This window comes from Podarcis filfolensis (assembly GCF_964270895.1).
Source record: "Podarcis filfolensis genome assembly, chromosome: 5".
Classification (NCBI taxonomy): domain Eukaryota; kingdom Metazoa; phylum Chordata; class Lepidosauria; order Squamata; family Lacertidae; genus Podarcis; species Podarcis filfolensis.
In genome coordinates this window covers 34,681,020-35,170,977 of record NC_139608.1, presented here as the reverse complement: position 1 = coordinate 35,170,977, position 489,958 = coordinate 34,681,020, and the positions used below count along the sequence as shown (strand labels likewise).

General features: G+C 42.7%; 7 protein-coding genes and 1 long non-coding RNA gene across 28 annotated transcripts; 4 read left to right on the top strand and 4 right to left on the bottom strand.

The window, feature by feature from the left end:
• The first annotated feature begins 2,979 nt into the window (after positions 1–2,979).
• Positions 2,980–25,520, top strand: PASK (PAS domain containing serine/threonine kinase). Its single transcript, XM_083613678.1, has 19 exons — positions 2,980–3,131; positions 4,036–4,230; positions 4,817–5,052; positions 6,856–7,023; positions 7,423–7,563; positions 8,958–9,092; positions 9,633–9,950; positions 10,326–10,500; positions 11,428–11,596; positions 11,731–12,114; positions 12,315–13,495; positions 14,302–14,483; positions 17,448–17,615; positions 18,971–19,096; positions 19,792–19,926; positions 20,506–20,705; positions 21,251–21,384; positions 22,487–22,633; positions 23,400–25,520. The coding sequence occupies exons 1-19, from the start codon at positions 3,065–3,067 to the stop codon at positions 23,603–23,605; spliced, it is 4,467 nt and encodes a 1,488-aa protein (XP_083469804.1). The 5' UTR covers positions 2,980–3,064; the 3' UTR covers positions 23,606–25,520.
• A 2,517-nt stretch (positions 25,521–28,037) lies between these two features.
• Positions 28,038–36,639, top strand: MTERF4 (mitochondrial transcription termination factor 4). 2 transcript variants are annotated; one of them, XM_083613889.1, is made up of 5 exons: positions 28,322–28,832; positions 30,019–30,529; positions 31,348–31,532; positions 32,559–32,912; positions 35,868–36,639. In XM_083613889.1, the coding sequence occupies exons 1-4, from the start codon at positions 28,728–28,730 to the stop codon at positions 32,910–32,912; spliced, it is 1,155 nt and encodes a 384-aa protein (XP_083470015.1). In that variant the 5' UTR covers positions 28,322–28,727; the 3' UTR covers positions 35,868–36,639. The 2 variants fall into 2 exon arrangements, with proteins under 2 accessions (XP_083470016.1, XP_083470015.1); XM_083613890.1 differs by lacking the exons at positions 28,322–28,832; positions 35,868–36,639 and adding an exon at positions 28,038–28,146 and having other exon boundaries at positions 32,559–33,750.
• SNED1 (sushi, nidogen and EGF like domains 1) lies at positions 33,677–107,608 on the bottom strand. Of its 3 annotated transcripts, XM_083613679.1 has the most exons (33): positions 107,103–107,608; positions 82,877–83,164; positions 82,097–82,237; positions 79,453–79,615; positions 76,688–76,813; positions 74,950–75,063; positions 73,285–73,398; positions 72,788–72,901; positions 72,464–72,580; positions 71,744–71,869; positions 70,110–70,214; positions 68,186–68,299; positions 67,063–67,182; positions 66,003–66,119; positions 65,769–65,885; positions 63,948–64,061; positions 63,200–63,373; positions 62,174–62,287; positions 57,401–57,514; positions 56,033–56,146; positions 55,730–55,843; positions 54,189–54,485; positions 50,769–50,952; positions 48,636–48,748; positions 47,621–47,899; positions 46,312–46,456; positions 46,091–46,173; positions 45,898–45,999; positions 43,116–43,232; positions 41,365–41,452; positions 40,675–40,758; positions 40,335–40,365; positions 33,677–36,038 (listed from the first exon to the last, which is right to left on the bottom strand). In XM_083613679.1, the coding sequence occupies exons 1-32, from the start codon at positions 107,310–107,312 to the stop codon at positions 40,344–40,346; spliced, it is 4,344 nt and encodes a 1,447-aa protein (XP_083469805.1). In that variant the 5' UTR covers positions 107,313–107,608; the 3' UTR covers positions 33,677–36,038; positions 40,335–40,343. The 3 variants fall into 3 exon arrangements, with proteins under 3 accessions (XP_083469805.1, XP_083469806.1, XP_083469807.1); XM_083613680.1 differs by lacking the exons at positions 82,877–83,164; positions 107,103–107,608 and having other exon boundaries at positions 79,453–79,611; positions 82,067–82,229; XM_083613681.1 differs by lacking the exons at positions 82,877–83,164; positions 107,103–107,608 and having other exon boundaries at positions 79,453–79,611; positions 82,071–82,229.
• Positions 107,609–118,853: 11,245 nt separating this feature from the next.
• Positions 118,854–208,246, bottom strand: CROCC2 (ciliary rootlet coiled-coil, rootletin family member 2). 9 transcript variants are annotated; one of them, XM_083613657.1, is made up of 35 exons: positions 207,997–208,246; positions 198,039–198,192; positions 196,105–196,250; positions 192,692–192,844; positions 191,646–191,729; positions 190,435–190,541; positions 189,143–189,302; positions 185,708–185,814; positions 184,233–184,430; positions 182,046–182,142; positions 181,755–181,844; positions 180,941–181,156; positions 179,987–180,186; positions 178,348–178,530; positions 177,806–177,950; positions 174,990–175,136; positions 171,380–171,610; positions 169,408–169,601; positions 168,735–168,862; positions 167,712–167,881; positions 165,094–165,273; positions 164,617–164,751; positions 155,092–155,235; positions 148,127–148,365; positions 147,855–148,014; positions 145,441–145,608; positions 144,683–145,034; positions 143,098–143,282; positions 140,212–140,332; positions 138,629–138,792; positions 136,573–137,013; positions 133,942–134,091; positions 121,866–121,997; positions 121,187–121,366; positions 118,854–120,015 (listed from the first exon to the last, which is right to left on the bottom strand). In XM_083613657.1, the coding sequence occupies exons 1-35, from the start codon at positions 208,048–208,050 to the stop codon at positions 119,932–119,934; spliced, it is 5,799 nt and encodes a 1,932-aa protein (XP_083469783.1). In that variant the 5' UTR covers positions 208,051–208,246; the 3' UTR covers positions 118,854–119,931. The 9 variants fall into 9 exon arrangements, with proteins under 9 accessions (XP_083469783.1, XP_083469784.1, XP_083469788.1 ...); XM_083613658.1 differs by having other exon boundaries at positions 121,246–121,366; positions 207,997–208,239; XM_083613662.1 differs by having other exon boundaries at positions 207,993–208,234.
• Positions 208,247–214,328: 6,082 nt separating this feature from the next.
• Positions 214,329–234,835, top strand: MAB21L4 (mab-21 like 4). Its single transcript, XM_083613850.1, has 5 exons — positions 214,329–214,933; positions 220,726–220,948; positions 225,238–225,391; positions 229,863–230,219; positions 232,354–234,835. The coding sequence occupies exons 1-5, from the start codon at positions 214,429–214,431 to the stop codon at positions 232,444–232,446; spliced, it is 1,332 nt and encodes a 443-aa protein (XP_083469976.1). The 5' UTR covers positions 214,329–214,428; the 3' UTR covers positions 232,447–234,835.
• A 767-nt stretch (positions 234,836–235,602) lies between these two features.
• On the top strand, positions 235,603–280,673 carry ANKMY1 (ankyrin repeat and MYND domain containing 1). Of its 10 annotated transcripts, none has more exons than XM_083613719.1 (19): positions 235,603–235,872; positions 241,849–241,975; positions 246,910–247,228; positions 248,879–249,025; positions 249,962–250,431; positions 251,671–251,887; positions 254,093–254,257; positions 256,223–256,602; positions 257,812–257,983; positions 259,814–259,966; positions 260,776–260,922; positions 264,348–264,455; positions 266,055–266,186; positions 266,885–266,998; positions 268,916–269,081; positions 270,421–270,466; positions 270,997–271,139; positions 274,180–274,233; positions 276,136–280,673. In XM_083613719.1, exons 2-19 carry the CDS (start codon positions 241,872–241,874, stop codon positions 276,372–276,374), a joined length of 3,276 nt encoding a protein of 1,091 aa, XP_083469845.1. In that variant the 5' UTR covers positions 235,603–235,872; positions 241,849–241,871; the 3' UTR covers positions 276,375–280,673. The 10 variants fall into 10 exon arrangements, with proteins under 10 accessions (XP_083469845.1, XP_083469847.1, XP_083469848.1 ...); XM_083613721.1 differs by having other exon boundaries at positions 235,604–235,872; positions 241,849–242,177; XM_083613722.1 differs by lacking the exon at positions 274,180–274,233 and having other exon boundaries at positions 235,606–235,872.
• Positions 242,188–247,044, bottom strand: LOC310762653. Its single transcript, XR_014548109.1, has 3 exons — positions 246,918–247,044; positions 244,015–244,643; positions 242,188–243,078 (listed from the first exon to the last, which is right to left on the bottom strand). It is a non-coding gene; the product is annotated as an uncharacterized lncRNA (long non-coding RNA).
• Positions 278,884–472,644, bottom strand: GPC1 (glypican 1). The gene is made up of 9 exons (XM_083613813.1): positions 471,616–472,644; positions 370,316–370,474; positions 306,982–307,373; positions 293,077–293,242; positions 288,344–288,474; positions 286,259–286,378; positions 284,416–284,549; positions 283,277–283,452; positions 278,884–282,157 (listed from the first exon to the last, which is right to left on the bottom strand). Exons 1-9 carry the CDS (start codon positions 471,779–471,781, stop codon positions 281,937–281,939), a joined length of 1,665 nt encoding a protein of 554 aa, XP_083469939.1. The 5' UTR covers positions 471,782–472,644; the 3' UTR covers positions 278,884–281,936.
• Positions 472,645–489,958: the final 17,314 nt, after the last annotated feature.

Genomic DNA, 489,958 nt, shown 5'->3' with positions numbered 1-489,958 from the left:
ACCATTATGCTCATTTGCCTTCAGTAGCAGTAAAGCTCTGTTGGATGAAATATTAATTGTCTCTGGTCTATTTTTTGGGAATCCTGCAATGTGTTTAAGTTTTTGCTCTGCTCACTATACACTGGAGTTCTGCTCTGGATCACTATGAGTAGAATTCCATGACAGGTCATGCACCCAGAATGTTTTTTTGCTGCTCTGATGGGTTCCTGAGGTTGAGCAGAGTGTTAAGGAGCTCTGGCTGTACGGTGCCGGAGTGTTTGCTGTGAATGAGCGAAGGAGTAGCTGTGCCAGAATGCTAGTGGACGAGGAGGACCTGGAGAGTCTCCGTGGCTGGGCAGTGTGGTGGAGTGGAATCCGGCCGTGGTGATTTACGAGCTGGGAGAGCTGTAGCTCACCAACAGGCACATATTCCCACTGTCCAGTTCCTGGCATAGATCACCCACCAAGGTGACTAAAGCAGTCTCTGTTCTATAGCCAGACTTAAAGCCAGATTGAAATGGATCTAGATAATCCATTTCATCCAGGAAGCCCTGACACCTTGCCAAATAATGGAAGATTGGAGACTGGTTGAAAATACCATGGGATTCAGGGAGGTTTTTTTTTAAAAAAATAATAATAATAAAAGAAATCTCACCACTGCTTCTTTTAGGAAGCTATTCTTGGGACTGAAGCTCAGTATATTGGCCTTCATCCAGCCCATCACTGCATCCAGGCACTGGTCCAGGACTCGCACAACCTCATCTGATTAAGGTATTGTCGGCCAGAGTGTGTTAAAAGAGGACAGAACATTCTTTTTGTACGCAACAACAGCAGCAAGAATATTAATTGCCAAGAATTGGAAAACTCAGGAGCTACCCACTGTGGAAGAATGGCAGATGCAACTGATGGACTATATGCAATTAGCCGAGATGACCGGCAGAATTCGAGACCAGGGAGAAGAAAGGATGGAAGAAGACTGGAGGAAATTTAAGATTTATTTACAAAAATATTGTAATTTGGCTGAGTGCTGAATTGGATGCCAGTGCAGACAATTGTCTACCATTAAATTAGATTTAAGGCTGAATTATATGTCAAACCAAATTAAGATTATTAATTAAGATGAGTTAAATGATAATTTGTTTGAAATTAATTTAATAATGATGTAAGTGTATGCGGGAGGTGTGGGGGAGTCCCATGTAACAATTGAGAGATGTTAAATGGACAATGATAAGTGCTTATCTAATATATGTTTTATTTGAAAACTTTAATAAATATATTATAAAAAAAAAAAAAAACCTCATCTGATTAAGATGTAATGGAGAAGAGCTGAGTGTAGTCAGCACCAGCATAATGATGACATCCTGCCCAAAGCTCCTAATAATTGTTCCCAGCAGCTTCATATAGATGTTAAAAAGCATTGATGATAAAATGGTGCCCTGATATGCACCATAGAGCCAATTAACACACCCACACCCACACCCACCCCATCTTACTGTCTGGACTCAACACTGCAAATAGGATCAGAAGCCCTGCAGTACAGTGCTTCCAGCGCCCATCTCACAGAGTTGGTCCAAGTGGGTACCATGGTTAAAAGTATCAAAAGCCACAGAAAGATCAAGAACAGTCCTACTCCCTCTGCCCTGCTCTCAACAAAGCTCATCCATGAGGCACCCAGGCTGATTCTGTCCCACTACCAGGCCTGCACCTAGACTGCAAAGGATCTAGATCGGGGATGGGAAACTGGATTGTTCAGTGGGCTGGATCTTTACCTCCTTCACCCCCATGGGCCACCTGAAAAGTAGGCAAGGTCGCCTACCTGTCAATCATCTGGTGTCATAGTCCTCTGCCCTCTGCTTTCCTTTGCCTGCACAGTTTGAAATCAAACTGCACAGGGCTTTGCCAGCTCTGATAATCAGCAGCAGTGGGTATGTTGAAGACCAGCTGGCTTGCCAGCAGTTTGACTACTGTGGTTGGCCTGCTGCCAGGATTTGAGAACTTAGATGCCCCAGGGGAAACTCCTTGCTTCTGCATCTCTATAGGCCTATTTTTCCCCCACAGAATGGTCCCCAAAACAGAAATGAGTTTCCTAGGGAAATGTTCAGAGCACAGCAGAATCCTGCGAACCGTAGTTTGCTAAGGCTGTTGGGAATTGTAGCATGAGGGGCAAATCACAGTCCCCGGGGTTCTTGGTGGGGAGGGAGGGAAATGTGTTTTAAAATTGCTTCAGGTGTATACGCAGCCCCAGTTTAATCGGTCTGAGTAAAGCAGAACCAAACAGGTGTCTCCTGAAGCTTTTTCAAGCCCAGAATTTGCTTGTTAGCTTTGGAGTTGAGGAGTTGAGCAGGAGGTAAATACTAAGGCGGGGGCAAGAAGGAGAACGCAGGATAAGTGAGCGTGGTGGCGGGTGGCTGGCTTTTGGCCTCAAGGATACAGAAAGGAAGACCAAAAGCGGGGAAATAACTTTCGGGCGGAAGATGAAACGGCAATAAAAACGGGCGCCGGGGCGGGAACAGGCGAGGCGTAGTCAAAGCTGCGTATAGCACGGAAAAAAGGGTCTCATTGGCCTGATCCGAAAACACATCCAATGCCTGTTTAACGACGAGGGAAGGCAGAGACCAGACTCAGAATTTGGAATATGCTGTGTTTAAAGCGACCACAAACTGCGTGAGGGCTATAAACATGCAGATATATTGAAACGTGTATAGGGCAGTGGAAGAAATTCATGTTGAGAAAGTTCTTTGCTGGGCAAGAGAAAGTCGTCATGTTTCCCTTTCCCTCCCCGCCTGACGTCTGGGAAGCGCCGGAGTTGGGCTTCTTTCTCTCCCGCCCCCATGGCTCTATAAAACGTTGCTGGCGCGTCCCTAGCAACCGTTTTGCGCGGGATTTTCTACTTCTTTGTCTCCGAGCGCGGGGGCTGGCTCCGCCCCCCGCCTCGAAATTGGTTGGATTGCCCAGCTGTCCGTCGCCAGTTCTGCCGCGTCTCATTGGCTCTCGACTCGGCCTACTCAGGTCGACCCTTGGAAACCCGCGGGCGGGCAGGAAGGCGGTTGCGTCTGAAGTCTGGCAGGAGTGAAGAGAAGTTGGGATGAGCGGGAAGGAAGGTGCTTCGGTTCAGCCCCGGAGCACGTCTTCAGCCCCAGGGACCAGCTCCGGTACATATAGGGTTAAATATAAAGGGTACCTCTGAACATGTGCAGAGGGCGCTTCCTTCTTGGTTGGGTAAACTTAGTTCTCCCCTGCTTCCATATAGTAGACTCTGGAAACATCCGATTGTTATCAATCAATGACTACATTCCCAAACAGTGTGGGTTGGTTTGGGTGCCCCTTCCCCATCATGTGATGGGGGTTATTTGCTGTCAGAATATAGCTGTGATTTCAACCACTTTTCTCCATTGCTAATAGCAGCCTCGACCATTGCCCATCAGCTCATTCTTGGTTGGCTCTCCACTAGGGAAATAAAATGCCAATTTGGGTGGCAAACCCAGCAGCTTTTATCCTGTGCTTGGCTGCTGTTTGCCTAAATGCAGGTTTTGTTTTCCAACTGCAATTGCTGTTAAACATTTTAACGGCATCTCTTTCTGCTGGCTTCTGTCTAGTTCTATCCCCTGTTTCAGTGCTTCAGGTCATCCTTGTCCTGCTGAGTTGTCTTATGTTCACTGGCCATCTCCTTGCTGTCCAACTTCCCCATTCCCCCCAATACAGTGGTACCTCGGGTTAAGTACTTAATTCGTTCCGCAGGTCCGTTCTTAACCTGAAACTGTTCTTAACCTGAAGTACCACTTTAGCTAATGGGGCCTCCCACTGCTGCTGTCACGCCGCCGGAGCACGATTTCTGTTCTCATCCTGAAGCAAAGTTCTTAACTTGAAGCACTATTTCTGGGTTAGTGGAGTCTGTAACCTGAAGCGTATGTAACCTGAAGCGTATGTAACCCGAGGTACCACTGTACCTGTTTTTGCTCTGCTGCCTCTTTACCAACATATCAGAATCTTGTTCAGCCAAACTGAATGGTGTGTACAGCCTGAGATATTAATGTGCAACTTCTGTTTCCCTCACAGAGGCTGGATTTTTTAGGCGGAAGTACTCTAGTCCGTGCATGACCATGTCACCATCCAAAGAGGTCCTTGTGGGTTCTACAATAGCCTTGTCCCATCCTGGTGTCTGTGAAGAACTAAGCAAGTCATTTCCCTGGATAAACAAGAAAAGGAAGAGTGGGCTTTCCAGGCTCTGCAAGAAGAAAACATCTTTGTCAGGTGATTACTTGGCAGGTGGAGATGTATGAAATGTATTTGTTAGTCAAAGACAGAGGGGTAATTTTCAACTCTTTAATCATGTGGACATGCTTGTGTTTCTCAAAAAGAGCTTTGAGAAAGGAACACTAAGGGAATGAAATAGGAACTAAAGAGGAAGTTTATTGGAAAATTGGACATAAATGGATCATAATTGTCTTTGAATTGTGAATGTTTTTGTGGGCATGCTATGATTTTTTGTAATATGCTTAGCCTTGCTGACTAGATGCTTGGCATTTTGCCATTATTGATCCTTTCCCTCCCACTGATGGGATCTCATCATATAATGGTTGATATCCGGTACAGGTGCCCTGTGCTTTCTGAGACAGTATTCAGGGAATGAGTCATTTGTCTCTTTAGGTTAATTAATTAAAACACAATTGCCTTTCTAATCTTTTTCTCATGCTTAGTTCTTCCCTGTAACTTTTTAAAAACAAATTATTGCCTGTAACTATGTTTCTTTTTAACAATTGATACATGGTTGTCTTGAAATCTTACATATATTTTAATGACAGATACTTTTGGAACTCGCCCCCCCCTTTCTTCTCAGAAAATGGATGGAGTTCCTTTTGCTTATCTTCGTTAGCTGCCCAGAACATCTGTGCTAGCAAGTTGCACAACACTTGGACTCATTTGGAAAACAATTCCCTTTCTTGCTCGATATGCAGTACCTCTTCATGTTCTCTCTTAAATGCTCTGACTTTGGAAGAATCCATCCAGGCTCTGGCAACTGCTGTGCGCAACCCAAACAAAGCTGTTTTCACTGTGGATGTCAGAACAACTGAGGTAATAATTAGTTTTTGTAAAATGTTACCTTACACACAATTGCGCACTGTGAATGTGTATGTAGAGGACCCCTGGGTAGGAAAGACTGTTGTAGTTGTACTATACATATATTGCAGTAATTCATTTGCATCATAACGAGTGGTTTTGGATTGGGTCAGGCAGTGTGTGTGAGGGGGGAAAAATCAATCAAACTAAAGATATTTGTAATTTTATAGTACAGCACTAATATAAGATAATCATACTTTTCAGATGCAGAAAATTCCCCTCCCCCCACTTCCTAAAGACTCATATGTACATGTACATTTGTTAGTATACAAATATTCTCTTTAGTGGTGTGTAGAAAACTATGGTAAAATAACTGTATAAAAATCATTAACAATGCTTGCAACCTTTGATATCAGTCTGATTCATGACGAGACCCCAAATATGTGAACACAGGAAGCTGCCTTACACAGAGTCAAAGCACTGGTTCACCTGGTTCAGTATTTTCTTCATTGACTTGTACAAGAGTGCTTATCTTCACTTTGTACCAGTGTAGTGAGGAGTCTTGGCCCAGTGTAATAAAGTTTGGTGACTAAGCTGCCACTGCACAACTAAGTGGTTAGAGGAATGGTGGTATGAGGATGCATGTAGAGATGTACATAACTTGAACTGGGGAATTGAACTGCCTACAGTTTTACAGGTGTATAGTATTTTTTCCTTCAGCACTGACTTTATGGTAAGGGTTTAATATTTTTCTTCCTGTTAAATCAGATGTCAGCCATTCCGAAGGCAGATTGTTTGATCCCTGTAATGTCACAAATTTCTTCCTGGAACAGTTTTTCTTCTTTTAAAAAGCTGATCATAGCTTTTTAAAGCTTTAAAAATATTAACGATACTGCACCAGACTAGCATCCAAATGAATGAACATCCATGTTGTGCTGTACAAATTAACTATAAAAAAAATATTGGACAGCTCAGCTGAAGCATAGGACAGAGGCAAGGCAGATTACTGAATCAATGTTGAATTTGCTAACTAGTTTGTTAAATGAGTAGCCAAGTCGGGGTGAAAGGAAGCTGGCTGATAGCTAAAGAATAGGGTCGGGCTGCTTTTGTTCTTTTTTAATATTGGAAAAGAGTGTCTACTCCATGTCTTAACTTGAAAATGCAATGGGATCTATATGGATAATTTTTCGCTTTGCTACTACATTGTTGTATATGGTTGGAGTTGCAAACAGCCCCTTTTACTGAGAGCAGCTGCAGCTGGCTATGTCTGTAAAACTGTAGACCAAAATGGGGCTGGATGTGGTTTGGTAATAACTGTTTTTGGTATGCCACTTTTATTGTTAAGGGCCAATTAAGTAATTGTTCTTTTAACTAGAGATTGCTGCCTATATCCGAGAACCCATAATATTGTACTTTGCTAGTTGTCTGACTTGTTGGTATTTTAGCTTGAATCACTTACTGAAGGCATGTTAGTAAACAAGGCTATGGTGCACTGTTAATGGGATATTTATACAGTAAATTTATTTGAGCAGTACACAGATAAAGCTGAAAAGAAAACAGTATCTCTTTTAGAGGGTAAATTGTGAAACAGTGATTAGCAGACATTTGTCCTGGTCATATATTTTGGGCATGATCTGGAGAAAGTTACTGTTGCTCCACTCTGCCTTTTGAGTAAGCATGTATAAGAATGCTTCTGTATAAAGTAACTTGGATTATCAATGTAAATTTAAGAGCTCATTCCCCATTGAAATAGCATCAAACTCTACTTTTAACGGAAGAAGAAAAGCTGAGTTTACTTTTCTTGTTCCTCTGTTTTAGATTCTAGTTGCAAATGACAAAGCTTGCAAGCTTCTTGGTTACAGTACTCGGGAGGTGATTGGCCAGAAATTATCTCAGATGATTTCAAAATCCAATTGGGATATTATGGAAGCACTGAAGGAAGAGCACGATGATGCTGAATATGAAGCAGTAGTTCCTGGAACTGTGGTATGTGAGAACAGAATATTTGTCATAGCAGCAATGTATATGCTACCATTTCTGAATTTTTACTACTACTCATATAGGTATTAATCGCCACAGAAGGGCCTGTAGGAAGCCAACATGTAACTATAAGGCTGCTCTTGCTTATATTTAATGAAGAGGTACTTTAAAATTTGTTCGGTTTTTAAACACGTAAAAGTTGTTACTTCAGAAGTAATGTACTGTATGCTTATTTGCTTACACACTTTCATATCCTATATAGTAAAGCTATTATATTTGCAAAATTCCACAAATAAAAACACAAAAGGTTTATATTGAAAGTAAGTCACTGAAAGTTAAAGTCACATGGCTGATCAAATTTTAAGCACTACAGATTAGAAATTTAACACTGTCTTTTATCAATAGGTAGATGTTATTTCCCATAGCAATGAAAAGATCCCAGTTTCTGTATGGATGAGAAGAATGAAAACCCATTGCAGTCAGTACTGTGTGGTGGTTTTGGAGCCTGTGGAAAGACTTTCTGCCTCTGTTTTCTTCACAAGCAGAGTGAGTATCCAGTTAGCTAGTTGAAAGACATTGCTGCAATTTAAGCTATCAAGTACAGTTATGGGGTACTAGGAGTTATTGAAACAATTTTGTTTTTCATCACACACAAAGCAATTTACCAGCCAATGTTTGTCATTATATATATATATATATATATATATATATATATATATATATATATAAAATATATATATATAATATATAATATATAATATAAAATATATATATATATATATATATATATATATATATATATATATATAAAATATTTTAAATGCTCATCAGTTGTTTTGTGCTAGTGATTTTATATGACCCATTTCCTTTGAACAACATTTTGCTTAAAATGGGTTGGTAAACTAGATCTGACTGGTGTACAAGATCCTTCCTTTCCCCACCTCCCTTGGGCTAACCTTTGACAGGTGGACAGTGTTGCCTGCCTTCTGATCATCTTAAGTCATTATGGCATCAGGTATCAACTTCAGAGAGGTCGCTTTGAAGTCCGTTTGCAGGTGGGCATTTCTTCTGCAGACTGGCAGAGGGGGGCGGAAAATGTCTCTTTGCAGTTATGGTTTGAAATCAAACCATGCCTGCAAACAGAAAACTTCAATGAGGCTCTCTGCCACCACTAATCAGGTGATTGGTGGTTATTGTGAGTCCCTTTTGGAGGTCCTCTATACTAGAGGATTTGTGATGAAGAACTCCCTAGTGAAGCTGTTTTCAGTGGGGTTTGCAGGCAGGCTGATCAGCTGATAGGGACTGCCATTGAATCTAGTTGCTCAAGGAACAATTTGGAATAGGCTTAAAGCTGAGTTTTCCATTGCTGTATAATGGAATATATAACAGATATATAATGGATGGGCATGGTTTGGGGAAAATGTCCTTGTGGGTCAAATTAGGACCATGTCTCATTAGGCCCACGAGACTGGAGGCTCCCTAAAAACAACATACTGGGGACTGGAATTGTTTAAAGAAATGATTTAACCTTGCTGCTGTAATTTGAGATAGGTAAGGAACTTTTGTTGATGTGAAGGGACTGCTTGGCTTTACAAGGCACTCAAAGTAAATGATTGTATTTTTAAAAAAGTAATTTAATAATTATTGTTTCTTATTGGAGGCTTTTTGTAGGACAGAAAGGCATCCTAAAAATATTGTAAATAAAATAAATGCCTCTAAATTAGCTAGATTTCAGGGGATAAAAAGAAACAACCACAAGGAAATTAATCATCCATCTTAAAGTGGCATTTCATTGAGACCAAGTCTGCTGAATTAGTGGTGCTGAATTGTTTTACCCTCTTTGCATATATTTTGGCCATTTTACCTTAATTACTGTCAAGAACTAATATTTTAGAATGCAGTGTCCTCATGAGCCTAATTCTTGTAACTCTCATTTTAAGGGAGAGATTACTTCCTGTGACCTCCTTTTTGCTCATCTCTATGGTTATGCCTCATCGGAAGAAGTGGTTGGTCAGTACATAACAGACATGATTCCATCTGTTCAAATTCCTATACCTGGCAAGAAAATACCAAAGGTACCATGATGTAAATTATACTTAGCTGTTCTTTTAAATGTTATTTAGGTAATTTGTTTCTTTTTTCTTCTTAATTGCAAATAGAAGGAAAAGGGGAAGGGGAGTCTGTTCTCATTAACAATAAGAGTGCATAAAAAAGAACAATTCATAAAACGTATTCTAAATGTATAAATATAAGCCATGTCCAAATAGTTATATGAGATTGTTGATTATAAGATACACATGCAAATATGGAGAGGGAGCAGTAAGATCTTCAAACTGCTGAGTAATAGATGGTGTGTGTTTAGAGTTCCAGCCTTGAAATATAGGTCTTTCTGTAATTATAAAGGTTCACAAGATCCACTTTCTTGTCCATCTGTTAGTCCCCACTTCACAAGATTTAAAGTTTTCTGCATGGACTGATTCTTGTGCATAACTCTGTGATAGTAATTTAAGGCCTTCAGTCAAAATTCATCTGACTGATTTCCTGGCCACTTGTCACTGAACTTTTAATTTGCTTAGATTTGCATTATGTTACAAGTCTTCTTTTCCTCCTCCCAGAATATCAAAATTCAGAGATCTGTTGGCCGAGCAAGAGAGGGGACAACATTTCCTCTCAGCCTGAAACTGGAAGTCAACTTGCCTGTTGAAGACATCATCCCTGTACCAGATAAGCCTGCACCAGTACCTGATGCTGAAATTTTAGAAGATGACACCAGCATCACCTCCCCTGTAGATTGTTCTTTCCGTGCTTCCATCTGGGTGTTCACCACCATCAGCGGACTAATCACTGTTCAAGCGGATGGTACAATTTATGGAATCAACAATACGTTTTCTCTAATGCTCTTTGGTTATGAGAAAAAGGAGCTGCTAGGGAAGGTATTGTTTTGTTGCTTTTGTTTTCCTCTAGAGAAAGGTCACGGTGAAGTCATGGGAATGCTACCACTTGGGAAGTATATCCACTGCTGATTGCTGAGGATTAGTTGGGTGGGGGGGACACCATTCGACAGCGGCATAATATAGAGTGGTGCATTGTAACTAAGTTGTCAGAAATTAGCTAAGATCTGCCAAAGCAAGGGGGAACTCGCTTTCAAAGTTTCAGAAACAAACTACATTGTACAATGGTTTTTAAAGTGCATATTGGACAAAGATTACTCATATGATATTTTTATTCAGTCACATGTTATTCTGGTATTTCTCAGTATGCAGTGAGGGGGAAAGGAGGGATTTCATCACATTTATTTTGTATTTCAGAACATCACATTCTTGATTCCTGGTTTTTATAAGTACATGGATAGAGTTGATGATTCCTCTTTGCAACTCCCACAATCTAGAGAAAGTTACGATGTGGACTCAGAAAATGTGAGCTCCTCTGGGGGCTTCAAAGGAACCGAGGTAGATGGCTGTGGTATGGTGGAAGGAAGTGAAGGTAAATTTACGGGGGTGGGAAATGCAACAAAAAGCTATGCCTTTTTATTTTTAATAGGCCGTGGGGTGGATCTGACATTATAATGAATGGAATGTCATATTCACACTTTTCCTCTTGATGGAATTTTCTTTGTTCTCACTCCTTTCAGACATATCCATCTGCAAAAATAAAAGGATAACAACTTGAAATGGTTGTACCACAGATTTACCTGAAACATGGTTTAATTTATATGTCTCATGGATCTTGATACTAGAAACTGTTCCTTACTGGAAAATGGCTACACAGCAATTCAAGGAAATAGGGTGTTAACCTTTGTTGTCTGGCTGGCTGATGCATGCCCCCTGGAAGGGCTGTCCACAGTAAAGAAGCAGCGTTCTTGTCCCTCCCTTAAACAACTGCTCTTTTAGCCTTAGAATGGCCTGCTCGAGACTTCAAGAACATAATTTTAGCTAACTGTGAGAGGTACTATTATTACATTATTATAATATATATATATATATATATATATATATATATATATCATAAAACAACAATATAAGCCAAATTCCAGATTGCAAAACAGTCCAACAGCCAATTCCTCTCAACCAGTATTGTAGGCCTGAGAAAACAAGTATGTCTTGAGTTGACACCTAAAAGTAACTAATTGTAAGGGACAGCTGACTCTCTAGGGAAATAATTCCACATTCTGGGTGCCATTACAGAAGGTGATAAAATGTCAGTATGTAAATGTTACAAGACATACTTGCTAAATTTATAACATTTTAAGCACTTACATCTCATTTAACCTTTCATATCCAGCAGAAAAGACATTGTGGGGAACCATTTAGCCATTAAAAATGTTTAACATGTGGAATGGCCCATAGAGTCTTCCAGTGCATGCCTTGCTGAAAACTTGCAACATACCACAGTTTTCTTTCTTTCTTCCAGGCACTCGCCCACTCCTTGCTGGAGATGTGGCTTTGCTGCAAGAGCAACAGGATTTAGCAAGGAGTGATGGAGCAGAACTCTGTACCAGGAAGGAAACCCGGCCAAAGAGTGGGAGCAGTTTGTGTTCTGTTCTGTTATCCTCCCCAGAGGCAGCTGCAGCACTGAATGGGTAGGTTTTGACAGTCACAAAAGTGCACTAGGAACGCAGCTGGCTCTGATGTTTTTATCAGGGAGTGGGAAACACTGGTGAAGATTCTGCTCTCGTTCAACATAACCTAACCAGCAGCTTGTTTTCTTTCACAGCAGGGGCTATACACCTTCCAGCGATGTGCTGGCCCATGAGGACGTGCTGACTTCTGGGAGTCGATGTGATGGAGGCTGCGCTGAGACTATAAAACCTGCTAACTGTCAGCGGTTAGAAGTATGCTCTGCCAAACGGTTTCATTCAGAACAGTGTGTGTTGAAAGATAGCACTAAAGTGCGAGGCAGAAACCTTGTCTGGTGCGCATCTGAGGAAGAAGATGGGCCATTGGATATGCGTGATTCTGGTTCACATGAAATAATGAAGTGCCAATCTGCCGCTACAATGAGCAGCGGTGGAGTAGAGGTCTATGCCCAGCTGGACAGAGGGGGTGGCCTGCCTTCTGTTGTATCATCTCTTCCAGAGTCAGTCACACCAGTGAATGGGTAGGTTTTACTTGCATGTGGCAAGTTTTGCCAGTTACCAAAGGATATTGGGTATCCAGCTGCCACTGATATTCGGAACTGGACAGCTCCAGTGGGATCTCCTGATCTTACACCACGGGATAGGGGAGGGCAAGTAATGTAATGGGGAAGATGCTCCCTCGTTCATTATAACCCAACTAGTAACTTGTTTTCTTACACAGCAGGGACTATGTGTTGGTCCATAATGAAGCGCTGCCTTCTGAGAGTTCACAGGATGGAGGCTGCCCTGAGACAGAGGCTGCAAAACTAAACGACTGCCAGCAGTACAAAATACATTCTCCGAAACGATTTTATTCTAAACCATGCATGTTGGAAGGTAGAACTAAACTGAGAGAGAAGAATCTTGCCAGGTGCGCATCTGATCTAGTTCATAGAGAAGAAGATGACCCTTTGGAGATACACAGTTCTGGTTCACCACATGAAATCATGAAGTGCCATTATGCCACTACGTCTTCAGAAAGAGAGAATTTTTTCATGGGTGATCAGACTTCTGTGACATGCTTCTTAGAAGAGGATCTAGGGCTTGGGGCAAGTGTGACTTGTGATGCTGTGCAGGTGTCCTGTGGGACTCCCACACTGGATGAGCCCATGTGTAGCAAGCAAGTGCCGTGTTCCAAACACACTCACGGGGTGATAGATGAGCTGCCAACAGTAAATCTGACAAGTAGTAGAAAGAGCTTGAGGTTTGAAAATACTGAACTAGAAAATTCAGCGAAGGATTCATCAGCCTTGTTACCTGATGAAAGGAGCAGCAGCCTTCCTGTTCCAGCAGGATCATCAATACCTTGTGATGTCTCTGCACTGGAAATCGTGGGTGGTAAGAAGCCAAGTGATGAGGTTGATTCTGTTTGCTGTGATTTGACGGACCTGACCTTGAGGATTAGTGGTGACGTGAATTCAGACTTCTCTGCTGCCTCTAGACCAATAAAGCTTCCATTGTTAAGTGAGGAAGATCTTGAGCGGCCCATGGACCGGGAAATTAATACTTCTGTAAGTGGTCCGATAGACTCCCTACTGTGCGACGGTTCTCCAATACGCCATCGGAAGGGCTTACTCTCTAGCAAGCATTCAGGGTATGTGGACCTCGACCTCTCTACATGCTGTGCTTCAGAGGACAAAAGTGTTGCAGAGAGAATGGGGGAACATTTAGAAGGATGTTCACTGCACAGTGATGTACAGTCCCAGGAAGATCTCATGCCGTTAATGCAGCAGAGCATGGCACAGTTAACATCAACTCCTGTGAAACAAGAAGCTGTACAGTCCTCAGCAATTACTTTAAACAACGAGATCCTAGAAGGCAACTATTCGGGTAACTGCTACCACAGAGATGGTTCTCGACTCGGTAAGTTCAAAGTAGACATTTTTGCTTCTTGCATTAGTATATTTAATTGGGCATAAGTGTGCATGGAAAGGTTACATGAAGCTGGTGTTCGGTGTGAGCGACGCAGGCAAGGAATGATAGAACAAACCTGTTGATGCAAGGATAAGAGACAAGCTGTGGTTTAATTCATTGGTCATCCACAATCGGAATGCAAAAACACAGTAGCAGAGGAAAACATTAATTTGATTTTACTAACATTTTGAATTCAATCTGTACTTTATTGGCAGTGAAATTAGGAGAGAGAACTTCTGGTGTGCCAAAACGTTTAGGCACAGCTTGTCAACCTTTGCCTTAATTTTCATCAAGCAGCTTTATGGTTAATTTTTTACACTGCAAATGGGCTGGTCAGCTGTCAGAGTGCTTGTCAGTCCTATAAAGTGAACAGCGGGCTGTCTGAAGGCCAAAGCCTTGGTGTTCCTACATGGGTTGCTTTAGAATGATCTTATGTGCTTATGATGTTGATAACCTGCTGCTTAAGAAGGACTGAGTATTCTTCTGTTGGAAAACATCCAGTGATGAAACTCCATCTTCTACTATTTATTTACTTAATTGGTTCTTAATTAAGCCCTTTTTGCTCATGTTTAAGAATTTACATGTTTTATGTTTTTAAAAGCCTATCCAGTGAAAAACATTTGTGAATTTCAGATTCTTACTATCACCATTTATTTAGGGTATTAGAGTGTATTTATTTAGGGTATTAGAGTATATGTATCACCATTTATTTAGGGTATTAGAGTGCCTTCTTGATGAGCTTTCTATTTTTGCAGCTATACTCTTTGAAGTGAAACGTGTGGAACTGCATGACCCTGCTGCCCTCTTCTGCATTTGGGTTATGAGAGACCACTTTCAGAGTCGGAAACAAGCAGCAGCAAAAACACAGTTCTTACTTTCCAGTTTGGCCAGTTCCTCCCCAAACCTAAGTGACGTCTCTGCACTTAGCTTGGCAGAAGTAAGTATACTGGATTTTCTGTCTGTTTTAAGCCCTGCCCCTGACTTTTGGGCATGAAATAAAACTAGTAGGCAAACCTGCTAACTTGGCTGGTTGGTATGTTTGTTTCTTTTTACACAAACAACCAGCTATATGAAGATAGGATGTGCAACACGCTATAGGTCACATTCAACTAAAGAATTGCACTAGTGGGAGCCAGCACAGCAAGACCCTTCCCCTGTCAGCTTGGGGGGTCAGGAATCATAGAATCATAGAGTTGGAAGAGACCACAAGGGCCATCGAGTCCAACCCCCTGCCAAGCAGGAAACACCATCAGAGCACTCCTGACATATGGTTGTCAAGCCTCTGCTTAAAGACCTCCAAAGAAGGAGACTCCACCACACTCCTTGGCAGCAAATTCCACTGTCGAACAGCTCTTACTGTCAGGAAGTTCTTCCTAATGTTTAGGTGGAATCTTCTTTCTTGTAGTTTGGATCCATTGCTCCGTGTCCGCTTCTCTGGAGCAGCAGAAAACAACCTTTCTCCCTCCTCTATGTGACATCCTTTTATATATTTGAACATGGCTATCATATCACCCCTTAACCTCCTCTTCTCCAGGCTAAACATGCCCAGCTCCCTTAGCCGTTCCTCATAAGGCATCGTTTCCAGGCCTTTGACCATTTTGGTTGCCCTCCTCTGGACACGTTCCAGTTTGTCAGTATCCTTCTTGAACTGTGGTGCCCAGAACTGGGCACAGTACTCCAGGTGAGGTCTGACCAGAGCAGAATACAGTGGCACTATTACTTCCCTTGATCTAGATGCTATACTCCTATTGATGCAGCCCAGAATTGCATTGGCTTTTTAGCTGCCGCGTCACACTGTTGGCTCATGTCAAGTTTGTGGTCAACCAAGACTCCTAGATCCTTTTCACATGTACTGCTCTCAAGCCAGGTGTCACCCATCTTGTATTTGTGCCTCTCATTTTTTTTTGCCCAAGTGCAATACTTTACATTTCTCCCTGTTAAAATTCATCTTGTTTGTTTTGGCCCAGTTCTCTAATCTGTCAAGGTCGTTTTGAAGTGTGATCCTGTCCTCTGGGGTGTTAGCCACCCCTCCCAGTTTGGTGTCATCTGCAAATTTGATCAGGATGCCCTTGAGTCCATCATCCAAGTCGTTGATAAAGATGTTGAATAAGACCGGGCCCAAGACAGAACCCTGTGGCACCCCACTAGTCACTCTTCTCCAGGATGAAGAGGAACCATTGATGAGCACCCTTTGGGTTCGGTCAGTCAGCCAGTTACAAATCCACTGAGTGGTAGCATAGTCAAGACCGCATTTTACCAGCTTCTTTACAAGAATATCATGGGGCACCTTGTCAAATGCCTTGCTGAAATCAAGGTAGGCTACATCCACTGCGTTCCCTTCATCTACCAGGCTTGTAATTCTGTCAAAAAACGAGATCAGGTTAGTCTGACATGACTTATTTTTCAGAAATCCATGCTGACTATTGGTGATCACAGCATTCCTTTCTAGGTGCTCACAGACTGTTTGCTTAATGATCTGCTCCAGAATCTTCCCTGGTATTGATGTCAGACTGACTGGGCGGTAATTATTTGGGTCCTCTCTTTTCCCCTTTTTGAAAATAGGGACAACATTTGCCCTCCTCCAGTCTGCCGGGACTTCGCCTGTTCTCCAGGAATTCTCGAGGATGACTGCCAGTGGTTCTGAGATCACATCTGCCAGTTCTTTTAATACTCTTGGATGCAGTTCAAGAGAACCCGGAGAACCCTAAGAACACTGTACAGGGGGAGGAGAGAAGAGATAGCTCAGTCTGGCAAGCAGAAATGCTTGCACTGGTGGAACAATTGCCTTGGTTTGATGTTGAATTTCATCTACCCTTAGTATCACAAGTCAGTTGCTTCTGGCAGAAACTAACTTGACCTAGTTCAAAATCCCCAGATGGTCAACTCCCAATACTGTGTAAACCTGCCTTCTCCCCACCATTGTCATGTTGGCCTTTTGCAAACTGCATTGTATTTTCAGAAGCATGCATAGGTGCCAGGTGTAATTTCACAAATTCAGTTTTATTTAGAAAAAGGAGTAGTCAGCTTCATTTTGCTTTCGTTTTGTTTGTTTTAAAAAAGAGAGTGCCAAGATTTATTGCTGGGTTAATGAAGGTTAAAAATGAAATGAAATATGATGAGAATACTAGTTTGGATGCATCCCAAGAAATGGGAGGCAATGCCAATTCCTAAATCTGCTGCCCAAAAACATTTCGGCAAGTAGATGGAACTTTTGACTAAAAAATACAGTGGCCTAGTGACTGCTTCTGGCTAAAAGCTTTTATTATTTTGTTTGTTTAATTTATCTTCCTATGAAGCATCTCAAAGTAATTTCACGATAAAGATTAAAGACAGAAAAAACATCCACAATCAAATACAAAAAACGATTATAATAGTTGCACAAGGGATTTTGATAGGATGGTAGGGTTGCCAACCTGCCAGTCATGTGATATCATAACTGCTTGTGGCTGACCATCGGGTACCCCCATCCACCTGCCAAATTTGACCCATGAGACTGATCCTAATAAGGATCTGACCTGTGGAGCAGAAAGCATTCTTGATCCCTGCTTTATAGATACACCACAACCTATATTATATTATCCTTAGCTAGGGGAGGAAAAGAAATGCCCCAAATCCATTAAGAACACTCAGCCACCTTCTAGCTATTTGCTGGCTATTCTGGAGCAGTCTTCTTAACAATAAAAAGGTATGGGAAGCCTGGCTGACAGGTTTGATCATGATTCATAGTGGTATTTATACTTTAGTGATGATTGCTGGAATTGCTAAGTTGCTGGGACTGGTCACTGGCATGTTTGTTAGGATTGTACAAAGAGTACTGGGTATTTCATTATTTTTTTAGATTAGACAAACATTAGCTAGTTCTCTCTGATTTTGTAGCATCTGTCTGTTGATCTGTCTGCAGTTGATCAAAGCGACCCCTGTGTTTGAGAATTCACGAAGAGCTGAAGAACTAGAAAGACTGAGGGCTTGCGAGGGAGACTATGGAAAGAAATATGACACACTTACACTCATTGGCAGAGGAGCGTTTGGATTTGTTTGGACAGCCAGGTGCAAAAAGGATTGCAAGGAGGTGAAAGAGCAAAACTACTTATCAAATGTTAACAGATAATCCTTCTGATTTTTGGAATGAAGTGCTTATTAGTAGTTTCCAAAATCCTTCACATATCTAGATTTCAGAGTTCAGATATGAGCATACATAGTACTGTTTTATTTTCCAATCAAAGTGAGTTGCTTGACACTGTTTTCTGCCAGTGATTCCTTCACCCCCAGTGATTTGAATATTGTGCTCATGCCCTGCTTGTGGCACCAACCTAAAGCATTTTGTTGGCTACCATGAGAAGAGAATGCTTGACTAGATGGGCTCTTCTTCAGGTCTTGTTCACTGTGTTAAAGAGTTTATGCGCTAGATAAATTGTTAATATTTGTTAAAGCTTTGTGTGGATGTGGTTTCTCACAGGTTCAATATAAATAGCATTTCAGAAGGGTCAGTGGAACTAGACTTTGCTGCAATTTTCAGTTGGTGTTTTTTCTCCTTGCTAGTAATGAATGTGTGTGAGCACATCTGTGCATTAGTTAAAACACCAGAAAGACCACCTTTTTACATGTACAAACCTCATATGCTAAGAACTGTGCCGGAGGGCTTGCTCACAGGCAAGATGAATTGTGTTGGTGGGCACAAGAGACAGCTTTCTTGTTGATGGCCCCAGTGGTTATGGAATTCACCTCCTCTGTTGGCTAGCAAGCCTGATTTTACACCTTACTGTTGATATTTACTATTGTACCGTGTATTGTGGGTCTATGGACCACAATAAAGCGTGTGTGGTTATGGAATTACTTCCAAAGTTACAGAAAGGTAGCCGTGTTGGTCTGCCATACTCAAAACAAACAAACAAACAAATTTCTTTCCAGTAGCACCTTAAAGACCAACTAAGTTAGTTCTTGGTATGAGCTTTCGTGTGCATGCACACTTCTTCAGATACCAAGTATCTGAAGAAGTGTGCATGCACACGAAAGCTCATACCAAGAACTAACTTAGTTGGTCTTTAAGGTGCTACTGGAAAGAAATTTGTTTGTTTGTTTACTTCCAAAGTGATATGCATGTGACCCTATCAGTACAGGCTATAAGTAGACACTTCAAAACTCACATTTTGGGGTCACTTTCTCTTAGAGAATTTATATAACGATATAAACTGAAAATTAGTCTTCGGTAATTTTGCATTGGTATGTTGCTGGCTACAGTGAACTGGCAAGGCTTTTCAAGAGATGACAGCTCCACTATGCCACCCCCCAATCCAATAAGAATTGTTCTGTAAATGTACAATCTTTTAAGATTCACTGATTAGATGTTAATAGCAATTAAAGGTTCTATTTATTTAAAGTAGTTTACTCCCCAACTTTACCTCATTTGCTTTGCTTTGTTCCCAGGCTGTAGTGAAGTTCATTTGGAAAGGGAAGGTATTGGACTACTGCTGGGTAGACGATCCTGAGCTGGGGAGAGTTACTCAAGAGATTACAATTCTGAGAAAGCTGCAGCACCCTAATATTATTAAGGTACTGTTCATCCAATATGCAAATGCGTATCTAAATTCATATACAGTGGTACCTCGGGTTGCAAACACCTCGGGTTACAAACACTTCGGGTTAGACTCCGCTAACCCAGAAGTAGTACCTCGGGTTAAGAACTTTGCCCCAGGATGAGAACAGAAATCATGTGGCGGCGGCGTGGCAGCAGCGGGAAGCCCCATTAGCTAAAGTGGTATCTCAGGTTAAGAATGGTTTCAGGTTAAGAACGGACCTCCGGAACAAATTAAGTTCTTAACCAGAGGTACCACTGTAGTGAATTCCTTGCATGTTTGGGTGTTGTGGCACAGATTCATTTTGTTTGGTGTTAGAAGATGAAAATGTAATTAGAAGACAGCTATTTGACAAATGTGGCTTTTAATAAATACTATGTGGGCAGGTGTCCATACAGTAAGGCCCATGTGGCTTAAGTAGTTATCCTGTACAAGGAATCTAGTTAATGTTTCCGTAGAAAACCTTGGAAGTTGAAATCCTCCTAAACTTCCATTGCTTATTCCTGATTTGCATTATCTTATTAGTCTTTGGATCAGTGGAATATACTTTAATTGTTCTATAATGTAAGCTTGACATAATCCTGAACTTAATAGATCATTTCCTATTCAAGGAGGGATGGGAGCAGGTGTAAATTTTGTGAAAGAACATGAAGCAGTACTCTTTATCACCAGGTGCTAGATGTATTTGAGAACCAGCAGTTCTTCCAGCTGGTGATGGAGAGACATGGGTCAGGCCTGGATCTCTTCACATTCATTGATAACCAACCTAATTTGGATGAGCCTTTGGCAAGTTACATATTCAGACAGGTAAGATTTGGTTGAAGTGAAATCTGTAGAAATCTGTAGAAAGAACATGAATGAACTGGATCTGCAACTTGTTAGTTGATCGTACGGAAAGCTGTCTAGAAGAACATAGTTATGGTGGTTGAGGGATCTGAACTGAGCTCATGGTAGGGGCAAAACATTAAGGACTTCCTGTGTCACAATCTCAGTTAGAACGGGGACTTCTGCAGCTGCTGTTTACTTAAAAAACAACAACCCCCCCCTCATGCTATTGGTAATTTTATTTCAGAGAGACTTAGAAATGCATCACATTCTCTGATATAGATCATCACATTATCAAAAGATTGTTGTAAGGATAAAATGGGGAAATGATGTAAGCCACTCTGACCTCCTTGGAGGAAGGATGGGATTAAAAAACTGATAAATATTATGCCCAGTTACTATAAAAAAAAAAGAGGAAAGCAAATCTATCAAATGATTATGTATATCCTCTTTTAAATAGCTAAATGTCCTTTCAGGGGGGAAAGCCAAAATAATATTTCTACATTTAGTAAATATTATTGGCAATGATACCTATTTTGGTCTTTTCTGTGTGTTCATTAGCTGGTGTCTGCAGTGAACTATTTGCACTGTAAGAACATCCTTCACAGAGATATCAAGGATGAGAACATTATAATTGCTGAAGATTTCACTATCAAGCTCATAGACTTTGGCTCAGCTGCTTACCTGGAACCTAACAAGTTGTTCTATACCTTTTGTGGGACAATTGAGTACTGCTCACCAGAAGTGCTCTCAGGAAATCCGTATGTATGAGTTTGAAAGAAAACCTATAGACCTTGCCCAACAGTAGCTTGATTTGGTTGGGGGTAGGACCTGTAAAACAAACAAGAATAAAGTAGAGAAAGACAGAGTGTTTTTATCTTCCTTGCTCTTTATTGCTGCAGTAGGAATCCCTGACATAGCTGTCAACTTTCAGATTTGAAAATAAGGGATCAGCAGCCTCACCTGTCCCATGGACACTCTACGGGATATCTAACAATCCGGGACAGCAGCGGGAAACGGCACTAGATTAAGGGAATTTCCCGCAAAAAAAGGGAAGGTTGACAGCTATGATCCCTGACCAATCACAGACCCACGCACAACCACCATTTCTTCAGCCATATCTGCTGTGGGTAGGAGGGAGGGAGGGGAAATATATTGGCTGTTGGTAAGGAATCATTTTCAGTTTATTTTGCTGCCTGGATATCACGATAGTTAATTGCATTTTCTTTTTAGTAAATTCCCCTTTTGCTTGATTTTTGTGTGTGTGCGTGAACTTTATTGACTTGAACTATGCATTCTTCTATAGGTACTTGGGACCAGAACTGGAGATGTGGTCACTTGGTATAACTCTTTATACCATAGTCTTTGGAGAAAATCCTTTTTGTGAGCTGGAAGAAACTATGGATGCTGTACTAAGACCTCCTTACAAAGTGTCGGATGGTGTGTATTTCGCTAATTATTAAAAGAGTTACTGTCTGAAAGGAAGGGGAATGGAATTTGGGCAAGTCAACTATATTTGGTTTCAGTGTGCATTTAATTTGACATGCCCCCAAAATGTTACATGGGGTTTTCAGTTAGTGGGAATGGGACTATGGATCAAACGAAATATTCCCTTGCTCTGTTTGGATGCTCTAGAGAGGGTAGGGAAGTAGATCACTCTCATGCCTCCCTCCATCTCCAGTCAAGCCTCCAGTGAGCTTGGAAATACAAGGCTGCAGGTTAGTTTGTGACTTTAGGCATCATCATGGGGCATTGTCAGAGGTGATTACTATTGGCCTATCGTGTCCATATGCTTCAATCTATGATGATTGGTGTGACATGAAAACCAGCCTAATTGTTCTTGGGCATTAATTTTTTTTTAAAAAAAAATATATAGTAAGAATAACCATTTCCTGGCTGTAGCGGCTATCCATGTGTTGTAAAAGTTAATCCAAACTTCTGTATTGCTAGTTTCTTGTGTAGAAGAGAAGGTGTTCATCCTTTCTCCTGCCTCTCATCCCTTCAGTTCCAGATTCCCATCCTGAGGCGGGAAAAGCAGCCATGTGGGTTTTTTATGCACATATGCATGTAATGTGCCATTCCACCCTCAGGCATGCCAGGAAGTTAGCGGCATTCAATAGTTATTGGGTTGTTCTCATGTGACTTGTCTATTAAATAATGAATGTCAGTGCTTAAAAACCACTTTTTTTTGGGGGGGGCGGTATTTCATGGAATTGTTCATAAGACCTAGCTTGTGAACTAGAAAGTCACCTGTCTACTTGTATTGGTCTGTTGTGCTGTCTAAGGTGTGTATTTGGCAAGCTTGGCTCTATTTCAGTCATTTTCATAGCCAAGCAAAGGTTATCCTGCAAGAAGGAAGGAAGGAGGAAGAAGCTGTGGGAAGAATATGTACAACACTTCTAAATTATGGGGATGTATGCTAAACATTATGTTCAGATTATCAAACTTGCATTGGCTGTGCTTAATCTCAGTTCAATTGACAGGCAAGCTGAAGACCAGCATAAAAGCTGCTGATGTTATTTCATCTCCTTGTTGTCCTCAGACCTGATGAATCTGCTGACTGGGCTCTTGCAGCCTTTTCCAGAGGATCGTACAACTCTAGAAGTGGTAGTGGAAGATCCTTGGGTGACGCAACCCCTGAACCTTGCTAACTACTCATGGGAGGGAGTATACGTCTCTGCCAAGCCAGGTAGGAGACAAGGTTCGAAAAGCTATCTTCAAAACTTTTATTGCATTTCCAAACAAGAAAGGTCTACAATGAATTCTGTAAAGGAATGACTAGACTTGATAATTTGAAAAAGATCTATATGACTATTGTGCAGTTCAAATCAGTGTATGCCTACTGGCAAGTACACTTTATTGTGTTAAGTTGGTTTACTCCTCCTAGACAACTATAGTCAGGATTAGAGTTTTATATTGCAGTCCTATATATTTCTACATAGCTCCTTTGAGTTCAGTGGGACTTACTCCCAGACATGTAAGGATTTCATTGTTCATGAAGTATTGCTACCAGGCCTGCCCATGTCCCTATTTGCTTGTGTATGTGAACTCACATACACTTGTACATATGGAGGTGCAGTACTGGTGATCTTTAATTTGGAGATTGTTGCATGCCACAATGGCAATTGCACTTGGAGGAATTAATGGAAATGAATGTCCCACTTTGGGTTTTAACAAAAGAATATGCCAAAAAGATGGTTAGGGAGGATAGCTTGCATAAACCAATGCCTGCTTCCACCTGTTGTGTTTGCAAGTCCCATACTTACTGCACATTCTCTTGTAAAGCTTAGTAGTCAAATAGTTCTAGGGCATGCCAGCCGACCTGAGCAATTCAGTAATAGTATGTAATGGCTGTAGAATAATATTTGTGGCTTAGTGTTTATTAATAGTCAATACATTTATATCTTTTATTTTAGTCAATACATTTATATCTTTTTTTTTTTTTTACTCCTCAGAAAACAACCATTTCAAAATGAATTCCTCTGGCTGCAGCCATGGTAGCATCTGGGCAGTCCCAAGTCTGGAGAGTGAGCAGAGCCTTAGTGATGACACCAGTAATTATGAGCTGATGGATCCCCAGCTGACAGGAGCCACTGCTGCCTCAGGGCAAGAGCCATCGACCTCTGCAGCTCAAGGGCCATCTACCTCTGTACTTGCTTGAAGAATATTTCCTCACTCACCTGCAAGTCCTTACAAAAATGCCCCGAGGACGTGGAATTCTGACAAACATACTGCCTACGTGAGATGGAATACCGGAGTCAGAGCAGTAGCTCACTTTGTTCACTGTGAAGTCCTCTGCCACACCCGTAGGCTTCTTAGAGATGTATATGTGGGTACCGGCTTCTCACAATGGCTATTCTCAAAAAGATCTAGTGCTCGTAGACTCAAATGGCGTGACAAATATTCTACATAGAATCTAGGAAACAACCATGTGATTCAAACCTATACACTGGATTTTGTGGGAGCAGACATATAAGCAACACCTATATTTGAACATCTGGCAGCCCTGGAGAAGAGACAGCAGGTGCTCATGGTGGAGGGAAATAGTCAGGCAACCACAATCCCACTTGCCCACCCTACATAGTGGGTATATTCATGTGAGCTGGCCCATTTGCCATTAAAATTGTTTATTGTAATTACTCATCACAACAGAACCTTTACTACAAAAGCTGCATTGCGTGATGAACTGATAGGAACGGATAGGACTGGTATTTGATTTTAGACACTTAGATGTAGATGTCCTATACTCCAGGTATGTTTGAAGTGTTTGAAAGGGAGGCCACAAGTGGTGTCATTCTGTTTGAGATTACTGATACTATGAATTTTAGCCGTGTATTGGCTAAACTGACAACTGAGTGAGGCTTGCCTAGGGAAGGGTTTCTGAAGAGCTTCTATTTTCCTCCTTACAATTTGGAGCAGATCTACGATTCAAAGCCAAAAAACTTATCAGTTGGCGCATACAACACTCCATGTCTTGGCTTCTTGGATGACCTTGTTTCTGAGGTTCACATATAAATGGTGACATTTTGTATCTGGTAGACATCAATGGGAGGTCAAATTTCTTGCTCACCTGAGAAAAGAAAGTTTTTCTACAGCTTTATTCAGTTATTGGATTTGAAACTGAAATCCTTTCCTTTGTCCAGAAAAAGCTCTAGTCAGATATTTCTGGCTGGTTGACATAGAAAAACACCGATTCTGCTCAAAGAATTAGGCATTAGGTAGTTCATATTCAGTAGTCTTTAAAAATATATATTTTATATGGATTCTGCAGGTAATTGGCAAAATTATAATTTTCATGGAAGCATTAGCTATTTTTATATATTCTAAGAACAAAATATCTACATTTTATAGATTCTGTTTTGAAATCTTTTGGGAACAGTTCATATTTTTCAAGTGAACTGTGTTCTAGATTACTTTTCTGTACCAGCTCCATTTCTGGATGACCTGACAGGTGAGCACTCTGAAAAGAGTTGGTAAAGTTGTATTTGGCTCTGATGCACCTAGAAGGTAGGCACTTCAATAATATAACTATCTTCAAATTATTATGTACAGAATAGGCCCTATTACTTCCACCTTTCTTGAACTGTAATTTAGAGGTAACTAAATGCTAGGCCAATGCTAGCCTTCATTTCCTTTATCTTGAAGGAAGCCATCAGTTTATACAGAAGAGAATAAAATACCTAGTCATGTTAGCGCTCATTGTGTGCCTGATTAACACAAACAGGCATGATGCTGGGTAGGTACCTCTAAGACAATAGTCTAATATAGTCTGCCCCTAAAAGTTACATAAGCATCTTGGTACTTGCTATTGGAGTGTTTACTGTACAAACTGCTTATGAATTGCCCTACATTACAGCATGGTTAAAGAGAGGAGGAATTGAAGCAAAACAATTCTAACCTGCTGTGATACCTTTAAGCTAAATGGTCTAGCAAGTCATGTGTCATGACTTTTAACTTAGGCTGTATTTTAAAACGTAACTTTTTAGAATGTATTTTGTTGAGTGCTATGATTTTCCATCTTAACTGTGCTGAATCGCTTTGTATGCATTTACTAAAGGCTCTTGTTATCAACAGCAGTGGCCCAGTCTTGTTCCCTTTTCTATTGCAACCCTTTTTGCTCTGCACACTTGCCATTACGAACTAACGTTCCTCTCCAACAGGAACAGAATAAACTTCTGTATTTTTATTCCCCCTTTCAAAGAACAAGAGATGGAATATGTAGCTCTTCTCTCCACCAATCCTTGCAGTAATGTTGAGTTGCATTAGACTGAGTGACTGGACCACGGACACCAAGTGAGGTTCATGACCATAATAAATGTCACTTTCAGGGGTACATGAACAAAAGCAGGGTCAGGAAGGCTGCATCAAGGAATGTTAGGAAAGTTTTCTCTACGAGAATGAACAAAAGAGGTGGTGTTAGAAAGGCAATACCTCTAGGAGAGTCAGGTAGGTAGCCATGTTGGTCTGACGCAGTTGAAATATATATATATATATAAAAATTTGTCCAGTAGCACCTTAGAGACCAACTAAGTTTGTTATTGGTATGAGCTTTTGTGTGCATGCACACTTCTTCAGATACATGAAACAGAAGTCACCAGACCCTTGTATATAGTGGGAGGGTGGGGTGGGGTTTTTCTCAGGCGGGTGGTAGGAGATGGGTGATTGACTCAATGGTTATGGTAAACTCTAGGAGTGGTAGGCAAAGGCTTTGTTTTATATGTAGTACGCAAGCAGTTTTAAATTAGGAGTGGACAGATTTCAGACTTATGTTTTTCATTAGAATTTAAATCTACCAACCTGAGCCAAATGTTAAAGGTATACATTAAGAATTCTGAACCCAGGAATTTGTTCTGAGTACTAGATTTGCCATACGTCCTTTCTGAACCACTTAATATAATCCAGAGAGCTACCGGATGATCTACCTTTTGCCCATCCCAATTTACTGAATGGCTTTGCCTGTTAGATTACCCTTTAAGAGTTATTATTCTCATCTTATTTTTGTACACAATTTCAATATGTTTGTGAGGGGACGCGGGTGGCGCTGTGGGTAAAACCTCAGTGCCTAGGGCTTGCCGATCGCATGGTCGGCGGTTCGAATCCCTGCGGCGGGGTGAGCTCCCGTCTTTTGGTCCTAGCTCCTGCCCACCTAGCAGTTCGAAAGCACCCTTAAGTGCAAGTAGATAAATAGGTACCGCTTTATAGCGGGAAGGTAAACGGCGTTTCCGTGTGCTGTGCTGGTGCTGGCTCGCCAGAGCAGCTTCGTCACGCTGGCCACGCGACCCGGAAGTGTCTGCGGACAGCGCTGGCCCCCGGCCTCTTAAGCGAGATGGGCGCGCAACCCCAGAGTCGGTCAGGACTGGCCCGTACGGGCAGGGGTACCTTTACCTTTACCTCAATATGTTTGTAACATCAATTGTTTCTCCAGCTTCCCTCCTTGAGTGGAGGAAGACAGCTAGCTGGAGGATATGCCCCTCCACTGGGGCCGGTAAGAAGTTCCATTCATTACATGGTGTATGATGGTGGCGGGCTCCATCAGGGTTTCCAATTATAAATCCCTATTTGGGACTTCACCAGTCCTGCTTAGACAATAGCGTTGTTCATGGTTTTCTTGTGAGAAGTATCATGTTTTCTACCTCAAAGTTGGTGTCGGTTTCACAGGTGGGTGGCGGCCCTCCAGCACATAAAACCCCCAGTAGTAATTTGGAAACCTTAATTCAAAACCCTGCTTCAGCTAATCATCTTTTGAGGTCTCCTCTACTGTCCTCAGGAGCTTTTATTTCTGTTCCTATATATACAGGGTCGGATTTAGGTTTGATGAGGCCTTAAGCTACTGAAGGTAATGGGGCCCTTTATATGTCCAGCTGTCCCTTGTCAACAACAAATTGTAGCTGTTTTTTGTCTTGAATATATGCCATATGGTAATTTATGGACCTAATAGGTATCTAAAGCCAATTGCACATGTTGCCATGCAACCAGTCCATGCAGAATGTTGGTGCCCTATATATAGAAATGAGCAGACCAGTGATATTTTAGGGAGCAGGCTAGCAGACGGGGCCCGTTACTTACATCATAGGAGCCTACACAACACAAAACACTGTTGCTGTATGTAAGTTTTATTTTATTTTTTATCTTATATTTTGGAAATGTACATCCAGTTGCTTTTTCCTTTTAATTTTTTGGGAACCCCCAAGAGTGTGGCCCTAAGCTATAGCTTGTTTAGCTTACAGGTAAATCCAGCAATGTATATATATCTTCATAGTGGGGTGTGAATAATCCCCCGTTTGCCTCCAAGCGAACACTGTTTTGGTAAACAAGGGCCGGGATCAAACCCATCTCCTGGACGTGTGTAGCTGCATTATTTTGAGTGGGACAGGTGTGTGCATTAGATTCCCCACCCCGAGCACTCAAATCTTAAGGGTATGACTTTAAAAATGTCATCTGAAGCGACTCTTTACGGGAGAATAGCAGAGATTACTTCCTAAGCTCAATTGCCCTCCGCATCGATCGGCCTAAACGCAACTAGCTTTCTCCTGCACGGGAAGAGGTTGCCCAGCCCTCAACCGCGCGGCGGAACTCTCCCTTCAGCTTCCGTTTCCGAGGGGGGAGGCGTTTGCCCGAACACCTTCCTCCTCTGAGAGTCTCGCGCCGGAGAGGAAACTTTGCAAGATGAGGGGCGCGCAGCTGGGGCGCTTCTGCGCGCAGGTAGGGAGGAGTCTTGGCGGCAGGGCTTGGCGGTGGAGCTCTGGCCCCGAGGCGACGCGCCCTCACGGGAAACCCAGGCCCACCAGCACAAGCTGCTTCGCCGCCCCGTGGCGGATGTGCGAGAGACTCCCAGCTTCACGGTGGGAGACAGCCTAGACGGAGTGGAGCCCAAGCGTTACCTCTGCGCGTTGAGCCTCGCGTTCGTGGGAGCAGGCCGACACGCGAGATACACGCGTGTTCTTGTGCCTGCAGCCTGGCTCGTTCGTGCCCTTGCAGAGGCTTTTCTGGCACGGCTCTCATTAGAGTCCGTGGCGCTTTGCCCACTTCTCTTTCCAAACGCCTCTTTAGAATTATTATTATTTTATTTATTATACATTTGCTTATTGTATACCGCCTTTCCTCAGACAGAGACTCAAGGTGGCTTACAGATAAAATAAGAACAGCTAAATGTTGATTGGCAAGTAAAGAGGGGGGGGGGAGAGTGCATAAAAGAATAATTTCTTGGATGCAAAGATCCAGGTTTGGGGCAAGTACTGTTTGGTGAGAGAACCCAAGCAGAGATCCCAAAATAGGCAGCAAATATGAAAGGAATTGTAGTTCAGCAAGGTCTGGGGGAACAATGGTTTCCCACCCCTGAAGTAAATAACAGCACTTTAATCACTGAATCATTGCAACAAGGGTGTATAGTAAGTTGGTATTGGTACCCCCATGTTACCTGTGGGGGTAGGATGGCAGCAAGAGAGAACAGTTTGCCTGAAAGGGCTTCTAGTCAATTAATGGCAACTTAGAGAGTCCGCCTTTCCTTTTCTGCTTGTGTGTTTTGGTTAGTTTGTGTTGTTTGAAATTTGATGTTTATGTTATTATAAGCTTAAGCTTCCAAGTAAACTTGGTGAAAAAAGATGGGATGTACAAGCTTTTAAATGGATAAGTAATAGATTAGTTTTCACTGTTATACCCTCCTAAGGTATGCTTAGTGTTTCGTATGTGAATGGCTATCCTAAACTTAATTGGTAGAAGTAAGTTCCACCAAGTAAAATAGGACTTACTCCCAGGTATATACATCCATAGTATTTTCTTAATTTGAAAAAAATGGCCATGCCTTTAACAATACAGTAGTTAATATAGTTTAGAATTGCCAGTCTGTAAGTATGAATTGGAGGTGTTGGAAACTACCTTTTTAAACCATCTTCAGCTAACATTGTTGTAAATGGATTAAAATACATTTAGTCCGCACTGTGATTTTGAGAGCATACTACTTTAGGGGATAGTGAGAGCTGCTTTGAAACTGGTGCTTTGCAAGTGTTGGCTAACAAATGATCTGAGATGGATCAGCAGTGTAAGATTCATTGTATTTGTTACTTATACCAGACCGGATTGAGTTTTGTATATAGTAATCCATGACCCCTTTTATGATTATAAATCAATATTATTATTTGTCTTCATGGTGCTTGTGGGCATCACTGTAATGCAAACACTGACAGAGTAAATGACCACCATGGACTCATACTACTAGTCTGATGGCTTGAAAAACTTGTTAGAATGACTGTGTGGTTTCAATTTTGCAAGGATGCTTTGGTCCCCTAGTTCTGATGCCTAAAGTTTTCTGAACAACACAATACAGTGGTACCTCTGGATGCGAACAGCATCCGTTCCGGAGCCCCGTTCGCATCCTGAAGTGAATGCAACCCACTTCTGCGCATGCGTGACATCATTTTGAGCATCTGTGCAGAAGCGAGTGGCGAAAACCGGAAGTGTTCCATTACTTCCGGTTTGCCACGGAGTGCAACCCAAAAATGCTCAACCTGAAGTAACTTTAACCCGAGGTATGACTGTAATTTATAATATATTAAAATTTGTTGTCTGTTCCTTTAGGTCTTGCAGAAGCACAAATTTGTCCCCTTTGCCTGTCACTCTATCCAATTGTCTTATCTGAAGGCATCACCACTTGCCCTTCTATGCTCTCTTCAACACCTGGGCTGCAGATTGACTGGCACCAGTTCTTCCGGACAAAGTGAAGCAAATGTGTCCCATGGAAGCTGTAAAACAGACACCAATGAAGCCTCTCAGAAGCTTCTAGAGACTCTTGCTACTTCCCAAGTAGAGCCAGAGAGACCAGCTGATTCAGATCTCCTGAAGCTGGGGAAGGTGGCAGATCCATTCTTGGACATGGGGCTAAGCCCTGCTCAGATAACACACTTGTTCAGCTTGCAGCCATATGCACCTCCTCAGCTCAGGTTGGCTGTAGTTTCAGAGCTCCTTCTTCTGGGTTTAAGCACAGACGCCACACTAAATGTCTTACAGAAGAGCCCTGAATTGCTGGGAATGTCATCAAAGCATATAAAGGACCGTGCAGATCTGCTGAGGAGGCTGGCGTTCAAGGAAGGTAATGCTTTCTCTGTGCTGTGCAATGAGTGGAACATCTGTACTGAATTGTGTGCTGTGGGCCATACTGGATTTTTGTAACCCTGTTTAGGGCCTGTAAGCATTATCTTTAACTCTTCTGGTGGGCATTATATGGAATAAATGACAGAAAATCTGATCTCTAGGAAAGGGTGCAAATTAAGTTGCGCATGCAGTGATAGGAACCATGGCTCCATTATGGTGATAGAAATATATGTTCATCGATCACTTTACACACCACAGATTTAGATAGTCTTTTAAAGAAGATTAGATCCAGCTGTGAAAGTTTGGCCCACAATTGTAGGTGGAATGTAAAGGTCAAATCTGCATCTCCAGGTGCTCCCAGATGCTACAAATACAGCAGAAAATGGAAAGTTTGAAACTGAATTGCAGATTTTAAAAGGGCTTGCATGATAAAACTTGGGTTAGAAAAGGATGTAAAAGTATAAGTTTTCCTTTCAAGCTTTCTTCTAGCCCTCCAAATTTGTTTTATATGAAAAAGTTGTATTTCTCCGTCTAAAGAATTCCTTCTGTATTGTTAATCATTGTTTCATTTCCTTTTTCATTTGCTCCTCAGTGTTTCCTTTATTCCTGCATTGTGCAGTTGCAGTACATACACATGCAAATGCACAAAGTTCTGCACAATAAATAATGAGCCAGACATATACTCAGGAAACATTTTTAGCCTGAAGGACTGGGTGGCTGTATGTATAGCAGGTACACAGGGAGTACTGAGGAGCAAACCAAAAAAGTAAGCCTAGGGTATGATTGTTTATGTCTTTTTCCTCTTTATTTTAACAGTGGGCCTTAACCATATGGCAGTTCATTTCCCAAGAATTTTTACCTTGCCACAAAAGAGAATTGAGGTCATAGAGAATCTCCTCAAAGAAAAATGCCTTTTCTCTGTGCAGCAGATATCAAAAATTCTGCAAACATGCCCAAATATTTTGCTGGAGGAGCTAGGTGATGTGGAATACAAATTCCAGGTAATGTATGCTGCATTATATTTTCAGAAATTCATAATAGACAGTTTCAATATATCAAATATATAGTGTTCGTGCACATTCCCAGAGTGGATTAGCTGGTAGGCCTCCAGTCGCAGTAGATCCCACTCACAGATCTTGCAAAGACCAAAGATATGTTTTAGCAGGGAGTTTCCATATACCTCATTTTTTAGAATGTGCTTTAAAAATAAGATATTTTCTTTCCCCTCTTCCAAATACTGATATAGATAATGGAAGCTAGAATAAACTTTGCTTTTGTGCCTCCCATTCCATTGATTTGTTTCTAGAATCTCTCATGTGGGCCCTGAGAAATGTAACATTTGACTTTTCTCTGCTATCTTATGGACATGCTTTTGAATTTATTGCATTAAAGGCTGTGACTTCATATCTTTGGGTCACATCAAGTGGTGGTCGTTTGCTTGCACAACATAAGCCTGCTTGTGCAATAACATTTCAGGTTTTCCCCTCCTCCTGCAGCTCCCATGCACCCTGGGATCTGTTCGACCCACTCAAGATCTGGGAGGGGTTGCTGGGCTGCAAGGGGAAGAAGAGAAGAAACCATTTTGCAGACGCACACCCATTCCTGCTATGTTGTATCTCACTCTTAGTTTTGTATGGAATTTCTATGGATGGCTACTCTTGTCTCAACCTTTGTTCCCACAACTGCTTCTTAAGGACTTCAGATGTTTTTCCAGTTTTAGGAGGGAAACATTATGGAATCCAATGGCACTGGTGTTAGTGAACTAGTAACCTCCTTGATTTGACTATAAAGGCAGGAAAAGAGGCACAGTAGAGAAGCAAAGGTAAAGATCCCGAAACACGTTTAGCCAAATAATAAACCCTTTCCAGCCCTTGGTTCACAGTAGAATCATAGAATCATAGAGTTGGAAGAGACCACAAGGGTCATCGAGTCCAACCCCCTGCCAAGCAGGAAACACCATATAGAAGTATAGCATCGAATGTTGGTATTAGCTTATTCAAGCTTTGATTCCTTCTTCTTTTTCTCAGTTTGCTTATTTCAGGATGGGGATTAAACACAGAGAAATCGTGAATTCTGGTTTGTTCCAAGCATCACTGGCTGAGATTAAAAACCGGGTTATTTTCTTGGAGCGGTTGGGACTCTTTCAAACTCCTGACAAGAAAGGACAGACCCAGGTTGTCAACCCCAAACTGAAAAGCATAATCAGAGCTTCTGAAAGTGACTTTATAGAGAAAATGGCCTGTTCCTCATTGGAAGAGTATAATATATTTAAGCAATTGCTGGCCCGTGAAGAAGAACGGAGGCGGAAAGAGGAGGAAGCGGCAGAGAAAAACGATCTCTCTGATTCAGAGAGTGATGGAGAAGAGTCTGATTCAGACTAAGTACATAAAATTCAAAAATCTCTGAAGTTTGGTACTGGTATAATCTGTTCAAGTCTAGAATTGGCTTGAACATTGGGGAATGAAAATGCATCAGTTGTGTAAAAATGAGAGGTGGTGGTCAGTAAGGGTAAAGTCTACTCAGCAGCTGTGTAAAAGCAATGGAACCCAAAATGTTTGTGATCTCCTGTCATTACTTTGGCTTGTTGCTTTAGAACCACTGCACATTTTGTGAATCATGGGGTAAGCCTGAGGTGGGAGTTCTCAAGATGGACTGAGGAATTCCTCTACATCAGGGTCTCTCCATCTGTTATTGACTCCCAACTCCCCAGCCAACAAGGTCATGGATTATGGAAGTCCAAGAACATGTGAAGAGCCACAGGTCACCCACCTCTACTCTAGATGATAAGAATGCACCTCATTTTTAGAATGACAACAATTCTGTTTTTCTCTGAGGGACTTGAAATAGGCAATGCTAGGGATGGATTGTCAAGGAAGATGAAATGCAGGCTGTGAAATAAAAAGTCAGATGTTCTCAGAACAGAGAAGTAGGTGTTGTGGGTTCTGTGAAGCAAAACATAGTCCCGCATTTCCTCTCCCATAAATCGTTATCTAAGTGCAGTTTGTAAGCAGAAATTTCATGCTCAGGATAGCAAACAGGTTTTGCTGGTTGTTGGTGGCTGACAACTGCTATAATTGTTGGTAAAGGAACAGGATTTTGGTAGCCAACTGGCATCCTCACGTATTCTTAAAGAAAACAGACTAGCTTTTAAATAAATTGTACTTTAATCTAAAATGCAAAACAAAATAACTTTGACAGAATAAAATCTTTTTTAGTTTATTGCTGCATTATATATGCCTCAATCTGGCTATAAAATACTGACTTGATACAGACTGTTCTACTTTAGACTGTGCCGGGGGGAAAACCAGTGTTGCTGTGCGGCAGACAAGAAACTGGCTTTGAAGACGTCTCACTATTTACTGGGCCTGGAAAGATGCGCTATTTAGCTGACGGGATTACTACCCCTTTCCTCCCCCACCCCCTTTTTTTGCACCTTGGAAGCTGTATTTTTAACAGTGAGATTGCCTCCATGTACCCTCAAGCCAATTAAACTGAAGCAGTTGGGATTTTAGTGCTCGTAAGTAAGACCGGAGACAAAACATTGTAGCACGTGGAGTGCTTCTGTTCAGTATTCCACCTCTTCATTCCAATTCTCCCCTCCCATCAGCATTGTGTGGCCTCATGGCTGTTTTGGGGTTCTGTCCATTTTTAGTCGTCGTCCCCCCATATGATTTTATTTTTGTACTTTTGCAGTCCCCCCCAAAGCCTGGTGCTGTTTTGGCTACATAAGCTGCTCACAACCTGAACATCAGAAACAGGGCATGATAAATTCTCTACTTGCTAATGAAACATGAAAATGCATATTTTCCCAATGCCTAGGTTCATTGTGGCTGTACATGATTGGCTGCTCAGACAAATCAGTGCTTAAAATGCTAGAAAAGCTTAAAATGTAGTTTTAACACTACTCCGACAATGCAATCTGTGGTCCTTTTGGTGTCATGTCTACTCTTGCCAATCTATACAAGCTAGGCCTTCTTAAAAGTTCTCCTTTTCTTCTACTGCTCTTGAAGAAGCCTTCCCTGAATGAGAAATCCAGATTTATTTTTTCCATAAAATGGCAAATTACAGAACATCCAATTAAAATGCTACAATTTGCAATGGAGAGAGTTTGGAGATCTTGTATTAGTCATATTAAGTATATGATTTTCTCTTATAGCCCATGCCTTTTGAGAAGGTTTGTAGTGAAAAATGCAATTTCTGTGGGGAGGGGGATCCTTTAGCTAATACTGCTGCAAAACTTATGTAAATAATTGGAATAAACCTAAATGTTTATTGGTTCCAGTGAGCCCTTCTCCTAGAGGCTATCCTTTTGTGATATCTGTGGGAAGGGCCTTTTCCTGCTGGGTATGGTTAGTGCTATCCTTTGCTGAAGAAACTATATTTACAACACTTAAAGGCTGCCAGGATTAGCTTTCTAGGGAACAAGGCTGCTTCCCCCCCTTTTTTTTCTTTTTTGCAATTGCCGAATGGGCTGCTAGAGAGCTACCAGCACTTATGGGAATAATAATAGGTAAACTGTAATTGAACCTCTGGCTGTATTAATTTATAAAATATACAGTGTATGTATATTAAACACAATTTTATATTTAGTCATACAAACTCGCAAATCTAGGAAATATTAAGGCTCCTTGAGTAGCTGGCCATTCTTGGGAGTTGTAGCAAGTGAACATCTGGGAAGAAGGAAGAAATGCTCTGCTATTTTTCCTCCACGGGCATCACAATCCTGACTTAAATAGGAAAGCAATCTATTTACCCTTCATAGAGTGGTTAGAAGGGTTTTCAACTTTTTTAATTATTAAGGCATTGCATTTTCTAATAACTTTATGGAACAAGCATGTCCACAGGCTGAATAACTAAAAGCCTGTTTGATCTGTTGTTGAAAATGGATATAGACTTCTAGCTTCTGCAGCCCTTTTCCCCCTCCTCTAGAATAACTTTTGAAATGCTAGTAATTTGTTAGCAATAAAAAGGCACAGCAGTAGCTGGCTGTCAGATTTGTTGCTTTTCATTAACTAATCTTGCAAAGGGAAAAACAAAGGAAAAGAACCTAGTGTTTTTTAAAAGACACACTGTTTGCAAATGGGAGTATTTTAGACTTGTGATTAGCTTTGACCATCCAATTTTATGCCAGGGTGGTTTTCCTTTTGGTTATAATCCAGAACATTTGTTTCAGGGCTTGCTTTTCTTTTAAGGTAGTCCAGTGGCCACAGATTATATAACCAGCATCTCCATCACTGGTGAAACTTTAGGCTCTGCCCTTGCGGCAAGTGGCCCATAATAGACTTCAATCCTGAGAGAGACTTTTCTAACATGTCACTCATCTTGTATAAATTCAGGTGCTATGAAGAAAGGTAAGCGGACCCTTATAATCCTGCCAAAGAGAGAGGTATATGGCTATTTGGTGAACACCTCCTGAACAAGGCAAAGGAAGAAAAGTTCATAGATCTTGCTGGAGGGTCTCTCCTTTTTTCCAATCCAGTTAGAAGAAATGTTGAGTGTTCTGGAACCTACAAAGGAAAAATAAAACACGACAGCTAGCATTTAGATTATGTGTGCATGCATAAAACACAGGTACAAAGATTCTTTTCTTCCTCCATTTCACTGCTAAAAAGTTTATTTCACTTGTGTTAAAAAGTTAACAAGCAGATTTACTCCTTATTCATATTTACTCTGAACTCTTTAGTAAAATGTCAAAGTTCCACTGGTGAGCAGATCCTTGATATTCCCACAGTAAGGAGAATCCTGGTGAGGAATTCTGTTGGTATAGCTTTGGGATCCATTACTGAAATTTTTTATGGAGGGTAGAGAGACACAGTCTCACTGAAAGAGCTTTGAAAGAAATGCTGCTTTCAATGAGCAGAATCAAAGAATGCTAAAGGCTGCTTCTGACATTTCATTCCTCAGCATGTGTAGGGAAGTAGACAGAAAACTGGTTGACAATTATCTTTGTAATGTAGAAAGGTCAGGCTTAAGTGTCAGATACATATAAACACTCTCTGAAATTTCAGGTGTTCTCTGAAATTTTCTGAGATTGTCATGTCTGAGCCTTCTGGTACTAAAGACGCCCAGCATCTGCTTAGAATAAAAGATCAGGGTGCTGTTTTCTTTGTCTCACCTATACCTTTCATGAAATCTTCTGAGGTAGTCCATAATCACTGCCACTTTTCCTTTAGTAGCAAGCTACCTACCCATCAGTATTTTGAAATTTTCTGCCAGCAAAGAGACTGCTCCACCATAGATGGAGCAAGATCCAGTTGCTCAGCCCTCCTCACCTCAGTAGGCCTGTGGCCTGGTGACACCAAGGAAAAATAAAGAATGATAGGGGCGGGGGGGGGGGGGAAGAATGTTGCCTGAAGATACCTGTCACCAAGTTATATTTTTATTATATGTGCAAATCTTTCGTAAGCTACTTTGAGAGCCTCTTGGGATACTTTAAATAAACAAATCAATCTAAATAAATAAAGCATTTGTTCACCATTATGATGCAGTTAGGGACGCGGGTGGCGCTGTGGGTTAAACCACAGAGCCTAGGACTTGCCGATCAGAAGGTCGGCGGTTCGAATCCCCACGACGGGGTGAGCTCCCGTTGCTTGGTCCCTGCTCTTGCCAACCTAGCAGTTCGAAAGCACCTCAAAGTGCAAGTAGATAAATAGGTACCGTTCTGGCAGGAAGGTAAACGGCGTTTCCGTGCGCTGCTCCGGTTTGCCAGAAGTGGCTTAGTCATGCTGGCCACATGACCCGGAAGCTGTACGCCGGCTCCCTCGGCCAATAAAGTGAGATGAGCGCCCCAACCCCAGAGTCTGCCACGACTGGACCTAATGGACCTTTACCTTTTTATGATGCAGTTAGAGAACACCCACAATATCCTCAGCTGTGGGAACTTTTCAAAAGGAATTTGCTACAAGTAGCAGGATAAAGGATATGCCCCACCCAGCGAGCTTCTAGATAACTTGTTCCTTACAAGACCCCTAACTCTAGCAGGGCTGGTGAAGCTATGGTCCTCAGCTATTGTTAAGACTTCAGCTCCCATCAGCTCCAGGAAGCAAGGTTAATGTTCAGGGATGGGAGTTGCAGCCAACTACTGAAGACCCACAGATTCCTCAACCCTGTTCTGTGGTTTATCCAGCACAGAGGTTTATGGAGCTCTCATTCCAAGGATTCCCTGCCCGAGCTGCTTCAGGTCGTGGCGGATGTTCTCCTGGAGACACCTAGCTTGGTCGTCCTAGGGGATTTTAACATCCATGCCGACACGACCTTACAAGGGGCCGCTTGGGACTTCGTGGAAAGCATGGCCTCCATGGGGCTGTCCCTGAATAAGTCTGGCCCAACCCATAGCCGTGGACATGCCTTGGACCTGGTGTTTACCTCTATGGATGTTGGTGATCCGACACTAAGTAAAAGCGAAACGAAAGAAGTGCCATGGTCAGATCACTTCCTGGTGCAACTGGACTTCTCTGCGACCCATCCCCTCTGCAGGGAGGTGGGACCAATTCGGATGGTCCGCCCCCGCCACTTTATGGATCCAAATGGTTTCCAGAGAGTGGTAGGGGATGCTTTATCCCATGTTGATGGCCTTTCAGCTGATTCCCTGGTGGCCCGCTGGAATGTGGAGTTAACCAGGGCTATTGACTGTTTGGCTCCGAAGTGCCCTCTCCGATTGCATGGAGCCCGGACAGCCCCGTGGTTTTCCACGGATCTGAGGGCAATGAAACAATCGTTGAGACTGCTAGAGCGCTGGTGGTGGATAACTCATTCCGAATCTGACCGGACACAGGTTAGAGCTCAACGTCGAGCCTATCAAGTGGCGATAGCGACGGTGAAGAAGAATTTCTTCACCGCCTCTATTGCATCTGCAGAAAACAGCAGCAGGAGATTTTTTCAGGTGGTTCACAATTTAGCCGAACCACCTGCAACATCGGGGCCCAGTATGGGCCACATGTTCTCCTGCAATGATTTTGCAAAGTTTTTTGCAGATAAAATCGCTCAGATTCGGGAAGAAATAGACTCCACCGTGGGAGCAGGGCCGGGGCGGGAGAGTGCTAGAGTTCTGTCTAGTCAAGTTGAGTGGGATCAATTCCAATCTGTTACCTCCGAGGATGTGGACAGGCTGCTTGGACGAGTGAAACCAACCACCTGTCTCCTGGATCCTTGCCCACCCTGGCTTATAAAAGCTAGCCGGGAAGGACTGGGCGATGGGCTTCGTGGGGTGGTGAATGCTTCCCTCCGTGAGGGAGCCTTCCCAGACCCACTGAAAGAGGCGGTTATTAAACCGCTTCTTAAAAAACCATCTTTAGATGCGGCCACGATGGCCAACTATCGCCCAGTCTCAAATCTTCCATTCTTGGGCAAGGTGATTGAGTGAGCGGTTGCCGAACAACTCCAGGCACGCCTGGAAGAAGCGGACCATTTGGATCCCTTCCAGTCGGGATTCAGGCCTCATCATGGGACTGAAACTGCCTTGGTCGCACTGGTTGATGATCTCCGGCGGGCTAGGGACAAAGGTGAGAGCTGTTTCCTAGTTCTGCTGGATCTCTCAGCGGCGTTTGATACCATCGACCATAACATCCTTCTGGACCGTCTTGAGGGGCTGGGAGCTGGGGGCACTGTCATACAGTGGTTCCGCTCCTTCCTCCTGGGCCGTGTTCAGAAAGTGGAGGTGGGGGATGAGTGTTCAGACCCCTGGGCTCTCACTTGTGGGATGCCTCAGGGTTCTGTCCTCTCCCCCATGCTTTTCAACATTTACATGCAGCCGCTGGGAGAGATCTTCAGGAGGTTTGGGCTGGGTGTTCATCAGTATGCGGATGATATCCAGCTCTACCTCTCTTTTAAATCAGAACCAGTGAAGGCGGTGAAAGTCCTGTGTGAGTGTCTGGAGGCGGTTGGAGGATGGATGGCGGCTAACAGATTGAGGTTGAATCCTGACAAGACAGAAGTACTGTTTTTGGGGGACGGGAGGCAAGCAGGTGTGGAGGATTCCCTGGTCATGAATGGGGTAACTGTGCCCCTGAAGGACCAGGTGCGCAGCCTGGGAGTCATTTTGGACTCACAGCTGTCCATGGAGGCACAGGTCAAGTCTGTGTCCAGGGCAGCTGTTTACCAGCTCCATCTGGTACGTAGGCTGAGACCCTATCTGCCTGCGGACTGTCTTGCCAGAGTGGTGCATGCTCTGGTTATTTCCCGCTTGGACTACTGCAATGCACTCTACGTGGGGCTACCTTTGAAGGTGACTCGGAAACTACAACTAATCCAGAATGCGGCAGCTAGACTGGTGACTGGGGGCGGCCGCCGAGACCATATAACACTGGTCTTGAAAGACCTACATTGGCTCCCAGTACATTTCCGAGCACAATTCAAAGTGTTGGTGCTGACCTTTAAAGCCCTAAACGGCCTCGGTCCAGTATACCTGAAGGAGCGTCTCCACCCCCATCATTCTGCCCGGACGCTGAGGTCCAGCGCCGAGGGCCTTCTGGCGGTTCCCTCATTGCGAGAAGCAAAGCTACAGGGAACCAGGCAGAGGGCCTTCTCGGTAGTGGCGCCCGCCCTGTGGAACGCCCTTCCAGCAGATGTCAAAGCGATAAACAACTACCTGACATTCAGAAGACATCTTAAGGCAGCCCTGTTCAGGGAAGTTTTTAACGTGTGATATTTTACTGTATTTTTGGTTTCTATGGAAGCCGCCTAGAGTGGCTGGGGAGGCCCAGCCAGATGGGCGGGGTATAAATAAATTATTATTATTATTATTATTATTATTATTATTATTATTATTATTATTATTCCCTATATTTTCCTGCAAAGATACTTACTATATGGCTTCAGTGTCTGTTACTTTGTTTTCTGAAACAAACAAGAGAACGTTAAATCTATAAAACATTCAAACATACTCTGCTTGTTCTGAATGCTACTTTGCTCCAGCAGCATGTTGGGCAATGGCAGCAGAATTAAAGTAGCAATAATATTGACTGAGTAAATGATCACAGATTTAAACACTCCAGCGGTCAAAACAACCCATAAGTTAACATCAAGATTAGATGGTTGCTGCTAACCTAAACCATCAGTAATGTCAGAAATCAGGAGCTGGATATTGCATTCCAAGGGTTTCCCCCACAGCTATGACTTCCCACAAAGCCACCAACATTCCTTTACCTGCTGTGTGCCTTATTTGAAACAGTGCTCTCACAGCTCTCCTTGTAGCAGACATCCTGGTGCACTTTGTAGATCCTCTTGTATCTACCACAACAGCAAATGCAAGTTAAGAGTAGGAATGATGAAAAGTCTGCTTGGCTATAGTTGAACAGTATGTTGGTTGTGAACCTCTCACATAGCTTGGACCTCCCTAACTTCCACCAACATTCCTACTTTGACAGAGAAACCTCCAGCACTAAAATGGACATTTGTATATCCTCAAGTTCCTATCTTCCCCCAAGTGCCTGCCCCTCCAAAACCACCGGCAGCCAAATTATGAGATCCTCACCATTCCCTGAGTTGCTCAGCATTTGCATCATTCATGATCTATCACATGTTAGAAGCTGCACAGCAATCACATTCTGCAACCATTTGTGTATGTCTACACTACAAACTTCAGTTGGCTTACTGTCTGCATTTATTCCTGCCTCCTCTCTAGGATCCTAGGAACCATTTTTTTGATAGAACAGGGAATATTTAATTCACAAAATTCTTTGTATTTTCAGATGTTCATGTACTTTTAAATTATATTCCTGTGTATGGGGATTAATAGCAGGACAACAAAAATGGAATGTACAAGGCCCTATCTATCAAAATGGGACTGAGAGCTAATTTGATCTCTGAATTAATGTTCTGTGAGACAGTACTTACAGATAATGACAGACACCTCCTTCCCAGACTGGAAAGGATTTGGTTTCTGAGTAAAGCCGAGTACAAGACTGAGGCACCTTCTTGCAGGCTGAAGGGAGAAATTGGCATGGTTAGGGAAGGAGGGAGGACTATAATAAGCAAAGAGATATATTTCAAGTCCATTTTCTAAGCATTGTTAAATGTTCCTATTATTCAAAGGTGGGTTGACTCAGAACCAATGCCTTCTAAATATATTCCTGCCCCAAGTGCTGGTGAGTGAAGGGAGATAAGCAGACTCATTAAACCAACAGTTTGGAAGGAGAGAGCACTGTATTCCCATAACCAAAAAAATCTTGACGTCTTCAGTAAGCGCCAGAAGTTCAACAGGGAAGAGGCCTCTCTCAGCTAAACTGGAAGGGAGCTCCATAAAACTGGGCCCTCCATCCTGAACACATGGCTCCTTATAGATACAAGTTATGCATCTGAGCCACAGGGGACCACTAACAGCGACCCCTTCAAAGACCTCAGTGATCAAGCAGGAATCTAAGGGATCAGGCAGTCCCTGAGTTACCCTACACTCAAGTTGCTAAGGGCCTTGTAAATTAATAACGAACCTCGAACCTGTTCCCAGTATCCTATGGACAGCCAGCCCAACCTTTTGAGCACTGAAGTTATCTGCTTGCAGTGGTCTCTCCTTATTAACATAAAGAGTATAAGAATAGCCAACTAGAAACCAGGGAGCATAAGAGTACTCTCCCATCCTTTGGTTTCCAGCAACTGGTTCCATTGCTGCCTCTAGCTGTGGAGGTACAGCATAGCCATCATACCTAGTAGCATAGGTGCCAACTCCCTGGGTGCCTGAGCACCCACAAAATTCCCCATGAAGGGGCTGGGCACCCACAGATTTTGGTGCCAGGGTCATTCATGCTGCATGGCACCCACGGCCCTGGGCACCCACGGCAGGGGGGCCAAGCTGACACTCCTGCCTAGTAGCCACTGATAGCCCTCTCCTCCATGAATTTGTCTAGTTCTCTTTTACAGCCATCCAAGTTGGTGGCCATCACTGCCTCCTGGGGGAGCAAGCTCTGTAGTTTGACTATGCACTGCACGAAGTGTTTTATCAACAGCCTGGGTGCAGCGTTTTGCACTAGCTAGAGCCTCCAGAACAGGCCCAAGGTAGTGCATTGTGATAATTGAGCCTTGATGTTACCATTGCATGAATTACTGTGGCCAGACTAACCCTGTCCACAAACAGCTGTAGCTGTCATGCCGGCTGTAGCTGGTAAAAGGCACTCCTAGCCACTGAGGCAACCAGAGTGTCCAGACAAAGATGGACCCAGAAGCACCCCAAAACTCTTCTTTCTGAGAGAACTCCATCCAGAATAGGCAACTGGCCGGTCTCCCAGATACAGGAACCACCAACCCACGGTGCCTTTGTATTGCATACAGACTGGGAAAAGGGATGGTTGCCCACTTGGCTGCAGAGTGTAAAGCCTGGAATCAGAGTGGCTCTTCTACTTGCAGTAGAGCAGGAACAACTGGGTGCTACTAATATTCACATGTTTTTAGTTGTTTTTAAAATTTTAACTTTTCTATTTTTAATTGTATTATTTTATCACTTGTTTTATCACTTCACCCTTTGATGCCCTGGGGGCTCCTTTAGGAGGAGGGTCAAGATTCACTAAACAATTAAAAATCATCCACATCTGGAAGCACCCATAGTATCATACCGTTAGGAGAGTCCAGAGAAGCCTGTGTTGTTCTTAACTCACCTAGTTCACATTGTCTGCCCTTGAATCCAGGATTGCAATCGCAGTGATAAGACTCTGGGCCAGCAACACAGGTCCCCCCGTTTTGGCAGAAGTTTATGGAACAGTTCTGCTTGCCACCTGGTGATGAAAGGGATAATAATAATAATAATGATAATAATAATAATAATAATAATAGTAGTAGTAGTAGTAGTAATATTTATACCCTGCCCTCCCCGGCCAGGGCCAGGCTCAGGGAAGCTAACACCAAATATAATATAAATTACAATAAATAAATAAATTACAAATACAAATTACAATAAAACATAATAGAGAACAACAACAACAAACAATTAAAATACGGCTTAAAATACAACTTAAAAATGCAGCCTCATTTTAGTAGTAGCCCATAAATCAAGACCATAAAGGGAGGAAACATCAGATATTCATCCAAGCCAGCTATCCATGCTGGTTCTACATGGGCCAGCAAAAAAACCAAGGGAAAATTTATATGGCTGCATAAAGGAAGATATCCTGGAATTTGCACTCAACAGTTAAAGCATGCATCAATAGTACTTCTAGGCAACAGGCAGAGTACTATGTCTTACTTATGTTAGAAAGGAAAATGGGAGCTAGCATTCAGATTTGAGAGTAGGTGAATCAAAGGCAAGTTGCTTAGCTTTCTTCACAGTTACTTGCAAGTATGTCTGTCCTGTGTACAGGAGTGAGCCATGGGATCCTGCAGGGGCTGGGAAACTCCTCGGATGGTTCATTATTATGTCAAATCTTTAGGTGAGGGTGGGAATTGTCAACTGCAATCATTTACTGTAGCCAACCATGCAAGTGCCCAAGCTGGGATCATGAGTTAGTCCACCAAGCCAGAGAACAACCTTGTATATGACTAGTTTGCCCACATGCTAGTTGGAAAAAAAGCAGGAGTAAAAAAAAAGTGTTTGAGAAAGTAAAAAGTCATTTGCGTGCTGTCAGGGGCTCAGGAGCAGGAGCTCTGGGGAGAGAGGAAATTCAGAGCGAAGGGGAAGAATCCGAGGGCAGCGTAGGGGAGTATGACAGTGACCCGAGGGATTCCATGAGCTTCTCCAGCGAATCAGAAGATTCCCAGAAGGGGGCGCCGATGGTCAGGGCAAGGGGGGTCCCAGGGGGGACGCACCAGAAACAAGGAGCCAGCGGGGACCCCCAAAGCAGCAGCGGGGGATCAGGACCAGTTTCCCCACCAGAGCGTAGTGGGGGGGAAGAGTCACATGTGTCAGGACCGGCGTCTCCTTCAGCGGGGAGAGAAGATGAGTCAGGGCTGACCACGCCTCCATCGGAGAGTGGGGGAACGGAGGGGAGGTCAGTTGCAGCTAGCCTCCCCGAAGGGGGAAGCAGTGACAGCAGCAGTGAAACGGTCAGGAGGAAAGTTGCCGGCTGGGCGCGCGCACCAAGTTCAAATGTACAGGCGCGAGGGACAGCAGGAGACCCGGATTGGGAACCAGCTCCTAAAGCCCGCCGGAGGGAGGGGGAAGACTCAGGGGAATCAGCGTCAGAAGAGTCTAGAAAGGGCGAGACCCCGACGGGCAGGCGGAACCAGAGGAGGAAAGAGCAGAGGAAGAGGTGGAGCAAGGCTAGAGTCTTAAACTGGTGTCTGGGGGGAGGAGATTCAGACAGAGCTTCAGCGGTCTAGAGTTTGAGACGTAGAGCTGCACGCTGCGGCTGTGGAAGTGAAACTGAACTTCAATAAAGACTTTCGTACTTAACAACGAAACGGCGTTGGTCCTTTGTGAGCTGGGATCTCGGGCAGCTCTGACACGTGCACACACACTTCTATTGTGTTTTTTTTTTAAACAATACAAAACGTGTTTGCTAGAGGTGAAAAGTGCAATGTAACATACACATCATAAGGAGCAATCCTAGTTCTTAGTTACTAGAAAGATTCTCTCCTTGCTCCAGCTAAAACTTAGGACTGTCTGTGAAGTGTCCCCGAGATAACTTGTCACCTAAGTGACAATTTTCTTGCAGAAAAAAACAGTATTCAAGAAGTGCACTTTATTGTTAATGACAAATACATGTGCACATCCTTACATGTGTCTCTATTAAAACAGAAACTTATTACAGTTTAACAGGCTATGCATAATTTTATCTTGCTGTTCCTTTCTATATCTCTGTGAACGTCACTACTGATCAGACATGGCCTGTTTTTTGTTCAATTTGTTAGTGTAGCTTATGGTCCACATGACATCCCAACAGGGTATATACAGAGACCAATACTCAATCCCTGTGCATATCGTTCAGGATTACACATACAGCAGCAAGATAGCCTATATTTGGATTGAGTAGTAGTAAGATCAGGGTCCACTGTTCAATTCACATCAGTGAGATCCTATCAAAGAACACTAGACTAGACTGACGGATGGTTTAAGTAGCAGTGAGAGTATATGACAAATAATAAAAAGGAGAGAAGTTCTATCTCTAGCTAGGCTCATCCAGCAATTACTATTTCTTTAGAAAAAGAGAGTAATCCTAATTATTATCACAACAAAGCTATTTCCCCCCCTAAAGCAATAAGTGCCTGTTCCTTGAGGAGTTTCTCCTATTTGATGGAAGGTGGATGGGCAACCCATCTGTGGAATTCCCCTGTTGCAAACATTGTTATTCTTTTGGTGCCAGGCAAAGATGCTATCCCAGGCTTTTAAGTGTATTTTCATTTTTAGCGGACTTATATTTTATTTGTGTGTTTTATTTGTGTGGCCTTGTACCATCTTTGACTTCTGGATTATTCCAGAGATGCTCGTTATCTCTTTAAACTTACTTTCCCTCTTGCTGTTCTCAGGTTCTGATAGGTGCAGTGCCTGGCTGACCTGTTTGGTTGATTCCTCCCCATTTTCTTCCACTTTCATGGGAGCCTCAGGTTCTAAAAAAGGAAGCCAACAATACCTTAGCCTGAGGATTAGTGCACCGCTAGGAGACAAAGAATACAAGGAGGGAGGATGAAGGGCACTTACGTGTTCTCACAGTGACAGATCTACTGGGCAAGTTGCTGAATTTAGTGGTGATCCTCCCTCTGCCATCCACTAGCTCTGTAAACCTTTAAAAAGAAAAAACACTTGGACATTCTCATTTGTGATACAGTGTCAGCTGAACTGACATACTCCGATTTCAGCACTCATGAGTCACAATGTGGAACCTGTTTCGTTTTGCATGGCAACTGAATCCCATTCTTTACCTAGGTGCTTGTGAGGGTTCCTCAGGGGCATTGTGATCAGCAAGCAGACGCAGTTCTGGCAGGAATGCCGGGGGGACCCGGTTTCTCAGCACACGGGGATGCCCTGTTTGGCTCCAGCGCCTTTCTGGGGTGCCATCCTTCTGCACTGCAGACCAGAGAAGGTTATGTTTTATTGGGACTGAGTGAATCATGCCAGCTTTACTACAACTACACCAACTCCTTCTTCAGGTACAATTTAGGGTATGTCTATTGACCTATAAGGGATGTGGGTGGCGCTGTGGGTTAAACCGCAGAGCCTAGGACTTGCTGATCAGAAGGTTGGCGGTTCGAATCCCCGCGACAGGGTGAGCTCCCGTTGCTCGGTCCCTGCTCCTGCCAACCTAGCAGTTCGAAAGCACGTCAGAGTGCAAGTAGATAAATAGGTACCGCTCCGGCGGAAAGGTAAACGGCGTTTCTGTGCGCTGCTCTGGTTCGCCAGAAGCGGCTTAGTCATGCTGGCCACATGACCTGGAAGCTGTATGCCGGCTCCCTCGGCCAATAAAGCGAGATGAGCACCACAACCCCAGAGTCGGCCACAACTGGACCTAATGGTCAGGGGTCCCTTTACCTTTACCTATTGACCTACAAAGCCCTAAACGGCTTAGGACCCAAGTACCTCAGGAACTGCCTCTTTCCACTTGAACTTGCCCACATAATAAGATCTGCCTTGGAGGCCCCTCTCCAGCTAGATCTCCTACTCCCTTAAAAATATATATACAGCAGTGGGTGTGTAGCTATGATTAGGCTTTGGTGCAGTGGTGGTGGTAGTTTTATTTCTCAATGACCCTGCTCCCACACCAACAAAATAGCAGACAGCACAGTACTGTGGGAATGGGTTAAGTCCTCTGAAAGTCACAATTCTAATTGGATTCAGCCCTCTTCCTTGGCTGATTTTGTTGTTGAAAAACCACAATTTACTTGCTCTCTTAATATCTGCAAGGATATTAAATTCAAAATGAGCAAAAGCAAGGGGGGTGTTAAAGAGGACCTTTCTAATTTTGTAATTAATTGTTTCTTGCTCACTCACATATCCCCAGGGCAGCAGCATGTAAAATGGATATTCTCTGCTCTCGCTTAGAAAATTCCTCATCACAGAGAACTTTATCTTTTGCTGTAGATGGATCTCTCTCTCTCCCTCTCATGATATGATGATATGTTGAATATACATGCTGACATCCTAAGAGGCTAGGGCCCACATAAAGTCATATTACAAAAGAAACAAAAGGCTTGCAGGAAGCTATGAACATAGGGAATGGGAGGCTGGACGTACAGGCCGTAATGTACAGGTGGGCAGGCTCGCTAGTTACTTGTCCTTGATCTGTGTTTTGAACAGCCATCACTGATAAGCGATATCTTTGACCTGGATTCAGGTCACGCACTGTGTAGGAAGATAGCTTCCCATTGGGCACGTAGCGGCTCTTCACACTTTGACTGGTGGTGACATTGATGATGTAACCTTCCACTGTGCCAACCAGGGGCTGTTCCCAGACCATCTGAACAGAGGTGGCTGTGACTCTGGATGCTGTGAGGTTTCTAGGAGGAAGAGGTCCTGTTCAGGGAGAAGGAGGAAGATCAATGTGGAATTCCTTTCAATTGCACTTTATTCTTCTCATCCACTGGGCAGTTGAAACAAGGGGCAGCGAGCCCTTGGAGGCATAACTGTTCTCTTTCCACCATGCTTTCTCAAATGGTTAAACAAAGGTGCCCTCTTAGGCTGCTGCAAGCCTCTGGGTGGCTCTGTTGTTATTTGGCCATTGGGATTCTACCAAGAAACAGGCATTGCATTCCCAGAGAAGAAAGAGAAACTGTTCAGAGACATGGGGACAAAGGAGGGACTGTCATAGGCACTATGCAAAGGATGCCTGTAACAGCTCTGCAGGGAACCTCTACCATAGAACTGCTAGTTGCACTTGCAAAAGGAAGTTTCCAAATTTAGCAGGTACCTCCTTAAAGTGCTTCAGAAATCTAGCAAAAAAAGTTTGATAGTTGCAGTTGTGCAACATTAAATATAAAATGGACATATACACACATGGAAAAGAGCTTTTCAGTTATTCTGAACATATATTAATGAAAAGTAGTATGGTACATAGCCTTATAGGAGTTTGTTGTTAAATAGGACTCTTGTACCTGACTCTCCCTTAAGCATTTTGCGCTCCAACTCTGAACCTAATGCTCAGGCCAAGTACGATTCACCACAGGGGAAAAAGTGCTTTTAAAAAGTTGGTTAGTGGGCAATAAAGGTGGGGTGGCAAGAAGCAAGTTGGGGAATTTTCTATCAAACTCACGTGTCCACACGTAGACGGGTGCAGTAGCAAAGCTCTCAGTGGGATGGTCTTCTGCACTGAGGCCACTCAAGGTCCACATGTGAATAAGATACTTCTGCCCTGGCTGAAGGTCCCTGTTGGAAGATTAGATACGCTGGGTAAGTCTCAGTCAGATGCTATGATTTGGGAACAAAGAACAAGCTTATTGACTGCTGCTGAGTCAGAGACTTGCATAAACTACCCACTCAGATAGAAATGTGAACAAATATCTACTGCACACAGAGAGCTGTTGAATGCATGAGGCAAATACCTGAAAGCAATGTCAATTCCAAATTCCTTTCCGTCCCATCTGAGCCTCAAATTCTTTCTAATTGAAGAGTCTCAAGTTATACCTCGGAGCTTAGGGCAATGAAACAAGCTGGGAGATGGCTTGAACGCAAGTGGAAGAAAACACTGGTTTTCTAGCCTAACAGCAGTAGTGAAGGCAGCAAAGAAGTCATCTACTGCTGCCTCCACTGCATCCTCACTATGCCATCTGGCAGAGCTTTTCCAGATAGTACAGTCTGGCCCAAAGGAAGTAGCAGAACTGACAGTAGCTCACTGTGACTTGTTTGCAAAGCATTTTGAGGATAAAATCAATTGACTCCGCTGTTAGAACAGATAAATCTCAAGAGGTGCCCAGAGTACAGTCTAGTCTTCTTGTGTTGAATGTGTTTCATGTGTTTCATTTGGTAAGGCTCAAGGATCTGGACAAGGTGTGTGGATCCATCAGGGTGACCACTTGCACTCTGGACCCTTGTCCCTCTTGGCTGATAAAAAAGTAGCAGCTGCCTGGGCCAGAGAGGTGATTAATGCCTCCTTGCAAAAGGGGGTGGTCCCTGCCTGCTTGAAGGCGGCCATGGTAAAATCTTAAGTCATTACTGACCAGTTGCCACTCTCCCTTTCTTGGTTAAGGTTATTGAGCAGGTGGTCACAGACCTGATCCAGGCACTTTGGGAGGAAACTGATTTTCTAGATCCAGTTCAATCAGGGTTTTGGCAAAGAAACTACTTGGTCACCCTTTTTGATTATTATCTCTGGCAAGAGAGAGACAATGTCCCTGTTAATTTCTCCTTGACCTCTCAGTTGCTTTCAATACCATCAACCATGGTAACCTTCTAGAGCAGCTGCCTGAGTTGGTGGCACTACTTTGCAGTGGTTCTGGTTCTACTTTGATTATCATTTCCAGAGGATGATATTTGAGGAGTGCTCTTCAGCCCCTTGGAGGGTTCCTCAGGGTTCAATTTTATCCCCCATGCTGCTTAACATCTACATGAAATTGTTGAGTGGGGTCACCTGATGCTTTGAAGTATATTGTCAAACAAAACTCTACTTCTTACACCTGTATATGTGGATGTGCTGGACTGTGGTCTTGCCTTGATTCAGATAAGACTGAGGCACTGTTAGTGGGCATTTCCCTAGACCAAATGGATGGGAAGTGGCATGATCTTGACGTAGCTACATACCCTCTGAAGGGGCAGGTATATAACTTGGGGGTACTTCTGGATTCATTGCTGTCGCTTGCGGATCAGGTAGCCTTGGTGGTGCGGAGTGCCCTCCACCAGCTTGGTAGCACAGCTGCACCCCTATCTGGACAGGGATAGCCTAAATTCTGTTGTCTATGCTCTGGTAACCTCTAGGTTAGATTACTACAACACATTATACATGGGGCAGCTTCTGAAGACGGTTTGGAAACTTCAGCTGGTACAACATTCAGCAGCCAGGTTGCTCAGCAGGGGAGACTGTTTGAGCATTATAACACCAATTCTGGCTTGATTGCATGGGCTGCCGATTAGTTTCCGGGCCCAATTCAAAGTGCTGGTTTTGACCTATAAAGCCTTAAATAGCTCAGGACCACAATGGAAACCAAGGGAAGGGAGAGTGCTCTTCTACTGAGTCCTGCTTGTGGGTTTCCCACAGGCATCTGGTTGGCCACTGTGAGAACAGGATGCTGGGCTAGATAGGCCAATGGCCGAATCCAGCAGGGTCTTTTTATGTTCTTCATTGCCTCCCAGCACCACTGACTGGCTAAGTAACAAGCCACCACCTGACCTACTTTCATTCACCATCACCTCCCTCCCTCCACCCCCAGGAAGTCTCTTGCTTCTTGCTCACCAGAATGTGTATTTTGTCACTGTATTGTTTAACTCCACAGCACGATCCTCCACATCATCCGGCTGCCGTATGGACACACGCACCTTGCTGACCGTAGCGTACTTGAGCCTGTGGAGAGCCCATTGCACAGTAATGGTTGTAGCAGTCACATTGGCAATTTCAAATCCCTCCACTGGGTGAGGTCCTGGCAGGATGAGAGAGGGGAAACGCAGGAGGCGGTTACGACTCACCCCACTTGACAGTGACACACTCACTTGATCCTCATGGGTGAGCCCTGCCCCGCTGGAGGCCTCCTTCTCATCTCAGTAGTTTCCTACAGAAGAAAAGGGTCAGTCTGGGCTTTCTGGCAAGACTTCTACAGCAGAGGGCTCCTTCCCTTACTGGGAGTATAGGACATGACATCTTGCAACCTCATGGGACCCTTCTTTGCATTTAAGGGTCACCCATAAGACACCATATGGCACAGTCACTTAGTAAAGTTGGTGTTGCGTAGTGGTTAGTGTTAAGGGTAGGGCCTGGGAGACCATGGTTCAAATCCCCACTCAGACATAAAGCTCACTAGGTGATAGAACCATAGAGTTGATGTTGGACCAGTCATAGTTTCTCCAGGTTGCTGTGAGTATAAAATGGAGGAGAACCAGGCATGCCACCTTGAGCTCCTTAGCCCACATGGATGGCAATACCTAGGAAGGGTGAGTTATGCTTCCCATGCAGCAGAGTCCAATACAGCTAACCCCTACCTAAAAGAGCTTTAATGCCAAATCACACAGAGGATTAGCATAGCCAGGATAAACCTACAATTTATAGAAACCACAGAATGCCCCAGACATCAAGGTAGGCTCTCTCAGCAGACACTGCCACCATACTTATTCAAAGCATGATTTCTTCTATTTACAGGCTCCATATAACCTCATAGTGGTGAGGGAGATGAAGGGCTTGCTATGTATGAACCATGTACAGCGTTTGGCTTGTTCTTGACTGGTAACAGCAAGATGTTCCTGTGAATACGCTAAGTGATTTGTCAAACTGAGATCTGCCGATGTGGTGTTACCAGCTGATTGCCCAAGAGCATTAAAAAAAAAGCTTGATGGTATAAATCTGTGAACTAAGGCTCCGTCCAGATGGGCAGCTTCCTGTGTGGCCAACTTAATGCTGTAGGACTAAAGCAGAAGTGAGTAGGAAAGTAGTTAAAAGCAAAGGGTGCTAACTAGTATGGGAGTAAGACACATCATATGCATGCAAATATCCCACAAGCTATAGAAGGAGTTAGAAGGCTACAGAGGAATGCATATGGCAAATCTGCAGCACTGTTTCCTATAAATTATCTGTGCACCAGGATTGTTCAGTCAGTATCACTCAACCAATCCTGCTAGTTCCGTCATGTGAAACAGTACAATCCCCATCCCATTAAGGTTGACAAAGTGGCATAACTGACATGGGGGAGAAACCACACTTGCATATGGAAATGCCTAAAGTAATGGATTGTTACAGGCTAAACTGACGATGGACAACTACCAGTGAAGCCTTTTCCATATAATTCTTAAAGGATTACAAAGCAGCAAAAGTCTCTGATGGTGAATGATGGGAGACTCTCAGCTCCCTCAACAGTTCATGGGATATACACATTAGTTATAGCAAGGAGGTTTTAAGCAGGCTTCCTCAACCTCGGCCCTCCTGATGTTTTGAGACTACAATTCCCAACATCCCTGACCACTGGTCCTGCTAGCTAGGGATCATGGGAGTTGTAGGCCAAAAACATCTGGTGGGCCGAGGTTGAGGAAGCCTGGTTTTAAGCATAATGTGTGCTCTGTATAAAAGGCCTCCAACTTCAGCTGGTTGACAAGAAATGTGTACAGCACAATAGAAGAAGAGATTGGCGCAATGGTCTATCTGGTTCTTTCGAAACAGTGAGCATCACTAAGAATTTCAGAGTAAAATAATAACAGTTATGCAATAAATCTACCCTCAGGGTGGTTTCTTTCTGGCTTTATCAGTTCATGCCCTTGAGGCAGAGATATTTTCCCTCCTCTAGGAAAAAAAGTCTATTGTTTGCGACATCTCTCAGGGCAGCCTCATTACCTAATATAAAATTTCTGCTTCACCTCTCCTTTTGCTTTTAATCATTATCTTGTTGCAGGTTATAAGAGCATAAAATCTTCTTCTTTCATCAGGTTTCAATATGCTGTCTTTCAATTTTACTGAATGCTCCTTGCATGTTTTGTTAAAGTCTAGAGAGGTGTTGGTGGGGGGGGGGGGAGCATTCAGTAAAAAGTCGGGGGGGGGGGGAGAGAGTGCAAGCAGATCTTCCCCAAGATCATTTGTCATTTTGTTGGCATCTGTTTTCCCTACCAAAAAGAGAAATTCAATCATACTCTCTGATTAGATGGAATTTCCCTTGCCCGCCAGGACTCTACTTTGAGCAAACATACATTCCAAACGAGCATCACTATACAGTGGAATTATCCACTGTTGTGATTCCACTATATTTTTTATTCCTTTTCTTAGAAATTCTATGCTTAAAAAAAGATAAATAAAAAAGCCAGCTATTACATATAGTTCAAAGACCACTACTGATGGCTTAGCGAAGAAAGCTAGGCATAGAATGCTATCAGGGAACAAGCACGTTAACACCTTGTTGGGGGCATTTCAAACACCACTAGAAAAACCCAAATACCCACCATCTATTAGTGGTCTGAAGATCTTACGTCCATTTTGTCATCTGAACATATCTTATAATCGACAATCTCATTTGGACACGAATTTCAATGGCTTATATAAACGCATATGTTTAAATAAGTCTGATGCATCTTTCTTAACTTTTTAATGGATTGTTGGATTCTTCATGTTAATGGGAATGGATATTGCATTTCCGCCTTCGTTTTTTTCTCCTTCTTCCTTTTACAATATTTGCTATGCACCTAAAGCAAAATCCAAGCAATTTAGCCTCTTCTGGACTCTATTACATCATTATACTTAAAGGATTAGTAGACACTGAGAAACAAGATGTTCTTCTACAAATGTTTCTCGAGTGACAATTGTGTGGGGTGTGGCAATTGTTTTGTTTCGGAGATGCAACTTCCACTACATATTTCTTTTTAACAGCAACTTTTACTTCTATAGATGACACTGCAGGAGAACAAGTACCGGGCGTGGAGGGGTGGAAATTCATGGGTGCAGGCCAATGTTTTTGTGTTTTGAATATATAAACTTAATTTGTTGTGTGACAGCAATGACACCGGATTGGTAGGGAAGAAACTCCTCTTATAAACAAAAGACATTGTGCTCTGTTGTTCCATATCGCTTGGGAAACGTGCTGTGTGCCTCTATGGGTCTGAAAGAGACCTGCAAACACAGTTGCCTCACTGCTGGAGCCAGGCATTTCTGCACCCACCACTCTATCCCGCTGAATGAGCTACTCACTAGTACGAGTGACGAGCATGACGGGCCTGCTGATATCATTCTTGTTGTTCGATTTGCGTTTGACTGAAAAGACAGAAATATTGTAGGCTTTGCCGGAGGCTAGTGCCCGCAAATGGTGGGCAGCACGGCTTCGGTCCACATAATCAGTCCAGCGGTAAGAGCCGTCGAAGGATACGTACGTCACGGCGTAGCCATCAATCATTTGCTTGGCAGCCGGGTCCATGGGAGGGCGCCAAGAGATTGTCAGCCCTGTCTCCTCCACCTTTTCCACCTTTAATGACGTTGGTGGCAGCAGCTCTTCAGGGTGTCAATGCAAATGAAAGAAAAGGAAGCATAATACATATTAAAAAACAGAATTATTGCCCTCCCTCATCTCATTATCGTATTTTTCATACAAGAGGAAGCAGGTAAGGCAGCCTTCCCCAATCTTGGGTCTCCAGTTGCTGTTGGATTCCAACCCCATCATTCCCACCCAGCGTGATCAAAAATGATGGGAACTGAAGTCCAATAATACCTGGGGACCCAAGGTTGGGGAATGCATAGTTTATGATTAATATAAACTTAATATATTAAGGCAAGACTGGCAGAATGCTAGCGTTAAACGTGCTGTGTTTCAAATATGGAATTCTGAACTGCATTAACTTTCATAACTTTTTTGAGGGGATACTGAGTATGCAGATCTGCAAAGAGAATCCACATCACATGGTGCATTATGAGCACAACAGATGGGAATGTGCTCATCTACTTTGCCCCAGTGGGAACAAGTTCTTGATGAGCATTCATACTGGGTAGTAATGCTACAGCAAGGTTCTGTGGGCCCTTGGCTCCCATTAGTTTACTCCTTTGACTCTTAAGATCTAGCACTGGATCCTTGAATGATATTCTCTTCTGGTTTCAGTTCAGTTCAACTGGACAAGAATCACCAAAGTAACCCAACTTTCAACAAACATATATGAAGCCCTTCACAGCTTGGGACCGGTTTACTTCTGGGATTGCCTTACACCATATATGCCCATTCAGCTGATTTGATCTGTGAAACTGGCAGTGTTAAGGTGCCATGTAATACTTGTTCTGCATTTGTAAGAAATTGGTCTTTTCATGTGGCATCACCTACTACACTTTAGAAATCCCTGACTATTGACATCTGGCAGGCACCTTCACTTTATTCTTTTCTTTTTGGTGCCTGATGAAAACATTTTTTGTTTAGAAAAAATAGAAGTTGCATGTTTAGACATGTAGAAGTTGCATGTGTTTTAGTTCTTTTAAGCTGATGCTGATTTTAATCACCTGAATAGGTTTGCTTTGCGTTTTGTAAAATACAATGTCGGTTTGAATGTTGTGTTTTTCTTCCTTTTCTTTTGTAGTTTACTACTGTTATTTGTAAAATATAAAAAGTGATGTTATTCATTTTGAAAAACTCAATTAAAAAACCCAACCTATTTTAAAAGGATTTTATTGCCTGCTATATGTCTACCATTTTCTGGGATCAGCATGGTTAGCAATGACTCTATTTCAGACAACTATGGAAATGGCTTTTTTACCTTTCTCACAGTTGTTGCCAGTATAGCCCACTTTGCAGGTACAGATGTGAGATCCATTACTGGGCAGGCAGTAGCCTCTGCTCCCACAGGGGTTGGAGAAACAGGGGTCACTAGCTGGGGAAGAAGTGCAAAACGAACAGTTCAGAACAGTGGTTCTTCAAGACAGTGCAGGCTCCCTTAGGAAAATACGTCAGGAGAGGATCAGACTAAATACTGTCCCCCCCCCCACACATCTACCTTTCCTAAAAGGCTACTAAGAACCGTTGCATGTACTACGTGTGCTCCCATTCTATATCAGCTTACCTATTTCACAATGGTAGCCAAAGAAGCCCTCTGGGCAGACACACAGGTAGGAGCCACTGTAATTTTCGCAATCTCCTCCGTTCCGACAAGGGTTTGATTCACAGGCATCCACTTCTGGAGGGCATAAATACACTCACTCAGATATCTGTAGGAGGTGTCACATGGAATTAAGAGGATGACTTTGCATCTGGTGGAGAATCCCTTGCAAAGATGCCTGCTGTAGTACAGTGCATTAGCTCCATGTGAAAACCCTCCCTGGGGCCATCCATCTGCACAGTATATTAATCTCCCCGGTAAATAAGAAATCAGCAGAAATTCAAGATAGATGGTGGCATGTTTCCTTAAGCCTGTCTAATTGCTGCTTACATGCAGCACCAAACCATTTACTTCTGAGTTACAGAATTTCCTGTTCAAGATTTTGCATACCTCTTATTAGACCATAGCCACTCACTACAGATGAGTTGCTTCCATGGGGAGACCTTGGCTGCGTACACCTATCTACAACATTAGCCACAATCTATATCTAAGTAAAGGTAAAGGGACCCCTGACCATTAGCTCCAGTCATGACCGACTCTGGGGTTGCGGTGCTCATCTCACTTTATTAGCCAAGGGAGCCAGCGTACAGCTTCTGGCTCATGTGGCCAGCATGACTAAGCCGCTTCTGGCGAACCAGAGCAGTGCATGGAAACAGCGTTTACCTTCCCGCTGGAGTGGTACCTATCTACTTGCACTTTGACGTGCTTTCGAACTGCTAGGTTGGTAGGAGCTGGGACCGAGCAACGGGAGCTCACCCTGTCACGGGGATTCGAACTGCCAACCTTCTGATCGGCAAGCCCTAGGCTCTGTGGTTTAACCCACAGCGCCACCCACGTCCCTATCTATCCTGTATCTATTCTATCATGAAATGCAGCATTTGGATGTTTTCCCCAGAAGCCAGCTTTGATCCAAATTGAGGAAAAGAACAACCTTGCTATTTTTTAAAGTTGATAATGTGTATTAGCCAGCTAGTGCATGACACCATGCCGTCTGAAACCTTCTGAGTTAGAAAGGTCTTTAAATAGCATTTTCTATGGGTTAGAATAATGCTAACTTTCGTATGACTACTGTGTGAGGCTCACACAGCCTATGGCAGCTGAATTGGTTAAAGAAAATAACTCAGTTTTTCCAAGAATAACCTCTTTCAAAGCTTTGCCTTTGAACCTGAACTGTTACCAATATTAAGAAATTTATGCTAAAAGAAAGTGGAATATGTTAGTACCAGCGGAACAGATGGAGCAGCTTAAGGATATTTGGGAGATTCCAGTGATCTTGAATTGCTAGTAGGAAGTAGTGATAGAAGTTCCAAGAAGGGTCAACAGACTATTTACCCGTTTCACACTGAGTTCCAATGAAACCCTCAGGACAATGACAGGCAAAGGATCCTGGTCGATCTGTGCAGGTCCCACCATTCTTGCATGGATCAGACAGGCATTCATCAATCTCTGTAGAGAATGCAGAAGGGAGAGGGGGAGCAGTACAGTGACTTCATCAGCACAACAACACTATCAAAGGTAGAAAACCAGCAGTAATGGGGTAGAAAGTGAAGAACTTTGTGTTTTTCTTCCTCATCTTAAACTCTGTTATGACAAAACAGTTTTAATTCTGCAAAAATAGTGGGGCAGGAAGAGGGGAGAAGCAAGATAATTTTAACTCTTGGCAGCTGTAGCTATATGATGGTGTAAATGTTGTTTACAGTACATTAATTAATATTTATTTTTGCAAAGAGCAATGGGGTTGCAGGGAGGTTTGATGTCAAACATTTATACAGCAATTACTGTATTTTTCTGTGTATAAGACTAGGTGTTTTTTTAAAAAAACCAAAAAAGTAGGTTTAAAATTGGGGCTCGTCTTATACACGGGTAGTGCTGAGGGGTGTTTTCTTAATTTGGAGTCCCCCAAAATAAGTGGCATCTTATACATGGGGGCGTCTTATACACGGAAAAATACGGTACTTCACCAAATTATGCTTTACAATTATCACTTCATTAACAGATATAGTCTTGCCCGGTAACAGCACACAGGATACACCAAAAGGTCCCCACACCAGGGTAAGAGGCTATTTTATTGTTGCCTGGAAGAAACCCTACAAAGGTAGCAGCTCTGCATAAAGCAGCTTTTAGGTGGGAATGGAAAAAGAGAAAGGGACACCCAGAACTGCTAACATTGCGTCCTAAGAAATGAACAGTCATATTTAAGAGCGCATTAGCACTAATAATTGGCCTTAGGAAGGGGATTTCCAAAGGCTATAGAGAATAATAAACCTCACATGTCACATCCTGCAAGCACAAATAAGAATTTGTAAATGAAGCATTATGCAAGTTTAAAAAGTACTTTAGCATTGATAGGAATGTATTATATGAATAAAGAAAATTAATAACTACTACATTATAAAAAATTGGTTAGTGAACCAACTGGCTGTTTTTATATTGCACCCCCTCCCCCTCATTAATAGACAATGGCATTTCTTCAAGCCTGCATTGCTCCATTCTTTAATAAGCAAGTAGGTGTGTTCCATGCCATTCCTTCCATTCCTGTCAGAAGGCAGGGCTTTCTATGTCAACTGTATTAAGGGCTTGGGCTTGGTTTTGTGTCTTCATTTCTCATACCTGAAAACAGAATTTTTCCTATCTGAAAATATGAATATAATGGGAAGTTATGCAGTCTTCCCCTGTTACTCAGTTCAGCAAGTTTAAAGAAAACACTCTCATGAAAGAGATCACTGATCATCCAAAGCTTGCTTTTGCCAATTTCCCCTCCCAGTCACAAAGTCGTTCCACAGAGAAACAAGGCGATGTTATTAAGCAACACAATTGAAATATTGTTACATAATGAAGTTTATCCACCCCCCCATATTTTAAGGCATGGTTTCTAGCAAGATGGGCCTTTCTATACTATATCCCAAGAAAATGACTTGGGTATTTCAATGACATTGTTATTTTCCCCACAATTGGTCAATGTGGCTTTTTAAAAAGCATCGTTTTGTTTTATGTTATCCCTTTCCAGATTATTGGAAGACTGGAGATTATTAACCAAATGGAAAACAACAAAGCCAGTGGACCTGGTGGGATACCTGCCGAAATCTTCAAAGTGGGCGGAATTGAACTTACACAACAACTTCACAAGCTCATCGAAAAAATCTGGGAAAGAGAAGAGATCCCAGCAGACTTTAGGGATGCCAAAATTATCAATCTCTTAAAAAAAATGTGACAGAACTATCGAGGCATCTCTCTATTAGCTGCAGCCGGCAAAATTCTTGCAAGGATCTTAGCAAACTGTCTCTTAACAATATCCGAGGTGACCCTTCCTAAATCTCAAAATGGTTTTTGGCCTTCTAGGGGGACAGTGGACATGATTTTCACCACTTGACAGCTTCAAGAAAAATGCAGAGAGCAAAACCAACCCCTGTGTATGGCATTTATTGACCTAACTATGCCCTGTGGACTGTCCTTCTGCAAATTGGCTGCCCAGATAAATTTGTAAACATCATTCAGCTCCTCCATGATAATATGACAGCAACAATCGCAGATAACAATGGCTCTCAAAGCGAACCATTCACAGTGGGATCTGGTGTTAAACAGGGTTGTGTTATTGCCCCAGCACTATTCATTCTTTTCATTGCCATGATCCTACACTTTGTCAAAGGGAAACTCCCCACCGGAGTAGAAATCATATGTTGAACAGATGGAAAGCTCTTCAATCTGAGCAGGCTGAAAGCAAAGAATAAGGTTACCGTAACTTCCGCCATAGAGCTTCAATATGCTGATGACAACATAGTGTGCGCACACTCAGAGGATGACCTCCAAACCATCCTAAATATCTTTGCAGAAGCTTATGAAAAGCTTGGCCTATTACTCGATATCCAAAAAACCAACGTGTTGCACCAACAAGTACAAAATAACCCCTCTGCAGTGCCACAAATCCAACTTGATGGTGTAACGGTGAAAAATGTCAATCACTTCTCCTACCTAGGCAGTTATCTTTCCACAAGGGCCAGCATTGATGACGAAATCCAGCATAGTCCAGCACACTATATAGTGTGTACACAGCTTTAAAAGCGCTCAGATTTATGTAGAGAGCACACAGAGTAGAAGCCTAATTGGCACAGTTTATCTGAACTGCAGTCCTGCTAAACTTTAAGTAGCCTTAGTTTCCTGGTGCTCACCATCATGACCAAGACCTCTATGCATTCAACTGGGCCACCACAACACTTATCACAGCTACCTCAACAAGCCAGCAACCTAAGTGGACTACCATCAACCCTTCATCAGCATCCCCTGCATCCACTCCCCTATGTACTATGATGTACACCCATTCATTCACATTACTCACACAACTGTAATTGGTTGGATGGCAGCCAATACCCACAATCTCAATCCAGGCAAGACAGAAGAAGTACTACTGGTGGGTTAACTTTGGAGGTGGTGCACAGCCTGTTCTGGCAAATTAATACTGAGAAATATAACTCTCCTTCTGCAGTGCAACAAAAACTGCATCTCACAAATGCATGGGGTTTTAAATTTTACTTCAAACCTGCCCCCCGGTTTACTGAATTGTTTTCGGTCACGTGTAAAAACCGTAAGAAACATCAAAACAAGTAGCAACGGGAAAATACATATATTATTAAATATTAAAAGGTAGATATTTAAAGCAGAGATAATAAAGCAGTATAAATCTGGTGGCAGCAGAAATAACTAGCACAGGCTGTGAAAAAGTTCAGAAAGCTATTAAGTCTCAGTGTTCTAGTTCAAATGGCCTTGGGGTTCCAGAAACCCTTTCTATTAATTTATAATGACAGATCTCTGCATAAAACTGACACTGACATATGGGCCGGATCAGACTTCATCCACTGGCCTTCACTAAATATTCATCCAGTAAAGGCTATTCATTTTCCTTTGGACTCTACCTATCAGTATCACTTCTGCTTTTGCCCTTTTCTCCCATCTCTGCATTCTCTCATCCCTAGCCCAAAGTGGGCCTCCCACCTGGAACTGCACATCTAAATCTCTTCACTGCTGTCAGGAGGAAGGGGAAGCTTGCTGTTGATGATGCCTCCTTATACTATAGCTGCTATACCAAGACCTTCTCAATAAAGGATTTGCCTCCACTGTCAGAGGCATTATACCTCTGCATGCCTGTTGCTAGGATTCAGAGGTGGGAATAGTGCCATTGCACTCAGGTTCTCCTTGCAGGATTCCCATAAACACCTGGATAGTCACTGTGGGAAGAGGATACTGGACTAGATGGACTTTTAGCCTGATGCAGCAAAACTCTTCTTGTCTTTTAGCATTCCCATTCTGCAGGTGGCTGAACCTTAATACAGAAAGGCAAGCCCCTTGCTAAAATCTTCCTGGTCCTTTCTGAATTCGAAATTTTCAGTCATAAATATTTCTTTGACTGCTTTTTCTATTTGTGCTGCTGGATGCCATTCTCTGTTGCAGATTTTATTCTGTCTCCTATTGTATTTTTGTTAACCGCCCAGAGGACTTTGTCATTAGGTAGTATATAAATATTGGAAATAATTAAATAATAAATAAATAGAACCAAAAGCTACATTACTCTGAAAACCACAGTGTATGTATACCCGGCCTCCCTAGCCAAAGTTCTTATTTAAAAATATTGAACACACAACAGTACAATGATGACAACGGTGCACGCACACACGCCCCAGTTCTCCAATGTTTCGACAAATGCCACTCTGCAGCTGGAGCTCCTGGCCTGGGATGGATTGTTGAAGCAACCAGATGTTAGTCCCTCGCTGGGTTTCTTAAGCTGCTGCTGCTGCTGCTGCTTATGACTCTTGCAGGATCTAGTGACAGTGGCAGATGCAGAAAGTGCTGGGAGAGCAAAAGCATTAGAAGCCTCCCCACCAGTCCTCAGATGTTCCAGCTGCAACTTTGCTGCTGAATCTCTGGGCCACAGCAAGTCTCCTAGGAAATAATCCTGGCTCAGAAATGGCTGGATGTTAAGCCCATCATGGACCAGGGCTTTCTCAATGGGGCTTATGGTAACACTGATGGTACGCCCTGACATAGCACCGATGTGGTGCTATGGGCAACAACGTCATGCAACTTTCTGGCACACATACTTGCACATTCTCTTACCCAACTCACAGTGGTGTCCTGTATAGCCAGTTTTGCACAAGCACAGGAAAGTGGCAATTCGATCTTTACACAAGCCTCCGTTCAGACACGGCTGAGATCTGCATTCATCAATTTCTGTAACAGAGAGGGGAGAAGAAGAAGAGTTTGGGTTTGATATCCTGCTTTATCACTACCCGAAGGAGTCTCAAAGTGGCTAACATTCTCCTTTCCCTTCCTCCCCCACAACAAACACTCTGTGAGGTGAGTGGAGCTGAGAGACTTCAAAGAAGTGTGACTAGCCCAAGGTCACCCAGCAACTGCATGTGGAGGAGCGGGGAATCAAACCTGGTTCACCAGATTACGAGTCTACCGCTCTTAACCACTACACCACACTGGCTCTCAGTGATGACCATCTAGCTGTAATGGAAAACCATAAAAGCCCTGAAAGAGACACAGACACCCACACCCCTCCCTTATGTGCCAGGGCATGTGGATTGGAGCAGCCTACACATTAGGAAAGGTGCATGTTAGAAACAACCCCTCCCACTGCAGCATGGGAACCGGGGATAACAGGAACCAGAGGTGCAAACACAAATCTAGTCACACAGTAAGCACCACTAGTCAGGGGCAACATGCTGCCCGTTAGCTGCTGGTCAAGAGGGGTTGCTTCCCTTTCACAGTATGGGCTATGTCAGCTTTGCCCAGCTTGCACCTATTGTTCTTTTATAATGGCTTATCTGCCTTATCGTTTCCTTAAGCTTGAGAAGTGCTATGGTTTCCCCAAGGGGATTTTCCTCTCTCCTTTTATCAACTCCAAGACTTCCAAGATACACAAGAACGTTAGAACTCCGGAATAATCACAGGAACCAAAACTGGCACTGGTCTGGTTCCACTTTGTCTTCTCACAAGAACAATAGGCAGGTATCAGACACTGAAGAGTACAGTACTATAGTTCTGATGAAATATTAAAGTCACCAGAAATTGTTGCTTGAAGTTAAGTTGAAAAGGACCTGATCACTCACTCACTCAAATACAAAATCAAGTTACCGTTACACTCTGGAGGGTCACTCCAGATGCCTTGTGTTCTGCACACCCTGGGGTTATTCTGGGGACTGAGAACATAACCCAGATCACACCGGTATTCTGCCAGAGAGCCCAGCTTAGTGGAGTTAAATGCCACCTGGGCATGCTTCACCTCCTTGGGGGTACCACAGTCTACCTCTATAAGGAAAAGAAAGAGTGGGGGAGGGGTGGAAGAAGAAAGGTTATAGAGCAATGCATTTGTTATATAGTCTATGAGCTGCACAATTAACACTGATGTAAATAAGGGCTCTGCCCTGATGAGAGCACTGGGGATAGTGAAGGCCTAGTTCTTCACACAGAACCTAAAAGGACATTCCCTTTTGTGTGAGCGACTTACTGAGTTACGTTAGAAAAGTTCTCATGCTGTGGCCTGCCTTCATCAGAGAAGCAAAAACTGCAATGCCAGCCTCTAAAATTAATGTCGCCAGGGCAAGCCTTCAGTGGTTAGCATCATTTGTTCCAAGAGACACTGCTCTTAGCTCCCAAATGCAGTTTGTGGTGCTGCAAATAATTAGCATGGATCCGAGCTGCAAGTTCCAACCTGCCTTACACAAATTTCACAGAAGCTGAAATTTTCAGACAGAACTTCCAAAAACCTTCGGAAGCAGTCCAGAACATTAGCTGAATGTTTTTGCTTTTTAAAAGAATTGAAAACGTTGGCATGATGACCTATCACAGCTGACTATGGGGCATTACCTTTCTATGTGTTTACCTGATTGGCAGTGCCTTCCTGTGTAGCCAGCTGGGCATGTGCACAAATAGCTGTTGCCAAGATCCTGACAAGTGGCTCCATTTTCACATGGATGCAGGAGGCAAGGAGAAGGAGCTGTGAAAGCAGAGCCCAGCCCACCAATACAAAATTGTTCCATTTAGTATTCCAAACAGAGCTTACAAAAGCACCTTTAAAAAATGAAACAACATGTGACAGTAACACAAATGATTTCTAACCCTAGTAATGCAGTCACACTGCAGGATATTTTATACCGCCAACACCAGAGACTTAACTCTGTGTTACGCTAACTGCTCAGCTTGCATCAATGTTGGAATTTTGGATTCTGGATTTCCTCCAGGACTGCAGCATATGAGGAGGGGAGATTTAATTCTTCCCTCACCAGCTGCTATTCCAGGGAAAATAACCCCCCATGCTCCAGTTAGTAATGGAGTGGGGAAACTTCTATTGGTACCAAAGGAGGGTGGAAGCCCTTTTGGTGCCAATGGAAGTTGCCGGCCCCCAATCACTAAAGGCAGCATAGGGAGAGGGGATTTCTATTGGGATCACAGAAGGGAAGGAGAAGATTAAACCTCCTCTCCTGAAGAACTGTAGAATCAACGGAAATCGCCCATTCCACTGTGCTTATGATTAATTTTTAGAAGTTCAATGACATAGCTGCAAGGCACACAATTATCACAACCTGTAGTTATGCCACCCAAGCAGCTATGTTCTAAGCTTCCAGCTATGGTTCAACCTAGACCACTGATCAGTACTTTTGATTGCTGTTCAGGATAAATCCAGCTCCTAATTTCATAGCATGCCTGGCATCTAGCTTACTTTTTACCTCTACAATGGAAAGCAATCAAATCTTCAACACTTTGCTCAAATCTGCGATATAAACAATTCATTCATTCATTTAGTTGAGTATTTCTAAATAGGGATTTCAGTAAATTATAACTCCTTGGAGATTCAACATCCTGATCCCAGCCTATTGAGATCAAGCAGGCTCCTTCAATGTACTCTTCCAGCACCTGCATAAAACATTCTTGTTCAGACAAGCCTACCCAGATGCTTAGAAAGTTGAGGTACTTTTAATCTGTTTTAATATTTTAACTTTTGTATGTTTTGAAGGTAGGGTTCTGAACTTTTATTGACTTTGCCATTGTATTTTTTGTATACCACTCTGAGGTTTCACAACCAAGCGGTGTGTAAGTTTTATGAAGTAAATAAAGGAAACAATAGTGTTGCAGTCTCCTGAAAGTGGACTGGATGGCTACTAGCCATTATGAGTTGTGCTCATGTTCGGCCTGTGTGCTTCCTATAGGCATCTGGTTGGCTACTGTGAGATGAAGAAGCTGATTGCCCTAATCCAGCAGGCTCTTATTATGTTCTTAACTCCCTTAGGTTGCCAAAAGGAGACCCCGTCTGATGGCTTTACCCTCTGGGGAGAGAAACCATACCTGCTGCCTAATGTCAATAGGCCTCTGGCTTAGTCATTGCCCGAAGGGCATGCCTTTTCTTTCACATGTGCTGCTCACATGTGGAAGACCCATCCAATCCCATAACTACATTTGGAACTCCCCCCTTCTCAATTGTTTTTTGGTGTTCCTCTTTCAACAAACCTCCAAAATGGAGACCTCGAACCCAGTTAACATCCGTGTGGGATGTGCTGCTACAGTTGCTTTAAAATGTGTGTGTGTTTATATATAGTTTTTTAAATATATATATATATATATGCAACTGTTTCACAAATATATATTTCAACATTGCAAATGCCTCATGGGAAGCGATTCATAAATGAAATAAATAATACACTAATACCTATCTCGCAGTGTCGCCCGGAATATCCTGGGAGGCAGTCACATTTGTACTTGCCAATATAGTGGAAACAGGTCCCCCCATTATGACAAGGCCCTGAGGCACAGGGGTCAGGTTTGCCTGTGAAAACAGAAGGTCCAGGTTACATAGCAAACAATTCCCTAACACCTCCCAAGAAGTCCCTTTTCGTCCCCATCCCCTCGGCTAAAATTGCGGCAGTGCATGCAGTAGAGATACCTATCTCACAGTGCTTCCCCGTGAAGCGGTAAGGACAGGTGCAGTGGTATTCTCCATCTGATTCTTTACACGTCCCTCCATTGCGGCAGGGCCCAGAACTGCACAGCTTTGGCTTTGCTGGGAAGGGAAAAAAGCATCCGTACTTGTTACAAGCCCCTTTAAAAGACAGGTGGAAGGAAGAGTTTCACTCACTGGCCCTCTAGCCCTTTCGCCAGGTTAAACTGTGTCCCTGACACCTTTCCTGACTAATCCAATGAAATAGGACTGGCAACAGATCCACGGCAGACAAAATAAAAGCACTTCCACATAAAGCGTCATTAATTTTTATTGAATTTGCTTCCAAAGCAGGAGTCTCGATGTCTGCATCAGCTTAAGTTTTGCACATCACCATTGCTCAGTCTCACAGTTATGTCAACTAAAAGTGTTGCTCAACTGGAACAGACTAACAGCAACTGAAAGTGGTGTTTATTTGCGATAGGTTGCTATGTCATTTTTTCTGCCTTACAAAGTATGCTGAATATAATTTTGGTGTTTAGAAGCTGTTTTTTTCTGAATATTTGGCAACTGGAAGTGCTAGTTTGTTGGCACCAGGCTATTAAGCTATATCCATTTCTATTTTTTAACTGCGTTCAGAATTGTTTTACTGCAAGGTTTCCCAAACTTGCGTCTCCAGGTGTTTTTGGACTACAACTCCCATCATCCTTAGCTAGCAGGAATGGGGGGCAGGGATGGTGGGAATTGTAGTCTAAAAACAGCTGGAGACCCAGGTTTGGGAAACCCTGTTTTACTGCATTGCTGTTATTGTGTAGAAGAATACATTTTAGTAAAACCTGAAGGTTTTTTGTTTTTTGTTTGTCTTGGCTTCTCACAATGTCTTTTTGACCTGAGAGAGAACCATGCACTGGACCAGCCACAGGAGAGAAAAGGAGGGGAAGAACATTACCTGCAGTCAATTCCATCACCCTGCACTAGGAAAAAAAATGATAGTGTGTCCTATATATAGCATCAAAGTAGATTTGGAAAGGCAGCTTCTGTTCTTCCATTCAGGGTTGGCAAATACCTTTCTCACAGTGCCTGCCGACGAAGCCTCGGGTACATTCACAGGTGTAGGAATCATCTTGAGCTTCACATGATCCGCCATTCAGACAAGGATCCGAGTCACAAGGAGAGGGTGGCTCAGCTGCAAAAGCAGACATGGCCTCACATGGGCTGATGCTAAATAAAAACCCCACCTGCCCCACGGAAAGGAGCTCAATTAAATGACATGGAAAAAAGGACACACATCTTTGAATTAATAAGCCCAGGGGTCCTCTAGCCCACAACTCCTTGTTTCTTAGGATATTTATTTATGGGGATCTTCCTAGTGCCTGCTACAGACAAACAAGCTACACAATCTCTATAATAAAAAAGCATGCTTACAGCACTTTTCAGGATACAAACTAAACTTGATGTTAAACGTGCTGCAGGCTTTTAAAAACACAACTAGCATGAGAAGGGTGGGGCTGATTATTATAAGAACTGCAGAAGGCATGGAAGGGGAACTTAGCCCCTGCTTGCAGTCCTGAAGATCATCTCTCCTCTGAAGCAAATACTTACTTTGGAAAGAAATCTCCTACTGACACCAATGGGGGGACTTCTTGCCAATGCAAATACCATTTTCAGAGGAGGGATTTTCCTTGGGACTGCCGTGGAACGGGTGGTGGTGGTGGTTAGTTTTTCATGCATACGTGCTGCGATTCCAATAATGATCAATCCCTGTATCCAGTGCAGACACAGTTACTTTTATGTGCAGTTTGGCCCAAAGAGATTGCCCAGTCTTATCTCATTTACCCAGGGAAGGAGCGATTTGCTCAGGGACTTCAACCTGGATCTGATTTGCATGTGAAGAGAAAGAGGTGACAGAAGAAGATATAAATTGCTCATGCATCCCCTTCTCACATGCAGCTTCACCACGGCATTCAGAACTAACATTCTATCAACTGCATTGCACCTTCCCAAGTCTTTATTGCATTCAAAGAAACTGCTTCATTTATGTTGCAGGGTATGGACCCTACCTAGTATTCACAACTCAGAGTGGGTTCTGGATTAGTTTCTCTGGTATGCAGTACTGGGCATTCTCCCACCACCTTGATCCTCAGATTCAAAGCCCATTTTGATGTGCCCAGACTCCCTATCCTACTTACTGTGGTTTGTGCCGTAATCCGTATGGCACACACAAAGGTAATTGCCACCGTACTCCATACAGTAGCCTCCATCTGGGCACTGGGTGTTCATATTGCAAGGTGTTGCGGTCACTTCTGCAGTGGCGGGGAGGAAACAAACACACAGCAGTTCCCTGTCATGTAGCTCAGTACCATGCAGGCGAGCTTTATTTAAAAATACCCCAACAGTTAAAAGAAACATTTGGGGTGACGCCTGCATTAAGAAACACACAAGTAAAACCAGCAGATACATGGATCTGAAGGCACTTTCCCTTAAAATAGATTTTATGTCATGTTTCTGAATTGCTTTTAACTCTGAGAGGATTCTACACTGGGGAGGCTAACTTTTTTACACTGCCCCATTGCAACCCCCCTGGGGGCCACATGCCTATAGTGACTGTGACCCAAAAGTGGGTATAGACACCCCACATTCTCACACAAACATGCAAAGAGCCCCGCCTCCACTCGTCAGCTGATCCTTGCAGTGTGCATGTATATTTTACTCACCATTGCAGTGCTGAGTGGGGCAAAGAGGTTTACTTTCTGTGCCCAACCCAGTACTCCAAGGAAGAAGAAAACTGAGTCCTCTATGCTTTTCAGGTGATGATCAGAAGAGCAGAGAGGGTCATGCAATGTTATCCACTGTCTCTGCCTTAGATTTTTTTTATGGGGGGGGGCACTGGGGTGTAACCTGTGGAAACATGGCTAGCTTGAAAAAGATTTCCTGTTTAGGGAAGTTTTTAATATTTAATGCTGTATTGTTTTTAACACTTGATTGGGAGCCGCCCAGAGTGGCTGGAGAAACTCAGCCAGATGGGCGGGGTATAAATAAATTATTATTATTATTATTATTATTATTATTATTATTATTTAGCTTTTATATCTCTAGATGGGAGATTGAAACTGAGCATGACTGATGTAACAGTGATACACTCAAAATCAAGACAGTTATCCTTGTCAGTGGGAATCTTCAGAGTCATCTTGATGACTTGGTAACTGAAAAAGAGCTGGATTTCCATAACAAAAGCACTACAGGAGTCTCCTTTTCCTGTCTTAGGCAGAAACAAAGGCTAGACACGGACAATATTATTTAAGAGTGTTGAAGTGGTTTGAGAGAAATATCATTTCCTGTGGTATACATGGTGGGTTGTATTTTTTTGTCCCACCGCTGTCTCTGATCCAACAGGCTTTGCAAAACTCACTTACCACAAGCCAGGAGTGGGAAAATCAGCCCCCCTCCAGATGTTGCTGGACTTAAAAAAAAAGGTAAAGGACCCCTGGACGGTTAAGTCCAGTCAAAGGTGACTATGGGGTTGCGGCGCTCGTCTCACTTTAAGGCCAATGGAGCTGGCGTTTGTCCACATACAGCTTTCCAGTCATGTGGCCAACATGACTAAACCACTACTGGTGCAACGGAACACTGTGACGGAAGCCAGAGCACATGGAAACGCCGTAGCGGTACCTATTTATCTACTTGCACTGGCATGCTTTTGAACTGCTAGGTTGGCAGAAGCTGGGACAGAGCAATGGGAGCTCACTCTGTCACAGTGTTTCGAACTGCCAACCTTCTGATCGGCAAGCCCAAGAGGCTCAGTGGTTTAGACCACAGTGCCACCATGTCCCACTGGACTACAACTCTCATCACCCCTGACCACTGGCCATAGTAGCTGGGCTAATCAAAGCTGGAGTCCAACAGCATATGGACTATGTCCCTGCCATAAGTAAAAGTGGGATGAGTGTATACACAAGCAACAACCTAATTTTCAACCTGCCTTAAGCTGTCTGAAAAATGCTCATCTTTCTCCAAAGCAAGAGCTCATTGGTGGAGAGCTTTACTGAGCTACAGAAACCAGTATTCAGAAGGTGGACAGAATAGCCTATCAGTAGCCATTAACAACATTCCTACCAAATTCACAGAGAAGACCAAAATATCCTGGAGGGCACTGGCATATGGTGACGTTTCCATCCAGACACTTCCCCCCATTCCGACACTCGCAGTCCTCTGAGAGCTCTGCAAAAAGCCAAGGGGGCGGGGGGGGGGGGACTAATGAGGCTCATCTGTGCCAGCAAAAGCTCAAGCTACTGAGGCCTTCACAACCCCCACCAGTAACCAACAGAGTGTTGTTCAGGCTGCTGTGGGGAGGGATCTGGATTAGGTTTGGCTACAAGTGTTGTGGTGACAGAACCTTTACTCCCTTTCTCATGACCTCAGATATTTACCTTAATTAACACCCAAGAGACTGCAAATTACAAACCAGCTGCTGCTGCTCCCCACTGGAGTCATCAAGCTCCACCTTTCAAAGGCTCCCTTGTGGTCCTATCTGTGCTCTGTTCAGTGACTCTAATGAGCCTCATTGCTTCTTGTAAGAGACGTACCTCACACTCAACCCATTTCCCCTCTCCTTCTGGAGAATGACATGAGCCAGTGTTTCCTTGCATGGGGTCACTGCCTCCAAATGGAAGATTGCAAAAAGGACTTATAGGGGCAAGTGGGGTGGGGAACAGGAAGACGTAGTGATAGGATGGAGAAAACTGCAGCTCCCACAATACTGCAGAGTGTGTAATAAATTTAGCACAGGAGACTCTCCATTAAATGAAGTACCACCTGGCCACGTTGCGATGCATTAGCAATTGCAACGGCGTGATGGAAGTCTATATAGACTGGGAAAGGGCTGTTATAGGACCTGAATCGTCAAAAGAAGAGCTTGCTCCACACAAGCATATAAAAAAGAAAGGTATGAGAACCTCTGACTTTGTTGAATGTGGTCCCACAGTTAGGGGCTGATGTAAACAACCCATTTTGACCTAATGGAAACCAAAGGACTGCCATCTTTTGGAGCACTTGTTGGCTCTGGGAACTTGCCAAGATCACAGGTTGCTCTTGAAAATTGTGTGTGTGTAGTTCAGGTTAAGTCATTATATTGGCATTACATTGAGAGTTTCTAGCACTGGTTAACATGTCCTTCCCCTACTGGCAACTTGTGCTGGGATGTCTGTGCCATCATCACTACATGCAAGTGGTCATATATATATTTTAGTGCCCAACCACACATAATTCTCCATATTTCCCCTAAGAGGTGTTTTCGTTTGTTTGTTTTTTGGTGGTGGGGTTTCATTTTACCCAAAGCAACAGTGAGAAGCCAGAGTCTGAATCAGACATGCTTATTATGGTGGGGAACACTTATCTCTTCCATGCATGCCTGTTTCTTAATAACTTGCCTCCATTGGGAAGCCTAAACTGAACTCCATCCCTGGCTGAATGTAAAGGCATTTTCTCACACCCCTGTAAACTGAAAGTGAGAAAAGCTATGAACACTGACCAGCACCACTTCCACCCTCCCACCCCTGTTTTGATATTATATTATTTTAATTTGCTTTTCTGCTACCGTTGTGTTTATAAACCAAAAACCCAATTCTCAATATAATGGCTCCCCTGTCCATATGACCTTTCATGCTAGACTGCAACATAGCTGCTTTGGGTAAAGCACCCCTCCCTGCAAAGAGAATGTGTAGTTTGTATACAGACTGGGGTACACTTACTGTCTTCGCAGTCGGTGCCTGTGTATCCTTCCGCACACTCACACACATATCCTTGGCTGCTTTCAAGGCAAGTGCCTTCGTTCTGACATGGATTGGACATGCAGGCACTGGGCATTCTGGGCCCACCTACAAAATATTTGTGAGAGATCAACAACATGAGGAAAGAGGGGACATGCCTGGTTAATATTGCACAAAGAAAAAGGGCTAGGTGTTCTTCAAACACATGAATTATTACTCTGAAGGAGGATGGGGTTCAGTTGTTCTCCATGTCTACAGTGGAGAAGATAACAGGGTGCAAACTGCAGCCCAAAGGACTTTGGTTGGATATCAGGAAAAGCATCCTAACTGCATAGTTGCTAGGGTGTTTTGGAATTTTCAGTAGTGGAAGCCTGCAAAAGAACCTTAGATAAATACATGACTTGATTAATTTGAGTAGATCTGATCCAAAGTAGCTGAATAATTTCATAAAACAAAACCCTAAATCAAAGGGTGCACATTTACGAAAATGAGGGTGAACAGATTTTTTCAATGAATCTACTCTAGCAGGGATAGCGAACCAGTTTCCCCTATATTATTAGATTCCATTTCCCATCAGCCTCGGCCTTATGGAAACAGTCAGGGATGATGAGAGTTGTGGCCCAATAATAACTGAAGAGCCACAGGTTTGCCATCCCTGGTTTAGACAATCTCTCTGAGGTGATGTGGGGTCATCCTGCTCACCATATTGACAGTTGTTCCCATAGTAGCCTGGAGAGCATGTGCAGATGTAGCGCCCTGGGCGGATATAGTTGCACGTCTGTCGGTTCCTGCAGTTTCTGCCCTCACAGGCTGAAGGATCTAGAGCGGAGAAGAGTAGGGAGCCTCAGTAGAGCCCAACGCAGCTGAATAACTATACACAACAATAAGTACAGGGCTGGGCCTAAGGAGAGAGTCTGACAGAGTAAAGAAAGAGAGGCTCAGAGCAAAGAGTCCGCCACTGAGAGGAATCTGGCTATGTGGGGAGGAGAAGGAGGGTGCCACCACGCAGTTATGAAATCAGGGCACCTGTTTCACAGCGCTGTCCTGTGAATGGCGCCACACACACACAGGTGTAATTGTCCACTAGGTCCATACATCGCCCACCGTTCAGGCATGGGTTGGAATCGCATTCGTTTATTTCTGCGAAGGAGGAGAAACAACAACAAAAAGATCAACACCTGACCACAACTGCAGGCCTAGCCATGTTTAAAACAAATATAGGGCTCTGCATATGGATGATTTAAGGGTTGTCATTCATGAGGATGGGGGTAGAAACAGAGCTGGGAATCACTGTTGTGAAGCTTCCCCATGGTATCATAAGCCCACTCAATGGAAGAGAGCAAAGAATCCCATGTGTGTGCAGAAAAAGACATGCTTGCTGCTGGACTGTGGACGTGTGTACATAGGCTCTTTGCGGTCCAGCCTCTGATAGTAGAATCCCCTTGACTTACCTTGGAACAGCTTCCAAATACCTCTTTTTGTCTGCTTGACTGGTGGCCTAAATGTATTCATTGTTAGCTCACCTGTCTCACAATCTTCTCCTGTAAAACCTGGCTGGCAAAGGCACACAGCTGTTCTGTTGGCCACTTGGCATTCCCCGCCATTCTGGCACTCTTTGGCTTCACATGGAGACTCCTCTGTAGTGTTTTAGAACAAGAAATGGAGCTTAAATTAGTTCACAAAAGATTTGCCCATTCCATTGATACAAACAAGCATGTGTGGTGTGGTTTCCTCCCAAGGCTGCTGCATGGGTGCTTCAGAAAAGGGACTTAGTTTGTCCCTTTCCCAGACATGCTTCTCCTGCTTTCAGAATTAGTAGCATTTCTTGGCTGTAACACCATAGGTAGTGAGAAGCTATGTGGGGTCTGGGAAATGGCAGAACATAGGAAGTTATGGTCTCTCAAAGCTCAAGTGCCTTCCTTAGGCATATGATTCAATTACAGCTCTCTTCAGACTCTGTGCAAGAAAAAATGATGCTGCAAAAAGCCAATTTGTGGTAACAACCGCCTTCTATGAATCTGTTGTACACCTTATAGTTTGCAGTCAATGGCTCTTACAAGGTTGGAAAAGTGCAGCTGAACTTCTGAAACCAGATAAATTTGGAGTGTTCTCATAATATTGGGGAGGATGGTGATGCCTGCAGCAGCCACAAAGACTCCTTTTAGTGGCCATTTACATGCCAAATTTATGTCCATCTTTCCCTACCTCCTTGCCAAGTGAATAGCACACCGTGAAGGGCATTGCATGGTTACTTTCTTAACAATCAACAGGCAAATGAATCAATCGCTTGACTTGATTTGCCTCCAAGGAATGCTCTGGTTTGGGAAAGGGCAAGCCAGACAGGAGCCCCTGAACAAGGCATTCTGTTTAGAGGTGTTGTCTGGGCAGTGGTTCAGGTATGCTGCATGGTTAATTCAGCCACAGGTAGAGCTGTGTGGGAGACACACACACACACACGAACTTGCATGTACAAAACCTGATCACATTTACCTCTTCGCTTTTCTCCAGCCATAGTATATTTCTATCCTATGCAGGCTGTGGGAACATATGTTCTGTTCTTCTGGGGAATGATTGTGTATATATGTGTTGCAGAAAGGCACCTGTACCTTTTGCACCAAGGTCTCCCATCCCCAGACCTGATTAAAAAACTATTGTGACTGCACACTAGCCACCCTCTAGTACTTGGAAGGATGCTGGCACTAGGATTAAAGGGAGGGGGCAACACCTAAACATACACCATTTTATGATTTGTACAGTCTAACATTTCCTGATTCAGAATGTTTCAGCAGAGAGTTAGAAAGACAACTTTCCTGCATACAGTTCCCACACTACAACTGCTAACTGCTTTCTATCCCAATTTGTTCCGCAAAGTACCGTAGTTTGAGCAGGCCATCCCTAACTTCTGCCCCACCCCCAGACTAGAACTGAAATAAAGAGGTACTGGCAGTGCTTTCTTCTTCTTCAGGGGGTTCTCAAGGGCACGCAGTACTGGCACCTCTTTTTGTTGTTTTTAAAAAGTGTGGCACTTACTGTAACAACTTCGTGGCGAGTACTGGCACCTATTTTTCTAGAAAAAAGTACTGGGTTCTGGTACTGGAATGCCTTTATAAACACTTTGTCCACCTAGACCTGCCTGTAAGCCGTTATCTGATTTCCCTGTCCTTTTGCAATTACACAATGTTTCTCACCAACTTCACACGTGGCTCCTTTAAATCCTGGTGGACACCAGCAACTGAAGCTGTTAATGCCATCGATGCAGGAGGCTTTGTTCTGACATGGGCTGGAAGCGCACTCATCCACATCTGGAAGGTAATGGGAAGGAAGCGAAAAAGTAGGGTGTGCTCTCATACATTCAGTCGAAACACTTCACATGCATTACCATCTGTAATTAACCAGGCATGTCTACTATGGATACATCATTCCCAGAAGTGTGGATTGCATGCAAATACAGAAAACAAACCCTTCCTTTATATGTTTCTGATTATGCTAAGATGCTTTGGGTTATATACCCTTTTCTCTGGCGACAGCCTGAATGCCTCTGTGGAGGATTATAGGAGTTGAGAGGCTAGAAACGACTTCCCTAAGGTCAACAGGTTTAACTTTCTAACACTGTGGTAGCTATTAGCATTAATTATGGCAGCAGTCACCAGGGGCACTTCCAGACTATTGCTATTTTTGGATGATATGAAATCTCATACCGGAAAATTCAGGTGGTGAAATTATATTTTATTTGGAGGTCTTGTGCAAAAAGCCCACTTTCCCAAAACTTAAACCTTTTGTCACATGGAAAGCGACAGAAAAAACGCACTGCAAAGTGTGGGATAATACTTTCTTTGACATGTCATCTAACCTCCCTGAAAACAAATCAGAACAAATGCGTATTAACTAGCCAACATCATCTAATCTTCTTGCAAACAAATCAAGCAGAAAACTCAACAAAGAGGTTTTCTAGAAGTGTCCCAGGACTTCATTAAATGAAAGCTTTAGTGTGTTCCTCGTTCACCCTGACACTTCAATAGAGAAGTAACTGGCTAATTTAATAATGACAACATGCCAAAGACAAACATAGGTCAGTTCTCATGGGCATTCAGTTCTTCATGAATGGGACAGCTACAGCAAGGAATGGAGCAGCTGCAGGTGGGCAGTAATAAGTCAATAAGAGAAACATGAATTAAGATATTAGCAAACGAAGAAGCCTTATACCAGTGGTGGGGAACCTCAGGCCCAGAGACCAAAGGAAGCTTTCCAGGCATCTATATCTGGCCTGCAGAATTCTACCCAGTCCACACTCACTGGAAAATCTCACTGAAAGGGATGGGGGGCAGCAGCAGGGTTGGGGGGGGGGCAGAACCTTCCCATTTCACCTCGTGGTGAAACAGGATGGGCAGCCCCTGAGGAAAGGGAAGCCAAAATGATTAAGGGGATTGGAGCAAAACTCATATGAAGCAAGATTACTACAATTGGGGCTTTTTAGTTTATAAAAAAGAAAAATAAGGAGGGCACATGACAGAGGTATATAAAAATATACATGCTGATTTTTTCTCCATCTTTCATAATGCTGGAACACAAGGTCAGCCAATGAAGCTGAAGAAATTCAGGATAGACAAATGCTGTGGAATTAGCTACCACAAGGTCTGGCGATGGCCAACTTGGATTGTTTCAAAAAGACAAGTTCATGTAAGGTGAGGCTATCAGTGGGTTATAGTCGTGATGGCTATTTATCCCCAATATCAGAGGCAGTACATCTCTGGATTCCACAGCTGAGGACCATGTCCTCCATATGGGTTTCTCATAAGCATCTACTTGGGCACTGTGAAAACAGAATACTGGATTAGATGGGCCTTTGGTCTGATCTGGCAAGGTTCTTCTTAAGCTCACTGAAGCCCCTCAATAGAAGACTGCGAGAAAAGTATGAGCAAGACTCACCAATATGGCATCGCTTTCCAGTGAAGCCAGCCAGACAAGAACAGGTGTAGGAGGGGTTCCCTGTGATGCAGTCCTCAATACACTTCCCTCCATTCAGACAAGGGCGGAGTGTCAGGCACACCGATGCTGCACAAAGAAGCAAACCCAGTGTTCAACAAATGATAGCATAGCTAGAGAACTACTAGAATGTGTTGCAGCAACAATAACATTGAACTGATCCAGCTTCCATTGTCCCTGCGGCCTTCGGCCCCTGTTTGCTCTGTAATTAACACACTGGGCTCATGGGTGGAAGTGCCATATTCCAATTCAAATTAGCACATCCACATTTAAACTGGATTGAAATTTTGTAGGAAGTTATAGTACGATCTCAAAATATTTTGAATACTGTATATTAAATTTGTTTCCATTTGTTTCTTTGTGTGTGTGTGTTGCTCTCTGCTGTTCATGTCAAGACTTTTGTTTGCTCTCTAAACGTCTTACATTATCATTTTGACCATCAAATGTCAAATTAATCCTCCTTCATAGGCAAACTATTAGTAGTTCACAAAGAGAAAATGTTAACGACTGTACCAGTATTCCTTTCTGCTTAGAAATTCTGAACAGTGTTCAAACATGCAACAGTTTAGGCCAGCTCTGTGTCCCACTGCGCACACCCTATAACATGCATTCTGCAAAAACATGCTCTTTGCCTTTAGGGAAGTTACAATATTTTGGTGACAAAACCAAGAATCAAGAGCTGGGTAAATGCCAGCAACATTCTATAACTCTTTGACCAAAAAATTAAAGTGTGTGTGTGTGTGTGTGTGTGTGTGTGCGCGCGTGTGTGCATGCATGCATGCATGCTTAAAAATAAGCTTAGATCTTCAAGAACCAATGGTAACCAAAGGCAAAATGGTTTGGGAAAGAGTCAGACAGCAAACCACTTGATTTCCCAAGATGGGGCAATCTCAGGGGGTGAAATATAGCCCCAGAGAGCTGTAGAGAGGCGCATAGCCTTAATATAGGCAGATTAGTCAAGTCTTGGTCTCAGAGTCAGAAGAGAACTCATGTGAGCCTAAGCAGCCATAGATCTGGTAAAGTCTGGGTATATGTTTTTGTTTGGAAATATGTGCCAATGTTGGGGAATTGTTGTGACAAGAAACTGGGCACTACTGTTACTTTCACATTGCATACACCAATAGCCAGTTTGAGGAAGACTATTACAGTATACATGTAATACATATTGTATTTAGGCTCCTCACCAATTTGTAGAGAGGTATTTTATGAGCCCTATGGAACAGATTTGCAAATGGCAACATTTCTAGTAGAACCTAGCAGCATCTTCCTCCTGCAGTCCAAAGAAGCAAATGGTGGCAGAGACATCCCTACTAGGATTACACTAACTGATCACAGAGCTGAAATGTGGTATTTTATGCATGTTGAAGCCTCTCCACATTTGAGCATTAAAGGTAAAGTAATCCACTTTTTCCTCATTCAAATTAAACCGGTCAAGCAATTGTAAATTTGCTTGTGCAGTTTTCTAACTTTGTGCACATCTGAAGGATCCTAATCATCATCATCATCCCCCATCCAGAGTTTGCCAGAAATACTGACAAATGATGCCAGAAAATACAGTAGTGGGAGTGGTAAGGGGACTGGCAATGATGACTGATTCACCCACCCAAACACACACATACACAAATTGCTGCAACCCCATGTGGAGCAGTTTGGAGCCTGATTTTCCCCAATTTAACAGATTATCCCAATATTGGGTAAATTTAGATTTGCAGGGGGAAAGCATCACGACTGGTATTGTTGGAGGGTAACATCATGTGGACTACACCAATTAAATGAGAACGCAAACAGATACAAACACACAGTAAACTCTGGTGTACACAAGCCCTTAGAGTCTTAAAAGTGTACTTTCTCTCACAATTTTTTAATTAAGAATTTTACCATTCTTACAATATTAAATAGCAGATATGCAAAACAGCAACACTACACACACATGCACAGGCAAAACAGCTATAAAGTACTCTGGCAATGAAGAAGTGTATGATACAAAGAAAGCTGAGAGATACATTTGACATTCCAGTTACTGTTAAAAGGCAAGGCCATCTTTCATATTTTGCTTTTCATCGCATATTATGGTAACACCAAAGTAGCTGAAAACCAAACATGCATGACCTTAACTCACAGTCTCATGATTTGAAATTGGCCCTCCCCAATTAAACTAGGGCTGCAATCCTACACACACTTAGCTGGGAGTACGCCCAACTGAATTTGGTGGGACTTACTTCTGAGTAGACATGTCTAGGATTGCACTTATTTACTCTATGACCAATCAACTCCCATGACTGACCAACCATTCAGAGAGCATCTACTATTTAAAGCTTGCAGTTCTAAGCCTGGAGGCCCATTTTACACATAATCCTACATTCATTTATCTCCAGGTTCTCCCCTTGCCTCATTCTAAAACTTGAGCCGGCAGTGGCAAAAGACATCATAGCTCTCCAGCAGCCAGAGATGCGCTCTTGGTTTCATGCAGCAATACAGTCATATCCTCCCAAATTGCAGCTTGAACATGGCTCCTCCACCAGTGCCTCCCATGTCCTGCTGGCCATATTTATGCACAGAAGAAAACAGGGCTTCCACTTGCCCCACCCAAACTACCCCAGCTGCACAGTGGCTGCCTTTCTCTCATAAGCGCTGGGATTTTCACAGGGACAAAGAGAAGGGATGGAAGAATTGGTTTGGTTAAATAAACCTAACTGCTGTCCTCTTACTTGTGTTGTTGCAGCCCCCCACTTGCACCTGGGCATCATCGATTCTGAACACCCAGCGCCCGGGGATACCCACATTTGTCGTCATCTCCACGTCGACAATGTCATCAGTGCGGGATCCGGGGATGTTAAAATACCGCTTTCCATCACCGGCATTGAAACCTGCCTAGGAAGACAAGGGCAGAGAGTGAAACCTCTCGCTGGGGAAAGCAGGGCAGCTGTGGGGATAGGCAAGGGACTTCTCTCTTCCCCCCCAGTGCCCTGCAGAAGAATGGACTGCAAGAACACAAGGAAGGGAAGCATTCCTCTGCATATTGGTTACTGCTACAACCACTTCCCACCTGAAATTTTCCTGCTTTGGATCAGAGGCAGTGCAGCTCCCAGCACAACAACTCTTCCAGTCCCTGATGGGGGGGGGGGGCAGCAGTTTGCTAAGATGGCCCCACTTTGCCTTCCTGGAAAATAATTCCTTCCAGGACTTGGATGTCTTTTCCCATTCATTCCCTATCATGCAAGATCTAGAACTATGGTCTGAAGGCCCATGATGCAGCAAACATGCAGGCTTGTGTCTGGTCAGTGCCTGAATGGGAGAACCCTATGTATGTAAATAAAATTTTTATTGGTTTTATAATTTCAACTTCGACAATTATTTTCCATCAAGCAGAATTAAAGATATAAAATATCCAACATAAAAAATAAAAAGTGAAATAAAAGTAAAGGGAGGCAAGGAAAGAGAAAGAAGTGAAGAAAAACAAAGAGAAAGAAAAAGAAAAATATCTTTTCGGAGGTTCTCTTTAACCTCCTGACTTCATTTCCTTTCCCCTAGGTAAAGGTAAAGGTACCCCTGCCCGTATGGACCAGTTGTGTCCGACTCTAGGCTTGTGCGCCCATCTCACTTAAGAGGCCGGGGGCCAGCGCTGTCCGGAGACACTTCCGGGTCACGTGGCCAGCATGACGAAGCTGCTCTGGCGAGCCGGCACCAGCGCAGCACACGGAAACGCCGTTAACCTTCCCGCTATAAAGCGGTACCTATTTATCTACTAGCACTTAGGGGTGCTTTCGAACTGCTAGGTGGGCAGGAGCTGGGACCGAAAGATGGGAGCTCACCCCGCTGCGGGGATTCGAACCACCGACCATGCAATCGGGAAGCCCTAGGCGCTGAGGTTTTACCCGCAGCGCCACCCGCGTCCCCACCACCCGCGTTCCCCTAGGTATACCACCTTTATTTCCACAGGAAATAAAAAGAAGTTGGGACACAAATGTAATAAATATATTTATTACATAAATGTAATAAATACATTCAGAATGCAATTTATTTGAGCAGCCATATAGACAATCATTTGCTCGGTCACCTGTGATGAAGATAATTTATCTGTGGCCACCATGCGAGGAAAGTTTACAGAAGCTGGCTCACTCTTTCTTCTCAGGCCATAAATGACTAATGTTCGCTGGCAGTTAGTGCACATTTTTGTGGGCGACCAACTTATTTGCAAGGCTGCTTTAAGACAAGCATTCTTTCTCCAGGGCACCCATCACAATGGAGCCTCAATTTCAGTTGCTTTCAGAACATCTGAGCAGTCAAGGATCCTCGAAGGCATCCTGTAACTGTTTTGCATGTCAGCTATGATTAAAGATCTTGGCTATGACACATGAGGAACTGTCAGCATTAAAAGGGGGGGGGGAGGTGACAGGGAGAGGGATTGGATGATCTACTTATTGCAACCCTTCTCCCAAATGGCTCTTGGCACCATAAAGCCTCAGCAATCCCCACACATCCATGACTCACTTGCTGGAACGCACACAGAACGCTGAGCCTATTTTCATCCTCATTCATCTGCACAGGGTGAATCCAAGAGAATCTTGGACACTCTCGCTCCTTTCCGTGAAACGAGAACAGATTTGCTAGCTCTAGCCAAGCAGAAGCCTTTGCCATGCTGAGCCGTGAGGTGCTCGTGCCGAGGCGCACTATCGCCTTGCGAGTTACAGCAGCACGTTTTTGCAAACTTGGTCACAAGCCTGGTGAAAAACTTTTCAACTTCCTCTCTCTCTCTCTCTCTCTCTCTCTCTCTCTCTCTCTCTCTCTCTCCTGCTTTGGCTGGACTGGGGCAGGGTGTTCCTGAAGCACTGTACAGTATTCCAAAGCATGTGGTTACTGCTCTGTTTACAGTCATAAAAAGCCTGCACTTCTGAATTTCTGGGATTGAAAATGGGTCCATTTCCTTTACACCTGCAATTTCCTGCCTACCGGAGACGCTCAGATGAGAGCCGGCAGCCAGCCAAGCATAGATCAATTAGTGGTAAATTCACACATCTGAACAGCCACTGGTTAAAAGAAAGAAAACAGCACACCAGAATTGGGGGGGGGGGGCAGGAATACCAAAGGGAGGCTGTACTTGCTGCAGCCTCTGCTGGGTGGCTCTTTAAAGAGTCTGAGGTTGTGATGGGAAGGAACCATGAGGCACTGGCCAATGTAAAGAGCTGTGGTTGGTCTATCACAAAGCCCCCTATATGGCTTTGAAAAGAGAGTAAGAGAGAGAAACTGGGGCTGAGGAAATATTGCCTTGCTATTTCAAAACTACTGTCTGGAAAAATGCACGCCATGTATTAGAAAGAAGACTTGCTTGCAAGGTGTGACCATGGAGTCTACCTGGGCCGCAATGCCTCCCAGGCCTGCTGAGTCTCCTCCACTACTGGCATGCATTCCGGTGGTCCAGGTGATGGACTCGTAGTTGAAGATAGTGAAGGACAACATGCCGTCGGTGATGAGGACTATTTGGAAGGTGTTAACCTGAAAGAAAAAAGAACAGCACCGCAAAAGCCACAATGAAAATGCCACAATAAACTGCAGATTTAGTAATCTGAGCCAGACTGTTTATCTGGAAAGTCAGCCACAATGGTTCTTAATCCCTTCTCAGACCATAGGACCTGCCTTCTACAGAATTCAACCTCAGGAAGAGGTAGAAGGTCTGAGCCTGAATAGTTAACCCGTTTTGCCACTTTCCAACATGCTTTCTGTTTGGGCTCTTGTGCCTGCTATTATGATTTTTTAATTTTAGTTTTTAAAACTCATTCTTTTTGTTGCTGGATTGTGTAACAAATCCCCGCCCCACAATGTTTTTTTATCTGCCATGAAGGCTTACATAGTGGAAAGGTGGAATGTAAATGTTTGAAATAAACAAAAGTTTAACTGCTTCAGCTGCTCATTACACATTGTAGTCTGCAACTGTAAAACATGAAATAGAATATACATCAAGGATAGCTGACATAGTACCCTCCGGAAGTTGTTGGGTTACAGCTCCCGTAAGTCCCAGACAGCATGGTCAAGGATTATGTGAGCTGTAATTCAACCACATTGGTTATCCCAATATCCACTATGGAAAATAACCCCCTTATCCAGTACCCAGCACCAACATCCTTCGCCACTTACGGGAGAAAGCGAGTTTCCTCCAAAAAAGGTGACCTGGTACCAAGTGGCCACGAATACCCATTGGGCAGAGAACTGTGGGAATTCTGGGAAATATTGCCGGATGTCCTTAGTGGCCCTCATCAAAATGGCTTGGTCCTTAGTTTCCCGGTAATGCACTTGCCCTGCACGCCTGTTATCTACGTCCGCCCAGAAAGCAGCAACCACACGCCGGTCATTGGAGATGGGGAAAGCCACTGGTGTAAACTGAGACACTTCTTTCAAAAAGGAAATGATTCCATTGTTGTTGACCTAGACAGGAGAAAAAGTGAGGCATGGTGAAAAAGGGAAAAGGGTAAACAATCAGGGGATTTGAATTAAATTGAACTCGTGGGCCCCGACTTTGTGCAGAGGGTAGAAACATTGCTGTGCCTGAAGGTAGGTTGTTTTCTTGCATGCCTTCCACTGGTGATTTAAAAAAAGGATGCAGAGACAGCAGAAAAATTCAGGAAGGATCTGCCCCACAAGACAAAATTTTTTTCTTTTTCTAAGTACGTGTTCCCCTTCCTAGCCTTTAAAATGCAGGCACACCACCCTTCTAGCTTGTAGATGAAAAACTGTGCCAAAAAAATAATCCAGGGAACTGCCTCTCCTTTCAAACACCCCCCCTTCCCACTCTCTCCACCCCTGCCACTTGCTTGCTGCACATGAGGGCTTGAGAGCCATGGCCAAGGGGTCTGAGAAAGGAGGCAGAACAAGTCATGCCCTGTTCTCCTGCCGGAGATGGGCCAAAGGAAGGAGGAACAGCTGAGAAAACTGCGGCAGCCACAGTGATTTGAACAAACAGGGTGCAGTTCGTTTGGGTCACTCACCTCACAAGGCAGCAGGACTTACTATTCACTTCCTCATGTTAAAGAGGCAAAATGGTTTATTCTGAAGGGACTAGGAGATGGAGGAGGTTATTTATTGCCTCTTTGGTCAAGGTAAAGACATTGGGGTATATATACACGAGCAGCTCTGCTGGAGCAGGAGAGACACCACTCACTCCCTCTCTTAAAATCAAAACCCTTGCAGGCAGGATGTCATCCCTCCTTCCTTACTAAGCTGGACTGTTTCACCCCATTTATACACCTTTGTTGATTAATATCATATCCTGAGCCTGCAACATTTGTGACTGACGCAACAGAGACAGGAGGCAGGGTAGCAATAGATAGAATTTTCCACATGGAAAAGGAAGAACCGGGATCAATCTACACATTCAGAGAAGTAATCCAGCAGAGCCCTCATTTGACTTTACAGTATGCTAGTGTTGACTGCATATTTGAATGCTTAAAAAACTACCTGGAATGGAATCATATTCCTCAGCCTGCTAAGATTTCAATGGGGCAGGGAGCATTTGATCATGCAATCTCTTGCCTTCATTCTGAACTGCTGCAGTTCAAGAAGGGTGATTATCACATCCATTTTTCTGGGCCCACAGCCAGATCACAGTTGATCGATTTGGGTTATGTCCCAATTGGGTTGAAGGGGCATTTTTTTGAAGAACCAGATTGAAAAAGGTCTCCTGCTCTTTTTTGCTCCTTCCCTCACTACTGAATGACTCTGATTGTATCATGTGAAGCTGCATCCCTACGGATGCTGGGCTCCAACTTCCATCAGCTCAAGCTGGCATGGTCAGTGGCCAGGGATGATAGGAGCTGCAGTCCAGCAATATCTGGAAGGCCACAGCTTCCCCACCCCTGCTCTAGGGGCGATTTGCTTTGCAGATGCCTTCATGCAAGGTATTAAGCTTTAACCGCAGCCACTGCAGTCTTAATGCGGGCTCCTCTGTGCAAAACTGGTCCCACAGCAGCTTTGGAGACGATATCCTTATCGTCCCTTTCAAATTGTGTCACCTAAGGCATCCATCTTGCTGCTGATTCAGATTTGCTTTTATTAGTATACTGCACATTGTTGGTTTGGTTTGGTTAATCAAGTAGTAAATTAAGCATATTATGGTTTCTGGTCAAGCAGCAGAGTTTTGACTCCAAAGTTGGCAAGGACAACTCTAAGACTAGAAACTAGAGGGTTCCTAAGTTAAACCACAAGTTCCATTGAGTTTGGCGAGGCTATGCTGCAAAGCATTTGTCGACAGCTTTCTCTTTACCGTAGCATTTTCCAAAGCAGGCAGGGAATTAGTAATAATGAGCCCCCATGTGCGGCATGCCAACATTTTTTGTTTTTTTGCAAGCGGTGCCTTGCTTACCACCGAAAGGAGCATTTCACAAGAGAAACCCAAGCCCAAGTTAGTCCCTTGCCCCCCACCCCCAGGAAGCCCCCTCTGGCTTGGTGACTCCTTCGTGTTCCATGTGCACACAAGGATCACTCACTTCTCTGGAATGAGAAGAAACCACAAACCTTCTGAACTCTGGCCTGTACAGAAAGGAGCAGGAAAATTCTGCTGGGGAAAGAAGCTAAAGCCTTGTTTGTGGATGGAATGTGGTCTGAGATGCAGGTGTGACATTGGGAGGCGGGGAGGTGAGGAGAGGAGGCTGTTTCACTCTGGTGAGCAAACTCTGAATTCAAATAATGCTTTGTGTATATGCGTGAGTGGCCAGTCATGGGCTTGGAATCTAAGCAGAGCCTGCGAATCACAGCATCATTGTACAGCAGAGCACAGCAAAGTGAAGGTAGAGTCCAGTCCCTCTGCAGATGTAAAACAGATTAAAGGCAGATTAACACACGCAACATGAAACCTGCATGTGCTCTGCTTTGGAAGAGGAGCACCTTGAAGAGCATTGGTTGGCTACCAGAAGCAGTCTCAGTAAGGGCCAGCTCCAACCAACCAACATTACTTTCCTCTTGGGGCTACCATCCAATTATAAAATCCTAGCACTAGATGCAAACTTAGCCATCATTAGAGTTGACCCATTGAAATCAATTTGTCATGTTTTAAGCACGGCTAAGCCTGGATCTGACACTTGGTCAATTAATAATAGGAGTTTTAGTCAATTCATCAATTAAATATGCATATGAGTGAAAAATAATCATTCTGAAGCAAGAATCATTAGTTTTGTTAGGGGAACACATGTGACATTACTAATACGTTTCAAAAAATAAAAGTTGTTGACTTATAGTGTGTGTGTGTGTATGTGTATATATATATATATATATATATATATATATATATATATATATATATCAGAGTAAAAATAGTTCAGAAGCAGGAGCTAACTCACCACCCATCGTCTGTCTCATTCACACATCACTAGCATTGCTTAATAGGATAAAAAAAATGCACAGAGTCCCACAGGTAAAGGGGGGGAAAAAGGTTCTTTACTTAACAGTTACTTCATATACACATGGATGGCTTTGGATTCTAAGCCTACAATTGTGAGAGATAGTTTCATGGCTGCTTTGTGCAGGAGGAGAGAGAAAATGCAGGAGGCAGGTGCTGAGCTTAGGTGTTAGGTTGGAAACCATAAACTGCATCTTCCCTATCTGTTAGTATAAACCCTGCCCTCTGTGGACTGGAGGAATGCATGACTGCTTAAGCTCAGCAATAGCAGTCATCTTCTTAGAAGAGGCATTCCCTCCTATGCGAGAGAAAAGAGAGGATGCCTCTCTCAAAGACAATGCTCTGGACATCATAGGTAGACCCTGGATTTGATGGCCTTATGACAAGGTTGGGGCTTAAACAACCATGTGTATTATTTCAGTTGTGAAACACACAGTTAATATGTCATTTCCCTCCTAAACCACCATCTCCATTCGAGGCTCTACATTTATGATACATTACAGCAAAAAGTAATTGAAAATGCAGTTTGCCTACCATGATATATATAAAAAGATACAGTGGTACCTCGGGTTAAGTACTTAATTTGTTCCGGAGGTCCGTACTTAACCTGAAACTGTTCTTAACCTGAAGCACCACTTTAGCTAATGGGGCCTCCTGCTGCTGCCGTGCCACCAGAGCACAATTTCTGTTCTCATCCTGAAGCAAAGTTCTTAACCTGAAGCACTATTTCTGGGTTAGCGGAGTCTGTAACATGAAGCGTATGTAACCTGAAGCGTATGTTCTTTCAAAGTCTGCAAAGCCACCCTTTCAACATGCGGACTTGGTTCTTAACTTTGCTATACACCATGGATGGATAACCTCAGGTCTGAAGGCCAAATGCAGTCTTCCAGACTTTTCTATCTGGCCCTTGGAACCATGGATGTGGCCAGGGAGGTGCAGGGGGCAGCTGCCACCCCCAATCAAGTAAATAAATAAAAATACTTAACTGACCAATTGCATTGCAAATAACTCAGTTCTGCCCCCCAACATAAAGCCTCCCCCCCAAAAGAATAAATCCTGACTATGCCCATGCTTGGAACTCTCTCCAGGCAACACAACCCTTCGCAGACACACTTCCATTACAATGGCACATCCTACACTGGTCCTTCTTTGGATGTTGTGTCTGGTTAGAATGTGTCTTTGATAATGTTTCTTGCTTGCCAAGAAGGAGTCTCGAGAAGGATGTGTGAGTAAGTTAACATGTGCTGCGCCACCCATTTTTGGCCCTGTCCACTACTGGGATGTGGCCCCCAGAAGATTGTATGGATGGGAATGTGGCCCTTGAGCTGCAAAAGGTTCCCCACCCTTGCTGTACATGTACAAAGCCCAAACTGAATTTAGGTAAGGAAGCACAAAAGGAGCAGAAGGGATGCGTGCTGGTAAGCCTACAACCTCTGGTGCATCACCTTCATTGAGTTTACCATCCACAATGAATTTGAGGGTGAAGATCTGAAGGACAGAGTCACCTCTACTTGTAGAGACTCACCACATGATTCAGAACCCTGGAAATTCAGGGCTTCTAAATTGTTTGGAGAGCCCAGCATTAAGTACAATACAGTGTCCCCCTCAAGCTTATGGAAGGATCAAAACTGACTGAGAGGGAATGGGACTTGGCAGTGAATTTCCCCTTGCATGTTTCCTTACACACAAGTAGTCTGAGCACCCAAGTAGGGCTTACCTGCAGTCTGGTTGGCAGAGAAACAGAGAGGGAGCTCTGAAGTCATGAGAAAACATACAAGTGCATTCTTCTTAGAAGTCATTGAGGTCATGAGAGATTTTATCAAACGTTGTAAGGAAGGAACCATTTTGGCTCAAAGAAATGGAACTGTCATAGGCAAAAGATGGAAGCGCCAATATCACTTCTGGCACTATTTATGAGCATCAATTGGACAGATTTTAAGACTACAGTGGTACCTCTGGTTAAGAACTTAATTTGTTCTGGAGGTCCGTTCTTAACCTGAAACTGTTCTTAACCTGAGGTACCACTTTAGCTAATGGGGCCTCCCACTGCCGCTGCACAGCCGCCATGCAATTTCTGTTCTCATCCTGAAGTAAAGTTCTTAACCCAAGGTACTACTTCCAGGTTAGCGGAATCTGTAACCTGAAGCGTCTGTAACCTGAAGCATCTGTAACCCGAGGTACCACTGTACATCTTATGACTCAAAACAAAAATGGAATCCCATTGGGATTAGTTCATCAGACTGGCCCTGTCAAATTTATAATTGGAACAAAATCATGTAAGGCACTGAAAGACAACGAGCTTTTGTTGTTTTTCAGTTTTTATAGTAGAGGAATAGAATTCATGGTTGGTGGTGGAGGGTGAACAATGGGCAGGAATGTAGCTGAAAGGAGATTCATTTACAAGGAAAACAAGAGGTTTTTAGCCCTTATTATTTCATGTATCAATAGTCTGTTTAAATGACCCTACAACGCCCTAACACGGCCTGTTTCTCCACTCAAAAAGGATTACCACTCGTACCAGGTATGTATCTCCAATTCTTGCAAGGAAAATAAGGCAGTTTCAATTATGGATGCATCTGAGAGTATGGCAGCTTATCAAACATATTTTCATTCAAATAAGTCCCAATGAAGTTCTACATAAGATGAAGTTTAAGAGCTTTGAGAGCAATCTTATCACAAAAAGTTTCTGCTAAGAAAAGTTAAAGTTAATAAATCAAAGTTAATAAATTATAGTAAGTAAGTCAGATCATATAACCTAATGCTTAGACTGCTGATGGAGTTTAAAACATGTTTCCTAGTTTTCAAAACCTATCCCTTTTCTGCTACCAGCATTTTGGTATATCAATAAACTTGAAGGATTGAATTTATTTATTTATTTATTTGGAGTGAGGTGGGCATTGATAGGGAAGGGAGCAATGATACCAATGCACACTAGTGGAAGAGGACATGCCATCTGTGTGTACAGATGACAATGATTTAACAACTCCTCAAGTGGGCTGCATGGTATGGACACTTGCAGTGATGTCTACAAAACTGCTTTTAGGAATCCTGAAACAATAGCACTCCAAAGGCTGAACTTTGTACACAGCCTAAGTAATGTACAGAAAGCATGCACACCTAGGGCAGCCTACACACATGGCCCCTTGTGTCACATCCACATATTACATCTAAAGCACTCTTATATCACTTTAACTGCCATGGCTTCCTCCAAAGAATCGTGGGAACTGAAGTTTATCAAGAGTGCTGACCTCACAGACTTATACTACCCAGAATTCTACAGTTCCCAGAATTCTCTGGGATTCTTAAAGTGGTTTAAGAGTTCTTTAAATGTAGTGTGGATATGACTAGCCCAGAGAACCTCTAGATTTGCTAACTGAAAATCATAGCTGCCAAATATTAACGGGCCCTGCATCCAGATGGTTAAAATAAGTGTTGAATAATCTCACCAGCAAGCAACAGAGGTTTTGTTCTACATGGCTCAAAAACCTCTGTAAGAGAAGGATTGCAAAACCACCTCAAAAGTTAACAAATTCACACTGCTTGTGACCCTTTTTGACATTCCTACTCAAACTGATCAACATACACTTTTCCTGAAAAAAGGTTGTAAGCCCAAGAATTTTTTCACACATTGCAGTTCACTGTTGCTTTGTTTCCCAGCTGGGTTGCAGGGAGAATGAAAAACAAAAAAACCCCTCTAACCTCTACATGTTCTTGATGCTAGGGCTAGAGCTTACCGGAGCATATTGCTGAAGAATTTGGTATAGCAACCCCTCAGGTCAGCATTTTGTATGAGGCAAACCCTTCTGTGTAAACACATGTTGAGTTATTGCCATGACTAAGGGGAATAAGATTACTGTTTCATAAATTCTTAGTAACCTTTTAATGTCCACATGGGAACATTCTTCCTATTATTAAAGCAATATGGGATGAAGCAGAGGCCAAGATTTTCAGAAAGAGCTGCCTAAAGCTAGTTGGGATTTTTCAAAGCAATCCAGGTTATTTAGATGCCAGGAGCATGTCCACAGAAAACAAAACAAAACGAGGATGTCACAGCAAACAGCCACTGAGAGCCTCAGCACATTTACATGGAAGTAAGTGCTGCTGATTTCAGTGGCGTTTACTTTAAAAGGAGGCTTGAGTTTTTAGTTTGTCATTTGAAAATGCTTTGCACGTCTTGAGCTATTAGAATGTTCTACCAAGCCTTGTCCTCTGACTACAACAGATAATGCAGGGAGTAGTTTTATTTCCCACTGCTGCAAAGCTGGGGTTCAGGAAAGGCTCATGCATTCACAAGATGGCTCATTCATTTCTTGCCCGTAGTCATGGGCGGAAATCAGTTCTATATGCATATACAGGGGAACTTAAGTGATACCAAGTCAAAATATGGAAGGATATAAGTTCAAAGGGGAAAGGATGCAACTCTGTTGCAGAGCATCTGGTTTGATTGCAAAATATCCCTGACTGAATCCGCAGCGTCTCCAGATAGGCACCTTCTGATGTCTCTCTTCATCCTTCACAGTTTTAAATGACAAACTAAAACTTCAGTCCTAAGCGCACTTCACTGGAAATAAGCTCTAGCAGCATGTAAAGGTAAAGGTAAAGGGATCCCTGATCATTAGGTCCAGTCGTGACCAACTCTGGGGTTGCGGCGCTCATCTCGCTTTATTGGCTGAGGGAGCCGGGGTACAGCTTCCGGGTCATGTGGCCAGCATGACTAAGCCGCTTCTGGTGAACCAGAGCAGCGCATGGAAATGCCGTTTACCTTCCCGCCGGAGTGGTACCTATTTATCTACTTGCATTTTGACGTGCTTTCGAACTGCTAGGTTGGCAGGAGCAGGGACTGAGCAATGGGAGCTCACCCCATTGCGGGGATTCGAACTGCCAACCTTCTGATCAGCAAGTCCTAGGCTCTGTGGTTAACCCACAGCGCCAGCATGTACTTCCACACAAATGTGCTTAGGAATGTAGCTTAAGCACACTCAGCTGAAGTTGGAGATAGCCTAGGATCACCTAGGGGCATACACTGCATATTTACTCAATCCAACTATTATCCCATGTAGCCCAACAGCTTCCATTTCACATGGTGAGAGACTGTACATGCATCTATGGCATTATAAAGAACTCCCTCTTGTTTGTTCCAAACTAGCCTGGTGTATACCTTTCTTTAGGGGATAACATCTGCATTCCTCACTAGCCATGTGCACATTCAAGGCAAGCTCTAGAGTGGGACTCTTCTGAAGATGCTCTTGTCATTTATATTTTAGGAGAGTTGGCTGAACAAAGTCTTTAAGATGTGGCTTCCAAATTATAAATAACTATTTTTGGAAAGCCATTGCATCTAGATTCTGTTTGAAAATGCACATTCCTAAATTAAATGCAGATGCGCTCCATGTATGTACAGAGTAGAGGTATATGAATCACAAGATCCACACTTTGCAGATATTGCGGGAAGCCATACCAGGAAGGGGGTTCACAAGCTTTCCCAAAGAGTGCCCCATTTCTAATTGTTGCCATTTGTCAGAGCCACCTGCTGATGACATATGTCATGGATGATGCACTCATGCAGAAACTGTTTTCACAAACTAAAAAAGAAACTGAGCAGGAAAATGATAAACACAACACATGAAAGCAAAACAATTAGGAGAAAATCTAAATTAAACCCAGAAACATCACGAAGGGGGAAAAAAAGCTCCCAAGCCAAATAATACCTAACCCCCAAAGAAGAAATCCAAAAAGTAACGCACCCACAAACATATGTGCCAATCTGGACACCACCCATGTATCTCATGCGAGAAACATAATCCACTTTAGCAAAAAGGGCAGTTGGTGTTCTTACAGAGCAATGGGCCTCTCCCATTTACAGTTAGAAGTTTTCTCTTTATCTGGAAAAGTCACAGCCCCACAATTGGAAAAAAAAATCTTTACTTATTCCAGATGAGCTTTTGTCACATCCTGGCCAATGTCTTTAAAGATAAAAATAGAACATTCCCAAGCTTCATACAGTGGTGCAAAGAACAGCACAATCTTCTGGGTGAACCCTGCAGCTTATTAACACTCACGAGGGAGTTGTGGGGTGGGGGAGGACAGGGGAAACAAAAAGTAAACATCAGCTTAACATGCTCGGAAACATGTGGTGCCCTTCTCTAGTGGCTGACATTTAAGAAAGCTCAGAAACACAGTTCTTCAATAGCTCAAACAATTGGCAGCAGAGGATCCATTTGAAAACTCGAAAGACCTCCCCGCTCCCACCATAAGGTTGTACTGATTTTCCTTTAGTGGAAAACAACAAACAAAAAACAAGTGGTGCTTTGGAATGTTCGGACTATGGCACCTTAAAAACTAACAAATGTATTATAGCAATAAGCCTGTAATACTGTAAGACACTTTTGCCAGATGCATCAGCCACAATTTTGTTAAAGTGTCATAGGCCCTTTTATTTTTTGTTGCATGCCTTAACACAGCAACTTCTTTGCAATTTGTCTCGTAGAGCACAACCACATGCATGTCTACCCAGAAGTAAGTCCCACTGAATTCAATGAGTGCTGCACCTAGGTAAATGTGTACAGTGGTACCTGGGGTTACAAACACCTCGGGTTACAAACACTTCGGGTTAGACTCCGCTAACCTGGAAGTAGTACCTCGGATTAAGAACTTTACCTCAGGATGAGAACAGAAATCGCGCGCCAGCAGTACGGTGACAGCAGGAGACCCATTAGCTAAAGTGGTACCTCAGGTTAAGAACGGACCTCTGGAATGAATTAAGTTCATAACCAGAGGTACCACTGTATAGGACTGCAGTGTTACTGCAAATCCAACATGAAACCAAGGACTGACAACTTTGAGCTGTAGATATTCTTATGCTTCCAAGAACTCATACAGATCAGTGTGTTTGGTGGGTGCTAATCCCAAATAGGCCAGAAGTCTCACCCAAAGCCCCCAGAACCATAGCTGACCCAATACATTTTGTTGCCCAAGGCTGACAAAATGCTGCTCTCCAATGCCATTCACCATATAGAAGCTCATTGGACTGGCAGCTGAATCTTACTTCAACCCCAGCAATAGAAAAGTAACCTGGTTCACATGTACTGTTAAGCCAAGTTTATAAACTAGGCTTTAATTTCACCAGCTGAGCATCTTAAAAAGAGCGAGGGAAGTGAATCCACCAGGCAGGCCTTATTTCTCCTGCCCCCTGGAGGCTGACAGGTGGATGTATTTGGCGATGAAAACACATCTCCAAAGAAAGGTACTGGAAGTGCTGAGCAGCAGTTCAGGTAGCCTCCTTTGAAGATCTTTCAGTGCCAACCAGCTGATTGGTCCTTGGAGCATGTCTTCACATAGCCTCCCTGTAACCACTGATCAGATGGGTCATTTTCCTCTCTGCAGAGAAATAAGATGTATTCAAAGTGCTTTCTCCAGTGCACTGAATACAAACTGCTTCCTCTAGAAAGGGAAAGAAATATATGCTGTTTTAAAATGCTGTATTTTTTTTCTTTCTTTCCACAGAAAGTGGCTTGGATTTAAAGTGCTTTGAGTCCAAGTAGCCTCCTTCTGCCCCCTCAGCTGCACTATAGGGACTCCCATAGTGGAACTGATCCCAGCTGATTGTCAGGGCTTTTGATGTGCTGGGCTCTCTTGAAGCACTCTCCTTCCTTGTAAAACAGGTACGTTTATGTCAACAAAGCATTTTTTTTAGGGTGTGTGTGTGTGGACACACCCCAGGAAAGGTCCCTTTAAATCTTACACTTCAAATCACCTTATCATAGCATGGAATATAAGCAGCAAGCTTTTGAGGGAAGTGACTTGACCATATCTTCAGATAAAATCTCAGGACTCCCTCTTCAGCACAGAGCACTACTGCAGTGGTGTCAATTCGGCCCACTAGAAAAGCTGTGCAAGATTCCCCGCACATTCACCTCTGAAGTTTGTGAGGAAAGGGAGCCTTAGCCAAGACGTAGGCCGTTCACATAGTCTTTTCCACCACAGCCAGCAGCAGAAACCAGAGTTCAGTATGCTAATGAGGGAAAACCTCCTTTAAAGTTACACCCATCTCTTCCCAAAGGACCCATGCATCAAGCTATTTCGTTTTAGTGCATTCTGGTTCCCTCGAGTCCTCCCCATGTGGTCGCTGCCAAATAAAACATTGCTATGGAGAACATATGAAATGCAGGCTGTAGGGGTCAGCTCTGAAATCATGCACGAATGGAAACTGAAGCTTAAACCTTTTGCTGTTAATACCTGTGAAAACGGGAGAAGTACATTCATCTCCTGCCACGAAAGGAATTGCTGCACTAGTTGGCGCCTCATATTTCCACAATCTGCTGCTTTGCTGTTAATCCAATATTCAGGATAAAATTCTTAAAGATATAAGTAGCTAGAGGCTAGAGACATAAGAGTTATTATCCAAGCTTAGCTTCTCAAATACTCTAAGTTGTGTGCACCCTGCTCCACCTACCTGTGCAGATTTCTCTTTCTTTTGAGCTTTGTCCCACAGCACTAGAGATAGGCATGCCAAGAGAGAGTCCTCTCAGACACTATGGAAATCCACGGTCACTAATGCCTTTATTGTCCCAGTGGCAGCAAAAGAATAAAGAAATCCCAAATTTTGTGTGTTTTTTTCTAGTTTTCGTGGGAATTAATAAAATGTCACACTGTGCAAAATGATATGCAGTATTACTAGCTTCCCAGCAGCAGTTATCACACTGTTGGTTTTTCATTTTCTAAAAGACAAATGTGGCACATGGCACATGTGGGAGATGGAAACTGGGCCTGACAAGATCAATGAGCCAACGTAGGGTTGGAAGATTCCGAAACATAGGAAGCCAACTTATATTAAGCCAGACAATTTGCCCATCTAAGCTGGTGCAGTCTACTCTGGCCGGCAACAGTTCTGCAGGATCCCTGACAAAGATATTTCCTATCAGCCGGTAACAATCCTTTTTACCAGGTGATACCAAGAACTGCACCTGGGACCTTTCGCAGGCATTGCATAAATGCTATCGCTGTCAATGTCCCCTTCTCATAATGAAAGTTTCAGAGCAACAACCAAGAAAGGAGTTGATTTTTAAATATTTTGCCCATGGTGGTGATAAAATCGCTCAGAACTGGGGAGGATTTGGATTTAAAACATATGTTTATTCACTCCGCCACTTGCAAGCACCATGTTGAAAAGGAGCCCCCTTCCACATTCCATATTGGAAGAGGGCAGAAGAGAGGCAGACTGGAGTGCCAAGTGTGCATGTGTGATGTTGCTAAAGGATTTGTTCAATTACCTCCTTGTGTGAAAGAGGACAACTGCTAGCATTTCCAGTGCCAGGAACAAGTCCTTGTCAGTGACAGGGACCAGCTGTGTGACCTGGGAGGCAAGGCAGAGGATGGACACACACACTTTCAGATAGGATTTGAGGAGGAGGGGTGGTGGTGATTGAGATTCTAGCCTCCCTGTTAGCCCTTTTCATGTTCCATGAGGAAGAAAGCCTTCACTGCACCAAGAAAATCTATCTAGTGGAGACTTTCTCAGCCTGACTCATCTTTGCCTTGCACTTGGTGTTGCCTTTTACAGCACTGCCAAAGGCAACCCACTAAAAGTCTGGCTCTGTTACAAAGGATAGGAGCATTTTACAGCCATTCTGTAGAGATTGGAGCTCAGCCAGTGCGGTCTGGGTGGGGGCGACGTATGCAGGAGGGCCGTGTGATTTTACTGATTAAAAAAAAAACAAAACAGCCAACCCTCGCTAACAATAAGCAATGAAAAGGAAAATAGTACACAACTCTTCTCCAAAACCATATGCTGGGCAGGATCTCAGGTGGATTATAAAATTATTACATAATACTATTACAAGCTACAAAACTACACCCCAACACATTAGGGTAACAAAGGGAAGAATTAAACTGGTGAAGCAAAGATGAGGGGTGTGTGGATACGTTTGAGCACTTTTAGATTAAGGAATTTTCAAGTACAGATTCTGCCAAAACCAGGAATGTGGGGGGGGGGGAGTTCTCTTTTCACCTCGTACCATTATGAGCATGTAAAATTCTTCCTTAAGCAACCAAAAAAAAAGGAGAGCGTAGAGCAAAAACAGCTGCTCCCTGCAGGTCAAGGCTGAATTTTGAGATCTGCATGTCAAACAAATGTGATTTGAGTTTGGTTTCTAAAGCTGTACTGTATTTTAAGAAAAAGTTCATCAACCTACCTTAGTGTTATTAGTCCAACTATAACAAGGCAGAAAGGTTTTATTTGCTTGTAGGTTCCTGCTGGCATTATAAGGATGAATATACAAAACTGTAACTTTTACAAGTAAGAGAAGTCACAGGCACCACAGGGAACAGCTTAATATTGGGGGGGGGGAATGTATTTATTCATTTAATACTGTGTATCCCGCAACCTCTGATCTCCAACATCACATGAGGTTTGGGCTCAAGTATGTGACTTTTTGTCTTTCACCACTGAGAAGCTGCCTTGAATCCTTACACTATTAGTATTACAGCAGAGATGGGAAATCTGTAGTCCTCCAGATGATGTTGGACTCCAACTTTCATCAACCCCAGCCACCAGTCAATGGTCAAGGATGAAGGGAATTGGAGCCAACACCATCTGGAGGACCACAGGTTCCCCAGAGATGGATTAGAGGCTCAGCTTCCAGATGGGATTGGACATCAGCACCTTCTATTTTAGAAAATAAGACTGGGGGAAAACTCATTTCCAGCATGGATGTCCCCTGTCCCTGAACACACACCCCTCAAATCTTGCAGCATCTCAAAAATTTATGCAACATCATCACTGTACTGTATCTGTTTTAAAACTAGAGAGCATGTTAGAGCAGAGTTTTCATTTGCCTTGCCAAATCATTTTTAAACATAAACCCTGTTTCAAAATTTAAGAGAAACTGTTTGCCCACTTAGGGTTCCCAGATGCATGAACACAGATATTTAAAAACATATGCATGCAATCCACACTTATAAGTTTGCTGGTGTGAATATCAAAACTCGCAGCAATGGGCTTGCTACTCAGAACGGAGAACTGCTGTAAGGTTTTGGCTGCAAAAATACTCCCACTTCTTTGCTGCCAGATTAATACATGTGGCGAGCTTTTGGGAAGTGCCTCCCAAATCCACTATTTTGGGTCAACAATAATATTTACTGGAAGTTCAAATTTTGCAGAGCAGACTTTCTGTACATTCAGTACACAGTCGTCATGTTTGTGGTCTACACTTATTCACAAAGAGCTGCAAGTACATATCGCTTGGGAACCTTATGACAGAATATGAATGACAGCAAACATGGGAATAATCGATTGTCACTGGCAGGATATGAACCAAAACATTACAAAAGACTTTGATGCTCCCAGAAGCCAAATGTAAAAGAAGATGAAAGATTGCCAGTAAAATAATTACAAATGGAAGTTCAAAGCAGCTCCCAGACATATTGTATAGAGTGGCAACAGCCAGCTAGTACAACACAGATATTGTTGCATAAACAGACAGTGAACCTGGACGTGACAAAGGGGTGCTGGCTGAAGAAAAACATAAAGAGCAAGGATTTGGGTAGATCTTTAGAATGGGATGTACACAGGAAGAATAAATACCATGAGGTACAGCAACTATTGGCTCACAGTAGCACAAACTAAGTTGGTGATTGTGGTGATTGCCTAAGGTGGGGAAAGGGCAGTGACAGTCACAGCAGTGAGTATAAGCATGGAGCAGTTCTGCTTAGAACACAAGCATTATCTCAACATAATATGATTCTTGCGTGCAATATCTTAAAATTAGAATTATTGCTGACCCTCCTATTTTCCAGGGACAGTCCTGGATTTACAGAAGCCATCCCAGAATGTCCCACTTTTCCCCTTCCCCATTAATCAGAAGCATCAGATTGGTTTTAACATATATGATATTTTGCTGCTTCAAAGTAGCAAAGTTTCTTCTGAAGAACTGCCCATATACTAAAATAAAATAAAAAGACTGACTGGCTTCACTTCTTAGTAAAAGCAAATGCTTTCATGGATCAATAAACCCTTGGCTTCTCCTCTCGTTTAAATAGCTAGTAATGTTTTTAACATTTCTATCCAACTGCATCTTATAAACAAGTCAAACCAACTACAGTATGTTTTACTGACCTTTAAGATACACAGCAGGCTAAGAAAAAAACACACACATGCTAATCTCAGTAGAAACCAAAAAGTTAACAATGGCCATTGGAACATTTTCATGAGTGGAGTGGGGAGGGAACAGAATCTGCCTGTGGTTCCTGCTTGATTCCAGCACCCTCCACAGTAGCTCCTCATAGAAGGTAAAGGCAAAGTGGGAAAAACATATTTCCTAGAAAGCTAGATGTCAAGAGTGTATGGTTCTAGTCTGGCTTTCTCCTTCCAGCTCCACAATTCTATGACTCTATTATTCATTTTCTGTATGTAGCTCAGCTTTTTGTATTGTTTAAGCAGGGGTGTGTGGCTAACATTTTTTTGGCTAAAGGCTGCATTCACTCTTTGCTAAGCCTTCAGGGGTTGCATGTCAACAATGGATGTGGCCTAACCTTGCATGAACTGAAGGGAGTTAGAACCCCTCACTGCTCATTAAACAATCAAACTGATGACTGGGGAGGGGGTGATTTACATGCCAACAGGGTGCTGGAGTTTAAAACTTCTCTGTCCACCCCAGTGTGGAGTGTACTTTTATTATTATAGCTGCCACTGCCAAATTCAGTAGGGTCTTGGGGGTGGGGGGGGCAGAAAAAAACTGTGTGGAGGGCAGCATCAAGCCCTCAGCATTGGACTAGCCACCACTGCTTTAAATGGGGAAGCATTCATATCACATAAACCCTACAGTCTAAAGTGGTACAATCTAGAAACATGTTTACCACCACATCTGCTGCATATGAGAACTAACCCCAATTGTGAGCAAGAACAGAATAATACTGGTAGTTCTGTTAGCTCAGCCTCTGTCCCTGCAAGAACCAGTGTTGCATAAGAACTACAGGGCAGGGGTTCAATGTGCAGAACACAGGCTCAAATCCCACCCAGCCATGAAATTTACTGGGTGGTGTTGGTGAAGTCATAGTGTCCTAACCCAACCTATCTTAGAGAGCTGCTACAGCAATAAAAACAGGAACCTCATGTGCGACTCCTTGGGCTTTAAGAGGGAAAGTGTGGGACACAAACGTGACAAAGGGATAATATGAAGCATCCCTACCAGATGCCTGGCCTACTTCTTCCTGAGATCAACAAGAAAGGCCATTTCAAAACCTTCATAATGTTGAACCACAATCTGTCTTTGTATAAAATCTTGTGTCTCTTGTCCTTTCAAGAAACTATGCCTCTTATTGTGACACAGTGAAAATTTCAAAAACCAACAACCTCATACAACTCACCCATACATTCCATCCAACCTCCATTTGACAGAAACACACTCCCTTCATTGGTCTTTTCCTCATCAACATTGGTCTTCTCCAAATACTTCTGCAGTTGTCAATTCTTTTCAAGGCATTAGAGCCCAGGAACTGAACACCATATTCCGGATGAGGTCTTACCAATGCCGAGTTGCTCATTAATTATATTCAAATGTGCAAATTAAACACAGCCCTTGCTAATTATGTACTTCCAGTGTAGCCCTTTGTAACTTATAAATTGCCCACCCCTGATATAATGAACTATCCAATGTTCTATCCGCATACAGGCTTTTCATCATTGGATCTTTCTTGTGATGTTGTGGGAAGCCAAAGACATTTCTTTGGAAATCCTGCAACTAGCATCCGCTTACGCCTTCTACTTTCTTCTGCAAGTAGTTTGCACTGTCCTGGCTTGACCTTTTCTCTCCCACATTCATTGTTTAATGCAATCACCGTTGTTTGTAAGGCACTGTTTCCTAGATTAAGTGTACAAACTGGCAGAAGAGCAAAATGAGCTTTTGTTTGTTTAATCATTTGCCCATTCTTGACTTTGGTGAGATACGTTTCTGCTTCATGTGTAGAACCTTCAACAAACAATGAGGACTAATCCTTTGGAAGCAGAAAGAGTGTCCCCTCACTTACCACCCAAACAGCCAGAACTGTGCTTTGGTACTTGTACCTGTCTCCAGCAACTGAGAATGGGATACATGTTATTTAGTAATTGCATCTGTTGTCACATTTGTTGTCCAATCAGTTTAAAGAACAACACATGCCCCACCTCCAGTTTATCTTCACTACAACTGTGTATGTGAGGGGTCTATGGCTGTAGAGCATGCTCAGTCTGCACTAGGTCTGTTTTGTAGTTCTCCTCTGTTTTAGGGCTTTATTTCTAAATATTGTTTGTACGTCTGTAAAACTTTGGGTTCCCCTAGCTAATACCTTCCTTCTGTACATGGATGGCACTGTTTTTGATACAGAAAGGACTGGCACTTACCTATGTTTGATGGGAATAATAATATGTAGAGGTTTTAGATTGGAATGTGCCACCTCAGACTGTGGATATATGGGTGGTACAATTTTTGAATACTCTCCCACGGTAAAAGAAAGAAGCCAGATAAATCCAGGAACTAACAGAACAAGGAAACACATTTGATGAATGTGCTGGTTTTCCATTGGCATTTAAGTATTTTTTAAAAATAAAAATATAAAAGTGTATTTTAAAAATGTGACCATTCTATTCTGCTTATTCCACTGCATGGTTTTATCTGGACTGAGACACTGGGTGGGGTTAGGAGTGAATTGCTTTGCTTCCTGTTCTTCATCTACCCCCCCTCCTTGGAGCCCTTTCGGGACTCCTGCAAGTGGGTCAAGCAAAATAAACCATCACTGACAGGAAATTATGTCCTGCTCTCTCCCTGTAGACCCCCCCCCATAAAGTTATCATGGTTGCCCTGGATAACTCCTTACTAATTTGAACATATCAGTTCAAAGGGGTTAGCAGTGCTCTCTTTCCAAACTCTACAGAGCTCAACCAGAAGTACTGCTTTTCACAAACATATTCAGGAGTGTGAAAAGAGTGCAAGAGTGTTCAGGATCACAACTTCCAAAGGGGCAGGCATCTTAGTCTGCCTCAGCAAACACAGCAAAGCATCTCTTTGCACTTTAAGATTTATTGTAGTGCAAGCTTTCCTGGACTCACAGCACTCCTAATTAGGCACATGAACTGTTATCTTCAGCTGGCAGGTGTATACGTATCTGCCAATCAAAGACTTAACAGTTCATGCATTTGATTAAGTGGGATGAACGTCCACAAAAGCTTATGCTACAGTAAGTCTGTTATCCTTTAAAGATGCTGCAAAGCTCTTTGTCATTTTCACCTGTCCAGGAACCACTGCCCCTACTCTGAAAAGACTATGTTTGCCTTCAGTGACATTGGCACGCAGCCAGATTTAATCACACAGAGAGGCTGGCCTGGTTCACATGTCACAATAAGCCAAACGATAACTTACTGGGATCGTGCAGGCTCCTGGAGAGGGGCTCAGATATTTTGTGCCTTCCTGGTCTTTTTTTAAACTCCCACACCATGTTGAGCTAAGCCAAGGTTTCACTTACCATATTGTCCAAATGCAGGCTTCTGGCTAATCTCTCTCTCTCTCCCCTCCCCATCACTAACCACAAGTTATAAACTTTCCAGGGAGTGGGTGGGAATAGGAAGCTATCCTCTACACTACAGAGTGAAACCATTGGTCTAACTACCTTATTGTCTATACCAGGAGTCAGCAAGGTTTATCTTGCCTGGGCCGGATCAGTCCCGTGGAGATCCCTCCGTGGGCTAGATTGTGCGCACCCGCGATTTTCGGCTCCACAAAAGCGAGTCCCTGCACCGTGCCGGTTTAGTGCAGCGTGCGAGCAAGCAGCTCAGTTCGGGGTGGCTCATGGGCCGGTCAAACAACCTCTGTGGGCTGCTTCTGGCCCATGGGCCTTAGGTTGCTGACCCCTGGTCTATACTGATTGCCAGCACTTTTTCCAGCATTTTATACCATTATCTTTCCTAGACATAATGTGGATAACAAGGTTGCATCCCATGCAGCGAAACCAATCACGCTGCCCTAAATCTGCCTTGGCCCCAAATATAGGACTCAGCTTACCTTTTACCCCATGCTTTCCAGGCAGAGGTCCGAGCTTCAAAGTGCCGTGCCTGAATGGTTTTCTTTTCTTTTTTTGCCTCTGTGCTTTCTCTGCAAAAACCCACTCTTAAACACTGAATCAGAATAAACAGCAATTTGGGTTTTCTAGAGATTGTCATGTGCTCTGATTCAGTGGTAAAGAGCAGGTTTTCACAGGGAAAGTATCAGAGAGAAAAGGGGGGGGCAGGGGTTGGACATAGCACTTTAAAGTGCAGTCCTGTGCCTAGAAATACAGCACGAAAGGTAGTCTGGATGAGCCCATAGTTGGAAGTTTGCCTTAGCATCTACTGGGTGGTTTGAACACCAGCATGCCTCCACTGCCTCTGGCTAGCTCTGAGCTCCAGGGGGACAATGGATACACTGGCTTGCTCCTGCATCTGCAAGGCAGTTAGATTCCACCAGGAAAGTAGGCCCAGAAAGCCAGTTTGAAGGAGAGTGCTTTGGTGCGCCTCTGACCCTTTGTTGCATTTTTAAAATGTAGTGCAAAGTCAGGGACAAGAGCATGTGCTAGTGGTTAAGAGTCTTGCTTGGCCACTCAAAATTATTTGACCCCAGCCATGCACAAGTATACTAACCATCCATTTCCAAGAGCGTTATTGTATAGGGCATGTATTCCTCACAGCACCAAAGTGTTGCCATATTCTAACAAACAGTGCTTGGACACAAGGCACAGGAAAGGATGATCAGTGAAGAATGCATGCTAGTAAAAGATGTTTTCCAAAAAGTATCCTCATAAGCAGATAAAGTAAATGCCGGACAACGGACTAGCTAAACCCAAGCCAGTACAGCTTTCTCATTTTAGGACTCTGTTACCTTAAATACAGCTTCACACAGGATGAACGTAAGCAAATATGGACCTCCAAGTAAGTCAATGATTGCACCCTGCACACATACTGCATTGGTAACCATTTCCTGGTGTTTGTGCATGGAACAGAAGAGGGCCATTTGTTTGTCATATGTAATGACAGTGCATGAAATTGAAACAAACATTGAAGTAATTATCAATCATGGAAGCACCCTCTTTGCTTATAGCACCAAGACTAAATGAAAGCTCAACCACAAGACTCTCCTCCATGTGAATTATTCACAGGCAGAGAAAGAGACATCTTCTAAGGCTACTGGATTGTGTTGCTGCAGTAACAGACTCTCCTGAGGTAATGTCAACATCTATTAATGTGTCCAGGAAATTAGATTTTGCTTGGTCATCATTGTAAGCAATTTCCTGTCTCCTATCATGGCAGGCAAGGGAAAAAGTTTTACAGTCACCTAGTTTTTACACCTACTCTTCAGGAATGCCCTTGTGGTGAGTTTCATGCAGCCAAACTCATATTCGTGTACTGGCAGTGACAACCCAAAGGCGCAACACTGCATTACAAATCATATTCAGAGAGCTAACAGAGTCAAATCAGCCAATAGAATTAGGCAGTGGAAGAGGCCAAGCCATTCAAGGATTTTCCTTGAACCCAGAATCTTTCGGCCATTATAACCCCTTGGCGGCAGAGTGTAATTGCCAAATATAGCAAAGACATGCCGATTCGCAACATCCTGTTACAGCTTTGATGCCTTAAATTAAATTAAAACTGTTGACTGTCCCCAAGTAAATCCAGATGACTTTGGAATAATTTGAAGTGACCTAAAAAAGAAAGAAAAGGAACCAAGAAAAAGGCAGCTAGATTTAAAGATGCCAGTCATGTTGTATAAAACAAGGATCTATTTGCACAGCACAAACCATCAGTCTAAAGACTGTGAATCAATGGATGTTACAGTTATTGGCTTGAATCATAAGACAAGGAAATTTCATGTGCCATTCTTTCCCTTATGATCCTTGAAAAGCCTTTCCAGGGGGGGAGGGGGGCAGCTCCTGAACAATGAGCATGGGAGGGGAGATGGGGCAGGAAATTGTCCTCCTTTGACCTTCCGAAGTTAACTTTGTCTTTCCCAACCTGGCTGTGCTGGCTGGGAGATGTAGTGTAAAACTTCTGGAAGGCACCAGGTTAGATTAACAAACTTTTGATCAGATTGTCAAACTTTAGGGTCCAATCCACTGAGGCTTGGGTACATGTTTTTGCTGGAGCATATAGCTCGAGAGACAAAGATGAATCAGAGAGACCTTGGTTGAAGCCTCACTTTGCAATGAACTGATAATGTGGTGCATCAGTCTCTTTCACCCTCATCCCTCCACCTGCATTACGGAGATAATAATACTGTTGAACCTTACGAAGGTTGTTGTGAGGCTCATGTGAAGTGCTTTGAACATGTAAATGGTGCTGTTTTTTTTACTACCACCAGGCTAGATTAGATCACAAGCCATCTACCACAGCACGTTTTTTCTTCCAACCATCATCAGAACAGATTTTAGAGATTTTACTCACAGGCCTGTTTTGCACATAATGCTAAGCCATGGTTTGTTTAGCTTAGCCATGGTGTAGACCCAGCTCCAGAGACTAACCTTGGTTTGTTTCCTGGAAAACCACAGGATGAAGTCCATGGTTTGTTGCTGGCTTACAAACCTTGGCTTGGTGTTATATCCAACCCCAACAGCCTTGCCTAACCAATAGTCTGCTTGGCTATCCCACCTCCAACACTTGCCAAGTCATATAGGCACACGGAAAGAGCAGCTGGAAAACAAACCAAACTTTAAAGCCAACCTAAGTGCAAAGTTATATTATCTAACTATCTTGGCTAACGAAATTTGGTTTTGGTTGTACAAACATCTGGCTTGCGGACTATGCGGTTGCCAAGGCAGTTAGTGGTATATTTGCTGTCATTAGAATCTTGAAAATCTGCTTTTGGGGATGGGAAGAATTTTGTTGTTGTTGTAATGATCATGATTGCAGTGGGGGGAAGAGTTTAAAAACATGGTAACAGGACTGAAAGGCCCGGAAGACAGATGGCAAGCAATTGTCTTTTGAGATTTTGTTTCTAAATCCACCATGCAGTTTTCTGGAATCATGACAGTTATTTGTGGCTAGCAGTAGTTTAACTCTTTGGTTCCTCTTGCTTAAGGTTACCAGATTTTTTTTCAATGAATCCGGGGACACTTTTCAACTTCCTACTAAATAGATGGATTTTGTCAGGGGACTGATTTGTAAATACAGGGATTGCACCCAGGAAACAGGGACGTCTGGTAACCTTACTCTTGCTGGCTAGCACACTCAGCTGGCTGGACAACAGCCCTTTAGTGCAAAGGAGCAGGTCCAAAGTTGGTGCTTGCAAGTTGCAACCAATTATGTGCACATTGGTCAGAATGCCTTTGGTTCAGTGTTTTCCTCAAGGGCAGTGTCATTAGGTGCTTCCACCAGATGGGTGCTGAGTGTGGGCTGAAGGCACTTCATGCTTGCAATTTTCTTCAGCATCCACATGGCATCACAGGCATAAAAGTATCTGTCCATTCCCCCCCCCCTTATTTAATCTGGATTTACTCTAGGAGGAGTTAAAAAAACTATCATAAACTACTCCTTTACATTATCAAGCCATGTGTCTGGAAGTACCTATCATGTATTTTTCTGGTATTATCAGTCAATGCTCATTTATTTATTATTATTATTTATTATTACAAAATTTATCATTTATCCTTCACCATGGGCAGGTTACAACAATGCAATATACAATTATATAAACAAGAATACATTGTCAAGGCAGCACACCAAAATAAGACACATTAAAAACATGCATCTAAAACAGACCACTGGTCCATCCTGTCTTGAGGCTCCTATCCCACCTCTACCCTCCACTTTTGCTTCTTTGGTGGTTTTGAGGTGCCTCCTATCACTGGGATCTCATCCCCACCATGCTATCCTGTTATATGGCATTTACTATATAATCCCATAGCCAAGATTGTCATGTGAAAGTCAAAGTGCTGAAGAAAAATGGATGGACTTTGGGAAACCCACCAGTGCACTAATACTTAGCCTATTTATATATGTTTTGATGGGCTATTTCGAGAACATATCTGCAGAAAGGCAGCAAACACATTCAAACAGGTGTGCAGAAACCCCAGTTCTTTACGTGGCAGATGTTTCTTATCAATAGTTTGCAGAAATCAGATTTAAAGTAGCTACCATGCCACCTGTGGTTCGTCTGTACTGGTCCCCCAGGAGCTCCAGAAAGTAGATATGGGGAACATATAACCCTTCAAATGTTGTTGCGACTCAAGCTCCCACCAGCCCCAGACAGCTTGGGCAATGGTCAGGGGTGGCGAGATTTGTGGTCCCTCATCCCTGACATAGGCTACTGAATATGTGTATCGAACAGAATCCATGTGAACATAGTCTAAGAAACCAAGTTTTTCAAAATACCCCACCACCTTTACCTGGCTGCAGTACAAGGCAGGGCTTTTTGCACCACACTCATCCCTAGGAATGAGAAAGCCAGTGAAAGATCCCCGCTTGCCTTTGGCCCAGTTCAGATGCTATAAGCTTTAAAGCAGAGCTGGCTAACCTGAGGCACTCCTCCAGACATCATTGCGCTGCTGCTTCAACTCCTAGCCTACGGCCAGGAGTCCCAACAACACCCGAAGCGCCACGGATTAGCCAAGCTTGCTTTAGGGTCTCGGCTGCAGCCCGGAGCACTTATTCCCAGGGAGGGAGAGAGAGAGAGCTTCACCCAACTTCCGTGGGACCTGCTTCAGCGAAAGCACGCCTGGCATGGCATTGCAAAGCTCAACGCAGAGCATCCCGGTCGGTGGAAGCAAGCGCGCTCTGTAGAGAAAAGCCTCTCACGCCGTGAGCCCGGTAGAGTTTCCCTCCCCGCTCTAGTCTCCCTTTTATTACGAGGACCAAGTATGTTGGGTGAAGTATTTCTGAGGGGCCCTCAGGCACAGAGCATTCCAGGGTAACTACTCCGCGGTAGGCAACCTCGGGGCTGAGGGGGGAAAGGGGGTGTCTCTCTCAGGCAGACTACTCACGTAGAGCGCCATGTGAGCCGCGCCGAAGAAGGGGAACTTCACGGCGATGGGCCGGAGCCCCGAGCCGCCGTCGTCCTGCTGCGGGGTGGCCGTGTCCCCCTGCGCCGGCCCGAAGGGGTAGAAGTCAGCCAGGGGCACGGCGCCCTTCGCCCGCAGCCGGAGCCAGCTGCCGAGCGCCAGCAGCACCACCCAGCCGGACAGGCCCCGCATTTCCCCGGCGGGCGCCGAAGGACGGGCGGGCAGAGCCGAGCTGAGGCGACGGGGCTGGCACGGAGGCGCACACGGGGCGCTGAGGCGAGGGAGGGAGGGAGCGCGTAGACGGCGCGGGCCGGGAGGGAGGAAGGGAGACCGTGGCGCCAAAGGGACAAGGAGCTGCCTCTGGCTCGGCGGCGGCAGGGCAGCGCCGGCTCCCGGGACGCGAGAAAGGCTCTGCTCGGGACGGCGGCTGCTGCAGCTGCTGAGCGACCCGCGCGCACACTGAGCCTCTCTGTGCAGCGTCGAGGGAGGGGACAGCGGCTCATTCACACAGCTCGGAGGTATACATATTCATACCCTGGTCAGCCAATTAGGACGCGACCTGGAGGAGGCGGCCGCCGAGGTTAGGGGCGGGGTTAGAAGGATCGCGTCTTCTCTTAAAGCGCTAAGGACAGCTGGCCGGCGAAAGCGCGGCGCTACAGCTCGGGCTAGCGCGTGGCAGGCGAGCGGAGGAGCCGCGGGCGCGTCCAGGCTGCGGTGCTCAGCGCGCTCGGTAGGGAGTTAGGACCTCAGTGTGCGGGGAAGCACTGGGACCGCCAGGGGGTCAGAGGTCCGTCCGGGGCCCCTCGCTCCGCAGGATGAGCGGAAAGGCCCCAAGCGCAGCATCGCCAACTCTGAAGTGGGCAAATAACCCATTGCCATGTGAGCTCCGGCGAGACCATTAAGGCCAGCGTCTTAAAATTACCCAGCTGACTGCATGCATTGGGTGGCGGAGTTACTTCTGAGTAAGCACGCATAGGATCGGTTTGCAAGCCACGTCACACTTTTTTTTTTCCTTTTTCCGAGTTAAGGATGCAGTCCTAAGCCCACTTACTTGGGAGTAAGCCCCATTCAATGGTATTTACTTGTGAGTGGTTAGGATTGCCACCCACTCTGGGCCATCGCCTCAATCCCAGGCATGAGAGGATTCAGAGTGTTCTGTGTCTAGACAAAGATGCCTTCTTCCTAATTAGTATTCCTTTACGGGGCTGCGTCTGCATGCGAAGGAGTCCAGGCTTAGTTCCCCACCTGCAAATCTGCTGCCAGCCATTGTCACAACAATAAGCCATATGGACTAAGCCAGCTCCTTTTATTCCTAGCAGAGATTTGGGGTGTGAACACTGAAAAGAGATCTGAGTGATCGCAGAACAACATTGAATTCAGAGTATCATAAAATAATAGTGGTGTCCCTGCAAAACAAAAAACAAAAAACTTCCTTTCTTTCATCACTGACTTATTATCATTTCCTGCATCAAAAATGAATTGGACTAAAGGTACCTTATCGATTTTATAGGTGTTTGGATGGGAGTCTTGTATTGCAAATGGGTCAATCTCATTTTTCTGCGTGCAGGTTTAGTGCATGAGCTGCCCACATTCTCCCCCCTCCCCCTGTCACTAGAGGACTTTGGCAGAATGCCAAAAGAGAGTTATTGACTGGCCTGAGTCACCTAGGCTGAATGGGATTTGAGCTTGGATCAGTGGCGTAGCGTGGGGGGTGCAGGGGGTGCCGGCCGCACCGGGCGCAACATCTGGGGGTTAGGGTTAGGGGGCGCAAATCCACGGGTTAGGGAGCGCAAATTACTTGCCTTGCCCCGGGTGCTGACAACCCACGCTACGCCACTGGCTTGGATCTCACCAATCCTAGACCAGCGCTTCAGCTACTACTTCCCCTATCTTGTGCCCTCTAGATGTTTTAGACTACAACTCCCATCAGCCACAGCCTGCAAGACCAAGCTTGACTTTATTCTCAACTCCCTTGGTAGCGTAATCTGAATGCTGCAATGAGGAATTGATGTTAGTTAAAACAATGCTTGTCAAGTGAGCTCAGGCCTGCTTGGGAGTGAAAAGGTTACAGAGATACAATCTAATTTTGGGAGCAGAACTAGGACATATTCTTACAAATTTACACCAGCTGCTTGTTGGAAGTGCTACACGCTGAAACCTCTAAAGGCCTTTTTAGCAGAACAAATCTGGGAGAGCGCCAGAAAACAACAGCGATAGTATAACTTATGGCCAAATTCAGCAAATGTGCAAAGCAAAACTAGTAGCTGAACTGAGCTTTGTAACTTTTAAATCTTCTGCCTCAGCACCTTTTGATGTGCAGGCATGTATGTGCATATGTGCGCCTGCACATGAGCTCTGCCCCTCGTGTCACCATGCATGCATACAAATTTGCCAGAAGTCATCAAGTAAGAAAATGGTAGGCAAACTTCCCTAAGGAAAGCACATCTACAATTTGTGTGTGTCTGTGTGTATGTGCTTGATGTGGTTGTTGATGGCAGCAAACACTTCCTCAACTTTTCTTGAGGAACTCTGATTTGTTCTTGTTTGTTCCTCTTCCTACATCCCTCCTGATGCCCTTTGTATACACTGAACTCAGTATGAGGGCGAATTGCCCATCACTGAAAGTTAAGTCTTCAATCTTATAATAAGATAAGTTTTGTTAATTGTGAAGAGGTCTAGCTTCACTCTGTCTCTGCCTGCTGATTTACCAGATTCATGGAAAAAGCAAATCAAAAGAATGATGGGCAGCTGGGGCTGTAGTGGTTTGTGACACCGAATTAAAACTGAGCACCTTCAAAGTAACTGGATATTATTCAGCTAAGTTTTATTCAGAGTAGAACCACTGAAATAAATGAATATGACCAAGTTTAAGTCCATTAATTTCAGTGTGTCTGCTTTGAGTAAAACTCAATACCACCCTTTAGCAATTTCCTGATGGGAACCATTGATTAATTACAAATATAGTCTAGCTTCTCTGTCTCACCAGCAAATTCAACTTTCTGTCTTTATTCTGCATATTCTTATTGAAAATTACTGTAAAACATTCCCAGACTAATTAATACTGGTAGTAAAACCAATCAAAATCACAACTGAAGTCTTCTGAGTCCAAACAGGATTCACCCTCCTTTGGACAAAGGGATAGGACTAATGCTTAAGGCTATATTCTTATACCCACTTACCTAGGAGTAAGTCCCATTGAACTCAGTGGGGTTTACTCATGATTAAGTATGCATACAATTGCATTGTTACTCAGTACTCTCATTCCAAAGAGATGAAAATAATTTTTTTTTTGTAATAGTAATTATTGATTAAACTTATTAGTTGCCAGTTACCTCATACATCTCCAGCATTTAAAGCATAGATGTAAAATACATTATACAAGGAAGAGAAAGAAGAAAAATCATATAAAACCTAAGCACTCTTTAATACAATATGCAACCCTTGCCAATAGCCATAGGAAGCTTTGGCAGCACACCGGCAATAAAACAGAATCGGCTCAGCCCATTAAAGGCCTGGGAAAAAAGACAAGTCTTTACTTGGCCCCAAAGACACCAGGCAGACGTCACTGGGCAGTCACAGGAGAGAAAAAAAAGGCCCCCTCTGTTGCCACTCACCTCTTAGCCTACCTCAGAAGAAGAACCTGAAGAAGGGTCTCAGATAAAGATCTGAAGGCCCAGTAGGTTCATATTGGGAGAGGGGTACCAGAAGATATTCTGAATATGACATTTCTGACTCAGGGCTGCATTCCATCTGTTTTGAAGAATACTCCTATACTTCACTCTCCAGAGTGAATTTTGAACCTTTCCAGAGTTTGTATGATGAGGTAGGTAAAGCGTAGCTGTCTTCTACCCCTGACATTTCCGTCACCTGAAATGTCACTGAACTAAATACAGTTGCAAAGTCAGGGTATGCAATATTTTAACAGTAAATACCACATTGCAGTTTTGTGGTGCTAAAAATATCATTGAGAAATTATTTGTAGCAATGCAACATTTTCAGTTACATGTCATGCTCAAGTAGCCCTTTGTCTTGGTTTAGGAAGAATGCAACATTTATCTTAAGCAAATCATTTTATCTAGCAGGCTCAAGTTACTATTGCAAAGGCAGCACAAAACACCCTCACAGAGCTATGAAAGCCCCATGACACTCTCAGTTATAATACAAATAAATTTAAATACAAGTTCAGTTTAGATCTCAAACAGAGCAGTGATTTTCTGTTTAATGCTTCCCACTTAATGATTATGAAAATGTAGTCTGCGGAGTATAAGGTAAACAAATACTTTGAAATTGCTGCTGTGGATTTATGATGCTATGACAGAACTGGCACATCAGGATCTTATGAAAAAAACTAGAGTTCAGGACTCCACAATACTCACAAAAGTCTCATTTATTTATTTATACCCATTTCTACATATGTGTACAAACCTGAGAAAGCCCACCTAATTCAAATAAGAGATATAAAAGTATTCACAAGATTTGGGCCTTTCTTATAAATAACCACTCTCCCCCTAACAATTTTATTTATTACATTTATAAACAGTACTTTCTTTCTTCCATGGAACACAGAATTATCCAGAGAGGGTCACTCAGCAGTCTATTATCTAAGCCAAACCTGCTTAGGTTTGATAACATAAGGTTCCCTAAGCTATGTACAGAAATTCTGCATTTTTAAAAGTTCTCTGCAATTACGTCAAAAGCAGCAGGGAGTGAAGGTTGCACATGGATGTTGCCCTCATGTTGCCAGTGAATGTTGGCAGCAGAGACAGCTATTCAGTTATGAAAACTTCTTGCCCATCAGAGTTTGGAATTAAGCTGAAGGAAAGCAAACGGCTTGTTTGCTTGTTTCCACTTCAACTAGGGGCCTAAAACAATAGGAGTCTTGTGGGCCATTCAGAAAAGGCTTTGCACACTGTTTATGGCCCACAATCCAGTGGTCCTCCACCCTGTCTTAAAGCCTGCCATGAAATTAGCCTGAGAAGCCCTGGACAATTGCAAAGTGCAGCTTCCTCTTTATGGAAGGTATTTATGCTTAAAAAGCTTTTGGCGTCAAATAAGGGGACGTGGAAGTCCACTTGCAAGATTCCCAGTCAGGAATGGCTGAGGAGAATCAGCTGATGAGATTTGATGGGAGAATTGTAAGTAGTAGCTGAGGACCAAGAGGGTTTGTTTAACCCTACTAACCTACTAACAAAGTAAACATGAAAAGATAGAGAACTGGAAGTGCAGGAGGAAACGCAAGACTGGCAGCCCAAGTTTTGGGCAACCAAGCCAGAAAGAACCAACTGCAGCCTGGATGCCATGGGTGAAGAACATATAGCCTCTTTTGCCCATGCACACCCTATGAAGGGCTTAAGGGAAGAGTCTACATTCCTACAGTGGGAATGATCCCAAAGGCAAAACACACTTGGAGCCCTATTTGTCTTAGGCTGAGATCATTGCTGGTTGAATTGTAGTACAAATCTGTCTTGAAACAGGTGGGGGCAGGGAGGCAATATCAGGCCCAAGGCCTCCACCTCTTTGTCTGGCCCTCAGGACGCTTCCTCAGTCCACACACCCCTGCTGGTCCTGCTTGGCACTGCCTTAAGTAATTTTTGCCTGGCTGGAAGATGTCTTTAAACTCTGACAATTCTTCTTGCTCCCCTGGATGGTGGCTAGAGAGGAGCATGGGTGTATAAATAAGCCTACTGCATAAAGCTAAAAATTGAATTCATAATTCCCCCCACTTTGCAACAGGCCCATGAGAAAGTTGCCTAGAGCATGTGACCCTTGGAGTGAAAAAGGTCCCCTACCCTTGACACAGAAATAGTGTTTTGAATGCAGAGATGGCCTTCATCTTTGGACCGAGGAGCGTAAGCCAAAATCAGCTTCTCAAATATTCCCTGTTACTTGGGTTGCCCATCTTCCTGTGGAAGGTCTCAGGGGAAGTGTCCCAGCCAGCTGGAGGCGCTCTCCTTTTTCCTTGTTGACAGCAGTGTTGGAACCAGGCTTGCACCTACTTTTTGGCAATTTGCATGTAGGGAGGCAGTTCCATCTCACGGAAGTAGGAGCAAAGCACCTCCATATGCAGAGGGAAGAGCTTTGGCTGTGGACACGTTTTACATGCACAAATTCTTTTCCTTATTAGTAATTTGGAAACTAGTTAACTGAAGCCATGTACCCACTTTCAGACATATGGTGCCGTTAACATGAACATTAAAAGGCAAGTCCTGGTGTTCCCTTTTGTGGCTTCATTCCCCTGGGAAAATGGTCGTACAAGCAGTGAGTGAGGTCACCACATTCCCCATGAATATGTATCCCAGTACTTTGCTATGGCATCACATGGCTGTTCCATCTGTTTAAAAAGCACTGAATGGTTTAAACTGGATCCTCAAATAAGGGTGCCTGCTTCTCTCTGAACCACAGCTGAGTCCATAGATGTCATCCAAATATGTGAATATTCCTGTGAAAGCAGTCTCTTATTCAACCCCATTTTTACACAGAGAAATATTTGGGCATTTTTACCACCATCACAAAACCCCTGATTAGTATCCACTAATGCAGTTTTCTACTTGGGGGGCGAGGGTGGGAGTCTCGAAAATAATTGGAAAGGTTACATGAGAACTAGCCACAAGAACAGTGCACAGAGCCTTTAAATACATGCTTTGTTTCCACAAAGTGAACTAATCTCTAATACTAATCCCTTTAGTTATCTAGCATTCCTCCCCTTTCTTGTCTTATGTACTTCTGTTCTTTCCTCCATTCCTCATTATTGCAAACCGCATTCCAGTTGCCCAGGTCCATAGTTCTCACAATCTAGAGCCGGCCCTGCCATTAGGCAGAGTGAGGCAACTGCCTCAGGTGGCAGCTGCAGAGAGAAAGAACTGGCAGCCCCTTGGCTGTTGTGCCTATGCCCCCATCACCAGCAGCCTTTGCTTGCTTTGGAGGACACAGTCTGTCTTGAGACCATGATCTAGCCAGCTGACAGATAATATGAGGGATGCTACCCCATCACAAGTGTTGAAGTAAGAGTCAACTCTCAATCAGGTCAGCTTCTGTATGTGGAGTGGGGAGTCGGTGCCATCTTGTTCTTTGCCCCAGGAAGCAAAATCTCATGGGATGCCTTTGGTTACCCTACTAAGGAAGCAGAGAAAGATCCTTGGTGGCTCACCCTCAGTCATAACACAAACTTTTGCTGTGGGTTGGGCTTTCAGATGGAATGAGGGGGTCTGTGTGGATTGATAACAAATTAAATAAGCATTGAAGCAGTGTGCTTGCTGTGCTATGTTCTTAACTATGTCATGCATGATTCCAGTTTATAAGACAGTAGTGGGGATATCTATCTTGCAAAATAACTGAAAATTTGTGAAGTTATGCTGCAGTAAGTGTGGTCTTGGTCATCCTAGTCGCAACCCTCATTTTTCAGGCTGTCAATATGGTCATGATAAATAGCACTTAAAACAGAATCATAAAACCATAGAATTGTAGAGTTGGAAGGGACCTTGAGGATCATGTAGCCCAACCCCCTACAATGCAGGAAATTTCACCCAGAGCGGGACTCGAACCCAAGACCCTGAGATTAAGAGTCTCATGCTCTAATGATGGAGCTGAGTTCTTTCACTTATCACACCTAATACAACCCAACAAAAGTTACTACAATTACGTTCCATTTATGTAATTAATAACTAATGCTGCAATATTACGTCTACTTACCTAAAAACCAGCCTGAGATCAGCAGGACTTATTTCTGAATGAAAATGAATAGGATTGGGCTGGCATTTCCCACTCTGTTGCCTTGAATGGAACATCCAGGCTATTCCTATGTCCATTTACCAAAAGGCCATATGCATTTGGCCCTAATCCCAAGTACGGTAAGTATGTATAAGACAATGAGTTGGATCCAGACTGTTAGCTGAACTTCACTTCCACTAAAATCAATGCAATGAGTCCCTTTGCTATAAAAGCGAGTGAAGCTCAACTAACAGGCACTGCGATACAAACCCTCTTTGCACCAGGCTGGAAGGAGTTTGAATCCTACCAGCCTCTGCTGGCCACCATTTGTGGAACACCAAAGCCACTCCATTGCCTCAGGCAAGGGCAGAGACCTTTTGGTGCCTCAGGCAAGACACACTGTCAACACCCACCCCCAAACCAGGCCCCGGCATGGTGTGAAACTAGTGGCAACTCAGACGCTCTGAAGGAATGGGGGCATTCCACTGAGAGTCTTGGCAAATAGAGGGTTTTCTGTGAGGCATTGGTGCCAATCTCCCCACTGCTCTAGGAGTGGAAGACCAGCAACAACACAGCCGCTCTGTGCGAATGCCTTTTGGGTGAGTCTTGGTGAAATGGGGGTGTTCCGTGAGGCGCTGTTGCTGCTCTCCACAGCTTTGGCTTTCAGCTGTGTCTTCAGCTTACCCGAAGTACACTTGGAAGCTGCCACCGCAGAAGCTGGAGAGGGGTGGCTGCTGGAAGAAAAGAGGATAAGCGGTGGTGATAGTGGTGGGGGAATCAGGATTTCCCACCCCCTGCAGAGCATGCTGCCTGAGGCGGGCTACTTCAGGTTGCCTCACTGGTGTGCCGGCCATGGGCACAGGGCTTTCAAAGGGCAGCCCAAGCTCTGGGTCCTGCCCCACTGCTGTCACACAGTGACAATGGTCCCAATCTGAGCCCAGCTGCTGTGCCAGTTAAAGGGTCCCAAAGAGTAGTAGTAGAAGAAGAGTTTGGATCTGATATCCCACTTTATCACTACCCTAAGGAGTCTCAAAGCGGCTAACACTCTCCTTTCCCTTCCTCCCCCACAACAAGCACTCTGTGAGGTGAGTGAGGCTGAGAGACTTCACAGAAGTGTGACTAGCCCAAGGTCACCCAGCAGCTGCATGTGGAGGAGCAGGGACACGAACCCAGTTCACCAGATTACGAGTCCACCGCTCTTAACCACTACACCAAACTGGCATTTTGCCTCCTCCCAACATCCCCACCTTCCACCCCAGCTGGCATGAGCTACACAGGGTACACGTACAGCAGTGGCTCTGCTGCTCCAGTAAAAGCCCTGCTGTTCCCTGGGCAGAGTTTGGAATGGAACTGGATACAATTCAATCGTATTAGCCTTAGCTAGGTTTTGCAGGATTTGTGGCCAGTACATTTAAATTAGTCCCATTGGCTTTTGAGAGGACTTACTTTAATGCACTACATTCAAGGCTTCGGTTTCTCAGCTTCAGTGCTACTAGCCTGAGCTCTAAATTCTTCTGCAAAGCTTGTGATCCGGGGGGGGGGGGAGAGAGAGAAGTGGCAGAACAAAGCTGACATGTTTAATCCCTTTGCATTCTTTTTTTCTTAAGACCACACCATTGCAACTGCTATTATACTTTGAGTATCTGTAGCAAAAAGTGGTCCTACGCGTAGTGGTTTGTTGGTAGCTGCAACCGAGTGTTTAGCTTCCAACATTCTGAAGATAAAACTCTTTCCCACTGGGAACATGCTTTGAAACTGTGATTGTATTCAATAAAAAGGCAATAGAAATATCCGCCGTAGTAATTATTGCAAGGTCCGTTTCAATGCTGAACTGAGGCCAAGGAACAGATTCCTGTGTAAGAACTGAAACTGAGCAGAAAAGAACAGCAGGGCTCAGAAGGAACAGCAGCAGATTAGCTAAATTCCCCCATGGAAAGTTTCCCTCACTGAAGCCTGATTGTGCCAGCAATGGATAGACATTTTCTGGGATTCCCAGCTCTGTGCCTATGGATAGCTCAAAACCTGGTGGTGGAAACTGGGCAGTGTTCAACTTCTCCTAATACATATGGCAACAAAGGCTGGCATACCATCCCCTTTGCTATCTGGCACTTAATGGTCCAGGACAGCGTTCCCAAACTTCTTTTTTTCACAGACCACTTGCAAACTGCTGGGGATCTCAGTGGACTCCTTCATGAACTCCCAGCACCATTGTCAGAACCAGTGACATATTATGGAAGTCAAGGGCCCTAAGCCAGGTGACTGAGTGGTGTCCCTTTAACTGGCAAAGTTTTAGGGAAAGATCAATGGACTGCATAAGTAGCATATCATGACAAACATGGGGCCCAGGGTAATGCCTTGTTAGCTGCTCAATAAATTTGACCCTGATCAGAATGGCCTCAATCTCTGCTCAGAAAAAAAATTAAACAAATTCAGGACCACGTGCAGATATTCTGATTGTTCTGCAACCTCTCTGTGGATTCATGAAAGGGCTACCAGTGGCCTGTGGACCACAGTTTGATATATTATGCTCGAGGTATCAAAAGGTTGAAAAGTCATCTGCCATTGTTAGTCACTCAATATAAGGCTTGTGGCAGTTCAACTAAATTAATCCTAATTTACATGCATTTAAACAGCACTTTTTGGGTGCATGTGTGTGTTTCCCAGCAGAAGTGAACAGAATCGTGGTTTGACACCAGCTCAGGATCAGAACTAGTCCTAAGGAACGAGCATCTTACTTCAGAAGTTCAGCCCAAATAATTTACTGCAACTAGGGATGGAAGGATCTGTCAGTGTTGGTTCTTTCAGTTACTAATTTTTCCAATCTTAAATTCAGTTTCCCACATTTCTGCAGTGATTTGTGATTTTTGTTGTTTAAGGAAACCTCATAAAAATTCACCAGCATTTTAGTAGAATTTCTCCCAAAAATGATTAATAGGCACATTTTTGAAAACAATGTTATGCATTTTTGTACACTATTCTTTATGAAGCTATTCATTTTTTGTACACTTCCCCGCAAATATATGCATCTTTGTAAACACTGGTAGGTTGGAGAAAGAAGATTCTGACTAAACATTAGGAAGAACTTTCTGACAGTAAGAGGTGTTTGACAGTGGAATGGATTCCCTCGGGAGGTTGTAGACTCTCCTTCATTGGCGGCTTTTAAGCAGAGGTTGAATGGCTATCTATCTGTCTTGGATGCTTTAGTTGAGATTCCTGCATGGGGGGGGGGGTGGGTTGGACTAGATGACTTGGGGTCCTTTCCAACTCTATGATAAGAAGGAGGATAATTATTTTATACAGTGGTACCTCTGGTTACAGACGCTTCAGGTTACAGACTCTGCTAACCCAGAAATAGTACCTCGGGTTAAGAACTTTGCTTCAGGATGAGAACAGAAATTGTGCTCCAGCGGCACAGTGGCAGCGGGAGGCCCCATTAGCTAAAGTGGTGCTTCAAGTTAAGAACACTTTCAGGTTAAGAACGGACCTCCAGAACGAATTAAGTTCTTAACCCGAGGTACCACTGTACAGCTTTCAGAAGAGCAGCCATGTTAGTCTGTTGCAACAGAAAACAGCTAGTATTTTACCCAGTGGTATCTCTCTGATGAAGGAAAGCTCTTTAATGCAGAGGAGGCTTCTGTCAGTAGAAGGGGGGATGGGCGGTAAGAAGGCAATTTTCACATATAGACCTTCTGCCCTGCTGTGACTCACCAATCCTCTCCAGAGTTGAGGAACCCTTAAAAGGAGTGTGAGAGATGGTGTGTGGGGAGCTGTAGTGGATGGGGTTAATCTTATGGCCCCTGAAAGACTAACAGATTAATTGTAGCTTATGTTTTTGTGAATTACAGTCCACTGGAGTTGGCATGAAAGCTTACGCTGCAGTAAATCTGTTACTCTTAAAAGGTGCCACAAAACTCTTTTGTTGTTGTTTAAAACGGTAAGTTTCAGGGCTACATGACAAATATTAAATAAGCCAGTACAGAATGTGCAGTATTTATATATTAGCACAGTGGAAATTGCTCTCCTCGGTTTCTTTAGGAAGTGGTTCTTTATTTTTAATAATTCGCAGTACCACATTTGGAAAAACAAACATTCACGAGGAAAAAATGTGGAACAATGCTAACAGGTGACACTCGCAGCAGCTCCAAGATGGTTCCCTGTCATCACCAAGGAAACCAAAGCTTGATTCCTAAAGGGATTTCCTTGGAGCCTGTCAGCCGGCAGAGTGGGTGGAATGTTGAATGTTAACACTCTGACATGTCTTGGGGCCAGCAAGTCATAAGATGGCTTGGCTTTGAGCTAATCTCAGCCACCTGCCACCATGAAAATGGCTTGATGTTCATAGACACAGCAAAGGATTTGGTCAATCCCTGGGTGTGGTTCACACTCTGCTTCAAAACTTCTCTTTATAGCACAGTGTGATCTGCATGGCAGCAGAAATACCTGCCTCCTTCATTTGCAGAAGGGCATGTGATAGATGGATCTGTGACATCATTGGCAGACAGCCGCCACCACCATGGATACCACTGACTAAACAGGTATGGCTACAGTACAAGGCACCAGGAAGGACTTGACAGCAACTTTCAAACCCTGAGGGAGAATAAAATAACCTGGTCAGTGATGGAAATGCAGAGGTATTTCAATAATAAATGCTCCTATCTGGGCTGTGGAATTTTCCAATTTGTACAGCCTGAATATAAAACCTTATGGGGATCACACAGGGATAGTCTACCCAGAAAACCAAACAACAGAGAATGCCCTCGTCAAATGTCCTAAATTAATTAGTTAAGCATCAGTGCCCTGGGTTTCAAGCATCTTAGAGAGAACAGCTGCCCCCACAGCAGGGTTTCCTCTTGGCTGCAGGCTGCCTAGTCATTTGCTGTCTTTGACTGTGCCTTCCAAGTCTTCAGGGTATTTGCTCCTTGGGTGGGGGAGACATTACTTCCTAGCACTGTTAGTCCGGGAGCTCTGGTTTCTCAGACCATGAATCGGATGAGCACCCTTACGCAGGAGATTGATAAATCCAATCGTTGAGCTGCGAGGATTCTGCTGAAGGCTGGTTCTGTGTTTGGTTGTCTGGGATCAGGGCACAATGTTCATTTCTGAATCATTTCGCAGTGTGAAGTTTCTGGCTCATGTAGGCTTGTCGTCTTCTCACTTCTTGATCCAGCTGCTCTTTCAGAGCATTCACCTGGGGAAACACATGTCGACAAATAGGGCTACGTTCATATAAACCACTATTCTGTTCTGTTCCACTATTTAAACCACTATTCTTCTCTCTGGCTCACACTGTCTGGGCACCCTGGCAAACTGCTTATGGTGTCCAGAGCATATGGTGCTGCCTAGAGAGATAGCAGAAGCCTGTTCACCTCTGTCCACTTGCTGGCCTTCTCTTTCTGGGTGCTAGGAAGCTAGCATAAAGCTAGTATAAACATGTAGTTTTGACCTCAAGAGAGGAAAGTTCATACTCATATTCTTTTTCTTAGGGCTGCAGCATGACTGAGAAAAATATCCACAATTATTATTACCAAGGATTATTAAATTGAAGCAGGAGAAGAGTCTGGTGCTCTTATTGTCCTCATGATGAGAAGGCCTTGTGTTGAACAGTAGATTAAATCGGATCTCTCCCCACCTCCCCTACTTCTCTTGCAGTCCTACTTAACCTCCCTCCTCTAGCTGTTATGCTGTCAAATCTGAAGGGCTAGTTTACACACTGTATGGCAGCATTTGGTATCATTTATGCAGCCCATCAATCCCAACCTCTCTGGCACTTGCATGATGCAGGTAGCTGAACACACATTTGCCAAGTCGATTATTTCATAACTTAGAAAAGCAGTGTGTGAAATAGCTCCATAATTGTACCCCTTATCTGGTTTAGGGGTTAAGCAACCAGCTAGCTTCTCTTTCTCCAGGGCAGAGAAAGCAATACACCACCGCATCATATCCCAGATTCACAAGCAGTATAAGCTGTTGGTACAAGAACATCATGGAGCCGTTTAGTCCGCACAGGTTAGCTTGTGCTCTATGGATGTTTGCTGTTCAACACTAGAAATTACCTCTTGGACTCTAGTGCATTCTGCGCTAGAGAGCCAGGAAGCATTTGGGAGGAGGAATCCATAAACAGTGGTGCATTCTTCTCTTTCCTCAGTGTCCTCACCCTTTTGACTTCAAAAATGCCCATACTCCCAGTTCTTCCCTCTACTTCCAACCATCACCCCAGTTCTCACCTCAAAACTCCAAATATCATTACAAAATTTTGCAAAACCCTTTTGATTTGCACAATAAATTCTGGTCACAGAACCTGGGCATCACTGGGGAATTTGGATATGAACAGAAATATCCAGTCTAGTTCTCCACTCTACCTGCTCCTCCAAGCTCTTCACTCTCTGCCGGTGAGTTCTCTCTCGTGACTCCAGCTTACGTTCGGACTGGAGCTGTGCACTGTGAAGCCTCTCTGTTTCCAACTCCATGTCTAGCTGATGACGGGATGTTAGAGCCATGAGTTGTTGAGCGTGTGTTCGTTCCAGCTCTGCAATCTTGGCCTAGAATGAGCACACAAATTGGGTCCAGCTCATGAGGTTGTGATCCTGATACCCGCTGAATACTTTCGCTTTAGTCAAATGATCCCCTGGCGCTCTTAGGTCTGTTTCCTCTCATTGCAAGACTAGGAAGAAAGGGCCCATACAAGGAGACCAAAATAATTGGCCCTTTTAGGATCAGTCCAGTACAGAGGTAGATGCTGGAACATGCTCTCAGGCCTATGGTCCCAGTGCATTTTAAGCTCAGGTGGAAAACTGCTGTTAGGGTGAAGGGGCACAATTAAGAACCTGCTCAGCAGCCCTCCTCTCCCCATCCCTTTAGTCTCCACAATATGTGTAACATTTCACTAGGTAGCACCCACAGCACCCACTCTCTCTCATGTTTTCCATATCACCCTGCTCAGCCTCAGCATGTGCCTTCTACCGCCTCACGGCCCTTCAGACCAGATCCTTTCATGTCCTCCTGCCTTTCCCCTTCCAGGTTCAGTAAGTCCTTGCTGACCTGCAGGTGTTCATTTTGCCTCAGGGTATCCTCCAATTCCTGTTGCAGGCTGTTCAGGGACCGGTCCAGTTGTTCCCTCATGTGACTCAACCTAAATGTGTCATCTTCCTTCCTGAATTTCTCATGCTCTGCCTGCAGAGGAGACACCACAATCCCTTATCCAGTACCTGGCACAGCTCAGATACTGCCATTACATGCTTTTTTTCTCCCCACACCTGGGGAAAATCTGGGGGAAATCCTGACAAGTTTGAAGGTGCTAAAGTTTGTGAAGAAGAGGGCAACCACTGGGCTGAAACCATTAAAATTCCATGAAGAGACGGGGATGTAATTAAGTGCCACAATACTTATTCAGTTTGGCACTTGCAAAAAACAGCGTAGTTAGCTTCAGGTCAGACACAACTGCAGAATCATGTTTTGTTTTCTCTTTCTTTCTAAAATTAGTCCCCAATACACAACACCTTGAATTTGTCCTGTGAGCTTAAAAGTCGCACTTGACGCTGCAAATTTGGTGTTAATGTGGAGAGTGCTGGGCAGTCATCTCCAGATAAAACTAATTATAGTCAAGGAAGAATGACTTCCCAGGAAAATGCCAAAAGAACAGCCAGAAATGAGAAAGGATGAGGATGAGGGAGAACTTAACGGAAATCAAAAGTGATTCTTAGAAAGTGACTCCAAGAAACCATGCTGGAGGTCACACCGAGGCAAATAAGTGGAGAAGATGCCTTCACCAACTTGATTAGGAACTGGCGGGGGGGGGGGGAGCGCTGTGAAGTGGTTATTCTGGACTGTAGGGTTAAAAATGGGAGACAGAGAATAAGGCCGGCCTTATATATTTTGCTGCCTGGAGCAAAGGACAAGATGGCCATCCTGTTCTATGTACAGAAGCCAAGTGGGCTGACAGTTGAATCTTACTTTAGTATCAGTGATGGATCAGGGCAGAGCATTTTGTCCTCCACCACGTCACTTCTCCCAGCACCTGCTGCCTGAGGTGCTCACATCACTGTGAATAATGGCCAGGCCAGGCCAGGAAGAGTCATTGTCAAAAAGATTAATGGAGGGAACATTCAGTCTGTAGTCCTGTGAAAACCTTCCTGCCACACTGAATAAAGGAGACTTGCCTCTTGCATGAGTAAACATGCACAGGGTCAGCCTATCTGTGGGCATGAATGGGATGGATAACTGGATACAGGTATGATGGAAGAGATGATCTACTGAAGTGAACAGGGAAGATACCAAAATGATTAATAATTCAAGTTTGGTAAAGGAAAGCAGCACAAAAAAGAAACGTTCTATGCAAAGATAGAGATCCTGGCAGTACATGGATAAGAAAGGATACATTAGCCTTCTACAATCCACTGCCCCTTCCTGGATGTTTGAGACTACAGCTCCAACAATGCCTGACCATACTGGCTGGGGCTGAAGGGAACAGTGGTCCCTTCAGCCTATTAACCCCATGGAAGTAGCCCATATAAATCCCAAGGTTATTATATACAAAAGAAATGTAGTATGGGGGAGAAATCTGATTCAGTTCACACTTAAAGCTGTGTTTATCAGATTCACACCTTTTGAAACTGTATGAGAACCAAAACATAACCATTCTCCAAAATTTGCAGTTATCCAAATTTTGTGATGCAGGTATCTCTCTCACACACAAAAAAAGACTGTGAAAATGCACATACAGTGGAACCTCTGTTTTCAAGCATCTCGTAAGCCGAACAATTTGGAACCCGAACACCGAATACCCGGAAGTAATTGCTTCCATTTTCAAAATTGCCTTGGAAGTCGAATGGTCTTCTGGAACGGATTATGTTCAAAAACCGAGGTTCCACTGTATTAGGAGAAACTGCTTCCAAAAATCATCACAACAGTCAAAACTGCATATGAAAGAGTGCTTCTTAGAAGACAACCTCACTAAAATTTTCATGTGGATTTTACAAAGATAATTCATGATTCATTGCAGAAATGTGGAAAACGAAATTTAAGACTGGAAAAACGAGAAACCGAGGGAACCAGACTTGATGGATCCTTCCATCCCTTATCTGGGGACCTGTTTTCCTCTATGAAATGTTGGGAGGCTACAGCATTTTATGAAAGAAAACAGAAACATATGAACATCAGGTTTAAGCCCACATCCTTGTACTTCTTCAAGGATGGTGACACTGCCTAGCGTGAAACATTACAATTGCTGGGTCAGGCAAAGCATCCATATAGTCCAACATTCTGCCTCCAACAGAACACTGCAAAACTCACAAGCGGCAGCAAAACTCACAGAGTCCAATAGAGAGTCCTCCATTCTCTGTGGGCTTACTGCAGCACATGTTAATCAGAGATACTTTGCGGCGGAATCACGTGGTTGCATTTACAGCTGCCATGGTCCATAGACACTGCTGGACCCATCCTGCATGAATTTGCCTATTTGTTTTAAAAACCACTTAAGCTAGACACTTTGCTGAAGGCTTATGAAGCTCATAGATTTTAACTGTGGATGCTATCCAAGAGTTTAACACAAATGGAGGAAGGTAACACCAAATGTCAGTTATACTTCTTTGCCAGCTTCTGTGTTCTTCAGAAAGAACTATATGCATCTTCTTCTTTGGAGATCACTCATAGCTGAGTAAGATTGTCTTCCATAAACACGGTTTTAACAATGAGTCTGTAAGTGACTGTGGAGGCCAGTTCTGGATCCACACGTCCTTCCACAGTGGGGACATTGGTTTCCGGGTGGGAGTTGATCACGGTGTGGATTTGCCAAGCATGCCTTCCTCTTGGCACGTTTCTCCCTTGCGTCCTGAGTTCGAGTGTCTTTACATGCTAGCTGGCCTTAAGTAAACCACCACCGGATCTGAAGGTGTCACCTCTTCCTTTTAAAAAAATATGGGTTAAGGAAAAGCATGGCAAATCCAGCCTGTCCCACCTACCCTCCTACTCCACCACATTTCTTTAGCTGTCTAGCCATCTTGGATAGAATTGAGATCCAGATCCAAAAAGAGCAAACTATAATGCCGGAAGAAGCAAGGCTCCCCTATGAGGAGGGGAAAGAGAGGGGCAGAATTGAATTGAGGATGGGGAGAGGCATTGTGCTGTGTAGAGGGAGAAAGATTCCCAATAACTGTTGGGGTGATGGGATATTCTGTTCCTTTAAAACTCCATGCAAAACTTACCAGAAGAAAACATTAAATGGGGGGGGGGGGGAGGTTGGAGAGAGAGAGAGAGAGAGAGAGAGAGAGAGAGAGAGAGAGAGAGAGAGAGAGAGAGAAGCAAAATCCAGAATAAATAAACGGCCACATCCGGATTTCCCCTCTGGAGACATCAATAAAGAGTTTTATGAGCTTGATATGAATTACCCTCCCTGGCCATTTACAGCTGATCTTCTGGAACTCATTAACTAGCTTCTCCCCTTCCTCCAACCCAGGGAAAGGGGTTGTGCATGGGGGAATTCAGGGGCACGGCACACAAGGCTATTTTATGCTTGCAGAGATAAATGCTTGTAATGCTGTTTGCCATAACAGAAAAACATCATATTCGTCACCCTCTTCATTTCTACAGCTAGAAAAATCCATTAAAGATGAACAATAAATAACTTCTAGAAAATGCCAAGCCTAGCCTTTCCTAACACTTGGGCCTGGCAAGGACATACTTTAACCCTTCCTAGGGAAGATGACATCTGCTGGAGATGGCACATCCCCATTAGCTGAGGCATTGCAGTACAATTTTAGTACAGACCATACACATATCCAGGGGTTATATAATAAGCGACAGATATCTGGAATGGTCAACAATGTAGTATAGTATCTCACAGCTGGCGGATCAAAATATTAACTTGAATAAGCAATACAGTGGAACCACGGGTTGCGGACATAAACCGTGACGGAGGCACGCCTGCAACCCGCAGCGTTCGCATCCTGAAGTACCACATCTGCACAGGTGCCAGCGCTATTTGGCACTTCTGCGCATGCGCAAAGCAAGATTTAATGCTTCTGCACATGCACAAGTAGCAAAACCAGGTAGTAACCTGTTCCAGTACTTCCGGATTTCCTGCGGTCCGCAACCCAAAAACATGTAACCTGAAGCATCCGTAACATGGGGTATGACTGTACCTTGGATATCTTTTTTCTTTTTATCCTTACACTATTTTAAGAATAGCAATAAGGGATACCCATTGTATTTTATTATGGGCATATAAAGTACTAGAAAATTGGGTTTCCAAAAAAGAAAAGGAAAAAGAAAGAAAAGATAGGAAGGCAGTTCAGGATGAGGAATTGGGCAAATAAACAGGCGCAGATGCAAACATGAAACTTTATACCACACAGAAGGCACTTCTGGTGCTGAAAGATAAAAACTTGCCCAAAGTCACACAACATAGTTGCAGCTGACAGATTTTAAATCCAAGCACACAGGATCACAGCTCAACCTTCTATTCTATTAGACCACACTGGCTCCAACATTAAATAACAACAAGCCAAAGCTGCCCAGGACATCCCACAGGAGGAATTAGATGCTGTGCTATGGCAGGGATGATGTCCGGTCGATTCTGTGATCCTGATGGATCCCCCCCCCCCCAAAAAAGCTCAACAACTTTGGGTCTGACTCCCAAAAAAAAGCTCATCAACTTTGGTCAATCCAATGGGTAGATCACTGCCAGTGTTTTTATAGTGGGAGTAGATCGCAGTCTCTTGGGAGCTGAACATGCCTGTGCTATGGCAATTGTTCCATCAGAACAAGCACTTCACGGGAACAATCTTCCCTCTCCTTACCCTCTGTGCTGTTCTGGAGGTTCTTGTTATTTATATCTGGCCTATGAGTCACCGACGGATGGCAGCACCTGGTGCTCAGCACTTATGAATGGATAACGTAATGCAAGACTAACAGAGATGCGGACAACTTCATGTTACAGCAAAGTGGAAGGGTGTATTTCAGAGATAAGCTTTAAACAAAGGAAAACCTCATTGGTGGTATCCATTATTTGGAAATGTGGAAACCACTGGGTATTTTGGAGCCTGAGCAAAAGAAGTTGCCTCTCTTCCCTCTTGTGTGATAAAAATATACAATTAAAGAACCAACCATCTGTCATCCTTACATTTCCCTTTGTGCTGTGTAATCTCCTCTAAAAATCACCCCAAGCTCCTGTTTGCCCCAGGAGGTGAATAACAGTTTGGGGGAGAGCAATTTTCATCTTGATTACAGTGCAGGGAGGGTTAAACACCCATAGTCCTGATTCTCCCTACCCTTATAGCTGCTATTTAAATAGCAATAATCCAGGCACATTAAATATATTCACGCATGGAGCATACTGTCTACTTTAGTCCTTAGGGACTACAAAGATGCCCAGTTTCAGGGGTGAATTATCCACTGAGTAAGTTGGTCTGCAAATCAGAGGCTGATTAATAGAGTAGAGCTGCTGAAAAGAAACCAGATTTAGGTACCAAGGCAAAGTTTGTAGCCAAAAGTCTAATTGCATATTCAGGAGATGAGAAAGGATGTTTTTGAGTCCCCCCCCCCCCATCCTGCAATCTCTGGTTTGGATACTCACAGAGCTTGACCATGGTATGGTATTTCCCACCCAAACCCTCCTTTAATCTTTCATATGCAGTATAGACAACTGTGTCACAGAAATGTGGTATCTCACAGTACAACTCAGTATCAAAAGTGTAGCTAAAATGGAAGGATTTCTGGCACTATTGTGTTAGGCTAAGCTTTAATGACATGGCCTTTTAAAACAGGCAAATGCACCTCAAAATGGGGAGTTGCCTAGGAGGCAGCCCTGAATATTTCTTGCTGTTCCCACTCCCTTCAGATTACATCTGGAGGCAGCAATCTATACATTCCAGTTGTATCAAGCTGGTTGGGAACTGAAGCAAGCCCACTCCCTGCTAAAAATGCAGCAGAGAGTGCAAGTTTGTTAACAGAGTAGGGAGAAGGGACAAGGATTGACTAAAGATGTGGAAACTTCTACATATAGATTTGGGGGGGGGGGTAGAAGGGACAAAGGTTGACTGGAAGAGGCTTACATGAACTTTAAGAGAAGGATCTGCCACATGGTTTGGATTTTGTTTCTCCATCACTACAGCTAATTAGGCTGATCCAAGAGTGCCCCTGCTGATACCAAACACATGTGTGACAAATTATTTCTGTGAACTTGAACCAGCTCCTTGGAGCTGAGTGTTGTTGGTTGCTTCTCTGAAGAGGAGAGGAAAGCAGGTAGCCTGAGGATGTGAATGCGTAAATGTGCGCCTGTGAGAGCTGAGATTTCACTTTAATGAAGAGTTCTGAATGCATTGTTTGGACTGCATTCAAAACATCGGAGAGCAGTAATTTTGTGTGTACTGGGAAGTCATTGAACAGAGGCCACGAAACAAAAGTTATACCCAACAAACACTCTCTCCCCACTTGCAGAAAGTGACTGAAGTTCCATGCCTGAAGGGACAGAAAGGGACTGAGCAAGGTTCTCTTTTCATCTCTACATTTTTCAAAACAGCCACGTGAAAGGTCCATACCCTATAGTGTAAACCACTGAATAGCACATGTATTTACACATATAGCCTAAAGGCAAATTAATGGAAGTTTATTACTGATATCCATTCTTTGAAACCTAAAGATGCAGAGTGCCATAAGCTACAAACATGCATTCTTGTGAAGGGATATAACTAGGTCAGAATAAGCATTGTGTTTTTTAAATTTCTCATGTTTCTTCACTATTATTCTATACTAAAGTTAATATGAAATGCATATGACTTAGGAAAAGCATACATAATGCTATTTGTTTACATTACACTACACTACATTATATTACACAAGAGTAGACAAATGTAGGTGTCAGTCCTGCTCACAGCCATTCTACTAACACTTGGTACTGAAGTTTCATCTACTCAGCCATGAAAAATGTAAAATATAGTAAATAAAAGCCAGACTCAAGGATAAAAAAACAAGGGATAAGAAAAACAGGCAATCTCTCTCTCTCTCTCTCTCTCTCTCTCTCTCTCTCTCTCTCTCTCTAATAAGGGTATCATCATGACAATTTGTAGCTATCTCCAAAAGCATTTTTCCATTTATCCTTGTATCACCAAGTGCAAAAGGAGACACCATATACATTGGAGAAAGGTCAGTCTCTGACAACAAATAACGTACCTTTCCCGGGGTGGTTTCAGAGCGTAATCCCAATAAAATAGGAAACTTAAGTAGAAAGGACACAATAAGATTGAATGTGGAACATCTTCTAGCCCAGCAGCTTAAGAAAAGTCTAATATCTGTCAATAATCATAGCCAACAGCACAGATAGCTGTAAGGCAGGCAAAGGGAACATTTAGCCCACAGGTAAGATTAGGCTCACCAGGCTGTTTCCCCCCAGTCTTGTCCACGTGCCCCATACCTGAGATCACACCTTAGCATTATATAGCAGAATTGACAAATAATGATCACTTTCAACCCTGCTACTAAACTTATGAACCTCAGATTTTTTAAAAAAGAAAATGACAACATGAGGCCCTCACTAGGACCTCAACTGGAGTAAAAGGCATGGGTTCCTATCATATTTAATACCACAAAGACGATACAGTTAAAAGCTTGCCTTACTAGTAGTAGAGTGTTTTCTGCTCACCCACATAGGCCAGATCCAATTTGTGAGTTAAAAATCTTCACATAGTGCAAATTTAGCTTTAGGAAACTCAAATTCAAGATGCATCAATAATCATTCATACAAAGCAGAGTATCCGTCTGCTTACCCTGAAACAAAGGTACTTGAAAATTTTGGTGATAAATACTATTCAACGTTTGAATGTTAACATCTAGGTAAACTGAAACGGAAGTAACTAAGCGTCAAATAGCCTCCCTTTCAAATGTGTTTTAACCAAAGGAAAAGTATATGAATAATATCCCTGTAGTCAAAACAAAAAATTTTTTTTTCTTTCCAGTAGCACCTTAAAGACCAACTAAGTTAGTTCTTGGTATGAGCTTTCGTGTGCATGCACACTTCGTCAGGTATCTGACGAAGTGTGCATGCACACGAAAGCTCATACCAAGAACTAACTTAGTTGGTCTTTAAGGTGCTACTGGAAAGAAAAAAAATTTTTTTTGTTTTGACTATGGCAGACCAACACGGCTACCTATCTGTAATATCCCTGTAGTGAAGGAGGATTTGACTAGGGACTATGCTTTTGCCAACACAGAATATCAAATTCGGGGGGGGGGGAGGGAGTAATAAAAGCCAAATAATATAATTCGTTACTCTAGCCTACAAGGTTCCAGGAGAGAAACTTTAAATGTCAGTCCAAAGCAATTATTTTATCAAGGACCCCTTAAGCATTTTCAAATACACTTCTGTCACTAGATAGAAAAGGCTGAACAAGAATCGGGGAATTGTTAGAACATTTTAAAAAGGCTGTTCAACCTTCTTTGGGTGCCTCCCATCTTCTGATGATTAGAGGTTGCTAGTTAACTGCATAAAGTTATTTTTTTTTGCAGGGAGAAGGTTTTTGTCAGAATCTATCATTTTTGCAAAGATTTTGACCAAGCTGGCTGAGGTTCTATTGAGGGAGATACCAATACATCATCCATGAAACACTTCCTGGAGTTACCAAGGAAGGAAATTGTTCTCCTATTTTTAGAAATCTGTATCTTAACAAATCCAATTCTGTCACGACTGCTCTAGAATAGGAAGGGAATTATAATAAGTAATTAGATCTGCATCAAAAGTGTCTCCAATAGACTCCTTCAGCTCAAAATCTCTTAACTAAAGTTTCATCCTAGCTAAACAAGTCCTGGGTTCAGGCCCCATGGGAGGTGCATAATGCTCTTAGAATCTGCTTCAGCCTTAACCTATTGCTAGGGCTCAGATGATGTCAGAGGCTGGAGTGAGGCGGAATGGTGAGGACCTTTTCCTGAACCTTCCTCAGAACAGGACAGTATAGATTTAGAACAATGGGGCATGTAATGCCTTAAAAGAAAATATTATGAAAATGATTTATAGGTGGTACATGACGCCAGTCAAGCTCGCAAAAATTTACCACTTGCCTGATAATAAGTGTTGGAAATGTAAAGAGACTGAAGGTACATTCTTTCACCTTTGGTGGACATGCCCAAGAATTAAGGCTTTCTGGGAAATGATTTATAATGAAATGAAAAAGGTATTTAAACATACCTTTCTGAAGAACCAGAGGCCTTTCTCCTGGGTATGGTCAGCCAACTGGTGTCAAAGAAGGATAGAACATTCTTTTATGTATGCCACAACAGCAGCAAGAATACTCATCGCAAAGTATTGGAAGACACAAGATCTACCCACCGTGGAAGAATGGCAGATGAAAGTTATAGACTATATGGGACTGGCAGAAATGACCAGCAGAATCCGAGACCAGGGAAAAGAGATGGCGGAAGAAGATTGGAAGAAATTTAAGGACTATCTTAAGAAACATTGTAAAATTATTGAAGGCTAGAACGATGTTGATTCAGAAATTAAGTGGTTAAAAGCTGTAATGATTATGTGATTAAGAAAAGAAAGGTTAAAAATTATATAGAAATTAGGGGAAGGATTTGCTGAATTGACTTAATTAGAGAATAGAATACAGAAAGGGGAGGTATGAGGAGGTCGGGAAAGTAAGTTTTATGAATATAAGGGATGGAAATTATACTTGTTTTGTATGTGTTCTGTTTGGTTTGTATGTATTGTTATTGTTTTTTTTGTTCTGTTTTTTCTGTTTTATATAAATTCCTAAACCTTAATAAATATATTATTAAAAAAAAATAGATTTAGAACAATGGTTTGCAGAAGGGCACAGTTGAGAGGCTGCAGAGGGCAGGGAGAAGAAGCACCAGGGGAGAGACAGCTGACAGACTCAGTGTCCTTGGAAAGCATTCCTGACCACCCCCCTCCCAGGACTAGGTGTACATAGAACAGAGAGCTCAGAGGCAGAAAGCTCAGATTAGCTGGTGCAGGGGTGACATAGAATAGGGACGATGTAGGTGGGTGGGACTTTACTTGGAACAGCACCATTATTTAGGGAAGGCTGCATTCATTTGTCACTCTCTGTGAATTATTGAATCAATTGTTTGGTAATTTTTTTTATCATTTCTGTTTCTTGGCTGCCACAGAAGAAGGCAGAAGAAGGCAGTTGATAATATTCCTGAATGCTCAGGTGGGTATAATTCCCTTCTTCAACAAAACTGCACTTGAAAGATGAGATGGAACAAGAGGTTCTGCAAAGGTGAGTAACAATCTTTTAGCCTGAGATCAGCAGTGAGGAACCTTCAGTACACTGGCCAAATTAGGTTCCAATTTGGCCTGTGAGGCCATTTCCCCCAAACCAAAGCCACCTGTCTCACAACTGTTGTCAGATGCAACATCAGGTGTGAAGCAGTTGGAAATGCAGCTGCCAAGAAACAATTGTGAGCCTTAATGTCAGTGCTGATCTGCTGACAATAAGCCTGTAGAAGTCCCAGTGGGCTTCCTGGAGGAACCAAACAGTGGACCAGCATTTACAGAAAACTGGCATGGATTAGCTGTGCTATGGAATTCCTAAATTTGCGTGGGGTTGGAAATGGGGCCAGCAAGTTTGGAAAACTCAGCAGTGGCCAGAGGATTGGAGAAGATCAGTCTACATCCCAATCCCAAAGAAGGGCAGTGCCAAAGAATGCTCCAACTACCGCACAATTGCACTCATTTCACACACTAGCAAGGTTATGCTTAAAATTCTACAAGGCAGGCTCAAGCAGTATGCGGACCGAGAACGCCCAGAAGTGCAAGCTGGATTTAGAAGAGGCAGAGGAACCAGAGAGCAAATTGCAAACATGCGCTGGATGATGGAGAAAGCTAGAGAGTTCCAGAAAGACATCTACTTCATTGACTATGCAAAAGCCTTTGACTGTGTCGACCACAGCAAACCATGGCAAGTTCTTAAAGAAATGGGAGTGCCTGATCACCTCATCTGTCTCCTGAGAAATATCTATGTGGGACAAGAAGCTACAGTTAGAACTGGATATGGAACAACTGATTGGTTCAAAATTGGGAAAGGAGTACGACAAGGCTGTATATTGTCTCCCTGCTTATTTAACTTATATGCAGAATTCATCATGCGAAAGGCTGGGCTGGATGAATCCCTAGCCGGAATTAAGATTGCCGGAAGAAATATCAACAACCTCAGATATGCAGATGACACAACCTTGATGGCAGAAAGTGAGGAGGAATTAAAGAACCTTTAATTGAGGGTGAAAGAGGAGAGCGCAAAATATGGTCTGAAGGTCAACATCAAAAAAATGAAGATCATGGCCACTGGTCCCATCACCTCCTGGCAAATAGAAGGGGAAGAAATGGAGGCAGTGAGAGATTTTACTTTCTTGGGCTCCATGATCACTGCAGATGGTGACAGCAGCCACGAAATTAAAAGACGCCTACTTCTTGGGAGAAAAGCAATGACAAACCTAGACAGCATCTTAAAAAGCAGAGACATCACCTTGCCAACAAAGGTCCGTATAGTAAAAGCTATGGTTTTCCCAGTAGTGATGTACGGAAGTGAGAGCTGGACCATAAAGAAGGCTGATCGCCGAAGAATTGATGCTTTTGAATTATGGTGCTGGAGGAGACTCTTGAGAGTCCCATGGACTGCAAGAAGAACAAACCTATCCATTCTTAAGGAAATCAGGCCTGAGTGCCCACTGGAAGGACAGATCCTGAAGCTGAGGCTCCAATACTTTGGCCACCTCATGAGAAGACTCCCTGGAAAAGACTCTAATGTTGGGAAAGATGGATGGCACAAGGAGAAGGGGATGACAGAGGACAAGATGGTTGGATGGTGTTCCCAAAGCTACCAGCATGAGTTTGACCAAACTGCGGGAGGCAGTGGAAGACAGAAGTGCCTGGCGTTCTCTGGTCCATGGGGTCACGAAGAGTCGGACACGACTAAACGACTAAACAACAACAACAACAAGAAAAGGAAGCTTTGTCACTCATCACCAGTGAAAGCATGGGCACTCTCCAATAGATGCTTGTGAGATGTGGCCTGCTGCAATCCATATAATCACGAGTGGGAGATAGCTACATCCACAAGACCACTGTCTCTTGCTTTGTCCTTCTCTCCTCATCATTACTCACTTCTTGGAAATGTTCCAACTGCCCTTCCAGGTTTCTGCATCGCAGCTCCATCTCACCCAGCTGATCTTGCAGCAAATGTACTGTATCCGTCAAGCTATGGTTCTGCCTCTTGCTCTCTGACAATGCATGCCGCATCGAGTCCAAGCGATCCTGAAACAGGGGGAAAAGAAATCCAGAATGGGCCTACTAAAGATTGGAAACTCCTTATAGACTTTTCACGTGAAAAAGAAAATGAACTTATGATATCTGGGTTTGAGGACTGAAGAAAATAGTGGTTTATAGAAAATGGAATTATTGCATGTTATCTTGGAGTGGTTGTTTTAAACAATTTTCTATATGTAGCTGACAGACGAAGAACTGGAAGCTCTCTCTTTTTTCTTTTAGCTTCCTTTACTCTTTTCTTTTCATTTCCTTTGTGTTTTATTTAGATTATTGTTTTATCTTTCATTAAAAAGGTACTGGATATTTGATATTAATCTTTGAATATTTTCTTTCAAACTTTAATATAATCTACTGGGGGGAAAGAAAGAAACAGAATGGGCCAAAACCACTTGGTTGAATTGATATGTACTGTTTGTGGTGAGATTTATTGGTCAAATACCATTTTTTTGTGATTCGTACATACACAGCCAAATCATCATGCTGCCTCTAGTCTCTTGTCAGTTCAAGCCAGCAGAAAGGAACTAGTTGTCATGCTGGAAAGTGTTCTACTCTCTGTATGGACATCCCTCCAGAAAAGAATAAGGAACGCGAGACGCTGCCTTATATCAAGTCAGACCATTGGACCATATAGCTCAGTGCTGCCTGTACAAACTGGCAGCTGCTCTCCATTCTTTCAGGCAGGGCTTTCTCTCAGTCTCACACAGAAGTTCCAGGGACATTATGCATGAGAAGCATGTCATCTACCACTGAGCTATGGCCCATCCAGATTATTTACATCTAGGTGATTGCTAAGTGTTGGTTTAATCATGGAGGTATGGCAAAAAGGACCTGTGTTTTGGAATTTTGTTTTGAGTTGTTAGAAAGGCACAGATGTGATACAACCCAGCGTAAGGAATCTTTCCAACATACGTTAAGATTTCGTGCTGTCTGATCAGAATGTTGAGTATTTGCATTGCATTGAAGGGACTTAGTAAGCAAGTACAGTGGTACCTCGGGTTGCATATGCTTCAGGTTACATACGTTTCAGGTTACAGACTCCGCTAACCCAGAAATAATACCTCGGGTTAAGAACTTTGCTTTAGGATGAGAACAGAAATCGCGCAGCGGGGCAGCAGCAGGAGGCCCCATTAGCTAAAGTGGTGCTTCAGGTTAAGAAGAGTTTCAGGTTAAGAACTGACCTCAGAACGAATCAAGTACATAACCAGAGGTACCACTGTAGATATAGACACTTAGGCCAGCCTTCTCACTTCATTGACTCCACTAATTTTAATCACAGCCTCTGTCTCAGATACTCCTGGAGACAGCCTATGGCTATTCCCAACTTCCACAGGGCTTTTGAACCAGGCAAAAACTCAACTCTTTCAGTTAGTTTGCAATTTCATATGTTCCTTGGGAGGAATGGGTGGAGAGAGTATTTTGTACAAAACAATAGGGCCTGTAGAAACTACAGCGGATCCAAGCCAAAGCATGAACTTTCCTGGAGTCACCCAACACTAGACTCAGGGGAGAAATTTGACTCTGTTCACAGTAAAGGTGAATTTACCAAATGCACACTTTCCAGAACAATATGCAAACTGAAACACAGCCATCATTCAAAATTTGCACTTCTCTGAATTTTGCTGTGAAGTTCTCCAGCCGAGCAATGTGTTGGGTAAAGTGTGCATAAAAAAGCATATACAGTGGTACCTCAGGTTAAGAACTGAATTCGTTCTAGAGGTCCATTCTTAAGTTGAAATTGTTCTTAACCTGAGGTACCACTTTAGCTAATGGGGTCTCCTGCTGAGGCCGCCGCACAATTTCTGTTCTCATCCTGAGGTAAAGTTCTTAACTCAAGGTACTATTTCTGGGTTAGTGGAGTCTGTAACCTGAAGCATCTGTAACCTGAAGCGTTTGTAACCCGAGGTACCACTGTATTAGTAAAAATACCATACAAAAAGGCATCATATCAGGGAAATGTGCTTGCAAAAATGTGTACATTTGTCAAAACTGCATGCAAAAATGTATTTATTAGGAGCACTAAAATGCTGATGAATTGTCATAAGGGTTGTTTTATTAAATAAAACAAAAATTCCTGCAGAAATTTGGAGTACTGAAGGCTAGAAAAAAGAAATTGAGCAAACCAAAAATTGACAGATTCATCTATTCCTACCCAACACACACTATGTTACCCTAAGATATTGTACTTGTGCACACATGCACAACATAAAACAGTTAGGCCCTTCATTTTTGCTTACATATATTATTCTGAATGTGCCACCCCTTGCAATTTGCGGTATCTTAAGGAAATAGGGATAGGTCATTTGGGGAGTAGGTGGCCACTGGGTGTAGCAGGTGCTCAGCATTGGGGTGGGACTGGTCTTCACAACACGTTTTACAGGAGGGCACATACTATTTGGCTCAGGAGAGATGCTATCTCTTCGCACACAAACAGGCAGTGGCTGAACATTTGAAGCAGCTGATTCCTACTACCTGGAGTAGCCGACGGTCTTGCTCTGCAGCAGTCAGGGCCCTTTGCAGTTGGGAGACGTTCTCCTGGAGGGAGGAGGAGCCAGCAGTAGCATCAGACAGAGCTTGAGACAGGCTTTGCACACGGTCCTTTAGGTGGCTTTCCGTGCCCTCAGTCCTGGCCAGAGAATGGGTCAAGTGGTCTAGCTCCTGCTGCAGCTGGGTGGTTTTGCTCTCTTTGTCTCCCAACTGGCAGCGGAGCGCCTGGGTCTGCTCCTGCAGGGACTGGATCTCTGCATCCCTCTCAGTGAGGCTGAGCTGGGCCCGCTGCAGTTCTCCTTCAGCAGCCCTGCGGCTCAGATCCAACTTGGTGGCCCTACTCTCTGCCGCCTCCAGGACTTCCTTCAGCTTCCACTTCTCTGTCTCTAGCTTGGCTTCCTTGGTTTTCAGCTTGTTGACTTTCTCCTAGAATAATAAAAAAACCAACCCAGCATGAACACCACTGGTCACTTTTGTTTTGGCCCATACTTGCGGAGGAAAAGGAGAAAGTCCTTTGTGAACAAGAGTGGATGCCATTGCAGCCTTGCTGTGCAGGTGCAAGAACCAGCGCGGGGCCTGATGTGGAGCAAAAGCAAACTGTACTGTATGTGTGAATGTGTACCCATTTATAAAGCAATGAGAAATGAGTGCAGGTCTGATTCAATATATTCTGCTGCCTGGTGCAAAGGATAATATGGCACCCTCCCCCAATCCATGAACATCCATCTACCTGAGGGCCACATATTTTGGGAGGTGCAGGGCAGGCTAGCTTAGGGTGCTCAAGGGCTATGTAGGTGGGCCTCCACCCCCACCCTTGGTATGTGCTTCCTGAGACAGATGCTTCACCCTACCTAATGGTGCGCCCTGAGTCAGCCTACAGATAAAATATCTGAGCTTCAAAGAGAGGTGTAAAATGAAAGAAGGGGAGAGGGAAAAAAGGGGACTTTAGGCTGCACATTAGTGATGTATGCTGCCATTACTGGTTGGGAGTGTTGAAAGGATGAGCAACACTCCCAAGCTCATTTATTTACCAGCCCAGGACCCAGGACTAAGCCTCTAGCCACCATCTGGATAAAAGTGCCACCACTCAGCATATTGCCAAGATCACAATGTGAATTACAGACCCCGTTTACATGGAAACTTACCACATCACACAGCCTTATGGTAGCATTACAGAGAGAAATGGAAAGAATCAATATTTTTTATGGAGACAGGTGATAATGTACACAGGATGAAACTCCACCCAAACAGTCCATGTTAGCCCAAGCAGTCAACACAGCCAGACCCTTGCTTGAGGGTGCCAGTTGGAATAAAAAGTGCTCTTTAAACAGCTGGGTAAAGTCCCTTCAGAAGAAGAAAAAGCAGCAATTCTTCTGCTGGGGTTTCTCTAGCACTAATTTGCTCACACCTTTATTTTAAGAACCAGAGTAGGTAATTTGTGTGTGCATTAAAGCAAGTTATACCCTTATACCCCCCTACTCACTGCTTAACTCTTTACAAACCCTCTTTAGCTCTTGGTTTTTTAAAAAGGTATTTGTATTTATAGATCTTTGAGATATCTGTATTTAAAATATTTTTTGGACTGCTTTTTAATAAGCTTCACAAACCAGTTTGTTCATTCATGCAGTTAAAGTGCCTTGTGGCTCAACTCCATGCATATCTACCAAAAAGGAAGTCCCAGCATCTACATCTTACGATTGGCATCTTTGGTTGCAATAATATTAACTTCTCTTCCCCCACCCTGTAGGCCATTTTGCCATCAATTACTGTTAGGACTGCTTTGAGCATATGTGTCTACACACACAAGGTATTTTAAAGTGTACCCCTAAAACTGCAAAGTGTGGATGAGAAGAAAGCATTCAGAAATGTGTATCATACAGGTACGCTCATACAGGTACGCAAGGGCTGGCTGCAGCAGTGTACACTCCATGGCAAACCTAAGTTTATGGACACACAACATGTGAAATGGCCTCTAGGAGGGAGCAGCCCCATGACGTGTCACTGAATGCCTTTCCCCTCCAGGGAGAGGGGTTCTGCCCACCTGCAGTTCCCTGTTCTTTTCCTGACAAATGTGCAAGTTGCGCTCCAGGGCTGCCACCTGATCTGCAAGGGCCTGCTGCGCTCTTTCCGCTTTCCTAGCCGTCTCCTCTTGCAGCGTCAGTGCTGCCTGTGTGCTGCTTAGGCGCCCGTCTGCTCCCCGCTTGCCTGCAAGTGAAACGAAAGGCTGCTTTTTAAAGGAAAGGATGGCTGCAAAATGGGGTGTGTACTTAACAACCACCATTCATCCATGCACTCTTGCATTGCTTTGCCTGCCTGGCTAAGCTGAACCTGTGCTTTAGGGAGGACACTGAATGTTCTTCCAGATAAAAGCCACACTTACAAATGGCCATCCCTCCAGAAGGGAAGAAGCTGTCAACTGCCCTAAACCTAAAGAAGGATCTATTTGTACAAAGGGGGTATGTCAGGAGGTGGGGAACAAACCAATAGGGAAAGACAGCCTGCTGGCATCTTTCTTGTTTTCTCCCAACTCCTCTGATATCCAATTATATGAAGGAAATCAGATTAGTATTTTACATGGCTAAAGTTGTATGGTTGATTAAGGTTTCGCCCCGGGAAATGGCTTAGGAGCACCTGCCTGTCTGAGAGCACAGACCCACATGGCATTTGCTCTTTAGAACAAATTTTTACAAATGTTCAATTGATTGTTGTTCAAAGTATACATGATATGCAAATCCATCTAAGAAAGTCCCCCCACTTTTTACAAAAATGAAAGACAGCTTTGGGAGGTTGCCATTCTGAGCAAATAAACAGCAAGGGAGATGAATGCTTTATCCTTTTCCCCAGCCTTACCAAGCTGTTTTCTGCCCTCCAGTGTTCCAGATGCATTTGTGGAACCTTCCCAAGTGAGCTGCTTGGGGTAACGATTCTGAAAAGACCAATGCTCTGTAGCAAAAGGGTTAAGGTAGCCTCTAGACTAGGGTGCTCCAACATGCATGTGGTCCTTGAGGCCTTTTTTGGTAGCCCTTGGCCATGTTTGATGTCTTCCCAAAGCCAGGTAAGAGGTGCACTGCGCTTTGGCAAGGAGCTGGGAAGGCTCTGACAGGGTCCTAGATTCCTCCCACCTCCTTCCCAAAGCCTAGTTGGTGCTTTCCCAGCTTTGGGAAGGAGATGAAAGGGCTCTAGGACCCTGCTGGAGCCTCATCCCTCCTTCCCAAACCCCAGCACCTTGCTTACCCGGCTTTGGGAAGGCAGTGTGAGGGCTGAAGTGTGTGTGTCAAGTTTTGCACACACCCCACACGACAAGGCAGTCTGTGGCCTGCAGGTTCCATGGTGACGTATTCCTGGTAGGAAAGCTTGGGCCATCCTGCTCTAGGCTGCACTTTTCATTTTTTTTTAATGTTAAAGCTTCATTACACATGCCTACATAGGGACATAGGAAGCTGCCTTCTATTGAGACAGATCATCTGATGTGACTGGCAGAAGCTCTCCAGAGGAGCTGTGAGCTCTGCCACAGCAAGCCAGCAAAGAGTCGCATCAGCATGATAAAGAAAGGAGGCATCCACAGAGAGGTATAGAAAATTATACGCAGAAAGGGATAAAGGATGGGCAGAAAGGAGAACATGCCTTCCTCACAGTCTGCTAGGAGCTTCTGGAGTTGCAGGATGCGACTTTTTGTCCGGTCACGATCAGATTCCATTTCATTCAGCTGACGACTCATATTCATAACCTGAATCCTCAGGTCATCCTGGAAACAAGATATATAGACATTCTCTTGAAATCCTTAGCTTCTCACCAGAGAAGACCAAGAAGTAAACCTGGGATATGAAACTGCATTTTGTTATTTTAATGAATCCATTTTGCTATTTCTGTCCCATCATTTGGCTTCTCTGCAGTTTCTTTATCTTCCTTTACAACTCCTTTGACCTTGTCATCCAAGGGTCTAACTGCCTCCCCAGCTACTAATATAGTTTTTAAAAAAACCACCTTCTTGTTGGAATACTAAGGCCCCAAGCAGTTGGCAGCCTGCCATTTCGCACAGTTGCTGTGGCATGCTTTTGGTTGTTGGTAACATTTTTTTTTTACAATTAAGATTTCTAGTGTCAAAGAACAATTATCCTCTCGCCTTTTAAATCAGTAGATGATAGGTTCCTGCAGAATAAATGAATATAGCATGCAGAGTGCAGTCATCAGCAATATGTATCTGAGGTGGGGAGTGCTAAAGCAGCAATCTCTTAGTCTGAGAACAGGGGCATAAGAAGCATGTCCTGTTTTTCATCTATGAAATGTTGGAAAGCATGCTATTATTTTACCAGTTAAGCATTGCATTGAGTAGTCTTCCCTGAGACCGGGGCCTGAGGCAATAATAATTTGAAAACAACAGGCCTCACCAAAGTATTTCCAGGGCACACTACTTTCCTTTATGCACATCTATGTAGACTTACTCAGGGATAAGTCACACTGAACACTGAGTAAACACAAATAGTTAAGGTTGTATTCTGCATGACCCATTGAACTCAATGGGATTTAATTTTGAGCAAAGGAGAATAGGCCAGGGCTACAAAGCTGCTAACTGAAAGATGTTATTGATTGTAGACATTCTTTTTGGTTACTGCATGTTAACACTGAACTCTAGGATCCTGGTGGGACAAGACAAGAAAGCAAGGAATGCCTTACATTTTATGCAGCCCAAAAGAATTAAAAAATTTCTCTGTTTCTCTATTTGTCAGAAAGGCCACTGGATGATCTGATGCTATGATTATTGTGACTGACCATGTTTTTTTAATTATTCTAGTACAGTATAAATATTTATGCATTTTTATAAGAGGCATGGTTTTGAGCAATAAATAGCACATGACAGAGAAAGGGCTGAACTGCCCTTGAATGTTGCTAAACATATGTCTTCGAAGTCAACTTGGGGTCAAGCTGAGCTAGGTTGGCTCCTGCTAAAGAGAAGTGGGATAGCCTAATGGATTGGAAGGCAGGGAGAATGAAGTGCGTCCTTGCACAACCTAAGCAAACTAGTGGTCCTGAGCCTGCGCCCTGCCGGGAGTGGAATCTACTCTTCCTTTCTCTGGCCTGGGCTGAGAAAAGCATGGAACAACATGCATTCAAAAGGTCTAAAGTTCTGTGCTAAAAAATAATTACATTACGTGGCTGTAATAAATCACACATTTTTTACACATATTTACTTGATTTGCATGCTTTTGCTCTAGTTACAAAATGTTTTTTGCAGAAATACGGATTTTTTTAATGCCTTGTTTTTGGCAGGGGGTGGTCTGAGTGTCAGGACTGGGCATGGGGAAGAAAGGCTGAGACTTTTACAGCAAAATACTGGGAGGAAAGGAAAAGGCATGTAGGCAGAGGCTCAGGCCACAGGGAGAGGCTTGGAGAAGTGATCTCACATTGATCATTTCAGTTATATTTATTGGTCGTGCTTGTTTAATATTTTCTAAACCACTTTGTAATCTTTACATTGCTAATCTGTACCCATTATACATTTGGAGAACTGAGGCTGAGATGGTGATTTGTCCAAAGGTAGTCAGTGAGTTCACAGCTGCAGTGAAGGCCTCTCCATCGGGATTCAAAACACTCCCCAAGCCACACTCTCACTGGCCCTGCCTGTCTGGAAAATGTTCTGGCATTTTGTCTAATAGGGGGAAAAAAGGTAAAGGACCCCTGGTCATCTAAGTCCAGTTAAAGGTGACTATGGGGTTGTGGCACTCATCATCTTAGGCCGACGGAGGCAGTGTTTTTCAACAGACAGCTTTCCGGGCCATGTGGCCAGCATGACTACACTGCTTCTGGCGCATGGAGGAAACACTATTTACCTTCCCGCCACAGTAGTACCTATTTATCTACTTGCACTGATGTCCTTTCAAAACTGCTAGGTTGGCAGGAGCTGGGACAGAGCAACAGGAGCTTCATGAACCGTCAACCTTCTGATCAGCAAGCCCAAGAGGCTCAGTGCTTTAGACCACAGCACCACCCGCATCTGTTTTTTGTCTAAAAGTGCCTCTTGTTTGTCTGGATAAAGGATAGAGACGTGTGTGTGTATGTGTGTGCATAGAAACTAGCCTACTGTACTAAGGTAAAATTTACATCCATTTTCCTACTCACTTTTGCCTCTAGCCCTGCCCACCATTGGCATGTGGCCCCAAGAAGGTTGCCTAGAGGAGAATGTGGCCCTCAGACTGCAGAAGGCTCCCCTACCTATAGCATAGTGAGTCCTTAACATGGGTCTAATTATGTGCAGCCCCACAAACAGTACACATGTCTTTCAGTAATGTGAGGTAATGTGTCATATATTGCATTGCTGACACTATGATTGTGTGCGCACAAATTCTTACAGATGGAGGGATTATAGAAGTCAAGAGCTGGTGGGCATAAGGTCACAACTGGTCTCAACCTCATTACCCTAACCTCATGCTTTCCAGAGCTTCATGGGATACATACATACATACATACATACATACGAGAAAAACGGTAAATGAAAGAGATTACATTACTCACCCTCTCTCTCTGAGTGTCCCGCAGCTCCTGAAGGAAGTCCCTCAAAGCATCTCGAACTACATCCGGGTCAATTTCACTTGTGACTTGGTCACCTCTGAGAGGAGAACGTTGGTGAAATGGGGAACGTGAGCGGCTCCTCTCAGGAGACCCAGTGCGGGAGGCAGGTGTCTGCCGGCCACTGCTTCCTGTGGAAACATAAATTCTTAACGTCTCAGAAGTCAAAGAGGGAGATTCTGATCAGGATTTCAAGATGGGTAAAGGGAAATTCTGCACAACTCAGCAAAACGTTTTAAAGGGGTCTTTAAATATAGGAAGCACCTTAAACAAAGCTTATGTTCTCTAGATACTTAGCCCAGCATTGTCTACTCTGACTATCAACAACTCCCCAGGGTCTCAGGTAGAGATCTTTCCCATCGTCTGATACCTAATCCTTTTTAACTGGATGTGCCAATGACTGAACTATGTCAGGTGCTCTTCCACTGAACTATGACCTCTTCCCAGGACTGAGAGACCTGTTAGATACACAACCATCAGATACACGATGTGATGATGAAAAATGTCCTTTGGGCAGTAAGCAGTCAGGGCATGAGTCAACCACTGCCAGAGGCAGGACTTGGCTTTCAATAGCAGTCTTACAAACTGAAAACGGAATCCTAAGCACAGCAGTGAACACATGCAGCTTGCTTATACAGAGGGAGACCAATGGACCACCTAGCTCAGTCTTCCTCAGCCCTGTTATTTGGTATCTTTTGAACTGGAGAAGCCAGAAATTGAATCTGGAAAGCAAGTGCTTCTACACACAAATCACTTGCTTTACCACTGAGCTATGACAGCGCTCCCTGGTTGCTCACCAAGACCACTGCTTAAGTGGTGGCAAACAACCTTAATTTAAGAAAACAAGCACATTTCCTACTCCTCATAGCTGTACCAGGTGCATTGGTATAAATCAGGGGTGGGCAACCTGCAGCCCTCAATCTATTCCAGTGGGTGGTACGCAGGGGGTAGCATAAATATACAGTGGTACCTCGGGTTACAGATGCTTCAGGTTACAGACTCCACTAACCCAGAAATAATACCTCGGATTAAGAACTTTGCTTCAGGAGGAGAACAGAAATTGTGCAGCGGGGGCAGGAGGCCCCATTAGCTAAAGTGGTACCTCAGGTTAAGAACAGTTTCAGGTTAAGAACGGACCTCCAGAATCAATTAAGTTCTTAACCTGAGGTACCACTGTATATGGAGAGAGAGAGAGAGAGAGAGAGAGAGAGAGAGAGAGAGAGAAGGAAGGAAGGAAGGAGTTGGCAGAGACTAAAGGAAAAAGGGTGGTGGAAAGCAGAGAAAGAAAAAGAAAAAGAGAAATGTTTGGTGGCCCTATCAACTTTTGACCACAATGATGTGTGGCCTCCAACAGATTCCCTTAAGGGAATGTGGCGTTCAACAGAAGGTTGTCCAACCCCAATAGAGTAATTTCCTTAGCTATGAGCATATTTCATTACCACAATTAGAGGTTGATGTCTACTGCAGTTATTGCTTAGCTGAAATTTAATGCACAGCATATGAAGGATATCCTGGTTAGGAGCCTTCTGACCTTTGACTGGAGAGCAGGATCTTTGTGGCGATGGACTCCGGCTGCCAAGCCCCAGTGTGCGGCGCAGAGCCGAATGCAGTGCCACGAGCTTCAGCTCCACCTCCCTCTTGGCTGCCTCCGCTTTGGCTAGTTCTATCCCCAAGCCTTGGGAACGCCCCTCACAGGTGCTGAGGCGCATCTGGAGGCTCTCGCCTGCCCTGCTGGCTTCCTGCAGCTTCATCTCCAGGTGATGAAGATCGTCCTTCAGCTTCTTCTCCTTTGCACGGCTCTCGGCAAGGCTCTGCGCAAGGTCTTGCTCCTGAAGCCGGCTTTCTGCCTCCATGGCAGACAGCTTCTTCCGCAAGCTCAGCACCTGAAAGAACAAGGTTGGCAGGCCATGGCAATGTACGGGCACTACCACCGTCCACACCACCACCTTCTCAGGACACAGGGAAGCCAAGCACAGCTGTAAATGTAGCTTGCACTCATGGTTCTTCACCTACGTGTATAAAAGTGATTTATATCCAGCCAGCTACCACTATCCTGCTGCACACTCAGAGCTAAAGTAGATGAGGCTGCAGGAAACCCGGTCCACACAGATACCCTGTCTTCTCACCTCTGTATGCAACCTTCCATGCAACTTATCTCCACTACCACCTCTTGGAGGACAAGATGCAGGAGATGGAAGAAGAGTAAGCTGCCCTCCTCAACTCTCCCAGCTTACTTTTCACTACTTCTTCCATCTCCTGAACCTTGTCCTCCACCGCCCACCACGTTACCTCCTTGTGAGCAGATTCACGGCTGATCTCCAACCCGGCTATCTTCTGCTTCAGTTCCAGAGCCTCTTTGCTGTTCTGCTGCTCCTGCTGCTCCTCCTCGAGCAAACGATGCTGCAGTTCACTGATTTCTTGGGCTTTTTTGCTGTTCTCACTCTCTAAGGCCTTCACCTGCAAAAGGTATGCCAGAACTCTGGGTATTATCTATTATATGGGCTCTATGCTCAGAGGCCCAGCTCACACAAAAAAGCTTCTGTGGGGGTGGGAGGAGGAGAGGAAGAGGAAGAGGAAGAGGAAGCAGAAGAAGAAGAAGAGGAGGAAGAAGAGGAGGAGTAGGAGTTTGGATTTCATATCCCGCTTTATCACTACCCAAAGGAGTCTCAAAGCAGCTAACATTCTCCTTTCCCTTCCTCCCCCACAACAAACACTCTGTGAGCTGAGTGGGGCTGAGAGACTTCAGAGAAGTGTGACTAGCCCAGGGTCACCCAGCAGCTGCATGTGGAGGAGCAGGGACACGAACCTGGTTCACCAGATTACGAGACCACCACTCTTAACCACTACACCATGAAGCAAGTCTTCAATTACTGGTTATCATTGTGGCATAGATTACCAAACCATTACCTTGCCCAATGCTTATGGCGAGATGAATTCTCCAGCCTTTGGACTAGCAGAATTCATGCCAAACTCCTGAGTTATGGAATCTCTCCCTCAGATTCCCTAAAACTAGACCAAATCACTGCTCAGAGACTGATCCGCCAAAGACTGGATGACATCGATTTACAGCGAAATTATACGCTGGGGGGAGGTGTTTGTTCGCCCCAGAACATTGGTATCACTTTAACTTACTGCGTTCCATCATACCTCTCCTCCCTTTCGACTGTTGCACATAGACTGGCCTTCACCAAAGCGAGGTTTAACGTTTTTCCCTCCAATGTCCTGAGACATAGGTTCTCAAAGGGTCAAGCCCCCGCCGTGTGCGAATGTAATAAGGTGTCGCCGGAGTCGCTCCAGCACATTATGTTCACTTGCCCCTTGTTTAATGTGCTACGGGCAAATTTGTTGGGATCAATCATACAGAAACTAGAGGGTACCCCACCAAAATTCCACCTTGCCCAAATCTTGCAGGACAAGGATACCCACACGACCCTGAAGGTGGCTAGGTTCCTAGTTGCTGTCCTTTCCCAAAAGCGACGCCAAGGAGCTCTACAAGCTAATTAAGGCGTAGTATGCCTTTCCATTTTATAGTATTTTATTGTTATAGTAGTGTTTTAGCGATTGCTTTTTTTTTCTCCTTACGGCACAAGCTGTTATTTATGTGTTGTTTTTACCTGTATGGGCCTATGGCCGTAATAAATGATATTAAAAAACCACTACACCACACTGGGAGGGGATCCCTACTGTCACATTTGGCAATTGCTGTTAGAGTGAAATGATTGACCACATAGGGCTAGTAGGACAGAAGACAAAGAAGCCAAGCCCCCCCCCCCGACATCATTTTTATTGCACAATCATTGTTATTTGTGCTTGTGATATTACCGGGGTGTGTGTGTGTGTGTGTGTGTGTGTGTGTGTGTCACACATTACTCCACTTTCAATACTATTTGCACCTGCAAACACTTTGGGGTGGCCACACTGCTTCCTTTCCAAATCAGTGCGTATCCCGCAACTTCCTGTTTAAATCCTGAACTTTTTGTACCACAAATGTTCTGGTTTATTTTTGTCCCACTCGGGACTGCCCCTCTGGACAGCAACAGTGTGGTAGCATTGCAGAAGTATTGCAGAAGAACCTAAAGCAGAATAAATAAACCTACCACTAATGCACTATTATGATGTCAAGAACAACACTGCACAATACACCCACAACAAGACACCAGTCTGGAGGGACCCCAACAGCAGGCGAAGCCAGAGCCAATGACAAGCAGAGCAACTCCCCTGTAGAGAACAGGCAGGCAGGTGGGGTGGTAGTGGTGCTAGCTGAGGGCAGACCAAGGCTGGTGAGGCAGTGTCTCACTCACTCTAATGGACCAGCCTCAACTGGATGTAAGGAACCCCAAAGGGGGCGGGAGTAGCACCGACAGTCCTAGTGGGAGGGAGACACAGGTGGGAATATTAAAAAAGAGAGGCCTTATGGGTAGGAATTATGACAGAGGATCGAGGTCTCAAGGCTCTTTCATAGGAAATTTCAGGCGCAAATTAAACAAGCCAGAAAGACATTTTGGGTGGTGGTGATGATGCTTCTCTTGTCCTCTGCTTAGATACTGTATCTACAAACTTGTGTTTTGACAGTGTCTGCAGCAGCTACAAGTGGCTTTGAATAAAGAATCCAATACTGGGTGGACGTCAAGGATCTCTTGTTGCAATTATTATATCCTTAGGGTTGTGATGAGAAGGGTGTGGGGAGAGAGACACAGTTATACCTGCCTGCGCAGCTCCTGCAGCTCCCTTCGCGCTTCCATGCGAGACTTCTCCACTTCTCGCAGATTTGCTCGGACCTCCCCCACCTCTCCCTCAACGGCTGCTTTTGCTTCCTCCAGCACAGCAATCTTCTGCTCCTTCTCCTCTTCAGATCTCTGCAAGCTGCAGCAGATGCACAGGTTCATAATCTCTCCTTACTGGTAACCTCTAAAAGTGCTGTGAGCCGATAGCCACTAGGCCAGCAAGACGCCTGTCCAGTACCAAGGCTACCTACCTGAGCCTCTCGTTCTCTGCTCTCCTGACAGCTGCTCTGAGCTCACTGTTAGATTTCTGCAGTGCTTCTTTTTCTCTGCTCTCGTCTGCCACAGCCCTCCGAATTTCCAGCAGCTCCTTTTGCTGGTGGTCACGAGCCTCTTCAGTCTCCTGCAGCCTGTGGTGAAGCTCAACCAGCTCCTTGCGAATTTCTGCGTGGGTATCCTCTGCCAGCCGCAGCTGTGCTTTTAGCTGTTCTGCCTTGAAGAAAAAAGCATGCATGGCTGAGCCAGGAACCTGAAACCTGCAGCATGATCCCATGGATTACTCAGAAATAAGTCCATTGACTTGACTGGGACTTACTCCCTCGTAAGCACACTTAGGATTGCAGCAAATAGGGATGCATGTTTAAAACGATGCTTGCACTGTCCCTTGGAGGGTGATGCTGATGCCTAAGCAAAATGAGCATTTACAGTGGTATCTCGGGTTACAGACACTTCAGGTTACAGACTCCGCTAACCCAGAAATAGTACCTCAGGTTAAGAACTTTTCTTCAGGATGAGAACAGAAATTGTGCAGCAGCGGCATGGCGGCAGTGGGAGGCCCCATTAGCTAAAGTGGTACCTCAGGTTAAGAACAGTTTCAGGTTAAGAACGGAACTCCGGAACGAATTAAGTTCTTAACCCGAGGTACTACTATATTTGAAACATAGGCATTTGGAAAGTACAGTGGTACCTCAGTTTTTGAACAGAAGACTGTTCAGGTTCTGAAGCATTTGAAAACCAAAAACTCACCAGCCAACAGCTAGGCCTCAGGATCTTGCACGCGGTGGAAGCCACATGGCATATTCGACTTCCTAGGCGTGTTTGAAAACCGAAGCATTTACTTTTGGGTTTACAGTGTTCGAAAACCAAAATGTTAGTCAATGGAGACGTTCGAAAACTGAGGTACCGCTGTATAGTCCTAATCTAGAGCTCACTGTATGGCAGGGAATAAATCTTAATTACAAAGGCAAAGCAAAGCAATTACAAAGGCATGTCTACCCATAGATCAGTCCAACTGAACTCAACAGGGCATAATTCTCAGTAGATAGATAAAGAATTGCCCTTCACACCCCATTTGGGCAGAAATCAAAGCTAGCTGGAGTCAGGATTGATTGCAGTATGCTATTTCAAAATCCAGGTTGTTAGCAAAAAGCAAAGGTACTTTCAAAGAGACACCTACCTCTTCTTAGTGGATATATATTGTCTTGAATACTAGCCAATCTGTGCCAGCCATGAGCGATTACATCATTTGTTTAATGACTGGTTGGTTTTCCTTAATGGCCAATGGGCATCTCTTTATCAGAGCTGACTATATAAAATGGGTTACTGATAAAGAGTTGTCTCTGAAGGGACATGTCTTTGCCGCCGCCATCCCTTCCCCCCAACCCCAGCTAGGATGCTGAAAGCTAGAGCTGGCTGCAAAAAGAACAACAGAAACACTCTTTGGAACAGTGAGAGGAGAAATACCTGCAGTGTCAGAGTCCTTCCTCTGAAGGACCAATTTATTAAACATTCAGCCTGACCTGCTTGCACAAAACTTACAAGGAGCTTAGATTACATCCAGGCTTTTTCTGAGCTTTCCCTCTGATTTGTTTACGGGGCAGTTATACGAACATAAGCATTCCTCCTGCATTCATCCTGATTTGCTTGTGAGGTGCTTATATGTTGTTCGTTCACCCTACACTTTACCATGCATTTCCCCATTCATTTCCTAATGGCAAAAAGCCAAATTCTTTTCTAAAAGTGCAAATGTTGCGCTAGGGTAACAGAACCCTTTAATCCACTTGAATTGCACATATCTGAAGTATGTGATTGAATTCCTTCCCCAAAACGGTGGTGGTATGGAGGCACCCTAAGTGTGAAACAAACACAGAGAGCTCTAACTCTGAAAAGTTAAAACCAGCCTTTTTCAATATGGTGCTCTCCAGAAGTTTTGGACTCCATCTCCCTTAGGCACCAGCTAACATGGTCATATTTACCATGGTACCAATAAGGGATGCGGGTGGCACTGTGGTCTAAACCACTGAGCCTAGGGCTTGCTGATCGGAAGGTCGGAGGTTCAAATCTATGCGACGGGGTGAGATCCCGTTGCTCGGTCCCTACTCCTGCCAACCTAGCAGTTTGAAAGCACGTCAAAATGCAAGTAGATAAATAGGTACCGCTCCGACAGGAAGGTAAATGGCGTTTCCGTGCGCTGCTCTGGCTTCACCAGAAGCGGCTTAGTCATGCTGGCCACATGATCCGGAAAAACTGTCTGTGGGAAAACATCGGCTCCCTCGGCCAGTAAAGCAAGATGCGTGCCGCAACCCCAGAGTTGTCTGCGACTGGTCTTAACTGTCAGGGGTCCTTTACCTTTACCTTTTTTACCATGGTCAGTACATTGTCCAACATCAGCAGAAGGGCTCCAGGTTAGGGAAATATGGCTAAAACTCTCTTGTGGTGTTTTACTGCCTTCTGGGGTACCAATGGGGCAAAATGTTATAAGTAGGCCATACCTCTTCTTCCTAAGGGAAGCAATCCCCTGGGGAAGTGCTATTCATGGGTAAATGCTACCCATGGAACTTCTTGCCACTAGAGGAAGTGGGGAGAAGAATAAATAACTTGTATAACTTTGGGCCCATCATAACTCTTTTTCTCTTGGAGCCATGTGGCTTTAAAGCGGAATTTCTCACTTCAGCAAAGGAAAGCATGCAAGCATGTGTGAATGGAGGATATAGGAATGTTTCAGATTGCGGATGCATCTCAACAGGAGCAGGAGTGAGAGGTGTTGTGATTCATGTGTGAGATAGTGGGCATTTATCAGGTGGTGGGAATGCGTAATTGGAGCTATCAGCGTGCTCTTAGATTTGAGTGCCAAACTGAGTAGGAGCAGAGGAGGAAGATTATGTTTGGAATGCAAGGAAGGGGGGGGGAAGCAAGCTACAACTGGAAGAGCTCAGTTGCTAAAGATAAACGACAGCAACAACTCGTGGCCTTAGGTGATCTCAAGGCTGTTCCATTTCATGCACTCTACAGATACAGTGAGAAAAACTACCCTCCTGAGGACGCTTGTTTGCCCTAGGAGTGTTGCATTTAAGCATGCTGGCATCCTTACTAAAAATATGTGGAAACCTGTACAGGCACTAAAAATGGTGCTTTGCAGGCCAAGCTGTACTCATTTGAGAAGGATTAATATTTCTGCTAACAACTGGAAAAATGCATTGAAAAAGAAAAGAAAAAGAAAGAGATGGAAATCTGAATTAAATTTGTGCTTGGCCATTGTGCCAAGCTGATCTGTCCTTGGAACACTGCTCTCTTCTGATGCCTTTGCGCATTCCACTTGGTCCACAGTGTGGTGTGGAGGCAGAAAAGAAAAATCCTCAGCAGCAGCAGCAGGCTAAAAGTAACAGCATCTTAAAAAGCAGAGCCACCTTCATCCTTTCTGAATGAGGGTGCAGTGCAGAGGGCCAGAACTTGCCCAGACCCACAGAGTAGCACATGTGTGCTCATCAGTTCTTCAGCCACACAGGTACAAGCAAGCCTGCATTCTAGTACAATGCAATGTGTTCCAGAGGCTGCACAGTGAATTACTAGGTATGATAAGCTATTTCCTGGGATAGCAGCACAGGGTGCCTCAGATGCAGGAGAAAATAGGGTTCTCTGTGTTTTTATTCTGCCTCTCTGGACAACCTGAGGCTACACACAACTGCTCTTGCTCCCTTGGTCCTTTATATTACTGGAATCGGGGACGGGCAAACAATTCTGATATGAACCCCCTTTCTTTCCTTCCCAACTTTCTTTCCTAACGCTTTTACTCTGGAAAGCTCTTAACATTGTCCAGATCCTCCCTGTTGGCCTGTCTCATTCCGACCAGCTCTCTGTTATTGTTGTTCTGTTTTTGAGAAGGATTAGGGTGAGCCCCTTTCTCTCCCAACCCCCACCTACATATGGGATCCACAAACGCAGTCAGCGGTTTTCTGCTGAGCTCAGCAGAAATTCACGAAGAAAGGTCAGTGACCAGAGAGAGGGGCGATCCATCATAAAATAAACTGTTTTTATTCCCCAGGATAAAGGAAGGGGGGCTAGCAGGGGGTGAGATTGAAAAGAAAACATTGCACATGAACCACCCCCCCCCCAACTCAAACATGCACACACACACACATACACCCTCCTTCCTGGCTCGCTCACTCTCTGTGTAAGGGCAGAGCTTTCCTCATTTACAGGAACACTGCAGCAAAGCTCTTAATGTGATTATTATAATTATATCTTGACTAGAACTTTTTATAAACAGTCTCTTTTGAAATCATGCCTGGGCAGCCAAGTCTCCAGCTGAGCCCTGGACACATGGAACAGGGTATTTCATGGTGGGAGAGGAAATGTGCATGCGTGTGAGAGGCAGGGCGGGGGTGTGTGTGGAGGCGGGAGTGAGTGTGCATTTAAGTTCACAGAATGATGTGGGAATATATTTATATGCACATGTGTGTGAATTCATTTCCACACAGTAAGAACATCGTAGGAGCCAACTCCGAGGGGCTGAGGTCCCTTCAGCCCGCCCAATAAAATATCTGAGGGGTCTGCCCCCCAAAGTTGACGGGCATTGCCATTCAAATGGTGTGTGCGCACAGCATCATGTGATCAGTTACGCGGGATGAGGCCTACCTGGGCCCCCCAACATTTTATTCAAGTTGGCACCACTGAAGAACATTGTGTGTGTGTGTGTGTGTGTGTGTGTGTGCGTGCGCGTGCGCCTGGGTGATGGGCCACTAAGAAAAACAAAGGAAATAGACTCTGTGTGGCCAAAAGTCACAGTTGAGCATTTGCAGTGATGTGACCTAGAGGAAAAAGCAGCAAGCTTGAGAGAGAGAGAGTCAGGAGTGCAGTGCTTGATGTCTGTTAGAATCCAAGGCTGCGGCTATGGAAGAAACAGGACCCTTTTGGGGTGTTAATGCTGTGAAGCCCTCCAGGTTCTATATATGTGTGAATAAACCATATATCATAAAGACACTGCTGTCTCCACTGTGCCTCATTTCCAGAAAGGAACATGAAGCCTGGGGAAGCCCTGGAATCTCACACAGCTCAAAGACTGGGGTGGGGCGCAACACTACATTTGTGTGTGTGTGTGTGTGTGTGTGTGCGCGCGCGTGTGTACACACACACATACACACACACACACATGTATGTGCATACATGTACACTTGATGATGCATGTACTCATGAGAAAACGCGAATGTGGCAGATGTGCCTTGTATAGTTGTGGGCTTGTGTGTATGTATGTTGACTATGTGAGCGTGGCGTGCACTTAAGGGAAGGCAGGGCTGCTCAACGAGCCCGACTTCCTCAAGTTAAAAGGCTGTGAAAATGTTATGGTTCCCATGGTGATAAGTAGGTCAATGCTGGCGCCTGTGAGGATTTCACTCTGTGTTTCTTTGCCCTCAGCTTGTTATATTAGTCCCACAACTGTCCTCTCCCACTCCCCCCACCTCTCTTTCTCTCATCTGCTGCTGTCTCCCTTCCCATGCTGTGTTACTCTTTCTCTGCCCATCCTACATCCATCTAGGAACATATGCACCCCCTCTCGCCCCATCCCCATTCCTTCTGCCCTCCCTGCCCTCTGAAACAACCCTCTTCTGCTTGCTTGTGTGGTCCCTCCTGGGGCTGGACTTTGAAATCTGTTGAAAGGAGGCCATTTTTTTGCCAAAATAAACAGCCTGTCATGTTAAATTACTCTCTCTTCCTCTTTTATGTCCTTTAATTTTCTATTTCCCCCCCTTCACCCCACCCCAGTCTTTTCGGGCTGGGGGTCATTCTCTTGTTCTGATGTACTGTGTTTGTAGAGAACAAGAGCTCAGAAAGCATCTGGCAGTGGGTGAGGGTTTCCACCTGGGGATGTTTTCCAGAGCTGCAGATATTGTTCCACCCCCAAGAGTCACCACCCGGAGATGTGTGTTAGGAAAAAGGGGGTGCAATGGAGTGGGCAGGGATCCCTACTTGCAATTTAACCTATAGCACGCCATTATTAGAAAGGGTGAAAAGGGTGCTGACTGGCTGGGGTCACTGCCTGTTCTTCCTAATTCACACCTAAAGGCAAAGGTAAAGGTAAAGGTAACGGTAAAGGGACCCCTGACCATTAAGTCCAGTTGTGATTGACTCTGGGGTTGCGGCGCTCATCTCGCTTTATTGGCCGAGGGAGCCGGTGTACAGCTTCTGGGTCATGTGGCCAGCATAACTAAGCCGCTTCTGGCGAACCAGAGCAGCACACGGAAACACTGTTTACCTTCCCACTGGAGCGATACCTATTTATCTACTTGCACTTTGACGTGCTTTCAAACTGCTAGGTTGGCAGGAGCAGGGACCGAGCAACGGGAGCTCACCCCATCGCGGGGATTCGAACCGCTGACCTTCTGATTGGCAAGTCCTAGGCTCTGTGGTTTAAACCACAGCACGTCCTTCAATTCACACCTATCCAATCCAATTCTAGGTTACAAAAGGAGGATTGCTAAGTAGAGAATGGAAAGTGACAGAGTACAAGCACCAATGCTTCTCCTTCATTCTGTGCCATGGTCTTCACTGGCCAAATAGGTTTTGCAGGTTTCCAAAGCTAACAAAACTTGTCTTTCCAGGGATGGAAGTGCTATGAGTTTGTACCCTACAGGCAGCTTTGCTTCAGTCATACTGCCTTCAACACTGAAGCCCTGCTCAAGTGTTAAGTCTGGCCGATTCTGCCGTAATTTAGCACTCCTGATTTCCATAGGAGCAGAAGACCTCAGATTTCAAAGCTACTGCCTGCTCTTTCAGCAGAGAGGGGAAATGCTTCCATTGCAACCAACTTATTCACAGATGGCTTGAACTGGGGCAAACACCTATCTGTTGACAAAGAGATACATAGAGCACTTATAGGACCATACTGAACAGGGACAGAGAATCCTTCCACAGAAAGAAGACCCAGCCAAGAATCCAAACATACCTCCCTCCCAACAAGCTCCTTCTCTCTTGCCAGTTCCTTTATGTGTTCATTTAAGCGCTTTGCCTCCTTCTGGTGGGCAGCCATTGCGTCCTCAAACTGTGCCTGGAAGGTCCGTAGCTCACTGGTGATGCTGGCAACTGTGTTCTGTAATGAAGAAATCACAGAATCAAGCATGGTATGTGCCACTTTGTTCTATGTGTTCTGTAAAGTTCCAGAATATGGAGACACCGGCAGTCGAAGGACTGGCTCTCACAACCATTTCCTCATAAAGCTCAATTCTAGGGTAGCACTGCAGGTTATCTGAAATTTGCTAGCCGGGAACAAGTTTGATGCCTTTACAGGGCGACAAGGCACTTGCTTTTCGTATCTGAAGTACAGGACTGATTCAAAACCCCAGTGGAAAGTCATTTAGGAACATTGGAAGCTGCCTTATGTTGAGTCAAACCACTGATCCACCTAGTTTAGTATTGCGTACACTGACTGACAAGCAGTTTTTGAGGGTTTTAGGCAACAGTCTTTTCCAGCCCTACATGAAGATGGCAGGTGTTTAACCTGGGATCTTCTGCTTGCAAAGCCTGTTCTCTCTCATGGGGCTGAGACCATTCTAAGCTTTGCAGGGCAGTTTTTCTGCACAGGAGGAAATGTAATCCCAACCCCAATGTAAGTGAAGAGGAAATCCAGTTGATCACGCAAAACAAAGCATTCAAATTAAGCAAAGAGAAAGTTGGCCAAATGTAGAAAAGTCATGGATGCTTCAGCTGAGATTCCTGCATTACGGGGAGTTGGACTGGATCACCCTTGGGGTCCCTTCCAATTCTACAATTCTCTGATTCTATATCTAGAAATAGCTAGACAGAAATTGTACCAGAACTTTTGGGCTGACAACGACACTATTTGCAAAGTTTACCCGCCCATGCAACTATCTTTACAAAGACATTTTAAAAAAGCAGCTTTAGTTCAGCACCCATCACTGGTAGGTACAACTGGTTCTTCCCTAAGCAACAAGAACAGAGTTGATTTTGTTCCTCACTCTAAGCCAAAAACACTTGCCAGTATCTTCACCCATATAATGCTGCAAGACACTGTAAAGTGTCCTCCATAAGTTTAATATTCTTTTAGGGTTTTTCCTCCCCTGCCTGTGACAGTCAATGATTCTACAAGTTTTATAGACTCATAGCATGCCAAGATGGAAAGTGACCTATTAAATCATCCAGGCCACCCTGCCTTAATACTAGAAATTCCCTGGACAAAATTATGGATACTAGCAATTGCTTTGGGTCTCAACAGGACTATGGTAGGACATGAGTATGTTTTGATGCCAAACTGAAAACAAGCAGTATTTGAGCAGGTTCAGCTCCAGCAGAAGGATTTGTGAATAGGCAGAACAACCAAGGGTCTACAGCCCCAACTCTGTATCTGTAAAACTATATCCATTGAAATAATAATGAATAAATTATTTTGAAATAACAAAATTAAAAAGATAGGAGAAACATTCAAGACTTCAATAGGCAGAACTCGCTTCATGAATTTAAGGTGTAGTGAGTGGACTGGAGTAGGTAGGGGGTCAATAACAGGGAAACGCAAAAAGACCCTGCCTGCTATAACTCATGGTTTGTGTATTTCTTCCTTCCCAGTGCCACACACATAACCAACAGAACTGTGACATGAAAATTAGTCATCTAGTAAAAGGCTGTTAATTGGAACATTTGTCTCCTTTATGGGAAATGACCTCCTTGGCATGAGAGAGAGAGAGAAGATACAGGAAAGCACAGCCAAACCATTTCATGGAAGTTAGGAAATGGTCAGCAGCAGGAGACAAATCTTTTGCTGTTGCAACCTTACGGTAAGAAATAAGCTGAGCTTTAAGGAAATGGTGTACAATCTCAGATCAGTTTTAGTGGAAACGAGAGAGAGAGAGAGAGAGAGAGAGGAATGTAGTCTGACCTACAAGGCAGCTTCCCATTTGTTCATTCTGGCCTAGTATCTACTCCCAAGTGGCAGTGGCTCTTGGATCTCCAGCAGAGAACTTTCCCACCACTTGCAGCCTGATCCCTTTTAACTGAATATGTCAGGGTCTGAACCTAAAACCTTCTGCATTCAAAGCATCTACTTTATCAATGAGCTATGGCTCCTCTCTGGGCTGAAACCAGTCATGCTTTTTCTGGGAATCTTTGGAACTGAGCTGATAGGCTGTATCATTCAGCAGCCTGTGAAGGTGGAAGTTCAAAAAGATACAGCACGTCATGACATAATGAGCAGCAGAAATTAACTTACGGCATGGCTTGTGTAAACAATGACTTTGCCCAAGAGATGTGTTCAAAGGAAGATTCAATATCGCTACTCTCAAATATCAGGTAAGAAAGTATTTCTAGGATGATGAATGGGGTGATGAGGAATGGATAATGGATGGTATTCAACTAAGTTTTACTCAGGGTAGACCCACTGAAATATTGAACATGACTATGTCAGGTCCATTTATTTCAATAGGTTTACTCTGAGTAAGGGCTCAGTCACACACCTTTTGTCTTGCGCTTTCTAGGTGCAGGTCTTCAGTGCTTTAAAGTGTGGATCTGTGCCTAGAAACACAACACAAAAAAGAAGCCTGGACAAGTCTGTTATGTACTGAGTTGAATAGGATCCAAAATGCAGCAGTCTGATTGGTCCTAGAACAATAGGATTCAGAATGCAGCAATCTGATTGGTCCTAGAACAATAGGATCCAGAATGCAGCAGTCTGATTGGTCCGCAGGAGCCACCCAATCCAACTCCAGGTGGAAGTGAATGTGCAACCTGATTGGCCTACAGGAGACTCCCGGAATTAGCCAATCCTGTGGGGCCCATTGTGTAAATAATGTATATAAAGCAGACATTTCAGGGGAACTTCCATTCCTCACTACTATGAGCTGAATAAAGAGCATGAAATCCATACTCGACTCCGAGTATATTTCAAAGTCCTTCATTAAATACCACCCTATGCACTCTCCTGTGAGCCACAATTGATGTATATGAACAGTAAGGCCTGACTCCCATTTCTGCTAAAAGCGGCCTTGTTTCAAGTCCCTTGGATGGAGGCAGAGGTGGCACCTGCAACATACATGGAACCCTTCTGAGTTAAAGGCAATGCTATAGCTGTTGACCACATCTAAGTGGGACCAATACTGGACAATTTGGAACTTGGTTGCCAATTAAAATACTGTACCCACTTCTCTCCTTTGTCTCCCATTCAGGCTCCAGAAGAGTCATGCAAGTGTCAGCTCTCAGTTTAGAGCAGTAGCTGCACATCTAAGCATTAGTTATGAGCACTAGGAGAGATGCTTTCTTGCTTATTCCTGAGGAGCACCAGGGATACATTCCCCACAACGTGTTGCTGCCACAAACCAGCTAAGAGAAAGTGTGAACGAATCTCCACCCAAAAGGAAGTGTGTTATATGCAGAAACACAAGAAACTGGCTTATCCCAGGTCAGAAATTATTTATCAGTGCAGGAGCATAGTGGTTAATTCTGAAGTGCAGGTATTCTAAGATGAGAGAGAGAGTGTGTCAACAAAGACATTATGGCTTCAATATCAAGACAGCTTTTTCTCACCCCCTTCTGGTTTGTTTAACATTCACTCACTATTCTGTAGCATTAGGATTGCTCAAGGGACTTTGCCATTTTTTTCAAAATGAAACAGGCAGTTTAACCCTTAGCTATGCAGGCTGATGCCAACAATTGCTTCTTCTGCTTAACTGATTTGGTGGAGTCTCCTGCCCCACCCCTGCCTGAGAATAGCCTATTTATTTGACATGCAGCGGATTGACAAATAGCACCCCAGGAGATTAGTGCTGTGGAATAAGCAGCTGTGCTTTGTCCAGAGGTGTACCTAGGGGTTGGTGAAACTGGCCCATGCCAGGGGCGCAGGCCTGCCTCCCCCTACAAAAATCACCTATCAGACTATGGAATGTATGACATAAAGATGTGTGGCAATGCGCTGCTGCTGTCACAGAAAGATCAAACACAGAAGCTTCCCATCCTTCTCGCATCATGGCACAAAGGCAAGCAGGAAAGTTATTTTCTTCAGGAGGGGGGCACTGAAACAGCTGCTTGCCAGGGGCATGAGGGATCCTAGGGACACCTCTAGTTTCATCCCTGCCACTGTAGCCCAGTATTTCATACTCTGAGTTGTAGTAGGTTACTAGGATGTTTCTGGCTACAGCTTTCTGGAACTGAATCTGGGATCTTCTCCATGCAAAGTGTGTGCTGCAACACAGAGCTACAGACCTTCCTGTGAAGTGGTAGCAACAGCTAAAATGCCCAGTGACTGATGCTGGCCTTGAATCTAATGACTTGTTCTGTTCATTCAATGAATAGGAATCTTCTGTTACAACTATTGTTCAAAAATATTGACATTGCTTAATGCACGAGCCGCAGTGTTTTCCTTCTCTAAATGTTTACTAGACTTTACAAAGGCTATCTCCTTACTCTAACCCCAATTTCCTGCAAAATGCTTTTCATTATTCAAAAATACCTAGCAAAAAAATAATAAAATGCTCTTGCTCTGCAGATTAAAGAAAAAACCCTGACCAATCTGGACCTTCAGCCTGTCTATACCCCTGGTTAAATACTGTCCATGCTCTCTGCTTCCTTGATCACATGAATTGTCACAATGGTTTCCTGGATCATAGTGCAGTGGGCTTACACTTATACATTTTTCATATTTTTATATCTATTCTCATATTGGGTTTTTCTGAATAGGTAGGGGATTGACTTATGGATACTGAGTGCCCTCTAGTGCTACCAAAGCAGCAGTACTCCAAAACTTTGGCCCAATCCTGGCTGCAGGATATAGGCTACAAAGGTAAGACTCTACTCTGGACCCTTCCGTTAAGCCATTTTCAAGGCAAGCCAATCTGCCTAACATAAAAACTCCATAATATACAGTAGAGTTAAACCAAAAACAAACCCCCTTCATATAGGCCATGGGTATTTGGGGGTTCAAATTCCAGGTGAGCACCATGTCCTTACCTGACATTTTTAGGCAAGCCACACTTTCTCAAGCTCACTTATCCGATTTATAAAATGGGTGCAGCTTGCCAACTCTACCACAGTATTTGCTGTGAGAAGGCATAAGGAAATGCCACTGCTCATCCTGATTCTGATACTGTGCATATGGTAGGCGATGAAATGAACTGTTTCTAGACTTGGGACCTCTTCTAGTAACTAATTGGAAAGGACAAACTCTAGCTAGGAAGCCATGTTAGTTGTTAGAGGAAACACAGCAGAGTGCCTTGGGGCACCTTAAAGACTAGCAGGTTTATTTTATTGTGTGTCCTGGCATAAGCCACAATAAATGGGCTAGTCTCCATGGAGCTACAAAGGTCTTTGTTGATTAAATCATAAAAGGCATAGTATATCATGGGACAAGTGGAGCTGGAAAGAGACAAAAGGACATCAGTCTAGAAGTCATTGAGGATGATGCTCATAAGAATGCTTCTGATGTAATTATAAGGCATGAGGCACATAGGAGCATCAATGCTAATAATACCTTTATTGTCAATGTACAACCTGTGTACAATGAAATTAAACAAAAGGTTAGGTTTCTGTACTTCACTGACAAAGCTGTTAAACAAACAGAGGGGTGAGTTTGGTAGCCCAACACAGAGACTTCTGGACTCCAGATGGAACTGAATGACCAAGATTGGTTAGTCTCCTTTATTTTTATTTTCTTTTACTATTAGTATTCAGACTAGGTGAGGAGCATACAGTCCCAAATAAACATAATATCCATCTACAACAGGGAAGTTCTCTCTCTCTCTCTTTCTTTCCTTCCTTCCTTCCTCCTTCCTTCCTTCCTTCCTTCCTTCCTTCCTTCCATCCTTCCTTCCTTCCTTCCTTCCTTGACCTCCCTACCTTTTGGGCCCACCAAAATGTGATTGTCCACTCTTTTTTTAAAAAAATGGGATTCACGCAACAGGGAAGTAGAGGATTACTACAGAATTGGCAAAAGTAGAAATAATAAGACAAAATCCCTACACTCTTGTCTTGTGAGGCGGGAAAAAAGCCACTGGCAGGGACTGCCGTTCCCAGAGTGGAACAAGGATATTCCTGCTTCCCTTGCTGAGTTTGTGAGGCTCTGTTTTGCCATCTAGGCCGAAGGGAACTCCAATGGGGATTCAGGGAGGGGGAGCTCCAGGAAATGAGAAGCTCTTGGGCAAGATCTTTTCTTCTGGTGCCAGGAACTTGCTCACTGCGTTGCAAGCCACACACAAGCTTCTCCAAGGAGGAGAGAGATCGGACCATGCATGGAACACAGCCATGCAGCTTCCAGCTATGAATTGCAACATCCCCTGCCCCTAGGGAGGAGGGTCTGGCTTGGATTCACTGCCTCGCCCTACTCTGTCCCAGCTTGGAAGAATCTCCCTGTCATGCACGACCCTCCAGAAAACAGCTTACTGTATCAGTCATAATCTCACTGTCTTAGAGGGATCACAGTCATCGGTGCAGCTCAGAGCTGTTCCATTGAGTGAGCAGACGCGAGGGCGGGTTAGAGATGGTGGACCAGAACGGTAGAGATTGCCAATAAATCCCAGCGATAGGGCAGGTCACATCCATTCCTGTCATTCTGTGCTGCTCTACAAGTTTGGGGTGGGGCTATTGTTTACAGTCCTTCGGGGAAATTATTTGTTTTAAAGCTGGCTTCCCTTTGGTTCCCAGTCAATCTTTCCAGCTGAAATGCTTTTCAAATTTGTTCTGGTGGGGGTTTCTCACCCTTGTTGTGCTATTTGTTTGCTCGGTCTTAGGAGGCCGTGCCTTGTGAGCTTGTGAACTGATCTCTCCAGAGATACGATAGGGCCCCGGCTAATATTGCCAATGTGTTTTTTATTTAAAGGCAGAACCAAACAATCCCACGTTGAGCTATTAAAAAGAAAAGAAAAGGGGGAGGGGGAAATCTTGTGGTGCATTATGGAAACAAATTGTGGAGAGAGACAGGGCAAGCCAGAGTCAAGCAAATCGTGGGCAAGCAGTGTCCTTGTGCTCTATACAGCAACTCCAGTGGTCACCCCCTCCTTCCAGAGAAACTCATGTACAGAGTTTCAGTACGTGAAAGAAAGGGCTGCAGCTCAGGCACAGAGCACATGCCGTTCAGGCAGAACACTCCAGGTTCAAACCTCAGCATCTCCAGGTAGGACTGGGAAAGGCTCTTGTCTCAAACCCTGAAGAACTGCTGTTGGTCATCACAGACAATATACTGAGTTAGATGCAGCCGTAATCTGATGCTCCAAGGCTCGTATGTCCCTCAACAACAGGGGTAGTCTGCACCAGCTGTTTTATTTTGCAAATTTCTCAGAAACAACTGGGGTAGATAGCATCACATCTTCAAAACTATCTCCTCTTGTAGATTTCTTTTTTAAAAAAGGAAGGAAAATGAGGGCACAACTAGATGAGATGGTGGGATATCTATGATCAGATTTCCCACATTAAAAAAGCCCTAATGTTAAAGGCAGCTGTGGATGCCTCTGAATTGGATTAGGAAGGGGGTGAAAAAATATTTTTGCTCGTGCTGTTTTCCTGGCCGAAGTGGCCCCTTCTCAAGGCTTAGCCTCCCCCTTATTCTACAGTGTGCCCAAGAAGCTATTCTGCCCTTCATTAACACCCACAGAGCAATCCTGCTGTCCTGTTCTAGCCTGATATGGAGGGAGATCCACTTCCCCTAAAAGGCTTCTCATGAGATTTGGACAAAGAAGGTAGACACTACCTGTAGTGGCCAGCACAGCAGAACAGGCCAACCTGGCTTCTCAGCACTGCACAGAACATTTGCAGCTCTTTACTGGGAGATGCATAGTGGGAGTCTTCATTTCTAGTAACCCCACAGTTGGTTTGATGTGTGTGTGTATAGTTTCCTCTGCTCATCCTCACTGATGGTGCCAACTGATGGGGTGGCCAACTCCCGAGAGACTGTGATCTACTTTCAAAATTAAAATCTGGCAGTGATCTACCCCCGGTTTTTAGGGGTTCAGGTCAAAGTTGCTGAGCTTTTTTTAAGGAGGGGAGATGACATGTTTTTTAGGCAGTCAGGGACTTTTTGGCAGCTCTTCTGAGGGAGGGAGGAACAGAAGCAGCCACTAACCTTACAATTGCTGGCCATATAACAGCCTCCATTTCTAAACTCTGGCTTCCCTGTTGCAACAATAGAGGCCGGCGCAGGGAGAGGGAGCAGGGCTGGAAGGAGGCCGGTGATCAACCGCAATCTACCAAATCCTCGTAGGGATCAACCAGTAGATCGCAATCAACGTGTTGGACATCCCTGCTATACATAAATGGTAATAAACGGTGGACCCTCTGACCACAGAAGGACCATATACAGTGGAACCTTGGATCTTGAACTTAATCCGTTTCAGAAGTCCATTTGACTCCTGAAATGTTCAAAAACTAAGGTGTGGCTCTGATTGGTGCAGATGCCCCGGAAACAATAGCCAACAGCCGCATTGGATGTTTGGCTTCCGAAAAATGTTTGAAAACCGGAACACTTACTTTCGGGTTTTTGGCGTTCAGGAGCTGATTTGTTCATCAACTAAGCCATTCGAGAACCAGGGTTCCACTATATAATAAAGTGTTTATCCACTGCGGAAATGGGGTAGAGCATTCCTTTAGCAAACCAAAGCATAAACAGAGGGGTCTCACTGTGGCTAAGAATCTGGTAACGGTAATGACAATATATGCCATTTTACACAATGTCTGCGAATCTAAGTGTCATGTCTTGCATAAGCTAACGGGTGTTTCAGAGCTGAGACCTTGGAGGAATATGATAATTAAGGATGTAATAAGGCCTCGTCTTCTGTTCCACCCTGAACCCATCACATGTAGCACTTTTTCCACTCCACTACAGTTTGCCTTCTGCCAAAAACTATGTTACCCGTCTCACTGTTCACTGTGGCAAAATAATGTAACTTACATAATTTACAAAAAATAATTATGCCAATGATGTAAATTACATTGTGATTATGTTAGTTTACCACACTCCAATGCAAAGAAAACAGAATGAGAATGGGGTGGGGAAGGTTTGACATAATTAATTACATATCATTTGTAGATTGAAAGCAACAACAGTGAATACTGATCATATTTGTGGGGTTGATTTCTGTTCCAGGCATGGGGTAAATGAGCAAACATCAGTAATGTTAATCCTGCATCTGTTTTCATCAACATTCTCCAACATCCCTAATAACAACAGAGCTGCAGCTGAGGGAAAAGAGACGTGGTAATCTATTTCTGGGTTCCTTGCAGTGCTGCATGTTCAAGCACAAAGTGTTGCTTATGACCCCCATAAAGTCCCACTTCCCCTTTTCTGTTTATATTTCTGTTAGAATTAAACATATTTTTTGTTTTATTTTCCCGCAGGTATGTTTCATTCCTTCTCTTAATTGTCGGTTGATCATAGGCTGAGTTAGGAGATTCAGGAGATGGCAATACCCTACCATTATCTTGCTAGGCATTTCAATATTTGCATTCCCTGCCATGGAAAAAAATCACAAAGCCCAGAGTTCACCTTGTCTTGCTCCTGGCGGTTCAGAGCTTCCAGCTTCACCCGGTCAAACTCTGACCTGGCAACTGTGAGTTCGCGTTGTGACTCACTGAGCTTTTCTAAAAGGATATTCTTCTCTGCTTCCTTCTTGGACAAAGCCTGGAGGTAGAAAGGAAACGCTCACATATGTAAACAATATTCATAATGCCCTGGAAATTACATTTTTATTATTTATTATTAGCATTTGTTGGGCACCCTATAACATGAGTCCTAAGGATGGCTCATAGCAAGAAATAAAATACATGGGAAACAAATGTGATCCTTTAGGCTCCTGTTCCCAACTCCAACAACCCTAACCATTATCCATGCTGGCTGGGCACAATGGTTAGAGCTGTGGCAGTAGTGTTACACAGATAGTGGCCTGGTTCATACCTCACGCTAAGCCAAACCATGGCTTGAAAGCAGGTAGCTTCCTTCCAACTAATGTTACTCTCTTCTCACCTTCTGTTTTTCATTCTCTAGCAGGAGGAGGCTTTCATCCCGGTTCTGCTGCAAAGAGAGGATCTCCTCCATGAACTCCCTTTTTTCAGCTTCATGCTTGGATGCCAGTTCTTCCCTCTCTTGCTGAAGATGATGCACAGCCTCGTCTTTCTCCTCAATCAATGCCAGATGCAGGGCCTCCTGGTGTCAGCAGAGCAGGAAGTTATCAGGTAAACTAGTTGAAATATGCTCGGAGTCGAGAGTGGATTTCATGCTCTTTATTCAGCTCATAGTGGTGAGGAGGAATGAAAGTTCCCCCAAAGTATCTGCTTTATATACGTTATTTACACAATGGGCTGCTCGTGATTGGCTAATTCCGGAATTCTCCTATAGGCCAATCAGGTTGTGGATTCACTTCCATCTGGAGCTGGATTGGGTGGCTCCTGCAGACCAATCATACTGCTGCATTGTTCTAGGACCAATCAGACTGCTGCTTTCTGAATCCTATTGTTCTAGGACCAATCAGACTGCTGCATTCTGAATCCTATTGTTCTAGGACCAATCAGTCTGCTGCATTTTGGATCCTATTGTTCTAGGACCAATCAGACTGCTGCTAGGACCACCTCAGTACATAACACTAGTATCCAGGGGTGTTGCAAGAATGGGATCACGGGGCACAGACCCCCCCAAAAAACTTTTTTCTAAGTGTACTGAGTGTTTCTGGTAGATAGTGAATTTGGGAGAAATTGAACAGGAGTGATCTTGGTTAACTGAGCAGGATATTATTTAATTTTGTGGGAATAAATTATCTAGAGAAGAGGGGGAATTGAATGGGAATTGAATTAATTTGGAGCAGGATGTGCTGGGAAATTAATTGGGAGAAATGAAGAGGAACTGATTTGGGGTGATTGGGGCTAGGATGCAAATTAATGGAACAATTTATCTGGGCTTATTTTGATTGGAAATTTGTTGGCTTTCCTACTGTGACATTTAAATTCTACATTTGCATCTGTACATATATAATAACATATTCACATGTTATGCAGAGTTGTGTCTGTAGCCTTTTGTCCTGAGTCTTTTAAGTACCTAGCAATGCTCCTAACTAGTGTTGAACACAAGCAAGTTCCTTGCAACCAAATCCCTATCTCCAGTGCCTGCCTCAGATTTCCAGTCTCAAACATATTCAAAGCAGTTCAAAGAAACCATGACAGAGACTAACAGGACTCCAGTGAAAAGGAAACCACCCAAATGTGGTACATCCTGTAATTAGAATCCAGTTTGAATCATTTAATACACATGCATATTGACAGGTATAAAGACCATTCCTATGTAGAAATCACAGCTGCCTATATACAGGTACACAGAGTGCTGCATATAAATGTAAGATAAAGGTAAAGGACCCCTGGATGGTTAAGTCCAGTCAAAGGCAACAACAGGGTGCTGCGCTCATCTCACTTTCAGGCCGAGGGATCCAGCGTTTGTCTACAGACAGCTTTCCGTGTCATGCGGCTAGCATGACTAATCCACTTCTGGCACAATGGGACACCATGACAAGTGCCAGAGTGCACAGAAATGCCGTTTACCATCCCGCCACAGCGGTACCTATTTATCTACTTGCACTAGTGTGCTTTCAAACTGTAGGTTGGCAGAAGCTGGGAAAGAGCAACGAGAGCTCACTCCATTGTGCGGATTCAAACCACCGACCTTCCAATTGGCAAGTCCAAGAGGCTCAGTGGTTTAAACCACAGCGCCACCTACGCCTCCCTTATAAATGTTTAAGTATTATTATTAACACATTTCATCATTTCTTCAAGGACCTCAGGGTAGTGTACATGCAGTTTCCCTTCCCTTTATATTCTTACAAGAACCCTTTCAGGTAGTTTAGGCTGAGATACAATGACTAGCGCATTGTCATGGCTGAGGAGAGATTTGAAACCATGTTTCCCTATTCAAGTACCAGCCATTATACTACACCACTGCTCAACACTGTTATTACTAGGAAAAGAGCTACTCCTTATTAAGGTGTATTATGAAGGAAGCATTCACAATTTATACCACATGAGTGTTCTTCACAACTCATTCAATATATGTATACAACTTGTGATGTGCTTGGAAATCAGCTGCTATCATATCAAGTAGTCTTGATACCACAACAACTCACAGTATAGAGGAGAAAGAAAGAAAGAACAGTTATACAGTCTCTCTCAGCACCAATGGTTGCTAGCTTCACCACTACCACCATATTATATTATTATTATTATTATTATTATTATTATTATTATTATTATTATTATTATATTAACATTGGCATGTTGGGAGCTGCTACATAACTAGACTGGAGTGGGCAAACAGCAATCATCAGACAGGTTGACAGAGCACTTTAATCTACTTGAATTGTACATACCTAAATATCCAGTATGCACTCAAGTCCCTCCCACAAAATAATAACAGTCTGGAGTCACCCAGAACCCTCTCATTGCTCTAATGACAATGAAAGTGACTTACTATTGAACACTAGAACTAGATTTGGTTAGTGGACATGGCAATTTTCTAGTACCCAGCTTTCACTCATTTCAACCATCACTGACAGTGGACCGAAGGATTTGGCTGCATAAGGGTTAGGAGTCTTCAGCACTGACCTTCTCTTTTCTGAGGCGCTCGAGGTCCTCCTCAAAACCCAGCTTCTGGTTCTTTATGACCTGTTGGAACCCTTGTTGCTCCTCAGTTATCTGGAGCTTCAACATCTCTATTTCTCGCCTCAGTGTGGTTTCCCGAAGCTCAAGTTCATGCTGGGCTTTTCCCAATTCCACTACGAAAGAAAGCAAACACCATCCAGGACAGATCCTTGGGCAACTCTTCAGTATAGGCTGTGACAACAAATTGTTTCTTCAGCAGAAGGCACAATTAAGCAAGCAGTTCTTTCAGCTTCATTGCTGTTATTTTTTAAGAAAGCGGCTTTAAAAGTCTCTTGCACCCACACTGCTTTTTATAAAATATCATTTTTATAAATTGTATTTTTGCACTGATATGTTTTATTGCATCTGGCTTTATATATGTGGTTTTAACCAAGTTGTAAGCCATCACAAAAAGATAGGATAAAACAAGTAAGTCTGGAAACCTGTTCATTGGCTGATCTTGATGCAAAATTATGTTAAATGGAAATTTGAATGTGTGTCACCAATAACCAGTTATATAATAATAATGAGAATAATAATAAGAATAATAAAAATTATTTGTACCCCACCCATCTGGCTGGGTTTCCCCAGCCACTCTGGGAGGCTTCCAACAAAGATTAAGAATACATTAAAATGTCACATTAAAAACTTCCCTGAACAGGGCTGCCTGTAGAGTCAGGTATAGTCAGATAACAGGTGAGGTGGTTTTTTAAAAAAAATTATTGGGCACTTTCAGTGGTATCCCAACCACTTAACAATGGCTGTATACATACCATACGTTTAAAGCACATGTCTTCTTCAAAGACTCCTAGGAACTGTATTTTACCTTTTACAGAGCTATGCTTCCCAACATTCTTAACAAACTAGTTCCCAGAATTCTTTGGGGGAAGCCATGTGCTTTCAATGTATGGTTTGTGCACACCTTAATAATTTAAAGGGAAGATTCCATGGAGTTTTGAATCAGACGGAATAATGTGTGTACTATACCTTGAAGAGCCTTTCTGGCAAGCTTGATGCCTTGGTTCTCTCCTTCTAGTTGTTCCTTGCGAGCTTCCAGCTGTGCTGCCAGTTCTTGTGCCTCAAAAAGGCTGGTTTCCAGGGACTCCTTCTCCACTCTAAAGCACATCAGGAAATAATCAAGGCCAGTCAATTAAGCTGTCAATGCCTGGATTCTACAGGCATCTATTTATCCACTACCCCAGAAAGCTTGTTGGCACCAATGATCCCCATCCACCACAGGTACTCTGCCAGCCCTGCTCATCCACAGGAAGTCCAGAGACCAGGAAATGTGCAACAAATAAAAGGGCACCTGCCTGCAGGTTTACACTTAGCTAGCTTCCTGTGCTTCTCATTTAGCACAGAAGCACTGAACAGAGGGGCATAGGCAGCTGCTGCTTGGACAGGCCAGAAGGGAAAAGGAAAAAATATATATTTGACTGAAACAAAGAGCAAGGCTGAAACCAAGACACTGAGCCTGTTATGAAGTATGGTATGGTGTACAAGTGAAGCATATCCACAGGCTTATGCTTTAAAACAGGGGTGAAGCAAGACTTACTTGGTTTAGGTTGCATGACTTTGCCTCATGCCACCCCTCCCTTAAGTTAATTTGCAAGCCAGTCTTCAGGAGACCACCAGTTGTTTCATAGCCGGTGGGCATTACCTGAGAGCTTCTGCTTCCTCTGTTAACAACTTCCTGTGCCTCTCCAGTGCAGTGAGCTCCACAACCACCTGTGCCTTTTCCTTAGCCATGTCTTCCTTCTCCTGCAGCGTACGGAGCAAGGAGTCTGCTTGCATCTCCATCTCTCGGTGGCTCTGGGCCAGCTGCTCACCTAGAGTTTGCTTCTGGCTGTTCAGCTGGCAAAAAGCAGAGGGAAGTGTGTGAGAGAGTAAGAGCAGGAAATTAAGAGCCTAATTAGGATCCTGGCTCCACAACCCTGTAAACTGGGGTGGCGGGGAGGCTCCTCCAAGTGTTGTTAGACTTCAACTACCATCAGCCCTGGGCGGCATGGAACATAGGAAACATCCTTCTACTGAGTCAGAACACTGATCCATCAGGCTCAGGACTGCCTACACTGACTGGCAGAAGCTTTTCAGGATTTCAGAGAGTGTTCTCTCTCCCATACTGACCTGGAGATGCTGAGGCCTGAACCTGAGGTCTTCTGCATGCAACATAGTAGCTGGACCACTGAGCTACAGTCCTTCCGCTCAGTGGTCAAAGACGATGGCTGAGGAGTTGTCATCTAACAATGTATGGAGAACCACCAGCTTTCCATCCCTGATATAAACCACTCCTCTTAAGGGCAGTAGTTTGGCAGAGCTGTGCCTCTGTCAGGGACTGGCAGGGTGCTGAGGAGTGCGTGGCAGATGCCACAGGGTCAGAGGCTGCCCCAGGGGAAGGGGACAGCAATTTATGGGGTTTGGTGCCTCCTGTGAGGCAGCACTCAGGGCTGGAGGGAGGGAAGAGTCTGAGCAGAAGGACACTGTGTTTAAAAAACACAGGGGCCGTATTTGAATAGTAGAATGCCTGGCATCTGGTGGGCTGAGCTTTTGTGTTGTGCTCCGGAATTGGCCCCTCCTTTCAGGTGTCTGACAGGAGGATTGATTTTTTATTTTATTTTAATCACCCCACCCTCCACCACAGAGAGAGGGGAGGGGGTGAAGGACACAGGTCAGGAGTGTATGAGAAGTCGCAGGTTGCTTGTGCTCAGCCCATCAGATGCCGGTCCTTAAGGTCAGGTGGAGGTGTGGTTATGCTGTTGCTCGACCAGTCCAGCTCAGAACATCAGCCTGGGGAGGGGATGCCAGCTACTGAAGTGGGCAGAAGTGTGTGTGTGTGTGTGTGTGTGTGTGTGTTCTCTGTGCACCTTAGGAGCTACCATAAGTGTGTGCTTTGTCAATAAAGAATTAAACTACCAGCCGTCTGTCCTCCTTGTGCTGCGTGTGCTTAGGACAGCCTCTGAACTCAGTGGTTCTGCTGGACAGGGATCCCAAAATGGTTTGTTTGGATCAACTGTATTGCAGAAGCTTTGCCGAGTGTATCGCCAAGATGCGCTCTTGTGTCAGGGCCAACCTAGTTATTATGAACAACCATCTGAATCAACAAGTGGCGTTTCTCACTGGAACCTTTCTCATATTATATTCTTATATTTATTTATAAAAGTCTTTTTATATCGGAGTAACAGATCCAAGCACAATAATGCTCGAGCACAAGTTATATCTCTACTGTGATCAGAGCTAAATTGGCAACTGAAATGCAATACTGTATAATGCTTTCAACACATCAAACCTCCGCATTTCCAGCAGATCAGACCTGCCAAACCAATATGTTAGCAATCATTGGGGTTGCGGGGTGGGGGATGGGGAATGCCAAGTGATGCACTCCCACTTCCCACAACTTTTGCAACCAGGAAAGCGACCGAAGGGCCAAGTTTTTGTAATTCACATAAATTACTCCAAATCTCATGTTCGGCTGCAACAGAAAAGACTTAGTGATCTATCATGCCCCATTTGTCCCCTCCCCAGCAGAGTACTCAACCAGGAAGACAAAAATTATCCCAAGTCCTCTCTTATTCACATCCTTACTGTATCCTGAGGCAATGAAAAGGTACTGTGTTCTGCCCTCTGTTTCATACCTGCATTATTTGGTCCTGAAACTGGATTCTCTCCCTGTGGAGCGAGGCCACTTCCCCTTCCAGTCTCTCCTGCTTCTCTTCTGAGGCCTTGCAGCTCTGTTCCAGCCCCTGCTTCTCTGCCCTCGTGCGCATCAGTTCTTGCTCCAAGTGCGCCAGCTGCTCACGCCAACCGGCTTGCTCTTGTTCCAGCTCCCGCTTCCTATTTGAAAGCCTGCTCTTCTCCTCTTCAAGCTGCACAACAAGAGGAAAGACGGGGGTTTGCAGGCTCTAAAAGTGGCGGGGGGAGATGATCCAGCAGAAAAACAAAAGGTGGGCTAGCCTTGGCGGAAAGGGAACGAGGATACATCCTTATGACACTTTCACACACGACCCCTGGATTTATTGTTGAATTTGAATGTGCAATCATAAGCAAAGAAGAGAAAATGGGAGGGACGCCTTCTGTAATTCAAATGTATATTCTGGTAAATTGGGGGGGGGGGGTTATTTTGCTTTTGCATTTGTGGTAAAAACCAACTTGGGAAAAATCTAATTACGTTTCAAGTGTAAAAATAGAATAGCTCCTTTTTTGCCATTTCTCCCCTCCAACACAGAGATTCTAAGGACCAAATTATGGTCTAGCTTGCACAGCTCTGGGACATGGGTGGCACTGTGTTCTAAACCACTGAGCCTCTTGGGCTTGCTGATCCGAAGGTCGGCAGTTCGAATCCCCGCGACGGGGTGAGCTCCCGTTGCTCGGTCCCAGCTCCTGCCAACCTAGCAGTTTGAAAGCATGCCCAAAAGTGCAAGTAGATAAATAGGTACTGCTCTGGCGGGAAGGTAAACGGCGTTTCTGTGCACTGCTCTGGTTTCGGTGTTCTGTTGCGCCAGAAGCAGCTTAGTCATGCTGGCCACATGACCTGGAAAAACAGAGCGGACAAATGCGGCCTCTAAAGCGAGATGAGCGCCGCAACCCCAGAGTCATCTGTGACTGAACTTAACTGTCAGGGGTCCTTTACCTTTTTTGCACATCTCTTCAAACTAAGCATTGATTTAAAGGAGAACACACAGTGTAGTTGTACACACACCGCTGACATCATGACTCTTCTCTCCTCCTTCTCCTGCCGCGTTGACAGGAGCTAACCCATGGTCTGGCTTAGCATTATGTCCAAACCCCGGCTTGTGGCTTATTTCTCTCCAAACAAAGCATGAATTGTAAACGATGTTTGCTCTTGGCTTACAGCTCATGGGCAGAGCTATAAGAAAGCAGTGGTTGCCATTCCAACTTGTGCTTGTCAGAATCAGCGCCATTTCTTTTTCAGTGCAATTATTTGTTTCGCAGACCAGTATTTAACATAAGTTATATAAGTTTACATAAGTATTTATGGAACTTACATTCATTTCGATGTAAAGGAAATGTCAAAACAATGCTTTTTTTAAAAAAAAGTCATTCATTGCATGCCATTTGCAGAGTTAGAAAAGCAACACAATGCGAACCAATACTGATCAGACTCACTTGACAGAATTCCATCCCTGACCACAAACAAAATGTGTGGACTGCATCAATTTCTGCTTCTTTTTCAGTTTTCATCAGAATTTTCCAACACCCCTACTTGTAGTTTGTTTGGGGGAAATAACTCATGAGTTCAGATATACATTATAGCAGTGTGCCAACAGGAGGAGTGGAGTGGAGCAAAATGCCTGCAGTTTCAGCAGTGTGCACCAGCACTCACCTTTAAACCATAAGTTTAGTTTAATTATTGTTTGAGGTGACATGCAAACGAGGCCTAAATGTGACATAAATTGTGTGAGTGCAATTAACACATTTTAGAATACCTAAACAACAGTCGCGGGGCAGGGGAAGAGGGGCAAACAGCAGTGAGACCACAAGATACAGGAAGGGTTTATCCTTCTCCACTTGTAGTCTAAATGAAAATTGGCTTCCCAAGCTGCTGTTTGAAGAAGGAAGGATGCCTCCCCATTCTCTGCAGTGTCTTTGTGTGTGTGTGGCTTCGGTTGCTATTCACAATTTTAAAAATATGCACATTAATTGAATTCAGCCCATTAAAAGCACATCTAGATTGAACCAAACCTCCTACCATCAGTTCTCATTCTACTCCCTTTGTTTGGGCCTGGTTTTGCTCACATACTGTACTCCAGTGGACATATCAAAATGACCTTCTAGTAAAGTAAATCCACTTAAGTCAGCTCAGTTTCTGATTCACAGTTTCAACTGTGCAGAAACTTTGGAGGTAATTCTGGACTCCGGATTTTCCTTAGGTTTTCTTTTGCTTCCCTTCCTTACCCGCCCCGGCCCCCACTTGCACAAATCAATCGTGACAGGAAAGGGTTTACTTTACTTTCTCCCCAAACTGAGCAGGCGCTTCAATGAGGGCACAGACTTGAAGGCTACGATAGCCGTGCTTGGGTGAATTTTCCCATGTGCTTGTTGTAGGCAGCTTACAAGCTTCCATTAGGCAGCAATCGCATGCTTGAAGTCTTCCGGAAGTTATAAATGCTGTTGGCATAAGCTGTGGAGTGTGTGAGCACTCTTGAGTCCCCCCCATTTCAGGCCTCACTGCAAGTTACAAGCTCTTGGCGGTTACAAGCCCTGCAGGGATGATGGTGCTCATGAGGCCGAAAGCTTTCTGGCACACCATGGGTTTAAAGAGGCTGACAGGAAAGTGTGCATTTTGGCAGCCAGCGAAACCACTGAGGAGAGCTTTGTTTGCTCTGAGCAAGGGACACTCAGGGACTGACAGGGAAACTGGGATTCAGGGCATGTTCTTCCAGGATATGGCTACCACAGTTTTAGGATAAAAAAAAGCTTAGACTAGGACTCAGGGCAGTTGTATTTTGTTTTCGAATTTGCATCTGACAGGGCCAAAGAAGATGAGACAACAGAAGTCCATTATTGGATCTTCCATATTTTTCACTTTTGTAGAAAGTGATGGTGGTGTGTGTGTGTTGGACTGGGACCCTGGTACTAAGGGAGGAGAGAATTAGCTCTCTCCATCACATACGCTGTTTTCCTGATGATCACCCCCCTTCCCCAGTTGCTGTTTGCCCTATTAGGGAAAATGTACAGTATCATACAAAAATGCTATACTAACAGGATAAACAATAGCTTCAGGGAGTTTTCACAGGTATGTTGGCATTGTGAATGGGGGTGAGAGGGTAACAGTCCCTCTCCCAGCAACCAAGTCCCAATTCAAGTTCCCTACTCCTCCCCACACCCTGTAGACAGCTGTTTTTGACATTTTAAACTAATGAGAGATTCAGTTATATTCTCCTTTAGTTTAAGTCTCATTCTGTCATGAGGCAGAGACAGCACTACTCGAAGGTTCACAGCAGTTTCCTACCATCTTCCAAACACAACTAGAAGTGATAATTTCGAATCTTGGGCTCTGCTAAATCATTTGCAGCATACTGTTTGTAGCCCTTAAGGTGATTGTTATACCAGGGGTACAATCTGTTATCTCACCCTCCACCACAATTAAAGCTGGCTCAAATCCTCTGCCAGAGGTAGTTGACTCCACTTGCCCAATAGTAGGGCCATCTGTGCCTACATGCTCACATAAGCAGCGGCTACACTCAACTACACCCTCTGCTACATCCTGGCTGTCTTTGTTACCTGTAGAATTATGCGGTTGAGGCTGACTTTGTCATGAGCCAGCCCTTCGTTAAGAGCACCCATCTTGGCTAACGAGTCTCTCAGCACAGCTTCTTCCGATTTCATCTTGTGTATGGAGAGCTCAAGGTTAGCACTGGTGGCTTTAACCTGAGGAGGAAATTGAGATACTGAATTTCACCTCCAACTCCAGGCTGCTTCCCCTTCAAGGCATAGCAATGGTGCCTCAGATGAGAAGCTATGCTTTAGGGAACAGAGATCCATAAACTCATGCCTAATTAACTTTATGGGGTAATCCAGATTTGACGATAGATAGGCAGCCTTTTCCGTGGAAGAAATGGGTCGGTTGTGGAATTTATACATTAAATCAGCTGGACGGCATTTTGGTTGTAGTCTTTTATATTGCTGTTTAAATATCATTTACTGAGTGCTGAATGGCAGCATCTTCAATTGCATCTGTTGGTGTCTATTTGTGGACTGTGTGGCTTGGGTGCTTCAGAATCTCCTAAATGGTTAGATCAAATTATTGGATCTTCTCAGAAAGCTAAATCCACGAATGCTGCTTATAAATGCTTATTGGACCTTTATAAAGTAGATTTTAGGAACTTGGGAGAATTGTGGAATAGGTAATTAGAATGTGATATAAAATCCAAACAATGGAAAACTGCTTTAGAGTCTGTCCTGAAACTTTCTCTAGATTTGAAATTGAGACTGAGCCTGCCAAAAAAAAAAAAAAAATGTTGTTTCATGAATACTAGTCTCCACAACAGTTGTACAGGAAGACACGGTCCAATTCAGGTAGATGCTAGAAGCGTAATGCTAAAAGGGCCTTGTTGAGGCATATGATGTGGTCACATCCAGTGAGATATATTATTTTTTGGTCTGAAGTTGCTGTTCACATAAATTTTGCATGGGCAAAATATTTGATATTTGTAAATGTTCAGGTACTTTTAAACTATATTACTACAGCTTGGGGATTAATAGCAGGAAAACAAAAGTGAATGTTTTAAGCCTTTATGGCCAAGAGACTTATACTTCAAACCTGAAAGAATAAATACCCACTATCCATTATGTAGTGGTCTGAGGACCTCCTCTCTTTTGCCACGTTTGAAATTTTTTATTATTACTGTGTGCGTTTAAAAATCTATCCTTGAGGTTTTTTCTTTGTTAAATATATCTGTATCTGTATCTGTATCTGTATCTGTATCTGTATCTGTATCTGTATCTGTATCTGTATCTGTATCTGGTCTGTGCCAAACTTTTAAAAAAGGATCTATTTGTCCATTCCACGTTCAATTTAATACCAATCAGTGCCTTTAAAAAAACAACAGAAAACACCCTGAAACTAAAAAAGGGAAGAGGGAATCCTTAGCATTTGTGCATACAAAAGTTAACACTATTTTTCTCTTTAAGATCAAGTCCATTACATAACCAGGCAATATTATGTTAGGAAAATATAGTTTCCCCCCGAAAGTTCATTCTAGCCAAAGTGTGGGTGGCAAAGAGATCTGCTACTCACTTCAGCAGAGCCAATCTGAGCTGCTAGGGCAGTGTTCACAAGAGTGTTTTACCAAAATAGTTACTCATTCAGGGCCTGCCCTAACACTTTATTGGACCATGGCCTTGGCAGGCACATTATTTCCAAGAAAAGAGATTAAACTTAGCACACAGTTTACTGTTTTCAAATATCAAGTCCTGATGATGTGATGGCATGCAATGGCACCTCACCCACAGTTCTGCTTTGCCCTTAAAACATAAGGGACCGAAGCTGTCAGGAATGAAATTTGGTTCTTCTAGGGTGCTGGACTGTCTCAGACTCAGTAATGCTGCCCTCCTGGCTAAGTCTCTGGGATTCACAGTCAACTGTCAGACTGGCTATCAAGATACAACAGCTATGATTTTACAGTCATTCTGTTTCCCCTTCCTCCATATCAGGCACTAATAGAAGCCCACGCGGAAAGCAAACATTTGGTGACATTTTCCAGAGTAAAAGGGCACTGTGCCTTTCTGCCTGGCATGGCTTTGCAATAAACCAAGCTCCTGAGACTTTTGGCAAGGGGCTTTTCCATAAAACCTTGGAACCCAACCATTACAGATCTATGGCCTTAGCCTGGTGGGACAATACTAGCCTCTCCCTCCAGACTCCCTGGTACTAGAAGTGGACAGTGACAGGCTACCAGTTACACTAAGCTGCTGTTATTATTACTTTGCATGTTGCCCAGGTAACTCTTATTATGGGTGGCTAGTAAACTGAATTAACGATGATTAAAAACACATTTCCTGAAAAGTTCAAGGTGGCTAAACAAGAAACATACAAAAACAGTAAATGTTTTACAACTTGTGCTTTGTACCTTTGCCTCCCAAGTCTCTGTACTTGCTGCCAGTCGAGTCCTGCCTTTGCACAACCTCTGGACTTAGCCGCTGCCTGTTCCTATCCTTGACTTTGGACAATCCCATGCTTTGTTCTTAAGGCTGTCGCCTCTTTTCTTTAAATGGCTTCCTTTCCCATCTGACTACACAAGACTATGCGTGATAAAATCCTTTTATAGCTTTTACAATGCTATATGTAATTACTTCACATATAGAAAAGTCAAGATTTTGTTTTCCAAGAAAAGCAAATAGATGGTGGGGGAGGGGGATTGAGGGCCATGTCAGCAATAGTTAGAAACATAAAGGGGAGGACAATATCCTCAGTTAGGGCAATAACAATAACAATAACAATAACAATAACAATAACAATAACAATTTATTTGTACCCCACCCATCTGGCAGGAGGAGAGTTATTTGGCATGTGGAATGTGCCTACTGGCCACCCTTACTTTGGAAAGTGCTCCGCTCAAGCCTTCCTTCGCACTCTCGAGCATATCCTTCTCCAGCATGGCTTGGTTCAAAGTCTCCTTGACTGTCACCAGCTCTTTCTTCAGGGCAGACATCCTTTCCTCAAGCTGCTCCAGGGATCTTTGCCTGAAGAAGAAGAAGAAGAAAAGGTCTAACTATGCCTTGCACCAACCAAGCCAGATTACGCTTAACTCATTGTGTCGATACACCTTGGGATGCCAATTAATGTCGTTGGGGTTCAATTTTTTATTTCCATTATTACAGCTATCTTTCATGACCACATTTTTCTTGTTCCCTGACAACTGGCACACAGAGGCTCACTGCTTCTGAGGCAGAATACAGCTATCATGACTTGCAACGCTGATAATTCACACCAACTACGGCCAACATTATTAGCAAAGGCTATCTATCTGCCCAAGTGTGAGAATCTGGAAAAAAGACCTGCCATGTCTTTGAAGACCAGCACAGAGAGCAGGATTGCCTTGTGCATCAAAGCACTAGGGACACAACTGCAGCACCTCACCCCCGCTCCAGCTCCTTCTTCGTTCTCTCCCTTTCCTTAATGACATCCTCCTTCTGTTCTTCCAGGAGTTTTCGCTGTCTCTGCAGCTCTCCATTCATAGTCTTCAGCCGCTCCACCTCCAGATAGGAGGAATCGAGCTGCTGATTCAGGCTTTCCACTGCCATTTCTGCGGCCTCCTTCTCTCTGGGGAGTGAAAAAACAGACAAAATATGAGCAACCTGGGGGTCAAGATAATGCACCCTGAAAACAGGCCCCCGTTTGTCTTGAGGTAGAAATACATGCTCTGCTTCCTCCACCTGCTTTTAGTGACCAACCACCACTTCTCTTTTGCAAGTAGGTGGGCTTAATTTGTTGCAGAGAAGGGGCAGGCAGGAGGAAGGCAATTAATCCTGCCCCACCAAAGGCCTTGAACAGGAAAAAAAAAGTTTTCTAGCAGCAGGGGACAAAATCATAGAAACATAGTGCAAAGCAACTAAAAGCCATCTATTCAGACCCTCTGCCAAAAGCCAGGAGTATCAAATGCTGCAATCCAGACTCAAATATGCTGTAACATGAAATGTACCTGCAGCAAAAATGCCTCTATCAACCTATCTGCCTGCCTTTCCATCTGTCATCCATCCATCCATCCATTGTATTTGTACATTCCTCATACAGCTTAGTGCAGCTTTCCCCAAACAGTTGTAGCCCAAAAATATCTGGAGGGCACCAGGCAGGGGAAGGCTGATTTAGTGAATCCTTCAAATAATTTAAAAAAGGGCAAGGAGGGGGAACCTGTCAAAATGCAGCAAAAGTTCTTCTTTTAAATCCCCAACTAGGAACAATAGTGCAGGTGCCATTCTATGCTACCCAATGACCTTCCTAGGACAAATTAATTTCACAGATACCCTTTTATATGCGTTCAAGATAAATAACACCGCTTTAATACTGTTGGGGCTAGCGGGGAGAGGCATTTGATAACCTTTGGCAGCAACGAATGCTGATGCATGTTATTCCCAAAGACATTGTTTCATCATCACTTTAAGAATCACTTTACATCTCTTTGGCTGACGACCACAACAGAAATGGGTGCAGAGGTGTGAAATCGCATCATCAAAACAAGAGACCCCTTTTTGTTACTATGGAAAAGTGAGTTGTACAATATTCCTTATCCACCCACCAATCCAAGTCAAACTGTATCATGAATGTGCTGCCCTTAGGTAAGCACAGGAGGCCTCAACAGCTGGCCTATTTAGTTCAGTATAATCTACACACACCAGCTTTTGCCATTGTGGCACCTCCAGATGTGCTGGCTGGTGCTGATGGGAGTTGCTATTCAAAACATCTGGAGGGGACAAGGTTGGCAGAGGCTGGTCTACGCTGACTGGCAGTGGCTCTCTAGGAGTCTTTCCCAGCCATGCCTGGAGATGCCAAGGGCTAAATGCATCACATATGCTCTTATCTCTGAGCTGTGGACCGTCCTCAGATGTGAAGGGATGCATGGCATAGGGAGTTTCCAATCACTGACGCATCACTACAGAGGGCGATGGCTTCCTTTCTGAGACACTTATTTGAAGGTCACAATCTACTTAACCACTTGAAGGACTGAGTCAGAGCCATGTCACTCAAAAGCATTAACAGATCTGAAGGCTCCCTCTTTCACCTTCCGAGCACCTCCACTGAGGCTTTCCAGCGTTGCAGTTCCCTCCTACAATCCTCCAGTGACCGGGTCAGCTCTTCACATTCCTGCCTCTCTTCCTGCAGCCGCTGTTTTGCTGCCTGCGCTTCCTGCTGGCAGTCAGCGAGCTGCTTCTTGACAGTTCCCAGGGCATCCTGGCAAGACTCCAGCTGCACACGCAACTCCTGTTCGTTAAAAAAAAAAGAGGGAGCAAGCAGGAAACCCCTTCCACATCATACAACACGATATGCACGGGGGGGGGGGGATACCCCATTTAACAGGTGGGCAAGTGCTGTGATCAACACCTTCACTGACGCTGAGGAGCTGAGTCTCTATAGCCAGGGAAGCCGGATTTTGTAAATAAATACAGAAATCTGTGGTTTGGGTAAACCCAAAATGTGCAGAAGAAACATTGCATTCATATCTCTGAAAGCTGGCTTCCCGAGCTCCATCATTTGGCTATGCTGCCTGCATGCACGAGGGATATGGACACTAAGAGCCAGTGCAAAAGGGTGTTGCAGCTGTTGCCTGACAAAGGCCAGGATTGGGGGGTGGGGAGAGTTCCTGTGGCGTCAGGTGCACTAAGAGCTCCAGGGGATGGTGGAAAGAGCCGCCAATTTCTCTTGGTGAAATCCAGCAAGGTCAGGGCAGTGTGGGTGAAGCAGCAAAAGTGCTGGATTTGGTGCACCTGCACAGCACCAACCTCACTGTCTCGCCCCTCCCAGTAAACAGCAGCAGTGACGCTGCAGCTGGGAGGCTATTGTTGCAGCGTCTCCTGGTTTCAATACTCTGTGAAATTTACAGTTTTATACATATTTTGAAATAACTGTAAGGTAGAAGCATTAGATGACTGTATCACTGTTCTCTCTCTCTCTCTCTCTCTCTCTCTCTCTCTCTCTCTCTCTCAGATTTATAACTGTAAACTCAGGATATCCAAACCTGCTCATGCTGCTGTGATTTCTGGATAGCAGCACGAACTGCTTGCAGTGCTGCATTCTGAAGTGATGAAGGGTGTGCCCGGGATGGTGATACCCGCCGGCGGTGGGGAGAGCTGGAGCGCAGAGGGGAGGTCTGCCATAGGGTGTCTTCCTCTGACGAGGTTCTTGTACTTTCCAAGGAACCGAGTCCTGTGCTCTTGGATTCAGACAAAGCCAGCTAGGAGGAGGGTTGAGAAGAAGTGAATGCCAGTCAAATCCATCACAAGTTATTATACCGTAATGAGACTGGGGTTGAACTAAGTGGGTTCCCCACATCCCCCACCCTAACTCTGTGAGACTATGGTTGTAAGAAGAGACTGCTAAAGAGGCCTGGCAGATTCCATCACAGGTCTATGAGATTTAGTGGGTCTGGATCGGGCTAGAAGTTTGTGTCTATGCGTAGAGACTTTACATTTGGGGTAAGTTAACATTGCTGGCAGCCACCAATGATGGAAAACAAACTTAGCTCAAGTTCAAAATGGCTGCAGACTGCCTACCACTGATGCATGTCCAGAAGCCCAATGGAGGCTGGTGAGTACCACCAACAAATAGTGGTGGTGAGAGAGAAAGCAGATGGTGTTCTATAGGTTTCTCTCTCACTATAGCACCCTTTAATTTCAGCTGGGCTTGTGTAAGAACTTCCTAGTGAATCGAGCATCAATTTCGACTCAAGTTAGATGTCTACCATCAAATTACACAGAGTGAGTCAGAGTCATCTTGTGAATGTATATATAGCAATTTAACTGGATTACAGGGCAGGTAAAAGTTTCGCACACCTTTGTGATGCTGTTCAAGCTATGTTGCAAATATTCGATTTCTTCTTTCAGGTCCTTCACCTCTTCTAGATCTCCAGTCTTACTGGCCTCCTAGTGTTCAAAGATAAGCAGTTTCTCAGAAATGGACATGGGGAAAGGGCACAGAAAGTATGAGGAGGCAGGTGTGTGTGGAAGTGCAAGCCAGTGTGTATGTATTAGGCCATGCATTTTTGTGAGGATGTATATGCCGGTACGGCTATGTGTGTTTGCCTGAGAGAGTGACAGAAAGGGGGGGTTTGTGGGTACGTATACCAATTTCTGAATGTCCATTTTTAGGGCAGAGATGGTCTTCTCTTTCTTTGCATTCTGTTCTTTAAGTTTATCTCCTAACGTGGTCAACTCTGCAATCCTGTAAGACACAAACCAGACATAGGTGGCAGATTGAGCAGGAGTGAAAACATATGACCTCAAAAGACTCAATTCTTCATACTCTTGGGATCATTAAGCCACCAATTCACACATCACATTAAAAAGATACATGGTCAGAGGCTGACAACAATTTTTAAGAGCTGAAAGTAGCTTCAGAAAGGCTTCCCTTCCCACTATGTATTGTCCTGGACAAGTTCACACAAAGACTGGGAGAAAGCAGATTCAGCAAGAGGTCTTGGGTTGATGGAGAGAACAGTCAATAAGAATCCAGATGGTGTGGAGCCAATTCAAGATCAAGAACCAATGGAGAACAAGAGCTGTCAGATTTACAGCCCTATAGTACCCCCCAGATATCCCAGAGAGCAGACACCGTTTTCCAATAGTTCCTAGGTCCCAGTTTGCCTTTACATCCTCTCTGGACCAGGCTATTCCTTACAGGCTCTGCCCCACTCCCCGAGGAGCAGAGAGCCTCAAAGAGTAGTCCTCTGGGCTAGAACCAAGCACTCCATTGCCTCTCTATTACTTCTTGCCAGTGGTATTGGTGAAGGACCTGAAAGAAGAAATTGAATATTTGCAACATAGCTTGAACAACTGAGAACTGGGAAGTGTGAAGCCTTTGTTCCTGAGGGAGCTAGTCCCTTTGAGACTCCAGCTCGGGGGCTGCTATCTCCAAGGAGCCCACCTTGCAGGGGATGCTGGCTCAAGGTGCTCCTTGCTATTCAACTTGGGCACCACCATGCTGGCTTGCATCAATGGCTCTCCTGACCTGGCTGCCAGCTCTTCCTTTTGTTTCAGTGCCCTAGTCACTGCTCACAGTTGAGATTGTGACATGCAAATATGTTTCTTTGTTTTGTCCCAATGCCACCTCTGGGTTACCGGAAGCAAAAGCTGGGCATGCATAGACATCACAGAGAGTGTCCCCTCCATTAAAAGTGCCTTCCATTCTAAGAGAGCCACTGTGGTGTAGTGGTTAGAGTGTTGGATTAGGACCTGAGGGACCAAGAATATAAGAGCAGCCCTGCTGGATCAGGCCAATGCCCCAGCATCCTGTTCTCACAGTGGCCAAACCAGTTGCCCATGCGAAGCCCGTAAGTAGGACAGGAATGCAATAGCACTCTGCCCACCTGTGATTCCCATCAACTGTCAGTGGAGGTAGAACACAGCCATTGTGATTTAGTAGCTGTTAATAGCCTTGTCTTCCGTGAATTTGTCCAATCCTCTTTTAAAGTTGGTGGCCATCACAAGTTCCATAGTTTAACTACATGCCGTGTGAAGGAAGTGCAAATCCCCACTCAGCCATGAAGAGCACTGGACGACCTTGGGCTAGTCACTGTCTCTCAGCGTAACCTACTTCACAGGGTTGTTGTTGTCAGGATAAAATGGAGAGGGAGACAAGTGTGTACGCCACCTTGAGGTTTTCGGAGGAAAGGTGGAATATAAATGCACCTTTGATAACAGCAGTAACAACACATTATTGTGCCATGATTCACGGATCCAGAGAGATGGGCTGTGTCTAATAGGTCATACTCAAGGTGGACCCACTGAAATCCATTGACTTGACTTGACTAACAAGCCCATTGCAATCAGTGGGTTGATTCTACTGGATATAAAGGTAAAGGTAAAGCTAAAGGTAAAGGACCCCTGACAGTTAAGTCCAGTCGCGAACGACTCTGGGATTGCAGCACTCATCTCGCTTTACTGGCCGAGGGAGCCGACGTTTGTCTACAGACAGTTTTTCTGGGTCATGTGGCCAGCATGACTAAGCCGCTTCTGGCAAAACCAGAGCAGTGCACGGAAACGCCATTTACCTTCCCACTGGAGTGGTACCTATTTATCTACTTGCACTTTGACGTGCTTTCAAACTGCTAGGTTGGCAGGAGCTGGGACCGAGCAATGGGAGCTCACCCAATCGTGGGGATTCAAACCGCAGACCTTCTGATTGGCAAGCCCAAGGCTCAGTGGTTTACACCACAGCGCCACCCACGCTGGATATAGCAACGGGCAAACTTTTACCCCACTTTAAAAGCATGTGCCCCAAAGACCAGAGGCACCTGCGAATGCTCTTCTAACCTGGAGTTCAGTTCAGCTTTCTCTCCATCCCACTGGCTCTGCAGCTGGATCATCTCCCGGACTTTCTCCCGAAGCTGCTTCTCCAGCAAACAGGTGGAGCTGCTTTCCGAGAGGCGCAGGTTGGAATCCAAGTTGAGGCAGGCGGTCTGGAGGCGGCGGGCAGCTCTTGCCATGTCGGTCCCTGCCTCAGTGAGACCTCTGGTAATGAGGGAGTAAAAATCTTTTCTCATTCAGCATTCACACATTTTGTCTCTGGCAAGGCCAGCTGAGAGCCAGAAATTCCAGTTGAAAGCTGGGATGGGTTCTATTTAGGGTTAGGCCATAGGGTCATGGTTTTCAGATATAATAATGTAAGAAGAACCTGCTGGATCAGGTCAATGCTCCATCTAGTCCAGCATCCTGTTCTTGCAGTGGCCAATCAGGTGCCTGAAGGAAACCCACAAGCAGAACCCAGGCACAATGACCGCTCCCACATCAAATGGCCTTTTGCATGGTCACACACAGCCCCCCGGATCCCAGTGCGACTCCTGGTAGTTTGGGCTGACTTCATCCTCCCAGGCTGGATACCTGGAGGTCTCCGCCTACCTCAGCCAATCGCCCAATCCTGCCTGGGGAGGTGTTGCCAGGGGATTGGCCAGGTAAGGAGAGGGGCCATCTTGCCCACACAACAGAAGGTGAAGCTTACCTGCGAAGCAGCAGTTGGCTCCAGAGCTTCTCCCACCCTCTCCACCCAAGTCTTCTTTGCAGATTAACCTCTTCTCCACAGGTATACAGGCATTGTTACGTCAGGGTCAGAAAGGAATTTTCCTGCATTGGCAGGTTTTGCCTTTCCCGTAGCAGAACGTCACAACTTTGGCAGTTTCAGGGCTTGGGCGGAATCCTTTAGTCTATCTTCCTAAATGGAGGGGGGCGTGAAGTGGTGACCCAAGCCCCCCTTGTGGCAGTGATTAAAGGGGTCTTGAGGGGAGGCATTGGCCATACGCTGAGAGGTTGTCATTGCTCTCCCGTCCAATGGCAGCAAAATGGGGGGCGGGCTCTCTGCTTGAACATATGTTCTCCATAGCCAGTCCAAGCCCCACACATTCTGGATAACCCTGAAGTCTCCCAGATCCCCGGATGGGGACTGGGAAGGATAAACGCCCAATGCCTGAGCCTGAAACTTAATAAAGTTGTGGCCAATTTTAATCCCATGGCACGTTGTCTTGAGTCATTATTCCGCTCGGGGGTCGCCTAGGGTTGGGGGGACTCCGCCTGTCCACGCAATACTCTGCTGTGGTTTCCAGAAACTGGGATATATTTTGTCCCTCCCCAAATGCTTCGCATTGGCGTTTCTGGAGCTGATGACACTCAATATTTTTAAACAACGAGGTCCCGCTATGAAGGCATCAACAGCACAGGGAAATCTTTCAGGCATTTTCTAAAGAGCCCTCAGGGTCCCTCTTGTAGCAGTGCTGCTACACTGAGGGAGAACCCACCTCTCCATGGTTGTGCGGAGCTCTGCAAAGTTGCCACGGAGTGTGGCGGCTTGACGCCACAGCAGCAGGATCCCACTGTGCTCGCTGCTTAAATAGGAACTGTAACTCTGCAAAGGATGACGGAGAGAACAGGATACGGACATGTCACCAGTTCCAGCACTTCAACATTTTATTAACTGAGAGCTGCAGAAAGTTACCTCCCTCCGACCCCCATTTGTATTACTCGCTATACTAAACCATCTTCCAAAATCTGTTCAAGGTCCAATATGAATAAGGCATGGGAAACAATGTTTTTGCCCCTGCTGCAGGCAAGTAGAAGGGTTACAGAAGATACTATTTAAATTTACCTACAACTCACTAGTTTGCTTTCCTGGCACTTCTTGTTTTGCAAGCTGCGATGGACGTTTGGAAAAGTAAGGCAGAAAATGTTAAATAAATAACTTGCAACTAACCTTCAGTTTCCAATAAATAGTACTTTCAAGCCAGGCAGGGATACTGCTGCGTCATCCCCGAAACACACAACAAAACTGTTAAAATGCAAACCAGGAACTCGACGAAATGCTTCCTCTCCAAGGTTGTAGCGAGGCTGGCATCAACTCTGGCTGAGCAAATAAGAGCTCTGAGCTCAGAACTTGGCCAACGTATATATGAGCTAATATTTTGCTGTACACATGAGTATGTCCCAGTGCTTGTAAAAAAAAACCCTATACATACAGATTATTGTTCTGCAGTCCAAATAAATAAATAAATAACACCACCAAGGGCTTTGCTGTTTAGAACTGGAGTTTTCAAGGTTTCCTATTGGATCCAGACTCCTTCTCACAGAGAAGCTCTTTCATAATACTGGAAGAGCTCCAGCAATGCCTTGGTGGTCTCCGCTCCATAGAAGGGTAATCCAACAGCAATTTTAACTAGAGCACTACTACATCTGGTTAATAGGGTATGGAAATACTAAAGCAGTGGCAAATATGACATGATAGAAGTGTCACTGGGTTAAAAATGCCAACAGCCCATTATGGAATCAGAATGGCCAAGATCACTCTGTTTGTTCTGAGAGAGGGGTAGTCAAAGAAAGAAAGTCAGAGAGAGACAAATGGCTTCTCAATCAGGACAGATCATATTCAGGGAGAACCTAGAAGAACAAAAAGCTGCACCAGGCCAATGGAGGGGGAGACTCTCCAAAGAATCAGAGAATTGTAGCAAAATATTCAAGGTTAGTGGGCTGAAGCTGCTAAGATGAATGAAACAATGCCAACAGAGCAGAGAGCCAAGAAGTACAACTGACTCCAGTGTAACAATTCTCACTTCAACACTAATAGTCCATCTTGACCCAACAAGAAAAGTGATGGGCGAAGGCCAAGTATTACATATTTTGGTACACAGCTTGTTTACAGCCGGCATTTACAAGCAAGATAATTATGAAGATCGGGAATAATTTATCTTTGAAGCAGCAGAGTCAAGGACAACTTGGCCAAGAGGTTTTTACTGTGAGTGTTGGAACACTTCCCGTTTTTTCTGGTGGCCAGGAACATCAGTGTAGTGATGTGGCATTAACCTTCTAGCAGCATAGGAGATGTCATGAAATTTCAGGTGGAAGAAAGAATTCTGGATTTGTTCCTGTGCTGGAGGTTCAGCGCCATTAACCTAAGTAAGAGCCAAACAAGGGAGGATGACAAAGAAAAAGGAAACCACAAAGGTGCTAGCATAAGACAGAAGGACTAGGAAATGGTGCTATTTGTGTTTGCAGTGATGCTAAGGCATAAGGTTTTGTTTAGTCAGCTATACTGAGCATGAGCTGTGTGCTGCAGCGTATCTGGACAAGGATGCATAAGGACAGAGCAAGGTGGCATCAAGCCAGCATGGGCCTATTGGTGGGACCAGCAGACTGGCTTCACCGATGGACCCACGCATATCCCTGAAAGCAATGGTTGGGGCAGATTCCAGATAGTGAACAGTGCGGCAAGGTTACAATAAACTGTACTCTACGCATTTGGAAACAAACCCAAGGCAAAACTGTTGATATATGACAACAATTCTGAATTCACTAACCCTGTACAATGTTCGGTGCCCCTCAGTTTTGTAGATAAAACTCTTTAGCAGTTGGCCTGTGTCCTCTTCGAGAGGAGAGATGCTTATTCATTGAACCAAAACACACACTGCCTTTGCTAACTAGGAACTCTGCATTTTGCCAAATACAAATACTCTGCCAAACCCAAGCTGGATTTACAATGCATAATAAATTCAAAAATGCAGCGTCCACAACCAACATTTATTTTCTAGAGAGTTTATTTTGATCTGGGTTTTTTTATGATATAGAAAAGAGGGGACAGTAAGAGAAGAGGGAAAAGGCGCTCCCCCCAAAGAAGGAGTGGGGGCCAAACTATAAATGATTTTTATGCACGCAACTAGCAATAGCATTGCTTGTTTTTAAGGTAAACAGCGGGGGGGGGGGGGGGGCTTGAACAGGACAATGTGGGTGGTGGGTGGGAGAGTGGGATTGAACCCTTTGCCAACACTGTAGTCCTGAGCCAGATCAGTTGCTCCTTCAATACATAACATGTTATATAGGCATTCAAAGGAAAGCTCCCACTGCCAACAACAGGACTGCAAGGAAAGAGGGAATACGGGCTATGGCACTCCCCAAAGGACTGGAACTGGAGAAATACAGTTGTACCTCAGAAGTTGAACAGAATCCATTCCGGAAGTCTGTTCGACTTCCAAAATGTTTGGAAACCAAGGCGCAGCTTCCGATTGGCTGCCAGAAGCTCCTGCAGCCAATCAGAAGCCGCAGAAGCTGCATTGGACATTTGAGGTTCCAAAGAACATTCACAAACTGGAACACCAACTTCCAGGTTTGTGGCATTCGGGAGCCAAAACGTTTGAGTCGCAAGGCGTTCGTCAACCAAGGCATACGTATAGTAATTTTAGCGCCTGCTAAAAACATTCCTGTTTAGACAAGCCTACCTAGATGCTTAGAGAATGGAGGTAATTTTAATCACAAGCCTACCTAGATGCTTAGAAAATGGAGGTAATTTTAATCAGTTTTAGTATTTTAACTTTTGTCTGCTTTAAAATAGGGCTGTACATTTTTCTTGATTTTCTTATCTTTTTGTAAACCGCTTTGAGGGTTTTTAAAAAAATAAAATATCAAAATAATAAAACAGCAGCCTGGAGGGACCATGAGCTGAACCAGTGAAGGTACTGAAGATGAAACAGCGATAGTTGACTCTGAATTTTCTTGTCTTGGCAGGAGTGCTGATCCTATGAACAGCCAACCCAACAAGATGCTGAGTTGAGCAAAGAATTGGTACAAAAAAACTCCCAGTGCCAAATCTGCTACAGGTGTATAGTACAATGGTGCAACATGAAGAAAATGGATTTCTAATCATTATGTTGCCTGGCATTTCAAAAAGCAACCAATAGGATATGTTGTACCTCCCTGCCCTTGTGCCACTGGGACTCCTTCTGTTCACTCCTCAGCCTGTGCACTTCAGCGGTTGCCCTCTCCAACTCCCCTGCTAGTCTTTGTTTTGAGGAGTTCATCTGGTCCAGCTGTTCCCGGAGAAGAGTATTCATCTGAGAAAGACTGGTGCTCCTAAGACAAAAAATTAGAAAGCCAAGGACAGTGTTTTCCTCCACAATCACAATATGGCACACTAGTTCTTTTGAATCCAATAATTCCTATTTTTTTTTAAAAAATATAATTTTTATTGAATAATTTTATGTTACAAAAAACAATACAGCCATACTACCACTAAATATAATTAAGAAATAAAAATTACATACATCAATATTTTAGTTTGTTATTTGTTATTTACCGTCTTATTTCCTCCCAAACATTGCATACAACAACACACATATGTGCAGACACCCACACACCCGAACACAAAATGATAATAATGAAAGTAAATATTTTTTTGAATCCAAGAATTCCTCTATGTCTTTATGTCTATCCAACGACATTAGTCACAACAAAGGCTTTGTACTAAATAATAAAAAAGATGGTGGGTTTTGAGCAAGTCCCACCCTTTGGGACAAGACCTGCCCTTATTTGTATGACATCAGGCATAGGGCAGGGAGGTAAAGGTTGCCCATAATGGCCTCATGGGCGAATGGGGAAGCCCAGTGAGCTGGAGGTTCCCCACCCCAGCTTAGGATAAAAGGAATGGAATATGGATCTGACACACCTAAAATATTGTTCATGATTTGCAGTAATAGATTCAGGGATGCTGCTACCATCAAATGAAAGTTCAATGACATACAGTTGTACACTTCAAATGGAACATTAATTTATACCATTCCTATGGATAAAATACCATGACCACAATTTAAAGAAATAGTCACCAGTGGGGGACCTCTAGCGTACGAGTCTAATTATGCCCAGCATGGCTCCCAGGTGAGGCAAGGCCCTTTCCTACAAACCATGGCCACCTGCCTCACACCTGGCATCCTGTGGCATCAGATGTGGGGCAGGATACAGTTGTCTATCAGGAGCTTAAAGGAACTCTTGATGGTGCTTTCAAAAGCAGGGATCTCTGTCGGCGCTGAGCAGTTGCAGCAAACCTCTTTGAATGTGTTCTCTCTGCCTCAACCAGCTGACTGGTGATGAAAGTGTGTCTTCAAAGGAGGCTACCATAACCACTGATCAGCTGATCACTGAAGAGCAGTATTGCCAGTATACAAATGTACCATATAAACAAACCCCCTGAAGCAAATGGCAACCTCACCTCTGCTGCTCCTCTTCCAGGTGGATGAGAGTGCTCTCCAGCTCTGTGTTGTGGTCATGCTCAAAGCGGAGTAAATGCGACTCCGTTGAGTCTAACCTCATCTGCGCCTAGAAAGATGACGGATTGTGCATCAATATTAAAGCAGCGCACAGAATGATTGGCTGGCAGGAGCTATAGAAATATGCATGTCCTTACATATATGTTGTACAGAACAGAATCTGTTTAAGGCAATAGGAGACTTTCTCAGAATCCCGAAACTGCTTTTTTAAAATAAATATTTGGATTTGGGAGGTCTGTGATTGGGAGAAAAGGTAGGCAGCATTAAAGACAGCCATTTCCTAAACCCTCAGAAATAAAACAGGTTCTGGGCAGGGTTTTTTCATAGACGTGGGAGAGGTATTCATCCCACATAGCTCTGTATTTCTTCACATGACACTATCATGTCATAAGAATTCCTAGAGCCTAGTTCCTTCAGCTAAACTCTTCTCATGGGTAGTAAAAAAATGTGAAGCGAAAGAATATGATGGCAACAGGCTAGATGTGGATGGGAAGACTTTCTATCCTTTTTTCCACACCAGCATGTCATGTTCCCCTGCCCTGGTCACCTTTTTCCTGAACTACAAAAGCCCCAAATGTGGTAACCTTTCATTGCAGGGAAGTTGCTTCAACTACATGATCATTTTGGTTGCCCCTTTCTGCACCTTCTCCTGCTCAAATTGCACTGTGAGGCACTAGGGATCTCTAGTTAAAGCGCGGCGATAATTGCCTTTTAAGAACTGCTCCATGTTTGGGCTTCTCACATATAATTGTAGTCATGCATAGGTTCCCCTCTGTGAATTATAATCCCCTCTAAACCCCACAGGCTTTAGCCTTATATAATATTATTACCCTGTTGTGAAAAAGGCTTTGTACCCAGAACGTCCTTCATAAAATAAAAGTACTCCACTGGTTGCCTATATGGCCCGTACTTTACACACACAAAACACCACCAAACTGGACATTCAGAAAACCAGTGGGAGTCTTTAAATGATATGAACTACACAAAGACTACTTGTACCATGTATGTCATTAGGCTGTCTGCCAAGCGCTCGCTCCAATTAAAGGTGCATGGCGTGAGGGGACAGTGATCTACAAATTGCCCACAGTGCTAACAGTCAGGCTGCCACATGCTTCATCACGATCATTTATAGCATGAGAAAAGCCATGCGCACCATCTGTTTCTGATGCTCACACTCGGAGGTTTTCTCCAGCAGTTGTTGCTCCAGCTCCCCACATCTTTTCTTGTACTGCAGCATCTACGCCAGGGAATAGAAGCAGCAAGGCACTGCTATGAAACCATCACATCAGCGCAAGGATTTATGCTTGCCCCATGGAACTTCCCCCATGTGTCCCCTCCCCAAATTTGCACCAGAGGGTTACGGGGTAGGGGTGGGGGACTGTCAAAATAGATTTAGAGGGGTGTAGGTTGGAGAAAAGAAAAAGAGGAAAGTCCCATTGCATTGTAGGGGGTTGGAGCAGATGAACCTTGAGGTCCCTTCCGATTCTGCAATGCCATGATTCTAAGTGTCTATCCTTGTGCTGACAGGATGGTCACTTAAGACTGCACTTAAGACTGCCTTAGGTAAAGAGTGGTCTGCATTCTTGTCATACATATGCAGATGTTTCCTCCTCCTGCCCCCACCCTCTCTGACCTCAGTCCAGACAAGCAAGAGGCCACACGCCTGTTAAGTAAAAGCACTCCAGAAGGGCATGCAGCAGAGCCATTGAGGAGTATAGTCTGGATAGAGAGAGTGTGGCCTCGGAAGAGTCTTAAGGGCTGAATAGAGGGACCTGGAACTCTGCCTGCACCCCTGTTTAAAAAATACCCAAAGCTCCTCCCCAGAGCTTTGGACAAATCAAGGGAAGGACTTCTTAAGAACCTAAGATGCCGTCTAATGCTATGTTTGCCAATGGATCCACATGGAAACAACTGAAACTGCTGGTTGGTGGGGGCTTCTTTCTTCTTGTAGTCTCATAAAAAGGCCTGGTGTGCTGTTCTCATCACCTGTGAGAACTGGTCCCTACAGAACGCATGGAACAGAAAATGCTAGGCAGGTACAAGGAGCATGCTTTCTAAATCAACAAGACAGGACCAACAAACCTAATGGAGAACTTCTGCAGCAAGCCCCACTGCTGAGTCTTTATGGAATCCATCTGTGAGACCCCACCATCTTCCCATTCATGAAAGGTAGTGCCTGTGCAAGGTAATGCCACCCACCTTGTTCTGCATCTTCTGCACTAGCTGAGCCTGGCGCTGCTGCCCATCCTGGTAGGCTTGCAGCTTGCGCTTGTATGCCTTCTCATCCTCTTTGAACTGCTGTCTCATCTGCAGGAACATTGTGCTTCCTTCCTCCTCTCCTCGGAGCTCCAGCTACAAAAGCAAACACCCTCCCTGATCCAAATGGCAGAGCAAGGGTCAGGAGCAGAACAGCAAGGAACCAATGCCTGGCTCCTTAGATGTCATACAAGAGCAATGTGGCAGTATGCAACCAAATGAATGGAAAATAAATAAATCTGTGTTTGAAAATGAGCTCTAGCTTTGCAGAATTCAGGGTTTCCAGCATGGCTCCCAGCTGTTCCTGGACCTCTGGACAACAGAAACTCCCTTTCTCTGAAATATACATTCAACATCCCAAATACTCAAAATCTTCATGCCTACATTTCGCAAATGTAATGAGAATTCATGCAAATATGAATCACTGAATTTGCATGATCTTCTTTCTCTCTTCCTTTCAGACTGTAATGCGGCTGAAATCCTGCAGTTTCAAATTGGCTAAGGCTGGTTACAAATTTAGATCTTTGGCAGGGGGAGGTTGAACAGGAGGAAGAGACTTACAGAGAAGCTGAAAGGTCAGTGTACCTAACAAGAACATTACTAAAGGCCTTAAGGGAAGGAAATATAGTGGTGATGGGCACAGAATCTTTCTGTAGACACTGCTGGCTCATTTTGTAGAGTCTCTTGACATCTAAAGGGCGATAAAACAAGCTTTGAAAAAAATGAAACTTGAGACTATTACAGCACAATCCTATGCATATTTCCTGAAAAGTCAGTCTCACTGAGACTTATGCCCAGGTAAATGTGTACAGGATAGCAGCCTTAAGCTGCAACACTAAACAGACGTACAGGAGATTAAGTCCCACTAGACACACTGGAACTAAATTATAAACATGCATAGGATTATTCAGGTCAAATAGTGCCCTAGATACTAGGTCTCACACAATCCTGCACTTTGCACTACATGCAGAAATACACCTGCTCGAATATATTTATGAGTTGGTAGTTAGAACCTCAAAGCAAATGGTGGCAAAAGCTTCCTCATGCAACTCAAATGCAGCTCATTCTTCTGCCTAGCAAAATTTACAACGACTACAGCAGGGGTGGGGAACCTCAGGTCTGGGGGCGACATGTCACCCTCCAGGACTCTGTGCGACCCTCAGGACTCTTCCAGGCCACACACCCTTCGTAGACTCCCAATTTCCCATGGCACATCCTTCACTGGCCCTGCCCTGCACCCCCCTTGACTGTTTTTGCTTGGCTGGACTGTGTTCTTGAACTCCGACAACGCCTCTTACTTGCCTAGATGGAGGACAGAGAAGGGAGGGTGTGTGGGTTTGCGTAAGACTAGCCTACTATATACAGGTAAAATTTACATTTGTTTCTCTACCCACTTGTTCCTCTGGACCCACCTACCACTGACCCACAGCCCACAGAAGGCGACTCAGGAGGAAATGTGGCGCTTGGTCAGAAAAAGGTTCTCCATCCCTGCCCTACATGAATCAAGACCTCACCCATTCATTCCGCTTCTTTCGGCCTCCCAAATAGCATTCATTCCATTGCTCCCATTCAGCAAAAAGAAGCAGCTGGGGGCAGGGCAGCGGTCCCAGTCTGTTGGAACAGCTTTTTGGAGGGCTTGATGCTGAGTCAGGCCTGGATCTCCGTGCCTGTCATGTGGACTGGAGGCAGGGATTGTTTGGACTTATAATTATTTATGCTCCTCTGGATGGGAACCTTTGTCTAGCCAAGAATGTGCCCTATGTTCTCCAGGCAGCAAACCAAGCACCAGTTTCTCCCGGGGAAGGGGCCACAACAGCTAAGCACCATGACCACCTGCAACTGCGTACTCCAGAAAGCAGCAGTGTGTGAAAACAGGGCCAACATCCTGTCCGCTCTAGCACGCCTGAGGAGATACCAATGGACTGTGTCTGCGCACCATAATCCCCCAACATTTGCACACTAGAATGTGATTCCTGGCAATTTTCCTTCAAAGGGTCGCTGCTGCAGCAGAATGCTAGATGGTTGGTTGGGTTTAAAAGCAGCTGCTCTGCCATTCTGTTTCCGAGTCTACTTTCACACAAATAAACACTTTGAAAACATATTAGCTGCATCTGAGTAATGAAGACATACTGGCCAAACATTATGCTTATGTTAACCTTTCATTCTTAGGTATAGTGTGCTTACGCCACTGTACTGTACACTACTTTTCCCATACTGTAGTATGGGAAAGACACTACTTTTCCCATACTGTAGTATGGGAAAGACAACCTAGCAGTCTAGTTTATCTATTCAGGCCCTCTTCCTCATTATTTTGATTTATTTCATAGGTGCTCTTCAATTACTTACAAGATAACATATTATTACAGTACTGTATTCTACTTTCAGCTGGAGAATGACACTGAACCAGATGGCACTTGCGCGGACTTGAATTCAGGAGCCACTATCTTATAAAAGGGGAGTGCAACTTGATAGAAAATGGGTGGGGTGCTTCCAGCCATCAAAAAACATAGACTACTGCAAAGAAATAAGGTCCTTTTGCTAGAAGCTCATCTTTTCCTGATTGAATGTCTTTCTTACGAAACTCTGCCTGGGTGCTCCTAAGATTTACACGAGCCCAAAACACCACAAAGCCTAGATGCTCAATGATAGATATATTTTTCAATCTTTTCAGATCCAAGTCTCACCTTTCACCCCAAACTGTAATATTAGACCCACTTTATTTATTTTTTTAATCCTTCTCTCATGTGGTCATCGTGTATGACTATCTATGTGTGTTTTGATTTGGAAGGAGCGCCCAGTGACTTCAAAGTGGAGCCAAACTGATAACCATTTGCAAAGAATATGGCGAGGTGCTCCAATAGTCCTATATACAGCCTGACTTTTGCGATGTAGACCACAGATTCTGAATGCCCTTCCTTCTTTAAAACTGCTTTTGCTAGGTCTCAAGATATGTTTATGGCATTGAAGGGCAGCCAGGACTACAAGGAGTAAAGCAAACTGTAACCTACTATGTAAGTTCTTGTGGGAGAGCAGCCAAATGAAACAATGGAACCAATGTCCATAAGCTGTACATTGTCATGTCACAGGACCTGCCCAGCACATGGGGAAGTGTGCATGACCAAGAGTCATGGCAGTGTAAGGTTTATCTGAACTTATGAGTAAGCCCTCCATCTTAATTCTCTCTGTGTTGCCAGTCAATATGTCCTCAGCTGCCAATCTACACCAGCTGCAAGAGAGAATGATGGATAATTGTTTTGTGACGGAGCTCTCAGCTGGATTTGTGTTTTTGCAAGATTGTTCCATACAAAAAGTAGCTTGTTTTTTTTAAGATGGGTTTCTTCAAATGTTGATCTTACCCTCTCACTAACGGCATGGTATTTGCTAGCCAGCTCATCCTTCTCCGCACGAGTTTGTGCCAACAGGTCCTCAAGGCGTGAGAGCTCCTTCTGCAACAAGCGGTTTTCTTCTTGCATATTGACTGCAGAGGCTGTTTCTGACAAAGCTGGAAACAGCAATAAAAGGAATAGGTTGGCTGCAGGTAGCAAGAAGGGACATATTTAATTCAGTTCACAGTGAAAGGTGAATCTACCAAATCCACACTTTTTGAAACACTATGGGAACACAACCATTCTAAATTTGCACTTATCTGAATTTTGCAATAGAGTTCTCCAACCAAGTGATGTTTTTACAAAAATATATTCATGTATAAAAATTGCTTGCAAAAATGTGCACATTAGTCAAAACTACCTATAAAAATGTGCTTATTAAGAGAATGCACACGCAGATGCCTGAATGAATTTAAGATTAGAAAAATTAGAAACTGCGAGAACTTAAATTGACAGATAATTTCATTCCTAGTTCCAGGAAAGGCAACCTATGAACAGACTGAGGATGTTCACCCTACCAAGGTATATGGATTAACCCCTTAGTACAAAAACCTTGGGATTCAAAGCATAAGCACTTAAGTTATCCAAAAGGGATGTATTAATACTAAGAACTGATTGCAAGCAAGTACTTGATACAAGATATCTGCCTTATTTTGCTAAAGCATCTTCCAATAAAAGTTTAATGTTTTAACATGGCAAAGCACAGCATTCTTTCTCCCTTTTTAAGGGACAGGGCCCATTCTTTGAGCCAACCTATGAAAAGGAAGTACCAATGTTTCAAAAGAGTTCCAGGGACTAAAGACTGTTCTTTAGCAAGAGACACCTGCATTCATTATCTCCCTCTGTATGTTCCAGGGCTGCTTTCTAGTGTTGAAAACAGGTTCTGGGGCCAGATGATGTCTAGCCAAAAGTGTGGCCATGGGTTTACAAAGCTGTATGGAAAGCTGCCTTGAAAGGGCCTATTAATCACAGGCCGCAAGATAGCCATGCCCAATCGTTACAGGGATAATGATGATCTTCCATATGGGGACTGAGAAGCTTGGGCTAATTTTCCAGCTCGTGTCCAGGCACGTTGAGTGTTGCTTGGCAGGTTGCTTAATCCTTCTGATCCTCAAATGTAACATGACGGCAAACAACTTTATACTGTCTTCTGGAAGCCTGAGCTAAACTATCTCCCTCAGTCTTTGCTTGGTGGCTACGGCTGAGAATCTCTAAGGTTCAGGAACTCTTCCCAACTGTAATTTATTTATTTTTGCAATGAGAGAGAAATCCACAATGTCTTTTGGGGACATAAAAGAAAAGGGCAATCATCTCAAAGAAAGGATGTCCCTTGGACTTAGGACCATTGTTCTCCCCTTGCTATAGGCTAGGGTTGGCCAAGGACATTTTGCTGCTTGAGGCAGAACAGTAAATGCTCCCCAGCTGCAAAGTCAAGGTGCATGTACCCAAGAGAAAACCATTTGCTGCCCTTTCTATGTCTGCTGCCTCAGGCATTCCCCTCACTCTGCCCAATATTAGGACTGGCCCTGGTGATTGCTCTTTCCCCCTTCCATCTGGAAAGGCTACCTGCTCACAGTCAGAAACACAATATTGGATTCATTTACCATGAACAGAAGCTGCTAGTTTTACACAGTACTCTGAACGAGTCCAATGGACTGCTTTGCATGGAATGGAAGCGAGGAAAGGCTGTTACCACACGCACGGTGATAGTGGACTGAATTTTCTGTCAACTTCTTCCAAGGAGGAAGTCTTCAGAAACATCATCGAGCCAACACTGTGTGGTATGTGGGGATGTTAGGAGCTTCAAAGCCCCACCTCCTAATTTCCTGCATTTGTTCTTGCTTTGAAAACCCCACCCTCGGGATGTCTCTGCTCTATGTCTCTGCCAAAGTCCCAGACAGCACCTTGGGATGATGATGGCTCAGCCAGACTCTGTGTGATGATCTGTCGGATCCTAGCTGGGACAGTTGTGGGTTCAGCTCTCTCTCCTTCCCCTTGCACGGTCAATGCTTTGTCATCTTTGCTCGCTCTGGGATGCAGCACCGTATCCTCCAGTTTCTAAAATACACACAGAAGTTAAGCATTGGCTGGCAAGCTTGTAAGGTTTTATTTAGCCATTGCTGGGCCCTGGGAAGCGATTACCTCTTTATGATGGACTTTCTGAGATCAGCATAAAACTAAACTTAGGTATAAGAATGGCTGTCACATAGCTAGAAACCTTTGAAGGTGTGTGGGGGTGTGTAGAGAGAGACTGCTGTAAAAAAATGTGATCTCTTTATATCTCATTGACATTTAGCGCATTTCAACAAGTTATAAACTCAATAAAAATAGAAAGGCAAGGACATCTGCAAGGCTGGCCTATGTACTCAGCTTCAGCTAAAACCAAAAATACAATGATACCAATCTTTTAAACTTATGAAGGTCCAGGAATTCAAATATCAGCACAAATTATTTCCCCCTCCTCACTCACTCTTCATGTACAAAGTAAGCATTTTCAAAATTGCTTATGCAATATAATACAATTCCCTACTTTGTGTCCTCACCTAGGTGAGTGCAAGTTAAGATTCTGCAAGGGTACACAAGATTACAAGGCCCTGCACTGTGTTATTTTCAAAATATTTCTAAAAACTTTTTTGTGATAATAAATCCTGCTTCACTTTATCACATGCCTGCGGTATAATTCCATAAACCAATGTTGTTGGTTACATGGCCAGAATTCATGTTATGAAATACAGTGGTACCTCGGTTTAAGTACTTAATTTGTTCCGGAGGTGTGTTCTTAACCTGAAACTGTTCTTAACCTGAAGCACCACTTTAGCTAATGGGGCCTCCCACTGCTACCGCGCCGCCGGAGCCTGATTTCTGTTCTCATCCTGAAGCAAAATTCTTAACCTGAGGTACTATTTCTGGGTTAGCGGAGTCTGTAACCTGAAGCGTATGTAACCTGAAGCGTATGTAACCCGAGGTACCACTGTACATGTCAAAGTTTCAGAAAACCATTACGAAATCTTATGCAGGTGAAGCATGCAAGGACAAAAGAGCATCGAAATTATGAAAGAGAAAGAGCCACAATGCAAGATGAGCATAATAATTTTGTGGGAAATGAACTAAGTGAAATGACATCAGGAATTACAACCCTACTCTTGGACCTTATGTTTTGCTGCTGATGCTACTAGAACTGCTAGCACCATTTAAAACTAGTATTAAAGATACTGAGAATGGTGTTCTGACACCCTATTTCCATCTGCAAAATGTTGGAGGGTATTATTTTCTCATGGCTGATGCTATTCACAAATATACAGTGCATGTAAATAATAGGTAGATCTGAGATCTGAACTTAATTTGTGCCAGAAGCCACCAGGGCTTACGCCTATTAGGTGGTTGTAAAGTTTGATTCTGAGGTGATTTTGAATTGTGTCGGGTGGGAACATCTTTACTTTTTTGTCCTTCTCACCCTGTTGTCAAACCCACACAGGTGGCTAATTCGCTTGCCTGCTTATCTTCTCAATGTTTTATTGCTGGGCCCAGTCATTACTGGGGCTCCCTTGTGCTCACAGAACAAGAAAGACATATTGCATGAAGATGTGAAGCATAATAATAAACAAAAAAACAGTTGTTGCCATGCCAACAGAGCTAAAACTTCGTACAGAAAATACAGCAACAATGCCCTCTATCGTCTGTACCTCATCAATTACGAACAAATCTCATTGAAATAAGGAGGCTGCTGCAATCGGCACTTTGTTCCAAATCTTGTTTCCAATTGTATCTGAAAAGTATGGTACTCCGCTTCCCAGGATGCCCCCGCAAAACACATACACATGAAGTTATAAAGATAAAGACAGCAAAACCATCCAGTAAAATCTCTTGCTTATATTTTGACAAATGTCTCACAATGTTCTTCATAATTTCTCCTCCATCACTATTGGATCCTCCCCCCCTTTTTTAAATGCAAGCCACTCACATGCACATCCCCATAGTATTTTCAGCTGATCTCTCAGTGTGGGGTTTTTTTTGGATCATATACAACTTCATCTAGATCAAAATTAGTACTGTATCTCAAAAGTTAGATTCCTGTCTCCCATTGCAGAAAGTGTGTGTGTGTGTGTATGCGCCTGTATGCTTGAGACTGCATAAATTATATTTTTCCTAAACTACGCAATACTAGAAGATGAGGAAGTGTATACATGTGGGAAACACATGCACATTAATACCAAGACAAACTGAAGTGGAAAGAAATGTACCAAGGGATACTGGGGCAGATGTACCCTGAGTACTACTACTATGACAAAGTACAGTGGTACCTTGGTTCTCAAATGCCTTGGTATTCAAACAACTTGGACCCAAACACTGCAAACCTGGAAGTGTTCCGGTTTGCGAACCTTTTTTTGGAAGTCGAACATGCTGCATTTTGAGTGTTACGCTTCCATTTTGAGTGCCACGCTTCCGTTTTGAGTGTTATGCTGAGGTCTGTCTGTTTTTGCTATTTATTTTAAGTTTTTGTTTTTGTGCCTCTTTTTTTTTGTTTTTGCGACTGTGTGGAAGCCAGCCAGTTCAGCTATTGATTGATTGTGTGACTGAAGAACATTGCTTATTGCTTTCATTTTATGGATCAATGGTCTCATTACCTAGTAGAATTCATGTTAAATTGCTGTTTTAGGAGTTGCTTTTAAAAGTCTGGAACAGATTGATCCATTTTGCATTACTTTCTATGGGAAAGCGCGCCTTGGTTTTGGAACACTTTGGTTTCGGAACAGACTTCCAGAATGGATTAAGTTTGAGAACCAAAGCACTACTGTAGACTACTATTCTTAGGGCACTTTAAAGTTTTGGTGGATGCAGGAGAGATTAGGAGCTCTCATATTATTTCTGCAAGGTGGCCAAGGGTAGTATGTGATCTTTTCTTTCCTGTAAACCTTCCTCAGGGATCTCTGCAACCCCATTGGCTGGCTGCACTTCCTTATTTGAAAAAATCCCATAGGAGGAGTTACCTCATGATTTCTTCCCCTGGGCTTTGATTGAATAAGTGGCAGAGGGCAAAGGGCAGACCACTGAGGAGATGTTTTGTAGAATGGAGAAAAAAGGTCACCCACCAAGCATAAATTAGCCACTTCAAAAGTAAAGTAAGCATGGCAAAAAAAGACCTGCACCCCACCCACAAGAATTTTACCCAAAAAACCTCTCCTTTCCAATAATTTTGGTTGGGGGAAAAACATGAGAGAATATTTTGGCACAGCACTATAATTACCCAAGCATTTTGGTGGGCAGCCTAGTTTGTAGAGGGAAGAAAAGAAAATAGCAAGTATATTGCATAAGCATCTGAAGGACCAGTTGTGTGCAGTTAAAGCAATATGTCTATCCACGAAAATAGATGAGAACTGGCCCTCGCAGCTACAACTTAAGCAATTAACCTTGGGCATACAAAATCACAATGAAGTCCAAGAAGAGCCACAGAGCCTAGGACTTGCCAATCAGAAGGTTGGCGGTTCGAATCCCCGTGACAGGGTGAGCTGCTGTTGCTCGGACCCTGCTCCTGCCAACCTAGCAGTTTGAAAGCACATCAAAGTGCAAGTAGATAAATAGGTACCACTCCAGTGGGAAGGCAAACTGCATTTCTGTGCGCTGCTCTGGTTCGCCAGAAGTGGCTTCGTCATGCTGGCCACATGACCCGGAAGCTGTACGCTGGCTCTCTTGGCCAATAAAGCGAGATGAGCGCCGCAACCCCAGAGTCGGTCATGACTGGACCTAATGGTCAGGGGTCCCTTTACCTTTTACAACCATTTTTAGAGATTGAAAACATTCTACTTCTAAAACTCAAATACAAATGATACTATTTTGCAATAACAAATTCCTATTTTAAAAAAATCAGATCACTGCACAGACCACACATGGCATATCAGACAAATGCAAATGGAAATCACACAGAGAAACATACAAAGACACCGAGATTTGCTCAGACATAACATATGCTGCCTGGTGAAGACTAGGAGCAAAGAGCCAAATCCCTGATTGTTTCAGTTAGATTAGGCTCTGCTACAGTGGTGGGAAACCTTTGAGCTGTTGGACTCCAGTTCCCATCAGTCCCAGCCAGCATGGACAATGGTCAGAGGAGTTGGGGCTTGTAGTCTAACCACATTTGGAGGATCACAGATGTCTCACCAATGTTCTACTGGGTGCTATGTAGGTTTTATGCTATACCTAGGACTGCTAATAATGGGTTAAAAGAAAAACCTGAGGGGAATATGCTTTTGTAAAGTGATCTTGTCCCTTCAACAACTTATCCATTCTCCCCTAAACAATTTAAGCATCTTGGCCTTTTAAAACAACAGATGCCACATGTGAGTATGAAAACTGCAAGACTAGCAGAAATTCCAGTTCAGCAGAGTTGTAACATTCAGGCCACCAATCAGCAAAGGCATTGATTAAAACACTTTGCCTGGGTAATGAGTTGCAGCTGTAGCATGGAGTCTCTGAATAGGACCCATGGAGATAGCTACTCCCTCTGCAGCTGGTGATGTCAGCACAGCTGTGGCAGCTGTGGAAAGAGCAGCCATTGGTGAGGCATCTGCATGTTAGCTGACTTTGCCCATTCACAAAGAAGAGTAGTGAAACACAAACAACCAACATGCAATGCAAGTACAAAATGGTCTCCTGAAAGGTGTCAAGGCCTGTAGTAAGTTGACAATCCCCTTGTAGCTCATGCCGCAGGGCGAAGGACAAGTGTGATCATTTCAACAGCATCAATTCCATCTCATTTCAAGCAATGCTCAAAAATCCATGAAGCACAATGTGGAAAAGCCAATTGTAGGAAAGCTGTTCACGTTTTCCTATATGAAGGGTATTTGGGGGCATGAAGCTCTTGCTCTAACCAGGTTGGGCATTGTGAATGGAAAACCCACGATGAGCAGAATGCCCTTTCACATTACACAGACGTTAACACACACAGCACAAGAAAGGCTCAAAACAAAGCTACTTCAACTTAATGAATGAAAACACGAAATGCAGGAGAGCAGGAGAGAGGTTTCAGAAGGAGACAGGCCTAACAATAGTAAAGAAAGTTAAATATTTGGGGGTTAATATGACTGCTAAGAACTTAAATTTATTTAAAGATAACTATGAGAAATGTTGGTTGGAAGTGAAGAAAGATTTAGAGATATGGTCAAATCTGAAGCTTTCCTTGTTGGGTAGAATTGCGGCTATTAAGATGAATGTATTGCCAAAGATGTTATTTTTGTTTCAATCTCTGCAAATTTTGGACAAAATGGACTGTTTCAAGAAGTGGCAGAGAGACATTTCTAGATTTGTCTGGCAGGGCAAGAAGCCCAGAATAAAATTTAAAATACTAACTGATGCTAAAGAAAGAGGTGGATTTGCCCTGCCAGACCTGAAACTTTATTATGAATCGGCCGCATTTTGTTGGCTGAAAGAATGGCTACTTCTTGAGAACACAGACATTTTGGACTTAGAAGGTTTCAATAACGTTTTTGGATGGCATGCATATTTGTGGTACGACAAGGTTAAAGCTCATAAAGCATTCAAAAACCATATTGTCAGGAAAGCATTGTTTAATGTTTGGTTAAGATATAAAGACTTACTGGAGAATAAAACCCCAAGGTGGTTGTCACCAATGGAAGCAAAGGCACTGAAAAAGTCCAATATGGAGGCCAAATGGCCGAAATATTGGGAAATATTGGAACAAGAAGGAGATAAATTGAAATTGCAGAGCTTTGAGAAATTAAAAGACAAGGTGCGAGATTGGCTGCATTATTTTCAAATAAGAGAGGCCTATAATTTGGATAAAAAAATAGGTTTCCAGGTGGAAAAATCAAAATTGGAAACTGAATTGTTAGAACCCAAAACTAAGATACTTTCAAGAATGTATAACTTGCTGCTAAAATGGAACACGCAGGATGAAACAGTTAAATCTGCTATGATTAAATGGGCACAAGATGTTGGTCATAACATTATGTTTGCTGACTGGGAACAGTTGTGGACCACAGGTATGAAATTTACGGCATGTAATGCCCTAAGAGAGAATATTATGAAAATGATATACAGGTGGTACATGACACCAGTCAAGCTTGCAAAAATCTATCATTTGCCCGATAGTAAATGTTGGAAGTGTAAAGAAAATGAAGGAACATTCTTTCACCTTTGGTGGACGTGCCCAAAGATTAAGGCTTTCTGGGAGATGATTTATAACGAAATGAAAAAAGTACTTAAATATACATTCCTTAAGAAGCCAGAGGCCTTTCTCTTGGGCATGGTCGGCCAATTGGTGCCAAAGAAGGACAGAACTTTCTTTATGTATGCAACAACAGCAGCAAGAATTCTCATCGCAAAGTATTGGAAGACACAAGAGCTACCCACCCTGGAAGAGTGGCAGATGAAGCTGATGGACTATATGGAATTGGCGGAAATGACTGGCAGAATCCGAGACCTGGGAGAAGAGTTGGTGGAAGAAGACTGGAAGAAATTTAAAGACTATCTTTGGAAATACTGTAAAATTAATGAATGTTAAAATTATGCTTGGATTGGTAATAAGTGGTAACTAGTGACAAAAGCTAATAAGATTATGTAAAAAATGTATTGATAAATGGTTGAAAATATTGGGGTATAATATGTTATGACACAAAGTTAAGATATTTGAAAAAAGGGTAAGAATTTGCTGAATTAAGTATGTAAATGGGAACACAAAAGGGGGAGGTGTGAGGAGGTCAAGGTTACAAGCATATGACTCTGAGGATCTTGAGAAAAATGGATTTGTTTTATTTTTTTTAATTTTTTTTTCTTAATTAGCTGTTTTTAGTGTGTTTTTTTGTATTGTCTATTTTTATCTGTGGTTTTTCTTTTTTTATTCTGTAAATCTTTACTCTTTTCTCTTGTAAAACTCTAATAAAAATTTATTTAAAAAAAAAAAAGAAATGCAGGAGAGCAGGGACTAGACCTCTTCCACTTCATGCTAAATAAGAAAATGTGAAGAAGATTGGCTCCTTATTGGAAATCCTTGTACTATTCCAATTTACAGACATGAAGTGATAAGTGTAAGAGAATGAGATGATTGGCCTTACTCTGTAAGGCAGTGCAACCTCACATGAAGCCCTTGAACCAGTCACAATCTCCTTCCCTGGCTCCTACTTCATGGTAATTTACCATCCCTCTGCTGGAGTGGTTTGTGCCAGGCTACTTTCTACACTTATGATTTATATTTTTTTTTTAAATGAATATTTATTAAATTTTCCAATTTTATATAAACACAAAAAGAAAAAGAAAAAGAAAAATATTAAAAACAATTCAGTTTCAATAACAGTTTTTCAATCACATGATTCTTTGACTTCCTCATACCTCCCCTTCTTGTTCTCTAGTTCAATTTGTTAATTCAGCAAATCCTAATCTCTTAACATTCCTTTTAGAATATCACCTTATTTTCCACTCAACTTTTTTAAATTTAATAACAAAAACAATTATAATCCCCATTATCTTTATCATAACAGCTAGAGACCACCAAAGTTCAAACCAACATCTTTTCAAAGTTCATTAATTTTATAATATTTCTGTAGATATTCCTTAAATTTCTTCCAATCTTCTTCTGCTGACTTTTCTCCCTGGTCGCGGATTCTGCCGGTCATTTCTGCCAGTCCCATACAGTCAATCAACTTCATCTGCCATTCTTCCAGAGTGGGTAAATCTTGAGTCTTCCAGTGCTTTGCTATAAGTATTCTTGCTGCTGTTGTAGCATACATAAAAAAAGTTCTGTCCTTCTTTGGCACCAAATGGCCGACTATACCCAAGAGAAAAGCCTCTGGTTTTTTCTACACTTATGATTTATAGAAGGGGTGGCCATGTTAGTCTGTTTTAACAAAAACAAGAAAGTATCATGCTGCCATAAAGACACGACTAAGTAGACCCTGGGACGCGGGTGGTGCTATGGGTTAAACCACAGAGCCTAGGACTTGCCGATCAGAAGGTCGGCGGTTCGAATCCCCACGACGGGGTGAGCTCCCGTTGCTTGGTCCCTGCTCCTGCCAACCTAGCAGTTCGAAAGCACGTCAGAGTGCAAGTAGATAAATAGGTACCGCTCCGGCGGGAAGGTAAACGGCGTTTCTGTGCGCTGCTCTGGTTCGCCAGAAGTGGCTTAGTCATGCTGGCCACATGTCCTGGAAGCTGTACGCCGGCTCCCTCGGCCAATAAAGCGAGATGAGCGCCGCAACCCCAGAGTTGGTCACGACTGGACCTAATGGTCAGAGGTCTCTTTACCCTTATAAAGACACCCTTATAAAGACACGACTAAGTAGACCCTGGCCCATGAAATATTATGCCAGCCCTTCCTTTGCCTACCTGGTGACTTCCAGATGTTTAGGACTATAACTCCCATCTAGCTGGGACAGATAGGAGAGCATGGCTGGGGTGGATAAAAGCTGCATAGAAGCATCAAAGCATTACAATATTGACAGTTTTATGGTAGGCTAGTTCTGTGCTCCCCACTGGAATTCAATCCAATGAACAGCAGCTCTGAAATCAATAGATGTTTGCACAGTGTTAAGTCCAGTTTACCACTGCAGCCCTATGAGTACTTCCTTGGGAATAAGTCTCATTAAACTCAACAAGACTTCGGAGTGAATGCGTAGGATAGGGCTGTAAATCTATTTTCCTGTTGGGTTACGCTCACACATCCTCTAGCCTAGTTGTTTGTTCCTTACTCTCATTTCTGAAACCTTACTGCCCTCTACTGTCACTTAACATGGCAACAACTACATTTGTCACAAAACAGCTTCAGCCCAGGTAAGACAACAGTCCACTAGCCCTGGATACCACAGTCATCCACGGATGCCATGAAGAACAGAGCAGAAGCCAAACACAGAAAGACTTCAAACATGGGTTTTAATAGTCCATATTTTCAAAATCTTCAGAGAAATTCTACTTGCAGCAAAATGCAGATCCAAACAAACATATAACAGCTCTCCTTAGAATGCTAAGGGTTTGAGATGAGACAAAAAAAGCTACTCTGCTAAACTGGCTGCTTCTGGGTCGTGCTGCAAAACCAGTCTCTGTATGGTCCCACGGTTTATAGAAGCCCTGTCTGATTTAATGCTTGATAAACTTTGCTGGCACAAATACTTTATAGCCCAGTTGTAACACAGTACTCAACCTACTCCCATGAACACAGAATGCTGCCTCATACCAAGTCAATCCCAGTTGGTACCCTCTGCACTGACCAGCAGCAGGTCTCCAGGGTTTCATGACAGTGTTGCCCCCACCCCAGGTGGAGACATTGGAGAGCAAACATGGGACCATTTGCAAGCGAAGCCTGTGCTCTAATACACTGTAATAGCCCTTCCTCTAATACTATTCTCACAACCACACTGTGAGTTTGAGAAACAGTGACTGGCCCGAGGTCACTCAATGAGTATTGCTGGGGGTTGGACTAGATGATCCTCAGGGTCCCTTCCAACTCTGATTCTGGGATTTCTGTTCTGAGTTTCACCGGTTGGCAATATGACCCTGGGCCCCACTGTCCAAGACTGCTACACGTATTTGCACATCATATCAAGAGATCACAGAGGTTTTAATCCATATCATCTTCTCTGTAGACATCCAGAAACTAAATACTGTCCAGATCAGCGACATGAAAGGGAAGCAGACGCGAAATATTTTTTATTTCGCCATTTTACTTCCGAAGTTGGAAACCTGGCTTCTGCCCCCACCCCTCGAAGGGAATGCAATTCTATCCTTTTCTGGCTCGTCAGTTCCGCGCTGCAAAGCGGGAGCATCATGTGCGAGGGGGCGGAGGCAGTGCGTTTTAATTACTTGCTCTGAACTTAGCCGCAGGAGAAGTATGAGAAAGCGAGCCACTCACTCACCAACCTGGATTGCAGCCTCCAGCCTCAGACTTGGCTTCTCCTCGCTGCTCTCGCTCATCGCTCAAAGCAAGGCAAGGACCAGCCAGAGAGGCCGAGTGGCTCTTCTCGGGACTTGCAAAATAAGAGGGAACGGTGCACCCGCGGGTCGGAAGCCCGCTCCCTGGAGAAAGACTTTGCAGGCCTGCAGTGCCGGCGACTCCCTGCGGAACCTTCTCCGCCGCCTTCAGGAATGGAGGACGCACGCGGCGGGGCCCGGCCGCGGTTGCTAAGACAACGGGGACGCCGAGTACCTCTTGTCGCCATGGAAACAGAACGCGGCCCGGGGTTGCCGCGGAAACCAAAGGGACGCGGGAAGCCGAACTGTTTCACCGGGCCCGGCGAAGGAGAAAGCGGGAGAACTTCTCTCCCCACTGTTGGGCGGGAAGGTTGATCCCATGGTAATAATAATGTAATTAATTGCACACTGCAGCCTTAGGAAATAAGGACAGTACAAATAAACATATTCCATAGTTAGGGTTGGGAGATGCAACTTTACGGAATACTGTCTCTCTCGCTTAATACAGTTACAGATAGGTAGCCGTGTTGGTCTGCCATAGTCAAAACAAAAAATTTTTTTCTTTCCAGTAGCACCTTAAAGACCAACTAAGTTAGTTCTTGGTATGAGCTTTCGTGTGCATGCACACTTCGTCAGATACACAGCTTAATAGTATTTCTAAACTGACTCTCAACATAAGTATGCAGGACAGCGTAACTTCCCTCATGCCCATAGGCTACATCAATCCATTTTGCCTTCCACCCCCCACCCCCCATTCTACCACTTGGTCTTCTCTCTGCCTATGTTAAGCAAAGGAGTCTCTCCCATATGCCAGGTACTCATCATGGAAAACAAATAGAAAGGAGTGGCAGGAATGCCCATTTAGTGACTGGTAAGAGCCTTTTGCTTTTGCTCTCCACCTTCCCTAGATGGAAAGTGTTGGAATGCCATTGCTGCACAGCTGCAACTAATTTAACTAATTCAGCCCTCTCAGTGAAACCTTTTGCTCCTGAAGCTTCTCCAACCCCCTCCTCCCATTTTGGTTTTATTTAAATTTGCCCAAAAATATTCAACTCCCCATTCCAATCTCCTTCTTCTGTGCTGCAGGATAGGCTGGTATTGATTTTAAAAATAAGCTTGATAAGAGGGAATGAAAATTATTTAAAATTTTCTGCTTCAGTGAATGGCCCTTTCCAAACCCACACAGCTCTGCCACACCCACTAGTGTGGACAAAACACAGTGGTGTAGACACAGAAATAAAAGTTAACAACAACAACTTATTACTTATACCCATCCATGTGGCCGGGCCTCCTCAGCTACTCGGGGTGGCTTCCAAAACATCAAACATTAAAAACTTCCCTAAACAGAGCTGCCTTCAGATCTCTTCTAAAAGCCAGGTAGTTGTTTATTTCCTTGAAATCTGGTGGGAGGGTGTTCCACAGGGCAAGCACCACTACAGAGAAAGCCCTCTGCCTGGTTCCCTGTAACATAATTCCTGTTACTGTAGACTGTCAGTTGCTGCTCTGCTTACAGTGGAAGAGCTGTGACTTAGGAGAGCTAGGAGCCCTTTGTCTGGAAACAACTTAAATTTCAAGGCTGTATGGATTTTGTTTAAGAGTAAGATACACCAGTTAAATAATTCAACATAATTTAAGTTCTGATCTCCAGGACTATTATTACGTCTTGAAACACAACTGTGGGTAGAGAGAATTAATGCAGTCCTTGCTAATTAGCAATCCCAATAAATAATTCTGCGCTACATTAAGACTGAGTTTATTGCAGCATAAACATTTGTCATCTGGAGTCCACCTTGTTAGATGCATGCAGTGATCTAGAATGTTGTCATCACTATATATCAGCTTTTACATTCCCAGCAAACAACATGTTTGATTTCTCATCACATTAAGTGCTACTGCATTTGGATAAATTAAGGAACATTTAGTGTATTTCCATCCTGTCTTCCTATGCAAAACATATGACACATTATGAAGCCAGTGCAGCTGTAGCAAAGCGTATCATTTGCTTTTGGTGTTTTAGGATCTGACCAGCATATGAGACACACAAAAAAATGGACAGGAAGCAAGGTTGAATCCATAAATGCAGGAGAGTCATCCACAGGTCAGCAACTCAGTGCAAGTAAAGCTCAGTTTTATACGATTCCCTGTGTTTGATGAGCAGGACACAAAATATTGTCCAATAAATTTGCCACAAAACATTTGTCAGACTTTAAGGTACCATAGGATAGTTTTACAACAAGCTATCCTGTTTCCCCTGGAATTCAAAACTAAGGCTATGTGCACACTCTCGTTTACTCTACATCCAGCACACTCCCACCACTGGTTTGTGAAACCATGTGCACATTATGTTAGCCATGACCCACATCTATCCTGTACGTCATTGAGAAATGCTGCATTTTGACATGTTTTCTCCCAAATCAGCTTTAATATGATTTGGAAACCCAAGCTATATGAAGACATCCACACCCCCTTTCTTCCCACTGGTGTGGATAGACAAAGGGCGACTTAGAATCATAGAATCATAGAATTGTAGACTTGGGAGGATCCAAGAGGGCCATCTAGTCGAACACCCAATCTTTTGCCCAATGTGGGGCTCAGACCCATGAACCTGATATTAAGAGTATCATGCTCTACCGACTGAGCTATTTGGAAACACATCCAGCTGTCCTGGTATGTACAACCACAGGAGCCAACTCCTAGGGGCCGAGGTCCCTTCAGCCTCCCCATCCATAAAATTTGAGGGGCCAGTCCCCCCCAAAAAAGTTGATGGGCATTGCCATTAAAATGGTGTGTGTGTGCCATGCCTTGTAATCCATTGTGCAAGGAGGGGCTTACCTGCCCTCTCCAATATTGTATTCAAGTGGGCACCCCTGCGTACAACGATGGGCAAGTGCAATTTGAAACACAGCAGGGGCAGACATCCTTGCTGCATTTTAAACTGGTAATGTATACATAGCCTCAGGCTAGAGCTCCAGCTCAGCTATTAGTAATTAAGGCTGCAGTCCTAGACACATTCACTAAAGCTTCAATGGACTCAGTCAGGTTTTATGCATGAGCTGCATATTTCTTAACAGTTTTACTAATAAGCAATTAATCAAGTTCCTGATTGCACCCTTCTTACTTGTCAAATGTTCACATTCTTCCTCTGCTATGAGCTCATCTTGTCTAGCAACATTTTTCACTTTAATTATACTATATGTATATGTAGTAAAGAATACCTTTTCTGGCCAGGTCTCTATCTTCTATTTACATTTGTTTGGTGTAATCCATAAATATATTTTCGTTGGGTGGGTGGGTGGAATCTTAGATTACATACACAGACGTGTACATCATGATGAATCTTTAAGATATTTTACACCCTTCACTGGAATGCACATCAGTTTTACTGGAAAGGTTTATAAATCTTGTGTCTAATGGAAAAATGAGAGCAAAGCAAAATACCTTCAGCATTTTTGGAACATTCCCTTCCTAGTATCTGTAGATGATGCACCTTGCTACCCATACCTGCTCCAGTGATTTGTGTTTGTGCAACTTTCAAGGCAGGATAAGGAGAAACTGTTGCCAATGAGGGAGTTAAAAGAGAGTGGCTACTCTGGCTTGGTAGCTAGTGCTGGCTTACACAAACATAGCTTTTCCTACCACTAGATGAAAATAAAAAAATAAGCTAAACATTTGAAGTTAACAGTTGGCCCAAGCCATTCCTTCTCAGTCTGATCTAGCTACTTCCCAGGGTCTGCCCAAGTTGCTTGGAGGTAAGACAGAATTGTAGAAAATAATTGTAGCAGCGCCAACACTTCAGAACCCCCTGCCTAGTGATACCAGTCAGGCGCCTTCACTGTATTCTTTTTGGCACTTGCTGAAGACATTCCTATTTAGATATGCCCAGTGGTTTTTTTCTGGGAGTATGCAGGGGTACACATAAGGTAAAGGTAAAGGGACCCCTGACCATTAGGTCCAGTCGTGGCTGACTCTGGGGTTGCGGTGCTCATCTCACTCTATAGGCCAAGGGAGCCAGTGTACAGCTTCCAGGTCCTGTGGCCAGCATGACTAAGCTACTTCTGGCGAACCAGAGCAGCACACGTAAACGCCGTTTATGTACCTTCCCACCAGAGTGGTACCTATTTATCTACTTGCACTTTGACGTGCTTTCGAACTGCTAGGTTGGCAGGAGCTGGGACTGAGCAATGGGAGCTTACCCCATTGTGGGGATTCGAACCGCCGACCTTCTGATCAGCAAGTCCTAGGCTCTGTGGTTTAACCCACAGCGCCACCTGCGTCCCCTAGGGGTACACATACCCCTAAACATTTAGTGAATCTTTGTACTTTTGTCCATTTACAGTGGCACCTCTGGTTACGTACTTAATTCATTCTGGGGGTCCGTTCTTAACCTAAACTGTTCTTAACCTGAAGCACCACTTTAGCTAATGGGGCCTCCCGCTGGCACCGCACCACCAGAGCACGATTTCTGTTCTCATCCTGAAGCAAAGTTCTTAACCCGAGGTTCTATTTCTGGATTAGTGGAGTCTGTAGCCTGAAGCGTATTTAACCTGAAGCGTATGTAACCCAAGGTACCACTGTACTGTATTTATTTTCCCCTGATTTGAACTATAAAATGGTGGTTTTCTTGAGTCAAAATGAGAATACTCCTAAACATTTTTTTTCAGAAAAAAAGCACCGGATACGCTTACCCAGATGTTTAGACAGTTTTAATTTGCTTTAATATATTTTATTGTGGTTTTAACTTTCTGCATATTAGGAATTATGGTTGTAAAGTTTTTTAGTTATAATTTTGCTGTTTTATCTTTTGTAAACCGCTTTGAGGTTTTTCCTACAATCAAGCTGCATATAATTTTTATCCTGCTCCAGGTTTTACAGTATTTAATTGATTTTAGTAGTTTTGATTTGCCTTCGGGGCTCTACCATTAGGCAGAGGCAGGCACTCGCCTCAGGTGACAGATGCTGGTTAAGGTATTGGTATCTGGCATTTGGCTGTTCACTTTGAGACCCTCTTCATTCCCCTTTCAGATCTGTGTGTGCCCCTACCATGCACCCCCTAAACAAGTCTGCTCTTGTCCTCAGGTGCCGTGGAGGAGACTAGCTCATTGCCAGTGCAGTGATTCAGCTTGTCAGCTTCAGAATGTGAAGGCACCATCTTGTCCTTTGCCTGAGATGGGAAAATGACTTTGACTGGTCTTGTTGTTGTTTGGTTTACATTTGATGTGTTTTCATATGAATTTCTATGTTGTAAGCTGGTTTGAGTTTATTTTATAAAGAAAAGGAGGATTTAAAATTCTAAATAAAAAAGCAAATTAAAAAATGCTAGTAAGTGCATTCCCTTTAAATCTGAGGGAGATGCAGGAAACGAATTTATATAGGCCATCAGCATCATTAGCTATCAGAGTCCCTTTTTGCGTACGTCACCCTCTTCCAATTGGATTTAAGTGTATGGTTCATGGCAGGGATGTGGGAGAAATTTGATTCAGTTTGCATTTATGTGAACCAAGATTGAGCAATCCTTCAAAATTTGTGCTTCTCTTAATTTTGCGATGTAGTTCTCCAGCCAAGTAATGTGAACAAACATCCATATAAAGTATGCACAAATGCCACATACTTGTGAAAAGAATATACAGAAATGCATTACGTTAGGGAAAATATTAGGGAAACATTCTTTGAAAAAACCATATATTGGGCACAATTCCATACAAAAAGGTGTACTCTAATAGTTCGTTCAGAAATACGAATTTTCATAATCTATATTTTTAAAATTGCAATCTGATGTGGCGATGCGGAGAGCTGATCTTAAGACTGGAATAACGAGCAACTGAGATGGAAACTTACACCTTCTCCCATGCTTTTTAATCTACAGTATGAGAAGCGAATTTCATTTCACATTCCTTCGAAATGTTGGTGAGGGTTTGTTAATGGTTGCAAATCGTACTGAATTTAAATCACACGAATTCATAGAGTCACTTCTCCAGCTAGCGTAGGTTAGGTCTACTTTAATATCAATGAGCCATGTGGACTTATACCAGTTAGCCCAGTTTTTCAGGCTTGCTGGGTGGGATGATTCTGCGGTATTAGAATAGGTAGCCAGACAACCGGATGTCTCAGTTGGCTCACCTGAACGTACCAGTTTCACAATGACTATTTTAAAATACCTTGGCACTCTATCAACTATGTAACAGGAAAACATAAGGTTTATTCACGCTTCAGTGGAATTCCTCTTCATATGCTACTCCTCCCTGCTCCAGCCCACTTTGCCTTGCCTGTCTCCTCCCACCTGCAGGCATATCTTTGTGTGTGCAGCTGCATCAATGTTTTTGTCTGCTCCAGAAACAGCAGAGGAACTTTCGGGAGGGGTTTCTTCTGTGCCACGCTTCAGCCATGGCCGCAAAGGTTGTTCACTGGAATAGCTATCTCCAGGTGATTCTGTCCCGTGAAAGCCGGAGAGTTGAGTGTTTCCAGAAAGCAGAGAACATTCTCCTTATTGTACTGGAGAGAGTCAATGCAATGGACCCCAGGTTTATAGTGGATTATTCAAGAAACCTGGAAGCCTTGGAATTTGCCCTCTCTGCTGCTGAGGATGAAGTAAGCATGGAGGTTCCCTTGTGTATCGATGCGGATGCCCTCTTGATGCAGGAGTGTTCAGGTGAACAGAGCGACTCCGAGAAGGTTACTCGTGGGAACTACCAGATGCCAGGATCTTGCTATGTAGGAGTACCTAAGGAAGGTGCTCACCCTGAAAACTGGACCAAAGAAGATGTATTCAGTGCGGTGGGTGGTACTGAATCCAGTGGCCACATTGTGCCAGGCAAGGTCCTTCATCTCCTGAAAGAATTGATCATTGCTGCAATTGTGCATTGCAAGCACCAGTCCCTTATCAAACCAGGTATTTGTCTGAAACGGAAACAAACAAGGTGTGTCTGTGGTTGGGTGTGTAAGAGAGAGAAAAAGAGACAGACAGAAAGAAAAAGACAGACAAGTAGGGGCTGGGAATTAATTCTTTGGAACTTCTGAGTCAACATGCATAGTATAAGACTTAACGAGAGGGAAAGGAGAGATTGGAGGAATAATACAGCAGGAGACCAGATATAGGTGGTCACTCTCAGATAAGCATGTTCTTAAGCTAGAACACATACATAATATCACCCAAGTGTGACTGGGATCGAGTGCCAGGATATTTTTATACTTGAAGGGTATTTTCACACACCTTGAATTGTACAGTATATAAGGTGGCATATAAATGTTTAAATAAACTGCACACTCTCACACCCCTATGTGCAATGATGGTAATGGAAAGGAGGGAAAGCTGTAGGTATGATAATTTCTTTCTGTACAGAGTGCATGCTGAACCCCTGTTTCAGTTCCAGTTAAGTGCACTTCTGCCCTGATGGTTTTCCTCTTGCCTATGGCACAATGTGATGGCTTTATTTGTCACTAAACATGGTAGAAGCAAGCAGATACAATTGCAGTAAGCTAACTGTGCATCTGATTCCTGGGGAGAAACTTGTGTGCTTCTCCTCTTCCTGCTGACAGTCTGCACATTGGTTCCAGTTAGAAACTCTCCGCTCTCTCTTTCCAAAAATCAAACTGCAGACTGCACCTCTGCCCCTTTATCTAACTCCAAGGGTTGTCATGTGCTGAAGGTTGGTTCCCAGGCCATCAAGAAAGTCCCACTCTGTCATTATCAGGACCATTATGATTCTTTGATTAATATCCCTAGACACTCATTCACAGCCATAATGACAGTAAAGCTCACAATATATTATTCTGCAGTACCCTTTGCCCTGTCTTCACTGCATGGAAACAAACAACCAGCTAGCCCTGGCCTGTTTCATGTTCCAGGAAAGCCCTGCACTTGGTTTCTGTTTGCTTTTTGACAAGTGCATTTTTCTGTTGATCTGTTTGTTGATTTTTCAGTCTGTTTTGTGCATGCCGTTACACCCCATGACAGTTGTGCATCACCTCATCATTGCAGGTGCCTTATGTCAAACTAGGAAAGAATCCATTCCGAAAAAAGAATCAGGGTTTCATGGGGTTGCCGGGTCTCAGGGCCTGACTCAGAGCCTCAGGGATCTCTGAGCCTCCTACCTCTGGTTTCATGATCCTTTCAGTCAGGTTTGGCAAGGAGGGAAGACTTGCTGGCCTGGAGCAAGAGAACTTCTTGCAAGAGGAGAATTTTCACAGAACACCCAGTAGAGGTAGCTTGACATTGTAAAAGTTATTTAGGCTGCAATTCTGTCCATGCATTCTTGGGAATGAGAATAAGTACTATTGAACTCTGTGGAACTTCTGAGTAATCATGCGTAGAATTGCACAGTAAACTATGCTTATCGGGGAGCTGGCTAGAACAGTACTCGCAGCACGTATTTTTTTCTGTATAAAACTGGGTATTCATGAATGGAGCCTGAAATACACTAGACTGGGGCTAAGACCCCACAGGCTGCCTGGCAATTCCAACCCCAGAGCGTTAAATCTTATTTATTATTTTTCTGTACCAGACTTCAGTAAAAAAAAAATATATATATCCATTAAATTTTCAAAAAAATAAAATAATAGAAGTGTACTAAAAAAATCTACCATACAAAACAGCTACTGAATCAGCAAAATACAGGCATCAATAAAAGCAGGAACATAATAGGAAAAGGCTAAGAAAGCAATCTTCACTTGTAGCCAAAAAGATATGAAAACAGGTTCGAAGTAAACTTCCCTGGGAGGAGTTCCATACTATAGGGGGTCCAGACCATGTCCCCACACTTCAAGCTGTGAGACTACTGCTAACAGCACAGACTTTTAAAGAGATGTCTGCTTACCCAGATTAGCTTGCCCATGTACTGCAGTTATTTTCAGAGTCGTTTCTCTGGGTGCTACCCACCATCTGGGGTAAGGTGGGTGATGACCAGAATGAGCCTCCTCTCTCGTATCAGGGCTGTGGCTAACCCAATTCTGGCTTATGGGCCATATTCACTCTACCCCAATCCTCTGTACACCAACAATCAGGGTGCTAGCCAGAGGGTAGGTATGGTCATTCTACGCACTTGCACACACACACACACAAACAACCACCCATGAATATCAGCTGGGAGGGAGGTCATCACCCTTTCCTGCTCATTAAATTATTGATCTGGTAACTAGGAAGGTGTGATTCACATTCTCATCAGGATGCTGCAGTGCTTTGAATAAGTTTTGAAAAAATGTTTTGCTGTCACTGACAGATTTGGTGAGACCTTGAAGGACTAGAAAAATGTGCTTTTTAACCAAGCCTTTGGTTGATATGCCCTTTCAAAATGTGTTGTTGTTTTTTTGGAGGGGAGTTATTTAGTTGTTTTTATTTTGAAAATGCATTTTGTGGTTTATATTTTGTGTTTATTCTGTGAACCGCCCTGAGACCTGTGGGTATAGGGCAGTATATAAATTAAATTAAATAAATAAGCAAGCAAGCAAGCTGCACCAGGCTTCCATACATGGCGTTACAGTGGTACCTCGGGTTAAGTACTTAATTTGTTCCGGAGGTCTGTTCTTAACGGGAAACTGTTCTTAACCTGAAGCACCACTTTAGCTAATGGGGCCTCCTGCTGCCGCCACGCTGCTGGAGCACAATTTCTGTTTTCATCCTGAAGCAAAGTTCTTAACCTGAGGTACTATTTCTGGGTTAGCGGAGTCTGTAACCTGAAGCGTCTGTAACCTGAAGCGTATGTAACCCGAGGTACCACTGTATCTACCTCTGGCGTATATATGCCTATATGTTGCTTTCAAGTCATTTACTTGGTTCTTCTAATCTTATCTTTAAAGTGGCGTTTTGCTTCGCAGAAAGGAGCCTAGAGGTATTGTTTCTTTATTTATATTATTTGTTTAAGGCATTTATATACCATTTAATCATTAGCGTTTCTAAGCAGCATACATAAAAACAAACCATGCAGAAAATGAAACAATAACAAAATGATCACAAAACCGAACGTGACCTTAAAATGCCTGCTGGAATTTACCACAAGCTAGATGAGCAGAAATCCAAATTTAGGCCATATCCATTATCCCTGCTACAGAGAGACAGATGAAGGTCATTTCTTTTCTGCAGAACTAAGGCGAGGAAGAGCAGAACTGGCACAGAGGCCTGATGGCTTTGAATCCATCTTTCCACTTCCAGAATTCCTATACATAGAGAGGCTTTCTCAGCAGTTTAGATTCGGATGTGCCGGACTATTTCTGGAACCTGGTTCATTGGTATGAATGGTGGGAAGTTTTGGCATCCTAACGTTTTGGAAAATGTGACTCTTTTTATGCTTCTAACAGAAGTATCTGGAAATTCTGGCTCTTAGGGTTTCCACATGCCAGAGATTCAGAATGCTATGTTCTGTATGTAGCATACATTCAGCTTATGCCTACAATTTATTCCACAAATAGCTTGTAGGAGGACAGCTTTGCAGTTGTCACAATAATGCTAAATGAATAGGTCAATCAAACTTTCCTAGCAACCTGTCAGCAATAATGAGAGACAAGTGGTAGCAAGCACCAATCCTAAGCTCTTAATCTTACATCATACAAATTTATTTTCTCCCCTCTAATTGCATTTGTTTGGTTATGATATAAGGAACTCTTTGAGGTGCAGTTTTTGGAAAAAAATTAAAAGAAGGGAATTCAGAACACAACAAATATGCAGAAACAGTCTTTTGTGTCTAGGAATCTAAACTGGCTACAAAAAAACGAGGTAGGATGTAACTTCTTCAGAAGTGCGTGTGCAAAATGCAGTTTGGTAGATCACTGAATGAATGTTAAATGTGTAGAGAAGTTGGACAAGCATTATTTGTTAGATATAAACCATCATGATTTCAGTCACTGGGTTTGGCCCTAACCCATACTGAAAGCCAGTGTGGTATAGTGGTTCAGAGTGTTTGAGGACTGGGACATTCGCAGGGAAATGTTTGTTTACAAAGCTATTTTACTACCAACCTTACTGTATGGTTGTGAAACATGGACCACTTATAAATGCCATCTCCAACTCCTTGAAAGATTCCATCAATGGTGTCTCCAAAATTTTTTACACATCACTTGGGAAGAGAGGCAAACTAATGCCAGTGTACTGGAAGAAGCAAATATCACCAGTGTCGAAGCAATGATTCTTCAATATCAACTTTGCCTGATGATCGTCTTTCAAAGCAACTACTCTATTCCGAACTTGAAAATGGAAAGAGTAATGCTGGTGGTCAACAAAAGAGGTTTAAAGACTCTCTCAAGGCTAATCTTTAAAAATGTAGTACAAATACCGACATTTGGGAAACACTGGCCTGTGAGTGCTGCAATTGGAGAACAGCCTTTACCAAAGGTGTCATGAACTTTGGATGCTCAAACTCAGGACAAAAGGGAGAAACGTGCTAAGAGGAAGGCACATTTGGCAAACCCTCACTATGATCAACTTCTGCTTGGAAACCTATGTCCCCACTGTGGAAGGACGTGTGGATCCAGAATTGGCCTCCACAGTCACTTACTGTCAGGATGTTGTCAGCGGCCCCCAGCTGGTTGCCCAGGAAATTATAAAGACAAGGAAAACTGTCTTACAGTCCTTTTTTATTTCAATCTTTACAGAGAGAGGCTATAGAAACCAGCCTCTTGGATAATGACGTTATCCTGAGTGAATCTCCACCTCTCCATCTATCCCACTTCCTCATTTGTCATCCTCATCATCTCCTCTACAGGTGCTGTTATGTGCCCTCTGTCTTTGTGCTCTTTGCTCTCCTACTTTTAAGGCCCGCCGGGTTCTGGGAGATGGAGGGTATGGAATGCTTTCTAATGACAGTGTGTCAGCCAGCTACTGCTCTGGCTCTCCCATTTCACAACTTTCCCCCTCATCCGCCTGAGCTGCGACCTCCCTCAAACCCCTGTTGTAAATCTATACTGTATTCTTCCTCCATGGAAGGACCAGGATGGGGAGGCAGTCTCCACCATTCCTCCTCTGCCCAGTTCCTGACACTTACAGACTCACAGTTAAGACCGTGTTCATGAAAGAGAATCCTACTTGGCTACGAGTGATCGCCAAAGAAAAAGAAGGTGCAGTTGTTAGAGTGTTGAATTATGACCTTGGGCGAGTCACTGTCTCTCAGTCTAATTTTCCTTCACAAAGTTGTTGTGGAGACAGAATGGGGAGGGCAGAACCATGTATACCACCTTGAGCTCTTTGGAGGGAAAAGTGGTATATAAATGTAGTAAATTAATTTTTAAAAAGACTGAGTGAGAATATTGCCACTGATTTAATGAAGGGGGTGGGGAGTAACCTTGTAGCTAGGAACATATAGGGATTATATATGCATACTCCTTTGGCTATATATTTATATATGTATACAATGGGTCACAATCTAGTAATAGTTTAGTCCTAGGTTGTTCTGCTGATTCCAGTGTGGCTTAACTTAAATTTAATTTTGCTAAACCGTCTCCCAAGCAAATTATTCTTCTCCACAGTAGGCCTTAAAATGCTTTGCTGGTTTGTTTGTTTTTGGGGGGGTGGGTGGGTTAGATGAAGGTTGCTAATTGTGCCACTTCACAGTTATACAGAGGATCTACATTGGTTCCTTTTCTGTTATTTCTGATGGGAGTATTGTTTCCAAAATAAACAAGACCATGGTGGGAACCTGGAAAAGAGACACTGGCGTGCATATCTCTAATTGCATTTATTCCCTTGACCCTCTCCAGGTGAACTCAGTGCTGAGAGGCTGAAGGATGATGACATGCAGCTGCCTTTGCTAGTGTCCAGTGGATGGAAAATGATCTGCTTCAATGTTGTCCCTGTAATAAGGAGAAAGCAGGATGTTCTGAAACTCAGCAACAATTGGCGAGAAAAGGGTTTCCCACAAAGCAGCATGAGCAAAGTCACTCAGGAAGCTGACTACATCCCTGCCAGTTACTATCACTGGAGGTAAAGTGCAATCCTGTATTGTTGCTATGAATGCTACCTTAGGGGAAAGGAGCATCTTTTAGAGTGTCTCAGCTGTCATGTCTTCTCTAGAATATGCATGTTGTGTAACTAGATTTCTCTTGAGTTGCGTGGAGGAGAGTGAAGGGTCAAAATCCTACACGCTTCAGAAATCATATACAATGACCAGTGAACTCCATACACCTCCTTTGTCACAAAACTGTTGTGTGCCTCTCTCCAGTCATGAGGTCTACAAACATCATCATTATCATCATCACCATCATCATTATGGTAGGAATTAAATGAACGCCGCCAATAATTTTTCTCTCTTTTTATGAATCTGAAGAGTTCTAAGACAAGGTAGGGCAACAAACACAAAAGTTATTTTGTAAGTACTGCCATTAAGATTATAAACAGTTCTATCTAGAGTGAAACCATTTTTTCCAGTCCAGACTCCAGCTTAGCCTAACAAAATATTCAGGCATATTCATCCTAAAATGTGGATTTTGCTTTGGAATGGATTCATTCCTTATTTTATTATAAATATTTACATCCCATCTTTGTGTGTGAGTGTGGGTGGGTGTGTATTGCCCCTTTTTGTATCTAGCATTGTTTTTAGCTGCCTTGGGGATGATTCAAGCTAAAAGCAATGACAGATGCAACAAAAAAAAAGTAAAACAGCAAAAGGATGAAAACTACTAAACAAGTGACTTTAAACAGCCATTTAGGTAATATATTGGCCAATTCAGCATTAGGCCATTTTCACCAATGAAGCAAAATCCGTTTTTGCATTTCCGGTGTTTACAAAACTGAATTAAAAAGCTATATTGGTGTACATTTAATTGGAGAACTGTGTGTGCGCGCACCATGACATCCACAACCAATGCATTACAGACTAATGAACATTCTTAGCAACTTGTAATTTTTTAAAATACTGCAGCATGGAGTTTTGGCAAAATGCAAGATTTTTTCTATTTGTAGGGAAATGCTTCTCCCTTCTGGGTCTGCTTCATCATGAAATGCAAGCTACATCCTATCTCCTAATTATATACATTGGATACATATATGCCAGGATGCTTTCAGTGTAGCTTATCCTGTCTTAGAATAGAGTATGAGATCGATAATTAATTGGCTCCATATTTCTGCAAGAACATTTTATGTCAGATGATGACTCAAGGAATATTGGACCAAACAATGTCACAGAGTCAGTGCACTATGTTTGATAGCCTCTACTTTAAAGTTGTCAGAGATGATGGTTCTGCAGCTTTCCTAGGTAACTTGTTCAGGCATGAGATTCACCAGCATTATCACCTCCTAAAATCTTCGAAGGGTGGGAAGTGAGGAGGAGGCCAGCCTGGGTAGATCATGAGTATTTTAAGAAAGGAAGCAGATGTTATTTTAAATTCTTAATTGCTGTGCTTTTCACACGGGACTGTGAAGCTAATAATTTCTGCATGGAAAGGTATAAAATATAGTATGGGTATAAAATATAGATTTGTCTGTGGGCCGCAGGTTCCCCACCCCTGGACTACAAGAAAGTCCTGTATATTTCATTATAAATTACGGTATAAATGTATCCCTTTTGTGCATATTTATTTGCCTTCATCTATGCTCTAGGGCAGGGGTAGGCAACCTAAGGCCCGTGGGCTGGAGGCAGCCTAATCGCCTTCTCAATCCGGCCCGCAGACGGTCCGGGAATCAGCGTGTTTTTACATGAGTAGAATGTGCCCTTTTATTTAAAATGCATCTCTGGGTTATTTGTGGGGCATAGGAATTTGTTCATTCCCCCCCCCAAATATATTCCAGCCCACCACATGGTCTGAGGGACCGTGGACCGGCCCACGGCTGAAAAAGGTTGCTGACCCCTGCTCTAGGGACACAGCATTTGAAAAACGGTTCTAGTGCATTTATGCAGCTAAAATTGGATTTATGCTGCTGAGTACCATAAACCGGCAGTGAGATGAGCTAGTGAGTCTTCAGTGGATGCACAGGCAATGCTAGTTGTTTGGGTCCTAATCTATGTGGTCCAGAGGGCAGTTGGCCCTGACTAACTGCGGGTAATTGCCCTAGGTTTCTAGAATGTTTTCATATGCCTTCCCACGTGCCCTAAGTCATGAACTCATAAACAAGCTATTTCCACCCTGGGATGACCTGCAACCAGTTTTGTTCCTGTGAAGATAAGGGCTTATTCACAATTATGTTTTGCCCTACTCTTTCCAGACACAGGTCCACACTTAGAAACTCCATGTCCAAGCAGTTTATCTGGGGTTTTTTGCCCTGAGTTTTCACCATGAAAACCCGCTCTTTAACAGTCAGTTGGAGCAAACGTCAATTTGGATTTTCCACGGATTACTGTTTGCTCCGATTGAGCTTTAAAGAGTGAGTTTTGCAAGGAAAGCTCAGGTTTTGCAGGGAGAGCTTTTACACACTCAGACATGGAGCTTTTCAGCATGAACTATGCCAGAAAGAGTGGAGGAAAGATAAGTGTGAATAACCCCCAAGTCAGTTCAACTAATATGAGAATGAGACAGATCAGTTTAATCTGCCTTTGTCATGGTCATTCTCAAAATAGCTGTTCCTTAATGATAAGGTCCCCTATTGACCAGTATGGAAGGAGTAGATAGAGGAAGAAGAAGAGTTGTCTTGGTTGAAGTCGTCAACTGACCCAGGAGACGTGTTGAGAACAGTTAACTACAGTATAAAGATCTAGCCGGAAGCAATTCAATGGGAAGGTTACACAGTAGGAAGGGGTCAGTTTGAAAGCATCTTTCTCCATCTTTTAGATCTGTCATGGTGGTAAACCAAATCCCAAATTAATTTTGCATACATTCACTTAATCAATGTGTGCAAATATGAGAACTGAACATTTTGCCCCTCTTCAACACTTGAGCAGCAAGTTTTGAAGCCTTTGCTTTTTTTTGGCAGTTGAATTTAAGATGAATTATGCTGTCAGTGTTGGGCACCTTCAAACTTTACCTCACAAATCAGTAACTCTCCCCAGTTCATGAAAGAGATGCATCTCCTACAGAGGTTAGAGGCAAAGCGGAAGAGCTATTTTGCCTGAACAAACTTGAAAGACTGTGGGCGGGATAGCCATGCCCAAAATCCAGACCACACATCTGTGAGGAACATGATTGCAGTATGAAGGAGAGTTATGGGTTTGGCCATCACACTTGTGACTGATTTTCGGGTTACATCTTTGAAGGAATTTGCAGATAAAGGAGTGGCTCAAACATCTGCATACCTAAAACCAAAATAGCATACAGGGTTGTAACACTGTGAAAAGTCAACATGTGATGGGGAAATGTTATTGAATTGTTCTGACCCAACCCCTGCTTACTATGTCTATATAGCATATACATTCACAGAATCGTATGTATATTCCCCTAATAATGAACAAATGTTATCCCTCATAATTGAGGGATATTGTTCCTGCATTACTGTGCATATGCATATAGGACTCTGCGTATGTTGTGTGCCACAGAGACATTAGCAAATGCATGATAGCCCTGTCTATCATGACTTGACTGCCAAAGGTGATAGATAACCTTGCCTTTTGACAAATCTGTGTACTCAAGAATATGGGGATTTGGGGGGACTTGTATATGTCTGTGTAGCTGAGCTCTCTTCTGATGCTTTGCACGTTATGCTTATTTGCTGTGCTTGGAATCGATGCATCCTTCCTTAGGGGAAAAAATGAAAGTTGGCAGTGACCAGATCACCATCTCTATTGGCCCAATAGCTTCAATGTAGTCCTCTTCTCAGGGATGCGGGTGGCGCTGTGGGTTAACCTACAGAGCCTAGGACTTTCTGATCAAAAGGTCAGCGGTTTGAATCCCCGCTATGGGGTGAGCTCCCGTTGCTTGGTCCCTGCTCCTGCCAACCTAGCAGTTCGAAAGCATGTCAAAGTGCAAGTAGATAAATAGGTCCCACTCAGGCGGGAAGGTAAACGGCGTTTCCGTGTGCTGCTCCGGTTTGCCAGAAGTGTCTTAGTCATGCTGGCCACATGACCTGGAAGGTGTACGCCAACTCCCTTGGCCAATAAAGCGAGATGAGCGCCGCAACCCCAGAGTCGGCCACGACTGGACCTAATGGTCAGGGGTCCCTTAGTCCTCCCCTCAGAGGGGGCTCAGCTTGGGATATTAATCTGTTGACACAATCTACCGTACATCATGGATGACAATGTTTCATTGTCTGGCGTACACCTCTGGTGTATTGGTTCCCCTCTGTAGTCAATTCTACCCTGAAATCCTCAAATATTTCAACTTCTAACCATGTGTTTCTCTTGTTAGATATTCCACCAACCGTCCCATCCTGAAACTCATTCAGATTGTGAGCACCCTAAAGGGGTATCGTTTAGACAGCCTCCGCCTCCTTGATCAAGTCGCCCATGAGAACTGGAGAGAGGAAGGCAAGAAATGTGGGCTTGCATTTCACCACTTGAAGGTAGGTTTTTCTGGACTGTTAATCTCAGTCCTTTTGATGTGGCTTATTTGCCTTGGAGCAAGCTGTTGCTTGCGCAATGGTAGGCAGAACAGCAGCGTATGCTTCCTGGCAAGTATGCGGGGAAAACAAGCAGCTCTGCCTCATTTGTTATTTTAAAATCCCCACACCCAGTACTAAGAAGTACCAGGGCAGGGTTCTGCTGCTGTTTTTAACACCCGAATCTGTAAACAGCCTATAATATATTATGTAATGATTGCTAGCCCCTCTCTGACGCCATTTCCTGCAGAGGTGGAAGAGCCCATAGGGCAACATATGTGTGCCACCTAAGAAGGTGAAGGTGGGGAAGCACTGGTCCAGAGACACAGTGAGAAGGATGCTGTGACCTTTTATGTGCAAACCTGTTGGTTGCTCTCTCTGCACAGTGGCTCATATGAATGAGCTGAGCAAAGCAGAGATTTGTCAATTACCCACATGTATTAAAATACATGATTTTGGCCTCTCAGCCCTGCAAATTGGGAATAAGGGAGATCTACATCACTTTCAGAATATCTGCTATTGAGTATTCAGTTTGCAGGGAGGTTATGCAATATTGGCTATTTATTAAGCATTAATTCTGATTTGTTTGTGGGAGTGTTATATGATGTTGGGTCAAGTAATTGTTACCCTATACATTCCAGTGCGTTTTTCAATAATTCGATAAAAGTCACATTTAGGAGGGGAGCAGGTTTTGTTGCACAAGAGATCCAAATTCACTTTAGTTAATCGACCTGAATTTTCTGGGATGTGATTGAATCCCAATCTGCAGTTAGTGACCCTAATGTGAATGCAAACAGGTTAAATATTTAAAACTGGGAAAGTGTTATGAAACTTGATGTGGTAGTCATTCTCAGATGTTTTCCTAATAAATCTAGGATCTCTCTTCCCTTTTCCTTTGTTTTGCTTAATCCCAAATGCCATGGAAACATTTTGTTATTCTTGTTGTTACAGTGTAGGCCAAAGTAGACATGATGTGGGAGTTTCAACAAAGCAACCATGGTTGGGGTCAGGTGGTGTGGATTTTGTGTTTTTTTAAAGCTCCTCTGATGGTTCTTCAGTGCAGATCCCAACCCTCCCCACTCCAAGCTGCTGTTAGTCATGGAGCACAAAACATATGTCTATATTTTCCTTTCCATTGTGAATACCTGCTTTGGTGGAAAATGTGTATCAGGCATGGAGCTAAGGGTTAAATCTCCTCTCCCCATGTACCGTAGTTCTGCTCCAAATTGTGCCCCTTCTCCCCATAGCTCCTTTTTGAGAAAGAAAAAGATTGAGGTTGAATCCTGACAAGACAGAAGTACTGTTTTGGGGGGACGGGCTGGTGTGGAGGACTCCCAGCTCCCGAATGGGGTAACTGTGTCCTTGAAGGACCAGGTGCGCAGCCTGGGAGTCATTTTGGACTCACAGCTGTCCATGGAGGCGCAGGTTAATTCTGTGTCCAGGGTGGCTGTCTACCAGCTCCACCTGGTATGCAGGCTGAGATCCTACCTGCCTGCGGACTGTCTCGCCAGAGTGGTGCATGCTCTAGTTCTATCCCGCTTGGACTACTGCACTGTGCTCTACGTGGGGCTACCTTTGAAGGTGATACGGAAACTGCAATTAATCCAGATGCGGCAGCTAGACTGGTGACTGGGAGTGGCTGCTGGGACCACATAATACCACTCCTGAGAGATCTGCATTGGCTCCCAGTACGTTTCCGAGCACAATTCAAAGTGTTGGTGCTGACCTTTAAAGCCCTAAACGGCCTCAGTCCTGTTTACCTGAAGGAGCGTCTCCACCCCCATCGTTCAGCCCAGACACTGAGATCCAGCGCCGAGGACCTTCTGGCGGTTCCCTCAGTGTAAGAGGCAAAGTTACAGGGAACCAGGTAGAGGGCCTTCTCGGTAGTGGCGCCAGCCCTGTGGAACACCCTCCCATCAGATGTCAAGGAAATAAGCAGCTATCTTATTTTTAAAAGACATCTGAAGGCAGCCCTGTTCAGGGAAGTTTTTAATATTTAATGCTGTATTGTTTTTAACACTCGATTTGGCACCGCCCAGAGTAATTATTATTATTATTATTATAAATAATGGTGGGAGCAACATCTTTCTGCTTCACATGATGTGACTGGGAGATTGTATGAAGGGAGAACCGGGGTACTGCTTAAGTCATTATTAGCTGACTTCACACTTTGAGAACTTTAGTTTTATCATTCTGAAGCACCAGTGTTAGGTTCCACGTGCTGAGTTTAGGCTGTGCAGCACATTTTCTATATTGTTGCAAGCAACTTCAGACTTGATGCTTTTACAGCACTGCAACATGGCGATAGCTGGACACCTACGTTGCTGTTTAGTTTGCATTTCATTTTTTGGGACGTGCTTCATCTCTCACCACTTCAGGATAGAGAACACAAAGCGGCAGAACATGTTTTACAAAATCCTGGATACATGCCATGTGGCTTACGGGCATCTTCTCGGAGTTGTTGCACTTTTTATTGTAGCTAGATGCAAGATTGTTCTAGGAACCAGGCCAATTTCAGAACAAACACATTTTAGCTTGTTTTTGTTCAGCTTTGTTTGCAAATTGTGTATTTAATTGTCTTGAGTTTACAAAGCTTACCTGATTGGCCTTAACTTCATGAGTTGCTTTGGTTTGATAAAAAGCTGTTTGTGCGTCTCTTAATCATTAGAATAAGTGCCTAGGAAACATTAATGCAGCAACACACTTCCCAAGCAACAAGGATAAAGTTCCAGCTCAGCTAGGCCACCAATTTGAGTGTAATTTAGGGCTGACTAAACTGGGATAGATTTTGTACTGAATAAGCAAACCCTAACCCTGCCAGCTTATTCTAGGGGTGAAGAAAGGGCCAAGATGGCAGCTACTTAGAGCACATACACATGGTGCCTCCTGCATGATGCTCTTGCCATAGGTTGAGGGCAATAAGGAAGCAGAGGCAGAACAGTCACTCAGAGGACAATGACAAAAATGTTAAGGGCACCTGAACAGGGAATTCCTGAATTTACTTGATATATATGGGCTATCTATGTTCTGTACTTAAGGCAATATTTTATTCTCTTATGCTATTTTAAATGTGCATTTCACATTTGACTTCCTTTAGTAATGTTTTCTTCTGAAATGGCTAAGATAATGTTTTTAGTTAGCTTTGCTAAGTTAAATGTACATTCTGTGGTTGACCTCCTTTGTAATGTTTTATTTTGAAATCTTAAAGGTAATATTTTGATTTCCTGTTGCTTTCAATGTATATATTTGACTTTCTTCAATAATGCTTTGTTCTGGGTTGTTTTAGTTGATGTTTTAATGTGTTGTAAACTGCTTTGAGATTTTTTAAAATTAAAAATATAAAGCGGTATAGAAATGAAATGAGTAAATACAGTGGTACCTCTGGTTACGTACTTAATTCGTTCCAGTGGTCCGTTCTTAACCTTAAACTGTTCTTAACCTGAGGTACCACTTTAGCTAATGGAGCCTCCCACTGCCACCGCATGATTTCTGTTCTCATCCTGAGGTAACGTTCTTAACCCGAGGTACTACTTTCGGGTTAGCGGAGTCTGTAACCCGAAATGTTTGTAACCCGAGGTGTTTGTAACCCGAGGTACCACTGTATAATCATAACCCTTTGCATGAGAAACAAATTTGGGAGGCCAGAAATATAGTTTACTTGGTTCTTAGATATTATTCTATTTAATTTGGCACATCTTACCTGAGAATCTTCTGCTACTCTATTCTATTTAATGCAACAAATAATTTTAGTAGCCGTGACCGTGGTTTTATTGTAAGTGTGGTGCCCAATGATTTTTATGGTTATTGTTTCTTTGTTGTTGTTCTCCTTCTGAATGCCATGGCCTATGGCTAGTGCAATAAGAAGTTTAATTGGAATTGGAATAGATATTATTCAAGCCCTTATAGTTAGCAGCACTTTAAATGATGCACAGAAGTCAAAGGTTGTGGCTTAAACAATCCAGCCAGCCTCCCTTCATCTCTTACATGTGACAACACATATTTATTGAAGCACCAATAATCTGTATTTTTAATAAAAGTATATCTAGGCAGTACACAATTTATGGTTAAAAAGAAAAAGAAAGCACAGGTCCATCCTCTAGGACTGCCACCTTTCGTTCTGGTAAATGACTTTATATGTTGATATTATTTTTTTATACTATTCTAATGATTGTTGAATGTTACTTTTTTGTTGTAGGTTTCTTATTTTAAAGTTTTGCTTTATTATCACATTTTTGTATTGCATTAGATTGTTATAAGATGTACATTTTTTTGTTTCTTCAGCTTGTAAACCGCCTTGAGTATTGTAAGATAGAAAGACGGTATACAGATTAAAAATGATGAAATGATGATGATGACCCAAAAGCTGATTTTCATTCCACACCCCACACCCCACATTGCCTTTTACCTTTTGATAACTGTTAATACTTCCTCCTAGATGGTGTTGCTATGGGCCACTCACTTTTTCCCTTCCCCTGAAGACTGGATGGATCTGGAAGGGTCCGTGTATCGTCTTCTGGTGATCTTGCTTTGTTGCTTAGTGACCAAACACCTCCCCCATTTCCTGTATCCAGAGCAAAATATGTTCCAGGGTGATGATGTCCTGGAACTGAGCTCTTTGTATCCCAAAGTGGAGAGTTTTGCTATCGAGCCTGAGCATTTCCTGAAGTTCAATTTTGTAAGGGAAGGCAAAACACACCAGCAGATGGACAATGGTCTCAAAGCCTTACTTCATCTCCCAGCTGAGGATAAAGCCTATTGGAGCACTGCCTTCTTTGATATGCTGCTTAATAAGGTAATATGCTCACAAACACAGGCTCATAGTTGAGAACCAGAGAGGTTGTCTTCCGGTCTATGAGACCTTTGTGCTTACTCTTGCACTCCTAAGTACAACCACTAACAAAGGGATGGGGAACCTGTGGCCTCCAATATGTCGTTAAGACTACAATTCCCATGATCCCTGGCCAGTGGCTATGCTGGCTGCCAGGAACATTCCGGTGTTGCAGGGGGTTGGACTAGATGGCCCTTGGGGTTTCTTCCAGCTCTATAATTCTATGATTCTATGAGTATCTAGAGGGCCGCAGGCTCTTCATCCCACTGCACTGAAGGGTGATTCAGATTTTTTAGTTTATTTGTTTTAAAAGGTTTATATGGTTCTCATCAGTGTTTTACAAGATAAAACACACAAATAAAAAAAGAGTAAAAGCCTGGGAAAATCAAAAACATTTATGGCGCTAGTTCAAGTGGCTGGTTATAAGTCACACAAGTAAGGGCATGATTCATTTCAAATATGATGACATGCTCATGTTGAGATACTCTGCTCTAGTGCTTACTACCACCTGAAGTTACAACAAACTCTGTGATAGTGACTGAGCCTTGAATCGATACTGTTTGATTCTGATAATTTTCACAATCTCAATTTTGCAAGCTTTGACTAGCATTGTGATTAAAGTTTTTTTTTAATGCATTAAAAATATTATGAAAAACAAACCCATGTCAAAACTTGGAAGCCAAAGGCGCACAACGCCTTGATAACACTTTTTGATTTGAATTATTAAAATATCTCTCTGACTTATCAACATGGTTTAGCTTCGTCCTGGGTCCTGTAATTCAAGCTTGCTCTTGAAGCTTCAGGGAAGAGCTAAGAGGGTGTCTCTTATTGATATATGGGACTGAAGAGAAAACATACACAATTAAAAGTCAGATTTAAACTAATAGCCCTTTCATGCCTCAGCAGGCAGCCTTTCCCCAGGGCTATTGCATGAAGGCTGTTTCGCTCTCTTTAGTTTGTAAAAGCAGAAGGAAACCTTTTTTAAAAAATCTATCATGACTTAAATTTATACCATAATAAATTTGTTAGCCTTTAAGCCACCACAAGGTTCTTTGATATTTTTAATAGGTATCTGTTTTATACTCTCCACTCACAGGTCTGACATGGGTAAATTACATGTTACAGTGAGCTGACTATACACAATGAACACAACACCCCCTTTACATTGGCAAAGCACCTTCAGAAGGGAATAATTCTGTACTGGAGAACGGATGAGTGCGGAATGAATGTCACAAGCTGTTCTGTAGTCTTCTTGGCCCATGTCTAACTCACAAACACATATGGGGTAAAAGCATCTTTGTGAGTGCTCTGGGAACAAGTAGTGGAGACAAATATTTTCCTTAAAAATATAAAGCAGTACAGAAATGAAATGAATACCGTATTGGCCTGAATATAAGCTGCACCTGAATATAAGCTGCACATTTAAAATTTGGGGGGGGGGGGAGGAGAAAAAAAGACAATACCCCAATATAAGCTGCTTCTTTGAAAATCCACAGGCACTCACACCCGTTCCATTTTACCATTTGTCTGTTTCAGCAGCGATATCATAAAAGCCAGTCTTTGTAAGGTTACGAATTTAAGCCGCACTTTAACTTTTCAGTCGGAATTTTGGGGGGGAAAGTGAGGCTTATATTCAGGCCAATACGGTAATAACAACAGTAGTAGTAGTAGTAGTAGTAGTAGTAGTAGTAATCATTCAGTACAAAGTTACTTTCTTAAAGCAGCAAATCGATTTGTATCTATGGGTCGATTTCTGAATGATTTGCAGTAGATTGGCAATGATTTCTGACTCCCAATAGTACAAAGACAGGAAAACAAAATGACTTCCATTCCTCTTGCCCTAGAACCATGCTACTGAAATGAAGGTTTTTATGTGGAATGTCTGTGAACTCTGTTCAGTTCTTGTACTCAAAAATAAAAATAAAATCTTTCATACGAATGTATCTTCCAATATGCTCCATTTAGTTTTAGGTTCTCCAGGTTTTTAGCAAAATATGAATGCAAATCCTGTATGGCTGGAGTCTGCCTACCCTTATGCCAAAGTGTCTGCAGTTCAGAATGTTTATGTTGTTTCACTTAACACCTATATTTTATTCAGTTTCAGATGTACCATATCAAAGACACACAGCGGATTTCTGCTATGTCACAACTCTTGTCTAGCATCAAGAAAATGGTGAAGAACCAGAGTTGAAAACATTACTGTGGGATCACAAGCTTTCCTGCCTGAATGGACCTCACTTTAAGTTTCCTGTGATCAAAATTCCTATCTGTTGTTGTTAATGGCTTATTTTTATTTCTGGCTGTTGTGATAATTGCTTTAACAAGAAGAGCACACACAAAATGACAACTTGTAATTGTAACCTGGTGGAAATCACCAGACGGCACCATCATTAGGAATGAGGGTCCAATTTTCTATCCACTGTTTTTTATATAAGAAGTGAATGTCCACAGTAGTGTTATTTTATGTATATAGTGCTCTATAACAATTAAGGGAAAGGAATAATATATTCACATACTATAACAACTAGGTGAAAGATTTTGAGTCTCAGCAGAACAGGGAACCCTGTGCCTGAGGGAGATGCAAGGCTCCTCTGAAAGTAGTATTTTTTATTTTATTTATTTATTGAATTTATATACTGCCCTATGCATGAAGGTCTCAGGGCGGTTCACAGAATAAAATCAAAATATAAAACCACAAAATACATAATCAGAATAAAAACAAAAACCCAATACCCCCCAAACCCCACATTTTAAAAGGGCATAGGATGTCAATCGAATCAACCAAAGACCTGGTTAAAAAGGAACGTTTTTGCAATTTCAAATACTCATTTTACATCCTTAAATTATCAGTGATTTCCCTTCTTCTCTTTCCATGGTTCATTCTGCAAAACAGAAAATATATGTAAATGTTTTTGACTGGTGCCTAAAGGTGTATAATGAAGGCGCTAGGCGAACTTCCCTGAGGAGAGCATTCCACAGATGGGGGAGTCACTGCAGAGAAGGCCTGTTCTTGTGTTGCCACCCTCCGGACCTCTCGAGGAGGAGGCACATGAAGAAGGGGCTCAGAAGGTGATCTCGGGGTCTAGGTAGGTTCATATGGAGATGCGGTCCTTGAGGTATCGTGGTCTGGAGCCATTTAAAGCTTTATAGGTCAAAATCGGCACTTTGAATTGGGCCCAGAAACTTATTGGTAGCCAGTGCAGTTGGACCAGGTAATATGCTCAAACTGTCTTGCTCTGGTGAACAACCTGGCCACAGAATTCTGCACTAGCTGAAGTTTCCAAACCATCTTCAGAGGCAGGCCTACGTATAACACATTGCAGTAATCTAACCTTGGGGTTACCAGAGCGTGGACAATAGTAGTTAGGCTATCTCTGTCCAGACAGGGCATAGCTGGGCCACCAGCCAAAGCTGATGGAAAGCATTCCGGGCCACTGAGGCCACCTGTGACAGCAAAGCATCAGCTACAAACCTGCTCCTTCAGAGGGAGTGCAACTCCATCAAGAGCAGGCAAGCTCCCACCCATCTGGTCCAGGGAACCACCCACTAACAGTACCTCAGTCTTACCTGGATTGAGTTTCAGTTTGTTGGCTCTCATCCCGTCCATTACCGAGGCAAGACACTGGTCCAGTGGTGGGTCTCCTATCTCACCTTTGTAAGAGTCATGAAAACATGGACAACAATCTGCTGGCATCTCTGCAAACATCTTCCGGTCCTTCATCTGTGAGAGCTCAATATGTGAAGAGGAAATTCAAATCTAGAAGGTGGACTTGTACGAATCTACGGCTGCAGAAGGGTGTTCTGCAACTAGCCAGCTGCTCCCTGCTCTCCAGTTCTAAGCCTAGCCTGCAGCCAGTGTTGGCTCAATATAGTTTGTTGCCTGAGGCTGAGAAGCAAATAACACCTATTCCCCCACCAAGTCAAGGTGCATAGTACCCATTAAGGCCAGACAAGTTATTTTGGTACCTGAGGCAGAAAACCTAACAAGCACTTCCATCCCTCCCTTGTAGCAAAAGTACATTAATAATAAATTTTGCAATAATTTATTGCCTTTCCACATCTCACCAAAGCAGCTAGCACGCTTTGACTAATGGTAGGGCCACCCCTCTGTGCAGTGCAGCTGAGGGTACTGTACTGGCTGTAGGCTCTGCCTGTGCGTGTCTATACTTTAAAAACAGGTTTTGGATACTGAGAAGCTTTAATTCTGGAAGTTACAAAAGTGTGCAATTATTTTATTTTTCATTTAGTTGTAAAATGTGGTGCTTTGTTGCAAGCAAAGCCTTACAAAAGCCTTGCTGGACCAACCCATGTACTGTAGTCTTTGTTATTGCCACAGAATATATCTATCTTTCAGGCATATGAAGAATTCATGTAATAGGTTTAAAGTACTGTATATCTTTTTGCATATTTGTATCAAACGTTCCATGTATTTAAGAGTGCTTCCTTATAGTCCTAATTACTTTTAAGATCCATTTAACGTATGTAAATTCTTAATTGTGGGAAAACACACAGTGCTGATATACTTCTGTATGAATTATGAGACCTGATATCTGGTCATTAAATTAATCCCTGCCTTCCAATTCCTGCCTCAAAGTTTTACTGGAGACATGTTACTCTAGACTTTTACAAACACTGGTGAGATAAATTTTCACATCACCTGTGATAACTAGGATGCCGGGCCAGTATGCTGCATTCATGAAGTATGTGATGTGTTTGCCACCACACCGTAAATACACTTGTAAATATGAAATAGTTAAAAATCCAGAGATGCAGTATGTCCAGAACCACCTACCCAAATCAATTTTCTTTAGTCTTTAGCACACACCAAAATCCCATTTCTCTACAGCATTTCATACTGTCATCTAAGAAACTATTGAATAATCTACAACCACAACAACAATCTTTATTACGGTCCAGAGACCCAACAAATCGTTACAAAGCAATACACAATTCATACAGCCTACCTCCAGGTTAAACAAGCATTTTGTTAAGAATATAGGGATCATTGGTTCTTGCAACCACCGATAAAAACTTTGCCACTGCTAATGTTCTAGCATTTGTCTGGTCTTCCAATAGGAACCTGACATAGTGAGTCTCTGATTTTCCCAGGAAAGGTACCAGCAAGGGTAGTATCAGTTCAGCCCTGGCTTGCTCATATTTTGCACAGTGCAACAAAATATGTTTTATGGAATCGATGTCTTGAGCACACGAGCAAAGTCTGTCCTGGTAGGGAACTCCTCTCAACCTGCCATCCAACACTGCAGAAGGAAAGACGTTTAGTCTGGCTTTGCTGAAAAGCCTTCAATAGTTTGGTACTGTCAAGTTTTTAATGTAAGATGTTAATTTAAAGACATGCCCATATTGTACTCCTACTGCCAGTGGACTACAGACTGCGTGTGATCGAGATCGCAAGTCACTGTGTGCATTATGCCATAATCTTTGCTTTAATCTAGTACCATGGAATAATCTAGTACCATGGAAACATAACTCCTTGATTCTGTAAATAATAGCTCCAACTGCCATTGTGAAGTCATGTTCTGTAGATTCTTTCAAGTATCTCTCTCTTGCACATACACACACATTAAAACAAGACTGAGCCTCTACTCAAGAAACACAGGTTAGTGCACGAGTTCCTAAAGTTAATGTTGTTGAAGCTTGCCAGATCAGGAATCTATCTTGAATCGCTATTCATCCCACAGATGCTTGGCTTCAAATAGTGATTTTTTTTCCAAATGGCATATTTGGATCCTTCTTGATTTTAGGGCACATTTCATGGTATTATTTATCTGTGAGAACCACAGGGTATAAAACTTGTCTGAAAGGAAAGTGTGAACCTTCTCATACAAGCACAGAAAGGACTCCTAGACACCCAAGCATTGGTACATTTTATGGTAAAATAATTTGGGCCAGCATTGTCCTACAAACTTCTGTACCAAATGTAGATTTTTGGTATTTCTTGCCAGTATTCATGCAAGGGGAAAAGAAGTCATATTCAGACCCTTTGGTCCTTCAGCACGACATAGTACAAGGGATCAAGTGTGATTTGATTCATTTATTTGGTATCTTATATACTGCTTTTCAACCACTGGTCTCAAAGCAGGTTAGAAAAATAAAATCCTGATACAATTACGGCAATAATAATAAACATTATACAAAGACAGATTAATTCAAGAGGGTTGACAGTGGAACGGGATCTAATCATGAATGTTTCTGGCCGCTTACCTGGACATCAGATGGATGCTCAGATCTAGAAGTACTCTTAAGCTCTGAAGCTGATCTTTGGGGGAAGTCCATCCAACACTCCAAAGGAATTTATTTATTTGACCACTGATACTGATTGAGAGGACCAAAATTCATAACAATTCCAACTATATAATGACTCAGATGTGTGAGTTGACATTTACAGCTTTAAAGACACACATGCTTCTTTAAAGAGGATACATGCGGAACTCTCTTTCAAGTGAGATTAACAGGCCATAATATCCCCACAAGTCTGTAAGCTGGCCTTGTTAACTGTTGTTTTACACAATGACTAACTGGGCTGTGCAAATCTGTGGTGCTGATTTCTACTATTTTATTGTGATTTATGGTCATACTGGGCTTTTGTTTAAAGGTGCTTTACATATTGGTACTGCACATTCTTTAATTTATACATTTGTGTTTGTTCCCTTGTGTGGAACCTCCTCCCTAAAATGTGGCATATAAATGTATTCAATAAGTACATTAATTTAAAATAATCATATATGAATGAGACAATTCAGAATTCTCCATGTATTCCTATGGCTGTTTGGAAGGAACCAATGCATTACAATTACCATTGTCTGCTATTTTAGTAGATGCTGAGTGATTTACTGCTTTATATGACAGCATTTGTATATCACTTAATCATAAAACCCTTTATGTGTTTTAAATAAAATGCCATAGCCCTGGGGGGGGGGGGGTTTATTGGTTATTAGTTATTGGAGAGAGCATTCCACAAGCGGGAAGCCACTACAGAAAAGGCCATTCTTGTCTTGCTACCCTCTGGACCTCTCACAGAGAAGGCTCACAGAGAAGGGCCTCAGATGATAATTTTTTGCAGGGTCTGGATTGGTTAATATGGGGGAGGGGGAGAGGAGATCCTTGAGGTAGAAAGTGCTTGGCAAAAAGAGAGAGAGAGAGAAAGAAACAAGACTCTGGCAATCCCACCTGCCATTTCACACAATGAGTTTTGACTATATGTGATTTTGGCTTTAGGAGCGATCCCCAGAATGCAACCCCAGAGGGCTTGTCTTTTTTTTTTTAAATGATATTTATTCAAAGTTTCATGAATACATAAGTATGAAAAAAGAAAAAAAAACAGAAAAATACAGCAAAAAAATAAGATAAAAAGAAAAACAAAAAAAGAAGAAAAAATACAAATCTCAAATTACATCTTTTCATTTGCTTATTTCTTGAACCTCCTCACACCTCCCTTTTTGTATTCTAATTTAATTCATTATTCCAGCAAATTCTTCCCATATTTCTCAATTTTAATTTAAATAATTTATCTTAACAATCTATCTTATTTATTAATTCAACATATCTTTTCCATCTTTTAATATATTCTGTTATTCAATTTACCTTAATTTCTTTAACCTTATCTTGTCTTAAAAACCTAAAAATTTCAAAATTTAAACCATATTCATACATAACTCCTTAAATCTTTTTTACTAAAGCCAATTTAGTTCCTTTCCAGCATGTTCCCTGATATTTCATTAATGTTGCACTAATTCCAAAAATAAGAAGAAATTTTTCTTGATATCTCTAATTTTTATCCAACGTCCCTTCTTCCTGGTCTTGGGTTATGTCAGTCCTTTCTGACCATTACATCCAGTCCATCAATCTGGTGATCTTATGTCCGAGGCCCTTAAGTCTCTTCTAGGCCCCTTCTGCAGATTTTCTTGTTCTTGTTTGTGCTTGCGCACTTCTTTGTCTTTTTTTTTTATAAAATATTTATTGAAATTTTCAAAAAGTTTAAAGAAAAACAAAACACATACAAAAAAAAGAAGAAAAAAACCAAGAACAAACATATTCCTTTCAATAACATTTTTCCTTGACTTCCCCACATCTCCTCTTCTTGTATTCCAATTCAATTTTTAGTTCAACAAGTTCCTGTCCCCAAATTTTACCTTATTATATTTAAATCCTTTTTGCTTAACCAATTTTAACATAAATCTCAATCTTGATACATCAAGTCTTATTCTTAATACCTTTTTCTAAAGTCGACCCCAATTCCATTTCACGATTTCCCCATTTTAATCTAAAATAGCAAAACAGATTATTTACAAGAAAGAAAAAAAAGAATATATGTATACCGCCTTTGGATACCCAAAACCCCACTCCCCGCTTTTCCCGGTTTCAATCTCCAACCAATGTCCATCAGTCCATCTGGTATAAGCCTGGTGATCTCACATCCGAGGCCCTTAAGTCCCTCTCCTTTCCTCTCTGCCGGTTTTTTTGATAGTCCTTTATGTTAAACGCCAGATCTCGGAGAAGCTCTGTCCCCATAAGGTCCATACTTCTTCCTGCCAGGCCACCATATTTAAAATTGTAATCCAAATCTTGTTTTTTACTTCTTTTAAGTCCAAATGTCCCAGAAACTCCTGCTTCCACTTTAGTCAAATTTGTCTTTCCCTTTAAGTCCATCTTTACAGGCCTCTGGTCTGCCAGGTCTCCATATTTATGATTGTAATCCAAATCTTGTTTTTTGCTTCTTTCTTTAATCCTCTGCTGCATTATAGCTCCTCCTTCCTTTCCCTCTAAGTTGTCATATGTAGCTTCTTCAAATTTCTCACATTCCTTTTCTTGTTCAGCTGCAAGAGTTTTTAGCTCAAGGGCACAGTCCTTTTGTTCTGGTACAGAGACTTGAGTCAAGTCCCTTCCAATTTCCATAGGTTTGTTTGCTTTTTCATTCAATATTATGACATTTTTAGCCAAAACAATGCTTTGTTCATGAAGTTTTCCCAGGCTACGAAATATCTTCTCAAGTGCCGTCTGTATTTTTCCACTTACAGCCATTCTGTAATGTCCCAGAGCCCCCTCTAGGGGAGTACTGGTTACTTAGTATACCTTCCAGTTGTAAATCCAAAAGTCCTTTATTTTCCTTGATTTTCGACAATTTGTTACCTAAATGTAACAAATATGACCAGCCGAGGCAATAGAAACAAAGTTCTCTCTCTTTTTTTTCCCCCTCTCAGCTTTGACAGCTAATTTGACAGCTGTCAAAGTCTTTTAAATCTCTCCAACAGGCTCCCTCGCGGATCGCTCCCAGGTCCTGGGGGAGGGGTAACAATCCACTTTCAGAATTAATTCTTATCCTCCAGCACATTCACTTATACTGCCAAAACGTGAAATTAGTTACTTTTGACTTCCCACGAAGAAGATGTTCTTTTCAACCTTAGTTATCTAGTCCTTGCTTTAAAATGTTTACAAAAGGGGGAGATGGACTTCCTCTTTGCGCCTTCCCCGCTCGTGCCAAATCAAAAAAGGTGATTTTTTAATATCCAATTTCCGTAATACTCACGGGTTGTTACTTTTAGTCCGAATTTCAAAGGAAGAAGTCAGCACTCTCCAACCATGGCATGCGGCTTCGCTTCGCGGAGACGGGTAAACAGCTCTCAGCTCCGCGCCGCTCACCCCCGGTATGTTCCGGAGCCTTTAAAAAGGCTTCTTTGCAGTGGGGGGGGGACGCAAATGGAGCCCGCCGAGCCTTCAGTTCACAGGCTTCCCCGCCTGTGATTTTTTTCGGGTCCCCGCTTCGCCGTAGCGGTAGAACCCTGGCTCCACGAAGCAGATTTCCTCCGGAGATCGGAGGAAATCCGCCATTACAGTTGCTGGCGCTGACCGGAAGTCCCGCACTTCTTTGTCTTTCGCTGGTTTCTTTCGTAATTTCTCCCCTTTCTCCTTGGGGAGTGGGTCTCCGGAGGATTCCATCCGGTAGTAATTTCCATTTTCCTTCATCAGACTAGCCCATTCCCCACAGTCCCACTCCCCGTCATCCTCTTTGTAATCCAAAAAGTAGTTATCCAGAAGATAGTTGTCCACCTGTTTCATAGTCCCATTAGAGTTAAGAGCTTCCTTGACTCCAAGAACTTCCAGACACTCTCCAAGTTCAATCTTCCAGTGCAGTGGCTTTTGCTCCTGCAGGACTTTGGATCTCTCCATTTGTGTTGTTTGAGGTGTAATCGCAGCCTCTTCCTTCCTCATCTGCCCTTGGACTTGCCCTGTCAAACCAGATTCCTGAATTGGTCGCTGTATAGCTTCTTTATCCTTATTTCCTGTTAAATCATATTCACTGGCTACAGCATTCATCAGGTCCAACTTTTCATTCATCAAGTTCATTTTCTCATGCAGCTGCTCCAGCAAAACATTTGTCATGCCAAGGGCAGATACCAAACCTTCCTTCCAACACATTTCTGTTCAAGGTCAAACGGCTGGTCCCACGATCCCAATCTCACAGCTGTAAGGTCTCCAAGTAAGCTGCAACAACAAACTGAAAGGCTCCCTCTAGGGGACACAATTTCTATTTATATCCATTTTTAAAATGTATCCAACAAAGGAGATTACTTTCGGTTTTCAAATACTTTGTTTCTTTAAAATGCAGAAATGCAGAAAGTAGCGTTGAAGTTAATTTGTTTCTCTCTCTTTTTGTTTTAACTATCTGTCAAAATGCTCCACTTTCAATCAATAGACGTCTCAAACAATTTCTGTCCAGACACCCCGACCCCAGGTTTGGGACAATGGAAACTTAAATTCTTTTACTCTCCTCCTGCAGGATTAAACAGTCAAATTCCCCCCCCCCCTTTTCTCCTGCTTCCAAGGGGGTTTTATTGGTTGTGGATGCAGGAAATTTCCAACTTTAAAACAGTTTTCCAGGCTGTTAGATTGCAAGGTCTTTGCTTCAGTCTATATACAAAAAGCGGGAGGCGGACTTCCTGTTTAAACCTTCCCGCTTCGTTGCCTAATTCACAAATTTTACAGATTTCTTAATCCAATTTTCCGTTTTTACTCACGGGTACTTGGTTTAGAGTCCAATTGTCATCAGGAAAAAGTCAGCGCTCTCCGGCGATGGCTGTGCGGCTTCCCTCCGTGGAAATAGCAATCGGTTCGCAGCACCGCGCTGCTCACCCCACTTCACTCCGGAGCCCCGAAAAGGGGTTTCCTCGCGAGTAGGGGAGGCGCTCTTGGTGCTCTGCCGAACCCCACGTTCCCAGGCTTCTCCGCCTGGGATTTCTAGCGGGTCCCTGCCTTCGCCGCGACGGGAAGACCCAATTTCCACAGAGCCCGTTCCTCCAGTCGGAGGAACTCCGCCATTCGTCGTTGGCGCTAACCCGGAAGTCCCCCAGAGGGCTTATCCAGATGTTACTTTACTCTCTTGTCAAATGAGGGCTGGGAGAGCATTGCACAAAAGAAGTACAAAAGGATTTTTTGCAATGGTCAATAGGCACACTAAGCATACTTATTTCCAAGTAAGTCACTTTGAAATCAGTGGAACTCCCAAATGTGAGTTTAGGGTTAGATCACCTCAGTTTGGTAAATTAACATTAGTGACGCTTTCTGATCATGATTCCAGAGTGAACAAAGAGGAAGTAGGAGATGGCATCCCAAGAGAAGACGAAGGGGAAGATGAAACTGAAAATGAGGCAGAATCTGCACTTGGTTATGATGATGATGAAGAAGAAACTGAATACTGATACTGAGTAAGAGCAAGGACCAAGCAATTTTAAGGGAGAGGCTTTTCTCCGCTTTGAATAACAGCAGAACTCATAACCGTTCAAATTATATAATGACTCAGAGATGTGCGAGTTGACATTTACAGCTTTAAAGACAAACATCCTTCTTTAAAAAGGATATGTGTGGAATTCTCTTTCAAGTGAGATTGGACAGGCCGTATCCCTACAAGTCCGTAAGCAGCTCTTTTAAATGAAATTGTTAACTGTTGTTTTACATAATGACTAACCAGGCTGTAGAAATTTGTGGTTCTGATTTCTATTATTTTATTGTGATTTGTGGTCATGCTGGGCTTTTGTTTAAAGGTGCTGAATAATTTTCTGTTACTGATTGCTTTATAGAGTTTTAAATTATCTGTTTATATATTGCTACTGCATATTCTTTAACTGAGATACAGCTGAATGCATTAAAAAAGTCCTCAACCTGTTAGGGGCCAGGAGCAAATTTAGAAATTTTTCATGGGCACCACAAAATAGCCATTTAACAGAACAAATGCTGGTGAGGTTCGGACACACATCCAATCTCCAAAAATTAGGCAAAATATCCAAGACTCCTCAAAGTAAATAAAACGCTAACAAAAAAGCAGGAACATCTCCCTCCAAAATAAGCAATGTCTGCAACAAACAACCCCACCAAAACAAAATTTCATAGGGGCCTTGGCAGATTCTGAGGTCAAGGAAGAGGTGGGGCAACTCTGGGTAAACCAAGGGTTCTTTGGCAGTTTACATAGTGATTTGTAAGCTTGTTCACAAATGGCCATTGGAATGGGCTTTAATTTTGCATCCTGACTTGCAAACATCAGAATATAGCTATGCAAGTAGCTTGCCATCTGTGACCATTTGGAAACAACCAGTGCATTCTGATGCCTATTCTGTATCATTTGTTTCCGCATTTCCACAATCAACTGAAGCATTTCCCACCTTTGATTGGCACTTCCAAGTTGGTTACTGTGATATTCCATTTTCATATACTGGCTGGACTGAAAGTTGGGAAATAGTTATCTGTATTCCAGTGCAGAAGGTGTAAATACGTTCTGGAAAGGAAAAAAAGAACCAGCAGCTTCAGGAAATGGCTGCAGGAAGAACAGGACAGCCTTGCTGAACAAAAAACAAAAAGACAGGATGACTTGCCTATAGATGTATGTCACAGTACAGAAACCACCTGGCAAGGTAGCTCACACAGCCTATTAGAGAGTCACAATAACATGACAAGGCTCAAATGCAATATGATGATAGCCAGCATCACAGGCAATATATCTGAATACCAGTTGCTTGGAAATCACAAGTGGCGAGCTTGCCATTACATTACTCAGTCCTGCATGTGGACTTCTCAACGGCATCTGGCTGGCCGCTGTGACTAGGCTGGACTAGACTGGCCTTTGGCCTGATCTAGAGTATGGCTCTTCTTAGGTTATCAAGCAGTTACAAATGATGGCAAGCAGGAACGCATTACATGAAGGATCATCTATCTAAAGGGGCCATATCAATTTGACTTGGGCTTTTTATGCCAAGGATTCAGAGAATGAGTTCTCTATTAGTAGGCATCTTCAGTGCTTTTTTCTGGGGGGGACACAGGGGTACGCATACCCCTAAACATTTTGTGAACCTAATGGGAGAAGAAACTACAAATTTAAAACTTTTTAGTTTCTTCTCTAGCGTGCTGAATCGACAGTTCCATTGCTACCCCTGATGACAGCCTTTTGTCCATTTACTGTATTTATTTTCCCTGATTTGAACTATAAAATGGTGATTTTCTTGAGTCAAAATGAGAGTACCCCTAAACATTTATTTATTGTAGAAAAGCACTGGGTATCTGAAGAAGTGTGCATGCACACGAAAGCTCATACCAAGGACAAACTTAGTTGGTCTCTAAGATGCTACTGGAAGGATTTTTTTTATTTTGTTTCGACTGGGCATCTTTGTTACCGCTGCTGCAGGGAAAAAAAAGATGCACCCAATATTTTCAAATTTCAGTCTAGATCCGATTATAATTACATACCATTGTGAACCAACAAGGCGTGACTGAATGTAGATTAATTTTCTGCTGAAGGTGACACCTGATCACCAAAGAGCGGTGAAAGCAACGAAGAAGGACACATGTGCCTGCCATCCTTCATTGCATAGAATAAATATTTTTATTCTTAGTTTGTTCACTGTTGTGAGAAACACGGGATATAGGAATACAGTACCAAAGAAGTCTTTCCTCCAGGGAAAGGAATCAGGGAGAATTGGCGTGGGGTGGTGGTGGTGGGAGGGCAGGGACGTCACGTGACAATTCAACACCTGGGCAGGAAAGTCACCTCAGGGATCAAAGGGCCCGCGGCAGTTGGGCCCAAGGAGGCCGCGCCTGCGCCTGCGCCAACCCCCCCTCGGTTTCTATGGGAACAGGGAGGCGGCGCTGCCCAAACGGGAGAGAGGGGTTGGCGGGAGTCGGTCGGCACCTGCGTAGCGGACCAGACGCGCGTCGCCTTTTCCGTTGAGGGGCAGCCACTCTCCGGCCACCTGGGGTCTATTACGTTGCGCCCTCGGCCCTTCTGCGGATCCGGCGGGTTCAGCCAGAGCTAGAGCCTCCTCTCTCTGGGCGTCCAGGCCGAATGGAGGCTGCCGGGGGCGCCGCTGCGGCTCCTGGGTGGGTGCCCTGGCCGCCTTCGGGGGCTTCTCATAGCCGGGGCTTCTGCTTACTTGGAGGGTGGGTGAGTTGGGGGGAAAGAGGTTTCTTGTCCTCGGGAGACCTCTGGCGGAAGCCCAGGCGCGTCACAATCCCCCTGCGTGGCTGCAGGTGTGCACGCGTGGGGAAAGTTACGTGTGAACGGTGGAGCTGGGCTGCGTGTGCGAAGGCATAAACGGACACGCGGCCATTCTGGCACGTGGTGGGTGGGTGCATATAGATGGGTGAAAACTGGTGGAATTTGTGAGGGTTTCTTCTTCTCTCCTACCTTGGTGTGTTTTTATTGTTTTACTTTTAAGTGTAAGCATTTAAAAATGACGCAAGTTATTGATTTTAGATTTCGTTAACCACTTTAGGAAAACTGCTTACTGTTGGGAGTGAATACCACATAAAAACGTAATGTGGTTGGACAGGTGCAAAGGGTATATATGTCCCCAATGCTTTTTTTCCTAAAAAAAATATTTAGGGGTACTTTCATTTTGACTCAAGAAAATCACCATTTTATAGTCCAAATCTGGAAAAATAAATACAGTAAATTGACAAAAGTACAAAGATTCACAAAATGTTTAGGGGTGTGCGTACCCCTGCATACCCCCAGAAAAAAACACTGTGTGTACCATTTGGCCATATCTGCGTCTACAGAATTCTAGAGTTGGAAGTAACCACAAGGATCATCTAGATTCTAGTCTAATCCCCTGCAATGCCGGAAGCAAGAGTGCCTGGGGAAACCCAGACTGATGGGCGAGGTATAAATAGTAATAGTAATAATAATAATAATGAATAATTAACGTGGGGCTCAAACCCACAACCCTGAGATTAAGAGTCTCATGCTCTACCAACTGATGGAGGATTTAAAGCTAGCAGCTTGGTGGGTGCCATAAAGTACATTGATTTATGATGGTTGCTTCCCACAGTGCATAAAATGTGTCCTCAGTGTTTGTTTAGAGTCAGAATCAGGAGCATACTAATGTTGCCTATGGCAGATGAAGAATGCACCTGTGCAAGGGGTACTGAAAAGTTTTATGCAGAACTAGCTCTGAGGCTTGAAGTGTGATGCTTAATGTACTGTAAACTTTTAAAAAATCTTGTGACAGGTAAAACCAAAATCACTGGAGTGTGGTGTGCCATATACAAGCACATTGATTTATCTGTCTATCGTAATTAACAGGTTTCTCTGGCAGCCCCGGCCAATCTCTTTAGGGGAACATATTGTAGATAGATGGGGTGGGGGTGGAGAATGTTTGTGTTTGTTTCTCTGTATGGGAAATACTTGACATATTTTACGTGATTTAAGTGCCATGAAATAGTGAAGGTGGTATCGGTATGGGGAATTTTCTTCTGTGGGGTGAACTCTCTTATGTACCACTTGAGTTTGATGGGTGGCAAAGGGCAGACATGATCTTTCTATAGAGTCAGGCATCTAGATATAGTCACTAGATTCTGCATTAAGATTCTGCTGGCTCTTTTCATTTGGTTGCTGTGGTATGGCTGTTTGTATTAAACATTCCTGTAGATAGGTAAAGGTAAAGGGACCCCTGACCATTAGGTCCAGTCGTGACTGACTCTGGGGTTGCGGTGCTCATCTCGCTTTATTGGTCGGGGGAGCCAGCGTACAGCATGACGTAGAAGCATGACGAAGCTGCTTCTAGAGAACCAGAGCAGTGCACAGAAACACTGTTTACCTTCCTGCCGGAGCGGTACCTATTTATCTATTTGCACTTTGACGTGCTTTCGAGCTGCTAGGTTGGCAGGAGCAGGGCAATGGGAGCTCACCCCATCGTGGGGATTTGAACCGCTGACCTTCTGATCGGCAAGTCCTAGGCTCTGTGGTTTAACCCACAGTGCCACCCGCGTATTTCGTTAAATTACTAGGATGCACACTTTCTTAAAATTATCTTAACATCATTTCTTTTTAAAATTGTTGTAAGCCTCAGACAGACTAAAAACCTTTCAGAGGTGCAATATTGACCCTGCGTTCATCATCTGAGGCCCTCCTTTGTGTGCCTCCTTCATCATCAAGAGGTGTGGAGGATGGCAACATGAGAGCGGGCCTTTTTTGCGGTGGCTCCCTGTTTGTGGAATGCTCTCTGCAGGGAGGCTCAACTGGTACCACCTTCACATATCCTTAGGCTCTGGGCGAAAACGTATCTCTTTCACCAGGTCTTTGGTTGATTAATGTTCTGTGTCCTCAGTTTGGTAATTTAACATTAGCGACTCTTTCTAATAATGATTTCAGAGTGAAACCAAAAAAAAAGAGAAGACGTGGCATGTCAAGGGATGTTGAACTGGAAGATGAAACTGAGCATGAGCCAGAATCTGCACTTGATTATGATGGTGATGAAGAAGAGGAAGAAGAGGAAGAAGAAGAAGAGGCTGAAGATTATGAGGAAGAAAGTGAACAGCAATATTTATTATATTGTGAAGAAGACATGAACAACAACAAGCTTGAAACTAAAGTTGGTGTACAAGAGTGGCCTGATGGTTCTCGCTATAGAGGAGAATTTGCATTGGATCTAAAACTTGGGTATGGAGAATTTGCGTGGGACAATGGTGAGGTAAACCGGCTTAATATTAAAATGTTGCAATGTATGTTCTTGCATCTAAAACGTTGCTATTCTTATATATAATGATGATGATAAACAAAACTAGCCAAGGTAAGTTTTTATATCGGAATCCTATCTGTTTAATGTTTGTTTAATAGCATGATCTAGGCATGTTTACGTAGATGTAAATCCCATTAGTTTATGCAAACCTTATTCTGTTTATCTGGATGTAAGCCTCATTGGAATCAATAGGATTTATTTCTAAATAGACAAGGTTAGGATTGCAGCCTAAAAAATGCATGCACCTTGAAAGGCAGTGTGACTTCTTTTCCATAGGAAATAACAACTTTAATAAAATATTAATTTCTTGTTTATTACTAAAACTTGATATTAGGTGCAACTGCAGCCTATAGTCTAACATTTTAACTGCGGTTCACAAAACGTACTATTGGAAGCAGGTTTAGTCATGTTAGTTTCAAGTCTAAACGGTAAATGTTCAATAAATAAGATACATAGTTCAACCAGCATCTAATGCCAAGCTATGCACAGTTTGAAGATGGTTATAATTTCTTCTCAGTCTCCTCTTTTCCAGGCTAAACATACCCAGTTCCCTCTACTGTTCCTCATAAGGCTTGGTTTCCAGACCCTTTCTAATGTATTTAGATGCAGTTATCATTTTTGTGAGTAATTCATGTTTGTTTAATTAAAATACTGTATGTACTATCGCAAGGCAGCACAGAAAGCACAAGGGGAAGATAGTTATTTTTTAAAATACAAGTCATTCTCCTGGCTTCCAGATGACCTAGCTGCTACAGTGGTTTGTTCTTGCTGCTACTTGCAACTACAAGGGTATAGATATGGAATACAGTAGGTCCACAGGTTACACGGGGGTTACGTTCCAGGGATTATGCCTACAGCCAAAATTGTGTATAGTCAAAACCCACTGGGATCAGTGGCAGATGCAACTTCCAAAGTCATGTTTCCTGGAACCCTACCTCCTTTCTGCCCCCTTCCTATTTATTTATTTATTTTGCCGTACGCGTAAAGCTGAATACGCACAAGTTAAATGTGTGCAAGTTGCGGTCTTCCTATAGTCACAAATGTGTAGATTACTAAATAGTTCAGGTCTGCTGCTTTCAAATAAAATGTCATGTGTTCTGTTTATTCCTTTTGTCAAGTAGATCACTCTGACTTCCTTGTTTACACTCAGTAATGCTTGCTAAGGCAAAATTTAATAAGTATATCTCTGTCATAGTTGAGTGTATACTCTTACCCAGTTTTTCTGATTTGAAATGAAAGTAATTCACCCTAATAAATCTGATATTAATGAAATTTTCCAAGACTGTAAATCCTGGATTGAGCAGGGATACTAACTTTGTTTGAACTTTTATCCTCCATATATTCCATTTTTATTAAATGTTGTAATTCTCAATATGTTTCTGTGCAGTCATTTCCTCAGGATGAAGCCAAGTGGAATAAGCCTCCCTGACTTGGAAATGAATGCTACCATGCTTAAACTGTATTGAAAATACTAGTTAAATCCTTCTTTTTTTCTTTCCATAATATTCTTCATGAGAGTTGTGTGATACATACTTGCAGTCGGTTGTAACTGCCACTGTACTTCACCTGCTCTCCCCTAACTTTCTTTCTGTTTTATTGCAGAGATATGTGGGGCAGTTTTATAAAGATCACCGTCATGGCAAAGGGGTTTACTTCTGGCCTGATGGCTCCAAATTTATAGGGTCATTTTATCTTAGCCGTAAAGAAGGCTATGGTATCATGGAGTTTAATGATGGAAGAAAATTTCAGGTAATAAAAAGTATTTCTAATTATCATAGTGCTGTTTGATAGGTATGATGTGAAGTTCAAGTAATTGCAGAAAACTTCTGTGTTTGAATGTTTCAGAGTTAGTACAAATTTGCTCATTTTAAAATTAGAAAATGAATGCACTTCAAAGCTAGTTAGTGTCCTGTGCGCAACAAAAAAAGCAACATAGGACATATTGCTTCTATCTGTTTGCACAGAATTTAGAAAATGTGTAAGGAAGTGATAGATACCAGGTAATAGCAGCTGGATAAGGTGTGGATTTTGCAAACTTTTGTGTATAAAAGCAAACTAAAATGGAAAAGTATATTTCAAAAAGCGCTCTGAAGCAGTTTACTAAGGAGATTCCCCCCCCCCCCCGTGCATACTTAAGGGGTCTATGCCAGATGTACCTAGTAAGAGGAGCGGATGTAGAATTTCAGCTCTTGGAATTCACTAAAAAATCTGGTGCTTGAATTCTGATTAAAGTGTGTGTTTATAACCGTTTCTATACTCTTATTGAGCATTGTTAAATATAATATATATAATCCCTTGAAGTTTTTTTAGTATAAAGCAATATATGTCTAATAAATCAAATTACACAAGATTGCATGAAACCTGTTGGCAAAGGGCAGTATACAAATTTAATAAGCAACAATAATGATGATGTAAAATCAGATACAGTCTTAATTTCTGCATCTTTTTCATGGATCCTACCTTTTTTGTTTCAAGCATTGCTTTTCAGAAAAATTCAGTGCTAATAATAAAATTAATCCAAATCCTGCTGGTAAAGAATGGGTGAGAATGTTTTTAGGCACTTGACAGGATCATGCCGCTAATTGTTTTTGGTGAGATGAGATTATTGCAAGTTGAATTAAACTGTGTGAATTCTGTTTGTGGTTCTCTCTTGCATCTTCTGTTCTCGTTTTTTCCTGCCGAAAGGGGCTTTACAAGGGGGATGAGCGGTTTGGACCAGGAATTGAAACCCATCCAGATGATAGTCAAGACATTGGATTGTGGCATCGAAATCATATAATTAAACTATGTACGGAAATACCTGGATATTTCACTCTTGCGGATTTCCCAGAACTTAGTGTCTATTTTGATGCTGAGACCAGCAGAGAGTATATTTCAGAGGATACGCATAAGTTTTGGGATCTGAATGAGGAGAAGGACCCATTTTTCTACCACTACAAGCGTCTTCTTTTAGATGATGATAGCTACACATTGCCTGAAAACCTGTACATATACTCAATTGATGCGGATAATCTTCCTCATACTAAGACCTTCCTGAAAGACTTTGATTGCCAGTATTTTAAGGAAAAGAAACGGTTGGCTTATGAAAAACTATGGCCTATAACCAATATAACACCTTTCTTGGTCAAGATGCAGAAACACATCTATAGATATAGGTAAGTGGTAATGTGAGAAAAAGACGAGATGATAGCTATACATTTGATAGTGCTGCTGAAGTCCCATTTCTTACTGCTGTTTCTTCTTTTCAACCGGATGCAGTTCAGCTTGTGTGACTTTTAAAAATTTATACCACTTTTGCTGTAGTCATGTCAATCGTTGCTGAATTGCAATGAAGCCCCAACACATGCCAAAAGGTCCATGAACATTCATTGTTGCATTCATTTCCTTTCCCTTGTTATTACTGGTGGCACTGCTTGTTGGGCACTACTAGTTTTCTTAGTAGTGTGGGAGTTGGTTGGGGTGGCCTTGAGCCAATCTTGTCTCCCCTTTATCAAACCTTTCTCTTCCATCCCCCAATAGCCCTTTCACCATTTCCTTGGGGGTGGGATTGAAAGGAGGGACATGGAAAGAGACATATGCAAGTTGGAAATCGTTGGAATAATAAGAATAACAACAATAAATTTTATTATTTATACCCTGCCCATCTGGCTGGCTTTCCCCAGCCACTCTGGGTGGCTTACAGTACATATAAAAAATTGTAAAACATCAGACATTAAACATTTCCTGATACAGGGCTGCCTTCAGATGTCTTCTAAAAGTCAGATAGTTGTTTATTTCCTTGACATCTGATGGGAGGGTCTTCCACTGGGCAGGTGCCACTACCGAGAAGGCCCTCTGCATGTTATTCATGGTCTTTGTGTGGTGTGACCCTGTCTCTGTTTATCAAACTGCCCAAGGAGCTGTTGCAAGAAGGGAGGAGCAGAAGCCTAGCTACTGCAGGGAGGGTTAGCCTGTGCCGGGGACATGCCACTTCAGACTAAACATGGATGCTTACATGACTGATTGCTTTTCATATAAGACAAAAAAAAAACCCCTCCACATAGTTTTCTATCATATTGGGGAGAAGGCTAAATTGAAAACCCTCCCACTTGTCTAATAATAGTCACAACAACAACCTAGTTTTGTATACAGAGGGAATATTTTTGTATGGGAGAGCATTCGGTCCTACAATAACTCACCACACATGCACATATATGGGCAGTCTGAGGTAGTACAGCCAAGATACAGGTTTATCACCTCAATGAGAAGCTAGGCCAGTGATATGTACACACAGGTGAGGAAAGGGAAAACTCCATCCCATCACTCCAAATAGTTTTTTGGAAGGTCAGAACTGATGAGAATAGAAATACTTAAATGGTCTATCTAGCTTTTTCATTTTTTTTGTTCATTTTTAGGCATTACCAGAAGGACGTGGACTGGGATGTTAATTTCATTTTGGAAGGCTACCGGAATGGCTTTGGAGAGAAAGGTCCCAAAGAGCTTGCTGGTGAAGAGCTGATTAAGAAGGCAGCCGAAGGAAACTATAATAGAGTTGATGAGATTCTGATGGACAACCTGGCCCCCCCAGATATAGCAGATGTACATGGATATACTGCCCTTGCTGCTGCTGCTGTGAGACTGCATACTGTATCTTACTATGTTATGCTCTGTTAAGGCAAAATAGGCTTGGTTTTGTTTTGTATTCCGTGCTGTGACATAATTCCTCTTTTTTAATGTACCGTAATAGCTATGAGTAGCAGTTGTGAACATGAACAGAAAGTTAAGGGAAAATCCCCAATTGAGGAATATGAAACCTTACCTGTAGTACCGTATTTTTCGCTCTATAACACGCACCTGACCATAACACGCACGTAGTTTTTAGAGGAGGAAAACAAGGAAAAAATATTCTAAACGAAACAGTGGATGTATGATTTTTGTGGTTCATGCTGTGGCCAGACATGTGATCTGACGGTGAGTTTGGGGTAGCCCAATGCAAAAATCCTGAGGATCCATGTGGATCCATGCTTTGTAACCACGTTTTTGCGCCATTGCAGCCCCATGAAACAGTGGGTGCGTGTGTTTTTTGGTGCAGGCTGTAGCCATGGATATGCTATGTGATCTGATGGTGAATTTGGGGTGACCTAGTGCAAAAATCCTGAGGATCCATGTGGATCCGTGCTTTGTAACCACGTTTTAAGTGGGGAGGGAAGGAAAAGAACTCAAGGGACAAGGAGCACGCGTGGGGTGTGTGGAGAAGGATGCTGCTAATAATGCAGGAGAGGCTCCTCTCTGGCTTTGCTCCTTTAGAACAAGCAGGCTCTGCGTCTCTCCCTCCTCCCCGGCAAGGAAACCATGATAGTAACCACTCTGAGACAAATCAAGAAAAATTGCGACCAACACTCTCCCCCAACAAGCGCAGTGAGGTCAAAACACACACACACGCAGAGAGAGAACTGGCCCTAAAGTCACAGGGGTGCTGGGGGAGTGAACGGGAAGCAAGAAAAGGAGAAGGAGCCCTCACACACACAGAGACACACAGAGTGTCGATTCTAAAGTCGCAGGGGCGCAGGGAGAGTGAACGGAAGCAAGAGAAGGAGAAGGAGCCCTCACACAGACACAGACACACAGAGTGTCAATTCTAAAGTCGCAGGGGCGCAGGGAGAGCGCAGGGGCGCAGGGAGAGTGAACGGGAAGCAAGAGAAGGAGAAGGAGCCCTCTCTCTCACACACAGAGTGTCAATTCTAAAGACGGAGGGAGAGCGCAGGGGCGCAGGGAGAGTGAACGGGAAGCAAGAGAAGGAGAAGGAGCCCTCTCTCACACACAGACACACACAGTGTCAATTCTAAAGTCGCAGGGGCGCAGGGAGAGTGAACGGAAGCAAGAGAAGGAGAAGGAGCCCTCACACAGACACAGACACACAGAGTGTCAATTCTAAAGTCGCAGGGGCGCAGGGAGAGCGCAGGGGCGCAGGGAGAGTGAACGGGAAGCAAGAGAAGGAGAAGGAGCCCTCTCTCACACACACAGAGTGTCAATTCTAAAGACGGAGGGAGAGCGCAGGGGCGCAGGGAGAGTGAACGGGAAGCAAGAGAAGGAGAAGGAGCCCTCTCTCACACACAGACACACACAGTGTCAATTCTAAAGTCGCAGGGGCGCAGGGAGAGTGAACGGAAGCAAGAGAAGGAGAAGGAGCCCTCTCTCACACACACAGACACACAGAGTGTCAATCCTAAAGTCGGAGGGAGAGCGCAGGGGCGCAGGGAGAGTGAACGGGAAGCAGGAGGAGGAGAACGATAGCTCAAGCACACACACACACAGCCCCTACAGTGGCTAATCCAAAATCGGACAGCAAAAAACTGCAGGCAGGGACAGAGAGCATGGGGTTGTTTTAAAGCAGCCAACCCCGCTCTGCTTCTCTCCCTCCTCCCGGCTAGGCTGGCTGAAAAGCTTTGCTGCTACTTAGCAGCTCAGTGGGGAGGAGAGAGGAACATAGAGGACGGGGTTGTTTTAAAGCAGCCAACCCCGCTCTGCTTCTCTCCCTCCTCCCCGGCTCCGCTAGCTGACAGGAGCCGCTTACTGTTTCAAAGCGAGCCACGGACTGCTCACAACTGCAGCAGATTCCCCCGCCATCTGTAGGCATTCGCTCCATAACACGCACAGACATTTCCCCCTACTTTCTAGGAGGAAAAATCTGCGTGTCATGGAGCGAAAAATACGGTATATATCTACCTCCAACAAATCCACAATGTCAAACTCCATTTTTTCAAAGTAAAAATAAGTAGGCTTCTGAAAATTGTATTAATTCTGTATGAAAATAACCTAAATAGTTTTCTTGTGCAGATGAATTACCATGATGACATCATCAACCTTCTTCTTGATAATGGGGCTGATGTGAATAAATGTAGTGATGAAGGATTATCAGCTCTTTCTATGTGTGTTATTCATTATTTCCCAGAAGAATCATTTCAGCCCAACATTGCTGAAAGGAACTTCTCTCGAAGAGAGGTCAGTCCATCATAAATCTGTAAGTCTGAAATACGGTTCAGTGAAATGCCTAATAGTTTCTTCTTCTTTTACTGTTGATCCAAATTACCATATTTTTCGCTCTATAACACGCACCCGACCATAACATGCACGTAGTTTTTAGAGGAGGAAAACAAGGAAAAAAAAATTCTAAATGAAACAGTGGATGTATGATTCTTGTGGTTCATGCTGTGGCCACAGACATGTGATCTGACAGTGAGTTTGGAGTAGCCCAATGCAAAAATCCTGAGGATCCATGTGGATCCGTGCTTTGTAACCACGTTTTAAGTGGGGAGGGAAGGAAAAGCACTCAAGGGACAAGGAGCACGCGTGGGGTGTGTGGAGAAGGATGCTGCTAATAATGCAGGAGAGGGGTACAAGAGGAGAAGGCTCCTCTCCTCTCCCACTTTGCTCCTTTAAAGCAAGCAGGCTCTGCTTTTCTCCCTCCTCCCCGCTCATCCCCGGCTTAGCGAGCTGAAAAACTTTGCTGCTATGTAGCGAGCTGAGTGGGGAGGAGAGAGGGACAGAGAGCCTGCTTGCTTTAAAGGAGCCAACCGGACAGAGAGCCGCTTACACGAGCCGCTCCTCTCCTCTCCCACTTTGCTCCTTTAAAGAAGCAGGCTCTCTGTCCCTCTCTCCTCCCCACTCAGTGGCTCTTCTCCCGCTTTGCTGTTTCAAAGCGATCCACGGAGGAGGGAAGGAAGGGGAACCATGGATCCTCTGCTCACAACTGCAGCAGATCCCCCCCCGCCACCCATAGGCATTCGCTCCATAACACGCACAGACATTTCCCCTTACTTTCTAGGAGGAAAAAAGTGAGTGTTATGGTGCAAAAAATACGGTAATTTCATTTACTAGAAATAACCTAACTACTCTCTCAAAGCTACAAGGCAGAGCGGCCTGAAGCCTTCTTTGCATTGCAGTCCAGAGATGATGAGGTGGAGTGAAATGAATTGCTCCAGAGTTGTGATCTTAAAGAAGATGTTGGGTCATGATGTGATAACTATGCCTTGTATGGCATTGTGCTTCTAGAGTAGTCTATTGTAATGTGTACTATGTAGGGTTGCTCATGAAGAGGATTCAAGTACAACCAATACACATTTTGAAGTCCTGACATTTATTAACAATGATAAAAATAAGGTTTGAAATCTCTCTTATTGGACATTTTGCCCCTCCTGTATGTTGTGTGTATAGGAGCAAGCTCATTTGTATCTGTTAAAGAGTTGAATAGCAGTCCTTGCCACTTACGACAACTGGATATATTTGTCCCTTACAAGTTGCCATTCATAATGAAGTGAGTCTAAACTCTAAAACATAGTCCAAAGGCATGTAATGCAGCAGACTTGCTGAAGTTAGACAGTTCTGAGTAGAGCTGGAGCATTTGTACACTACTTTGAGTTTCATGGAAGAAAGTTGGTGTTATGTACTGAAGTTCTCACCCTGGGCCAGCAGGGGGATGCTGTAGATAGTTGTGCAAATGAAGGATCGAAAGTGACGTTCAGTGATTGGATAGTTTGTATGCAAATGAAGGATCGAAAGTGACGTTCAGTGATTGGATAGTTTTAGAAAATGGCAACAGTTACATTGTTCTGGAGCTCTATATAAGCAGGCTGACTGAGCTCCTCAGTTCTGTTCCAGCGTACAAATAAAGAGCTGCTTTGGAAGAATCGCTGTGTTGTCTGATATGTTCACCCACAACTTAACAGTTGGTGTATAAATGAAACAAATAAGAGATATGTTGTGTATTTGACAAATTCTTTCTGTAAAATTCTTTAGAAGAGTAACATACGTCAACTTTCTCGCTATTTTCTTTGACAACCTAATGGTATGAATTTGTCTGTCTGTGTATGTTAACAATGCAGTTTTTTATGTTGGGGTGCAGCAATCTGGTTTTGGAAAGAATATCCCCCATCCCCCCGCTTTTTTTTTTTTTTTTGCTTGATATAGGTGATGGAAGAAATGCCAGAAGAAATATCTCCAGGATCTATGCCATTTTCGCAGTCGGAGTCATCTCCGCCGAGTACAGAATTGAAAGGATCCTCTTCTGCCAGCCATGCATCACCAGAAGCACCGTCGAGCTCTGCTGAAAAGTCAGAACGTGGTACATATGTTAAGTCATCTGAGGAATCGGAGAGCAGCGCTGTGGAAAAGAGCTCTGAGACAAATTGTGGCATTTACAATTTCAAGATTCAGGTTTCAGTAGAAGCCATGCAGCGCGGTGCAGCTGCTCTTAGTGAACACATGTTAAAAGTGCCATACTTCGCTGACTGCGAAGGGCTCGTTCAGCAGGAAGGCACTCTGGGAAGAATGGCAGCATCAATAACAGAGTAAGTGACTATAGAAGAACACAGGGCAGCCTGCTGAAGCCAATGACCATACTAATATTGCTGCTAGGGTGGTCCCAGTTGGGCTCTGCTCAGTATGGATAGCTTCTGTGTATAACTTCCCTGATTTTGCAGTGAAGAGTTTATCAGAAGGAAGGTTAGAGGGCATCATATGGTACCTCTGAAAAATGATCTGAAATGGTGCAGTTTGCTTGCTGCATTGGTATTGAGTGATGGTATACAGTGGTACCATGGTTTATGAACTTAATCCATTCCGGAAGTCCGTTCTTAAACCAAAGCGTTCTTAAACCAAGGCACGATTTTCCATAGAAAGTAATGCAAATTGGATTAATCCGTTCTAGACATTTAAAAACAACCCCTAAAGCAGCAATTTAACATGAATTTTACTATCTAATGAGACCATTGATCCATAAAATGAAAGCAATAAACCAGGCTGCAATCTGTTACCCAGTATAAAGTGGGCCACAGGAAAGCAGAAAACACAAAGCAAAGCACAACAAAGGCCAGGCTGGGATTCCAAAAGGTTCTCTCCTCATGCTCCTTGCAGTTTCTTGGCTGGGAGGGGAAACGGGTGAAGGTGGCGGTGGCGAGATAATAAAATCTGGAGGGTTTTTGCAGGCAAGGCACGCATCTCCCGGCGGCTTCAGCATGCCTTATGCAAACACCCTCCCTCCAAAAAACCACCACCACCAAACCCCCAACACCTTAAAACTCTACCCGGGAAAGTGATGGCCAAGCAGTGGGCGAAAGTAGAAACTGGGACTTCTGCATGCATAAAGCCCACCCTGGGGGAGGCAGCCCTGATTCGGAGCGGCTCCGGATTGCATTCCTATAAATCAGGACTGGGGTGGGTGGGTGAGGAGGAAAGCAGGGAGAGGGGATTCCGGCAGAAAGGACAGACCCCGGCAGAAAGGACAGACCCACCGACTGCAATTCGCTTGCTACCTGCGCCACGAGTGGCACCAGCGTCTGCTCCATGGAGCGCGAGCGGATCTGCAGCGGATTTGCATGGTAAGAGAAGGCCAGAGATGATGCAAGGCTGGGATTGATTACAGCAATGATATATTTGTAGCTGTTTGCATCACTTGCAGAACAGCTACAGTTCTACCACCCTCACCTTCAGGTTTAGCAACACTGCACTTATCAAAGTTTTCAACAATTAATGGGGTTCTGTTTTCTGCTGGTTTTTAGACACGCAAAGAGACTGGCTACTATCAAGCTGTTGCTCAGGAGAGGTGCAGATCCCAATATGTGCAGAATCCCTATGTATGTCCTCTTCTTTGCTGTTAAAGCTGCAGATCCAGATGCAGTGAGATTTCTTTTAGAAGCTGGAGCAAGGACTGATATACGACTTCCGACCAGAGTAGGGAAACCTTATTTGTGTGTGATAATTCTCATTAAAGAAGAGAGACTAGAATTTAAGTTAGTGATTGGACTGATGGCATAAATGCTCTTGTATGAGTTTTGGTGTCTTATGCAAGTGTACGGCTGGGGACGTGGGTGGCACTGTGGGTAAAACCTCAGTGCCTAGGACTTGCCGATCGTATGGTCAGTGGTTCGAATCCCCGCGGTAGGGTGAGCTCCCGTCTTTCGGTCCCAGCTCCTGCCCACCTAGCAGTTCGAAAGCACCCCTAAGTGCAAGTAGATAAATAGGTACCACTTTATAGCGGGAAGGTAAATGGCGTTTCCGTGAGCTGCGCTGGTGCTGGCTCGCCAGATGCAGCTTCGTCACGCTGGCCACGTGACCCGGAAGTGTCCCTGGACAGCGCTGGCCCCTGGCCTCTTAAGTGAGATGGGCGCACAACCCTAGAGTCGGACACGACTGGCCCATACGGGCAGGGGTACCTTTACGTTTACCTTTATGCAAGTGTACAGAACTCGGGACCCACCGCATCAAAAATAGCTCATAGTCAGCTGCAGCACACTATCCTGTTACTCTGATTCATGTGATAAATCTATTGAGCTGAACAGTGGCGTAGCGTGGGTTGTCAGCACCCGGGGCAAGGCAAGTAATTTGCGCCCCCTAACCCATGGATTTGTGCCCCCCTAACCCGTGGATTTGCACCCCCTAACCCTAACCCCCAGATGTTGCGCCCGGTGCGGCCGGCCCCCCCTGCACCCCCACGCTACGCCACTGGAGCTGAAATCCTACAAGTACAGTGGGGATTACTTCAGAGTAAACCTGTATAGTAGGCCTGTGTTGTGAGTCTGTTATTCTTAATGAGTGAAAGCTAATGCTAATCTTAACATTGCAGAGTGGGTTTTTTAAATCCTTTTGAGTTATCTGCTAACAGAAGAGGTGGGGAGGCGTTCACACACACCACGATTAATCCTGTAGCCCCCTGCATCATCTTCCAGGCTGTTCTGTATTGATCCACAACCCTCTGGAACAAATTTTCAGGGGGTTCATAGGATTGCAGCAGGAAGCGGGGAAATTGGAGAAGATTACCTCCTCTCATCTTACTTAGCAAATGCCTCCACTGGATCAGAAGATGTTCTTCAGCTTTTCTGCGAGTGGGAGGGCAGCATTGGGTTCCACCCTCTAGTTTTATCAGTGTAGAAGAAAAGTATTTTTTGCTGATTGTAACTAGTTTGCAACAATTCTCTCCTATCTCTAGACATTAGAATAGAGAGATTTTAGAGGAATTTAATGAATGTCGGTAATAATGAAAACTTAATTGGAATTTGGGGGTGTCTTGTATATGAGTTGAGTTGGACCAAGTCATCTGTATCCTCAGTTGATCTTGGTGCTAGGATGATGCACCATGTGCTGGGCATGTGCTAAATCTCTGTTTTTTCAGAACTTCAGCAAGGAACTTCCCTCCAAAAAGGGCCCAGCTAGAGGAGTGGATTTGCTGCTTTGACATAGGCTCTAAGGGACAGAGATATTTCCTTATGAACCCATCTTGCCTGGACTGGTTTTAAATTTCATACAGCCTAACCATTCCATCCAGTGGAAGGTGATTGTATTTCTGATTGCAGTTAGCAGTTATTTCTGACTGCATTTTGCTTCTTGATATGCACTCCTCAGATATTTATGCTACCTGGGAATTAGGTGTCTTCAATTTGAGCTGAAATTTTAACGGTGACATTGAATGCTAGAATGGCTCACTGTCATATTATGCTAGGAATGCACAGTAGTGAGATGTTCTGTAACTTATGATTTAATATTAAATATAGCATATTTTTTTAGCTTGGAGGCACAGCTCCTCTTCATATTGCTGCTGCTCTTCCTGGTGAAGAAGGGGTTGAAATAACAAGTTCACTACTTCATTCAGCTACAGATCCTAATGTAAGGGCAGAGGATGAGAATGATATATATGGGCCTGGTAGGACTTCATATAAGGTATGTCCGTTTAATTCCAACCTTCTTACTTATGCCAGAGAGGAGCAAGGAATTGACTTGTATCCTAAGAACTGTTCTATTTATCCTGAAACAGTACTTTTAGAAAGAAACGTTGTAGCAAATGCGGTCACAGCAACATATTCAGGAAGTGGGGGCAGTTCCAAATGTACTGTATACAGAATGCCTTGAGTCTGACTGGCTCTACTTTTCTTTTCCTGAACTTCTTAGGCAACCTACTAACATCTGCATCTAAAAGGACCCCAGGCAGCTGGGCTGGGAAAAATCTCAGCCCAAGACCTTCTAGGTCCACTGGTGGCATTGGGTTAGATCAGTGGTTCCCAAACTTTTTTTTTGGCCATGCCCCACCTAAGCATCTAAACTCCTGATTGCCCCCCACATGACATATAATTCTTATTACTCAAAAAGTGAACTCCTATTCATGTGGAGGGAAGCCTAAAAGGCCTATTAATAACTCATTCTTGAATTGCCCCCCTTAAAAATCAAAATTTCCCCCATGTGGGGCTATATGAACCAGTGGTCTGACTCAGTAAAAGGCCTATGTTAATAAGCACTGTACAGCTCATAACTGGAGAGTATGTAGAAATGCCTTTTAACTGTGTTTTCAGAATGATTAAGAAGTGCAGATTTCTGAGAGAAGCAGTGAACTTTTCATAACAGGTTATGAACTCCCACTGGGCATAGTTTAGGGAGGATAGTTCCTGTTTCACTCCGGGGAGCAGACTGTGTGTCTCTTTAAGGTGCCTGCAGCCTTCTACGCTGGTGATTTTCTTTCCCATTTCTACTTGCAGAACGAGCTTACTGAAAATATATCTATGATTAAGATGAATAATGAAATGGGACCACCCAAAAACTACTACAAAGAATGTGCCATTATCCCAGAGGAAGGTGGGAGGACTCCTCTTCATATTGCATGTGAGAGGGAAGATGATTATGAGGTAAGTGATAGCTGTGGGAATCTTTCTTCTTCAACCTGAAAGCTCTTCTTCACTAACTTGTGTAGTCTTCAGGTGTTACATTAGTAAGGAATTTATGTTTTAAAAGAAGGAATCACATATTTCCAGCTTCTTCAAACATATGGAAATGAAGGGTCTGATAATAAAACCTGAAGTCCAGTAGCTCATGCACCCCTCCTGCTGTATTAAAACTAATCCTTAGTATGTATATATGGGCAAAGATCTGCAATCGCTGTTGGCTGACCAGGAGTCTGAATTGGTTGCCCCAAAGTGAGCACATAAACCGTTTACTGTCTTTTCGTTAGACTTTAAAATTGTTTTAAATAACAGAAATGTATCATTAAACACATTCTGAAAATACAACTCAGTATACCACTTTTTCTTTTCAAATGATAAAATACTGGTTTCTTTTGTAGCATGAAACAAAACCTCACAGATCAAATAGGCTTGCTTGCATCTGCATGTTTTGAATGGTAATTACTCAGTTACAACTGTAGTGTAGTGTTGGACAAGGACCTCGGAGATCAGGGTTCAAATCCCCACTAAGCCATGAAGCTCACTGGTTGAACTTTGTCCAGCCACTGTCTCTCAGCCTAATCTACCTCACAGGGTTGTTGTGAGGATAAAATGGGGAGAAGGAGAACCATGTACCTTGAGCTCCTTGGTGGAACGGTAGGATATAAATATGATGATGATGATATGTGTTTGTGTATGTGCCTAAACACACACAGGCTGACTTGACTGAACAGCCTTAACCATTCCCTTAACCATTTTGTAACCCTTTGAAAAGTTGTTGTTGTTGTTGTTGTTTTAGATAGTTTTTAATCCGGATGGTCCCTTGCTGGAACACTTAATATTGAAGAGCTCAGATAGTTATTTACAAATCAAAATATGTGCTATAGACATCCCTTAGGCATTCTCATTGTTTCAAGGATCTTTTTGCTTTTTAAAAATATTTGATTTGGTTGTTTGAATGCTGCTTACTCTGTCTCCATTGCATGTCTCCCCAATTTACCCCCCCCCCCGCCGCAAAGATAAACATCAGATTGCTATTCATTCTGCTGCAATGATAGTTCTCCTACTCATTACATCGGGACAGGATATTATGCTTTGGGCAGTGTATCAGAACTATGGTGAGGGCAACAATGGAGCAGTCACAAGCGTTGACCGCTAGAGGCCCTTAGCAGTTCATTAAATTAAAATGCAGCATCCCCTTTCTAGTTTGGGAAAAGTCCTGAGTACTGCTTTAAGTAAAAGTTCAACATTAAGAACCAAATAGCATTTATTTTGTAGTTTGGAGGGACCAGCACAGCTAATATGAAAGATTACTGGTTAAATTCTTATCCAGCCAGCTACAAATGGGCTGTCGTATATAACTAGAGCCAATCTGGCAGTTTCTTTAGCTGGCTGCCTGCAGTCTAAGAACTGCTTACATAAGTGGTTTTCTTAGGAAGAAGGAGAAATAGAATTTGCTCTGTTTTCACATTACACAAGAAGTTTGCATAGCAAATTTGTGAGACAATTCTGCATCTGCTGTTCCTATGTAACATGAGAGGCAATCCTAGGATTGGGCTGAAAGCATGCAACAGCTTTAGAGGTCCTTCTTGCCCTTACTGTCCTTCAAATGGTGGTCTCATTGCCCATTCTGCTGCATCGCCATACAATGACAGGACCTATGGCAGGGTTAAGCCATCTAAGCCAGTCTTGGAACAGAGAGTAAGTGCAAATATGATGTTGTTATAATGGAGGCATCATCTAGCTTTGGTTACAACACTTGTCTAGACTTCTGACCGCAAATGAGACAGGGCCAAGCTAGATTTAATGTAGAAGTTACATAATGGTGGCTCTCCTGTGGATTTTTAAAAAAGTTAATAGCACTTGTGTATGTGTTTGTGGCAAATAGGTTTGACAGACGGAGAGCAGTTAATCCGTTCCACCCAAGTTATTTTCCTAATTTAAATCAATATCTAAAACTGCTATTTGAGCTAGAAGGGAAAACATACTGAGAGATCTATATGTCTCCCCCATGGGGTGAACAGTTTGGGTGCAGGATGCAATTTGAACTTTTATTCAAACTTTATTTTATTTCTGCATTGCAAGGGGTTGGACTAGATGACCCTTGGAGTCTCTTTCAACTACAATTCTATGATTTTATGAACTAGAAAGCAGCCTGGGGGAAAGAGTTGTTTCTGTTTTCCTTCAGCACTGAAGTCCTGTTCTGGATCCCTTCTCTGTCACCTGGTGGTCACTGTTATGTTTGTTTGTTTGTTTTAGGAAGATCTTTGTTTTTATCCAAACCTATTGTATAGGATCTGTTGTATAACAAAAACTCTGGGTCTTATGGCCTGCTTTAATAGAATTTTCAACTTTAAAGGGCAAAATACTCCCTTTGAGATGAAAGCAAATCGAAGATCTCTCAGTTCCAGAACTGTACAGAAAGCAATTATACATTTGGGGAGAAAGCTTTTGGAAAATCTAGTTTCCAATTTTAGACCTGAATGAATGTGAATAGTTTTGACACTTCTTAAGTCTCCCTCTTTTCCTCTCAATTTCCATTCCTATTTTCTATCTACTTTTGGAGAGTTTGAATAGAGTGGTGGTTGAAAAGAGATATGATGGGAAATCATTATCTCATTGAAATTACAATAGATAGTAAACTCTATAGGTCCAAGAGGACAAGTCCTTGTGAGTTCAGCTGGACTTATTTTCAGGTAAATGGGCATGGATTGTGACCTCAGGCCAGCTGGAGGGATAGCAGGTGATAATTGTTATGTGGTAGAAAATGGGAAATGTTAAATACATTTGAGCACCATATTTGAAGCATTTAGAGATTTCTCATTGAACAATTAAGGTTTTTATTTGTTAATTACAGTTAATGATTGAGTCTTCTGTAGATTAACAGAACTGGAAGGTCCTATTTAATCAGCTGTATTTGTGTTGTGCCCAATATGCTGTCTCATTTCGGAGCTGATTGCTTCATTGACATAGATTTCTTACTTGGCAGTTTTGTATTACTGCCATCGGTTACGTAAATAAAAAGTCAATAACCCAACTTTACCTCTAATTAACTATCTGTAATTGTGGGCATTCTTTGTTTATAGCAGTTTGGTCCATTTTTTCTTATGTCTATATGAGTAGGTTTAATTCTATACTGTTGGGATTCGTTGCATCAAATCCATAACTTCTGTTATGTAATTCTGAACTGAAACTTATCAGTATGCATGTTGGTAAATACCCAGTCAAATTAGCTTAGTTTTTAACTTCACAATTAGAGATGCAGGCATGTCTTTGTCTTAACATATTTTATTTTAAATACGTAATTTACGTTTTAAAAAGTCGATCCATTATTTAAGTTAAAAAAAGTTTCTTTTTTATTGATCATATTTAATTGTATTTTCCTCTTCCAGAATGCAAGCAGAGTTGTTCGTCTTCTTTTAGAACACAATGCAAATCCAAATGTCTTGTGGAGTGGCCACTCCCCTCTTTCTCTGGCTATAGCTAGTGGAAATGATCAGGTATGCTATCTTCCCTCCCCTCCCCTCCCTCCATATTTATACTTTGAAAAAATCTGCGGACATTGTTGCCACATCAGATGGATGATTCCAGTTCTTATTTAAACAGTAATCAGTTGCAAGTGGACAGTTTTAATCAATCTTATTTGAAGCTTGTAAAAGGGAAAATGTGCATGTTATATAACTGAGTTATATATAGTTCTAACCTTTGTCAGAATCTTACAGGGCTCTAGGAGGTTACAAATCCCTATAGCACAAACAATAAATCACTTTTATAACCTGCCCAGTTTCATAGTTTTGCTAGTATATTGATGCAGACTTCAATATTACCATTAAAAACATTATCGGATTTGGGTTGGAGGAATGAGGACAATGGTAAAGGGCTGTGACTTAAGGCCAAAGTACATTTCATTTTATTCACACGGTTTGGCCTTGTGTGGCTGATTTATTTATTTATTTAACACATGGCTGGTACAAGCGCCCCTCCCCATAGGCACATCAGGATGTGCTTTGCAGGGTGGTGAGACTTTTGTTCCCACTGGGGTCCCACTCAGAATCCACCCCCCACCCCCCAAACAACATGCCTGCTATTTACAATGGGAAGAAATTCTTCAATTAGCAGAGCACCCTACTCTGACCACACTGCGGGCAGCTGCCTCATAGAATCATATACAGTTGTACCTTGGATCCTGAACGCCTCGGTACTCAGACGTTTTGCCTCCCAAACGCCGCAAACCTGGAAGTGAGTGTTCCGGTTTGCAAATGTTCTTTGGAACTCAAATGTCCGACGGGACTTCCGCAGCTTCTGATTGGCTGCAGGAGCTTCCTGCAGCCAATCAGAAGCGGCGTTTTGGTTTCCGAATGTTTTGGAAGTCAAATGGACTTCCGGAACGGATTCCGTTCGACTTCCAAGGGTATGACTGTAATTGGAAGAGGCTTAAGAAGGTATCCAGTCCAACCTCATGCTCAGTACAGCAATCCTGTATCTACAGCATCTTAGCAGATCGCCATTCAGTCTCTACTTAGAACCCCTAGAAACACCTAGTGAAGAACGCACAACCTTCTGAGGCTCCCAGTCTCTCCTACCAAGAGGTTTCTCCTAATATTGACCTGAATTCTGCTTCCCTGAAATTTCCACCCTACAGTATAGTCCTGCCCACTGGAGCAAAAGAGATCAAGTCTCCATCTCTTGCATGAGAGCTCTTCAAATTTTTGTAGACCACTATGATGTCTCCCTTTAACCTTTGCTTCTGTTTAGACTAAGCGTTCCCTTTTATTTCAACCTCTCACCAGATTCCTCACCATCAGCAGACATGCTCAGACCTCGACTGCTACTTTTGTTCCAGAAGGTGGTGTGGTGATGGCAATGGAGGTCTTGTTCTCAAGGGGAGGGAGGAATCTGGGCAGCCGGTCCTGCTTCATCCATCGAATTAGCCTTGCCCTGTTTCTTAGCCATGCTTGCACCAGCAGCGAGATTAAGACAGAACGACCGTAAATTCTGTTAAATGCTGTTCTGATTTAGCGGATCCTTGAGGTCACATTAAGTGGTAACGTGTATATTGAGATGTTTTCCAAGATTTTTCTTTGTGCTGCATTATTCAGGCAGTGGCTGAGCTTCTGGCTGGTGGAGCTGAACCAAATCTCCCACTAGGCCAAGCAGTTGGAAGTGCCCTGTGTGCTGTCGCTAACACAACCTATGAATTTAAGAGGACGCTAGCAAGTAAGATTGCATTGGTAAGAAAAGCGTTGATACCTGCGGGTGGGGAAAGAGCGAGAAAAATGAGGTAGCAGAGATGTAGGTGCAAGTGGACCTGTGGAAGTGCTGAGTGGTGCAGAGAGAGGAGAGGAGGTGACTGAGAAAAGGAGTTGTAGAGAGACGTATGAGGAGGGGGAAACAGAAAAAGAGGGGCTAAAAAGTGGGGTGCAGACTTTTGATGGTGAAGAAGTGAGATGACGTGTTATGGGGTGTGCTGATATACATAGTGTGCTGTTGAGTGAAGTGAGGAAGGAGGGAGGGTTCGAAGACAGAGGTTCAGAGATCTGTAGTGTTACAGAAAGAGAAGTGTGCATACAATGTGGCTCAAAAGGAAAGAAGATTCCTGATGATTGGTGAAAATGAAAATGTTTAGGTTGAAATTATTATTTTAAAAAATGCTTTCATGTGGTTAATGTAGTGAAGCGTGCTTTTAAGTTAGTGATAAACAAATCAAAAATAAAAGTGGCCCTCTGAATGATTTGAGTTCTGCCTTGCCACCCAAATAACTGGGCAACTACTGAGTCTAGTCACTGTATATCCACTGTTTGTAAAGAAAGTGTTGTGACCATAACTCTGAAGTCTGTTTTGGGCTGTATGTGGTACTTAAGGGAGTGGTCGCATGAGCTTCTTGATGGCCTGCATTTATTTATTTATTTTATTTCCCACGTTTCCCCAGATTAATTCTCTAATAGCAGGAGGTGCAGACATGTTGATGCCAATTACCATTGGGGATGAGACAAGAACTGCAGTGGGAACAGTGGTGGACTATGCACATTTCAGAATCTATCAGGTATCTTTTCAGTGCCTCGAACTACAAAAACATGTTAAAAATATGTGAACTTTGCTTCTATAATTGACAAAAGAAATCAATTCCAAGTGCCACAGATTGCTCTAGCATCTGTTCTCATTTTCCTTAGAACTCAAATTCATCTTTCCATTGACCTTTTACTTCCACAAAGATTTACAGAGATTTTGATCAGACATTGCCTTTGGAAAGAAAATGAATTCACACTTGATTGCAAGGTTCCCTTTAAATTATTATTAGTAGCAATCACCTTACAAGATCAGAGGTTGTGGGTGGTGAAAAGTGGTTTTCAGGACCAACCTAATGTGACATGAAGAACATACTTGCATTTACTGTACATGTTCTTTAAAATGCAGATAACGGCTGATGGCTTGGGGGATGATAGCAGGCATGGAGGGCGAGTTTAACTGTTTTAGAGTTCCTATTTGCATTAGGAGTACCACTTATTTAGCAGAGCAGTGCTGATGGAAATGGCTACGAGGAAAACAAGTGCAACTCAAGCTGCATGTACATTTCTTTCCTATGTGTGAACATGTCTTTTGTTCTCTGTCAACATGTATATATATATATATAATCTCTCACTCCCACTCTCTGTATATGTGTGTGTATTTATTTCTCAATATTTATAATTATATAAAAAGTTATATACATTTGTCTATCTTTATAATTTGCTGTTTCTGAAACTTGCTTCCAAGTTGCATGCATGACTTGTGCAGTGTATTTCACTGGTTATTACTGAGTTATGAGAGTAAGCATATTCTTGTGAAAAGAAGAGCCCCCATAAGTCCTTGCTCCTTTCAAATGACATAGTAAAGTAAGGGTAAGAGGAAGTGTTGGATTATTACTTTTTTTTTTGAGTTGGCTGTTGTGTTTCCTGACCTAGGGAATAGGGCAGGGTTGGCCAGTGTCTGTATTCTTGGGGACCGCTCCATCCACCAGAAAGTGGTCGAAAGGCTGGAAGCCTCTTTTCTTCAACGGACCTGCCTACTCTGCAAGTAATCTAGACATCACCACTGAGCAATAAGGACACATGGGTTCCAGAGCCCCATGCACTTGGTGATGTCTGGCTGGGGGCTTTTAAGTTCTGTTAAGTGTGTTCCGCTTCCCAAGTGGTATGGAAGTTCTAGGAGCAGAAAATACTCCGAGCTTCAGTTTCTTTGGAAGGAGGGATCACAGGAGACTCCAGGATGCTTTTGTAACACTTGAGATCATTTACAAATAATAAAGACATAGAGTTGGAAGGTACCTTGGAGATCGTCCGTAGCAGTGCTCTGTTCAATGTATGATGCAAATTTAGCATCCCTGACAAATGGCCATCTGGTCTCTCTCCAGTGAAGGAGAGCCCCCCACCCTCCCAAGGCAGCCTCTTTCACAGTCAATCTTAAAGATAAAGGGACCCCTGACCATTAGGTCCAGTCGTGGCCGACTCTGAGGTTGCGGCACTCATCTCGCTTTATTGGCCGAGGGAGCCGGTATACAGCTGCTGGGTCATGTGGCCAGCATGACTAAGCCGCTTCTGGCAAACCAGAGCAGCACACGGAAACGCCGTTTACCTTCCCGCCGGAGCGGTACCTATTTCTCTACTTGCACTTAGAGCTGCTTTCGAACTGCTAGGTTGGCAGGAGCAGGGACCGAGCAATGGGAGCTCACCTCGTCGCGAGGATTCAAACCGCCGACCTTCTGATCAGCAGGTCCTGGACTCTGTGGTTTAACCCACAGCGCCACCCGCGTCCCACACTGTCAATCTTACAGGGTGTTCTAATGCTAATCTTACTGGCGTCATAGTGGTTTTCCTGTACAACGCTCTCGCACATTCCCTGCAAATATAACAAGGAAGTATATTTTTGGGAAGGTACAGATCTGCTTCCTCGCCGGCATCTTGTGGGTGTTTGTGTTTTGCAGGATAAGAGAATGCTCCATACACCGTACCATGCCCTATCGCCAACGGAGCGGGAAACCTTCACCAGCCGTAAAAAGTTGTTGGAGTACCTCAGTGAACGGCTTCGAGAGTGCGTCACGTCGAGAGAAAAGCAGTGGGATAGAGAGGAAATTCGAAGACTCAAATACGGTGAGGCCAAGCGAAACCTTTGGAAGTATAACGATATTTTTAGGAATCTACAGTTTGCTTGTAAGCTTTGAGTTTTCACATTCAATCCTCACCCCCCCTTTTTTATCTTTTGACACTGAGACTTGAATGCATTCCAGAATTTGGCACCCCAAGGGTGAACAAGGACATTTAAGCTAAATCAAGAGTAATTTTATTGTACTAAAAAGGAATTGGCATATTTGCTAATGATGTTAAGACAGAATCGATGAATGGCACAATAAGAATAGGTTGAATAATAGAGTTTGAAATAAATAGAATGGTTAAAACTAACTATATATGTCATTTTAAAAGCATGCCTGAAAACATGTAGAAAAACAAGGATGCAGTAAATTTGGGCAGGGAAAGTGGAGGTGGTAGGATCACAGAACTGTAGAGTTGGAAGGGACCCAGTGGGTCATCTAGTCTGACCCCTGAAATGCAAGAATCACAACCAGACTCCCAAATCTCTGCCAAAATGGCTTCAAAAATGCATCTTTATTCTGTGCAGGTGGGTTGGAGAAAAGGGGTTAACATATTTTTTGCTTCTTTCTGGTAGGAGACCATGGCTTAGTTATATGGGCATGGGGGAGAAGGGAAGGGTGACAGGTGATCATGTCTTGGTTTAACATTTCCAGGAGTCTGATTCTCTTTTGTTTAACTTTAAATTAAATTTACAAGTGATAAGAGAGGACAGCCAATATTTATAGTGAAGAAGATAGCAATCAGTGCCTTTAGTAGGAAGAGTGTTGCAACTCAGCTTGTCTGAGCGTGCCCTGTCTGAGTTACTGTAATGGATGTTCTCTCCTTGCCACTCCAGGCCAAAGCAGAACTTCCCTTCTCTGGTGCAGGCTGCTATTCTTAGACCCAAAGCTTGATTTCAGGGGTACTTCCTAACATTTCCTGCTATTGTTGGTGTACTCTCAACACTATAGGAGCTGCACAGTGGTCACGATCCTTATCCTTTATGCATTTTCTGTTTGGTGGTTTTTCATGTACTCTTTTTGGCATCTCCTTAAAATATTTTTCTTTACACAAGCCTGTCCAGATAATGCACAAGTTACATGCATTTTCTTTTTAGCTACTGTTTACTGTTGGATATTTTAAAATACCTATTTAAATGTTTTTTAACATATATATTTTAACAAACAAGTGATATATAATTTTGGTAAGGAAATAAATAAGGAAGGAAACAATCGATGAAATGAACTCATTAAATTCCAAGATATTTGAAACATTAGTAATTGTTTTCAAGTGTATACACGCTCTGGCTTTAGGTAAAAAAATATTTAATATCTCCTTTTGCATGTCTGTCGTTGTGCAGGAAGAAGGAAATCTGGAGCGGGAGCAATGGACGCTGATGCACCCAAGTAAGATCAGCATATAAAAGTGTAAATTCACACTGTCCATATTAGCTTACAGATGTCTATATGGCACGCTGTCTTGCAATGTTTCTCTCTCCCCATTGGACCCACTTGAATAAGCCTAACCACATTGGCCTGTTCTGCGGCCCTGTACATGTAGTGCTCACTTAATTTACTATGATTACCTGTTAACAGAGTTTTTCGGGCAACTCCCAAAGTGGTGTGAAACTACCAGTTGGGAGAAAAAACATTTAGTAAACCGGAACCATCGGCATTTGGGTCAGTTGCCTATAGACAGCATGTGTTGAAGAAACAGACAATTCTTCAAGACTTGCAGGTGCTTAATTGAGAGTGTGAGTTTGCAGCAGTGAGTCTAAGATGTTTTTGATAAGAGTAGTACTAGAAATCAAAATGTAAGTAAATAAATTCTCAACGACGCCTTTCTTAGCCACATAATCACTTACTATGTCCATCCCAACAAGGTAACTTATATAAATATCACGGACGTTGACTTCCACATAATTTCTCTTTTGCAGAGTCTTTAAATATTGCTACCAATGTGGACGATCAGTTGGTGTGAACCTCTCAGTATGCACGCGCTGTTTCGAGATCTACACCTGCAGCAAGACTTGTAAAGTGAAGGCTTGGAATGAGCGTCATAAGAGAGAATGTGTCCTAGGTAGGTTGATTTGTCTGGTTGTGTTCAAAGCAAGGTGTATTCACAACAGTGAAAACAAGAAAGTAGTAAGTATAGGAGCATCATAAGATCTGCTATTACCACAAAGGGCCTTACACTTATTCCCAACCTGTGCATGTGGAATTTTGATAAGTGAACTTTGGCATTACATTTTTGTGGGGGTTTTTTCTAGCTTACTGATTCGGAAACACAATGCATCTCTTTACAAGTTTTGTAACCGATACAATTTGTCAATAACTGTAAAGGGTAATCAGACTGTACTGTTCCCTTGAGGATCTTCATTATGCACCTGCAACATGGTGCTCTTTCACAGTGTACTTCTAGGGTGTCATAGAACAGTAGATGTTGACTTTGCCAGATAAGTTACTGCAGAATATAGGCTCTGCAGCTCATTCTGAATTGTGTCTTGCATAGGAACATAGAAAGCTATCTGATGTTGAAGCAGATTGGTTGATCCATCGCCCTCAGGGCGGTCTCTACAGACTGGCAATGGCTCTCCAGGGTCTGTGGCAGAGGTCATTCCCATCCCTACCTGGAGATGCCAGGTATCAAACCTGGGGTCTTCTTCATACAAAGCAGATGCTGTACTACTGAGCTACAGCCCTTCCCAAAATTGATAGATTGGTTCTGGAATGGAAGGATATCTAATTCTCTTTGAACAGGAGTGAGTTGAAATGCTGCAGAAAATAATCTGGTTTTATTCAAGTAATTTCTTTTCTTCAAAAATCAGCTCATGTACACATCCTTGCAAGAAACAACTCTATATTTGGGAAGGCAAGTGAACAATTGCCTGGAATTGTGAACCTATTATTTGAGACACAATGGGCAAAATACAAAGATCAGCAAGTATGAGTTTTATCTCTGCTATGAAAGAAATACCTGTGTGTGTATGTACAGGTGTGCTGATACTGGATCAAGATCAGAATCCACATTTATAAAAAAAACCCAGTTTTTTGTACAGGAAAATGTAGGGACCTTCAAGAGAATGTTACGGTGTGTGTTGGAACTGTTGAGCTCCCGTTTTGCTGTCCTACTGGAAATAACATGAAGTATTGCCAACTTTGCTGTTAAGAGGGAATTCTTTTATTTCCTGTGTTTGATTCAAATGTGACTGAATTGTACTGGATTTTGGAAATTATGGTGTGCAAGAGTCTAGACTAGGACTGAAGAGAGAGACTGATAGTATGCAGAGTGACATGCCATTTTGGCTGAGGCACTGCACAAAAAGTCATGGTGGTGAAGACAGATGGCTTTATCATAGCTCAACTCCTGGAACACTTGGACTTGAAAATCAAGTAGAAGACTGGTAAGTGAATGGCCACAAATGGTGGTGAAGACTCATTCATTTGAACTGGAGCAAGAAGAGGATTTCTGCTGCTGCAAAGTGGACCATATATATCTTGTGCAGTGAAGAATGCTAGAAGCAAAGAATTCTATAGATGAATATGATGTGAGTCTAACCATTGTCCCCCGACCCCCCGCCCACAAAGGATACCATTCAGGTCTTTTGGAGTTCCTTTTTTTGTTTACATTTTGCTGATGTGATGAAAAATCAAATCAAATCCTTATTTAGGATTGAAGAGAGGCAATGCAAAGAAGAGATCTGGCCTTTAAGAACTTGTCACAGAAACTTCACATTTGAAAGGAGCAAGCATGGTTGAGATTTTCCCAAACTACTAGAGACTGAACTCGGGATATGTTAATTTTAAACACCAGAAATTCCATGTCTATAGTTAGTAGCAAAGAAAGTCTGAGAAGATACTGACTTCCTCTTGCTCTCTACAGAAAAAATATATGCCATAGACAATATCAATAAAGGCTTCCACATGCTGGACAACACTGTGCATTCTAATACTGCTTTGCTTATGCTAAACTTGCCAGATGGTTGCGGATCTTTTGCCCACAAAGAATTGGATCAAACTTTCATCAGACAGTTTGAAAATCAGGGATGTGATTCATATCAGATTTAGTTACATTTGAAACCATGAGCCTCAGACAAATGCAGTATCAGGCCACTTAACAAAGGAAGCTGGAAAATAAATACTATTTATAAAGTGTTCCATGGGAACATTCACTACAAACACCACCTAGTGTTACTTTTCAGTATAGGGATACAGAATGGGGCTTCCATGGCTGAGCAATTTTTGAACAGAGTTTTTCAGTGAACAGCATTTCTTCCATTGAACCAACTGGATGATACAGTGAGATCTGTCACACAGAACAGATCACTGATTGGATAGGACGTAAAGTTCCACTTCAGTTCTTCTAGCCAATAGGATGTGGTTTAAGTGAAGATGAATAGATCATTGGTAGTGATTTTTTAAATTGTAGCTGCTGATTTTCATTTGTAGAATTTCCAGTGATCATTGATGTTGATTGCAGAAAACCTGAGGGTACATTCACATGAAAACCATTGAACAGTATTAATTATTAGCAGCATGGGATAGCTATGCTGCTTCCACATTATCTACATGGGTACATTCCCATGTTAAATCAGTCAAGAGGTAACACCCCAGAGTTCTCAATTGGCTTTGGTTTCTAGAGAGGGATGAGTCAGAAACAAACATTTCCACAAACAATTCTGGGGTGGAATTCTGTATTTTTCTTTTGAAGAATATTCTTGCTCCTGCTTCACTTTAACTTCCTTGCAGAGAACACAGCTGGAGTTTAGCTACGTTAAGGTGCATTGAACTGAACTGACTGTTCATGTGAATGTAGTCTTAAGAAAACCATTTATGTAAAGAGAAAACTCTGTCATTTCTGTTTGGCATGCAATGTATCTTGAAGTTATTGCTAAAGTGGAAGCATGTACACTTTAAGAATCTATGTAAATGGAACACAATCCTTTGTTAATTCTATCATTGCAATAAATTAAATCTCACCGTTTATTTTTAACATTGTATAGAAGCTACTTGTAGCTAGCACTTCCACGGAAGGCACAATTCTTTTGAGGCGTTCATAATGTTGTCTTAATGTTGAACATTCTGAAATGTCTTTGCACCTTGTTTTATTGCTGCAAAAGATGCTAACTCTACAGCTGATTTTTGTGAGGAAGAAGAAGAGAGTGCTTTGGAGGGTAAGTAAGCAGTCACTATTAATCTGTTATTTTGTTATTTTGGTTCTGCTTTTCTTTTCCATGGTCAGTAATTGTAACAATCAGCTGCTGATTTTCTTTTTTGCTAAGATTCTGGGGCTGATTACAGTATTATTGTTGTTTATTGGTTTAATTGCTGCAGCCTAGTTCCTGTTTTTCACTATTTTTTAAAATGGTTGGTACTTTTATTAATTTTTTTATAGTGTAAGCTGCCATGAACATTGCTTGAATAGGTTGGGGCATACATGTATATTGTAAATATGATTTATAATATAAAATATATTATTTCCTTCTTTAGTTGCTTTTTATTGTATATTTTAATATTTTAATTTAAATTAAGGATGTTTATTGCCCCAATGGAATTGTTTTTGTGTATTTTAACTATGTATTGATTTTATAGTTGTAAACTGCTTAGAAGCCATTTTGGCATATAAGCAGTATCTAAATATATAAATAAAATGCCATTATAGCTAAAGTACATTAGAATCCTACAGTCCTTCCAGTGTATTTTCTCTCTGTTGCTGCTGTTATTCATGATCTTGCATGGTCTTCTTTACATGGAATTGGTGGGAATGTGAGTGCGGTCGGGTGAGGGAACTCAGCTTTCTAAATCCATACAACTCTTTATGTTAGAATGGACAATGCAAATGTCTTTTAAAACTGGATGGGAGGGAAGCTAGATTTTGCTCGATAGCATAAGACAGACAAATGCTGTTACGCTTGAGGGGGAAAAATGAACTAGGGTGTATGCTTTGTCACGATATACATTTCTAGTAGGGTGATGCCAAACGTTTGCTCGTTTCTGTGGGGGGAGGTATGTGTACAAACAGTGCTTTCAGAGGCAGTAGGAAAATTGCATGCGAAAGAACCCTGCCAGTGAGACCCTTCTCCACTTTTCATGTCCGTTTTGTAGTCGTGGAACTTCTAATCAACTGCTGCTTCAGGTTCATTGTTTTATTTACCCAAGACTTCATTCTTGTCCACTAGAGGATTTCAGCCAATCAAGAATCACATAATGAACTTGTAAACACAATGTGCTGTGTGACCAGTCAGATTTTGCTATGTGTACTTATTTCTGAGGGCAAACAAAACTGAGAGTGAACATACTGCTTCCAGGAATTGTCTCCTGGGTGATCCCAGCCAATAGGGAAGATGAGGACAATCAAACCTATTCAGGGTTTCCTGAACACTTTTGTTCCTTTACCAGCATTCTCTGAAAGATGGAGGGACACCTTTCAGTAGTGATACAAATGCTTGCAAAAACTCTTTCTTGCTGTTCAGCTCGTGTATCTGTTGCTCCTGCTTTGTCGGTATTGAAAACAGAGAAAACAGTCAAACAAAGATCAGTCAATATGTCGGTGTAGTTGTTAGCAACTGTCAGTTGTTAGGCAAGAACTCATTTTCTGTCCATTGTTAGCACCTCCCTTCCCCACGCCTTTCCTTCCCATTTTCTGAAATTGTTTCTAGAAATGAATCCAAGGCAGGAGAAGATGTATGTGTGATGCTGTTTTGCCTTGTGCCCTCTTGTATCCCCCCCCAATCCTGTTATTCTAAGCTGCTCAATTTCTGCGAAAGGGGAAGAAGGTTAGAAAAAGATGCAGATGACTAAATAGATTAACACCTTTATGGATCCTGTCTGCCCTCTTTCTCTGAAACATTTTGCCACCATGGGCAGGAGAGATAGTGACTGAAAGTGGAGAGGAACTCAATACACAATTGTAGCAGGAATTTCACAGAGTAACCTATCTAAAAGCCCACTAGTGGGCAGTGACTAAAAACACATTGAATAATTATTTTAGTTCCACCTTTGGCAATTCACTGCATTCTTGCATGGGTTTGTTATAAAATTAATGTAACATATATATATCTATACTTTTCTGCCAGTGCGGATAACCAAGTCTGGTCGTATTCAGAAGAGCAAAGTGGCTCCAACCAGAAAGAAGAAGGAAGGCAAAGAGGGAGAGAGTGAAAGAGCCAGATGTAGAAAAGAGGAGGAGGAGAAAAGGAAGAAGAAGCAATTGAAAGATGTGACAAAACAACTGAAAGAGGCAGTGTCAAAACACCCTGAGAAGAGCAGCAGCCATGCAGATCTCCCTTATACTGGGAACTATAGTTACATTTAAATGCTTCTACCTTTTACTGGTACAGCTCAGCTGTAATTTGATGTGAAAAATACTACATAAGGGAGAACGGGGGGGGGGGGGGGGGAAGGACGCTAGAAGATATAATCAAAGGAACTTTGCATTCTTGTGTCAGTACTGAAACCCATTTACATTATTTAAAGTGAGGTTGGGTAATGTGGACGTAGTAGTGAAATATCTGTATCTTTCCAAGGTCAGCGCTTCTATACAAACATAAAACCAAAGTTTTTCACATTTAAAGAATACAAAAATATATAAACAGTTCAAAACACTTTGATTTGGGATGAACTGGCAGGCAAGAGGGCAAAAAATCTGCTTGTTTTTCAGCTAGTGCCTTGTCGTTCCAGACATCAAGGGCTTTAGTTTGTTCCTACCTGGTGGCAATAGGACTTTTGCCTGCTAATTGTGTGTACTCTGTGGAAAGTAGTCTTTTCAAAGCAATTTAGGCTTCACAGACCAGGGCCTTTGCCTATGGTAGTCTTTTTGTTCTAAGAACTGGCAGCAGTAGGAAATGTGTGGGATGAAATCTTTTGCACGTATACAGTTAGTAGGGAGATAAATACAGCTGGTCCAATAAATGGGGAAGCAAACTCAGGTTCCAGTCCTTAATCCAGTGAACATTTACTGACTCAAGCTTTGGGATCTGAGGAAACAAAGTAGAAGAATCTGGCCCAGATTATCTGTTGATGTTAATAGGAGAGTATAGAATTGATCTCAATTCCATTCAGTAGTATTAGCTGAAGTGATTGTTTTGAAATTGTGGACTCTGTTTGAGAGGTACCTCAGCAACTGCATTAGTGATCTGCACTGTTACAGATCCTATTGCAGTCAGTGGAATTTTTTTTTAGAGGTGGGCTGGAAGGCTCAGCAGGGGTTAGTGATTGCAACCAGACATGAAAAGGTTAGCCACAGTAGAGGACAGAGTTATTATGCTTACCACTGATTTCACTGATTTGTGGTCCCTATACTACATTGTTAAATGGAAGAATCTGTTGACCTGATTTTTTTGTGTCTGACATAACTGGTTTTAAATATTGCACAATAAAAATAATTCTGAAATACCATTTCCCCCCTTATTTTTGTAGTGAATTTAAATAAAGGACTACAAGGCATGTTTATATCAAATGTTCTATATGCGTGCTGTTTCATGTGAAATAATTGTGTTCTAGCCCATGCTCAACCCAGCGAACACAGCGGATTGCTATGATTCAGGCTGCTTCATTTGCTTGATAGCATTCAGACAATTTAAACCCATATATATGTTTATTTAATGGTATTATGGATTGGCAATTCATCCTCATTTAGGATGACAGTTTGCTGGTTGGTTGTTTATTTGTGTATATATTAGTGATGGATATGCAATTTATATAACATGTTGCTGAGGCCTTTGTGGCATGGATTGGCTGGATATAGAGCAGTGTTGGGAGGCCCCAGCTGGGGAACCTTCCAAAGGAAGAAGGCTCAGAGCCAGGGGATTGGTGGTGGGATGGTGATGAGTGGCCAGAGGGAGAAGATGGGGGGGGGAGGTGTCAGAAGCTGAAGAGGCAACAGGACTTAGTGAGCAGGAAGAGGCTGGGGCAGAGGGAAGTTCAGACTCAGAGGCAGGAGAGGAGGGGGCCAGGAGACAGAGGGTCTGGCTGCTGAGAAATCAGGGAGTACCCCTTGGTAGCTGTGCTGGGAGCCAGCAGGTTTTGGATGCAGGCATTTTTTCTCTGCAGGAGGCTGTTATGCCCCTGTCTACACCAGATTTATGTGCATAAACCTCTTTCCACGCTTGCATCTCTGCTGCTAGATCTGGTCAACTAAATCCAACACAGACCATCCACATAATGGACTGGGACAGGTGTACAATTTTTCCTCCAGTAGGCACTGTTTATCTAGAAGTGCCTCTCCTCTGGTTCTCTGGACCATTAAGCATGCTTTAACATTTGAACACCAGTCCTAAATACTGTACACTGACTTGGAAAGGAGGGCTGATCAAAACAACAGCTGCTCTGAGAGGGACTACTGAAAAACCATGTGGGAGCTCCATGTGTTGGATGTAACGCATAAAAGGCTCTTAACTGTACTCCGGCCCATACATAGGTGGCTGCTGTCCTGGTCACACCATTCTGGATAAAAATACATTTTGGTGTCTGTCGATTACAACATTCAGTTATAGGGAGTTAGAAGGGCATCACATATTGGTGCACCACAGTAGCTAGGTGGCTCATTGCCTTCAAGTGTTAGCATTAATGGCGCTATCCTAAATACACTTACTAAGGACTAAGGCCCATCAAACTTAGACTTGCTTCTGAGTAAATGCATAGCAATACTAATCAAGATGTAGCTATTTTAACAGTATACAGGTATGGCAGACCATTCTTCATGCTATTATTATCATCAGCAAGTTGACAAATACTTTTTCATGATGCTAGTCTGGCACCTGCTGAAAATCAGTAAAAACAGAACAAATAAAGCAGCATGTTGTTGCAAGGGACATTCATATAGATTTAAGTCTCCAGCCTTTTTTTTTATTTTATTTATACAAGGATTCAAAGAACATAGTTCAACAGTGCAAGATAGTTACAGGAACTTGGTAACCAAAAGAAATATATAAATGGCCAAGAATGCCAGTAAGTGAAATAAATCTTAATTTTGCAGATAGAACTGCATTTTTTTTTTTAAAAAGCCAAGGTGTACTCTGGATATATTTGTACCATAACTCTCTAACAAGCCCACCAGAAAATTATAGGTTGTTTGTCATTTGTAAATGATAAATATCAGTGCTCTTAAAGCCTCTATTGACCCTCAGCCCTCCACTGAAAAAGAAATTATGGCACAAAAAGAAAAAAAACCGTGACAGGTTTCTGGCTGACAGCTTTGCAAAGGGCTTGGGTTTTATAAGGTGTTTTTAAACATCAAAACAGAGCAATGTCATTCTCATTCATATATATATATATATATGAAACTTTTTAAATCACAAAACTTCAGATCCTAAGAGCATTAGATTTAGCATTTATCAAGAGACCGAGGCTCAAATGACAAATGAGGCTCAAAGGAGTGGCAGACTCATTTATTTAAATACGGGATGGCCCAACTGCGTATAAAAATCAGGATTGAGCAAATGGGCCCTAAAAACTTCCACCCCCTCACGGCCTGCTTCCTTGTAGCATAGCCTCTCTCCCCAATGTCATGTTTTCCTCAATTGGGCTCTCATACGGGAAGTAAAGTTGGCTGGGAGGGAGAAGCTTTGGGGAGGGGGGAAGTGGAGGGCGAGGGCCATCAGTCCCTATTTGCACATTCCTCTTAGAAAAAAATATGTTCACACAGCCAGTTTCTGTTTCAGATGTGATGTGGCAGGCCGAGTTAAAAGCAACAGAGTAAAAGCACCAAGGCCCTAGTTCTCTCATAGTTTGAGCCCAGGACTGTGTTGAGTTTACAGCTCTCCAGCAGTTTGGCAGAAGATTTTCATTCAGGGGGGAGGAAATGGCAGCTGTTTCATTTTTACCTCAATGTGTATAGCATTTCATTTCTATTTTTTACCAACAGAAGGCTACATATATAATGCTATTTGAATGTGGCACTCCATTTTTTCCCAGGCATTTGAACTTAACGTTCAAAGGAGGCAGGATATTTGCTTTTCATGCCTCATTTGTATTCAGAATTATTAAGAATGGTCTAAACTGAGAACAAAAATAAATATATTAGATGGACGAGATCAATAATGAAAGTGGGGTGGTGTATTGCTCTACTTAACAAGGGACTGAAAGTAATGTGTGCAAAAGCAGGTGTTCTTTGGAGCAACAAATTCGTTCTAGCGTCAAGACTTCAGTAGCGTATTTTCAACATTCTGGTGATGTTTTTGGCAGCCTCCAATACCGATTGAAGTGATTAGGAAATTAATTTCTCCCAGTGTTATAGAAAAACAAATAGGGCCGGGAATGGGAAAGATAATTCATTTGAATTAATTTGCTTGTATTAATTCATGTGCCACAATACTAGAATGGCTTCCCTGCTAACTCTGCATGTTTTATAACTGATTCTGTAATTCTGCCTTTTTGAATGCTGTCGTTAAGAAATGCATTTGTCTTTGATGCAGAAGAGAAATGTTTTTGACATTTATGCAAAGCCCATATATCTATATATTAAATGTAAAAAATATGCTTTCATAATCCCTGTGTCCTAAAAGGAAAGTCATGATATAAGTGAATTAACAGCAAAGATTGTGTCGAAGGCTTCCTATCATTCAACAACATGAATAGGACTGGCCTTTCTATGCTAGATATTTTTGAAAGAGGGGGTGAAAAAAGTTTACGGCTGTACCAAAAGAACCCAAAGCAGAGAACTGTGTCTCAACGGCGAAATACATAGGAGAATCTATTGCTGTAGATATGTGGTTGGACAGCCCCTCTTTCCTCCAACCCCTTCCACCTTGATATCAGACAATACTCCTGGCAAATATGTAGCAACAATCAGGAAATTAGCTGAAGTGAAGCAGTTTTACTAAACAAGGACTAGAGAACATAAGGTTAACTATGCCGATGTGAGATGAAATAAGGTAGCAGCTGGTTGACTTGATGACTCAAACTATGGCTTTGGTCTGCTTTCCATCGGCATAATTGGTGGTACTTTGGACAGGTTGTAGCCATGGAAATTCCCTGGGGTGTTTGATAGTATATAATTGTTCCCTGGGCCAAACAATTAGTCGCCTCCAGGCTTTGCTAACAGGATCAGTAATAACACACATCTTTGCATCATCCCTTTGGTAAAAGTCAACTGTTGTCACTATTAATAACGGGAAATTTTTCAGCCTCAAACTGAAAACAATGCTTCCCAGACAGGAATCTCCCCATGCATATTTCTAGCATAATGTTGCATATTACAATTCTGTATTGCATTTTATCAATTTTGAATGCTACTTTCAAAGGATCATGCAAAACTTGAATCTCACGCTAATTCATTTAGTTGTAGGAGAGAAATATTAAGTGGCTTCAACCACTCATTTTAACAGAGGTATTTGCCAATTAAAGTAATTTCGTTCCAAATTCCACCATAATCCCTTTGCTAATCTGGTATACAGGAAGGACCATTTGCCACTTGCTTAATGGAAAATAATGAACTGTTACAGCACCTGGAAGATTTTTAAATTAAAAAAGGTGTATTGTTTTAAACAATTGTAGCACATCTTTGGCTACAGCTAAATAAGAATATGAGATACTTGTGTGTTTTACTGGAGTCAATAAAAATGATGTGGCCTTGAAGGTCATTTGTCCTTTTTACCCATTACCCATATCTGCCAAGATCTGTTGTAGGCTCCTAAGTGTCTCGTTGTGGCAAATTAATGATAAAAAGAGGTAAAGAAAGAAGGCCCCAGCATTCAAAGAAGACCAAAAAAAGAAAGGGGAGGGGGAAAAGACCAGTTCTAGCACTGCCAGGTCATCACAAACAATCAAGAACGTTTTATCTCCCTCATTTTGCCAAGATGAATTAAATATAGTCCACATTTTTGGCAAAGTTAAGACCACAACCACCCACAGTCTCTTTCACGGCCGCACAAATGAGTTACCGCCGCAGGTACTGTGCTGCAACAGCAGCCAGAGAAAGTAATAAAAGAAAGGAAGAAGGCAAAAGTATGTTGCTGCTATTTCCACCAACACCTTGTCCAGACTGCTTAGGCATTGGATGCGTCTCTGGCGGCCTGGTGCTAGCACTCTTGGACAGTTTTTTGCCACAGATGTCGTCAATGCAACTATCGCCGCTTCCAGAACCACTAATGTCATCACCTAGGCAAGACAAAAGTTCAAGTAAGCATGGCAGTTCCAAAAGAGCTTGCAAATTAAACCACACCATGTGCATTGCTGTTGCCATAAAGCCAGGGAAAGCAAATGAAGAATTTGGAATGCAGTGAAGCAGGGGTATATATCTCACCTCACCCTTGTTAAACGTTGCCCACATTTAACAAACCACCCAAAAGCTGGTGGGGAAAATGGGATGAGTGGACCAAATTCTGTGCGGAGCCTTTCAATGCACATTTTTAGCAAACCAAAGTTGGACATGTTCTCATTGTTACTGTAGTTACCAGGGGACTTGAGCCCACAGGCTCCTAAGGACTAATTACAGAAAGGAGCAATATTTTGAACTACAGTGGTACCTCGGGTTAAGAACTTAATTCGTTCTGGAGGTCCGTTCTTAACCTGAAACTGTTCTTAACCTGAGGTACCATTTTAGCTAATGGGGCCTCCCACTGCTGCCCCACTGCTGCCATGCGATTTCTGTTCTCATCCTGAAGCAAAGTTCTTAACCCGAGGTACTATTTCTGGGTTAGATAGTCTTTAACCTGAAGCGTCTGTAACCTGAAGCGTCTGTAACCCAAGGTACCACTGTACCATCCTGAGCTACAGCATCCTCCCAAGCTTGAAACCCCTGCTGCTGCTGAACAGTCAGAGGAAAGCTGGAGTTTGTCCATTGAAATGAGGCATTAGGGACTGATAGGGAGAAGAAACCCTGGGAAGACAGTGGGTAATCTCAGGTGCACAAGTCTTGGCAATGCCTGTATAAAGATATGGATGTAGCAGCCAGCACTCTAGAGAGGGAGGAGTAAAATCACCAAGCGTTACTAACTAGATCTCTTGCACTCCAGTTCTTGGGTGTCAGCAAATAAGGGCAATACTTGCAGCAGCCAACTTGCCACTGCTTCCGTGCACTGGCTCTACATTAAGTATGGCGTAACAGAATTGTGAACTGAACCTCTTTGATGTTCTGTTGCTTTCTGAACATGGAATCCTGCAGAACTCTTTATTTCAACTGCTAATCATATAAATCATATCATATAAGTATGCATGATATAGATTGTGCCACCTCCACAGCACAACACTGTTGCCTTTTCTCAGCTCCATACTTACTTGTATCCTGAAAATCCACGTCATTCCCATTATATGCATTGCGCAGTCGATTTGTCATAATCTTCAACTGCATGATTTGCTGGCGAATAGTCATGTCTGGTTTAGTAATGTCTACCTCAACTTCTGGGTTATTGATTTGATTGGCTAGTCCGTCTCCCATCACATCTGGAAGATACCTGCAAAGAGCCACGTGTGTTCATGCAAGAAGCCAACTTTAGGGTATCAAACATTATTGCAATTGATTTAAGACGTTGACTTGGTTTGTGCATTCTTACATCGTCACAAGGAGGACCATCTGCTTCCAAAAGTTTGTTATTATGTCAGAACTAGGTAGACTTTGGTTAGTTTAAATTATGGTTTGTTTCAATGAAAGCAAGTTCTTCCAAACTTGTCTAGAAGAGGAAGCAGATGTTTCAAATCTCCATGGTGTCACATCAGAGGAGCAGGGAAGATGCAAACCCAGGGCCTGCTGCCGCTCATGCGCATAATATTATTACTGTTTAGTGTGACATTGGAACTAGGTCACTATCTTTAACTTGCATCTAAGCCTTTGCAACTCACCAACATTACTGCGGCCTTCAACACGCTTCTGATCATAACATCAAACCTAGAATTCTGACAACATGGTTTAGGAACTGATCTTCTAGGCACAAATTCCACTTGCCCTCTGCCTCCACCTGCTACATCTTGGCCTTGTGTCTGCCCCTAACCCTGGTTAAAGGCATCGTAACACTGCTAAAGAACCCTTCTAAAATGAAATACTGGTTCTAAATTGGTGTTTAGGGAGGCCCTTAACCAGAGATTGGGGGTGGGTGGGATGAAAGATCTCTCAGTCCTGTGACTGGCTTCTTAAACTATGGCTCAGCATTACGTTTGAACCAGGTGCAGGGAATAACAGCACCAGCAGCCATCTTTTTGCCCAAGCATGTGTGTGTTTATGTGGGGCTCAGTCTAAGCAAGGAAAAGGACAGGATCCCAATGACTACTAATGTTGACTCTCTCGACTAGGCAAACTCTGCCTTTTCTCTCTTACCTACCCCATAATGGGGCTCATATTTACAGATTACAAAGCTTCATGAAACTTGTGTGTGAGTGTACTTCACCCTGCTGAACTTCTGTCACATTTTGACCAGCCTTACCCGCTTTTGGCCATTCCATTCCAGCACCTGTCCTCATTCACAGAACCAGAGGAAACTTTCTCATTGCAAAGTGTGCTTGGGAGGGCAACCCAGAAGTCCCTTATTTCTCTCAGCTTCCCTTTGGCATCTGAAACCTGCCAGATGGAGAAGAATCAAAGCTGAAGGAGGAAGGTGTTTGAAAGCGACATTTTGAATTCCAAGCTCAGTCATGATAAACTGATCCAGAACTTATGGGTTCAAACGCTGGGCAGTTGTTAATCCACTTACAACAATGCAAGACTGCTACAATTTCCATAGTTGTTTTTTAGTACACAATTCAAGACAGGCTACTTTACCGAAGCTGCTATTTTATACAGCAGAAAGCTATCAACACAACATTTATTTAAGTTCTCCCAAGAAAAATCAAGAGAAAAGCTCTCAAACCCCTATCCTGCTTGTGGGCTTTCCACAGGCATCTAGTTGGCCACTGAGAGAACAGGATGATGGTCTAGATGGGCCTTTGGCTTAATCCAACAGGCCTCTTCCTATGTACTTATGAAGGATAAATGGACCCAGAGCATCCAGAATGCCTGGCCTGGGAGCAGAAGCACTAAAATGGTAGAAGAGCTTGGCAAAGGAGGAGAGTGGGTGAGTAACTGTCAGGATGTATTAGTAAGTTGAAGACCAACTTTCTTCAAGAAGGTGGCTAGTGGTGACTAATAACATTGACGTATGCCAGTAAAAAAAGGGACAGGGGTGGCGCTGTGGGTTAAACCACGGAGTCTAGGACTTGCCAATCAGAAGGTCAGCGGTTCAAATCCCCGTGACGGGGTGAACTCCTGTTGCTCAGTCCCTGCTCCTGCCAACCTAGCAGTTCGAAAGCACATCAAAGTGCAAGTAGATAAATAGGTACTGCTCCGGTGGGAAGGTAAACAGCGTTTCCGTGTGCTGCTCTGGTTCGCCAGAAGCAGCTTGGTCATGCTGGCCACATGACCCGGAAGCTGTCTACGGACAAACGCCGGCTCCCTCGGCCAATAAAGCGAGATGAGCGCTGCAACCCCAGAGTCAGTCACGACTGGACCTAATGGTCAGGGGTCCCCTTACCTTTATGCACTGGGTAAGGCTGAGTAATGACTGGATAAACCTGCATTGCTGGAACAAGAGTTAGAACTTCATTGACATTACTGAGAGAGGTCCCAAAATCAAAGGGAGGGAAAGGCCACTACCGTCGTACATCAGAAGTCGAATGGAATCCATTCCGGAAGTCTGTTTGACTTCCAAAACGTTTGGAAACCAAGGAGCGACTTCCTGCAGCCAATCGGAAGCTGTGCCAGACGTTCGGGTTCCAAAGAACATTTGTAAACCAGAACACTCACTTCCAGGATTGTGGTGTTTGGAACCCAAAATGTTCGACTTGCATTCGGGATCCAAGGTACGACTGTACTCGGAACTATCCCATTTATTTTTCATGTTAGTTTCTTAAATATTAAGTTGCAACAGCATTGCAGCGAGGCTGTATTTTCACTCAGGAGACAGACTGGGCTATACTAACGGTGCCTGTGAGTGCTTGAGTGGAAGGAACAAAGCAGTGGCAGCCCACATTTCCTGAAATTGTTATGAGCGGAGTATCTCAAAAATGCCAATGGCGTCATCAAAAGAATAATTAAACCAGGAAGACGACCCCCACTGGTGACTTGGTGTTAGGGTGTCAGACTGTGACTGGGAAGATTGGCTTTCCAACCAGCAGCCAACCTGGAAGCAATCTGTGTGACCTTGAACCAGTGCTATTCTAAGCAACGGGCCACACAGATTGTTTCCATACAGAAGCATTTCTAAAAAAGTCAGAACTAAATTCCATACTCACAAGTTTCTCTGAACTAAGCCCTGAAGGTTTATCTTCACTGACATACTTTCCTCGCCTCTTCTTTTCCTCAGCGCTGGAAGCTTTTGAGTTGAGTTTGGGATTTCCACAACCTTGAAAGGTCTGGAGAAAATAAATGAAACTTAATAGCAAAGCATTTATCTAATAAGTCACAGCTGTAAAATATGCCCTTGTTAATCATATTTCTTCCTAACTTCACATTTGCTCACACATACCAATTTTTACAGAATAGTAATCCAATTTTCAGATATCGCATTGCTTTGGGGACATAGGAAGCTGCTTTGTACTAGTTCAGACCATGGATCTGTCTAGTTTAGTAACTGGCAGCAGATCTCCACAATTTCAGGTGCATATTTCTTCCAGTCTTACCTGAAAATGCAAAGGTTTGGTACATTTGCATTCAAGTCATATGCCCTGCCATTGGACTAGGGCCCTTCACCCAAATCAAATCTCAGTTCAGCTGCAATTGAACCAGTGAATTAAGGATTCCTCTCCAACCGATCACTATGTTCTGCAGTGCATCCCGCAGATACTGTTCTAAAGGGAGACCCATTCTGCATGATGTTGGAATTGGGCCTTTAGTGTTATTACCCTTTGGAACTTCCTCCCATTATATACCTGGCAGGCACCTTCTCTACTGCCCTTCCAGCGCTTGCTAAATATGTTTCTCTTTCAAAAAGCTTTCTCAACAGAAATCTTTATCCCAGGTTTTATGTATGTGCTGTTGTTTTAAACTGCTGAGATATATATAATTGGTTGTTGTTTTTAAGGGAACAATAGCCCCTCCACTGCTGTAACTTCCTCTTAAGAACAGAAAAAAGGGATTGTAGAAGAACAATCCTTTTAAAATCTGGGATTCTGATGCTGCCACCAATGTGGAATCTCATTTCTGTGTGATAATTCTGTGTGACAGCTACCAACACTCTATCTGGCTGAATGGTCAACTGGGTTTTGGGTGCTCACACTGCAGAAGACAACAACCTGACTAACTTGCCCTGGAGCAGAGTTTCAGATTAATTGCATCATAATGATAGACAATGTGGATGTCATTTATGGTGCACTTTGGCCCATATCTGTGATTTACAAGGTGAGCCTACTGCCTTGCTAGCCATTTCTTTTTAATGTTTGTATATAAAATATTCTCAAATTTGTTTTATGAAAGAGAGAAATGAATCCAGCTTCATCACTGTAGTTCACCCATTTATAGTTTATTACTGTGGTTATTACAAAGCAATTCTTTTAGGGGCATAAAAACATGCAAGAGCAATGAAAAATACCTTCTGGGAGGTATAGATTCATTTGTCCCCCCTGTGCGCGCTCTCTCTCTCTCTCTCCCCCTGAATTGATGGCTCTATTTCTGTGTTGAATTAACACTGTATTTTGTGCAGCACTGCTGTTTCCTCCATCCCTGCTGGCCTATCAGTGACTTATCTACTTGCCAGTCAGTTCCCGATTCATTCTCCATCAGCACCTGTTAGTTACAGTTCTTAGGAATCATGGGGAAAGCAGCTGGGCTTCAGGAGCACAAATTATTCCGCTGTTAACATCTGACTCAGTTGGATGGGGAGCTGCACAGTTTTAGGACTGATGAAGGAGCGAATGTATCACATTCTGCTCAGAAATGCAGCTGCGAAAATCTTCTGAAATCAAGGAGGATGAAGGAGAGACAGGTGGGATTCTCAGGGGAAGCCGGCCAGCTCTTATGGCGGAAGGGAGATAGGCTCTGGCAAAGATGTGCAAGTAAAGAAGACAGGCAAGATAATCAGGCTATCTCTGCCTGTCCAGTACTCATGAAAGGAGCAACCCAGGGCCTAGCACTTCTAATGTCATTCAGCAGAAACTGTTGGAATTCTCTTGGCGTTACTTTGCCTGAGATGGCAGATATGAAAATGGCGGAGGCCAAAAGCTCCCAGGGCATGACCTGAAGGCTGAAGCTAAGCAGGGCTGATACATGTCTTAATGGCAAACTTTGTAACATGGAGGTAAGGCATGATATAAATACATACAATAAATGAAATATCGCTGTTAAGTAAACTGCATTTTCAGCTTTTGCAGTCTGGATTTTACCTTGGATTTTATAGATTCTCTGTTCTCCTGCATATTTGAAATGGCTTCTGCAATCCTGGTATGAATTGTACCAATGACTATGTCTACATTGGATGGTCCATCAAAGCGGTCAGCCACCAACAGCAGTGAATCTATCAGGGTAAATAACAGACACAATTTAAGAATGCGTCATGCAAATAATGTTTCAAAAACCTAGGTAATCATTATATACCAGCGCTGGACATGTAGGGTATCTCAATGGGTTCTTCTATATATTCATTTATTCCCAGGGAGACTGTGAGTCATGTGGAATTTAAGCCTATAAGGAGCTAAATGGCCACATTCTTATGATGATTGTTGTTGTTTAGTCGTGTCCGACTCTTTGTGACCCCATGGACCAGAGCACGCCAGGCACTACTGTCTTCCACTGCCTCCCGCAGTTTGGTCAGACTCATGTTTGTAGCTTCGAGAACACTATCCAACCGTCTCATCCTCTGTCGTCCCCTTCTCCTTGTGTCTTCCATCTTTCCCAACATCAGGGTCTTTTCCAGGGAGTCTTCTCTTCTCATGAGGTAGCCAAAGTATTGGAGCCTCAGCTTCACGATCTGTCCTTCCAGTGAGCACTCAGGGCTGATTTCGTTAAGAATGGATAGGTTTGATCTTCTTGCAGTCCATGGGACTCTCAAGAGTCTCCTCCAGCACCATAATTCAAAAGCATCAATTCTTTGGCGATCAGCCTTCTTTATGGTCCAGCTCTCACTTCCATACATCACTACTGGGAAAACCATGGCTTTAACTATATGGACCTTTGTTGGCAAGGTGCTGTCTCTGCTTTTTTCTTATAATTCTTTTTTTCTGTAATTCTTATGATTACAGTATCATATATGCACTAGGAATTTTTATTTTTATTTTTAAAAACTATTCCTAGCCTTGTTGTTGTTATTATCATTATTATTTTACATCTACATCACCACCTTTCCTCCAAAGAGTTCAGGGTGGCAGGATTGATTCTCACCTCCAACTTTATCCTCACAACAACCCTGTGATGCAGGGTCAGGCTACGAAAGCGTGTGCCTGGCCCAAAGTCACTCAGTGACCTGGATGGCCAAGCAGGGATTTGAACCTGGATCTCCCCAGACTTAGCCGCTATAGCATGCTGGCTCTCAATACCATGTCAGCACTACATGCAGTAAAAGCTGTACTCTGTCTATTTCTCACACAAACAACTTCATTCAGTGGGTCTCCAGAACAAGCTTAAACCAACAAAAGTTGTCAAGCCCATAGGTTCAAGTGCCAGGAATTAGACTCCATTTCATCCTCCTACTTGTACTAAAATTAACCGGTAATAACAATGGGGCAAACGAGGAACAGCAACTTTTAAAAGCCTTCTAAGGTCTTACAGAAAGGGCGGTGATGACTTCTGTCAATTTATTTATTTATTAAATTTGTATACCACCCTACACCCGCAGCTCTCCTCCCCCTACACCCGCTCCTCCCCGGCTCGGGTGGCGAACCTATTTGGGCTCGTCCGCAAAAACTGATGGATCCTGATAGATTCTGACAAGCCTTGCGGAACCCTGCTCCTCCTGTCGACTCATTAGATGACCTTGTTGAGGACTGGAATAACCGGCTCTTGGCAGCCATTGATGAGATCGCGCCTAAGCGCCCTCTGCGACCCCGTCGAAACCGGGCACCTTGGTTTACTGAGGAGCTCCGGAAAATGAAGCGGGATCTCAGACGGCTAGAGCGAGTATAGCGACGGACTTGTGACAGAGCCTCAAGAACATCTTATAGGATGCTTATGAAAGCCTATGAGATGGCTATGAAAGCTGCTAAGAAATCTTACTTTGCAGCTTCCATTGCATCCGCTAGCTCTCGCCCGGCACAACTTTTTAGAATAATTAGGTCAACAACGTCCTTAGGAGGACAACCAAATTTAAGCACAAATTCGACCCACAGCTGTGAGGCATTTGCGAGCTTTTTTGCGGAGAAAGTCCTGTTGCTCCGCCGTGACCTCCGTGCCAATTTAGATACAGTGACTGAACTGGAGGCCCCTCGACTGACTTCAGGTCCAGTGTTGGACCATTTCGATCGGATACTCCCTACTGATGTGGATAGATTCCTCCAAGTTGGTAGGCCCACCACCTGCCTCCTTGATCCGTGCCCGTCTTGGCTGATTAAGGAGTGTCCAGATGTTGCGCGGACCCCCCTGGTTGAAATTATCAATTTGTCCCTTGACACGGGGACATTCCCAGGGGAACTGAAGGAAGCAGTGGTGTGTCCACTCTTAAAGAAAACTTCATTAGATCCCTTAGACCTATCCAATTACCGCCCAGTTTCAAATCTTCCATACCTGGGTAAGGTAATTGAGAGAGCGGTTGCTGAACAGCTTGGTAGGTTTCTGGAGGAAACATCGGCATTAGATCCATTTCAGTCCGGTTTCCGTCCTGGTTTTGGGACGGAGAAGGCTCTGGTTGCCCTAACAGATGATCTCCGTAGACAACTGGATCGAGGCGGGTCAGGACTGCTGATCCTTTTAGATTTGTCAGCAGCCTTTGACATGGTCGATCATGATATTCTGGACCACCGCCTCGCAGATGTGGGGATACAGGGCATAGCCCGTAACTGGTTGTGCTCTTTTATCTCTGGTCGGGGACAGAGGGTGGCACTAGGGAGGGAAATGTCGTCGCGCCACTCCTTGGTGTGTGGAGTGCTGCAGGGCGCAATTCTCTCCCCGATGCTTTTTAACATCTTTATGCGCCCCCTTGCCCAGATTATCCGGAGCTTTGGGCTGGGCTGTCACCAATATGCTGATGACACTCAGCTCTATCTGCTGATGGATGGCCACACCGACTCGGCCCCGAACACACTGACCAGATGCTTGGAAGCTGTGGCTGGATGGTTTCGTGGGAGCCGATTGAAACTAAATCCTTCAAAGACAGAGGTCCTATGGCTAGGTCGGGATGGCATGGGGATGAGGGACCAACTCCCTTCTCTTGCGGGGGCCCAATTAGTGCCATTGCCTTCCGTTAAGAGTTTGGGTGTAATCCTTGACGCCTCCCTTTCCATGGAGGCGCAAGTTACAGCAACAGCCAAGGCGACATTTTTCCACCTTCGCCGCATCAAGCAGTTGGTCCCTTACCTTTCCCGCCCCGACCTGGCCACAGTGATCCATGCGACGGTCATCTCCAGGCTTGACTACTGTAATTCGCTCTACGCGGGGCTGCCCTTGAAGCTGTCCCAGAAACTCCAGCGGGTACAGAATGCTGCAGCGAGGCTCCTCACGGAGTCTCTGCCATGGGAGCATATTCACCCAGTGCTTTTCAAGCTGCACTGGCTCCCGGTGGAGTACAGGGTCAGATTTAAGGTGCTGCTTTTGACCTTTAAAGCCCTTCACGGCCTAGGACCCTTGTACCTACGGGACCGCCTCTCCTGGTATGCCCCACGGAGAGCCTCAAGGTCCATAAATAACAACACCCTTGTGGTCCCAGGCCCTAAGGAAGTTAGATTGGCTTCAACCAGAGCCAGGGCCTTTTCAACTCTGGCTCTGGCCTGGTGGAACGCTCTGCCTCATGAGACCAGGGCCCTGCAGGATCTGATTTCTTTCTGCAGGGCCTGTAAGACAGAGTTGTTCCACCTGGCCTTTGGCTTGGAGCCAATTTGATTCCCTCCCTCCCTCTCTTTCTTTTTTCTTTTCCTTCTCCTCCTGCAATGAGGCTACATTTTAATATTTTAATGTTCCATTATTTTAATGTTGTATTTTATTTTTGTTTTTAAGTTGTAATCATTCAACTTGTTTTTATTATTGCTTGTAAGCCGCTCTGAGCCCAGTCTTGGCTGGGGAGGGCGGGGTATAAATAAAAAAATATTATTATTATTATTATTATTATTATTATTATTATCATCATCATCATCTCAGGGTGGTTCACAACAAAAACAAACCCACAATATAAAAAACACAAAATACATAATAAAAACAAAAACAAAGACAACCCACTAATCCCCCCCCCCCCCGTGTGTTAAAGCACATACTTATTGGCACAGGACTGCAAAGCTAGCCTAGTCTTTTCTCCCTTGGTGATTCTAGCAATTGTCCTGTTCATTCTGCTGATGAATGCCACCCTTCCTAAATGTTTGTATAATTGCAGATACGCACAGAGCTTTCGGGAGAAAAAAGATGTTGCTGCTCCCGATCTGTGATTCATTTTATTCAAATTTCTCACAAGGAAATTTGTTATTTGATCAAAACATTGGTGGGTTTCGAATGGCCAAATGATCACCCAATGGTCATCCAAATTTCTTTCCTACCACCATGTGTACGTATTCCAGGCTCTTTATCCCATGCTTCTGTTTGTTCTCCTCACACTACAGAGAGAGGCAAGTTCAGATCTGCCAAGAGCGACACTGTTTGAGTAACCCAGTGGTAAATGCTGAATCTGGGATCTTCTAGAATGAAATAGCTTTTTACAAGGCCACTTTGCAAATCCTTAGCAGTTAAAAGCATCCAGGCCCAGAGCATGGGAAGCTGAGATGCAGGTATGCACTTAGTCTACAGGATGAAGTGGTGCTTCAGAAACATCTACACATATCGATAGTGTTTAGAATTTAGTGCAAAGGGATTGTGAATGCTTCTATCAATTGATCTGTTTGTTCTCCAAAACTGCACTCTATTGATTGGGGAAAAAAGGGGGGCGGGAATTACATGCAAAAGACCAGCCAAAGTGAAATAATGTGCAGTTGCCTGCTCTTCTTACCAATCAGGTTCTTCCATTCAGGGTCCAGGTCTGCTTGATTGGCCAGGCAGCCTTTCAAGACATTGCGGCAATAGCCGTTGCAGGGCTTTACGTTGGACATGCCCCGGCAGTGTGCACAGTACATCAGCTTCATAATAGCCCGAGTGCAATATTGGCTCAGTGGGACCTTTAAAAGAACACAGCCATTATTTCCTAAGTGCCACCAGAAAAAGAAAATGAAAGACAGAAGCAGCAGCTGTACAATATAAAATGCAGGATAAAAGAGAACAGAGTCCTGCCTGCAGATTTACAATCTAAATAAACAAACAGACACACAAAGAAAACAGAAGGGATTTGGGGAAGGGGGGGGTAGTAGAAACACACACACAGCAATCTGTACAATTTGAAAACAAATCCTTGTGCTCATTAAGCAGAGCAGTAAATAGTTTACTATCTGAAATTTATGGATATGGCTAAATTTCTCTCAAATTTAAGTCTATCATTAGAGCTGAGCAGAACGAAAAACCTCTCAATGTTTCAAATTCTTAAATGCAGAATCTGACTAAAATGTGACCTTGAAAATCAACGTTTTGAGTCCCTTAGGCCTGCAGGCCACTCTAGAATTCTCTCCTGAGGGTTTTGCCAGGTATGAAAAAGCAAGTGTCAAAAGCTGCCGGCTACTAAATACTGTTAAGAATTACAACAACGATAAAATGTTAAATATCATTCCGGGTAATGGCTCAAACTGTCACAAAACTGTTGAACCTAAATATCAAACACTGTCAAAAGCCAAACAGTGACATAAAATATCAATGTTAAGATGCCTGCAACAAAAACAACTGAGAGCCTTGTGGGACGTTAAGAACTAACAAGAACGAGTGTAAAGTCTGAGCTGCACAAATCAAGAAGTGCACAGTGCTTCACACAGACAGTTGTCCACTGTGCTCAGTGCAACATGTGAATAATGGCTTTAAAAGGGGCCTGGATAAATTAGTGGAGGAGAGGCCCGTTATGGCAGCTAGATAGGGAATCTCCATGTCTAGAATCTGCAAGCTAAGGAACGCCAATGCTGGGGCAGGACCTTCATGCCCTGTTGCAGGCTCCCAGAGGCATCTGTTTGCTTACTGGGGCACAGTCAGGCATCCACCCAGACCACATAGGTTTCCAAATTCAGCTAGGGACACACACATGCAGTGCTCCTAGCTGGATTGGCAATGGATTGAGGCATATGAGTCTTAATGCCTGGGATTAAATTTGTCGGAATCATTTCAGTCCCCTCTGGTGATCACTGGGTGGCGCTTCAGTCCTTCTGTAAATAGCAAGGCAATCAAAGGATAATAGTTTCAAAGAACAGAAATTAATCAACCAGAGAAAAACAACACACACACACACACACACACACACACACACAATAATCCCACCGATTAAAAAAAATCTAAAAGACCAAGACTTATTAGAAGTGTTGACATGCAAGATTTTCATTATTTTCATTTGGCATTATTGTGATGTCAAGTTAAGGGCGCGAAACAAAAATAGTAATGATTTAAAAGTGGGGACTGCTCAGAGGAAAAGTTTACAGAGCAGGAGCTCCTTCTCTTTCCCAGCTAAACCAGTCTTCTAGAAACAGGCCTGCACCAAGCTTGCCCTAATGGAGAAAAACACAAACAAGACCCCGTTTCCAGAAGGGTAGGAACATTAATCTCTTGCAGCAAAAACAGTTAAGAATCTCTTGGCATCCTAAAGTCTAACAAATTTATTATGGCATATGCTTTCATCGGCTATGATCCACCTCATTAGGAAGAGAACATGACCACAGGCACATGAGAAACACACAGCCCTACAGAATCACTGTGTATAAGTAGTGAAAATCATTCTGTGTGTATGACAAAAAGCAGTAGCAAGAAACTACTTGCCTTTTAGTTTGTTCCTCTTCCTTGTGCCTTTCCAAAGCTTATTTATGGTTTCTTAACACTGCCATGTTAACAGTTTTCAGTTACAAATTTGCTCCCAAGAATGATTATTATGGAGATATTTTAAAAGAAAAGGCTTGGTCTTTGTGGGAACTTTAAGTCAAACTTATTTTATTTTGCCAGCATGAGCTTTCATAGACAGTTCACTCTGTCATACACTTTCATTTTGTCCCTAGATCTCCATTTCAGAATCCGATGAAGCAGACTGGAGTCTACAAAAGTTCACAGAGTTAAAATAAAACAAGTTAATCTTGAAGGTGCTGCAAAGATAAAAGGCTTTTCTTTTTTAATAAACAACCAAATGCTCAAAACCTGAATTTCCTATGGAAAGAATGTCTGAAAGTATTCTAGGCATGGTTTTTGATCAGCTTGACCATCACCAGGTGTGCAGACCAGCAGGCTACCCTCTGGCGGGGAAGCAACCCACACGTATTTATTGTTTATTTATTTGGGACTTTTTTATTCCTGATCTTCAGCCAAAGGGTTTTCAGAGAGGGTAAGCAAGATTTAGAAGTAAAAACAACCAGCACAAGAGCAATAAAAAGTTTATTAGTACCAGAGCAGGTTAAAACAACAATCTAAATAAACTTTAAAATTGAAAAAGGCCTACAAAACTCAAGTTTTTCACCTAGCACTAAAAATACATCGAAGTCAACACAGGACAGGTCTCCTTGCGGAGATCATTCTATAGTCACAAGAGTCACACTTGAGAAGGCCCTATGTCAGGCAACCATGTGTTTTACCTCCTTTCTTGTAAGCTGGGGCAATGTTGGCATGGGGTGGAGTGTGGGTATTCCATGTTGCTTCAGTGGCATGGGAATGAAATATGCTTCAGTAGCTCCCATACCACCAGCATAATGTAAAAGCGGAGACCTGAGAGTCTAAACAGAATCATGACATGCACCGGCAGACTACAAAACAGAACAGGGAAATGGGATTTACGTGAGTTCCCAGAATGGATTTTGGGTATATTGCATCTGAATTCCAAGAAGATTTATAATATTCTTAAAGACTGAAAGGAGAGGGGAGGGAAAGATTGACAAATACCCCCAGTGTGCAGCTGTACAAACAGCCCAAAGACCAGTTCCACCTGAAATGGATTTCTGTGTGCATGGATCATGCAGAATCATCTTCAGATCTATCCCAGATACGGAAAGGCAAGTGCTGGAATTGTTCCATGGCAGTTCTGGTTTCTAATGTAATCCAGCACTAGTGTACAGAACAGATTCCTGGAGAATAAGCTATTTTTTCAGTTGTACATCAAAGCCCAGAACACAATGTCCAGGTCAGAGCATTCCACAGAATTATCCAGGCACTCTGAGCTGGCGCCAAAGTTTGGAGCAAGTGCATGGGAAAAGCAGTACAACTGCGAGATCAGGCTCTCAAACAAACAAAGCCACCATGGAGGTATCATGAGTGAAACTCCTGGTTCAAACTGAAGTTCCTTGAGAAGACAGATATGAAACACAGTCTTTGGAAATGTGCATTAATGCTTAGTGTTAGGGTACTTATAAACTGAATAGTTATAGTAAGGCAAACCCATCAATCTGTGAAGCCTTCAGTATTCTTTAAGAATTCCTGGCTCTACGATTAGACAGGGCGAGGTAACCACCTCAGGTGGCAGCAACATCAACCCCCTACAATTCCTCCTGAGCCCCCCAGTCATTTTCCTCTGTTGCCGCATGGTCTGTCTTGGACCCCCTAAAATGACCTCATGCCTCATGTGCAGTGATGAAGGAAGGTCCAATTACCAGTCAGGATGGCATCTGTTTGTGGAATGTTGGCGATTCCATCTTGTCCTTTATCTTAGGCAGCAAAATGTATTGGGCTAGCCCTGGTAAAGATCCTAATACTTTCTTGATTTAGGTCAAATGGAGACTGTCGAGTGGAGAGCTACTATATCAACTTGCATTTGCAACTTGCAACATAAAGGGATCTCAGGCAAACAGTAATTTCATCTACTTGAATAAAGAGTCCTAATCAAGTTCCTACAATGGATGCAACCACAAAGCAAAGATTGAAATCAGGGTTTCAGGACCTTAGGGAAATATTCTGATCCTAAACCAACCACACCCCCTATCTAAGCTTTGTGGCTTCATTGTTTAAGAAGTTAAGATTCATATCAGTCCATGCTTCACATGCAATGTTCCTCTGCGTAAGTCATTATTTGCTACTGGTACTGAGAAATCTTTCCAACTGCAGCCATTAGTATTCCTCAGGTAGTATTTGATAAATGCAATATAGCTCCCTCTTGGTTCATTATACAACTCTTAGTTGACTGTGCTTTCTCATACTGGACCGTTCAGTATTTCACAAGCTGTCCAGGCTGTTGTTCACTTTCCTCTATGTGCATATGTGGATAAACAAGGAAGAGGATTCCAGCAGCCTGTAGCAGCACTGTGTGAGTGGGGAAAAACAGCACATGGTGGAGTACCACTGGTCCCATTTTCAGGCACACAGTGCTTGGAAGATGACATGCTGGTCCTTGCATCCTATTGCTAGGAGGCAGAGGGAGAGTCCCCAAATGGTTGTAAGAACTGGGTCAAGCAAGTCACAACACTCTTTGACTCTCCCAACAAGCAGCCACTGGGCATGGTCCCTCCATGGGGAAATATTGGGGCTGGAACAAAATATGTTGGGAATCTCATTATAATTAAGGAGAGGTGATCAGAAGCATTAAGAAGTCAGCTGGTCTTGCTCAGTCTCTACCTACTTTTACATAGCAAGTAACCTCTTCCATCACCAAATTATGCCAGAGAATGTCAGCCTACCGACTCCTCATTTATTTGATGACTATCTGTCACTAGTTTGGCTACCAATAAAAGATGACATGGTAAAGACCTTTTATAATTATTGGATTCTTCTCCATGCATTCAATGTGGATGGGTGGAAAAGATGGCAACACATTTGCTGTCTCTGTGTGGAAATGGCTTAAGTCTTTATGGATGGCTGTATCTCCACTGATTTCTCTTTTTAATTCACAAAACACATTTCCTGTGCACACCAGCTGTTGCAGCAACCCCCAGCATGCAACCACACAAGAAAGGTCATAAATGGAGGACAGGGGTTATTGGGTTGATATTTTTATTTTGATTATGTATTTTGTGGTCTTATATTTTGATTTTATTCTGTGAACTGCCCTGAGCCTCTGGGTATAGGGCGATATATAAATTCAATCAACCAATCAATAAAAACATGAGAAACATGTCGATATGGGGTACAATGAAGTCAAAGTTGAACAGATACATCTCATTGCTTCTAATATGAGAGTTCAGCATATGCATAAGCCTTTCCTACTTCAATCAGTGGAACTGAAAAGGGCTGATTAGCTGGATCATCCTCATGACATGCAGAAAGTGCTGCTTTGATCCAATAAATTGTTTTTAAAACATACCCTACTCCCATTCTGAATAGCTGAAATATTTCTGAAAATGCTGCTTTTCACTCAAACACTGCCAAGTAAAATTTTTCTTGCTAATTCAAAACTGATGAAAAGTTACGTAGGCGGGAATGTAGAGGACTATCTTAAACCAAAACACTCAATGATCAACATAACAATTATCAGATTAAAGCCTGTCATTTCTGGGTGCATGGAAATCAGAACACAAGGACTGTAGCCAAAGCAAAGGATAACAAGATTTGTTCCATTTTTAAACAGTCTGGTGTAGTGTGAATGCAGTACATGACAGCGAATGGTTTTGCCAAGCACCATCAATCCTGTTCTTGTAACCGCATCTGCTGAAATACCTGGGTGTACTCCTGTCAATGCTACTTTCATTAAGACAAGAATTTCATGAAGATCAGTTCATACCAGGTCAAATCTTCAGGACTGTGAAGGCCTTTCTAATATCACTTGACAACTCAGTGAAGAGAAACAACAATGCAATCTTGATGCAAACACAGTTCTCCTAAAGTTTCTTCCTTATGGTCTCACTCAGCAGCAGTCGCGGCAGATAAAATCTGGCAAGTGGGCATCTCTCTCACTGAGATGTGTTCCTACATGCTTTCGTTGAGCAGGTGTGGAGGAAAGCTCTGCCAGACGCTTGCAATCTGTCTTTACCTTTTAATTGAGGGGAATTAAAGAGGCATTTTCCAAGGGTCATATTAGGGAGGGATCGGTGTTAAAAAAAAAACTTGTTCAGACCTGTCTAAATTTCCTAGTGAAGAATTTCTTTGTTCATACGCACATTAATCCTTTGGGAATGAATAAATAATTTAGATAAGTAACAGATCAAGGCAAAGGTAATCTGATATGTTCTTAATATACACATTTCATTATTTTCATGCCAAGGTATTCTAACTAAGGAGTCAACCAGAGGTTTGCTGTTCACTTCAAATGCACAACCATATATTGCTTTCCTGTCCTTTTGAACAATTGACTCGGAGGGAGAAGGGCAGTTACAGGCAGTCTAACTTTGACAAAGACTCAACATGCGCCCAAGGAGCACCTACCTTTTGTCACTCGCCTGTCAAACTTGATGTGCAAGCTCAGCGCTATGCTGACCTAGCCAGGAGTGTAAAACTGGCATTGTGCAAGCTGCAGTTATCTATTGCCAAGAATAAATTACCATCTGGGTTAAAAATATAAACCAAAAGTATTTACTAACAGACATATATACAGTGGTACCCTGGTTTTCAAACGGCTTAGTTGTCGAACAAATCAGCTCCTGAACGAAGCAAACCCGGAAGTAAGTGTTCCAGTTTGTGAACATTTTTTTGAACGTCCGACGTGGCTTCTGCTTGAGTGCAAGAAGCTCCTGCAACCAATCCTTGGTTTTCGAACAGTTTCGGGAGTCGAACAGGCTCCCAGAATAGAAGAAGTTCAAGAACCAAGGTACCACTGTACTCTGTCTGGCAAAGACAGCTGTCCGTTTCCAACTTTCTTTTATCTTTTTCTTTCCCTATGACCCACTCTGTCCTGCCTCCAATTTTGAACTGCCTCTTGTTGGGCCTTTACAAATAATACTTTCCTCAATGGATAGTACTCAAGAGGAATGATGGGGAAAGACCACAGGCTCGTGTGCTTCTCTCTACACTGGAACCCCCCCCCCTTCCGATACATAGGGGTCTCTGTCTGCAATGTCTACATATACCCTATCCATCACAAGGATGGGCCATTTCACTAGTTCCTGCATTAAACAATAAATATATTATGATGGAACTCATTAAAGGATTGTTTATACCATCAAGAACACTTGTGGGTTGCCAGTTCATGGTCTGTAATGATGAAAACAGCCTCCACCGAAACAGATGAGTCAGAAATTCTTAATGACTCAAGGGTCATTTTCCTCACTTTCAAATCACTTCAGCCTTTGTTAAAACTTCACAAAAGCAAATTAGAGAACTAACTAGTACTCTACATCACTTTATACTGCTTGAAGTGACACCAAGTTGGGATGGGATTTAGACTGAGGCTACAGCACATGGAGAGGGAATATTTACCTGCTGTCATCCGGGGGGGGGGGGGAATCCCTCTGCATAGAAACAGTGAAACTAGTGAGAGTTGGCACCAGTGAGATATTCCCCCCATTCCTCTATGGGGGTAGAAGGATAATTTCTTTCGAATTGTGGCAGGAGAGGGAAGGGTTAAAACTCCCCTCCTAATGGTCCTAATCTGTGGTCCTAATCTTGATGAGACTCCCCCCTCTTGATTTTAGTTAAACACCCTGATGACAAGTCAGGTAACACATTTAAGGTGATGTGTAGTTAAGTCCCTTAAAGCTGCAATCTTATGCACACTTATGCTCAAGTATACATGCATAGGATTGCCCTGTTAGTGAATTAATGGTCTGTCAATACAAGGGGACATACACACAAGAGTACACAAAACAGAATGAGTCAGGATGTTATACTGATGTTTGATACAACATGAAGTTGATTTCAGAGGCTAATGCGACAGAAGCACACCCCTTGATATAGCACCTTGTTCCTGATAAACACTGACATTTCAAGAAGGCTGTCACCAGCCATTATTGTACAGTTACAATCAGTACTGAGAGATGCACTCAGCATCTCTCTGAGACGTGCCTAAAAAGGTGTGTGTGTGTGTGTGTGTGTGTGTGTGTGTGTGTGTGTGAAAAAGAGGGAGGGAGAGATGTGGGTTTTCCCCGTTAAATACTACAAAAACTTGATTGGCTGTGTGTTTTCTTGTTGAGTGGTCAGTTGCAATTCAGAGCATTTAGAAAAACGCATGTCCCATCTAGCATGGCGGCAGAATCTTAAACTTCAGAGAACTCATGATACATCACTTAAAGGGACTAATGCTCCAAGGTTTTCTGTCTGACAGATATTATCAACGTGCAAAAAAAGGAAAAAGCCAGCAGATATTCTATGGAAGAGAGGTGCACCTGGAGATAGCAATAACAGCAAAGCATCATAATCCTTTGCATTTGAAGAGTGATTTATTTACCCCCCACCCTACCCTGCTTTATCCAAATCAAAGATATAAAATGAACGTGCATGTGTGTGCATAGCAGAAATACATTTAGATCTTCTTTATCATCATCTTAAGTTTCCTGCTTTAGATGCAGTTATTTAGCTTTTTGAAAGAGCTTCTAAATATAGCCTTAAGAAGCGGCTGTTATGAGACAGGCTTGAAGAGGACATACCAAAATACACCAGCAGCACAATCCTAACCATAGTAAGTCATAATGAATTCAATGGGGGCTTACTCCCAGGTGTTAAGAAGTTTTGTGACCTGCTCTCACTGTGTACTGCTGGAAGAGAGCAGCACCACCCAGCTCCTTAAGCAAATGGGCAGTGCTCCCCCTCTGGCAGCACAGCAATGTGAAATCTATAAAATTGTGTGATATCATCTTGTTCACTACGTGATCTCCAATCGACCAGGATTACATAGTGAGCAAAAAACAGAAAATGATTCCAGAGGAGGTACAGTAAAAGAGAATACTGTGGCTGTGAACAGCCATCCAGAAATGAAGATAATAAGGTATAGGGGGATGTTCCTAACCCAACTCCCATTATTGCTTTGGAAAAGTTACATTGGCTCAGCCCATTTACATCCTTCATTTTCTGCAAAACTGTCCTTAACAGGACCAAGAGGCAAGACAAATGATAAATGAAAAGATTATCACGAAGGAGAAAATGTGCAGGGGTCTCCAAGTATCACAATAGGGCTGTAGTCAAATTAGATGTGATGAGTGGAGAGGAATCTACAAAACGGTTTAGTATATAAAGTCTGCAACAGACTGTAATATTTTTCTGTTAATCCGGAACATCATTTTTTAAATAGCATATATCTTCCAACAGAAGCCTGGTGCTTGACCAACTCATTTCCATCCTAGACAGTTTATCACTGGGACACACACATTTTGTCTGAGCTAAAAATATACTAGAAATGGGGGTGAATACACAGTTCATTTCATTTGCCTATTCAGACCTCTGAAAAGGTGGCAAACTGATCTCCAGAGATCAATACACATAGAAGGCTACAGGGAAATTATCACGCTAACCCTAAAAAAATTCCAGTGTACATATAAAGGTGTGTAAATGGCTGAGGGCACCACTGCATGCTGGGTTTTTCACTTGAAATGACTGACAAAAAATCATCTTGCCTCTTCTGTGGTATTGGCCTGTTTTACTTAAATCTGCCAAACTGCAATGGCCGTTTTTGGTAGGAATAGCCTAGCCATGGTTAACCCAGCTTTGGTAATCTCCAAGTTGTACAACTGTAATGTGGGTTGCCCCTGAAGATGACCTGGAAATAACAACTAGTGCAAAATGCTGTAGCTTGAATGCTGGAAGGGAAGCAGACCATGAGCACACTGCCTCTATCTTAAAAGAGCTATACTGGTTACCAACTGTTTTCCAGGCCCTATTCAAGGTGCTTACTCTGATGTTTACAGCCCTAAATGGTTTGGGACCCAGATATTGGCAAAAACACTTCCTAGGGTAGTTGATCAATCGATTCCCATCAAAGGGAACTCTGGGAATTGTAACTGTGGGAGGGGAATAGGGATCTCCAATCAACTCTCAGCATCTTTAACGAACTACAGCTTTCATTATTATTGGGGGGAAGTCATGACTAGTGACGTTAAATTTGAGAGAATAATCTTTTGGAGAATATTCTCGATTAATGACCATATTAGAGAATTTTCATTTAAAATAGGAGAATATTCATTTTAATGCATTGAAAATGATATAATTTTAATGCATTGAAAATGATATTATTAGTTAATATACATGTTTATTCATGGGTAAACGTGTTCAGATGGCAACCAAAAACTGTACAGATACTTTTATTCAATGGGGAAATGCAGTGAATTCACATTCTTTGATTTTTTGCACCAAACTTTAAATTGAAAATTCAACGTGAATGATTCACGTTAATCACGAAGCCTGCCACTACCTGTATATTTACCATCAACTTTGAATTCTAATTATGTTGTGTATGTAGGAAATGTAGCTTTTAAAGTAAAAGGAATATTAAAAAATCTCAGGTCCGCTACCTGAGTACGTTCTTTAATAAGCATATCTACATGGTACAGTATTTTGAGTGCGACACTAATAAAATCAATATAAAGTTTAAAATAAATGCTATTATTTCCAGAAAATAAAACACAATGATCATTATTCCTTACTTACACTGGCAATATCACAGCTTGACTTATTATTTACTAAATTTTTAAAATGTGGGTTGTAAAACTGGTTCTTAACATTAGAATTTACAGTTTGTAGAGAATATTCTCCGGAGAATTTTCTTGAGAATATTCTCATTCTGGAGAATATTCTCACCTCACACCACTAGTCATGACTGTTTAAACTGGTATCTTAGCACTTTAAATGTATGATGAGAAACTCTGCCTCGCTTGCATTGTCTTTTTCAATCTGTCACTTACACTGTCACAGGCCACCAATCCAATATATTCCCCTCCTGTCAATCATTTCCCCACCCACTCTTCTGTTACAACAAATAATCAGGAAGAGTTTCAGACCCAATTATGAATGCTCCAAATCTAACATGATGCTTTTCCTTCATCAAGGATGCCTTTTTCCTCCACTGACTATTAGGAGAACTAACTCTGAATGCCATTTCTGGAAAAGAGAAATTGTGGCTCTGGGCACTTTTGCGTTGCTGGGTCTCCTCCAATGTGTGATTCCTTGAGCAGCTTCTATTCACTTCTCTCTCTGCACACATGCCTTTCAATCACTGCAAGAGCTTCTGCAATATATAGAGCCTATTGAAGTGCAAAGTGAAAAGGGTGATGGCTGAAATGTTAGAATGATACGAGGTCCAGCAGCTGGTGGCAAGGAAAGAACTTCAACTTAGGCAAAATGTGGAGGCAGAAGTCATTAAAAACAAATACAGTGGTACCTCGGTTTAGAACAGTCCGGTTTAAGAATGATTCAGTTTACAAACTCCACAAAACCGGAAATACAGTCCCGGTTTGAGAAATTTACCTCGGTCTAAGAACGGAATCCGACTGGTGGAAGGGCACTGGAAGCGGCAGGCCTAATTAGGGAAAGTGTGCCTTGGTTTAAGAACAGTTTTGGTTTAAGAACGGACTTCTGGAACGGATTAAGTTCGTAAACCAAGGTACCACTGTAAATCACAAGAGTCCTGCTTGTCATGTGGTCACTGACATACTCCTGCTCTCCAATTATTTACTGGCTCTCTCACATACCCTTTTACATTCAGGTAGGTAGCTGTGTTGGTCTGATGCAGTCGAAATAAAAATAAAAAAATAAAAAATTGTCCAGTAGCACCTTATAGACCAACTAAGTTTGTTCTGGTATAAGCTTTTGTGTGCATCCACACTTCTTCAGATTCTTCGTGTGCATGCGCACGAAAGCTTATACCAGAACAAACTTAGTTGGTCTATAAGGTGCTACTGGACAATTATTTTATTTTATTTTATTTTATTTTATTTTATTTTATTTTATTTTATTTTTATTTTATTTTTATTTATTTATTTATTCATTCCCTTTTACGGATAGCCCATTTCCCTTCATTTTATTTGCACTAAATTTACAGGGGAATCATCATGGCTGTAACGAGGAGGAGTCGTACAGGATGATATCCTTGTTTGCTGGTGAAGATGCATATATGGGTCAAATTGATTTCCTGGGCTTAGACATCAAATATATTTTAGGATAAGAAACTAATAGCCAATGGCCTTTGCTAACAAGACACACAGAGTGATTCTTCAACCTCCTGTATGTTATGTTTTGCCTCTTGTTTGATGACACTTCACCTCATCTGCTGGAAGCAGACTTCTTACTTGGTGACTGGAGGTCAATCTTTGGAAGAAGGAGAATCTATGGAGGTAATAAAGTCTATAACTTCTGTACCACAAGAGCAGAGAGCAAATGAGGCATGAATGCAATCCACAGTCAAGAGCCCTGCATGCTCTTTGATACATACATGGGAGTTCTTGAAAGTGCAAGCTGCTCTGATAAATGTCAGTGGAAACAGCTGTTCCATATGAGGAATGCTCCTGCAACCACTGAAATGAAAGGTGGTTGAATACAGTGGTACCTCGGGTTAAGTACTTAATTCATTCCGGAGGTCTGTTCTTAACCTGAAACTGTTCTTAACCTGAAGCACCACTTTAGCTAATGGGGCCTCCTGCTGCCACCACACCGCCAGAGCACGATTTCTGTTCTCATCCTGAAGCAAAGTTCTTAACCTGAAGCACTATTTCTGGGTTAGTGGAGTCTGTATCCTGAAGCGTATGTAACCCGAAGCGTATGTAACCTGAGGTACCGCTGTACCTTCAACTTTTAAGAAATCAATAGAAAGACGGGGTGTCTGTAGAAGTCAAGCCATGATGCCCCCACTCCTGCTTGGGGTGCCCAAACAGTGGTTCCTGGAACCTCACACCCATAATTCTCCAACAGTGGGCCTTTTAATTCATTTTATCTTCAGACATCTGACTCTAGAGGCACAGGAGAATGGAGGGAAGGAGGGAAATATAGTTAAAAGTGGCCAGATCATTTATTCAGGCCTAGAACAAGACTATTGATATCAATTAAAAAAAACAAATAAGCTTTTTCTTACTTTCACTTGAATTATGTCATTCTCCTGCTTTTTTAAATCTTAAAAAAAACTACTTGAAGGGTCATGAGAACAGGATGTACAACAGATTTTGAACGATTTTATACCACATTTATAAATTAAAAACTTAGCCACTGTCAACTTCCCAATGTTTCTCTTGAATTTGAACTTAGAGCACCGAAGAATGCTCCCCTTCTACTAACAATTCTGTCTGATGAGATCAATAGATAATATAAGAATAACCAACAAATGACACAGCGCAGTGCATTTCTGTTCGGAAAGTGAACAACTTTTCATAAGGAAAAGTTTTTCATTATAAAACGCCTAGTTTTATAAACTGCAGTATGTGAGTATGTGTTTCAGCATCAAAAAGGGAAAAAAGAGCATGGTGCTCTTTGTAGCAAATGTGTCGCCTTACGGCCTTTACCAATGTTTTTAGCAGTCATTTACAGTTAAAAGGGACGCAGGTGGTGCTGCAGTCTAAACCACAGAGCCTCTTGGGCTTGCTGATCGGAAGGTCGGTGGTTCGAATCCCCACGATGGGGTGAGCTCCCGTTGCTCAGTCCCTGCTCCTGCCAACCTAGTCGTTCCGAAAGCACGTCAAAGGGACCCCTGACAGTTAAGTCCAGTCGCAGACGACTCTAGGATTGCAGCGCTCATCTCACTTTACAGGCCGAGGGAGCCGATGTTTGTCCGCAGACAGTTTTTCCGGGTCATGTGGCCAGCATGACTAAGCTGCTTCTGGCAAAGCCAGAGCAGCGCATGGAAACACCGTTTACCTTCCCGCCGGAGCGGTACCTATTTATCAACTTGCACTGTGTGTTTTCGAACTGCTAGGTTAAAACGAGCTGTTAAAATAATTATCACCTGCGCTAATTAAGACAGAGTCCTGAAAATGCCTCAGGCAAGGTGACCACCCAGGAATTCTCGCCAATGACTTACCTGAGAGACCCTTCTGACAACGTCATTGCCCACACCAAGTCCCTGCACAAAGGAGCGGACTGCAATGAAGGCCCTGGTTGCCTTCAGTTTCAGGTCTCTTGGAACCTCTCCAAAGGGCTTGTGCTGCTCAGAGTGCTTCACCATGCAGTCCACATACTCATCCGGAAGGTAGTACTGAGGATTCATCAACTTGAAGAGCCGTTCTAGCAGGCGAATCCAAAACTCATTGAGAGCCTCTTCTAGGTTGATGTTGGAACCCCGGTAATAGCGCCGCAGCTCACTATACAAGTCTTTGAAAACCTTTGAGTTCTGGGTGTATAGATCTCCGTACATACTGGGAAATGTGTCATAAAGGGCCTTCTCGGACTTATTCAACAAGTCCTGGAAATAACCTGCAAACAGAAAAAGTACGGGGAACAAATCAGTGTGAAAATCGGAAATTTCCAGAAAGATTGAAAGAGGGACCATTCAAATAGAATGCTTCAAATTATATTTGGATTAGCCTATTACACCATTAGCATATGGTAGATATTCTCCAATGTATTTGTATTTTCTTCAGGCACTGAAAAGGAAACATTAATTGTAATCTGCTCACTTATTTCCAACCCTATGTATATGCAAATGCTCCTATCTGCAAAAGAGTATTTTCCAAAAGGCCAGTGTCCAAAATGCATTTCTACAACATTCCCGTGCGTCTGCAAATCAAAGCACCATATTTTCTCTGGGTTAAAGTACAGCTGGAAACCAGCCACAGATCCTGGTTTGGCAAAAACTGATGGACAAATTCATCAATGTGAAATGTGATGAAACATATTTCATGGACATTTTAGGGTGGTGGCAAAAGGCACCAGTGAAATTTAAATGCAATCACACTTCTTCTGACTGTTTAATCCCTAAGGATAATATATGCAAATCACTGTGTAAATCAGTATGACAAAAGGCTGACAGGATTAAAAGATGCTAAAAGCTTCTTTTCCATGCCATTGCTCCTGAGAGGAACTCATGTGCAAAAGCTAACAATCCTATTTAAGAGAATATACAAAAAAATTAACACGTGCAGGGAAATAGTCCAAACAGTTCTTAAAATCTTAATACTTGCTCTCAATTTTAAGAAGACATGAAAAAGCGCTTGACACCTTACAAAACATTCACTTTCAAGTAAAATGGCACAGCAGACATTTAACTGCTGCATTATTGCCAATCTCATAATTAACAAAAGAGAGCAAATGTTACGTCTTTTCAGAGTATTTTGCTACGGTGCTGTTGACATTTAGGCTGAGGCAGTATTTCCTTTCAAAACACACTGGAATTGTGAACATTGTGGCCCGGAATAGTAAGCCATTAAAAGTCCAATGAAATGCTCTTGTTAGAACATCACGGTGCAGTACTTCAAACATAAGAGGGAAACAACCATGCAAGAATTTGTCCAAATTCCAGGTACTTCACCAGTGAAAAGAGGGTCTTCGCCAGTTTTGGTGCCCTGATTGCAAGGTGATATAAAGCCATGTCTACATTAGGGCTGGGGAATATATCAATACATTGTCCAAAACCAGTTTGAAGTCCACATTGTGATATCAGTTTCATAGTTTTTGACCTGGCAATATATTGCAAATCATGATATATGTGTTCGTGTGCTTTGCAAAAATCACATTGTGGGAAAAACTGTGAAGCCAGCAAATGCCTCTACATAGCTCCACCCTTATTTCAGACATTGTAATATATCACCAAGTTGAAAACCAGATATCACTCAGTCCTACTGTTTGCCTCTACATAGTTCCATCCTTATTTCAGATATCGTGATATACTGACATCAGTATAAACATCAGTATATCACGACGTTGATACAACTTGATGTCGAAAACTCAGATATTGTCCAGCCCTCGTCTACATGTTCATTAGTACGGAAACGTGAAGCCCTTATCCTGTTACATGGATAAACATGAAGGTGGAAGAGGAGGCAATATTTTGGTATATTACTGGCCTCCTACTATTTTTCTTTCCCTATTCCTTTCCTTCTCCTGCTTACAAGCAATTCAATAGTGTTGCAAGCCAGCTGTTTCAGAGCTTCTATAATTTTGTGCAAATATACAACCCGAGACCTGTGTAAATAACATATTTCCTAAAAGTAATGCATCAAAAGCCATTTGTGCAGAGGTGCCTGTATTATCTAGACAGGTTACAATAAAATATTCTAAACTCATTTGTGTAACTCAATCCTAGGGGCACAAGGCTAGTAGCTATCCTATATTCACTAATGGAATACACATGGTAGTTTCTGACTGGGGAAAAATGTCCGAGTCCAGAGCACTCGCAGAACCTTTTAATTAGGTCCCCAAAGTGCACCTGACTAATAGCCAAGTTAGCACAGGAAGGAAATAAAACTACCTGTAATAAAAACATGAGGAGCAAACAAAACAGGAGAAATGTGTGATGATAATAAGCAAGAAGTAAGCAATTTGGGTTTATTCCATACTGAAAAAACCAAGAAGCACAAGCTGGTTTATTGACTAAAGGACAGAAAGATTTAAAGGGCTATTTCAAGCATGCATATCTAGCATTCAGTGCCTTGCAGCTGAACACATAGATTATTTTTACAGGAAAGTGTTGTTTTCAGGTACATCAAGTGGTTAAGAAAGTATTATGATGTTTGATTTATGGTAGTTGTTTTACATGCAGCCATTCACAAGTCATCACTTGGTATTGCAGTCATCAAGCCTGAAGACACTCACAATATGCATGATGATATCAGCTTAAAACACAAGGGCACAGATGGCATGTGCTGTAAATAAGGATGGGTGGACCCACACAAATTCGCTTTGGCATTAATCCAAAGTAACCACATTGACTTCAGAGACATCCGCTCAAATCCAGAAAACTGAATGAAATTGTGCTTGGATCAGCCTCTACTCTGGCATACAATGACATCATCAGCATCTGGACGGGTCTAGAGGCATCAGTCCTTGCCACAGTACTCATGGGGCAGCCTCTGAAACCCCTACCTCATAGCCATACTTACTGGAGGCAAGGGGAGAATGGCAGAGTGTGGGGAGATTCATTACAAGTAATGAAATTTCTAGAAGAGAATGAACCCTGCGTGGTTCAGAAATGCTTGGAGCAATGGGAATGCAAACTGTTGTAAGAAAATCATTGGTGTTTTAAGAAAATCATTGGTGAGGACCCTCTTTCTGACTGTGAACGTGGCAACAGGTACAAATATCTCCAGATCCTAGCAATGTCACTACCATGTGCAAGGGAATCATTACAATTCGGACCACGACCACATCTATATATCCTAAAGTCTGGTCCAGTAGATGGTAGACTTCTCAAATACAGTATGAATATCCTGTCTTGGTGAAGCTTGCCTCCATCTTTAACAAACAAATGAAGATTAGTAACACAGGTGTGTGTGAGTAAGTAAAATTTACAAATTGAACTCACATTAAAAAACGTAATGTGCTTGAAGCATTTTTTACATAAATTATTTTTCTAATTCTGAAATAGCTTTGTTAGATATTTATCAAAATGCCAGTATTTTAAAAATGAACTTTTGTGAATGCTGACAATTTGTAATTGCTACAAAAGGGGGTGAAACCTGGGAGAGGCAAGTTCTATCTGATGATGCTGTGTACAAGGAAAATGCTTATTTTTGAAAAGGATAATCTTACTGAGAATCCTGGTGCTCCTTAAAACTACTTACATGTTCTATTTACATTGGAAGAAGCCGGAAAATAAGCAGTCTTACAGATGCAAACAGGAAAACTAATTTCCAGTTGTCACCAAAGAACAGGCTGTAAATTCAGATCTCCAAGAGCACTCTAATCTAATGTACTTCTCCTAAGCAAATTCTTCTATTAACCCAAGGGACCAATTTTAAATATGCAGATACTAATTCCTAGAGTCAGATCCTCCCTCAAGCAACCTTCACAAGACCATGAACATTTTAGAGTTTACAGCGCCACTCTGAGTTAGCCTTCTTCTCCTGCTGTTAGATGATAGACTGTTTCTCTGCTTAAAGGCACTTTTGCTTTGCATCAGCTCAAGCAGAGTTGTTCAAAAAAGGTGTGCTGTGAAGCCCTTTGAGCAAAACCTTGGGATCTTTTCAACAGCACAACAAACTGACTGCTGCTTTTGATTAATTTTATTGTTCTCCTGGGCTTTACTGCTTTATAAAATACTGTGATACTGAATTCTTCCAGAGGTTTTTTACAAGGAAAGGTGTCTTATAGGTATTTTAACTGAAACATTAAAAATGGTATCATATACTCCTGTATGGCAGGATAAATATGCAGCACTGTTTATCTTTCATTCTGTCCAACAGTAAGCTACTGAATTAAAGCACCTTTTCTTAAAGTTATTTGCTAACTATTTGAATTCAGTTTGGTTTAGGTTTAGCTTTGGTGACTCTTATTCCTATTTTCCATGTGCGATAACAGGAGAAAAATGGTTGCATATAGGTTCCATGCCCGGTTTGCAAGACATATTTCTGTCTACTGTTGACAGAGTCAATATTGAGCTCTTTGGACTGTTGCTGTAAACTAGTATAACAATTCTCATGTTGTTATTGGGGTCTAACTACATACAATGTTAACTGTGTTATTGCAATCATATCAGTGTTTTATGTTTATTTAATAGTAAGTTCTAATTTTCCTCCAGTTTTTATTGGGATTGTAGTATATGGGGAGGAGAGACCATACCCTTGCCTCCCCAACTATAATTTCCATGAAAATTACCCCCCAACTACCATTAGTGACAGGGGGGAAAACCTACCATTTGTGCCAATATACTGTACTCCCAAATGCTGTGTTCTTGCACTTTCCATCCCTGTCAACTGCAGTCCTGATCCCCCTACATGATTACTATAAAAAGTGATTGGTAGAAACATATTTAGCATCACATTTAGTGTGGCCCTGACAGTCCAATAACTTTAATGAACTATATAAATTAAGGTTACCAGGCGTCCCCTTTCCCTGGAGACAGTCCCCGGATTTACAAATCAGTCCCCATACAAAATCCATTGAAAAGTGTCTCCAGATTAATTGATAAAAATTTGGTACCCTTAATATAAATATTTATGCCAAAAAACAAAACCCAAACCCAAACCCACCAGAAACTGCAGCTGGTGGGTTGCAGGGCTGGTGGCATGCAATAGGGAAAACAGAATCTGAAACTGAAGCTCAAGTTAAACATGCTTTGAGCAAATTAGAATTGAACATGAAAATAAAATAGAAGCAAATTAGATGCCACCCACAAATATGTAGATTGCAGTGAAAAGCACTTTAGGTGAAGGTGCTTTTCAGCAGGAAAAAGAAAGCTTGTTCTACCCATTTCCTACCAATTCAGGGAAGAAAGGATATAAAAGTACAGCAAACATAAAGAGCTAGGGGCCTTGGGAACTTGGGAATGGATAGCTAGTTCAGCTCCATCACCCATCTAGATGGATGTGTGGCTTTCCTTCTTGTTTCCCTTTGAAGTGTAAGTTTCTTAAGACCTCTATATATTAACACAAAGAAGCTATGGTAAATGCAGATACACTGCATGTGTCATCTGCCACCTGAAGTGAAGGGTCACCTGTGGAATCACTGGTTTCTAACTTAAGTAGAGAGGTCCAGGAGGCTGGGAAGCAGCATCCAAATGGAACTTGCAAAGGAACTGACAAGGATGGATGTACAAACCGCACCCCTGCTTTTATTTCGGTCTCTAGCTCCAATGATGTTTAGAGTAGTTGTAGTACTGGGAGACTGAATGTGAGTTCTGGAATCTCTATTTAGAAATGTGTTTTTGTTAAATAATGTGGTTTGTTTTCTCCTGATACTTATTTGCTTCTCTCTTGAAAGCCCTGTTGAAAGTGTGTGTGCACAGCCGTCTTCATAATGTCAAGAAGTCCTTGGGAATATTTGAGCCTCCTAGAAAAATACGATAGAGGGTTCTCGACAGTGAGAAAAATCAGATGCTTAAGCATTAGTGGATGCTTTAGCTGAATCTGTTGGCTTAATGAGCAATGAATGCACACGAGCCACTAGTTGGTAGTTTATCCAAAGACGGTTTTTCAGGCATGCCTGCTGCTATTAAATAACTCATCAACTCTTTCTCCATTGTATTCTCGGCTAAAGAGTTTGCTATGAGTGAATCTGATTGGCACCCAATCCCCATACTAAACAAAATTACTTTATTTCAAAGAACTTACTTTCTTACAAAGAAATAGCTTACACATCTGTTACTTCGGTGTTGGTGCCCTAATGTAGGCAAGGTTAACACAGAGTTCAATACTTCAACACACATTTTATTAGCCTACTGAAAACAGTATCGTTTTACAGGTTTGAACCTTGCACAGTTCTTAGAATATGCTGGTCCAATAAAATACATCTGATTCTCTATTTTGTATAGCACATCCCTGAGACAAATGTCCCACAGAAAAGCTATTTCTATTTTGTTTATGTCCATTGGGAATTACAGATGCTAGCTGAAAGAACCTTTACATTGTCTATGGGTCTGAAAAATCCTAAAATCAGTGTTGACTGTCATTGGCTCTGTTAGTGTTGGGTAAGGCCTCATGGTTGGTTTGTGCATCGTGGTAAGCTGTGCAAATGGGCTGGCTCCTTGAGAGCAGCTCGTATCCACTTTGCTCCTCCACAGTCCTTTGCGCTTAGTGTGTCATGGCAGCTAAGCCACAGTTTGGCACAGCGTGTCATCTGAATTTGGGATTGTGAATTAAGTTTTCTCTTCCTGAACCACAATCTGCAGTCAAGAAAACACAGAGAAATTTAAAATTAAATTGAAACAATGAAATAAGCCAATCAATGTCCCAATTTTGACTATGTCATAGCATATACCTTTGCCAGTTCAGAAAGGTCATTATTTGCTCACTATTTAAAATAATTTGAGTATTTGCATTTTTAACTAATTTTGTTATAGATGCAGTTTAGGATTACCTACTTAACAGCTTTTTGTATTTATTATGTCTGGTCACATGGCACCTGCTTATACCAAGAAAAGAAAGAGTGAGAGTTAAAACATGAAATTACTGGATTTTCTGACTGGTTTATGAGGAATTAATTTGGATCAAGGAACTTACTGTAGACAAGGTTTTCAAAGCCATTTCTCAAGCTCCTCATAAAGCTGTTGTTATATTGAGCAATTCTGCTCTAAGCACATTCTATAAATGGGCAGCACCATTCTTAAATGTTAGGAGCTTAGCAACAAATTCTGCTCTAGAAAGCTCAGCGTGGGATTTTCCAAGGCTGCTAACTCAGCAAAACAAGCCTACTTCCTTTTTACACAATGGCAGGTACTTCTCATTGCTAGATGTTACAGTCTGAATTCCATTTAATGCTATCAGCTTCTGATTTTTTGATCTTCTGTTTATATACATCACATGGTTTCATTATTGGCTTGCTGTCCTTAGAGTTCACTGTTTTTGCATTCATCTGAATTGCAAAATGTCTTCTCGGTGGCAGGCAAATACCTTTAAATTGTCCCAGGCTTTTCACATCTGATGAGTTTTGATATTTTGATTGCTTTATTGTTTGCTATTTTAGTGATTGCTCTGGTTTTATTATTTTATTGCTTTTATTTTGTGAACTGCACTTCTAATTATTTATTGAAGGATACTATAAATATTTATTAAATAATAGCTAAATGGAAAGTGATACCCAATAAAGTGATAGTCATACTCATGAGTAACATTGGATATTACCTGAACTCTGCACTCACTGATCCCCTTATAAAAATGCTATAAATGTTCATTCTGATGGCAGATAGATTTAAAATTGCCCGAACCTTGCTTTTAACAGTTCAATAAAATAAAAACTGTGAACTGGTAACAGTTATTTGTCAGTTTGTCTTAAGACTGTTTGTGTCAGAGTGGTCTAACTCTCTAGAGAACATCAAACTGCAAATACGATACAGAATTCAGCTCATTTCTGAAAAGAAGTGTCTACAAAGAAAAGCAGAGCAGAAAGATATCAAATGCTGTATCACTGTTTCTCAGCTCAAAATGAATGGAACTCTTTCAGAAATGGATGGGTGCCATGGAAGGTTTTCTATCCAAGACTACCGCAGTGAAAGAGACAAGAGTGAAATATACTTCACATCAGTATTGCTATCATATCTCAATAATCTTTGGTTTATAAGAATGTGAGGAGGATGAGTAGAGTGTGAGGTACCCTATATAATATTAACAAAGCAGAAAGAAACATGCAGCTCTTCCTTTTCTGTAGTTTTCAAAACTCCCTTGGAAAGATAGCTACATCAGCATGAAGCATATTTGAAGTCAGTGTTTATCATCTTAAATTCCAATGCCCTGTTGTGTCCAACACATTTCTCATAACAGGCTTTCATGCTACAGCAGAAGAAATTATGGAGGCAAAAGAATAAAAAAATAAAATAACCGCAAGCCTTTTGAAAATCAAATTGTGTCTTTTTTGTACATTTGTGTGGCAACCAGCCATTTAGTTTTAGTGAAAATGTAACAAACTCTGCTGGATCACACCAGGACCTTATTTTCAACAACGGTCAGTCAGATGCTTCTATAAAACTCAGAAGCATTCATTTCATTTTTCAATAGCTATACCACCTTTCTATGCCACTGTATCTGAGGCATTTTACAACCCACAGAACTGCCAAAATATACAAGGATCATGTTGTCATTCTATAGCACATTAAATCTATCTATAATAATTCAAATGAAACTAAAAACAAATTTACAACATTCAAAAATCCATTTCCAGGCAGGAACTACCATTAGGCAGAATGAGACAAACACTTCATTTTAAAGCAACTCAGACTAGGTATCCCGAAAGGGCAGTAAATAGTTAATTATTTAATGTATTGTCAAGTAAGGAGGCGCACTTTGGGGATTTTATGCTTCAGGTGTGTGAATAACCTGGCCAGCCCTGGGCACTATGCACCTTGATGGGAATGTGTGTGATGTGCAGCAAAATGTCTTGAGCTGTCCTTGTCCTTTTTACATATAGTATGATGATACTGACAAAGTATCAGCAACAATAAAACAGAATTGCCCCATCACTTGCAACAAGTCATTACATAGTTACAAACAAACAAGACATCATCAGCAAAACTACAGTAGCAAAATGCCAACGATAATACGAAAGCACAGGAGCAGAGATGAGAACAGAAATCGTGTGGTGGCGGCGCAGCGGCCCCATTAGCTAAAGTGGTACCTCAGGTTAAGAACAGTTTCAGGTTAAGAAAGGACCTCCAGAACGAATTAAGTTCTTAACCCGAGGTACCACTGTATTTGTTTCAAAAACTAAGTAGAATATATAATAGTTTAATAAAATAGTTAAGCTTCTCTTCTTGGAATGATCCATTGCCATTCTCAGAAACATTGTCCACATATGCAATTCACAACACAAGTTTAAGAGGATATGAAAATATGCTTGTCTTGTCTTGATGCTTTAAGGTGGACAGAAGACACATTTTCCTTGTGCCATGAGGATTGCAAGAGAAATAAGCAGGGCCTTTAAGCAATCCAGCATCTCAAAAAGGCTAAAGAGAGATTTGTGCTGCACAGTGTCTCTGACACAGTGACTCTCCCCAGAGAGAGAAAAGGAGAGGATAAACCAGCCGCTGGAATAACATTTCTGTTTCAGTCACCATTCCCTGTATTATCTGTTCTTGCCATAGCCTCACACAATTTTATATCTCTGCCCATGCTATCAAAACACACTTTCTTTCTTATTGGGAAAGAACTAGAAACTAGGATGTTTCCAGAAAGTATTATCAAAATGGCTGCCTTCATTGCATGTTCCAACACTCTCAAAGTTTTAAAACGTGCAAAGATGATTTAGTAAGAAATATCAAGGTCAGGTACACTGAATAAGTTAAGATGACTGATGCTTCTGTGCATTCTTATGTCAAAAAAATGTAGTAGCACACGGAGTGAAGCAGCCACCATAATAATTATCACGCATATCAGGAATTTTCAAACTGAGACTTCCAACTTGTAATCCAATGTCAGTTTACATGACAGAAACATCTCCTGAAACTTACCTTGCATTGCTCTATGTGGCGATTGCCCTCATAGCTGTTCATGGGCTAACTGAGCAGATACCTTCAACCACACAACGTCACCAGCCTTGCTGGTGGGTGGTGTCTCTGGGGAAGTTTGTGTTTCTATCGAGACAATTATTGATATGATTTATGGGCCAATGCAGACTACAGCTTGCCACTTGCTTTAAAGCTGATCGTAAATCAGAAACACATTTTGTTTCAATTTTGTTGTTGTTGTCAAAATGTATATATGGATTTTTTGTGTGCACTTATTTCATCTATTTTCTTCTTCTTCTTCTGTATTCTGGCCACCTCCAACTGTGCAGTTGGCTCCCAAGAAACTGTGGATGGATCAGAGCTAGCCTACGAGACACAGCTCAGGCCATGGATGTGAGTGGCTGTCGCAATCCCTTCAGTTTGTCTTATCAAACTGGGAGAACTGCTCCAACCGAAGTAACCTAAAGCTTAGGTGGAATATGTGCTCTTTGCATGCCCTTCATTAGCCCATGTGATTAGGGCCACATTCACACCATACATTAAAAGTACGATACCACTTTAAACAGTCATGGCACTCCCTCGCAAAATATGGAGCTGTAATAAAGGGTGCTGAGAGTTGTTAGGAGTCCCCTAGTTCCCTCCCAGAGCTACAATTCCCAGAGTTCTGTGAGAAGGGAGATTGATTGTTAAACCACTCCGTAAATAGTTGCTTTCAGAGGGTAATGGGGGGGTGGTCTCTCAGCACTGTTAACAAATTACAGCTCCCAGTTTTATATGGGAGAAGCATTGACTGTTTAAAGTGCTGCTTTAAATGTATGGTGTGAATGTGGCCTAGCATTACCCCCCTCCAGTTAAGTGTGCAATCACATAGAATAGCTTTTAGATAGTCGTCTTCTTTGGCGATCACTCATAGCCGAGTAAGATTGTCTTCCATAAACACGGTTTTAACAATGAGTCTGTAAGTGACTATGGTGGTCAATTCTGGATCCACACGTCCTTCCACAGTGGGGACATAGGTTTCCGGGCGGGAGTTGATCACGGTGTGGATTTGTCAAGCATGCCTTCCTCTTAGCACATTTCTCCCTTGCGTCCTGAGTTCGAGTGTCTTCAAAGCCCATGAACACCATTGGTCAAGGCTGTTCTCCAACAGAAGTGCTAGAAGGCAAGTGTTTCCCAATTGTTGGTGTTTATACTACATTTTTTTAAAATTTGCCTTGAGACAGTATTTAAACCTCTTTTGTTGACCACCAGCATTATGCTTTCCATTTTTAAGTTTGGAATAGTATATAAAGTATATTAAGTATATAAAGTATATATAAGGGAAGTGAGAGCTGGACCATCAAGAAGGCTGATAGCCGAAGAATTGATGCTTTTGAATTATGGTGCTGGAGGAGAATCTTGACAGTCCCATGGACTGCAAGAAGATCAAACCTATCCATTCTGAAGGAAATCAGCCCTGAGTGCTCACAGGAAGGACGGATCGTGAAGTTGAGAGTCCAATACTTTGGCCACCTCATGAGAAGAGAAGACTCCCTGGAAAAGACCCTGATGTTGGGAAAGATGGAGGGCACAAGGAGAAGGGGACGACAGAGGATGAGATGGTTGGACAGTGTTCTCGAAGCTACAAACATGAGCCTGACCAAACTGCGGGAGGCAGTGGAAGACAGGAGTGCCTGGCGTGCTCTGGTCCATGGGGTCACGAAGAGTCAGACATGACTAAACGACTAAACAACAACAAAAGTATATAAAGGGACTCTGCCTAAGCTTTGGCTCAGCTGGATAGGAGAACATTCTCAAGTCTAGTCAGACAAGTTCAGGGATCAAACAGCTCCCCAACCTCCAGCAGACAGCTGTCAAAGATTTATAGAGCCCTAGAATCACATCTACAGTTTGTTTCCCATTGGCGTTTTGTATTGAAATCATAGAATAATTGGATCACTGAAATAGAGATATTATTATTATTATTATTATTATTATTATTATTATTATTATTATTTGCCATTTATTTATCAACCAGCTTCCTAGCCACTGCTGCAAGGTGATTTACACATAATATAATTAAAAACAGTTAAAACCATTAAAACATACATTTAAAACAAGACTAAAACCCTAACAAGTGGACACTTGTGGTAAAACCCCATTGATCCAGCTGGGAAAGCCTGTCGAAATAAAATATATCTCCAATTGTTTCCGCAAAGTGCGGACAGTGGGTGCGTGTCATATCTCAAGAGGAATGCTATTCCACAGAAAAGGGGCAGCCACCAGATAATGTTCATTTCTGTCCACAGGCTAACATATCCTGGCTGCCTAGCTGAGCTATTCCAGTAATCAAGAAACGTTTCTCCTCTTTCACACTGGGGATTTTCCAGTTGAAAAAATCAGAAGAGTTTTTGCTATTAGAAGCTGATAATTAAAACCATTAGTTTTCATCCTCAAAAATATCCCCCTGCTCCTCTGCATCTGCATGTGGGATGGAGGGACTTTAAGCCTTACAAGACAGGACAAGAGGCTATTCAAAAGCAGAATCATTAGGAGCTTTATTTTTCAGTATGTCTGCATGACAAAATGCTTAAATTAATCTGTTAAAAGTCTGTGCGGTGGTAAACTTTGGGGACAATTATCTGGATTTTGGTTTCCAAGCAGCTGTTTTTGCAATATAAGCATGTCACTGTATTCTACTTACAACCCACAGTGGATTTATAGTTCTTTTGTCTCTTTGAGTGCACTTGCTGCCTCCATGAACAGTATCAGGCTAAATATCCTCAGTTGTGCTCTTACTCAGAATAAAAGTCCTTTATGAAGATGACACACTACAGAAGCCCACATTTTCAAAGTTAAAAATAAATGTATTGACTCAAAGTGAGTTAAATGTATATGCTGCACTTTCCTTCCCTTTAAAATGTTCTTCCCTAAATAATGTTAAGCATTTTTTGTTTTCAAAATGTAACACACTCTTTCAAAATTAAAATTTGAAAACATGTCTGATTTTTTTTTATTAAAAATCTATATGGGATATTGCTCACAAATATTTCACCACAAAGCTCTGGGAGCAGAGGCAGGATCACAAATTTATTTTTAAGATCAGCAACTCCATAGAAGCACAAAGCACCATTCACTAGAGTTGTTCACATTATAGTTTATGCTATTTTGCCACCAAGTTAAAGACGTGAGAGCTCAGAAGGGTTACTTACCGTATTTTTCGCTCGATAACACGCACCTGACCATAACACGCACATAGTTTTTAGAGGAGGAAAACAAGAAAAAAAAATTCTGAATGAAACAGTGGATGTATCATTTTTGTGCTTCATGCTGCGGCCACAGACATGTGATTTGACGGTGAGTTTGGGGTAGCCCAATGCAAAGATCCTGAGGATCCATGTGGATCCATGCTTTGTAACCACGTTTTTGCACCATTGCAGCCCCAGGCAACAGTGGGTGCGTGATTTTTTTGGTGCAGGCTGTAGCCATGGACATGCTATGTGATCTGATGGTGAATTTGGGGTGACCCAATGCAAAGATCCTGAGGATCCATGTGGATCCGTGCTTTGTAACCATGTTTTTGCAGCATTGCAGCCCTGTTTTTGCATCAGATCATTGCTATGTGATCTGATGGTGAATTTGGGGTGACTCAATGCAAAGATCCTGAGGATCCATGTGGATCCGTGATTGGAACCACGTTTTAAGTAGGGAGGGAAGGAAAAACATAGAAGCGACAAGGAGAGGGGTGTGCAGAGAAGCAGCTGGCTAAGAATGCAGGAGAGGGGTTTTACCGGAGGGAGGAAAGGAAGGCAAAAGTCCCCCCCCCACAAGCCAACCAGCTCTCTCTCCCCCCCCCCAACCTGCATGTTGCCTTCGAGTCCCAGACGCACGGAGAGGAATCTGTTTTCCACTCTGCTTGCCTGGAGGGGAGGGGTTTTCTCTGCTCTTTGTTCCGTCTGAGCAAACACAGTAAGGAAACAGAAGCGGGTGAGCAGTAAGACCCTGAGGCAGAATGCAGGAAAGCAGCAGCTTCCTCTTTCCTCCCTTCTCCGGACGATTTGATATTTGCCTGCTTTTTGCCTTCACTCACGCTTCTCAGCTCCAGGGACCACACATTCGCTCTATAACACGCACAGACATTTCCCCTTACTTTTTAGGAGAAAAAATCTGCGTGTAATAGAGGGAAAAATACGGTACTTCCCATTCCTCTACCTCCAAGGATTTGAAAGCGGAAAATAGGTACGATGATTGGCACCCTACAAAGAAGAGGCTCACAGAACGATAGTGAGTTAGTCCTTCCTTTTGTGCTGTGAATTTTGGAAGCAATAATTTCAAGATACATTTTTTGCATATATTAAAACCAGCAAGCACACATTCACCTCAAGAAGTCATTTGTCCATTTCCACCAAGATTAAAGACTTCAGAATTCAGTGCTTGAGAGATAAATATTATTCTGAAAACAGACATGTACTACATGAGTCAAGTGAGCAGGTGCATGTTGACAGAAATGTACTGGTTGAGGTAAGATCCAGACTTTACAAAATTGAAATCAGATAAGTAAATGTGTTGGTCAAGAGATCTGGTGTTCACTGTCTCCCAACTTCTATTATGGATGATAGCCTCATTCACAGGGGCCAACCAGATGACAACTGGGAACTCATAAGCAGAACCAGGGTGTAACAACACTCTTCCCACTAGCAATCCCCAGTACAGTGGTACCTCGGGGTAAGTACTTAATTCGTTCCAGAGGTCCGTTCTTAACCTGAAACTGTTCTTAACCTGAAGCACCACTTTAGCTAATGGGGCCTCCTGCTGCCGCTGCGCCGCCAGAGCATGATTTCTGTTCTTATCCTGAAGCAAAGTTCTTAACCTGAAGCACTATTTCTGGGTTAGCGGAGTGTGTAACCTGAAGCGTATGTAACCTGAAGCGTATGTAACCCAAGGTACCTCTGTACCTGGTATTCAGAAGTATACTGCCTCCAGCAAACATCTGGAGAACACCAGGTTGGGGAATGCTGCTCTAAGGGGCAAGGGACAAACTCTTGGTCTTGTACCTTCATCTGGTGCTTCCAACAAGGTTTCTTTTTGTATTTAAAATGGCCTTGCTTGTTCCTTTAACGACATCATATGTGCTTGCCAAAAGAGAAGTGATCTGATTTTTGAACACAGTGTTTCTTGGGAGTATATCATTATCAAAACACACAGATAAAAAGAGACCGGGGGACGGGGGAAGAAGGCAGAGGCAGCTATTGGATGGTGTGATCACACTCTGAATGGCAGCTTTGTGTGAACAACTTGAGTCTCCTAACTGAGGATGCTTGGCTGACATGTGCAGCCAAGCATTTTGCATGCACAGAAGCCTTCACTGTATTTTGTGTGCTCTGCATAGATTCCAGTTCCAATATAAACACACAGAAAATGGTTATTTCTAAGACTTGGTGTTTTTTTAAAAAAATGTTTTGGTGTGCTAACTGCAATATAGGTTAAGAGCTACTCAACAGCAGGGAAGAAGAAAAAGAGAGAACGATGCAACTCAATGCCCCTCTTTCTCCACAGTTGCGCCCTCCATGAATTCATACTATTTTATTCACATACAAAAAATCCAGTATACCCTAAGAATAACCAGTGCACGGAGTATTGCCTAAACACAAATATAGCATATTTCCCCCCTAAATATTCTTATAATATTTAATCCATAGTTCTGAAAGTCTTAGGAGATGCTATAGTAATGTTGGTATGCTGAGACAACGAACACCTGTTAAGACAACTGTCCTTCAAAGCACACACAGATTAATATGACATGCTGTTTTGCTGATGGTGGTTTTTTCTTCTTCTTCAAAAAAAGTTGCTAGCACTCATAAGCTGTAGAGGATTTTGTGATGGAATGACCAAGACAAAGAGAAGGGGAGCAGAAGGGAGTGTTGTATTAAGTATATTTTCAGTATTCTGCTTCTTTTATTACTATTTTAAATATGTCCAAAGGCTTCTGGGTATGATTTTAAAACATACCAAATCACTCTCAAAATATTAAAGATTATTACAACCAGGAAATTACAAGAAAACCACTGATCTGCCTTTAAAAAAAGCTTTTAGAAACCTTTCACTGCTTGACAGTAGAGCAACATATTTACTTGAAGCCACAGAGTCCTCCTTATTCACAAAAGATGTACATTTTAGTCATAACCACACCCATACATTTAAAGCACTCTTACACCACTTTAACAGTCATGGTTATGATCTTGGGGACTGTAGTTAACCTGTCTGAGTTACAATTCTCTCCTCCCTTAGCAATCTTACAGTTCCCAGGATTCACCATGACTGTTAAAGTGGTATAATAGTGATTTAAATGCATGATGTGGATGTGAACAAAATTTAGAAAATTTTCAAAGTGGTTCTCAGGGCCAAAGAAGCTAGCCCCAGCTGGCTGAAGAACTAACCTAATTTCACATATATACTAATTAGTAGTGTGATGTGGTGAAAAGATGGACAGTGTGAACAGTAGCTTTGCTTTAAGTTGTGCTATCTCTGGTAAACATATTTTCTGTCTATTAAAATGATTAATCAATCAGAGAAAGAAAAGGAAAGAAAAATAAATCACACATTTTGATGATCCGAGATTGGCTGCTGGCTGTTCCTCTAGCCTCCCCATCCATTTTCTTTTCTGGATGAAGCACCAGAATATTATTTGGGAATAAATGAAAACTTTACTCTGCTTTTCAGTTTAAAAAACAACATCAACAGCTAGCAAGCTGGTTTACAAGTTAAAAGAAATATTAAAGCAACCACAAGACAGCACTAACATTACACAAAAATAGCAAGAGCAGATACAATAATAACACCAGAAACTAAAAATGGCAGCATAACAGCAAAGGCAATTCAGCATTTTAAGAGTCTCCTGGGAACAGCATCTGTAAGCAAGAGACCACAGCTGAAAAGACCTTTTCCCTGATCTCTCATGAACATTCATTTAAGATATATTTTCTACATATAGATGTACTTTTATGCTGGGAGGTCTACACTGAAGCTTAGCTTACATTTGTTTACCTAATGAGCAGTTTATAGCACTGCAGAGTCATCATGACATGTAGCCACAAGCTTGTGGAATTTCTCTCAGGCTTCCTTATTTATTCTCCATATTGATACAAAGGTTGGGCGCCACTCCCAATCTATGCCGAGCTGGCGCAAAATTCCAGGGGGGTTCCAGGGTCTGTGTTCCTTTGGGAATCAAGAGACAGTGGAGACTGTAGCAGCTTTAAGAAATAGGATTTATTCACATTTCATATCACATTTACACCTGAGTTTGGATGGAGGGAGTCCAGATTTAACCGCATAGTCATCTCAAGAGGGGCTACTTCCCCACAACAGTGCAACACTGGAGCCCAAGCATCTCTCTCCCAGTCTCCCTTCAGCCAGCCTGCCAAAAACAGATCTCCCTTTGTTCTTCCCTCTTGTTTCCAACACACCTTGCTAAAGACACCCTTCTTCTGGCGCCTCACATACACCCCCCCCCCCGTCAGCTTGGCAACCTCTGTCAGCCCGAGCCCAAGGATTCTTTTTGTCATGCTAACAGCTCTATCATACCTGCCAAGTGCCCTGGAAAAAAAATGGAACATCCAATTTTCCCGCATGAGATATTGGCGGCCATTTTGGGTGCTGCTCTCTCACTGCAAAAAAAGCACTTGGGGAGGGGGAGAGCACAGAGCGGGTCACATGACTCGCCCAGAGCACACCCCAATCAGAAAAAGTTAGAAGGTATGCTCTATCCCGGGTGAGGCACTGGCTTGGAAAGGAAGCTTAGCCTGTATTTGTCCACTGCCCTGAAATCTTCCCTTTAATACCACAAGTATTAACAAGATTCTGGCATTCATTAATTTGTTGGGTTTAGGGGGTCTTTCTATATCATCTTCCAATATGTGATTTCTTCATTTGTCTTCTTACCGGAACAAAAGTCCAAAACGCTGTCCCGGACAATGGGTAGAAAGGTAAAAAAAAAGTTTATTTCTAAGATGAAGCATTTGAAGGCATCGACAGGATAATTCCAGAAATAACCGAGCATTGAACAAAGCAAGCACAAAGCATTTATACCATTGTAGCAAACACACAAACACATGATCTTTTGTGTCACTATTGGCCAGGAAAGCGCATGGACAAAGTCCAGTATTCTCTTCTTGGCTACAGAACAGTTACTTCTTGACCTCAGGCCAGGCTAGGCGTAACTGGCCTTGTAGTTGCAACTATGGGTACATCTTGCGTCTAAGCAACTGTGGATACATTGCGCTTGTGACGGTGAGAACGCGTTTCTGTAGACTCAGCACTAAGTAGGCTGAGGTCAGCTGGGCACGTGATGCGATCGCTTCAGAGTCATGGCACTTCTGAATTACAGCCCGCAGGTATGGCACTCCTGATTTATATCCCTCAGATATCAGAAAGATGTACTGTGTAAACAGAGTGACAGAGGATGTGAGCATAGGTGCATGCTGTGCTTGACATCTGCCCTAGGTCATGGCATTTACTGGGATCCCATGTCATGACAGCCAGGTATCAGTCTCACACTGTTTGTTCTAAATTAAATAGGACCTGAGTAATAGTAAATTTTTGAGACAACTACAGTGGACCCTCTGGATACGAATTAAATTCGTTCCAGGGGTCTGTACTTAACTTGAAAAGTCTGTAACTGGAGGCGCCACTTCTGCGCACACACATGGCACGCAGAATGCTTCTATGCATGCGTGCACGGCAAAACCCGCAAGTATACACTTCCGGGTTTGCCACGTTTGCAACCCGAAAGTTACATATCCAGAGTGGTACATAACTCGAGGGTCCACTATATTATTATTTTTTAAACCTTTTCATAGTGATGCCAGGGACTTGGTTAAAAGAGAGGACACCATTAGTGATAGCCCTCACAGGCAGTTTGACAAATGCTTCTTATTTTAGTTGATTAAAAATCTTAAAAACAATTAATCAAACCAATTAATCATTGCAGCCCTTATTGCAATTTGGAGAAGAACCTTGACTCAAAGGTAAAACTCTTACTACAAGGATGATCTAACTTGAATCCTGCTGTTTGGAAAAAATATTGTACAGAACCAAACTCCTCTCTGACATCTGACCCACATAGTGATTAGCTCAACTCACAGCCAGATAACTCAAATGTCTTTTCTCCTTTCTCAAACTTACCTTGTGACTGGGGAGGTGGGAAGGAGCATGGGACAGGATGGGACCTGCTGCCATTTTCTAATTTTGACAAGGTAGGAAACTAATAGTAAGAACAGCTAGGAATATGACATCATCATCATCATCATCATCATCATCATCATCATCATCATCATTGTACCCCACCCATCTGGCTGGGTTTCCCCAGCAACTCTGGGTGGCTTCCAACAGAGTGTATTTAATGTATTTTTAAACATCAAACATTAAAAACTTCCCTAAACAGGGCTGCCTGTTAAACAAGGCTCACAAGGGACCATTCACAATGAGACATGTCTTGCAAAGCAAAAGGGCCATAGCTCAGTGGTAGAGAGCATGACTGCATGCAAAACACCGCTGCCAGTTAATGCCAACAAGATTGAACTGGATGGACCAATAGTCCGGCTCTGGCAGCTTCGTAGGCTAGTCATGAAAATTGCTATGGTGGTATGTTGATGCAATAATATCAGAATTGCTTTGGAGTTTTGAACACAGCTATGGATGATTGCCTTCTCTTGCAAGAAGTTCCCCACTCCTGAAGGCAGGTGTTAGGCAGGTGTTTACTGGGGTATAAGGTATTTCCTGTGGTGGCTCCCAGTTTGTGGAAGATGCTCCCCAGACACATCTGTGGAGCATTGACTTTATTGTCTCTTAGGCAGCAGACTTAAACAATGTTATTTTCTCATGCATTTGCTGGACAGTGTGCTTTCTGTTGATTTTATAGGGGTTTCTTAAGAGCTTTAAGTAGTGTTTTGGCCATTAAGTTGTTTTTAAGCAACTTTGAAGACTGGTGGGGGGTTTTTTTTTTAAGCAGAAAGTTTTGATAAATATCATTCCATATGCAGTATTAATAAACAAATTCATGCCCCTGAAATATATTTATTACCCTAAGGCAGTGCAGCACTTAAAGATATATCAATTTACTGGCTCAGTTGGTAGAGCAGGAGTTTCTTAAACTAATGGCTTGAGCCCCATGTTGGGCAAAAGATTCCTGCATTGCAGGGGGTTGGCCTAAATGTCCTTCGTGGACCCTTCCAACTCCAAATTTCTATGATTCTGATTATGTGAAGAACAGCTGGAAGGAGGAAGAGAAATGCAAAAAGAATGTCCCTTACTCTCACCCCCAGCCATTTTATATAGTCAAGGCATGGTATGGAACCACTGCTCAAGGAAATGGCGAGGGGGGATTCCAACCCAGCTCTCAGTATAATGGGAAGAGCAAATAGCAGCAGTGGGAGATAATGTAATCTCATTGTTTCTTCAAGGCTGTCTGCCCCAAGGTTTTCCATACCTCGCTCCCAGAGGCCAGAGATTAAATTCTCCCTATGGGGGCTCTTTGCCTTGCACTTTAATATGTTTTATTAGTGGAGGAGAGGGAAAGGGGAGGGGGGATGAATCTGCTACTGAATTGGATATTGACTTTTGGTGGAGCTCAGTTGCCTCTTCTGGCTCAGAAACATGTTGAATTAATTTGTGCAGAACAAATAGACAATAAAACCTAAAAGACCCAGAACATGAGAAAAGCTTATTCTACATTATTCTGTCTAAATGAAAAGAAAACAACCCTATATTTGTTTTAAACGAGTCCAGGCTCTATGATTCTCCTCAGCATGGGAAGTGCTGAGGTCAGATAGCGGCTATCCACTCCCGTAAGGATCACATGTTCTTGTTTTGGCTGGGTGGGGGCAATTCCATGATTTTCATGCAAATTCTCACAGAAACCATTTACCTTACAGGATGTCTAACACTTCCCATTACCCTATGGAATAGGACGCATAAGTATTATTTCCTTTTTAAACTTCTTTCCACTTAGAAGTATTGTCCATGTTTCATTCTACAGTAATGACATTCACGTCTTCCAACAACCATCCCACCACTTAGGGGTCTTTGCAGTGCTTTCTTATCGAGTACTTCCTTGACTCACTCACCCCCAATCTTCTTTCCCAGTTGCAAAGAAAGTACAAGTATATTCTTACATTCACCGTTTTTGAAACGACCGTTTCTCCCAACCCTCCCCTCTCTCTGCTCATTTTCCACCGTCAACCTGTAGACAGTGTAAGCTCCTTGGGCTGGAAAACAATTGCTTTTGTTTATGCTGCAAAAGTGACATGCACACTAATAGTTCGATCTGGGCACATAGTGAAGCTTTCTAAAACCCATTCTCCAAACATAATCAGCATTCTGAAAACAATAAGCTGGATACTAGCCATGCTCTCATGGGTCATTCATAGCTATAGAATAGAGCTGAGTTCTCTATTGTTGACTGCAGTTGAGTCTCTCTTGGTATGGTTTACAATGTAAGCAGTTACATTTCAAAAATAAAACCACCAATTTCTTTCTAAACTTTCCGTCAAAGTGCACATCACCCATGAAGAAGCCACATTTTAGTGTTTCAGGGTAAACAGAGATATGATTTTATTTTTTCAAATAACAAAAATATCAATTATCCACTGGCATGTGAAACTAATATATGAAGTTATATGAACATAATATATATGTTCAGAAAAACATAAAAGCATGGGTCATGTGCTGTTGAAAATTAGTGAGACATAAAAATTTCATGGTCATGATCACAACTGAGCATTTGTGTGTTGTATTCCAGCTAAAGCTGTGGAGAAAACTCTTGAAATTCTCCACCTGTTTGTGGGCTGCAAATTGGGGCATGAGCGAAAGAAACCATTTCACCACTGTTCTAGGGCATGGGATGGAAACCCTTTTTCTGATCCAGGGATGCACTGCCTCATAGGCAACCTTCTGGTGTGGGGGTTTGTGGGTGGGTGTGATGCCAGTGATGGCCGTGGCATCACTGCCCTGAGAAAAACAGGACATTTTGGGGGTTTTCCCTGCGAGAGCATGACAGCCATTTTGGATACCATGCTATCTCACGATTTTGGCCAAGATCTCACGTGTTGCCCCCCCCCCAATGTGTGTTTTGGGGCACATGCCCCCCAAAGCACTTTTCTGGGTCCACAATTTCATGCAGGTCACGTGACTCACAGAATTTCAGACCCTGAAGATGGTCCCCCGGATTTGGGCCACATTGTGTTGGAGGGTATGCCATGGTGAGAGTCAAAAATGGGTGTAACAACAGGTAAAGCAGGAGACATCACATCCACATAAAGTTCAGAAGATTCTACACACACCTGTCCCATCCAGACAAGCAAGAGGTATTACCACAGTTCAAGGATGCATTCCTGACAAGCAAAATATCCAAGGAAGACATAGAGCAGGGGCTTCTTTTTCTGGGGGATATTTTTCCTCAGAGAAACAATCTCAAAAATTTCTCTGATAAGTTTTGCCTCAGCTCTAATTTCAATTTACTTAAATCAGTGGGACTATAGTCTGATTGATTCACTGTGCAGGGCAGGGAGTGGGTGATTGTAGCCATAGGAATGAATAGGGTATATTAAAGCAGAGATTTAGGTTGTTTTGGCTTCTACCTGACTGAGACAATGATCACTGTTCAAACAAATGCTGGAAGCTTCACGGTTGTCACTATCTGAATAGCCTAACAATGTGCCCTTTCAACAAGAATTGACCACTGCTCTATTTATTTAAATTTAATTTTAAAAATATTTCTATGCTGCTGTTTCAAAAAGAAAAATTTCAGAGATCTATATAGCAGATATAAATACAATAAAAATAATGTCAAAGCAAAAATCGCAGATCACTGGCTAGCTGTAGCAAAAAGATTTTTTTCTTTAATGGTCTGCATAAGCCTGGAGGCATAGAAAGGCTTTTAGTGAATGTTTAAGAATTAATACAGAAAACACTGGTTAATCCTTTCTCTGTCAGTTTTTCAGCTAAAACGAACCCTTTGCAAGTTGCTTTTTCACTAGGGAAGTGATAAGCGGAAGACACAGGCATCCCATAGACTTCCACTTGCTGCCCACAAGTGAATAAGAAACTTGGGTGGGGTGGGGTTTGAACTGGAAACCATTAGAAGCAGAAATGGGAACACAATCTCTTTCTCTGCAGCCTTCTGCTCAAATGTCCCAGGCTGCTCAGGATTAAATTCCCTCTGCCTCAACAAAAAAAACCCCTAACCAATAAGTAGAGAAAAGGATAATAGAATCCACATAATGTGTAATTTTGAGCTGAAAATTATACTATTCTATATGAAAGAGTTTTGTGTAACTGAGAAAGTTGCCTACTATTCCAATAGAATCAGTTCATTGAAAGACATTAGGGGCACATTCCAGCAAAGTTAAGCACTTCTGAAGCCCACTGATTTCAATGACAGAATTAAGATCATGCTTCAAATCTCTCCAGTTTAAATCAATAGGACTTAAAAGTGTTATCATGCCCTAGGTAGCTTTTATCTTGGGCAGCACTGTGCTTTGAATAATTACTTAGAAATTGCACCACTCATAAATTAAGTCCCACTGTGTTCCACCATGCTTACTTCCAAGTAAACATGTGCAGGATTGCAGCTGTGCAGCTACAGCCTATGCACATCACCTAAGAAATAAGTCCCATGGAGTTCAAAATATGTCTTACTCCCAAATATATATACACAGGATTGCAGTCTTAATTTCCATGTCCAATATTTATCTGAATCTGGCCAGTTTGCAACAAGATCTGTGACACTTACTTGGAACAAGCAGGGAGACATAAGCAACTACGAAACAGATGTCAAAAGAGAATATAAAACAAAGCAACAATCAAAGCAGGGAGGTGACTATCACATTTTGGTTAAATTTGCAATGCTGTTGTTCAGTTGCAGAAAACACAAAGACCAGAATAAATTTAAATGACAGATGAATAGCGAATTCCTGGGTAAAAGATCAAACAACCAAGCCTTAATTTGGAGCATGCAGAGGAATGCAGCCACAGTTGTCTGTTCTTTAAGAGTAAAAGGGATTATGACAGACAGCTGTCAACTGGATTGCTACAGCTGGCCTTGCTTCTTTGGTTGTGGTCCTTTTGCAAGCAACTGTGTTGGTCCTAACCTGGAGCTCTTCAAAGTTCCTTCCATCTGTTCATATCATAATAATCTAGCTTTGCATACTGACCGCAGCTGCCCAGCGCAGCTGGTCCCTCTTGGTGTTCATTCTCCCCAGTATTCAGGCAAGTGTTAAGCCTACCTCCATCAGGCCCTGTAAGGTCTGTCTACAAGGAACTGGAACTAACCTACTCACAATAAACTGAGCATTTCTGAACTAATATATTCCAACTGTGACAACCAGCACATCTGAGCCTGACTTTCTGAACTAACGTTAGCACCACAGAGAGATTAAATCTTTATTGTAACAAGATTATTATGGTTTCCTAGGCAATCCAAACCATACAAACAATGGAACTAGGGAAACATCATTTAAAAGACAAATCACGTTGATTTCTCTTACAGAGTACCCCCTTACACATGTCTACTCAGAGGTTAGCCTAATTGAATTCAATGAAATTTACTCCATGGTAAGTAGACTGAATAACATCCCTAGACTGAATAACATCTAATGTCTCAGGGGACCTTTGTGGGGAAGAGAAGAGGAAACTCAAGGAATGCTCAACCCAAATTAAACCTTCAGACTGGAAGTCTGAACAGCGCAAACTTGTTAGAGAATGCCCAGTTGAAGTACCATCTCCCCACCTTTACTTTAGGTCAGGCTTCCTCAACCTCAGCCCTCCAGATGTTTTGAGACTACAATTCCCATCATCCCTGATCACTGATCCTGCTAGCTAGGGATCACGGGAGTTGTAGGCCAAAAACATCTGGAGGGCCGAGGTTGAGGAAGCCTGGTTTAGAAGAACTAGCTTTTTCTGTATAGCCTGAGGACTTGTAGGCTGGGGAAGTGTGTGTGTGCGCGCGCCATTTTATACACACACGATTATTCACACAAAGATTCTTTCAACTTCTCCAAGGGAACACACAACCCGCAGTGGTAGAGTTAGGAAAGCCACACACACTATTACTGCTTTATACGTCTACTTTATAGTACAGTGGTACCTCAGGTTAAGAACTTAATTCGTTCTGGAGGTCTGTTCTTAACCTGAAACTGTTCTTAACCTGAAGCACCACTTTAGCGAATGGGGCCTCCTGCTGCCGCTGCACCGCCACTGCACGATTTCTGTTCTCATCCTGAAGCAAAGTTCTTAACCCGAGGTAATATTTCTGGGTTAGCGGAGTCTGTAACCTGAAGCGTATGTAACCTGAAGCATATGTAACCCAAGGTACTACTGTATTTACAAGAAGATTTAAAATGTGACACCTGGGAAAGTCTTCAGCCTGTGGTAACAGACTTCTGCTATTTTTCTTGTACAAACGGGGGCGAGGGGGGGAAACTACGCAGATGCACTCTACTGGACGCAAACTCCTTTTTCCTTCAAAGAAAAGTGTGCACATCATTTGAAGAAAGGCCAGCACAGCTGCATGAAAATTGTCCTCTCTTTGGAACCTCTTTGGAAGACGTTTACTGTCTTCAAGTAACTATTTGAGTATGGGAATATCCAAAAATGAGTTTATGGGTGAATCACTTCTGTAGTCTACTGTGTTAGTGCTAATAGCTACTATTACATGCCTTCCTGTTCCATAGCATTTTTTTTAATTTTTTTGCTTTTGGCACATTTAAAGCAATTTAAGAATAGTCACACTGAATTCTGCACAATGAATGTGTTCACTTTCTTTACGGTTTGCACAGATTTATATTTCATTTTGCTGGAGGGTGGGAAAGTGTCATCTTTCAATAGGAGTGTGCGCCCCTTTGCCTCTTCAGAACTGCTCCCGTCAGCTCCTGTTGGCACTGCAGACAAGACTGTCCATGGTCATTACAACTACATCTGCAAAATCACAGACTGCCAAACTGATGACAGTTCCATAATCAAAGCGTAATCAGATATATGGCTATATTCCTGTCATCTGGTTTGTGCTGGGAGAGTGGACTTAGCATGCTTTCTAACTGATGCAACGCTCCATGTCCTGACTGAAAAGTAAGGCTGAAGGAAATGGGAAAAAACAGTAACCTAGTAGATCTCAGGCCCACCATTGACAGAAGGAATGTTTGAATATAGCTTTATATCAACTAGCAGTCTCTACACAGCACAAACAGTCCTTAATTGCTATTTTGATTCGCCATGCAAGTCTGATATAAACTCTCCAGAAAAATAGCCCCTTTTAATACAATAACAGGGTTCAAAATATTATGAGAGAATTTTTGTTCCTTCCCTCTGAAAAACAGCTGATTGCAATGACACATCTTTTGGTACAAAACAGAGATTCCCAAACTGTGGTTCATGGACCACAAGTAGTCCATCAGCTTCACTCAGGTGGTTTGTGGCATGGCTCCATTAAATATTCATATTGGTTTTTAATTGTATTTTTTTTGCTTCTTTTTATTTCTTGTATTGTATTTTATTGCATTACAATTTGAACCCTGTGGGATACAAATATATAAAGAACCAAAGAAGCAATAAAAATACAATTAAAAATCATACAGATTCTAGCCAAGTGCTTCACAATTGCCAGAATGAACTGAAAAAGAATTAAGTGATTCACCAAGACCCGCAGCAAATTTCAAATGGTCCACGAAGGGAGGAAAGTTTGGGAACCACTGCTATAAAATGGAGTATTCTGACAGAAGGCATGGACAGCTGATTAACTAGAACATTCAACGCTGTACCATTTTGTTACATGTCTCACCTGCTATTTCTATATGTAAGGAGTCACCCGCCCCATGTTATACATATATTTGCAGTGATCCATGCATATACAAGGGAGTATAGAATTATTTCTTTATACTCAAACATCTTGGAAAGCAAGATGTAGCAATTTCAGCTTGCCTCTGAATGTGTGTGCATTAGGATTCTATGTGCGTTACTTTAGAAACTTCATTAAAATTGCAAACACGTATAGTGATACTAAGTGACCCGGGACACAGAAAATTGATGAAAAGACCAGCGGGGGAGCTTGGAACTCTCTTCAGATACCTTTGGCTTATATTAATGTTCAACACCTGCTGAGGAGGATTTACCAAATGCACTGACAATGAATAATCTAAGAGACATGCCAACTGGCAATGCTAGGCAAAGGAGGGCGAAGAATTACACTCCATCTGTTAAAGGCTTGGAAAAATTTATGAACATGGATTCAATTCACCCTCACCTACCACACCCCAAAGATGGTGTCTAACAGTCCAGAGCATAGAAATAAATTTCTTAAGTAGGAATGATACAGTGGCCTGCCAACAGGAAACCTGGAATCTGGCCAAAGCAATGCTGCCACACTCAGAACCAGGATTTGTAATTTTTACTTTCATTAAGCCGCCTTCTGTGGTCTTTGATGACAATGTGAAATGCTGTTGTCCCCATGTCCTTATGACTGCCTCTCCAACTCTTGAGGTTGTTGAAAGCTGCCTTTGTGAGGATAGTTGCATTTACTTAGAACTAAATGTGGCTGATTACAATGGGATTTCCAGAGCAACCCTACACATGTCTACTCAGAAGTAAATCCCACAGAATGCAATGGGGCTTACTGTCAGAAAAATGTGTATAGGATTGCAGCCTTAGGCAGTGTTCACATGAGGTATGGGGAACACTGGGACCTCCAGATGTTGCCAAGCATCATCCATGACCACTGTTAAAACTTGCTGGAGATGATGAGACACCTTTTACTCAAAGCAAAATTTAAGTAAATATTGGAGTAGGGGTTATTTCCATCTTGCACTTACAGCCTGCTTTATTTGACTAGTTTACGCAAGTTCAATTTTATACGCAAATTCAGCACAGATAGAAAATAATACAGAGGAACAGAGGAATAATATACAGTATCTTGTCTAAGACTGTGGTCTTCAGTGTTATTAGATTTTGGACCCTGATCTTCAAAATGGGAGCAATGATGATTATATCTATGCATGAACATCTTTCTCCCTCTCTTAAAAAAAATTCCCTGAGAACCACTAGTACATTGTACCTCAGTTCAGGACATACATCATTAATTGATTGCTAATGGACAATAAAACAGCCCCCCTGTATTACTGAAATGACATGCAGATGGGCAGAACATTCTTTCTAGGCAGATTATCTGATACTTGCACTGTTGCATGCCAAAGGTCATATTCAGAATATGAGTCATGGAAAGAAAATGTGTAATTGCAAGAGAAAGTGGATTAGGTAGAATAACCTTAATTAAAGTCTGGAGGATGCTGTGGGAAAATCAGGAAACTTAACTTGTTCAAGAACAGCAACAAAACCCCCGTCTTTGCCACTGTAATTCTGCAGCTTCATATACTTGTATGGATCTAATAATTACAGTTTTGTTTACAACTGAATCACACCATGCTATTGATATCTGCACACTATATAAAGCTCTTGGTTCCCCACATCTTTCAAAGCTACCCACTCCAAACTTTGCTTGTGTGCAACAGGTAAAAACATTCAACACTAGTGCTACAAAGAGCCAACTCAGTGAAGTTAATGGACATGACTAACTTAGGTTCACTCATTTCAATGGATCTACTATGAACAGGACTTAGTTAAATTCAACCCACTGTGTGCTGTCCAATGTTAGTCATACTCAAAATAGACCTTCTGAAATCAATGGGTCTCCTCTGTGTTTGGTTTGATTAGATGTATGTCTCCCAGTATTGTTGAAAAAAGAAGCAGAATCCACAAAGGATTCTGGATATACCCATGAAGTGTGTTTGACAGTCCTGGAAATAAAATCTGAATCACAGTAGAATGTCAGTGTTTGGTCCCTCATACCAAGGAACCTCAAAAACACATTTCAAGTTCTGAAAGAGTGCTGAGGGCACCAGTCGCAAAATGGCTGCCATTAAAGAGGTGTGGCATAACATTAAATGGCTGTCATGGGGCATGGCATACCACAAAATTAGCCCTGACAACCTTATGCTGGAACACCTGCCAGGGGCACCACTGGATGCCTTCATGGAACCTTCTGGGTGTCAGGATGGCAACCCCTGACCTACTGTAATTGAAGAAGTGCTTGGAAGAATGTAATTGACTATGCAGTATTTGTACTTATTGGGACAAATTTAGTAATGTAAACAAGATAGAGAATACTCATTTATATCATTCCTTCAATCTGATGAGGAAAGCTGTACTATAAAGATGAGGACGTTTTCACGTTGTGAGATGAATTAAAGTGACATATGGATGGAAGCTATTGTAATTAAGGATTTATTTGACAGGATAAATTTTGTTCCTATAGATGATTCATGGTTTATTAGCCATTGCTTGGGAAATTTTCCTTTGGTTTCTTATTCCATACACTTCTTGGTAATAAAGGAAGACCTCATGCACTCAGTGTGTGTAAACATTACCAGGCATTTTGCAAGAAGCTCTCCTATTCTTTAGCGGGTTTGCAACAGGAAATTGCAAGGTTTTTATTCCATCTGTGTTCATGACTACAGATAGCTATACAAAACAAGGCAACAGAAGTGGTAGTCTTTGAGCCATGTCCTTAGGCAGTTACAAAACAGTACAGCTCTACTAAGCATCAAAGACACTGTGCTGTCTTGTCCCAAAGGAGGATGAGCCATCTCTGTGCACTGTATTCTGGGCAAGGCTGTACACCCCAGGAGGCTATACCTTAACAGACAACAGCTGCCTGAGGAAGAATCCAGAAGTTCTGCAAATAATTAGTTGACTTGTGCAAAATATAAATACAAATTCTCTCAATAACCTGCAGCAGAGAACAAAACCATTTCCAAACACAAGGATGTTATGTGCAAAAATCCAATTTCAAAATTAATGCGCCTGTTAAAAAATGTGTGTGTGAACTAGATCTGATGCAGGATTAGCACCTATGCTGCCAACTTCAAGGATGTCTGCTTCAAAAATGCTTTGTTTGAGGATCTGTTAGTACAGCAAATGTCACAGGTATCTATGCTTCCTCTCATTCAAGTGTAACTAAACCAGTAGTCCCATTCCTAGATCTCTCACTCCTACGAGAAATGGAAAGCAACAATATGTTTTCTCCGCTGTCTGAGCCAGAAGTGATTAAGGTGCTCAATTCATTGTGCCATCTCTTCTCTGAATTTCAGCGGAGGTCTGTATGTGGTGAAAAAAGTGGCATCACATCCTTTTATCTGGATGATAACTTGACAAAGTCTAGTAATGTTTGTCGCCACCTTGTTTCTTGATGCTACATGTTTGCTTTCCAATGCAGCAGATTAAGGCAAGTGGCTTTAGAAATCCTAGGGTGGCACAAAGGATCAAGTGTCTTAATCCCTACTGGCTCAGGGCCCAAAGAACTTTATTTGACTCTGGTTTTCCCAAGCTATAAACACCGGTTATTGACACCATGCCACCACAAGTGGATGATTGCAGCAATTTTTCTATACAAGTATAACAATCCAAACATCCTTTAACACATAATCGCTGCACAAGAGAAGAGTTACCAAAACATTAGAGATTTTTGTGGAACTTTTGCAATGCTTATAGTTTTACACAAAATAGACAAGGCAGAAATTATGAAAAAAATACAATAAAAACACTGGTTTCTAAAGCTGAAATGTCAGTATGTGAAAATCACTATTTTTTTCTGGCTTTGAAGCTGGTCATTTATATCCCATTTCAGAGGGAGGTGCCCTTTTTAAAAAGAAACAAACAAGTATTTTCTTAAAGGGAAGCCACATCATAATATACTTCCTCTATAATTGTATAGTATTATTGGAAATAGATAGATTACGGGTATGATCTATAGGGAGTCCTACTGAAGACGCTCCACTGGAATGATAGGAATGGGAACTACATCCTGGTAGATTGTGCCTTTTCAAATATATACAGCACAGACTGTAATTGCTTTACTTGTGATTGTCCATAATGCTAGCTATTACCATCCAGACACTGTTGACAGAAATATGAAAGAGTATAGCTGCTAGGGGCCTGAATGGTCGTTTATTTACTCTAGTCCTCTGCTTAGCCATCAAATTAGGGTTGCCAACTGCTTTCCAGACTGTGGTTCCACAACCTTTAACAACTGAAATGTAGAAAGAAATTCAAGTGGTGCAGAAGGTGTTTCTTTCACATCACTGCAGCTCTGTGGTAAGGGGTGAATTTCTCCCTACTGAATTTCTCCCCATGTCATGCAGTTGTTGGGCACAAACCTCCACTGTCAAGGAAATAGCAGGGTTTTGAATAATGCCTTTAACTCCCCACTGATTGATGAAAAAGAATATCAGAATACAGGAACGGTCAGGTGAATCACAAGATGACAATTTTGTTATACAGCAATGCAATCTCTCACATTTAACACAAATAATTACTAGAATAATCAGGAAACAAAGAGAGAGAGAATAATGTAAATTAACCAACTTTAATTTTCAACTAACAGAGTCCAAATATAGCTTTACAATCATATTTTGGAGCTTTATCTCCTCCTTATCCTATAAAGGAAATGATTGTGATTGGAGGTACACCAAACCCACATGGAATGCTTTCCCCTGAAGTACCTTCTTTTTCAAACATAAGTGCTTTATCTTCTCAGACAAGCTACAGCCCTATGAAGGCCTGTTAAGTGAAAATGGGATAAGTTGCTCTTTTACAAGCAGCACAAAGTAATAACTCATGAATGGTGAAAGGTTTTACAGCAATTCATGCACAAAATAAGCCCAAGCCAAATGAGTGTATGGTAACAAAGTTGATGCAGCGGCAGCAAGTTTGGCTTTCCTCGTTTGGCCTCCTATTCCCATAAATATTGAATCAGTTGCTAAGGGAATTTTGCTCGACAATATGATATCACTTGGTTATTTTCAATGGTAGCTATAGATCATGCTCAGAAAACAAAGGCGTGTTGTTTAAACCCAAGTCATAATTTCTTGTCAATACAGCTGGGGTGGGATAGTCTCAGGAATCCATTTAATAAACTGCTCTCTTCAGCTGCTAATCCAGCCAATATTGGTTTGCTCAAAGGGAGAATATGATATTTCTCTAGTACAATGGGATATTCTGGAATGCATTCTAAAAGAGGGAGGGGGAAGCAGACAATATTTTACTAGCAACATTTTTTCGCATGAAGAACAACGCTTACAAAAACTGGAAGCATATTTTCTCATTCCAATCTTTTCCCACACAAAGCTGCTGAAAGCCCTTCTTCCAAGATCCAAAAAGGACTCTCCCATGACGATGAATGTGTCTAAATATGAAGTGATAAAAGCAGGAAGTTGAAGGAGCCCTGTGAAAAACTGCACTGAAAAAGAACTTATCAATACCTCTGCTCTCTAAAGCATCCTTGTTCCAAATGATCACATAAGCACACCTCTTAACTGAGGAGCATGCTCCATTTGTTTTTGTTTTTACAAATCTATACCAGCTCTCTCTCACCATTCAGCAATCACAGAACAGGTAGGATTTAGTCAGCATTTCTTATGCTGCTGTAGACTTGGATCAAGACTGAAAGACCGTGAAACTAATCAAACCAAAGGGAGCTGTGCAGCCTAAACAGTCTATCCTTAGAGAAAGTTGCAATGTATTCAGTATGTTTTACTCCCGGATAAATATGCCTAGGGTAGCCAACAGACAATTTTTTAAAAAATTTAGTCAGGCCTTTCTGTCTTAAGTTGATCTCTAAATATGTCACGACTGCTTTTAACTAGTTGCTTTTATTTATTTATATGAATGTTTTACTTGTCTTCTTTTTTATTTTATTTTTAAATTTTTATATTATTGTTTTTTCACTGGTTGTTGTTGGCTGCCTTGAGCTCCTTTTGGTGAAAAGGCAGGCCACAAATGTAATAAATAAGCAGGAAAGAAGTATTTGATTGGATATTCTTGAACAGTGGTTGCTCACCATGAAATGGCAAACTGCTTTCAAAATGGAAATGTGATTCAAAAGCAATGTAGTACAGTGGTACCTCGGGTTACAGATGGTTCAGATTACAGATGCTTCAGGTTACAGACTCCGCTAACCCAGAAATAGTACCTCGGGTTAAGAACTTTGCTTCGGGATGAGAACAGAAATCGCACGGCGGGGGCAGCGGGAGGCCCCATTAGCTAAAGTGGTACCTCAGGTTAAGAACAGTTTCAGGTTAAGAACGGACCTCCAGAATGAATTAAGTTCTTAACCCGAGGTACCACTGTATGTGGCATGAAAGTCAGCAGTTTACAGAAAAATAAGCCAAAAATTCTATTCAGTAGGCACAGCACGGCTGAAACCAGCTAGTCATTGGAAGGGGCTCCTATGGCCACAAAGGAGGGATGGTACAGTCGGGGGAGGACATAGTATTACCTGAACATTTGACCCAATATCGGTGAGTCATTAAGGAGAAAGCAAAACAGGATAATCTTGACATTACATGGTTTCTATTCATTAGTTATATTAATAGATTTCAAAGTTCCCCAGGCCACTAGCATCCCAAAGTTGTTCTGTGGTATTCACAGTGGAATCTTCTAATGTACTTCTATGAAAAGATCAATAATGTTTTCCCCAAAAAGCGACTGTAGTCATTTCTATGTATATACCAGTACACTACAATGATGAAAGGAAAAGACCCCATTCCAGTTAACTAATGAGTAGATGCTGCCTATCCAATTCTATACAGTATTGTTCTTGTGGTAGTAAAGTTTCCAACACTAATTGGTTGACTTGGTGTGATTTCACAGAAGGTTCATAAAGATACCAACTGCTCAGGGAACAAAGCTGTCAGCAGCAATAAACCCACAGTCTTTGAAGTGATGGTCAGTGTGGCTTGGTTTCACACCTAACACAGGCCCTAAGGAAGGAGGTCATGCATGAAGAAGGCTAAGGAGGAATGCTAACTAGGAAAAAAATCCTAGAAAGCAGGCAACATGAAGGGCAAAGAGCCCAAATGGGCAAGACAGACAGTGCTGTGCAATTCAGAAATCCACATGAAGGGCAGGTGGAAGAGACAGAGTCCTGAGGATCAGGATTGGGAGCTGTGGACTAGGAACCTGGTTGCTCAGTCCAGATTCTTTGATGCCTCCTTTGCCTTTAAGAATTGCACAAAAAGGAGAAATCCTTGAAAGGTGACAGTGAACAGGTGAAGAAGTAATGGGGCAGGATGCTGAATTTCATATATGTAACAACTTAACCAGTCAATTCTTTGGCCACAATCTTTTAGTAACAATGAACTGAGATCTTCAAAAATAAAAAGTAGAATTATTAAAGCATTTAAATTCCTATCATCAGAGAGCAATCCTAAGCTCCCAGGAAGGCCAACTGGAAGACCTTTGTAGGATTGCCCTGCCCTTGATTCTAATGTAAAATTCCAATCACTTACCTATTTTACTCAGTTTGGTTGTGCTTGGTATAAGGGTGCATTCAGGAATTACAGTCTGGTGAGAATGCTCAACCAGTGTTCATCTAGGATTAATGACAGTTGCTCTCCCATTAGTCATGGTGAGAATACTGGCAAACAAAGTGTGCTCAGCTGTGCTTAACTGGGTGCACAGACCCCTTTCTTTTTATTTCACGAAGGAACTATCAGGAAAAGAACATTATAGGTATGACTCATTATGACTATGGTATGATATTAGATAACTTCAAAATGTTTGGTGACATTTTAACATCAAAATAAATTCACCGCACCCAAAGCAATCAGCGTGTGTGTGGTCTTGTTTTAAGACCTGACCTTAAAGAGTGTTTCCATCTCAGTGAAAGCTGCTCTGTTGTGTTTGCAATCTGCTGACTGTGGTTTTATATGAACACTGCCAACATCCAACTGAGCAAAAACATGCATCAGACTAGGAATTAAAGGTGTCATCCAATTTTTCTGCGGCTTGTTTCACTTCCTCTGCACCAGAGTTACAGCAGGCATTGGTCAATTATACAACATTTTAATTCACCAAGCATTTTATAGCCTTAACTACTTGCTTCATATCACGTTACACAAAAATCCAATGTACGTCATATTCAGAGTTGAATTGTGGGGTTGGAAGGGACCCTGAGGGTCATCTAGTCCAACTGCCTCCAATGCAGCCATTTCAACTAAAGCATCCATGACAGATGGCCATCCAGCCTCTGCTTAAAAATATCCAAGGAAGGTGACTCTACCACCTACCAGTGGAGCGTCTTTCTACTGTCAAAACAGCTCTTACTGTCAGAAAGTTCTTCCTGATGTTTAGTGGGAATCTCCTTTCTTTTAACATGAAGCCACTGGTTTGGGTCCTACCCTTCGGAGCAAGCTTTCTCCATCTTCTATGTGTTATTTGAAGATGGCTATCATATCCCCTCTCAGTCGCCTCTTTTCCAGACTGAACATACTCAGCTCTCTCAAAAGGCTTGGTTTCCAGACCCTTGATCATCTTGGTCAGCTTAAAAATGGGATAAAGCTTTCAATAGCTACTAGTCATGATACACTATCTCCTTTATACCCGCCTCCAGGATCGAGGGCAGCACGCCTCTGGGGAACAGCAATGGGAGAGGACTACTGTAGTCACGTCCTACGTGTGAGCTTCACATAAGCATCTGGTTGGCCACTGTGGGAAACAAGATGCTGGATTAGAAAAGCCTTTGGGTCCAATCCAGCAGGCGTGTCTTCCTATGGTTTTTATGGCACAGACGTGATTCATGAGAATGCACTTTGCTATGTTACAAAAAGCTCTTATTTGGGAGTGTTGAGAAAATTCAAGATTATGCACAGACTTATCGTTCCTTTGTTATTCCTCCTCATTCTTTTTTTTTTCCTGGGATGGATTCCATTGGCAAAGTCTCTCACCATTCCAGCCATGGGTGGGTTCCTTGTACAAGAACAAGCAACAGCCCTGCTGAGTGCTGCCTAATCCAAGTAAGACTAAATGGGTAATCTATGATGGTAGGACTGGCTTGTATGATACTTAATTTGGCTGCAGTTTATAGCTCTCAGCAGTGAAGAACACATAACTGGTCAGCACAAGCCCATTTGTTCTTAATTAGCTGTCTGGAAAATATGTCATAATTTATCCTCAAAAGTCACAGCATAGAACAAGGAATATCACATTCCAGAAACAGCTGGATGTTAACAGCTGTGAGAGGTGTTATGTAGAAATATGTTTACTGAAACAAATCATGCTGCTTTCAAATGACCTTCCAACAAATATAAAAATCAATGTTTATATATTAAATATTTGTCATGATCTCCTCCACTAGTCAAACTGTTTTATGGTGTACTTTAGCAGACTGCATCCTACACTCCTCCCTTCCATATTAAATGAAAATTATGCAAGATGACAGATGCAATTAATGTTTCTGTATTTTCTGGAATACGTGTGTGTATGATTTCCTCCAGGGTAATAAAGCAAAAGCAACCTAATGCTATTTAAGGTCTAAATTTGTAGTATATATGTTTGAACTGTGCAGCTTGGGGGTACAGATGCTTGGATTTTACAAAGCTTAAGGTGTGGTACCAACCAACTATGATTTGCAAGATGAGTTTTCAGCTTCATATTCATTCCTACACTGATGAAAAGCAGTGAGTTTGGATTAAAAGACCAAGAAAGTAAGATTATTATTGTTGAGTCAAAACTAAGTAGAGAAAACAACATAACTCTTTTCCATGCTTGAAGGAAATGACCTTTTAAAAAAGTTGAGAGAAACAGGGCTTAGTTCTGAACAAAACATGAGTTTTTATTAGACCCTGTTAAAGTATTTGTCATATCCATACATAAATCACTTGGATGACTTGCTAGTCTAGAATGCTGGGGTGTTGGACACAACTTTTGATCTTAATGTCAGTATGCTGATAATTTTATTTGTGCATTTAATTAAGTTTTTATATTCCAAATAATCTGAGCAATTCTTCTAACACATACCATCAACCACCAAAAACATAAAATAAAAATTATATCACTATATATTCTGAGTGAGTAGCTTCCTTCTGACCCATGAGGCCACTGACTCAATCCTAAACTTAACATGCATCACAATGACACCATTCTGCATGTCAGGAAAATGACCCAGAAAGGTCATCTGTTTATGTGAGCTGAGTGACTGTTTTTGTCCCAGCCTCTTGTGCACACTATGGTATCATCATGATTCATGTTACGAGGTGACGTCTGCTGGTTTGGTTATACAAAACCCACAGTGTGGCACCACCACGATTCGGAAAATTATAAGTATTCTGGTTTTTCAAGAAAAGAAGCTGAAGTGGAGCATCTTCCAGGGCAAATCAGGGCTGCTTAAAAACTTCTGTTGAACTTCTGTTCTGGAATTAATTGTTCACTAGGTTACAGCACATTATATACAAATTGCAAGTTCTTACATATATGACTTTTCATTATTATCTGCTGTATCATTGGCATTAAAAGAACAGAATGTAGTCTCTACAATTCTGTGAAAACCTTCCATTAACTATGCTAATGTGTGTCTTGTGGTGCGTCCCTTAAACCAAAAAGTTTATGTAGATGGCTGGTGCAGATATAAAATGCAAACAAACAACGCTTGGTGCCTTTCTTGATATTTATAGGTTGACAGACTCCCACAGATCACATGAAAGCCTTATTTGCCAATAATACTTGCATGAACATTGTCACAAGTTCTATTAACTACATATTAGACGAGATTCAGTTCCTCCCCTCCAATGTGTACTTTTGCCTGAAGATGATGTGTACAAAGTCCTTCTGGTGGTTTCGTGGACTGCCACTCTTGAAGGCCCCTTACTTTAGGTGTGGTCTTTTGGGGGAGTGCAGGGGGTTGCTACCAGAATGGGACTCAGAAAGCTCTTGTGCACAAGTGTAACATTGTATGTGTGGTACTTTGGATCCCAGCAAATGGGACATCGCAGCACAAAAGCAAGTCACACCTTGACTGAGCTACCGACTTTCATTCATGTAGCAGTGTTGTAAAATGTTGGGTATATGGATAATCTGAGCTATATATACTTGATTTATGTATAATTAGACTACAATTTACAGATGTTACGCACTCTTAAAGGGAGCAAACTAAAGGCTTCCACACCTCTAGAACATGGGTGGGCTCTGGGGAGGGCTAAATATGAGTTCTGAAAAGTAATAAAAAATATAATTATATAAAAGTATACCAGCATAATTTAGTGACCTCTGAAATTATCACTAGGGAATTATAGGTTAAATTGCTTGGAACTCATAAACCAGAATAACACCAAATCCTACTAATATGAACATCTTGAATTTATTAGTGAAAGTATAAGAAATCTAAGCTTTCAGTTTTCAAAGGAATTTAATATTTCTCCTGCTTTCTATTAATAAGAACAAGGAAAACACCCAGTTGTGCAATGCAGAGTAGACTTCTGAAGGGTTACTATTGTAAAATATTACAAAATGGTTTTACTACATTTTTTCATGCTGGTACATTTTCATAAGATGTGGTATTTCCAGTGAGCAGTTTGGAAAATTCCTGACGGGAATCCCACTGTTCCCCCTGAAACTTCACTGCTATCCTTGTTTCAGAAACCATGGCTAAGGTGACTGCGGATCCTAAAACTTCAGTACAGTGGTATCTTGGGTTACAGATGCTTCAGGTTACAGACGTTTCAGGTTACAGACTCTGCTAACCCAAAAATAGTACCTTGGGTTAAGAACTTTGCTTCAGGATGAGAACAGAAATCGCGCAGCAGCAGCGGGCAGCCCCATTAGCTAAAATGGTACCTCAGGTTAAGAACAGTTTCAGGTTAAGAACGGACCTCCAGAACGAATTAAGTTCTTAACCTGAGGTACCACTGTATTTCTTTACTGTGAGAGCTATCACTCTCAAACAAATACTCACATCTCCGTAAGAACCACCCTTTCAACAGACCTTTTACAAGAGTGATATTAACAAGTATATATTTTTTCATTACGGAAACACGAAACCTTGGTTTACTGACCCTTTATAGCTGATGGAATGACCTCAGCACCCTTTGCATCCTATAAGGCATGGGTGGGACTTGCACACAGGCCATAACTGGCCCAGCATGTGTCTACGTGATGTCAGGTGTGGGGCAGCTCGAGACAAGGCTGGGCTGGCTGCATGACTGAGTTCCTCGAGGGAAATTCAATCACACAGCCAGTCCACAAAGAAAGTAAGGTTTAAAGCCAAGCCCATCATGTGATGGGCACCAACTTCAAGCCTTCTGAATGGGCAGCATGGTCAAGATTGGAACATGCTCCCCCCCTTTTTCTATAGGAAAAAGACAACCAAAGCTGTCTCAGTGCCAAAACTAAAATAACTGAAACAAGAACTGTGAAATAATGATGTCAACGTATGATGAGCTGAGCAGCATCGGATGTAATCCAATGTGGCACTAAGTCTCTTGTTCTATCAGTGAAAAGATTTCTGCTTCCACAATGGAACATTACCACCCTTTCCTTCCCTACCTGTGCTCTCCCTAAATCTCTTCTAGGGATTGCACTAACCCTCTGGAGCAGATCTGGGGAGGCCTCAGGGCACACACAGGAGAAGCAGAGGGGTGTTCCACTGCGCAAGTGGAAATCCTTGCCTTGTTGGGACAAGATGAATCCTACCCATTGTTTATAATACTGTACAGCCATGAAACAAATCAGTTTATAGGTCAGAACTGGTTGATGAATAGGTGTATTTTTAATATGCTATTTTTACTTTTTGAAATACTCGGAAATTTATCTTTCTAATACAATATTCTACCAGCTGAGGAAGACTTCTACAGCCCTTCAGTTTCAGGCTATGCCCACAGCTTATCTGAAAGGGAAATACGTAAATAGATGCATGTGTGGTTCCCAGAAGGCATTGTGTTATACAGTTTTGTTGGGAGTGCCTAGATTTTCAGCTGGAATTCTTGGAAGATTTGCTGAAAAAAATTATTCTGACTAAAGTGGTTCTCTTTTATGAGACCAACAAGCTTGTTATGTATAAGCTTGTCTGTGCTCATGGCATGCACACATAGACAAATGAGATATATACGCTACAGAACATGGTATTATGCTACAAAGAGAAATTATATTTGGATGATATGTTTCATCCTTATGATTTTTTTATGTACCCCTTTCCCCACCTCTTTGTGAAGGCTGTCGGTTTTAAGCAAACAAATTAGACCAACTATCACAACATTTATATATGTATATATATATAAAAAGGGAAGTTCCATTAATTCCAAGAACCATGGCTTTAGTTATGCTGCCTAAGCTATTAAAAAGGGGGTGGGTGAGGAAGGAGGTAACTTAAAGTGGAGGCCTAAATATATGAAATTAAATGGTTTTCTAAAACAAGACTCTTCCCCCCCCCCATCATCTAAAGTATCACCAAACATGTAAGACATCGTATGAAAGAATAAAAATAGATTTCATTACAAATGACCACTGAAATAGTGAGATTCTATTGTGTGGCATTCTAGGACTGAAACATTATGGTCGGGGTGACAAAAATGCTCAGTAGGAAGCAAGGAACCTCAGAGATGGGTGGGTCTAAAGCGAAAGGGTGGTGTGGGGAATGAGAACATTCTTAGAACTCTGATAAGGTCTAGGGAATTTATCTGCAGCAAGAGGCATGTGGTTTTTACAGTAAAGGGGCAGTATTCATACACAGCACAAATTAAAACCCAGAGGCAGCTCTAAAGCAACAACTAACAATTAGACCAAGGAGGTTACAGCAAATATACTGGCCAGCTCTATTTAGAGCCATTATAAGTCTTTCATTTGAAAAGTAACAATTTTCAGCTTCTCTCTAAATCAGAGATTCATCAGGGGTAACTCTGTTGCCTTACAACACAGTGGGTCAGTTTACATAAAAATGTTATGTTCTGGAGATAATGCTTGGTGGTAAGCGGTTCAAACGGAGACATTTAACAGGTTCTCTGGTTTTTCTAAGTCAGTTCCCAGGCAGTTCTCAAAAGACAGTTCAGTGACTCTTGTGAAACAGACCAATGTCTGTATTGTTCATTTTCCCCAAACCACTGCTTTCCCATTACATACATCAGTGTGTAAGGCAGATGTGGGAAAACATTAATATCTGGGGGTTGAGGGACCCCAGGCTCCTGAGAGAAATTCTGGAAAGATCAGTGGCTGGCCAGAATGTAAGAAGAGCCTTGCTTGATCAGAACAAAAGGCCAAATTTATCCAACATCCTGTTTCCCAGAAGCAAATATAGAGGCAATGTGACTAGTAGCCTCTGATAGTCCTATCGTCCGTGAATTTGTTAAATCCTCTTTCAAAGCCATCTAAGTTGGTGGTCATGCCCGCATCCCATGGAAGCAAATTCTACAGCTCAACTATTTGCTGTGTGAAAAATAACTCCCGTTTGTCCTCAGTTTCCCACACTTCAGCTTTATCAGATGACTCCATGTTCCAGTATTATGAAGTGTGGCGGGGGGGGCGGGGGGAGGAACTTCTCTCTATCCATATTCTCCACATGAATGCTTTGGTATCATTTGCAAACTTGCTCACCTCACTGTTTACCCCCAAATCCAGAGCATTTATAAGCAAGTTTAAAAGCGCTGGTTTCAATTCTGACTTCTAGGGGACCCCACTTCTTACATTCCTCCACTGTGAGAACCATCAATTTATTCCTACCCTTTGCTTCCAGTTCTTTGGCTGATGCATAAGCAACCCGGACACTGTACAGTACACAGCTTTTTCAAAGTTTAAGTACACCATGTCTACTGGATCACCCTTATCCACATGCTTGTTGGCTCTATAAGATTTCACAGACAGGATTTACCAATGCTGATTCTTCCTGAGGACGATTTGTCCTTCTATATGCTTGTTCATTTAATCTTTAATAATGGTTATAACTATTTTATCGGGAACAGATGGTAAGTGAAATGGCTTGTAATTTTTTGCATTCAACCTGTACAGCGGTACCTCGGGTTAAGAACTTAATTCGTTCTGGAGGTCCGTTCTTAACCTGAAACTGTTCTTAACCTGAAGCACCACTTTAGCTAATGGGGCCTCCCGCTGCTGCACGATTTCTGTTCTCATCCTGAAGCAAAGTTCTTAACCTGAGGTACTATTTCTGGGTTAGCTGAGTCTGTAACCTGAAGTGTATGTAACCTGAAGCGTACCACTGTATTCCTTTTACAGAACTGATGTTAAACTGGCCATTTTCTTATCCTCAGGCACAGAGGCCGATCTTAGGGGTGAGGTACATGTCAGAAGATCGGCAATCTCACATTTGAGTTCTTTACAAACTCTTAGATAAGATGTCATCTGGACTTAGTGATTTGCTGGTTTTTAATTATCAATGAGGGCTATCTCTTGTCATCATTATTTGCTTCAGCTCTTTAGACTCCCTTCCTAAAAATGTCGGCCCAGGCATGTGCATTTGCCCTCCATCATCTGCAGCGAAGAGCAATGTGTCCAGTGCATGCACAGGTCTCAATAAGCGTCAGCATTATTTTAATTTTCATCCCCCAAATTGGGACACCAGTAGGGTTGTGTCAGAGCCCCTTCTGGTGCAGCACTCTGGTGCTTGTCAGCAGGGTCATGCTAGAACTCCTTCTGGTCCAGCACTCTGTTTCAACCCTGCTGAAAATGGAACAGCATGCCTCTGAATACCAATTGCCGGAGAACAACAGTTGGAGAGGTCTATTGCTCTCATGTTCTGCTTGTGGACTTCTCACAGGCAACTCATTGGCCACTGTGGGAAATGGGATGATGAAAGAGTTTGGTCTGATCCAGTAGGGCTCTTCTTATGTTTGTTCTTATTTCTTGGTGCAAAATTTGATTTTTTTCAGCACAAAGGTACAGCCTGGCTATGATTTTCATCCGTTATGACTCTGCCTCACCTTCTCCTTTGCCTGATATAACCTTTTCTAAACTCAATTAGATGAAAGAGTGTGGCCTCTTGACCTTCTCAGAGCTGTTCTTCAAGTGAACTCACACATGCACCTTGGATTCCTTCTTTTGTTGGGAATCATGTGTCTGAAAATGAGCTTTGTGGAGATCAAAACCCTGCACACCCACACCAAGATGCCTTTCTAAAACTCAGATTTTATACCTAGTCCCCAGCATTGTATTACTAAACTCTGGAACCAAAGGAGAGAAGATGCTTCAGAGACTATGTCAAAATTCAATACCACCTTATCAGGATTAAAAAAACCAAAGCCAATAACTTGGAAAAGTATGGGCCTGTGCACCTGAGGAAACAGAATTATAACTAAACCTCCAAACTAAGTTATACCACCCAGTGTATCCTTGATCTGTACACTTGCTTGTGTTATAAGACCTGTGGTCAGGAAAATAATGTGACTTTGAATGTAATCTACAGCTATTAAAAAAAAAACCCTGCAAGATGTTCAGCTTTTGCCCTGCAACACTGCTGTACACAGCTTGCAATTCTATATCATTTGTTAAAGCTCAGTAGCTGAAATTAAGAAACTAAGTTGTGAGACTAAAATTGAGGAGATTTTAGTCTTTCAGAAAGAATTTTTTTTGGGGGGGGGCGCAAAATATGTATCTATCACCTTACGAAGTACATTTTAATGTAACAACCTTTCATAGAACTGATCCAACATGCTTTCATTCATATCTCACAGAAATTACAGTACTTAAGAGTCGTCAAAGAAAAGAAAGCAGCATATAGTCTGCAACGACAGAAATTATTTATAAAAGCATACTCCACAAAAAACAATTAGAGTTAAAGTTCAAAGGCCTATGAAAGCACACAACACATTATGGTACAGAAGTGTGCTATTCTATACAGGAGTTATTTTTAAGTATGTTAATTTAGCTCCGCTAAACATTATTTAGTCTCTCTTGAAGACATAATCTTCAAATATATGGCAGCACATTGTTTGGAGAGATTTACAAAGGCATTTAAAATTCAGTGTGTGATCAGAACCTAACTTGTACACATCCAGTCACATTATTGGGGTTGAGAATATCTGCAAAGCATAATTCAGAAATGGTAATATTCTTTAATTTCCCTCTTCTCAAAAACAGATGTGCTGGTCTGCTAGAAAATCAAAACAGGGAGAGTAATGCAATACATTTATTAAGATTAACTATAAAGCACAAAAGTAAGCTTTCAGGTTCCACAGAACATTTCATCAAGCTTGAAGAGAGGAAGAAAAAAGTATGTTCCTTGCACATGGCAGTGTAGCCTGCACTATGCTACAGTCTCAAGCTACAAGTGGGGAGGGGTGAGTGGACTGTTTTTTAAAACTATAGCTGCTCTTAAATTACCAAAAATATTTTGTCATATTTCATCATTTTTTCACATTCACTTTCTCTCTCTCACACACACATACTCGAAGAAAAGGCTTTAGCATTCATAATATATCAGATGAACAGTGCATCTTCTTTCTGTATTATGCTACTTTTATTTGTAATTTACAGAAACCTCTCCAATGACAACTAAACTATCAATATAAACAGAGAAAAGAACAAACAAAAAGATAGGTTGGATAGGGATGTAGCACATAAGGCATCCTCCAGCCAATGAAAGAATTCCTCAAGCATCTCAAACTCAGATTTTCTTTTGTTCATGTATAAGTCTTTAATCTGTCCTTCACACAATTGAAAATCATTCCAAATTCTTGGGGAAATAAGGCACATTAATCTTCTGACTTAACAAATCTTTTAAAAAGATTTATTGTAAGTATTACAATGAAGCTACTTTTAAATGAGAATTTAATATTGTATTTTGTACTTTGATTTTTCTGTAATTAAAAATATCATTAACTATAAATAATTGCAAGTAAAACAATTTTATCACCATGCCGTTTAGCACTGTCTCTAGAAATATAAACAGCAATTACATGTAAACTTTTAGACATATTAATTATCCTCCAAGGAACTCAGGGTAGCATACAAAGATCTTCCATATGTTATCTTCACAACAACCTTGCGACGTGGATTAAGCAAAGTGCAATTGACCTGCACGATATCACCTAGTAAGCCTCATGGTCTTTCATTAAACCAGAGGAATAGAAAAAAATGCCTATTATGTGTAAAATAAGATGGAGAATGTAGGGCTGTGATGGGAAAAAACAGCAAGCAAAAATAGCAATTTCAAACAATTGGGTGGACTAAACGTAATCCCTGGCTCCAGAAAAAATACACTGGAGAAGATTATGAGGATCCCAATAACAACGAAGATGGATTGTGATAGGAAAACAATACCAACAGAGTTTGACAACAAACCTAACACCCCAGAATACTTGTGCTGTAAAAGGGGAGAATCATCAAGAATTGTCCATTTATGGGCATTTGTGCTTGCCCTGAAATACCATCATGGGATTTCTTGGGTGACCTAAACTTCACTTGTTTTCCTGGGGCACTTATGAGTGGTAGGTGCGCCGACCGAATATGCCTGACAGCTATAGTTCACATGGGCATTGTGGGCACATCACAGAAGAAAAGAGCAGCAAACATTCCCACTTGTTGGGATCCTCATGTATCGGTAATTTCCCCCCAACAACAGTTTTGACCAAGGGCCTGAAAACTATTTTTGTACATTTCTGAATCCACGTGGCTGGGGATGTATGTATCTACATGGAAAGCAGGTGCATTCCATTCTAGAAAGGGAAAGGCTTACAAGTATTGTTATACAAAAAAATAAAAAGATGCATAGTTGTATTAGCTATAGTTTATCTAGTGTCTTCCATGTATAGCAAAGTGAGATGATGAAGCAGATGATGAAACTGTGAAGATCTCTATGCTGACCTAGCTAAAGTTAATCACAACTAAGTCTCAATGGCGTAGTTCAGTGGTTTCAATGGTATTTACAATGCAATTCTATGCGTGCTTACACAGAAGTAAGTCCCAGTCAATTCATTGGGGCTTTATTCTCCAGAGAGAGTGTTTAGGATTAGAGCCTCACCCACAATTAAATTTTGTTGGATCTGGGTCCTAGAGAAGACATGAAATAATTCCTATTTAAAATAAAACAGAAAGGAACTATGGGCAAAAGCTAACTGTGATCTGAATTTAGCATGTGAACTGACAACTAGAATTCTCATCTAGTCCAATGAGATTTCCTTCCTTCCTCATTACTGAATTTAGGATTAGAATCCAAGTGCAAATGTTCTTGTTTACATTAATGTGAATCATTCATTTAACCTATAGAAACTGAAGCAATTTGGAGAAGGTTTGTGTATATATATATTCAAAAGATTTCCTATGTATTTCCTAATGTACTATTGAGTTTGTAAACATTGATTTGGTCTGTGCTGGCTATTCTGGTACATTAGAATGTTAGACACTCCTCAAGTATAAAGATCTGCAAATAAGCAATTACAAGTTCTCAGACATGAGTTCATTGGACAACTATTACAGAATAGTTTTGCTGCTAGCACACACAACAACACTTTCTCCTCAATTCCTTGAATAAATGCTGCCTAACTTTCTGCAATAAATGGTGGTTTGTGAACTACACTGAAACTGCTTTTAATCTGGGGCAAGTGATATCTGATCTGAGAAAGAAAATGAAAACAACAACAATTGTATACTGCTCCTCATCCATAGATCTCAGGGCAGTTCACAATGTAAATTTAAGGAAACTGCTTTATTTCTGGACTTGCATACGTGGTAGTTCACCATTCCACTGAGAATCCTTTATTTCTGGACTAATTCACGGTGCAAAACACTTTACAGATTTATTGTAAAATTTGTATACACTAAACTACACTGTCTGGATTGGCAAGGTTATAAATTTGCGACTGTTGGACCCAGCCTTTGCATGTGCACACACACAAGAAAACATCAAACAGTCCAGTTCGAATGACAGAATGCTCAGTCCATGTGCCACAGCCAATCACTCCGCTCTGGTGAGGAAACATTTCAGCCACATTGCTCTTTGTGGTCTGCATAGATACCAACCGTTATCTTGGAACAGTTGTCCCTTTCAAATATATTGCACATGAGGGAGGTAGCCATTTTTATGACAGCACAGATTCCAATCTATTTAATCCTTCCAATGAAAATTAATCGTCTCGTCCTTTGAAAAAAAAAAAAGGGAAATATTGCCCACTGACATGCTGCTGTAACTCATTATTCCTTTAAATGTTTTTCACCGTTTGAGACTATTTCCTCCCATCTCTCTCTAGCTGTATATCTTCATCTGTTTCAGAAATAATCAATCTGGCACGTTCTTTATATTTATTCACAGTTTGGTAGCATCTGTGTGTACAGACCAACACATCTCTAATAAAATTGCCCTGGCCTTTGAGAAAGCCCACAGAGGGGGGATGTGCACAAGCAAACAAAGGGTTAAAATACATATAAATTCATAGGTTCGTAGCAGATTATCCAAGAACACAGGCAGAGGAAGGGACAGGTACCGAAGGGCTTCCACTCCCCCATCCCTCCAAAAAAGAAGGAATGAAATAAAGTTTCATTAGACTTGTTTGAACTGGTCCAGTGAGTGCCATATGTTACATATGTCCCTGTTTACCAGGGACATTCCCATATTTTCTGGTACCCATCCAGAAAACAACAAATGTTGTTTATGTGAGTTGCTGCAGTTGCCATTCTTCTGGCTTCATCTCCTTCCCCGGAACCTCCAGAATGTAAATCCCTGTGGAAAATGATGTGCAAATGCATGCACGTGAACACTAAAACACCTTGCCATGCTCAACCTGTCGTTTCACACAATATAGGCCTAGTTTAAAGCTAGGTTTTTGTTGTTGTTGTTTTTTATAAAAAAAGTCTTGTTATTTCAGAAAATCAAGATGAAGGAGCATTTGGGAGCTCTGCAGTACAATCCTATGCTTGTGTACTCAAAGGCAAGTCCCACCATATTCAATGGGGCTCATTTGTGTTGAAGATTGGAGCCTAAATGGGTGATTTGCAGCACAACCCTAGGCATGTTTACTTGGGAGAAAGTCAGATTATGTTTTGTGGGGCTCACTCCCAGGCAAGTGTGACCAACAACAGCAGTTTTATTATTTGTATCTGACTGGTTTACAGCCTTGATATGTTGTTCTTATAATGAAGCCAAAGAGTAAGAAAATGAATGTCAAGACTAGTAAGCAATCGCTTACCACTCACCAATGGCAAGAAAGGTCAAAGATTTTATTCCATGTTTTGTTTCTGCGGCTTCATAGGCTAGAATCGTTTAAATTGTATTCCATGGTTTTCTGAACTTATTACAAGGACATAAAACATATTTATATAGCTGACTTAATCTCTCCGTAATAAAAAAAGTAATCAACACAGAGACTCTGGTAATCAGCTGATGACCTTCTGCACATTAATTGCAAGAACATAACAATAATTGTGTATTTTAAGGCCATTAAGTGCCTACAAGAAATGACTGGACTCATATGAAACTAATATCATGCACAATGAAGTGCAGCTAGGCACATATGTGTGCATGTATGTGATGATGAAAAAGACTGGAGTTTAAGCTCAGCCAAAAGGAAACCGGGGAACTGCTGAACATTTCAGAACCACTTACCGTTCATTCATTCATTATAAGTTTATTATGCTAGCCAAAGGCCATGACAATTGCATTATAATGTACAAAATTCAAACATAGTAATAATATTAGAAGCACGAATAATATAAAAGAAAGAAAAATCAGAAGTTCTACCAGCTAACTCTAGTTCAGATTAAGTCTGAGTCTCCAAAACAATTCATAGCAATATTATCAAATTCTCTTCTTCTAATCTTTGTTTGCAGCCAGTGGAAAATGAGCCACTTATCTAAACTTATAGAAACAAAATGCAAAAATACAGTTTCCCCAACTGAAAGGCTCAAATTAAGAAAAAAGAAAGAAGCTATAAACTTTGTAATATGAAAAAATATCAAAAAGGTGGGTCCATTACAACCATCCTGCACAAATTGCCAAAATATCTGGGCCAAAGGGTGAAGGACAGCTCCAATATATACACAAGTCATGGCTCCTCCAGCAAGTCTGATACAGACTGCAGGCAGGGGACAAATCCATTCTGCCTATCATCATCTTGCATTGACATGGAGTTAGACTAGACAAACATTGGGGTCCCTTCCACCTCTATGATTCCATCATCAGTGCAGCATCAATGTGTATGATGCTTTATAGCAGGGCTGGAGCACTTGTGTCCCTCTAGTTGTTGCTGGGCTGCAGCACCCATAATTCCAGATCATTGGTTATGCTGGATGGGGCTGATGAAAGTTGAAATGCAACAACCTTTGGATGTCCTCAGTTTCCCTACTCCTGCTTTACTGAGTAACAAAAGCAAAACAAAGGGGTTCTCACTTGGGGAGGGAGCCATGGGTCAGATGGAGAGGCTGGGCCCTCCCCCCTAAATTTGGCCACCATGCCTCTGGTCTAAAACCTCTTTCCCATACATGCTAATATTTGGGGTTGTTGCTTTTAACAGCGTGAGAGCATGCAAAAGTTGTATTCTAGAGAGGGGGAGTCTACTCCCTTTATGAGCCAAGCACATCAGGAGTTTCCCCTTCATTCTGCTTCGTGTGGCGACCCAACCTAAGGGAAGTCAACAGAGGAGGGGTGCCCCTTTTGTTGAACACCAAGTGAAGTTAATTATTTTGGCAAGAAATGTTTTGGATGGAATGAGGTATGAGAAGGGCATGCCAGGAAGGAAAGGGCTGCTGCAGTCAAGCTTTTGTTCTCAAAGTCTTCTTCATTTAAACCACTCTGGCAGGGGAGGCAGAATGGCACAGAAAACGTTGAGAACAGTGTTGATTTAAACCTACTGACACCTGGAAATTGATGTTAGCTGGCATCATTTAAAATACTGGCATTTTGAAGTTTAGTTTGAAAATGAATCACAACTTTTGCTAAAGAACAAAAGGACAATGGGATAACACAGTTTGATGCCACTACTTCAGAGGTGCGTGTTAACCAAACAGCAGCCCATTCCCTACAGAAGTGAATCTCAATAGCAAGTTTACCACATGCTGCAAAGCGATATGTTTATTGCCATTTATTACTCTTCAAGGACCAATTTATTCATTTTTACTGGCATTAAAACAGAGCTTTATGTTTTACAAGGAAACCACTCTGCTGTTTGAGGCCATCTTAACAGCTGAGTTTGCTCCAGCAGTTTCTACCCTGAATCCAGACACTATAGCAAATATTTTCTAGCATCTTGCACGATGGAGGAAATGACCTTTAGTTGTTGTTTCTTTATACTAACTGGATGACATTCATTTTAAGAGAGATGTAAACTTGATTAATGATTTTCTTCTAAGGGCCCTGATTCAGCAGCCGTGCTATAGTGCATGCTCTGCTACCTAACAGGTACACCAGTGCTTTTTTTCCTGGGGGGACACAGGAGTACGCATACCCCTAAACATTTTGTAAATCTAAGTTTGGTCTCATTAAGGGGCAGTATTTCAATATGAGTAGGAAAATGAGAGTACCCCTAAACATTTTTTTTAGAAAAAAAGCTCTACATGACACTGTCATTCATATTCAGCAATCACCTGGGTGAGTAGAGAGAGAATTGGAAGAAAACCCAATCCCTTACCCATCTCCACAATGAGAGGAGAACTTAGCTATATACATAGCCCAGGTTATCAAAGACTAGAGGTGAACAAAAGGTAATAAAGAGGAACATTGCTGCTGGAGCCTTGATTGCAAAACTGAGCACGTCAAGCAGTTTCTTATGTGATCACAGATGGAGTCATGAGCATTGTTTTCACAAATGTTTCAAAGGACTCAGAAAAACACAGGAAGCTATTTTACACTAGGTCACATTATTTGTCCATCTAACCCAGTACTGTCTACTCTGACTGGCAGTGGCTCTTCAACAGAGGCTTTACTCAGAACTTTCTACCTCTTTTTAGCTGGAGCTGTCAGGGACTGGAATTCGGACCTTTCCATGAAAAGCATGCACACACACTCTCTCCCTTTCTCAGGCTACAGTATTTCCTGAAACAGTGCCATTTACCGTCTAATTTACGCAGTACCTAGAGAATATGTAGTTAGGGGAACATGTGGTTACCAATTGTTCATTTGCTTGTATCTGAGCAGTTAGGCAAAATGGTAATTAAAAAAGAAGTAGTAGTACTGTGATGGATCAGACCAAAGTCCATCTAGTCTATTATGTCTCTGAAGGTACTATAAAGAATAAGTGGTTCCATTCTCTGCTTTTCCTATTTCCCCATAGCCTTTTCTGTCCAGATGTTATAGCCTCTTCAGGATGTTACACTTTCACTAGGTACACAGCAACCATCACACTTGGGTACTGTATGGGCAGAAACAAGGACACGGGAGTATTAACAAGGAAAGGTCCAGAAAACCTTCAATGTCTGCTCACCACTCAACCAAGTTTTCTGCTAGTGATGACTTCCTCTGCTGATCAGGAATACAGATGGTATGTGACCAGCATGGAATTGATGTAGTTCACATGGTTCAAGGTATGATGTGGGTTCCTGTACTATAACATGCTTGAAGGGGACGACAGAGGACGAGATGGTTGGACAGTGTTCTCGAAGCTACAAACATGAGTCTGACCAAACTGCGGGAGGCAGTGGAAGACAGGAGTGCCTAGCGTGCTCTGGTCCATGGGGTCACGAAGAGTCGGACACGACTAAACGACTAAACAACAACAAACAGTAAACACAAAGTATGAGAAATTCCTTAAAGCTGGTAAGCCTTGCAAAAATATCTTAACTTCTTCAGCCAAGGTAAACAGGCCTTTCTTCTTTTTCTTCCTTACTCTCATGAAGGAGCAAAAGAGAACAGTGTTGAAAGACGGTAATAAAAATATCCCTACATTCCAGATTTTTTGCACCGGTTTCAGGTTGAATCTTTGCATGGAAACCAAGGATAAGGCAATGCTACATCTCTTTTGCCTTATGTCCGGAAGTCCAGAAAACAGCTAAGTCAAAGCTTTTCAATGATTAAAGACTAGGGTTGCAATAATTAATTGATTAAGCAGTGTGATTACAGTTTAATGGCTTGTTCACATATTCAGAGTGAAGCTCTGATTAATTGGAGCAGGCCATCTGGATTCTAAACACAAGCACTCCTGGATCCTGGTCAGTTTTTCCACTACCTTTCTCCCTTGTTTGCAATTGCCTCCCATCAATTCCTGCCACCTGAAGAATCTGCCAGACTGGGAGTATATTTCCTGTATAGGTTTGGTGATCCACCTGAAAACTGAGCCACCCCGGTTCAATTCCTGCCCCTGCCACAGGGCCATGGTTCTCAGGACAAATGCTATGACACATTCACAGGAGCGGAGGGAGGCCAAAGTGGAGGGGAAGAAAGAAGTAGGGTGAAGAACTTCTGATGGATATGGGGAAGCACTTGTGGGGACAGAGGATTTACATTTTTATTTTTAAACAGTCAGGGGCAGTAGAATGGCCAGAGCTACCTTCTTTTTAACCATTTTTGTTTTCCCTTTCTACTTTCCCAGGGAGGCAGTCATCCTTCTCTATCTTCTTTGGCGATTGCTTGTAGCCAAGTAAGATTGTCTTCCATGAACACAGTCTTATCAGTGAGTCCATAAGTGATTGTGGAGGCCAATTCTGGAGCCACATATCCTTCCACAGTGGGGACATAGGTTTCTGGGTGGGAGCTGATCACGGTGAGGGTTTGCCAAACTAGTCCAACAAAGTTGATGTTGAAAAAACATTGCTTTGAAACTGGTGATCTTTGCTTCTTCCAGTACACTGGAATTAGTTCGCCTGTCTTCCCAAGTGATGTGTAATATTTTTTTTTGAGACACTGCTGATGGAATTTTTTGAGGAGTTGGCAATGGCATTTATAAGTGGTCCATGCTTCACAAGTATACAGTTAGGTTGGTAATACAATAGCTTTGTAAACAAGCATTTTGGTTTCCCTGTGAATGTCCTCAAACAATTTGCACTTCATTTGGGACAAAGCTGCACTTGCAGAGCTCAGGCAATGCTGGATTTCGGCATCAATGTCAGCCTTTGTGGAAAGATAACTGCCCAAGTAGGAAAAGTGATCAACACTTTCCAATGTTACACCACTGAGTTGGATTTGTGGCATTGCAGAGGGGTTGTTTTGTGCTTGTTGGTGCAGCACTCTGGTTTTTCGGATGTTGGGTGATAGGCCAAGCTTTTTGTAAGCTTCTGTGAAGATATTTAGGATGGTATGGAGATCATCCTCTGAGTGTGCACACACTATATTGTCATCAGCATACTAAAGCTCTATGACGGAAGTTACAGTAATTTTACTCTTTGCTTTCAGCCCACTCAGATTAGAGAGCTTTCCATCTGTTTGATATCTGATTTCTACAAAGTGTAGGATCATGGCAATGAAAATAATAGAGTTGGGGCGATAACACAACCCTATTTAACACCTGATTCCACTGTGAATGGTTCACTTTGAGAGCCATTGTTATCAGTGGTCATTTCACCCCTACAATGCATCTGAGGAAGGGCAAACTGTCAAATGGCACCTCCATTTTTTTATTTGTAAAATGGGACACCAAACCCCCCTACAACCAACCTCTGCATAATACTATATTAACAGCAGTATCACACAATAGATAAATCACACATACCCAGACCCCATTATCAGTATTACTATAAATTATATTTCAGCACTCATGAGGAACAACGTTTAACTGCATTACTTGGGGGGCAAGGGGGTGGGGAAGAATGGTAGAAGCTGTTATCTTGGTGTTAATTACTGCTAATCAAATTCTGGTGCATCAGACCTTGGCTGGTGTAACAGGATTCTTGGAAGAAGGCTGCAGAAGGAATTTAGCTGATCCTATCTCACTTTACAGTTCTGAACTCAAGCCAGCTGGATGACTGTGATCGTATTCATCATCATGTCTCTTCAGTGGTTGATGGTAACATCACATTTTTATAATCAAAGCTGGACTGATTGACTGTATACTCTGCAATACAGGCGGTTTCAAAGGGGGTTCAGACATTAGTCCCCCTGAACATTAAAGTGAACTCCACCAATGCTGTCCTCTGAAACAACTGACAGTACTTCATTAGCTTAGCGAGCTCAATCGCATATCACAGAAAAGCTTGATCTACATTTGAAGTCCCAAAACAGATGTCATCCCACTGTTTTCTGAACACCACAGATCCATCTGAGACACAACATGGTAACATCTGCTTCCCCGCCGTGTACAGAGCTGAAGAAAAACACTTTGCTCTTCTGACCTAAATTTCAGTTATTTTAAACACAGCAGCTCATGATAGATGTCAGCTTTCTGCTCTCTGTTTTGGGTATGTTATTCCTTGTCCAGTGAACCCAGAAGCATTGTCTTCTCGTTCAGTCAGCAGACTTTAAGAAAGAGAGATTGTGCTCGTGTCATTCTTTAAAACAAACTGCTGCGCGCACACTAAACCATGCCCGTAAGCCTACAATGGGAGCTGGCAGCTTTAATGAGAGGAGAAGGGGCTGTGTGGGGAAAGAAAACCTCCAGGTGCTCAAGCTGTTACAGGTGAATAGAAGCCCTTGCTTCCCTGAGGCAGCTCTCTGTCAGGTTTAATCTCCCCAAGTTCTGGAATGTGCTTTTGATAGACATCTCGCCCCCATGTTTAGTTAAACACTGAGAGGGAAGCTGCTGCTCACTCCATGAGAAGGAATTGCCTCTTTGCCAAGGCTTGATTCCTGTTGAAAGCGGCAGGATCAACATAAATCACTTCCTGTTGTTTGTGTTTTTCTGAAGGTAGATATCCCCCACTTTCTCCACACCATAAAGACAGCAGGACTGCTCAAGGCTCCCTAGCCTAGCTTCCAAGAGGAATAAAGGGTCTTATTTCCCTTTGTTCTGAGCCTTGTTTACTTCTCCTTCATAAGGCCTCAGACTTACCAGTTTGTGGGATGACACACTGTGCTTGTCAAGTTCAAAAACAGCTGAACAGCCGCAACACAAGAAAGCGGGGTGAATTTACAGAACCAATTCTGGAGGCACGTTCAGTCACTGAACCAACCTATGCACACTTTAGTTAATAGGACTTCCATGGGAGTTTCAGGCAATGAGCCACTTCTCACGTAACACTTTTCTGACATAAAGCTCTCTGGAGTGTACCTGACCCTGCGCCTCTTGGGAAGTACTGTACAAGTGCGCATTTTGACACACATACACAGTTTGCGGAACTGCAAAATAAACATTCCACAAGTCACCACGCACACATTTCCCCCCTCTACACAGGGCTCATAATCTTCTAGTACAATAACTTAAATAGAATTACTTGTGAGTATCAGATAGGCCTAGGATTTAAATATGTGATGCTGTAGAATACTATGTTAAAAGCTAAAATGAAAAGAAAGAAAGATGTTAATGGACTAAGTAAATTATATGTGAAAATAGTTTTGGAAAACTGCTACAATGATATATATGGAAACTCAGCCAGGGGGATTTGAGAAAGTCACCCAACAATGTTAACAATGTTAATGGAATTATTACAGTTAGGATGTTTGTTTGTTTGTTTTTTGATGTTTTCTTTTTATGTTTGTTGATATGTTTGTTATAAATTTGGAAAATTAATAAATTTTTTGGAAAAAGCCATAATCTTCTAGTACAAGCAAGTGATGCAGCCCTAAAAGAGGGTATGACCAATTTAAGGGGTTGGTTGTGCTACTTTAGAGCTTCGGTTATGTGGTTCTTTGACCCACATTAACCCCCTGCTGGAAGTGAGAGCTGGACCATAAAGAAGGCTGATCGCGGAAGAATTGATGCTTTTGAATTCTGGTGCTGGAGGAGACTCTTGAGACTGCAAGAAGATCAAACCTATCCATTCTTAAGGAAATCAGCCCTGAGTGCTCACTGGAAGGACAGATCCTGAAGCTGAGCCTCCAATACTTTGGCCACCTCATGAGAAGAGAAGACTCCCTGGAAAAGACCCTAATGTTGGGAAAGATGGAGGGCACAAGGAGAAGAGGACGAAATGGTTGGACAGTGTTCTCAAAGCTACCAGCATGAGTTTGACCAAACTGCGGGAGGCAGTGGAAGACAGGAGTGACTGGTGTGCTCTGGTCCATGGGGTCACGAAGAGTCGGACACAACTAAACGACTAAACAACAACAACAACCCCCGACTAATCCCCAAGGATAATGCGGGGCTGACATGGGCTATGCACAATGTGCTTGGATTGGCAAAACTTTCTGCAAAGGGTATGAGGATATTTCAGAGAGCAAGTCACTGCATTTGCTCTGTTCCCAACTGTGCTTTGCAGTGTATGGCCAGGATCATAGGAAGCTGCTGCCTACATGTCTTGTAACAGCTCCAGTTGCTGTTGTGCCAATGAGGTGGCTGCACTGTAAAACAAAGCAGAATCTGCCTCATCTATAGCAGAACTAGAAAGCCTACTGCCAGTTACTTTTCTAATTAGGACAAGTACTGTATGTGAAATTCAGCTTCTTACTTAATGGCCCTGTTGCCCGCTAGAAACTACAGTGAATTCTGCTTAAATGCACCTGTTAAAGCAGGGATGGGGAATGGAATCTGGCCGGTAGGTTGGATCCTTATCTCTATGCACACCAGTGAAGATAGTTTGACAGGTGGGAAGCCCCGCCCACCAGTCAATCACTTGATGTTGTGATGACATCAGGTGACCCAGATATTTTGGACCAGAACTCCCACCAGTCCCAGCCAAGGATGAGAGTCATAGGTCAAAACTTCTGGACTGTATAAGGTTGGGTAAGACTAGCCTAGACTGTATATTTATTACACACCCATCAAATACATTATCAGGTTGGATACTACAGGTTGGATTATATTACAAAATATAATGAATACATTAAAATGAGCCAAAAACAGCAGTTCTATAGCTGCTCTGTTTTACTTGAAATATTAAGTTTAAACATCAGGGAAATTTTAATCAAATAATGTAATTATCTAATAACCCTTTGTTCCGGCCCTCTGATTCTCTTCTGCATGTATACTGTCTTCCTACTATTGGGGTGTAGACCCTCTGCCTCCAAGATCCCATGCCTCAGATCAACTTTCTCCTTGGCTCCTTCTTTCTTTGACTTACCGTAATCTCTCCATTCCTTAGATCCCTTTTGCAGCTTACAGTGTTTGTCCCACTTATTCCTTGGCTGAGCTCTGGAATAAAGGTAGTTAACCTGTGGTTCTCCCATCAGCCCCAGCCAGCATGACAAACATCTGGAGGGTCACAGGTTCTGCCCCACTTCCAAATTTCCAGCTTCCTTCTCCCACAACACACAGTTCTGGCTGGCCTTAAGATTTCTTGCTTTGTCTCCCTATCCCCTCTATAAACATTAGCAGAGTTGTTCCACTAGCAGCTGCAATGTGCACACCATCTTGCCCAAACATTGTCAAAGGATTTGTGTTCACAAGCACAAAAAGCAACATAGATGTTGTACCTATGATATGAAAGGGCAGTGACTTTGGACAATACATGAAAGTATAGTGCATGGCACAATGTGATTTTCCTGCTCACGTGTTTGTTTAAAAGCAAAGAGTACTGAGTATGTAGCACTCATAAGTAACAGGCCACTGGTGGCCGGTTTTAGCAAGTTCTATGAAGCTTGGCCCAAACCAATCTAATCTGATCCAACAGATAACATTTCATGCACTTATCTTCTGCTTTAAATAGAAATATGTGAAAAAATATAACCATTCTCCTATCTTCCAGTCCACTGAAATGTCAGCTCAACAGTCATTTATTTTTGTACTGATCATTTCATTCCTAAATCCTTCATGCCTACACTACTGGAATTACACTGCATCCCTCCATAAAAGGGCTACAGCAAAGAATGTAGCGTGTCCAAAATGGTATGCTAATGTAAATGAATTCCTTTTACAAAGCAGCATTTGTTTGGACTTGAAATCTGATGCAAGAGCAGCGGAAAACACTGTTAATTTATTAATAGTCAGATGGTTAGTCTTCAGTTCGTGACAACTTCCAGCATAATCTCCCTTTTAATGTCTGGAAGTAGTGATTCAGTTTTAAGAGAATATGGAACTGTCCACATAAAATGCCATAGTCATGATTTCAGACGTTCTCCTCTCCCCTCCCCTTGTTTATTAACACATTCATTCGGAACTTTAAAGCTAATAAGGCTTTTAGATGACACCAAATGACTTTGCAGACAGTGTGCTAAAAATACATAACCACATTTATTCACAACGAAATAGCTCACAAATAAACTAAACTGTTAGCCTATAAACTATCCGGGCTTTTAAACAAAACAGGATTATTATTTTTTAAACTGCACGCTAACATTTCCTTTAAAGGACCAAATAATTTTGAAAATGAAAATGTCCTGACTCTCGGATAAAGGTCATCTGTCATATGGTCTTTGTAACTAAACTGCACCCAAGTATTTGAGAAGAGAGAAACAGTACATTATTACGACTGGAGAGAAATGGGGCGGAGGGAGGAGATACTGAAGCTCAACAACTGAGCTTTGATTAATGTCATAACGACAGCCTTGTTATGTTCAGTGTGGATCCCCCTGTTGTCATTTCCTGTTGACAAACTCCTTTTGCATTCACTGCTTTTAACCAACTACGCTAGCATGTACGACAGCTCCTTGGTGTACAAGTCTTAGGGCTATTGCTGGAATAACCACAGCGGGGAAGAGCAATCCTAAACCCTGGCTGGAAGCAACAGTGCAATCGATCAACTTCAGCACCTGAAACCCTGTTTGCTTATGTCAGCCAAGGCAGAAGGGTGGGGGCGCAGCCTGTGTGTAATTTTTTGCTATCCTAACTCAATGGTACAGTTCATCAGCTCCCTCCCAACCCCCAACCCCCGGAAAATGAATCAACTTAGGATTCCACAGAGGTCAACAGTGCCTAGTGTTATGCCCATGCCTTATAGAGCAGGGGGTTAAGATTTTAGCCTTAGTTCTGTGGGTTATATTCAAAGTGCCTTAAGGATTAACAGAAATGAGAAGGAACTATCTGTTGACATTAGTGCATAGCTTTCTGTGTTGATCTCAGTTTTTTTACACTTCTGTGCATATGTCATATTGTTAAAGGTAAAGGTACCCCTAACCATTAGGTCCAGTCGTGACCGACTCTGGGGTGCGGCGCTCATCTCGCTCTATGGGCCGAGGGAGCCGGCGCTTGTCCGCAGACAGCTTCTGGGTCATGTGGCCAGCATGACTAAGCCGCTTCTGGCGAACCAGAGCAGTGCATGGAAACACCGTTTACCTTCCCGCCGGAGCGGTTCCTATTTATCTACTTGCACTTTGACGTGCTTTCGAACTGCTAGGTTGGCAGGAGCAGGGACCGAGCAACGGGAACTCACCCCGTCGCGGGGATTCGAACCGCTGACCTTCTGATCAGCAAGTCCTAGGCTCAGTGGTTTAACCCACAGCACCACCCACATCCCGTCATATTGTTAACTTGCTCCATTAACATTTTGGAGCAAAACTAAACTATTACGAAGTTTTATTGATGAACACGTTGCAAATATTAAGCTGTTTCAAAAGGTCCATATAAGACAACCCGCAGACAAAGGTCCATATAAGACAACCCGTAGTTAGGGTTACAATTCTGTGCACTCTTTTAAGGAAGCACACTTACTTCCAAGTAACTTCAGGCAAAATTAAGAATTCTGTGGTTACTGAATTGCAGATGGCACAGCTGAAGTAGTAAAGTCTGGCTAACAACCAGCAGAGGGCACACCCTATCACTTTTTGATAAGTTATAGAATCACTCCGAGAGAGAAAAAAGTGATGCTTTGCCAGTTTTGGGGGGTTCAGAATACTTATGATGACTCTGTAGGGGGATCTGAGTTCAGCTGCGTGTCCGCTCCATCCCAACCTGTCACACTTTTCCAATAGTCAAGACTGCCAGTCTGCGCAGCTGCTGAAGATGAGTATTCCAGGATCTGGGAGGGAATATCTACCATCCTGGGCAGAAATACCATCGCTATAACAGCTGGGATCCCCTCTCTACAGCACTTCCTCGTAGGAAGCCTCCTTATACTGACTCAGGCCATTGGTACCTCTAGCTTATTTCTGAACCTAGACTTTCAGCACGCAAAGTAGATGATCTACCACTGAGCTACAGTCTTTTTATTCTTTCACCTCTTTAATGAACAGACATTTAGCAGATGACTGCCTGAAAAAGCATTGTTCTTTGAATGGTTTTTTGATGTGGTTATTTGAAATTTAAAAGCACACACCCAGTTTTTAATATTTACAGTGGCATTCCTCCCCCCCCCCCCAGTTGGCTCCTTTTATCCTCCAAACCATTTGATTTCCTTAGATTGAGAGCCCCTTGGGGACAAAACTATTAACATTTAGAAAAACTGCTGGAGTCAATGGGAAAGAGCAGGGTGTAAATCAATCAAACCGAGTACTAAAAGTACTTATCACTATTGCAGATAAGTTAAATATTTCAGATTGCCAGTAGAAGGTATGATTAAGACAGAACTGTGGCTAGGCAAAGAAGAAAATCAATCTAACTGGATAGCTGGAGGGTACTGAACTCTCAGTGAGGCTCTGCTCTGGCCATACCACTTGAGCAACATTTAGGATTTTAGACCAACCACAATGAGAAATGGCTAGTTTAAAAACAGGTGTATCTGTAGAATTCTATCCAACCTACAATCCCACTGGCAGTCCTGCATACTCCTGGAGATGACTGTTTGGGAGCTAAAAAAGGTAAAGGTAAAGGACCCCTGGACGGTTAAGTCCAGTCAAAGGCGACTATGAGGTTGCGGCGCTCATCTCGCTTTCAGGCCAAGGGAGCCGGCGTTTGTCCACAGACAGCTTTCCGTCATTTGGCCAGCATGACTAAATTGCTTCTAGCACAACGGAACACCGTGACGGAAACAACAGTGCAGGGAAACGTTGTTTACCTTCCTGCCACAGCAGTACCTATTTATCTACTTGCACTAGCGTGCTTTTGAACTGCTAGGTTGGCAGGAGCTGGAACAGAGCAATGGGAGCTCACTCCTTCATGGGGATCTGAACCACCAACCTTCGGATCAGCAAGTCCAAGAGGCTCAGTGGTTGAGACCGCAGCACCACCTGTGTCCCTGCTTGGGAGGTACCAGATATATGAAAGGCCTTTAACCCTTGACTTCTTTTTTATTTATTCCCCAAGAAGCCCCAAAACTGATGCTGGCTCCTACAGTATATATTAATGCTGGTGGCAATGAACCCTTTGAAACATTTTGTGGGATTGTGTCTCTAATGCTATCAATGATGCCATGATCCACGTAGCAAGAAAAGGGTGGTAATGGAGATGTGGAACCAACTAATGGCTTCTTGGCCAATATGGCACCTTCTATATCGGAATCACTAAACATGATCCAGTAAGTTGTTTTAAAGATGCTGCTGTGGCAAGAACCAGCTGAGCATTTTGTCCGACTATCCTTACATAAGGCTTGTTTATACAAGCAACTGTTCTGGGATGACAATGGCCTGATCCAATTTCGCCTTCCAATTTGTTTATACATTTAAGAGGTGAATCAAAGGCCGCATGTGTGTGTGTGTGTGTGTATTGAGAATGAACAAATAAGTCCTTCGAAGATGAGAGGCTCTTAATTCACCATTTTTAATCACAGCAATGTAAATGTAACCTCAACAACAAGATAAAACACAGTTGTAGCGACATCAGAGCAAGCCACTCTGTCTGTCTCCCATGTATATAAATAGAATGGTAGTTACTTTTTCCAATTAAGAAGATACTTGCAAAGAATTTCTTTTGACACTGATTTTACTAAAGCCACATGAGCGCACAGCAACTCGTTTTCTTGCTAGTTTTCTTCCTTGGTTCATTTACCAGAGAACTAATAGGAGTATCAGTGAAAGAGACAAACTATGTGTATTTTTAAAGAAAGCAAATTCATGTTGTCATGCTGTATTTTCTCATTGTGTGCCCTGTCAGTTGATTTAGCAAAGTCAAATGTTGTTAAATAATATCACAATTTGGTGTTAAATTGCTTTAGGTTCTTAATTATTGCTTTAAAATTTAACCAAGAACTGATGGTTCAGACAGAAGTCTGAAGTAAGTAGGATAAACAGTCAGAAGCCCTGGTTCTGCTTTATGTCCAAACAAAGGATTGTGGTTTGTTGCTGCCCAACAAACTAACCCGAAGCCATGGTTTGTTGGTTTGCTGACCATGGCTTGGTAGGAAGCAACAAATTGCAGGCCCTGATTCAGGTGTGATACAAAACCAGGGCTTCTTGGTACGTTTATGCCCGTCACTCCAGGAGAGGTATGCACGGGCAGTGTTAAACCAGTCTGGCTTTTTGTTATGCATGAACACAGCCCAGATGACATGTTTGAATGTAGTGTTTAACATAAGACAGTGGGGAATTCCACAGGTTATACACATGTTTGTCTTGACACCCCAGATTTCTGTTCCACAATTTACCTAACAGTATCATCTTTTTCCTATCTGAAATATTTAGCAAATTGAAAAAGCAGAAGTACAACTTTAAACAAGTTAGTCCTAGAAAAATCAGACCATGAGTAACTTCAAAATAATCTTACTTAAATCAAATACCAAACACTAATTGCGGCACTACTTAAGGAAACTGAAAAAGATGTGATGGGAGAAGGGAACATCTTTCCAAGCCTAAAGCATCCACTGAGGTTATGGCTGCCACAGAGAAGCAGAGATTTATATGTTACAGTTTGATAATGTGTTTGTTTAACTGAACACATACATTGCTTCAGGACCAAGATAAAATGCATCCTAGAGAAATAAAAATAATATTCCTAAGCTGCTGGCAAAAACACAGATAAGGAAAACATGCAACTCCAGTCAGTAGTTTTAAGATAGAAGCAAGTATTTCATTTGGGGGTGGGGAGTTAATTATCTAACAATGTACAACCCTATCAGGCGATCTCTGTTGGCTTGTTGTTTATTATATAGTAAATTCTGCTTTTAATTACATTAAAGACAAGAGACAGGCTCTGTTTGAGGGCTGTACGTTATAAATACAGGAAAAAGTCAGTTCAAGCAAATATATTGAATTAGCTAGTGATTTCAGTGGCTGAAGCCCGTTTTTCAACAAAAGATACACTTTCCAGTACTCTTTTGACATACCTGTGAAATAACAACAACAAATCAGAAGATAACAGAAAACCATGGTTTAGCACTATGTGGAGGAGCCTGTACAATCCCAAAACCAGGCTTGCAAAGCTCCTGCCTCCCACTGTGTGGATGAGAGAAATTTGTCTGGATTCAATTTTACTTAAAAACAACAACTTAGTTTAGCATTATTTTCAAAGCAGGAATCCTGGTTTAAAACAAATTCTGATTGTTCCATAAAAAGCTGGTTTCAAAACCATTAAACAAGCCAGAGTCTGAATCAGGACATCCAATTTGAACACAGCACTAAGTGGGGATTCCTTGAAAGTGAAACTAAACTCTGGCAAAGTCCTCTGCCCGGCTGCAGGCAGGAGGAAAGGGGAAACAGGAGCAAGCAAGGGGTATAAAACCACAAAGTGCACCTTGTTTTCCAAACTGGACCAGCCGGTAAACGTTTTGCATTACTTACCATCAAAGTTCTTGTACTGGGCTGTTAAGATTACTTGCACCGAGCGTGTGGCCTCCTTCAACATGCCTTCAAACTCATGCCGACTCTTGTTGGCAAAGTTCTCCTCCATCTCACTGGTGCAGCAAGTGTAGCCTTGTGGACAAATTCTCAAGTGTTCCCCTGAAAACAAGAGAGACAAATGTAGCTTGTTATAGTAGTTCATGTACAAGGCATTTCTAAGTGTGAGTGTGTGTGAGAGAGGGAGGAAGGGAGGACATGGCACAGTAATTTAACCATGGATGCTTCCAGATGGGGACTTAGCATGGCAAACAGGTCATTCAGTTATTGCAAACGGGTTGTTGGCAACAGGGCTTTTCTCAGTTTACCAGATTTCCCCTGGAAAGAGTAAATCTGGATTAAATGGGGTGGGGAAGAGATACAGGCAAGCATTTTTATGCCAATGCCAATGGCATTGTGCTGGTGCTGCAAAAATAAAAATAAAAATGGGTTCTTGAAGAGCACCCATCCCACAATAATTTGGAAACATTCCAGATATCAAGGATTGCTAACCCACTCCTTTCAGAGCAGCCTTAAAGACATTCAGGAACCAGAGCTGTACATCTGCAAACACACCTCAGTTTCCTCCTCCTCTTTACTTGCTGATATTGTAGGGATTCACTCAGTTAAAATAAAGGCACCCAAAACATATCTTGTCTAACCATGCGCTAAAATAATCCAATTACAAAAGTCAACACACATAATGTAATTTGGCTGTGATGGCCACAATCCTGCGGGTGCTTTTATAGAACGGCTGGGAAAATCGTGCCTCATCTTGTCTGTTTTGAAACCCAGGCAGCCCTGCAAGTGGAGAGGCTGCCATTGGAATCTGCACACGCTCCTCCAAGCGCATACTTCTCACAACCAAGTGCCTTTAGGGCTCTTTTTCTTGGAAGTGATGAATCTGCCTTGGTCTGTAACTCACTGTGTAAACTGAGGAGCTGGAGAAAATATTGCCAGTGATATTTCAGATTGGCTGGATAGATAAGCATTCAATACTTGGCAGCTACAAGGTAATAGCTTACACCTGCCTTGAATCCCTTTTCTCTGATCCACAGCAGGAAGACCAGGCTGCAAGACTCACTGCTGCATATAGTCCCTTTTGAAAGCAGCAGGCAAGCATTGGAGAACCATAAGCTCTTGCTCTGTCCTCCTCTCCCCCCTTCCCTCCCCACAACACCAAACACAAAGCAGTAACAGTACATATTGTCCTCAGAGTCTAGATTCTCCCCTGCAATCAGAGGAAGGAGAAGCTCTTTATGTAATTATAAGGCACAAAACCCTTCAATGAATACTGGACAAATTCTACCCACCCTAGGTGACATCGGCAATCCAGTAAATTTGGCTGCTAAACTACGCTAGGGGTTGTTGGCCCGTGGCCCTCCAAATGTTGTTGGACTCCAATTCTCATCATACCATACAACTCACCATGTTGGCTGAGGCTGAAGGGAGTTCCAGTCTAACAACATATGGAAGGCTACACTGAAACAAGATATTTTTCTTGGGGAGTGGGGAATATGGATGGTGGTGATACAGGCTGAAGAGTACAGGAAGTGACCATTCATACCACGCCCCATTCCACCCTCTTCCAGGTCCAAAAGGACCTGCGCATCAGCTAGTTGCTACTATTAATTGGATTAGCAATCAATCCACAAACTAGTATTTCTAGACAGCCTGAATAACAGCATCAACTCTTTAAAAAAAAAAATCAATACTTATTCTATGTATTCAAGGGTATCTGTGACATTTGGTATTGCAGCATTTCAACTTGAGAGGAAAGCAAAGTTTTCATATTTTCTCTTTGCAATTCAAATTTATTGCACAATATAAGGAGGAAATTGTCTTCAAAGACATCTTTTAGTTTTTGATCTGACCCCATAATGGTGGTGGTTCCCTGTCATTTTGTAGCTGGCCGACAAAATGTTAACTGCGCTCTTGGTTCTGCTTTCTCAGATCATTTGGCTTTATTTTGTCATTCCTCCTTTGCTGAAAAGGCACTCTAATAAGGAAACTGGGATAGAGGGTGGGGAGGGGGCGTCTTCCTTCACTGCTCAGAAGCATGCAATCGCCCAGACTAGTAGCGGCTTTCACACTGGGATTGTAGCCAGAGTCTCACAATGATTAACAGTCAATGATCCTTGGGGCAGGGCAACTATTTCCATCTCCAAGGCCACAGCTGACTAAGCAAAACAGCTATGCCAATTGCAATGAAATATTTTGAGAACAGTAAAATGAAAGGATTAAAGCAAAAGGATCAGAGGAACTGGAGGGGGGAGCAACCCTTTTAGCCATAGGGTTCTTCTGCCCACATAACGTAACATTTTGTTCATTTGGTTTGCATTTGGGGGCGTGAATTCAGATAGAAACGCATCGCCTGCATTTCCCTGGAGAGCAAAGAGAATCCATCAGTAATAAGGCCACATTTTCTTCTCCAGAAGCAGATGATCTGACACATGGCATTCCAAAAGGAGCCATTAATTCAAGATGAGCTGGAACACAATTTTCTGCAAAAATCTAAGCTGTGTTGTAAAGGTAGCTTATAGAAAAACTCTGACACCCCCCAAGCTGCTTTACATTTGCCTAGTCCATCAAATTGAACAGGCACTCCTGCAAGGTAGAAAATCCCCCTGAGAGGCAACTGGGCAGCCACCCAAAGCTGCACCCTCTGTTTCAGCCAACTTCAGTTGGAGACTCGTAACACTCCCCCCCCCCCAATGACAGACCTTTAGAGAAATTTGGCTCATTAAAGCACACAAAGGCTGAAGCAAGGCTGTACCAATTGCACCTGAGATTGTACTAGCCACGCCTAAAAAGAAGGGAGTAGTTGATGTATCTTGGGAAGGAAGGCTGATTTCAAATTCTAGCATTTTCCACAGCATTTTTTCAGCTGGAACTCGGTTGTGATACCTCTCAGGTGGGCTTCATTGCCATCATAAGAGAACAAGGGAGGCATTCATGGTGAGTTCCAGCACCTCTTTTTCTAGAAAAATACCACAGCATTTTCAAAGAGCATCTGAACTGCAGCAGCGGCTGTCCAGCTGCACTACTGCAGTTTTAGATGGGGGTGAGGAACCTAAGGCCCTCCAGATGTTGTTGGGACTACAACTTCCATCATCCCCAATGACTGGGCATGCTGGCAGGGGCTTTATGGAGGCTTGAGTCAAACAACCTCTTGAGGGCCACAGGTTGGCCACTCCTAGTTTACATCAGGGTATCAAAGTGCAATGTTCGATTCACAGCAACTTAGTAGCTCCCCAGCGTTTTTGTGCTGTGTTTTTATGGATCATGTTCTGAGAGGTTGCTATGAATAGGAAACGTAATAGCAACCTAATTGGCTACCAATGGGCAGACCTTTGGAGGAAGTGATTTGCTGTACAGGACCTGGGGGGAAATGGGCATGGATCAACGATTGCTTCTGAAAGTCTAGCTGATCATTGCTTTGGCTGCTTATAGCTGAACAAACGTCTGCACCCAAACCATCAGCACACCTAAAATCTGCATACAGTGGTACCTCGGGTTAAGAACTTAATTCGTTCTGGAGGTCTGTTCTTAACCTGAAACTGTTCTTAACCTGAAGCACCACTTTAGCTAAAGGGGCCTCCCGCTGCCGCTGCGCCACCACTGCCCAATTTCTGTTCTCATCCTGAAGCAAAGTTCTTAACCTGAGGTACTATTTCTGGGCTAGTGGAGTCTGTAACCTGAAGCGTATGTAACCTGAAGCGTCTGTAACCCGAGGTACCACTGTATTGGGGTCAGGGTTGGGTGGGAGAGAGCAGGAATCAGAAGAAAGCTTATTTCAGTTCACTGATCAAGCTTGTCATAAAATATTTTGATCTGCTGACAAGGGTTTCTGGGGCTACCCTGCTCACTTCTTTCATTAGTCTAGAACTGAGAGATCATCCTCCTGCATGCTCTTAACTCCTATTAAACTCCAGTGAAAGGCAAATGATGACACTGACACAGGAACAGAACTCTCAGCCCCGGCATAGCCTGCTCCTTGCATAGTCATCAAGGCATGTGTAACAAGTGAAGAGCAATGCAGGACAGCAACAGCGAGTATCCTAAAAGCGGACGCATGCTGAATGTGTTCTTCATAGAACTGGGACAACAAGGTAAAGCGCTGTATCAAGTTTGGAGCAAAATCAAACACACCTAAATTGTTTTTTACTAAATGTTCTCATCTTCCCTCGAACATACAAAAAGTCTGTCAACGTTAACACTGCCCAGCTTTGAAAATGCATGCAGGGAAAAAGGCTCAAAAGAGTCCTTACTCTAGCATGAGAGAGTTAATTGGGAAACTGGATTTATTTAAGGAGAACCATTACAGTGGATTTATCACTAGGACTACATCAGGAATTCTCAAGCTTTGACTAGCCTTCGTAGCCAGCCAAGTATATGCTCATTGGTGACCCTGCCCCTACTCTGAAGGAAAGAAGCAGAGCTCTGCTTGTGCTATCACGATGATTTTCGGAGACACTCCAACCCCCTCCAGGGCCCAATGCGACTGTGGGGCAAGAGACTGAGAAATGAGGGGGTTGACAGTCCCAACTGTGGACCCCTTGAACTAAATTTAGCTAATATGCACTATAAATCAGCAACTGTCACCATCTATTGAACGAGGAGTAGAAGCTCTTACTATCAAGAATAGTCGCTTCAGCTAAGAGATCTAACTGGGGCAGAGCTAGAACTGTGACAGATTGAAAGCCCTGATCACCTAACTCCTGTGGATCATTCTCATCATGACAAAGGGTCACAAAAGTTGACACGATGTGGACCAAGACTTGCATTTATTTAGCATTTGCGTACCCATTTCAAATGTACCAGTTCTTGAAAATGGTAGAACGAATGGTACATAAACGTTTTTTAAAATATATTTTTAGAACATAATGCAACAGTAACTGCAGAGTAATGGCACGACTACAACTGCAGGAAACTTCAGAACAAACGCAAGCAAAGTACTCCCCAAGTCAGAAACAGACACAAATTTTGGAAATCTCTTCTGTACTGTTCATTCCTCTGACTCTTATGCAGCAAGACACATATCTTCAGTCACTGACTAGTTATTTCACTGCATGTGGGTTCATGGTGCAAGTTGGGAAGTGGCATGTCAAATTGATTTCACAAGGTATTTTCAACATGTAGGTCATACTGCTGAACTACCCCAGGATATGTAAAAGTTCCTAGACAGTGATCCCAAATCACACTAGTGTAATACCTCCATATGACTTAGGAGATTCTCTGATGTTAAGGAACTAAATGAAATATAGCCAATTTCTGGTAGGGTTACTGTCTCTACTTGATGTTTTGTCCTACCCCCCTGGCAACCTTAGGTTTCCTAAATCCAAACACAGTAGGCAGGGTGGCAGGTAAGGCATTAAAGAGTAGGAAGGCTTCTCCAATAAAGGGGCATGCAACAATTTCACTATGTTCCCAAAAAGATTGTCATAGGCCAAAGCCTCTGTATTGGTTTCTGCTCAGTTAGAAGCTAGTGCAGAATATTTAAAACTCAAGATTACATTCCTCCCCAAAAAGAAGTTATTTTAGGAAACAGCCATTTCCAAACTTAATGAAAATGTGCTGAGTCTTAAGACAGAGCAGGAGCTAGCTATTCTGTATGGAAAAGCATCAACATATGACCAGGAAATCTTACTAGCTTTGGTCGTTTTGCAAAATTAGTGCTGGGATTCTGTGGGATCCTATATATAACTTTGACAAACAACTTGCACAATCATTTTGTGGTTAATCATAGCAGTCTGCACTGCTCCCATCAGAAAAATACTTATTGAAATCTGCGTGCCAGAAGTCAAATGAACAAAGAGAAGAAGACCACATAATAAAACATGCCCTCCAAACCATCAAACCGGGTTGGGGGGGTGGGGAATGCACAAGTTGTAGCATGAACAGGTCTCAGTAAAATCATGTGGGGAGTAATTACAGTGTCTCTGTTCATAATACCATGTAGTTACAGACTTAGTCAGGGTTTCCACTTAAGGACACATGGTTTTTTTTTTCCCTTAGAAAAGTTTATAGCTCAGCTGCAAAATTACCCTCCTATGAAACTTGGCAAGAAAGGTTCTGGTGCAAGCAAGATTTTTGATTTTTATTGGTGACATATCCATTTTGCTTTAAATGCATTTCTTAAAAAAATTAAGAATCAATTCATCCTTTTTTGCCCAGCCATTAATGAGTGCTTTCAGGGTTTTAGTTTTTGCAGTTCAGAGAGGCAATTTACCTTGCACAAGAGACATGTGACACCCCTCAAGGCTGAGTGGCTAAGTTGGGCATTTTCTGGGGTTCTAAGACAGACGGACCACCTACCACCTCAAAAGTGCCTCTATTCTCCCTTTTCAAGGAGTACTCCTTCCATAGACCACAGAGTTACTGGTAAAAACTTCCTAACATCTCCCTGGTGACTTCCATCCAAAAATGTGAGAAAGGTTTTATGCTGCTTAGGTTTCATTGTTGATGACGACAAAAAATGCTATCTGGATTCCTTGCAATTTTCCATGTGATGTACTTTAGGAATACAGGAATCTGTTTTATACCAAATCAAACCATTAGGCCCATCTACTTAGTTTTGTCTGGAAGCAATATCTCCAGGGTTTCAAACAAAAGTCTTTTCCAAGTCTTACATGGAGATGCCAAAGATTGAACTGGCCCCTTTTAATCGCAAAGCATGGGCTCTATTACTAAGCCTTTTCTCTTTGTAGAACAAACCAAATAGTTTGAGGGATGGGTGGGATAGAGAACACGGTGAAAAGAAATATAGTTCTGATAGTCTGCCCCATAGGTTTCTGGAAATAAGTAGGGACTATCAAGGAATGATCATAGGAACCCTTGTCCATTTTATGGCTTTCCATAGCTTAAGTTTCAAGATTAGGCATGAAAGCAGAAAGTATAATATCCTGTGTGTGTGTGTGTGTGTGTGTGTGTGTGTGTGTGTTTAAAAAAGCTTGAAAGCCACTTTCCATCTGACATGCATATTCCTCATGCATACTTTTTACATAGGCCAGAAAGCTTAATTTCACAGTTTATTCCTCCTCTATTACTCTAGAAAGCACTGGCATACATCCACATTTAGCAGTGCATCTTGCCAAACCAAAATGAGTGCTTGCAGCATCCAGACATAATTATCCATAGCTCTCCCCACAGCTGAAACACACTTTGAAAGTCTGAAGTTTCCATTTGCTAAAACGTCTACAAGCTGGTAAGTAATACCAACTTTTCTGGAGCTTCTGTGTTTGTTGGAACTACTAGATATTGGAGCTTTAGAACATCTGTGACTATATCAACCCTTCAGCCAGTTTGGAAAGCAGGTTACAGTATAAATAACTTAAATAAATAAAACAAATACGCTGTGTTTACTACATAAATGGGGAAACAGCTGAGCAAACAGTTGGAGTGTTGGTGGGGAAGGGGTTCAAGATCTTGTTTTCAATATTGGACAGGGTGTAACTCCTAAATTGCAGAGCTTAAAGGGGTAAACAAACACAGCTATCATAACAGTTATTATTACAGCTCCTTATTTTCATTGCATCACTCTTTTCTGTGTTTCTCATCACCAACACGAGTCTAGTTCTGTATATTTGGACTCACTGGTGCTGCCACCATTTTGATTTCCCCACAGTGCAATGCCTACAATGCGCACACAGTGGGCACTGCATTGTGGGGAAATTTCAATGGCAGCAGCAGCAGGTTTAGCTCTGCAGGCCTGGCACTGCTGTGCTGTTGGTACTACCCTTCCAGCAGTGTTAAAAGGAGGGAAGAGCTCACTCACTGGGTGTACATGTTGTGGGTACTGCATTGTGGGGTAATTGAAATGGCAAGTCCTACCCACCAGGTACAGTCAGCTAAGACTGGCACTACTGTGGAGAGGAGCCCAATGAGTGCACTATGCCCAGAGTCACCTGAAACTTGGTGCTACCCCTGGTCTAGGTCATCATGATATATGTGCAATCTGGTGCTGAATAAGCTCAAGCCCTTGGCACAGTCCATAGTTTTCCAACTACCTAATGGTTTCGTCTTACAACGAATTTCAATTGGATTTAATTACTGCCCTGGAAAACAGTTAAACTTCACACTTCACCTTCAGCATTGCTTTCTACCTTACAAGTCAATCCCAGCCCCTCCCACCCTGCCCTCGAGGAGCTCTACATCTGTCTTGATAAGATATTTATAAATAACCAAAAAAGCTGCACTTTGATCAGCAATTGCCTTAAGCAGAAGAGATGCTGAAATTACAGACTTCTAAAGCTGCATTTGACGAGGCGAGCAAACGGGAATTTATCTGATCTCCTTTCAGAGGAGATGCTTTTTAAAAAATCCTGATCCTTTTCAACATGATGGGAAGCATTTGCTTTAATTTAAACTTGATGCTCACCTAAGGAGTGAGCCAGCTCTTGTGCAAGTCAACGGCAAAACCCCCTGCTGGTTTCAAAAAGTGGTGGATGCAATCTCCTAGTGTTTCTAAGAGTTTTGTAACTTGGTTTTACAGCTAGCGACTTACACCGTGAGTCACAAATAGAACAACATTCCTCCAATTTCAGGCACATTAGAATACAATACAATAGAATAGAATTTCAGGCACATTAGAATGCAAAATCTAAGCTCATTTGGGATGACGAATTCTCAATTGCTCCCCAATGATGAAGGAAGGATGGAGTAAAGCCTCACTATCACTGTTTAATGAGTTGGCAAGGAATAATGAACTTTGCACTTTGGCTGTACATAAGGAAAAAGAAACCCTGAGCTGATCTTTTCCTTGGTAATATTTGTACACACCCAAGTTAAGATCTGTTTCTGCAGAAATGAAGTCTCATTAATTTCTGCTATAAGCTCCAGAGGTTACTTTTAATTTCAGACATAGATCTGCTGGTGATGGAGATATGGAGAACCTAATATAGATTGTACCGCAGGATGGGTTCTGATGGTATCCATATTTATGTCATCCAACAGCAGAGTTAATTAGATAGCAATTTTTATCAGCACCAGTTCTGAACTCTGCTTCTATTCTATACAATTTAGGCGTGCTAAACACTTTTGCCATTATAGAAAATACTGGCTGAAACCAGGCAATTCTGAATTTAGGATACCATGTGCTTATATTTATGCTGTATCCCACCTGGCCAAATCCAGATCCAGGCAGCACGTGTGATATTTTTGAAATCTGTAAAATAATCCATAGAGCCACAAAAGAACCTTGGCTTATAACCAACAGAATAATGCAATAAAGACAGGTGTACAAATTCTCGGGCATCATCATAGGAGCTCCCTCAATTCTTTGAGAGCTTCCACTTGCAAATCTCTCTCCATTCCAGGGTCCAATTTAAGCATAACACTGTCAAGCAACTCAGTAATCTACATAAGCAACTTGGCTCATGCAAAACATGTGGCTCCTCAAAAGAACAGATACATTGAAAGCTGCCAAGAATTTGTCTGAAGACAGAATTACATGAAATGGTTCAAAACAAACAGAAATCCATCTGAAGTATCTTTCTGCTCAGTCACATGGACCAGCCTTGATTTGCACAGAGTTCACATGATTTACTTCTTTTAATCCCCAGTAAATTCAACATCCCCTGCCAGCAAGCATTCAGAGAGAGGTTACGAGGGGACAGATCTCCTGCCTGAACAGAGGTACAGTACACTGTGAGAGAACCAGAGATCTGGAAATAACTTCCTTTTCATGCCCCTCACCCTCTTCATCGTCCTTCCTAAATACATCTCTAGTGGTAAAATTTTCACTTACTACAACTAGGATGAGGGGCAAGTTGGGCAGAGTCCTCATGGAGTGTGTGTGTACGTGTGTATGTATATGTTTATATGTACCCTGTTTCCCCGAAACTAAGACATCCCCCCAAAATAAGACCTACTTCCAGTTTTGCCTCTCGTAATATAAGGCATCCCCCGAAAATAAGACCTCCCCGAACATAAGGCCTCCCTGGAATATGTGTACTGTATTCTTCTTCATGGAAAAATAAGACATCCCCTGAAAATAAGACCTAGCGCATCTTTGGGAGCAAAAATTAATATAAGACACTGTCTTATTTTCGGGGAAACAGGGTATGTATATGTATATATGTATATATGTCAGGACAGCTAGTTTCATTTATGCCCTGCCTTTCCTCCAAGCAGCTCAAGGCAGCGTACATGGTTCCCTACCTCATTCTATCCTCACAAAAACTTTGTGAGGTTGGTGTGGCCAAGAGTGCATTACTGGCCCAAGCTCACCAGGGACTGGCTGGACAAAGAGAAGTGGTGAGAGACACCAGCTGGGGAATCCCCAAGGGACACCCTAGAACAGGAAGGCTCAGAGCCAGGGGATTGGTGGTGGGACACTGAGGAGGGGTCAGAGGGAGAAGATTGGGAGGAGGGGCTGGTTGCTGAAGGAGCAACAGGGTTTAGTGAGAAGGAAGAGCTGGTGACAGGGAGCAGTTCAGACTTGGAGGCTGAAGTGGAGGAAGGGGATCAAGGAACTGTTGAAGTATCCAGGGAGTCTCCCTCTCCTGTTGCGACAAGCACACCTCACCCCCCAGTCTCCAAGAAAGTGCAGGATAATGAGAGGGGAACAGAAGCCAAAGGTGCAGGGACACAGTTTTGCTTGGGAAACATCCAGGGGAGAAGCCTTAGGAAAGGTGGAAGGTAGGTACCTTCAGTCCTGGCAACTGCTCCCTAGGAGCAAGACCTACTGGGAAGTGTTGCTGAGTTGTATGCGGTTTGCTTGAATAAAGAGTTAATTTCACTGACGAGTCTATCAATTATGTCTGTGGTAGAGAGCAGGTGAGACACAGAATGTTAAGAGGGTTAGTTGAACGCAAAAGCAAAAAAGGAAAGGAAAGGAAGGGTGAATGAGAGATCCCTGAGTGTTTGTTGTTGAGTATTCTTATGGGGAAGATTGTAGTTGAAGAAATGTGCGCCATGGAATTACCAAATCTCCTTCCTCATTATAAAAGGTACGATGAAGGAGAGGAAGGAATAAGAACACCTTTTCCCTTTTCCAGAACCTGTACCTAACTGATAAACAATTTTTGCTACTGAGGAGGATGTGATTCAGCAACTTGACCTCATTCCCAGGCCCTTATTATAAAGACTCTTTTTTTTAATTAATGGAAGCACAGCTTAAAATTTTAAATAGTGCGTTCTTATTTCAGCTGCTCTGTAGTTTCATTTAAATATTCACTCTCTTCTTAAATGGGTATATCTTTTAATTATAAAATATAAGATAATGTTAATTTTACCCTTTATTCTAGACTTAATAGCATCATAAGGCAAGAACTAAAATAAATCATGAGAAGATGCCTGAGGGTACAGGGAAGCATTTCCTCAGCAATGAAAATGGATCACGCATTCTGACACAATTCCCATAATACTATCATGGCCCCATAAGCTTAGTTGGATTATGGTAACCTCCATACTTTCTGTCCCTGCTGTTTCTTTTCTGTTTTGTTTTTTATTAGATGAAAGATGGAAGATTGAGATAGATTTTTTATTTGTGATGAAAAATGTATTCTGATGAAAGAAGGATTGCCTCGAAGAGATGAGGGCCAAAAGGAGGAATGAATAATCAACTATGTTCAAACCCCTCATCTTAGTGTGGCAACTATGAGTCATACATAGTTTTAAGCTGTGTTCTGATGGCTGCCTTCACAAATAACCATGTGTGGCGTTCATACAGAGCCCCCAGTCGTTTCAAGGACTATTGACCTGTACACCACTACTTTATCCTTCCGCTGCCACCAATTTTGTGGAAAAAACCCAGGGTTCCCCGGTGAAGTATTGAGTCTCAATCAGGTAGAGTTAACAATGAAGATTAAAGTTTATTTCAAACACAAACAAGTTTTAAAATATATTCAAAACGCTGTCACTCTATTCGCTCTTGTCCCTGTCTCTAACTCACTCTGACTCCTCTATCTCCCTCCCTCCCAAAAGAACCAACCTAACTAACTGTCAAAACCTCTGGGCTGAGCCTCAAAATCAGGTAGGCTCCACCTCTGGGCTTTCTTACTGGTCAACCTATTAACCCTTTCTCCCCCCAATACAAATGTATCCCCAAAGAATGGGCAAACGCCACACCATGGTTTGTTCAACAAATCCCAGTTTATCTCACAGATGACCAAACAAGCCATGGTTTGTTTCTCCAGCTTGTTTTCCACCTGTTCTTGCCTTGTACCTATGTGAACATCTGGAGTTGGGTGTACAAACATACTATGACTAAGCAAAGCTTTTTGGTTTAGATACAATGCCAAACCATAGTTAAAAACCAACAATGCTTCAAAAGCCAACAGTGCCTTCACACTGTGGTTTGTGGCCAGAAAACAAACCATGGTTATTCTCCTGGGCTGATTTTGGATACTCAAACCAGCTCAGTCAGTAGAGCATGAGATTCTAAATCTCAGGGTCGTGAGTTTGAGCCTGACGTTGCGCAAAAGATTCCTGCATTGCAGGGGGATGGACTAAATTACACTTGTGTTCCTTCCAACTCTACAATTCTATGGCTTATGTGCAAATTAGGCCAATAACAGCAGGCAAGAATGAGAATGAAAAAGACCAAAGAGTTGTAGGCAATATACTAAAACAGAAACTCTTAAGGCGATCAGAGAACACAATGACAAACTATATTCTGGTGTACGCAACAATATTAATTAATATTTTTCTACTAGTATAAAAACAGACCTTCCCCAAGGAATCAATGTACTGCTGTAAACTCAAGCAGTTTTAGAAACACCTGCCCTCTTTTGTTTTGATCCTGAGGGCAAATTCACACTTAGGGAGGCAGATAAATCTGCAGTAAGTCTTTGTCTCAACACTATAAAATGTGAGATGGACACACATGAAGAAACTGTGTCCTATTATATTATACACATAACACTTTTGTGTCTTGGGGCTAATTCAATGGGGGGGGGCGAGGGCAAGTGTGCTTTTCACAGGTATATGCTGCGCTTCCTGGTGAATACTACTGCCCCCAAGTGAATGGCCCCAAGACACCAAGCTGTGTCCTTGAAATAACAACAATCTGTTTCCTTGAAATAATTAAATTTCACTTGAAATCTTGCTTTAAAAGGAAAGCCTCGGCATTAGAACAAACTGACCGTACTCCAGGATGTAACTGTTTCAGTATTCAGCCACCAAAACACACTTTTCTGTAGTCTTCTGGGACGTGACGATAGCATCGTTTTCTAATCGCCCTTGCTAAAGTCCTTCAGATGCCATTTAACAACTCTATTCAAGCCTACAAAGTACAATTTGAAGCTGTCTGTCATTGCTACCTACAAACACTACTTGGCTGCAACACCTTAAGATACTTCGTGACAAATAATTGAATGGTGTTTTCCTATCCCATGGTCTGTGCGCGCGGGGGTGGGGGTGGGGGGAAGCAGATGCAGAGCAAGCATTTTGTTCTGCAAATTCTTACTTATCTAGCTAGTGGTCCCATTAAAAAAAATATACTCTGGGTGGCTCACAAAGCAAAACATTACAACAGACTTCCTCAACCTCGGCCCTCCAGATATTTTTGGCCTACAACTCCCATGATCCCTAGCTAGCAGGACCAGTGGTCAGGGATGATGGGAATTGTAGTCTCAAAACATCTGGAGGGCCGAGGTTGAGGAAGCCTGCATTAAAATATAGCATAGGATAATAAAGCTGGGGAGAGGTCCATGTTTGGCCCATTGGGCTTCCCCATTTGAGCCATGAGGCCATTTCCCCTTTTTAATGCCCACCTGCCACACACCTGGCATCACATGTCTGGTTAGCAAAAAACAGGATAAGACTCCAACTTATCAGCTGATGAGTGGAGAATTCAATCCTCCTTGGCTCAGGTGCATTAATTCCCCATTGGGAACTTGCTGGAGCATCTGAATCCTGCAAAAAGCAAGATGAACTCACAGATCATCTAAGGCATGGGGAGTTCAATCCAGCTTGGTTGCGATCTTCCCACACCCCCATGGGCCAGTGATGACAGGCTTATGTCAACCATGGGCCTGTCAATCATGGCATCATGGCTTCATTATAGAAGACTGACAGGCAGGTGGAGATAAAGATCTGGCCTGCCAAGCCAAAAGCATTCCCCACCCCTACAATAGGAGTATAGCTTTAAAAATAAAATTAATAAAAATTATTAAAAATAAAAATAATCTTGAAAGCACAAGTAAAACACAACTGAAAACCTGGACTGTGAAACACAAGTCATTTGAAAGACCACTACAGTATACAAGGACTTAGAAATATGGTCAAATCCGAAGTTATCACTGTTAGGCCAAATTGCTGTGATAAAAATGAATGTATTGCCAAGGATGCTGTTTTTGTTTCAAACATTGCAAATCTTGGACAAAATGGACTGTTTCAAGAAGTGGCAGAGAGATATCTCCACATTTGTCTGGCAGAGCAAGAAGCCTCGAATAAAATTTAAGATATTAACTGATGCTAAAGAAAGAGGTGGATTTGCCCTGCCAGACCTTAAACTTTATTATGAATCAGCCGCTTTTTGCTGGCTGAGAGAATGGCTGCTTCTTGAAAATACTGATGTGTTGGACTTAGAAGGTTTCAACAATGTATTTGGTTGGCATGCATATTTGTGGTACGATAAGGTTAAAGCACATAAAGCGTTTAAAAACCATATTGTCAGGAAAGCACTGTTTAATGTCTGGATAAGATATAAGGACTTGTTAGAAAATAAAACCCCAAGATGGTTGTCACCAATGGAAGCGAAGGCTCAGAAAAAACTCAATAGGGAGGCCAAATGGCCGAAATATTGGGAAATTCTGGAACAAGAGGGAGACAGATTAAAACTGCAGAGCTTTGAAAAATTAAAAAATAGAGTGCGAGACTGGCTCCATTACTACCAAATAATGGAGGCATATAATTTGGACAAAAAACTTGGCTTCCAGGTGGAAAAATCAAAATTGGAAACAGAATTGTTAGATCCCAAAATTAAGAATTTGTCAAGAATGTATAACTTGCTGTTGAAATGGAACACTCAGGATGAAACGGTGAAATCTGCTATGATTAAATGGGCACAAGATGTTGGACACAACATTATGATGGCTGACTGGGAACAGTTATGGACCACAGGTATGAAGTTTACGGCATGTAATGCCTTAAGAGAGAATTTAATGAAAATGACTTACAGGTGGTACATGACACCAGTCAAGCTCGCAAAAATTTACCATTTGCCTGATAATAAATGTTGAAAATGTAATGAGACTGAAGGTACATTCTTTCAGCTTTGGTGGACATGCCCAAGGACTAAGACATTCTGGGAGATGATTTATAATGAAATGAAAAAGGTATTTAAATATACCTTCCTGAAGAAACCAGAGGCCTTTCTCCTGGGCATAGTCGGCCAATTGGTGCCAAAGAAGGATAGAACTTTCTTTATGTATGCTACAACAGCAGCAAGAATACTTATCACAAAGCATTGGAAGACACAAGATTTACCCACCCGGGAAGAATGGCAGATGAAGTTGATGGACTACATGGAACTGGCGGAAATGACTGGCAGAATCCGAGACCAGGGAGAAGAGTGGGTGGAAGAAGATTGGAAAAAATTTAAAGACTATTTACAGAAACACTGTAAAATTAATGAATGTTAGAAGGATGAAGTTATATGGCTTTAGCAGAAATGTTATAAAGAATTAAGTAAAAATAGATTGTTAATGGTCCAAAGGGGGAAAAATAAGGTTAGATTGTGTTAAGATAAATTATAGGACAAAAACTGAGAAAGATGGAAAGGATTTGCTGAAATAGCTAACTGAACTAGAATACAAAAAAGGGAGGTGTGAGGTCGTTGAAACAAGTAAATGAAAGATAAGATATGGAAATATTGGATGTGTTTTTAACTGTTTCTGTTTTTGTTTTTGTTTTGTTAAGATAAGTAGTGTTTTTTGTTTTTCATGTATTGTATTGTATTGTTTTGCTTTGTTTAACTCTTTTTCTTCTTTTTGTAATCTTTAAACTCTTAATAAATATTACTTAAAAAAAAAAAGACCACTACAGTATACATTTTGACATGAGCTCTATTCAGGCAATACTCCTCAAAAAAAAAAAAAAAGAAAATAGATGCATGTTTCTTCCTGGACCTTTGTATGTTTAGAGTGGATGTCTGTAGTGAGGAGCCTATTGTATCTGCTGAAACCACCTGAGTGATTAAGTACCTCCACAGTTTAAAAATGCTCTCTGCGGCAGATGTTCACTCTAAAGATGTGAGGAGTTTGCATGACCTCAAGGGTGGGGCTAAAAGTGCGACCCCACAGCCCCACTGAACTGTTTTCTTCGTTTGATGAGCAGTGACTTAATAGGGTTAGAATAATGTAACAAAGGGAGATGAAAGTTACTTGCTTCAGTTGCAATTATTTTGAACTGCAATACAACTAGCTCCTTGAACTGGGCATATCCTAGCTAGCCCACAGAAACCTTGGATTCTGCAAAGGTGAAAAGGATAAAAAATGAATGAACAATGGGCCACATAATTTCTATGATACGTAATTTCATTTCCCCAGGACAGGACCTAGTGTTCTCCCCTGGGACAGAACAGTCTCTCAAAGTGAGCCAGCTTATCTGTTTGGAAACCATTGTGATAAAGCACAAGTAAAAACTCTTACATTAAAAAATTGGCAATTATTGCTAGCTCACTTCTAGAGGCCCAAATATTGCTACAGTTCTTGAATGGCATAGAAGTATTTTGGCAGCCATTGTGCTTTTTTGCTTTTGAAAATGGCCCCGAACTACAAAAGTTTATGGAACGTACAAGATACGCAGAATGAAATTAAAACAAAACTCTAGCGGCACCTTAAATGCTAACATACATTTATTATGGCATAAGCTTCTGTGGGCTACAGTCCACTTCAGAGAGCTCTCTGTTGTTTGTGCGACAATAGACTGACACGGCTAACCCTCTTGAAATAGTTTAAACAATTTCCAAGTGATGCTCCCATGATTCACTTGCGCCCAAAAGACTGGCTGTATGTTTGCTCTTGTGTAAAGAAAACACAAAGTGTAGCTAATTGGAGAATCAAAGTAAATTGTTGCACCTTATCGATGGACAGTCTAGTAGCGCTGCAAAAGCTAAGTTTCCCACTTCTTATTCCCCCTGCACCATTCATTGCAGCAAAAGTGCCATATCATGCAGATGCTGTTTAAAAACATCTCAAACTACCACTAAGAAGAGATGAACCAAGGTCTGGACTGTAGCACTTCAGACAGCGGACGTCAGCTGACATGACTGAATCAATCAATCAATCAATCAATCAATCAATCAATCAATGCACATATAAAACTAGATGACAGGGAGAAGGGTCCTAGCTTAGCTGCTGCCATGATATGCTAGTCTTCTAAGTGGAGGGGGTTTTGTGTACAGAGAAGCGTTCAGCCATGTCAACCTCAATCTGCATTCTGAAGTCAAATAACCTGGACACATGATTACGACTGCAGCGAGAAAGAGGCCCGAGTCTCCGCAGTGCATAGTGGTGTCCTCTTATCTGCTCCTGTGCTGACAGAGTGTGGGAGATGAGTAAGTAATCTGTGCTCTGCAAGTCACAGTGTGCCATGTTCTCATAACAATGCTGCTGCTTTTGATCTCTTTCTGACAACTGGCAGTTGACAGTTTTTCTTTATCATGCTATCTGCTCTGCTGTGAGGAGGTGGCAGTTGAGAGAGCAGATTGGTCCGGGAACAGCAATCATTAAAGTGTCTGGAGAATTGGTAGCAACTTTCTGTTATGTGCATGCAGTACAGAAGGGCAATTTTGGAACAGAAGCAACAGACACTGTCAGTTTCAAATAACTCAAATCTTGGAGGGTGTTGAGGCACTGGAATAGCTTTATCCATTTGAACTACCAAAGATGGTTGCAAGAGGCAACATGCTTGCACTAATGATGTTATTGCTGAACATTACTTGAAGCCTTTCATGGGGCAGAGAACTCCTTCTCACTTACTTCAGTTCTGCTATTCCCCAGTCCTGTTCATCATCACTTTTATTCTGATGTTCAGCTGCATTTAAAGAGCACTGTAAAGGTAGCACAAGGCTGCACTTATTTAGAAGGTCTTCGTTAATGGAAGCACATATGACAGTCTAGGCCTGTACTCAAGGCAGTCAGTGGAACATTGAAAACAAGCCACAGTAGGATGCAGTGTATTGGTGAATGTTGCATGGACTGTGGCATGTATGTGAAACCTGTGGCCATCCAGGCTTGCAGCCCAACTGTCCATCATTGCTGACCACTGGCCAGGTTGGCTGGTGCTGATGGGAGCTTGAGTACAGCAGCATGTAGAGGGTCACAGGTCCCTTGTCCATAGACTTTGGGAAACAATTTGAACAAAAGGATGGGACAAGATGAATGCAATGGTACAAAGGTTTTGCACCGGAATGAGAACATTCCAAGGAAAGAACTTCAACGGCATCTACAAACAGCTGCCCTAAATAAGCACCGTTTTGCATGGTGGTTGTGTCTCCGGATTTCAAACAAATGGATATGTGTATTTAAAATTCACCAGGGCCTTTGGTAGGGATAGGAATGAAGTAAAGTTGTAATCCCAAAATTAAAGGGAACAGAAAGGGAACCTATGTTTCCCAGGTCCCAGCCCTAGAATTTCAGCTGCACAGCAATTCACCCTTTTCTATTCCCTCTCTGTAACTGACCAGATAATCATGGGAGTGGTAATTGAAAGGAGGGAGGTATCCAGCTTTTGAATCTCAATCCATCTTTCTGCTGCTGCATTTTGATAAAAGGGTGGTTCTTGAGTCTTGAATACTTTCATATTGCCACCTGCTGCTTGCTGTTAGGTTTGGTGATGTGGAAAGCCTTTCCACACGGGCTTGTTCAGAGATGGCTTCAGGACTGAAGAGGTTCTAGGAAAGCTGTCCTCTGCGCTTACCCCCATCCCAATTGTCCTGTAACTGGAGAACTTGCCGGGCGACAAAGGTGGAGCTGGCAGTAATGTTGGGGATGGAGCAAGGAGTAGATATGGCGCTGAGAGGCACGCAGTGCAAAGCGAGGAGGAAGCCACATCTCTCCCCATTAATAGTAGTTGCCTGCACAGGGCAATGTTTCCTGCCTTGCTGTTCAGTGCGGAGAGGAGCTTTCAGCAGCTACAGCAAGCCAGGGAGCCACTGGTTTAATTCTGCCCCAATGTAGTGTTGCTTCTATATGGAGGGCAATGGTGAAGGATGAAACTGGTTTGAGGTTGCTACACAGCAGCAGCAAAATGAGAGGGAAAAGGCCTGTTATGTACTGAGTTGAATAGGATCCAAAATGCAGCAGTCTGATTGGTCCTAGAACAATAGGATTCAGAATGCAGCAGTCTGATTGGTCCACAGGAGCCACCCAATCCAGCTCCAGGTGGAAGTGAATCCGCAGCCTGATTGGCCTACAGGAGAATCCCGGAATTAGCCAATCACTTGGGGCCCATTGTGTAAATAATGTATATAAAGCAGACATTCTGGGGGAACTTCCATTCCTCCTCACCACTATGAGCTGAATAAAGAGCATGAAATCCACTCTCGACTCTGAGTATATTTCAAGGCCCCACCAGGGGTGTAGGCAGAGCACAGCGGTGTAGCTGCTGCCTGTCCAAAAGAGGCCAACATCCATCACTGCAGAAGAAATAAATGTAAAATGCAGTCAATGAATTGCCAGTCCTCTTGGTAACATGCTGGCAGTGCATGGTTAAGACTTCAGAAGCCAAAAGAAGACGAGAAGCAAGATTTGCTGTCTTTGGGTGTGCTCCATCTCAATCCCCTTGTGGGCAGCAGGATCATTATAAATTATGTAAAATAAATAGATGCAAATTTTCATATATCACATTTATTCAATATTGGTGCTGAAAGCATAATTGGAAAGGTGGCAGGGAGCACCAAAGAAACTGTGATAATTGTAGGACACACTGTTACCAAGCAGCCATCTGCCAAAGAACTGCTTCTTGGTAGGAGGTCCAGAGATCTGCGAATTCCGTCACTGCCTTCATGATATCTGATCACAGCAGCCACTGTGCAGAGAGGCAAAACATGCTAATGATGTATTTAGCTCCGTCATTTAATAAGCTGGGTAAAATTCATTGATACTGATCTTGCGCGTTATGTGTTGCCTCATTTTTTAAACACTCCTATTTAGAGGAGGAAACAAGCACCACTGGAAGTCAGCCAGCCCTGGGCCTCCTGGGTTAATTCTTTGCAACACCACAGCTTCGGATTATCAGCTAGCCTTTTTAGCACAGATAGTCTAGAACTACAGAGACAACGGGCTGAAAAAGAGAGCATGAATCCCAGCGTTTAAAGAATAGCAAGCTGCTGGCGTTGTTCATTGTCCAAGGCAAACATTGGCCAGTTTCCAATCCATATTCCTTGGAAATGCTAAAGGCAAAAGGAAACCACTGCTGAAAGCCCAACTTCTGAAACAAAAACCTTCTTTGTCAGTTCTGTACAACGCACATAACAAAGGCCAATGACACTTAAGTGTTCTAACTGTGCAACCAAAATGAGCAGACTTGGTAGCAAGTAAAGACGATATCACCACTCTGCAGACAAATGCAGTGTTCAAGCAAATCAAGAAACTGGAAAATACTCTGTACCTTGTGAATGTTATACTCACTGAATCACTAGTACAGTGGTACCTCAGGTTACATACGCTTAAGGTTACATACGCTTCAGGTCACAGACTCTGCTAACCCAGAAATAATACCTTGGGTAAAGAACTTTGCTTCAGGATGAGAACAGAAATCATGCTCCGGCGGCACGGGGGCAGCAGGAGGCCCCATTAGCTAAAGTGGTGCTTCAGGTTAAGAACAGTTTCAGGTTAAGAATGGACCTCCGGAACGAATTAAGTACATAACCAGAGGTACCACTGTATTAGGTATCGGAAAAAATGGACTTGGAACTGCCCCCAGCTACAAGACTGTTGTTCATTCATCAACAAATTTACTACTGACACTGAAGAACAACTGAAAACTAGGTAAGAAATGGTAGAGGAAATGAGCTACAAATCACAACCCCCGATTCCCAGATTTAGAATAATCTCCTCCGTTACACCAATCACAACCACCTTTCAATCAGATGTCAAGTTCAAAAACACTCAATTTCACATTAGGAAAGATGTAAAGCAGGTAGAAGTGCAGTCAGGTTTGAGAATAGGATAGAAAGCAACTTTCAGCAAATGAGGAATCTTATATTCAAAATTAAGCATCAGTAGAAAAGTAAAGGTAAAGGGACCCCTGACCGTTAGGTCCAGTCGTGGCCGACTCTGGGGTTGCAGCGCTCATCTCGCTTTATTGGCCGAGGGAGCCGGCGTACAGCCAGCATGACTAAGCCGCTTCTGGCGAACCGGAGCAGCACACGGAAATGCTGTTTACCTTCCCGCTGGAGCAGTACCTATTTATCTACTTGCACTTTGACATGCTTTTGAACTGCTAGGTTGGCAGGAGCAGGGACCGAGCAACGGGAGCTCACCCCATTGCAGGGATTCGAACCGCCGACCTTCTGATCGGCAAGTCCTAGGCTCTGTGGTTTAACCCACAGCACCACCCGCAACCCTAATAGAAAGGTAGCTTAAAGCTAAATGCTGTGCAGGAGGTGGGGAATGTAGTGTCTCTAGCTTAAGAGATTGTTTGCTCTGTTTTTTTCCACAGAGGAAGTTCTGCAGAGGGTATTTTTCAACCCAGCAAATATATGTGATACCAACAAACTTTGTATTCTTCAATACAAAACCACCTATCCTAATTCCTAATTCAATGAAAAAAATAACGAAGTAATTAAGAAATTTGAAAGAAGATCCAATAACAATATAAATATATTAATTGTGTATATTAAGTAATATTAACTATACTGTGAGCACTTTAATTAACCAGATGGAAATTTAATTTGGTGTGTGGCCCGTGGGTTCTGTGTAGATGTACTCTTGTGGCCCACTTAATCTGTGAGGTTGGACCAACCTGAATTATTCACTGCTTATGCTCTCTCCCTGTTTTGAGATGATGTGTTCCATTCCTTTCGGTTTTTCATGAAACAAAGCAAGCTATACAAATTTTGAGTAGGGGGAGGACTGTGTAATTTGATTCTATCTTATCAGCACATAAAATCGTCACAACAAAGTTCTATTTCCTCTGCTATTTATGAGATTCTTCTAGAAATCCAAGCTTACATTCATTGCGGTAGCACTGCAGTTCCAGCTCTACATTTAAGAAGTTAAAACATCATGAAAACATTGAAAAATAGAAATACACATAACATTTGTAAAGGTTTTAAGAACAGTCTCCTGCATGCTCTTGTTTGTGAGTGGAGAAGGAAATATATCTTTTATTTGCATTCCAAATCAACTTATAATGGATACATCTACAATCTGTGTACTATCGAACCCTCAGCAAAACACTTTCCATGCAGAATAACCTGCATGTTGTAATTCCAGCTAAGCTTTGGACAGGGGGCAGCAGATCTTAAAAACAAACAAACAAACAACAGTTGAGAAAGCATCTCTTTCCAGTAAAAAGGAAAGACTATACAATTCGGTCCAATTTTGGCTACATTTGTTAGTACTGATGCAAATGTAACAAAACGCCAGGGAGAAAGGAAACCATAGGAGAAAGAGGGGGAGAATTTTGGGAACAGAAAGGCAAAAAAACACACACCAGATATTCCTAATTACCCAGCCATGATTAGAATATTGGGAATTTCGCATCTACACTAGACTCTAGTAGCACTGGGAGTCTAAGGATCAAACTAGACTATATGTTAAAAACATGATCACATTTATCAGCTATCAGAGAGGATCATGACATAGTGGGAGAGGAGCTGAACCCCTTCTCCCAATGCCATTTTCCCAGTGATTTTTGTCAGAAAAAATGTCACAAGAGGAAATGTTTAAACCCACTTCCTCCAGCCCCAGTCAGGAGCACCACAGCTGCAGTTTAAAATATATGCAGAAATGTGATCATATAACTAATGTTTTCTATAGATTGTCCTTAACAGCAACCTCCCCTGAGCTTGGAACGTGCAAAAGTGTACATATCGCCTCTAGTTTGGTTGTATAATAATCTGACCTATCACTTCCAATGCTGAAAGCATCCTTACGGGTTTTAGCAAAATAAATGATGTAACAAGAAATGGGAATTACATGCCTGTTAACTAACCAGTAAGCTGAGCATGCTGGACTCTAATTTTGATTATGAGCAACAGAAATAAACCAGGGAAATCTGGGCAAACCACAAGGGGCCACAGTATCCCAGCTAAGGGATGCAGGAGAATATGACTGATGAGCTCTTATTATAGTAGTGGGTTTTTTGCACTCCAGGACTCATGTGCACAAATCCAAGAAGAGCCATGTTCTATTCCCTCAAGCTTATGGCTCAGCAGTTTAGAAAACCAGCTGCTCTGCGTAGCAATAAGTCTGCTGTTCCTTCCTTCCTTTTAAATAAAGGTGTTTACAGTCACCTGCTTTTAACAACATCACACTGCTCCTTTAGCCAGAAATTCTAAAATTTGAAATACATTATATGTTCACTCACTTGAGTGCTGGAATTATTTGGTTATTTCCAACAAACCAGAGACCTGAATTTTGGTGCACATGTGGTGTGAGATACCACGGTTATGACAAAAACCTGAAAATAGGCTAATCACTTACAAATATGTCAAACCTTGAGGCACAAAATATATTTCGAAATACAGACCAGTATTCCCAAGCACAGCTCTAACCAAGCCAGATATGGGGGCAAATACCTCTTTAGAGGTATTTTTTGGGGGGAAAGGCGCAGACTTCCAGTTGAACCAATGCAATTATTTATTTCCTATTTATTTATTTACAACCCTATTTTAAAGCACACAAAAGTTAAAATACTAAAACCGATTAAAATTGCCTCAACTTTCTAAGCATCTGGGTAGGCTTGTCTAAACAGGAATGCTTTTAGCAGGTGCTGAAAAGAGTACAGCGAAGGGTGCAGAGTGTACATGCAACAGTAAATGAAACTTCCATTCTACAAGCATCTCACATACACAATTCAACTCTCTCTCTCTCTCTCTCTCTCTCTCTCTCTCTCTCTCTCTCTCTCTCTCTCTCTCTCTCATGTGGGGCAGTGTGTAGATATACCAGTAACTAGTTTTCTACATTCTGTCTTGTTCTGTCAACTTTCCTACTGCTGCAAGTACACTCGGTGTAATTTCATTAAACCCCTCTCAGAAATCCTGAAATCATACAGTGCCATAATCTTGCACCTTTTTTAAACACAGAAAAAAGTTATTATCCATTACTAGGACCATAGGAACTACAATTTATCTTGTTGAAAAAGCCCATTAATGAGATGCATTTGACAAATGTATTAACTATGAAATGACTACAAATGATCTTTAGAAACAGGGGTAAAACAACACCGAGGCCAGTGTCTCGCAGAAACTCCCTACTCCTGGATATGGAACTTACATACTAAAAGGCTAGAATCTCCAGATACTTTGAAGTTACATTAACAAGAAGTGGCCTATTTAGATCACCAGTATTTCGGATGTGCAGCATTTCCCCCCCCCCCCTATTGGTTTAAATAGAGTCTATCTGGCTCCACTACGCCTTTTAATGAAACACTCATTTCACACAGGAAGATGAAATATAAAGCAATCAATACCCCTCCCTCCTTACTGTGGAAAATATGTGCTGGCTGTACTGTCATAGATTTCTGTGGGAGGGGGGAACCAGTTATACACACACAGGTGAATTTGTAGAATATGAAGCATTCAAAATGGCCTCATCCAAGTAATGGATACCATGGATGCTAAAGAGAAAACACAAATAGGCAGGAATCTTATAGATATACCTCAAAAGCGTCAAGTTACAAGAGCCCATGATCAAGGATATATATCAGGGATAGAGTAGCAGTGTCCCCCTACCACCCGATGTTGTTGGACTACAACTCCCATCATCCCTTGCCCACTGGTCATGCTAGTTTTGGCTGATAGCAGCTTAGGTCCAACAACAACTGGAGGGCCATCCCTGCTTTATGTTTTAAAGAGTCTCCAAAGTGATTGTATGAATTCAACGCTTCCTTTGCTGCTACCACCATTTATGTACAGCCTTCTCCCTGTACCACCCTTGTTCCTTGCAGCACCTAGCTTCTTGTTAGACTTGGAGCAGCACAGGGGAACAAAGAGTGTTTTAGGCAGGAAAAATAGGGACAGAAATGTCACTCTTCAGCTTCTAAAACTCCCAAAAATATGCTTGCAGATTCCACAACCAGAAGCTATTTGGCACTTCTGGAACATCCTGTCCCATATATCCTAGGACACAAATTCTCAGCAAAAAGGCAAGTTGTGGAAAGACAAAACTCTCAGAAATAAATTACTGGAGGGGCTGCTATGGGAGGGTGGGGAAGAGAAGGTAGGAACTTTTCTACTTCCACTAGAGCTACAGTAAGTTAAGAAAGTAATATTTCTCTCTACAGCAAACATTATGTGCGTATCTGAAGCTCTTAAATGCAGCTGGAACTGCGCTGAAATATACCAGTCATGGTTTGCCACTGTAAATTCCACGAAGATGGCATTACCCCGAACCATGTCCTCTCAGAGGGCTCTATTCAGCCAAGACTCGTGCCATGTGGGTGCTGTTGCTCACTCACAGCAATTTGATTGTGTTCACTGAGCTGTTCACGATACTCACGGAACAACAGGAAGTTGTCAACTGTGGAGTATGGATTAGCGCTGGGCTGAACATTTCAGTGGCCCCCTTTTCAGCCATTTAAAGGGGGCTGGGGGCATGTTAAAATGGGGGGGAGAACTTTGCCAATAAAGATCACCCACCCTCTGCACTAAATTTAATCGATCATAAAAACTTTTCGAAAACTCCACATGCACCCACAGTGGTGCATGGCTTTCTGCACACATGTTTTCAGCCTGGCAACACTTCCTAGTTAACATTGCTGCACCACTTGGTCACATGGCTGCTCTGGAAAGTTCTAGCTGGCTGGAATCCATGTGCAGAGAACCTTGGGCCTTTGTGAAGATAAGCAGGACCTGGGGAAAAGTTTTTATAAACAATAAAAAGCACTGACCACCCCAAGAAGTTAACAAGAGAAATACAAATAAATCCACCTTCATGCTCCTCACATCTGTAGTTTTTTTTAAAAAAGAGCTGTCCCCTCCCCCAAAAAGCGCTGTAGAAAACCCATCCCCAATTTTACAGGTGACAAATGGAATCACAAAATTGGGGAACAATTTTCAGGCCACTTGCGGTTTGCATGAAGCTTTGAGAAAACTCAAAGGTCCACTTCTCAAGGAAAGCTTCAGAATGCAGTACTTCTGTATTATATGAACAAATGTTTCTCTTTTGCACAGGATAATTTTTATTCTTTCTGGATACTTTAAAACAAACTTGAGACATAAGAAGGTCAAGCACAAGGTACATTCGTTAAAGCGGTTTCCCTTTTAAAATCAGCAAGGAACTAAGGAGCACAGTTCATCATTAAATTATGTTATAATAGAAAACGAATACTTTAACATTTCCCAGCAGTGCTAAAAAAGTGCAATATGCCTGCTATCCATTCCATAAAACAGTAATGTCCTCTGACCCCACAATCTTCTGGAAGGAGGAGAGTGTTACCCTGCATTATAAATCCTAGTTTGTATGCGCAGCAAGTAGAGTTTTGAAGCATGGTAGCAGATCTAGCACATGCCAGAAAAAAACTACAAAGGGAAGTGAATATATGTCATTAACATTTGCTCTGCAAATAAGCCAGCTTAGTAATGTGTGTGTGTGTGTGTGCGTGAGAGAGAGAGAGAGAGAATACGATAATGACACAAGGGTCTCAGACAGAAGCTGTCTGGAAGCTTAAAAAAACTATCTTAGATGCACTGTCTATACTGCAGGTAAATTAAGGGTCAAATGTGAATCTGAAAGTTGTTTAAGCTTTCTGAAACCTTGATAACACCAAGACGGCAGGATGTTGCATTCAACCAAACTAATAAGGTTCATGAGAAGCATTAAGCTGCTGGTGATGCTCTTGGCCTGCGACTGCAGAGCTGAGATTTTGCAGGGGGAGAAATATATACTCCCTCAATAATCACTCGACAGCTCTAATAAATTGAGGGAAAATAATATGTTGGCCATTTACTCTGTGCCCTTTGTTTACTGCACAAGGGCAGTACTTATTTTAAAAAAGTTTCTCCGTATAAGTACGGTTTGTCATTGTGAATAAACCGTGAAATTTGTTTCTAATGGATAGGTTAATTAAATTGTTTAATTAAGCAATAAAACAATATGGGGTGTAGCAAGACGAGACCCCCAAGGCATAACACTAGGCAGGAGCTGGACTGAATCCTGACTGCTAGACAACAGACTTGGCTTACTTGGACTGACCCTGACCTGCATTTCCTGACCTTTGCTTGTGTGAACTTGTCCCCGGACTTTGGACATGATGTACTGACTTGCTGCCAGGTCGGCCAGGGCTCAGGATGCTTTCCCGCCTACCCTCCAAGGTTGTAGGAAGGGATAAAGTTTGAGAGTAAAGATTTTTTGGTAAATCTGAGAAGCAAAATTTTAAAGCACTTTATTAGCTCTACTTAAAAAGGGCAGAGATCCATTTCACCAGATGAAAGTTATGTCCAGCAGCATTCTCTCCACTGTAATAAAATTGACTCTGCTTGACTACACGCACACACAAATTCTGTTAGAGAGAGGAAGAAATGCTCACTTAGAAATGTCTATACAGTGGTACCTCAGGTTACAGACGCTTCAGGTTACAGACTCCGCTAACCCAGAAATAGTACCTCGGGTTAAGAACTTTGCTTCAGGATGAGAACCGAAATCACGTGGCGGTGGCAGTGGCAGCAGGAGGCTGCATTAGCTAAAGTGGTACCTCAGGTTAAGAACGGGCCTCCAGAACGAATTAAGTTCTTAACCTGAGGTACCACTGTATAGCCAGTTTCATGTGTCACTTTATGGGTCGTCCCCCTCAATGGCGGTTGAAATAATGCAAATTGCCCCTCTCTGTGCCCTCCCTCTCATTTGTACCGCAACACTGTGAACCATGTTCAATATCAAACAACCACATATAGCTCTGGGGCTATCGGAAGAGCAACTCTGTGTGACTTAATTTTTCACAGTTAGATGCCTCAGGCCTATATTAGTGAAATGACTTCTGTAACTGTTTTTATTAGTATGTGCTCATAGACTATAATTAAAAGCTGAAAGGAGGAGAAGAGAGCCATCTAAATCAGTTAGCCAGACACCAATTGCTTGGGAAAGGGTGCAACGTGCATGAAATAGAGAAGAGGCCGCTGAAAAACTTAACCCTGTGAATAAGCATCTGCTCTCTAAAAAATAATTGATTGCGGGGATGGGGGGGAGAAGCGTCCTCAGCATTGAGGAGCGTATTGGAAACCACCATATATTCAGTTTTATTCTCTTTAGCAATGAAGGCTATGGACAGTTTTGAATAAAGGGGTTTCAACAGAGGTCACAGAAAGAAGAAGCAAGGGAAGAGGCAGAGATTCACCACTCTTAAAAGATCATCTCATGCCTTATACTCCCAATGGATCCTTATGCTCTGCAGAACTATCATATCATGGGGTCCACTCTGTTGTGTTTTCTATCGCCTTCTTGGTGGCTACTGGAGGTCAACATTGCTTCTTTAACAAGCATTTTAAATACAGAATTTGATCCCAGTTTGTATTGGGTTTTAATTTGTTTTTGATTATTATAATGGTTTTATATCTTAAATTGTGTAAGTGCTTTTATTGTGTAATCACTTTGAGATTTTTGTGGGAAATGGAAATAAATGAATAAAGAAGCTGTTTTTCCAGAGCTCAGACCTAGACCTCTAACCTCAGTCACTCTGGGGGGAGAGGACCCACTGCTTTTCACAGACCTAGATTATATTATTCTTTGCTGGAGGCGGTAGAGAAAGGTATGTCCTCTTTTGAGACCTGTAATCTCCCTAACAACCCCCCAAAAAAACCCTCCTGAGAGGATTCTCGCCCTGTTTTCACCTGTTTTGTTCTTCTCTACCCCACTCATAACACATTTATTTTTAGGAAACGCCTTTAAAGCCATGAGTTTGGTGGAATCAGACAGCATCAACAGAGTTCTGGTCACTGCCACCAAGCCCTGTGAGGACACTAATGAATGAGTCCATGCCTGGTAGTCTCACAGTCAGAGGGCCTTTGCGAAAGAAGGACAACAGCAGCAGTGGCAGCCAGGTTGGCAAAAAATAGTGCCTTTAAGGAAGAGGACAAATGTTGTGGAGGATGGGGGGTGATTAAAAAAATCAATCCTCCTGTCAGACTGGGAATATCCCCTCATTCACCCAGTTTAGGACATTCCACCATTCTTCAGCAGTTTCTCTTCTTTCAGCAAAGTAAGCGCTCATGTATATGTCAAACAAAGCTTTAATAATAAAGAAAATAACATACTGTCTGAGAGAAGCCAAAACTACATCATGAGGCAAGAATGACAGTTGGTCTCTCTAACTGAGCTTAACTGAACACCCAAAGGGAGGGGCAGATTCTGGAGCACAACACAAAAGTTCCGCCCACCAGATGCCAGGCATTCTACTGTTCAAATTAGGCCCCAGTGTTTTTCTTATCCACTGCTGTTGCCAAGTTGGCAAAAAGAGTGCCTTTAAGGAAGGGTACAAAAGCCCTTTTTGGAGGGAGGGTGGTAGAAGTCCTGTCCTTCCCCACAGCAATTTTAAGCGCCCTCCTTCTGAATGGTTTCAGGCTCTGCCCTGAAAAGATTTGCCTCCTCCACTTAATTACACTTGTGTTTTGTGAAAAATAGCTTCCTTTAAAAAAAAAAAGGAAAAAAGGCCTAAACTTTGAAGTGAAATGAAATAAGCCCCGCTCTAAAGAGAGTGGCCAGCATGTCTGACCATCCTTAAGCAGCTCTTCTAATTCTGGCCCCATTAACCTTTTCATGTCCAAACCCTCAGACATACAACATTACTTACATGAAAGGGTTTCCTGGTAGAGTTCAGCCATTTTTATGCAGGTTTAACTTTCAGGGCTTGAAAAAGAATCCGTTTGCAAGGAGGCAGTAGTTTATAGTGAATAAGATGTTCGTGTATTTTTGCTTTGCTTGTTCGGTATTTTTTGTGGCCTGTTTATGGCTACATTTCCCATAGCTTACTGAGCAGTCAACCCTTTCCACTGTCATCACATGGTATCTGTTTTACTTCTCTCCTTCCACTGCTGGTTTTTTTCCATGTTTCCTCCCCCAAACTGAATTACACAAGAGGCGCAGGAAGACACATGGCACTGTTATAAAAGTACAGAAATCATGCACACATCATAAATCAGAAATACTACTACTACTACTAGACTAGGCAGGTGAAGGACAAGATGTCTTCTCCTCACTTCACATACTGAACTGGACTAGCAGTAGAATCTTACGTCAACCCTGGTTGGGGGACAGCATCCCCCACCACATCTCAGGTGAACAGGGCAGATTATGGGTAGCCCAGGAGAGGCTGTGTGACAGCAAACGGAAATGGTTGGGGTGGGGGTTCAGGGGCACCCTCCTTTTTCAGCCAATTGTTACCTGAAGTGGTTGCCTCACCTACCAAATTGGACGGCTGGTCCAGGGAAGGGAACATTTCCAAGTTGTGCAGCACTTGAGGGGAAATTGTGTCACAGAACTCAGAGGCTTCATGGAGAACTGCTGTATGTGTCAACGTAACTTTTTGAAATTGACCTAGCGAATGGTCATCTAGTCCTGACAACTGCCCAGTGCTCCACTCCATAGCTGCAGAACATTAGGCTAGACCAGATCTGTGGCTAAAGACTGCAAAGCACAAGCCGTTGGTTGACTGGGGCTTTTTTGCCGTTGGGCAAAAGAGAACAAAGAGTTCACTTAGGATGGCTGTAGGAGACAGAAGGCCTACCGAGCAATGGAAGCCAGACAAACCCATGGGAAGCTGAAGGAAAGGAAACAAAAAAAAAAGCCGCAGAAATTAGTCTTCCTGAAATGTTCCACAAACAGTTCCATTACTGTGAATAACACCTACAGTTAAAGAAACATAAAGTAAATTGGGAAAGAAAGAAAGAGTCGCATTAGGAAAGCCTGCTGACTGTTGCCAGTTCTTGTTGTGTATTCTGACCACAGGCTGTTAATAAATCGATGTGGAATAAAACGTACCCAGCATGCCTCTCAGCACATTTCCCTGGCAAATATATTTTCTTATTCAGAAAACTCTAGCAAAGAAAACCCTAACTGTTGATTCTCGTCTCAAGAAATATATATACACACACACCACAAGAATTAGGGAGGAGACCGAAAGCAGCCGGGGTGGAATCGTATATACTTGTTAAGGTTTTAAAAAGAGATGCCCTTTGACCTGAGCTTGCTTAGGAATCACCTTTTCCCTAATTCCAGATGTTGTGTCTGTGGTGATCTACTTACTGAGGAACACTTTGGGGGAAGAGCTCTGTGGTAGAACAACTGTTTTGCATGCAAAAGGTTCCAGGTTCAATCCCTGGCATCTCCCTGGGCAGGGCTGCGACAGCTCTCTGTATGAAACTCTGGAGATCTGTTGCCAGTCAAGGTAGGCAATATTGATCTGCCTCTGTATAAAGGTCTGACTCAGTATGAGGCAGTTTCCTGTGTGGCTGCTGCACATGGGCACTCCAATTCATTCTCATGTTTTAGAACTACAGGTTGACAGCCAGGATAGGTTCTAGGGCTGAGTGTATCCTTTTGGTCAAATTGAGTTGTAGCTCCATTGGAGGGGCCCTTGACCAGTAGGGACAAAAAACCATGTCAAATGTCAGTTCTGCCTTGGCCGTTCTTTCAGCATCCCATAATTATTATTAATGGATGCTGGGAAAAATTTGCATGCAAGGAAGCCTGGTCTTTGTTTATTCCTGAGAGCTGAATCTGGAAAGAGATTTTGGCATGAAGCTGCACATTTGCTAACTCACGTTGAACTGAGTGTGTGTCACTACCTGCCAGTCAAAGGGACAAATTGCTAGTCAGACTTTCGGGCGCTGTGCCAATGCACAAAACAGGCTATATTCACGCTACCCTCCTTTCCTGAAATGAACCTCTAGGGGCATGCTGTGCTCCATGCATTGCTATGGTTCCCATGTGGTTCTGTTGTGTACATACAGGAAAGTTCATGCTGTGCTATTTCAGAAAGAGGGCCACCACAAAAACACAGTGTGCTGCAGAAAAAAATGGGCCGGGACTGCCGGCTCCTTCAGGAAGAAAATGGGGATTTTATTCCTAGCACATCTACCTGTTGACTGTTCCAAAGCACACAACGGTGGCCAACACACACAAAATGCAGTTTGGCGTGGTCCAAGGCTCCCTCCTGTTCCCTGCTGCACATAAAACTTATGACAGCAGAGCCGACTGAGACCCACACCTACCAGGTATCATCTCTTTTGCTACAGCAGCCACAATTGGGGGGGGTTGTTTAAGTTATTAGGCTACCTAACTTTTTATTTTAACATCTTTCATTGCTACTCATCTGCATAGCTAATTGTTACACTGATGGTAATTGACTGCTATGAACTGCCGTAGCCAAGGTTAAATTAATTAAGACTGAAAAACAAGAGAACATTAATTAGGGGCAGGTGAAACTTGTCTCATGACAACTCCTTCCATCCTCTTTAGCTTGTGAGCAAAGCTGGGAAGTCCTACAGTTGGAACAGTGGCTCTTTCCCTTCTACTCCAGTTTTCTTACTGCTGTTTTTAACCAATCCTGACAGCTTCAAACAAGCCCCACACATTAGGCTGGGTTTATTCAGAGGCACCACTAATGTGTTTGTGTAGCATGTTTCTAAGGCTACAGACCAAAACAGACCCAGGTAATAACTAAGTGCCAAAGAAATTTCCCAAGGGACCGACTTCAGGGCTTAGCTGATGAATGCATCTTATTCAGAGAGAAGCTGAAGCTTCTTTAATTGTTCATCAATCAATTAACTGGACTCTCAGATGTCTAATTAAGCAGACAATTGGAATTAAACAAAGGGCATCTCTGAAAGGCCAGCTTCCCATCAGCAGGCGCGCCTTGCATTCAAGTGACCACTTGATGAAGGTGTGCTTGCCTGGAAGGAGCCCTGAGGTTTGCAAGAGTGCTTGGCTGCACAGATTAGCATGCCTCTCAGGCGAACATATGAGGGTGCATGTGCTGGAAATCAATCCTTCGTAATACAGCTTAACCTTCACATCCTCCAACGGGTGCTTGCGAATGACTGTGAAGTGCAAAACGAATTAGCCCCGCTTAGCATAGAGGACTGTGACACAAACACTGAGGTGCCCTCCCAGCCGCACATACTGAGGTTGAATATGTAAAAATGATGTTAGCGACCAAGGAGATGCAGAGGCAGTAACAGAGATGATGATGGCAACAACAAGGGCCGCTGGAGAATCTCCTCTGCCTCCTTTCCATTCGTTAGGAAGCACCAGCTGCAGAGGGCCGTGTCAAACGAGAGCTTGACCCTCTTATGCACAAGGATGCTGGCAACCCTGAAGGGAAAAAAGGCTATCAATCAGTGACCGCAGCAACAGGAGCAAGAAGTTCAGTGGTTCAGCCGCTACTGGTCAGGATACATCAATCAAAAGTGCTGCTGAGCAGGCGTGTTTCAGAGGAGGCGGCGAAGAAAGAAATATGTCTGCTTGCATGCAGCTGGGAAGCAAATGCTGGCCAGTTGTGAAGTGAACCTTCCCAGGATGAAACCAAGGTGGTTACTTTCACAAAGAAATAACAACGGTTCTGAAATTGTTCTGACTGCTGAACTCTCATGGTCAATGAAGAGGTTATTGTGCTTTATGGCTCGGAGAAAAAGCAATAAGCAACGATCACAGCAACCTTCCATTCTTGGGTAGGAATCTTGAGGAATAATCAGAATATGCTAGATAAACAGCAGTGCAAGGAAAGAGGCGGGTGGTGCTGTGGGTTAAACCACAGAGCCTAGGACTTGCCAATCAGAAGGTCAGTGGTTTGAATCCCCGCAATGGGGTGAGCTCCCGTTGCTCAGTCCCTGCTCCTGCCAACCTAGCAGTTCAAAAGCACGTCAAAGTGCAAGTAGATAAATAGATACCACTCCGGCGGGAAGGTAAACGGCGTTTCCATGCACTGCTCTGGTTTTCCAGAAGCGGCTTAGTCATGCTGGCCACATGACCCGGAAGCTGTACGCCGGCTCCCTCGGCCAATAAAGCGAGATGAGCGCCGCAACCCCAGAGTCGGTCACGACTGGACCTAATGGTCAGGGGTCCCTTTACCTTTTAAGTAAAGAGGCAACAAAGCATAATGCCACTTTGCTTTGAAGAAGACTCTCCACACTCATCCAACATAATAGTACTTGCTGAGAAGCTGGTCAGCACCTCTCTTTAGACTGGATCAGCTTACTCAACTGGATTGACAGCAGAACGTTTCATAAAACCCTCATATTATCTAAAGGGTGAACGCATAACATTTTCAATCTGCAGGGTGGCTTTTGGAATGATTTGTGCACATGCATTCATTAAACATTTCAGTGGATTAAGTCGCCCACGCAACATGCTCAAGTACGGCCCACTGAAGTGGATCTAAGGCAAAGTTCTCACAGACAATGGTTCAGGCGATAAGACTGGTTTCGGCCTGCAAGTGAGGGCTAACATGAGTGAATGCTCCTTTTCTGCAAAAATAAAATAAAGTGCTGAATGTAAAAAAACTAGACGCCGGGGAAAGAGTTCTGACCTTACCCAGGAAGACGTTTCTGATCTAGCCTTTTTACTCAGTATGCTCAATCAAGTGAGGCCCACACTTGCAAGCTGTACAGCCCAGAAACAACGTTTACCATTTATTTCCCCCCCTTTTATTAAAGATTTTCTTGTTTTACAGAAGTATGTGTAATGTCTCTCGTATTTTTTCCATGTAACATTTTTACAAATCAGCTTCATTTGTTGAGACATTAGGAAGAAAAGGGGTGGAGGGGGGGAAGATGGGTGGGGAAGGGGGTGGGGTGGGGTGGCGATGTTTCTATTTTGCTTAATGTATGTAGGGTTTGGTGTAAGCGTTGCCCGTGCAGGTTCTCTGCTGTTCATTTGTGTTTCTTTGGTGGTGAGTGAGGCTAACGTTTACCATTTCTGAGAACTACAAATCCAGCGAGCTTTCCTAAGGTTTTCTTTCCATTACACTTTTAGAGCAAGCTTGAGTTTCAAAACAGAATCTGAACCAATACCGTTTAACCATATGCCCTTTCACTCCAAATGACACAGTGGCTTGGTTGCTTATATAATCCTGTCAAGGAGCAAGCAGGCTTTTACTGCACATTCCTGCACAGGTATGTGACAGTAAGTGGCAAAATGTTCATGCGAAGTATGGCATGGTTCAGGATGCTATGCAGATGATATCCCAGACCCTTGGGAAAGAGAAAAAGTGACTCAAGTTGCTTTTCAGTAGCCAATTTTATTCCCTGTATCCGCAAAGAGAAAAATTAATCTCTCAGAAATTAATATTATGTTGTTTGTCTTCAGGGCAGTTATCTCATTATTTTGTACATCTTTCACAGCCCCTGCAAAAATGAGTGTGGGAGTCAAGGTGGCGCTGGTGTGTGTTCCGTTGCCCTGAATGCGCATGGCACCTTTTGTTCCAATTTTTGGAACTTTGAGATATTATATCATACCGTACTTTGCATACAGTCGTCTCCTTTTGAAGGTCCTGAGCTGCTATTTTGACTTCAGGCTTAGAGCAGTGACCTGAATTGTGTCATTTCAATAACTTGGCGCTCCATTAGCATTACAACAAAACTGACAGACGGAATGCATAATGGTTGAGTTATACCAAAGATCTCACTTTGCTTAGTCAATAAAATGGAATCAAATACTTGCTGAAGCAATATTACTGGCTGTGTTAGAATTCCAGCAAGCAAATCCAAAGCAGAGACTGAAATTTATTGACAACGCTCACGTTCACCCTGCATTTATGAAACATCCCCAAAAGAAAGAAAGATACAGCTTTAATATTATTGACACCTGTCAATTTGGAATGCCTTTGCAGATTCTTGATAGTTAAAACAATGATTTCTCTTGCACAAGGGGTGGAATGAACAAAAACAACATTGAGGGCTGAGTGGGCAGGCATCTAAAAGTAAGGCCTTGTGGTCAGAAGGAAAAGTGAAAAGTTCAATCCAAGCCAGCGACAAGAGAAGTAAGAAGTTGGCGTGATCAACTGCAGAAGACCAACAAGGCTAAGGCAAGTGGCACAGAAAAAGAAGGCTAACTCTCGAGAGCAGAATTAAACAATTGCCAGTAACTGCATGAGCAAGCAGAGCAAATCCATTCTGTTGGTCCTGAACATTAAAACTCCCAAGACAGCGTTTTTTAAAAAGAGACCCATGTTTATGTTCCACCATGGAAGGCTACAAGGAAAACATTCTCCCTGCTAATCCTCCTTTTAAACCACTCCACCTAGCACATTGATTAGCTTCCTACTGCTGTTCTAACAACTGCAGTACAATATGTTGCCTGTCACTGTTTAATATGAAGCACCAGTGCCAGAACACAAGTGCCTTTTCCTGGCTCACAACCAAATTCTTTATTTAAAGTGTTATTTCTGGAGCCTTTGCTTGCAGATTTGAAGTCAGTCTTCATATCTGTGGGAAGTAAGAGGAATTGCCCTCCAACCTTCTGTGTTACGTTCTCTCATATTACAAAGCCCTACTGTATCCCTTGTTGCCAAGCTCTTTGTTAACTATTTTGAATAAAGTAGATTCTTATTCCCCTACTGGAGCCAACAGCAAGATGCTGACTGGCTGGATCATATGAATTTAAGCAAATGCCCAAAGAGAACATTTAAAGGGACATAGGAAATAATAGTCTTGTGACACCTTAAAGGCTAATGACTTTTGCATAAGCCCAATTTTGTCAGATGCATGAAGTGAAATCTGGCACTGAGCATTGCTGGTGGGTTAAATAAAAACAAATGGTTTTTAATCACACTACACACATTAACCAGCTTACCAATGCCAGGATATCTGTGCTATCAACAATCATCTCACCAATATGCTACTGTAAAAGGTATGACTTTTACATATTTTTCATTTCCCCCCCCATATTTCACATATATTTAAGCTCTAATTATTACTAAATTTTGCATCTCATTGCCGTTAATGTCCACCTTACAATTTTCTGCTTTATATTCTTGCCAGCAAACATTTTATTTTATGCATCTGACATAGCAGGCTTGAATCCACAGATGCTTTAGCCATAATAAATGTGCTTCAGGGCAATCCCAACTACAGTAAAGCAACATAACTTAAGTTTTCCCTGTTCAAAACTTAGAATAGGGTGACCAAAGAAACAATGGTTTAACAAAGCTGTTGGGGTTGGACATATCAAAGAATTCACTATAGTGCTATGGAAATCATTCCATCAGTACAAGTATTTCAGCTTGCCAAACAGAACAATTCTCCCTTTCCACCCTGCCACCCTGCTCTGGGGGCTCTCCTAGCCCCCAAGCAAATTTGGGGTGGGGAGCCCTGCTGTGCTAGTGGAAGTCCTTGTGCAGGGACTTTTTGATTGAATCTGGCCCAAAATGTTAAACCATACTTAAAACAAACCATGGTTCGTAAGCCAAGAACAAACCACGGCTTCATGATATGATTTGATGGCAGAAAACAAACCACAGTTAAGTGTTCTGGGATGAATTCACATGTTCTAATAAGCAACACTTAGACTAAACAACCCATGGCTTAGCATTATGTGTGAAACAGGTCAATTAAGGAAGACTACTCCTTCACTCTCTTTGGTGTCTTTCAGACTAATCAACAAACTGCATTACGGTACAATTGCTTCTTTCCAGACAGGATGGTATAAAACAGCAGAATCTAGTGTGCACACTTATGGTTACTCTATCTGGGCAATCCTGTGGAAAATGTAACCTATTCACACCAATGAGGACAGTTTAAAATGACTTTTCTGAAAATACAAAATCATAACCCATTTGTGGGAAATGTTTCTAAAATTTCATACATGAATAAAAGCCCTCTTCAAAGCTAAATCGCAAAGGACTGCCTGTCTCTTTCCTCACCATCTTGGTCCTGTCAGCTGATCTATAAAAGGGGAAGAACTAGATTTGTTGCACGATTTCGTTAATAAATGAATATCTGGATCTCCACTAATTGAAAGATGTGACCTTTCCCACTAAACATATAGATTTTGTTTCACTGACATGAAAGGAAAGGTAAATAACGACATCTGACAAAACAGCAAGTCAACAGCAAGCAAGACAATGTATTTTATTGGATAAATTAGACTTTAAAATATTGGAAGCAACATTCTGAGTTACACAGAATTCTCCAGGCTTCAACAGTTCTGAAGCACCAAGAAACATGGTCCTATACAGGTTTACTCAAAATTAAATCTTACTATGTGCAGTAAAGTTTGCTCCCAGGTAAACTACTTCCACAAACGATCTCTTATTTACCAACAAAATATTTTAGCTGTTAATTGATTAAGCCGAAATAAACATACACAGCATCAAAACCTCAACATGGGTGCCTCTTGAGGTTATTGAACAGTACAGTTCCCTTTGAGCAAGAGTTCATTGCTTGTGGCACAAGAGCAACCACTCACTGTTAAGTCACGAAAGCCACATTTCATAAGTTCTGTGTCATTCTTTTGGGAAATACCAACTATTCTATACATAACAAGAAACCAGAGCCAAAAGTTCAAATCCTGCTTTGTTCTGCTGGAAATCCACATTTAAGGGCTGTATCGTTCATCAATCCAATTCCACAAGTATTGCCCTACATGCACCCACACTGGACCAGGAATTGCAAATAGGCAATGTACATGAAGTTTCCAGGGATGGGGACTTTTGGCAACCCAGCATGCAGGGGTTTTGTGTGATTCCCAATCGCACAACACTGTCAGACTTGACAGCGTCCAACGCTTGTATGCAAGGGACACAGGAAGTCAATACAGTGGTACCTAAGGTTAAGTACTTAATTTGTTCTGGAGGTTCGTACTTAACCTGAAACTGTTCTTAACCTGAAGCACCACTTTAGCTAATGGGGCCTCCTGCTGCTGCCGCGCCGCCGGAGCACGATTTCTGTTCTCATCCTGAAGCAAAGTTCTTAACCTGAAGCACTATTTCTGGGTTAGCGGAGTCTGTAACCTGAAGTGTATGTAACCTGAAGTGTATGTAACCTGAGGTACCACTGTATAGGCTCACAACCCCCATCCTATATAGTAATAGTGAAATCAATCAGTTACAGTCCTTTTGTAGCCAAAATGGTGCCATCCATGTACAATAGCAAGACAGCAGCAGGCTTGGGGAAGCCTCAGGGTTTACAAATGTACTTTTAAAAAAGCATCCTAAGAGAGGAAGGAAGCCCTCCAAAACAGACCAGTGAGGTTGAACACTGTAGACCTCTGTTGGGTGTGTCTGTGTATGGAATGAAGTATCCTGGTTGGTTGGTTGGCTGGCTGGTACTCCACACAGCAACCTTTTGTTGCAGGTCCCCTCTTGTCACTTTCTGTTGGGACAGAAAGGGGAGTCTGTACTGGCAAAGCCCACGGTGCTATCTGTTGAAAAGCTGAGCCCTCACAGTCAGTCCACAGCACTAAATGCATCTCTCTGGACCAGGGCCACCAATTTCAACTGAGCGCTGTCAAACTAAAATGCCTGTGGGTTCTTACCGCTGGAGAAGGAAATCCATGTGGTTTCACCCTGAAATGTGAAATGTCTTTTTTTAGCTTTTGGTTACAAGCTGAAAGCCATCTTTAAAGATTATTTTTCATCAAATCTGGCAGAAGAAAGAGGGAGTCAGTGTGTCTGTGTACAGTGGTGTGCTCTTCCACAGCCTCGCCCATTGATCAGTGGGCAAATTCAAATTTGTGATTAAGAGTTCGGTTGGCTCAAAGCTTGCATCGCTCTCTTGTCTCTCATCTACACACATACACATACCCGTCTGAAAAAGCTCAGCCATTAAGCCTTGCAAGCGAAGACAAAATTAGAAGTCAGCAATGCTCTTTTTTTGGCAAGGCTTTCCCTCTTCATTCTCCCCCCGCCCCCCACAACTTGTTTTGTGAGAAGCCAAAGAAAAACACTGCAAGGCTGCCAACACAACTTCACACCACTGAACACACATTGGAGCATTCAAGGGAGCCTATAGGAGGGAGCACCACATCTTGCTCTCTGCATACATAATAGCCACAGGCATGTTAGCATTGCAGATCAGCTGTATCTCATTCCTAAGATAAAGCATATGCGATAAGCACTCTGTGACTCATTGCCAGAGTTTTAGATTAGTAACATGTGTTAAAAGGTCAGCGTAGGCATAGCCAACCTCTGCATGCAAACATTCACATCCCAACACAAGACATAGCTCTGCTATATTCCTCTACCCTCAATGATATCTTCTCAAAGTGATCTAAAATTGGAAGTGTTTTGTTTTACCTAATAATGGCTTCAAGACAGCCCTTTGCATTCTTCGTTCTGCCCTCTGCCCTCCTTCCAAATAATTCAGTTCAAAATCAGAGTTGAATACGAGCTCCCCATCACACCCACCGACCTCTGAGGTTTCCCACAGAAGTAATTAATTTTCCCCAAGTGTGCCATTGGGGGGGTCGGAGTTATGCCACCTGACTTTGCAAAACCACAGCTCAAAATTCATTATCCTTCTAATGGCACACCACCGCACATGACAGCTCTAGCAACACTTTGTTTGCTATCAACCCTTGTGAAGCAAAGGAGAGCTGGGTCCTTCCAAGTTCAACCCTTGTTCCTTTCAGCCGAGGACTTTTGGCACCCTCCAAGATGGAGAGTGCTTGAGGCTGAAGCCCTGAGAAAATGCTCTCTATTACATCAGTCACCTGACTGCAGACCCATAAGTGCACATACCCCAGGCAAACAGCATCCTGTCCCATGGACAGTGTGGTGAGAAAGAGAGAAGAAACAGGTGAGGCATGGCCACAACACATGCTTGATGACTCCATATGTCCTAGCCAAGTTCTGCTTATGAGAAGAGGTGGGTGGCTGCAGCATGCCCCTCTCGCCATATGACTTTCAGGGACCTTGGTCATTGTCAGGGACCAAGAGGGGCATAAAGGAAGAGGCCCTGACAAGGACACAGCATAGCTAGCTCCAGCCCATCCCCCCTTTTACGTTTCACCATAGTGCTGACCAGGTGTTAACTGCTGATGGACAACTTCATGGTCCCTGCTATCCTTTCTTAAAGCATCAATTGTATTTGGACCAGACAGTCCAAATTGGACAGGGGATTGTCCACTGTAAAGTAGCACACATGACCACCCATAATTTAAGAGCCGTGTTCACCACAGTACCAGATGCCTCCATCCCGCATCATCTGCTGTTTCTCCCCTAACACACGTCTCCAGCAGCGGCGTCTGAAAAGCAGAGCAAGGAGAGCCTGCCCTTCCATCGCTGGCCCACCTGAACAGTCCACAGCCTCAAGTCTCTGAAGAAAGGGATCGCATTCAGGATCTGTATTAGGGATGAAGTGGAGAAGGTACTTTGCATCTGTTTCCTTCTTTCGAACCCAACTTTTGGGCTGGGAAGCTTTGCGTCAGAACTTTAATGAACTTTAAGGAAGCTTTGGGTCAAAACTTTAAGGAACACACTGCAATGTACTTCATAACCCCGGGGCTGCCTTTCAAAGGTCATTTGTGTGTTCCAAAGCAGACAGAGAAAGACTCATTGACAACTTGGGAATGGATCCTGAATGCACTCAATAGGCTTCCCAATGAATCGAGGAAAGAAAGAAAGAAAGAAAGAAAGAAAGAAAGAAAGAAAGAAAATGCTCTCTCTAGGGAAGGGAACAGACAAAGCTGTTCAGATTTCAGATATACCTGTTTTTAGCAGAAGGGCAGTGGCCTGTTGTATGGAGGGGGGGAAACAATCTGTCTAGGAAACTTAAAAGCTTTTCAATGAGAGATTCAGCACCAAACCTATTTGACTGTTGAATTCTCTCCCATTGAGAGACTAATAAAGTAAGTCTAGCTCCAGTCATTTCTTTGCACATTCACAATGCCATTGCAGAGCCAGTTAATGCCAGAACAAAGGGGGGAATTTAATAAAAGGCTCTCCTTTGGCAAGAAGAATCCACAGAGGGGCGGCGGGGGGAACACCTTCAATTGTATTATTGGAAAAGATGTCAAAAATCTCAGTTTTCTGAGGATGAACAATACTAGAAAAGAAAAATGTGAGACCTGAAATGCTACCTATTGCTTTTCCCCTTCCTTTTTCCACCCTCCCTAAATGTCAGCTGGAGCCACATTTCCATAGATATGGAAGCAAATTATGTCCAATATCCAGAACGTGTCAATCATGAAGGAGGCCATTTCCATCTGCCAATTATTTTGCACTCATGAGCCTCAAATATTTTGCACTCATGAGCCTCAAATAACAAGAACAGTTGGGAGTTTGTGCAATGCAGACAACTGTCTGGATAAAAATCAATTTTGAAAACAATACTACAAACCCAACATTAGGCAGCAGGATTAACAGATTTTGGCCAGTAACAACCTGAGGCAAATTTGGCTAACACGCTGTATTTTTAACATTGCCTCGAGATTTTCATTTTTGTTGAGGACCGTATAAAATAACCCTAGGAGTTTCCAGCCCATGTTTAAGTTACTAAGCAAACACAGGGCTCAAAATTTAATCATTTTAATGTGGGTTGTTTTTGTTTTTTAAGAAAAGCAATAACTCCTCTTTCCACTGCTCAGTCCCGCCTTGCATACAGGCACTAAACAGGAGGAGCAAGGTTAGTAAGCTTGTGAGAATGCATGAAAACACCTCCCTCCCATAGCATCCCTTCTGGAACCAGGCAGCTCTGCAAACACCAACATAGGGAGGTGGGTCTTGGACCTTCAATACTGCGCAACAGCCCCATGTTACCTCAGAGTAAAATGGCTACTTGCATTCACTCCAAAGTCAATGGTTGTGCTGAGGAGTCAAGCTTAAATAAAAGTACAGCTAGGTAAAATTCAGAATTTTAAAACTGTCCTGGTTTGTTGGGGGAGGAGAGAGAGAGTGGGGGGGGGGAAGAATTGCAGGTGTTAACAACAGGAAAGCTGGGATAGCTCAGTCAGTAGAGCATGAGACTCTTAATCTGAGGGTTGCGGGTTCAAGACCCACATTGGGCAAAAGATCTCTGCATTGCAGGGGGTTGGAATAGATGACCCCTGTGGTCCCTTTCCAACTCTACAATTCCATGATTCTAAGATAAATTGGGGGGGGGGACTTGAATGATTTTTCGGATGTATATTTGAAAATATGCAGGTACAGGATTCCTTGGCTTCATAGTGATAGCTCTGCATATGTCAAGGAAGGAGTATCTGATGGCTCAGAGCTTTGTAAACACCAGCCAATGTGTGCTAAAAAGAGGAGATATAGCAAGAAACACAAAAATGGAATGAGCCTAAAATATGTCTAACTAAAAAAGAAAGAAAGCAAACAAACAACAGTCTATTTAGGAGGAGAATGCTGCGGGACTAAATGAGATATGAATTCAGTCATGTGAAATGTTAAGCAATTACTCCCTCTGCATATGCAGAGGGATCATCATAGGCAAATACCACCCGATATTTGTTCAGAGAACTATCGTCCCACATGATTACAGGGTTAGGCAAGCAGCAGTGATATGCAAGTTGTGCACAACCATTAAACCTCTTGAAGTGGAAGAGATTTATTCAGGGGCAGCAGCACAAAAAGAAAGAAAGGGCTGTGTGACCTGACTTGCAATCATCTTCCATAAAAGAAGAGTCAAACGAGAGGACAAAGGCAAGAAAAGGTTAAGATTCTCTTTAAAAGCAGCAATAAGAGTGAGGGATTTACACCTATAGCAGGGCTTCAACCCCATTATGCTAAACAGCAAACATACACAGGGAGAGTGGACATTTGCAGAATGAAGAGATTAAAGCAAACTGGAGATGAAGTCTGCATTTGACCTTGGGACTTCTCAAGAGCAGACCCATTAATTTTAAACGCCTTGCTTTAAATCAATCAGCAGACAGCTTCAGCATCAGAACCCGTTCAGAAAAGAAAGGAAGATTATAATGTATAGCTACTGCATTTTCTCCTAATACACACAGGGAGAGGGGATGAAAGGTACATTTCAGGGTCACTATACGAAAAATCAGTATCTCTCTAAAATTCTGCCCATATGAGCTCCCCTTTCATTAGACCATCTTTTTAGGTTCTAAATACAAGAACTATGCAGGTTAGGTGAGTGGTAATTTGGGACACGAATCTCACCTGTGGTGGCAGTCAGATTAAATGCGCTTTCCACAAATCTTCTATATTAAGCACACTCCCTTCCGTTGTTTAGGCAGCAAACAAAAATGTAGCTTGCCCAGGCAATTCAGCAACTGCTGTTTTTACACTGCTACCTATTTGTTCTATTTTAATTTATTGTTCGATGAGCTTTTCATATGTTTTAAAAGTAAGTTTTTAAGCCACCTTGAAATTCTGTTGCACTCAAAAGGTGAAGAAATGTTTCAAATAAAGCAAAGTAAAAGCATCTCCAGCCTTGTGACAAGGCAGCCACATCCACACAGCCTTTGATGGTAACAAAGAAATATATATATATTCTGCATGAAGGAAGCAGTTATATGGTTTTCTTGAACTCTTTATTAATCAGAACTAATATGAGGTGTGTGCAATTTTAGATGCTCCTGATCAGCCTTTGGCAGCTGATGGGAGATGGGAAAAACACAAATTAATGTTGCTGCTTTTTGGTTGTAATGAGATGCATCAGAGAACAGGTAGAAGATACAGAGGAGCTCTTGCTGTAAGCACCAATAGGCTAACTGAAACTTACAGCAACTCCTGCAGAGCCAGATCCTGCACTTTTAAAAATTCCTTGCCCTTTTGTGTTGCCATGCAAGGCGACACTAAAGTGTACAGAAAATGTAAAAGCATATACCTTTTCTTCTTTATTTTACCTGCAACTTGATTACCTATGTCAGGTGTAGGAAAGGTGGGCATGATTTTGCCAAATTGGCTGGGGAGGACAATCTCCAAGGTCTGGTAGATCTAATTAGACTTCTGGGTTAGAGGCTCCCCACCACCCGTTTAACTGAGCAGCCGAGAACTTTCAATAAGGGATCCAAGAGGATAATTGGATGCTATACAATATATATGGGCAATATTTTCTGCTGCCTCTTCAGAAAACAGGTATTTACCACCCGGCCTCGGGCACTTCTAGCTTAGATGTCACCCATGAGAATCGCAAGAGATGGGGTGGGGTGAGATATTATGAAGAAACTCATTTGCCATAAAAGCCAGGACCAGGTCAAATTAAGGGCAATAATAAACAAGCGGGAAAAAACCCCAAACACACACATCCATGTGTTATATGCTGAAGGGAACTACAAAAAACACTGTGAAAAGTGCACAGAAAGGAAGATGAATTAGTACGTGCAACACAGCATCAAGCAAAGTTGCTGAGGTGGACCCACCGGAGCCATTTAGCAAACAATAGATGCCTCCTAGAGGAAAACCATATATTACAAAGACTAAGCATCAGTGATTAAATGGCCATTTCCCCTGTTGTTTCTACTATTTCTTATTATTTTCCAATAACCATACAGAACTGTGTGGCAAAACAGCGCCCTGAACTTTTGTCGACCTTTGAAATTTGAACTTGTGAGATGGGAGTTTACTATCCTCCTCCTGCCCGAGAAAGGTCAAGACTGAAGAGAGTTTTTCGTTATTTTGTTCTGAAGAAGCTCTCCCCTTGCAACCATTGACGATTATAATGTGATACATTATGATAGCGTACAGTGGTACCTTGGGATGCAAACGGGATGCGTTCTGGAGCCCCGTTCACATCCAGAAGCAAATGTAACTAGCGACGGCACGTCTACGCATGCGCCGCTTTTCACTGCTTCTGCACATGACGTCATTTTGAGCGTCTGCGCATGCGGCGAAACCCGAAAGTAACGCGCTCCGTTACTTCCGGGTTGCCGCGGAGCGCAACTCGAACACTCTCAACATGAAGCATATTCAACCTGAGGTATGACTGTATATCATAATGTGATACAGGGGTGCATATAGCCCTTTGCAAGCTGGATGCTTGGGCATAATGAGAGAACTGTACCTCCTAGAATGCATCTGGGTCAGATGTGTGATAAAATACACTTATATAGTAGTAGAAGAAGAAGAAGAAGAAGAAGAAGAAGAAGAAGAGGAAGAAGAGTTTGGATTTGATATCCCACTTTATCACTACCCGAAGGAGTCTCAAAGCAGCTCACAATCTCCTTTCCCTTCCTCCCCCACAACAAACACTCTGTGAGGTGAGTGGGGCTGAGAGACTTCAGAGAAGTGTGACTAGCCCAAGGTCACCCAGCAGCTGCATGTGGAGGAGCGGAGACGCGAACCCGGTTCCCCAGATTACGAGTCTACCACTCTTAACCACTACACCACACTTGCTCTGTATATAGGGTATACAGATGTGGCTATATATATATATATATATATATATATATATATATATTGCTGGACTTTCATCAGCTCCAGTCAGTATGGTTAACAGCCAGGAATGATGGGAGTTGTAGTCCAGCAACATCTGGAGGACAGGTTTCCCATCCTATATCTCACCTTTCCCCTAAAGAGCTCCAAGTGACATACAGTAGAATCATATAACTGTAGAGATGGAAGGGACCACGAGGGTCATCTAGTCCAACCCCCTGCAATGCAGGAATCTCAACAAAAGCATCCATGATAGATGGCTATCCAAACTCTGCTTAAAACCTTCAAAGGAGGAGAGTACACCACCCTCTAAGGGAGTCTGTTCCATTATCTAACAGCTCTTACCACCAGAAAGTTTTTCCAGATATTTAGTTGGAATTTCCCCTCTTGTAACTTAAAATCATAGAATTGTAAAGTTGGAAGGGATCCCGAGGATCTTCTAGTACAGTACCAACCCCCTTCAAGGCAGGAAGAAACAGCTGTCCCATACGGGGATCAGACCGTGGCGTTATCAGCCATTGGCTCAGGTACTACTCTCAGGAGCAGGAGAAAACAGGATGGCTGTCTCCTCTTTTCCAGGATATACATACCTAACTCCCTCAACCATTCCTCATAACACTTGGTTTCCAGACCCTTGATCATCTTGGCTGCCCTCCTCTGTACACGTTCCAGCTTCTTCCATTGTGGTGCCCAGAACAGCACACAGTACTCCAGGTGCTGTCTGACCAAGGCAGAATATGACTATTACTTCCCTTGATCGGGATACTATACTTCTGTTGATGCAGCCTAGAATACCAGCTTCTCCGCAATAATATCATGGGGGACTTTGTCAAAGGCCTTACTGGTAAGCTTCTCTAGGAAAGCCACTTCCGGACCTGGCCCAGGAGGTGGGGTTGCGGGCTTCACGCCCACCCCACGTGAGCGGGGGCTGGTTTCAGCCCCCGCAAGAGCAGGGGAATCCCGGCCGCGTCGTCCACCCAGCCAGCCAATCAGGTGGCTGGGGGGGGGCATGGCCTGCACTATTTAGGGCCGGCGCGGCCGGGGCTCGCCCTCTTTTGCCGGCTAGCCCCCACGTTTTCCCACCCTCCCTCCCTTTAGGTAGGTTTCTGACTTTGCTATGGACTTCGGTCTGTCGCCGCAAGGGGCATGGTATGATTTTTTCCCAACTGGCAATTTGCAGCCATTTGGTTTTTCGCCTACCTCGTAGCAACTCGTCACAACTCTTCGGCATTGGCGGTTAGGCATTGGTAAGAAGGGGTTAAGAGGATGGGGGGGAGGAACGCCATCACCTCCCCCCAGAGAGCGAAGGGTGGTCCGGTAAAGGACTCCGGGGGGCGTGGCCCTGTCCGAAGCCTATGGAGGTGTGCCTAAGGCACGCCCCCGAGCAGTGACCTGGGGGAGCTCCTAGTTGACGTGCCTCAGCAGGAGACTCCCCCACTATGGTGTTAACCCTTCCCGTGTCTCCAGCAAATGGGCTGGAGCCGGATAGTCGATAGGACCAATGCCTAAGCCAATACCTCTCATTCCTGAATTCAATAAAGTTGTGGCCTAATTCGCCCATTTAACCTTAAATTCTGGTGTCTTGTGTCTTTCTTTATCCTTGGTGGGGGGCAGGAACTCGCCACGCAAGGAACGTGATGGCCCTGCTTCTGTATGACATACATGGTTTTTCCTACAACCTAATGTTTTATCTTCACAACAGTGCTGAGAAATAGTGAGTTCCGCATCTCAACAAGTTTAATGGCTGAGAGGGGATTTGAATCCTGGTCCCTCAGGTCCTAGTCAAACACTCTAGCCACAAGACACTGATTTCACTTTTCTATGCCTGGCTTTGTACAGCAAAAGTGATCCATATGTACAACCTGCTAAGAACACCCCTTTACTGAATAGAGAACTCAGTAATACAAATCACAGCACACTGTTCTTTCCATTCAATCCTGCTTTATCTCACCTTAAGGTGGCTTCAATCTGTTCTGCTTTATGTTAACATGGTGTGGTCCTTGAGTTGAGTGCACTCTTTCAACTGTGAGTTGTTTTTATAACTCTTTCAGCAGGTTTCATAGGGTAGACGGCGTTGTTCCGTTAAAAAAAGTATATGAACCTGGAAGATAGCATATTCCACCCACAGCAAGCAATCACAATGACACAGGATGCCACTGCTAACCCTTCACTTCCTGAACTATTAAATTAATTATCTTGCCTTCAAGCAACTTATTACAAAGGGGCAATTCTTCAAATGATTCCTTTGGAGAGAGGCTTATCTATATCCAAGGTGGGTTTCCCAAGAAAGCACTGTTTGAAGCTTAATTTAATATACTCAACTTGTCCTAACATGTATACATCCTAAAAACACACAAACATTTGATGACTGCTCATCTTCACTTAGCATTCTGTTTTAAAAGATAGCTGCAGGTAATATGCAATGGAAAACAGTTTCTTGGCTACAAATTGTGACTCAGGAGGAGAGAGCTAAACCACAATCCCAAGTTCAGACGACACAGTGAGGCTGCGCACACACTATACCTTAAAAGCACATTCAAAACACTATTTCCCTCAAAGCATTCTGGGCACTGTGGTTTACCTCTTGCAGAGCCACTGTTCCCAGCAAGCCATCAATAACTGCAGTGCCCATAATTCTCTGAGAGGGAAAACGTGCTTCCAATGTATAGTGTGTTTTATCTCAGCTGCTGTGCTGACCGAAACAACAACAGAGGAGCAAAGTGGGTGTGAGCTTCTCTCTGAGAGTCCACACACCATGCGGGCCTGATAAGTCAAGGTTTGGCTTAGCATGATGTGTTTAGAGCTGACTGTGACACAAGTTCTTATCTCCAATCTAATTCTAAACTGAAGTTGTAGCAGGAAAAGGGATGAACCTATAAAGAAGAAGAAGAAAAAGGAATTCACATCCTAGCAGGAATCAGTCATTAAAAAAAACACCTCTGGTTGTAAAAGGAGCGTTCATACCTTTGTTACATTACTTGATTCTGTGCAATGCAATATACATCAGTTTTGCTCAGTTAGCGAGTTAGTGTACTGCTGCTCACAACAAACTTCAATTTATTATCAAAATACAAACCCTATCAAATTGAAAAGAGGCAAAATAATTAACTATATCAAACACAGGGCAAATTCAATAGGTGGGCTGGGTAATAATAATAAATAAATAAAATTTAAAAAATATTAGTATTTAGTGGGCAATACTTGATAGGACTTAAAAGGACTTAGTGGGATCAAAGCTAACAGAAAAATAGCACTAACCTGCACTACATGCTGCAGTGCTTCCAAATATTGTAAAATGAAACATGGACAACAGTTAAAAAATAATAATGAGGGGCTTTTCCATGGAAACAGTATATCCTGATTAATTTGGGGTGCAGATACAGGCAGGCACTTTAATCATTTGGATGCTGCAAAAAAATTGAGTTCATGAGCTGCACTGGTCACACAACCCCCCCCCCCAAGCTAGAAGCATCCTACATTTTTCTGCACTCCAGGGGGCCAGAGCAGCTCAGTTTAAACACAGTTCAGGGGCCGCAAGGTCTTCTCCTACACTAGATGCTTCACAGCTGACTTATCCCTCTCTCCGGAGAAGGGCTGCAACAGCAAGCAGGACGTGTTGAGGGGGCAGTGAGGGCAAGCCTTCTTCCCCAGCTTCCTTGGTGCTTCAGCTGCTGGTCCCCGATCCATTCCAGCTTTCCCTTAACTGCTCCTCCACTTCAGTCAACTCTCCATCTTATCACTATTAACCAATCCTCAACTTCTTCCATTCCCAGTTTGCTAATCTAATGTAGAATCTTAAGCCTCTAAGATAACATAATTTCAATTTTTCACAACTTCCCTTAACATACTGTGCACATTAACACTGGTTAAAGGGTAGCTATCTGCAATATTTTGTTTCCTCTCTATCAGAATTTCAGGAGTATGAAGACTTACCGTAAATGGCATGCCTTATTTCATGCTACCTGAAATGTCTTCACTTATCTAACAAAATGACACTTTAAAATGCTTAGAAGCCTTCCTATTTCAACACACCTTATTCCTGTAAACAAACTGTGAAAATGCAACAGGTGATGTATTATTTGCACTCCTCAATCTCTCCATTTATCTGTGGCTATTCTTTGATTAAAGGTAGAAAAAGGTACAAACATATACCTAACATGTACAAAGCACATGGGCACACAAATGTATATACTGAAAAGCAACCATCACCAGCCCTCCATTCAATCAGTTCTTGTGTAATGTAAGCAAACCCATATGAACCAGGTCAAATTCTAATATCTGTAGCCTAGATTAGCTGGTTGCTCCCAGGCTGTCTTTAAGGGCAGCCCCACATATAATCCATTACAATAATCCAACTGGGAGGTCACTTGAGCATGCATCACCATGGCCAAACTATCACTGCTTTTAAGGCACTTCCAAAATTTGAATGAATTACCATAATACCCCCCACCCCAATACAAAATGCTTAGTTAGGCCTGGGGAAAGTCTTCTTTTATCAACTGGAACTTGTGGAGAAGGAAGCACAAAGTATATAACAGCAAGCACAAGTTTGGCAGCTACAAACCTTTGCCATTTTCTAGGTCACGGAGCTAACATTTTCCTTATAAAAAGTGCAACAAGGCTTGCTTTGAAAAAGATTGCAGTGGAATCCCATAACCAAGATCCCTCGACAAGCTGACAATTCAGAAGGGACAACTGAGCAGCTAAGCGTAACCTTTGCTATAGAGCACTCAAGAGTATTTGTGTATGTGTGTGTGTGTGTGTGTGTGTGTGTGTGTGTGTGTGTGTGAAGGAAAAGCCCTGCTGCAATTTCTTCAGGGCTTCCTTGATTTCTCAAGCTGTTTTGTAGCATAAAGTTCAACACCTAACACAAAAACACTGACACAAACAAATTACAACTTAATTTAAGGGACATCTATTTGAATCTTACTTACTCCATATTTTACAGTGTACCAAATTTCCCAGTCCCTGACTTATATGTGGATTAGAACTCAACTGTCCATTGGATTACATACTTCTCTGAAATTTACTATGTAGTTTCGGTTTTTAAAATGCACACAAGATGCATGCTTCATGGGAAACTGCATTATAGGGGAAGTATGTGCATAACATGCATCCAGTTTAAATGCAATTTTTCATGCTTTTTATAATCTGCAAAAAATAAAATGCAGATTATGATAATATGTGCAAATAACACGGAATGGAAATAGGCAGATTTGTCAAAGCTCCAGATCCTGCTGGAGTGCTGAAATTCAGGGCTGCATTTATAGTAAATAAACTAGAAAACATTCTGCCCCTGAAAGGATAGCTTTCTACTGGCATGCCTTAGCACATTCAGTTGAACAGCCCTCCCCCTCCCTCTTCTTTCTTTTCCCAAAAGAGAAAACTTTTCTCTGACAAAATCTCACAATGAAACAGAGTTCTGGAAGAAAAGCACCAGGGGGTGCAGATCAAATCTGGCAACATAATGAACAAACCAGAAGTGAGCACTGTTTAAGCTTAGCCTCCAGATTTTTCATCTTCACTAGATCTGTGAGGTAAGCTGACAGCAGAATGGCTTTTCTCACAGAGGAAAAAGCTGGGCTACAGCCAGGAACAAAACCAAGATGAAAATAAAGAGTCCCCACAAACCTAATAATAGCTATAATTCAGACAGAGAATAATAACAAAAAAAAAGAGAGAGCTGTACCTGCTACATTTGCCATGCCACTCTGGAGCTATTTATGAACAATTCAAATTCTAAATTAGACAGCTGGGACATCATCCAGTCAAACTTAAGGGCTTTTCAGTCCCACAACTTGCTCCATTGAAAATGAATGACATTTAAACATGCTCAGCTTGGGCTAGAAGGTTGTGCCCCTGGAGCTATCTTCTGTTACGTTGTTGTTGTTGTTGTTGTTGTTGTTGTTGTTGTTGTTGTTGTTGTTGTTGATACGCTGCTCATCTGGCTGGGTTTCCCCAGCCACTCTGGGGAATCCACCCGATGATGATGATGATATTATTTACATGCTGCAACACACACTAGATCAATCAATTTGCTAAGGTTTAGAGAGCCATTAAAACAAAAAACATCAGATCACTGCAAGCTTAAGGTGCTGGTTAATGTTGCAACAAGAGGAATAAATAATCAGAATACTCCAAATGAACAAATATCAGGTGACCAAAATGTTATTTCTATTAAATTCTTATTCAGAAGACCAATAAAACATCGTAGTGTGAAATGATCCTAAAGATAGGTATCGTATATAGTATTGAGTGTCTTCCATGCCTGAGAGGAGTTCCATTGCCTTCCATCTTGCATACGCATTCAAAAACTGCCAGAGGATTGCTTGCTTCCCATGAAACATTTTCCAATCATAAGAGTGCTCCTGAAAGTCACTTTTCTGTCTAAATCATCATTACATGGAGAGGCTTTATATATAGTCTATGCCAGAAACACAAGGGGACCGCAAAGGCCATGGAACAGAGCAGCCTATAAATCAAATAAATGAAAGCCAGACCAGGAACATCAGCACACCTGCATTGTCCCTGCTAGTAGACAGTACAGTGGTACCTCAGGTTAAGTACTTAATTTGTTCCGGAGGTCTGTTCTTAACCTGAAACTGTTCTTAACCTGAAGCACCACTTTAGCTAATGGGGCCTTCTGCTGCCGCCGCGACGCCAGAACACGATTTCTGTTCTCATCCTGAAGCAAAGTTCTTAACCCGAGGTAATATTTCTGGGTTAATGGAGTCTGTAACCTAAAGCGTATGTAACCTGAAGCGTATGTAACCTGAGGTACCACTGTGTAAGCTTTTCTTCTGCCCACATTTTAGTTTTTGTGCATGGCTCTAATTCAGAGCATCAGAGGCCCTTGTAGAACCAGCGGGTACTCTATGGTTGGCGTGGTTGGCTTCCTACTGTGTACTTCAGTATACTCCGGGTGAAAAGATACTGTGCTCCTAGTTAGGCACTATAACATCAAACCAGAATTTCAGTAACTTTTTGTGTAGTCATGTCCTGATACATGAGTGATCTGGGACACACTCAGCAAAATGCAGCCATACATTTTATTTAGTTTTGAAAATCAGGCATCCATTTTTTTAAGGTTCCAATACATAATCTCTCTCAACCTCCTGCAGCTTTTTCATACACACATTTTTCTTTCACAGTCGTTCAGAAATTACATAATTTGTGTTCCTTCTTTTATTGACACCTAATCGTGCATTTTCATCATTAGTTCAGAAAGTGTGTTGATGGAAATACTAACACACGGCTGCTGTGAACAGATAACACAAAGAAGCCAGCTCACAGAATTTGACTAGCTTATTAACCAAATATGAACAACTTACAAAATCAGTTTATTTTGAGGTGGGGAGCATGAGAGTGGTTGTTGGTTAAAATACACAATATTTCTTTTTTTTTTTAAATGACAGCAATTATGCATGCTGTAGAATAAATGTTTTGTAGCAACGACAATGCACTTGCCCCATATACTGTAAATAGTGAAATAGAACTAGTGTTATTGATCACCATATCAGCAATTTTGAGTTAGCCAGAAAAAGAAATTAAGCTTTCATTTTGGAAGCAGACACACATTTTTGTACTAAGCAGAACACAGAAATAGTTCCTAAGATGGAAACCTCCATCTCTATAAAGCACGAGTTAACATATGAGCAGATATTTTATTTTCCTTTGTATCTGCCTTCTGCAAGCTGTTTTGTAGTCCCGATGTTTTGGACTACAACTCCCATCATTCCAGACCACTGTTCATGTTGGCTGGGGATGATTGAAGTCATAGCAGAGACAGCAGGGTTGGGGAAGGCTGGTTTAGAGCAATCCAATAATGCTTTTTCATTGGTGCAAGCAGGTATAGGCTGTTTTGCAGTATCCAGAACTTTCATAAATCATCTTTTAGAAAGGTTGAAAAGAAGGCCAGCAAAGTTCTCCTTCTCTATTCTACGGGACCTACGGGACTTCCTGAAAATGTTCTGAATGTTCAAGTGAAGAAAAAAACTTACTTAAGGAAGAGGGTATTGTCTTCTTTTTAAGTAGACGGAAATATACTATTACACACTGCTTTCAACTAACTTGGAAGTCAATTTTTTCTTGAATACCTAGAGCCCCATACAAAAGTTATGACTGATCAGTCCATGCTCTGTCATTAATTACAAGAGCACATGCTTTTCAAAACTTGACTACAGTGTGTGCTCAGCTGTGGTCATGCTCAGTTGTGGTGAATGTGTGGTGCCTGCGGAAGGTTCTCCAGTTTGCAAATGTGTCCATGGTCTCCAAAGTGTTGGTGACAGCTACTTTAAGTCGCTTTTTAAGGCTGGCAACAGCTGCTTTCAGTCATGTTTTAAATAAAAATGATACACTGGATTTTCTACAATGGTATTTTCACATCAGCAAGGCCGAGAGGTGGGTCTTCTCATTTGGCAGCCCAGTACCCCCAGACATACTGCCCTGGTTTGCACCCCGGGGGAGGTCACTTCAGTGCTGTTAATGCAGCAGTTTGACTTCACCCCCAGAAGAGCACTCCATTGTCTTGAGACGGATGGATGGACATACTAGTATTTTCAACAATGGTATTGCAGTGAGAAGTTTCAAAGGTCCCAGCCCATACCTTGGGATTGGTTCTTTGCAAGGAAGGTTTCTGGAGACTTACGGCATTTCTGTGATATAAGGTTTATTACTAGAATTAACACTTGAACAGAATTTGCTCCATCATTAATTTTCTATTGGGGCCATCAGTGCCACAATTTTGGATTCTTCCAGAGAATTTGTACGGCCTCTGTGTCTCTTTTCAGCTTCAGTTCCAAGACTTTCAGTTTATTCTCTCTGTGTGTGGTTTTTTTAATACCTTGATGACATCACCTTCCACTCATCATCCAGACAGGTCTTCAGCCAATTAGTTTCTGTGACAACTCACTGCCCTAAGCTTACACTACAAAACATATATTTAACTGCCCTGGCTAGCTAGCAAAGAAACTGGTTTGACCATTTTAGCAGTCTCCCGTTTCTGCAAAATCTCATCTTATGATTAAAATCAAAGGCTTGGAGGGGAATCAGAAATCTCAAACACTAATTTTAGTCTGACCCCAAACTCATTAGAATACAAACTCTTAAACCTTTTTATCTTAAATTTGAGAGGATTAAGGCTCTCTTGTCTCCTGGGCTTTAGAAGAGGAACACTGAAGACATCTAAAACAAGTTTGTTTTTTTAAACAACCAAACTCTGAAAGCTGTTAGACTGTGTCATGAATAAGACAGTATGAGCAGACATATAAGGTGATAGACACAGCGGATAGAGCACACAAGAGTGGCTGCTTTTCATAATGTTTTCATTACTAAGTGCAGTCTGTGCTTCTTGTACATTTTATTTGGGGGTGGTGGTGGATATAATTCTCTGCTGCTTGGCTCATTCAAGCTAAACATTCCTGCGCTCATTAAAGGTAAGGGTTCCTAGGCTCTCGTATCCCTTCACTATGGCAATTGCTAACCAGTTGATGTAGATTTGCACAGTAATTAACTTCAATAGAATCTGTAAAAGAATGGCGCATTTGCACATTCATTCACTACACACTCGAGCCCTTCAAATCCACAAATGCCAGCGCTTCAAGCCAGTACTAGTCCACCAACTGCCCCAAACTGAATACAGTACTGGTGCTGGCTGCTCATTGAATACAACATGGTATACAGTACCATGCTGTGGTATACAGTACCACTTCAGTGCTAATGAAACTGTGTGTGCAAGAGCACCTTCAACAGCTAAGGGCTCTTTCCCACACTGCTATTAGAAGCTATGCACACAAAATAGGTGCCATGTGTTTACAGTGTTACATGGAGTGTAAATATAAACATGACTCCTACACTCACACACACTATGTGTCACATAGGGTGCTATATGTGTGATAAGAGATGCACGGAATCCTAATAATCACATATATGTTGTTTCTAGCTTGCAATTGCACCAGACATCTTATCGTGTAAACCCAATCCTAGGTTTCCACCTTGCTGAATAGCACTTATCTATACTAGGGCTTCTTTTTTTTTGGTAATCTATTATTTTCTGCAATATTCTGATGTAAAATTTTGTAATACATGCTGATTGCTCAGCACAGCACAGTGAATTAACCAACCTATGAAACATTTAAAATTGGATTTGAATTTTCATTGGTATTATTTCCAACAATTTGAATGTTGCTTGCCTCCAAGGGCACAGTCTTCCAAAGAACATTCAGACCCTTCTTCTGGATTAAAGCTCACCAAACACTCCATGATATGAAACTAAGTTGAACATCACCACATTTGAGATATGTTGGGATAGAGGGAAATTTGCCCCTCTCCAAATCAAAAATACTGAAATAAAATGAAAATAATGTCAAAAACCCCAAAATACTTAATTTTAGGATTTAGCGACTGTGATTTCCCCCATTCAATCTCAATCTCATATAACCAACATTTATAATGCGAAAGTCATAGTTCATGGCTTAGAACAAAAAACAAACTTGTACAGACCTCTTGATTACAAGGGCAAAGTTCTTTTACGGGTGTTGATGGGTCAAATGAATTAGGGTTGCAAATGAAGTGTTTATCTGATCCTGTACCCACAACACCATGCCTTTCCTGAATGGCATTATGGCAGAGAAGGGTCAAGTAGAGTACTTTAAAAGGCAAGTGAGCAACATCAGCAGACATTATTATGAAATCTGGGAATGTGCAGCAAGAGACGTGTTCCAAAGAAAGATGCAGAGTATCTTGCAACTCTAAGAAAATTATGTTGACAGTTGAGACAAGAGAAGTTTAGCTGTCAAATGACACCTCTGCACCTATGCTTGTTTTTGCAAGCCTTCATAGAAAGAGAATCCCTGCTAAAGGAAAGAGTAGGAATTTGCCTGCCACTGTCACTCAGCAGCTGCAGGCAGCTCCACCTGGCTGGTTTTCTACCTGCTATCATCATTCAGAATTAGCACATGAATAGCACCCTTCTGAGTGCTCTATTTGTGTTAAGTATCACAAGAGGTCATGCATGAAAGGGGGTATGTATTGGGGTGGCCTTGTTTTCCCTGTTCTGCATCGGCTCTACCCTGCTTTCCATTCTACCGTCTTCCCATCATACACTGAAAATTTCTGTAATTAATTTCAAAAGTGGCATATTCACAATCTGCACTTGCAATCACGTTAACATTCATTTTATTCTTGCTCCCGTGTCTTTGAAAAGGAGAAAGTGGAAATTTACATGCCCATTATCCACCCGTCACATCTGCGCCAACTAACAGGGTTCAGGCATATTTTGCAACTGAGGACAAAACCTACAAGAGACGCTGCCCTCCATTTGTGGCATATCCAGTCCTTTCGGCTGGGCTGGAAGCAGTCCCTTACACCGTCTGTGATATTTTCTACTCAGTGGGGGGAAAGTAAAGCAAAAACACCCCTCTCCACTTTTCATTTGGCTCCACTGTGTGACAGTGTAATGCATCTGATGCCATCTGCAGTATTGTGACAAATTGCAGTACTTCAATGGTGTTCATCTTCCATAGATTTCCCTACATCTCATCTGCTATGTGACTGAAATAATTATGTCCTTGAATTCTCTAAGCCTGCACAGTAGACTGAGCAGGTTGGGCACAAACATAAATCCAAATGGAGAGACGCGTGCATTGCATATGTCTTTTCTAATCCGGGCCTTTTTCCCCCAACAGCTCTCTTGTGATCCTTATTCACCTTCAGCTCTGTGGAACGCACCCAACCCTTCAATTGCTTTTAATTTATAATGCTCCATAATGACTGCAATTAGTCCTAATTAAGCAAAGAAAGCATGCACAGATCATACTGCATGGAAAGGAATAGTAGTTCTCTTCTGCTGCTTTTATATTACATTGTATTTATGAGCTGGCTGCGTCACTAAATTATTTGGCAAAAACTGAGATGTAAGCCCTTTATAGGAACCCAAATATGACTGCTTCCCTCTCTACAGTAATTAATACTGATTTATAAACATTTAGGATTAGGGAACAAATACTTAATTCTCTTTTAATCCTTCAGCCAGCAGCATTCTGTATTCAATGTAAAGGAGTATAGATTAACCAGCCTGAAGTTAATAGCATTTGAAGGACAGAGCTGATCAGCCGTGCATAACACCAAGATATTGTGGTCTGCCTTTGGCACAAATTTACTGAAACCTGTGGGATTAGGACAGATTCAGCAGGCTGAATTCATATTTCTGGTTTATGCCTAATGCAATTTCCAGCTTTCACTGTAAAGCCATGTAACACGAAAATTAGAGGCATTAAGATCTCAAAATTATCAACTGAGATGATGTTTTTGCTGAGACTGGTTAGGCTAAGTTGCTAGAATGATGGGTGATATACATGGTTTCTGCTCAAAAGCACTGAAATGGAAATAGATTTTTTTTATTAAAAAAACCCAACCCGTTCTACTAAGAGTCACTAAATTAAAGTTTCAAAAATAAGGATCACCCTATAAGCAACATCCATTATTTCTGAAGGGAATGGAAAGATGTGGATGATGGCACTATAACTTGAAGAGAAGTGATATTTAGCAATCTTACGCTACAGCTGTGCTGCATATATGACCTTGGTATAGTGACAACTTATCTCCACATTCCAGTTTCCCATGTATCACTTCAGTTGTTGTGCCTATTTAAATAACAACTATAAAGCAATTTCTCACTAAGCAGTGCTCTCTGCTAAGTACACATGGTCTTCTGGGTTATCATTTAATACAAAAGTATGTTTTGCCAATATTAACACACTCAAATGAACTGAATTCAAAATGGTGTTAATATCTGTGCAGTGGATCACAAATCTCGGCTGGCCTTGGTGCCTAGTCAAAGTTTGTGGTCATCGCAACCCACATCTTTTAACCACAGAGCCTAGGGCTTACCAATCAGAAGGTTGGCAGTTCGAATCCCCGCAATGGGGTGAGCTCCTGTTGCTCGGTCCCTGCTCCTGTCAACCTAGCAGTTCGAAAGCACGTCAAAGTGCAAGTAGATAAATAGGTACCGTTCCGGCAGTAAGGTAAACGGCGTTTCCATGCACTGCTCTGTTTTGCCAGAAACGGCTTAGTCACGCTGGCCACATTTGTCTGTGGACAAATGCCAGCTCCCTCGGCCAATAAAGTGAGATGAGCTCCGCAACCCCAGAGTCGTCTGCAACTGGACCTAATGGTCAGGGGTCCCTTTACCTTTAAGCTGCAGAGGTGTCCAAGCAGAGGCTCACTGAAAAACTGCATCATGAGAGCTAGGAAGAGCACCTTCCTTCTTCCTCAACTCCAAGCTCGAGAAGAGGATTAGCCACACTCCCCATAAAATGGAGCAACACTTGCCATAGAGATTGTTTTGGATTCTACTTGGGCATATTAAACTGATATAAGAACTGATAGGAAAATCAATGCAATTTTCTCAAAGGCTGCTTCATAATACTGCTCTGGTTCCTCCCCTCCCTTCCCCTTTCATTACATGCTCTGCATTTAATGTATGCTCAGTGCTTGTCTGCCAACTAAATATCAAACTTAAAGTGAAGAGGCTTTCTATCTGAACAAATCTTTGCTTTGCTTTGTTTTAAAAGTTCGTCCATTGTATCACTTGCCACGGAAGAAAAACACAAATTCGGATCTTAGCCAAAGTGCAAGAAAAAATGCTTCCTTAAACTGCTTTAGGTTAGGATGAACACAGCCAGGGCCAGCTGAAAAACTACAGCCAAGAAGAAAATAGAAGAGGCTTGTTCAAAATCTGCTAGGGCAGCAGTTTCTTAATGTATTGTAAAACGAGAGGGAGGTGGGAGAGATGAGAAGTTAAAGAAAAAATTAAGGTATTTCGGGGATCTACTCAAAGCTCCCATCAGTCTTTGTGATAGCTGGGGTATTGACAGCACAATCCTGTGCATGCTTGCTCAGAAGTAAGCCTTCGTAGTGACAGAGCATCTACTCGGCAGGCATAAGGTCCCAGGGTTCAATTCATGGCAACTCCAGATTGGGCTGGGAGACACCTGTCTGAAGCCTTAGTGAGCCACTGCCAATTAACATAGACAATACTGACACAGATTGGTCGAATGTGTGACAGAAGGCAGCTTCCTATGTCCTGAGTTCGAAATAAGTTACTCCCAGGAAAGTGTGTTCATTATTGCAGCCCAAGTGTCCTAAGCAAACGCAAGGCAAACTTACAAGCAAGTTAAGGTCATTTTCTTCAGCCAGTATAATGAGAAATCTATACAGCCAATAGCACAAGGAATCTACTGATATAATTAAGGAATCTACTGATATCACTCTCTCTAAAGGTTTTTATGCATCTTGGATGCTCTCACTGGGCTTAACATGAACTTCCTTTCTTCATTCTGACGGACTCAATACAGTCAGTTGGTAGCAAGCACATCCCTGGCTCCATCATGGCTCCTCATAGCAAAAACCCACAGAGTCATTTTGCAGATTCTAAAGAGTATGAAATGAACCATTTGTACAGGGAGCACTTACCTTACTACTGAAATGTAGCCAGCTTAATGATGCACATCGGCTTTTAAATGGAAGCAAAAGACCTCCTGTAAAAAGGTGAAACCGATACCTTGAATTGCTTGCTTCTGCTCCCTGTTCCCCATTGGGCCATGCTAATAGTTACAAAACAAGCTCTCTGGTCTCGGTCTACCTGCTGATGTCAATGTAGCCTATTCAGCAAAAAACAGCCCTGTAGTCTCATTCGGGCAGCTTGGAATCAGTTTTCCTTCCTACCCAAATCACTTGAAGCAATGCAACTACTGCTCAGTGAATGAACTCCTTTGAGCCCGGAAATCCCCAGCGGTCTAGGATGAAGTAAACCTTTCAGACACCTTTGTATTCCTCTGCCAGGAACTGCCAGACAAATAACTCCAAATTGACTTTCATTAATATGTCCAAGGCAAGTGGAATTAAACTGCAGTACCTAGGCAGAGATAAAATAGAAGCAATCCTAAAGTGAGCACTGTACTGAACAAGAGAATAGCTTGTTTTTATGTCAGATACACCATGCAGGATAGTCTAATGTGAAATTATGTACAACACCATTATGTTTCTAATCTGAGGTGCATCATCTAAGGTCTCCATTGTAGAGTTGTGCTCAGTATAGTATTGGAGGTGGGGAGGGGATCAGAAATATATCATATTCTGAATGTACTTGTGAGGGAATGGCCAATGCTACAAACTGCAGGACGACATTGGAAGGGGTGGGCAAGCTCTCTTTCAGGATCACTTGCCATCCATTAATGATTTTTAAAACTGAGCAACCCTTATGCTTACAAGGAACTTCAGCGTTTCCCAGGATATAGTCTGAAAACAACCATCACAGGCAGTCAGGATTTCCAGACACTTTGATAAAGATAAAACTATTAATTGTGGCCGAAAAATGAGCCTGCACTGTCTTCTCTGACCATCAAATTCCTAAGCCATTCTGAGCTTTCGCTGTCTTTTAATTTAGTATCTATGGTAAAGCCACAGGCTTGAGAGTGGCTTATTGGAGAAAGGGCCTTTTTGTTGGTGGCATCCTAACTGTGAACTCTCCCCAGAGTCATGTGTGCCAGGCATATTTATTATTATTAAAGTGCCTCCTCAAAAACATTTGCTGCTTTTATATTGAATTTCATCTGCTGCTCTTAGTTGCTTTTAATACTCCTTGTTCTTAATATACATCAGTGTTAGCTGCCTGAGGCTTCAGCTATAACGCAGGATATAACTGGAGACCTATAAAACATGGCAATTGTAGACAAAAGAAATGGAGAGTATGGGTGGGCACCCTGGGGCCAAATTACATATGCCATTAATTGTGTTTTTCAGAAATATCAAGTGGAGGGAGGGTGATTCAGATCTGGACTCTTACATAAAGGATAGGTAAAGGTAAAAGGACCCCTGACCATTAGGTCCAGTCGCGGACGACTCTGGGGTTGTGGCGCTCATCTCGCTTTACTGGCCGAGGGAGCCGATGTACAGAATGTGGCCAGCATGACTAAGCCGCTTCTGGCGAACCAGAGCAGCGCACGGAAATGCCGTTTACCTTCCCGCCGGAATGGTACCTATTTATCTACTTGCACTTTGATGTGCTTTCGAACTGCTAGGTTGGCAGGAGCAGGGACTGAGCAACGGGAGCTCACCCCATCACGGGGATTCAAACCATTGACCTTCTGATTGGCAAGCCCTAGGCTCTGTGGTTTAGACCACAGTGCCGCCCATGCCGTAAAGGATAAGGAGGGCTTTAACCCTTTCACCCCAGTTGCAGTTCCAATCCGTATTGAAGCCACCATGTGTGAATCTTGCATAAGGAGAAAGCCAACACTGGAGTGAAAAGGGACATTTCCCCCATGCATACTGAAGGCGCCAGGTAAGGAGAAATCCAGATCAGGACTGCAGCAAGGAGCAAAGTGCTAAAAGCCATAGCCACTCCTGCAAGCCAGTATCCAGATTATACACACAGGTCCACTTGCCATTTTTGAAATGAAAGTTATGCACTCAAGTTATACGCTGGGCAATTAATGTCACACACAGTTTGGCCCTGAATATGCTATTCAAGTCCTCAAGTCGGTGGGCTGAAACCAGGCAAGGTGTATGAAGACAAGTAGCTTAGTACTCTGATGAAAGGAAAAGAGGATGCTGTATAAGGAGGCTCTGTGACTGAAGACCAGTACTGTTCAGTCAAGGCAGAGACTCTATATGCCACTTTAGTACACTTTAGGAAAGTTACACACTCTTCTCTTTGCTGCTGCAAGGATCAATAAAAAAAGTGAAGCTGTAAAGCACTTCATATTCTGAAAAGCAGCATGGAATCAATGAAGAAAGGAGGAATATATTAGCGGCAAAAAAAAATCTAAAAGCAACACATGCACAAAAGTAACTATTCAATGGGCGAACATGCTGGCATTGCGTTTTCACCAGCTATAGCCTAGATTTAGCTCAGAACGGAGATTATAACCCGAAATGTCATAAGGCTAGAACAAGTAAGACACTAAGTTTCAGTTGAGTAGCAAGGACAGGTACAGTTTGCATAAAGATGTGGTTTCAGCAGATACAAGTATTCCCAGTCCCTTAAAATTAATGCAAGCTGGCAGCGAACAGAAACATCTGCCAACTCACAGTCCACTTCCTTGCTGCAGTAACCTGAGGGGTCAGGTATCTGTTGATAGAATCCCTCGCAAGTTTCCAGTCTCGTGATCATTTTGAAATAAAGTGAAAATGCACATCGCAATGTAATGGTGTCAAGGAAATACCCATACCTTCCTTGGTCCCGGGAAGCTCAGGCGAGCTACTTGTACCACTTCAGCAGCAAAGTCCATGGAAAAGAAGAGGAAGGCCAGAGTTTAATTTCTACAAAGATGCCTTATGCATAAAAAGTGTGGACAAGACGCATGATGGGGGTAACACAACGATACCTGCCCCTTCCTGCCCCACTTCTGAAAGCAAGCTGTAATGAATTATCCCTGGGATAGCTCAGTTAGTAGAGCCCCATGTTGGGCAAAAAGATTCCTGCCTTGCAGGGGACTAGATGACCCTCATGCTACTTTCCAGCTCTACAATTCTATGATTCTATGAATTAGTGGGCCTATAGGTGTATACATTACAGTACTGTCAATAGCCATGTTCTGGCAAATAATTAAACTGTAGTCTGGGCATGGGAGCACATGCTGGTCCCAGCTGTAATGCCCCAGGGCTGTTCTGCAGTTTTTCGTGTGATTGGAGTGAACGTCTGAAGAGTTTTTATGTGTACAGTATCCCAGTTAAACGCACTTCAAACTTTCCCATGAGGTGGGAGTTCCCAATCGTGGGGAGTTTCTCAGTGTACTCAACTAAGCATGCTTAAAAATCCTCTACCAAACATTGTGCCAATTGCTCCAAGATCTGAAGAGCAGCATGCAAGCCTGAGGCAGGGTTTGCATGTACACAACTGCTCCATCCACAATGCCCATCTTACTATCCCCATCCCCATTATTACGCATTAGCAAATGCTGGCGCATCACGCAAAATTTTATGATCGATTTCCAGCCACGAAGGTTAATCAAACTTGCTGCATTCAAACAGATCTGCCATAGCTGGCCTACCATTGTTTAGATTTATAGTTTCTTGTGGTGAGTGCAGCTGGTGGTTGTACAGTGGTACCTCTAGTTACGAACTTAATTCGTTGCGTGGCGATTCCTGCCCCCTCCCACAGATGGAATAAATAAAGACACCGGACACCAGAATTTAGGTTAATGGGCGAAAAATGGACACAACTTTATTGATTACAGGTAAGAGCGGTATTGGCTTTAGGCATTGGCCCTATCAGACTAACCGGCATAGAACCGGGAAGGGTTAAGCACCAACAGGGGGAGCCCCCGAGATGCACATCCCTAGGCGCTCCCCGAGGGGTTACCGCTCGGGAGCGCGCTTTAGGCCCTAGCCTCCATAGGTTTCGGACGAGGCGACGCCCCACCAGAGCCCTTTATCGGACTACCCTTCAACATTTGGGGAGGTGATGGTGCTCCTCCCCCAACTCATTTGCATAATAATACCCCTGCCAATGCCTAACCGCCCAAACCAAAGGTGTTGTGACGTTTTGCTACAAGGTAGGCGAAGAAACCAAGTGGCTTCCAAAATAATGCCAATTAGCCAAGTGGAAAAACTCCTACCAGGCCCCTTGCGGCGACCAACCGAAGTCCATAGCAAAGTCCAAATGACAACCTAGAGGGTGGGTGGGTGGGAAACCACAGCTGGCTGTAAGAAAAGAAAGGGGCGAGCACGGGCTACCCCGACCTTAAATGAACCCTACTAAGCCCGCCCCCGCCGTCAGCTGATTGGCTGGCGCGGTCAATGACGAATAATAATGAATCCCGGGATTCCCCAAGTCCCGCGGGGCTGCAGCCAGCCCCGCGAGGATGTAGGACAGGCGTGGGCCCGCAACCCCCCCTCCTTATGCCGGGAGTGGCTTTCCGGAGGCCCTTTCTTAACCTGAAGCTGTTCTTAACTAGAGGCATGCTTTTGCTAATGGGGCCTCTTGCTGCCGCTGTGCCGCCGGCACACCATTTCTGTTCTCATCCTGGGGCAAAGTTCTCAACTTGAGGTAACTCTTCCAGGCTAGTTTGTAACCTGAAGCATTTGTAACTCGAGGTACCACTGTATGGCTCTTGGATAACAGTCGCCAAAAACAGCAGGAGACTTGCTCTTGCTCTCAGGTCCTGTCTGCAGGCTTCCCACAGGCATCAAAGTGAGAGCCAGTGTGGTGTAGTGGTTAAGAGTGGCAGACTCGTAATCTGGGGAAGCGGGTTCGCGTCTCCGCTCCTCCATATGCAGCTGCTGGGTGACCTTGGGCCAGTCACACTTCTTTGAAGTCTCTCAGCCCCACTCACCTTACAGAGTTTTAGTTGTGGGGGAGGAAGGGAAAGGAGAATGTTAGCCGCTTTGAGACTCCTTCGGGTAGTGATAAAGAGGGATATCAAATCCAAACTCTTCTTCTTCTTCTTCAAAGTGGCCTCTGTGAGAACAGGATACTGGGCTAATGGTCTGATCCAGCAGAGCACATTTTGCCCTTCCTTTTGTTCTTACGTTTTGTCCCCTTTGAAAACCATCACTTAAAAAACTATGAAAGGGTTCTTAGGAAATGTCCAAAAAATTGCACCCTTTTTGGCTTCATCATTAAATATATGCCAATGATATAGCCCTTGTTTTTTCTCTCCATCCCTGCCTCCTTCACCTCTTTTGGGTGGGTGGGGGAAAACAATATGGTATCAAACAGAAATTTGAGTTTGTTCCTTATCACATATTTCTAACTTGGTGAATGCAGTGGAAAAGATCTGTCGTTAAGCTCCAGTGCAAATTGGCACTTTTATGGATGTGGGATCAGCCTATCCCACGCTTCAGAAATATTTGATATATTACCCCTCCATCTGCAATTTTAAAGCTAGTGGAAATGAGGATTATATTCTCAGAATACGCCTCTCGTATCTGCTTTCTTTCCGCACAGATGTTATGCATGCATTTTAACTTCATTTTATTTGCAGTTCTCTGTTGCTTCCCTCCTGTTTGGGCTGCTTTGATGAGAGAGACAGTGCCTTAATCAGGCTTATTGTTTCCTGCTATCAAACGATGACATCATGGCCCAATGGCAGCACACCAACTGATGTTCAAACGTTAACATATGTATGCTCTTGCAAGAGCTTACCGTTTTCCTGTGGTCAACAAGGTGATTGGTAAATGATATTGTGTGACTTTTGCTGATTAAAGCAAAAGAAAATGTGCACTTACCATATTATCTGAGTCAATGCACCATATTTTGATTGCCAAAGAGAAGAGATTTCTAGCGGCTATCATTCAAAGCAAAATGACCATTCCCAATTTCATATCTTGCAATAAAAGGTAAAGGGACCCCTGACTATTAGGTCCAGTCGTGGCCGACTCTGGGGTTGCGGCACTCATCTCACTTTATTGGCTGACGGAGCCAGTGTACAGCTTCTGGGTCATGTGGCCAGCATGACTAAGCCGCTTCTGGCGAACAAGAGCAGCGCATGGAAACACCGTTTACCTTCCCGCTGGAGTGGTATCTATTTATCTACTTGCACTTTGACGTGCTTTCGAACTGCTAGGTTGGCAGGAGCAGGGACCGAGCAACGGGAGCTCACCCCGTCGCAGGGATTCGAACCGCCGACCTTCTGATTGGCAAGCCCTAGGCTCTGTGGTTTAACCCACAGCACCATCCATGTCCCTATCTTGCAATAATGGCATGCAAATAAAATAGTCAAAGAGTTTTATGTGAAACTGCTCAGACAAAATTATCCAGATTTGGCAATGAATTGACCTTTGATTTAATGCAAAACACTGGGCTCCACTCCACTCTCAAGTATAAAGGCAGAAGAAGTATAAAGCCATATGCCGCAGTCGTCAACAGGTTTACCATACCCATTGAGTCAATCATCCATCTCCTATTACCCTCCTGAGAAAAAACCCACCCCACCCTCCCACTATATATAAGTGTCTGGTGACTTCTGTTTCTTTGTATCTGAATAAGTGTACATGCATACGAAAGCTTATACCAAGAACAAACTTTGTAGGTCTCTAAGGTGCTACTGGACATTTTTATTTTTTTATATATATTTCCTGGGATCAGTTTCAGTTGATGAGGCCTGGTGTTCTGGACAAGATCCTTGCAACCAGCAATGTGCTTCCTCAACCCTTGCCTGACACTTCAAGTGATTTGGATGAGCTTTAAAAAGGTACAAGCTAGAACTGGTTAAGGGGCTAGGAGGTCAAAAAACTCATTTGTCGCTCCTACATGGTTTAGCAGCGGATAAACTGCTATATGTTGCATAAGAGGCCACTAGCAAATTAATTCCAAACATTGTGTACTTCAGATCTAAAGAAATTAGCATTACAGGAATGGTAACTGAAATATTAAATTTACTGCCAAGGCTAAAGAGAGAGAGCAGTCTATTTTAAACAAAGTGAAACCAAGCACGTTTAACAAAGCACCTCCTTTGCAGGGAAGACTCCTCAAACTGCCAAGCCACCTATGAGCATTTGAAGCTGCAACCATCTTGGGAGCACTTAAAAATAAATTAGCAATGAAAGTCATTAGAAAGGTAATAATGCCAAAGAAACTCAAGTCTCAGTAGCAGGAAAATGAATGAAGAAATCATAATGGCAGGCAACTGGGCAAAGCCACAGCTTTAGCAGACTGCCTTTTTTTCTCCGAAGAGAAAAGCTAGGAATCAAATGGCTCCTGAGACCTGGGTTGCGCGCGCCAAAACAGAATGTCTCGTCGCCATTTGGGGGGAGGCAATTCACATAAGAGATACATTGTTGATATCACATTTTTATCAGAAATTGTTAAGACATGTTTAATTTGGTGTTTACAATAAAAAATACTGGCGCCATACTTCAGTTTTCAAAACACTCTACTCTTTATTGTTAAATATTATTATTATTATTATTATTATTATTATTATTATTATTATTATTATTATTATTATTATATTTATATGCCGCCCATCTGGCTGGGTTTCCCCAGCCACTCTGGGCGGCTTCCAACAAAAGATTAAAAATACATTAAAACATCAGTCATTAAAAACTTCCCTAAACTCCTTAACATATTGTCTGTCTTTAACATATACTTCGAGGCTTCAAAGCACAAACATTTCGGTAATCCTTGAGCGTCAGCCAGGCGCAAAAAATGGCACCCAGACTTTTTAAGGTGATCGCAAATGGAGAATCTTTAGGTACAAAATGTGCCTGGCGCCCTGCTAATTTCGATACCCTGGCAAAGAGGTATGGGAAGCCACAGTGTTCTGCGGTTTTGCTTTTGTTTTGCAGGCTCCTGCAGCCTTCCCCAACATGGGGTCCTCCAGACGTTTTAGACTACAACTCCCATCAGCACCAGGCACTGTGCTGAAAGGTGCCAATAGCCATGGACTTCCGCTCTGAAGCCTATGGCTCCCGCTGTCAACCCAGTTCACCTGCTTCCCCTGGTACACACAACAAAATTCCCCACCACCACCACCACAATGCCAATCATTCTTAGCACGTCAGCTGCAGCCTGAGCCACCAACTGCCTCTCATCACTCACCAGCATGTCAAATTGTGCATGCAGGCTCTGAAAGCAGCGGGAAAGGCAAGCAATTGCTAGCGCTACAGATACGTGCTCCTCCTCATCGCTTCTCCGCTTGTGTCCAGACTGCCCAGGAGCAGGAGGAAGCAAAGGCTGGCAAAAGGAAGCAAACACCAGGAGCTGATAGTTCTGCCACATGCACATACCCAGTGAATTTTGACTATTTTCCCTATGGGGCTGCAGTAAGTGCTGCTGCTGCTGTCAAGCCCACAATTGGTTGACAACTCCCCAATCCAGAAAGGGGCCAGGTCAGAAGCAAAGCAGTAGCGAACACTGGGAGCTGCTGTTAGTACCACAGAAACACACACACACACACGCTCCTCCTTGCCCTACAACATATTTGAGTTTTGGTGTGACTGCAGGCAACATTAGATGTTGAGCAGGGTAGAAATACAGAGGGCTCTTACTCAGGTTCAGCTGAATGTAGATAGACCGCCTCACACAAGTTGGAAACATGTTTGACAAGAGTCCACAATTTCACATAGATGATTTCAGGTAAGTAATCGACTAGTGTAAGTATCAAAAGTAAGCTTCAATGTAAGGTATGTGATCCACATGAAATCTCACATGAAAAAGAACAACCCTGCAGCTTCCAAGAGTTCCGCACCATACAGGGCTTAAAAAATCAAGTTACTAATGGCACAGAAGTTAAGCAAGACAACATTTTATCCAGTCATTGATAAATAAGGTGGACGTAATCTATTAGGAGATGGACAAATGTAGCAAAACCAAGATGAAGCTCACCTGTAAAGGTGGTTAGTGTGAGATTTTAGACAAAATCTGATATCTTAACCCAGGTATAGGCAAACTCGGCCCTCCAGATGTTTTGGGACTACAATTCCCATCATCCCTGACCACTGGTCCTGTTAGCTAAGGATCTGGGAGTTGTAGTCCCAAAACATCTGCAGGACCACATTTGCCTATGCCTGTCTTAACCCAACTTCACCAACACCAACACCAACAAAAGAAGTACTGTAGTATTTGTGAAAAATACAGTGGTACCTCGGGTTACAGATGCTTCAGTTACATACACTTCAGGTTACAGACTCCACTAACTCAGAAATAGTACCTTGGGTTAAGAACTTTGCTTCAGGATGAGAACAGAAATCGTGCTCTGGCAGCGTGGCGGCAGCGGGAGGCCCCATTAGCTAAAGTGGTGTCTCAGGTTAAGAACTGTTTCAGGTTAAGAACAGACCTCCAGAACGAATTAGGTTCTTAACCTGAGGTACCACTGTAACCAATTCAGAGTACATTCCCAATAGGGAAGGGCAGCTTGGGCCCAATGCTGTTATGAGTTTTCTTTATGAGGCTGATTTATTGGTAGGACCTGCCTATCTGGCCTCAGCGTGGTGGTGACCTACAGGTGAACTGACACACTTCTGCAGGTCCCAGGTTCAGAATTTGCTCTTGGCCAGAGTCCTGATGCCATCTCACCTTACACTTAACACGTTTTGTGGACCTGCCATAAGCACACAATGGACTCCCCACATTCTGCTTTCCATTGCCCAAATGAACCACAGAGAAAGGGCTGCATGGAGATATGAGGAACAAATACCTGTGACATGGCAAGTGTGCATACCAACTAAACTCCCAGACAGGGAATCATTCGGCAATGTTTGTTTTGCTTCTGCAAATCTGTGTTGATTTACTGCTGATAAAGATTTGTTCCAGCCAAAAAAACAACAAATAAAAATCCTGCTGATTTATCCCTTTCGATACACATCACCATCATGCGCAGACATATAAAGTTTGCTGTGGTTTAGACAGACAGGCAAACACAGGCATATTACATCACTCCCCCCCCCCCCAGCTTATGCCTGCCACCCTGGACTCACCAGCTGTCCAGCAGAGCTATTTCTGCTTGAGTCACAGCAAGCTGTCTCTCATTTGTCACGAGACAAAAACGCTTCCCCGAGAATGACTAATATTCATTTGGAAGGAAGAACTGGAAATTGGAAACACTGGATGCTAGCCCTTTACTTGCACAGCTTGGCATCGCATGCCACTGTTCCCTCAACAAAACGTTTGCGTCGCAAATTGCTTTGGGCATCGATTGGACAGAAAGGCACTTTAGAACTTTTAGTACAGCTCTGGCTGAAGTACACACGACCGGTTTTATTTCTGTGCTCCCCTTGTTACCTAGCGGGGTGGGTACCACACAGGCAAGTGATACAATTACAAGTAGATGTGCATCTTCCTTTATGTCCTATTCACTCTTGACCTGGGTGGCGGCAGATGTCAATGCAGCACACAATGGTCCAGACTGGTTCCCTTCTTAGGGCAGTTTGAGGTTCTGCTTTTAAAGCCCTAAAAAGTCTTTAAAGTCTCTGACGGTGGAGGCATAACATCGCCATCCAGGTCAGAAGGAAGGCTCTAATCATCAAATGAATTCTTATGGAATTAATATTTGTTGTATTATTGTTTTGACAAGGGTGTGACTTTGACTTGTTTTATATTTTTATACGTGCTGTGTATTTACTATATTGACTATCCAGATAAGTTTGGTAAGAGAGTTGCTTTCTTTGGGCTTCCCTTAGAACAAAAAGTGGGCTATAGGCAATAAATAGGAAGAAACGTCACAGAATGCAGCATCCTTTATACAAAACACAGAAGTCAGTTTTTCCTAAATATGAAATTTGCTTGACAACGGCCCAGAATTTGTCATTTTTGTTGAAGAACGTAACAAATCCTTCACATCCTTATGGACTTATCCAATTACTGTATTCCAAACAGAGAATACATTATGTAACCTTTAATTAAATGTTCTTTGAAGCCAGTTAGTCATTCCTGGTTGTACATAGTTGCAGACTGTCCTATAGGATGTTTGGGGAAGCTTGTAACTAAAATTTCACTGAGGAAGCAAATAAGGCAGGGACCACTGTACAAGCTTAAAAGTAATTTGAAATGTTGTTTGAAATGGGAGTTGTGTTTAAGAAGCGCCCTATGTTCTCAGTAAAGGAGGTGGGAGGAACCTATCCGCGGGGATATGATGACTCAAAAGATTTCCAACACAACAGTCACAGATTTCTGTTCTTCTACATAGCATTACAGTGGAGGCCTGTTTGCCAGCTGTGTAGAGGGAACAGGAAATTTCCCATCAGAAAGTAGTTAAACAAGAATGACACAGGCATGAAAAAGAGCTTGGCAAATCTTCTGAGAAGTATCAGCGAAACCCACTGCCTGTCAAGGGTCTGGGTGTTGGGACCCTCTGTACTGAAGGCCCTGCGCTGACTGTCAAAACTTCAAGTTAATTACACCAGTCCCAGCTTCTGCTTTTCTGAACCTGAACATCTTGTAATAATGACATGTTTCTGGAAAAACTAAACTGTACGTCAATGCCCTGTCTGAGGTATAAAAGGATAATTGTACAAAAAGGATGTTTTCCCCTCAAATTATATTTGTTACACATGACAAAAACTGAAACCATCTCTTGCCTTCTTAACTGAACTTTTAACTCTGCAGCACTCTGAAACCTGCTTATGCTCCTCTCTAGCAAAGAAAAGTATTAGGAACTACGGGTATATATTGCTATACAGTGGTACCTCTAGATGCGAATGGGATCTGTTCAAGAGCCCCGTTTGCATCTAGAAGCAAATGTAACCCATGTCTGCGCGTGTCATGTTTCGGCGCTTCTGTGAATGATGCCATTTTGAGCATCTGCGCATGCGCAAGCAGCAAAACCTGGAAGTAACACGCTCTGTTACTTCCGGGATGCCGCGGAGCGCAACTTGAACGCGCTCATCCCGAAGCACATTGAACCTGAGGTATGACTGTATACTAAAAGCAAAAGAAGTACTGTAGGTATTCCAGAGACTGGTCTTCACCATGCATCATGCGTAAATGTTTTAAACCTCTCTATAAAGTAAGAATAGTCAGAAACAGGTCAAACCCTGCGACAAAACAAAGCATATACACAAGTCTCTGCCATTCCTGTATAAAAGTTAGGCAGTCAAAGTAAGAAGAAAAGAATATGGATATTGTAAGATCAGAACATAAAATCAGCCATGCTAGATCGGGCCAATTGCCCATATAGTCTCTCAGTGGCCAACCAGATCCTACAGAAATTCCACAAGCAGGTCCTGAATGCAATTGCACTCTTGAGATTCCCAGCAACGGGTTGTTGTTGTTTTGCACAATGCACACTGGGGCCACCTCAGACCACATCTCCAGATACCTCCCCAAGTGGCTGATGCTAGACAGCATGGGGGGTAAAGTAAAGCCGCCATCTATAAAATTCTTTTGAGCGTTCCAAACATTTCATATACAATGGCTCAGTTCACACACCATGCCAAACGCTAACTAATGATTTACCATGAATGAACCAATATGGGCTGTTTTGCTCCTCCCTGCTAGTACGCAGAGGAAACAAACCGGAGATCATGGACGGTTTTGCTTAAACAAACACTGATTGGTAAGCCAAGAACAAAACTTTGCTACCGACTGTGGTTTGTTGGGAGTGAAACAAACCACAATTACCAGTTCAAATGTAAAGCTAAGCCAGGAATCATGGTTTGCTCCCATGTGCAAAATGGGCCATTGTCAGTAACTCTTAAGAATCTCCTGTTAAGTGAGATATTTTCACTATGTTGCAGATGGAGATTGGGCTGAGAGACAGTGGCTTGCCTAAGCTACATAATTAATTAATGGTGACTATGAACTTCATTCATAGCTCAAACCTTTGACAACTACTCTATACCACTGGCCTTCAGCGGGTGAGATGGGACCCACTAGACGGTTGTGGGGCACTACTACCATGCAAGTACAGTGGTACCTCAGGTTAAGAACTTAATTCGTTCCGGAGGTCTGTTCTTAACCTGAAACTGTTCTTAACCTGAAGCACCACTTTAGCTAATGGGGCCTCCTGCTGCCACTGCGCCACCGGAGCACGATTTCTGTTCTCATCCTAAAACAAAGTCCTTAACCCAAGGTAATATTTATGGGTTAGCAGAGTCTGTAACCTGAAGCGTATGTAACCCGAGGTACCACTGTATATGGTAAAAGGTTAAGGAATAGGTTCCCATACACATGTTTGGGTTAAAAGTGAGTCTTGGGCCTGAAAAGGTTGAAGATACCAGCTCTCTCCATTCATACAGCAGAAGCTAGAAATGGTATCTATTTTCATTTTGAATTACCCTCAGTTGCCTCTTTGAATTACTCTCCTTTGAAGATGCTGAGCTTAAACTCAACAATTTCAAAATGGACACCAAAACATCTTCGGTTCTGTATCCTAACCAATATGTCCAAGTTGATCTCAAACTAATGAACAGAATGCAGACCTTTCCGGAGCTTTCATTAAGGCTCACTTCTGTGGGGGCAGGAATGAGCACACTAGTTCCACCCCATCACCCTCTACAAATGGGAGTGTGACTGTCCAGTATTCATGGAAGCCCCCGGTGCATTTTAGAACCTTGGGAAATCAGGGTTCTAAAATGTATGGAAAACCTCCATGGTGAGTACAGCACCATGCATACAGTAACCATCCAACTCATAGGGGATGCTTGTAACAGCAACAAGGTATGGAGCTAGCACATTCAGGATTGTTCACACGTTCACTGAAACTGTATATGAACACTTGTCTGTCCTACTGCAAAATGGCCAATGGCTTCTTCACAGTTCAAAAATTGTTGGCATTACAAAAATGTCTTATAACCAGAATACATTCAGCAAGATTTACCTATCCTAGCAATTTTCTTTGCAGTTTTCTTTTTCTTGCATTTATGCTTTAGATACAAGCTGTTTAATGCATAGCTTATTCCTTTTGTTGTTTATAAATTCCTCCAGTCCTCTGCCTGATAGTAGAAGGAGGTTAGCTTTATTACATTAATTACCTCTCCTAATGTTTCCAAATATATTGCTTCTACTTTATTAACTTTCCAAAACACATGAAGCATGAAGGCCAATGGGATTTGGCACTCCGAAAATAAAGATGCTTTTGCCCCTGGGTGCCTGTACACATTCTATTTTGACAAACAACTCCTTTGCGATGTCACTGGAGCACATTTGGTAATAAGCAGCCTAGCATTATAGTTGAATGCTTTACTTGAATGCTAACTTTTAGGGCTTACTTCTTAAACTCCAACTTCTGGATAAAAAAGTGCACAATGAACATTTTATAAAAGTATGTGTATGAAAACTTAAAGAGAATAAAGAAAGGAATTACAAAAACAAGAGAACATACACGTCTACTCAAGTATTTGACTGTAATTTTCACCACCATGGCATGCCCTAAGGCAGAGGCAGCCAACGTGGTACCTTCCAGATGCTGTTGTTCAACTCCCAGCAGCCCCAGCCACCATGGAAATATAGGAGTTGTAGTCCAGCAACTTCTGGAAGACATGTTGCCTACTCCTGCCCTAAGACAAGAGAGGGACTGAAGCCAGATCAGATGCTTGTCCCAGGACATATTTTCATACATTCAGTTAATTTATTGAGGAGAGCAAAATCATACCTACTGGCCCCAAGTCACAGATAGAACAGGGGTGGAGAACTGAATCTGCCTGGGGGGTTGGTGTCATTCTTTCCAGAGGAAGCAGTTTGAAATCAACAGCACTTCAGGAATTAATCTGAATCCAAGTTGTTTCCTCCAGAACACTTGGCTGCATTATAGACTTCCCACTAGGGACTCCCCAGTGCAGCACATACCTGCTGCACAGAGCCCATAATCAGCTGATGATCCACACTTTCTTGTAGCCCTGAACTGTGCTTTGGAGCACCAACAATCAGCTGTTAGTTGCAGGTTCAAGGAATCTGCAAACCCTTTCTTGGTCCAACTGCAACTGGCAGATGGGCGTGACTAGATGAAAGTGGCTTGGTGGACAAAATGGGTGAGTGGGTGCTGGCCTATTTGGGTCCTAACTGGGTCCACAGGCTGAAGGTCCACTGCTGCCATAGAATGTAAAACATTTGAATCCAGCTGTACACAGATCTCCTTGATCCTGCGAACCATCTTCCCTCTCAACCGCTGCCCTATAATCTTTTAAAGCAGTCAACAAATATTTTAGATAACTGATTGGGAAGAGAGATTGAAAGATGCTGCAGGCAACTTATTCTGAATGTGATATTCTACACATGCTAAGAGTTGACAGGAGGTGTGACTAAGTCAGAGGTTTGTTCCTGCTGCTTTTGCAGCAATTCTCTATTTGCGGGGGAAGCAGTTTCTGAACAGGCCCAGGGGTATTTACTCCCCAGAGCTTTGCTTGTGTCAAGAGAGCTTCAGAATACACAATTTAAGTTCCTTCATGGGACGGGGGGCAGAATTGTCAGAAAATATCATTATCATTTCACTCCCCAAAGTTGTCTGTAATAATTAAATTCAGCTGCACTATTGAATTTTATTAAACAATCTTTTCTGTCAAGGAAAATGAAGAGAATAAGCTGATGGCCTACTTCCCATAGGCTTGAAAACAGTCTTCAAATAAAGCAACGGATGTAACACAACTCCAGGCATCTTTTCAACCCATGAAAATAACTGCCAGCATGCACTGAGGCCTACAAAGAAGGTAGGTGAGAGACACTCAAGGGCTAAACTCTATCCTCTGTTCTCAACTTATGTGTAGAAGGACTCAAGGGGCTTGTTCACACAACAAGCTAAAATGCTTTAAATGACTTCGAGCACTCTAGCAGCAGTAAGCATTCACACCCGTATTCTTCTCTTTTCCATTTGAAAACTCCAGGCAGTTTTAACTGCACAGCCGGGGCAGCCTCACACATAACCTATTACAAGCTCACATTCTGTACCTGAGAGAACAGCAACCTTTGCAAAATGCGCACACAAACTTTCACCTTGCAAACATCGCGGCAGCTCATGCTGGGTAGCTAGAGTCAATTGCTGTTCACAGCATGTTTCTATGGCATTCCAAAAGTGAAAGCTATAGGCATGTGTATCAGAGGTACCTTCTTTGATGAACACACACACACCCAGCTCTGTGGCTTAACACCCATTAACATTGCAACATGTGAAGGGGCCCTGAAAGCCGTTCAAGGGCTTCCTTCTTCAGCAGAGCTTAATCCTGAAACCAATATTCAATTCCAGTGCTCAAAGACCTTAATAGAGAATAAGCAGAGATAACTTTCCTTCACCACTGAGTAACCACAGACCAACAAATGGGATTGGGATAAAAGCTTGCAGCCCAACACCTCTTCACTTAGAAGCCTTCAAAGGGGGTACAGTGGTACCTCGGGTTACAGACGCTTCAGGTTACAGACTCCACTAACCCAGAAATAGTACCTCTGGTAAAGAACTTTGCTTCAGGATGAGAACAGAAATCGCGCAGCGGGAGGCCCCATTAGCTAAAGTGGTACCTCAGGTTAAGAACTGTTTCGGGTTAAGAACGGACCTCCAGAACAAATTATAGCAAATGTAGTCCCCTTCAGGTGTTGTTGACTACAACTCTCATCAGTCCCATCCAGCTTGTGAAGGGCACCATGCTAACTCCCCCCCTACTTAGAAGATGCTGTTGTTATTTTAAACTCACCCTTTTTTGCTTGATAAAAAATTATTCTGAATTTTACACCAAGTGGCAAGGTCTGAAATTTTCTACATCTTGAAAATCATTAGAATTCAAGAGATCTCGTGGGCAAGTCAGGCACCTTTTTTGTCTCCTCTACCATGCCAAAGCTCATTCTAAATAAATGTTAACCAAGTGAAACTTGCAGGCAGTGTTAGAAACTCAGATATATAAGCTAGGTGCCAAATGGCTCCTTAAACCTGGGTTACAGTCGCCAAAACAGGATGCCTAGTTGCCATTTTGGGGCTAAACAGCTCAAAAGTCGTATTTTTCAATACAACTTTTTGGTTCCTGAAATTCATTCTGATTGTGCAGATAGAATATAACGGATAGAATTCTATAGGATGTGATGCTAGTGTGTGAAAAAAGTCAAGATCCAAGAATGCCCAGGCATGCACCTTCAGATAGTGGAGACATCTGGCGCCATCCTGGCACAGAGGCATCTTCACTTGGTCACAAGTGGCCAATAGTAAAGGTAAAGGTACCCCTGACCATTAGGTCCAGTCACGACAACTCTGGGGCTGCGGACCTCCTCTTCCTTTATTGGCTGAGGGAGCCGGCGTACAGCTTCCAGGTCATGTGGCCAGCATGACTAAGCCACTTCTGGCAAACTAGAGTAGCGCACGGAAACGCCGTTTACCTTCCCACCGGAGCGGTACCTATTTATCTACTTGCATTTTGATGTGCTTTTGAACTGCTAGGTTAGCAGGAGAAGGGACAGAGCAATGGGAGCTCACCCCGTCGCGGGGATTCGAACCGCCGACCTTCTGATCGGCAAGCCCTAGACTCAGTGGTTTAACCCACAGCACCACCCGCGTCCCTTTCAAGTGGCCGATACCCAGGTGCAACATGAGCCTGGTGCCTGGCATATTTTGAATGCTTACAGGTAAAGAAACATAATGGTATCAAAATTGGATCTCTTTTAAGTGATGTTAAGTATTTTTCAACTTTGCAACACTTTCAAATGATGTGAGCACACTGCAGAATTTATTTATCAGTTCATTAGAGCCTGTCGGGCAGGAGAGGGGAACCTGTAGCCCTTCAGATGTTGCTGGATCACAAGTGACCCCTGGCCTTTAGGGCAGGGGCTGAAGGGAGCTGGAGTTAACATGGTAACAAGCTCCCCACTCCTGCTCTAGAGGAAAGATGAAGTTCCACATGTAGCAATCTCTGAAACACGCTGAAATGCTGCCTGCCTCACAGCAAGAAAAGCTCATTAGTCACCAAATTAAACTCAGTAATTAAGTAAGTGTAATTGAGGGGAGTTAAAGAGGGGGTGGATTATAAAAGAACTTTTTTGTGTGTGTTATCCACCAAGCAAATAGTTTGGATAGCAGAGACAGCAGTGAGCAAAACCCACCCACCTCAAATTCAGAATGAACTGAGTCTTTCCAACCACTGTCATGGAAAAAAAGAAAGTTTGGGCTTTTTCTGCCTTCTGCAAAGTCCCATTTGAACACTGGGAAGTGCATTTAAAAAAATATTAATATTTCTGTTCAATGAGCCAAGAAGAATTAAGAAAAATGATGCGTCCCAGAGTTCACTTGCCAATGCTTCTAGCAAGCTCAGAAGTTTTCATTGGAGAGTAGGGGTTGGGAAGCTGTGGCCTGCCAGATGTGGCTTGACTACAACTCTATCATCTTTGTCCACTGACCAGGTTAGCTGGGGCTGACAGGAGATGGATAACCTTCAGAGGAACTCAGGTTAACCATCTCTGCTGCAGACTGCCAAGAACTTAGGGAGGTGTCTTCGTTGTGGGCTTTTCTCCTTCCCCTTGCCTTGTCATACAACAAACCTGGGAGAGTGAGAAAGGAAAGAAACTGACAGACAAGAGAGCTGGTTTCCTGGCTCAGATTAGATCCTGGTTTTGTGTGCCTACAGCAGAAGGCATCTAGGATGGACCCATCACTGTGCTGAACACCTCTGTTTGGAAGATAGCTGAACACCTAGACTCAGGAGTGTAGAACCGTCACTCCTTCATATGTGGAAATGACAGGGATTTCAAACCTTATAGAAGTTACAGGTAGATACTTATATGTGAACCAATGGCATTTTTAAGATGTGAGAGTTACAATCACCAGCCCTTCACAAATGGGCAAATTGACTCCATCTCACATTTTCATGAATCCTGTTTCTGCTAGCTTTCTTGGTGAATTCCTTGCTTTTCCAGCAATTTGGGGATGGGAAGAAGAGAGCTGGCAGAAGGGAGTACATGCTGCAATGTCTTTCCTACTTCCAAAGAACCTCCCCACCTCACAACAGTAAGTTTGCTTGGGAAACTGGCAAGGATGTAAGTCTGGTCATAAGCCATGTCTGAATTCTGAAGGTGTCACCATGGGGCAGGATTTCGAAAGCGTGTGTCTGTGTGATGGGTGGTTGTATTCCAAATCTCATACTTCTGGAATTTCTACTCACTGTGAGCAAGGAGGAGGCTGCCCAAGAACACATACATTCCTCCCTGAGGTTCTTTGAAAGTTATTAATTACAGGCAAGACAGAAAAGTTTCTGCATCCTCCAACACTTGGCCAAAATGAGATTTTGCTCACTCCCTGCACTAGAGAGAGGACAGAGCAGTGGTTCCCTTGTCAAGCGTCCACAAGACACTGCAAAGTACAACAGTCATGGATCTTTTCACTGGAAACTTCCTATTTGTAAGGCTTTCTGGCTTTATACAATCACCGTTCAATGCTTTCGCTTTTGTCCCTGCTCCTGGAAGGTAAGATTTGGGGAAGGAGAGGAGCTTAAGCACAATTGGAGGCCTAGACAAAATTCAAAGGGATTTTGACTCATTGTAAAATAGTTGTTTCTGACCTTCCACCAGAATTCAGCAACATTACTGTTTATAATCAATGAATTTCATATGTCCTTAGATTCACACCAAGTTATCCTACTTTGGGTTCCTCTCTAAAGGGCTGCTTTATAAATGGTGTTTTCTAGATGGAAATTGAACAGCCAATTCAAATTCAGTAAGCCAAGGTGTGGAAAGCTGCTGGCAATTGTATCATAAAGCTGGGTATCACTTCTGTGGGATACAGACACATGACTTATGTTGCAGTTATATTTAGGCATTTCAGACCTAAGTGCTCTCTTAAACATTATCAGTAACAAGAGTAAAGTATTTAATTTATGACTATGACATGAGACTGCTTCACTGCAATGCAAAAAGGAATGTTACTTATAAGGATAGAATTCAACACCCTAGACAGCTGACCCAGAATTCAGTGACAAGCAATATGGTACACTGCACATTTCATTGGTAAAAAAAGAAGGAAATCTCACGTTAGCAGCTTTCCATTTACTTGCAAGATAAAACACACTAAGATGAAATATTTGCTTCTACAGTCAGTTGTACTAATGACATATTCTAAAATATTACATATTCCCTGGAAGAAAAATTACAGAGAAGTTTCAGGAAAGTAAACAAGAGCCACTGAAACTAGTTTAATATGTGATAATTAGACACTTCTAAAAACAACCTGGGACGCGGGTGGCGCTGTGGGTTAAACCACAGAGCCTAGGACTTGCCGATCAGAAGGTTGACGGTTCAAATCCCCGCGACAGGGTGAGCTCCCGTTGCTCGGTCCCTGCTCCTGCCAACCTAGCAGTTCGAAAGCACATCAAAAGTGCAAGTAGATAAATAGGTACCACTCTGGTGGGAAGGTAAACGGCATTTCCGTGCACTGCTCTGGTTCGCCAGAAGCAGCTTAGTCATGCTGGCCACATGACCTGGAAGCTGTACGCCGGCTCCCTCAGCCAATCAAGCAAGATGAGCACCGCAACCCCAGAGTCGTCCATGACTGGACCTAATGGTCAGGGGTCCCTTACCTAAAAACAACCTACATTTTGTTAATCAATACAGAGAATAATATCTCTTTCAGGGAGAGGCAGCAGGCTGCTTTCCCTTCATTCTGCCTATTTCTACTAATATCATGTGTAAGGAGGCATATCACTTGAAGGACTTTTCCCAGACTGAGAGAAGAACATGAACTTGGAAGTCTACAGGGAGCAGGCATAGGCTCAGTGCAAGCTCAGAGGTCATGCCCATATCCACTTTTGGGGTGGCATGGGCAGAAAGGGCAACACTGACCACCTACTGTTCCCAGGAGCTCCCTAAATTGAATTAAAAAGGCCCAGAAATATAACACACAGGGAAGTGGGCTAGAAGATGTTAAGAGCCCTGGGAACGAAAAGAATCACCCATTTTTCAGAGCCTGGACATGTCATAGGGCAAGGAATGGAACATTAGCAAGTGGTTTTCGAGAGATCACAGTGAGCTGAGACCCTCATAAAAGTTTGCGCACGTGTGCCAGACTTACCATAGTTATTTCAATCAAAATGCTCAATACTTGCTGACACAACATAGAGCCGGTTAAAATTTTGTCAGAACACTTTTTTTTCTTTTGCTCACCCTCCCTGAAAAAAATTAGGGGACTGGTCCATTTAGTGGTGAATTTCAATAAGCTACACACCCACGTCTAAGAAAGCATACCGATCTCACTTTTCTGAGGTAAAGTCTGTTCCTGAAGGATCCTTTTTGAAAATTTGATAAACTATAAATGAAACAGACATTTAATGAAAGGTGAATAGGCCTTGTTAGAGATTAAAAAGATTTCTAATGTCATACTTGGGAATCAGGCATTCATCATACTTTTAAATGCAAATATGTACACCTATTTTCTGTTGCCTCACTAACTCATATAGTCAACAGTGATGGCTGTTTGTGAATGGCTAAGGCTGCCTTCAGAAGTGGGGTTTATTGAATTAGTTTTAATGGTTGTAGTACTAGTGCTTCTGTCCTGATTTTTAACGTTTCTTTTACTCTGCAGTACCTGCTGCATTATGGAACTGTCTCTTTTCGACTGACACACTGCCATGCTGCACTAAATTTAATTCACACCATTGAGTGTTGTGTGGCACAACAATGAACACCACTGGATATGTCACCCCCCTTTCTGCGCATGCATGTGTCTGTTCCCACATGATTCATGGTGCGGTGTGACAAAATGCCACCCAAAATTTCATTGTGTGACCTGTGGGGGCATGATCCATGAAAACTGCAGGAAACATACCACACAAAACTGCCACAATAATCTGGGTATCCCAGTTTGGAAATGGTTTTGTATAGAAACAATTAACACAGAAATGAGCTCTAAACTTCTGCTAGATTCAGCTAGATTTCCAGAAGCAGCCTTCACATTGTCGAAATTAACAGGTAAGGAAACACTAAGAAGACAGAATAAAGTGTTGACTGAATGCAGCCTTAATCATTCAAATTTCAGCAACTTTGGATGAAATGGCTCAACAGGAAAATCCAAACGAGAAAGAAGGAAAAGTACAAGCCAGAAGGTTAATACAGAACTGTTTACTTTCCTGTAAGCGTGCTTCCAATGTTAATACAAGACACCATCATTCAAACCTAAACCTTTGTTCTGGATATTTATGTTAACACCACTCAAAATTCAGATGGAACATGGTTTTCAAACAACAGCAGGCAAGCTGAAGCAAGCATATGAAATGATGGCCTTCACATACCTGACCACGAAGGCTGCTGAGACTGTGCTGTATCGTTAATTACAGCAGCACATGATGAGACCAGCAGCTAACTTACATGAGTACCACTATGGAGGGAAAAGGCAATGCAGACACACCTCCAGCTTCCGAAATGCATGAAAGAAGTCCGCAGTTACATCACTAAAACACCCAATAGGGATAAGGGGATTCTGGATTTCAGTAGCATTCTGTACTTTCAAATGGTCACCTCAAGCGGTTGAGGGGGAAAAGTTCCCCCATATACAGTCGTACCTTGGAAGTTGAACAGCTTAGTTCCTGAACGTTTTGGCTCCTGAACGCCGCAAACCTGAAAGTGACTTCCGGTTTGTGAACTACTTTTGGAAGCCAAACATCTGGTGGGGCTTCCATTTCGCTTGCAGTTTTGGAAGCTGAACGGACTTCCAGAACGGATTCCGTTCGACTTCCAAGGTACAACTGTATAACTCAATCAATACAAAGAAAATCTGTGCTGAGAGAATATACTTCTTATTAAAAATCTACTTTACAGATGTACGGTACATTATACAGTTTGACAGCAAAGCATCCTCTTGTTTTGGGCAGAAATGAAGTAGGCACATTTCTCCACTTTGGGATTAAGAGCAGCAGCCTTCACCTACTGATCACTCACAAAAGTTGATTTATTTTTATTTCTAACTTGTTCCTCTGAGAATATGAAGAATGTCTAGCAAAGCTACAGCCTAACATCACTAAATGCAGTATGTGAATAAAATAAAGTACTCACGATCCACTTCCTTGAATGGGGCTCTGTAAACCTATTATGCGAATAAAGTTTCTCACTTTAACCCTAAACTGAATCAAGCTGAGAATGACAACTTCTCAAAGTAGCAGCCAAAATTGTTAACCGGAGGCTTCTCAATGATGGCTGGGAGGTGCTGGTTGGCAAAAACTATAGCTGTATTGTCACCATAACTGATCAGATACCTCACCCAGCAAGTAACACAGGTTATCTTGCCCAATGCTATTCCAGCCATCGATTCCTACTCATAAGCCAAAAAAGGTCCTTCTTACTCCTAAGTAACCAATATGACAGTCCACTACTCTAACTTCTGGACGTAGCAGAATCCCCTATCTTACTGGATGGAAGCAGAAACGACGTAAGTGTTACAGCATGCTGCTGGGATGCTGTTAAACATGGTATGCTGACATCTTTTTGGAAGGAAATCTAATGTGGATGATTTCCTTGCTTGGGTTACCTAGACAGTGAGTGGAACATGAATCTGACAGAGGGAGTGAGGGAGCACTGCAGCCTCTGCCATTAAAAGATTCAAGTTAAATATGATCCAGGCATGTGGATAAGTGAAAAGGGATGATAAGTTTTATATATTTAAGAAGCTACATCCATGAATCATCAAGCACTGACTGCAGAGTGATATGAATAGTATTAATTAATCTCACAATAAACTTCCCTGTGCGCATAAATCACTGCTTGCACTTGCTAATGGTGTTTTGGCCTTACCAATTTTTTTAATATTAAAAAAGCTGTCTAAGCAAGGAATCCCACTAGAAACTTATCCAAAGAGTGGGGAGGGGATCTTCACTGAAGGCATAAGGTGTGGTTTACTGAAGCAAATGCTTTTTAAACAAAAGAGTTGGGTTATACAACTGTTCTTGTAACTGCATATAACCAAGCCATTACCATAAAGAGGATGGTATTGGACATTTACTGTGCTGTCAATTCTGACCACTCACTGTATTTCCCATCCATATAAATGAAAACACACAAACATCTATTTGGTGAGGCAGCTATCTAGAGTTGTCATCATTTGAAGGGAAAGAAGATTTAAGCCTCAATCAATCGAAATTTTCCAAAGCCAGACCTACTACTCAGCAATGATAAACTATTAAAAAAACCCCACAAGAGATGATAAAATAAATGTTTTTATTTTGCACCAGTGGATGAGTGGTGCTTTTCAGGTTTTCTGCCTTAGGCTCCAAAGTTTTCAGAGCAATCTGTTCAATTTACAGCACGTGGTTCCAACTTCCTGCAGGGCTACATACAGAATCCATGTGATCTTGCTCCTTCTCTTCTCTCAGCACCCTGCCTGCACTGTACCTGACAAACTTTCTCTGCACAGTTTACGCAGCTTGTAGTAACTTGGTGCCATCAAAGAAAAAACCCCAGTTAAAATCTCAAAGGAAGTAACCAAATGCAAGACATCTCTTCCTCCATCACCCCCCTGGCTTGCTCATTTCTACTCAGAAGTAAGCCACAGGCTTAAAGCCTGACAGGCAGAATACAAAAAGAAAAAGGCAATGGGGAGATAGGTAGAAAACAACGATTACAGTAGTGTTCTTTCTGGTGATGGTGGGCATGCAAGCTTCCCACAGCTGGCCAAAGGATGGGGCCAGACTGGGCACCTTCATGCTGTGCAATTCTTGAATAAAGGTAGGGCTGCAAATCTCCAATTAGTCCTCCAGAACAAAATTCTTTGCCGTCTGCTTAAATTCTTTGCTGTCTGGGCAACAGGGAGAGCAATGACAACCCTGACATTTTGCCCTTGGGCAGCATAAGGACAGAAACTGATTTCCAAATGCCCCAATTGTTCCCAACAATGAGAGGCTTTCATTAGCCCAGCAGTTGAAACCTCACTTCTTCTCCCACTCCCCTCCCCAGACTACAGGATCTGATAGGGTGGACATAGGATTTCAGCCCAATGAAGAACTGCTGGTACGTCATGGCAAGCCACGTCTCACAGCTTGTTGCTCCCAGCTGCAGGGAGGAGTGAGAGAGGTGTAAGCAATTCACTAGCATGTACCAACATGCCCCCTAATTCATGCTAAACTCTGAATGGTCGCTCAATGAATATGCTAGACAAAGAGAAGCTCATGAGAGTGTTGTAGGGTTTCCGTTGCAAGGAAAAGGCCTTCCTAGCAGCCACCCACCTAAAAATGATCCCCTCTGAAATGTTTAACAGAACAGAATCAACGGAATAGAATTACTTCTCAACGCCCACCCTTCAAAAGCCAGTCGTCCCAGCAGTCAGTAAGTACTGAAATACTTTTTACATTACACTTGATTTTAGCCAATACACTAAGAGGTGATAATTACTTTCAGTTGGTGGGATTTCCATTCTGGCACAAATGGAGCTGGATGAGGGCGAAAATATAAAATAATGTTTTTTAAAGCATACTGACTCAATTATATAGCATAGTTTACAGTTCTATAAAATAGCGCTATTTTTGCAAGCCAACATCACTTGCCATAAAGCATCTGTGCTTTAGTCTAATAAACGGTTGATAGGGTATATAACTGCGATCAAATTGTCCCGTTGTAACTACTGTAAAATCTACTTCTGAAAAGTCAGCAGCGTTGCACTTGAAAGCGTGGTTTTGTTATGCACTGCCATAGCCGAACTTTTACAAGTTCTCCCTTACTCCTTAGCATATATAAAAAAAAACCCAAGAAGGAACAAAGAAATGCATTCTATGGCCTTTAGGCAAGTAGTACAAATGAGATGAATGCACTGTCTTTTAAAAAATTTAACTGGTGCATTTTAAGTATCTTGTTATGTAAGCAGCTGCTTTATTTTAAAAGTTTATTGACTACATATTACTGAAAACTGCAGTCACTGCCCTAGCTTGCAGTTTGGTCACTCATCATGCACTGATAAGCATTTGAGTACCTGCTCTCTAAAGAGGCATATTCCTATATGCGAAACCCATTATCCAAGTATGGATCCTTATAAAGGTATGAGAGAGGTATTGGCAGGCTTAGGAGAAAGCCAAGGTTTGCAGAAGTCTAACAAACCCAAAGGAGACCCACTGAAAACAGTCCAATGAGAACTGAGCACACCCAGTGGGCATGGAGTGCTGATGGATCTGTTGGGAGGGGGAGTGGTTGGCTGGCTGCCTGAACAGGAGCACGCCACACTGCACCAATTTGTTGCAGCTTCCACCTGTTTCTCATAATACTAAATCTGACAAGGTAACCTGACTCCATGGGAATGAAATGCTAGAGACATTATTGCATCCATCACTGACACAGCGTTCTAAAATTTTTGTTTCATTGTAGATGTATTAGAAGAAGAATGTCCCATACGGGGAAAAGGAAGAAAATAAGCCTTAACACTGTGAAAAGCTGGGCAATCTAGTTGTTTCTGTATGTTTATGAATAGAATGAAATAAAGATTATGAAATTATTATTTAACTGATTGCATTACGTTGTGACAGATGCCAGCAGAAGGCATCACTGCAGAAATTGCAACACGCCTCAAAATGTTTACAACGCAGGACACCGAGATGATACTTTTAAGGGCAGATTCGATGATATATTAGTAGTAACTCCTCTGACTTTGCAGCAAGAAAACCAGTGACGAATTTGTTTGAGCCACAACTCGTAACACATTTGTGTATAATTAGAACATTCAAAGTATCGTGCACAGATTCAGAAAAGGGCAACTAAAATGATCATGGAACATGAAAAGAAATATAAAAGCATTTGGAGCTTTTACGTTTTTGGGGGGGAAAGAAAGGAAGTATGAGGAACATGACAGAGGCATACAAAATTAGGAATGGTGTGAAGAAATTGAACAGAATTTTCCTTCCTCTCTCATAATACTAGAACATGGGGTAATCCAGTGAAACTGAACTTTGAAAGGTTCAGGAAAAAACAAAAGGAGGCATTTCACGCAAGACATCATTATAACCTATGGAATTTGCACAAGCTATATTAATGGCCATAAACTTGGAGAGCTTTAGGGCAGGCATAGGCAAACTCGGCCCTACAGATGTTTTCGGACTACAACTCCCATTATCCCTGACCACTGGTCCTGTTAGCTAGGGATGATGGGAGTTGTAGTCCCAAAACATCTCGAGGGCCGAGTTTGCCTATGCCTGCTTTAGGGTTAGACAAAGCAGGTTCTCCTTCATGGAGAGAACGTGTTGCGGTGGGAGCAACCATGACATCCCCTGTTGCTGGACGGGTTAGTTTGCATGGCCACGGATTTGATTGGGCACCTCCAATGTCGCTGGGGAAAAATTGATTGTTGCAATTTTATTTGATTGATGGGGGTGCTATATAGGTCCCTGTGTGCAGCGTTGAGCTTCTTCTTTTTGCTACGCACATCGGATTACCCGCCAACCCTCCCTTTATTTAGGGTTTGTTTGCGCTGACCTTGCTATGCCTGTCATGGGGTCATTTGCTTTGGAGAAAGGGCCTGGTAAGAATTTTACCATTTGGCTGATGCCATTTGGGTTTTGCCTACTGCATAGCAAATCATCACAACTTGTAAGTTGCGGTTAGGCATTGGTTAATTTTTTGGTTGGTGGAGGGGATGAGGTTGGCTGTGCCTGCCCCTTCAATGCTGCTGCTGCAAGGGTATTCCGTTCAAGGAATCCAAGGGCTTGCCATGCTTTTGTCTGAACCCCTGTCAAGGGGCTAGGGCCATGCAAGAGCCCCAGGGAGCATTTGGGGAGAGGTGAGAGCCTGGCACTCAGCTTTTTCTCTCCCCAAAATTGCTTACCCTTACTGACTTCTGAGGGACATGGGTGGTGCTGTGGGTTAAACCACAGAGCCTAGGACTTGCCGAAGGTTGGCAGTTCGAATCCCCGTGATGGGGTGAGCTCCCGTTCGTTCGGTCCCTGCTCCTGCCAACATAGCAGTTCGAAAGCACATCAAAGTACAAGTAGATAAAAAGGTACCACTCCAGCAGGAAGGTAAACAGCGTTTCCGTGTGCTGCTCTGGTTTGCCAGAAACGGCTTAGTCATGCTGGCCACATGACCCAGAAGCTGTACGCCGGCTCCCTCGGCCAATAAAGCGAGATGAGCGCCACAACCCCAGAGTCGGTCACGACTGGACCTAATGGTCAGGGGTCCCTTTACCTTTACCTTTTACTGACTTCTGCACAGGTGTGGTTGTCAGTTCTGTTCCTACCTCCAAGTGGGAACAGATAGTCGCTAACCAATGCCTAAGCAACCACTCACTTACTGTAATTCAATAAAGTTGTGGCCAAAAGTATGCCAAAAACCAAAACAAAAATGATGTGTGAACGTGTTTTTCTTCAGGGGTGTCTTGGGGGTCCTCGACATGCAATTCCATGGAGGAAAAGGCCATAGTGTCTGTGTAGTATTGGAGACAGGATGGCCACAGCTAATCCAAAGAAGGGCGTCACTTTCTGACTAAACTCATTATTTGAAAGCAAATAATCTTTTCATTTCTCTCTTTCTCTCCTATTTAGTAAGATCGATGCTCACTTCGCTTCAACAGCTCAGGGAGGAATTTGATCCTCACATTCTCTGTTAAAGAGCAACAGAACAAATCCTCCATTTCCCCATGTCTGCAGATGGTAAGAAGTATTGCAATATCTTCCATCTAAAACTGTGGAGGGCATTAACTGAAACCCGAGATGGGTGAGAGCTTTCTAGAGCGTATTTATTCAAAACCATTAAATAATTTTCAAAGCACAATATTCCAGGGACAGTCTGCAGCAGCAGCCAGAGACAGATCACTCTGCATGTACACCACACCTATCAGTCTGAATTCCTGCTTAGAAGCACACTTTCCAGATCCTTCATCCGTGAAAGTAGTTTTCGGGGGGGGGGGAGCATATGTATGAATCATCTGCAGTATCCTATGGTATCAGGTATTTGGTTTAGCCATGCTGGGTTGAATTTGTTCTAGCAAGCATATTTTTGGTAATCTTTCCTCTGGCAGAGACAACACCTTGAAACGATAATTTAAAATGTGTAACTGAACTCTTACTTCTCCTGGGAGACTTTAAGTTTCAAATCCTTAGAAGACTGAAGGAGTGTATAAAGGCACACTTAATATAGTTCACAAAAGTTTGTTCTGAAAATAATTACAATCAGATGTTCCATGGTGCCCCCAAATTGCTTGGACAGCCCTAATAAGGCTTTTTAAATTGGAAGAACCTACATGCTCCCAGATTCAGGTAGGTAGTCGTGTTGGTCTGACTCAGTTGAAATAAAATAATAATAGTAATAGTAATAGTAATAATACTTATATTAAAATAATAATAGTAATAACGGCATTAGTAATAATAATAATAATAATAATAATAATAATAATAATAATAATTGTCCAGTAGTTGGTCCCTAAGGTGCTACTGGACAATTTTTTTAATTTTTTAATTTATTTCATCTACATGCTCCCAAATACTCTCCAGAATCTGAGAATTCCTACTGTTGTCTTCTCAGTTTTCACTGCAGCAGAACTGAGATTTTAACAATTCTCAATGCTCGATAATATGGTTTTCTTTGTTGAAATATACGGGAATCTAACCACAAGTGTGAACGGCTGATTTAAAGGGGACTTTTCAGTTTTAACTCAATTAACGTTCTTACAAAATCGACTCAAGGCTGCCAGCAGTCAATGGAGTAATACCTGAGCAAAGGGGAAAGTGTACTGTCAGCTGCATAAAGTAGAGAGCACATTTCCCCCTATGATAGGGACAAGTATATCTAATATCTGAGCTCAGTGCCAATACCATGTAGAACAAAGCAATATTGCAGTTTCATAATGGTCAGCAATGTCCCTCTGGCAATTATCTCGTGATGCTTCCAAACAGTTCTATCAGCTGTCTCATATCACAATACTGCATAATATTCTCACACGTTAAAACAGAAGAGGTGTGCATCCAGATTCTTTGGTTGCTTACTGTGTCCCACTGTGTTCAGTAGGGTTTACTCACAGCTAGGTATGCCTGGGAGATATGAAAGGGACATTTCGTACAAAGATTACCATAATAAAGGACAAAAGTGGTAAGGACCTAACAGAAGCAGAAGACATCAAGAAGAAGTGGCAAGAATACACAGAGGAATTATACCAGAAAGATATGGATGGCTCGTACACCCCAGGTAGTGTGGTTGCTGACCTTGAGCCAGACATCCTGGAGAGTGAAGTCAAATGGGCCTTAGAAAGCACTGCAAATAACAAGGCCAGTGGAAGTGATGGTATTCCAGCTGAACTACTTAAAATTTTAAAAGATGATGCTGTTAAGGTGCTACACTCAATATGCCAGCAAGTTTGGAAAACTCAGCAGTGGCCAGAGGATTGGAGAAGATCAGTCTACATCCCAATCCCAAAGAAGGGCAGTGCCAAAGAATGCTCCAACTACCGCACAATTGCACTCATTTCACATGCTAGCAAGGTTATGCTTAAAATTCTACAAGGAAGGCTCAAGTAGTATATGGACCAAGAACTCCCAGAAGTGCAAGCTGGATTTAGAAGAGGCAGAGGAACCAGAGACCAAATTGCAAACATGCGCTGGATTATGGAGAAAGCTAGAGAGTTCCAGAAAGACATCTACTTCTGCTTCATTGACTATGCAAAAGCCTTTGACTGTGACGACCACAGCAAACTATGGCAAGTTCTTAAAGAAATGGGAGTGCCTGATCACCTCATCTGTCTCCTGAGAAATCTCTATGTGGGACAAGAAGCTACAGTTAGAACTGGATATGGAACAACTGATTGGTTCAAAATTGGGAAAGGAGTACGGCAAGGCTGTATATTGTCTCCCTGCTTATTTAACTTATATGCAGAATTCATCATGCGAAAGGCTGGGCTGGATGAATCCCAAGCCAGAATTAAGATTGCCGGAACAAATATCAACAACCTCAGATATGCAGATGACACAACCTTGATGGCAGAAAGTGAGGAGGAATTAAAGGACCTTTTAATGAAGGTGAAAGAGGAGAGCACAAAATATGGTTTGAAGCTCAACATCAAAAAAACGAAGATCATGGCCACTGGGCCCATCACCTCCTGGCAAATAGAAGGGGAAGAAATGGAGGCAGTGAGAGATTTTACTTTCTTGGGCTCCATGATCACTGCAGATGGTGACAGCAGTCACGAAATTAAAAGACGCCTGCTCCTTGGGAGAAAGGCGATGGCAAACCTAGACAGCATCTTAAAAAGCAGAGACATCACCTTGCCAACAAAGATCCGTATACTTAAAGCCATGGTTTTCCCAGTAGTGATGTATGGAAGTGAGAGCTGGACCATAAAGAAGGCTGATCGCCGAAGAATTGATGCTTTTGAATTATGGTGCTGGAGGAGACTCTTGAGAGTCCCATGGACTGCAAGAAGATCAAACACATCCATTCTTAAGGAAATTAGCCCTGACTGCTCACTGGAAGGACAGATCCTGAAGCTGAGACTCCAATACTTTGGCCCCCTCATGAGAAGAGAAGACTCCCTGGAAAAGACCCTGATGTTGGGAAAGATGGAGGGCACAAGGAGAAGGGGACGACAGAGGACGAGATGGTTGGACAGTGTTCTCGAAGCTACAAACATGAGTCTGACCAAACTGCGGGAGACAGTGGAAGACAGAAGTGTCTGGCGTGCTCTGGTCCCTGGGGTCACGAAGAGTCGGACACGACTAAACGACTAAACAACAACAACAGGTATGCCTGAGATTGCATTCTGAATCTCAAAGGGCACAGCAATACTTGCACTTTGTAGGTGGCAATGGGGAGGGATTCAGGTGCAATGAGTGCTAAAATAAAAGCTGTGTTTGAATAAGGCAAGCGTAATCTCCAAGGTGAGTAATAGAACTAGATAGGAATTCATATGCTAGAACAGGCTGGGGAACCTCAGGCCTAGCGGCAAACTTTAGGCCTCCAGTCCATACTATTTGGTCCACAGACCTCTCCCCAGCCCACAGTTCTGTTTCCAGGCCACATCACTAGCCCTGAGAGATTCTGCCCAGTTGAAGTATGTCATTGAGCTCTGATAATTCCTCTTACTTATCTGCAGGGAAGACAGAGAGGTGCATGTGTAGAAAGTAATGTAAAGGTAAAGGGACCATTAGGTCCAGTCGTGACCGACTCTGGGATTGCGGCGCTCATCTCGCTTGTACGGTGTACAGCTTGCGGGTCATGTGGCCAGCATGACTAAGCCGCTTCTGGTGAACCAGAGCAGCACACGGAAATGCCGTTTACCTTCCCGCCGGAGCGGTACCTATTTATCTACTTGCACTTTGACATGCTTTTGAACTGCTAGGTTGACAGGAGCAGGGACCGAGCAACGGGAACTCACCCCACTGCGGGGATTCGAACCGCCGACCTTCTGATTGGCAAGTCCTAGGCTCTGTGGTTTAACCCACAGCGCCACCTTTTAGAAAGTAGAAAGTAGGCTACTGTAAATGTTACCGTTGTTCCTTCACGCACTTTTGACTCTGATCCTATCATTGACATGTGGCCCTCAGAACATTCCCTAGAAAGGAACTGGCCCTCGGGCTCAAAAGGGTTCCCCACCCATGACTTAAAATCTGTGTGATTTTGTCCTTTCCACTCGTTTCAGTGGGAGGATTCACAAACTCTGTTGTTCTCCAACACTATCATGGCAAAACTCTGAGGGATTCATCTAGGACAAATTATTTTTTAAAAGATGAAGTTAAGCAATTTGGTTGGCAACTTCCACTTTTGTTCAAAGGGGTCATGAGAAAAAGTGCTTTGAACAATTAGACTTGCAAACTCCCTAGGGAAGCCAATTGCCCATGGAAGATAGAGGATGCCCAATGGCCCATAGAAAATGCAAATGGGAGGCACATAGCTAAGGGAGTTTTGTGCATGAGTTTAGCAAAATTCAAACAATATGCTTTATAAGCAAATCAATTTAAAACATTTTGTTTTAAAAACAATCTCCCCCCCCCTGCATACGCATGTCTGCATTTTGTAAAACTGAAAATACTTAACTTGAAGTACATTTATCCCGAGGTATGACTGTATTGCCTAAACATTACCAGTGCAAATATAACCATTAATGTTATTAATAATAGTAATTTAAACCTCCTATACAGTCATACCTCGAGTTGAATGTGCTTCGGGTTGAGCGCGTCCGAGCTGCGCTCCACATCTTGCGTTCCACTCGGGATGCGAGCGGGGCTCCGGAACGGATCCCATTCCCATCCCAAGGTACCACTGTATACTAATAGGCTTGATGTGGACCTCAGCAACTGTTTGAAATATTTGTAAAAATTTCCTTTACATCTGTGATAGATATTCTGCTTTGCATGTAAAAGAACCCAGGTTCAATTTCCTAGCATCTCCAGGTGAGGCTAGGAATCACCCACGGAGTTTGATGGTAGTACAAAGATAGGAAGTAACCATTTTCATACAAAAGAGTATATATAAGCAAAGAGGGCGAGATAAAAATCTTACTTCTTAAATATATTATCTTGAACAGGTTTTGCTTTAAAATCAATTAAGCAGTGTCACATCAGACCAAATATCCATCTACTCCACCATCTTGCCTGCAGTTGCAGCCAGCTACCAGTAGTTGTCAGAAGGAAGCTCATAGCAGATTGCTGCTCTATTGTATTAGGGTGCAGCTGCCAGACCAACCCTTCCTCACTGTCCATCAATTCCTTTGCCCAACCTCTTCCTCCGCCTAGAGTAGCAAAAGTAGGAGATAGAGAAAAGCAAGCAAAGGGACCTGTGGAAGAAGGTGGCCATAGGGACAACTTTTACAGCTCTCTCTCAAGAACAAAATATGCAGGATCCCCAGCTTGTGATCTGACAGCCCTATCTGTAGCCCATGACTATATACATGGAATCTTTGTTCAGAGGCAAAAGCCATAAAACCATGAATTTGTCCCCTTTAAAACTTTTTTTAAAAAGCAATTGTCTTCTAAAATGAAATGAAAACCATTTTTAAAAATTTCATTACTTGTTATTTTATTTTGGTGCACACAAGAGACGAAAGAATTGTGTTATTATTGTTAACTCTAAAATCCAATAAAAATCATTATAAAGGATACAACCGTCAGCACACTATTCCATGGCAATGTATACTATATGTTGCTTACATATTCTTTTGCTTGCCTTGATCCTACATCCAGTCAATTCTATGGGATGATCCTGAGTTCTAGCAATTTTGAAAGAATTTCTATACACTCTCTCCACAAAGTTGGCATTATGTTCTGCATTAATCATAGATTCTTTTTTCGTTTCTAAATTAAAATGACCCAATATGGCATGCATGGGATTGCTGCCTTACAAAGGGAATATATCCCATAGAAATCAAAGGACATTACTTCTGAGAACAAGTTTTTTTAAAAAAACAGAAAAGATTTTAAAGAGGAAAGTTTTTTAAGTTTACATGGAAAGAGTTACAAACCCCTAATCACTTTTTCCAGCTCTATCATCTCTTTTCAAAATGTGGCAATTGTAAATAGTAGAATAAATGTGTTACATATTTAAATATGATGGTGTGCACCACTGAGACTCAAGGAGTTTTAGCTCTGTCCGCTTAGGTACTAAGTGAAGCACCAGTCCAGACCAATGAAGGGAGCTGCTAACATCCATGGAGACTCCATTCCAGTCTCCTGGAAGCCAATCCACTCTATGATCAACTGTGAGGGTCAGTATCTTATATTAGGTGAAAAACCTGAGCAGGGATGCTGCTGGTATACCACCTACCCCACTGCTCAGCAGCCTCCCTGACTGAGCTGATGGAGGATATCTCAGAGATGGCATTTGAAGAATCCCCTCCACTGTTGTGCTGGGTGGACTACTGTACTGTGCTCTGTGCGGGGCTGCCCTTGAAGACTATTCAGAAGCTGCAACTAGTGCAAAGTGCAGGCTGCTGGCAGGCAAAACATCTGGTGGGCAATTTGGTATCATTAGCAAGTGTGATTACCTCATTGTACACTGCTGACTGCAAATCATTAACTACCAGCACCTGCAATGTAAATCCTTATGGGATATCAGTGCTCAATTCTCTCCATTGTGAAAGCTCTCCATCTGGCTGGCCGCACCTTCAGCTTGCCAATAAGCAATCCATAAAATGATCTGTCCGCTTGTTCAAGGACTGCTACGTTTTCTTAGCAGCCTTAGGTTTCCTTAGAAGTTTTTCATGAACCCAACTACATCAATGCCTACTGGGCCATCACAGCAGAAAAGCAAAGCAGTGTGCAGCTTTCTAGACAAAAAGAACATATGAAACAGGGACTGGGGTAGTTTATGAAGCATATGGAACTCTCAGACGGCTCTAAGAACAGCTCAGGAAAGTGAACAAATACAGAAATAGCTCTTGATAAGCAATGCATTTGCATATTTGCAGGCACTCTAGAGAGCCGTCTCCCCATGCCAATTCCTTCTTCAAACCACATAGTGGGGCTGGGGGGAGCCTGGAAAAAGGGAGCTAGCAACAGCAATTTCCAAAGGGTACCTAATGAGGAGTCTCATGAGCCTAGCTCAGAGACGAAAGGAAGGAGGAACACTACGTCTAGGATTCAGTGATCAGAATAAAGCATTTGCAGAGACTTGATTGGGATGGGAAGAAACTGCCAATAGGTTTTGAAGGAAAGCAGAAGGTGAGTACAGAGGGGATCTGGATACGAAAAAGAGTAAAGCAATAGGCGGCAGTGCCGTGCAGTGGGTAAAGCGATATGTTTGGAAACAGGACTGGCAGTGAAGTAGTTTACAGCTCTTCACTTTGAGTGCAACTCTTGCATTTGGAAACGCCAACCCCCCCCCCATAAAATCTTCTGCATGTCAGTTCCCAGTGTCCAAATCACATGCTCTATCAAAACACACTGACTCTTATATAGCAGTCACTAGACGGATATTAGCACAACACAGATGTGACTTTCTAAATTTTTACCAATTTGAAGTGCATATGGCAACCACCAACTAGGAACATGAAGAATTCTTTTTTAAGTACACAGCTGGCAGTGCTAGAAGCAGATGGCTCATAAGACAGCACTCTCTCATTCTCTCATTTTCCACCGTGTACTTCCTCTACCAGCTTTCATAATGGTATGTATGTAACATTACTGCTCCTGCTATCAAAAGGTATATTTTAACACCTTGTCATTTACATATATATTCGTCAGACATCACAACAGTGGTTCTTATAATTAGCCCAACCCATTACTTCTAACTGTTCTTGATTCTAGATTCTTGGAATAAGACAATGGATTTAAGACTAGACAGACAAAAGCCATACCTGACCAAAAAATATTCACGGTGTGTGTAGAATCAGTTACTGCATGATCATATCCTGAAGGCATAAACCTTTTGTGGTAAGCAAGGTAGGTACAAACTTTAGAAGCTGTTTTTTTTTTAAGTAAACAAGACTACAGTGGTACCTCGGGTTACATACACTTCAGGTTACATACACTTCAGGTTACAGACTCCGCTAACCCAGAAATAGTACCTTGGGTTAAGAACTTTGCTTCAGGATGAGAACAGAAATCGTGCTCTAGCGGCGCAGCGGCAGCAGACGGCCCCATTAAAGTGGTGCTTCAGGTTAAGAACAGTTTCAGGTTAAGAACAGACCTCCGGAACGAATTAAGTACTTAACCCAAGGTACTACTGTATATGAATCACATTCTGATTTTTAGAATTTCTGTAAGTATTTTTAAATTATATTTATTTAAAAGAAAATCTGAATATAATACAAGCATGTCAAAAACTAAAATTCTAACTTCACACACACCTTTTCTCTCACACACAAGTTAAGAGGCTGTTTTCTGTGTAAAAAAGAGCCAGGGGGAGAAAAATGTCTGAGGACTGCTGAGGTTAAGTATTATGAATGACACAGAAAACCATGTATTGTGTTGTGTTATTGTAGGTACGCTACTGGACCCAGGCAGCCACAAGTCATCACAAGGCATACAGTCTTACCAACATCATTAGCTGAAAACCTATGGATAATCTTACTTCTATTTATGCTCTCTTAACTATCCAAAAGCTATAATGGGTTCAGTTCTCAAACTGTTGTTGGGAAGTGCCAACAACGTAATGTCAAGCCTCATTGCAACAGGGATGGGTTCCCCACCTAGAATTCTCCCCAGCTTCCCATTTGCTAGATAAGGAACCTTTCCCATAATCACACTGGGTCTTGACTGCCCGGTTGGGAAGGCTTTCAAAATTCAGCATGGCGCCACAATCAATATCCTATCCCTCTCTCTCTCACAGGTGAGGGGCACAGTTGGTGTCAAACACAAATTCTGGATGGCTACCAAAGCCAAACAGAATTTAAGACTCCTGATTCATACCCTTTCATCTGTAGAGAGATGGAAAAGACAGAAATCTCACTCACACTGTAATATACGTATATGCTGCTGAAGTTTGTCATTTCCCAGTTTGGACTGTGTATGAACTCTGGTAGACCAAAGTGCTTCTTTCAATTTAAGGACACGCATTATGGCCCAATTTCTTCTCTGTCTGGGATTCTAATAACCCAGTTCCTTCACTCTCCCTATTAGATAAGCTGATGTTGGAGATGGAGGAGATGTTGGTGATAGGGGGTCCTCAAGAGATTGGGAGTGGGATTGGTCCACATGCTATTCCTGATGTCAATGGGTGTGTGAAATGGGTTCGCTGAGATTCATAAACAGGCAAAGGATAATTTCCCTTTTGGAGGGCAGGGGAGTAATAGTTTTGTTTAATCAGACTGAGGAGGAAGGGGCTCACAAATCACATTCAGCAGCGCAAAGGACACGTAGACACATGATCAAAGGGCTCCTAGTTTGTATAAAGGCAGTCTATTAAATTACAAACCAATATGCTTTAAAGCAGTTGGAGTGCACGTGTGTTTAGGGCATGTATACAGATTTCTAAGAGAACTGTGGTCTAAGCTACCTCAATTTAAATCCAACCACTTGGCTGCCAAGCGATTGGACACGAAACATAGTAACAAGGTACCTAAACAGTTGCATTAAATACGTTCAAGTAATGGGATCCTGAATAGGTAAACTTGCACCAAATGCTATGGTGCTGTTATTCCACTGCACCCATATAGACTTGAGTTCTTCAGTTTTCTCCTAATGTTGCTGAGCTACACCTAGAAAAAGTTCCAGTCTGCATTTGGTGTAATTTATAGGAATAAAACTCCCTTCTGGTTTTGTTGCAGTCTGAACTAAGCCCTTTGTTTAAATCGGGGATAAAGAAGCAGTGGCCAGATGTTGCTGGATTCCAGTTCTATCATTCCTGCTGGCTGAAGGAAGTCCAGCAACATCTGGAGGACCATAGGTTCCCCACCCCTGGTTCAAATGGCCAAGAAAAGGAAAATCCCGCTTCAACTATCTGCTTACTCTATGTGAGCAGCTGCAAATACAAGACACACAGGCCAATCCTATGCATGTTTAATTGGAAGCAAGTCTCAATGACTTCCAGAGAACTTACTCCCAAACACTATATGCACAGGATTACAGCCTTAGGGAGCAACTAATCTCACCCTGCATAAAGTTAAAAAGCAGTATTTGTCCAAATCTTATGAACATCATGCTTGACTATCAAAGTAAAAAATATTTCATCCCTGAAGAAGCAAAGGAGCCAGGAGGAACTGTGAATAACTGCAAACTAGCAAGACAACTGAAACCATTCTGTAGGGGGCATTCTTTCAAAGCTCACCATATTTCAATGAAGGAAACTATGAGCTGTATGTATCCACCATCATTCATACTCAGATACATTGAAATTAATGGGCATGACTAACTAAGGTCAACTCATTTCTATAGGTCTACTCTGAGCAAAACTTAAAATACCACTAATGTAACTGCTTCCTCAAGATTAATGTAAAACTATTAGGTCTGCCTGGCATACTACTGAACAGCAACCCTAACCAAACTTATCTGGAAGCAAGTTCAATTTAAACCAGTGGGATTTACATCTGAGCAAACAACAGGTTCCATCTAACCAAATTCTACTCAGAGTAGACCCACTGAAATTAATGGGCCAAAGCTACTGTTGTGCTTCAATTTATAAGGGTCTACTCTGAGCATCCCTGGTAGTGGATACAACCCACTGTCTGAAATTGACTGTAGAGCATAATTTTAATGGAATAACGCTGTGGTTTGGCTTTGATGCCTACCCTAAGATTACCTTACTGCTGTGTTGCAATGAGAAAGTTCACACAAGTCAGCTAAAATGAACTATTTCCCCCAGATCTTTTGTATTTTTGCATTTTTTGCTACAGGTAATAAGAAAATACCTTTAAATGCATTCTTTTTTAAAAAAGGAAAGCCTCCAATACATACAGAGGAAGTAAGGAAATAATCAAACTGAATTCTGGAATGAACTTTCAGGAGTTACCGCAATCTGCATCTTCCGCTAACTTCCTTGAACAGCTGGGCATTCGTGTGTCTTTTTTAAAAATTGCCAGCTGGTCTTTAAGCCTCTTCCTTCTCAATAAGATGGAGCACACCATCTCTTCTCTTATTACCTTGTGGCATTCTCTAACTTTGAAACCAATCACAAGAGTTTTTCATTATCCACACCACACTTCTGGCTCAAATCCTCTAGACTGCATTACAGCCTTATGCTAAGGGCAGATTTATTTGTTTATTTACAAGCACAGCTATTGACACACACACACCCCAATATCACATCGCCCTTAGCAGAAGAGGTTGGAAGCTGGAGTCAAGAGAGCCCTCTACACCACAAATGAAACTCATTTTGAGGCAGCAGTGGCACCGGGAATGATGTATTTTGGTGGCGGCTACCTGGTTTGAAGAAAATGTCTCACAGAGACAGATTCTCAACCCTCCCTTCAAAAGCAGAATCTTCAGCAGATGCTGGTTTTGCAAGAACCCTCTCAACACAAACTCAACACAAAGTTCCAGGAAATACTGCGGTGGTTAAGTTGCAGCTGACAAAAGGAAATGGAAAAAAGGGAAGGTGCTGAATAGAGGGAGGTGGGGGTTGAGAAGAAAGGCAAAGAGCCTCGGGTCTTTCCCCTAAACTAGTTACATCAAAATGGTTTGTTAGATGGATGAATTACAGAAATTGCATCAGTAAGATCTCCCCACTCCACCCCCGCTACCTTTCAGAACACAAAGCAGTGTGGAGCTCAATACAGGATCTGCTGCACACAGCACCTCTTTCATGCACCCGGTGCATATGTTTTAGAATGAAAAATCCTGGAGCTCAAAGCCTTCTTCAAGTCCCACCTTCGCCCCCGGAGCCCAGCACTGAGTTCGTCTACAAATGCAATAGGAAAGGAGTGGCACTCTGCACATGCTCGACAGTTGTCTTCTTTAGGGATAGCCTCACGCGTCTCAAGGCTCAGATACGAATTACAGGGCTCAGTTAACTCCCGCGCCTCTCCGTCCTCCATCGGATTAGTTACCAAGCCTGCCCGAGTCATGCATCCCGCTGAGGATCCTGGCTACCCACATTGCTTGGAGATGTGGCAAAAGGGACTGAAGAAGGAGCCCTGGGGCAGAAAATGTGCGTTCCTGGAGCAGAAAAGCCGACAACGGCGGCGATGGCAGAGAACTAGTCAAATGACGCATCTACTCACCCGAGATCTCCGCTTGGGGGACCCCACTCGGGCTGAATCCTTTGGCCCCATAGAGTTGCCGGAGCTCGGCGCAGCTCCTCGGCTTGTTGCCGCCGTCGCTCCGAGCCGACGAGGAAGACGCGGCGGCGACCCACAGCAGCCAAAATCCCCACGGGAAGAAACGCATCCTGCCCTCGTAGCCCGAAAAGGAAGGGAGAAGAACCTGCAGCGGGCGATCCTAAAGCGGCCTCGCTGTGCTGCTGCTGCTGCTACCTCTCTCTTCTCAAGACAAGGGATCCGGCGGGTTGCGGAGAGGTGAGGGAGACGCGGTCGCTCAGTCCCACCTTCCCTTGGCCATCTCCTCCCTCTGCCTGCCTTCCCAGCTCCGCTTCCAACAAGCACAAGGGGGAAACCCCCAGGGGCGGGCAAGGAACAATGCAATCCCCAGCCAAACCGAGCAGTGCAGGCGGCGGCGCAAGGTGGCCCAGAAAAGCCGCGGGGTCAAGTCGCTTCCAAGGTGGGGCGCGAGGGGGGAAGAAGCGGCCGAGTTTTCACTTCAGGAAAGCGGCGGCTGAAAGGCAGCGCTCGAAAAGGAGATCCCAGGAAATTAAATCCGCGCGCCGGCTGCTGCTCTCACGGCACAGACGGAGAGAAGGAGGATGCGTGTATAAGGGGCAGGTTTGCATAGAAGACCCGATCCGGTTTCCCTCCTTTTTTGTGTGTGCGGAATATATAAAAAAAATCCTCAAAACTATTGCATGGTTATTAAACGACAGGCTGCATCTCTTGACCCGAGGTGGAGAGGGAGTTGCTGGGGTGCCAAGGAGAAATGCAAACGCCTGCAAGCCTCGACCGGCAAAGTTTGAGGCTGGAAAGAAGAAGAGGAGGAGCTGCCGATTGTTCCCAGGCAGCGGCGAACAACTGCGCGAGGCACGCGCCTCGGTGCGCGTCCGATTCGGCCGGCGAGCGGTGGCTGCAAGGAGGCGGCGGCGGCAGCAGCAGCAGCAACAGCAGTAGCAGCGGCACCACCTGCAAAGAAAGCCAGACCCCGAAAGAGGAGGCTCCACACAGCAAGGCAGGGCTTCCCCGCCGGACGTGGCATCACGCCTCCCGACGGCCAATCAGAGTAGGGTGTAGCGCCCCCCCCTCATGCGCTCCCTAACCTATGCTCCGCCCCCTCTTTAGCAACATACTCAGCCGTGGGATGTCTCCTTTCAGAAATCGCGGCTGCTCATTGTTTGAGTCGCGGGCGCCCCCCCCCCAAAAGAAGCAACCGGCGCGTTTATGCGCAGCAGCAGCGGGATCCGAAGCAACGCTGCAACTTTCAACTGCGGGACGGGAGGAAGGAAGAAAGAAAGAAGCGCTTCTGGAACGCTCCTTCCCCCCCCCCCGCTTCTCTTTCCCATTGGAAAGCGTTGGGTCTTGCCAAAGCGAATTAAGGCTCTATCGCGAGGGGGAGGGAAGGAGGCGGAGGGGGGAATCGGGCGGTACAGGGCGAGAGAGCCATTGTCAGGCTTGTCGGCAGCCACTCGCTCACGTGGCCGGCGCGCTTCTGCGAAAGAGTAAGGCAGTGGGTTTCGGGCCCATGCATTGCGTGGCTGGTAGGTGAAGCGCGGTCTCCCCCCCCCCCCTTCCAACTCCAGTAAGTGGTCTCCTTACGAAACCGCATTAGTGCCGGAGTTTTCTGGGGGCGCTTTTAACAGTACAGGATGAAATGCAGCCTGTTATCGGCCCTAATAGTCTCCCCGCTACGTACGCAGGAGGAGATCGATCTTGGATCTCCCCCGCTATCTGGGGAGCGTGCAACGTAACTCCAAAAAGCTCTCGCTGTATAAACTGCCTCCAAAGGCTCGAGGGCAGCAGCTATTGTTCCATCGTCACCGCATCGTGATTGACTGGCTTACGACGCGTTGATTCCGATCAGGAGCTGCTCTAAAAAAACATACAGTATTCGAATTGACACAGCACTTTTATAGTCCTGGTTTCCAGACAGGGATATTCGTTCTGAGTCAGAGGGCTCTGTAGATGCAAAACAATAGGAAGGCAGGGGAGGGTGAGCAAGGGCAGACATATCTAGAATTGTCTCCTAATAGGTTCTTCGTTCCCCAAGTAAGCAAATGTGTCAATATCAGTACTTTGCTGCAGTATCAATTGTTTAAAAAGTTAGGCCACCAGATACAGAACAAGAGCAGCCTGTGCCCTGCAGGGTGCACAATTTGCCACAGTGCCATGGGAGCAGGCTGCAGCGAACCAGTGTAGTTGGCCACAAATTAGACTTCTGTGAGGTTTCTGCCAACAAAGGAGAGAGAAAAGACATTTACTATATCAGGAAAGGGATGAGGGTGGCACTGTAGTTTAAACCACAGAGCATAGGACTTGCCGATCAGAAGGTCGGCGGTTTGAATCCCCGTGACAGGGTGAGCTCCCATTGCTCAGTCCCAGCTCCTGCCAACCTAGCAGTTCAAAAGCACATCAAAGTGCAAGTAGATAAATAGGTACCGCTCCGGCGGGAAGGTAAACGTGCGCTGTTCTGGTTCGCCAGAAGCAGCTTAGTCATGCTGGCCACATGACCTGGAAGCTGTCTGCAGACAAACACCGGCTCCCTCAGCCTAGAGAGCGAGATGAGCGCCACATCCCCGAGTCGTCCGCGACTGGATCTAATGGTCAGGGGTACCTTTACCTTTATATCAGGGGAACTGCAGTGGACTCCTAGTTTACCAAGGGGAACTGTTGGTTAGTTTTGGTAGAAGGAGAATAGAATTATATCTGTGCCGTTCCACCTGTGCACAAACGGCTGCAATGGTACGCACACTCACCTGGGAGTCAGTCCCACTGAATATCACTTCTAAGCAAATATGCCCTGGATTGCTCAGCTAGAGGCAATGAGTTCACTGAGGCCTAGAAGCACAGCTATTAGTGCAACTAATCCCCACAGATTCAAAATGTCAATGGCCGCTCAAAACATCTCTGCTCTGAGGCCAAGGGGCTCAAGCTCTAAAAGCAAGCCTTAGAATCTGAGCAGCATCTCAAAAACAGATAACACTCAGGGGAAGAGAAGCTGTTGGCTGCTCCAGGTTGAGGAGACCTAGTCACAGCCCTACAAAAAGACAAGAGGAAAGGGGTAAATATAGGTAAATTACAAAACGGGAGACCAAAGAAGCAGTGGTCCCCAAAGAGTCATTTCTCTCTTTGCCAAATCATGGATTTTACAGAAAAGTGGCATGTCTAGCAGGTTCTCCATCATTCCTGAAGGAAAGGAAGTGGGCACCTTACTGTTTCTGGTACAAAAGGCCAACAATTGCCTTTTGTTTCATTTTGGGCTGTCATCATTGCAGCTTGGGTGTCTTGGGACTGTTATTGACCCATTCCGCTGTGAATAATCACAAAAGGGAGCAACTTCTCTGCACTGGCTCCCTTTTTACAGAACCAACTCCCCTCTGTACTCTGACAAGCAGCAAAACTGAAGACGTTTCAGTGCTTCTTTAAAATATACTTAGAGGAATTAAACTTCCAGTGGGAAAGCTTGAGCTTGGTCAATGTGCCCTGTTGGGTTATCAGCACTTTATTTAACTGTATTGCAATTTTATTGTTTGAATTTTCCTTATATATCTATGTACCCCACCTTGAGACTTAGTGCAGTAGGTGGTACATGAATATTTATATAAATCAAATTATAAATACGTCCATTCTGTTGACAAACACACATACAGGACACAAAATCATGTGGCTGTCCTTGTTTATTTTTGGGTTTACAGTGGTACCTCGAGTTAAGAACTTAATTCGTTCTGGAGGTCTGTTCTTAACCTGAAACTGTTCTTAACCTGAGGTACCACTTTAGCTAATGGGGCCTCCCACCCCCGCCGCACATCCGCCACACAGTTTCTATTCTCATCCTGAAGCAAAGTTCTTAACCCGAGGTACTACAGTAGTGCCCCGCAAACGAATGCCTCGCAAAACGAAAAACGCGCAAGACGAAAGGGTTTTTCGGTTTTTGCGTCGCTTCGCAAGACAATTTTCCCTATGGGCTTGCTTCGCAAGACGAAACGTATTGCGAGTTCTTGCGAGTTTGTTTCCTTTTTCTTAAAGCCGCTAATAGCCGCTAAGCCGCTAATAGCCGCTAAGCCGCTAATAGCCGTGCTTCGCAAAACGAAAAAAACGCAAGACGAAGAGACTCGCGGAACGGATTAATTTCGTCTTGCGAGGCACCACTGTATTTCTGGGTTAGCAGAGTCTGTAACCTGAAGTGTATGTAACCCGAGGTACAAGTGTTTCAAGGCATTATATTGCTCCTTCACACTGAGAAGGATGCTCATTTTTAAGAGAGCCTTTTCTGGGGGGGACGACACAGCGTTTTGAATAAAAGGACAGGACTGGATAATCAAGGTGAAAAAAATATAAATGAAGTGGCTCGTAGATGCTAGATTTCAGCAACCTACAGTCACTTAAGTGAAACGGTAATTGTCCCTTAAGAGACCTAGAGGAGAAAAAGGGAGGGGGCAAAAGAGCACATGAAACAAGGAGGTGTATAAAGAGAGAGAGCAACAAAGAGAAAGCCAGTGACACAGAGCGAGAGACAGAAAATCCATCCGGCCACAAAGAGCACTGCTCAGTCAGTCACTAAGGGAAAACGCTGTCTCCTGAACAGCTGATTCAGGCATTACAATGTGATGGGGTGATAAACAGAGGCCATAGCACTTGGCACAAGGTAAGAGTAGGCATCACAGAAAGAACAATCTGTGGTGTCTAAAAAGCAAGGGGAACTCTGCAGGCCTGGGCAGAAAAAGTTAGTATGCAAAGACATGCACAAAGGGAAACTACAACATTAATACCAAGTCTAGGTGGGGGGCAGGGAGGACTTCGGGGTGATTGCATTGTTTGAATGACTGAACAGAGCCTTCTGTACTTGGTTACTCAGAAGCAAGTCCTTCCAAGCAAAGGCATTTAGGATTGAGTATAAGGCTGCAATCCTGCAGTCATAGGCATTGGTACTGCTGAAATCATAGGGTCATTCGTAACTGGGTTTGTGTAGTGTATGATGGAAGCTACCTTGATTATTAGGAGGTGGACGTGCTTTCTAAAAGCTCTGCTGATCCTCTCTTAAATCATAATTAGCTGCTTGGAATAAACAAAAGAAGTATGGTTTCTACTGGGTGAGGACTCTGCAGTCCTCCAGATGTTGGAGTCCAGCTCCTGTCAGCTAATGGTCAGGGATGGTAGCCACACTTCAGCAACATCTGGAGGGCCAGAAGCTCCTTACCCTTGGTTCATATGGAAGAATGTAAAATAAACTAGTGTTTGTGTCACATTTCCACTCCCTGTCCCATAAAACGCCCTCTCGTTGCTATCAAACACAGCATGTGGATGACAGCAACCCTCTATTGTCCAGTTCAGATGTCATACCAAAAAACACTGTTTAGCATTACCTAAGTTAGCATTACCACTGTTTAGCATTACCTTAGAAGACATCTGAAGGCAGCCCTGTTTAGGGAAGCTTTTAATGTTTGATGTTTTACAGTTTTTTAGTATTTTTTTGGAAGCTGCCCAGAGTGGCTGGGGAAGCCCAGCCAGATGGGCGGGGCAGAAATAATAAATTATTATTATTATTAGTATTAGTGAACCTGCTCATGCCCTTTGAGTGCACATTACTGTACTCTGCCCCTCTCCACTTTTGATGTGACTGTGAGAAGGAAATTGGAAATATCGGCTTCCTGTTTAACACCAACCATGGTTTATTGTTACGTCTGAAAAGGACATGCTGTGGTTTAGTGCAACCTATAGCTTGGTTCGCATGTCACAATATTCCAAATGATGGTTTACCAGTAAGGTGTGTCTATGTGGGCCCTTATCTCAGCGTGATACAGGAGTAGCAAAGCAGCTGTGACACAGATGCTTTGCTACTCCTGCATCATGCTGAGATAACACAAGGTTTGGCTTTCCGGTTGTCCCAGCCTGGCTCTCTCTTTGCTAACGTCAAGCTGTAGCCAAGATTCATTCATGTAAAGTCAATGTATTGCATTTGGTGTTGCATCCAAACCAGGTTCAACACCACCATGTTGCACCACATTGATGCAAAGGGCAGTGCAATTGTTTGCAATAACACTGACTCTCTAATGATGCCAACTTTTCATATATATGGGCTACAGCACTTGGTGCATATACCATGCAATTCTTTTGATTCACTATGTGATTTGGGTACCTTTGTATTTTGAATCTAATTGACTTAACTGTGATATTTTTATCCCACTTTCCTCCAAGGGACATTCAGGGCTATCAGGATAAAATGGGATTTTGCCCCAATATATCTGACGGGTTAAACAAAACTGTGGGAAGGTATTGGAGATAGCTTTTTTGGTTTGTTTGTTCCAATAGCCTTGGGTGCAACTTTCAGTCTGTCCAAATGGTACCATGGTAATTATAATCAAAGCAACAAAAACAGCTTTCAGATTCTCTTGTTTATTGGATAAACTGTTGTAAGGGACAACCATGGAAATTTATATATACTTAATGCTCCTATCAAATCTTTAACGGAACAATTTCTCTGAAACCAAACTTGAGAGATCTGGAAAAGACAGCCATGATTAACTGCGTAGGAGTGTTTTTACATTTTCAAAGCAGTACCTAATTTACAAGGTATAAGAGCCAGTCACAGTGGTAAATGCTTACAAAAAATGTAGGTACATTACACAACAGTTCTAAAACCCCGAGTTAAAAGCAAAGCCTGCTGTTTTCAATGAATCTTTCAAGTCATGTATTCATGATTGGAGACGAATTTCAACAGTCTCAGTGTGATTTGGGGGGCGTGGTTTGGAATTCCCAAACACTTGTAAAAATCTAAGTGGGTTTTTGCTTATCAAACAATGTATCCCATTTTCTTTCCACTGGTTTTCAACCTTTGCTTTCAAAGTGTTGGTTTTGATAGCCTAGTTAGAGGTGGATGGCTAACGAAACACATTCAAAAAGAGGAAGCACGCTACCAAGAGAGAGGAAACATCATTTATATGGATGAAAAAATTATGTGATTTATATACAGCCCTTCATCACAAGATCTCAGGGCAGTTCACAAGATAACAATGATTAGATCAAATAAGGATTTGAGACGGAATTATTGATTCAGCAAATCTGAATCACATGCAGGAATAGCAAAGCCATAGTTTGGCTTGAGTCACATGTAATCATAATGTGTGGTGCTAAACTAAGGGCTCAGCTATACAGCTGCAAATAAAACATTTTAAGTGTGTTGTAAAGTGCAATATACAAATCTGACACTAGATGGCGACAGTGAGCTATGGCAAATTCAATCAATTTTTTTTTTCCAAAACTTTTTTAAAAAAGCATTTTCACAGCTTTTTAAAATAGGTGTATAGATTCCACCTACGTTCCACTCAGAGTAAATTTAGAAATAATTAGTATGTTTTAAATAAATATAAGCCTTGACACAGGTGGGCAGACTGAGACTAATATATATGTTCAGCTTGCTGCCCATGTGCTAACTGCTGATAGGCAACTTCAAGGATCCTGCATTCCCTTCTTAGGGGTCTTTCTCTTTAAACTGGGCTTGGGCCATATAGCCCTTCAAATGAGGAGTCCTCTGTTTAGTAGGACACATCACTACCATAAAGCACAAGTCATAGCAAGGGATATGGTTTTATAATGGGAATCCTCAAAACTTTCTGAGGACAAGGGATGGAGCATCTATCATCCTTCTTCCAAAGGCCACCCCCTATTCATACAGAGACTATACTCTCCCCAAAATTGAGTGCCAGGCCTCAGCAGGCTCCATGTAGTTGGCTTCCAGGGCCAAGGAGATCTGACTCAGGTGCCCAGAACCTTTAGCATGGTCTAAAATAGTTGGGGTTAAGTTCCAGAGCAGCAGACAAAGATCAGAGAAGCCAGAGGTGGGTGTGTAGTCAAAACCAGACACAGGACAGCTTCCGAGGCAGCAAGCAACAAAGGGGAACTGGGGCCAGTCTCCCATTGGCTAGTTAGATTGAACAAGGCAGGTGCCTGAGGCGGTGGTTTTTGGGTGTCATGCAAGGGCAGCAAATTGTTTATTTAATTTATTATTGTTGTATTTTTACTCCCAGGGGGCGGTACTGGTGCAATTTTCTGCTTCGGGTGTCAGAAATAATTTGTCCAGACTTGAGTATGATACATCTTGGCAGGGTGTGTGTATAACCATTTGCTGTTCTACCTCAGACAGCAAAACATCTTGGACTGGATCTGACTAGCATAGACAGCATATTCACACCAGAGATGAATCAGAGTTGGATGAGATTACTGATTTACTGATTGAACTATCTGTGTACAATTTGCCTTTACAGCATGGCCTTCCCCAAAGAATCTTGGGAAATATAGTTTTTCCAGGCTGCTGGGAATTGTAGCTCTGTGAGAGAGGGTATAGTTCCCAGGGAAGCAGTGTGCTTCAAATGCACTTTCAATGTATAGTGTGTACACAGCCTGTGAGTCAAACTGCACATTATGCTACCCATACAACTGAACTTGTCTCTGTCTCTCTCTTTTTAGCAAAATCAGATGCCAGGCACCTCAGTATAGACTGGAACAGCAGTACAAGGGGAAGGTTAACACTTAAGTCCATGTCAAACAATTGCCCCTGAAGCTGCTGTTCCATGCAAATAGCAGCTTCAGGTCAAAACAAGTAATGTGGCAATTTTCAGTTGCAACATGGCATAGGGGAAAGGGTAAGAATCCCTCCTTCTGCCTCGTGGTCCCAATCCCAGTTGTTAGAGAGAGAGAACAATTGCAAACATTCTTTTGTATGCATGCGCTTGGGAGCAAGCTCTGGGGCTGATGCTTTAAGGGCCTGGTGAAGAGGGGCTGCCCCCAAACATTGGAGTCAGTTAAATGAATGCTCTGACAGGTTGGCACTGCAGCCTTCAAAGTACAGCATTCAGTCTGCCAGGCTTCCAGTGAAAATCGCATGACGGTTCAGCAAAGGGTCAGGTGCTGGATCATGACTGCTGTCAACTGCAGCTCAAGACCCTGCTGACACCTGACACAAACTCAGACATGGACCTTCATTCCTATACTCTGCCATTTCATTATTGTCATAATCCCCAGCATCTCCTGATGTGATTTAGCTTGCAATCCTAAACGCTCTCCCTAGCCTCACTGAATATAGCACAACCTACTTTAGAGTAAACATGTATCTGGCTGTGCCACATCATAATCTCCGCATTACTCGATAAGGCGAACACTGAAGAGTAATGTTGCAATCCTGTTTGTAGTTTAGCTGCTTAAATTCCATTAAAGCCAATGAGATTTAAGCAGCCTAGGGAAGTGAGACTCCATGGCTTCCTCCCAGCTTATGACACTTCAGTCCACAACAAAGTAACTAATGCAATTATCCTAGGTTCTCGTCAAATGTTTACTGTTACATATGATTAAACACGCTTCCAGCAAGTGCTTTGATTATTGTTAGTAGATGTTCTAAGTGGCTTTGATTCATCCTAATGGACTTTCACACTTATTAAACTTTGTTGACACTGGCAAAATTACCTGTTACTGACAAGAGATGTCAGCAACAAGTGCCAATAAACCAGCGCTGAACACAGCAAACCTGCACAATTACATACCTTCTCAGGTATTATTTTTTTTTCAAAGGAAGAACAAACAGCACTTTATTGTGTATACAGCTCCCCTTTGGCAGTTGCCTGGCAGAAACATAAACAAGATTGTCAGCATTTCATGTAAACTATTAGATATAATAATGCAAATTATATTAATGCTTCAAATTATGGCAGTGCACAATGGTACAGGCAGTAGCACAACTGGCTTTTCAAAGGGAAAGCATCATATGAATAGATGCTGAATAGTTCTACTGTTGACTGAAAGCCATGGTGGACAAGGGCATAGCCCAGAGCTTCTGAAACTGTGTGTCGCGACACATTAGTGTGTCGGCTGCAGTGTCTAGGTGTTTGCACCAACACTCCCTGTGCTCCTCCCAAGGCTAGAGAGGGGTTAGTTTAACCTCCGGTTTGCTAGTAAAACTGAATTACTGTGTCGCAAAATGATGCATGTCTAAAAAGTGTGTCACCAACATGAAAAGTTTGGAAAGCTCTGGAATAGCTTTTCTTTTCAAAGGCACTGTATTATAGTCTACCTGGTCTTGTATTGCAGCCTGCAAGGTCATCAGTAAATTTGTGGCTGTGCTGTTTGACTTGAGGTATCAAAATAAGGGGGCTTATAATGTACTAAGCCAGGCTGCACTGTGTGGTATGCCACATACAGTCATAGTGGCATATAGAATTCACGTTGTTCGGGTGTCGTTGGTATAATGCTACATGTCCAGGCAATAGGGAGTTAGATTTATTTGCCCCACTCTATTTGTGAGAGAAGGGGCAGAACAACTTTAATAAAGGGGGGGATCTACATACAGCCCTGTTAAGGGAAGTTTTTAATGTTTGATGTTTTATTCTGTTTAATATTCTGTTGGGAGCTACTCAGAGTGGCTGTAGAAACCCAGCCAGATGGGCGTGGTATATTATTATTATTATTATTATTATTATTATTATTATTATTATTATTACATGGGGAAATGCTATAAATAAGTCATATATTTAATCATTATAACAAAAGAAAAAACACACTATGTAAAATTGCATAGAAAAGTTTTGTGCTCTACAGCACCACCTGGTGTTGCATGTGTAGAACACATTCAAAGCACTGTTTTTTGACTAATGTAGCTGAGTCCATAAAGTTGTAGTCTTGCAAAATACAGAGAAAAGTGTTAGAGAAATTTTCACAACAGCTTTTCCACGCCTTGTTTTTTCTTTAGCTGGTGCAAATATGCAGTCTGAAATGAGTACAGTCATGCTACCCCTGTTGCAAACAGTACTGCCTTATTAGTAACATTGCCTAGTAGTCAATACTAATGCTATCTGACATCTGCTTAGCATATTTCCACTGACATTCTTCGAGAAGACACATGGAGTTTCTCTAATAAGCAGTGTCCCATAATGTGTGGTCATCAAGTTGTCTCTAATTACCGTCTCATATTTAGAGGAAGATCAATGAAACTTTTTCACCCATAACTTGCACTTTAGAGATGTCCTGCCATAAGGGAGGGGTCTAGGGTTTTCTAGGTTGCTTTTTGGTTTGGATCTAGAAAGATGGCATGATGGGATTTGGCCTGGGCCTAAGAAGAGGTAGATGCACGAAAAGCTTAACTGTGGCAAGACAGAGGGGGCAACCCTTGTCTAACTCTTATTACTGATCCTGAATTCACTTTCCATTTTGCTGGTGCCCATAGACCATTTCCCCCCACAGAGCAATAACTGCTTTCTGATGCAAATGTTCGTAATGGTCAACTGACAGACTCTGAACAGGTGTCATATAATTATCCCTCCCTCCTATTCTTGTTCCCCCTCTCCCTTCCAAAAACATGTCTCCAGCAGGACCATACATGTTTTATAAGGGTAGATTTTGCAATAGACGGAAAGATACGTGCCTCCGAGTCTTGAGATTAAAACAAGTGTCGACATCCAATTCCCCTTCTGCCAAGAACAGGCATTATGAAAACAGAGAGAAACACAGGGAAGCCAGGAAAAAGAGTAGGTCGAATTTACTAGCACATCTCAAATTGTTACCTTCAGCTTTACAAGGTAGCTTTCAAGCATGGCATTAATGTTAAATTGCTTGTAATTTTTGCTCAAGGCTAGAGTTTCTCCCTCGTGGCTAAGTAGAGTTTAACATGACAGTCGCTGCTGCAGAGGATTCCAGAATATATATTATATATATATATTATTTGTGTGTGTGTTTTACATAGAACCTTGACTGTGGGTAAAATAAGACACAGTACTTTTCAAAATCCTTATTCCTGTTTTATAAAAGCTTGCCAGTCAGGTGCAGTGACTCACGCCGACTGACATTTTGGGAGAGAATGCTGTCTTTTATAATAAAGTTGATATTCCTCCATTGATGTCTCAACACGGAGCAATTTAGAAAGGAATCGTGTAGTTGAAGGTCGGAAGGTCACAGGGCAGCCACAGAACTTATGAGATCACGAGACCATGAAAGAGATACAAGCTCCGGGAAGGGGGGGGGGGGTTGGAAAACCCTTAGAAAAAGGGCCAACTTTCTGAAAGGTGAGATATTTAATTTGAACTCTCCCCCTTGTGTACTGCTGGGCAGAAATGAAACGGCACAGAAGTCCCAACATTGTGATACAAGGCGAAAGGGTGCAGGTAGGGATGGATCCAGAGTTTACTTTCATGGGTCATTGGCTGAATGAGCCGAGAAAAACTATATAAAACACAGTTTTTCTCCTTTAACTTCAGATCTTGATGCTGCCAGCCACCATCTTTTTCAAAGCGCAATCTCTTCCATATCTACAATTCCTGAACTTCCTATTGAGTGTGAAATTAAATTATGAAATATTAGACTGCTTGTAGCTGTTGAGTTCGGCTTCATCCTTTGTTTTTCCTCTTCTCTCAACTTCGTTTTGCTCCAATTTTGTTGTTGTTAAACCTGCATTAAGTCCATGTGGAGTTGGAACAATGATGATTTGTAGCATTTCATAAACCATCTCTGTCATTCAGGGCAGGCTTCCAGGGAATACAATAATTATAACGAGCCTATTGCAGTGATTGTTCCCTGTCTCTTAAAGTTTTGTAATTAATTCCTTCTCATGTTCAGCTCCATACAGAGCAAATGAGGTGGTGGTGTGTGTGTGTGTGTGTGTGTGTCTGTGTGAACCTCCCCTGCTCTCAACCTCTGCAAGTATATGGAACTCTCGGCTTATGCTGGGGTTACTTTCCAGGGATCACGTGTAAAGCCGAAATAGTGTATAGTCAAACACACTGAGTTCAATGACAGGTGGGACTGCATAAGTATTTTTTCTGCTTCCTGCCCCCTTTAAATTAAAAACAAAACAAACTTTACCAAGTGTGTAAAGCTGAATGTGTCTCAGGCGTGGAGAGTCCTCCTCTCCCTTTGGTAACTTCACGGATAAGAATTAATGAGCAGTTGATATATTTACAGTCTTTTTATTACAGCATCATGTTGCAAGCACAGATACACAGCTCTCTGCAAGGAGGGCAGTTGGCTACTCTAAACCTTCCTTCTGACTTCCGCAGAATTTTAGGTGCCAATGTGAAGTCCCTCCCTCCCTCTGATTCCTTTGCTCTCTGATATGTTCAGACCTCCGAGTCTGTGGTCAGGGGGGTCCCCCAAACTCTCAAGTGACGTGTCAACTAGCTGCCCCCTCCCTTCTGGTTCTCTTGTCATTATCTCGTAACTGGGTAACACCTCCCTAAGCTGTTCAACTTCTGTCTCTGTGCTTCAGAACACTCTGTGGACAAGGGGGGGGCGACTCTTCCCCCTCCAACTCTTCATCGGAGAGAAGCTGGTCTGCCATAGAATGCATTCCCCAGTCCTCATCTTCAGACCATTCCCTGAGAAGTTGGGACTCACCTGTAGACCATCCCATACAATTGGGAACCCTCATCTTGCAGAGTTCTCAATTGCCTGGAACAGGCACAGGCAAACTCAGCCCTCCAGATGTTTGGGTACTACAACTCCCTTCATCCCTACCTAACAGGACCAGTGGTCAGGGATGATGGGAGTTGTAGTCCCAAAACATCTGGAGGGCTGAGTTTGCCTGGCCTGGCCTGGAAGCGTGTAATCCTGTTCCCATCTTTGGCCCAATTTATGGAGGCTGAGGAGAGGGGTGTGGGAGTGGGGCTGCCCAACATAATCTCAGTGGTCTCTGACATGCTCCAACGTGCAGAAGTCAGAATCCCACTGACAAAGACGCTGCCTGCTGCTGCTGCATCTGGCCATTATTGTGTGAGAGCGAATGAAGCGGCATGGGATTGGGAAGCAAGGGGCAAGGCTACTTCAGCTGCTCCCATTATGTACCGCTTGAGCAAGCAGGCTCAATTTGCCTAATGATGAGGCCCGTTCCAAAGGTGGCTTTTTGCATTGGTTCACATACTTGCACTATAGTATCCGAGAAATTGAACTTATGTGGACTGTTTCATAGTTAACAGCAGGGTTGAAATGACAGGTTTTTCCACAGTTTCTCTATGGATATCTTCCCATGGGTATAAATTTGGCTCAGAGGGTAAAATAATAATAATAATAATAATAATAAGAAGAAGAAGAAGAAGAAGAAGAAGAAGAAGAAGAATTTATTATTTATACCCTGCCCATCTAGCTGGGTTTCCCCAGCCACTCTGGGCGGCTTCCAACAAAACACTAAAATACAATAACCTATTAAAAGCTGCCCTAAACAGGGCTGCCTTCAGATGTCTTCTGTTTGGTAGTTATTTTTCTCTTTGACATCTGGTGGGAGGGCGTTCCACAGGGCGGGTGCCACTACCGAGAAGGCCCTCTGCCTGGTTCTCTGTAACTTGGCTTCTTGCAGTGAGGGAACCACCAGAAGGCCCTCCGTGCTGGACCTCAGTGTCCGGGCAGAATGATGGAGGTGGAGACGCTCCTTCAGGTATACTGGACCGAGGCCAGTTTTAGACATAATGGAAAACCATAGTTTCATATCACATGGCACAAGAGGGTCACCATCTCGTTCTCTAGCACAGCAGTGAATCATGGAATCATGGAATTGTAGAGTTGCACGGGACCCCAAGGGTCATCTAATCCAACCCCCTGCAGTGCAGGAATCTCAACTGAAGCATCCAAGAAAGATGGCCACCCAACTTCTGCTTAAAAACCTCCAAAGAAGGAGAGTTCACAATCTCCCAAGGGAGTTAGTTCCACTGTCAAACAGCTCTTTTCGTCAGAAAGGTCTTCCTGATGTTTAGTTGGAATCTCCTTTCTTGTAACTTGAACCCATTGGTTCTGGTTCTACCCTCCAGAGCAGGAGAAAACAAGCTTGCACCATCTTGAGAGCCAGTGTGGTGTAGTGGTTAAGAGCGGTAGTCACGTAATCTGGGAAACCGGGTTCGCGTCTCCGCTCCTCCACATGCAGCTGCTGGGTGACCTTGGGCCAGTCACACTTCTTTGAAGTCTCTCAGCCCCACTCACCTCACAGAGTGTTTGTTGTGGGGGAGGAAGGGAAAGGAGATTGTTAGCCGCTTTGAGACTCCTGAAGGGGAGTGAAAGGCGGGATATCAAATCCAAACTCCTCCTCCTCTTCTTCTTCCATGTCGCAGCCTTTAAGATATTTGAAGATGTGATTTGAACAAACAAGGAATACTAAGTGTTACATTGGAGGGGATGCCAGGAAAGTGGGACTTACGTTTAAATGTGGTGGGGGTGTAAATATGTACAATTATTATTATTATTTTTGGCAAAGGGTGTTTAAGGCGATAACAGAAATCACTGGGTTAAAGCTGACCAAAAGTCCAGAAGTAGCATTATTATCCATTTACAATGGGATGGAAGGTTCGCAGGCTATGAAGGAAATGCTCACAAATTTACTGATGGCTGCACGAGTTATAGCTAGGAAGTGGAAGGTGAATATTAAATGGAAGAATGGTAAAAAGAGGTGTGGGATATAGCTATTAATGGTAAATTAACGTGCTATTAAGGTAAGACAGGGAATATGCAGGAGAAAGGATTTTGAGGAGATATGGAGGGTATTTGTAGAATTTGTACTGTTAAAACGGAAAGGGGTCAAACCATCGCAAGAGGTGTTGAAATTTTGGGAGGTTGGATAGTTACAATGGAATGGTCTCAGGGGTGGGGTGCACATTTTTGTTTTTATTTATTTATTATTATTACTAGCAATGGCCAGTGATCAGGAATGATGGGCACCAGGTTGAGGAAGGCTGCACTAAACCATGGTTTAGTGTTACAGTCAAATGCAGCCAGTGTTCTAACTGAAGCTATTGTAAAAGATAATAAATCAATCCTATTCTACCTTTTATAAAAATTGAATCGTTTTAACCAATAGGCAAATATATTTGTGTCCAACTCCTAATGATGTCATTCATTTTGTAACTAAAACCTGAGTGATGCCAACTATATGCATTTCAGCCAATAAGGATAATGCTAATTGTTATTTACAGTTAATGGTTATTTTAGCTGCTTTCATGGCGTGTATGTAAATCACCTTGAGATACATGTAAAAGTCAATTCATAAATAAAGAATAATTTACCAACATTGTGTTAGAATTTATGTGCTGAAAGTGTTTCCTCCACCGATCTGCTGGTTCCCATGGCTTGCAACTCTCTAATTTCCTTCCAAAATGAAAATGAAATAAGTTTCTGAATCCCAGAGCCCACACTGCAATTTTTAAAGCAGAGCAATGGAATTTCTCCAAAATCTCTCTTTGCTAATGTTTTGTGAAATGAACTGTTCAAGACCATTCATTTGATAAACGGAAAAATCTCTTCAAGGAATGCCATAATAAATGCATGGCTTTCTCCTCCTGGGATGTGTTGCATAAGCTACAAAAACTGGTACTCTGCTTCTTGATTCAGATCTTGTGCTGAGATGCCATCACTTATTCAGTTCACGTGATCCTGACAGAACTTCTAGCTGCCTTCTTTTACTTTTAGCCTTTTAAACTTGTACCAGGGAGAACAGGGCTTCCTCTTCTGGTCTTTCAGATTACAAGCATTATCTGAGGATAACGCTTCATGCATGTGATGAGGTAGCCCCTAATCCATTAAAACTTCTTATGCCATTTATAAATTTGCTAGTGTTTAAGGAACTAAAAGGCCTGTTGTTGTTTTTCTTGCAACAGACTAACTTGTCTACAATTCATCTCTTTTCAGACAAAATTTCACTTGAGTCAGAAGTACACGAATGTGCTTCCCACCACTTTAAATTATAAACCTTCTCTCACCAAATCGTTGAAAAGTTAACCACAAAGTTCAAGTCAGTAACTCTAAAAGGCCTCGCTCCATAATCTCTCTCACAGCTCCACTGCTTTTCATTGGTGACTTCCTCAGAAATTGAAATGTTTGTGTGTGTTGAATTTTCTGAGGTCTGAACATTTTCACCCTTGACAAATGTTGAGTCAGGCTGAATGGCTCCCTAGTAACAAAAATAATATATAATGAAGGTTTAATTAGATTTAAGTCTTAATTAAAGTTGGCTGCATCTACATCCTTCTTGCTTTCTCGTAATTTTGCACAACTCTATTAATGAACTTCTTAAATAAAATCTTCATTTTTAATTGCATCTTGTGCTGAGGGTCTTGGCAGACCACTTAATGATTTGCCTGCCTGTTGTTTAGCTATTGTAATGTCCTGTGTTAGATGCTACAGTGTTTTTGTAAAAATTAAAATCGCCACCACATATTACCTGAATGAAACTTGTGGACCACTCTCACAAACCCCTGGTGTTTGTATTGCTAAGGAGAGCCTTTTTATACCATCAGTTATATGTGATAAAAGTTCCTGAACTCACTTTCAGGCATTTCCAGACAATGGGTTTAATTAGCATTCATCCTGATTTGTTTGCAGGAAGATTAGACACCATTGTCTATTTAATAAGCAGCCATTGTGATTTGTTTACAGAGAGGTTAGACAATGTTTTGTCAAAGCAAGTATTATTCCACACTTTTCAGTACATTTTCCTGCCATTTTACTTACTACAAAAGTTGGATCTTTGGGGAAGTGGGTTTGTTTTTACAAGATCTCCAATTATCTATAATTGTGCAACCCAAACTTGCCAGTAAGTGATTGAATCCCACCAGAAGACAGTGACAGTCTGGAAGGAGTCTTAGTCCCCAACTTGCTGACTTAATCAAGGGAGCAATTAGAGGAAGAAGTGTGTTTAAAAGAGTCAGCAATCCTGGGCAAGACTTCTTTCTCTTATTCTTGGATAAGTGATTGCGTACAATGCCAGGGTTTCTATATGTGCTTGGCAGAGTGGACAGTGCCTATGGCCAGACAAGATCTATTTCAAGTAGGCATAAGTGAAATAACCTCTCATCACAAACTCGGGCAACAAATTACTCTTCTTATGTTTATGTGAAACTTTCTGGAATGAGCCAGGTGTGTATCCTCTGATCGTGACCGCTATGTAATTGTGGGCAGACGGTTTACATTCAGCTAAATATATGAGGAATAAAGATCGGGTGCGGGTGAGTAAGTCCTGAGTTGTAAACAATGAGAGATGCAGTGGGCAAGAGAGAGCATTCCTTAAGGATGAGCCAAAATGGGGCAGGCTTTCATAAACCTTTTCACAAGACCTTGCGAGAAGTGCTTCCCTTCTGTCAGTCTTTTGATGGCCACTACAGAAGGCGACGTGTTCACCCGTTGTGTAGGGGCATCAGGGAGAAAAAGGAGTGTGTTCCTCTTGACAAGGCAATTAGGCTGATGTTCTGTGACTCGCCTTCCTTTGCCGGCAGGTAATGAAACCATCATGGTAGAGTCATAAGACAGGTAGCGAATATTTTGGCTTTAGCAATAGGGATGCATTTCCTTTTCT

Coding starts and splice junctions, on each gene's coding strand:
- MTERF4 (XM_083613889.1), top strand. CDS start 28,728: ATGAAAGGAATTGTAGTTCAGCAAGGTCTGGGGGAACAATGGTTTCCC. Junction 28,833..30,018: donor CATTGCAACAAGGGTGTATA/GTAAGTTGGTAT, acceptor CTGTTCCTTTAG/GTCTTGCAGAAGCACAAATT. Junction 31,533..32,558: donor ATGTGGAATACAAATTCCAG/GTAATGTATGCT, acceptor TCTTTTTCTCAG/TTTGCTTATTTCAGGATGGG.
- MAB21L4 (XM_083613850.1), top strand. CDS start 214,429: ATGGCCGCAAAGGTTGTTCACTGGAATAGCTATCTCCAGGTGATTCTG. Junction 225,392..229,862: donor TTGCATTTCACCACTTGAAG/GTAGGTTTTTCT, acceptor ACTTCCTCCTAG/ATGGTGTTGCTATGGGCCAC. Junction 230,220..232,353: donor TTGATATGCTGCTTAATAAG/GTAATATGCTCA, acceptor TATTTTATTCAG/TTTCAGATGTACCATATCAA.
- SNED1 (XM_083613679.1), bottom strand. CDS start 107,312: ATGCGGGGCCTGTCCGGCTGGGTGGTGCTGCTGGCGCTCGGCAGCTGG. Junction 79,616..82,096: donor TGGGAGGCATTGCGGCCCAG/GTAGACTCCATG, acceptor TTGTCTTCCTAG/GCAGGTTTCAATGCCGGTGA. Junction 66,120..67,062: donor CGGCAGGCACTGTGAGAAAG/GTATTTGCCAAC, acceptor TTCCCTTCCCAG/CAAAGCCAAAGCTGTGCAGT.
- CROCC2 (XM_083613657.1), bottom strand. CDS start 208,050: ATGAGCGAGAGCAGCGAGGAGAAGCCAAGTCTGAGGCTGGAGGCTGCA. Junction 145,609..147,854: donor TGCAGGAGCTGCGCAGGCAG/GTATAACTGTGT, acceptor TACCTTTTGCAG/GTGAAGGCCTTAGAGAGTGA. Junction 121,998..133,941: donor AGTTGGAACATTTCCAAGAA/GTGAGTAATGAT, acceptor TCTCCTCTGCAG/GCAGAGCATGAGAAATTCAG.
- GPC1 (XM_083613813.1), bottom strand. CDS start 471,781: ATGCGTTTCTTCCCGTGGGGATTTTGGCTGCTGTGGGTCGCCGCCGCG. Junction 286,379..288,343: donor GAGAATCTATAAAATCCAAG/GTAAAATCCAGA, acceptor TATTTTCTCCAG/ACCTTTCAAGGTTGTGGAAA. Junction 283,453..284,415: donor AATGGAATGGCCAAAAGCGG/GTAAGGCTGGTC, acceptor GGCTCTTTGCAG/GTATCTTCCAGATGTGATGG.
- ANKMY1 (XM_083613719.1), top strand. CDS start 241,872: ATGGCATCCCAAGAGAAGACGAAGGGGAAGATGAAACTGAAAATGAGG. Junction 257,984..259,813: donor ATATACGACTTCCGACCAGA/GTAGGGAAACCT, acceptor ATATTTTTTTAG/CTTGGAGGCACAGCTCCTCT. Junction 270,467..270,996: donor ATGGACGCTGATGCACCCAA/GTAAGATCAGCA, acceptor TCTCTTTTGCAG/AGTCTTTAAATATTGCTACC.
- PASK (XM_083613678.1), top strand. CDS start 3,065: ATGAGCGGGAAGGAAGGTGCTTCGGTTCAGCCCCGGAGCACGTCTTCA. Junction 14,484..17,447: donor CTGCACTTAGCTTGGCAGAA/GTAAGTATACTG, acceptor ATCTGTCTGCAG/TTGATCAAAGCGACCCCTGT. Junction 22,634..23,399: donor ATACGTCTCTGCCAAGCCAG/GTAGGAGACAAG, acceptor TTTACTCCTCAG/AAAACAACCATTTCAAAATG.